Source organism: Manacus vitellinus, unplaced genomic scaffold, assembly GCF_001715985.3.
Source record: "Manacus vitellinus isolate BGI_N305 unplaced genomic scaffold, ASM171598v3 scaffold_2_pilon, whole genome shotgun sequence".
Taxonomy (NCBI): Eukaryota; Metazoa; Chordata; class Aves; order Passeriformes; family Pipridae; genus Manacus; species Manacus vitellinus.
The window spans coordinates 4,436,532-5,013,247 of record NW_021940208.1 but is presented as its reverse complement, the minus strand read 5'-3'; the positions used below and the strand labels follow the sequence as shown (position 1 = coordinate 5,013,247).

The 576,716-nt window shown below is 38.0% G+C and overlaps 5 protein-coding genes and 1 long non-coding RNA gene across 9 annotated transcripts in view; 4 read left to right on the top strand and 2 right to left on the bottom strand.

Annotated features, from left to right (window-relative positions):
* The window catches only part of NOX4 (NADPH oxidase 4), a 103,006-nt gene extending 22,034 nt beyond the window's left edge, over nt 1-80,972 (top strand). Inside the window, exons 7-17 of the mRNA XM_018071196.1 lie at nt 469-549; nt 5,226-5,454; nt 7,438-7,602; nt 7,731-7,793; nt 21,908-21,968; nt 45,224-45,305; nt 68,283-68,402; nt 71,458-71,566; nt 72,122-72,190; nt 74,248-74,348; nt 79,359-80,972. Of these exons, the coding sequence (XP_017926685.1) occupies nt 469-549; nt 5,226-5,454; nt 7,438-7,602; nt 7,731-7,793; nt 21,908-21,968; nt 45,224-45,305; nt 68,283-68,402; nt 71,458-71,566; nt 72,122-72,190; nt 74,248-74,348; nt 79,359-79,479 (1,201 nt within the window). The 3' untranslated portion in view covers nt 79,480-80,972. The remainder of the gene's footprint in view (nt 1-468; nt 550-5,225; nt 5,455-7,437; nt 7,603-7,730; nt 7,794-21,907; nt 21,969-45,223; nt 45,306-68,282; nt 68,403-71,457; nt 71,567-72,121; nt 72,191-74,247; nt 74,349-79,358) is intronic.
* Nucleotides 80,973-99,772: 18,800 nt separating this feature from the next.
* Nucleotides 99,773-151,726, bottom strand: TYR (tyrosinase). Its single transcript, XM_018071033.2, has 5 exons — nt 150,804-151,726; nt 140,963-141,179; nt 131,426-131,573; nt 112,165-112,346; nt 99,773-100,256 (listed from the first exon to the last, which is right to left on the bottom strand). Exons 1-5 carry the CDS (start codon nt 151,644-151,646, stop codon nt 100,033-100,035), a joined length of 1,614 nt encoding a protein of 537 aa, XP_017926522.1. The 5' UTR covers nt 151,647-151,726; the 3' UTR covers nt 99,773-100,032.
* Nucleotides 151,727-180,263: 28,537 nt separating this feature from the next.
* On the top strand, nt 180,264-418,558 carry GRM5 (glutamate metabotropic receptor 5). Of its 4 annotated transcripts, XM_008928326.3 has the most exons (12): nt 180,264-180,370; nt 181,884-182,046; nt 189,634-190,515; nt 284,706-284,955; nt 352,979-353,214; nt 366,572-366,818; nt 372,509-372,677; nt 375,650-375,776; nt 391,650-392,589; nt 405,920-406,018; nt 407,529-407,690; nt 415,239-418,558. In XM_008928326.3, the coding sequence occupies exons 3-12, from the start codon at nt 189,837-189,839 to the stop codon at nt 416,059-416,061; spliced, it is 3,732 nt and encodes a 1,243-aa protein (XP_008926574.1). In that variant the 5' UTR covers nt 180,264-180,370; nt 181,884-182,046; nt 189,634-189,836; the 3' UTR covers nt 416,062-418,558. The 4 variants fall into 4 exon arrangements, with proteins under 4 accessions (XP_008926574.1, XP_017926920.1, XP_017926921.1 ...); XM_018071431.2 differs by lacking the exons at nt 180,264-180,370; nt 181,884-182,046 and adding an exon at nt 180,406-180,496; XM_018071432.2 differs by lacking the exons at nt 180,264-180,370; nt 407,529-407,690 and having other exon boundaries at nt 181,725-182,046.
* Nucleotides 418,559-446,075: 27,517 nt separating this feature from the next.
* On the bottom strand, nt 446,076-454,595 carry LOC108639427. The gene is made up of 4 exons (XR_001920465.1): nt 454,498-454,595; nt 453,768-453,877; nt 447,304-447,375; nt 446,076-446,136 (listed from the first exon to the last, which is right to left on the bottom strand). It is a non-coding gene; the product is annotated as an uncharacterized LOC108639427 (long non-coding RNA).
* An 11,227-nt stretch (nt 454,596-465,822) lies between these two features.
* On the top strand, nt 465,823-483,369 carry CTSC (cathepsin C). The gene is given in 10 exon segments (XM_018071389.3): nt 465,823-465,838; nt 465,841-465,897; nt 465,900-465,949; nt 465,951-465,987; nt 466,520-466,665; nt 475,856-476,022; nt 476,436-476,591; nt 478,690-478,805; nt 481,351-481,482; nt 482,236-483,369. Coding segments are annotated over 10 exon segments (1,380 nt in total). The 3' UTR covers nt 482,739-483,369.
* A 15,686-nt stretch (nt 483,370-499,055) lies between these two features.
* On the top strand, nt 499,056-516,221 carry RAB38 (RAB38, member RAS oncogene family). Its single transcript, XM_008928327.4, has 3 exons — nt 499,056-499,275; nt 506,779-507,059; nt 516,035-516,221. Exons 1-3 carry the CDS (start codon nt 499,071-499,073, stop codon nt 516,185-516,187), a joined length of 639 nt encoding a protein of 212 aa, XP_008926575.1. The 5' UTR covers nt 499,056-499,070; the 3' UTR covers nt 516,188-516,221.
* The last annotated feature ends 60,495 nt before the right edge of the window (nt 516,222-576,716 follow it).

Here is a 576,716-nt window from a genome sequence, read left to right as displayed (position 1 = left end):
ACTAGCCCTTCTGCTGCTGTCCATGCTACCTGTTTATGTGTTGTAACCTTAGTGAAACATTAAATTGTATTGGGGCAGGCAGAATGCAAGGTGATGCTCACTGTAAAGGGGTTGAGTTTTGAAACTGCAGATGGAGGAACTATTCTAGCTATGAGAGTTTCATAGATACTAACTAGGACCTATGAAAGCAGTGAAGTCTCCTAATTTCAGAAGAGTTCTTCAGCTGTCTCTGTACTTCTACATCCCTATCTCTCTTTGTCAGCTTGTTACTTCTGTGCCAGTCACTTGTTCTTCTCAACACTTAATTGCGTGCAAGAACGGTGTGCCTGTAGGAAAACATGCTGGGCTTTGACTCTTCTACATGACTATGTAGCATATAATGATGTCCTGTGTGCACAGGTCTGTTTTTAATTTGCAGTGATTCCATCTAAGTTGAAACAGCACTGAACCGTGGTTTATTCTTTTCAGGGTTTCAAACTATGACATCTTCTGGTATACACACAACCTTTTCTTTGTCTTCTATATGCTGCTGATGCTGCACGTTTCTGGGTAAGTAAATGGAAAACACTGTCCCTTTTCCTGAAGCACAACCAGAAAGAGCAGTTTTCTTGATTGCTGCCTTTCCTGAGCTTGCTTGTGCACAGCGGGCCAACTTTGGGCCACCTTTGCTGTCCTATATGGTTTTTCAACAGATGTTTGTTTAAATAAATATCAGACTGTAGCTTGAAGTATTGTATGTACTACAGCCAACTAGAAAAAATTTCTTCACTTTCAATATTATTCCTTGTCCATTTTTCCAGTGTCTAGTGAGAAATCAAGAGAACATAGTTTCTTTCTCTACCCCCTCCTACCTGTTTAGTGAGAGAAGAATGTGAAGTAAAGTTGTTCATCTCTTGCATTTTCCTCTCTACCTTTCATTTTGACTCCTAAGGAGAGGGAAGGAATGACTTCTCCCTAATTAACTCTTTCTCACTGGTGTGATACAACATTTGCAAGTTTTTCTTCTTGTTTTCACAAACATCAGACCAGTATTAATGTGCTGAAGGTCAGGACTGTATCAGGCACAAACAAGCCCATCTCTATTGCGAGTTAAAGCAGCTTCCACGAGTTACAACCTATGTCTGCATGGGTTGGGGATTGAACTAGATGACCCTTAAAGGTCCTTTCCAACCCTAACTATTCTATGATTCTATGAAAATCTGGGCCATTAATGTCCGTGATATTTCCTCTATGGATGTAGATGCAGAGATTGGTATAAAGAAGGGAAGGTGTATTTGAATGAGGTGTATTTCTCCATGTCATCAAATATCTACTGAAACACAGAGTGCTTTACTGTGTGACACTGAGCACCGCTGCTTAAAGTAAACATGGAAAGGTAACTAGGCCTGGCAAGGTCATGGGAGGAATATGTTGTTGAACAGAAACATGCAACCTGAGATCTGGTGAATTGAAATAATGAAATAAATAATGAATGAATGAATGAATGAAATAAATAAATAATGAAATAAACAATTGAAACTCCTGGACACAATTCCTGTACTCTGTGAGTTTGGTTTTTTTTTTTTTTTTGCTTGTGGGTTGGTTTTTTTGTTTGTTTTTGGTTTTGTGTGTGTTTGTGTGTGTGTGTTTTGTTTTTTGTTTGTTTCTGTTTGTTTGGGGGCTTTTCTGTTTCTTTTTTCTGGGGCATAGCTCTTTTCATAGCTGGGAGAAGACAGATATAATGTGTTCTCCTCATCCTGGGGCAGGATGGACTTTTTCTAAATTATTCTTGACAGGTGTTTTTCTAACTTCTTTAAAACATCTGGTGACTGAGATCCTCTAATCTCCCTAGGTAATCTGTTCCAGTTATTGCCTTTGGGATATTTTTCATGTCCCATTTAATTAATCTCCTTCACTGCATTATCCTTTGCCCACTGTATTCCTAACCATGTTCCATTTACCAAGTTTGCAACCCAAGACTGTAGTAATACACCAAACATTGAACAGACATCTTCTGGTACACAGCCTCCTTAGTACTGAATTACAGAGGCATTCAGTGCAAATCTAAAAGAACTGAGTGTCAGTTAAAAATGGGAGGGGAATGAGTCATGGAGAGTGGGAGTCAGTTCAAGATGCCTAAATGTGTGTCTCCCCATATTTTCTAAGTGTCTTTCTCCCATTATGGTTTAATGAGTTCTGATAAATACAGTCAATGAAGCCCGAAGGATACTTCAACTAACTTGCTGTTACAAAGATTCAAGTGACCTGGATTGATTTATAGGCTCTATTAGTGATAACAGTAAGATCAAGAGAAAGTGGCCACAAGTTGTATGAGGGCTGATTAGGATTGGATATTAGGAAAACTTTCTTCACCAAAAGAAGATGCTTTAAAACAGGCTACTCAGGGAAGTAGTGGAGTCACCACTCCTGGAGGTATTTAAAAGACTTGTAGATGTGGTGCTTAGGGACATGGTTTAGTGGTGAACACAGCAGTGCTGGGTTAATGGTTGGACTCAATGATCTTAAAGGTCTTTTCCAACCTAAATAATTTGATCATCTCTTCTAAGAGTGAAGGAAACTTAGATATCTGCACCCAAATTACTCCTGAGTGGCATGTCTTGGAGAGCTGTGGACTCGTGGCCAGTTGCACTACAGAACAAGGCATCTTCTGTGGCTGAACTGTGCAGACAGTTTGAGTGAGGTTTTGCCTGTATTTCCACGATATTGCTGGATTCTTGTCTTGCTTAAACTGTTGTGGATACTTCTTGCAATATGACTTTGAAAGGTTTTAGTGGCTTAAGACTTGGTGCATATCTACAATCATTTATCTATATTTTAGGTCAGTAGTAGCAGCAACAAAAATTAGTTTATGTAAAACAGATGCTTGATGTTTCTAGTACCAGTGTAAGGAGCTATAAAACATACAAAATCTTTGGAGCCAGGTTCCCAGCTGATCCAAATTTGGTGTTACTGTGGTATTACTGTGGTCTATAGAGGCTGACAATAAGGCCTTTGTGCTCTCACTAGAGTTATTCAAAGATTTTTCTTCCAAAGGGTGAAAATTCTTATGAGTCCACCCACACACTGACCTTTAGCAGACCCCTCAAGCAACTTACCTTGAGCTAAGCAGCAGAAGATGGATGAGGAGATAGGAGCAGTGCAATTCCCAATAAAAACATTTGGAATCATTGATGTCTAGTTTATAAGCTTTAAAATCTTAAGAAATAGTGATATTTCTATTTTCCAGCTCCAGCCAGAAGTGAATTTTGTCTCTATTTTGGGCATGGAAAATTGGAGCAGAGCTTGAGAGTCTTGCAGATTCTCCATAGTGTGCTGGTCAGCCTGTAGCACACTTTTACATTACTTTCTCATTTTGTCTCACCCATTTTTGTTTGCTAAAGGTGTCTATCTCCTACTTCTTGACATTCATACTGAGTTTTTATATATTCAAGTGTTGCGTCTAATAAATACATGAGGATATATCTTGGATTTCTTAAGAATTGTGCAGAACTCAACCTTTCTGGGAAGTGATCTTGGGTGTGTAAGACTTGCCTTTCCTTGACAACTTCAGAAATGGGAGTAGTTGCAGCTGCTGTTAACAGACAGCTTTGTCATCACTGTTTGCCACTCAGCATGTTTGTAATAGTTTGACCAAACTAGAGATCACTGGAAGGTATTCTCATGTTTAGAGCTATTTATGTCTCAAGGAAATCCTCTTTTGGATGTTCTGAGAACAGAGAAGCTGTGGGAGCTGCTGACAGGCTTGCACACAAGGTTGACTGGAAAAATATTGCATGGGCTTTGACTTCCAGTTGAATCCATGAGGCACTATAATATTTATGAAGCAGGGAACTAACGTAATGCCAGTGGTATCTGCCACTTTGCAAATATGTGATGACCAGCAGTGATGGCAGATGCAAGCAGTAAATGCAGGCAGAAGCATGGGTGTAGGTGCAAGGACACTTCCCAAATGATTCTCCCAGGGTCAGATGTGGCATTTAGAGTGAGGAGGTTTAATGTCCAAGCTGACATTGTTCACTGGACCACGTGGGAAGCTTGTTACTGGCTGTCAGGATTGCATTTTTGTAGGGAAGATTGCCAGTAGCTTGTCAGAGCCCACTTAAGTTGGGAGTATTGCAGATGTCCTAGTTCTCTCTCTTCTTGTGAACTAAATTCTATTTCTACTGCTGCTGTGTGTTAAGGAGAGGAGGAGGGAGTCTATGTCCTTATGTTTGATTGCATACTTAAGATAAGCCTTCACAACATGGTCTAGTACTCAGCGGGCATGTCTCACCAGACGTTGCCTCAATATGCCTCATTTCCAACCCAGCACCATCCTATAGAGGTGTCATTCAGCCTTTTATTTGGTTGATGGTTGGTTTTTCTTTTATTTTTTCGCTGTTGTTGTTGTTGTTTGTTGTTTTTTGTTTTTTTTTTAAATATTCCCGCTTGTAGATTTACTGTCATCAAATACAGATTCAGAGACAAGTAGTGCTTCTGAGGAATTTTACTACTACTGTTATCTTTTCTTCCCTGTTTCCAATGATTCATTCATGTGCTGAGATATCCTAGAGTGTCTCAGGTTTCCAATTCTTTCTTCAGTTTCTAACTGCAGCTGCAAAGTTCTTACTTCATTTTACTACAAATTTAGCTTAGCTCAAAAAAAAAACCCCAAAACCATCAAAACCACAAAACAATTTGCAAGGAAGGTTCCTTGGCTATCATGCAGGACTTTCTTTTTTCCTTTTATCTGACAAGATTATATCCAAAGGAGGAAACCATAGAATTGTGTGCAAACCTGATAAACACAAAGTAGTAGGAACATTCCTGCCATTTATGATTTGGCAACTTAGGCCCCTTCTGCTACAAGACTCCCTTAGAAACAGGGCTTGCTGACTGTAGGGAGGATGAGTGAAAACAGCCTGCCAGTGTGAGATTGAATTGGAAATGTGATTACTTACTTTTTTTGCAAAGTTCCCACAATGTTTTCCCTCTTTCAAGCAGCAATAAGCTTGAGGCTGTTCAGTGTGGGAGTGCCAAGTGAGCTGGAAAAGTTAAACCTTGCCTCTAGTGACAGGAGGCTCTATTGTTGCAAATCTTCAATCTCATTGAAAGTCCTGCAAACAAATGGAATAAAAATTCTAACAGAAGATGAGGCTTATGACTACTCTCTAAAGCCCTCTCTGAATTAAGATAAGTTGTTTGTTTCTTACTTCAGTGTCTTTACTGTTCTTGCTTTCATGTAGGGGAGTGCTCAAGTACCAGACGAACTTAGAGGAACACCCTCCTGGTTGCTTTAATCCTAACAAAACGCTCCGACAGAATCTGACTGTGCCAAAGGCTTTTGAAGAGCTGTTTCCTGACTATGCTACTGAGCCTTTCCCAGAGGACTTCCCAGTACCAGAACCCTTTGTACAAAATCACTTTATGAGAATTTGTTCCGAGGAACCCAAGTTCCAGTCACACTTCCCAGAGGTCTGTATGATCCGACATTTCAGGTATTATAAGCCTTGCCAAGTCTTTCAGTCAGCCATAAGCACTAATTATTGCTTTTCCAGACCAGATGTTTTAATAATGGAAAATATTATTAAAACCTTTTGAGGCATTCAAAGATTTGGTGTGGAAAAATCAATCTGTATTAAACCCTGAGCTGCATTACAATGTGATGCATAGAATAGGGAGGGTGGAAAAATGTCAAGAGGTCAGCTGTAATATTTTTTGTACAACATGATAAGAGAAGTATTGGTCCTGCTATAAATGTGACTTTAAATTACAGCGTAGCACTTCAGAGCAAACATTTATGTAACATTTCATAAGGTCCCTTTGTAAGCTTTGTGTGACAGTAGTTAGTTGAAATAATCAAGCTCCATTTGTTCTCTTTTTTACCATGCAGATGCAAGTCCTAATACTCATTTCTGGTTTGCAATTGGTTGTGGTTTGGCTTTTATGGCCTGTTGTTTGCAGAAAGGCTTGTTTTATGTGTGGCATGGGTAAACGAGTATGATGACAGCAGGGATAGAAAAGCCTTTTCTTTTTCTGTTTTCCATTTTCCTTTTGTTTCTTTATGTTTTGTGGAAGCAGCTTTTTCTTCATCCAAATTTTCTCTTTTCTTTTGAGAAAAGATGAGTTGGGCTGTATTGGTAAGTAGCCTGAGGAAGCTTGCGAATATGGAGTTCACAAGTCCAAGGCCCACCATTCAAGATGGTCCCATAACAGACCTCACAGGAGTTTGTTATTATCCTTGTTTTCTCTTGAACACGTATGTCCCTTACGAGCTGTAGTGGGAACCCATTTTTCTATGGGGCATGAAGTCATAATAAGAAACAGTTAATTCTACATTGAATTCCTCCAACAAAGTTCTTTGGATTGGTATTTTGTTGTGGTGATACTCCTGAATTACAAGCATCAGTGTATAGCTGGCTCCATATGACCCAGAGGACAGTAAAGAGTCTTAGGGACTTAAGATACCTGCTTTAGAGCCAATTATGGGAGAAGAGTCATGGAAAGAGATGGCCACTCAGTGTTCTCCTGGCAGCTTTGTAACACTATTTAGGGCTTTTTTGGGTTTGGAAGTATTGTGATATCAAGATTAAAAAAAAAAAAAGGTTCTGTGAGCTACTGAAACTTTTAAGGCTTTTTTGTGGAAATTAATTAATCTCCACTAGTTGCAAGAGAGGCTGATATGTAACTTCAAAAATTGAGAAAGAAAGATGGGTGAGGATCAAGGGCACTTCAATGCCATAGCTTGAGTGACTGAGCAGATGTAGAATTAGTAGTTAAGTCTACCATAAGGTATTGGTAATTGACTCTTAGGATGAGATTTAGCTGAGCAGCTGCAAATGTTTCCATCTGGAGTAGTCACCCAGGGCTCCCTGGGCTCCCTGAATAATCACTGCAGAGAAATGGGCATTTCCAGGACATCTTCTGTCTAGCATACATATATTCCATGAGGGCAAATAACTTGTGATTCAGAAGTGCCCATTCCTCTCTGTTATCTATGATTTTACACTAGTTTAACATAAACATAAATTCTATGGAACAAGAATGAATCTTTCTTTGGTTTTTACTGAGATTATTGTAAGATAATAGTCAAGTAATATTACAAGACAAACAGTGTTTTTCCTTAAAGGTTAAACGATTATACAGTACTCTGATCTATTACATTTTGAAACCATTTATGTATTGTGTCTTTGGCTGCTGAAACCAGTTGCAATCTAACTACATAAAACCAGAATAATGTGGTAGCAATTGAGGTCATTAGCATTTTATTCTTGATGAGTTTTATGATTGAAATTCCTTGTGCTTGTAGATGATGCTGCTGGTTAGACTGATTAAGGCTTCAGGACATACTTGAATTTTTGCATGTAGAGAGATTTGAAGGCTAGATGTGAAATGAGGTCCTGCAAGTACTCATGTAGTTAAAACTCCTTGAGGTGACCTATTTTTTTTCTCCCATAGACCTGGTTTTGGATTTCTGGACCCCTGTGCTTGTACTGTGTGGAAAGGCTGTACCGCTACATCCGCAGCAATAAACCAGTCACAATAACTTCGGTAATAAGCCATCCCTCCAATGTCCTTGAAGTAAGGATGATGAAAGATGACTTTGAAGCAAGGCCTGGTCAGGTGAGTTAATGTGCCCCTAAAAAAGCACTGGTTTCCTGTAGCGTTGTCTATAGGGATGACTATTGATTTATAAACACTAGCCAATCACTGGATGTTCTGAAAGTATCTTTTCTGTTATTTTATTTCAGTATGTCATTCTACACTGTCCAAGAGTATCTGCCCTGGAAAGCCATCCATTTACCCTTACAATGGTAAGAAATACTGTTCTTTTCTGTACTTTCCCTTTTATTTGTATTTGGTAAGCAAATGGTCTTTATTTCTTTCAAGGTGAAAATTCTCTCTAGAAGAGCTTATGTTTCATTTATGAGGGTACTAATGAATGTGAAATGGCATGATTATTAGGTATGACAGTACTTGATACATATTTAATTTTCTCCACTGTTGAGAAAGTGATAATAGGAACTTTTTTTGAAGTCTTCTATAAGTGAAAACCAATAATAAATAAATGAATAAAATCCATGTGATGTCGATAATTGTTTCATAAAAGAAGTTTTAGATGTATTTGTAGACCTTAATGAAGAATGAACACAAATTGTAATGAACTTTGTCATCTTTCCTCTTCAATGAGAAACTCTTTCTGTGACTGCCTTTTCCAAAATTAGGTAAACATCAAGTTTAAAAAAGAAGTTTCTAAAATTATTTCCTGCTGTATTTTTGTATTGTGATACACCAATAGTCATACAACATTTAGATTATTACTTACTCTACTCAGTTGGTCTAGAATGGGAACTGAGGCCTCTGGAGATAGACAGAAATAAAATGAAATTTTATATAAATGTACCTGAAGTTCTTCAGGAGTACACAGTACAGAGACCTAGGATGTGCTACTGAACTGACTGACTGTATTGTTACAAAAGCAGAGTTTTTAGAAGAGAATATTAGTGACAGCCTTTTCCTTCCAAGGGGAATAAAGGCTTTCAGATTGCCTGAATTGGATGTTCTTCTTCAAAAAGATCATTGAGATAAACATTCATGTTTGATTCTTTTCTTTGTCCCCACTGAGTTATACCTAGTGCTGTGGAAAAACCGGGAGGTTTTACTGCTACCCAAAATTCAGAGGGCACAACCAGGTCCAACTCTTTGGGTTTGTAGGGTGTTTTATTTTGTTTTGTTAACTTATTTATCTATATGCTGAGCCAGGAATCACAGGAGAACCCCCACAAAATTTCACCCAGGGTAAATTTTGTGCTGTAAATCTGGGAATTAATCTCACTTAAGGGAAGCTGCCTCTGTATAGCTTGGTGAATCATTAATGGCACTTGCATAGCCTGAGTTTTTCAAAGGCTTTAATGCTTATAGAATGTGTAGGCAAAAGCTTAACTCAGTTGTTTTTCTACTCCCATCTGACCTACCTGTAGTTACCAATCAAGCTGGAACACTACTGCTGCTTCTTTTGTTGGATAATGATAATCCCTGGGTAATTTTTCTACCTTGGTTTAGGAGTATGGGACTTTGATCCACAGCAAGAACAGCATGAGGGGTGTGTGAGGCTTTGGGTACTGGAAGTGCAGTGCAGGAATGGCTGTAGCACAGTTGGGGGAAGACTGTGGTGTTCTTCCTGGCACTGTTGTCCTGCTTAGAATCATAGAATACTTTGGGTTGGAAAGGACCTTTAAAGGCCATCTAGTCCAATCCCCTCTGCAATAAGCAGGGACATCTTCAACTAGATCAGGTTGCTCAGAGCCCCATCCAACTCGGCCTTTGAATGTTTCCAGGGATGGGACATCTACCACTACCACTTTTCTGGGCAACATTTCTTCCTTATCTCTGGTCTAAATCTCCCCTCTTTTAGTTTAAAACCATTACCCCATGTCCTATTGCAACAGTCCATGCTAAAATGTCTGTCCCTAGGCACTATGTGATGTCCTGTTTATGCTGATGAAATATCTCACTGTGTCTGGAGCATGTGTGAAAGACAAAAAGTTCAAGCAGAAAAGACCAGTTCAGGCATATCTTTATACTTTTAAGTGGGAATGATAAGTAAAAGTGTAAATGAAGGGGTGAGTCACTGTGAAAGAGTCATGCAGATATTTTACTAGGCCCTTCCCTTTTCAAGGTTGTGTAATATTTACAATTTAGCTCAGTTTCTTACATAACACCAGGGTGGAGGAACACACAGAGAGGCTGTGTAAAGGCCCTGAACCCACTCCAGTTGCATTCTGGCAAAGCTCCCACATGTTTCACTTGTAGCCAGAGGGAGTTCTTAATTGTGACCAAGGGCACATTAGGAGACTTTATTAGCTTTGCACCCTTCCTTCAGGTATTTATATACTTTGATAAGATCCCCTTGAGCCTTCTGTTCTCCAGTCTGAACAGTCTCAGCTCTCTAAATCTATCCTCATAGGAGACATGTTCCTGTCCCTTCATCATCTTCTTGGTTGGATGCTATCCACTATGTTCATATCTCTTGTAGTGAGGAAACCAGCACCGGACATGGGTCTCAAAGCATGGTTTCACCAGTGCTGACTAAAGAAGAATAACCTCCCTCAACCCTTTGGTAGTGTCCCTTGTACATTCTGAAGTTCAGACACTTGGAGATCTCAGTTTTCTCTTACGATCAGTGTGGAAGCTGGCTTTTTTTTAACTTCAGTTTTGAAGTGTGCTTCTGCTGGTCTTTACTCACTAGTGACTTTGTACTTACTAGTATGACTGCTGGTCTTTGTCACCTGTTGGAAAGCATGAGAAAGCTAATGAAGAGATGGTCTAACATCTGAGATTCCTGTAGGTGACCTGCTGGACAGTTCTAGGTAGTGTTTAGTGGGTTACTCACTTGATAGCGTCTTCATTGCTCCACTGTCTTTGATTTCACTTTAACAAAAAGTTTTCTTTTTATCATGTTTTATGATGCTTTTTTTACTGATTTCTATACATAGCTGTACACTGTACACAGCTGTTACTGTGCTGTGTAAGACAGGGTGAGTAACATTTACAGTCCTGTATGCCCTCATGTCCAGTTTACTTGTTTTAGATAGGACACTATTGCATCTTACACTTGAATCTGAGCAGAACACAGTCAGCTTGAAAGTGTTTTCATCTATAGTTGAGAGAAATACTTTCTGTATATAAATAGTTGAGTGTTTGTAAATGGACAGATTATTTTTGTGTGTTTCCACTTGATGAACACTTTTGAGGAGATGTCTTTCAAAGTAACCAAAAGATATAGTCTGGAGATCAGACCATCCAAAGAAACATCAGAAATCTCTCTAGTGCTCTGTTTCCCGAGATTGACATTTCTTTACACTTTTCTGGAAGAAAGTGTGGAACTCATCTGCTATGGAACACAGCTTAGGTGTAATTTTTTTTAGACAATCTTTAAAGACCTTGAAAAAGAAAACAAACATTATCAATAGTAAGAATTTCCAGTAGTTAGGATGGTCCCTCTTACCAAAACTAAGAAAAAAGTTAGTTTATTCTTCCTCCCCTTTTTTTTTTTTTACATTTTATAAAGTGTTTGACTCCATTCTGGTTGCTCTTAATTTTAACCTGTACAAACAAGAAGAGACTAAGGCTTGCAGTTTACAGTAGCATTGAGTTTTTCTCCATCTTACATTTTCCCCCGGTATTGAGTTCCCTCTCTTTCTTTTTTTTTTTTTTTTTTTTTTTTGTCAATGAGTAGCTTCAGAAGTAGATTTCTATTTAGAATATATATTAGTGTCTTACAACAGGAGTCACTTTTTCTGCTGTGTTTTTGGAATTTCTTGCATTAGCATGCAGTGATTGGAAGCCTCATGGAAATAGCCTTGTGTTTTGCAGATATTAAGTGCTTCAGAGGATGTCCTGGGTTCTCTTGTGCAGCCTCTGCTGAGTCTACTACAGAGTCAGTGCACAAACTCTCACAAGTTGCAGTTTAGAGTAGACTGCTGTCTACTCCCAGCAGCTCATAAAGCTTGGTGACCTTGTTATTTCAGTAGTGTTGATTTTTTTGTGGCAAAGGAAGGTAGGAAACAATTACATCACCTCATGTAGGACTTAGACTGTAACAGACGTTGAAATGAAGACAAAACTAAGAGGTGAATTCTTCTAAATTTGGAGATGACTAAGATCTGAGGTTTGGTGAAACTTTTACTTTGCAACAGCAATCTGTAAATGCTGGATCAATAATCTGTTATTCCAAAGTTTTGATGGTTTTAGGTGTTGCTAGCTGCTGTCATGCCCTTGTTTCCCCTTGGACCTGAAATCTGAATATTCTGAAGTTTCCTTTAAAGACTTTTTTTTTTAATTGGCACATATCTCAAGTTACTCCTATTGATACTTAGACACAGGTAACTTGCATAAACACTTGTTGAGCTTTGTGTCTGTATAAGATGTACTCTGCATGCCAGCTGTCTAGTAGCTTCATGAGATAGAGTTAGAACAGGCAGATGGCTTGGAAGTTGCACATATAAAGCAAAAAATCAAAATAAAGAAGCCACAGCAAAGATCTCAGTCTTGAGACTCCAGTGACTGTGTCTTCGGATCCTCCAAAGAGTGTTGGATCTTCATTCAGTGTCTAGATCCCAGTTCTGGCAACAGGTAAGCAATGATCAACTACCTGCAACAAGAGGTTTGAAATATTTTTTGAAAGTAGAAATTTTATCCTGTGTTACAATCTACTCCGACCTCCCCTACTTCAGTGCTGCATAACAAATCTACTTTTAACTACTTTTAAATCCCACTGAAGTAGAACCTGGAAGAGTCTGGTAAAAAAAAAAAAAATCCAAGAAGTTATGTCATTTTTCTGGTTCTCCATCTTTTTGTGCAGATGGTTAATTTGAAGCAGATCACATCAGGAGGATTTGTAGTACCACATCTTTCTTCCTTTCCTTCCACATACAGTTCTGTATGAGGAAGAAAAGAAAAACTCCAGAGGATCTTGAATTCTGTTTTCATAGAAATGTATGATAAAATCCTTGCTATGTCACTTATGGCATGTACCAAGTTAGGGGGATGGTATATGTGCATTTTTTAACATGTCAAAGCTGAGTTTTTAGGAGAGGATAAGTTTGCATATGCAGATATTCAGATCCACTCAAATCCAGGTATATATTATTGAGGAAGAATACTTTACCTGATTAGTATCCAAGTTAAATTTCATAAAGTAATTATTACTGAATCTTGGGCAGAGAAACTCTTAAATCCATTAATCATCTCAGAATAGGTAGAAGAATTACCTGGAAGAGATTTCTGAATGTACATTACAAGTTTTATACTGTATGTAAGTGACTGAGAACTATTACTTATTCATAGATTTTCTACCTTTAAAGTTCTTGGTTTGGTTTGATTTTTTTTAATTATTTTTTTTTTTGGTAGATTGAGTTTTCCTTGTTATCTCTGCACCTCTGTTTAAGTCCATTTGGTATCTGGATTTGGGCACGATGGGATTACAAGGTGGTGACCCTGATCTGTACATTTATGTTTTTGGGCTTGATTCCTTGTCAGAAAAGTCTTAGCAAATAATATATGAGTATAAACAACGTTGCAAGTAATACATTTGCTTTTGTAAGAAAAAAACAGTGTTTTGTAGACCACAGTTGTCTTTATTCATGTATAATCCAGGGTTCATTTGAAATCAGTGAAGATATTAACAGTCTAGAAGTGAAGTTTTAGCTCTAAGCTTCTTTAAGTAAGAAATTTTGTATTGCACAAGGAGATGATGGAGAAACACGTGTCCTGCACTGTAAACTTAAGAAATAAACTATCCAAAACAGGAAAAGCCTAGGGGCCAAATTCTGAAATACTTCATAAAAAAATGGAAAAGTTGTTGGAAGTTTGCCTGAGTAAAAAGTATGTAAGGACATCAAGAGCTAAGTTCATACTGTCAGATAAATACAATAAAAACAAAATCTAACATGATGACATTCTAATAAGATTTGTTAAATATCTTGTGCAAATAGTTATAAAACTTGTCTTTGTGAGATGATTTGCAGAGCATTTAGGGAAATTATGAAGTATCTTGCTGGCAAACTAAAGAAATCCCTAGAGTTTGTCTGCTCTTCGTAGAAGTAGACTATCTAGCAGCTGTTTGATGAAGAATTTAAGTAAAACAAAAATAGAATAGATTAATATCACAGATGTCTTTAGTACTTCCTTAGACTTTTTTGTTTGGTTTGGGGATTAATAGTTTTGGGGTCTGTATAAAAACCCTATGTAAACCCTGACTTTTATTTAAACTTTAAAATCCTGGATGACGGGAACACAGAAATTGTTACATTCGAGTTCACTAAATCCCAAGTTCTCCTTCAGCAGACACTTTAAACAGAATGTGGCAGATTCCTCTTATAAGCAGGGGTTTTTTGTTTGTTTGTTTTATTTGTTTGTTTTGGTTTTTTGTTTGTTTTGGTTTGTTTTTTTTTTAATACTATGAAACTAAATTTACAATATATAATAAGCATCTACTGAGTTTCACAAAGAAATATGTTTTCTCCCATCGAGAGGTGGTGCTTTTAGTTTAGCTGCTAGGTCAGGTTAGAGAAAGGTCTAGGAACTGCAGGAAAATATCAAAATGAAAAAAAAAACAACCTTTAACATGAATACTATTAATATGTGAACAAAATATCAGAAGAAATGAAGTCCCTTGCCTCTTGCTGTCCTAAAATTAAGACCATCTGACAGATGGGGATGTCTGCTTAAGCCTGGTAAAATACTGTATGTGCTGGCAGGGGAGTTTGGAGGAACAGAGGATTCTTTAGGGTGTTGGTGATCTGACTGGAAAACCTATTGATCCTTTGATGGTTTTTCCATTAGTGCCTCACACCACTGGGAACCAGTTAGCATGAGTCTGGGGTTGGCCCATAGTTTTTCCCAGGGATGATAGAGAATGAATCTCTTGTGCCATTCAGTTTCCTTGTTCATCTCTCGTCAGCTCAGCACAGTGTTTCTTGGCGATATGTCCATATACCTTTGGAGGACGTGGAGAGGCAGCTTGGGCAGGAGCATTGTTCAGGGATGAAGGCTTGCATCCTGAGCACCTCGAAAGGTTTCTTTCCTGAGGTAGCAGCTTGAAATCCATAATTTATATAGGCTGAATATTGCTAGGATTGAAACATTTTACTATGTTATAGGGAGCTGGACTCAATGATCCCTATGGGTTTCTTCCAACTCATGTGTTCTGTGATTCTGTGAAGTGTAATGTGTCTGCTGGGGTGAAAGGGCAGCAGCAAGTTTTTTGCTTTGGTTGAGCTGCAGAGGCAAAGAAATACTGATTAGTCTGTCAAATTGTATTTTTGTAGTGCATCCATAACAGAAATAGAATAGCAGTTGGGCTACTACAGGTGTACTAGAAAACAAAAAAAGAAATTTCGTGTTATATGTTCAACGATTTTTGTGTTTTATGCAACATTATATGTATTTTACAAGTATTGTTCTATTTACAATTCTAAGGTATTTGTTACATTAAAGATATCTGTTTTCCTGTGGTGCAAGAGTGAAATGAAGGAACAAATGGTCATAGATTCAGACCTAAGGAAAACAAAGATCATTTTGAACACTGAGAGAAATTTAACAACTGAGACTGCAGGGACTGAAGTAGCAAATGCTGAACTACAGACTCACGGGAACTAGTGGGTGTGGGTTTGTGGTTTGTGTTACAGAGCAAGTTAGACCCCAGATGACCAGAATGATCCTTCTTGGAACTGCAGCTGCCCAGTGATGCATCCTGCAGTGTTGTGGTGTGTTTTTTCCACTAGCTAGACTGGAGGTGTTTGAGGTTGTACAACAAGGAGTATATGGAAATGGAAAGTGAAAAGGAAAAGTGTTTGGGATATGTTTCTGCAGCTGGGTTGCTTGCAAGGAGTTGGCTGTAGAGCTGGGAGGGCTCTGGCTTAAGCAATGAGTACAGAAGACATGGTGGTCTTGCCTTGATCTTCCAAACACCCTTGATACTTAAATCATGTTCCCTGGTTAGGATTTCCCCACATTCAGAGATGTTATAATGTCTGCTGATGTCTGCCAGTTAAATTAGGATAGCTTTAAGGCCAAGTCTCTAACAGGGAAAACTTTTAAGCAAAATCCAATCTGTAAAATAACATGAAACAGAAAAATAAACAGAGATGTTTTAGTAAATCTCCAAGCCTTTGAGGGGGAAATGTGTTTAAAAGAATAACTCCACATAGTAACTCATTTTCCTCTGAAATTTGCTTCTTATGGGATTAATTAGTTAAAACAGGGATAGTCCAGTGTAGCAGAGGTCACCTCCTATGAGTTAGACTGAAGCCTAGCTACTATTTTTTGGCTACCTTTATATAGCATGCCTGTGTTTGTCATCACTCCTGTTAATTTTCTGATGTCAGAGTGAATCATTTTAGGAATGTTTATATCAGTTCTGTATGAAACCAGACAAGCTACAGCTTAGTGAGCTTCTGAGGTTCACATTTTCTTGTCAGTTGATGATGTTGAAAGCCTTTTATTTCTTTTACTTATTTTTTTTTTTTCCCTTTACAGGAGGGAAAATACATTGGTTGTGTCTTGTTCCTCTTTTTTTCCCCCCTCATTTCTACCTCTTTTCCGAACATGCCAAGTCTTTAATGTGTTTTCTTGTTCTGGGTAAGAGTTCATCTGAGTCTGGAGTAAGGATGGGCCAATGAACTGGGGTTTGAAGTGCAACTGGTCCACCCTGGCAGACAGTAGCATGGAAATGGGGTCTCTGTAATGTTTCCAGTCCTGGCCAGGATATCTGCAGATCCATAATAGGATCATATCATGGCTTTTTCCTCAAAGTGAAAGCCTTCTTTGAAAGAGTTTCTTTTTATTTAAACAAACCCCACAATGAGCTTTTTAATTTCCCAAATCAGACACTTTGTTCTTCCAGCTGTGCCACAGATCTTCTTTGTAGCTTTGGGCACTATTCAGACCACCTACTACAGCACCAAATTCAGAAGATGGTGTTTACTGTGGTGCAGTAGACTTAGAGCAGTATATCCACAGGAACTTGTAAGGAGGTTTATTTGCAGAGCCACATGGGGATATGTAACTTGGGCATCTCTTTCATCTCCTTTCTTCTGATAACAGATATTCTGCAGTGCTATCTTGGTGCATGCATTAGCATTTCCATGACAGCCTGTAATCAAAACCTAATATCTCTCCAAAGAGGCTTCACAATTCTCATGGAAGAGTAGTACAGAAGAACTGGATACATTCAGGAATTAAGTTTCTATTTTCTTGCTAGTTTTCTGTTGACTCACCACACTCCATGCGCTCCAAGGCCTAAAAAGTGTTTTAAAATATTGAATATTATTTAATACCATTAAAATAATTTTAGTAAGGTTTGTCCTTTTTCTTGTTCTGGACTTGATTTTTGACTGGGAGTAGATACCAGTGATGTTAAATATTCAGGGTATTCTAAGTTGGAGGCACAGATGCTTATAACATAGTTTTCATTTGCTTTATGTTGTGCTCTCATATGCAGATTTCTCCATTGCTCATCACCTAGAGCAGATTTTTGTACCCATATAGAATCATGGAATCACTTAAGATTAAGTACAACCATTAATCCAGCACTAAGTCCACCGCTAAACCATGTCCCCATCTACATGTCTTTTGAACACTTCCAGGTATGGTGGCTCCACCACTTCCTTAGACAGCCTGTTCCACTGCTGGACCACTATTTTGGTGAAGAAATTTTTCCTAATATCCAATCTAAACCCCCACTGGTGCAATGCGAGGCCACTATAGTGGGTATAAGGTATTATCACTGTGATCTAACAGTAATTAGTTTGCTCATTTTATATTCATAAAAAAGCAAGGCAGTGGGCAACTTAGAACCATGATTACAATGTAAAACTGATTAAAAAAATACATTTCAAGTATGTATTAATCTTGTGCATTATATATTATTAAGTTTATTGAAATTATCATCTAAATTTTATCTCAGCATAGAGATAGATAGTAGAGCGGTAGTTACTGGCAAGCGTAATTAATTTGGTGGTTTATAAGCATAAAGTTCTCCAGGTATTGTTGCAAAATTCTTATGTGATAACTTGCATTTGTATTCCAAGTTAACTTGAAAAAAAAAGGAAAAAATACATGGAAAAGTGGGTGTTTTATGAATAGAATAAACTATATTCCATAGTTTTTATCTACGTGTAAGATACTCTACAAACGTGGGTAGAGCCCTTCCCAAATCTTTGTTCGTTAAGCCTAGCCATGATGATGATGAAGATACTCTAATTCTGTTGAATATGAAAATACATACAAAAATAAAATAAAATTAGGCATTTTAAACTTGCTCACATGGGATTACCAGCTCTGGGGAAATCTACCAGTTTACTGATGCTAAGAACATAGTTTAGTTTCTCTTGGGGTGTAAATCTGCACAACTCCTATTCAATTTAACAGAATTCCTTTGGCTTTCAATTGCTTTTGGAGGAGGGCCAAATTCTGACAGGTAACCTGATTAGTGTAGACATTCATGCCTGTAAAATCTTTCACTTTTAAAAGGTATATATTGCTTAAAGTTAGAATAAAATTAACATAACTTGAATAGTTACACTATCTGCAACTGTTAATTTGCAAATCATAGCATTTTAATCAAATGAATGCAGCAAACAAGGTTCATTTAACTCTTCAAAATCTGGAAAGGACTACTGAAAAGCACTTGTGACCCTTAGTTTAATGATGTCTACTGTCCCTTCTCATTACAGACTATTCAAGTTAGTGATTTACCTGTCTGGAAAACATGGTTTATTTAAGGAAAAGGAACTAAGAGAAATTATTTTTTGATTTTAAGAATGACTAATCTTTACAGTTTCCTACTGGGCAATAAAGAAAAAGTAAGGGGCTGCATGTAGCTCTCAACACAATACAGTGAATTGTTTCTTAGGGCTTCCACATTAAAAGCAGCATGAGGAAGTCCAAATGTTATTTGCCAGAAGACATTTTAAAAACAATTTTAGTTGGTTTTGTTCACAGCTGCAGAGAGGGCATGATGCATTGCTGAGGCCACTGATACACCTTTATTTGAACAAGGCAATAACTCTGACCTGCCTGGCTGGAAAGCAGATCAGCAGAGAATGACCAGGGGGTCCTGGTGGACACTAAGTTGACCATGAACCAGCAAAAAAACCCAACAGCTTCCTTGGCTGTACTAGGCTGGCTGTTGCCAGCAGGTCCAGGGAGGTGACCCTTCTCTGATCAACACTGGTGAGATATATCTGAATCTCTGTGTCCAGTTCTGGGCTCACTGGTATAAGAGAGACATGGACGTATTAGAGCACAAAGAGCCATGAAGATGACTAAGGAAATGGAGCATCTCTAAATATGAAGAGAGGCTGAGAGAGTGGGAACTAAGGGATGAGTGAAGAAAACAGAGCTAGATGCTCACCCAGTGACAGGACAACACAAAGTAATATACAGGAAGTTTCATCAAGACCTAAGAAAAACACCACTTTTTCTGTGAGAGTAGCCCAGATTGCCCAGAGAGGCTATAGAGTTGCCATCCTTGGAGACATTCAAAGCACAGTTGGACACTGTCCTGGGCCACCTGTTCTTGAAGACCCTGCTCTTGAAGGAAGATTGAAGTAGCTGGTCAATAGAGATGCTTACTAGTCTCAACTGTGATATGATTCTGTGATTTCATGAAGAAGGTTAAATATATAAGACAATATTTTCACTTCATTACACATGCCAAGTGGTCTGTTAATAACATAGGAAAGTTTACCCACTTCCATGATTAAACTTTTGAAAAACTGTCTTTGAATATTTCTTAAGCTGCTGCAATATATTCTCTAACAGTCTTGAGAAAGCCACAGTTTGGAAACTTAATTGTCTTCATGGAGATGAGAGAGGAAAGTAAGTGATCCATTCAGGAAAAAATGTAAATACAAATTTCAAAGTTATAATTACAAGTATATAGGAAAGTCTAAAGTTGGAAGAGGCTTCTGGAGATCATTTGGCTTGACCTTCTGGTGCAAGGGCTTTAGATTAGGTTATTCAGAGTCACGTGAAGCTGAATTAGCAGGAGAAATTCTACCATTTCTCTGCCTATTCCACAAGGAAGAATATTTTTCTGAAATTTCCCCTGAACAAACTTGTGTTCCTGGTCTGTTGTCCTGTTTCCATGCATGGTGCTGAAGACAGGAGAGCACTTTCATTTTCTCTATAGCTATTTTTGATTTCTTTGAAGACAGTGATCTCCTCAAGACTTCTCCTGTGTGGGTTGCACAAGCAAGTTCCCTTTTTGACCTCTCTTTGTGTGTCAGGTTGTCCAATCCTCTCATTGTTTTGGTGGCCCTTCACTGGTCCATCTATATGCTTTTTGTCTCTTGAAGTGGGAGCATTTCACTCCATGTAGCCCATATGGGCATGTTTCTTCTGGTAAGACTTAGCAGTACAACAAGATTTTTTCAGAACTCTCTGAGGAGCTCTCATATCCAGTTATAAGTATCAAAATAGATTTCCTACAGTTTAAAGAGAAATAAATCTCACTTTTATTGGATAATTTTTTAGAGTAGTGCAGAAAGGAGTTAGTCGCAAGGGTAATGTAAAGTATAAAAGGTTTGAACCTGTTCTTGCTGGAGACAAGGGGTATTCTGCTATTAACTTCATGGAAGGAGGAAATGACAGACAATTTTATAGAAGGTGTACTGAACTGGAACTGTGGATAGTTAAAAGAAGACAATCAGTCAACCTCCTGTGAAACAGAGAGCTGTGCAATAGCCCAGAGTGAAAAATAAACCCTGCTAAAGGCTCTTACAGAAACCTCCAGGAGAACAGACCTTTTTTACTGCCAGTACACAACTTTCTACCTGAGAGGCTGCTTACCTGCTTTTATATGGAGAATTGGTCTTTGATATTTTTGTAGGAAGACATTGCAACTAGGCATAGCAAATCATGGCCTCATTTTGTGAAGTTTACGAGCATCCCTCCCTTAATGTCGTTTTGCTTTTGAAGTCTGAAACTTGCTGAAATAATTGGGACTCCAGGCTTCTTTACCCCATTTTTATAGGAAAACTTGGAAGATGACAAGAAGTTAAATATAAGTATGTTTAGTAATCAGCAATCTTAACAAGAGTGCTCTTCCCCTTCAGGAAAATGGAGTGACTAGCTGGGACTTTGTATTCCCTGTTTAGGTTTGCCGAGGTGTAGATAGTACTAACCTTTTATCTGTCTGCTGTAAAATAAGGAACCAACCCTCAGTCCTGAGGCCAGTTGTTTTGCACTCCACAACAGATTATCTTGGGAACACTAATGGCAAAGCTCCATAACAGAACCAAGTGTCTTCATAAGCATAGTGCTTGATTGAGTATTTGGTGCTTGGATTTGCTACCTGGAACTCTTTTATTTATAATATAGATGTGTTTCTTGAGTTTAAACCCTTTCCTCAGAACTCATATTTGTCTTTAGCAGTAGGAAAAAAAAAAGAGAGACGGGAACATCACCTGTTAAGTACTGGTTTCATGATGGAACTCGAATCAATCATTAACAGGTTCTAAGAAAGGTATCAAAATTCAGTAGTACTATCTGTTATCAAAAAAATAAATCGAAGATGTTGGTTTATAGAAGAAAAGCACTGAATCTTTTCTTGAGCAATAGTTACTTGCCCTGTTTATGTGTGCAATTATTTAGTATACCTGCAAAAGCTGTCCAGGCAGTGCATTTGAAATGCCCCTGTAGCTAACAAGAAACAAAAACCTTTGACTTGGCTTGTCTGGAGGTTTTTAGATACCATGATGTGGATGAGACTGTAAATAATAGCATTCCTGTGTTAATAGTCGCAAACAAATAGCCCTGAGGTGAGGGTGTATGTGCAGAGTGAGAGAATGGTGGCTAGATAGTTATTTTTATGATGTGACACAATATGGTGCTTTTCCTTTGCAAACTGTAAGCTCTTGTGGAGTGCAGCAAAATCTCAGTTCCATTTAGAGGAAAGCATCAGTTGTGTGAGAATGATCAGCTTGAAAACATGGACTCTGACGTTCAAGAACCAGAAATCTCTTAAAAGCCTTGAAATAGGAGTGATGGGGTGGTTCCTGATTATGAGTGATAAGTGTTGATAGTAGAGTGAGTATTTCCATGCTTTTGTACCTACAGTTGGTATAATTTCTGAGTAACGCTTAGTGAAGGGACTGTTCCAAATCACACCCCCAAGCAAACGTCAAAACTCCTCTGTGACCAGAAGAAAGGGTTAAGTCTGATTGGAGACTAGACGTGCTTGACTTCCCTAACTGTATTGATGATAGACTTGCTTTTTAAATGGTATGGCTGCTGGTGTGGCTGCTCAGGAATGACTTATTTACACCACGTTCTGTCTTAACAACTGTACTTTCAATGCATTTTTTTTTTGTTTTTTTTATTAACCAGAAGTGGTCCTTAATATATTTAATATTTTTAGTGCCCTACAGATACCAAAGCAACGTTTGGGGTCCACGTAAAAATAGTAGGAGACTGGACAGGTATGTAGAAAAACAATTCCTTTTCAGAGAGAAATACCTTTACTTGAACTGTTCTCCCTTTCTGGCTCCAGCACAATTGCTCCTTGACTGTGGTGTATTCTCTCTAGAGATTGTTCATGCTTGTTTTTCCAAAGTTGTTTTTATTATATTCTTGATGCAACCTCTGCTTTATTCAGATGTGCCATTTCTTCAGATAACATGTTTTTCCAACTACTAACAGATCTTCTGATTGCACTGTAATAATTTTCAGTATTCCTTCATTTCTGCCTCTTTTTCTTATTTTTGGGTAGCCCACTGCCCCTGTACAGTGCAGTACCTCTATGTGTAGTAGCATCTGCAGAAATGCTGAAATGTGCAGCTTCCAGATAAGCGGATTTTGATGCCAGCAGTTTGGATGGCAGCCAGGTTAATTAATGCCTATGGTACACTGAGATTACAGGTTTGCTTTCATGTTCTTCCATGCTCTTCCACTGCTCTTTGAATGTCCTCCAGATCAGGGGTGTAAGCCAGGATTCCCCACAGAGGAGAATGGTAATTTGGTGCTCCCTGTAACAGTTGTATGCTCAAGTGATAGTTGTCATTATTCCTTGGTGGCTGACTTTCTTCCTGCTTAGCATAGCATTTCCTTGTAAGGAAGACAAATACACAGCACTGTCTGCTTCATTTCTTATGAAGAAATATTTTCCGTGTTAATTTGTATCAGCTTGTGTGTTTGTGGAATTGAGTCAAATGAGCTTGTATCCCTAAAAAGGATTAGACCAATGCAGGGATAATAAGTCCGTGAATATTTGTTGAACTTTCTGGTCTGGCTACGTACTTGCCTGTGGAAGACTTCAGTAGGCAAAAGTTGTGAGGGCAATGCCATATGTGTATATGTTTCATAATCACCCTGATTTTCTGTTCTTGCTTGAAGTATAGGATGTTGGCTAGACAGGGGCAGATTATGGGCGTAATTAGCCTCTGTTTTGCCTCAGAATGATGGCTCTTTTGTTGTTAAGCAGCATTTCTAGATGGGAGAGGGCAGTAGGCTATTTGGGAGAGCGTAATGGAAAAGTAATGGCTAAATGAGCTCTCCAAAATAAGTGGCATCTTTAAAGTTTTCTGATTACCTCTGTGGTATGAACTGCTCTCTATTAGCATTTAAATATTATTCAGCCAACTCAGTATTTATAGTCTCCACTGAGAGAAAGGTCTGCCTATGTTGGACTGTATGAGATTCAGGACACTGTCACATTACAGAGAGCATTTATTGTAGTAGTTGCTAAAGAGAGAGATCTCTCCCACAGTGAAACGTGCTGTTGAGAAGCAGATGGTTTACCCAACTCTTTATGCTGCATTGGTACCATGGAGCCGTGTTGTCACTCGATCCCTTAAGCCCTGTGACAATTAGTGATCTCTAATCTGCTGACTATTTGAGGAAGGATTATTATATTTTTACACATTCCTTATTATCCTTCTTAAGCATGCTCTAAAGGCTGCTTCTGCAGACAGGATATTAGATTGGAGGAGTTTTTTTGAGACATACTGTCATTTGAGCTCTTCTCCTGACCTATTCTCTCAGCCTTTATCCTATTTATTAAAATTCTCCTTTGTATCACATTTTCACATTCCTGACAGTTTATACCTGACACCAAAGACACTTAGCGATTTATTTCAGAGAACTCAATTACAAGCCTAAATTAAAAGGATGCAAGAGGAGCACAGACCTGTCCTGAAATGCAGAGAAGAACTGTTTAGTTTCTCCTCTGGATGGCTTTAGCTTCTGCTGTCTGCACCTGGGAGATGTGGTGAAGTAGCAATTTCCTGCCATGAGCTGTAAGGACAGGAGTGGGGATACAGATTGCTGGCAAACCAATTCTGCAAGTTGTTTCAGGTCAAGTCTCTTAACACAAAGTCTTATGTTTTGAAAATTAATTAGAATATCTTGTAGCCTTAATGACTTTGTTTTGTAGGTTGGGAAAGCAACTGTATGTCAAGAGAAAAGATAAGGGGTGTAATAGTATTTTCAGCTACTGATGAGAAGGTGCTGTTGATGGGAAGTCATTTATTGCCCAAATCCCAGTACATATCATTTTAATTTCCAATCGAATAAGCTGAAAGAAGTGACTTTTGGAAAAGTTAGTCACTCTAGAAATAACACTTTGCATAGGAGCACACAGTTAGTAGATTTTCAGGCAATAGCGTTATTTGCTTTTTAAAATAAATTATTTGAATAATGAAAAATGTAGGACAGAAAAAGTAGGGTAAAGAGGAAGAAACCTCAGAAGCAATAGTTCTGAGACCTTTGCAAACAAAGTGGTAACTCAGATCCCCTTTTTCGTTCACCACTCAAATGAAATGGTGCTATCTGAGCTTAGAAGAGCTCAGAATCTGCCCTTTTCAGAAGCAGATTTGGATAAAGGCAAAAATTTTCCTCCCATTCCTTTTTCAATACAAATCTGAGATCTTCTATTTCTCACCTGTTTTGTGGTGGTATTGGTAACTGTATAGTGCTTAACTTTCATATTCATCACAGAAAACAGACACACAAGCACTGGTATTGCTGTAATGTGCCCTCAGATGCTCGTAGCAGACAGTTTCACCTGAAATACTTCCCATAGCTCCCTTTCTAGACCTCTGACCTGTTTATGTGTTTAGTTTTGGATGAGTCAAACCAGGCCTCAAGCATGCCTTTTTCTCTTCAATCATTGTTAAGAGTCTAGATATATACATCACTGCCTCAGAGGTAGTTAGTTTAATTAACTGACAACTGATTGTGATTTTTCCCATGTAAAGGTTCCTAACTTGATTTTTCCTTCTGTCTTTTGCCATATGCCATGGGTATTGTGACTATTGGAACAACTATTATAGATCTCCCTAAAGAGAGGATCATATAATTTTTTGATCATATAATTACTGCCCTTGTACTGACGTGTGACTGCTTAAGTCAGAACCTATTGCTTTAGCAAAACATTCTGTGGCACTGTGAAACCCATGGCTGTAGAACACAGCTTAATTCCCTGTCAGTACTTAGACACCTGAGTTACAGTGTGTTTCCATCATCTGACCTGTGGTGTTTGCACACGTGCAGGTTGGGTTAGCCCCATGGCTCAGAGCTAAGTCAGCCTGTCTTCCTCTGTGACTGCTTGGCAGTTGTCCCAGCTGAGCTGGTGAATGGCAGCTTCAAATCATGCAGTAACATTGAGGGCCCTACAATGACTCATACACAGGTCAGAGCTGTGAGATCCATGGCTGAGCTAATAAGCTGATCTTGTTCCTGGCCTCCCCTCTAAATAGTTGTTTTGTTCTGCTTCTCCTGTGTCTCTGTGATCACCTATTTTTCCTTCAGCTTTGAGACAATTGTTGGTTTGGTATTTACAAAAGGGTTTTTTTTAGGTTTCTTTTGTCTCTCTGTCTAGTTTGTCCTCAGAGCTGTCATCTAATCAACCATATGCCTCCTCTGTCCTTGCTGCTGCCTCAAGTACTACTGCTTGCTTAGTTTTAAAGCTGATGTTTCATCTGGCATCTCTGGAGGGGAAAAGAGAGGCCAGGGGCCATGCCTTGCATTCAACAACTTGACAGCAGTGAAAAAAAAACACGGCAGTGTATCAAGACAATGTATCTCGTTCACTAGATAAGCTTCAGGGTGATAAGCTTCAATAAAGTGATATTGATGCAGAAGTAACAGGCTTCAAAAGCCATGCAGCATGTTTTTATGGAAAACAAATACAGAGCACTCAGAGGTGTTGAGGTGAGCTGCATGCCTCAAGGCAGTAAAACATTGCTGTTATGTTGCAGTGTGTTGCTGGTACAAACTGATGTGAGACCGTGTTTAGAGCACTGATGCTGTTCTATGCTCTACAGTAATTTTATCTTGTAGTAGTGACATCATCCTGCTGTGTAGCTGTGCATGATCCTGGAGACATTCACAAGGCCTGTCCTGAGCAGCATGATGTTTATTGTGGGAATGCCGTATGAGCACTTTAATAGCACCCATTGAATCTGATAGTTGTGTCCTATAGGTTACTAAATGTCATGGCAGCGGGAGGTGGTGATGTGTGCTGAAACTGTCCAGCTACAGGGAGAACAGATAGATTATGGGGCACCGATCTGCATCACCCTAATAAACTCCAAGTCTCATCAGAAAAGATGTATCTTTGCTTAATTCTTCGTGCTACAAATGAGGATATGCATGGTCACTAGTTCATTTAGGTACAGACCGCCTTATTTTGAATCCTGACGTGGTATGATGGAAATTTTTGTCAGATGTTGTCACAGTTCTTTTTTCTGGAAGGTCCATATTTAGAGCTGGAAGTTTCAGGGGGAAAAAACAAACAAACCATTTTTCAGTTGAAAACAACAATTTTCCAGAACATGGCAAATGTATGAAAGTATGGACCTTGTTTAACTCCCTGTGGATTAAGACCTGAGACAGCAAACAGTACACACCCCAATTTTCTTATTTTTAAACAGAAAAAAGAAAGAAGGCGGTTGTTTGCAATTTTGGAGGCTAAGGATTTTTTTTTCATGTTCACTAGAAGAAAATAAGCATACTTTTTAAGTGGCTCTGAAGGAAGAATGATTTAAACTTTCTAGTCTGGGAGGGCTTGTTGGGAGTATCTGCATGACCTTGTTAAGCCCTTGCAACTCCTGATTTGGAGGATGCCTGAATCATCCCAAGGCTTGTTGTGCATTGCTGCGCTTACCTGGAATTTATCAGCGAGTATAGGATCTAGCAAAGAGGTGATATTTCATTTCCAGTAACCCTGAGGACAGTTTGAGATGTACTGAAGTAGTGGATCACTCAGTCAGTATCTACTGTATTGTTAGTAGATCTTGATTCAGACTGGAGGAATGTGTGGAGTAGAAGATGACAAGAAGGAATGGTAAGATGACAAAGTCAGCCTGCAGGATGTGACAAGGTTGTCCCAGGTTCACTGTAACTGCTACTGAGTTTCTTTAAAAATATCTGCTCACTGGTGATGAACAGGTGGTCAACTCTTGCTATTATCTCAAGGCTCTGTTTGATTTGGGCCTTTTTCATTCCATAGTAACATGTATTTAGTTGTGTTTAGTTTTCCCATGAGGTTCCTGGCAGGGTGTAAAGGTGTTAATGATGTGATGCTGTCCAGTGGTCCAGCAAAATCAGTGTGTGGCTTTGGAAGAGGACAGAGATGAGATAGATGTTATTTTCTCCTGTTAGATTTTATGACTAACAATTCTTATATTGCCAGGGAATCCTACTTACACTTCTGAGGAAGATATCAGAATTGAGTGCTAAAAAAGTTTAATTGTGTTTCTTTTTAATATAATTTGACATTAGTAATAAAATAATAGTTACATTTCTGGGAAGTTAATATGGCTTAAAAATATGATTAGCCATAGTGTGCTGTAAAGAATACTAATTTTATTCTTCATTGCCATTAATGTTCATTAATTATTTTATGTATTCCTGAAAAAAAACTCCATAAAAGACAAGACTAAGAGACTGGAGAAAAAGAAGAACAGATTTAGTTTACTGACTCAATGTTTCCTCTTATTAAAGAACTAATGCTAAAGGTGAACACATCTGAATTTTTGGCTACAGACCTGGATTGTTTTACATTAGTTGAACTCCAGCTGACTTAGTACCAAAAACAGTGTAACTTGAGTCAAATCCAATTTGAACAGTTAATGATTTTTATCACTAGAGGGGAAAAAGATTTTTTGGTGAGAAAGTTACCTTGAAGGAAATTTTCTCCTACACGGAAGTCCTTTCTTCATGTATCCTGTTATTTGTAAACGTCCACCTTTTTGCATATCTCAGGTTCTTTTTAATCATGTAATGATTATAGAAAATGACATGGCTCAGTGATGTAAATTTATTTTTATCCTTTGATATAATATGCAAAGGATGTGTGGATGTTGCTGTAGTTAAGAACTGATACAAGAACACACAGTTGCAGGATTTCTTGTCAGGCTTCAGATGTTTTCATTACTTTCATGAACTACATGAGTGAAAGCTGTAGAGCACATTAACATGTAGCATCTGATAGGATCAGAACGAATGTAGTGAAAAAAAGCAAAAATCTGCTTTCCACTTTGATAATAGAATTACAAGATAGAAGATCTTTAGGACATGTATTTTAGTGGACTACCAGGAAGATTTCTGGTTTTGCAATCACTATTTATGTGTTTGCTTATTTAAGAAGGCAAAGTTGGTCTTCTGGAGTTGCCTGTGTTTCGCCCTTTTTCTGTTAATCTTTGCTTAGGAAAGTCCCATTCTTATATAGTTTCTGTGCAGAGGTACACAGCTGCTTCAAGCACTAAATATACAAGTCTGGCTAGATTTTCAGGTTCCTTTGTGTGAACTCCAGTGTTTACTGGTTTCTAGAGAAACAGGAGGGCTCACATGCATGAAGAGCTGGCATTTCTCAGGGGACAATAGATTCCCTTAGATGCCATCCAAATTTTGCTGAAGAATCCTTACCAAATGTCTAGTTTTGTTCCAAGTTTATTGAGATTCCTCCCTTCAGGACAGAAGAAAAATGCAAAGGCACTTCAGACTTGGAATTATCACTTATCACAGTTTAAATAAAAATTGCTGGTTAAAATATCATAAAAGTAGATTTAAAATATTTGAGATCCTTTTCTAACAGATTGTAAAACCTGATGTAGTTAATGGGGAAAAATCTATTTCAGATTTAGAACATAAAATAGGAAAACTTCTGTAGGAACTGTTGATATTTATGATCTTTATGATCAGAAGGGACAGTTATCATTATATGATCCCAACTCCTGCATGATGCTTGATAACTTCTTAGAATAATTTCTGTACTGAAGTTAACATAAATGAAACCCAGAATTTGGGGTTGAAATAGTCTACAGATTTTTCAGCTTCAACCTTGGGATGTTCATGGGCTCTTTTTGTGCTATTCGTGAAAATGAAGCTCAACTTTATGATGATCACAAAACTTACTGGTTTTCTTCTGTTGTGGTTTTTTTGTTTGTTTGTTTGTTTGTTTTTTTGTTGTTGGTTTTTGAGTTTTATTGGGTTTTGGGGGTTTTTTTGGTTGTTAAAAGTTTTTTTGGTTTGGGTTTTTTTTTCCTCTTTTTATTTTTCCTCCTTTCCTTGTTTCAGGGCAAGAACCACCTCTCAGAAATGTGTGTACATTTTAGTGGTTGCCTCTTTGTGTGCAAATGCAGAAAATGAGCATGGCACTTCTGAACTTTCCATTTGGTTATCTGTTGTACTAAATTCAGCTTTTGAAACCTTGTATTTGTTTGGCTCTGCTTTCTGCATGCTCTCCTCTTCTAACATTCCTTTGAAATGCAGAAGTGGGCTTGCCTTTCAATAGCAGTCTCACTGTTGCTTTGGGCTGTGGTTCAAATTAAAGTGTAGCTCTCTCTTGCCATGAAGACCACCAGTAATCATGGTTGTTGACTTGCCATGTTACCTTGTACTACTCCTTATTCCTTGGTCTCTCCTACCTGTCTGCTTATTTCTACAGGTTCCCTGACTAAGCTTGGATCAGAAGGGAGAGGGGCCATCACTTGCTCAGAATTTGTTCTGTGCACAGCAGTTAATTCTGTGGGAGTTAATTAAAACTCTCACAACATTGCAAATGTCATCATGATCAAATAACATGGTCAAATTACGTTTTCACCCTATTTTCACAATAAACCTTATATAGCTCCTTGTTGGCATGATATTAACATTGAAGTTCTAGTTAGGATATCCCATCTCCTTTGTTGCATTATTTTTTCTCCATCTTTCTATAAGTATATTTACTCCACTTTTTGCCAGCTGCAAGTCCTCACCCTAAGCTTCAGTCATCCTTGAAACAGCAATTATTAGTTACCAAATGGCTTTCCATTCCAAGGTGCATTAAAATCAGTGCTGGCCTTGTTCATGGGAAACAAATCCAACACCCCAAATTTTAGAATCAGTTCCCTACAGTCCCTTGCAATCCAGCTTTGCATTCATGTGCCACACATACCCCTTCCTATTGCTCCATCCTGTCCATTGACTTTTGTAAATGCATTGTTTCTCAGATGCATCAAGTACTAGCTGGAGAATTTGGGTTTCACTATGAGGAAATAGAGCCAGTCTGTGATCCAAGAATTTTTAAGGGGCAAATTGCAGCCATAGCTCTTTTCTGCCCCAGTCCTTCCCTGGTGATTGATCCAATTAAGTCATAAATATTATTAATAAAAATCTATCACCAACCACCTGTATAGTTATCAACTGCAAAAATAGGATTCCAGTGTATGTGGTAGCTTCAAAATTGTTAAACTCTTCCTTTAAAGAACAAATCAAACCAAACCTTCGAACTTGCACTGAAAGTTCCGTGTCAAGATAAAGGAGCAAGAGCAAGTTTCCACAACTTTTCCAAATAGATATCTTGATATCTGCTCAGAACAAAAGAATTTATCTTAAAGTATTTGTGGCTATGTGTTTTATACAAACTTAAACTACATACGAAACTACGCAATAATCACAGCTCTGTGCTAGACTATAACGCATTGAAATGTGGATATTCGAAGGCAGAACACAAACATGGAGGCAAGTTCCTAATGGGAATGGAGCCAGACTGCCAGTGCAATCCATGTTTTAAAATAAAGGCATCCTTTTATGAGTGTCAGTCTACTAAATTAATTTATAATTACACCCCAAATTTTTTCTTTTTATCAGGACTTGAAATTTCAAAAGGCAGCCAGGCAGAAACTCTATAAGGTTTAAGATGCTGCAAGGTAAATTAATTGCTAGTGCATCCCAATTTTGAGGGAAACTTGAAGTATGTGCTGCATGTGGCATTTCTTAGTGAGACAAAGGATTCACTTATTTCAGTATTAACTAAAGTGCTGTGAGGAGAAACTGTTAGAGGGAATTCCTAGTCTGGAAATTGCTTCTCAAAATGCAAATGTGCCTGTTGTGGTACATGGAGTAGACTGTGCTGTGACAGCAATAAATGGCCATTTGGTATGAAGTGCAGCAGCTGATGGGCAGTGTGCAGTATGTGTTTTGTTTCACTGACAGTGAAACATATCTGCAGCTCAGGCATGCTTCTGTTCTTCCTCTTTTTTTTTTTTCTTTTAAGCTCTTCTTGCTCAAAATGGGGATGAAGTGCCAGAGCTTGTTTCAAAAAGGATAACATGACACTTCTTATTTATGTAGTTTGTGACACTTGTAGCAGATTAAACCAAAGTACCTTATAATGACATAATATTCCATGAGGGGCAAGTTTTGCAGGGAAAAGTAATATCTTTTATTAGATCAGGTGAAGCAGCTGGAAAAAACAGGTTGTCTTTCAGGCATCCAATGCCTTCAGCAGGTTTGATGAAGAGGCAGTGAAGTCAAAGCAATTAGCAGGGAATGAAATAACAGTCCCAGCTACTTTTTGAAAGCAAGTTTTTCCATGACAAGTATGAGCAATAAAATTGCCTAGTAAATGAATGGAAGATACCTCCACTTTTTAAAAAAAGTTAATTTAAGTTTTTCATAGAGAAATATTACTTTTTTCTAAAAAAATTAATATAGTAAAAAATGCTGTCTGAAAGCCAAAAATATCACTTGTAAATGCTCTCCTTGCTGCCTCCTAGGATTTGTATGTCTCCAGCTTTCTTTATCTTCTCTTGGCTGGGTTCCCAGTTTAGGATATATTTACTGTAATATGCCATGGTCTCACTCCTGGAGAGAGAAACACTTGCATCTTTGGCAGACAGAATGCAGTTTCTGGCTGGGAAAAGAGATGGGCTTGTGAGAAAACTTCACTGTGACTTTCAAGAAGTGCTACATTTTATTTATATATACGTGCCCACATATATCCCTATGCTTTCAGCATTTGGATGTCTTTTTTACATTTTAATAACTTTTTTTTCTTAAAATCTCAATATCCTAGATAAACAATGGTTTGATTGAAAATGTTTGACCATCTACAGAGAGTAAAATTTGGATAATGCTTTACAGAAAGCATCACTGTGTTTTTAGTAATTTGACAGGACCCTGTTCTGCATATAGAAGCTGATAACCAGTGGATGACTGGTGATTTGTGACTTACCTGGAAGCAAAAAATTTTAAGATCACTTGAAATGTTAGTAAAACTAAAAATGCTGTAGTAAATACCCTGATCATGAATGAAAAAATGCTTTCCTGCTGGGGAAAGACCTTGGAAAATTGTGGATCCAAATAGGCACATTAGTTTTTTTAATATGTATTGAACAAAGATGGACTTAGTGGAGGTGGTATTTCCTGAGTGCTGTTGACACATTTTTCAGTGTGGAAGGGGAATTTTGGGGAGAGGAGGAGTTTCAGAGATTATTGGCTATTTTGAGTGTTGCTGAAGTGGCTGCTGTGATGATTTTACTGTACTGTCAATGGTAATTAGCACACCTACAGCCTCTGAGAAGCCTCCTCATAATATATGAAATTAAAATAAATCAGTGGGCAGTTTGTGCTCTTCACTGTGACAAGCAGTTTTAAGGACTATCTTTTGTCATAAATTTAGCATATTCCCTTATTCATTAAGCACACTGTAAGTGCCATTTCCTCAGGGAAAATGCCACAGACACCCATGCACATTTTCAAAGTCGAAGCTGTGGTGCTTTGCTGTGCTTTGCCAAGTGACTGGTGCCAGCTGATGGCACAGGGCTTTCCCTCAGGGATTTCACTTACACTGTGTTAGTTGAGTGTCTCTCAAGCTTAGCTGTGACTGGTTTGAAATTTATAATTAAAGGAAGACATTTTTATAATTTCTGTTATTTGATGTTTTCATTTTTTTAATTAGTTGAGGAGATTATGCTAATTGTGCCTGATTATTAACAAGCATGGAAAATATAATTTTTGTTGTTTCCAAATAAAGCAGCAATTCATTAATCTGAAAATTTGTTAAGAATTAATTTTTCTTTAAAAATCTCCCATGCTTCTCAACATATATGTACCAGAATGTACCATTTCTCTATGCAGACAATTTTATCATTTCTGTGCCATTATGTATTGATGAATTTGTGATGGTGCATTGATGTATTGTTATATGCCAGGTCATGACTGGTAACTAAAGAATCAAAAGATAGATATCTAATGACAGTGTATAGTTACACAGTTGGCAAAATCACTTTTTCAGAAAAGTATATGCCAAACCATTTCCTTACAGTTTGATCTAAATCATGTTAAACCACTGGTTCTTTGTTCTAGAAAATAGTTATCAATGTAGTATTGCATAGTAATATTTTTCAACTTTTCTCTCCCATTCAAGGCTGGAAATACCTTTTCTGTTGACTTGAGTAGTAAGAGACTTTCTGTCATGTAAAAATGTCTATTTAGTATTTCATTATGTTTATAGCGTTATAGAGCCCTCCCCAAATCTTTGTTCGCGAAGCCTAGCCATGATGATGAGTTGAAAGATGGAAATCTACACAAAAGCTAGTGCTAAGTGAACAAATACAGCTATTTTTAAGAAATTATTAATTAAGAATAAATGAAAACTACCCAGACTAGGTTATATGTAGCAGTTTATATTCACGAAGTTGTCTGACTTAAGTTCTCAAAAATGACTTGTCTAATTCAGATGTAAGAAGAAATAACAGAATTGCTCAATCAGGTGAAATTAAACCAAACTTTAGATACATTCCCTGATAACTCATGTGCAGTACACTTTATCGCCTACAAAGAAACCAAAAAATCCAAAAAAACCCCAAAAAATAAAAAAACAAACAACCCCCAAAAATAAAACAAAAAACCCCACAAAACCAAAAAAACCAACAACCAAGCAACCAGTATCTAATGGCTCATTTAATTTGTCAGTTATTCAAATTATTTCCTGCTAAGGTTTTGATATTGCCCTTTGAGAGATGTTATGAGAAATGGAACCTCAGATGTGATTAGATCCTTGGAAAAAATATACATTTCTTCCCGATGGATCATCCCCAGCTGACTAGCAAAATTTATATGGAAAATAGGATCCAGCTGAGCTCTGATCACATTATCCTATGTTATGCTTTAGTGTAACTAGCACTAGGAGTGCTTTTAAAGAATTTGTGTGTGTTCTCTGAAAGAGACAGGCAGCTGAAAACACAGGGGAAATTATTTTTAGATATCAGTTGAGTCCTTTAGTACCTGTTTCTTCTTTTGTTTCTTATTTGAAGCCTTACTATTATTCCTAGCATTTTATTTCAGCTAAGTCATGGGCTGGACAGGCATTTCCCTCACAGGGTGTCTATCAGCACTGTTCACTCCAAGCACAGTATTCAGCGTATTTCAGGTTTCCCTCTGGCCATTAGCACAGGCCCTGAGAACAGTTTAGCTCCTACCATGTAGGTATTCACACAACTCGGCTGTGAGCAAGTCCAAGTTATGCTTACTAACCTTGGTAAAACCTCAGTGATAAGCAGCATTGTTCATGGTTACAGTTGGACTGGTGAGGAATGGGCAATCTCTTACTATATAGTCCAAGGCTTGGGGTGAGGGTCCATTAACAAGGAAGCTCCCATCTTTTTTTGCAAATTCCTATTTCCTTAGCGTTTCCCTTTCTCTTTCCATCCTTGCCCCAACTAAGGGAAGCCAGCATCTAACTTTCCCAGCATGTCTGAAGCTTATTCTACAGCAGTGTCTTGACTGCATGCTGTGGGGACAGTTGTCTCCTGAGCCAGCTGTGCCCCTCTCCTCAAACAGACATGCGTTTTCACTTTTATCCAAAGGTGGCAATCAATGGAAACAGCACAAAATATTGCTATTTATATTTTTTTTTCATAAGCGGACTTGCTAATTATATCATAGAATTATGGAATGGCTTGGGTTGGAAGGGACCTTAAAGATCATCTAGTTCCAACCCCCCTACCACGGGCAGGTAACCTTCCACTAGACCAAGTTTCTCAAAGCCCCATCCAACCTGGCCTTGAATACTTGAATTACTGAAATTTAGGGTGATGTTTCAGAAAGTAGTTGGCACAAAAAACTGAGATGTACTTAGCAGTAATGTGTCTGTAGTGGCATCCTTTGCTAGGCCAAAATCTGCTGGTATGTCCCACCTGTTCTGTTGTAATGGAGTAGAAATGCTTTGTGGGAGACTGGTCTGTTGTGTGTTTTGGGTATGCGAAATACTTTGTGCAAACCCACCTCAGCAACAGTGGCCAAAGGCAAAATATAATCTTTTCAGCCTTAAAACACCCCTTATGTTGCACAAGAAAAGATTCATTAGGTCTTGAATTCGAGTCTCATGGCATGTAATTGTTTCCTCCAAGACCTTTTGTCCTACTTACTTTAACCTGTAAGGAAGTAAACTAGGCCCTTCTCAGTGGTGCCCAGTGACAGAACAAGAGCTAATGGCCACAAATTCAAATACAGAACATTCTTTTTAAATGCAAAAAAATATGTTTCCACTGTGAGAGTGATCAGTCATAGGAGCAGATTGCTTAGAGAGCTTGTGCAGTTTACATCCTTGGAGATACATAAAACCCAAGTGAACATGTCAATGAGCAACCTGCTCTCTCTGACCCTTTTTAGAGCAGGGGAATTGGACTAGATAATCTCCAGAGATTTCTTCTGCCCTCAACTGTTCTATGATTCTGTGAAGTTATTATACAGTAATTTATTTGCATATTTGAGGATAATAATGAATCTGTGTCTTTATTAGTAAGAGGGTGAAATGATCCCATGCTTACAGCTTAAACTGAGACTGAATATGAATAGACAAAAGCACAAGAACAAGTTCACAGTGGTTGTTGGTGGTTTTGTTATAGTGCAAAATTTTAGCCTTGAATAGGATTAATTCCATTATTTTGTGACTGCTGCATAGATATGTTCAATGAAAAATTCTTGTAGCTTGTTCAAATGTATAAAATATATTACACTTGCAAACCTATTTATAGACCTGACTAAAAATACAAGTGCATTTATACACGTGGGTATTTACTGATGTTTAACATATTTGGTGACAAGCTAATACACATGGCTGGCAATGATGAGACCATGACAGCCCAAGAATAACATTTTGGAGTCATGATAACTATTTCCATGAGGACATCAGCTTAGTGCTCAGCAGCAATAAAGAGAAAAATTATTAGGAGCAGAGCAGAGAATAAAGCCAAGGAGATGACTGCATCTGGTCCGTGTTTCTGTGGTGCTACCAGGACTTGAATCCTGTGTGCAGGTCTGATCCTCATCACTCAGACATGATACTGGACTGTAAAGGCCCAGAAACTAAAACGATCCCAGATATGGAGGTAGAAACTGGAATGGCTTATTGAACACGCAAATGCTGTTTAAGGGTCTTGGGGGCTTAACATGCTAATAAGGAGGCAAGTTTCTGCCAAGTAGGGGAATCCACAACCCATTAGCATTTCCAGTAGCAGGGATGACATGAGGGGGAAAAAGGATTTACATTTCTTTGATCCTATTTACATTTGGGGGAAAAGGATGGATATTTCCAGTAAGAAGGATTACACTGGGGGAGGATGGTCAGCTTTTCCTGAAACGAAGATTACACAGGGAGGGGAGAAAACAAAGGGATATCTGCAGGGATGGTAGCATCATGCAAAGTCTGTCCACATCCTGCTGGAGGAGACAGGACAATCCACACGAATGAATGTCAATGGATCTTGTCTGGTCTTTTAGATGGTGGGTTTTTCCCCAGCCTCAGTGGCCCAAGGCTTGCTGTTTAAACACAGCAGTTCCTTTTCTGCTGATATCCAAATTTTGGACTACAACACTGGACAGGGTTCAGGAAGGAATGACAAAGATGATCAAAAGCATGGAAAGGCTTCCAAACATGGGTTACTGACTATTCAGGGACTCTTTAGCCTTGAAAAGATATAATTTAGGGGAATATAGCCATGGTCTAAAAAATCGTGCATAACACTGGAAGACTAGTTGGGTAGGGCCTGACTACTCACAATTTCTGCTAGTATCAGAACTTTTGGCCATCAAATACAGTCAGTAAGACACTATTTCACAGCAAACATGAGGTGATGGATCATGTAGTTGATGAGAAACACATGGAACTCTTTGTCAAAGAATGTGGGATGGATTAGGATGTTTACCTGGGGATTGGACAAGTACTTTAGAGAAGTAAACTCACTTCTTAATAGACAAACTGTCTTAGATTCATGAGATCCACTGACATAGAAATGGTTGGAGGCTGTGACGTGACAGCGGGAGGGTCTTACCCTGTGATCATTTTTCCATAGGTGTGTCTGCAAGTGAAGCCAAATATTAGAGTAGGGGGGCCTTGGTGTGAACCAGTACATCCTGACAAATTGTGCCTTTGCTCAGCCTTTTAGAGGCAAACCCTCTGGAGCTGTGCAGTACTGGGTAGTATTGCAGTAATTGCACAGCTGGATAGGAGCTCCATTTCAGTGTAGCTTTTGAAAGGTTGGGCTTTCTCCAGTTTCTGTATCAGATTCCAAGTTGCAAAGAGAGAACCAGTTGAAACCTCCCCACCTTACATAGTTTGAATCTTTCTTTTTCTTTTTTTCTGTGAATACAAGGATTGTTAGATCAAATGTCACAACATTACCTTAAAGCCAAAAGGGATATACTGATCCCTCATCATTTATTCTGGCATGTTCAGAAAGAGGAAAGTACACCACTAGTGAGGGAAATGGTAGTTGAGCCTCTCTGCATTCGCTCATGGGGAATTTCAAACAGCAAAGTACAGCTCTTCTTGGCCAAAGGCAGCAGATTTGAATGTGTGCTAAAAAAAATCTGCATAAATAATGTTTATTTCACGGCATGCATTTATAAAGATATTTTTAAAGTTGAAGTCTTGTGTTATTTAGAAACATTGTTTTTCTGTTGCACTTTGTAGGGGCTGAGTTGTGGATTGAGCTTTAGTGTCATGACAGAAATAGTCTTCAAGTATGAGTACCTTTAAGGAAAAAAGTTTCCTGACTATGACACTGGTTTTGAACTCCAGCAGTCAGCTAATTCCCAGCTCCTCTAGGGAGTTGCTGTGTAACCTACAGAAGGATTTCTAACTCAGTATTGAGCATCAAGACTGCTTGACTTTGGTGTTGTGTCCGCTTCTCTTCACTGGCTGTCTGAGGAGCACAGTACTGGCAGCATAGCTAAAGGGCAGTCTGGGTCACTTGGTGGTGTTGTGTGAGGTTAGTCATACAAAATGCAGTCTAAATATGGTCCTCAGCAACTCTCCTCATGGTTTTGAAACAAAACATGTGATGCTTTTTCCTTCTTGTCATTCATCTTCCAATCTTTTAAAGTCTCCTGGGACAAGAACTGCCTTTTACTGAGTTTCTTCATTGGCTGATATATGGATATACATACTTAAATCATGCAGTGTGTGTTTATAGTGTAAATAAGGGAAGTCTAGTTAGAAATAAATCCATCCAAGCTAATTTTGACATAATAGTTTGGAGAATTTAAAGACACAAGAAGGCACCTAGAATTACAGCAGGGAAAGGATTTGCTAATGCCAGAATCAGGGAGAGGGAATGATTTCCAACTAGTAAACATACAGCTAGGGAAAGAGAAGGAGCTTCCTACTCTTTAGGAAGCAAAGAAAGGTTAAGAGGGAAAGCAAGGCTTAGAAAAGCTTTCTTCAAAGAAAGGAAGACTATAATGCAGGTCTAGAGTGACTGGAGGTTCACTGCTGACCTGTGTAATGAGAAGATGAATTCATTTTTTTTTTCCCTCTGCTTAAATAAAGTCCTGCAAAAGAAAATGTTGAACAGAAGGATGATCACTGTTTATTCACCTAGCTTAGAAAATGAAGAGTCCAGTTGCATTTCTGTAAAGGCTTCTCTAATTCCTTTAAAGAAATGGAAACAGCAAGGGGTTTTTATATAGTTTTCAACTTTCTAGGCTTTCACTAGTTTTCAGGTGTTTTAAGTAGCTCTGTAAATGATGGGCTCTAATTAGTCTTTCAGAGGACTGATCAAGAGGGAAGGAAATAGTGGTGAAAAATCAAGAAAATTAAACTCTGTAAGGCTTAATGGACTGAGAAACATGAAAATTCAAGCTGGTCAAAAAGCCTGTCTATCAGCAAAATATATATGTTTCAGGGAATTTCCAAGGCTGATGATGTAATCATTTTGAAACTTTTTGCTCATCAACATTAACTCATCATCTTTTTCTTTCCTCCCCTTTTAATTTGATGAAGAATATTTGTATCACTGATTCTTCAAGAGGAAAGAAGTGACAGTTCCTTAACTTCAAGAACTTTGGCCATTAATAAACCACAGGTCAAACTAAAATATTGGACATTTCAGTTTTATGTGATCTTGTTGCTCATCGTAGTTTTAAAGCCCTTAACTGTCAAAGACTTCTTCCTAAATGCCTTTTATTTTTAGAAGGCACTGAGGAACTACTTATGACAGCATTTCCAAATTTACAGAGCTTAAAAACAAATCAGATTAGTGGATCTCAAATCCTTTTAAATGCTGTCAGCTATTTTAAGAAATCTGACATTTTTAAATTCATCGTTTTAATTATCACAAGTTTCTGAGTAGCTATTGTGAAAGTAGCTATGTGAAAGGTATTCCAGACCACTCTATATTTTGCATAAAACTAGGCAGACTTTTTAGTTTGAAACTACAGGATTTGCAAGTGTCCATGAGTGAGAGGTGGAACTGATATTTATTTCTCAGTGAATGCAGAACAGCTGAATTCAGAAACATGACTACAAAATATCCAAATGTACATGAGTGTCACTATGGATATACCTTTTGGTAGACAGCTATGCTGGCTGCTGGATCACAATTTCTGTACTTTAAAATTGATAAGGCTATTCTGTTCTCCCATTCTCTGGTTGCTTTCTAATCACACTTCTATTTATTCTTATGAACTTTGATTTAAAAACTAATCCATAAAACTGATATTTAAAAAATCCTTATCCTGTAAAAAGAAGTTGCCATCAGTTTTACAGTGTTCTTAATTGAGTTGACTGCATGCAATTCAACCAATTTTTATTAGAGATTCAGAATGGGAGGCTGCTGGGTAAAAGGTGATTGGGATAAACAAATAAGTAATGTTGCAAACCTGAGTTATATACTGCTGTGACCTCATAGGTTCATACCCATCAAACTCTGAAACAGCAGGGATTTGATTTTTCAAGACCCTCAGAATTCAGAGGAGCAAAATCACAGCAGAGTAGAAGCAGAGGGACTTTGCTGTTATTTTCTGTAAGGTATTTTGTGATAAGAAGGGGCAAGAAAAGACAACCACAAGATTTGACTTTTAAAATCAAATCTTCTTCAACTGCAGTGTGTGACCTTTGGCATAATTTTTGAAGTGCAAAAGCAGTAAGAGGTTCAGGGATGTGACAGCTTTGAAAAACAAGGCCAGTGCTCTTTGTGCACCACAGTGTGTCTCTGTCTACAGATGTCTACAGAATGTGAATAATAATGTGTTTTAACTCAGAAGGACCTTCTATATAAGTTGATTTTCTTTGCTTTGCGAGCCTCATATATTAAAATATTGCAAAAAATCCCTTTGTCTCTCTTTCCACTTTTCTAATAGTGTATCCTGGAAGAAGGAAGCTTGCCTGTGTAACCAGTTTGAATGAGCTTCAGACTATATGCCCATTCTTACTTACATTTTTCTGGCATTAGTGTTACCATGCTGAGCACAACTGCATTCTGCTTGAGAACAAATATGAAATCCATTTAAATATTTCAAAGGGAAAATTTCTCTTGAAATGCATCCTTCTGTCCTTGTAAATTGTTAACTGCTATAACAGGTATTATAAAGATGTTAAAAGCATTTAGCATTTAAAGATGTTAAAAACTGAGATTCCAGCAGCTGACTTGTGAATATGTTATTCTTGGAGGGGTGGAGGAACAAAAGGTAGAATAGAGAGAAGAAGAATTAGATGAGAGACAGGGAAGAAACGTATATGTGTAGGACAGGTTAAATCTGTAAAGCTTGCAATGGCAAACTTTCTCTTCTTTATAGTCTACAACCTTCCTGATTTGGGAGGACAGGGAATAACACTGTGTTATTACATACAGCCTCTAGTCATCACAGGTAACTATGTTACGTGTTTAGCTAAACATATATGGTCTCAGTGAGACTGTCTAAATTTAACTGAGGACTTCTCACTGGCTCGTAATAAAGGATTTGGAAGGAACTGTACACTCAAAATGAAAGCCAGGAAGAAGTTGCAACACAGCATATCGGAAAGATAAGTTTGAGCATAAGTCATGACTGTTCTTGATGTCTGTGAGAACTATGTCCTGCAGGTAGACTCATGGGAGCATCAGTGAGACAGACTGCAGTGTCACACTCAGCAGAGCGACAAAACAATCACTGGTGTTATTGATCTCAGAACAATGGGAAAAATCATTAGGAGACTAGCTAGTACAGACTTAAACTAATGTAAATTGCATGGATAGAATGAGGAACAGAGAAGATAATTGCCAGCTTTAGTAAGAAAGCAGCCTTGGTTAAGTAAATTTATTTATTTTTTTTTTTAAACAGAGAAACACCTAGACAAAAGCATCACATTTTAGATACTAAACTATAGTAAGAACACAATTTTGGAAGATGTCTCTCTAAAATTATCCAAGCAATAAAAAGATTGTCTGTGACATTAGGTCTATTGATCAACTAGTGATTGCAAATCAAAATAATATAAAGATGCTCTAATTATTAGCTTAAGCAGTTCCCAAATCTTTCATTTGTTGTTGTAGCAAGAATTAGAAGAAAGTCTTAGGTTTTTGAAAAGATTCCCACCCTCTTTGGGAAGGTATCATTGTGATATTTTTTCTTGCAAATTGAAAGGCCTTCTCTTGTCAAGCATTAGTCTTCTCATATTTAGTTCTGTAAGAGCACCAAAATTACCTATGTTTTGTTCATAACTACCAAAACTCTCATCATCTCCCTCATCACCTTGCTGGATAGTCCTTAAAGGCAGTAGTAGAGTGATTTTTAGACTGCACAAACATAGCATAGACCTGAAGAGTAACACATTGTAGATAATGGTCCCATGGGACAAATTAGTCCTAAAGGTTTCTGTTCTGTGTGCCATTTCTCTTAAGAGGATTTACAGGACATGAAGGTTACACGTGCCAGAGGAAGTTGTAGTATGGACTTGAGATGAGGTGGAACGCTACCATACAGTGTGTTTCTCTGGTGTGCTGGATTGAGCTGGAATCGAGTCAATTTTCTTACTAATAGCTGGTACAGTGCTGTGTTTTGAATGTAGGATGAGAATAACATTGATAGCATTGATAACTTTAGCTGTTGCCAAGTAGTGTCTATACTAAGACGAGGACTTTTCAGCTTTACATGCCCTGCCAGTGAGAAGGCTGGGGAGACACAAGATGCTGGAAGGGAACACAGCCAGGACAGCTGACCCCAACTGGCCATAGGGATATTCTATACCATATGGCATCATGTTCAGTACATAAACTGTGAGGAAGGTTGGCCAGGGGCCACTGCCCAGGAACTTGCTGGGCACTAGTTGGCAAGTGTGAGCAATTGTATTGCACATCACTTGTTTTGTATCTTCTAATTATTTTACTCCTATTATTATTATTTTTATTACCACTATGATTATTATTTCTTTACTTCTCTGTCCTAATAAACAGTCTTTATCTCAACTCATGTGTTTTCTTACTTTTACTCCTCTGATTCTCTCCCTCATCCCACTGTGAGGGGAGTGAGTGAGCAGCTGTGTGGGGCTTAGTCGCTGGCTGAGCTTAAGCCACGCCACATGGAAAAATGAGTAAAGTCATATGGTGAAAAGAAAATAAATCTGCCTGGGAAATTTGCCATAACATGGGGAAAAAAATAAAAGCTGACTTTAACTAAAACAAGATCCAGTAGGAAAACTGTTTAGGCCAATTTCAGATGCCATAACTTGGCTGGTTTTGCTCCAGTACTGGCCTGCCCTGTCACATTACTATTCAAAATATTTTCAAGATCGCAGCTTGTTGAATTGAGTCCTGGAGTGCAGCCAGGTAGCCTTGATCAGTGGGAAAGGGCAGCAGTACAAGAAAAAGTCACAGGGTAGGGGATAGAGTTGGAATACGACTCTCCGCATGGGTGATATCCATCTGAGAGAGAACAATGGAGCAGGACATACCTGCGCACCCACCAAGATGTTTTGTCTCTCCCAGAGTCACAGGCCTTTTGCAAGGTCTGACAAAACAGCTTTGCTCACCTACCTGTAATGTGGTGTTGTGCAGCATTGAACTGAATAAGAGCATGTCTGTCCATGTTTTGCATTTCTGTCAAACCTCGGTACAGGCCCTCAAAAATAAATTAGTCATGCCACCACAAAGGCAGATCCTTAACCATGGTGTCTCACTGAATCACTGACCTGATTCTGGAGGTCAAAATCTTCAAGTTATGGAAAGAAGTGCTGTCATTTGGTGTTTGCCGTTATAAACTTCCTCATTCAGGCACACACATTCACTATGTGCACATATAGGCTGTTGTTCATATGAAGACTTTCCTGGATTCCTGGAAATGCACCAGTAGCTTGAATTACATTGGAAGATTCCTGAGGTAGAGGTAGAAGCTAATGTTCTAGCTCTGAAGATACACAGTGGGATATTTTGCATCAGTGAAAGCTTTCTTAAGCCTTTCAGTTCTTGTCCAGTGCCTTTCAAGATCATAGTGTATCATGTTTAGGCAGGTAGCTTTAATGGTAAGCTTTTTGTCAAGACAGTGATCAGGCTGTTCCATGACAGGCACTCATTGGCTTTCACTTTCATCTTTACAGCATTGCATTTATTTTTGTTGGCCACGTCCAGTCCCTGCTCTAGTTAGGTGCAGGAAAGCTAAGCTACATTTTGAGGATATGGTAAGATTTTTGGAGGTAGGAGTGCTTATTTTCTTCAAAATTGAATCTGAAGAGGTATAGAAATAAAGGAACAAAGATAAGCTCTTGTTTCTTCACTGGCAGATCCTGGTATCTTGTCCAAGATGTTTGCAATATGTCTTAGCCATCCGGTGAAAGACTAGAGAGATGTGAGACAATTGACCTTTAAAACTAAGCGCTTAACAAGAGAGTTTTCTTTCTGAATTTATTGTGGTTTCTTCAAGGTATTGCAACTTTATGAAGTATGGGTTTGGGGGGGGATTTTTTCCATTTTAGAGGCTACATGGCAGAATTATATCCAAATTAATGGAGTTTAGTTATGATGATGTAGCATTATATAAAACTAAATGCTTTTCTGTCCCTTGATTTCCTTATCTGTATATTCGACATTAGAGGATATTTTGAGATACATAGGGATCTAAAAGGAGGAGGACTACATTTACCCTCAGGTTCAGTTCCCAGAATGAAGAACTGCTGTGGAAGAATAGGTTAGAGAAATCCATGGTACAGCTGCTATACACAACACAGGTTGCAAACTATGGTTTAGGAAATGAAGGGTAACACCTGTTGCTGAAGACTTAAATCCACAGTTATTAGGTATTGCAGGAAGAGTAGGAGACAGAAAGGGTATCACCTATGTCCTAGGTTCTGTGCCACTGTAGGACTGATTAAAATTTGCAGGTGACAGAAGGAAAGAAGCAAACAGAGCATGTCCCATGCTATGGAGAGCTACAGGTGTGCCAGAGGGATTTGATCTGTGGGGGAAATTCTATCCCTGAATCTGGGTATCAAGTGAATGTTGAGGAGGTTTCCATCTTCAAGGAACTGAGAAATCAGTACCACTAGAAGCTCCTACAGATCCCATTTGACATATTGTGTCTAACCACCTCTAGAGAAAGAAGGGCATCAAAGGCAACTACGCAAACCACAACCACCCCTTCATTTGGTGCTCAGTGAAGATAAGTTACAAAAGCTTTACCTCCTTCAGATGATCCTATCCTGCAGTTTTTAAAATATGTAATAGTGGTGAAAAAGCAATCCAGTCTTCCAACAATCCTTGCAAATACCTGTGAATTGGTTACTGAAGGATTTGTACTGCAGTTTAATTTAGATTAATTAATTAATCTATGTTTGTTTAAACTACTGTGATCCTTCAGTGGCTGGTGAATTCTTAGTGCCTTCTCCTTTCTGTTTAGACTAAGGCAGGGACTGTTTATGGCTATCTGAGTATGATACCCCAAAGACATCTATGCAGACCTCAGAAACTTATAAGGACTAGTAAAATTCAATATTGAATGAAAAAAATTACATTTTAAAATATTAAAATGTTTTACAGGTGATCTTTAGTCCCTGTACACTTAGTCTTGTCCTCTGCTAAATATTTCTGGAGAAGAGAATTCACTGATATTACTGCTTACTTACTTATGGCCTGAACTTACAGTGCAGAGTCACAGTCTGGGTTTGTTTGTTTTTTTTTTTCTTTTCTTTTCCTTTTTTTTTTCTTTGTCCTGACAGAAAGATTTCGGGATTTACTGCTTCTACATTCAAATCAAGATACAGAGATTCTGCCCATCTTTCAGCAGAGACGCTATCCCAAGTAAGTAAGATTGTCTTCTTGGGAGAAATAAAACCTTTACCTCTTTGCTGTGAGGGAGAGTGAAACATTTATAGCATTGTACATGCTTTTGGTGGGAAGTCCTTAGACAGAACTGTCAGGAAGCCACACTTGCGCTATCTTTGCAGTCTTTTGAGTGGTGTCAGGGAGAGGCAGACGTGCTTTGTATGCATGGCCAGCTGTCAGTGGGGAGGTGGTGGTGGCGGAGGAAGACATTAAGTTACCTGGATCAGTGTCTGATGGAGCTTTGTTTCACTGTTGACATAGGCAGATGTTTTGTTAGGCTAATCCTCACTCTTGTCTTGTGGGATTCCATCACTTATAGTGACAGATTCCCTTGTATTTTATCAGGCTTTCCTCTGAAAGGCTGTAAACACTAGAAAACATTCTTTCAGCCCTTTTTTTAGGGATATATGTTTGCCTATATCCTTTTACGGATAGAGACAAATCAAAAGAGTAGTGTTGTATGTTTAGGAGGTCTTGAATGTATTGAGTATCCTGGAAAATACCTCTCCTTCTTCCAAATGACATACCTGAATGAAAAAATAAAAGCTCCTTGTTATTATGTTGGCTAGAAGAAGCAGTCACTTTCAGCTAAGCCTTGAAAAGAGGCAGTGAAGGTGAAAGAAGAAGAAATAGTCCTCACAATAACCATGACCAGAGCAAGCAATAAAAGAAGGCTAGTGCAGGATGGATAGAGGGAGGAGAAGGAAGAAAAAATGTATGATGCCAGTCCCCCGATGATGATGGAAACAAGCAAAGTTATTTATTTTAGTTATTAGTGTTTGGATGTTCCTGAAATAGATGATAAGAAGCCAGTGGAGCTAAGTGTTAATATGTCTCTCAAAATCTAATAATACAAATTTTTTTAAGAGCAGGAAACAATTAGAGGGGCTGAGCGCTGAAAGCCGGACACCTCTCCAGACACCTCTTCGCTGTGAATACTTGAAAACAAAAGTAATCAAAGATGAAATCCTGATTCTGAAAAGGGTGAAATTTTGCTTTGATTTCAATTGAGACAGGATTTTATCCCCCTAAATTTATTGTTAATGTTACCTGTTGTCACTATTTTACTGGAATACTGTGGAGGTACAATATATGAAACAGTGTGGATGGCCTGGTCTACCTGTTTCACTAGGACTTCCATGACTTATTACTTTTCTTCTCATCCTTTGGAACCCTAACAGTAGAATGCTTTGCTTGGCTTAGATGATTTCATTTTTTATATGGACACTGTCAGACTGGTCTGAGAACCCAGTTCATTGTCCTTCCTCAAAGAACAGGCTTATTTCTACATAAATAATTTCTAACATGTCTGACTTTTCATTTCATTACATTAAATTTATTGCTAGCATTCTTAGCAAGTACAGTCTACTAACAGTATTACACACTGTCAGATTCATGTGCGAATGAGTACCTGTTGTGTTTTGCTTAATGGGTGCTTCAGCTCTTTGAAGACCATACAGCAAATAGCTTGTACAGAGCTCTATGTAGCTTTGCATCACAAAAGGATATATGTTTTCATCCACGTGGCAGAATTGCCTGATTCCTCTAATGTACAAAGTCAGCCAAATTTTGGCACCTAACTGAAAGAAAAGTTTATGTTTGTTCTTAAAAGCAATAGATTTTTGTTTATAATATCATTAATTGGTGAAAATTTGCTTGCTTGTAAAAATTTATCATATATTATAGTTCATTTAGAAACAGGTTGAAGACTATTGACATGTCCAAATTTCCCCAGGGGTTGTTTTTCAAGTGAAGTGCTTGTGTTCAGCAAGGTAGAAAACCTGCTTATCTTCATAATATATTTTGTCTTATTCCCATGTCAGATTTTACCCTTCCATACGCTCATTTTCATTGAAAGGTCACTTAACAGAAATGAAGATAGGGAAGAGACAGATCTCATAAATCAGTGTCCCTTCATTGACTTCAGCTGAGCAGTGGCTGGTTGTACTGCATAAGAATCTGAGTAGTAAGGTTGTTGTAATGAGACATTGTCAAGGGGCTCAGGCTGGAGTTTGTAATGATTAGGGAAATCTTGAGAATATAGAAGGTTAAGAACAGAAGATAATTTTTAGTAATGATTTAGCTGAATGGCTTGACAAAGCAGGGCTTAGTACATAGAAAAGACAAAACTTTTTGTGTATTTAAGACGTGCTCAAAAGAAGGAGATGGGATAGGATAATGTTCAACACCACTCAGGATATTCAGAATCACCACAATAAATATTAAAGGCTAAATAAGCAAACTATAATCCATCAACTTTTGAAAGAAATAGAAACCTTGCTGTTCTTGCCTGAATTATGTTCTTGTACATTTATTATATTAAGGCCTGAACTCTTTCCCAGGGAACAGCAGGATAATTCTGAGTGCATGTTTGTTCTCAGAGAGGATGTCTGTGCATTGGAATTTCTGGAAGAAGTTTTCTAGAATATGCATGGACATTGTTCTGGATTTTCTTGGGTAAATGTGTCAAAGAAACCTGCTTTTCCCTCCTGGTTGATGGAGAAATGCAGGATCCTTTTGCAGTCCTACTGTTTGCCTGAGTTTATTCTGCTGGTCTTGGCTTAGCCAAGGAGCAAATATCTACTATGGCAAGTAGAGGAGACTATAGAGAGGCCTACACTTACAAAGAGGCTTGTGAGGCCTCATGGCACATCACCTTGACTTCCATGACCTACTACTGTGTTTCTACAAGTAACATGCCATCATGAGCACCAGTTCTCACTGTGGCCTGTGCAGTTCTATGCCAGCACAGGGGTACAGCACCCATCCTGTCAGCCCAACCTGCAGTATGCATCTCTCATTTTTCTTCTCAAGGCTGTAGAGCAGATGGAGCTTGGCTGTGTCTTATGCTTCAGTCATATGCCTACAGTAGGATTTCTTAATGAAACACACTGAGCTGCATGTAGGTACAGGTTACAACTAGCAAGACCAGTGTAATCCAGGCAAGTGACTGATGTGGTTCAGAAATCAGATGTCACTAAACCCCCCTCATCCACCCACAGAGAGAAATATCTTGAGGAGAAAACCTGTCTCCTAGCTGACATGAAGCCATTACCATGTCTGTGAGGATTCACATTCCTGAAACTAAGAATAAATCTGCAGCTGTGGGTAACTAAGTGGGTTGGGGTGCATAGCTGCTTCTAAGCATAACTGCCTGGGAGGACCCTCTGCACGGGAACCAAATTACTGACATACTTGCATCTTGTTCCTTCTCTCCCTCACTCCACAAGTGTGCTGAAGTCATTGAGGTGAGTTACACCAGCAGTCAGGCCTGTCAGCAAACTAAACTTATTGTAGTGAATCGTATCCCAACTCCTTACTTCAACAGTGAGCATTATGGCTTCTGTATCTCATAAAAAACTTTTCAGAATTTCACATTTAGCACATTTCTGCAGGAGTTTTTCTCATTATGGTATCAAGCTCATGCTTTTCTTGATTACCCACTTTACTGATGACATTCCAAAATTTTTTTTACACGGTTTTACTTGTAAAATGCGAGAACAGCTGAGATGCAGTAAAGGCTACACAGGATTCTTCTTGAAGAAGACATTATACTCATTAATTTGTCTATGGGGTTCAGCACATGAAACGGTGGTTGGTGCTAGTAGCCGGGGCTTAGGTTGCTCTATCCCATTAGGATCTTTGGTCTTTTCCTGCTGACTCCACTCTGCTCCTGACTGCCTGTGCTGTGTGCGCAAGGGAAGGATACAAAATTGCCCTGAAGCACCAGGGAGAACCTTTCTCTTGTAGCTGGGCCCGATAATGTCAAAAGAAAAAAAAAAAAAAAACAAACCCAAGAGAACAAAATGATATGGGAATTGATAAAAGAAGCGCAACAGTGAGAAATTAGGTTGGTGGATGAAAAAGGCAGGAGAGAGTCTTACACTGCACAGAAGAGCACTGGAGAGGAATGTGCCAGAAATACTACTGGCATTAGAAGTATTTAGCAGTTTTCTCTGTCTATGAGTGATTTGACAGTTCAGCAGTACTTTATATTCTCAAGTTATTGCTGAAGTCCTCACATACATATGTGGGTTTTTCTAGAAGCATTATTTGCTTCTTTTTTTCCCCTCTTCAGAAATATTTGCAGTCTTCATTCTTCTCTTCTCTTATTTGGTAGAAAAATTTTTGGATGATTCACAAATTTTAAGAAGAGAAGAAGCTGTTATGTTCCAGCTAATTTGAGTCTCTTCTTAACATAAGGCACAGAGCATTACCCAGTAATCCCTGCATTGTTTCTTGTTCAACCTTAAATTCTCAAGGAATTTAGAAAGACATCCAGACTTTAAATTGAGATGTTAAAAAATGGAAAATTCACAAGCCTTTAGATCGGCTTGTTTCAATTGTCAATTATTTCACTTATGTATAACATTAATTTCTTTAACTTCAGTTTCCAGTCCCTGCTATCTTACTGCACCATCTTGTGATGAACAAGAAAGTCCTGTACCATCTGAAATGACACCTCCAAATAAAAAGTTGGAGATCAGTAAAAAAACTTGCCCTTTTCTTGAAAAAAAATGAAAATTTCTTCCAGGGTAAGACTTACTAAAAAGGTCTCTAAAACTTCTGAAACCTTCCCAACATTTTCCCTTTTACTTAAAAAAAAATAAAAAAAATAACCAAACAAAAACCCAAAAACAAATAAAACAAATAAACAAACAACAACAACAAAACGCAAAAAACCCCACTCAAAACCAATCAAACAAACAAGCAAAAAACTGATCAGGAAAGAAGAAAGTATTTTGATATCTGTTTCCATAATTTGCACATAGAGAAATAATAGCACTTCTTTGTAGTCAAATAGGGAGACAATCTAAATTAATATATTTAACTTTATAAAAAAATAAATAGATGGCAAAGTCTTTAACTTAGGAGAAAAAAATTAACTTAGAACCTGGCAGGTATAATGAAAAGATATTCGAAATACATTTACTTTCTATTAGTCATAAAATTTCAAACCATTCTTAGGTGTATATTCATGGTAATTTAAGGTAGTCTTGTGTATGCACAAAAATGTCACAAAAAATCCCAGAAAATGGAGGATCTTGATTTTTATATGAATATATTTCTCCTCAAATACATAGTTTTGAAGGTCATCTTTAAAAAGCTGCTGAAAATTTCAGCTCAAACAAAGCCAAATGGTGTTATTCAATTCTCATCATGGAGTAGTCTAGACAAATGGGCGGCAGAAAGTTAGTGCCCAAAACCATTGTTCCTTCTGGTTCCCAATTGCTGCTCATTTTAATGATAATGGATCTGTAATGGATCTGTGCCAATTTCCTACAACTTGAAATTTGAGCCAAGAAACTGATAATATTTCATAAATAATACCCCAGGAATGAAACTTGTATCTTATTTGTAACTGTCTTGAGAACATTTTTCTTTTTTAGAGGAAAATAATTTGTATCTAACTAAAGAAAGTAGTGAGTTGTGGCTTCTAGAACTGATGATGCTCAGTCAGTGCATCCAGTGAGATTCTTTTGAATCACAGATTGAAGCATGCACGAGAGCAGCTAACAGGATCATGGCCTAGAAACCCAATTCAGTTTTTATCAGAAGCAAAGGCAACATTTTCCTTGGTGTTCAACAAGGGGGAAAATCATGACCTATGTGTTCATAGCTCAGTTTTCATTGTAAAGGCAAAGAGAGATTTTTATTTTGAAAAAGAGGTGGAAAACTTTCACAGAGTGATTTTCTATAAAAGGCTTTCTGTGAAGTACTTTACAAAAGGTGTTCTCTTCTTATGGAGGAGAAACTGAGGTATGGGACTCTGATGTGAGTTACCAGCATCACCCAGGAGCAATTCTCCTGGGGATGAGACCAGAAATAGAAATCAGATCTTCCACAGTCCTTTTGGTTGTGTGCAGTTAGGTCTCTTATATAAAATAACATTTATCCTGTTTTCCACTGCAAAAGCGCATGGCCTGACCATATTGCTGAAATCAGATGGGGAAGTTCCAAGTGAAGGAGCTTTTCAGAAATGCCCACACAAACACTTTAAATGCTTTGTGTAGCATTGTATGTTAAGTATGAAAATTAACATTTTTGAAATGCTCCAAGTTTTATTTCAAAATGCAGGTTAGAGGCAAACTATCATGAGCCTAACTCCTCAGAAAATTTTGATGACTTGATTAAAAAAGACATACCTGCTTAAGGAGTCTGTAACGACCTTTAAAAGAAACTCAAGCTGTTTAGGGAAAAGAATATTTATTAGGGGTTTTAGTGGTTTAGAATTTTGTCTCTTATTCTTTGTTCTTTTTTCTTTTTCTTTATTTTTTTTAACGTGACTTGCAGTGGTATCAGATTATCCTTTAGAATTTGCAGACCAGTGCAAAGTTGACCTCCATGACAATGAAACACTCACTCTAAGTTAAGGTCATTTTCCTGTCCCTTGGGGGTTTTACCAAATGGGAAGAACAATACTAGCAATGGGGTAAAGACTGGTAGCTGTTCATTAAAAACAGCAGTCATGTTATAGGAGTAAAAATTCAAGTATTGGATCTAAATTTTTTTGAAACCATAATGAAAATGGGAAGAAAGAGGGCAGTAATTCATACTGTGCATTATGTCTTTGAGCTCAGATCCTACAAAGAGTCATGTGGACACATCCAGATAATATCAAACAGGACCATTAAAATATTTAGGACTACACGTTAAATTAAAATGTGGGTCATAAATTCCTCAAAACAGAGGCTATATTTGCTTAGAATACCAGTACAATGCTCCAGTTACTTGTAAAATAAAGACACTTTTGTTCTGTTTCTAAAAGCCTCAAGTTCATGTAACAACAGCACAGAGTGAACCAACCACCTTAAAGTCTAGGGGAATTTCTCTGCTACCTTCAAGAGGGCTTAGACCTGAAATCCAAGGCACAAGTACAAATCTTTCTATGTAGAAAGATGTAGAAAAAAGAACCTCTAAGAGATTTGTGCAGCAACATACATGCAAAATTGAAGCTCTGTGTGCATAGATATTGTCTTTTAAGTACCAAGCATTTTAGAAAACTGCTTTAATTTATCTGTTTATCATAGCATAGTTGTGGCTCATTAGCAGTCATGAACTGTTTTCTGAAAAACATTGCAATAATCCCAGCTGAGAATGGGAAAGGGCTGAATGAGAATAAAAGATGCCTAAACCTTTCAAGATATTTTGGAGATGAAATCATTACTTTGTTCAAAGTGAATGGGATAAGACAAAACACTAGAGCTGGTTTTTGTTTGGCTGTTTGGGAGTATGTGCAGGGTTCTTGATAAAGCCTGTTGATTTAATTGATATATACCTGCCTATTACTGAGCAGCAGTGTGAGACTGTGGGGAATTATCTGCCACCAGATGTCTTGGGGATTTTTTTTTTAAATATCTCAAACTGAATTTATAGTATATTGAGGCAGAAATTATTAGTGAAGTTCTTTGATTCATTATGTAAGAGAAAGTTATAATGATCCCTTCTGCCCTTACATCTAGTTTTATCTAGTTTTAAAAATAATGGCTTATATTAGTTTAAAAAAAAATAGTTTCATGATTACCATATTACAGAAATCCAAGCACCAGGCTCTGGAAAAAAAGAAAAACAAGTGCTAAAGAGTTTTGGTTGTTAACAGGAGTGATTTCCTCCTGGGCACAATCCAGTGCAGGCTACTTTAGGTGAACCTGCTTGAGCAAGGGGGGTTGTAGTAGATGACCTCCAGAGGTCCCTTCCAGCTCCAATCATTCTGTGATTCTGTGGTTCCATATGAACTCTATGGATAAAAGGGAACAGCATCATTCATTCACTCCTATATGCCTACATGCACATTAGCAATTTTATTTTTGGCCCCATCCTTTCAGTGAGGGACTCTGGAGGCTGTTTCCTTTCATAGAAACTGTTAAAGAAGGCAGCATCTTTGATTGGTGCTTTGTTAGTAAGTCTTGATGAAAAAGGGAGAACAGAAAGATTCTGGTTATAACAAAGGGTGAAATGGACCTAAATATATGAAAGAAACTGGGAGGGAAAAAAAGCTGCCTACCATGTCATCCTTTATGTTTCATGTACGATGGTGGAAATTTGTCAACACTCATTGCTGTTCTGGCCTTTCCCCAAACAAGATTTGAAGAAGCAGGTAAACTGTTAGATAAGCATCTCATCTATGCCTCAAGTCTGTCTTCATACTGTTTAATACCACAGAGTAAAGGGGAGCACAAACCTTCAAGACAAAGGAGACTGTTAGAGTGTTCTAGTTTTACATAAAATGGGCAAGGATCATTTGTTCTCTTAAGGACATGAGCCTAGATTTCAGTTTTAGCAACCTCTTGGTGTGTGGTATTGGTGGAGTGGTTCAATTTTGAGAACCAGGCTCTTTAATATATATGTAAGGGAGACACTTCACATTTCTTTTTTATGGCCTTTAAACTCTTGGTGATAATCAGGGAAAGCAACAGGCCCATGTTGATCTAGCAGCCATTCCCTGTCTCTTCAGAGAAATGGATGGGGGATCTGGGCTGTGGGATGCCAACTGGACCACTCTGAATTGAGCATCCCCAAATAAACACTTATATCCACCCCATTTCACAGAGGAAGTTGTCCCAGCAGCTGGGCTAGAGCGTAGCTCAGAACTAGCAAGTCTTAAGAATTTGCAGTGGTAGAAAAGCCATCTCATCCTATAGTATGTTACTGTAAATCTTAATTAGCCTCAATCATGAGGATGGGAGTTGGCTGCTGGGAGATAGTGCCCAGTGAGCCAAGCCTAGCCCCAAGGAAACTTCTTCTATGACCTTGTCAAGTGGTTTGCAAGAATCACAAGTGCTTTTGAATGACTAGACAGCTAGCAGCTGGAAAACATTGTTAGCAGCTGCAGAACTGCAACAGCCCATGATATTAGCTGCCAAATCCTTTCTGAGTGTTGCCTAATTAGCTGGCTAAGGCTGCTCATGAGCAGAATTGGAGACGAAAGTAGATAAATCTGAACACAAAAGCTGTTTGAATAGAAGATATACACTGATTTGTTTGATAGTGAAGATAAATTGGATGATATTCAGAGTTCCTGGTTATTGTTTTTTAAGGGAAGAATTTTGTGAGCTACAGATTTGTCAGAAAATTACCAGTCTAGGCGTCTGCACCTAGAGTGAGGTATCACATGTTTCGAGTGAGCTGATTAGTGATGGGTTTCTTTGGAATCATGAATGTAGTGACATTTTTTCTTCCTTTAAAGCAATGAAAGAAGATGTCTTACAGGTACTAACCAGAAAGAAAAGGTATGAAAATCATTTGCTTTACAGCCTAATAACTTTCATGTAACGCTTTGCTTTATGACTTCATTATCCATTGCTATCGAGGTATCTTTATAATACAAGGTTTAAATTAAATTTGTGTATGATTGAAAGTCATTTAGAATCAAATTCTCATTTAAAACCAAACATTTAAAACTTCTGCATTCCTCAGGGAGCTTATATAAGACAAAATTGCTGCATACTCCAAAAAACCACATGGGAGCGGGATCCCAAATCCACTTGACCAGTATGGCAATTATAACCTATACTACAACCTATGCAGTTATCAGTGCAAGTATTCTGTGTATCCTCTCTGCTTTCAAAAGTACTCAAAAATGTCTAGTGAAAGCCAAATTTCCAGGGACTGAGGTCTTGTTTGCCTCTGCATGGTCCATCATGATGTTACATAAGGATATTATAGCTTTGTATTTACTTTATACTATGTCTTTAAGATTAAAGTAGAATTTTTAGGTACATTACTGTTGGTGATTTCTAATATTCTTAAGGTTTAATTACTTCTTCTTTTCTAGACAAATCACCATAACAGATTAAACATCTTTCTTATATTGAACCAATTCTGAAGGTCTTACAGTAGATTAATTTTTTTTTTTTTGCATGGATAGCTGAAGTTTCCTAAACTATATTTGAAACGTGAGCATTTATTTCCAGTCTTTTCTCTAAAATGAGAGTATTGCATCCCTTCTCAAAAGACTTTGAAAGCCATTTGTACTTTATTTTTTGTTCCATACTTCTTACCTTGCTGGGGAAAATGCAGCAGTGGAAGTAGTTGTTTACAATTTCTCCATCACCTGGTGTTATTTTACCAGACCAAGGCCAAAGAAATGGTGGTAGAACTGTGTCATGCATTTTCTTGTACTTCAACTCGGATAAGGCAAATCATGAAGATGTAATGTTGTCTTGTGAAAGGATATAAATCTGATGTTCTGGCCATTTGGGCACTGTGAAAATGAAACTTTCTGATCTTAGTAATACATCAAGAGCATCTCCTGCAGTTTTCAAGAGAAGTATCTCTAGGATTTCAGCTCATCAGTCTATCAGTGAGAATTTAAAGGTGGAGAAATACCTCTCAGTTTCCTCAAATCTAGGAAACTGGCACTTCATTCCAGCTGGTGTAAAGTAAAATCTGGAGTTGTGAACCAAACTCAAGCTTTCTGTAATTTTTTTAGTAGAAGTTGCAAGAAAAACTAAAAAGTACCAAAATCCATTTTTTAGGGTGCTGCAGTGGGCAATTTAGTGTGTGTGCCAGTTTTTCTGAGTGAGAAGGGCAGGGACTGCTGGTCTGAAGGATCATAGCTGATCTGAAGATTGTAAAAGTCATTGGTTACATATTTCAGTTATGCCCAAGTGAAATGCTGTGCCACTTTCCATCCAGAAAAAAACAGAATTTCTGTGAAGGACAGTTGTTACATGCCAGCCTCTCCGTTAGCCTTGTTTTGTTTCAAGGAAACAACATGGAATTTTGCTTCAACTCACATATGTAAAATGTGCTGCTGAACTGAAGTAAAAAGAAAAAAAATCTAAAATGTTTGTTTTCTAAATGACTTGGAAGGGAGCAGTGATGCTGAATATTATGTGGTCTGAATGGAGGGATGGAGGGAGGAAGGAAGGAAGGAAAGGAATGAAGGAAGGGAGGGAGGGCAGATGTAACTTTCTGGTTTATGCGCAGTCCACACATTACATGGAGAACGATACCTTAATTCAAAAGAACAGGTTTACTTTATGGCATCAGCAGAGCAAAATCTAATGAACTTGTTCAGTGACATAGGGCTCTGGCTGTAATGAGAGGCTCTGGGCACTGCTCTTCTGTGACATGCCAGTGATGTTAGTATTGATGGACAACCTGTGCTCCTTCTGTCTTGTGTTGGGGAGAAGAGTTTAAGGAATGTCTTGTGAATTTATTTGTGAATTGCTGTGTCCTCAGGAGAAAACAGACTGAGTTCAGTGTCTCCAAATCTTCTTTCACCCATGATTCCATTAGCACTTGAACATCTAATTCAAAGCTCTAAGTGCAGCAGAAGGGTTGTCCCCTGAAGATCAGCCCCTGCTTCCCTCTTTCCACAGTCAGCCCAAGCTGAGATGATGAACTTTTCTAGCTTTCACTGCTCCATCTGTAGCAGTTCTTTGCTGTCTGAAAGCATTTTTGGGTGTGTATCACATTGTATGCATGTATACATGTATATGTAGTGACATATATACATGTCATTACATTGTATACATGTGTATCACATGTGTATACACATTTTGCCTTCATATTGTTAGATGACAGTAACTGACTGTGTAGTGGTTGATGGTTAACTTTTTTTTCTTGGTGCATATTTGCACTACAATTAAGGAATCCACTTTAAAGAATCGGTGCAAACAGTGGTTAGCAAAATTTGACCTGTCCCTCTCAAGTCATTTGATAGCAAAATAAAACAGGTTGGCTGCAAGCAGCTCTAAAAAGTACCACTGGAGCTTAAGAAATCCATTTATCTCTGTATTGGCTATGCCAGCTGTTTGTAGTCAGATGTGCCCCCCTCACTGAATTAACTTTTTTGTTATTTATTTGGCCCTGCACTCAGATTCTGGCACCAGTGAATAGCATCTGCACCATGTAGAAATGTTTTGGCAATTATGAGCCAATGAAATTTGGCTCATTCCCTTGTTCTATTCTTCTTGTGATGTCCAAGGAGAAGACTCATGACTGAAATATTTAGCATCTATTAAAAAAACAAAAAGAGTGTCTTGATTCTGCTGAGTCTGGGGTCTGTTTATCTCTGTACTGAAGGTCCCTTGGAGGATGAAAGTTCAAGGGACATTATACCATTAAAACTTCTTCTCAGAAAAATATATATCAAAATTACTTCTTTTTACATTTATGGTTTTATTATCATTGGGTCACTGGTGTTAAAAAAAAAACCCTGTGCACTTAAGTATTTGAACATTTTCATCTAAGGTTAACAAAACTGATGAAATAAAATTAACAAGGAAATAATGAGGATGGTGGCTTTGTCCACAGTCAGCTTTACCCTTTCTTTATTTTATTTGTCTTGGCAAGGCTTCTCCAATGAGATATGAAGCTGTTGTCTACCCTTTTTTAAACTATCAGGTTTAAAACTGTCAGATAAGAGCCATCAGTTGGACAGATGGAAACCGTAAAACAACGAATCTCTAGGAATACTCCTTTGTGTAATGTTGTACTCCTTTCCTTTTACTTGCTCATTAAGGATTGTGATCCATTTATTGATGGGGTTTGTGACCACCATTACAGGAGTATTTATGTACCTCACAAACTTTTAATGGAGTCATTGTTGCAATTCTCTTCTCTGTTTGAACCTAGAGCACTGGGATTTCATCCACTGTGTACTGCCCATTTCGTGGTGTATCTGCTTGCAAATACAGGTACCACAGCAGGATAAATAGTAAAAAGCAGACTCAGTATATGTATACACTTGTATAGTGGATAATACACCTTTTAGTCCCACAGGTCTAAATACTGATATCATGTAATTCAGTGGCATTTTTGCCCCTTTTTTTGTTCTGGAATCAGATTTTTTTTTCCATAGGGAATTCAGCAAAGTATTGTCTAAATAAGAATACAGCACAGTTTTTTAAAATATAGAAAAAAAAAAAAAAAGAAAAAGCCAGTGCTGACAGGTGGCAAGCAACAAATAGTTCTTAAGCAGAGACTTTTAAAAGGAGTGAGATATCAAATAGGCAACAATTCATCTTGAGATGTGTTCTTTCAATATATCAAATAATGAATTATAAGGAGGGAGATGTAAACACCAAATTAATTAAATCATTGGATTTAATTATTAGGGAGGATAATATAGTTCAGAGCAAATGTAATGAAATTTCTGAATGATCTGGCAAATTTTAGGAGATGGATGGAAGAAAAGGACGATGAGTTTAAATAGTCAGAAATGTCAGACTGTTCACCAAAAGAGAAATTATCATCCTTGAAGAAGAAACAGTGACATGGGGTGGGGGAATTGTGGGGATCATACTTTATAACAGCCTTTTGTCTATGTGTATCAGACTATGAAACCTATTAGAATCATAGAATCATTAATGTTGGAAAAGACCTCAAAGATCATCGAGTCCAACCTTGATCCAACATCACTATGTAAACTAAACCTTAGGACTAAGTGCCACATGCAGTCACTTTTTTTACACTTCCAGGGATGGTGACTCTACTGCCTCCCTGGGTAGTCCGTTCCAATACTTAACCACCCTTTCAATGAAGAAACTCTTCTTGATGGCCAACCTGAACCTCCCCTGGCACAACTTGAAACCATGTCCTCCCATCCTGTCACCAGTTGCCTGTGAGAATAGACTGGCTACAACCTGCTTTCAGGTAGTTGTAGAGAGTGATAAGGTCCCCCCTCTGCCTCCTTTTCTCCAGGGTAAACAACCCCAGCTCCCTCAGCCAATCCTCATATGACTTACTCTCTAGACCCTTCCCCAGCTCTGTTGCCCTTTTCTGGACATGCTCCAGCACCTCAATGTCTTTTTTGAAGTGAGGGGTTCAGAACTGGGCACAGTATTTGAGGTGTGGCTTTGAGTAAACTTAAGCATTAAGCTAATTATGATTTCACCAAAACAAAGAGTATATCTGAGGATGTAAATGACATTCTGGAAATGGCAGTAGATCAGTACAAGGGAGATGGGATTAAAAGTCTGGATTTATCATCCTCTCTGACTGATCAAAACTGGCATTTTAGGTTAGACCTGAGGCACAGTCCTGTAATCTGCATTTCACAATGACAACAAACATGATGGGGATCAGCTTTACTGGTGTGGAGCTGCAGGACACTTGATTTTGTGCAAGAAATCTCATGTGTCATGACTTGTTGTGTCTTTATAGAGTGGCAAGACCAGTCATACACAGTGGAGTTTCTCTGTATATATGCAGAGCAACTTCGGGGTCCTGGTCAACAGGAACGGGTATTGAACCTACAGGAAAACTTTCTTTGGCTTAGATCCTGACTCTATGCCAGATGCTGTGATGCCCAGCATCTGCTCTCTTCAGTTCCTTACAGTCACCTTGCCCTGCAGCAGTGTTTCTCATCCAGTGGGTTGTAGCCCTCAGGATATTTATGAAAAGCAGAGATGGGAAAGGTTAGGAGAAGAATTGTGTATTTAAAGTACTTAAACACTAGTCCCCTCTCTGTCTCTCAGCAAGTCACTCATCTGTTTTGTTTGGGGTCACCTGTCCTCTCTAAGCTTCTTGTATATAAGTCATAGAAATGCTAAAAATCTGTTACTATGAATACTCTTACAGCACACAGAAAGGTAAGAGCTTGAAGAAATTTAAAAATTCAAGGGATAAAAATTTCTTTATTTTCAATAACACAAGAGAGCTCCACAGAGGCATCTTTGTATGGTAGGAACAATGACACTGCCACCTATGAATAATAATGTCATTATACAGGTCCTTGGCAGGACTGAAACTGGAACACTGCAGACAGTAACAGGCCATTCACTCTGAAAAACAGAACTTGAAATAAGAAGTTGGAGCATGTTCAGAGAAAAACAAAGAGGTCAGGATAGTCAGAACTGCATTGAGCTCATCTGTGATGTAATGCAATATATTCTCTGGTTGCTTGATAAGCTTCTGCCAGTGAATCTATATGCAGACTCATCTCTAGGGTTCTGTTGACTTCAGAAATTCCTTCTCCGAGTTGGGTGATCTCACTCTTATTCTGCCATTTTACTACAACTGTGTGTGGTCCGCTCTACTGTTCAACAGGTTTTCTTTCTTTCCATTTTGGCCTTGCCAGTTTTCTGTATCCCTTTCCAGATACGAGACTGTCTGCCTAAGGAAATGAGCTTGTTTGACCACCAGTGAACATCTGGAAGCCATCTGAAGTTGAATTATCACTATCTTGCAGATCTCTTGTCAGAGGAATATTTAGAGAATGTCTTTTCTATGCTTTCTAGCAGCTAAATTCAAGCATAGATTCTTTATAGACCCAAAGCAGTAATTACCTGCTTCGTGAAACTGCCCTGAAGGAAACTTACTCCTATAGGCACATTCACTGGCCTGTATAGGATGTGACACTTATGGAGAACATCTTTCCATAAAGAAAGTGTAGCTATGAGAGACATTTTCCTAAAAAGAGTTTTCCAGAAAAAAGATGGGCTTGTAACTGGACAAAGTCACTTTACTTACCCAATGTAAACCTTAAGACAGAAATGAGTCAGCAGTGAGACATGACAAATTCTTCTTAGGACTTTATTACATTTCAAGTAATTTTTGTGCTTCGGTTTACTATATATTAACAATCTCATTTTATTGCAGGATTAACTACTTCATTCCACCAGCAGAATTTATTGTGAGATTTGTCCTTCTTTGTTTTTTCTTCATATTCTCTTCATTTTGAATTCTTCATCTCTACTTAATCTAGTCCAAAGAGCCTGAGCAGGCTGACTTTGGAGGGAACCATGATGTGCCTGGCCTTGTCTTCAGATTGATCTGCTGCCAGCTCTATCTTCTGGCAGTCCAGTCAGCTGCTTCTCTTCTCCCCTATTTTTTCTGCAGATATCTAGCTAGGATTTTAAATCCTGCACTTGTCATCCTTCAGATTTGTCAGCAGAAGCCAACTTTTGTTTTCCCAGCTCAAAGGTGTAGTGGAGGTTGATTGTGTTGTGTGTTTCTCCGGGAGCCAGAACAAGGACGTTTGTCCCAGAAAAGTGCTGCCCTACCTGTGTCTGGTCCCTTCTCCAGCCACATTCTGTTCTTTCTCACAGTGTGTTATTATCAACAATACTTGGCTGTAGTTGCCAACAGTCCTTGTTTGGCTCCACAGCTATTTATCCAGCTAGTGGTGTTTGAAACATACACAATAGCCCCCTTGTCTTCTAGGCTTCTACAGATACTGATGCTGCAGGTACTTACACTGATGTGGAGACATGGGATATCCTGTCCCAGTCAGCATACTTTACCAAGCGAGGAAGAGGGCTAATATTGGCAATACTTCCATGCCATGTATTAGATGGCAACTCTGAGATGATCACCAAAGGGAATGGTATAGGCAACAAAAAGCTTCCTGTAACTATTGAAAGAGAACAAAAATCAAATACAGAAGTGCATTACTCCAAAGCAGAAATTCTATTTGCAGTGAGACAGACAGATAACTACTGTGTCAGTGAATGAGTTGTGGAGAAATAAAGCCAAATCATTCAACCTGATTGTGGTTGCTGGTCTACAGCATTTTATCACTTAATCATGTAACAACCTAAATTTTCAAAAGACAAGTTGAAACAGGTCACTAGTTGCAATAGTCATCACAAATACTCTTTATTTTTCTTTGTTAGCTGAAGCAGAATTGGTAGGACACAAGTTTACAGAGAGGTAAGGTACTTCACAAAATAAAAACTGTAATTGGTAAGGAAAAAAGTCTAAAATTGGATTTCTTGTTATAATAAAATTAAATTATGTGATCTTTAATCAAGTGAATACATTTTGGAAACATTTTATAAAAAATGACCATAAAAGGCTGCCATGGAGAAGAATTAATACTACATTAATTAAGAATATTGACCCCAGAATATGGAACAGAAAGTACATGTACTTTAAGAGAACAAAGTTGCCTCAATACATAATTATACTTGATTGTAGTTCTCACAGTGGTTTTATAGACCTTTTTAATGGAGTAAATGAATAGTCTAAAATGTTGCTTTTATCCTGTGATAGTCAGCAATGAGTAATCAGAAATATTGTTCTCAATAAATATTCTAGGCAATGTTTAGATAATTTTATTCAATTCTGAGGAAAATCAACTTGGTCTGAGAAGTTGCCTTCAGATTTCTCTAGGAGTCATGAGCAAGGAAGAGCCTCATTTACAAGATTGTATGTCAGCTGTGCAAGTCTGTTTTCTGTTACCATCTGTGGGAGTTCAATCTCCATGCTTTTTTGAATGTCTCATTCACAGTTAGGAGATTCTTTTCTTGTTCTCTACCATCCTCCTCACTCCTCTGTTACAAGTCCGGTTCCAAATAGGTTGTTGTACAACTTTTGCTGCTATAATGTTCTAGCCTACTCCTATGGTATCTTGTTTATGAACCTGTACTGTGTCTCACAGAAAACCATGTAGCTCAATTAGGGGTTTACAGGAGGAGCCTTATCCATAAAAATGCAGGTGCCTGCTCCACTGTTTCACTTTCTTGCCCTTGTCATCATGCCTTCAACTTTATTTCCTCCTGCTAAAGATGTTGTAAAACTGGAATTTCTTATTTGGTCATCTCTGGGCCCTCGAGAGTATAATAAGCTAAAGAACAGGTGATTTTGTTTTGTTTTGCCCAGTCAAGGAGAAATAAATAGAATTAAGAATTACTAAAACCAGTGGCTCTTACACGGTTTTAAAAATCGTAGTTTGGCATGTTTCTATGGGAAGAAAATCTGATGCTAATTGATTCTGTAGAGTTTGGAGCCATCTATGTTGTTATAATCGGATGCTTCACTAACTGATCAAGAAATCCTCTTCTGTAGAAGAGAAAAGGAAACTTTTACAATTTCTGGTACATATTGTAGGAATATGTTTAAAATTGAAGGGGAAAAGTGTGAATGATCAATCAGAAATTAAATTCGGGCACTTAATAAAATCAGAAGAAAATGCCTAATGAAACCTGAACTAGAATCACAACCCTTTTCAATCTTGCACAAAATAGTATGTAAAGTTAATTGAACCCACTGGGTTTTGCAGTCTTACTTGTCTAAGGGGCTGTGGATTTCTTTAATGGAAACATCATCCTTCACAGTTTCGAGAGAACACATGGGAATCTCTGATCTAACGTGCCAAATGTCACATTTTGTGACACTTTTAAACCTTGAAAACCATTGTAGTTTTGGAAATCCATATGAACCAAGGCTGGTGTGCTTTGTTTAGTGGTGGTTCTTCTTCTGTAAAAGGCTTTTGGTACTGAAATGCTGTCAGTAATCACAACCCCTCTGGAAAAATAGCATCAGAGTTTACACTCATATATTGAGGCTTAAATAATGACATGAAGTATTATATATTGACTTAAAAAATGAAGTAGCTGTCTTGATTTTTGCTTCAGAAAATATTTGAAAATCTCTGATGGTAATAATTGCAGCTTCTTTGAAAAATAAAATCTCGTCATTTGTTGTAACTAGGTTTTTACTGAGAACTGTGAATTGAGCCTTGGACTCCAAAATGTTCTAGGACACTGCAGTAGTCAGTTTTGCTGTCTGCAGGCCTACCATATCAAAGACTGTCTCTGCTACAAGGTTTAGATTTGGGTGGTTTCCAGTAATTCTTCACTGATGTCAATTATCTTAGTGCCCTGAAGAAACAATCACGCATCAGGAAGCCATCGTGATAGACAAAGTCACACAGCAGAGAGACAAACCAACTTAAACTGGAGAAACAGGAGACAACAGATGGATACAGTCAGACAGCAAAATTCAGGAAACAGTGAGACAGTACCGAGCCAGAATATCACTGAGCTACAGTGAGCACATCAGTAGTCTGTTTTTTCAGCTATCAGAGGAAAGAGGACTCTTAAGAAGGAATTTGAAGAGAGATAATGAAATAGCTCTTCAGATGTTTACAGAGAGTCCCTCCCAGGCATGAAGGGAAATGTGGGTGGAACATGGAGGCACTTTTTTGAATATTTGTCATGTGGGGGTGGAGACTGGTATTGTGGGTTATCAGAGAGGGGGGATTGCATCTCTCTAGTGCATCAGAGTTACAGTAGCAGAAGAACATAAGGAAACTGCTTCAGCCATTGCTCGGTTCCTTGGAGTTCTCCGGCTGTATCCATCAGTACTTAGCTGTTGTTTTAGTAGGACAAGTAAAAGAGAAGAACAAGCATGGTAGGAGGGTTGTTTAACTATTGAAGTCAATGATGTAGGAGTTTTATAAGGAATTGGGAGGGATTCAGCTCCATTACTGTATTGACTATGTCTCGTGACTCTATCAAGAACTTAGTATGCTCACACAAAGATACCTACATGTGGGTCTTAGTAAGAACTGAATACCAAGGATATAAAATCTCATGCTACTGAAATACATGAAATCCTTACTCTTTTGACAATGGTAAGAGCTTTGCCACAAGTTTCAACCAGACTAGGACTTCACTTTTTGTTCTCTATACAGTACTTTGTATCCAAGCATTTTGTTCAGCTTGCAAATGATGATACTTCTTTAATTAAAATTTCCTACAATTTCTTGAAATAACTCCCCTATCCATCTGTTATTCCACTAATATCCTAGATAATATCTTACTGTAAGTCCCAGAGAGCCTGGAAAAAATGGTGTTATCATCATTTACTGGTGGGTAGTGAAGTACAATGTAAGCATTAAACTTTTCTAAGGGCACCTACACCCTGAAGTAAAGCACAGCATGGAGATCCAAGTCCAAGAGGGGTAAGTAGGTATCTCCACACATCACTGGGCAATTCCTTATGGAAGATAATAACTTGGGTCTCAAAACCAGTACAGCTGCCTTTGTCTCTGAGACAATGTCGCCCAGTTTAGGGACAGCCCCATGTTACTGCAGTTGCATTACCCAGCACTGGAACGAGCTGGTTTAGTGCTTGCTGGGCCGTTTTGGTACCACTGTACTACAGAAATATGCTTTAAATAGAAAATATTTTGACCATCTATCTGTAAGATGCTTTTTAATAATGTGCTGTGCTATTTTTTTGTGATGTATTCTGTTTTGAAGAGCCTTTCTTTCTGTTTCTGAGCTAAGAAGTTGTGCCAGAATAAGTGAGAGCACTCCTAAGTCTGGAAATGAATACATGTGGAAAGAACAACTCATTATTTGAATAAGTTTGCCTGAAGGGTCAATTTCTTAACTTTTAGTAAAATTCCATTCCCTGCCTTCATGTTAATTAAATTAAAGTTGGGGGGATAGGAGAGCATAGCATAGTAGTGTGATATATCTGGGGCACAACTCAGGAAACAGTCATCTTACCCCCCTTGGCTTGACTTCTCTTTTTATTGAGTGCTGTGAGATTTCATTTGCAATAATGAACTACTTTTATGCAAAACTTTTCAGTCCTACCAAACGAAAAGAGGAACATATTGACAAGAAACAAAAATTGCATAATCTCTGCAGAAGTCTATGACTGAATCACTACTCTGTTCAACCCTGTGCCTTTTGATATGGTATCAGAAGGTTTCTTGCTTTCACTGACTCGAATAAAAGAAGGTTCAATTCCTAAATGACCACTGCCATTAAGGTGTCAGGGCCACATTTATCTTGGTTTTAATTATCCCCATATTAAAATGGTGCACGTTTATGACATCCAACAAAATCTTTCAGGGACATAATGTTATCCTTGGAATCAGTCTTTTCAAGCAGTCTTGTGGAGTGGGTTAACTCAGTAGCAATATTTCTCCACCTTTTTCCCCATTTCTCTTTCTCACACTTGGAAGCAGTGACTTCTGGCTGTTCTGTGCTGGACCACATGCAGACACAGTAGGAGGTTCTTGGCTTTCTGATTGCATTTGCTATCCAAGCAACTGCTCCTCACTCCCTCAGAGGAAGACACAGTGGGCAAATAGAAATATTTTGCAGGCCAGATGGGGCTAATGGACCACGAACTGGAGCAATCTGACCAAAATACATATTTAATTGCAGTTTATTTCTTAAATTTCTGGCATGCACTCTGCTTGACTAATTTCTGGTGACCGGATCTAGTTTTTGCATGTTTCAGCTCCTGATCATGTCAGTGATATTCAGTGGCACTCAGACTTCCCAGGAATTGCTTAATCCCTTCTGAGATCAGACATACATACTTCAGGTAGTCCTCAAATAGTGCAGTTATGCCAAGTGGCACCCCTACAGTATATGACTATTGTCACATCCACTGTGGTAATTTCTCGAAAAATGTGTTTTGCTAGTTCGTTTTTATATTTTTTGCTTGTGTTTTTCACTCAAAATGTTGGCTTTCTGTATCCAAAGAAAAGTTAGTGCTGCTTGTCCAAAATGCAAGGAATTTCCCTCAGGCCTGTGTTTTTGCCCTTCATACCTTTAGGAGCAATTCTCTAGATTTCACCAGCTAGGCACGGTCTGCTTAGGATAACATGTATAAGAGGTACGCCAGGAATGACTTGGGACCTCGGTTGCCTGTCTTTGGTATTCAGTTGTTTTGATTTTTTTCTTTTTGACATACTCTGATATCCCAAAATTTGATCTCGGTTAGATCTGTTACATATACATCTGAGACCCATAACATTTGTGGACTTCTTTCAGAATGTCCCGTGGACCAGATTTATTTCACTGTAATGACCTGCTTCTGAACATTTCCTCTGTTGCTTATTTAACTAATAGATGCTCCTTCACCTGCTCAGTCAAATGGCAGTGCAACATTTAGATCTCTTAAAGCAGCTGCTGCTGCACTCTGCACCAGCAGTGGTATCATTCATTAGTGGAAAATAAAGCCTTGTTAAGCAAATGTGGTATAAAGCATTATGTAACAGGAAACATTTAATGAGCAGATACTTAAAGTTCTGTTTATATTGTATACACATGGCCAATTAAGTTTGTCTTGGCCCAATTTTGCAAAAGAATTTATCTGTATTAAGTAAGGCGTGGATTTGTTTTTCCAATATTCCCATCATGCTGGAACTAACATATCTGACTGTGAAAACCTTTGAGATTCTCCAAGAGAAGGTTTGTAGAATTCTGTAGAGAATAAAGACAGAAATGAGAATAAGCATATTTATGTTGCAGATTGCCTAGTTATAAAGTTTTGTTACTTATAAAAATTTACTGTCAGCATTTCCAATGCCTTCTGATAATGTCTGTGGCTGTACCAGTGTCTTCTTCCTTTCTCTTCAGGCAGGACACTAAGAAGGGAGTTTATAAGACAGGGCATAGTTAAGGATCGCCTTCCAGATCCCTCAGAAAGTAGGTACTTATCTGTATTCAGTTAAGACATTGTTGAAGAAGGAGCCTAACATATTAGGCATCCAGATGTCAGCAATAGCAGAGATCTGGAAAAAATTTCCTAAAAAGGATCATATTGGCCAAAGACACCCAAACAAGATGTTGTTTTGACTGGTAAAATGATGCCAAGGATCAAACCACAAAATTAAAAGAAACGAGATCAGACCGAGAATTTAAAATTATGGCTAAAATCCAGCCCGCAAAAGGAAATAATCAGATGAGGGTTGGAAGACTTTGTCTGGGAAAAGAGAAGTCTCTTCTGCCTTTATTTCTCTGTCTGATGTTATAAAGGAGAAGCTTATGCCCTTTCATTATGTAGAGTATGCACAGTCTCCTAAATAATCTTTGAAAACAAGTGAACAACATGGTTATAATAATGAGAAGCATGAGTCAAAGAGGAACAATTTGGCAATTTTTCTCCCTCTTCAGAAAACCTGTATAAGATGAACCTCACAGGCAGGCCTAGCCAAATTCTTTTCAATCCTGTGTAGACCCACCAAGCTGTTGTTGTTGTTTCTAGTGCGGCACTTTCTTTGCCATCTAATGCCAGACACAAAAGGCAGCCATAACTTAATCACCTCCACTTGTTTGATTAAAAAATAGCTTGTCTAATGATGGAATGGACCAAGAGATTTTATATAGCAGTTTTTCATACCACCCGTACAGTCATTTCTGTCCACATAAAGCTTTCCAGGGTTTTAATTCCACCTCACTTTTCTTTTCCTCTCTCTGATTTTAGCAGCTTTCTCTAAAAGTGTTCTTTTTGCTCTTTATGCAGACTGTATGTGGATGGACCTTTTGGAAGTCCCTTTGAGGAAGCACTGAACTACGAGGTCAGTCTCTGCGTGGCTGGAGGTATTGGAGTTACACCATTTGCATCAGTACTCAACACACTGCTGTAAGTGAGCTGGCCTTTCAAAGCCATTTCCCCCCCAATTTACAGTAGCACTGCATGTCAGAAAAACTTTGAGAGTCTTAAAAAATTTCCACTGGCATAAGCAAATGATTCCTTGGAGAGATCTAGAGGACTGCGATATCCCTGAAGGGCATAAATTATCTCATACTGGCTGTGTAACCCAAAGAGTTGTGGCTGAGTTTTGCCAGTAATGCACCTCGACTGGGACGGTGTTACTAGCCTTTATATACTTCCACCAGCCTAGCTTGTGATTAATGTAGTCACAGTCCTTCAGCTAGGCTTGTTCCCCTAGTCCCATCTCAGATGAGGCTGCAGACTATAATTGTGAGTTTTTGAGAGTCAGGCAGTTGTGACAGTCTTTCTGCTGGAAATGCAGGGCCAGCTCTCCTGATTTGACTTTTGTCAATATGTAAGTTTAAGGTTTTAAAAGAAAGGGATCAACCTGAATTCAGATAGTATTCCGATGTTTAACTCCATTTGAAAAGTTTAAATTTTAGGTATGCCGTTTTCTTATTTTTTCTTCTTGTTTCTCTCTCTCTCCTTTTAAAATTTTTTTTTTAATTTAAAGCCTTTGACATTCTATGCAGATCAAACCTTTTACCTCTTGTTCTTCTGTTGCATTGACAACATGGTTCACACCAAATCTTATGCTGTGTGAAATAGGCTTGCTTTTGTGTTTGCTATTGATTTCTTTTTATTTGTTAGAGTACTGGCTAAGAGCTCCAGTCACAGGTTAAGCATCCCTGTTTCAAAGGCCCCGTATAAACAGCCAACCAAAGCAGCAAACCTTCCCTGAGGTGCTGAGAGCTTTACAAGGGCTTTAAAATGCACAACTAAAGCATTTGTTCCAAGATGAACATGCCAATGATCAGCTCTAACTCCAAAGTGAAGCTGAAGTAAATTTAGATGCTGTGAACCTTCTTATGTCCTTAATCTGGGCTGGACCTGACAGTGCTAAGTGCTACTGCAAGTTATTAGCCTCACCTGTCTCATAGTGCAAAAGACCTCAAAGAGCATCTTGTGCTTCCTCATTTTCTTTTCTTTAGAGTGTCTGAATCATCCTCTCAAAACTAGGGTACATTTTTGCTGAAAGCCTAGAGTTCAGGCAAATAAGATGTTATTTTAAATCTATGCTTGACTTGTTTCATGAAGTCTTACAGTCCAGCCTCTTTGTCCAGCTGCAATGTTTCATCACCATGAGTGGTGTTTTGCTACTGAACTGCAGCATCTCAATACAAAATGCCTTGCATTTTTTTCTTCTTTTGTCCTTTTTTGTGGTGAAAGGCACTTATTTTGCTTGCTATTGCTTATAGTTCTCATCACATCTGACCAGACTATGACCCTTCCTAAGGGCTTGTCTTAGTCTAGGCAGTCAGAAAGAGATGGAGGAAATCTTGTTTGACAGGTCAGCAGTTTATAAATAAAAAAGTTGAAATCAGGACTTGAAAGACACTGTACTCCCCAGTCTTTTTTTTTTTTTTACTCTCCATGGGAAGTTTACATGAAAGGTGAGTTCTCAGCCTCTCTACGCTGCTGAAGTGCCGCTGATGTCTCTATCCTTGCTCCTCAGGGCAGGGAGCAGTATGAGGAGGCAAGACAGTGATTGGAACCATCACTTAAATAGATCTATTAATACTCTTCTAATTATACATATTCCAGCTTTAGAGTTTGGAATAATGCACAATGGATATGGTGAGGTGTATCATGAAAGTTTTTTGATTGGGTTTGTCTCCTAGGATTAGCATTTGAAGTGAGCAGGCTATGGCCTTCTCTATCTGAAAATTATTTCAGAGGAAAAGGAGGAAACAATCTATTCACTGACCATTTCAGTGATTAGAACAACAGAAAACAGTGTTGGCCAACTAAGAAAATACTTCTTGAATATGACGGCTCGCAAGGGGAGAAGGGTCACCACACTTCAAGGGTCCAAGGTGAAATGACCTCTTTATTAAAATGGCACTCACCTTATATAGGGTAGGGAGAGAACATTCTAGAAAAAGGGTATAACTAGGGACGAGCAAGGGCAGAGCATGCAAATTAAGAGGAGGGCACAACCATATATGGAAAAACACTGCAATGCAGCAAAAAACAACCAGTGAGAGAACAGGATTCAGGACCACGAGGAATAAGGGAATATACCAGAAACCTGGGGTACAATATAAGGGAAATTATACAATAAAATAGGAAACATAATATAAAACCCAAAACATATTCTTCCATAGTCCACAAAAGTTCATATCTGCTTAGATGATGCTTTCTTCTGCAGGGGGACTATTGAGTTTGATGCTTTCTTTCCAGTTCTCATTTTTGTACTCCAACATGAATATTTGTGCTTTATTTGAACTCCTTAATCATCAGGTCATTTTTCATTTCTATTTTATTTACCAGCTCATTCAAATCCTTCCTTTGTGCTTATTTGTGGTTTAATTGAATTAGAAATCTGACACAAGAGTCCCGTTTTTGTAAATGCAATGCCAGAATCTGCCTGTGGCTGCACTTTACCCACCAGCATTTCCTAAGGTCTGTAATATATCACACAGTCCCCTAACACAATGAAACCCTGATTTGATTTGGTCTTTGTGATTTTACTGCTATTATTAGTTGTAATCAACCAGAATTAAGTCTTGACATTATTGCATTTGTCAACACTTTCCACTTATGGGTCGCTTTATAAACCTAGTAATGAATTGACATAATACACTTGAACTTAGAATGTCTCCTTTTCTTTAAAATAAAAGTTTGATGATGATGCATGAATCCATATATGCTGCCCAAATCATCTGTATTGCTGACAACTTCTAGTGTAGAAACAGTACCTATGATGGCTGTTAGCTCTGCATTAGAGATTTAATATTCTCAGAATCATTCGAATAGGCTGCATTGATCAATTCAGTGTCTAATGTATCATAGCTTAAAGAACAACTTAGCAGTTAGCCTTTAATGAAAATTCATGTTTCTGTTAATGAATATAAAGCATATTAATTAATGTTTCTTTTTAAATGTTAATTTTTAATTACCCACACATTTTATTTTCAAGGGACGGCTGGAAATGCTACAAGCTCAGAAGACTCTACTTCATTTGGGTGTGCAGGGACATTGAATCTTTTAGCTGGTTTGCAGATCTGCTATGTATGTTGCATAACAAGGTAATGGGTGTTTGGAGGGATACTGACAACTTAAATGCAAGGTATGTCCACATCACACAACTGGCACGCTATAGAGAATGGTAGCCTTGCTCAAAACAAATGAGCTCCAGTGGTAGTTCTGCTTGAGCTGCCTGACCCAGGCTCCATTTATTCTTGGAGCTGCATGAAACAGTTTGAGTACCTATGACCAATATTTTATTGCACGCTGTTGCACTTATCTGTGTCCATCCTACTTTGCAAGATGGAAGAAGGACATGCAGGCTGGGAAGTCTGAGTGGCCTTTAGGCATTGGACAGTAGGCAGATCGAGAAAGGAGGGGGATTTGCAATTTCAGGTGGATTGTAAGAGCCGTGTAGCTTCCAAAACCAATATTTTGTACACAGCATGATGTACAACATTCACAAAGGGGTGCTATGCAATCATATCTTCTCCATTAAAAAACTTACTTCACTGATGCTGAAACCTATATCCCTCAGCATAGAAGGCACAAGTGACTTCACACTTAGATTAAGAGAAAGAATGTTATTTCACTAGCTGTTTTTATCATCCTTCCAGCTTTGGCAGGAGAATCGGCCAGACTATATTAATATCCAGCTGTACCTCAGTCAAACAGATGGAATACAGGTATGTGGCCAAGTGTTGTTTGTAAACTGAACTAGACCTTGGAGTAATAGGCAATGCAAACTGTCAGTCGAAGGTAGAAAGGGGATTACTGCAGATGTTAAAAACAGGAGATGAGACCATAAACTCAGATGACTGATTCATTACTAGAGAAAGAGAACCAGTCCATCCCTACAGCATTAAGACAATCTAGTTTGGTACCCTTAACTTGCTTAGGTGTGGGTAGAAATCCATATCTTCCTTTTCTAGGACAGAGGTCATGCCAGGCTGCAGACCAGGCAGTTGGAAATGTTTGATGGGAATCTGCATTGTTTCTGGGCTAGGAATCAAAACAGAATAGTTCTAGGAACTTGCAAGCTCAATCTTCTCATCTATATTTTGAGAGAAACTAGCTATTTTAAAAAGCTTTTTATTTCATTGCCTCAAATATAGACAGAAGGTAGAAGTTTCTTGATGTATGAGCCTGAAAATTATACTGAACTGTCAATTGTCATGTATTACCAAACCCCAGGCTGGGCTAATTCCCCAAATCTTGGCATCTCCTGTAACCATTTACGCTAGCAATCTTCATTTTACATTATTTAGCACATAAGCCTAGATACAAGTCTTTACCCTGCTATGTCAGGAAGCTTTCAAGTGACTGCAGGGGGCCCAGAACCAAGCCTAACAATTACTTTTTAAACAAGAAATGCAGTGAGAAACCATACCCAAAGGATTTTGATCTGCTTAGTATCAGATGGAGATAGCATAACATTCACAGCCTTGGTAGGAACACTAGTCTAAATGATGTGATAGCTACAGTAGTTATGACTATGACAAATGTACTGTCTGGACAGCATATGTCAATTGAAATGGGGTACTTGAAAATACCTAATTTATGAAGCTGGTATGTAATTGTTAGCTTAAAATTAAAAGCAGAAGCAGGACTTCAATGCAATGACACAGCAAAATTGAAATAATAGTCAATTCAAAGAAAGTGTTCTGATATTATGGATCAAGCAGTTGCTGAATTTATTTAAATCAGCTTTTTGGTTGAAGTCTTTCTTTAAAGACACTTTTTTTTATGACTATTGAACAATGCTGACATAAATCATAATGCTGTTCATAATTTCTCAAGGGGGAATTAGACTCAACTCTCCATTGCCATATAGCTGATGTGTTCACTGCTGTTACTCCAAAGTGCTGACTGCTACCAAAAATAGGGCAGTTTCATTTCATGCTCCCTTTGCAGAGAAGCCCTGTGCCTGTGTGGTAAGAGGGAACCAAGGCCACCCTGCAGCAAATGCCTCCTGTCTATAAAAGCCCAACAGAGGATGACTTGGCCAAAGCTCTGCGTTTGCATTGGTATGAGCAATGTGTCAGGTTGTTCAGCAGAGGAGGGAATGTGGGAGCCTAGATAAGGTGTAACCTCTCTCTGCCTTTCTGTCGCATTAGGATAGCAAACCAAGGAAGGGTCATGCCCTGCAACGGGAGGGCATTCCACCTTATCAAAATGCTGTGAGTTAGCACTGCTGAAATGGATTTGGTTCCATCTGGGGAGTAGTTTTTAGTTGCTTTCTGCTCTCACAGCAGTTCAAAACAGCTGGCAAACTACTCTCAGGGAGGAAAGTAAGATTTCCCTTGTTACTTTTTCAGACCTAGTAATCTTAATAGTTACTTGTACAAAGTTAAAAAAAAGGCTTACTTCAGACAGAAATATGATTTTTGCATCAACAGTGTTTCTTCCAGCTTAGCATTAAAAGGCAGTGAGGGAATGAGTAATAGAAGCATGGTTATTGTTTTATGGCTTAAATAAATTGGTTTAAAAGTAATGTGGAAATTAATGAGCAGCTGCAGAGGAACAATGTATAATGAACACCGAGGAGAGCCATTGAAAAGGTACTGAGCAGAGGTATCAGAGCATAAAATAGCTGCAGTTTTAATCACAACTCTTTGGTACTTGTGCTCAGGTTTTATATCTCAGCAATGTGGCAAGTCAGCCAATGTCAGAAATGGGAGCCCTGGGTGATATGAGGCAATTTGCAAATCAGGCACAGTGGAGTTTTTTTTGTTTCTTGCAGAAAATAATTGGTGAAAAATATCAAGCTTTAAACTCCAGGCTTTTGATTGGACGACCCCAGTGGAAACTCCTGTTTGATGACATAGCAAAGTGTAACAGGCGGTAAGTAATGGTCTGCTTGAAGGATGCCACAGTTTGATGGCTGGGGATATGTGTGTCTAGCTATGTTGGTATGAAAATATTTCTGGGTTTTATCATGTAATGTAATGTTGAAATTCACTAATATTTTACTGTGAGAGGTAGCCTGTACAAACAGAAACACTTTTTTTTTTTACACACACAGAGCAGTTCAGCTTTTTACACAGCTATGTTCAGTGGCCCAGGAAACAAAAATAGCAGATTTTCATCTCACTGCACAGAGCTTCCCTATGTTCTTGTCCATGGCAATGTCTTGCTTTCAACATATGCTGGTTTTATATATGAGGTTGCACTTTTTTAAATTGTTGACTTCTCCTATAAATTTCATGATTTGTAGTGCTAGTTTACAAAAAAAATTCACAAGGAAGACCTTGACTGACTTGTATTGTTTTTATTCAGAGGATATATTGTCTTTGAAGATTTCTGGCAGTTTTTTATTCTTTGTTAAGACCTGGCAATGCCTTTTTACTGTACTAGGAAAACATATTATGGTCTGAAACAAGACGGTTGTAAACCAGAGAAGACATGCAGTTAGACTATGGAATGTCTTTGTCCAGATCCAGCTTTGTTGGTTGAGTATTTTACCCCCCACTGGTAGTTTTTTGCCTCAAAAACTAATCTGCTGGAAAGGATTGTGTGAATCTTCCCTAATCTACTTTTGGCAATGCCAGTGGTGTGGAAGCAAACCACAGTAGCTGTTGATAGTAATCTGGGTGCATCAGGTTGAGAAGTGCTTGCATGTTCATCTGCAAAATTTTCCCTCAAGAACTTCTTGTCTTCTCTTGCACTTGCAAAGTGAAATCTGCGCATGGCTTATTGACTCTTCTCTTCTCAGGCCAGATATGACTGAGGACACTGAGCACTGGTTCTTGAGAAATACTGAGTACCAAATGTATCACGTTGGCAGTGTGAGCTGCTGACAATATTTTTCTTGGATTCAGATCATAGAGGATGTTGTGGACAGGGTCCCTTGTCAGGACATTCCAAAGGCTGCTGCAGAGGGACATCCATGGTAGAATTCTCACACTTGGAGAAGGGTTTTAGAGTAAAGAAATATGGGAAAGGAAGGGAAATATGTCATGGAAGCAAGCTGACTCTCTGGGCTCAGAGACCTCTATGTAGAAGACTGTTGATCTTTTATGCTCCATGCTAATGTCTTTTTTTTGTTTGTTTAACTGTGTGAGTGCAGTTTTAAAAGATGAAAATGATGATTTCTGCCACTTCCTTGCAAGGCTGTAAGTGCACGTAATATAGATTAAACTATTAGTAGTAGTCATACTTGCTTTTTGTTTTTTACTTTCCACTGCATTACTCCTAATTAGATTTCAAGTACCATTTTCTCTACGTTTTCACATGAGACCTTTAAATTGTGCCACGATTTTCAAACAAGGTGTCTTTTAGTACCTAAATAATGTTCCGACTCCTTTGATTACCTGCAGCTTACTAAGATGTACTCTTCGTCACCCTTGGTCACCTTTTTATCAGGGTTTATACAGGTCTATATCTGTAGACATAGTTACATGAAACATGATGCACGGTACTGAAACCTGTAACAACTGCAGCTGTCCCACAGAAATTTACCTCTTGTAGGTGATTATTCTCCATATTTCCTTGGATGAGACAGGAACGTCAGTTTTTCTCTATAGTCCAATTTCTAGGTCTGCTATTAGCTTTATTTCAGTTCCTATTTCTCAGTAACTTTCCATGTAGGTGTCCCTGCTGCAATACAGACGAAAAAAACCCCAAACAAAACAAAACAGGTCAATCGAGTTGTTTCCAACATCTGGTGCCAACGTTCAGGCTTTCACATTTGCAATCATCCCCTTGGGCTTGTTTATGTGCAGCTGAGATATTTTCCAGTTTTTATTTGTGATTTTAGGAAAAGCTGCATATAAATAACAGGCAGCTGGCAAAGCTCTCACAGTGTAGCCGTTTGATTGCTGTGTGCTTTGTGCATTGTTGCTGTTGTTGCTGTTTGAGTCCCAAATAAGCAAAGTGCACTTGTAAGTGTCTGAGCTTTGCTAGACCTTCAGAGCGTGACATAGGGCAACCCAGCATCAGGTTCCTGATCCTTTTTTCTGGAAAAGAGGAGCAGACGCATGCCATCTACTGTTGATATTTCATATGACATCTGTAGTCCCAGCAATGTGCATTGGGACTGTTAATATAACAAATTACTGGTCTTTTTTTCCCTGCTTTTTTGAGGGGGATGGAGCAGCAGTCTTGTTCCTGTTCAGTTGGGTTCTGTATGAAAAGCTTACACTGTGCTCAGTTTTGCTTAGGTCAAATGGGTGTGTCCTCCAGGTGGAGACTGACCTAGAAAAAGATATGAATATCTGTAGGAGAAAAAGGCATGGAGCACCATGATACATTTTTCATGTGATGTAAAGGAGAAACATCTCTCTAGAAATGAATGTGGGATTTAAAACAGGGTCTTTTTAAGTCCTGACTGTATCTTCTCAATGTAGCAAAGCATTTCATCTCTCCCTCACCTCCAGCTGTTCATAAAACGGATGTACGAATATGTGCTGACCTACTCATCCCATAGGATCACTGAAGCTTTACTTGCTTAATGCTCTGAATGAGTAAAATCCTGTACTGGTGTTTATAATTATTGCAAAGAATGGCCTAGAACATAGATTCCTTAATTGTAAACATGTTAGTGGTATTTATAAAGATTTTCAGACATAGCACTACACAGCTACCTGTTTTCTTCTAGCAACAAAGTAAACCTTTGTCCCAGACAACTGATACACAATTAAAGCCCCTCAGCTCAGGGTAGTAAAGTGCTGCTCCATGTAGTAGCATCTCTCAACCACCTGCCTGCTTGTGTCACAGCAACCTGGCAGGAGCCAAGCTGCTGGCAGAGAGGAAGGTATCTGCAAGCAGGGAAGTCTGTGATAGAGGTGAGGGAGAAAGTGGGGCATGAACTGTGGGAGGTAAGTGGTATGTGGGGAGATGTCCAGAATAGATGCTGGTGTTGGGTATCCTGTGAAGGAAGTCTGAGAGCCTCTGGCTCACTGCACGAGCAGTGGTTCACCAGGGTTTCGGAGACGTTATTAGCCACAGGTCTCTTTTGTGACTTTAGGCAAATCATTTAACCTTTCTGTGGTTCTGATTACTAGCCAAAAATTCTGTGTACCTTGGAAGGATGTTGCTGGGATGGGAATATATTAGCATTATGTACTGCTAAGACATGTCTTTACTTTAGTGGTAATTTATATGTAATGAAAGGGAGAGGGGCAGAGAAACTCTTTGGGATTTATCAGTTGGTTGTACTAATTAGACTAATGAAAAAAAAAACCAAAAAACCAACAACAACATTAATTCTCTCAATTAAATACACAGTAGAGAACAGATTCTTGCTGGCAGCTCATGAATCCTTTTTCTCCAGTGTGCACAGATTAGAGGGACTTCAGAGTCTACAGGTGCTGAGAAATCTTATTTGAGAGCAATGAGCAATAGTACTCTCATTATTGCTGAAAATTCAGCCACCAGCACAACATCCCTTGCCATTAAAAGGAGTACTACTAGGACAGGAAAGCTTAATAGGTATATATAAGGGTGAGAAGAGAATGGGTTATAAATACTTGCCATGGATTAATATGAGAGATGATGTAATTGAAGGCAATTAAAATCAGCATTGTAAGGTGCTTGCACAAGGACACCTCTACAGTTACCTACCTAACTTTGTGATGCTTTTTAATGTTTGAGTCCGCAGTTGTACAATGCCAGTGTTGCTGTGCAGTGGTACAGTGTGCACTGCCATGCTATTCGAGCAGCTGCCTATCATCATATATACTTGACAGTATGCATCAAAGATTTCTTCTTGTATGTGTTAATTCCCTTCCCTCAGCAAACACATACACAGTGAGCTTTAAACTGTGTTTGATTATCCAGCATGTGCTAAAATATTTAATATTAAATAGTTATTGGATAAAATACTGAAGCAATCCCGGAGGCAGGGTCCAGAATTCAAGTCTCCAGCCTCTTGGTGAGTGCTGTAGATCACTATAGTTAGAACCACGTTCACTCTTGTATGCTTTTTCTTCATTTCACTAAATCTTTAAGATCTTTATCTGTAGTGGCACAATTTCAGCAGGAAGATAATGTTTTTTTTTTCATGATGTGGAAGAGGCAGCACTGCATTTTCTTTCCCTGCTCCTTCCTTTCCCTTCTCATCTTTCAAAAAAAGGGAGGTGATGAGTATTGTGAATGGCTCAGTCCTTCCGTGGTGGATGTGCCCTGTTCTGTTGCCGACTACAGTTCTGAGCCCTTAGATATTGTATGACTATCAATCTGATTTACAGACCATCTTTAAGGTGACCAGAGAGCAAAGAGCTGCTGTCAGTAGAGTGGTGTGAAAAAGTCAAGTTAACTAAAGAACCTGGACTCAGACCTATAGGTGAAGAACAAGGATCATACTCTGTGTTTGACTTTTCCTAAGATTTCCCAATATAGATGTTGAAGGAAAAACTGCATACTAATGTGAAAGTAAAGCAGTAAAATTATTCTGCTGCTGCCAGAAACAATCATGGGTTAGTAGTGCTCTGTTTTCATGAGTGCAACAAATCACTGTTAGTGACTTGATCTCCTGATGGTGTAAATCACGAGTTACACTAATGAAGTCATTACAGTGAGACACATTTTTCACAAAAAGGTGATTAATTATGAAAATAAAAATGGAGTGGAAAATAATAATTTTTCTTGAAATCAAGATGAGGCACTTCTTCCTAAGAGTTGTCATAGTCAGATAAGTAATAGATTTTATTGTGGGGATACTTGAGAGAGATATGGTGGCTTCAGTAATACTAACTGCATGACCTAATGAGCTGTTCTCACCGTAAAACCTATATGTAGTTGACTTATGTATGAGTGAGGCCAGAATCCAATTCTGTCTATCATTAGATGTTGCTGTTTATTCACAATGTCATAACTTTTTTCTTTTTCTTTTTTTTTTTTTTTTGATAACAGGAAGACCATTGGAGTTTTCTGTTGTGGACCAAACAAAATCTCTAAGATACTTCATAAACTGAGCAACAGCAGCAACTCTTATGGGACAAGGTTTGAGTACAATAAAGAATCCTTCAGCTGAAAGTCTGTTGGACTAGCAAGACTCACCAGAAGATAAAAGTGCAATTTTTTATTTTGTACAACTTAGAAGTTCATCTGTGGTTTAAACAGATAGAAATGTACCAAAGTGTAGCACAGATGTTTTTATTTATGATTATTTAAGACTGTGAATGCAGCAGTATACCAACAAATAATCAGTGCTTATACTCAAATACGCTCACACAATATTTGTGGCAGGAGTGATCTTTGGAGTTGTTTCTGTTAATTAAAAAGTACAGAAGCTGGAGAGAGACATAATTGTTTTGAAAGCTGACGGGAGGAAGAATCTGTGGAACGCTTAAACTTCTTCCACTTCAAACTTCTTCCACTTCAGTCCTCTGAAGCTGGATCAGTAAACCAAATCCCAGGTTTATCCAAATGACAAAACATAGTGTATTACAAAGACTCTTGCTTTTGTTGGTATTAAAATCTCATGGCTTTGGGGTGAAAACACTCCATATTAAAGATTTTATTATACATTGCAGAACTGGGATTCTATATTTAAAATATAGAGTGTTACTCTCACTAGTCTACTTCTATAATGAAGTTAACCTAAGGAAATGTGAGCATAACTGTGTAGCACCAGTGGGCAGCCTTTACCGTGATGTCAGTCACAGCCTTTTGGCAAGCAGCAGCTATACATGGAGAACTCTCTATCTTGCATCAATTCAGCATTCAGTGGGTTTACAGAGTAAGTATGATTTATGGAGCAAGAAAGTGATGAACACGAGCAGATAGGCACTCAAGTTTTTATTATACTACACAATATGGAAGTTGCACTCACTCTGCATTCACATGCCCTAAATGTCAAATACCTAAAGATGCTCTTACTGATTATTTTACAAGGCAGCAGGTTGAAATCCAGTTTTAAAGGTCCCAGTATGTTTGGTTGACTATGATCTTTTGATTACTTTCCCTGGAGCCACCTTTGTTTGCCCTGATGTCACTAAAAGCAGGATGAGATGAGATGAGATCTACAGCAGAGTAAGAATGAAGTCCTCAGCACTGTGGCTCCTTGAATGGTGTGTGCAGACAGAAACCTTGCAGGAGCTGCAGTATGCTTTCAGTATGCTCCAAAGGGGAAAATCTGAAACATCCAAATTTAAGCTCTCCTTCCCTTCTCCTTTCCACAGCTGTTTTCTGCTCATAATTGCCATGCAAGGGCTAAAGGTTGAAACAGGCACTTTATAGCCTTCTGGTTCTGAGGAGCATGATTTTTTTTCCTCCATCCAATAACCTATCCAGCTTTATTTCTTCTTTTCTCCCTTTTCCTTATTTTGTCAAGAAGAGGGAATTTAAGCAGGAGTTAGACACTTAGCTGGCGTAAATAGTCACTGCTCCAGTGCCTCCTAATAGAGCAGCATCACCAACATGCTGAAAACCTTCCCCTTAATCTCCAGCAGAAGTTTGGGAGCAGTAGTTTGGGAGCATGTAGTGTTTCCAGCATACACAGGTGGCAGATGGCTCAAGAAGTCTTGTGCCTGTGGTTCACCTGTATTTAGCACAGTGCATTTGATTTCATTTACGTCTTTCCATTGACAGCCTTTTTTATTTTAGTGGAAAAGACATTAAAATTTCACTCACAATGCACACACTGTTCAGGAGTTTGCAAGTATCAGTATCAATGTTCAGAGGGAAGCATTTTTCTCGTAGGTGGTGTATAGGCATGTTGTATGTGTAACTAGTGAGAATGAGTTGGGTCTTTACCTTGGCAGCTTCTGCGAAGAAGTTGCATTCAGTGAGCATCAGGGTGGAGTTTCATCAGTAAAGCCACATTGGAATGTGTTCCTCAGTGTCTGGACTTGCAACTGGAGTTTTTACCTCTGGCTCTGTCCAATTTGAAATTCACGGAGGAAGGAAAGAACAGAGATGGATGAATTCCTACTGATGAGAGTTCTCGAAGTAGCCCAGATGAGAGAAGTCAAAATAGAAATGCAGTGTGAGATGGGAGCCTACATTTCAGCTACTGATTTTAATTTTTTTCTTTTTGAGGCTGGGAGGACCATTATTTTCCTATTGGATCTCATTCACCCATTACTGTAAAACTAGAGGTATGCAGCAAAGGATTAGACACTTTTTAAACAGTAAGATTTGTTTCTAATACTACCTGCATAGAGCATGGTTGAAATCATGCCTACATCTATTAACCACAATCAGACAGTGATCTTTTCCTCTTGCTTCAGGATCTAGTATCTCATGCTTTTGAATTACAGTTTAGAGTCTTTTAATCACAAAGTTGTTTGTGGTTTCACATCTCCTCTCTGATAGATATCGGTTCCATTACCATATAATGAGCAGCTAGTTTTGCAGTTAGCTCTGTGCTAAAGCAGATTATATTTTCTGGCTCAGCTTCTTTATAGGTAACACTTTATAATTAAAATAGTAGTGCTAGTACTGTGCTCTTGTTCTGCATTGTAACAGGAGTCATGGCTGCGTGTAGGCATATTAAACACCTGTTGTTACATTAGGCTGTGCTGTCATAGCAAGATCTAAGCAGATCCAGGCTCTTCCCTTTCCGTCTTCATGCTATGTCAGCCTCAGATGTTTGTTTGATCCACTTGTAAAACAAGCTCTGGACTGTCTGCCTTTCTAGAGTGTTGTGAGGCTTAATTAATGTTTTGGGATCACTTCAGTGCACAAGCAGTAAAAAGATCTGTCTAATTGTTATGCAAATGTACTTGTGTTTATTTTGGGTAAACCTTTCTATTGATCATATGAGTAATCTCTAGACAAGATGTGGCTGACTTTGGAGAAAGTCTAAAAGCCTCAACTGCTTTTTTTTTCTTGAACTATAGCTCTGTTAGAGGGGCAAAAGGCTTCAGAGTTGTTAGTGACTGTGACTTGGCTTCAGGAGTGGCAGATATTATGATACACAATCTTTCTACAGGCTGTGTTGACATTGCTGTTTCTGAGTGTGTCTCCATCTTGCAAAACAAAGTCAGGCCCTCTTTTAAACTCTGTTACTTTTTTATCTGTAAGCCAAGTGTATGTGAAAATATAACTCAGTGCCAGATGAGTAAGTGAAGGCTGACAGCACTTAATTCCACATTTGCAGATCGACTGAATTTATGTAACTGAGCATCACTTTGCACTTTATACTGTGTTCTGTGAGTTCATCATAAGTGTCCCGCTGGCAAGGGAAGGATCCCACCATGAATTCTGCTACTTCTGACTCAGTCACAAAGCTGCAGGCCCATCAGTGTTTGCTCAGCAGGATCATTGTGTTTTATTCATCAGAAATGTTTCAGGGCTGTTTTTTTAAAGCAAGAATGTTTCCATGCCATGATGGAAACCAAGCCCTTTCCCTGCATTGGGAATCCAGCCCTCATGCAGCAGTGTGGGATTCAGGGCTTTACACAGCTAGCAGCTGGATTAATCAGATTTACCCAAGACATCCTATTCCCATAGCACTGATATTGCTTGTGTGAGTAAATGTCCACTGCCACAACAAAGGAGTGCAGAGACGAACTTTAATGTTGTGTGGGAAGGCCTGATGAAGACTGACTTTCACCTCTGAAGTCTGCAAGACAGCCTGTCCCTCCACAGTGATTATTCCAGCCCTGTATTTGAAGCAACACTTCCCTATCTCAGTATGTGGTACTACTACTAGCATGTGAGTTCTTCCAGGGTCTTTTATCTGCTCTTCTAGAAGACAGGACTGAAAGCAGTATGAGAGATCACAACAAAAAACTTTGAACCTGGGCTGGGAGAGGACACCACTGCATACCACAGACACCTAGCTGATGACTTCACTGCTTACGGTAGAAAATTTAAGCCAAATCCATTTTTCTGCAAAATGCTGATTGTTTTGCCACAACAGACTAAAGAACAGTTGCTTTAAAGGGAAAACAGATAAATCCTCTCTCTGAAGACTCCTATCTGCACAAGCTTGATGTGAAGATGTGTGTGAAAGCACTGTGCACATTGTTATTACAAGGGTATGTAATGATAGAATAAGGGGTAATGGCTTTAAACTGAAAGAGAGCAGGTTTAGATTTGATATTAAGAAGGAATTCTCTTCTGTGAGGGTGGTGAGACACTGGCATAGTTTGCCCAGAAAAGTTGTCATTGCCCCATCCCTAGAAATGTTCAAGGCCAGACTGGATGGGGCTTTGAGTAACCTGAGGGGTCAACCTGCCCATGGTAGGCAGGCTGGAACTAGATGGTCTTGAAGATCTCCTCTAACCCAGTCCATTCTATGACTCTATGATTCTTTGATTCTATGATTCTATGATTTCACTTTCCACTGCATCCTCATCATGGGCTTACACTCTCAGCTCTAAATCCCCATTGTTTTATTTGGTTGCATATATTATATATATAACCCACCTTGTTAGCAGATGTGTCTTGCAGGTAAGGGAAGTACTACGTATATTTGCATTCATGCACAGTCTGATCTAAGCATGGAGCAACCTGTGAGCACTTTTTACAACCAGTGCAAGCAAGTGCAGAAGCTGTCTATTTGCTCCTAATCCTGCTAGCACATAGCTAAGGAGATTGGAGTTGGCTGAGAAGGGGCAGATAATATGAGTAGCAGATGAGCCACATTGGAGACTAATTCAGCTGTAACAGCCTAACAGAGCAGAGAAGTAATGGTTTGGTAAGACTTGTAGAACAGCAGCCTAAGAGAAAAACTTCTGCTCAACATTAACACACCAGATTTTAGTTTCAAACTGCAAGACGTGATTTAGGAGAAGCAGGCACATGTCTAACTAGTCATTGCCTATAGCAGTTCAAGGCTCATAAGTCAGTTATTAAAATGCAATGTTTACCTTTTTTTTTAAAAAAAGGGCTTCTAGGGAGATTAATTTTCACTTCAGCCTGGCAATCATTTCATAAACTTGCCAGTGTGATATAAGACAAACTGGATCTATTCTTCTCTGGATTATACATCTGATTTGTCTGCAGATTTTCCACCTCACAGTTTAAACCAGTTTTTATTGTTTTAGCAAAGAGGATTTAACAACAAGGTTTAATATAAATGCCGCTGGTGCCTGTGCAGAACTGAGATTTTCTGCTATGAATGTACATTTTTCAGGGATATATATAATATAGCTGATGACTCAACTGTGAATGGTGATTTGGGATTTGCATCATCTCTGCTGCTGGTGTATTTCATTAAGGCCACTATGGTGATGCACTGGTGAGATGCATGGAGCTGAGATGAGACTCTTCATTCCCATAAAGAGTCTGATATTTTAGTGCCCGTACTAAGCTTAGTAAATCCTAGAAACTCTGGAATTTCCTTTGTAGGTACAATAGATTAATTAGACAGCATCTTTTAAGGTTAAATCCTGAATCCTCTGCTGGACTGACATGTATAATAAATGCTCTTACACACCGGTTTTGAGCAAAAAATGGTTCTACTTAAAGGGCTGGATGAGTATTTTTGAAGGTTTACTGTCCTGCTAGTTATATCACCCATGTTGTAAGAAGGATGGGATCCATTTTGCTGTGCACTTCCTCTGATGTATGAGTATCTCCGATCTTGCAGTAGATCTCAAGGTTTGCTGTGCCTGAAGTGTTATATTCTCTAGAAGGATCCTATTTGTAAGAAACAGATGCCGGATCTGTACTAAGGGCAGTGGATCTGTCCCATTATTTCATGGGCACAGAGAGGAAGCTGGAAAAAACCACTCATCCCAATTGCAGATTGCTTCTTGACAGAGCGCTTGGATAAGAGGGAAGCCTGATCCTGATGCTTCAGGTAAACTGCTGTCAACTAAAGAGCAAATCAAGGAGGGCAACAATGAACAAGATAAAATATGTTGAACCTGAGAGCCAAGGGGAAGGAGGAGACATTCTTCTTGGCTTCTCAATTTTAGAAATTAAAAGCAAACCCCATTTTCTAGATGTACATACAGTCTCTCCCTGGGGGTTGAGAGCTAATATATGCAAAAGCCTTGCATTTCCATGCACAACTCAGTGCTAAAGCCCAGAAGAAAACTAGTATACTTTAGCAAACAACTTGGAAATAAGCAATTTGTTTGAAACAAACACTTTACTCTTTCAAATTAACCCATTTTAAAAAAAATCTACTTCTTTTCTGCAGCTTTGGAATTGGGAATAGCTTTACACGTTAACTCCTTTTCACCAAAATACTTGAGTGTAGAGTTCTCCGTGTCAGCTGTAAATAATGTTGACAGTTCGATAAATAAATTTTGTGTTTGTTGCTGCTGACCCCAGGAAAGGGCAGCCTTGAGGATGAGAAGCAGTGTTACATAAATGTCTAGCATACATAGCAACACTAAGCAGGGAGACGCTGCTGCATTGCTTTTGGTGCACCAGTCACACATTAAAATTCTGTCACTGCAAGGTCACGTTGCTCATCTCATACTCTGCAACCCTGAGGAAGAAATTTGGATGAGAGGTGGAGGAGGAAAAGCAAAAATTTCCTCTTGGTGCTGTAACCAAGAATATATTCATTGACAGCAGGGCATATATTTTGATTGCAAAAGAACATACCATTTATTTTTTCAGGGATAACGGATTCCCTGCTGGTACTGTGTCATGGTGTTCGTATGTTAGAAGTGTAACACAGTGATAATGAGTTGCTTTTGAACTGAATAAATAACACCTCTGAGCTTTTTCTGCTCCCTTTAATAGTCTGAGAGAAATGCAAAATGCCAGAGAGCATATATAGTGGACTGTGTCCCGAGCTACACTCGGCGCAGCCTGGTTAGGGATGCTGCACAGAAGCTCTGCAAGCTGCTGGGAAGAGGTGAGGTTTAAGGCAAAGAGGTAAACAACTGTTTTAAGGAGAACATAGTAGTGATACATGATCTATAGTCAGAAGCAGGCCATGTCACATCGTCTGTCACATCTTTGAATGGTGCTGAGTCAGAGCCAGCCCTAGGTACCCTTTGATATCAGGGAAAATGAGGGGCTCTTGGACTGAGTCTGCACTGTGAGAGGAAAGGCAGTTTAAACACAGCTAAGCAAGCCTCCCGTGTGCACTTTCCAACTTGGAGCTCAGAGCTGTCATACCTGAGGGTAAATTGTGTAGACAATGAGCTGGTCTGACCTACAAGTACAGTCAGAGTTGTATGGTTAGCTGAGGGCATGGGCATACCCTCTGTATTTCTCCAGCTTTGTAGAAGAACATTTTTCAGGGACAGGGAAGCGGGGTATGTTATTGTGCCTCATTGAGTGTTAGATGCTTGAAAGCACTTACTGTCTAAAATAGATCAGGATGGTGAATGCCAGCTTCCAACAACTGCCCATGTTTGCACTAGTGTTCATGAGGAATAAATGGCAAAACCTTTGCAGGAAGACACAAGTTCTATGTTTTTCTTTTATTGTGTTAGAACAACATAATTAACTGTTAATAAATATTTGCTATCAATGTGAAGATTCACCTATGACATTATTCTTTTTTGACTGCTTAAGCTCTAGTAACTGTTTGATACACACTTTTTGACAAAAACATAATGTCCCAAAGCTTAAAAACGTGGCTGAGATGCAACTTGGCAAGAGGTCTCCCCCGATAGTGAAATATCATCTGTTGGAGCTGGATGCATCTTGGTCTACTTCTGTCTTCATAGGAGGATTAGAGGGAGCTGAGCTTTTAGATCCATCTCTTCCTCTCTGCATATAATCTCAGACTTAACCTAGAAGTGTGCTCTAACCTTTGAATCACTGGATGCATTGTCATCCACGTGTCACATAGTCCTCCTTTTGTGCTCTTCCTCCCTCCATAGTACATATTTTATCAAGAGGCCTCTTCCACTCTCTGCTTTTCCCTTAACTCAGGAAAATACCACTTTGGGAAATGCAGAGGTCCTCAATTTTAATCAAAATACACCAACCTTTATAATTTTCCTAGTGTAGAAGCATTCAAAAGTGCAATCCACAAGCCAATGGGGCTCTTGTATTCGCTTTGATGGGTGCAGCATCCCAATGATGGAGATGCATTTTAGAATGAGAAGAAAGTCAGATATGAGGGCAGCAGTGTTATGTAGAAAATGGGGAAAACTCATAACAGCAAAGGTGTTTTCATCTTCTGAATGAGAATCAGGGATTTGTTTTTTTGAAAGTCAGATAATTTGTGGCTACCACTGAAATTGAGTCATGTTTCTGCTTTCACACTTAGGCATTTCAGGACATTGGGCAGTGATAGAAAGGGTTTATTTTTTTCAATTACATTTGATATTTCCATACAGCCTTTAGTTTATCAACTGCATATAAATTCCTCCTTTCACTAATTAAATATTTCCTCACCTGGTTTCTTTGCTTCAGGGAGCTTGAGAGCTCATTGTTTATAAAGGGAAAGAAGTATTGTGCTACTAAGCAGGCAACTCTCAACACATATGTTCAGCTCTGCATCTTTGAGAAGGAGACACTGAGGCTGCTGCAAGTGCAGAAGGACAGAGTTTTCATTGAGATTCAGATGTGACTGAGACCCTCTTCCAGGATTCATACGTTGATGAAGCTCTGGGCGTATTAACTAGCTTTTTCTGAAATGAGTAGCCTTAGCCCATATGTGCCAGGTTGTGAAACCTTTAATCCCACTGAGTTTTTCTCTGCCTGTGTTCCTTCTGATCATTTGCAAGAACAAATTTGATGAAGCACAGTTGGTAAGAAATAGTTCTGTTGGTCTGTGATAGTTGAGTAGAAAAGTCATAATTGTGACATCTTCCCTCAAACCGATGTCCAAAAAAAGTATTTTGAGTAGCTCAGCTGTATTAGTTCCATGATGTGTATAAGGGTTTGTTTTTTTCATGTTCTGTGATTTTACATTGCTTATGTAAAACTAATTTCATTTCAGAACCAAACAAAACAAACCAACCAACCAACAACAACAACAACAAAAAAACCCCACAGAAAACCCCAAACAAACAAACAAAACCAAACAAACAAAAACTCCAAACAAAACATAAAAAAACCCAGAATGCTCAGTGTCCCCTGATTTACTTGGGAAATGTTAGCATGTCCAAAACATGTCTGTTTTAAAAGAATTCTTCCAAGATGCTTAGAAGAAGGGCGGAAACCATCTGGATAAAACTTTCCAACAACAAGGTATTTTTTGGGTCTGTGGTTTTTTTCTTTCCAACCTTCATAAGAGAAAAAATACAGTTCAAATTAAGCAATAGTACCACAGTCTGAGCTACAAAAATTCAATATCTTCCTTTTAAAGCAAGGCATTTCTCTAGGATCACACCTGGGTTCAGATGATGTCTACACTGTCATCTAAACCTTAAGGCAATGTCCTGGGGCAGGTCTAGCCTTGGGTTGCTGTCAGAAAGAAGACATGATCCATTTTCCTCTCACTTTCAGTAATTATTTGTCACTCAACAGCCATGTGAGAGTTTGATGTGGTAAATGACCGAGAACTGGAGCCAGTGGTATGAGCGAAAAGACCTTAGCCTGTTATCCCGCTAGTCAAAGTAATCAAAATCCAGTTTCAGGAAGGAAGATTAAACTCTTGCCATCCCTAAAATTTGAAGAAAGCAACAAACTAAGGTCAACTCTCCATTTTTTTTTTTTAAGAAATGAGCCTTGGAAGTAGTTATTTCCAGTTAACATGTATAATGTGATAGAAAAAATTAATGTCCTCTCTTTTCTGTAGATGCAGGTCTTGACTTTTTCACTTTTGACTGCATTCTTCCCTGTCCCAAAAGAAAGAGATCAGAAATTTTTTCTGAATTTCCAACTCTGTAATTATATATTTTTTTTCCACTAGACCTGAAATAAAAATAATTTATTAAAAATGAAGGTGGTATTTACTTTTTATATCTCTGTACAATATGCAAGATAACCATTTTGGAAAGTATTAGCATAAATGTCCACATTTTTGAGTACTCAATGTTCTTTTCAGAGATGCCTGTTTATATTAATGTAATTTCAATCTGTTCTTACGTTTTTATAGATCAGGATGTGGTACAATTCTTTGAAGAGAAATTTCTGCTTAGTTTCCAAGTGGAACAGAAAGCAAGATTTGGTACTGAACTTTTGCTTTTAATTTTTTCATCTAGGCTTGACTTTAAGAAAAAGAATAGTGCTTAGTGGGTTCATGTCTATAACAAGTCATACTCTTGTCTTATGAAACAGCCCATTTTGTAGCTTCAGCTTGCTGCCCTCCAGCAGAACAGAGGAACTGTGTTTCACTGACTGGAAGGACTTAAAATAGTTCACTGTTGTACCTGCATGCCTCATAAACCTTCAAAGAGTAAGCAATAAGATTTTTGACTCTGTTAGTTCCGATAAAATGAGGCAAAGATTTTTCCAGTTATGTGTATAATAAGGCAGAGCTAGAAAACTGATCATAAAAAAGATTTGAGTTTTCATTTTTCTATTTTCCTGTGTTCTTCCTCTCTTTTTCATGAGCCATGTGCAGAACTCTTTTCCCACAGTGTCCCTTCCTTAATTATATGGTATTGTGAGAGTATGTGCAATACATTGACTAAAAAAGGGCTCAGTCAGGGTAAAACTCCAAACTTTATCCCATATTCTTAGAGAGTTCCCCTACAAACCAGTGACTCAGCTTAGGATTTGCAGAGTAATATGAAGAATTCAGGTTCATTGAGGTTTTGATGCCCAACTGCATTAAGTTTCTTTCCAAAATCCAATCTTCTTTTTTCCTACTTGTAAAATGGGGACAGTCACACCTGAGAAGAGTTTTACAAATTTGCCTGGCAAATAGTCCTTCAAGTTTGCTTAGTTAAAATGCAAATCCTGGTTGTAGTGTGGAAAGTATCCTAGTTCCCAAAATACTCAACTGAATTAGCCATTTTACCTTAATGGCAATACTGATAATTAAAGTATTTGGCTGCCGAATTCTGTTGCTGTTCAGATGTGATTTTTGCATTCTGTTATATTAGCAGAACATTTTAACGTGATTTAATGTCTCGTTGTATTTGACAAAGCACCATACATTTATACATCATGTAATTATGGCACTGTACTCTCAAGGTATTTACAGGAAGCTTCATGACTTTGCAATAAACAACCATTCCAAGACTGAGCAAAACATGGTTGAGTTGCTGTTTGTGACCTGGTTTTGATTAATGACATACTACTTTAATTGTGGAAGCATTGTGTACATGTATGTATTAAGTGCTGCTAGGGGAGGCTGGGATTTCGCTCCTGAAAACAGAGGCTCTAATACTCTTTGTGATGCCCTAAACTAGCTGAAACATCCATACAGGGTTGACAGATATGCTGCAGGAGACCCAGGATCCTCTGACATGACAGCAGGAAGTTGGGTAGGATACCCAAAGTGCCAAAATTGACCCAGGTACCCTTGTTAACCACCTGGAGTTGTTTTCTGGCTTAGAACAACATTAGGGACATGTTTACTCCATAGATATCTGTGACTGAGACCATCTCAGAGGTAGAATATATTATCTCATTCTCATCATCACACCACTGGAATTTAGAAGAATATCACTCCTCTGCACTCTGAATGTCTTTGTTTAGAGCACAGTGGAAGCAGAAAGCAGCACATGCCTGACCCTAACCCATCAAAATCAGCCATGAACAAAGTTCCTTCCCATACCAGAAGTGTGTAGAAATCCTTCCCACCTATGATGAGCCTGATATTCGAGTGCCCTGTATATTCCTTCTCATACATTAAACCTTCTCATAGGTTAAAAACTCAGAGAGAAAGCTAACATCTCCACTTCAGAGAAGGTCTTGCTCTGTGTAACTGCAAAAGGTGTTTATTTATACTTAATGCAGGGTCAGTGGCAGGCTGGGCAGAGCTATCTGAGGAAAAAATTATAACTTCAAAAATTATGATGGAGTTTTTCATTGAGGAATATCCTTTCCCACTCACCTTCCCCTGGCCAAGTAATGGGGTTTGGCAAAATGTGTTTTGGCTCTTGAGCTTTGATTTTCTGTCTGATATTTTGGAGAATTTTTATGGGAAACAATGTATTTCACAAATGCATTTTAGCAAGAAGATTAGGGAAAGGAGAACATAAAAAATTGGAGGGATGTATTTTTTTACAAAACCTGGCTGAAAATGCTGAAGCAAATAAGAAACTCTCTTGAGAGTGGGCAGCAAACAAAGTATTGCAGTCTGCTGTTTCCTTAAGAGAAAAACTGCTTCTTCCTCCCCACTCCACCACTATATGGACATAATTAATCATGATAAATTCCTGATAACGAGGTGAGCAGAAGGATGGGCAATGGTAGGCAAAGGCTGCTCATGCTAATACATGAGCTTTTCTAGAGAGAAAACTAGCAGCTGTGGTCTGAGCAGCAGCTGTCTGCCTGACCTATGCACCAATCTCGCATGAATTTCAGTTATGTAATGAACCAAATCTCCTAAAGTAAATGAACACCTTTCTCACATCATCAGTGGGGCACGTGAAAACTTTTGAAGACCTCTAAGGGGATCTGATTCACCTGACCTGGATTTTTGCATTTCAGCATATAAACTGTTTTCAAAGCTCCTTTTTCACTCCATTGGTGTTACAGGGAATGTACGTATTTATTTGGAGAACACAGCATGTTATGGGCTGTAAATGCGGGTGCTAATTAGATATGACCTGGCCTCCCCTGCCTCCTACAATATCTCAGCTGAAGAACCATTCGAAAAAACAGTTACAAAATTGAGACCATCTGAGAAGCACACACAGGTTATCCTTTACCTGTTCCTGATTCTGGATACTGGAGTAAAAGGATAGGTACCACATTGCAGGTACCACATTGCTGGTCCCACTAGCCTCCTGAAAGCTGTGCAATCCAGTCAGAGCCTTGTTCACTGCAGGCAAGCTGATTCTTTGCCTTAAATATGCCTTGAAAAGTATTGCAGGCATGTGGATATTGCAGGAGGGCTGAAGAGTGGCATATTGGAATAATTTGTAATCAATGCAACTTGGATTGTTTCTCCTGAAAACCCATCATCATTTTTGTAAGCAAAATGACTTAAAATCATCTGCATTTCTCATCCATTTCCCTTATTGTAACTCCTCTCAAATTTAATACTTATGAATTTAATGGCTCCATGATTTATTATTTCTCTTTCTGGTTTCTTGTTTAGCATATGCATAAGGTTTAAATTGAGCTTCATAACTGCGCTTTCTAATCTGAAATTGCACATTGTGAACTGATGACTGATGGTCTGATAGGACAACTTGTCCTATCTTCCTCCCCAAAACCATTCTTCTGGTTTTCATGAAAATTAACTTTGTTACACCAAAGTTTCTTCTCTCTCTACAGATTAATTTTCCAAACAAGCCTTCCTGTAAACTTTTACAGTAGTGTGTCTGCTTGTAGGAGAATGTCACCTTAATTGGAATGACTGCAGAGATTTCCCAATCTGTCATCTGTACCCAGACCACTAAACACCAATTTCTAACGTGACAGCCTCCCTGCAGACATCCTTGTTTGGTGCTGTAGAGTGCTATGGCTCCTAGGATGAGACAAAAGGCTGTCATTTTTAAGACTTGGTGTCTAGACTTTTGGATTTAAGCGTATTTGTTCCACTGAAAGGGGAAAGAATTTCTGACTAAAAGTGATCCAATTTTCTGAAGTAACAAGCACCTTTTCTTGTAGCTGTGAGGAAGACAGAAAAGCCTCATTTTCATTTAGGTTCTTAAATGAGAGTTGTTAAGAGTCTGATTCTCTCTGAATATTAATAGGAGGTTGATGCTTTGAAAGTCAGCCCTCTGGATTAAATAACTGGGACCACAGACTATAGAATTAAAAGACTAAAATTTATTTAAAAGAAGCATCTGAAGTCCATTATGTTATAAAAGAGGACATGGAGTCTGGATTCTCTGGTGGTCTGTATCTTCCATGGTCACTGTGGCATTAAGTGACAGGATCAAAGTTAAAACAAATTGCTGCTGTTCTGACTTGAGAAATCTTGTGTCCACTTGTTCTTGATATAAATGACTATAATGTCATCCAGATGAAAGGGGAGCTGGGAAAAGAATCTTTATAGGGTTTGTCCAAACACATGCACATATGTTGTACAACTTTTACTACTATTGTAAATATACAGTTATTTATTTATATTTTTGCCATGAATATATGTATTTTTCTATCAGCTAATGGTTGTAGCTGTGTTACTCTGCAATGTGGTGCTTCAATTTAAAAAAAAAAAAAGTCACATTTTCTCCTAATTCCACTATTAAATATTTCTGTATCCAAATACCGTCAGCTTGATAATTTGGTATTGTTCCAGCTATGTAGCCATGTATATATTTCATTCTATACAGCCAGGCTGTCTGACAATGAAATCAGTCTGCAGTAAATTAAGCAGAGCACCATTAATGGACCATCTGCCAATCCCCCCATAAATTTATGAGAAGACAGTCCAGGCCTTCAAGTTCTTAGTAGCAGATCTTCCTGACATGCAATTGTATTCAGTGTGAGTGATTCAAAATAGAAGCATTTTAACACTGTTACGATTAAAGGAAAATGTGTGAAAATTTGTCAACAATATGTAATCCACCTGAAAATGCCTGATTTGCTTATTATTGCCTGAGAATATTTTTTTCTTTAGTAGTAAAGAATGAAGAAAAGCGGGATCGTGTTTTTATACATCCAAGTTCCTTTAAAACCTGTGTGATGCACTCAGACAGCAGTCGTGTATGTACCAAGCCTGTCATTACCACCACTATACCAGCCTCAAAACTGTGGGACAATCCCACCACTGAGCCTTGGGGATCCCTTTTCTGGGTGGATAAAACAGTGCAGTCTGGGATGATAGGAGAGGGAATCAAGTTGCATGGAGATAATCTGAAGTGCCAAGCCACGGTGAGAGTCCGGCATTTATGTTTATTGCCAAATTCTTATTTCAAAGAGGATTTCTTTTTTTGTATGTGGAGAAAATACTAGTTTTTCTACGTATTTTATTAATCAGATTTCTAGAACTTTTTTGGCATCTTATGAATTCTGCATAACTGATGCCCTGAAGAGGAGGTGAGACTCCTGGGGAAATGTCCATATGTAAAATGAGACATCAAAAAGCCTGGATATGCAGAAATAAGTTGGTTTTCTATAGTTATAATAGCTACTTCATATCTAATTCAGAGTTTATTACAAAAATTACAGTAAAAGGCTGTTTTTAGTGACAAGGTCTCATTGCTGCCAATTTTCAGCTCACTATGGAGACTGATTCAAAATGACTTGCATCCCTACACATGTGTGTGTACACAGATGGTGAATTACAGATTTAACTCAATGTAGGGGCCAGGTGCTAAAAATACACGTTTGGGTAAAATGTGGGAGGGAGAACAGAATGAAAAAGACAGACAGCTGCTCATTGTCTTGCCTTGAATAACTGTAACTCTTAACAGTCCAAGGAAGTAAAAGACCAGGCTAGAAAATTAAAAACTTGACAGAGGTAACAGCCTCTTGCAAAGGCCAAGGATATACAATGCTGAGTACTTTGTTATGAAGATGTCAGGTATTTTCTAGATTGGAGAAGTTTTTTCATTGTGTGAAACAACATGGTGCTGATACTGCAGAAACTGTCCTGCATATTTAAACTGGTGGGATCCTTGTCTAACAAGTACTTTCAGACAAGACTAATCTCAATGCCTGTGGGGTCAAGGTTTATGTGATTTAGATACACAAGATCTAGGTTTTCAACTCCCATTTTTGTCATTGATTCGTCAGAATACACTCCCCAAGGCTGAGCCAACTGCCTAATGGCAATGGGAAGTTTATTGTTTCAAGATACCTTGGCCAGACAGAGGAAAATATTAAGTCAGGGTTGTGTTTAAGCTCTGACCATTCTGATTCAATAAGATTACATGGCAAGCACAGCCTCAAGGTATTACCTTATTCCTAATGAAGAAAAAATACAGGAGCTACAGCTTCCATTTCAGGGAAACATCTATCAAGAAAAGAGGTCCTTCAACACTTACATTTGTTTGAACACAGAATAAGCACAACCTTGAACATGACACTGAGAAGAAAAACAATGTGCCATCGCATTCGTAGCCTGCAGACAGAAAGCACATCATCTCCTGGCAGTGCTGGTGGCCCAGAAAACACTCAGTGACATAGTGCTGAAAGAGTCCTTTCCCTCCTTCTGACCCATCCAGAACTTAGGTCATTAAGCTACCTGTTTTCCCCAGAAAGCCAATGGGGAGGCATCTCTGCAGGACAGTTTCTCCTGTCACAAAATAGTTGCTCTAAGATTGGTGCAGTCAGTCTACACCTGGCAGTGGTGTTTGCTTCCAGTGCTGAAGGAACCTAAACAACTTTGCTCAGAAAAAAGGAGCAGTTGGGGTTTCATGTGCTCAGTCAGATACACTTCTGAAGAGGTTTAACTCTGGCCTAAGCAGAAGCACCACAATGCTGGAGAGAACCAGCGTGTGTTGCTTGTATAAATTTTGTCCTAGTTACTAAGATTAATATACACTGTACTATCTATTCCTGGCCACAGACCATGCTGACTGTTGGAAATAGGGTTATGTTCTTTGTTCCCTCCCAAAGCAGACATGGTCACCAGGTCATATGGTAAATGGGAAAAATGCTTGGGGATGTGCCTACAAGTATGAAGGTGATAAAAATTCCCCTTCATCAGTTAGAGTTAATATGAGTTCTCTGTGATTAAGCTTTTGGGAAAAGAAAATGGGCTGTTAGATCCTCAGCTGAAGAAAAGGGAAAGGAAGAAGCCTACCTGGGAATTGGTAAATGATCTGAGTAGAGCATAAACAGATTTTCACTAATAGGTCACAAGTATGAATTATGCATTCCATGCTTCTTAGGAAGAAGAGATGATCAAGAGCTGGTAAAAAGTAGGATTTAGGAGATCTAATGAGGTCTCCACTTTCATCCTTCCACACATGCTGAGTTGCCATAGCCAGAAGAGGGAGACCCAGGGAACACTGGTATTCTGTGGAGACGACACCAACAGCTGAGGAGTTGAATCAGAAATTATTTGTTGGCCATGTCCTTTGCAAGGGGATGACATCTGGTAAAAATTACCTTGACCAGTGTGAAACTGAAATGTTGTCACCATGGAATACTGCAGAGATTGAAATAAACTTGCTTAATGCAGTTAGGATTTTTCTATCAGAACAACTTCAAAGTATGATATTGCTTTACTGACACTGAAATATTTTGCACAATGGCATTTTTTTCAACAAATGCCTAATAAAACACAGGAGTTACCTTTCTGCCAGGGCAACCACCCAACCAGGGATCACAACTCTGCTGCAGTCTGTCGCAGGCTGCCACAGCCATTCAGACTGTCTCAAAGCTGGACATTTGGGACTTTTAAGGTACACAATTCCAACATATTCCTGTCATGTTCTAACTTCAGGACTGGGGACCCCAGAAGTGTACCAACTCCCACAGGAGACTGCCTGGGAAGCCCCTGGGAGCATGTGGGATTTTCATTCTCCCTCCATAGATTGAATGGGTCTTTATATCTCAAATTTACTGCAGTTGACGCCGTTTTTATATCCAAAGATCTCCATCTGCCCAGTGCAGCTGAGTGAGAGCAGGGAGTCTGGAATTCCCAGGCAATCATGCCACTTAGGCTTCTGTGAACTGTTGTTGAATAAAAAGTACTTTTTATTTTTTTGTCTGTCCCCAAATATTTCCTTTTCAAATTTCTTCTGTTAACTTTTTTCATATTTGTGCAAAAGAATTTTTCAGAATAAGAATTACATAATAATTTTAAATATTTTAGCCAACCCATTGTTATCAAACATAACAAGCAAGGTTTTAGAAAAATCACTGAGGGCCAAAGTATACTTTTCACTGTGTACCTATCAGAGGGGTTTTTTTCCCATTTTGTTAGTTGAAGTAGTCCAGAGGAATTAAACAAATAGTTAATAGTTGTGGAATCTCAGTGAAGTCCTCAAATAGACTGAATAAAAATATTTGTGTTTATCTGACTTTGAAAACAATCAACATTTATTAAAATTTTAAATTATCAAAATTTAAATATGAGTGTTTTCCCACTCTTGCTATCATTTATTTTTACCAATAGAATATCCTGGCTTATGTAAAATACACATTAAAAGATTGAACTGACCCCTTGAGATATAATTCCTTTTCTCCTGCTTATGCCTCAGTTCCAAGAAACATTTGTTTGTGCTTGTTTTTAATATTTAACTGAGATACTGGAGAGCACTTGTCTAGTAGTAACTCAGATCAAGCATCAGAAGCCATACAAAAAGAGACAGCTCTTGGGTTTAAGACCAGAGTTTTTCAAGTAGAACAGCTTCATTTAGCAAAAGGCCTGCACTCTGCTGAGTCAGAGGAGATTTTAGCCAGTGTCTTCCTTAATCAGGGCAGTGGAGTAGATCAGCAGGTATTGGTCAGGGTGTAGACCATTCCTTCTATTGCTGCGTAATACACTGGTAGTTTTATTCCCACCTTCCATTTTTGCCTGGTTTTGTGACCATTACTGTTCAGTCAAGGGTAGTTGAGAGACTGCAAAAGTCCCTGTATGCTTCTTGAAAGCAAGATTTTCAGAGCAGGAGAGGAATACTAACACTTTGATGTGAAAAATCACGAGACACTTCCTAAAGAAGCATCCACTGTAGGTGGACCCTTCTCAACAGATATACAAGTCCATTGCTGCTGGATGTATCTTCTCCTCTGTCAAGTTTCTATAGTTCAGAGGACAATTCCAGTGCAATTGCCCTGAAAAGGAAGTGAGTCCATGTAGTTGGGCAGTTGAAAACAGTCAAGATAATAGTCCGTGTGGATGTCCACTAGAGGCATTTGTGAGAGAAAATAGCTCATTTGAGAGTTTCCATGGCATTTATTGGCTAGAGGAGAGCGTTCAGACCAGTTGTCAAAGTTCATGTTTCCCCCATTTGAAAATGATGAAGTTTTTGTCCATTCATTCCTACTTACCTTCCCTCCCTCAGCCTTCTCACGGTCCCCCTGAACGTGCTAGAGGCTCCTTGCAGTGTTCAAGCATTTGCAACTGGGAAAGAGGAGTGAGAATATCTAAGAGAAACAGCCCTGCAGACACCAAGGTCAGTGCAGAAGGAGGAGGAACAGGTGCTGGAGCAGAGATTCCTCTGCCCATGGTGCAGACCATGGTGAGTCAGGATGTGTCCCTGAAGTCCATGGAGGTCCATGGGGGAACAGAGATCTGCCTGCAGCCCTTGGAGAATCTCATGTCAGAGCAGTGGGATGCCCAAAGGAGGCTGTGACCCTGTGGGAAGCCCATTCTGGAGCAGGCTCCTGGCAGGACCTTGTGGCCGCATGGAGAGAGGAGCCCACACTGGAGCAGGTTTGCGGACAGGACTCGTGATCCCATGGGGAGGCCAATATTTAGCGATCTTCATGGAAGGGACCCACGCTGAAGCAGTTCATGGAAGAACTGCAGCCCATGGGAAGGACTCACACTGGAGAAGTTCATGGAGGATTATCTCCTGTGGAAGGAACCCCATGCTGGAGCAAGGGAAGAGTGTAAGGAGTCCTCACAGGGACAACACATGATGAGGTGACACAGCCCCCATTTTCTGTCCCCCTGTGCTGCTGGTATGGAGGATTTAGAGAAATATGGATTTGAGCCTGGGAAGAAGGGAGGGGTTGGAGAAGGTATATTTTTTTTTTAATTATTATTTACTTCTCATTATCCTATTCTGACTTTTGATTGGCAAGAAATTAAACTAATTTCCCCAAGTCAAGTCAGTTTTACCAATGACAGTATTAGGCAAGTAATCTCTCCACCTCCTTACCTCGACCCATGAGCCTTTTGTTATATTTCCTCTCCCCTTCCTGGTTGAGGAGCGAAGTGACAGAGTAACTTTGATGGGCACCTGCTGTCCAATCAGAGTCTATCCACCATACCCTTGTTTTGCCTCATGGAATATATGCATACTGAGCACCCAAAAGTCGACCGTAATATGAGCAGTCGTAAAGTCAAATGGAACAGAGGTGGGCATGGTGAGACTAGGTTTCATCTCCTAAAAATCTCCCAGCTACCCAGACAAATGCAAGATAGTATAGAGGACAGTAACTAGCTGGAGCATTTGAGGCAAGTGAGAAGTGGTTTCTGAAATCCTTCTTTCTTCTGCTGATAACATTTAATCGAGGGCAAACAGGACATGGGAACTGGATGGAAAATACTTCTATCCCAGAAGAAAAATGTGTCTATGGTACATTCACTCTACTCAGAGTCACCATATATTTTGCTCACTGAACTAAAGGGCTCTTTCTGATCTTACATTCAAACACGGAGTGAATGTAGCACAGATTGTGCAGTCAGACACCTCTTACTAGATCCATGTGCCAAACACATGGATTGGCCTGCAGTATTGGAGCCTACAATGGTGAAAGAACAAATAAAAGGGAATTATTATACATTAAAGCCACCAACACACAAGCTGGTCTGGTTTCATAGGAGCATTATTTAATCAACCATAGGAAATACATGGTGTTCTTTGGGTAGCGCGGTAGCTTATGTTGGATCTGAGAGATTTTTGTAGGAGTGGATCTGATAAGATATTACAACACTGGAGGTTACAAGAGGCTTGAGGAGCAAGTCTACCCATCCTGCTCATGCAGCACATCTCAGCAAGGTATTTGTAAACATCCATCAAACACTCCATACTTGATTAGCACCTTAGTAACACAACTGAGTTACCAGAGGCATCTAGAAATTGGACTGATAAGTTATGTTGTTGTAATCTTCACTTTCTATGAGCAAGGGTTGTATCTCTGAAGAGGTTCCTCTTTTTTTCTTTCGACAGGCCTTAAGGAGACCTGTGAGCACAGCAGTAACGATGCCTCCAACCACAGCTGCTCCAACCAACCAAGCCCAGATCTGACGGGCTTGCTGAAGGTAAGGTGTCAAAAAGTCTAGGAAAGACTGAAGGGCTAGAAAAAAAAATAGAAAAAGAAAGGCCCCTTTACATGATACCATGTACAGTCACTTTATGGAAGTCGTATAATAAATAATACTGGAAGGCTGAGTATAAAGAAGAACAGTGGTAGAAATTATTTGAGGGTAATAAATTGTTTTAAACAAATCTCTTCAGACCTTATAGTCTGTTTCTCAATCTTCATATTAAAGGCAGGAACAGAATTCACTGTCCCCAGTGCTCCTTATGATTTTATCAAAACATAAGACACAAGAAGTTTGATACTCTATGGTCACAAATCCTGCTAGCTCAGCAGGCAACAATTACTGAAGCAGAATACTAGGGAGAGTTTAAGGAAAGGTCAAGCCTATTACAATCCTTTCACAAAATACTTACCCAGCCTCAAACAATTTACAGCTCAGGGATTCCCTGAACCAAATGTGATATTGTTGTATGTAGTAGTCATTGGAGGACTTTTTTTCCTTCCATCATCTTTTAAAGATGCTCTTTGAACTTTTATCACAACTTTTTGCAGCAATAAGATCCCTGCCTTAACTATATATTGAATGGGGGAAAAAGCTTCGTTTCACTAGTTTTGAACCTGCCCCCTGCTCATTTAATTTGATAGTTCTTGTGTGGGAAGTGGTAGTAGACAATTATTCTCTGGTTACTCTCTGCACAAGAAATCCTCTTTCTCTGGTGAATCCAGGGCAGATTCTCACTGTTAGATAATCAGCTGCCATTTTGCTTTGTGGTATGAATGTGCGCATCTGTCTCTCTGTTTTTCTTGCTAAGGCTTAAGGAGTCATGAAAATCCTGCCATAGAGGGCTTTCCTTTCGCAATAGAGATTGGAAAGGGACGGGTTCAAAACACACCCAACAACCTGGCTTGAATTTGAAAACTGGGAATGCTGTCCCCTTGGACCAAGGAGGATTTTGAATCCACATCTCCCAATTAGGATCTCTAATTGCTATTATTAGCTGTAATTACTAGCTAGGAGAGAACAAAAGAAAAAAAAAAGAGCACCTCTATGGGCACCTTCTCTGGGAAACACTATGGTGGTTTATTTTTGAATGCTCTTTATGCATCTGGACTGATTTAGATGTACTTGACCATATTTAGTATGGTATACCCCCATAAAGGCTGTAAATATCTTCCTGTCATCTTGCATTTTCACTGGTGCCCAGAGAAACAATCCCATATATCCTCTTTGATCGTGGTACTTCTGAGCGTGTGCTGTTATATGCTCTGTGTTCTGAAAAGATGGTACCTCCCTGGGGCCTGGGTAAGGGATGTAACCAGGAAGCTGCCTGATTTGGCTCAGCCCTCTGACTACTACCCTCTATTAGTATTCCAGGCAGACAGGGATGAGATTGAAGAAAGAAGTCCCAGGGTTCAAAATGGGACTTCAGGACACTGGGGCATTTAGTTGAAGGAGCAGGTGAGCAGATAGTATTCTTCTCGATTCCTTCAGTACTAAGGGGAAATGCTGAAAGGAATAGGAAATTTCAACTGATCAATACATGGTGCCATAGGTGGAATTTGGGTTTTTTTGACCACAAGGTGGCTTACACGGCACCAGGCCTGCTCATGTCAGATGGGGTGCACCTAACTCAGAGGGGGTAAAGGATCATGGCCCAGGAATTAGCAGGGCTGATTGAGAGGTCTTTAGACTAGGCTCAGAGGGGGAAAGGGATAAGACCAGGATCACTAGAGATGAGCTTAGGTGAGGCAGGCCTGTGACAGGGACCAAACTACCAGCCCAGCTGAAGTGCATCTACACCAATGCATGCAGTGTGGACAGCAAGCAGGAGGAGCTGGAAGCTATTGTTCAGCAGGAAAGTCATGATGTAGTCACCAGCTTGGAAACATGGGGGGATGACTGTCGTGACTGGAGTGCTAGAGTGGATAGCTAAAAGCTCTTTAGAAGTGACAGGTGAAGCAGGAGAGCTGGTGGGGTAGCTCCATATGTTACAGAGTGTTTTGCATGTATTGAAATCGACAGTGATGAAGATGACAAGGTTGACTACCTCTGGGTGAAGATCAAGGGGAAGGTCAACAGGGCAGATATTGTGGTGGGAGTCTGTTACAGATCACCTAGCAAGGACAAATAGGCTGATGAGGCATTCTACAAGTGGCTGGCAGAAGTCCAGAAGTTTTCTCTGGAAATACACAGCATAGAGGAAGCAGTCTAGGAGGCTCCTGGAGTGTGTGGAAGACAACTTCCTAACACAACTGGTAAATAAACCTACCAGAGGAGGTGCCCTGCTAGACCTGGTATTTGTGTACAAAGAAGGACTAGTGAGTAATGTGATGGTCAGTGGCCATCTTGGGCATAGTGACCATGAAATGTTAGTGTTTTCTGTACTCTGTGAAGGAAGGAGGAGCACCATCAGAACTTCCACCTTGGACTTCTGGCGGACAGACTTTGACCTGTTTAGGAGATTGACAGAGTCCCTTTGCAGTCAGTCCTGAAGGGAAAAGGAGTCCAGGAAGGCTGGATGTGTTTTTAAAAGGAACTGTTAGATATTCAGCAGCAGGCTGTCCCAGGGTATAAGAAAACAAGTCACCGGGGAAAAAAGATCGACCTGGAAAAATGGAGAACTTAGTCTGGAACTCAGGGAAAAACAAGAGAATCTACCATCTCTGGAAGTAAAAATAGGTAATTTGTGAGGACTCCAAAGATGTTGCAACATCGTGTAGGGAGAAGATTAGAATGGCCAAAGCCCAACTTGAACTTGATTTGGCCACTATAGTTAAAAACAATCAAAAAAGTTTCTATAAATACATTGGCAGCAAGAAGAGAGTCAAGGAGTGTCTCCATAATTTTTTGAATGCAGAGGGTAGTGCAGTGATGGGATGAGGAAAAGACAGAGGTACTTAATGCCTTCTTTGCCTGAGTCTTCAATATCAAGACCAGTTGTCCTCAGCTGAGCTGGAAGCTGGTGATGGGGAGATGAGTGAAGGCCTATAATCCAAGAAGAGATGGCTAGTGACCTGCTATGCCAATTAGACACTCACAATTCCATGGGCCCTAATGGGATCCAGCCAGAGTATTGAGGGAACTACCAAAAGAACTTGCCAAACCACTCTTAATCATCTACCAGCAGTCCTGGTTAACTGAATAATTTCCAGCTGAATGGGAATTGGCAAATGTAAGGCCCATCTACAAGAAGGGTCAGAAGGATGATCCGGGGAACTACAGGCCTGTCAGCCTAACCTTGGTTCCTGGCAAGGTTATGGCACCATCCTGAGTGCCATTACATGACACATGCAGGACAACCAGGGGATCAAGCCCAGCTAACATGGATTTATGAAAGGTAAGCTTGACCAACCTGATCTCCTTCTACGACAAGATGGATGAGGGGAGGGCTGTGGATGTGGTCTATCTGCACTTCAATTAAGCATCTGACACCATCTCCCACAGCACCTCTCCAGAAAAACTGGCTGTTCATGTCTTGGATGGATAGACTCTTTGAGGGGTAAAAAACTGGCTGGATGGCCAGGCCCAAATTGTTGTAGTGAATGGAGCTAAATCCAGTTGGCCGCTAGTCACTAACAGTGTTTCTCAGTTTTGGGGCCAATCCTATTTAACATCTTTATTGATGATCTGGATGCAAGGATTGAGTGCACCCTCAGTAAATTTGCAGATGACACGAAGTTGGGTGGGAATGTTAATCTGCTCAAGGGTAGGAAGACTTTACAGAGAGACCTGGATAGACTTGAGCAATGAGCTAGGGACAACTGCATGAGGTTCAATAAGATGAAGTGCCAGGGCCTGTACTTGGGTTATACAATCCCATGCAGTGCTATAGGCTTGGGGAGGAGTGACTCAAGAACTTTTTGGCAGAAAAGGACTTGCGGCTGCTGCTTAACAGGGGCTGAACATGAGCCAACAGTGCGCCCAGGTGGCCAAGAAGGACCTGTCTACTGTGCCTGCAGAGAGAGAAAAGAAGAAATGGCCTTAAGCTGAGACAGGGGAGATTCAGATTATATATTAGAAAAAAAATTTTTCCCCATTAGGGTTGTCCAGCATGGCCCAGTGAGGTGGTGGAATCACCATCCCTGGAGGTGTTTAAGAGTTGTCTGGATCTGGTGCCGGGTGATGTGATTTAGTGATTTAGGGGTAACACTGGTAGTGCTGGGTTGACAGGTGGACTTGATGATCTTAAAAGTCTCTTCTAACCCTGATGATTCTATGATTCTATGATTTTGGTTTGTAGTACCTCTAGGGTTAAGCTGTCCTTAACAGCTGAAGTCTGAATAATTTTCTGAGATGTTTTTCAGTTTAGGTTGAGTTTAGGCTGAATATGTTTTGTCCCTACAACTCAGTTTGATGAATGTTTGGTGGGTATTTTTCTGTTCCTTGCTTTCCAGTTAGTCCAACTTTGTATTCTGAGATTACATTTTCAAGAGTCTGCATGTTCAGCCTTCTACTTGTATTCTCATTAGACATATACATGCTATACAACACTAAGAATTACACAAAAATTAGATTCTTGATGTTTCAGAGTGAACTCCACAAACCTCTGGCTATGCAGGACATTATCTCTTTAATCTTCATTTCTCATCTGTCAAATGAGGACAGTATCATTAACAGAATCCTTTTTATTGTGAATATGAATTAATATTTCTGCAGGACTCAGCTGCTGTAGTGATCATCACCAAAGAAAAGCCTTAGAGGAAATATCTTCAGGATAGAAATTCAGAAGTGTGCAATAAATCACACATTAGGCTACACGCTGCTCAACTGGGAAAACAGAAATCAGAAGTGAAAAGGATTGGATATCTGTTTCTTAATGAATGCTGTCTGTGCTGTGTAGTGAATGACTTGAGGGTCTGGGGAAAAAATAATGTGCAATTAAAGATAATGCTCACCCTGAGAGGTGGAGGGTGGGTTGTGCTTACTTAGACTTTAATGCTGGCACACCTTAACTTTGTGTGCTTGAGTTTGTAACTCCAATTTTTTTTTTAACTCCATTCATTTTGTTTATATTACATGTCCAAATTAGAAACAATACAGCTATTTAAAGTGAATTACAAATATGCTAAAAGGAAATTGATACATAACAGAAACTTGACACTGTTTTAATGTCATAGCAAAAGAGAATTATTACAAAGTTCTATTCCTTGCAGAATGTGTCTAGGATATGAAGGTTGCCACGGTTCGAAGGGGGAATGGAGCCGTGACACAGCACGGATGGGTTCGAGAGACAAGGTAGGGTGCAGATGGAATGCTTTATTGAGGTGTGCACAGGATTTTTTATCAGTTCAGGCAGGAAAAGGGCCAGAACATGGGGTGGAGCATGGGACAGACAAATGGGGGAACAAATTGGGATAGGGGCACAGGCAAAAGAGGGAGGACTGTGGGAGGAACCGGGGAAGGAAAGGGCGAATGGAGGCTGTCTCCTCTCTGCAGCTTCTCCAGCCAATCAGCAGGGAAGCAGAGAAGTGGACAAGCCTGGGCATGCCCGGGAGATACAAAGTCTGGGGAAACACAATACGTATATACATAATAACTGTAGAGTTTGTATCATAAAGTCCTTTCAATCGCTGTACATCTTTTTCCACTTCTGAAATTGTTCCCATTCTGATTCCTGGTACCTCACAGAGGGCTTTCTATGTGACATCTTAAATTTGTGCTTTGTCCTTGAACCATCTCTCTCCTCCATCAATATTACTTAGAGGTCTGACCTATCTTCTTCCCAATAAAACATAATGTCACATTTCATGTCAGGTTCTTTTCGAAGAAATTAATCTATTTTATTATATCATGATAATCAATCAGACATGTCCTTCTCTTGCTTTCAGCCTCAGTCTATACTGGTTTTGTAATTAGTTCAAAGCCAAAAGCCATCTTCTGGTATCTACTGCCTGTTTCTTTTTGCTTCACAAAAGTGTTTGGCATCACTATCATAAAGTTGCCATGGCAACTTTTGATGTTAAGGGATGGAATAACACCCTGTGATCTGTTAATCTGTGACTCTAACACAACAGTAAAACCTTTGACTGGACTGGCTGCTCAACCAAAATCTTGCAAATTGCCTTTTCAAGTATTCCATTATCATGATTCTTTATCTCTAACTGTGCAAGGCCCAAAAGTGCAACAGCTGTGTTTGCTGATGACTACTCGGGAAAAATGTCAAGGGAGTTGGGAGCAAGGGGACAACATATAACTGTTTTATTAGGAGACTGGCCAATGCCAATCCCATTCCTTTTACATCAGTGTTTAGGATAGTCCTCACTGGAAACGGCCATGAACACCATGTCAATATGTTCATGACAAAGCAAAAGGAAGCTAGGTTGAGCTGCTGCGTGATAGCTAACCTCCCATCACTGACAGAAACCAATATCTTGCCTTCTTGCTCTTTTTGATGGGAAATTAGCAGCGACTAATCTCAGCTGTGGTCTTAACATTCAGCTCTTGACATGTTCTTGTTCTCAAAGAATGTGTTAGTTCTAGGTAACAACAACAAATAACTTCCTGTTCTTAATAAATCAGATTGTTCTTTTTTAGTGTAATTTAAAAATGCCAGGCGGTCTATTTCATGTGGGTTGATGAATGTCATTGAGAGGGTAGTAAACCACAACAGTGTAATTTTAAGGTGAAGCAATGTGTGTCTCCTATATTTAGGGTAATAATGTGGATTTTGCGTGATGATTGAGGAAACATACTATGGCAAATCTATCATTGAACATCCTCAGATATGCCTTTTGTGGTAATGTCAAACCATATTATTGATATAATAGATCCCAAAGATTAAAAATATGCCCTAACATTTAAACTTTTAAAAAATATTTGTATATTTTAGATATTCCTTCTATGTAAACCACAGGATGGCAAAGTCTTTCTATGGTTAATTACACAAATTAGAAATAAAAACTCTGGCCAACCAAAAAATAAACGAAGAAAAATTCTACAATTTATCTATTGCCATAGTCCCACTGATATGTTAGCAGTCTTACTACTGCATTTGACACCCATTTCTACTCCTAACCTGGGTAATTAATGGGCATTAGGTTTTAAAGCAAACCTTGAGACAGTACAAACATTTCTATCACTTCTAGCTTGCAATTTTTTTCTTATCCTAGTGAGCAAGTTAATTTCTGCCATTTGTTGTGTCTTTGTGTTTTGCTGGTTGTGTCCCTCTGGGCATTCAAAGGGAACACCAGTGAGACTTCCACAATCAAAACTAGGAGGATGAACTGAATGAGATTCGGGTTCTGGAGTTGGTTTTAGGGCAGGATTACTTGTCTTTCTAGTGATGAAAATTTCACAGCTCTCACAGATTTCATCGGAGTGTCCTCATTATTACAGCTTGGAAAGTGCTTTTTAATGTCTTACAACAACAAGACAAAGTCTGGAGAAGACTGTCATCCATATTCCACTATTTTTGGACTGCAAGAGATGCTGTGCAATGGGTGTTAGTGGGTTGTTTATGGTCGAGCTACAGTATCTCGTGGTGTAAACTCAACCTGCTCCCTTTCAATTTTGTCTTCTGCCCCAGGTGGGATATCAGGAAACTATGACTCATCATTCATCATGTGGCTGTCTCTAGAAACAGCGAGAATCCAGTAATTTCTGACAATGACTTTATAATTAATTTTTCAGTGCTGAGGTTGATTAGAGTTTTCTCTGCCTGTTACTTCTGTGTAGTAAGGTGTTGCTGTCCTGCCCACTTGGTGGCAATGATAGCCAGACTCACAGAATGGATTCCTGAAAAAATGGATTACTTTGAAGTGTTGAGAGAAGATAAATCAAATATTCCTGGGTGTATTTATAAAACAATACTATTTATTTTTTATTTGACAACCTCAAATCACTTGCACTTTATAATAGCGTTCTTTCAAATTTACTTATACAAATTTCTTATAAGAGAGGTGAGATCTGTCTATAGGATACCTGATGTCACCACACTCTATATGCTACCAGGGTGTTAAAAACTCACCAAAAGTTTTCTACCTCTAAATGGCTCTTAGGAAAAGAAGAAAAAAATGTTTTTAAATCCACATTTCTTTTCTTCTATTAAGTGTCATTATATAACCATCAAAATATCTGTTCTTACTTTCTTTTTACTGTTTTCTTTGTTTCTCTCTGTTTTAATTAACCTGAATCTACACCTCCTTATCTATGCCTGAAGAGAACCAGAGGCCAAAATACTCTCTTGTCATCTTTTATTTAATTTAGAAATCTAAACCACTTCCCAAGCCAGCATTTTGCCACCTTTAATTGCCTTTTATTGTCCTAGCATCCACATTTTTGTGTGCATGTCACTATTTTATAATAGCCTCTGAGAACATAACATTACCCTTTCACATTGTGGCCAACACTGTGTGCTCCTGAGTTGGGAGTCTCTCCTTGAAGGTATCATATTTGCCAGTTGCCATATTTTCTACTGACCTGGGTGGGATTTTGCAGTCAAATTGCTGAAGAGCCAGACATAGAAATGAGCTGCAATATGACACTGGATCTGAGCTATGGATCCTCCTGCAACACATGCAGGAGCAACCTGGCTTTCTGCATTGTAGTCACAATTCCTTGCTTTGACCTGAGTCTCAAAGATCCTTAGTTAAGAAACACACTTACTTAGCGTCCAGAAATTGAAACTGATGGTCAGATTCTTAGGTTTATAATTGGGTAGTTGTCTGTTTTTTAAAAAAATAAAAAGTGGTTTACCCAGCTACTCATGTAGTGGTCATCAAACCACTGCTGGAGTGTGTCCTGAGAAGGGTAACAGAGTTGGTGAAGGGTTTGGAGCACAAGTCTTATAAGGAGTGACTGAGTGAGCTGGGATTGTTTAGCCTGGGGAAGAGGAGTCTCAGGGGGCCTTCTCTTTACAACAACATGAAAGGAGGTTGAAGCGAACTGGGGATCAGTCTCTTCTCCCAGGTAAATTCAGGACAAGAGGAAATGACCTGAAGTTGTGGCAGGGGAGGGTTAGATTGGATATTAGAAGAATTCCTTCATGAAAAGGGTTGTCAAGCACTGGAACAGGCTTCCCAGGAAAGTGGTGGAGTCATCATCCCTGGAAGTGTTCAAAAATCATGTAGACATGGTGCTAAGAGACATGATTTTCACTGGGCTTGTCAGTGGTCATTTTATGTTGGATTCAATGATCTTAAAGGCCTTTTCCAACCTAAGTGATTCTATGGTTCTATAATATTGTTCTCATTGGAAGAGGGAGACTTTCTGGGGAAAAGTCAAGACTGCATCTGTAAATTATCTGTTTTCATTTCTGAAAGAAGGAAAAAATATAGAAAAGACTTAGTCCAGTCCCTGAAATATAAGCTCTTGGAGTAGCTCTTGACACAGTAAATTGTTTTGACAGCTGTTGCTAGGTGGTGCCGTTAGTCTTCCAAATCTTTTTATTGATGCTAACTAGTGCTCGTTTTCAGTAAGCTGTGAGGGTTGTGGTAGTTTTACAGCTCACAGTTCTCGTGTCAGGGAAAGCTGGGTGTCTGCTCTGGCTTCTGTTCAGAGCAGCTCCCCAGTAACTCCACTCTGACATGTGCCTTTGGTTCCCGAGGGATGGATTTCCATAAACACTGTGATCACTTCTGTTTTAGCACTGTTGTACATATAGAAATAAATGAAGTTACAGTTAAAATCAAATACTGTCACACACAGATTTGCTTTGGAAAGCAGAGTTCCAGGCATCGGTTTTTCCTCAGGGACACAACAACAATATAATTTAGCATTAAAATGCCATTTTGTCATTGAATTCTTTCCAAGTTTTATTTCTTGTAACCAGCCTCATCATGCTCTGTGTAGTTGTGCTTCATATCTCCAGAGCTGCTGGTACTGTAACTCAAAATGGCTGCAGAGTCAAAGAATCATCCAGGTTGGAAGAGACCTTCAAGATCATCTAGTCCAACTGTCAGCCCAGCACCACCATAATCACCCCTAAACTTTTTTCTTTAAAGAAAACAAGCCAGGTCTTTAGACCAGCATAGAGTCAGATCTTGTGTGCTCATCCCTGACTCTATCATGTCCTCTTCCTTTACCTTTCCTCTTCTTCCTCCTTTGGAAGATCTGCAGAAATGCTGCCTGTTCTTGAACACCCAGACCTTTGCTACTGATTTTTTTTTCCTCTGTAATTTTTCCCTATTTGTCCAGTAACACCTGGTTGCCAATGACAGACTTTCTCTTCTCCCTTGAGTACACAGGAACTTTCAGGGAGAGTCAGCAGGCTTTCCTGCTTCAGGTATCAAGAAGTTTCTGTTTATGCCCACGTTCCTCTGACCAGGAACCTAGCATTGCTATCTTGTCTGTATTTAAACACTAGGGTAGCAAGAAAATGTGTATCTGCATTTTGAGAGTCCAGCCATTTTCCATTTATAACCAGTTCTTCTCTTCAGCCAAGAAATAGCTCAAGCTCTCATCTCAGTGAGATTAACAAGGAGTTGAGCGACATCTGAGGATTATCTGGGCTTTCTGAACAGCATTGAATTTTATTTTTTGTGTTGATCTTTCAAAATAATTAGGGAACTTCTTTCTTTACCTCTGTGTTAAAAACATGGGCAGAATTTATTAAGGTTTTCATTTTCTGAGGACTGTGTGCTCCCCTGGAAAAAAAGAAGAGTCCAGGAGGAAACAGAAGTGAATTGTTAAATGGTAAGTAGCTTATAATTTGCTTCATTTTGTGGTATCATTTCAGGATTTAGAATTCCTGGAAGTCATGATATTTGGAACTTTGTCTGAGTGGTACAATTCTAACAACAGTATGAGTTTAGGAAACTAATGGCTTTCATTAAAATGTATGAATGAGTATTTCTGGTCTTGATCTGAAATTAAATTATAGCATCAAGAACAAAAAGGCAAAATACTACTAAAACAACTAAAACTATAGTTTTGAAAATATATTTGAAATATTTATTAGATTTTTTTCTGTCTGTTTTTATGATATGTTAGGAGAAATAGTGACTGCTGTATCTTGGTTATAGTACTAAAATGACCTTAAACAATTATACTGGAGAGCTGCAGATTTCTTTCATTACACATAAAAGAGACAAAAAATTAGTTTTCAAGATGACTGTAAAAAACACAACCTAGATTTTTACAAAATGTGAGCAAACAAGCTAAATGCACGATTGGACAGTTTATCAAGTTTGCAGTAAACACATACTGCCATTAGTAGATGCCCTGAGACCTGATATTCTTTTGATAAAGACAAAAATCAAGCTATGACAACGCTAGAGATGCTAAAATATATCTGGTGATATTGCTATAACATTACTGGACTTTCAATTCTTAATAACCTTTTAACTGAAGGGACAAGTTTGCAGAATGTTTTCTGCCTCAAACAGGAAAAGCAAACATGCCCAGTAACCTGCCTGTTCAGTGGCCAGTACTCTGCAAGGATAACTGCATCCCACATCACAGGGAGCTTTTGGCAGTGTTGAAGATGAGAGATGTATCTGTTTTAAGTGCTGCACAGACCTTGTGTAGTCTTTGGTGCTGCAATGAATTTTACTGTGAGTATTTAAAGGATCAGATTACATTTATAATCCAGAAAGAGAGTTTTGAATCTGCATTCCTTCGAACCATGTCCAGAAAACTGAAAATCCCACTTGTTGGTGCTACACTGTAACAGCTGAGCTGGGCAAATGGCAGGATCAAAATCCAGCACTTTTGCTTTCCAGTTCTGATCACCAGCTGATCATCTGAGTCAGATTCTGCTATTAATAGGCTAGAATGGATAATATTAATATCAATGACTGATTTTTGGTTGGATCTTTTCTAATAGTAGTATGTGGATTCTGTATCAGACCAGAAATGTGAAAACAAGAAGGTACAATGTGGGACTATATTCAGGAAAAAATCTGGAACAAAGGGATTTTTTATCTTCTCATTTGACAGTCATATTCTAGGTTATAGGTAAAAAATGTTACATTTTACATTTACCAAAAATTATAATATTACCTGGTTCTTGCAGATACTCATAGTCATACCCCAGCTCTCTTGAGGACTTAAAAAATTCTCCATTTCTGTAAAGAGGGATGAAGGGGACCATGTAATTTTCTCGATTGTGCCCAATCGGTGCATTGGCTGCGGGGTAAACTTCTAGCATGGGCCTGTGTCTTCTTAACCATCGTTCAAAAATGCTGTGGGAAAAAAAAAAACATGTCAATCAGCGGTGGAGATCAGCAAAAATTTTCTTCTTGAAAACTAAAAAAAGTGTTGGCTTTCTTTTAGTTTTTTTTGAATCCTGGGGATAAAGTTGCGTGCAATGTCTTATTTTTACATGTGTGTAATGCTTTCCAAATGTGAAGTTATGCACTTCAGTGCTGAGTTCCTATGCAAACCTATTAAAAGCAAAGGCCTGCAGTGCTGCAGAGAGGCTGAATATGTTTTTAAACTCCATAAATGTAAATAATTCTCTCTCTGTGACCTGACTGCAACCTCTGCTCAGCAATTGATATGGTTGTGAGGGATAGATAGAAATTGATTAATTGATTAAAGACCTCAGTCATTCCTCCTCACTTTCAGAAACATTTGTAGCTGGTTGTGAATGGTCATGTTTTCTGCTGCTCTGTCCTGTTCCCCTTCCTTCAATTTCTTACCAAGGATTTTCACACTTGCATTAGAGTGTGGTCACACCATGGCTGGTTTAACATCAGCTAGGGAGTGGAAACACCTGAGGGAGAAGGTATAAGCTATCTGAGTCCAAAAACTTGACAGGTCTGTTGTCAGTAAAGTGTCTTCCTCCAGAATTAGCTTCTTCATTGACCTTAGTGTCTGCACTCTTGTTTAACACATTCTCACTCCTCTCTCCCAGTGCTGTTGGGCAGCTTTTTTTACCCTCTTCTTAGATATGTGATCCCAGACGTCTACTAAGGTCCCTGATGGGCTCAGCTTTGGCCAGCAGCAAGTCTATCTTGCAGCCAGTTGGAACAAGTGCTGTCCGACATGGGGACAGTTTCTGACACCTTCTGACAGAAGCCATGCCTGTAGTCCCCTAACTACCAAAATCTCATCATGTAAACCCAATGGAAGCTGTTACCCATATCTCCATCCTCAGCTGCTCCTTTCCATTTTTCTCTCGCAAAGTTTGTCCCGTTATCTGTGTGTCAGTGCAGGGCTATATGTCTGCTCTTCAACTCAGAGGCAGAAAGCTTAAAGGCTGCAGTATGGGAAGAGTTCATATTGACATTTTCAAGTCAACTACTACATGTGTTTGGAAAGCAAAATTGAGAATCTTCCAAAACACTCTCACTCAGACACTTTCCCTGTGTCCGAGCTTTTTCTGCTCAACTCTTTCTTTCAGTCCTCAAATCCTTTCCCTGATGCCTTTGTGTTTGTTCACCTGAATGTGCCAGGTTGGAATAGGGGAGGTGGAAAAATGGTACAGGGAAAGCAGATGCAGGTATCTTTTAAATGAAGAAAGAGGACCCAATACTCAACCAGAAGATACTGGTAGGAAGTGAGTATCAACATCAAGTTCAGGGAGGGGTCACTGGATTCATTTATCAGTTATGAGAGATAGAAATGCTCTAAAGAGATAAGTAAATAGCATTTTGATTGAGATCTTGGCTCAACTGTTGCTCCTCCTCAGCATAGGCCACCGACTGGAGGACAAGGACTTCCCCCCCTCCCCTTCTAATTAGTAACTGACTGTTCAGGGACTCAAGTTATCTCAGAAATGCACGTACTCAGGAGTATCAGGATCTTTATCCTGGGATCTGCTGCTAGACTTTATTCTTGTTTTGAGGCATAAAAACAAGAGTTTTTACGCATATCCCACCACATTAAAACCCTCTCACACTCATCAAAATAGAATAGGGCTAAAATCTTGGTTCTTTTTTTTAGAATCCAAAAATTTAATTTATGAAAACATCACTATGATAATACACCTTGTCAACTCTTAACAATGCAGGTATTACTTTTGGTTGAAATCTTTATTTGTGGCTCTCTTCTTCAGTTAATTTCATCGACCCTGTCTAGAAAGACTCTCATCTGAGTAATGTTTAGCTGAAGCTTTTAGATGGATAAATTTAAACAGTATCAAGGCTTCAGATGCAGTTATCACAAGGTTTGAACAGAAACTCTGTAATCATTAGAGAACATAATGAAGAAATTAATATTTAATCATTAAAAACACATAGACTATAAAGTAGTAATTTAGCTTGAGGAGGGGTGGTGTGTGGGAGAATGTACTCCAATCTTTCCCCTGCCTGGCTTTTACTCTTGCCTTGGGTATGATACTCTGCCTATTAGTGCCTTATTTTCCCAGCAGTTGCAGATGGGAGCTGAGATAACTCTTCTCTGCAGCATAGGGTTGTTAGAGGTATGTAGATACTTTAGTTGTGGGAACATGGTAATAACTTAGAAAGGTGGCAGAGACATGAGTTGGATCAGGTTTTTAAAATCTGGTGATTATCCATACCCTAACTTTGGAATGTTCAATGTGAGGTACTTCCTGGGGCCTGATTTTTAGAAAATGCTGAGCAGTCACATTCTGAAAATCCGGAGGGCTGATTAGCACAAGGTTCAGAGCTAAAAGTCGTCATTCGCCTGAAATAGCTTTGCATGACATGCCCTGAAATGCAGCATCATCTCTGGATGAGTTAAGTGTTGCTGTTGCATAAGCACTTCCAATAAAAATCCTTAGGCCAGTAATCTTTCAAGCAGAATGCAAATGTGAAGCATTTCCATGGAAATGAACATATGTACTTTTGGATTCTTTCTTTTGGATTCCTTCATTTGCAGTGTGGTTCCCACATTAGGTATCAAGCTTTTTGTAGCAGTAACAGGAGCATTGAATTGTCTGCTCTCACAGCTGATCTGTAGATTTAGATGAGATAGCACGCCACTAATTACTTACATGATGAGTTGTACTGATGCACAAGATACATTGCACAATTCATTGAGTTGTTTGGGAGCAGTTCTCTCTGTTAGCCAGCAAAAACCATATCATCTTGACTGAAATCTGTTTCATCAAACATATCTGTATACCACCATAGAAATCTCAGAAACATCCTTTAAGGCTTTAAGAGTCACATTTTCCTTACTCTGTCCTGTGCATTTATATTGTACTTGGGGTTTTTTTTGATGCTTTGAAAGATTAAGATTTTATTCTGCTTGATAATAAAGTGATTGGATGAAGTTGCATTTATTATTTCAACTTAAAAACTTGTTCCCAACTTGTTTCCAGCTTGTTAAGTAAGACGGACTCAAAACAAAATTTTTTACTTGGCAAGATAATGCATCATGCTCTGTATTTTCAGGAGGATGTTGGTGGATTTTTTTAATTTTGTTTGAGAAAACTGATAGATTTAGTATATCAGTAGTATTTTTTACATCTTCATCTGCTTTTAAGTGGGGCACTGCCATTTCCCTGCCTTACTCATATTTTATAAGAAAAGTTATGCAAGAAGAACCTTACCCTTGCTTTTCAAGAGCAGTTTCTGAGCTTAGTAGAAAAAGAAATCTCCCAATTGCATTCAGCTGGGGAGAAAAGTCCATGGAGAGGGCACAACTTAAGCTGTATTTCTGTTGGTGAAGTACAAGTAGTTCTTGTTGGACATCATAAGACATTTCATATCAGAGAGTTACATTTTATAACTCCTCAACTAAGACTGTTAAATCCTTTCATAAATTTTTAAGGAAAACTGAAATCTTGAAGTAGCCTATGGCCTTTGCTGTCAGCCAGGTAGTGATATTGGCACGATGCTCCTATCCTTGCGAACTTGTCCTAGCTGAAAAGATTTGGGCCAAAAAGAAGTATATCCAGAGAAAATAGTCACACTGCCTTTTGTTTCTGAGTGCTCTGAGGGCTGAATCATACATTGTAGGATACTTTTTTTCTTTAAATAAGATACTTTCTCCAGGCCTGTCTACATTTAAGGCAGTTAGCATCAAATATTTTCTCCTTCATGCAGTGCTATACTTTCCTATAGGCAAAGAGAACACATCTGAACAGCTATGATGGATCAATTCTTCCATGTGCCTTGGTCTATAGAGACAGTTGTTTTATCCAATAAGAGGCATGTCATTTCCATGACAGAGAGAAATCGGTTCTTCCATCCTCAGCAGTTGATCCACTTACAGTAGACAGCATTTTTTCTTTTCTTCCTTAAAAGTAGTGATGTAAGTTATTTCCTTTTAGTATTTTGAAAAATGTGTACTTGTTTCCTATTCTTTTCTTGGTAGCTACAACCTTGGAAGAGTTTAGGACTGCAGAACTAAAGCTACATGCAGAGAGACAAAATGCTGATGTAATTAGTCGGTCCTTTCATGGAGTGACAAATTCCTGGTAGAAAAGTCAGTTTTGTGGTACAGCAGGAGACCTGAACTGCCTAAAATTGTTGGTTATCTTGGCAAAACACCACTCTTATGTTCTCTTCATATGAACCTCTGCCTCCTTCCCTGGACCTGAGAGAACCGAACAAAGCAGGACCATGAATTGAAGGACATCTTAAGGGCCATTTTATTCCATGTTACCTCCCTGTCTTGATGTAATTTTGCTAGGGGTAACGAAAAGAGATGCAAAGACTCAGATCAGGGCTCTGCTATATCCATTCTCCATACTAATTTTGTACAAAAAAAAGTACTGGACGGAAGTTAAGTGAGAAAGAGAGAAGTCTGTCTGGCTCCTACAGAAGCCTGATCGGTTACTTTCTTCCTCAGCATGTAGACAAAGAGAGCAAGCAGATAAGTGTAGCTAATTTGTATAGGTGGAAGTGGTATTTTCTAGAGACTGAGACTTTTTCAGCACTGCAACTCCAGCTAGACTGGCATCATTTAGGAGATACTGGCAGCGCTAAAAAGAGCAGGTGGAACGTGAGCATGGTGGGTAAGACAAGGTTAGAAAAAGGAGAGTAGAGAAGCGCTAACCAAAAGTTGTCAGGAATTTTATTTGGACAATGGAAATGGAGAGAACCCAAACTGGGATTAGCAGAAATAAACCATATATAAACCATAAATCCTCCAGGGTAACAGTTCTAGCTAGAAGGGTCACAGGCAACCAAAGCTTAAGAAATGGAAATTAACTAAATTAAGTAGAGATTAGTCTCCTGATGTTCCTAATGCTCTTTGTATTTCTTCAGCTGCAAGCAAAAGTGACTTGGAAGAGATAGCTTTTATTTAAAGGCCTTGGGCAGATTAAAAAATAATTCTATCTTGATTAAGGCAAAGATTGTCTGCATCTGGAAGACAGTCTTGAAGAAATCTTGAAGAAATCAAAGTGCCCAAACCGAATGTCGCAAGTAAGAGGCCAAGGAACTGAAAGAGATAGGAGACTAATTTGAATATTGAAAGATGTCCTGTCTCGCATTTGGTATTCAAAGAGGCTCAATATCTCTAAATTGCACTTCCAAAATAGAAATTATTTTGTAGTGGGTGTGATGTCAAAGTAATTACTAGATTATGATAATCAATACTCTAGGCAAAGATTATTTTTGTGGTAAGAAGTAGAATTTTAATATTGTAGAATGGGTTGGATTTAGGCAAATGTAGACTAAAATAAGGCTCAAAGTTTGTATTTAAACATAGAAAAAATTGATCAAGGGACCATCTGATTCAGTCAAAAGCCACATGCTTGATGCAGAAATAACCAAGGGAGATCATCTGGTCAGAAGGACTCCTAACAAATCATAAAGGCAATATTCTTCCTGCATATTGGAGAAATTTTAGAGAGTCTTACAGGCCTTATTTTACTCTAGAGAAAATAGGCACAGAGTACAAATGACTTGCCTAAGTTCATACTATACATGCTGTAGTGGAGTGGGACCTCAGCTACAGGGCCAGTTTGTGCCTACCAAACTGTGGCACCCATTGGAGTTAGGTTATATCATTGCAAAGCATGGAGTCTCAATTTTATTTAAATTTTTTGCTATACTTCTGTATTCAGGTCATTGTAACTGTTGATGAGCTTAATACTTGTGTGAGCCAGCTCTAATTGGTCCAGAGAATTGGTATGTGGTAAAGAGTTATAAAGTCACCCACCTGGTACGTTGATGTTTTGGTAGTTTGAATTTTCATTCAGGGAAAATATACTTTGCTTTTGCAAAAAGTTTTTGTGTGGTATAGTGCTTTTACAGAGAAAATTAAAGCCATCTATAAAAGACACAGATATATCACTTCCCTTTAATTTCATATAAATAGACTCAAATATTTTCCTTGTCCTGCTCTGTACATACTAGGTTATACAAAATGAAATGAAATGAGCCTTAGCAGAAAATTAATTAAAAAAAAAACCAAACAAACAAACCCACCTGGTGGGAAAATTGGATTGATTTGAGGATGATTAAAAAATGGCCACCAATATATATTTCTGAATTCATATTATTTTATGAATAATATATGCAGTGGGATTATAGCTAATGAAAGGATGAGTCAAGAAATAAATGAGTTTATGTTGCCAGTGGGAAATATTAAACAGAGTATAAAAACATTTCTGTATATAGGTTGGATTTCTTCATACTGTTCCAGATAGTGTTGTACACTCTGAAAAAAAGATGCTGCTTGCAGGAAGGAAATCTTAAAATCTAGAAAAAGTAGGGTAAAACAGTAAGAGTAGGCATTTTCTTTATAATTTCCAAAGTGTCCCTTCTAAGGGCCTTTTCCCAACAGTGTGCTTCCACAGTTGTTACCAGAGATACACTTGACTGACTGAATGTAAGGGGGGAAAATCATAAATATCTGTTACTAAAGATTTCCTTGTATTGAGCCACCTCAGAGACACTGACTCATAGTGTAAACCTAACTGTCCCTTCACTAAGATTTAATAGGAGAAGTTTAATCCAGTGTGTTTTACCTTGCAATTAAGGACAGCTGGAGAGAGGGAAAGGGGGAAGATGAGGGTTCAGTACTTCTATATGAATTCCTCTGTCACACAATCAGGGACATGTCACACTGCAGGTGTGCCCAGTGAGAGGACTACAGTCCCCTAAAGGTGAAGGTTCATGATCACTGGGTCCGTAGCACCAGAGAGGACAAAGTACAGTTTTCCTCCTGCCTCCTACTTTCTTGTCCTCACTTTTCTTGTAAGCATTTGCACAACCATGCCATAAGCAAGATTAAGGAACTAATTTCATTTCAAACCAAACATTTCATTTGTTTTCATTTGTTCTGGGATATCTGAGGTAAGATAAAGACATAGACCTGATTCATTATGCTTTTCCATGATGGCCAGTACCCACACAAGGGAGGAACAGAGGTGAACACCTCTGAGTTGCACTAATTGCTCAGTAGGACTTTTTCTTCTTCCTAACCTATGTACCAGGTTAAACTGACTTAAAGCAACAATGAAACTGTGCCCTTTGCTTGTTAGTAACTTGATAAACTTGTGCCTCAGCTAAGCTTGCACTCAGGAGTAATCTTTCAACTGCTAGGCAGCCACTTTGTAAGCCACTAATAACTTTATCACATTCAAATCTGAAGCCCTGTCACTAGTTGTGCCAGGTTTGACACAAAAACTTTCATTCCTCATCTGGAGTTGTGAGACAGGCTAGATCAGACTGACTATGGCAGAAGAAAGACAGAACATTGTTGTTTAAAGCTCATTTATACAATTTGTTTCAGTATCATGAGATCTGACATTCTGTAGAAATCTGGCAAGCAACATGTATTTGCATTTGGAAAGAAAAGGAAAAGGAAGCAAATTGAGGAAAGCTGAAATGCCAGCCCAAGGACTGTGATTACACAGTAGTCATCACTTTAAAAGTTGGCAGTAGTCAGCTTGTATTGCAAAGTCACCTCAGGTAATTCCCATCCCAAACATTTGGGAGAAACATCAGCGCTTCAGTCCTGGAAGAGCTGCTGATGCTGAGGTTGTAAAGTCAAGACCCTGTACTGTTTGCCAATGTACGCAGTTATATTGCAGTATTCTTTTCTTTTTGTTTTAAGTTGGCTAAAAACACTGCAGGGACTCTAAGGCAGGTTGTAAACAAATTACACCATCATAATGCAAGTGTCTGATTAAAAATTAAGATGCTGCCCTCAATTACTGTGAAAACCCATCCAAGACCTCTGAGGCTGTGTCCCTTGCTGGTGAATCACTGATGAGGACTGCCCTGTGTTATGGTGCTTACTCTGTGTCTAGTCCCAGCTGCTGTGGAACACCCAGGGGCTACCCTTATCAATTCCAAGCTGCAGCATGCAGCAAGCATCCTTGGACAACATTGCCTCTTCCACAGACCCTTTCATTACCTCTGTCAAGTTTCTTCTATGCCAGTCCCTGGACCAGCTACTGGACAGACCTCTTTATGCAGACGTGTGTGTCTACCTGTGAGTGAGGCAACTGGAGATCAGGCAATCCAGTTAATGGGTCGACTGGGTACCTAAGGCCAGTTACTGGGGAATCCAGACTTTTTATGTGTATATCTCTCTACATGTATGTATATTTTCCTGTAACAGGCTTTCATTCTGGTCAGCCAAAGAGGTAAAGAGGATGAAGCTGTTGGTACCATTGGAATTTGTGTGAGAGCTGCATTTCTTGTGTTGATCTGTGTATCTGGTCAAACATGTTAGCATATGCATATATATACCTATTGTGTCCATGTGTGCCTGTTGGGAATACATGCTCAACCTCATTGCTACCTGGACCAAAGAACATGGAGCTGTGGTAACTATACCATATTTGGGCTTCTAGATTTGTCAAGCCCTAACACTTTAAACACAAGCTTGCACAAAACATAAAAAAGGATATTCAACCTGGTGGACCTGTTCCCTCATATAATGTTGTGGTTTGGATTTTTTTCTCGGGCTTCAACTCTGTTGCATATAAGTCTGGGGCACAGTTCTCATGCCACAAAGCCTAACAAGCTGGGCAATCCTGTAACCTACTTTCCCAGTAAATGAGCCTTACAGAAATATTGTTTTTGTCTTTTCATAAAACTGTGTAGGATGAAACAACAAGTGCTGAGCCCAACTTACGTTTGATCAGTTGCTGTTAGATTACAATGTAAAGAGCTTTATTTTTATTGAAGATGGAGAAAATGGATAAGCTAAGCATGACACTAAAGACAAGAGCTGAGTGTTGGAAAAGATGCAGGAATCTGTGCAGAGGGATGTCTGTATTCTCTAGCTTGGAACTAGGTAGTGCCTTAGTATAACCCAGTCATTGGCAAAGCAAGGTAATTCCTGTGGAAGCTTATTCTGCCCCTCTGCTGGGAAGAAATGAGTTTAAACGAGAATTAGCTGTGCTGTTATTCTGTCAGATACCTGCTCCAAACTCTACCACTTTCCTTAGCCAAGCCAGCCTTTGTTTAACACCAATGAAAGTTGTCATGGCTTTTCCGAGGTGCAGGAGAGAAATTCTTTATCCTTAAATAGCTGTCATCACATGTGTTGTTTCACCCCTTGCTGTCAAACCAGAGCAATGTTTGGCTAGAAATATTTGTTTCTCATTCAGATGTAGGTCTCCAATACTGCCCAACACTGAAAAAAACAAGTTATAGATGAGACATGATGGTGTGTACTGTGTGCTTTGTAAGTAAGGAAATACAAATGCAACTATATGCTGCATCAAAAACAAAAGTTAACATTTGCTGGAATGTATATCCTGTGTCAAATTTCTTAGGTTCATTTTTGCCATGGTTTGCAGCTAACAGAAAAACATCACTTGAAGCAGGAGATAGTACAAATGCCAGCTGCTCCCAAGTTTAATAACTAGTTTCCCCTGAAGAGAAAGATAATGATCAGATTAATATGGACTGCTGTGGAGGTAGCTGAACTGCCACTATGGAGCCCACTCCTGTGCTCTGTAATTCAATTCTTTTGAGAATTTAAGATTGTCATTATTGAGGTTCACAAGGGCATGTAATATACAAATCACATCTATGTTAGTGAAATGATAATTTCTTTTGATGAATAGGAGGTAGCTGCATGTGGGTGAGAAAAACACCATGTTTTCTTGTGATTTTTTAAAATTTGAACAATTATATCAGCTATTATTGCAGAAGTGTTGCAGGAAGGAAATGCTAGCTGTCTACATCAGAGCTCATCTTGGTCGCTGTGCCATGGGGAGATTTCTCCTCTTCCAGCATTAAGAGAATAGGTGAAGATTAACCATGCAGCTCTTGTGAAGTTTCAGGGCAGTGCAGCCTTTCCTTTTAAAAACCACTAATCACTCGCAAAATATGAAGTGTTCAAAGTGATCCATTCTGTAATTGTGTTGGCTGAACTAAAATCTTGCCATAAGACTGATAGGAACCCTGCATTTTAAATGGTACTATTTGAACTGAACCTCCTATATTATTGACTTTTAAGAGCAGAATGGGTCATTACAAACATTTAGCCTGAATAATGACATGGAAGGTGAGATTGCCAACTGCTGTATTTCACATCTAATACAGAAGATGTCTGTTTAACCTTTCTCTGTTCTTTCCCCTAAAGCAAGGTGGAGCAGCAGCACTATATGTATGTTTTATGCACGCTTAATCGATAAAAAGAATATTTATCTCGAGACTGATCCTTGTCCTTATTTCTCCTTCTCTCTGATTCTATATGGTCTATCTATGAATATCCAGAGGACTTATTTAAATGAATGTAGGTTACTTTAGATGCAGGTGCAGCCTCAAGTGTACTATATAGGTTCAATACCTCTCTGTCCACTGGAGGAGAGATGCTCTAAACCTATACTCCTTTGCTTTTGCTTCTGGCCACCACTCTAGCCATGGTATAGGTTATATGGTCTGTGTTGTGACCCTTTAAGACTGTTCCTGTACCCCTTTTGGTGCTTTGCAATTGCAGTAACAGGAACTGTCCAGGCTTGCTGAAATAGATGTTAGAGTCCAACTCAGTATCTTGGTGTATGATTTTCCTTTCAACCCCAGACACGGGGATATCAAAGGGGAGGGAGAGATACTGGAGAGATGTGTATCTCAGCAACACCCCAACCTTCCCACTTACACTCTGCTTTCCATGGATATATTTATGTGGTATTTTGCAGTAAATGTGAACTCACTCTGCCCACATACTGAGCCCACTTTGAGTGAGTCAGCTCCATCAAACAAGCTGAGTAGCTCTGATTAACCTGCTGCAAATCTTGAGAGGTTAGGAGGGAAAGGTTAGCAGCTCCGGTTCAGTGCCAACAGAGACCTTGGGGTGACAGAGGGAGCATGTATCCTCCTGCACATTTGCAGACATCCCCAAGGGGAAACAAAATTTAAAAAATGTAGAAACTTCTTTCATAAAAACTTACATTCTCGAGTTCCCACTCCTTCGGTACTTATCTGCTCTGTATCTCATACTCGTAGGAGTTTATGTGTGCCAATAAAGCTTGTGACCAAAGTCATTCCTGGCCCACCCTCATATGAAACACTCTGATACCTCTTCTGATAGAAGAGCTGCTTTGTGACCTAGTGGCTTCCAGCACAGCTGTTGCTGTAATGAGATGATTTTGCTAATCCTCAGGGAAGGCTACCTTGCTGCTGTGCCACAGATCCTGCTGGTGGGATGTAGATGTACATGCTGATCAGACCTCTCTTCCCAGGAGGAGCCATGTAAAATGCAAGAGGCAGGGAGAAGAGGCAACTACCACCCAGGATGCATTGCAAAAATTTCATTAATTCCCCCAAGAACTTTGGAGGTGGGGAGATAACTTTCTCAGGCTCAGTCTTATTGCATATACAAGTAATGGGTAATGCCCTCATATGCCTTAAGCATTACATGTGTTATGGGTATTTGTATTATAGCAATTTCTGAACTTGAGTTTAAACAAACCCTCTATGCTAGGTATTGTACAGAGATAGAAAGAAGTATTTCGAGTGTACCCATTCGATTAAAAGACAAAAAGGTTCCTCAGCAGAGATGTTTGTATTATCTGACCACTAGTCAGCAGTAGGAGGCATCCCTACCCATGGTAGGGAGTTGGAACAAGGTGATCTTTGAGGCCCCTTCTAACCCAAACCCTTCTATGAGTCTATGAACTACTTGACTATAGTCTTGCTGACTGTAAATGAGGCTCAATAGGAGATGTCTGCATTGTAACTCAAGAAGAGTATAGTTTAGACAATGTTTCTTTAGAGGGATAAATCACCAGCTCCACTAGCTGTGACTCTAATAGAGACCTGCATGTTAAGAAGTACTTGAGGTGTGAGCAGGTCATCAGCTCCAATGCTGCTGCCCTCATTCACCCAGGTGCCAGAGGACAAGGTTGCTCTCTGGGGCTGGGGAGCCTAGGTAAACTACACAGTGTTCCTGCCTATTCATACTCCTGCAGACAAAATTGTTTGTGGGGACTTCTTTGGGTATTGTGCAACTGCTCCACAATTATCACACTTCTGTCCTCGACCTTCTGCTGCCTTCCCTGTCCTTTTCTGAAGTGGCTTTTTTCCCCTCTTTATCCATCTTACATGCATTTGGCACATGCATAAGGTCCCACTAAAATCATACAGTACCAACTGATACCATCCTACTGCTCCCATATATGCCATGTCATACCATGAATATGGTTCTTTTTTTTTCCTATGCAGTAGCACTTTATAATCTAGATGTTTAATTCCAAAAGTCAACCTAAATTTTATGGATATATATCCTGAGTAAGAAATGACTGTATCTCCCACCAACTCCACAATATTTCACTCAGTTGAGAAATATCAAATGATATATTAGCAAAATGAAAAGCTTTTAGGAGGCACAGTAGTGTTTGGAAGCATTAGGGGCTGTCCTGCTACATACCACCATCACAGATCTGTCCTGGAAATGGTGCAAAAATATCTCTAGTTCAGGAGAAAATCCCAGGGGCTTTGCTCTTAAAAGCTCTGCTTTCTCACCCCTTAGCATAGCAGTAACTCAGTGATGCTCATGCTTTCACTGAGTGGGATGACTTTGACTGAGTTTCGCCTTCGTGCCAGGGACAATTATGAAGATGACTTCATCTCATATACTGCTTTTACACAGGCACTTGGGAGCATACAGGGCTGGGCATAGACTGTAAGATCCTGAGCTGGCATGATGGAGAAGCCCTGTGGATTTACTGTTAGTATAGGAGGAGGTATATTGGTAATAGCAACTCTTGACCTGCCTTTGTCCAACAGATTTCAAGTGGCTCCAAGCCATAATTCATTCAGCTCCAGAAAAAGGATGACTTTTAGACTGTGTCATCATTGTTTTACAAACATACCTCAAAAAGTGGTGAGCCTTGCTGTGGTGAGCCTTATCAAGGAATAAAATTAATCATACACTTAGTGTTTATGCAGTGATTTCTCTGTTTTTACACTGCTTTATTATTTGCTGATAATTCATTATATTACATTCTCCATCTCAGCACCTCAGTTACATGTTTTGGTGTCTCTCGTTTTTGTACATCAAATGAAGAAAATAATTCCTTGACCTCATGCATTATCTGTGTTGTCTCCCGCAGGAGACAGTTCAGGATAAGGAATTATTCTTATTTTATATATTAAACAAGTCTGGAAACATAGTGTTTTCTTACAAGAATTTCCGATGATTCTTTTTGAATGCCTTCTCTCCAAATGTTCCAAATTCTTGAAGCAAATAGTTTTTAACTGCTAGAATAAGTTCCTGTTTCCTGTCAACATTTCAAAACAATAGAACAACTTGGTTTTTTCTCATCTATTTTTTGGTTTAAAAACCTTGAGATGACATTTAAGAGAAAATGAAAATGAGCTGTTTCAAAAACAGAGTAAAAATAAGGAGCTTTTATTTTGACATTTCATGGGGGTGAAAAAATAAAATTTCCTCTTGTTAAAGTGATTTTTCCAACAAAATTACTACTGCCAGAATGCTTTCTTTTTCTTTTCTTTTTTTTTTTTTCCTTAGCGGAAGAAGGGACTGACCTGAATATATTGAGTGGTGGGCATATTGAGTGGTGAGTATATTGAGTCCACAGGGACTGCAAGTGTCCATGAAGTTGGCTTAGGGAATGGAGTCTGCTGATATGCAAATCAGGATGTGTAGATTTTGGGTTCTAATTTATTTTTTAACAGATTTCTCTATACATGCTTTTCAGTTTAGCACTTCACTGATAAGCAATGTGAGCATTTTATTGTCAGATTCCCAGATAATCCAGAGTCCGGCATTTCCTAAGCTCCCAGCTCCAGCCTGCCACTGAAGCAGAAGGGTTTATTTTAGCATTCTGCATATGAGTCTATTGCAGCTGATGTTAATGCATAGCACAGAGACATGTGCCTTGATTGGGCAGAATTTTTGGCTTTATCATTGGACTCTGAAGCTGATGCGTAGGAGAGTTTCTTCTGCACCTACTTGGCAGTATGCATGTATGTCAGTGGCTGTAAATGAGTGTCTCCATTCTGTGTGTGACCTTATCCTTGGCTTGGATTACTTTTAGCAGAATGCATGTAAACACACAAAAATACATATGCACACCTCCCACTTCTGAAGATTTTGTTTCTTTGATGTGAGAAATCAGTCCTATGTGATAGCAAGCAAAACTGTAACTGAAGTAACAAGATCAGAGTATGGATGTCCAGCTGTGTCCTGTCATTGACACTTCATACAATTGTAAATAAAGCAATTGTCATCTCCTGTTGCTCATGTTGCTTTGACACCTAAGAACCACAGTCAGAGGCAAAGAATATGCCATGTGCCTGTCGCAGTTTGAGACACAGACCAGCACAGTGAGACAGTCCCTTAATGACAGAGCATATGACATAAACACAGGACAAGGGACAACAGATAGATGCAAACAGATAGGAGGAGGACTAGGCACCCCTGTAGTGAGACTGCAGTAGTCCACCTACAAAGTGAATGTTTCAGCTCACTAGCATCTGAGCTTTTTTTCAAGTGTCATGTTGAAAGGAAGAACAGTGACTGAATTTGTGGATGCACAGGGTGAACAATGCCCAGCCAGGAGGAGCATGGAGTGACTTGTCTGAATACAAAACAGATTTGCAATAGAGATTGGTATAATGAACCTTTTGGAGGGGTGAGTTCCTTACAATGAAGAAGAAAGGATTTGGGGATGAGCAGTGAAAGACCTTCACAATAGAGACCAGTTGACCTGATGTAAAGAGAACAAAGAAGCAGTAGAAAGGCATGGACAGAGAAGAACAACTGGGCAGAGTATTGAGTTAAAGCAGTGATGGTTGCAGCAGTTTTCTGAGCTGCGTAGATACTCATGAAAGCTGGAGAAAACAGCTCTTGTAATGGCAGCATTGCTAGTACTGATAATCTGGGTCTAGCTGTAGTACAACATTCAAATAGTCTAACAAATACTAGACTTTAGAGATGCAAGAGAATGAAATCCTACACAGTATTGGGTTTCTCCAGAAAATTAGTGCTAAATGGTTTGTTCTAAAACCAAGGCCTTTGGAAGTCATCCACATTATTGTAATAAACCCTGCCTGATGCTGCAAAACTTAAAAATGAGATGAGAACTGAGGCCCTATTGCATTAGCTGTTGTGCAGCTATAAAGTTGTATGGCAACTTATATTCCCCATTGCTATTTAGCTTTTCTGAGGGGAATTGTTGGGATTGAGTGTGGAAATCAAGAAGAGTAGAAGTGCACAACAAATGAGAAGAAAGGTGAAAAAAACATTCAAAGGACAGAAGTGCAGGGAGAACAGATGGAGATACTATCTGGCTGTAGAGATAGAGGATCTGAAAGATTCAGCATAGAGGAAAGAGTTCCTTTTCAGAGCATGGAAAACACCCCAACGAGCTCAAGTGGGACTGTGGGCCCTTGCTTTCACTGCCTGTGCAGCTGTTCCTTCCAGCTTGAGTGGGTTGACTCCTCCCTTGTTATTCCCTTGTGCTGACTGTAAAGCATGTCTGAATAGTAAAGAGATTTGCAATTAAGAGAAATGCTTCAGAATGCTAAAAAAGCTCTTGTTTTTGCTGAATGTATATTTCATTGCATCTTTTTTTTTTTTTAGCTATTCAATCAAAAATTAATAATTTTCAGGGTGGTCAGCTGTTTTTACCAAGCACAGAGATTTGTTCCCTAGGTCTTCTAGCTATCAAATTATATGTCAAGGAGCCTGATTAATCATTGCTAAGAAAGCTGTTGCCTGGGTGCTTTCATACTTCTGCACTGCTGAGAGGGAATGACCTAAAAAAAGGGGAAGTGTTTGTAAGCTGATGCTTTTCTTTTCACCTGAACTATCTCAACTTCACCTCTGCTTTGTCCATCATTCCCTCCTTTTGTGCTCAGGCCCAGGCAGGAAAGGCTGAAGGACAGCAGATGGTAGGCTGACTGTTGCTCAGTTTGGAGAGCAGCTCCTAACATTTGGCTCACACCTGTCAGCAGACTCCGTATACACTTGTTTATCCTCCTCTGTACCATATGTTTCCATGCAAAATCAGTTCCTATGATCTATTGCCTTAGTTCTATCACTCCTATTATGGTTGTAACTGAGCATTTCACAGTCATTAATGCATTTACCCTGACAGCATCCCTTTTGCGTAGGCATCTAATATCACCCACTATACAGATGGGTTAACTGAAGCTCAGATCCATAGCTCCTCGAAAGTGTCATTCAAATCAATGGGAAGGAAACACATCTCCAGGGGATGAAAGCATGGGACAGCAAGTTCCATGCTCACTTTCACCCAAAGAATTTGCAGTGGAGCAAGGGAATTCCTCTTTTGGATCCTACACAGATGCTCAAAGTGCTGGACCATTCTTTATTTCTTGACACAGAGCTGTTCTTCCCTGCATTTGCAATCCCAGCAGAACTGTGGTTGTTGATGTCCAGTTTTTTTACACACTTTGCCAGTAAAACCCGATCTTGCAACTCTCCATGTTCTCACCAAGGAACATGGAAAAAGATGCTGTCCTTGTCAGAAGATATAATTTAAAAGTCAATTAAAAGCCCATTGGCACAATGTAGTAATAGCAATCAGCTCAAAAGTATTCTGCCCAAATGAGAAAAGCTGATAAAATGTGCTTCTGCTGCTCTGGATACTGTTTCTCCCCTTTCCACTATTCTTTGTATTCTTGTTTGACTCTCAGAAAATAACTTCTTTTCAGCCCTTCTGATTTAAAGTCTATGTAGGAGAGGAACAGCATTTTTTAAAATGTACTGTATGTACCTATCAGTCACCTACTTATTAATTATAACTAAAAGCATGATTAATCTGTCATGGATAAGGCTGCTAAGTAACCAAAGTAACTGGAATCATACTAATACTTTTCTGTCACTTATACAAAAGGTAACATTATTCTCAGTGTTTACCTCTGTGTGTACTAAAGCCCATATAGACAGCAGCTGCATAGCACTGGTAATCTTCCTTCTACCACAGATGGGATGAGGTTGCATCATGCATATCTGTATTGCCCCCACAGTGCCTTTGCAGTGATTTATTTCCTCAACACTAGTCCGACTTAATGAGGTTGTCATTTGCAAATAATTTTACCTTTTAAAATTGATAACAACTACATTTATGAGAAATATTTCTGGGGACTCATAATGACTACAACTGAAATTCCTCTGTCAAATTTCATGCTGAGAGGTCAGCATGAGGACCAAGTGGTTACTTAAGCCCTGCAAAGAGTGGGAGCTAAGGGATATGTAGGTCTTATACAAGTGTCAGTGTCTAAGGAAAACAATTCTTTTGATACGGCACATCATAATTCTTTCTATTCTGTGTACCTTTTCTATAAATATTCAATAGATTCCTTTTTTAATAGCCTAGATATTGGAAAGTTAATTTACAATCACCAGAGTGAGCTTTGTAACCACACTTGAAACCCTCATGCATCCATCCTGCTGAGCAGTCAATGCATGGATATGCTAAATCACAGCTGAGCTACGCTGTTTAACTTTTAAAATGTTAGGAGGAAAAGCTTTTCACATAAAAGAGTTTCAAAACTGACACCTCCAGAAGACTAATTTTACCCTACCATATTAGGAGCAGAGAACAGGTAGGTCACCCATTTAAGGGACCATTCCGCTGATGCCTGGGTGACTTGCTAAGACGTGATGCCCTATCTCTCAATGTTTAAAGTGTGAAGAATGCAATCATTTGGCTCACTAAATATCTAATGTATGTGTTATATTTTTATATTATTATATATATTATATTATATATTTTATTATATATAGATTTAAACTATATTATTTCCCCCCCTCCTTTTATATATTAAATATATATGAAGAGAAAAATCTGACTTGAATTTTGTCTTTTTTACACCTACTAGGTTTTTGGTTAAATAAGACAAAATTTTATATAAGAGTTTTGGTGTAAACTGCCTGAAACTAAGGAACTTCAGTGCAAGATGATGTCTGCAAGTTGTAATCTACATCCCTTCTGTGCTGCATGCCTTAGTAACCCAAATGAAGAAAGTATTTTGATTTTCATCTCAGTAAGCACCTGCATGCAGGCAGAGTCTCAGTCAGTAGGTTTCTGACCATACAGATTTGTGGAAAACTCCCAAAAGTAGTGTAATAGTTTTTATTGTCCTAAACATTGCTGTGGTCAAGTCACAGTCAGTGTAGGGGGAGAAAGTAGAAGATTGATAAGAAAATATAAACTGCTCCAGAAAGTGTTTGTGTGGCTTTTACTGTCCTTTGCTTAGCTTTTTTTTTTTAATTGCTATTTATTCATCAGAGTTTGGAGTAAATGCAGTCCCGTTTAAATTTTTTGAAGCCATTCACATGTATTATAATGGTACAGAAATTTTTAAGGTCACCATTAAATCTTGGAATGCTGCCCTTAATGTAGCAATTCCACTATTTTCTTGCAAAACTGTGCTCCTCTACTCTTTCTTATATAATAAGCATGATATCCTTCTGTTTTCTTTCTTTCATTCTGCACAGCTGTACTCTTTCATCAAGAGACAGTCACAGTTTTGATTGTCACATTGAAATATGTATTTTTTCTTCTTCGTTTATGAACGGCAGGCTTGGATTTTCCTTATGGAATAGAAATTAAAACAGCTCTGACATTTAGAATGTAAAGGAATTGATTATAGTTGTATTTCAATGAGTCACTAACTTTTGATCTAAACTTCCTGACATACACATCCATATATATTAATCATTATGACATCATTGAAGAACTATTTTTACCTTGTTAATAAAAGCTGAATGCATTTGTCAACTTGTCAAGTTATATTTAATCCAGTGAACATACAGTGAGATTAGGAATGACACGTGCTTTCAAATAATAGCAGAACTCAATACTACATGTCTGAAAATGTTGTGCATGTAAAGGCATGTAACATGTTTGCAGCATTAAAATGCCTGTGAAAAGCACACTGTAAAAAAAAACACAAAATGAATTAGGTTTACTAAGAAGAATTAAACCTACCTGTCAACAAATGCGTGGTGTAATAAAAAGATAGGATCATTTGCAGAGCCTTGTACTTGGGACATGGAGCCATTCATGTAGATATGAAGCGCATTATGCAAACCACTTTGCGATGGGTTTGATATTGCAGTCTGTGGATCAGCAAAGCCTGTAGATTCAAGAGGAAATCATATATCAGTAAAGCCTGTAGATTCAAGAGGAAATCATATGCTGATATGACAATGTGTATAATTCTTTTTCCAGTAACAGTGAAGATCAAAGTACCTACTTTCCCTTCATTTGCATTCAACTTTTTAGACAAGAGCTTAGGAAAACATGTAAAGGAGTGTTAATATATTTCAAAGGCATAGCAAAGATGAAATTAGAATAAGCTAAATTAAAACTCCTACCATGTAGCTAATGCAGCATGTCAGCAAATGTACTGCTAAATTGCTTTATATATTTAAATTTCTTTGTCCATTTTGTCTGGATGTTAAAAGGCAACATAATCCCTATAGATATTTAGGTGCGTGCATTTATTTATGTTGAGAAAATTTATTCACTTTATTTTCATTTTGGATCTCTATACTTACAGGTTGCTAAGATAAAACAGGCTATTTTATCCCACAATATACTCATTTATTTATTAGTGTTTGTCTCTATGACTATGTCCTTTTATTGATAGGACCCAACACACTACAAACTATAATCCAACATTTACAGGAGGACTTGGTAAGTAATCAATACTCTTTCACAGTCAGACTTACAGGCCAGACTTACTTACAGGATTGCTGTTATTTTGGAGGAACTTAAAAGATGGGTTTTGAGAAGACCCAAACTCTCAAAGAGGAAATACTGGAAGATGAGTCTCTCCATTAGTTTTTATCTTGGTAGCCTGTCCATTCCTCAGCTCTGATGTTGGTAGCTCCACTCAGTGTCCCAACAGCCAAGCTTCCTCCCTACTTGTAAGGACTCCTAGTAAAAGCCAACTCAACGATCTGACCTTCTTTGGAATTTTCCCAGAGAGAAAGAGCAGAAACATATCTTGTCCTCCAAATCTATTTCCAAACCTAATGTTAGTTCTGCTATTTAAGCCATGACACAAAACCTCTCTGATCTATCTCTTTTATTTGGTTCCTGAAGATGTATTCCTCTCACAATTTCCATAAGCTGTGGGATGAGGAAGCGTAGTGGAGTCACATTAAGACATCTTCACATTTAATAATCAAATAAAAAGGGCTGTGAACGATACGGTCATTGTGTTGATCTTCAGTGTTTTTCCAATATTGTTGCAGTTTATCAGGTATGCAAGGCAGGGAAAGGAAAGATCTTAACTTTTATGTTTGTGAAATTCCTCACAGACTTTGACCACTTGCTTTATTTACTTATTTGGACTAAGAATGAGAATTTATAACGTACTTTTGAAGTGAATCTCCCATCAGTTCTTCTATTTCATGCTGTGACTCACATCATAAGGCAATTTCTGACTTTGCAAAACTGGATTCCTTTTGGAGGATATCTAAAATGTGCCAACTATTGGGGGACTGAACTACAGCTACTATGAAAGAACCCCTTCCCTTTCAAAACTCTCATGTGTAATGTGGAATTCAGGTCCACAGTACCAGATGGTTTGCTCTACACTTGTTCCTCTTGGAGTCACACAAAGTATTAATTGACATGTGGCTAGAGTTGCCTTATGAGTAAGGAAACCTGAGTTTTAGACCCAGCTAGGACTCTGATCTTCTGTGTGAAATGATTGCATTTCTTTGTCACTCTAAATTCCTTCACTGAGCTTTGTCTTTTTAGTTAATTTTTTCAAACAAGGGAAGAGCATCTGACATAAATCACTGATATTTATAATAAGAATCAGATCATAACCATGGCACCAAGAAACCAGCATACCATACTAACCATCCATCTTTCTGATTCTAATAGTATGAGAAAGCTTTTGAGAAATTCACAGAATCACAGAATATGCTGAGTTGGAAGGGACCCACAAGGATCATCAAGTTCAACTCTTGGCCCTGAACAGGACCATCCCCAAGAGTCACACCATGTGCCTGAGAGTATCATCCAAACACTCTATTAGGCTTGGTTCCCTGAGGAGCCTGTTCCAGTGCCCAACCATTCTCTGGGTGAGAAACCTCTTTCTAATATCCAACCTAAACCTCCTCTGACACAACTTCAGGGCATTCCTTCGGGTCCTGTCACTGGTTACCACAGAGAAGAGACAAATGCCTGCCCCTCTGCTTCCCATAATTAGGAAGACAGGGTTGAAAACATAATTAGGACAGTTGGAGGAAGTAAAGTTGACTTATTATGAAAATTGTAGGTTTTTAAGGTGGAGTGAATCTGGATGTAGGAAACAAAGAGAAACAGATAACTGCAGATTTCGAGTACATCGGATGTGCACCAGGATTATTGAAGAGCCTACTGGCTGACATAAAGAGCAAAGGACAGAAGTTCTCAAAGAGAGAATAGGGCTCACAGAAATTTGAATCATGGTGAATGCTATGTTACCTAGCTATTAAATCAGGGGGATCAGCAGAATAAAATATTACTTATGAAGAACAATTTATATTGACAGGCTGTCCAGAACTCCTAGAAACCAATGACAACAACTTTGACTTTCTTTGCTGATGGCCACAGCACACGGTCATTGGGATCAGTCAATTTAGCAATACTAGAAAATTTCTGTGAATATTAACAAGATATGATATATCTGTATATTATTCTGAAGCAATTCTTCCACTTATATTCCAATCCATTACAAATATGTTTAAGGGAAGATAAACTTTATTCACGGTCTAGGCAGAAGGTTAGATGTTTTATATCAGATTTGGGATTCTTCTTAAATTTCTTAATTTAAGAACGATCTAATAATTCATAAAAAACCACCAAATATTCATTTTGGCTCTGGTTAGCTTTTCATGGAACATCTGCACACAAGTAATTTATTTTAATAATTAAAATCTCTATAATTGGGACAGCTTTAGCAACCCCACCCTCTGGCTCCCAGAGAGTTGGAGTGCATCCAGTCATGACAAGGGTGATGTCACATTTATCCCTGCACATGAGAAGTTCTAATATCTGATCTCTTGTTACAAAAACTCCATATAAATTGTAAAGTTAGCAGGAATAAGGCTGCAGTGTGGCGTCACTGTATTTTATTAACTTGGATCTTATTCTTCGCTCTTTTTAAAAGACTTAGGTAGAGTCAGCTATGAAGGATGCCGTACTATTGAAAAGGGATGGAGTCACCTAAAATGCATATGTGAAAACTTTACTATTTTTTCGGAATACAGAAAACTTTGATGAGGTGGCTGCAGTAAAATCACCTCTATAGCAGATGTGAGACTACAGATATACAAGCAGGTGAGCTGAAATAAGAACTCCCTGTCTCTAGATAGGGGAACTCTACTTTCTCCACCTGTTTTGCCTCATGTTGTGGTTTCCTCTTCTGTGCATAAACTGCACCTCCTCAGTCCTTCTGTGAACTGATTTCACTCACTATTCTGTCATTAAACTACCTTGGAGTGTGGGATGTCAGGGTTTTTTTCCAGGCTATTAAAGTACAGTATCTCATGTAAGGATATGATGGGAACCAGTGACAGTACCAAAAAAAAGGAGGGAGAGTGGCTGAGTAATGGATGGAGAAGACTGCAGTGAGCCACTAAATCATCTGGCCAGCATAGGAAGCTGTAACATTCAGAGATCCTTTTAAACCCTTGTTTAATTATGGTGCATTAGAAATAGCTATCAGAGCATACATCACTGAAGTTTCCCCAGTGATTTCAACAAGAGAAAAATCACAGTTTTGGGGGTTCATAAACCTGATTCTGCTCCCACTTATAACACTGTTAATCAGCAACGGTGATTCAGCAGATTTGAAGTAGCTTCACTGGGCCAGGTTGAATTAAATTAGGTGAGAATTGAGACCAAACTCTACTATAGGGGAAGCTAATGATGCCACTCAAAATTAAGGCTGCCTGACAGATTTTAGGTTGGTTTATAGGCGGTTCTCACAGAACATGCAATTAGGTCAAGTGTATGTCTTTTAATAGAGTATTTAATTATATTAACTGTAGATTTTACCATCTACTAGTAGAGACCACAGAACTCCATGCACAGTCAAGTGCAGAGCTTTATGTGTTGAAAGCAGGTAGTGTTTTCCTCAGTTGCTCCTTAACCACTGGCTGAAGCAGTGTAACTGCACTTAGCAGGTATGCAGAGCTTGGAGAGCATTGGCACCATTCAGTGCCACAGAAACAGAGGAACCATTCCAAAAATCCTATCTCCTTTGATTATCTTAGGAAACTACTTAACATCTATGGCATGCCTAACATCGGTTAGATATTCATAACAGTTTTGCAGGTGGTTTTCTTAACTGCAAAAATTTTTTCTTACAAAATAAATTTTGGTTTTTTCTGACTTTCTAGGCCAGTGGTAAGGAGAGCTGGTACTTTAAAGGTCAAATTCTGCTTTGTATGTTGCATGTTGAGGGGATTGAATGCACCCTCAGTCAGTTTGTGGACAACAACAAGTTGGACAGAAGTGTTCATCTCCTGGAGGGCAGGAATCACAGAAACACAGAATCTCAATTAGGTTGGAAAAGACCTCTGAGGTTGTCAAGTCCAACCTATGACCTAACACCACCATGTCAACTAGATCATTTCACTAAGTGCCATGTCCAGTCTTTACTCAAACACCTTCAGGGATGGTGACTCCACCATCTCCCTTGGCAGCCCATTCCAATGTTTAATCACCCCTTCTGTGAAGAAATTCCACCTAATGTCGAACCTAAACCTTCCCTGGTGCAGCTTAAGACTATGTCTTCTCATCTTCTCACTAGTTTCCTGGGAGAAGAGGCTGACTCCCACCCAATTATCACCTTCTTTCAGATGTAGAGAATGATAAGATCACCCCCGAGCCTCTAAACACTTCCAGCTCTCTCAGCTGCTCCTCATAACACTTGTCTCCAGACCTTCACCACCTTTGTTGTCCTTCTCTGGACTCAAGGAAGGCTCTGCGGAGAGATCTGGGCAGGCTGTATTGATGGGCTGAGGACAATTGTATGAGGTGCAACCAGGCGAAGTGCTGGTTCACAACATGAGCGCTACAGGTTTGGGGAAGAGTGGCTGGAAAGCCACCCAGTGAAAAAGGAACTTGAGGTGCTGGCCAACAGCAGCTGAACATGGGTGTTTGAACATGGGAGCTAGGGGTGTTTGTCTGGAAAAAAGGAGGCTCAGGGAGGAACTTCTCACTCTCTACAACTACCTGAAAGAAGGTTGAAACAAAGTGAGAATTGGTCTCTTCTTGCAGGTTACAAGCAACAGGACAAGAAGAAACAACCTCGAGTTGCCTCAGAGGACAGAGGAAATTTTTATGAGAGTTTAAGAAACATTTCTCCACAAAAGAGTGGTCTGGCATTGGAACAGGCTGTCCAGGGAAGTAGTCAAAACACCATCCCTGGAAGTCTTTAAAAAACATGTGGATATGGCACTTGGGAATACAGTTTAATAGTGAAAATGGCAGGTTAACCATTGGACTTGGTGATCTTAGAAGTCGTTTCCAGTCTTAACAATTCTATGACTTTATCGTTTAGTGGTGGACTTGGCAATGTTAGGTTTATGGTTGGACTCATTGATCTTAAAGGTCTTTTCCAACGTAAATTCTATGTTTCTCTATCCGAGTCCAACTGAATAATATACTTAGTCCCATTCTCCCTGGGTATGATTTTGTTCTTTAATAAAGTTTTCGCATTTTAGAGAAGCTCAGGTCAGGTAGATGCATCTACTTTAAAATAGGAGGGAAAATATAAGAATTTTAAGGCCGTATCCTTGCAGATCTTTATAGTTAGTAATGTTCTTCTAGCTTATGTTCATGGATTTTTTCTACCATTGGCAAATTCACAGAAAACTTTTCAGGGTTAGATCCTACATATTTTCTTAAGCAGTGTTATTACTCTAATCCCTCTAGAGTGAGGTAGCTACAAGATCCACAGAATTTGATCTAGGGGACTAGAGTAAAGGAAAGTTTGTGATTATCTAATTTAGACCATGTCACGATCTACTTTTTTTTCTTAAAATTACTCTTGTGGAGTTTCAATGTGGTCTGTGGTGAATAGTCTTTCTAGTTCTCTAGTAGTGACTCTTTGCAACTTGACAGCACTTTCTTGGTGTGCAGCATAAATTTACCTAGAGTTTGAGGTTCGAGCTGGGTGAGGAATGTTGGCTGTAGACAGAAACTTTTTCAATTAGAAGTTTTCTGTTGGCAAACTTCATTTTGAGAAAACTTTCTTCATTAGCTGTATGGATCACTGTGAAAATACTGAGGAAAGATTTCCAGATCAAAATCTCTCGTTTCAGAAAAAAAAAAAAAAGGAAAATGTCCTATTAGAATGAAATTACATTTTGAAATGTTTGATGTTTTATTCCATTATTTCATGACAGAATAGTAGTAACAATACATAATTGTGACAGACAAAGGAATGCTATGACATGGCTTGGCTTGATACCATTTGTCATGAGTTAATTCATGCATAATGAAAGTGATGTAGAGTTGAAGAATATTTTTTAATGTTCTTTTGCACTTTGTGCAAAACTTAGAAGGCACTGATTTTCATTTGAAGTTGCCATGAATAAACTAGTTTCAACTGTAGAATCTGTTCATAAAGAAAAAGAAATTCTAAGTTTTTCAGCCATCTCTTAGTCTTAGGAAGTAGCATTCAAGATGTCACGCCAAAACTGAACTGAACAAGAATCCAAACTATTTAATTTGCTGTTAGCTATTCCATTTCTGATCTTACCTGATGCTTTTAAACTAGGCTGATTTTCTGTTCTCTTGTATCCATGACGTTTCCAATGAAGCCAACACTGTTCCCCAGTTAGGGCCATGAATTAACAAATCTTATTTAAAATAATTGCTTCCAGGGGCAAAGTGCAAACTGTTTTTAATCTGTTTTTCATTCAACGCAGAATCTGACCTGCCCCAGAGTGAGAGGACAACTCATGTGTTCGACCTCATAGGGGTGTTGTTTTACTGAACAGCACTGACCTTTGCTGTTTATGACTGTTGTGACATAAATTCTTTGGTGTCATAATTTCTGTCTCTGTAGTAGCATTTTATGTTAGTCAAACAGAGATTCAGACTGTGTTGTTGTGATCTGCTCATAACGATGCCGATACTTATGACTTTGAAAGATAAAAGTTTTAGTCTTTGTTCCAGTGCACTGCAGAATGGAAGAGCATAAAGTTTTGCCGAGAAGGGGATCTCCTATGTGAACACAGGTGTTTTCCATTACAGAACTGAAACCGAGGAGTAAATCTAACATTGGTATAAATCAGGAACTGCTAAATTACAGCCTCTGGCTTGGTTCCAATCACCTTTCACATACCCAGAGTAATTTTAATAAAGTCAAAGGACTTACTTTGGATTTTCTTTGGATCTAAAAGAGATTAGAATTTGACCTTAGGTGTATCAGCACAAAATTGTGCAAGTAAGTAAAGAAGAACTGAAAAGCTTTTTGTTTAGAAAAAGAACAAAATGTTAGGAACTATAAAGTTTGTTAACAGGTTTGTAAGAATACTGTAATGCAGTGAGTGGTCAATTTAAGCTTGGCATGTGTACACAACAAAAAATTAAACGGGTCATTTGTAAGAAAGTAACTAATACAATATGAGGGGGTTTTGGCAGTAAAATTTGTTTTAAAACTTTTCACCATCTTTTTCAACATTAGCCATGAATTCTTGACTTCAAATGGCAGTTCAGTATCCTGTTAGCTAAATAAGTTAGTTGACAGAAAAGTTTGTGTTCCTGTGGTGTAAAGATGAGTGTTGAAATAATTCAGGTTAAAAAAATAAAATAAAAAACTCCCACAGACTGTGTCATTACTTTTGCTTACAATATCAGTAATATGATGGTAAATTCTCAGAATCTCATGACTTATTTACTTAAATTCCTTTTTCTCTACTCCTTCTACTCCACTCTTTTCATTTGTTCACATACTTTATGGAGTAAAATGTAGGTGGACCTCTACTTAATTATGTCAGCTTTTTCTTCCCATATTTCATGTTGTTTCCCTTTTCAAGGACAGGAAGCACAACTATGTCCAGAGATGGAGTCAAATATTGTCTAGATTCTTCCTTGGCTGAAGCAGGCAAGTTCCAAATTTCTGGCCGTTTTAGAAAGAAATTGGTTCACTTTTCCCATGAAAGCTTTATGGCGTTCCTCACAACATTATGACTGACTGGATGTATCAAAAGCTTTGCTTTCTTAGAATTACAGAATGCTTGGGTTTGGAAGGGACCTTAAAGATCATCTTGTTTCAACCCCTCTGCCATGGACAGGGATGCCACCCACTAGATCAAGTTGCTCAGGGCCCCATCCAACCTAATCTTTGACAGTTCCAGAGATGGGGTATCTACAATTTCTCTGGGCAACCTGTTCCAGTGCCTCACCATTCTCTGAGTAAAGAATTCCTTCCTAACATCCAATCTAAACCTTCACTCTTTCAGTTTAAAACCATTGCCCCTTGTCCTGTCATTATTTGCCTATATAAAAAATCCCTCTCCCTCCTTTTTATAAGCCTCCTTAAGGTACTGGAAGGCTGCAATAAGATCTCCCTGAAGCCTTCACTTCTCCAGGCTGAACAATTTCAACTCTCTCAGCCTGTCTCCATAGGAGAGTTGCTCCATCCCTCTGATCATCTTCATGGCACTTTTCTTATCCTCACTCCTACTCCCATATTGCATTGTTATGACCTTATAGAGTTCCTTGCAAGCCAAAATCTCTGGGACATCAAAAGTAGATCATATTAGATTCAGCTGATATGTGTTGCCGTAGAAATATTTATTTATAAATGTACAATATGTTATCCTTGCTTATTAGCAATTTTACCAGATTCAAAAGAGTTTAGTAGACAGATAATTGAGAATTTCTTTCAGTAAAGAACTGTTTACTAGTAAATTAGGAAAATTCAAAACAGGCTGCATAGCGATACAATTAAGATAACTAAATTATCTTGGAAATTATACTAATGGTCAGTTTTGAGGGCTAATTTATAATAATCCCTGTTCCTCAGAGTTTAGGGAGAAGTCTGCTATGGAGTTCACAGTGGAAGGATGTAAATATAACATGCCAACTGTCAGCATCCTCTTTCACCCTTGTTGTCCAACCTGGTCCCTGGAAGACTGTGAATTCCTGGGCAAACCTTTGATATGGCCATGGTTGTGCATGGTTATGCACAAGCAGATTATTAAATGACCTCCTTTTCTGCAGTGGTGCATTTTTTTGCTGTGCCTGGTGCTGACTGTAGCAGGAGACAGTATCTCCCAACAGATCGATTTAATGTCTGATCTATTCTATAGTTTATAGTTTCTTATCAAATGCCTTTAATGTGGTTCCTTCTGTTGCTATTCCAGATGAAAGCATAACTTTTTCTTTCTTTTTGAGTTATTCTTCATGGAGTCAGTTCAAACCACCCAGAGTTTAAAGACTCTAGCCCTAGAGAGAATCAATTTAGAGATGGAAATGGCATAATGGAATGAAACATGTTACCTTCCAGAGTGTTTCGGAAACTGTAATTGGCCATTTTATCCATGGATCCAGATTCATACTGAGTCAGTGACAGGCAAAATTCAACATCAGCCGAGGATGGGAGCCTTGGGGTCCTTGATTTATCGTTGTTCCCAGGATTTCGCCTTATAGGCCCCTCGCTCGTGGCATTGCATAAAGCCTGTTGGCTGTTGTAATCTTCAGACCGAGTACAAATTACCTGTATAAAACACTTTCTATTAGAAGAATTGCAATGAAAAAATATAAAAACAAAAGAGATACTTTGATTGATTTTTTTTAAGAGCAAATAAAATGTATACTATAATGTTTGTTTCAAGAATATAATTTTTTATATTTTCTCTGTATGATTTTAATATAAGCTGGTTATTTCTTAGAAAACACCCCTCTACTACAGTGCATGTTTTGAAGAAATACACTAGTCTGTATCTGAAACTACCCCTGTGGACTAAGTCATGAAACCTCATTTATGCTCTTGAAAACTCACTGAGGCTAAATTCGGTGTTACCTACCAATGCAGCAGGATGTAGAGTTGAATTTGCTGCTGCAACTGCTAAATGGAGGCTCTTTGGCTTCAACAGACTACTGAACAAAGCCATAATCACAGATTTTTCTCCCCACACAGTAAGAGGAGGAATTGTTGACTTGAAATATAAGAAAAAATCTTTTATTATGAAAATATCTGTCTGTGCTTTGTCAGTCTAATGTCAGCTTACTTTCACTATATCTCAATGATGCTACATGTACAAAATGGAAAAAGTTGCTGCCGTACTTTCTAGAAATGTTCTGGAGATGAACATATACCACCAACTGAAATATTGTAATAATGGCTATTAGGAAAGGATCTTAAACAGAGAGATGAATACAGATATAAAATACTGTCCGAATCCAGTATAATTGACATAAGTTTTCTCAGTTCACAGGTAAAGTCCAGTTACAATGGTATAACAAGTCATTATTTGTCAGATGATCTATAGAAGCTGTCAGTCCAGTTTGAGACTCCTGGTAGAGCAAGATAGTTCAACGTAACTTCAAATGGTAGTCAACTAATTTTATCTGAGTCACACTTCTTCACATTTGTCATAGGTAAAAAGTGTCCACACAGACTGTAAGTTCCACTAAGATGCTGCTCAATATCTTTTTAAGGCATAGTAATTTATTTGTAACCTAATGATGTGGGTCTTCTAATCACTACGAGGTTTTTCTTGTAGCTCTCACAGCATTCCCTGCTTGGCAGAGAAGTGATCAAAATGAGAGCAAGGATTTTTTTTTTCCATATTCTGGTACAATAAACCTACAGAGAATTATCACAAGGACTAACTCCTATTTCTACTTTATATTCAGAACTTGTCTGACATGGAGTCAGGATGGAGGATGGTGAAAAATATAATGACACAATGACAAGCAGAAGATGAGATTGAGCGTTTAGTGGGAGTGTATATTGGTAGAGTTGGTGGTTATATGTAAATGAAACAGAGCAACAGTGGCTCAAAATACAGAACAACAAGTTGTTCTGTATCCCTAGCAAGTGAAGTCAAGGCTCTGAAACAAACTCACTGTCTATTGTTTTGCTTTTCTTCTGAAAAAAAACACCAAAACAAGTCAAACTTTAAAGCACCAGAGATCCCTTCAAAACACAGGACTCTGTTGTTAGGAAGTAATTGATGTGGTTAATGAGAAGTTTGTGTTGAGAAAGAACAGGTCTCATTAGTGAGTGAGACATCATAGGGGAGAAAACACCTAAGACTGAAACCTCAACTTCTTTTATCCTGAAGGTATAGTTCTATTTCATGGACTGGAACAACGGACAAGAAGGTGGGTGAAAACAACCATCTCAGCTTTGAATGAAGTGGAAGAGTACGAGATCCTCTGTTAATGAAGGAAGTGAGTGGGAGATTCATTTCACTGGTACTAGCCATGTACAAATTGCCAGATTGAAGTAACACTTTAGGATGACCTCTGCAGTCAGGAGAGAGAGAGGCGTCTTCTGAGTGTGATTTACCCTCCCATACCAGATGTCTGGTAGGTGAGATGTACTTACCTCTAGGGGTGCCTGACTCTCTTCATTGACTTAGTCAGTGAAATAAAATGAGTAAAAAAATCGATGCAGAAACTGTCTCTGGACTGCAGTTAGCAAGGGGAGCAAAATTAAGTGTTCAACTTGATGCTCTGCTTCTATATTAGCATGGGATGAATTGCACCCTGGAGGCATGGACGTGCCTCTGAAGACAGAGACAAAGGCAAGTTGCTTGGCTGCTGAACTAACTTTTGAATAAATAGGAGATGAAATGAATCCTTTTGTAAGTGATTTGACAAAAATTTCACAGAAAATGTTTGATGAAGATGGTGATATAACATAGAGTTCTTAAGAATCTGGAGTTCTTAAATGATAAATTTTCTATGAATATGAATATAATGAAAAAATTATTCTCATCTTTTTTGCAGTAGATAAGAAAGCTTATCGGAGAAATTTGTCCCCAGAGACTGCTCTATTAGCTGAAATCTGCCCTAGTTTGTTAAAGCTACTGAGGTACCCTTGCAGGCTGTAGGTAGTTGTCCAACAGAGAGTTTCATGTGTACATGACCCCCAGAAGCTCACCAAGTGGGTCAAGATTGTACTTCTAAAAGGAATTGAAGTCAGGACTCTGCCTCTAAGGAGTATCTTCTAAGAATCCCCACCAATAAGCGAGGGGTAGTGACAGCGAGAGACCTACAGTTATAAACACAAAACAGATGCAGTGTTGTTTTTATGATTGATTTGTATTACTGAGAGAGTTTATTCCCATTAGAAGGAAAAGAGGGGGATGATTCAGAAGATCTTCTAGTAATTTTTTTGTTTATAAAAATGTACCATCCTGTGTCCCTAGAAGTGCATTAGTGAAGAAGGCAAATGTGCCTTGGCTGGTGAAGCTCAACCTGTTTCCCAGTTGTGACTTGACTCAGAAACTACATATATGTGGATTTTCTATTTAGTTTACTCTCCTATGGGCCTTATCTAGGTTTATATCTCCTGGGTTCTCTGCCCTGCCATCTCCTATCTTTCATCCTTTTCCCACAGCCCTGGGGATATATCCCCATTGTGTCTTAAAAAAGGAATCACATGCTGTCTTCAACACTGGGTTCTCAGGTATTCAGACAGGGAATCTTAAAGCATGTGCTCAAATATATCTCTAAACAAAGGAACTTTCCCCCTTTGTTCTATTTATCCATTTCAGTGGGACTTGATGTAACTGTTAATGTCATGAGGCTTATGAATTGTTAGAGTGCTGGTTTTTTTTTCATTTATGTCTCAGCGTAGCCCTCCTTAACTGTCTGACTAATCAAATTCATCCTAAACAGAAGCCAGGTGCTACAAGGCAGTTGATAAGTCGTGGTCAAGAAATGCCAACATAAGCACCAGGAATGAAAATGCTTGTCTGTAACCTTCTGCTATTTTTTTTCTGAACCAGAAATTAAGGTCTGGTCATAAAATTAACAAGGATACTTTCCCAGTAAGATTTAACTTAAGTGATATTAATTATGGGTCTATCCTGAAACTATAACTTGCTTTTTTAAGTGATAAGTGTAAGTGATAACATAACACAGATCAGTCAAATAGTTCTTTCTGAATATAATCTGCATACAGTATAGATAAAATAGGTCACACCATTGCCTTCTTTTTGTTCAGCAGGAATACTTTCTACTAGAAAGATGTTGGTTTAAAATATGATTTTCTGTTCCCTTTCAGAACAATCCTGAGCAAATTTCTCAGTTCACCTTGGACAAAGCTTAAAATTACAACTGCATCTGCCTTCACAAATTCGCCAGCTCCAGGGAAACTTAGGAAGATACTCAGAGGAAAAGCTTATGTAAGCAGTGAGCAGACCAAATGCCAGTAGATGGCAGTCCAGAATATGCAGTATTGCATCTGGACCTTGTAGCACCCAGCAAAAAACATCCTTCTGTGCATTGCAGTGAAGATCTTGAGCACAGCTCTTTGGAGTGTTTCTTAGAAAACAGACTGTAAAGGCTACTGTCTCACGCCTTTGGTAAATGGGAAATCCTTTTGCCTTTTGCTTTGCAACTGCTTGCACAGATCAGCCCTTGTGACAAAATAAAGTGAAATGCATTACAGGAGTCTTCAGTGATGTTCAGTCCTTTCTCTGCTGTTTTTAAATTCAAAACTGTGGAGTGGTTTGTGACAAGCTCCTTAGGGTTATTTTTTGCTTATTAGATCTCAGGGGCATTCAGTACTATTGAATACTGTACAATTCAATAATATGTGCCTGAACACTTGCAAAAAGGAGATTTTCTGTGTTATTGAAATTACAAAGTGATCTGAAATTCCTTAGTTTGTTGGGGCAACACAGATGCTCAAAGGGCTTGTTCCTTTATAACTGATCCCTTACTCTGCTTCTCTCCTGAGATCACTGAGCAGAGATCTGCTCCCCTCCAGAAACTGTATCAGCATATTTTCATAGTGTTGTGTTCCAGATTAAACAGCAGAAAAGAACCACTTCAGACTAAAACTAGAGCAACCACTTGACTTGCCGATGTATACCAGACACAGACATGTGATGTGGGCACTTCATGGCCTTCCTTGACACGTCTATGTCTCTGTTTGTCCTGCATGAAGTGTGGACTCCAGATAACCGGCAACAGAAGAAACCGTATTTTGGGACCTTGCTTTTATAGGTGGAGCTTTGAAAGATGCTGGATCTATAGCAGAGCAAAAAATTTTTAAGAGATTCTGCATATTTGTATCTGATTCTTCATGTAGTGCTGAATATTGGCAGGAATAGAAGGGTAAAACAGGCAGAGGACTGAACAAAAAGAAGAAAATTTGGAAAGCAAAGATTTGAAGAAATTCTAAGAAACATCTTGTGCAAGGATAAGATAATTATCTTTCTTTCCCTTACAGCACATTCATTAACTGGAGGAGCTGTGAAACTCAAGCTAAAAGGAAGTGAGACAAACATGAAGTGACAGCACTGAAACAAACTCGGGCCCTTCAAGGTATTTTCTCAGCCTTCAGTAAAAGCTGGCTGAGTTTCATCTTTTTACTTGGAGGCAGCCCAGAACTGAGGGGTAACCTATACCCCATTCAGCACCTCAAAATGGTGCTGGCCTGGAGTAGAAAACTCTGTTAACAATTACTGCTGAAGTATTCATTAACACTTATTGGTTTGACAGACCATGATTCCCTGCTCTCCAGCTGTCTCCAACTGCTGCTGTTTCAATGTCTGCCATGAAATCACTCAGGCACATCTCTCTACAGAGAGATGGTAGGCTTCTTTTTCTACTAAATTATTAACAAAACTCAATTTTTATGTAATTCATTAGTTACTAATTTATACAGCTCTGAAAGTGTATATTATTTATCTTTTATATTACCTGACTCATTACATGAGCAAGCATGGCTGTACACTAGCGAATGGCCAAGCAACCACAGACCAAACTCCACTGTCATCCACTTGTGATCCTGTGGACAGTGAATTACAGGGACATAGAGAGGCTGAGGATACCTGAGTGGCTGCTCCTGCTGTGCACAGATCCTGATAACCCCGCACTGTGGTACTGAGGTGGCATGTGAAGAGGTACCTCTTTCTAACAGGAAATGTTCCAAATTTATAATCCATGGAAGCATATCATTAGAGACTAATCTTCATAAACTCTTCCTTTATAGCTACTTGCTCCATTTGGGCTGTTGCTTTTTAATGTACCAGCCTGTAGTTGGCACCAAAACCTATTAAGTTGCAATAAAAAATAAAGTCATCGAGTTCATGTGATCCTCAGGTGTCCACAAGCAGATGGATATAAGATTTTGGTTGATTTAAGTACCAAGAAGTGCTGGCTTCTGGTGTTAGTATTTTTAAAAATTTCCTGAAGTTTTTAAAGATGGATGTAAAATAATGCTTCAAATGATGCTGTCAGACTATTCAATACAGCCGTTGTATTCAACAATATAGCTCCCTTATAAACCGTGCTTAGAATTAAAAAACTGCATCTGAATAGCTGAATTTCATATTTCTTATGAAGTCATAATTTCAGATAATGGATCTAAAGTGCTGTCACTATTAGTTCAGGAGCATTATATCAATTTTCTATTTGTGTAACTTGTTTCTCTTTTATAGTAGCTTTGTTTTAGTGTAAGTGGTTCTGCAGGGTGATATGAAATGAAGTGCTAAGGGAAATTTTCCAGTTCTTTTTTGCAACAAAGAATTGGCTGCAGGCTTACACCAACACATCCAAGAGCAGCCAGCTCTCCACATTATGCAATTGCTTCTCTCAGGTCTTAGGAGAGACAAAATACAAGGGGCTGAAGTTGGTGGTGTTGCCTCCGTATCACACTAGAAAACTAAAACAGCACTTATATTCTCCAGCTTTATTTGCTTCATCTTGTGTCTAGCACACCATGGGGATTCCCAAACCTTAATGTTAACGACCAGCAGAAAGATTCTGCTTTTATTTGCAGAGGATTTTTATACATTTGCAACTCCACTGATTTCAGTTATTTCTCAAAATTAATTCTGGTACAGAGGAGAGAAGAGTTTCACCTCCTACTATTTAGAATCATAGAACAGTTTTTGTTGGAAAGGACCTTTAAAGGTCAGCCAATCCAACCCCCTGCCATAGGCAGGGACATTTGCAACTAGATTTTTTTTTTTAATCAAATCAATTATCTTGAATAATTGTAGAAAAGGGCACTAAAACAAAACAAAACAAAAATATTGAAAATGTCATGAAAGGTCTCCAGTTCCCATATAGTTTTCTGTTAATTCAACACGGAATTGCAAAAATTGGTAAAACATTAGTATGTCTCATGCAGTCCTAATGCTGAATGCAACACTTGAATCATCACAAACAAGTACTTGAAAACATGAAAAAATCCTTCCCACATATGCTACCACATGAGGTAATCAAACAAAACCAGTAAAGGATCCTGATAGTCTTGCTGGTAAAAAAGATGCAGGAATAAGAAGTGTCACTTAAATGACAAACATGAGAAAAATGTGGATGGATAATTCACTCAGCTAAGTGATAACAGCAGCATGTTGAAGAAAAACTAAGGTGAAAGCAAGAATTTCAGCATGTATCCATGGGTATCCATGTTGCCATGGCAACTCCTCAGTGGAATAAAGTATTTTCTCCTTTCTTTGAGATTAAAAAAAAGAAAAGGGATGCTGTTCTGCAAATAGATACTTTACCTTTTTTAAAAATAAATCTATAACCATTTCCTAACATAGCAGGCATTGTTTTGTTGTGCTTTGGAAAGACACTTAAAATTCTAAAAAGGATACCATATTATTGATTTCACTTGCCCTCTTTTAATTTTGAATGCTTGTTAAAGCCTAAATTCCTTCACATTTCTGGATCCTCCTCTTTTTTTTTTTTTTTTTTCCCAATCACGCTGTTTAGCCACAGAGCTTGGATAACCAGTGTATTCTGAAGCAGATCTGTGGCTCTTTTCCGATTTAAGCTAAGGCTATTTTTGTTCCCTTTTGATTTTCTAGAGTGATATTCTGGTCTCTTACTTTGTGCTACTTGAAGGAACTGTATTGACTGCTATTCTCAACTAAGCAATTGTTTAAATTTGGATTCAAAGCTAATAAAGAAATATCAGTGTCTATTTTACCTTTACTCCAAATTCACTGACTGAAAATGTAGATCTGTTCCATCTCTTTTATTCTTTCTCTAGATAAGACGATAGAGCTATACATAGATAGAAGATGTTAAAATGGGCTAATACCCTTTGAAGGTAAAGTTATCATGGGCTTATTTTGGAAAGTTTGATAAAAGTGTAACATTTCCAAAAGTGGCTGAAAAACATAGGTGGTAAACATTTTCAGAAATTACTTGGAAAACTTCAGCAAAGGACTTAGGTGCTCTCAACTACATACACTGACACTGAACATGTTTTAAACAGAGTACATTTTTTTAATTTTGTACTCATCAAAGTTATAGAAAAATATCACTTACAGCAACTTGTTTCATAACAAATTCTTTATTTTCAGAATATATTAGTGAGAAGTTATGAAACTGACTGTTTCAAAAATTTATTAATTGCTACTCATAAATTTTCTGGGTACTTATTACTAGGATGGGAAAATCTTAAGTATCTGGATAGGATTAATAAAACCTTTGGAAAAAAAATGAGCAATCTGACACCTCCATCTGCTAGTAACTTGCTGATTCCTTTGTACTACCTGCCTCCTCCTACCTTGGTTGTCTCATCCAATATACTGTATTTATAGCTCCACTTGACACATGTAACCCATGCAATTCTGGTTTCATTTAACCCACTCTAACATTTGTACCTTTGTCACATAGCCTTTTATTCAGCTCAGTGCAGAACAGCATCAGAACTACTTCTTTCTGATAATGCAATCTAATTAAGTTAGTAGAGTTCATCCAGATTCAAGTTGTTAGAAATGAGCAGAATCTTAGAAAATGGGATGAAAATATGTGTTTGTACCTGTATCTATTTTGTGACTATGCCTACTCTGGTAAATTAAATATGCCCAGGAAATTTCCCAGGCACTGAGGACAAACGACATAAAATAATCCATGTCTATGTCAGTAAAATCATTTTAGTGTCCCAAACGTGGTATCTGTATGCAAACATTCTCCTGGGAAAGGTTCTTGAAAAGCACCTGTTTGGAGGAGAAAAAGGCATGCCAGACAATAGCCTAAAATAGTTCTGTTGAATAGTTCTACTTGAATTTAGAGGTATATACGTGGCCTGTATTATTCAGAGAGTACAAAACAAGACTAAATACAGCACAACTAGTCCAGTTAGCCCAGTTGGCTGCTGTTTTGTAATGCCAGAATATCCCAGAGCTACTTGAATTTGTGTCTCTTTCCGTTAAATCACTGAAACTGCCCAACCTTCATTTGGGCTGTTGCTACAGAAATAAATAGAACAAGGATAGATTTAGACAGCATAATCATAGACTTCAGCGCCAGAAGCAACTGTTGCTATTGTCATGATGGAGTGTGTCTATCGAAGCTAATAGACCTTTGTCACTGTATTTTAGGTGATGTAGCAGTAATAAGCAAGAGACAAAAAAATCTAGAAGCTCTCAGTGTTAGAACAGCACACTGTAGTTCAGCTATATAAGACCTTTATCACTTATGTATATAAGTAATTTCACCTTGTTTTACAGCTAATTTGTTTTACAGCTACAGTGCTTTTAAGTTGCAGGCACTATTGTATTTACCTCTTAGTTCCTTTGAGCAACAGAGATTATTTCTTGTATTTTTTTGAACTACTGATGTGAATTATACAGCTGGTTCTTCTGTCCTTTAAAGATTTTGTTTACTTGTTTGTTTGTTTGTTTAAAGTTGAAAGCAAATTAGTTTAATTTGATAGTTTTTAACTCTTGGATGGAGGAATTCACTGGGAGAGGGTTAGCGAAAACCCTGTACTTCAATTTCTATCACTCTGCCATCCATAGTTTTGCAATGGTTTTGTGCTAGAAATTTTTGTACATAAGTCCTGCTTTTTCTGACCTGACTGCTGCACCAGACTCAAACCTATTTAACCTGCTAAAGGCCATGTTTGGACACAAAGGCATAATTTTCCTCCTTCCACTTTACCTTCGGGTTCTTAATTAAGCAACCTAAATCCTACAATGAGAAAGAAATAAGACAAAGAGACAAATGAATAGTTCTAAATGAAGATTATGTCCACATAAAATTTGATTTGTTTTCTAGTATTGCTTACTTTCTCTCTAGATACATCTAAGGGAATGCAGCGTGGTTAAGCTCCCATCTTGTGCACCTCACCTAAGTGCCTAACATCGGATGGGATAATTCTCTTCCCCTTCCCTTGGCCTGTTCTTACCTGCCACGAGGAGAAAATTGATGCCAGGCTGAGTAAATTAGGGTTGGTGGGATGTCTGCCACCCATGTATTCATCAGTGCAAACCCCACAGTCCTCTGCATCTCGCCAGTCCCAGTAGGGGATGGTGAAGTTCTCATCACCCGTTATCTTCTGGATCTGACGTTCCCACATCAGCAGAAAGGCCCGATGCCAAGGCAGAAAACCAGGGGCTTCATGAGCAAAATCAATGTCCCGCCACACATTGGACCCACCTAGGAGTGTGTCTCGAGAGGCATAATAATGCATCCACACAAAGACATCGTACACATTGATGTCTCTGAACATGGGGTTGGAGCCATTGTTCATCTGAGCATACGTGCCAGTAGCAATAACGTAGTCCTGGCTAGGGATGTTCTTTGCCAAGTTAAGGTAGGCAAGAAATTTGTTCTTCTCACTGATAGTGAGCTGGAAGATGTTTCTTCTTGTTCTCAGTTGCCTTTCCGTGCAGTTGAGCCCTGAGAAACCAAACTTGCACTCTCCACAGTTGAATCCCATGAAGTTGCCTTCACATCTACATGTCCGGTTGTAAAATACAGAGGGCCAGTCCTCTCTGTCATCCACACCTGAAAAAGGGAACTGTGGTCCTAGTGGAGCCTGAGAGAGAAGGATGTTCTGGCAGGACCCTCTGCTGGAAAGCTCGCCACAAGGGGATCCATCTCCATCCCAGGGGGGACAGCACTCCTTCCTCAGCAAACTTTGGGTGTTTGCACAGACTCTGGGAAACTGTCCCGTGGACGGCTGAAGGACAACCAGCAGAAAACCCATGGCAAATAGCAGCATAGTGACAGAGCAGCAGGAGAGCATCCGTGTTATGCTTCAGTGCATGGAATGCTCTCTCTGACCCCTCCAAAATCCTGGATGTGAAAGAAATTCCTTCCCCTCTGCCAGGAATGCTTCACTGCTGACTTCTGGTACAGTCCTCCAATATCCTTCCCCATTCCTACCCAAGATGCATTTACACACAAAATACACTTCAGGGTTAATCTGATTATCACATGTTTTAAGTGAAAGCCAAGTGACTTTTTCCCCACCCCCCACAAGTTTCAAAATACAGGCATTTATTATAAACTTTCATCTTCTGCCTAGCACATGATTGCTTTCCTCAGGCAATTGGAGAGGAAGTAAAATTAAAGTTTGGACACAGATACAATTGTAAGTTCTTTGAATTCCTGCTTTGATTATATGCTTTAGAATAAATGGATGGTTAAAAAAAAAAAAACAACTAGAAGAATATGATCAGTTTTGATTAGCTATATGGGAAGAATTGTGAACCCAAAAATGAAAAACTAAGGAATTTTGGAATAAACTATTTTTTTAACACCAAGCAAACACAGAATGTGGGCAGATTAAGTGGGAACATAGAGCAGAACCAAGATATATAGTCTGGCTTGGCATTTTTATATTTCAGTGTAAGTGCCTTTCTAGGATGTGCATATTGCAAAGGGAAGTGACGGAAATCATAAACTTTTCATAAGACAATTATTTTTGTTTTAGAACTGATAGTACTTTCACAGTTAATGACACACAGAAATCTGCACAAAAGTCTTCTCTGCAGTTTTGTGGGGAATACAGACAATCTGCCAACAGATTTTTTCAGAAAGTGCTTTGAGCAGCTGTCTCTAGACCAGGAAAAAAACCCTTGACTCCTGTTTTTCTCCCATCAAGCAGTTTGTGAACACATCTGTCTTCTTTACTCAGTATGTTGCTGGGCAACCTCCAGACCACCTACCTCTTTCTTCCTGTACATTAGCCCAAGCAGTGCTAACAGAGCCACATGGGCGGATTTAGAAGTTAGACATTCTTTGAAGTTGCTCCTTGAAGCTAGGGGACAACAGTTATTTTACTGCTGGGAAAATCAGATATGAATTATCCGTTATTTTCTTCAGCTACTGCTGTTATTAGTAAGAGTGGTTTTCTTGGGTTTATTTTTTTCCTGAAAACTTTGTGAATTATTTCCTTGTGCCTAGGCAGAATCTCAGGAGGGTAGGAACAACACACAGGCAAACTAAGTGAGAACTTTGCTGAGAAACTATGCCTTTTGCTGGGATCAGCAGGTCATCACATGACCATGGTGTGGAGCACGAGGTGCTTTAATCCTGTTGGCTTCTACGCCTCAGGTATTCCAGGGGATTATCCCTGAATCCTGCTGCCAGTGAGCCTGTGATGGGGGAGCCTGGAGCAAAAGGGGCAAAGGGAAAGGATTTGCTTTTTCAACAAATATTTCTAACCACAGTGTGCTGTTTACTACTGTTTGACTGATTCCCCTGGTTTCCATATCAGGCTTGTAAAACAGATTCTATCGTAGAAATGTTACTTGTTTGATTTATTCCATTTTCTTTATGCCTATCTGTTTGGGAAACCTCACCATTTTATTTACTATTCCTTCCATGGATGCTAGTGCAAAAATACTTACGTGAAAAGAGACCCATCTCTGAGAATAAGAATATATATTTTTTAATTTTCACAAAAAAGCTACAGGGATTGGAAAGACTTGAGGGACAGCCTCAGAATGAACCAGAAAAGGCCTCAAATACATATTTAGGCAGATAGTCATACACATAAATACATTTAATACCCTGTTTTCATATTCAAATGAGATTTTATAATCAATGTTAAAGAATAAGAATCCAAGACTTGAGAGTAGTCATATGATGAATTTCTGAGGTATCTGGTTAACAGAGGAATTCCCTGTGAAATTATATGAATGAGAAGCTCTGAATGAGGAATGTGACTGAGGAGCAGCACACGCCCCTCTTGACTTACTATTGAGCTGAGTCCAGTTTTGAGTAACTGTCAGGGATTCAGATAGTAGTTGGGAAACTAAGCTTTCCATATACGAACAGCCATAAATGTTAAACAAGTAAGAAAATATGTGTTTCTATTCCCATGTGTGATTGTAGACTCACTGAAACATAAGACGATCGCAATCACATGCTGCACCTGGCCAAAATCCTCTTCATTAAAAAGGCCTCATGGGACTTTCCATCTTTCTTTTCCCAGAAGCCTTTATTTCATTGTTTATCTAACATAGCCATCATATCTGTGCAAAGTTTGTGCGTAAGTTGAATTCAGTGGTTTTGGCTGAGAAACCTTTCCCATGTGTTCTGCCATCGGGTAGACACCACCTTCTCGTATGCTCTGAGAGACCCATTTGTCACACCTGGGTCTCCTCATTTAGGGATGAGCCAAGACTAATTACTTTCAGGCATCCAAATGCTAGATAGACCATAAGATCAGCATGGCTAAGGCACATCACTTTCTGCTTTCAAGAACATAAAATACAGAGGTTTAGTGGCGATATACAACTTTACTTGATTACAAAACATAAATGATCATGAATCACTTCACAGTAGGGTTTCATAGAGGCAACTTTCAACAGCAAATTGACATGGGGTTCTGTCTCATGTCCCTAAATGTTAACTCTACCCTAAAGTTTGTGACTGGATCAGTTAAAGTATTTATTTCAGTCTAGTAGACTAGCACAGTAATGACGGTATTTAAAATCTAACTTATGTTTTCATTAAAAGGCTGATAAGTGCTTTATGGAGATGTCAATAGTTATTAGAAGGAAAATTCCCAGACAGAGTAGTGAGAATCCTTCCCAAAGCCCACTTGCTCACCTGCTTGTGGCATTAGGATAAGATCTGCAACACTACACTGCAATGCTAAATCAAACTATACATAGACACGGCCTGTAGCTTTCTGATGTGGTCATGGACAAAGAAAGGGAACATTTCTTTGGTATTGAATGGGGTTCAGATTACCTCATAAAATTAACTCTCGGTCTCTTTAGGTCTGAGTGAGCTGATCTTCAAAAAATCATGTCTTTTGTAAAATATCACAGAGAATTTCCATTTTGGGATGCTGATACTGAAGCGATCAAATTAAGTAACATCAGTGGGTTTTAAAAAATTCTGATAGCTGGATGACACCATGAAGAAAGTATCTTCTAATATTGCCTGCTGGTATGTTTTAGGAATTCTATGGGGATTTTAGGTCTAGTTGCCTATGTTGAGTGGGGGTAAAAAGAAATTTGGGATGAGTAAATGGAGAATAATTTTTTAGTATGATTATTTTAAAAGTCAAACATAAAACTCTGAAGAAACCAAGGCTGGATAGAAAAAGCTGATGCTTCTCAGTTACCAGTGGAAATAAGAACTGTCAAGAGAAAAAGTGAAAACAATGGTTATTGATATGGATAAATACAAGGACGATTTGACAATTAGAGAACACTGACAAGTGAAAGGAAAGATAGTCTATTAACCAGCCAGGAAATTCAGTCTGACAGACCAATAGACTCAGATTGTGCTCTCTGACCCTTACCTGTTGCTGTTCAGCATCAGTGTTATTATGCACTTTGTAAGACACCTGGCTTCAGATGTTTTCTGAGCTCCTGCTGAGCTCATATTTCATGTAGCAGAATGACAAAACATCATTTATTTCCTTTGCCCCATGTTCCAGATGGAGCTATCAGAATTCTCAGTGGTTTTCCAGGGGACCAAATCTTGCTTCTGTACATCAGAAGAAAGAAAACAGTAATGTATATAGGGTAAGGACACATGCCATAGATATTACCCTGTGGCCAAAACCAGAATAAAAAAATCTGTCTTCTGGTTACTGATGAATGGGGAGTATAAGATTAAGAAGAGTCCTGCTTGTCCTTAAGAGACATTTAAACATTACACAAGTAAGAGAAAAATATTAAATTTCTATTTATAATCAACTTTTATCCTTAGGTAGAAAAAAATCAAGTTTCTTATTAGAAAGTAAGAAGTTCACACCTACTAGTCATAGCTCTTTACTAAGAAGCAAACTAGAAAATCCCACAAGCTTTTCAGACCAAGGCAAAGACCTCCACATCTTTTGGGATGACATTTGAACATGAGGCTTAGGGACCCATTTGGATGTATGAAAGAAGGAAAATCTCAGGCTTAAAAAATATTCTGAATGGTGTTAGTAACCAATTTTTAACTCAGGACTAGCACACCTAATATGCAGTCCACACAGCTGGTCTGCTAGATGTAACCATAAGCATATTCAGTGATGAGTGGAATGTTGGGTTCCTATTCTAAAATTAAACAAGGTGAAATTGTGCAGCAATTCAAAGCACTCCTGTCACCTCAGTCAGCCTTAGCCCTGAACTTGTGCAGAAAAAATTCACAAATGTAGTTGTTTTCCCAAGCTAAAGTTGTGTTATCACAGTTATAAAGACCAATCTTTGCATTAGCAAATCAATCCACTTCCTGATCCTAATATAACCTGGTCCATGCTCACATTCCCAGTTTCAGCATTGTTGAACCACTCAGAGAACACAGGGACACAAGTGCTATCGCTTTATGAAGATTATAGTTTATATTTTTTGTTCTAGTGAAAACATAAAGGTGTGGACAGATTATATTTGATTACTCAGAAGTCCTGCTGGCACAAAGTTAAACTATCCATTTTAACAACATCGAATCAGTGAATTTTAGTGGATCAGTGCTTTTATTATGTGGCCACATTATTTTTGTTCTGATACTGGGAGACCAAGAGACAGACTAAGTGCACCAGAGAATAGGTATTCAAACTGTTCTAAAAACATAGGCCAAATATTACAGGAGACTTCTAGAAGCAAGAAAAAAAGTCATTGATCTGCAGTCCAAAGCAAGGAAGAAGAGGTGTTGATGCAATCATAGCAATGAAAGTATAAAAACAAGAGCAAAACACAAAAGGCAGTTTTCCCCCTGTTATGGACTGCAGATAGTATGAAAGTAGTTACCAATCTATTAATATAAAATCTGTGTGAATTGGGTTTTTGCTGCAGATTACACAGAACTCACCTGATACCTGTCAGTCTTGATGACAGGACAGCATGTAATGGGGATGGTAAAGCAGCATTTTCTACAGTTTTGTTACACTCCACTTACACTTCACCTCTGCTTTTAGCTCTTTGCTGAAAAACAGCCTGACTTCTGGCTTTTGGGAGCATGCTGGGCAGAGTGGAAATTTTGGTGAGTGGTTATGAATGCTTTCCTGTCACCTTTCAGAGGAAAAGTGTCATACAATTTCTTAGTACTGTGTGGCAGGGCCCAGGTTTCACTAGGTGGGCAATAGTGTGCTGGTTTGTGAAATCCCTGTCTCATCTAACAGCTCACTGTGGTTGAAAGCACAGAAATTTTTGCAGCAACCTACAAGAAAACTATTCATTTTTTTCTGAGTTAATGTTCTGCTTATCTTCCAAGGGGAACTTCCCTGCAGAGGGGTCAAAAAAGCACTCTAATGTGTGCAAAACTAGTGGTGGAAACAACTAGGGGAGAGGCAAGGCCAGGCTTTGCTCTGTTGGAGGTCTCTTGGACTGGCTTCCCTCTATTGCAAAGCTACATCCTTTGCCCTCATGGCAGGTACCCAACAGTTAGGTCTCAAAAAACTGCAGAGCCTTACTCTTGTAGTTAAAACCCTGTACTCTTCCTCCTCCCTTCCAGCGTTCTCTGATAAACTGAAATCTCTGTATGGTGACAGGGGGAAGCTCCTTCCTGGGCTGCCAACCCTGCTGGGCTTGTCTTCAGAACAAGCTGTGTCTAACAAGTGCCTCTAGGTCCTTCTCACAGCCTTGTCCTGCTCCACTTATTCAGCTCTGCAGAGAAACATAAAAATAATAAAGACCCTTAGTAGCTGTGTGTTGGTTTCCTGTGAGTGTACGCTTTCAAAAACAGATAATCAAACAATGTATTAAAAACCATGAGAGTGACATTTAGCACAAAGAAGGTTTGGGCAGCTCCTGGTGGTAAGGCAAACATGGCTTTGCAGTGTCAAAAAACTAAATTTGGAAAAAGAATGAGAGGATCAACTGGGACAGGTAAAAGTATATAAACCAAATGGGACCCTCGGAGGCTGAGGTCACCTCATATAACCTCCTCCGGGCCAAGAGCAGCTGGGTTTCCATGAAACCTTACCATTGCTTGTAGATACAAGAGGAACTTGTACATCAGATAAGCAGTTCAAATGAATACCTTTCCCTTAAATTTAACCACACTTTATTTTATTCTTAAATTGATCCTTTCAACATACTACCAAAAAGTCTGTTGAATACTCAAAAATGGTGAGGAGAATACTGCAGTTGTTCTAACGTGCACCTAAGAGATTTGCTGACGTAAATAAAAACTTTGTGGATGGCAAAAGATCCTGAATTTTGCATATTTATAGAATACCTTTTAAAATGAAAACAAAACCCTCACCAAAAATATGATTAAATGTGGTCAGTTCTAGTGGAAATAAAATATGTACAGAACAAATTAGTATCATATGCTGCCTTTAGATTTTCCTTTGAATACTACCCTAACCTGCAGTAAACTTTACCTCCTTTGGGTTTGAAAAGCATCTTAACTGGCTAGACTTTCAGATACCTTAGAGAAACCGTTAAACTTTGTGATTATTTTTGCTAATGGGTTCTTAAAGTCTGGAGCTTTTGCTCCACCTGAACCCCCCTTTTCTTGGTGACTCTAGTAGAAGAAGCAAACCAGATAAAATCAGGCTGACACAGATTACAATATGCAATATACAGACATTTTTCATGATACATGATAAGAGAAGGAAACCTGTGGAAAGCAAGTGTTTCCTAATTCTCAGATTGCTACCTGCATAGCTGCTTCTTATTGTAAGATTTTCAAGCAGGGACCTCTTGTGCTGGAATGGACGAGAAAGAGAGAATCTGCAAGTCCAACAGGCCCACAGGGGAACAATGTGTGTCTTCCTTCTGCTTTTCTGGCTTCACAGAGGGGAGATCATGTGGCTCTTCAGGTTGAGATCATTGCATGGAGAAAATGCAGATAATAAAGTAGGCCATTATAATAGCTCCATTCAAGTTTCTATTAATTTAAACCTCTTCACAGCATATGAAAGATAAGGGAAAAAGACATACATTGTTTAGAATTCAAAAATCTTATTTACCTTCCATAACTGTCTGATGATACTCAAAGGCCCAGATGCACAAAAGACTCAAATATTAATTGTAGTTTCCGATTTGCCACCCTTACCTTCCAAATAACAACTGTAATGAAGAATCAAATTGTTCTGAATTTTACTTTCTCTGTAGAACTTTACTAACTAATCCACAGCTAAATAAACATATAAATAAGACCTTCACATTCAATTTCATTTCAGTGCAAATGGTGGATAGGAAACTCAGTTACTCAGACTGCGAACTCTCTGAATAAAGAACAAAATGTCCTAGTAAGACATTAGGCATCTGGGAAAACAGGGGAAAAAAATCCTTGTAATGTAATGTAATGTACAATGATTCTGATAATAGCTGACAGTTTTGAGTAACAAAGAGAAGGTGAATTATGAGAGATTTTTCTCATCATTCTCCTTATTTTTTTTGCTACTAGGCTGCAGTATGTTTGAAACAAGCAAAGAGATTTTTTTTTTCTTCCTACAAGTCATAGCTAAGCTGCTAGATTCATAGTAGTTGAAAATTTTGATAAGTTCAAATACTGAGCAGACAAAATCAGGAAAACATGTCACAGAATCATGGAACATGAATGCACCATCTCTGGCTCCTGAGGTCTCTGAACCCTAAATTCCTTGAGAAAGGGAGATCACTCCACAGAATTGTCTCTACAGGCTTGTTCTGTTCCCAGATCCCTGGTGCATCTGCCATAGGCCACTGAGGGGGCAGGATAATGGACAACATGGTAATTTAGTTTGCTCATTCCTATGCCAAAAGTAGATTAAATACTGCCTAGTTGCAGCCAGTGGTATGTTTAGCACAGATGTCACCAGGCATCTGGTCTCTGCTGCACAGAAGTGCAAATAGTACATGTATCTCCTTGATACTTGACAGCAAGATTGCCAAAATAATTAGAAAGGAGAAGACACAAAGATTTGGGGTTTATTTTACAAATCTAAAAAGTGGGTCTGCTTTCAACTTTTCATGAGAAAAAGCAAAGAGCTGGAAGAAAAAACTAAGAATTTTGTGGGTAACAAAGAAGATTTCATTGAGGTTATTCACATGATACTATAAACACTCTATGTGCTCCATTGATAGGTTCTGGGAGACTTAATGTACCTAGAAAGACACTTGAAAGAAATGAATAGCCAAGTGTGTTCCTGGAAGTCCTTTCTTCTCCCCAAAACAGGGAACAAACACGTAGAATATACTAAAAATAAATAGTTTGGAAAACAAATGATACATCAGTCATGCAAGATACTAAAGTATTAAATAAGACAAACTAAAGAGGTTTGCTTAAGAAGATATATGTTTAATATTTCTGACATAAGTGTAAGAAATTCTTGTGACTAAAATGTTTAAATTATTCTTAAATTGTCCCTAGTCACATGAAATAGACTTGGCCTAAGCAATTTTATCATTACAGTCTTTATTTCCAAGTATAGTTTCAGCAAAAAAAGCCAAATCCAGCAAAAATTGAAAAGGTCTTGAGTGGTAAGGCTAATTTCAGAAGCAGTGAAGGACTGACTGGGTTCTGAGTGCAGTGATTTGACAAATCACTTGGAGAAGCAAAGACTTCTGAGTGAGTTCCCAAAGGGAACTTTATACCACTCCTTCTGTTTTTATGAGAACACATAAAAATACTCAAAGCCCTCATGCTTATGCCAGGATCTTTTGTCACCCATTTGCTCATCTTCAACTATAATAGGCACAATGTATCTATCTCCCTATATGCAGCATTTATTTATATTATAAATTCACAGATTCCACTTTGCATTTGTGTGCTGGCTTGCACTGATGCAAAGTTGAGCTTTCACACACCACAGGCTTGGAGTGAAACACAAACAATGAATTTCCACACTTTTCAAATAAATTCATTGTCAGGCACAAAAAAGGTTTTACTGGAAGCTTTGTGTATGTTAGTAAATTTAAATGTGATCTAGCATTAAGTACAACCAATTTTATTTTGAACTTGATCTTCCACTCACAAAAAACAAAGCCACATTTAACATTAGGTTAGGAAAAATGCTTTCAAATGCATGGAAACTGCAGAATATTGTGCATCCTGATAGTGTGTGCCTACCAGCATGACCAAAGATGTCTTCATCACTAAGAAATTATGAGGACAGCATGAGACAAGGACTGAAAGTGGGTCATAGTGGGAAAATTACTGACAACATGCATATGATAATCTTAATTGCCCCTTACACCAAAAATAAACGAATATCAATGAAGAGAATGGATTTCAACCCCTTTTTTATGGATTACTTCTCGAGGAATTTGGTTTTTAAGTATTTTATTATTTTGCTTAATAGTAAACACTGCCTCAATGCCATGAGCTGGTATCAGATTCTTCCATGGAAAGATGAAGAGCTTGGAAATTCCTAAAAACACTTGCCTGTAGCTATTATATATGGAGTGATGTGTCAAGTTTTCTAGGTCTGATATTTTGGGATCTCCCAGAACTAGAAGTAAGTGTCAGTTCTGCTCTACTTTTGTGAATGTCTTCATTTCATGGGGGCAAATGTCTTCTTTTCCATTTCAGTGCTTGAAATATGTTGGACTTCAGACTTACTATTTGTGTGACAGGTGTTTTATAGAGGAGTTATTTTCATGGAAGACTTTTTAATTATTTTTATTTTTTAAACCGTCCTTGCATGTGGGATCACTATGTTTCTATGTGGAACATGACCTTTGTATACTTGTTGTCATACAGAGAACTGCAAATGTTTAACATAGTGGTATGACATATGATTAGTATTTTGCCTTAATTTACAGGTAAAGAAAATGAAGTTGAGAGAGACAAAGCAGCCCGTACTGAGGCCACACAGAGCCTATTTTTAAGGTGTTTGAGAATTTGTATCAAAACTCACAACAATAACAAAATTTAATTTCCATGAACATAGTGCAGAAGAGAGATGATTGCACTGTGGTTCCAATTTCTCCATCTCCTCATTTAGTTTACCTTGAAAGTTAAATCATCTTCATGTCACATATGAACTTGCCATATTGCCAGCACGTGTTATCTCACTCTTTATTCAGTTAATAACTTATCTTTGTTCTATGTACAGGACAACCACTTGTCTTCACTGTTGGTCTAAACTATGATGAATTAAAAATCCTTCCAAGGAAAAGGATACAGATGCTGTCCTCATTTTTGTCAATGGAGAGCCCACTCTACATGTTGAATTCTTCTAATCAAATATAACTACCTGAATATGAACTACTCATCTGGACTGATTTCCTGTTATTGGAGAGAATCTTTCAGTTACTGAAGCTTAGAGTTACTGGAGTGAAACTACTGGAGGGAAATTACTGGAGGATCCTTCCCATCTACTCAGCACTGGTTGGGCCACATCTGGGCTTGTCACTACAAGAGAGACATGGACGTACTGGAGACAGTTCAGTAAAGGGTCAAGAAGATGTTGAAGGGACTGCAGCATTTCTATGAGGATAGGCTGAGAGAGCTCAGACTGTTCAGCCTGGAGGAGGCTCAGAGGGGATCTCATCAACATATATAAACACCTGCAGGGATGGTACAAAGAAAATGGAGCAGGGATCTTTTCAATGATGCCCAGTGCCAGGATCAGAGGCCGTGGGCACAAACTGAAACACTCGAGGTTCCCTCTCAGCATCAGAAAACGGTTTTTACTATGAAGGTGATTGAGCACTGGAATAGGTTGCCCAGGAAGCTTATGCAGTCTCCATCCTGGGGGAAATTCAAAAGTTGTCTGGGAATGATCCTGGCCAACTGGCTTTAGGTGACCCTGATTGAGCAGGGTGGGTTGGACCAGGTGACTCCAGAGGTCCTTTTCCACCTCAACCATTCTATGATCCTGTGAATCAGAAAATTTTAGGAAGTAAATTGCCTCATCCTAAAGCAAAGAATATACCTTAAATGATGTAAATTAAATACCTATTTCTTTTCATTTATTATTATGGAGCTTAGCTTACTTAGACATACAATATTTGCATTGTAGAAATCTAAAATTTGGTGAAATATGGTCTACACTAGATGTTTTGTCTTAATTAATCAAGTTTTTTATGTTTGACTGTTGACTTACATCTTTTTTTATCCTTTTATGTGTAATCTAAACATACTGATATTGACTCATGGCTGCAAGATTGTGGAATTCTTGCTGCTCTGTTTCCTGCCAATAGTGAAACAGTGAATAATACATGAAGAGTTTTATATAGCAGAAATGATAAATGAGTACATACAAATGAATGAAAATCCAAGTGAAATTCACCTTCCCTAAATTCAATTGCCAGGAATGAAAATCCAAGTGGAACTCATCTGCCCTAACTTTATCTGTCCAGATCTGAGCAAGTAGGAGTGGAATTCTTTCAGAGACAATGGCAGCATCTCTGGGTGCAGTCATTTCACCTTGAAACAAATGACCATGATAGTTCAGTTTAATCACTTTCAGAAGGTGTCAGATTCTGTCCATCACTAGAGGAAAAGACAAGGTAACCAGCCCAGACGTAGACATCTGAAGCAGAGCGAGATGCAAGAAAAGTGACCTTAACTTTGCATTTAACCACACATTGCCACACCAGAATTAGCCTAAGCAGGCCTTGAACCCAGCAGAGATGTCATGTGCCCAACAGTAAGGCACTGGTTTGTATTCAGCTTCACTGAAACATTTTCCTACTTCTTAAAAGCCACAGAAATAAAAACATCCCCGAATGAGTTGCTCATTGTTGCCAATGGCATCTATCACAAAAATGAACTTGCCTATGCATTTTTGAGCTGCACTGATAAGTTTATGCTAATTCTACAAAACCATCCTTGCAAAGAAATAGGCTAGATAAGTGGTCTTATTTTCAAATGTGAGCTATGTCACCTATACACTTCAAAGTACAGGTAAATCAGAGAAGACAGATTCCTGCAGTATCAGTTGTTTTGTAATCTTCATTATGTATCTAGACAACCTTCTGAAAAAGAAACAATATTAAGAGATAAGTAGCCCTTCTAACAGTGAACAGTATCTTTCCTACAAATGCAAAGAAAAGTTCACTGTTGCCAGATTTATGAGCAAATACATGACATGCAGTGTTTGCCTCTTTCTAGGAAAATAGTACTAAAGATGTAAAGCAGAATTATTTAAAATAAAATATCCAATTTTGACTAAAGGAGTCTATACATATGTTGACTTTGGAATGCAATTACTATGGAAACAACAAACAAAGAGGTTATCTCAGAGTGTGCCAAGCTGTATTCATGTCTGGGCCGATTTAAAGTCTTTTCCTTGATGAGAATTACAGCTGAAGGTTTTCATGCTGAATTCCATAGGAAAAATCTTCCAGCATGTTATTTTCTTTCCTTGATTTCTCCATGCTCCTTTTCAATAACAAGGTATGAAGAACGCTTTTTTTTTTCTTAAATGCTAGTAATTTTGAATGCCCCAAATTTTGAATGCCCCAAATTTTGGAGTATCTACTTGTTAAACATTTCTCACTTTCAAATACTATGAAGTAAAAATAACACTGCAGAACTATGCATCTGAGTATGTCATTCCAGGTTTTTATAATCAAGTTAGAGAAATGGATAATTTTAGTTGCAATCAATATGGCTTTTTCGGACATCAACCTCACAATTGCATGCTATAAGCACCTATTTCTTACTATTTACTGTAAAGGGTATCTAAAGCACATTTAAATTTTTTTATATAAATATATTGCTAAATGTAAACATGTTGTTGTGTATTACACAAATATATTGGATACATATACAGAATAATTTTTACTTCACAGATTATTTCCCTATTGACAAACAGCCCAATTTAGAAAGAATTGTGAAAGATGAAGAAAAAAACCATAGGAGACGTGGAAACTAATTAGCACTTTGATAAATCGTGAAAATCTAATATTTGTTTAAAAATGCATTTTTGCAGAAATAAAAATATATGACAGATATTTCAAATTTTAAGACAATAAAAATAAACTTATGAAAGATGATGTTGAGACAAAATGTTAAAGCTTGCAAGATATAAAATATGTCATGCTGATAGTAATAAAAAATTTTAAATGGAAATACATAATTTTCATTAAACTGTGTGAAAAAAGATTCCTAGTCATACTATTTTGACTATACTAGTAATTATATTTTTTACCCAAAAACAAAGAGTAATGAGGACTTCCAAGAAGGATTTTGTAGCTGCTACATGCTTCTTGGGAATAGAGGAGATAGAATAATAACTGTATTGCCACTCTCTAAAATTTAGAACCGTTAGATTTTCAGAGTTTGCTTAGTATTACAGCACATATTCTATAAGGGTAGAGTACAATTAAAATGTGGGAAAGAGAAAGACTCTTGTCTGAAAATATAACAATATAGAGAGCACTGAGGATCCTCATTCTTGATCTTATATTAATAGATGTTAAATTTTGAGTTTGAAAAATAATAATTATAACTTTCTTCAGTTTAGTTTTCTTCTTCCACTTTTCCTAAGATGGAGAAAAAAACACCCACTGTATTTCAAAAGAAAAAAAAATAGAATATCAGTTTCTCATAAAAAAATCCAAATACATCATTATATTTCAGGTTTATCACATGATTTATCTAAATGTTTTAATCCTTTTGTTTTATTTTAGTTTATTGAAAGTTAACCTGAAATGCCATTTTTAAGTGAAAAGTCCATGTAGTTTATTAAAATTACTCAAAGTAAATCTTCATCTGTCTTAATTTCCTCTCATGGTTTTAGACAATTTCAAGTTGAATTTGCTTCTGGTTTGGAATGATCAAACCTATATTTATTAATTAAAGTCTGTTTGTTTTGGTTTGGTTTGGTTTTTTTTAATATCTGTTCAAGCATCTAAAGACACACAATCTGGCTCCAGAAAAACCCAAGAGGAAAACTCATATGTGCAAAATATTTTATAAACTTATAAATTTCAAATGAAAACAGCTTTATTTTGGCATTTTCTTGCAAATTTTTTTTTTTAGAATATAAAGGGTTTGTGTGGCCTCATGAAAGCAAAGGATGAAACTACTTCAAAATAAAATTGTATCTGAGAGATATAGTTTCTTTTGGATGTTAAGAGGCATAACTTTAGATACTTGCCAGCAAGCATCTCCACAGAGGTGTCACAGGTGAGACAGGGACTTAGTTCAGGTCTCTGAACACAGGTATTGGAGCCATTTCAGATGGAGAGGACTAGGAGACAGACCATGCGACAGACTGGCACCTTCTGTAGAAGGAAGGTAGAAAGTTGACGAAACAGCCTCAGGCATCTCAAGTGTCTCTAGAGATCTTTTATCTGATCAACTGAATAGGGCTGTAGGAACCTACCTTAGGGGTCAACTCTCCAGGTGCCATCAGACCTCAGCTAAAAGAGGGATTTAGCTGCTGATGCATAGGCACCTAGTGACTTTTGAGTCTTGATGATAACCCAGTTGTGACCCAACTCAGAATCCAAAGAGATGAAAGTGTCCTTCACCGCCCATACTGCTTTGCTAGCCCAGTGCAGTCTCAAATGTCCCCTTGCATCTCAGATGTCAACAGGTATCTACAATTAGACAGGTACCTCCTGTCCTACATCTCCACAGCAGAAATAGAAGAAGTTCAGACACCTAGCTCCTATGTCAATCCATTGGTAGTGATACCTAAACAAGGGAGTTCTGTCCTGACCCAGAATATTAATAAATAAGGTCATGGTAATTTTTATCTAATCAGTCAGAAAACCATGTTTACAAATAGTCAAAAATAATCTCAGTATTCAAAAGGTATTTACAAGTATATTGTGATACCAACACAGATTAAATGTCATGTTTACATCTACCTTGAACTGGAGTCTAGCTGCATGAAAGAGTGGTTCACAGTAGAGCTTGTAAACCTTTAAGTAAATGATGCAGGCTGAATATATTTACCCATGTGGCTTTGAAGCACCAGTGAGCAATAAGTATCACCATTTGTGAACTCAAATTTCCCTCTGCTTGGCCATATCTTCAATACTTTTAGATTGTACCTCACAGAAGGGCTCCCTTGGGCAAGATGAATCTGCACATGGCTAGTGTTACGTGTAAAGCACGGCACATTTAGACCTGTACTATATCTTCAGAGCCCCACAAAAGAGAATTAACACACTGGGAAGCTCAGCTGTTATTCTTATTTTGACAATGGACTTATTATTTTATACTACTAATCTGATTTTTAAAGATTTATGCATTAATTTTTCATACATTAATCCCTGAAACTATGCTTGGAAAGCCCAAGCTATAAATACCACATGGCTAACACATGTGTCAGGAGTAGACAAAATTTACAAGAAACAGACAAATCTCCGAATAATAATTACATTATATAACCCTTATAAATCGTCCCAGCTGTTCTGACACTTTAATTACAAAGTGACACTTTCAGTCTTAAAGTTTTGCGGCTTGTGTAATAAATTATTTCTCTTAATACATGTTATGAGTCTGGCTACTGTAGAGGAATCATTTTACAATCTGTCTCCTTTACAAAGGCAGAGAGTAAACAAGAGATTAAATAATACAACTATAAAACTCAACAAAAACATTTGGGAAATCCTGAATTTATTTCAACACACATACATGCAAAATATGTAATGTCTTCTATGTGCTCTTCCTTCCCAGTATCCCAACATAAGCTTCTTCTGTGGAACACAGGCTGAAGAGCCTGGGAGCAGGAAGCAGATGGCCAGTTCTGAAGCTGTTGTACCTAAAAAGTAGTCATTTCTGAAAGCTGCATGTAAAGGACAGAAGCTCCACAATAATTCTACTGAACAACTTGTAGACAAGGGACTACAAAGAAAATCTGAGTGATGAATAAAGAATGTGTGTGACTTGTTTTCCATCTAACACACTTGTAACAAATATAATTAAGAAAAAGCAGAAAGGATAGCACAGTCTGCTGTAAACAGTGACTGCAGAATGTCAAAATGATAATGAACAAAACCCAGTTATGATAGGAGTACATGGAGTCCTAGCATGGGACTTCCAGGGTCTCCTCTTCCCTTAGGCATGTACAGAAATTCACAGTAGTGCTAATAAAGGCTGCAGAGACAGTTTGTGATCCATACACCTATACTACTTCAAATTTACCTACATAGTTATTCAACCTGCAGCCTTACATCATAAGGAGTTGTTGTTCAAGTGAAAATGTCACCTTTTATCTTCACTTCGTGGTGTCTTTCATCACAGACCTTGCACTGGAGCAGCAGATGTTTTGGATGTTTTCCATGGACAGAGTCTTCCAAAGCAGTGGCTTAGATGCTAGAAATGCTCTGCTTTATCACTTGATCCTTGTCTCAGCTCCATCTTGCTCCATTCCCTTTGCTGATTTCAGCTTGCTGTTGTCATCAAGCTTTAAAGGCATTTGACTAAGTCAGAAATATGAATGCTGCAATTTACATCGATTTGTGTGTACTCTCCTTTGCAAAGATGAAATCATTTCACAGATGTCTCAGGACATGTAATTTTTACGTGATCATTTTAACCAAGCAGTAGTTTTTAAACTGTGAAACATTAAAAGGCTGTAATATAGTTATCCATTATTTTTCTCAAAACTAGAAGTAGCCTCTCCACACATGATCATCTCTTTCAGCTATTAATTCTATCAACATACTTCTTGGTTACAGTGTTAACTTTGTGTGACACAAGGTGGTATCCATAATTAATGAGCAACTCAAATCTAGGTAGTCATGATTTTAATTTCTCAGTGGTTATTTTTTCTTTGATTTTTGAGGTTTGAAAGGAAAAATAATATTATCGTCTCTGGTTACCATCTTTACTTTTTTTCTTCTCTACTTATTTTCCTTATTGAAAGTTTCATCTTTTTATCTATGAACCTGTAAGCTTCTGCACATAAAGGAACCCATCCTGAAATTAGCTCCATATGGACAGACCATATGTGCACACTGAGTCCCACTGAAGTGAACTATGGTTAGCACTTCTTATTTCTGCTGTAATAACACGCATGTGTCCCTAACCATGGACCTTGCTGTGTCAGGCACTGTACAGACAAAAAGAAAAACTTCATCTTAGTGCTAGCAGATGGACCATCACAGTACAGATAGGATGAATCCTGCAAGCCTTAAGCGTGGGAAACTGGACAGTTAAATGGTATGTATTGGTATTACCCTGTCAGATTTAAGGAAACCATCATTTCTATATGATTCCTTTTCATGTGCATACATGAAATGATCTCATAGAAGAGATCATTCTCATTTCCTTTCTGGGTATAAATCACATGTGTTCTTTTCTGCTGTTTATGAGGTTGCATATATGCATGTTAAGATCAGGATGAAATATCGTTTTGTACTCTGGACATGTCTAGAGATGAAGGTAACTGTGGAATATGGGGTAAAGTGAGTTCATTCTTGAATTTGCTACTATGCAGTATGCATGCCCATGTGGAAAGGCAGTGTAAAATATCAATTTCTGTATAAATTTATGCCTATAGTGCTTTACAGGCATTTCCCTTTTAGGATACTCCTGTATAAGGACACCAGAATGAAACCAAACATTTATTTCCTAAAAGCTACATTTTCATGGGAAATATTTGCATGTAACAGATGGCAAGAATGATCCTGATCCACAAAACAAAGGTAAGGACATGTTTATCTGTCCTAGGAATATTATAAAGGTGACCCTTTGGGGAGAAGGAAAAAAAGATGGAAAGGTAATTGTACGTACATACTTTGTCATAGCCAAGGCTGCTCAAGATTTCACAATCGAACTCCTTCCAAGTAGGTCACAATTATATTGCAAGCTGCTTACTTGAAAAAGAACATTGGGTAAAAATCTGGAAACTGAAGATTAAAAATAAGATGCAAAACCTTAAAAGTTATGGCAACATCCCATTAAACAATTTATCTCGGGCTGCAATGGATTCTCTGTCATTAAAATTTTTTAAATTAAATTTGGAAGGCTTTTAGGAAGAGATGCTCTTGCTTAATCCAAAGTTATGGGCTTTACTTACAGAATTTCAGGTGAGATTCTCTGACCTGTACTATGCAAGCAGTCAGGTTAGATGATCATAATGGTCCCTTCTGGCCTTAAAATCTATCAATTTGTTAAGCATCCTGCTGTAATACTGTGATGCAGAGGCAATTTACATCAAAATCTGAGGAGCACTTAAATTAATTGTTTCATTAAAATCCATTTGAATGCTTTTACATCTTGATGCATGTTACTTCTGGGTACCTCACAGATTTTATTCAGAGATCTTCAGCTCCAAAGAGCCTGTTATGTTTGCCTGCCCTGACTTGTGCATTATGCCGGCTGGAACAGCATGTTCCTGGGGAATTCATGCGGCGAGGAGCCCTGCTACCACGTCTAGTGCCCGTGGGTGGTTCTCTGGCTACCGCTAGGAGGTGCTTCCAGCGGCTCCGCTCAGCACTCTTGTTGGCATCATGAGGAATGAGTTCAGCTCTGTGTGGGAGTGTATTTCAGATCTTTCGTACACCTACAGCCTTATGCCAAAAATAAGATGCAATCATTTGTTTCCTAGGTGATAACTGCACTGAGCATGTGCAGTCCTTGCTGCCTCCAAAGTGGTGAAGTATGTTATCAACCTTTCTTTTAGTGCTTTTGAGGCAACATATCAAGCAGCTTTTACTGCAGAACAAATGGCTTGTTGATTATATACATAAGGGGGGAAAAAACATTGAGGCTTGCAATTCAGTACTCATTCTTGGCAAAAGTAATTTTATTCTGTTTGTTTGCTTTTTCTGTGGTAAGTGAAGGGAAAATAGAGTAAGAAATGTCAGTCCCAAGGTTTCTGAATACTAGAAGGCCTTTTAGATAATCTTTCTTGATAGTCTTTCTGAATCTGTATCTGTATGAAGCTGCAGAAGTTTGAGATCCAACCTTGTTTTCTCATGCAGACATTGAAAGCTTGTCAAAGCAGAATATAATCCAAGTATGTCCTCTATCTCTAGAGCATTTGAATATCAAAAAGTCATCAAGATAGTTGCTTTACACTACTGTTCGTTGCAGGAGACAGTAAAGGGTAACATGGAAAGTATAAAAACACCTTTAGCATCCTGCTAGATTTTTTTTTAGTTCATTCTTTTATTTCCAATATTTCAGATGTCTGCAAGTTTTCAAACATGCAAAGTTTCTGAATTCTTGAAATGTTGTATATAACTTATTAACTTCAGTTTCATTTTTATCTACTACTGCTATCTATAACAGCGTTTATTTAAAAAGTAGTATTTTATGGGAAGCCTTTTTATTGTTAGAAATTCTTGACTTCTTTGACATAATGTCCACTGAAGAGCCAGTCAGTGATGACTCTTGCTATGTATTCAACTCCAATTAAGCAAATATTTAAGTAAAATTAATAATATTCTTTTTTTTTTTCTGAGTTGTCCCAACCATAGTGGACAAACTGATGGGATTTCACTGTATAGATATTTTTATAGTCTTAATTCAGGAAGATGAAGCTTGCTGATTTAATTTGCAGATGTTTTTATCATGATTACAAGCAAGAGTCTAATTCCAAAGTTTCACATTCTCTTTTCTTTTTGTTCTTTAGGCTTAGATGAAGATTGGAACAAACATTGACTGGTTAAATGAGGTGGAATACCAAGTTCCATAAAGTGAAGATGTGCTAACTGCTTCTTAACCTTTACATCCATGGGGACTGTTATCTGCACTTGCCACATCTGGGGTATGTGTGTGTATGTGGGGAGTCCATTTCAGTGTTTTACATTTCATACTTTCTCTGTAAATTGATTTTAGCACAAACTATCCCTCCTATCCAAAAAAACCCCAACAAACAAAAAAACCAAAATGAACAAAAAAACCCAAACCAAACCCAAAATAAACAAACAAACAAAACCACACACACCCCCAAAACAAAACAATTAACAAAGTGGAAGATTGACTTCTTAACTTCTCCCCTACAAAAATCAGAGCATAACGTGAAATTGATGAGAAGGCAAAGGCTAAAATATTTGTAGTAAACTTCTTCTCATTTTATTTTTCTACTTGAATAAAAATCGTGATTATTTTATCAGGTTCAGAAAAAGGTCACACAGCAAGATGATAATCTGCAGAGCTTTCAAATGGTAGCAAACCCATAAAACTTAAATTACATGAACAGTTGTGATACTAAAACCCTGGAGGACTCCAGTTTACAGAACTGCAAAAGAGCAAAGTTCTGTGTCTCAGAAGGCATGATTTTTGAAGAGAATGTGATCTGTTTAATTATATTTGGATATTGCATGTTGGTATGAGCAGAGCTGTAGAAAAAAATAATGAATCTATATCACAAAAGCCCAAAGTGAGTTGTGATGAATACTTCCTATCACATGGATTAATCTGATAGCATGCTTAGTGCTATCCTAGTTCTTCCTAATGGTATTTTAAAAATCTTTATCTGTTCCAGAAGCAATCTTTCAATAACTCACTTCTGGCTACAGGAGTAATTTGTTTTCAGTCAACACAAGCAACAAACTTGTTATATTTGGAAAACATTTCTTGAATATGACCGCAAAGAAAATATGGCAATGTACACTCCCGATATCTTCTTTAATGTAGCAAATCATTACCAAAATGACTGTACTCTGTGAGTTAGTTTACAGTCTTCCTCCACACTTAGCTCCTTTTCTTTATATTAATTTTTGAATGAAATTATTAAGATTATTTCCAGACAATACATGTGTTCTTTTGCTGCTGAAGGCATAATGTCAGTAGTGTCAGTCTCAAAGAGGCTACAAATGCTTTGTGTCCAAAACTGAAAAAAAAAAAAATCTAGGCCGATATGTCTTGTGCAACTGATTCCCTCATTGCATCAGCAAAGCTTTTTCATTCTTGATTTCAAAGATGTTAAACTCCATGTAAGCAAAATCATATTGTTTTATATCTAAAAAAAAAGAACAGTGTCAGGAAATCAGAAATAGTATCAGTATTCTAAAAACCTAACAAACAGAAGCTCTTTACTGAGAAAATATTAGCATCAACTCAGAAGAGAATTATCTATTTATTATGGTCCTAATAAACTTGACCATATTATGAGAGTTTTGTTTCTCTTCCTCCACTGAGGTTAATAGACCAGTGGACAAAGCAATGTTTTGGGGCCAGTTTAGATATGAAATTTGTCTGTGTGACTGAGAGTTGTGAAATGTTTCTTTTTTCTGTGCAGCACAACATTTTATCTCTGCTTAAAACAATACCTCTTTGCCTTCCTTGCAGTAATGTACACATAGACATCATTGCAGTTTTGGCATTACACATAACCACTAGTCTTCTTCTATGTCATGCCTACCAACCACTGGAGAGATTAAGATGTTCCTCTTTCTTAGACTGGGTCTATTATTTCACGCTGGTTTCATTTATGCAAATTATTCAGTGGGTACTGGCTTGAAACAAATCAAAAAAACATCTATACAAGAATAAGTATTTTTCTGTCTTAGTGCAGGCTTTGGCTTTAACAAGGCCCATCTTCATCTCACTCCAGCTTCATATCAAGTTAACATGGAATGGAAGATTTTTGAGAAAGTACTTTTTTTTAAATTATTTTTTGTTTTAGCAAGAAACCACCACATTTAAGAAAAGTGTGGGAAGCAGGGGAGGCAAACATTTGGTCTACTCTAGAGATCTACTAGAAAAATGGAGAAGTTATGGTAGTTTTCTAATCTAAGTGCAGTAGAGCTGCACTCGTACAAAAAATGGAAGAAAAGACACTGGGTTTTTTTCCATCAAAACACACAATTTACAAGAAGGGTTTCATTGTTCCCTCGCTCATTCTTTATGCCTTTTTACTTCTGCTGCACTTAGAGATGATCCAAGTGCTCATCCATGAGACCTTATTCAGAGACAGAATTATAACCAAATATTTTTTCATTTACTTCTTTTTTTCATCCTAAGTCAGAAATGATCTCTCAGAACTTCTTGGGGTCACAGTGAGATTTTTCACATGCCTTCTTATGGTCAGAATTTGTATTGGGAATCTCAGTGGAGCCATACTGCGATCAGCGTTTCTGTCAGCTCAATGCTGTGGGAGTAGCTGCATTAGAAATATATACAATAGGGTAGGTTTGAAAAATGAATAAGTGCAGAGTATACTTGAGTACACCATGTCTCTGAGCTGCTTTAATGCACAGCCTGATGTTTAAACACAGAAAAAGTGGAGAAGTGAACATTTAAACTTCATATTCAGCTAGTGGCCCATACTGGGGAAAAAACACACGATTGTTTCCCTCACTCCCCTAAAAGAAGCTTATACTTGAGTCTTGACAATTTCTTAACCAGACAGTTTTTTAAATGCAGTTTTACCTTTTTTATGAAAACATGTTATGTGTTCATCCTACGTAACTCCAAGAGTTCATAAGGCACCTATCTGCTCCTCAATTCTTCTTGTTTTCAAAAACTGGCCAATCTTAAGGTGAATTCACATGAAGACTTCTTTAGGATACACTAATTGCATCAGCCAAGCACCAATTCCTATCCATTGATCATGAAGGAAGTAGAGTTGACCAGAGGAAGATATCACATTACAGTAGCCTATGGAGAGTTTTGTTTTGTACCCACTCTTAATATCCAAGTCATTCATGTTCATACATTTCTGTCAGTGATTGCGATCCATTAGAAATCAGATTATTCATGTGTCATGCTACTGCAGCACAACTCTTTTGACCTTGAAAGAAGAAACCAGAAAAGATATCGGAGGACCTCTAAGTATAAATCAAATATGACTGTTCAACTTTGGTTTTGTCTTAATAAAGCAGCATTAGACATCTAGAGTCATATATCATCGAACAAAAAAGCTACTTTTCTTTCAGTTTTATTTTCTTTTAGTGGGCATTGATAGTCAAAGGAAGAAAAAATCTAGCTTTTTATATAAGGAAAAGTTGGCTATTATGAGAAACATGAAATGTGACAGAGCAAAATTTTCAGATGGTTGTGTAGATAGGTTTACCAAGAGAAAATGAGAGTAATATGTAAGAGAACTGCATTTGGAATTTAATCATAGTTTAAAGTAATTTATCTACTAATTTTCTTCATCAACCTCTTCCATTTCTAGAATCAAAAAAAAACCAACTAACCACAAAAAAACATTTCACAAACTCAAGAGTTTTCTCAGTGCTTGAAGTCATGCCAATAAAACATGGCATGACTTGCTTCTTCAATGGGCCATGCAGAAACTTAATTAGACAATAACTGTAAATACGTGAACAGAAGCCGTTCACATTGCTGGGTCTCAAAAAAGTAGTCATCTTCATAATAAAAAGACTTTTTTGTCCATTCAGTGTTCCTATGGTAACTACAGTAATTGTTTACCTAAGAAAGCAATATTGGGGATTTATAATTTAAAGATATACACCAAACATAGCACTTCTGGTTACTGTTGGCTGTAGTTCTCTTTTTCTCTCTTTTTGGTGTCCTACAGAAGGGTGAAGGACTGAAATTACTTTGTGTCTATGACCCCTACCACTGTTACAGGTTCTTCTCCCCAGCTGACATTTTGCACAGAAATAGCTACGAGCAAGGAGACAGAGCTGGCTCCAAGTCACCTTCTGTGGTAGGTGAACTGCCAAGCAGTCACGTGCGGATCCAAGTCTGTGTTACTGCAGGAGCAAGGTTGTTCTGTGCTACGTATTTCCCGGTCTTTTGCCAATCTTCTTTGTTCATGGAGGGAACGGGATTCATATCACAGCGTCAGCAGGAGGAATCAGCTGGCCAAGAATAGCTAGAAATAACAGTGTTTCAGCTGAAATAAACCAGTAAGGTGATTAGTGTGGAGCATTGCAGTGACATTTTGGCACTCTCATTTAGAGGACAGAATTTTGCTCAGGTGAAATTCATCTTTATACTCTGTTCTGTTTGTGTCCACAGAGGATAGTCCTATGGTTGGCTCTCCAACCAAAGGGCATTTCTCCCCAATGGTCAATGACCAGTTGGAGTGCACGGAGTGCATGAGGCCTTCAGTAGATGGATAGGAGCAGCTTCACATTTGTATTTGAGAACTCATGGCAGTCCAATGAAGTTCACATTGAATGGAAAAAAGAAAACTCAACTGCCATTTTTTTAAAGGGAGAAAACAAAGAGTCAGGGAAATATGAGTCAGTCTCACTTTTGTGCCTGGAAAGATCATGGAGTAGATCCTCCTGGACTCTGTGGTAAGCTACATGGAAAATAAGGACGTGATCGGTGACAGCCAACATGGCTTCACTAAGGGCAAATCATGTCTGACGAATTTGGTGGTTTCCTACAACAGGTTTATGGTATTGGTGGATGAGGGAAGAGTGACTGATGACATCTATCTGGACTTGTGCAAAATATTTGACACTGTCCTACAGGGCATCTTTGTCTCTAAATTGGATAGACATGGATTTGACAGATAGACCACTCAGTAGATAAGGATTTGGTTGGATAGTAACGCTCAAAGAGCTGCAGTCAACAGCATGAAATTAGTAAAATTCCATTTCAGAGCTAGGAATTTTCCTGACTTTTATTCGCATGAATCAATGACAGTAACATAGATCTGGTCTCCCTCTGTGTAGGTTTGGGGACTTCACAACGTTAACAACCCCATCCCCATTGCCTCCCCACTGTTCAGCTGAAGGTGCTAGTCTAGGGTAAACAAGGGTGAGCTCAAAACCCCAAAGGAACCTACTAGTTGAGTTTCACCCATTTAGTACTCTACTCTCACTGCAGAGAGAAGACAGTGTAACATAAGTGGAGGTTTTATTCTGTCAACCTTCATTAAAAGCACTGCCCCACTCAGATTGGAACTCGTGAAATAGAAATAGGAGCACTAGCATCCGATTTTGAAACATGTGAGAATGCTAAACCACTTTCCCCAGCAGAGACAAAAATATCTTTGTAAGGTGTGGAGTTTCATGAGAACTGTAGTGTTATCAAATTGTTTGTTTGTTAAGTTTTGGAGTTGTGTGTACTTCTTTGAATTTCAGTAGGGAGGCCTGTCTATACTCTAAGCTCTGCTTTTGGTGTGTGCATGCTGATTGCATTTAATTAAGATCCTCACACATCAGTTTTGAGGTTTTTGATAAATGTGTTAGAATTCTTTGGTGGAAAATAGTGATTGGAACAGCATAAGAGAAGATAGCTGGAGACAAAATGCATACATACATAAAGTGGAAATAACAAAGAAAGCAAGAAGAAATCACACAAATGTCATGCATTTTTATTAGTTTTAAAACTTTAAAAATGCTTATAATAACTGAAATAATGTGAAACTGACCTTGAATAATAGGAATAATACCTTAAGTCATAAAGGTAAATATAAACCAAATTCCCTCCGTTGAAGTAACTGACCCTGAATGCTCCTATTGATATGAAACAGAGTTTTAATACTACAGAAGTTCTACTTACCCACTTTGGCAAGTATAACTACTTCAGACATGAAATTCATTCCCTGGAAAGGGCATAGAAGGAATTACAGGGGGGATACATAGAAAAAATTTCTAGAGTATATTCAACCATTTTGTGGTGGTTTTTGGTTTGGTTTGTGGTTTTTTTTGTTTGTTTGTTTTAATTTGGTTGTTTTTTTGGTTTTTTTGTTTTTTTTTCCAGGCACCCTGCAATCTGGTTTCATTTTCCTAAAACAATTTCCTGTGGGTAAATCTGAGGACATATGTATTCTGCAATCTTTTAGCCACATCTGATGCACCCCATTACTCACATAAATCTCCATAAATAACTAAGACTTCATGTTCCCCTTTTATACTCTTCTTGCAAGCATCCTCCTCAGAGCTCTGTATTCTGCTTCCCTCTCTCACGTCCTGTTTTCCACTCATGAACATAAGGGTCAGACAAAACAAGAGCTTATAGGCACTTCCAGTTGTAGATTCTAAATCTAAATCTAAATCTAAGGTAAGAATCCTTAGTCAGGGATTGAGTATATGGAATAATGTTGAAGTTTCAGAGCTAGGTTCAGTTTGGGATTTCTGATTTTTCCCAGCTAATAAGAGCTGAGGGTTGATTCCTTGCACAGATTAGAAGAGTCTTGGAGGTGTTGGGTATTTCAGTGTCTTCTTTATACCTATGCACAATCAAGACTCAAAAATTAGTCACAGATTCCTTGAAAGCACACTGGTACAATATAGATATCCCTCTGAGGAATAAGTTCACTTGGAAATCTATGCAGAGAACTGAACTCATCCTAATGTCTCCACAACCACATAATATCCATTTTTTTTCATTTTGTTTTTGTCTTAGAGATTACTTTGCAAGAAAACAGGTGCCTGGCTTATCTTGGTCAATACAACATCACCCTCTTGTCCGTACTCTGTCTTTTATTGTGCTGCCTGTGTCCTGCATGGTTTATTCATTCTGGAGCTGAGAAGAATCCAACTTAGTATTCCTGTAGCCTCCTTATTTTCAGTCTGAAAGTGTTAGGGTGGTTAGCTCGCTCTTTAGAGACACTGATCACACCTGGAGACTCACCTTGCAATTTTCTTTATGCGTGAGCTGCTCAGAGTGCAGAGATAGAGAACATGTTCAGCCTTGCCCAGTGTGTTAGTATCTATAGGTTCTACTGCCACAGAAGTAATGAATGTTACCACTAGTGGGCTTATAAAATGTAGTCTTTATGTCTCCTTATTCAGGTACTGGTTTATTTATGTTTTGCTGGTGCTGTTGCAAACAGGTAGAGAAAACTTTGGTTTTATTAACTTTTAAAATAGTGTCAAAATAGTAGGTGAAATTTCTTGGTAGGGGAATAATAATCTACCACCAGTGGAGAAAACTGACTGTGTAAAATGATGAAACTGGAGGAGAAAAGAAAGGGGAGGAAGAGAGCAAGAGAAAAGAACCTTTTACATATCTGTGTTTATTGAGACCCTGTTTAAAGGGTCAACAAGAGGCATTAGGAATGTAAGTGCCTTGGCCACCCCCATCCATTCTGTTTGTCTCCTTTAATCTTTGATCCAGCTGCTCCAAACATCTGGCACAGTGAACTCTAACTCTGGGCTGTGATTTACAGGGAGTCCTTGGGGATGTATATTTAGGAGCTTCTTTGCATTCCCCATTGCTTCTACACAAATCTTTGTGTCCTTCTTGTGTGGGGATCATCTCTCTCATCTGTTGGAGGTCACCCATCATCCTGCCAGCCAGCTGATTGTCTCTGTTGGCAACGAGAAGTGGCTGCTTTCTGACTCCCTTATTACACATAGTCCCAGGAGAAGACAGACAACTGCTATGACAGCCCAGCAAACCAATGGCACCTCTCCCCTGATTCCTCCAACATTTCTTCCTTCGAGCCTCCTGTGCACAGTAATACCACTTTGCTTTTGGTCTCATCTTTCCCTTCTGCAGACAAATCCCTCCCCTCCTTCTGTAATCTGTGCCTTCTCTGCAAATATATGTTCCCTCTTCTTCTCTGTTTCCAGGTTCCTGACCTTCTAGTAGAATTTCAGTCCATGGTTAATGGGAAAGACAATATCTGAGAGGACCCTGGGTGTAGGGAGGAAGAGAAAAGATGGTCTTTACCTATCACTCCACCAGGTCAGTGACAAGACTAGTAACTAGTGGTATCTCTCCTATCTCTCCTATAACCTACCTTCATCCCTTCAAGCACCAGCAACCAGCTCTTGGAACTGCATAGAGGGAACAAACTGGTACAGTCACAGGCACACACACTCACATTGTCCTCTGCTTAAAAACTGGCCTCTGCCAGTGACTGAAGAAACCAGGAGGGTTGGGCAAGAATGTGAAGCAGGTGCCATCTGATGGGCTCCCAGCCAGCCCCAGGCTGGGACTAAAGGAGGATGTGAAGGAAAAAAAACAGGCTCCACACCTGGTAAGGACATGTGAGATCTCTATCCTTCACACTTGGGGATGAAAGCAGCAGTCAAGCTGGTAATGTGGTGGAAGAGAGACAGCAATAAAGGGATCACAGGGAATTAGGATCATTGATGGAGCCATAGCAAGACTGTCCCTTTTCCTCTATTCCACAACAACGTTAAGTTCTTAAGTTGTTAATTCAAGTTAACTCAGCGGGACAGGGGTGTGGAGGAGGATAGGGTGCAGGTTAGATGTGGCAGTGCAGTCACACTGGGGCAGCTACATCAAGTAGCAGGATTTGGGTCATTCAGCAGTTGCTTAAAAAAAAAGATAATATTTTAAGCAGCAACCCAGAGAGGGGGGAACCAGCAGGGAGCATCAAGCTGTGGAGCAGTGGCAGAGAAAGACTGTTAATTCTCGAAAATGGATGCACGAGCTAATCCTTCCCTGCAAATACAGGCTGGTAAATGCTCAGACCCAGCAGCCTTTTAAATGCCAGACCAGCTTTTACCTAAATGACATTTTGTTTTATTATTTATTTATTCTATTTTACTTTATTTATTTATTTGCTAAGAATAGCTTCGAATAAAAAGATGATCTCTGTCTAGCATTGTGTTGTGAGGGTTCCTTGGTGTTTGCTGTTGTTGCAATGGAGTGCAGGGAAGTGTTGAGTTTGCTGGGGCTCAGGCTACCTCGGACCCCTCCCATCCACCCATGCATACCCATACACCCCCACCCCAAGCTCAGAGCTGTCGTGTCCGGCCCTGTGCCGGGGGTCCCTGCCCACCCCGGGCAGAGGAAAGGATCAGTGCGGTGCTGCGTGGTGCAGCGGGCTGGAGAGGAGCAGGACGGCTGGGTGTGAATGGGAGCAGGAGCCGGGTGTGTGGGGCTGAGCCGTGAGACGGGGGAGCGAGGAAAGGGGGAGGATTTGGGAGAATGCAGTGATACCAGAGGAGAATGCAAAGCTTTGGTTGACTTCGGGAGGGAAGGGTTAATCGAGGCAAGGTAGACGTGCGGGCAGCAGATAGCACGGGAGAGAGTTGGTGTGGGGTTTGTGGGAGGGTGGGGAAGCAGAAGGGTCGCGGGGTACCGAGCTTTTGGGCAGAACGTAGTCAAATAAGAAGCCTGCCCGTAGGTCTGCAGATACGGTCCAGGGATGCTGGCTGTGGAGGCAGGAGGCTGGCGGGGAACTGCAGCGCCTGTGGGTCCAGGGAGCCCGGGGTGCCGGAGAGGAGGGAACCCGGTAGGAACGGGTGGCTGCAAGTGGCACCTGTCGTGGGGAGGAGCAGGGAGCAGCCCGCAGGGAACAGGAACGGGGGGGCACAACACACCAGTAGGGCTGGTAACTCCATCTGCCCTTGGCAGGGACATCAGTCCTCGTCTTGCCGTTGCTGCTGCCCTGCAGCCAGGGGAAGGGGCGAGGGCTGGAGAGGGTAATCTGTCCTTCCAGTGGCAAACGGTCCCTCCTTTCTGCTTGATGTCGCTGTCTGTGTATGTGTGTAGTGGGGTAGGCGCTAGTCTCGCATCCCCCTCTCTCCCCGTGCCAGAGAGCAGCAGGCAGAGCCCACGGCTGGCAGGCTGTTTGGTTTCCTGGAGGGATCTATGCCACTTGGTGGCACTAAAAAGTTGCGCTGAAGCCCGGTGCTCCCCCTTACGAAGAGCCTCCTAGCCTCCCAGCCCAGACCCGCAGGTGCGGCAGCAGAGTACCCGGGATCCCAGCACCGCGACCCCAGGGACAGCAAACTTCGGCGGGGGCAGTTCGCAAACGGTAGCCGGGACCGCAGGGGTAAACTCTTCTCCGCGACTCGGTTTTAACCAGGTTTTTGTTTGGTTGTTTTGTGGTTTTTTTTGTTGTTTGTTTGTTTGTTGTTTTGGTTTTTTCCCCCCCCCCATTCGGATGATGCTGCTCTGAACCGATTGCCGCTTTCTTACTTGCCAGGAAGGAGGTGTCGGTTTGTAGGGGGACTTTGCAACCTTCAAAGCAGGGAAAAACGCAGGGTTAGCCCCTTATAAATGCAGAGAGGTTGCTACCGTGCATGTGTGAGGAAGGGCGGAGGTGTTTAAGCAGGTGGGTCAAGCTGCAGCAAGTATTTAGGAAGACCAAGGCTATGGTGCCAGAGAGCATCTGTTGTTTCATCGTTTGTTTATTCCTCCTCCTCATGTCTTCCCCCTCCCTTAAATCCAGGAACCGTTCACGCCTCTTTCAAATGAGATTTGGGCGATTCTGAGAGAACAGCGTGTTGCATAGCGTCTGTGTATGTGCATGCATTCGCGGGGGTAGGATACTCGGTCCTCAGTATTTGCCTGTGATCAGAAGAAAACAGGATGTGTCTATAGCTGGAGGAGTGACAATGCTAGCCCAGTGGGGCTCACCTGCTGGTGATCTTTGCAGAGGCATTTGAGGATTATTCAGCTCCAGAAGGTCTGTGTGAGGAGTGCTATTCTCTGCCGTGGCTGAAAATAGGAGGTACCTACTCCTACCTGGCTTGATTATTGCCATCAAAAGGATCAGTTTGCCACCACTGTGGGAAGAAGCATTTGCTGCCACGGACAAGGTAATGATGTGGGGCGGGAGAGGGTATTTGTGTGCCCTGGATTATGGACAGAAACCCTGTGGATGCAGTAGAGGCTCTTCCACCCTCTCCCTCCCTTTCTCTTGTTTTTGTGCTGTGCCCTGGTTGCTGGAGGACCAGTACAACTCCTGGTGGACCAGCAAGCCAACTGGTGTGGTACCTCTCTAGGGTTTGCTGGGGCATCAGGGTGTCGGCGTGCTGGAGGGAAGCAGGCACTGATCCCTCCCCAGGAGCAGGATATGTGTGCAGCTGCAGGGGGCTGGGGTACTATAATACCTGGGCTTGATGATGTGTGTGATATAGTCCTTCCGTTCACAAGTGGGGATTTGTCTTGCTAGGAAGGTGTAATGGAAACAGGAATGTATTTGTTTTCCAGGGACAGCCAGGCTTAGCTCAGCCATAGACTTTTCTGTGTGACCTTGGGACAAATCACTCGACTCTGCTCAGTGAGCCCTGTCTGTTCCTTATTTAGTAATCGAAGGTAATGTCTCCATGTACAGAAATGATTCATTATGGATTGAGAGGGACAGTGATACCGCTATCCAAACAGGGAGATAGAGACCTAAAAACCAGTCTGCTTGCACAGATATATACGTCTGTGTGCACAGCCACTTAGTTGTGGCAGTGCAGGTAGCTATGCTGGGAGTTAACCTCATCCAATAGTTTCCTCTAAGACCCAGATCTATTTATTTAATTAATTTGTAAAAATGTGATCCTGCATGCCAAATGTGACCACTGTGGCAATTTTTACCACTGGTTGATTTTTAGGCTGATTGGTTTTTTGCCTTCCCCTTCCATAGACCTGCCCAGAGGCGAAAGCCGGCGGCGAGCGGTGCTCAGCACCAGGGACAGCGTCTGCTTCCCACTGCCCGCCTCCCGCTGCCCGTTCCCTTGCCCGCCGCTGCCCGCGGCCCGCAGGCAGCGCTGTCCCGCACCCTGGGGCTCCGCCACCCAGGTGGCCCCATTCCCATCCGAACCCTTCTCTGAGAAACAATTTCCGGTGGTGGGGAGGGGGTGACTGACTGTACTGGGAGCCAGGACGCTTCTTTCTTCTAAGTCTTGAGGACAAAGTAGGGGGTCATCTTGAAAGTGGCAGAGGCACATGTTAAAAATGCACCACTCTAAATTCTGAAAGAAAAAGATGTATAGAGGCTGTTAGGATCTTTAAATTCCCTACGACTTTTTTTTTCTTTTTTTCTTTTTATAAACTGTATTCCTAAACATTTCTATCACATGCTGATATTTTGCGAATTATCAAATACTTTGACTACATCCTTATTTTTATGTTACACGATCACAGCATTAATACTTATTTCAAATGTTCAGAGAGTACTTTTTAGGGTCTCTATATAGATTTCTTTTCATTCTATTTTCCAGCATAGCTGTGGTGATTTTGGCATAGTGACAGTGCTGGAATGCCACCATAACCACTCTTGTTGTGACTTGCTGAAAAATGTTTTTTGGATCTGCTACTACTTTTTTTCTTGATCATCTCCTCCAGACCATACAGATTTCTTAATTAATAACATTTCTAGGATTACAGATGAAAACAAACCTGAGCTACTAATTCCTGCATCATATGGTGTAACTGGTTTTTGGTAACAGCAGCAGTAAGCAGTGTATTTGGTGGAATTGCAGAGATCATTGAAAGTTTCCCTGGGAGTTTAAACACCTACATACTAAAACCAAAACTGTTTCATCAACCAGAAAGTGCATGTGTGTGGGCATAGCATGGGGAAGAACTTCCTGCTGTTGCTAAGGATCTTATTGATAATTATAACATTCTCTGTTTATTAGCTATGAAGACATAAGATCGGCATGCTAGTCTGTTATTTTCAGTGGCTGTTATGACCAAATGGTGAAAATTCTTCCTTGCTGCTTAGTTTTTTTTCCTATTTCTAAGTGGAATTATAGAAAACTGTTTCATAGTCTCTCCTGTTCTATAAGGCTGTTTTCTTTCTCAAAGAACTTTATCCAGTGCTCACTGAAATTCATAGAGCTGATAATGTAATGACAGTGGTAGAAATCTCGAAACAGAACAGGATGCTCATATTTCACGCTTTTCAAATAAAGACCATTTGAGTGCATCAGGTTTTGTTTAACTGAACTAAATTACCTCTGAGGAAGGGGTATGGGGTACCTTCTGCAAAGCGAGCCTCCCCTGAGCATTGGGAGATAGATTACCAGAACAGCTTGAACCCAATGTTTAGAGTTTGCAATGCCAATAACCAGCAGAATTCAGCATGCCTTAGCATCCTGAGTGTACACTTTTTCCTGACATTGATCCCAACTGAGATGAGCTGAGAGGTCTCTCTCCGTATGTAATTGTTTTTCTAAGACTGTTCCATGTTTTGCTACTGAAAGATCTTCGCTGCGTGATAAGTGACATGACTGACTCTGGACCAGTAATTCAGTTTCTGCTTGCTAAGGTTTTGTCTTCTCTGATGACAAAACCTCAATTAATTTCTTGTGATATACTGATTTGATCCATATCAACACATATTATCTCATATCTGATGGATTTAAATTAGTTGTGGTTTATACTGTAAATGAATACCTGGAAAGAATTTACTCAGCAGGTATATGGCTGTAAGTTATACAAATATAGCATATAAATAAATTTTGTCACTACAAATGAATGGATTTTAAGGATGCTAGTTTTTGTGATTGTTCTGATCCTGAAAATCCTTTAAGAGGGACCTTAAACTTTAGATAAGCCTTTATAGATATTTGATCAATAGTATTCTTCATCTGATAAACAGTGAACATGTTCCTGAGTGCTTTGTTGGATTGGACCATGAGTTCTCACTCTATCACAGCACTGTTCTGCGATTCAATAATCTGACATTTTATTTTTAATATTTAAATCTGCCTTAAAATTCAGAGATTATGAACAAGCAGGCTGTAAACTTACAAAATTGTAACAAAGAAGAAGTCTGAACTAAAGCATTTCTACTCCTGTCTTTTGATTATTTTTTTCATGAGGTAGAAAAGAATAAATTAAAAAAAAAATCCCTTTGCTGAATTCGTGTTTTACCTATTAGAAACTACAGAGCCAAGAGGATTCAGGTTGCAAAGCAGACAGGTGCTTCACTCTGGGGTCACTAGTGGGCGCTGCTATAATAATGTAAGTCACAGCAGGAAAGGGTGTCATCCTTTAGGTTTAAACACAGTTACACGTGCGGTAGCAGAAGCCCTTAAGAACAGTCAGATGTACTCCATGTATAAACTCTCAGCCACGTACATACTGGAAAATCAGCACTTTGTGAACTGCTGTTCATAGTGGGTTTTTGATCAAAATTTATTTAGTGCCCTTAGATATTAATGCTTTTTTTGTTTCTTTTGGTCTGTACAGACTGCAAGTACAGGTGGACATGCATTTGAGATTGAAATAATTTTGAAAGATTTATATTTTAATGATGAAAGATTTGTGTGATGTTTCATGGAATATTACAGATGCTCATTTTCTACTCAGTTAAACCTCAACATGAAGTAGCTGGAACTCTGCCCTAAGGGTACAGCTGAGAATCAGAGACTGGCATGAAGATTTTCTTGCCAGGGAGAACAGAGGTTATAGGAACATGTTGAGTGTTTCATCAGATCTGTGTCTTCAGCCATCTGGGTAGCCCAAAAATTTTTGTCTGTGGCAAGACTGAGCAAAGGACAGATAGGCAGAGTTATTTTTTTGTCTCACTACTTCTGCAATTGCTCCAAGTGTGAAGCTAATGCACCAGAAGATTGAGACCAAAGCATCTGTCATCTATTGTTAAAGCACGTGAACTCAGGATTAATTTATAGTTAGATTCATAACTGAAATAAACTAGGAACCTTGATACACCAGTAATTAGGTACCTGATTTAATTTTGCTTATGTTGCAGTAAATTTAGGGTAAGTCCATTGATGCTGAAGAAATTGACAGTGTGAAAAATAAATTTGACCATAAGTGCTGTGCATGGTGTTCATCAATGAAAGCAAGTAAAAGAAGATAAATTATTAATTGGGAAATAATTCCCATTACAGTTCACTGTCTTTGATATTGCTGATACCTCTGTTGTCAGTCTGAAGCCTATAGCATGTCAAATTCCCTTTAGGGTTATCCATAACAATTTAAAGAGGAATTATATTTAAGCTTATAAAATTTTACTTAGTTTTATTTTAGTACTCATCCTACTTGCAATAATAAGCTTCCTATAGTAAGAGAGAATGGTAATCAAAACAAGAAGTGACTTCTTGGTGATTCTCTTGGGACAGAAGCACAGTAAAATTGTATATTTGAGTAGTTCCCTTGGCCATATTCTCTTCAGGAGAATGTTCTCCAGGAAATGTAATAAGTGTGCTTAGTCTATCAGCTCTCTGCTCAGTCATTTTGGCTTAAATTGGGATTTTTTTACCTAATTACTCTCATGGTATCTTCGCATGACACGACCAGCTGTATACATCAGAAGGATGGATACAGACAAGAAGAATAAGTTGAAATACAGGAAATTCTGTTTAAATATATTAAAAAACCCAGTCCTTTTCAATTTGTGGCTAAACAGGTTGCCCAGAAAAGTTGTGGAGGCTCCATCCTCAGAGATATTGAAAAGCTGACTGGACATGAAGCTAGGAAATCTGCTCTAGTTGAACTTAAAGTGGGGTGGATGGACCAGATAACTTCCTGAAGTGCCTTTCCACCTCAACCATTCTGTGATTTTTAAGTTTATGAGCACAAGAGTATGCTCTCAGAACCAGATCTCTATTATACAAATAAAAATCCATTGAAATTTATTAGGCTCACTTAGCCATGTCAATATAAATTCCAGATTGTTTCATTACATCACAAAATCCCACAAAAAACCCACATTGACTTTGGGTACTTGGATGCAAGTCCTAAGCCTAATAATATAAAAAGTAAACAGTGTTCTCAGTGTAATTAGTAACAGTTTAAGTCCCAAGTAAATTGAATTTCACTTTAGTACAGTGAAGAAAGTTCATTAGTTTAGAGCAACTGCAGTCTGCATCTGACTCCTTCTTTTCCCTTGGATGCCATGGAGTTGAAGGATTTTATTGCTTTCAGAACCTGCTTTTGGGCCATAGGAATCCCCCAGCTATAATATAGGCTAACATTTTGGAAGCAGAAATATAAAGGAGACTTTCAGCTTTGCCTCATTCTTTACCCTGTAATTTTATACTGATAGATACAACTGCAGACAGAGAAGGGCAAACAGCTGTTCTTTGTAGTGAAGGAGATAAAAATAGCCTTACTGTCCTCTCTTCCCCATATATCCTGTATGGAATTATTTAATTCATAGACATAAGACCAAGAAATTTGGTCAATGTGTGTTGTAGAACTGAAATGGTGGATGGGCATTGGATACTTTTTTCAGTCCACAAGCTCACCCTAACTCTCTGAACTCTCTCTCTTTGTACATATGCAGATTCACAGACAACTTGGTTATAAAAGGCATCTAATTGTATATCCAGTTACAATCTGAGGCAGAGTTGGCATTTCTCTAAATATACTTGTGGTTTGAACACATAGTTTTAATTTGAGAAGCTCAGAAAAATAAGGATCCATGGCTTTAAATAACAGAGTACTATTGCTGTCCAAATGTTTGTAAGTTAATAAATAATTAAATATTTTTAAAGTTATAATACATTCAATTAATTAAAGTCATAGGAATTTAATAGTTTTGATATTGTAAAAAGATATCTCCTGTCATTCGCCCTTCAGACTGTTTTCGAATTATGCGGTACCAACTTCAGAGTCATGGAACAAACAATTACAAGACATAAGCAATAGTGATAGCCTGTAATTAGAGACTAATTAACCTGAACTGAACTGTTGTTATTCCTTAGTGGCAAAGGGTTGCAGTATTGATAAGCCAACCCTTTACAGACTAAAAAAACCACAAACCTTATTGAAGTGTTTTACAGTTGTCTGACTTTTATATTATTATTAGGACTTTATAATATTAAAAATTAGTATTACATGAACATAACAATATTGTGATTAACATTAAAAAAATTATATTCAATATTTTCTCTTTTTAAAGATTTAGATTTTATTTGGGAATACTCGCTGAAACTATGGCATGATTTCCCCTGTGTAAATACTTTATAATTTATAGAAGTCTAGGTAAAATAATAATTGAACAAACCTAACATCAAACAGAAAAGAGTTTTTAGATTACATGTCTCTTCTTCAGAATCAGGAAGAGTTTTACTTGGCGCTATACTGAATGACCTTGCTGTGAGGAGTAAATTCAAGATTAAAATACTGTGAGATTTTCAACCTGGAAGAAACAGAGGTAGATTTCCTACAGCAAGTGTTTCTTTCACTTTACAGTACCTAGATGGTATCAGAGTCATTAGTAATGGCTAGAAATGATTGGTGGTGTCTGAAATTTATGGAGATTTTTTATTTTTTTATTACATCAAAAGATTTATGCTGATAAAACTGAGGTCAGGCTCTGCCCCATAATTTTTCAGTTGTTTTGTCAATAATGAAAGTGGGCATATGGTTCACTAAATAGCTCAGCATCTTTCTGTATTTAAGAGTGTGCTTAGCTTTCTCTACTATCAATGTATTCACTGGCAGGTGTGGAGCAATAGATAGTACTTTAATGTGCTCAGGGGTCAAGACTTGGACAAACCACTGCTTAAGCACTGTATTTAAATCCAGAAGCATTCTTCTGCAAATCCACTGCTAGGTGTAGAACATTTTCAATTTCCATTAACCACAGCCCGAGATGTGAAGTATTTTCTGGTTGGCTTTTTTTTTTTTTTTAATCCTTCAGCAACACTAGAGATGGGTACAGATTGCGTTGCAGACTGTCGGTAAACGTAACAGATCAAATATTTTAGGCATCAGTGCATCTGTATAGTCTCTGTGTTGCCTTCTTTCTACCAGTGTTGTTTATAGTCTACAAGGACTTTTCAAACTGTTTTTTGGCAATTTTTGAAGTAATAATATAAAAAGATTAAAATAATTTCACTACTCTGATGTTTTCTAATTACTGTTCCTTTGCTTAAAACAAATATAAATATTAATATCAAACAGTTTTCTTAATCTTAACTTATTTTAAAAGTTATTTTGTTTCAAGTTGTGTCTTGCAATGAAAAAATAGGTTTATAGATTCTGCATTCCTTAGAGTAACAGCTTTATGTGTCAACAACCACTTCCTAATGCTGTAGCTGATAATAGAGTACATCCCCATTAGTGGGATGTATGTATTTGAGATATAGAAAGTGTCTGAAATTAAAGGCAGTTGCTTTTGAATTCTTCTGTGGAATTAAATACTTGCCTGTCTTTAGTGCTTTTGAAAACATTTCCCCAAAGAATTTTTAAACAAGAGTGTCAAAGAGAAAGATGTTGGTTTATACTAGCAGAAGTACAAGCCTAGCATTGTGAAACACTGAAGTGTGATAAAGTTTTCCAGCTTGAAAATGATGAAGGCAAGCATACATAAGGGAAAATGTATTACAGTCATTGACAGCAGTAGGAATAGGTGCAATCTTACAAGAGATTATAAAGTTGACTTTATAAATCATTTTAAAGCTCTTTCTCTTATTTATTCATTTTTGAAGGTTATGAGGATTATGACCACATGTGCAGCTCTGCATAGGTATCCACGCGGAGATGATGGTGACTCCTTAGAGAATACAAGCAAACTCCTAACTAAGCATCAGCATAGTGGGTTTTTTATCCAAAAGATTTGATAACTGCTTTTCACCAGCTCTCCAACTTTGTTCCATCATGCTGTCTCTACCAGCCTAAACCATTTCCTAAAATGGTCCTTTTGCTGTTCCTTGCAATCTTGCTGTTGAAGGAAGATGTCTGTGGGAACTTTGGGCTTTTGGTTTCAGCACAGGCAAATGAAAGAAGGGTGGTTGCACACATGCCTGGTGATATTATCATTGGAGCTCTATTCTCTGTCCATCATCAGCCAACTGTTGACAAGGTTCACGAGAGGAAATGTGGAGAGGTAAGAGAGCAGTATGGCATTCAAAGAGTGGAGGCAATGTTACATACCCTTGACAGAATTAATTTGGACCCCACACTGTTGCCAAATATAACTCTAGGATGTGAAATAAGGGACTCCTGCTGGCATTCTGCTGTGGCTCTGGAGCAGAGCATTGAGTTTATAAGAGACTCTCTTATTTCATCAGAAGAGGAGGAAGGGATGGTGCGATGTGTGGATGGAACATCATCGTCTTTCCACTCCAAGAAACCCATTGTTGGTGTCATTGGACCTGGCTCTAGCTCTGTTGCTATCCAGGTCCAGAACTTGTTGCAGCTTTTCAATATACCTCAGATTGCTTATTCTGCCACAAGTATGGACCTAAGCGATAAAACTCTGTTCAAGTATTTTATGAGAGTTGTGCCATCTGATGCACAGCAAGCAAAGGCTATGGTGGACATTGTCAAACGCTATAACTGGACCTATGTTTCTGCTGTACATACTGAAGGTAAGAGGCTGTTTTTTAACATATAAGAATGCCTTTGAACTACTCTGATGTTGTCTAATAGATGGATGATGATGTTGGGTTTTTGCCAGTCAGTTGTCAATAGTACAGACTTTACTTAATAATAACTTCACATTCTCTGTGGGTCTGAAGTAGCATCATTTTGTCAATGGCTGAAAACAAAGTTTGAAACACAGGATTGTGTGTGCTCTATGCTACTTATTAGTAAAAGTGCTTGCTCTGAAGTCTCCTAAGTGACCTTAATTTAATTTAGTAGACGTTTATTTATTTTTCTTTATCTACCAATTACTGTATTTATGTAGAATAATAATTTTGACTATATTAAGATCAATGTGTAGTGAGAAAGCATCTGGTCTTCATAGTGCAGATGACAGTTAAATCATAATTTGAAACTATAGGTGAGTCAGAATGCGTTCCTGCTTAACATCTGAGTTACAGAGGCACGGATACTAGAAAACATGCAATTCTAGATAATACCTGAATGCAAGTTGTCCTATCTCCCTGAGATCAGAACTGTTTCCGTCCTTTTTATGACACTCAGTATAGAACCGACTTCTTGCTCCATATCTACATTGGTTTTGCAAGAGAGCAAGGCAAATCTCCTTGCATCTTCTTCACAGAGATATGCTCCATGTCTGCTAAATTGCTTTTATCAGTTGTCCAGAAAATCGGAACTGTGGGCTAGATTGCTTTCCTCTTTTTATTTATTAGAGGTAGAGCTTAAGCCTTTTACCCAGTTTTCATAAAGAATATGATTAGGGGGATATGCTATGGGAAAGCTTACTTGATTTTGTTATTTCTTGTACTGGCAGAGTTGAGTGGTTTCATGTTGTTATAAGTGACTAGAATTTCATACTGCCTTAAGAGTAGGTTTCATCAGCCCCTAACATGACCATTTAATGAATTTTACAGAATTAGGTTCTGTGATGAGTTTTAGGACTTCACCATGTTGCCTCTGTTCAAACAGACAACTTCTGAATGGAAGGCTCAAAATACAATCTGGAAATGAAAAATGTTAAGAGAATGAGTAGTGGTGGCAACGTTGCTGAACAGCAGCAGATGCTGCTGGCTTTATTACAACCAATAGAGAGCAGATTGCCCTTCCCACACATTGAGTATGTTTCTCTGGCAGACTGTATAATATTCAAAGCCCTTTTTGAGGAGATACTGGTCCAATGCTAGTCTTGCATGCAGATTGACGCAATCCTGTTTCCATCATGCTAGTCAAAGCTGGTAAATAACTGCAACCTCTTTTGTATGGGGATGCATGAATATATTAGCAGTTTAATCTAAAACTTCAGTCTATAAAACAGTGTATAAATCACTCTCTACATTATATAATCTAATGAAGGTGTTCTGTACCAGCCTTTGGCGTGGCTAGGTGTGCAGCCTTGCCTTCACAAATATGTATGAATAGCATCATGGTAAAAAATAATGCCATTGACATATCACATTACCATAAGATTTTATATCCTGACTGCTTTTGATGACTCGTCTAGTTTTGTCTATGTACTACTTTTACACCTATCCTTATTGAGATGGGATGCTTTTATATTCTATGTGGGAATCCTCAAGCTTATATCAAGGCCTGATTCTTCACAGAATGAAAATCGGTACTTTTACCATTTTCTGCGGACACTCTTTGGAGCAGATAGTAACATATGGCACGTTAGTCTCACGGCAGAGGAAATTTGTACTGTGCATTGGAAAGAAGGGAATAGGGAAACAATGGTTGGAGTGGAACATAGATGCTATGGTCAATACAAGAGAAGTAAATGAGAGAAGAGCTGAATGTGAAGAAGGAGAAATGATGAATGATATATGTAGTACAACGTGTCCCTGCTTCTGCCATTATTAATGTGGACGAGATAGGTGGTATGTTGTTAATACCTGAGGCTTCATTCATGTTGTATTTACAGCAATATAATTCTGGACTTCAGTGAAAGAACATCAAACTTTGGTTCTGAGAACCCTCTGATTCTGTCATCTATTTGCATGGTCTGATCATGATGATGAATAGGTTTTCCAGGTAAATAACATCACACAAAAGTTTTATTACAATAGAAGATACAATATTTATCATGGGATAGAAAAATACAAACTGAACAAGGTGAAATGTGACAAAGTCTGATGTTCTGGGCACTTTCCAAAGATTATGGCACAGGTAACCCCTTAAAAACACTATTAAAAACCCTACACACGAGTCTTAAAGAAAAGGAATTGAGTAAATAAGCAAAAGAGAGTTTTGGGTTGCTTGCTTGTTTGGTTGGTTGGTTTGGTTTGGTTTTTGTTGTCTGTGATTTTGGTTTTTTGGGTTTTTTTTGCAATTATTTTTAATATAATATTTGTTTACTTGTAAACATTCCAGATATGCTGCTCAACTCAGTGTACTACATTCATAGTTATTATTTCAAAATAGAAAAAAAAATATTGAATCCTGTTCTTTGGAGTTTTTACTGATGTAGGATCTTGACCTCCCATTGAAAGTAGTCCTTCTTTCCATGCTTCCAATAGTTCTGGCCATCTACATTCATTAACTTTAGTTAATTTTTATTCATTAAGCATATTCTTCTGAAATATGATCTTTGATTTCTGTGAAGGATTTCCAAGGAGGGGGAGGGTCCTCTCTTCCCAAGCTGGATGTGGAGAAAAGAAGATGCATAAAAAGACTGGTTATTTAATTGCTTTCATAGTTCTATCAGCAGATAAATTTACAGATCTCTTTTTGATCCAGTGTAAGAAAAGCCTACAATACACCAGTAGTTTCACAATAAAAGGCTTCTTGTTTGAATCTTTCCATATGCATTAAATAATTATCTGTATTTTCAGTGGATTATTAAAATTCTGGGGGGTTAATCTGAAGGTGTGTTATTAAATCCTTACTTAAGACTTCCATATTTAAAACAAACAAAAAAAGTTTGAGAGATTCTTGTTAGCTTTGCTCCTTTGACATTTAGCATCACAATTTAATCTAGGTGATACCTTCCGATATACAAGTAACCACTAAAAGTCAATTGTTTTTCCTAAAAATGGGAAGGTAACAAGGACTACTGTCAGTGTAGCTCTTGTAATTTTACAGTGGAAGTTTCGGCAATCCCTTCAATGGGAAATGTAAGAAACAAATGAATGATACTTCTCATAAAACAGTGGTCATCTTCACTTACTATGTATTTTACATAGGCCTTTCAAAAATCTTTGCAAGTCTTGAGTTGTAACTCTGCCTTGCTTGACTTTTTCAGGAGTTATTATTATTGTTATTTTACCCACTCCCCAATTCTTCCTTTCATTGAATCTTTTGTGGGCCTCTACTCTGAACCAATCTGGATTTAAAACAAACCTTTTTCACACACCATGAGGGCTCTTTTTTCAAAAAACCTTATCAGTTCTGTAGTACAGGCCACACTGTGGCCCCATGAACAAATAAGTTAACACTGCAAGGCAGAGAGCTAGGACTGAGCAGGAATGACGGAACCTGTGATGTGAAACTCCTTGTACTGAGGACTTGTTGTTTAAAGCCTGAAGTGTCTTCAACTTTATGGATTGCTACAATAGGCATGAAGGGTGTACTGGAGTTACCTACTGATCTAATTCTTTCAGTTAACCTTACAGATGTTTTTTTCAAACACTGTGATGTGAGCTGTGCTTAAACAAATTTTCCTTAAAACTAAACCACCATTCACTTTTTAAACCAACTTCACAGACAGACAGCAAGTCAATAATGTAACTGAATACTCTGCCTGTGCATCTCTCTGAAGCAAGGTAACACAGAAGAGAGAAGTCCCCTAGTTTAGTCTCCCAATTTCTCAAGCATGTTAGAAATTCTTTTTAGCTCATGTTGTCCACCTCCATGGAAACTGATGCACATAGGAAGGTGTAGAGAGAAAAATTTGTACCTGTTTGGCTTTTGGGTGGTGATGGCTGGCATGCAGATGGGCCACGCAGCTCATACACCACAAGCATTTTGTCTCAACCTTTTCTTGCTTAACCACTTGACCCCACAAATAATGGGAAATGGTTGGAGAAACCAGGGAGAGGCTGGCTGGCCACTTAAAGAGACAAAGAGCTGCCTGTTTACCTCATTTCCCATAGGAAAGCCTTCCCTGGTCTTTTTGAAAGATCTGAGAAAAATATGCACAATTTTCTCTTTTCCTATCATTGCAGTTTGAAGGCTTCATTTTGAAAGCTGGTTTGAACTCGATACCCTCCTGTTGACTAGATTGACATTTGGGTCAAACCTTCCTAGTCAGAAACAAGGTCAATGCCTTAGAATCCGTGCTTAAAATTTGCCTGGAGTCAAAGTAATTAGTAGCTAGAAAGGCAATTTCTATTGCCATTGGAAACCATTTATTTTGCTACACTGAATGGGATGAAGAGGTGATGTATGCTGGAAAAATAGAACTGTACAGGGGTACAATTGAAATACCGTAAGCCAAATGTATTGGGGTTGACAAGGGATAAATCTAGTTCCATTATGTAAAAGGTGTAATTTGCTTTTGAACACAGTCTTAAGAAATAAACCATTGTTGACATTTTCTTCAGACAGCTCTTCAGATAAACATTGGATCAAACTCATCCTCAAAGTACTCTCTGTTTAATATTACTTTCCTCCATTTGAATCTGTCATAAGTGCATATAAAGAGGTGGTTCACATTAATTTTTTTGGGATGTAATCTGGCAAGCATAACAAAGGCAGAACTTTTTCCCCCTGCAGATAAGAATTATTTCACACAGTCCCTTCCATATTTGTTCAAATGTGTCTGGTTACAAGATTGTTTTTGCCCCCATCCTTTGCTACCAAATAAAAAGCAAAATTAAAATTAGTCATAGTCTGTGTGATAAAGAGGAAGAAATGAGCAAAAAAGCTGCAACAAGTTGATGTTAAACCTGCTTTTTGGAACAATCTGTGCTTACATGAGATTTTTCGTTTAGACTCAAGATTATTCTTCTTTTGATACGACAATTGTATCACGGTCAGAAATATTATTTGCTTTTCACAAAGTAATATGATTGAAAATTATGTTTTTTTTTTAAGCATAGGTTATTTTTCATGTTTTCATATTTTTTCATGCTTTATATGCAGAAAAACTCCCACATTGAAACAATATACCAAAAAGGTCTGTGCTAGTCCAAGAAAACATTTTCAGTTGAAGAGAAAATTTATTTCTAAAAATATATTTTTGAAAATTGAAGGATATCCTCTCTGAAGACTGGAGAATGTTCCATTTCAGCAATGTTGAATTTTTACCATTGAGCAAAATAACTGTGTTTTGGGGGTTTCTGAAATTACTTTTTAACTGTTTCAAGCATAAATTTTGAGATCAGGATGATCAGAATTTGATATGCTCTTAATCACATTAATCTTGTAACAAAAATGAAAAATATCTCTCATCTGAAAGAAAATACGGGAAATGAAAACCCAACCCAAGTTCTAATCCTATCCGTCTGTTTGCTCATTTTTATTGAATGTTGGCATGTGCAGCAGAGGTAGATTTTTTCTTCCTAATTTCAAATATTTATCCTAGCATCCCAGTTGTGGAAAGTGAGCAAATGCAATCTCTCAGATGGGAATACTGAGACAGAAAACTGAAGTAGTATTGAACTAATGTTTACTTTGTTCTGCAGTGAGTGACTACCCAGAAAACATTTTAACATTGCTGTTAGACTGCTCAGACCAGACATACCTACTGTGAAGGATCTTGACTGACAGGAAAATACAAAGTGAGAGGCGTGTTCTTATTTGTATACCCTTCATTTTGTGAATATAATGGGGATGAAGATTCTTTGGGGAAATACCATGAGACAGCAATGGGAAGGTGGTGTACTATTCAGCAAGGAGGTCTACTATTCTCAAGCTTTAAAAGAAAAATCACTTTTTTATGTAAGATGAACTTAGCTAAGAGCAGGTCACTTGGATCATCAAAATATGCTTTTTGCTTTTTTTGTTTAGGTGCTAAATGTTTGAATGTCACTTTTTCTGCCACTTAGACTCCATAGCAACTCAATGAAAGTTGCAGTGTCATGAAACTTGCCTTCACTGAGAAGAAACAATGGGAATGCAGCAACCTCCAGCTTCATCTTCCATTTTTCTGCTGCTTAAAACCTGGAAATGGAACAGTTATTGTCCTCATCCCCAGGGTGCACCTCTTCAGTCAGGGAAGGATCTATTAGGTTGATGAGATTTGGAAATCTTTCAGAAAACTGCACAGTTGCACTGCACAGTACTTGCTGGGTCAGAGCAGATTTACAAAAGACAGTCCTTCCTATATGTGCTATCAGATTGCTATGGGTACTGACAGTGTGATTCACTTTCCTCACTGATATTTTTTCTCTCATTGATATTTTGTCTTTGAGATTAAAAAAATACATGCTATAGAATTGGCCGGAAAACAGATATTCCATACAATTTAAAAAAAAGTTCCCAAAGTATTTTTATCCCGTCAGAATTGAAAACGTAAATAACATTTTTTGATGGTTGAAAGCTGTGATAAAACTTAAAAGTTGGTAAAAATAAACTACTTGACATGTAGTTATATTAAAAGAGACAATAAAAGATAACTTGATAAATCAAATGGGAATTTCATTCTACGAGGTGTGAACTTTTAACTGCTTTTAACTTTTAACACAAATATTAGTGTTCTTTACCAGTTTTGATAAAAAGCATTTTATTCAGGAAGGAGTTGGAAGTTTCCCTTCACATCCCATCTTATTTAACATGTGTTTCATATCACCAATCCTGTATACAAATTAAATATTTTTGGATACGTTGACATCTCATTAATCCAATAGTCAAAGAGAAGCTAATGAACCGGGTCCCATTATTTATTATTTGTAAACATTTGTGGTACTTCTGAATCTGTATTTCTTATTCTTGAAACCATAGATTTTTCTTTTGTCATGTATGCTACCTGGTGACAGGAAATTTAAATCATTAATTTGTGAAGTAATTTTTCATAGATTTCAAGGTCAAAAACACAATTGGTACACTTTAATATATGAAAAAAAAATGAACTCAAAATATTATTTAATATTCCTGGAAATATATCCTGTTATTGAGAATTCAGGGGAGATCAGGGTTCTGTTGAAGGCAGGGAATAATGGGAGAGAGATGGAAAAAAACTAACCAACATCACTGAAAAGACTAGCATGAGAACCCACTTTCCAGAGGGCTGGTTTGAGACCTCGGGTATGAAAAGGCTTTACAAGAATACAGAATTTAATTTGTTACATAAACAAGGAAAGGAAGATGTCCTGCACTTATCAGTATCTTTATGCATCAAAAACATATTGTAGGCAGCTTAGTAGTGCAAGAATTAAATCAATGAAGCTTCAAAATTGGGAACTTCACGTACAGTTAAGGAGCAGAATATATATTTATATTGGTCCATACATGAAGGATATTTCCTGGGCTTACAAGAGCTAACTTGTGATATCACTGAAAGCTAAGAAAATGCAAAGGGCCTATGCTGGATCTTTTAAATTTTTAGTCTTCCCTAAGGTAGTTTTCATTTGCTGAATCTTGAATCATGCAGGAGACAGTGATCTTGGAGGTGAGTCAAAAATTATAGACTTTACCTTAATTTAATTTGAAAGCCACTGGACAGAGAATAATATTGCATCCGTCTTACTAAAATCTGATTGCAGGCTCGTGATGTGGAGGCATACCATGCTGTAACACATAGTGTTTATATAATTATTTTGTATGTCTATAAGTTAAATAACTGATTGGGAAGGTTATTAACAGAACAGTTGCCATCTACCTTGGCAATCAAATTTTGAGACAATCCTGTTCATAAATCACTGCCTTGTTTTTAAATGAACATAATTTAACTCATCTTTCTAAATATGTTGACTGGAAAAGAGTGTATTTAAGGTTTCCTTTAACTTAGGAATTTGATTTTTCTTTCTGGAAGTGTTTGACAACATTTGTGGCTGGGCAAATACATAATCAAGGTGATGTAGTTAAAAGCCTCCATATAAAATCAATTACATTGTGAAAGAGCAGCCAAACAACGTATAGGGAATGGCTGTTTCTCAAAGTGCAATATGTACTAGATGAAGTGGAAAGACAATATCTGGAGGGGATGGTAAACCATGACACTGAATTAATCCCACAGCCAAAATGCAACTTAACTGTTGAGAACAGCGCAAGTATGAGGAAAATTTCTCAACAGACTGTCCCTCAGTCTGCTGTGATCTAGTCAAATACTTCCTATTTGTTTTGAACTAAAGTTAGATTTTTTTTTCCTTTAGTTTTCCTTCCTGAGATACATTTCTTCTAACTTCCTAGGTGATGTTATAGGCATTAGGAGGAAGAATAGAGGTACTGCAAAGTCTTATTGAGGGGACTATGATCAGAATCTAGGAAATTACCTTACTTCTGTGAAGAAGATAGTTACAGCAGGTGAATCAGTTGTCCTAGATTGCTATTCTGGAGTACATAAGGCAAATATATATAAACTATGGTTGATCATGAATTGTGGAATCACAGAACATGTTCACTTTTCCCTGATTTGAATGTACAGAAATCTATTCTCCATATCCTAATTCTGATAGGTAAGATACGTAATAAAATGCCAGCTAATTATTAGTAGTTATTACTTTGGCTAAAATATATTGCTTATGAAAATGCATACCGAGCATCTTCACTTAAGGATCTTATGTAAAGACATAAGTTGATTTCACTGTCAGGTAGTCTGTTCAGACTGTGAATTACTCACTTTTCAGATGAGATAATCAACTGTGTTGCTCCAACCTATCACCCTTTATCACGATAAGTTCTTCCTAGGGAAAATCTTCTTTTCCCAGGCACTGTTCTAATCTTTATTTTGACTAAACCAGAGAGCTATAGTTCTCCTGTCACTTCTGTGAAGTGGGTTTTCAAGATGCTAAGTTATTCTTATAGACTTTATACGAATCTTTCCAGATTTGTCAAATCCTTTTTTTTAAGAGCATGTACCCTTATTTTTTAGTGAGATTGGTACTCCATTTACTTCTTCAGCCTGAAGTGAGGCAGGAAATGGTTTTCTAGAGATCAACATACAAGGTGCTCTTTCTTATCTTATTTGCAAATCAATACCTTGGTGACCTGTAATCTTGTACTATTTATTTTTGCCTTTTACAAATCTGCTTCCATCTTATCTTGAATCTGCCCATCTGACTTTCTATTTCCTCTTCCTCAAAGTTTGGTGGTTTGTTTTTTTTTAACTTCTCCCTGTCTCTTTTCTGGTTACATTAATTCTTTACTTCTTCCCCCTAATTAGGTCTGATTTTTTTCCCCCTCTTATCTCACCCTGCTCAAAATAAGATTACCAAATAATTTCATGTAAAAAAATTTGTGAATAAGATAGGATGCACTGATTTGAAATTTTCTAAAACTTTTGGTATATGTGACCATGACTATCAACCAATGCAGGCTGAGTCCTAGTTAAAAAAAAAGGCCATCAAAATTGCACACTCTTTTTAAAGTTCTTTCACCTGGAGAAGTCTGTCTTTTAAAGTTCAGGCTTTAAAGTCCAGATTCTCCTTTTAAAAGATCTGATTCGAACTAGATATATTTTCCAACAAGTCTAAATTTATTTTATCTTAAATCCTAGAGTATAGCTATTGTTCAATATGCAGGTTTGGCATTTAGTGAAAAATGGGACATTTTTTCATATGCAAGCAGAGCCTTGAAGATGAAAGATAAGCTGAAATTATTCCTCTATTTTACCTTCAACAATCTTCATACCCAACTTCATTCTCAAATGAAGGTTCTTGGACAAAATATGTTGCACTTGAAGAACCCAACACCATCTCTCACCCACTTTCTCTCCATCAGGTTGCTTTGAAGATGGTCCTTGTAAGCAAGAGAAGTGAGCAGTCAGGGAGGATGCAGACATGGTCTTGGGGGTGTCCCCTGGCTTGCAGAAAGTATTGGCTCAGTATGACTGTGATCCAGAAGCAGTGCTGAATCCTGACAGCGAGTGGAACTGTATTTAGGCATGGAAAAGGAGCAAAAGCTAGAAGTTTGGAAAGGGATCTTACACCTTCTGTTGATGGAGGACTAGCAGTGAGGTTCATCTCCTTTCCCATTTCCATGTTGACTTTGCATCTCAGAGAAGAATTTTATAATAGGTTTCCAAAGAATTCCAGGGAGGAAAATTAATAAAAACCTTTAGGTGCTGCTTATTTGGTTTAATGAGTAGAATAGAACCTCAGACTGCATTTGATAGGTGAGTAGTTTTTCCTTTTTTTTTTCATCTTTACTACAGAAAAATGCAGGACTCAAATCCTTTTCACATAAACTGAAGCTTTCAAAAAGATTAGGATATGTGCCCAAAATTGAATTGTGAGAGAGTGCATATTATCTTTCCAATACAAGCTTCTCATATGTCTTCAGTTATGGTTATATATAAAAATGGCTTCTTTGTTTTTTTCATTCCAACAGTGCTGTGGGATGTGAAGTTACCGTCCTTGCTCCTTTTCATTCATACGTAAAAAGACAGGCAATTTGTCTGACCTATTTCTTTCTGTAAAGGGAAAGTATGAGAAGAGCTCAATTTAAGGGGTCTAAAAATGTTGAAGTTATATCAGATTCTCTCTTTCTCTGACTTACATCTCTGCTTTGGAAGCCCGCTCTACAGGGTATTTCAATGCTCAACCTTTTTTTGGCATGTCCGTTCCTATGGACATATCTCAAGAATATGTAGATAGTCTGTGTCTTACAGGATGTAGGATTGAAAGTTTTATTCAGTCAGACAGAATTTCTATGGAGGGATTCTATTTTTTTTCCCCTAAATCTAAAGACATTTATGCACAAGCTTATATGTCAGAGTGTTTCAGTAGTTTAAAATGAAGCATCTGGTACAGCATGCATTCCGAGATCTCAAACTTACGGATTTTGTACAGAAGACAGACTTATGTGGTGGCTGTGACAGGCTAGGGGTGTAGTATCTTCTGGTAAGCTATCTAAGATCCAACCAAGGAGTGTAAGCTTTATAGTTATAAAAACATCCTGCTATGGAATTTTATTGGGAAGTGAAAATTGTTTGAACTGTAGATTAACTAATTGCTCTTTTCCACCAACCTTCCCTGTTTGAATGCTTCTTCACTTGTGTGACTTTCTCTCTCTCTCTCTCTCTCTCTCTCTCTCTCTCTCTCTCTCTCTGTCTCTCTCTCCCTCTCCCTCTCCCTGTGGCCTCTCACCTGTTAACTAGAACTGTCTAAATCATCTAGGTTAACATAGTGCTCCCAAGCTGATTTTATTACAGGTCTGAGCATTATTCACATGTATTCAGCCAACAATTTATGCAGACAGATTCTATGAGAGTTGTTCACAGGCTGCTCAGGCAGGGCTAGATGGTGCCTTTGGGCACCTCCCTGTGGGAGACTTGATGTGCAAATAGGTCTGACACAGGAGGCAAAGTGCTGAGAAGTATCTCAGTCATGCATGGTCACTTATGACCATGTCAGGCTACTGGTGAAGCATCTCCATTCACATGCAATGGCGTATTCATCACATTAAACCCCATTATAAGAGGGAAGCCTTGTGTCCTCTAGTCTATGCTGTGAACCTGCCTTTGCTGTTTGGTTAGCTTGTGTCTCTGTGGGGTAGAAATATAGTACTATCTCTTTTTCTAGCCCAATTCAAGAGTGAGAGTCAAATTAAATCACCAAAAGTAGGAAATTTAGCCTGAGAATACTGGGTGTGGAGAGCAGGACATTGCAGTGGCTACGGGAGAAGGGAGTTTGCAATCGTTTATGTAGAAGTGAGAGACCCAGATGTGTGCTCTTCTGGACTGCCCATGTGGCCCTGATAAAACTGTAGAGATTGTGCCTTGTGATGGAGAGATTGGTTCAAATACACTGTCGGGCTGTACCATTACAGTATTGTCCTCAAAATGATCAGTCCATTGGGAAGTATGACATGGGACACAACCTTCTGGAACTGAGAAATTCAGCTAGTTGCTCAGCACAACAGGCTGCATCAGAAGTATGCTGGGTGTGCCTGCAGTCCCTTCTGTATCCTGATGGGAATATGCCTCCAGCCATCTGCATTAGGCCTGCTGAATGATTTTATAATGGTTTGGCATTTTGTAGTCTGGGCATTGGCACACAAGGGTGTCTTTGAAGCATTTGCTCCAAACACCCACATTTCAAAAGTGTGATGGAAATGTTGTGAGGATGAATACTTTGGAGAGTAAGGGACACTCAGACACTACTTGCAATGTGGGGCAAGCTCATGGACGTGTAGTTTGTATACAAGTTATGCTACTGAACACCCAGGGGGTTGTGCCCTTAGAGAAGGTACTCTGAAACATCGTTGAGAAAAAGTATCTTGATTGACATACTTTCCCTTGGAAGGTAGAAAGATAGAAAAGGAGAGAAACACAGGAAATGCAAAGCTGTAAGGCTGGTTTCTATTTCTCTTTTACACAGAAGTTTTTATCTGATTTAGTGTTTTTCTCCTCTTGAACAGTTGGTAGAGTGGGTGTTACATCCAACACCTCCATGTGACAAATCTCAGCCTACAAAATACTGACACGTTACATTTCATTAACCATATGGGACCTAATTATACTGCCAGCTGAAGTACAGGTGCAAGTCCTAAAGGATCTGTTTGCTGTATGAGCATGGGCCCTATAGAACCTTACAGTATCTTTACCTACACAAATCAGGGAGTTCATTTGACATTTGCAATATTCATGGCTTCACTGAGATGTATAGAGCCTGTTTTAATATCTGACTGAAATAAAAGGTGAGTTTTTACTCATAGGATTGAAGGGTTTGGAGAAGAAGGTGTGCATGTAATAAAAAATGAAAAGAATTATCAAAATCTTCCCAGAAATTAACATTTCAGCATTTTGCATTCATATCCATGAAATAAACTGGTCAAAGGTAGCCAGAGTGCTTTAATCAGCAGAGCATTGACATCCTCTGTCTGCAGACACCTGGAACAAAGCCGCCTGGATTTTCCAGTGCTCTCCCTGCCCTGTTTGTTGAACTGTGATGCCAACACAAAGACATGAGCACGACATAATGCCACTTGCATTTTCAGCCATTTCATCACAGATTATTTTATCAGGTGGGCTGTGTAAGAGGAGGAGTAAACTGTGCAGATTGGGTATGAATGCTAAGGGGACTTTTAACAAGAGGAAGCAGAATATCAAAGGTCTAGGTGAAGAAGAAACATGAGAGTACAGGATTAAGAGAAACAAATTTCAGAAATATCAAAGGTGCTTAAGAAGAACTGCTTCACTGATAGAATTACTAGATCTGCGTATTTAATACACCCTAGATCTTATTCAGAAAATGTAATCTACAAGCCCTGAAATGCTTCACAAATCTAAAATAACTTTATTACAAGGAAACCAAAGGCCTGAAAGCTGCCATTCTCTACTGGAGGTCAACCATGATGCCTATCTTGTTTCTCAGTCCTCTGTTCTCCCTTGTACTAGGCTATCTTTCACGGTTGATGGTCATGTCCTGTTACTATATGGAAAGTGCCATGCTGGGTCCTTCAATTCTTGTTTCTGTAAATTCAGTGGGGAACACAAACCTGAAGTTGTTCTTCAGATCAGAAGTGAAAATGCAGCCAGATGTTCTCAAGGGAATACATGTTTCTGAAGACCTGGTTAAATTTCAAGCAAAAGTGACCTGTGGAACACAGTAATAACTCAGAACTATGTTTGCATTTATAAGCAGTTGATTTGTCCTAAATATGTCAAGTAGAAATGACTGAATTTTGCTTTATAAAATGACTCTTCAAATCAATCATGTTAATACCTTCTCATAAACTGATGGTTTCTCTCTGGCAAGATAAAGGTGTCACTTTGATACTTTATTTTCTGCACTAGTGTGAAAAATATTTTTATAGTTTTTTCCTTTTTTTTTTTTTTGCTATAGAAAATAGATAAACATTTTAAAGATTTTAGCTGTCCTCTAAAAATAGCAATGGTGACATTTGCAGAGAAATTATTTTGTTAATCTGCATCAGTATGTGAGATGTTCTGACTTCAAAGAAAGATCAGCATTTTGCCATGCATGCAAAATTTACTGAATAAATAATTAAACTGATTGCTTTGGGTCTAAATATAATCTATAAAGTATTTGGGGCAACATACCAAGTAATTACATATCTCAGAGGCACAGGGAGTTGGTCAGATTGTGAAGATGGTCTATTTGTGGACTTTGCTTGAGATGTGTTATGCATAAAATGTATTATTCTAAGGTCCATAGTGAAGTTTTTGGCTCGGTATAATCTTTGCTACTGAAAAGTCTCCAAAAGTTACCAAGTGACACTTTCTGATGGGAAGGATTTTGTAGTAAAAAAGCATATTTACTGCCCTCTTTCTAATCACATATTTCTTAAGTTTATTTTTAAGTTTGCAAATAAACAATAAGTGTTTACCAACTACTTATGAACTACATATTGGTTAGGTATCTAAGCTTTCTTACAGAAAGTCAGTAGTACCAAAACACCCAGTCCTGCAGTCGAGCAATCTCCTGAGTTATTCAGGAATTCAGTATCAGACCTATCTGTGAATAAAACAGTTGGGAAAAAAGCACCCCTTGGGTGCTCAGGCTCATTTTTATCTGAGCTACATTGCCTTGAGTCAATGCTGTGCTTGTGTGGTGTCCTGTCATGTACTTCCTCACAGAACCATTAGTGAGCACATGTATTGCCAATTTGTTAACAGGAACACGAGGATTTCTCTCACAGGCCAAGAACTGTTTTGTGTTTTTTCTTCATACCACTCTTTCTTTACATATCACTGTGGTTCTGTTGCCTATTTATTTGCACTGAAAGCTTTTCCTCTCTCTTGTTATGCATTCGAATAGCATCTAGCATCAAGGTACCATCACCTGAGCTGGTGCTCATACATGTCATAAGTAATTTGCGGAAAGAATTACCATTCCCAAATAGTAGCACTTGCAATCATGACTTACTTTACCGTTAGAACCTGAGTCTTTTTATTTAATCAACTGCTTTATTTCTGTAGTTCAGAGAGTGCAATGGAATTGGACTAAAAGAGACGGCAGTTTCAATCCATCACATGCTCTGCAGGGTTCTGGTTCAGCAAGTACTCTGGACTCTTTTGCTATCTTTACTCTGAACAACTCAACCGGCTAAGAAGTAACGGATCAAAAAGTGTCTTTTGTTGATAGATAATGGATTTCTGAATGTATGTTTGACAAATTTTTAATATTATCTGTTAGAGTAAGAACAGTTCCCACTGATGAAGGAAATGCCTGTTTGCCTTAATTACATGTTTCGTCAAGGACTCTTACTGTGTGTGGCAATCAGTTTATTCATTTTCTGCCATGAAACACCATTCTCTGAGCAAAACCTCTTGACACTTTGGTCTTGACTGAAGAAGAAACAGCTATATTATTGTAAATTCTGTAAAACAAGTGCCTTGGAATAAACTTGTTGTTGGGAAATACTGATGGTTACCAAAATGCTGGTTCTGTATAATTTGTGTAGTTTATATGAACAATGGGGACACAACCCGACTAGGAAAGAGGGTTCGACCACGGAGTTTAAGAGATGAAAAGTGAATCTTTTATTTAAGGGCAGCACTGGTTATATAGAGAATTGAAGGAAGGTGTTAGAAAGGATAGCAGGGTAAGGGAGGAGCATGCAAATTAAGGACAAAAGGGGAAGGCCTTAACTGTAGGTGGGTGTGGCTAACCATATAACCAAATAAGGGAATACCACAGTGCAGCAACAAGGAGCCAATCAGAGACAAGGGAATGAACATGGGATGCAGAACCATGAGGATTTTTCAAAAAACTTATGAAAATGGGGTACATAAAAGGGGTAAAAATACAACTCTCTGTAAACATAAGTTTAACCATGAAGTCCAGGCAGTGGCAGTCTAGGTGTTCATTTGAAGATGGTATATGTGCGTTCCCCTGGTATGTCGGAGACCTCCTCATCAGTCTGTTGTTCTCTCTTCCACATTTCGTATGCTTTCTCCTCATGGCTCCCGACACAATGGTACTTGTAGCAAGCTGATAGCTCAAAATTGTATCTGAAAATTATAAGCACCCATGTGAACTTTGGACACTATTCCAGTTTTGGTGTCAAAACTTTATGTTTCTCATATTTCTGGGAGTAATTGTAGTCTTTTTGAAATAGATTAATCTGAAGTGTTTGGAACAGGAAATGGATTCTCCCTGAGCATGTGCACATCATAAAATAAAAAAGACTAATGGCTTAGCTTAGGCACTGCACTTTCTAACTGTTAACTTATCCCCTGCTTCAGTTATGGACTATTGCAATGACCCCTATGCAAGACAAATCTGCTGTAACAAGGACTGGAGCTAAACAGTGAATGCAGACTAATTTATATTACTTGTCCTTGTTCTCTCCCATTGTGCAGAAGCCTTTGTGTAAACATAAAGAGGTAGCATTTTTCTTATGAGTTTTACGGTAGTAAACATCATGTAATTCTGATTTTTCAGTTGCTATACCTGAAAAATCTTAATTTGCTTGTTCTTGAAAAGCTGGTACACTCTGATCATATCAGATCTGGGTATTTTGAATACTTCATGATTCATACTCTCTCCAACTGTGCCCAGGAATTATTTGGGACAGTTCAGGCAAAAATGGTTCCAGGGAGTATTATGGCAATTTAATGCCATAGAGAATCATGTTTCAGCACCAGTGAATGTCCTCTGGTGATGAATATACTAATATGAATGTTACCTTTGTTTCCTGATAAATACCTTTCTTAACCCACAGGCATATATTAAACAAAGCATTTATGAGTACAAGCACAAACACAGGTTTTTACTCCACTTGAATTTTTGCATACTCTTCTTTGTCTTTCAGTGATCCTTATTTCTTTTCAGCTCTCTACAACTTGTTGAGATATTTAATAGCTGAAAATGTATTGTTATTAATTGTGCTTTGTTTTATCAGAGTGAATAATGAGAAACTGAAAAATGCTGTGAGCTTACTCATTTTTAATTAAATGAATATATTTTGTATAAACATCATCTTTTATTGAAAGAGGGCTAATTTCAAAGGAAAAGGTGTTTGAGAAATTAAGAAAGATAATGGATTATATAAATTAAACTACTCATGATCAAACAGTTGAATACAAAGCAGAAGAGGTACTAAAGCAAAGATGGTGATCACGATTGTCTAGTTCTGTGACTTTCTTATCCAAAATTTTTATCCCTGTTAATGATATCTATTGGAATGGGATCTACTGGGAACAGATTTTCCCATGGGGAATGGAGGGAAGAGCTCTAAAATCCCTCTGAAACTTTATTTAGATAATGTATTTAGATATATGTCTATGTATAGATAGATATTTATTTAGACAATAATAAAGTAAAAATTGTAAAAGTTAAGAAGAATTAATCTCACAAAATAAAATCAGATCCAGCTAAAGTCTACCATTGCCGCCTGCAAAGTTATGAAGAAGAATAATAGCAGATTGAGTCAACATTGAAAGTAATTCAATTTTGGTCCTAAGCCAAAACAAACATTTCTTGGCATAGAAGTGGTAGAAAAGATAGTTCTATTTCATCTTTCTTCAAGCTGCTAACTAAATTGTCCCAAAGACCCTATCCACTCAATGTAGAGTCAATTCTGAGGAGTGATTCACCCCTCCATTTTATTTAACCTCTTCATTAGTGACCTTGGATTACTGCCTTCCTAACTCAGGTACTTTAGATAAGTATTTAAAATTATCTGTGCTGAATAACAGTCTTAATAAAGTTGAAGACTGTAGACTATGAAGGCAAAGGTAAGTTGATTGGCAGGAAGGAGAAAATGGAAGTGGAAATGGCCACAACTGAAGTGGAAGAAAAGCTCTTCACTTAAAGGGAGCATTGAATAATTTTGGTCCCAAAAGATCAAGACTTGCTATTTAAGAAATCATAAATTTGGCAACAAAGTCTTTACTAGAGGGACTTTTAGACCATCTTTTGGGTGTGTTTTTTAAAGAAAACATTGTTTCAGGTGTGGCAGCATAATCCTGGAGAATAACACAGACAATAGATATGTTTTAATGCATGTTTGTGTGGGCAAAATGATTTCATTATCCACAGATCGTGTCTCTGTAGTGTTTGCTTTCAAGTAAACATTGAAGAGAAGTATATGAAAGTAAATGTAAGATCCCAGATATGTGTCCCATGTTTTTCAAAGGATTATTATTTTATTTGTTTTCCCCATAAAAGAGAGAATGTGGTTTAGATGTCCTCTGTTCAGGCTCGTTAAGTGTTGATATAGTGCTACAGATGATATAGAGTTAGGATTTGGGTTTCATAGTGGCTAGAAACTACTGTGAAACTGAGGTGGCCAGGAAATTGGGTGACATGGAAAAAAAATGTATGACATTGTATGAGATTCTTCTCAGAAGTCTTCAGTGGTCAACACTGGGGCTAGTTTCATGTAATGCTTTTTTTAGTGATGTAAGTATGATTAGTTTAATTCCTGGGACTTTCTAATGATGGAAAAACCTTGACCATTAGAAACGAGAAAAACAACAACTATACAAGAAGAATTAGATGGTTTTGGAGACTAGGCTAAAATAAATTGTACTGGGCACTTAAAATCTTCCCTGTCCTTAGATATTTAACCTAAAAGTCCAATCAGGACTATAGTCATCCTCAGCTCTCTCTGTGTATCTGCAAGAAATTCTGACACCTGCCAGGGAAGTTAAAATTTTTGAGTGGCTTCCAGAGAAGTTCTGAGGTGTGTAATGGTCTCTATTGACTAAGTGTGAAGCCTAGCCTGATGAAGCTTCTGTCTTGCCTACCACAAATACTCCTTTTTCCTTACTGATTAATGTTCATTTCTGTTGTTCTCCAAGAGTCTAGTACTTAGAAAGAGAGGGAGCAGGAGAAAAGAGAAGCCACTATGATAAAAATATGAAAAAATCCAATGGAATATTGGAGTGGTATTTTCAGAAAAAATAGAAAATTGCTTGTCCTGCTGTACAGGATTCTGTAAATCATCATCTGATTGCTGCAGTCTGGTAGCCTGATATCTGGAGAAGAGAATCAAAGTGGGGATGGCTGTGGAAAAATGTTATTAGTGCAATCTAAAGAGCCTGCCATGAAACAGGAGCCCAAATTTTTTGTCTTTATTTAATGGAGCAAAATGAAGCCTTAATAATATCATTAGTGTTTTAAATATATCATATTGAATGGCAACAATGTCTGAGAGGAAAATATTTAATAAGTACAGGCTGAGTTTTAGTAGGATTTCCAGCTCTCAGGTGAACATGGTCTAGAATAGCTTTACAATCTTTTTATCTGCAACTGGTTTTGAGTTACAGTGCATACCTGATCTTCAGGTGTATGTGTATATGTATTTTGAAAGAAACAACTGTATTGGTGTGCATCTGAAAGCATACACCCAGAATATTTGAAAGAAACAACAAGGAGAAGAAAATGTATACAAAAGCGTTGGCACATTTATTCTTGGTGAAGACAGCAAAACAATGAATTTTCAGATTAGCTGATTTTTACTTCCCAAAAAAACCACTGGCATTAATGACAATCGAAATGAGCTGAGCTCATGCAAATGGGAGAGGAGAAGAAATTTATAAACTGGATAAAACCCCTGTGAAAGAAACAGAGGGTGTAGAGCCTGATGTTAAAATCTGTACCATCATTCAAATAAACCAATGGCTATGCCATCTTCACATTAGATAAAGAGGCCAGAGAAACTGCTTGCTATTCAATAAAGAAAGCATGATTACACGGAATGTAGTTTTGTACATAGGAGGAATCTAAAAATTCTAAAGGAATCGTTTAATGGATTTTGGTCTGCCTAGTGTGCTAATTACAATTTGGAGGAAAAGTCAATTGGTCAATAAAGTTTTCTCAGTATAGGAGTAGATTCAAAACTGGGGAAGGAAGGGAGGAAGGAAGGAAGGCCCAAGGTGAATGCTTTCCTCAAAGCTGTATTCTTTCTCTTCCCTGGAATCACTGAATGTTTGAATGAATTATACAAAACTAAAATCTCTGACTGGAGAGACTGAAGGAAACCCATATCATCACTGCTTACGCTGCTAGGAGAGCTTCAGTTTCTGCTCCAGCTCAAGCATAGAAAGAAGGTTACTTCTCACATGGGGATTATCAGGCCTGAATCACATACGAGAAAGGACTGACCCTGACAAAGTGAGAAACCCCAGGAGAAGGTTTTAGGTATAACTCTCAAGTGGAGTAAAAGACTTCTATCCAGCCAAATCAGGCAACCTCATCCTTATGCAGGGCAGGTCCTTTAAAAGATTTTATGCTGTCTAGTTGGAGTAAAGGTCAAAGAATAATGTTGATTTTGGAGGCTCTAGGTGGGCTCTTCCTTGTACTTCAGAAGTCTAGAGGGGTAATTCTGGGCTGAGGTAACTGTATAGCTGAATAGCTCAATCCATTTTTGTTTGTTTGTTCTCTTATTCAGGTGGGATCACAAGCGTTAAGCAAGGGAAACTACTCTTTTTGGGTATTTTAACAAGAGAATGGTAAACCTCGTAACAAGTTCCCCAGAGGGGTTGTAAAATGTTCACCTCGGAGTTATTCAAAACTTGACTAGAAAAGGCCCTTAGTAACCTGTTTTAAGTTGCCCCTCCTTGTAACAAGGAGTTGGACCAGGTGACCGCCAGACACTTCTTCCAACTTCATTCATTCTCTGGTTTAACTGTTGTGTGTAGGAAAAGGAAGGAGATGGACTGCACTGAATTTTGACTTATCTTGATCTTATTCTTCTCCTAATAATGTGTTTTAGAGATCATAATAGTCTCTCAAAAGACTTATGAGACATACTGTGATCTTCATTTTGCAGAATGGAGGGACATAGTGGTCAAAGGATATTTCTAAATTTTGCTGGTGGAGCAGGCCTTCTGAATCCTGAACTAAGTCTGAGTCAGCCTTCATTTAATGAATAGGATGTAACTACAATTAATAGAAACCGGAAACAGGTGAAGTCTTGATCTCACTCATGGCCCTGTAGGATTGGCATGGGCCAAAGAGGGTTAGGGCTGCAAGTCTTGTATCTTTCCCACTGAACTCTGTCTGAATTAATTTGGCTAAAATATGAACTTTCTGCAGCAGATCCAGAAAGCTCTACTCACAATTTACTCTGGACATCTTGAGGTAGGTAGGTGGAGGAAAATGAAGTTTATGTTCCCTATTTCTTATCAAGAAAGAGAACATGTTCCTTTAGATCTAAGCATGTGAATATAAACAGTGCTGAGATTTGTAGGCCTATGGTAATTTTCCTAGGTATCAAACAATAGTTTTAAAAAGCTAAAAAGATTTTCAAGATGAGAGATAAACATATTGGCTGTGGGTTGATATGTGATGTCAATATGTTGCTTTTAAAGTGTTATATTTAAATTAACCTTTTATTGTCTTCCATAACAATGGAGATAAAAATTGAAGTAAGAAAACTCTTTACTTTTAAATGTTAATTTTAAATAAATTTATATTATGAGGATTTAATTTATGTTGTGTCTTTACAGACACTGTGATTGAACTAGAGCAGAGTGGGATTGTTCCATCCAGATCTTCTCAGGAAAACAAACTAGAGTTTCTATGGACATTGCAGCAGCACAAAAGAATTTTCATATCAGGACTACTGCATGTCCATTTGGAAATCTGTACAGCATGAGTGTGTATGAATTCACATTTTTGTGTAATCTATCCTTCTAGCTATGTGGAATGAGTGTGTGGTCACTTGAGGTCCATCTTGTTAGATGAAAGACATTATCAGTGTACCAGGAGCTGTACTAAAGCCATGTTAATGCTGCAATGATTCAGTTCTGGTGATGTTTTTTCCCCTTGACAAATGCAGTCAGATAGCAAGCAATATTTCACTGTGTAAAAAGATCTTTAGTGGATTCTACCTTGAATAACTGGTGTTCACAGAAAAGCAAAAATGTGTTTGGATTTATCTATGATGAGTAGATTTAAATAATCCAGTAGCTGTAAACTAATTGACTTTTATGAGTAAGAAGTGGGGCACATCTTTTTCATGGGTCCCACATATTCACATTTATATTAATAAATAAATATTCACGTATCTATTATGTGAAATTATTGGGGTCTGTTCCAAACCTCAAAGAAACTGCATGGGACTATTTATTGTATCCAAATGAAAATATGTGAAAGAGGATAAATATATATAAATAAATGGAAGTGCAGAGGAAGTAATGATGTGTGTTCTATTTTTCCTGTCCCTCATCTGCACTTACTGCACAGTTTTACAAAAGCGCGGGCAGTTTCCTCTTTACTAGGCTACTTATTACCTCTCTGAAGGGAAGCATAAGGCCAAATTTCTTCCCCTCCATGAACATTTCTCTGTATTGCTGAAGTCATGTGGTTTCTTTACCTCCTCACCCTAAGACAGACTTGTGTGTTGTAAGTTTTTCACATTGCTCCATCTATTTAAATGCCAGAAGAAACCCATCTGCTCAGACTCATAGACCTTCTGTATAAAACAGGTCACGAGATTTTATCAAGTGAATTAAGCAGTAGAAGAAATTATTCTTTCCTTTAATGTGAGTGTTATCAAGCTCATGATCTTGTGACTAAACCAGTTTATATCTTACGGAAAGACATTTGGTCTAAATGTAAGGCCTCCAGGAGATGATTAATCAGTCACATCCTTTAATTATGTTGCAACGGTTAATTACTCTTGCTGTTAAAAGTTGTCTTGCTTCCAATCTGAATGTGTCTGTCTCCATGGAGACATTCTTCTATGGGAAGAATAGGGAGCTGTGACGCCTCTCTTCATTTTGTTTCTCTTCATTCTATTTGCTGCCTTTCTTTGTAGATGGTTTGTCTTAATCTCAGGGTACAATCATCCTGACTGATGGATACATCCTGATAGCTTGGTGTAAATACAGATCTCCTTTAATCAAGGCAAAAAATGTGTTTTACATTTACATGAGTATGATGGATATCAAAGTCTGGCTCTCACAGTTCACATGCTGCTCTTTATAGCTAGAAGAAATCATTATCTGTAAAATGTGCTTCAGTTTGGCTTCTCCTGAACCAACTTAGTGAAGGTTTCCAGTTTTGATTTCCATTCAACTTGGCTATCAGCCTCATGGAGGGGAGTTGTTTTTGCCAATATCATAGATTTTACCTTCATAAAGGCATATTGAAAAAGAAATTAATCTTTCTGTGGGAGGGGTTTGACTTTTACTGATACCAGCCTGATTTTATTATACTGTGATGTCAGGGAGTAATTGCTCATCAGTCAGTACTGATGGCTTGAGGTACCTGATGAAAATAGCAATTGACCCCTTTATTTTAATAATTTACTTTCTGCAGGAGATTTTTTTTATGTAACTTACCTAAGGTTTTGAAATCTAGATTTCTGAGCCAGAGACTACTCAAGGAGGTCCTTCATACATTTCTACCTCCTCTTTCATTGTCAGCAGCTCCTAAATACACACTCACAGTTTGTTCAAGCCCAAACCAGTTACTTTGTGTAATCCAGGATTTGGGAGCTTTGACCTACGTCTGTCTCTGACTAAGCTTGACTGAAACAATCATATTTAACTATGCATATTTTTCTTTTTGATAAATCTTGTTTAAAATACCAGAATAAGTCAGTAATTTAAAAGTCTTATTTTATTGACGTGGGATACACTGGATAGCAATGTATGTTCAGAGATGTTCAGAACCATTACATTTTGTATTTTACTCAAACATCATCCACTGTCCACATGATAGGTAGCCTTAAAAGCAACACCATACTGGTTATTGGGTCCTGTTCTGGAAAGGGAATGGAGTTGTTTTCATTTATGGTGTTCTTCATCCCAACTAATTCCATGCTTTCTCGCTGTGGAAATGAGGGCTTTCATACTGAGTCACATAGGCAACATCCAGGGAATTTGTGAATTGGAAGTGGGGGAGAGCCGAGGCTGATTTCCACTGACTATGCTCACATAAGATCTCAATTCAGTAAGGAGTAAGATGGAATAACCCAGTCTTCTAATTAGCCAGCTTTTGCAACAGCAGTTAAAAAGTACCAGTTCTAATGAGATGCCTAGGGAAACAGGAATAGCCTCACAGTGCATACATGAAGGTCTATTTGTCTCAGATTCTCATGTCTGACAGTGTCTCACGGTTCATGTTTCAAAGGGATCCTCTCACTGGATAATTTGTACCCTTATTGGCTGCCTTCTGTTTTCTAAGGGGTAGAAGTTACCTGATGCCAAGGTGTACCCAGTCCACAGCATGCACACAAAGATAGGGGTGGAAAGGTGCAGAATGGTGCTGAAGCATGCCATGAAAGAACTGGGGAGATCCCAAAGTCCTTTCTGCCTGTCAGTTCATCAGATAAATCTATATTTTATTTAATACATTCAGATTTCTGTGAAGTATTATCATTCTGACTGTTAGTTCTTTTACAGATATTCAGTCTTTGTCCTAAATTTGAGAAATCATAAACTTGAGAAAATTGAGGAATCATATTTATATGTCTCTTGATTTTGTTTACATTTGCCAGTGTACTTGTCCTTGCAGAAGCATAACGGATGAATTATTTGTTGCTTCTTTTCCACTTAAATACTGTAGTGACACAGATGTGAAAAGCAGATTAATATATTTGCATATTAGACATATGTATGATAATTTTCTCAGAATGTAGCAAACCACTCAATGGTGGTGTATTGTCTCATGGTCTCAACCAACCATCAATAAAGTTGGCTTGGATGTGTTTCGTGTTCATGTACATTATGTTTTGTAAACCAGCTGTGGTCCAGTGCTCTCTATTTCCTGTGCTTACTTGGTCAGTGTAGCAGGACCTTTCAGCCTTAGTTCTCTCTAGAAAGAGCTTGGACACTAAGCTCATCACAAAATGACTAGAAAGTAGAGGAGTGAAAACTCATATTCCTTTTAATGCTGTTACTGAAAATGAGCAGGAAGGTTTTAATTAAATATCTTCCGTCTTTTCTGTCTTTCTTTGCATTGCATATCCAATATGTCTGTCAGGACAATGTCCATGCAGGTGGGGTTAAGGTGGCAGATGTCACCTCCATCTAATCCCTAGTTTTCACGTTTCCAGGGTTTAAGAGCTACGACAGCACAAGAGATAAAGAGTAATGGTGTTGACATGTCACAATAGACACATCTACATATTGAAATAGATTAGATGCCCTACCCAAAGACAACTGACAAGCTCCTTTGACCTAATCAGGCTTTGGATTTGACCTCTGCCTTTGCAATACTCTCAGTGTGATGTTGTGCTGAAGTCGGTACAAACCTCATAGAACACTCCTGAAGAAATTAGAAATTTCTATTAAAACAAATCTACCTCCTCTGTTAATCAAGGGTTGATTTGGGTAGTTGTGTGATTTGGTTGCGTGCTGTGTGAAACAGTCATTTCTCTTGATGCCCTCTGGACTACACTGTTTTTGATGTGACCCACTATTTACTGAATCAGTGGAATGATATTTGATGATGTTGAGATGATGGCAAAGAAGAATCCCAAAGATTAAAGATGATTTTTAAAAGACTCTGTGAGGAAGAAGTACATCCATAGGTTAGTGATAAAAGGGGATGAGGGTTGTCAATATCCTGTGAAGGTCCTCAGAATAAAAAAAGGCAAAACTCTCTTCTTTACAGCAAGTGCTTGGCACTGGCCAAGTCTTCGCCTAAGGAAGAGTTTCCCCATCATTTCTGCACACACTTACTGGCTCCTGTTGTGTAGATAAAGCTGACATGTCCAGAAAAATGTAATGTAAAAAAGAAAAACACTTCATTTTTCTGATAATTCAGAAATTTGGGTTAGGCAGAAGTTTGAAAAAATTCAGACACACTTAAAACTACTATTCTTATTTCTAAAAATGGATTGTGTGCATCCATCCAGTTCTCAAGAGCAGGAAACATTATTTTGTTTGAAAAGACTCTGGACATTTAAACCATCATAGTGTTTTGGTTCTGACTGCACTGTGATATTTTATACCAGACTCCTGCCTCAAATAAGGTCAAAAAAAAAGAGTGCCCTCTGCCAGTACTTGACATGCAGATACAAGACTCCTGTCAGCACAGATGCCAGTCACAGCTGTATAGCTCAGCTGTTCTTGATGATAGCTGCCAAGTGGTGTAGTGGAACAACATATAAATTAAGATTCTGCATATATGAATTAAGTATCGATGAATTATCCATCCCTATGAAGCTCACACTTTCTCCTAGATGACATATTTATTTACATTTAAACAGTGCTTAGAGTTTAGCTGAGGCTTTTACGCCTTTTCAATTTAAGAAACTGTTCATGCTATCCCAAATGATGTAATGTGGACTATTTGGGGTATCCTTCCAAGTAGTTATACCAACCAGGTTTTTGCCAGTCCCACCCAGGTTTTAGCCACCACACCAGGAACTCCTCTGACTCCCAGCTAGATACTGGAGGAACTGGGACCTGATTTCCACCACACCTGGTGAAAAATTGCCTGTTTGCCTCTAGGGTAGTACTGCCAGGTATCAATTCACAGCGCTGCACGCTAAGACGAGTGAGTCAATAAGATGTTCCCACTACTTGCTACTGTGAGTAGTTGATGCCAAATATCATCAGAATGATGTTAACATAATTCTGCTCTGCTCCAGCTTGCTGGCACCAGCCTGTATAACATTAGCAGTGACTGTTTGCTGTATCAGAAAGCCCTTGTTTCTTTTATCCTTTATACTTAGTGGATAACTCTGCTTCTGCTTATGGATGCTCACACTTCGTTCACTGGAATACTGCTCTGACATTCAACAATCACTCAAATGCCTGGTGCTGAACACCAGTGCAGTACTGGGCACTGCTGAGTATTTCCACCTAGAGGAAAACAGCCTTATTTCTTTCTGGGGCTGTTAGGGAAACTGCTACTCAGTTCAGGGAGCTTTGGAGAGCCTTTAACATATCTCTTACCCTGAGGTTGCTATCCATGCATTTTACCCATTCTTTTTAATGGTTATGGTTCTGTTGCATAATTAGAATTTAAAATAGCAAAAGAGAAGCAGAAAGACTGGAGAGGAGAAAGTAAAGAGGCCTGAACAGCTTGGAAAACTTCCACTGACACAGGACTGACTGAGATGAAATCTCAAGCAGCAGGGATGAATGGTGAGAACAACACTGCCATCTCCTGAATACCCTTGGCAAGATCTGATTTTCCACTGATTTCTTTTACTTTGTAGAGCAAAGCAAGGGCTACAGCTCCATCACAGCATCCCCACATGCTGGATGCTTCAACCTCCCTCTCTAAGGGTAAGTAATCTAAGTGTAGTCCAGACATGCTGAGAGAGGAAAACAAACAGAAAAAAAGCAGCCAGGAAGCAGGAGAAAGCTAAGAGTAGTCTGGTTGTGGTATTATTTGAAACACAACATCAAACATCAATTTCTCAAATCCTTTTTCATGGGTTTGGAGTTTTAAAGTGTTTGACAAAAAGGAAATCATTAGATCATCTAGTCTGGATGGCTGTGTATTGAAATGTATTGAGGGTTTGTTTTGGGTTTTTTTTCACCTGGCCCCGGAGCTTGTTATGGACTAAAGATGAGCTTCTAGAAAGGTGTTAGAGGCTGAACTGAAAAATGAACAGATTGAGAATCTCTTGGTGGTTTGAGTTACCCTCATTCTTAGAAATGCATTTGTACACTGCAGTTGGAGTATGTCCAGCTACAGTTCACAGCCACTGCCTCTTTATGCCTTTCGTTGCTAAAGTCACAAGTACCTTATATTTTTGCCTCTGTGAGAGTATTTTACATTACAGCCATGCTCTCAGTCTACCTTTTCAAAGCAAACACCCATTTCAGACATAAAGAAAAACAAACAAAGCAAAACAAAAACCCAAATACTAACCTACTATATTATTGCAGCCACCCCACTGCATAGCTTCAGACATAATTTTCACCACCCAATTTAAGGTTGATATTCTTCAAAAGATACTTTCTGTCCTTTGTCACATACTCTGATCACAGTAAAATAATCACTAGGTTGATACTTAAAATACTGGCATATGAACTTAGAAATGTCTGGAAAGAATGTCTCTGATACAACAAAGTGATTCCTTAGGCTTTCTGCAAATTCAGAAACAGACTCTGAAAATACTCTTTGAGTCTTTAACAGCTGGAAACTATCTTTTAAAAATTAAGCAATATTTAAAAACCCAGAGACTCTGGAAAATTACTGTAAAGCTTCCTGGAATACTTGCCCTCAGATAATCCCTCACCTTCTCCACAAGGGCAGAGTTCTCACTTAGGGAAACTGTGTTAGCTAGTGCTAAACTAACACCACAGTGTTTCTTTTTACGTACAAATGAATGAACTAAATTATCTGTCAGACTCCTCTAGCCTTAATTTGTCTTCATGTAAATAGATTAAGGCTGTATGCAAAAGAGAAATAACATACAATAATTGTCAGTTTTCTTCGTGCCAGTTTATATTGTTTAGAGGCTTGGAGAATGAAAAAATCAAAATACATTTCTCGATGTATTATAGATCCATTTTTGCAATTCTCTGAATTGCTACCCTTTCATTCTCAAATTCTCATGATTTTTATCATCCTAACAATTTGGCTCATACTGGTTTAAAACTTGATCTAGTACAGCTTTTTTCCTAATATTTAATAATGAAATGACAGGTGTGTCCTCCATTCTACACATCATAAAGGTATGCTGAGTGAGGTTTCTTTAACATCATCCAGTGACAGAAACCCCAAAATTTTGCCAGTAGTTCAGATTCTTTTTGAATTGTCCCCCCAAAAAATCAAAAGCAACCCACCTGGTGATAGTAAATTTCTTAAGTCCTTATTCAAAACGTACAAAAAAAACCCCCTACAGGTAGTACAAAATGCACAGATGTCTGTTGAATCAATGTAAATCCCCACAGGGAGCTTTCCAGGGAGTAAGTATGCTAAATGACCCTGTTCCCTGTACTTTCTTTATCTGAATCCACATCTTCCATTCAAACATCTCTTTTTTGGTTAATATATGGATTTTCTGTTCTGTCACCTGACTATAAGAGCAAAGTTTCTTAAAATTCCAGCCTGCTGGTCAATTTTCTCTATGCAGTTCATCCCTCCAGTCACAGTAAGACGTCCACACTCATGCATGTAACAAAAATGGTTTCATGTAACAAACTTGTAAACACTTGAACAAATTTGTCTGAGCTGATGACAAATTTTACTTTGACTCATAAATCTTCAGTAATATTATAGTTCACCATTTGCATCCATCCATAAAAAGTGAATAGATTCAGTACCATCTACGGCACTTAATTATTTTTTAAGAGAGAGAAAACTCACTAAAACTGTAAGCTGGTTTTTGACAAGCAAAATCAAACTGTTCTTTGAGGAGTTTGTTCTTTTCTCTCCCAAAAGAAATTTGGTAAGTGAAATAAGCCAAACAAATATGATATATGGTATTGGAAAAATTAGGTCAGCAAGGGAGAATTGCTACTATCTGATGTTATGAACCAAAATTCTCTTTGTAATGTAGCTCATGAACATAAAAGTCTGATGTTTGTACAGATAACCTGTGCATTATTCAGTGATACTTTCCTACCTTCCTATAGAGCAGCTGAAAGAACGCTGTAAGCATTCTGTCAAAAGAGAAATATAGGTGCTTTCAGAATGAGATTTATTTCACCCTAAAGTAGAAGTCTCCATGACATGAATGAATCTTGTACCAGAAGCAGCTATTTTCCTCCTGCTGATCTTAAAGAAAACCTAGACTGACAATCATGACTATAGTTATACCCCAGTTATAGAATGTCAGATCACTGTTAAAGTGTATGTCAATAACACAGTTCACTTCTTAAGAGAAAAGTAGTAGAAAATTTGCCACTCTCTTACCTGTTTCTCCTCATTAAAGAGATTTGTTCAAGTCTGGCATTCATTCTGACTTTTAAGTTTAACTTTCTTTGCCTGTTAATCTTAGTTGCCTCTCTTGGCTCCACAGTGAGGCCTCACATGTGACAAACAGAAGGGAAAAATCACCTCTTTTGATGGTCATGCTTTTCTTCATGAGTCCAGAATGTGACCAGTTTCCATCACTGCATGAGCAGGCAATGCTTATATTCTTATTCACTGGACTCTCAAATCTTTTGCTGCAGAGCTGCCACCGAGCCAGTCAGTCCTCAACCTGAATTGAAACATATGTTATTTTATCATCTATCCTGTTAAACCATTAGCAAACTCCCTGACCTGGTCAAATGATCACTTTTACAGAAAGTCCAGGGCACAGCTGAGTAGTTGGGATAAACAGTCAGACTGCAGTTACCTTTTTTAAGAACATAAAAACACAGTGGTTAAGTCTGCTCTATGACAATTTGTGCAGCGAGAAAGAACCATCTAGGGCACAGCTATTTCCTGTATCAACATGAGCCCGGGTTGCCTTCCAGCCTTGGAAGTCCATGGTATTAGGCTGGCTTTCTTCACTTGACCCTTGTCATGTTCTCACCTCCTCATTGTAGTTGATCCCAGTTGACTGCTGACTTTACCTTGATTGCTTTACCTTTGAGCCCCTTTACAGAACAAGCTGAGGTTCATAACAAGTGCTGACACCACTCTCATTGGTAATAAAGATAAGAAACAACAGATCCCAATTTTAAGAGCAGTATGTTTCCGTCTCCAAGAAGGATTAGATCCAGCCACAACTCATGCTTTGAAAGTAAATAAGACAGTTAAAGTAAGAGCTGCTTGACACACTTGCAAAACAAAACTTTAATATTTTTTCTGATTTTCAAGGAAGTGTAAAGGAGTCAGGTGCTTGGTTCCCATTGACCTTCAAAGATTGAGATTTCCCGGATTCCTCACATGCTTTTATAACTCACAGCCTCTATCTGTATTTTGCAAATTTTCCTATTTCAAATATCATTCCCTTTCTGCTTTAATTCTCAATCCACAAAGGAAGGATTCCATTTAATTTCAATTCAAATGAACTCAATTTCAAGGATTTTCAAGTCTTTTGTTTTCTTTATAATTTCCTTTTTTTCAGCTAGAATAATTCAAAGAGAATGTATTGCAAAGGTACCAACATGCAACTTTGATGACACTTTGGACAACCTCAGACTCAGTGAAACTTTTCTAGATTACAGTCTGTTGTCAAAATTTGTATAAAATTATGAACATTTTATTGTTACTGAATTATAACCAAATGAGAAAATCAGTGTTATTGGCTTATTTTCTCTGTATATATTTTTCAGCTTATATTTACTCTTAATTCCATGACTTTTAAGTGCAGAATTTTCATCAAAGACTCTAAATTTATAATTTTACAACCACATTTCATGCAATTCTGCCTGCTTTTCCTGCAGCTGCATTAGCAATTTGCTCATCAATTTCTAATTTACAAGAAGTAACTTTCCCCCCCCTAATCTGGCCCATAGAAGGCATCATATTCTTCTGTTTGTAGCAGTTAAGAGTTTCAGCCTATGGAATGACTGAGAATTGAGATGTATGTGGACAGTGGAGATCACAGTAAAAGTCTGTAGGAAATGAGCTTTAAGTACTGTCTTTTCTCAGCTTTGCCACTCCCAGCCTCATCCATCAGCTTGGCTCTCTCCTACAGCAGGAATTAAGTAATAAGTTTAATTCCCCAGTTGGGCTTGGATGTCTGTCTTTGTAAGATTGCTGTGTCAATCTGATCTTTTCAAACACAGCGGAGATGTACTTTCAGAAAAGAGTATAAATGTCCATTGTCACCAGGAGGTGAACAAATTACACATCATTAACACTTTAATATTTTTCTTTGCAGTTTTGTACATTATGGAATCAATTTTAGTCCATAATTTGCACCTTGTATTTGCATTTATAGTAATATTTAATTGCAATTGCAAGACCAGGGGAAAAAATAACTACATAAAACGCAAATACTGAGTTGCACAGGAAAAAAATATGTGCAAGAAAAAAAGAGGCAATTTATTTGTAACCAGTCAGAAAATGTTTTGATGTCAAAATTTTTTATGTTCAAATGTTTAGTATAGGCAACCTATTGAAAAACAGGTTTCTGTGTGGCATAAACAAACTCAGGATCTTGCAGGTTGATGGTTGCTTTGTTTTGATGTTGAAACATTGACTCCGAACTAAAAGATCTTTCTGCTTTTTCCCTATAAAGTTGGATTTTTAGAAAGAAAAATTCATATTCTGAACAAACTGTACAGTACAGCACCTTGAGTAGCAGTAACTGGTTTTAGGAGTTACTTTCTTCCAGAATGAAACAAACTGTTATTATTCTAACTTGTGGCTAATGTGAGAAAAAACTTATTGAAAGACTTTAAGTTATAATAAATTTAATTATTCCTTTGGGTGCTTATTTAAGTTGCTAAGTGCCTTCAATATTAAGTTCATACATCTTATTTCCAATTTAAATTTTGAAAATAACACTGAGAGACATTAGAGATTGCCAAGCATATGCTAGCTAAATGGACATGACCTCTAATATCGCAGTTTCACCTTGGTACATAATTTTGAACTTCTGAAGTCACCTCTTGCTTTTAATTATTGTACCCCAGTACAACTTTTTCCCTTGTGTAAACTATAGAGCTTAGTTGTCTCAATCAGAATTCTTAAAAATGCCTATGTTTACAAACTCTTTTTGGTTTCCAGATCTTAATAGCTCTATCTTCAAATGAGATCAAGTTGGGAATTATCTTTATACACAGGGAAATTTCAATTGATAAGTTGAGGGAATAAAGACAGTGTTAATTGGTTGCATAATATTAAAATGTCTGGAATATACATGAAGACTGTTAATTAAGATAAATTGTGGAAATAGTCATACACACTATAATTTCCATATAGACTTTGAAAGAAAATTATCTTGGTGAAGGAGAAAAATATGATAACATATTCATCTGAGAATCTGACTGTACTCTGATAGTTCCAAGTCATCTGCTAGTGGCACATGCATTTTGGGTTCTCGGACTTCGTCCTATCCCCACTGTCATGTGTCTGTTTTCTATAGATAGTGATGGTCACTTCTACAGGATAATAGAGAAAACTTACCAGAAACAGTAATTATGTTAAAACTCGATAATTTGTTAAGAATCTACAATTCTCATGGCCTGTGTTTATAAACTCATATTACATGTATCTGAGCAACATTTTACTTGTGAGTAGAAAGTACTCATTCTCCTTAGGCTGATTGTTAGAAAGTATCAATTCTTATCTTTGTTATTTAATGTATTCAGTAAGGAAATGCTGGAAAAATAGGAAGTATATCACAAAACAGGATCAGAAAAATCCACGTGATTAAGTCTATTCTATTGCCTTTTTCCTAGCTCTGTTTTTGCTTTCCCACCACTGATTTTTTTCACCTGCTCTTCAGTTTCTCTAGGAATAGAGTTTCTACTACCTCCCTTGGAAATCTATTCCATTGACAAGCTGTTATCACTGGGATATGTTTCAATGCCTATACAAGTGCCAACCCTTCCCTAAGACTCACATATCACCAATATTTTGTAATGACTGCTGACAAGACAAACTTGTACAAATACCACTGGGATTAGGGATCTTCAGTACTAGTCGGTATTCGGGTAAGAAAAAAACACCCCATGCATGCCTATTTAATCCTCACAAGCTTTAGTGTAGATCTCATACTATTCTTAGCACTCTTAACAAATGGCCCCTGGCTTACACATATCTACTCTTCTAGCCAACAGGGACTTATACAGCTATTTCATCTGAGAGTCTCCTAGTGGTTCAGAAATTAAGCTTTGACTACATGCCTGTAAGACAGATAGAAATTATCCTACTTCTAATATAGAGATGAGAAACAGAAAGCAGCAGATAGAGTTTCACACTTGTAAGGGAACCAAGCTAAAGGAGATTTCAAGAGTGATTTCATTCGTCTAGTGAGGTTACAGAGCTCACTGCCTCTACCCTTGTCTCTCACCACTGGAAGAGTCTAAAGGTTTAGATGCAGTGTCCCTCATCCTTCCCTCCTAGAGGTAATGCCTCTGTGATTCAGTTTCTCACATGTGTACCTTGTCCCTCCTTGGGCTGGCTAGTGTCTCTGGGCCTGTCTCCTCCCTGCTGCTGTTCCTTGTCTGCTGAGTGAGGCCAGATCTCCCCAGTCTCCCCCCCCTACAAATTCATGTCTTTGGGGTAGTTCTAGACCTCACGTCTCTGATATCATGTAGTAATTTAATATCTCATATCTCCTCTAGCCCTTATATTCATTATTCCTTCATTTCCAACACATCCAATCTCACTCAAACACTATTCCAATAGCTCAGTTCTCTTTTAACATCTTGCCCATCCTCCATACCCTAATAGTATCACCCCAGTCATCTTACCCTCATACTCACTGTTCTCAGGTCATCCTATTCTGCCTTCCTTGTCCATTCATCACACTCCATAATCCAATTATTTTCTTACACAAAGATCCCTTCTATCTCAACATTATTCCACACAGCCATGGCTATCAGTGACTATCATGACAATTTCACAGCATCTTTAACTGCACTGTAAGCTTCATAGAGTTGTAGTAATACTCCAGCCATTCAACTCTACTGCAACAGTTATGAGACTAACTTGGTCAAACCCAAGTCATACCTTATGATTATGTCAACTTTCTCTTCATCATCTTCACTGCCAAAACCTAACTCCCGACAGCATGTCCACCATTTTCTTCAGTCTCAGGAAGCTACATTAAATGCTCTCTCAATAGTAATTTACACAGGAATCATAATTATTGTAAAACTCATTGATTATGTCTCATAGCAAATGTGTGCCACTTTAAAAATGACTGTTACAGCTCTCTGTTTTGAGAGGTCAAGAAAATTGCTGATTTTCTCAGCTACACACCATTCAAACAGAAAAGCTGAACAATTCACCAGATATTACACAGAAAAATTAGTTTCCTGGATCACAGTTTACCCCTACTGGAAAATGGATGATAGTACATTAGTGGAATCCTTTTAAAAGTAAAACAATGTTTTGCTTTCAGCTAAAAACTAAGGGAAAATCTCTTACCATCATGATATCTTTGCGACTTTTAAGTATGTTCTTTCTAAACACTATCTTTTGGATGCTGAAGGTGAAAAGCTACAGAGGATGGATGGATAGGTTATCCAGTATATCCCAATTACTATACATTTCAAAATGTTCAAAAATATTTCAGAATGGCTATTCAGTGCACAAATTTGAAGATACACTATTTAGATATTTAGATCTGTAAATATGCATAATTGAATGATAAATTAAATGGCTATTGTCTGTCCATCTACTTGAAAGAAACGCCAAAATGACTTGAGAAGCTGAATATTACCTTTATATCTGCACATTCATTTCTCCAAGTAAACTACAAGGGAGAACAGACTTTATGAACTAGATTGCTATGCACTGATTGCAAGAAGTGCTTGACTACAAAATTAACTGAATTTAGATTGAGAGGATTTTGGTCCATAATTGAGGAGCTGTACAGTGAGCTTGTCTCTTACATTGAAAGTGCTTTTTGTGACAGCTTGTGGGTGGTCCACAGCGTACTGATTAAATTCACACAGAAATCTTCATGTGGAACAGAAAGAAGAAACTGTCATTGTGTTTTTCCATAAAAGATTGTATTAGTGGAAGGATTAGCACTCTCATATGTTGGCAATATAGGAAAATTCTTCAACCAAACTCCTGGTGAACTCAGTGGCAACTTTGCTAAGTGACAACTGAGAAGTGCAGTTGCTTGCTGCCTCACTGAAAAGAGTGTTTACGAAATAAGGAAATCAATCATTAGGGCAACTTCTGTTTTATCCCCTGGGTGTTCGTCAGTGTACAAAGATAAAACCACCACCATCTCTTGATGCATTCCCATTTGCCCCATCCCTGATCATATGAGGAAAAATGAACTGCACAATTGCTGGACCAAGAATAATTTTGGGGGGCATTACAAATGAACTATTTATAGCCAATAAGTCCTGTGATATTCAACAAAGTCTATGAGTGCTTATTCCTGGTTTTGTTGAAATCAATGGGAGCCTACTTTTGATGTCAGGAATGCAATGAAAGCCCCAAGCACTGCACATGAGCCATATCATATGAAAAGTTGAAGCCCTGAGGAACAACAGGGAGCAAAAGAAGGAAGAAGATATTATGGGTTCAAAACCTAATGTCTCATTAAGCCTCCATAAAACTCCTTTATATTACAGTAATGCAACATGAGTGAAAGAAATAAATTATCTTCTTTGATACCTGCTTTTGAATCATTGACACTGCTAATCTGGATCTGCTACCATAACCATTACACTTCACTGCCTACTGCCCAGAATTTCTTTCTACGTGAGATTTTGCATACCTGGAAGTACCCATTCACTAACTTTCACTTGCCTGATTTCCTGTTGTTCTTCCTTTTCAGCCTGCTTGTCCTTTCCCTCTGGTTCCACAGTAAAACAGGAGGAGAACTAAGACACAACATTTTGCAGGATTCATACAGATAGATAGAAAGAACTTGTCAAAGTCAAACACAAATAGTAAAACAAAAGCAGGAAAATAGAGCACCCTTTTAAACAAGTGACCATGGAGGTGAAGCATGCTAACACTGCTGATGATGTCTGAGAATATAAAAGCTTAGTGGGTAGAAAATTAATAAAGCAGAAATCTCATATTTTCCTCTGAATATTGTGTTCCTTTGAGCATTATGAATCTGCTTCTGTTCAGGAGAAACCTCTTCTATTGCTTTATGTTGTCATTGTCCACGAGATTCAGAAAGGAAATCTGAATCATGCTGACTGAAAAAGTAACATTTGACTGATTGACAAATGTCTTTACTGAAGTTAGAGGCCAGTTGGAGAGACTGTCTGAACTCTGGAGCTTATGAATAAAGAGAAACAGATGTGCAGAGAGGTCCTGTATAGGCTGTGTCAGAAAAGGCAGCTCTAGTTAAAGACTGAAATAAAAATATGGTGGGACTCTCATCATCTTCTCTGACTTCCCCTCTGGAAATACTAGCAGAATCTTCACAGTGCAATTCTTTTTCCCTTTATCTCAAAGATGTATTTCTATTTAATTTAGCTTACGTTTATATTAATAAATCTTTACTTAACAAAAACCACAATCAAAAACTCTGTCGAGTATCTGTGGCCATTTTCAAACAGCCAGCATTTTTCTTCTTCAATTGAAAGTTTGTTGAAGAAAGCAGAATTGTCTTCAGTAATACTGACATCTCCATATTCAGGTTCTGGTATAATACTTCTTTAAAGGATTAAAATGAAGTGCTAAACAGTATGAAAAGTCCACTGTCTGTATTGGAAGTGAATAACATTTTATGGAGGATTTGAGACATTTAACTACTATGGCAACAGGCATTGGAACAATGCTTTGATGTAGGATGCAAAACCCTTGACAGTTGACTTGTTTAAATATTAATAGTGTTGTTCTTTGGGAAAAAAATGCATCATATCTGAAAATCTTAAAATGCTGCTATTCTGGAAGGAAAGAAGAAACAGCATTGTTCCTCAGGCATAAAACATTTTGCTGCTTCTTCAGGACAACACAACATGCAAGTAGATGTGTAAGGAGAATGGAAATGCTGAACCTCCACAGTTCCACTACTCCCCGCCCTTTTCAGAGCCAATAGGTCACAAATGGTTTGGAACTGGTAAGATAAACAAGTATGAATACCTAAAAATCTCATTGGTAATCTTCTGAAGAATTTGCATAATCACTCTAAAAGCAGAGGATAGTTTAGCCTAAAGCTTCTTTCCTTAGACTCTTCCATCATCGTGCAAATTAGGTTATTTTATCGTTAGACATCCTTCAGTCCTTGTCTGTTAAGTGTACTGCTCTATCAGTCTTCAAAAGTTCAAGTTCTGACACACAAAAAATTGTCACATCTAATTTTCTTGATCTCTGAATGACATTTTACTGCCTTCAATCAATCATGAGTAAGCATAAAGTCTCTTAGTATCCATGATAGTTAAAAGAAATGAGTGCCCTTACCAGCCCTAGGTATAACCCTACTTCAGGCCTTGGAATTGTAATAGGTTTAGGGACCTCTGCACCAAGAAGCTGTATGCTAAGAGTTTGTGTGCCCTTTTCCTCCCCCCCCCCAGACAACCCAAAACTTTCAGCCCAGCAATTCCAAACCTACCAGGTTCCTCCAAATGATACATCACTTTTTTGATTTGATCAATATTCATTTATTTGCTTGTTGGTTTATAATTCTTTCAGGTACTCTTTGACTGTGCTTTCTAATTTTCATCTACATTGACTTTTATGTTCCAAAAGATATTGTATTTCTCCCTATAAACCACGTGAATTCAGGACTTGGGACTTTAAGGAAAAAAAATTAGTTGTGGTTTGCACTAAATTGTTAGAGCGTCTAACATTGTGATCCAGGCAGATTTTTATTTCTACCGTGTTAGTTCCAGGTCTGTGACAGTGGTAAACAGGAGTACATATGCTGATGTGCTGTTGGAATTAGTTTGAAAGATACTGTTGATATTAGCCTCAAGGCAGCAGGAAGGAATAGGTTTACGCAATACATTCTGTCAAGACATAGTTTATTAGAAGTGTGATTAGTATCAGCTGGTAACAGGAGAGTGGTGGTGTGAAAAAATATTATTTATGCCACCAAATCTATTTACACCTATTTAGAAGTGTTACTTCAGTAACAGGCACAGAATTTAATACTGAGCCACCAGCTTTCCTTGGAAGTAAGTAAGAATATATTTAAAACAGAAAAACACCTTCCAAACATGAAGTGAAGAGGAAAAATTAATAAGTGGCAATCACTCTGCTTCTATTTGTAAAGAAACATTTTCTTAAAAATTAGAAAGATTCTGTTTCTTAGTATAGTAAGACAAAGACCTCTAAATAAAATTTAGCATCTAAATATTGTTCATACCTTTCTGTCTTTTTATCTTTTAACTCATTATGAAATAGTGAATACAATTCATTATTTCTGATTAGGTTAATTTTGAGATCAAAATTTGCACAATTAGTTTATTAGAAATTATTATGCTTTATTTGGGAAAGATGTACATATTAACTAGCACTCTTTCTTCTGATCTGTATGTTTGTAAAAATAAAGTTTATCAAGAAGATTCAAAACCTGAGATAAAAAAAGTCAGGTCATGCTCAAGGCATTCAAGACTTTCTAGAGATGAGAACTGATAAATTTGGTTACTGCTAACAGATCTTGCTACTATAGAAATAAGTCATCAATCAGATTTTACAAGAGCTTCTATCATCAGTTCACAGAATCACAGAATCACAGCATATGCTGAGTTGGAAGGGACCTACAAGGATCATTGAGTCCAACTCCTGGCCCTGCACAGAACCCTCTCCAGGAGTCACACCATGTACCTGAGAGTATCATGCAAATGCTTCTTGAACTCTGGCAGGATTGGTGCTACTCACTTCCATGAGAAGACTGTTCCAGTGCCCAGTCAAACTCTGGGTGAAGAATATTTTTCCAATATCCAACCTAAACATCCCCTGACACAACTTCAGGCCATTCCCTCGGGTCCTGTCACTGGTCACCACAGAGAAGAGGACAGAGCTTGCCCCTCCTCTTCCCCTTGTGAGGAAGTTGTAGACTGCAATGAGGTCTCCCCTCAGTCTCCTCTTCTCTGGGCTGAACAGACCAAGTGAGACTGACAGGCCTGTGTTGAGGTTCTCCATCTTGCCCTTCTTGAAAATTGGGACAATTTTTGCCAGTTTCTAATTGGGACCTCTCCAGATTCCCAAGTCCACTCAAAAATCATTGAGAGAGGTTTTGTGATGACATCAACCAGCTCTTTGAGGATTCTTGGATGAATCTCATTGGTCCCCATAGATTTGTAGGGATCCAGCTGGAGCAGCAGATCCCACACAATTTCAGGGTCACCAGGGAGTTGATCATTCTTGCAGTCATTGTTCTCCAGTTCAGGGCACTGAGACCCCCTTGGTGCATCATCTGTGTTGAAGACAGAGACAAAGAAAGTGTTAAACACCTCTACCTTGTCCCTGTCCTTGTTTGTGAGGTGACCATCCTCATCCTGGAACAGATGGATGATATCTCTATACTGCTTATTGCCATTAATATATTTGAAAAAACTCTTTATTGTCCCTCACATTTCTGGTCAGCTTCAACTCCAGTTCAGCTTTGATCACAAGAATTTTCTCCTTACAGTGGCAAGGAGCATCTCTGAATTCTTCCCTTGTCACTTCACCTAGATTTCACTGGGTGTATTCCTTTCTCTTTTGCCTTATTCCAAGAGAAAGTCTCTGCTCAGCCAAACTGACCTTCTGCCTCACCTTCTTGACTTCTGACATTTGTGAATTGCCTGCTCCAGTGCCCTTAGGAGGTGATATTTGAAAAGTGACCAGCACTGATGGACCCCAGCACCTGCAAAAATGTTTTCCCAGGGGACCTTATTTAGTAATTCCCTGAGCTGCCCAAAGTCTGCTCTCCTCATGTCCAGAGCTGAGATTTTGCTGGTACTTTTCCTCCTGTCAACAGAGATTTTAAATTCAATCACTTTGTGATTGCTGTGGCCAAGACGACCACCAATCTCCATTTCCTTTACAAGATCCTCTCCAGTGACAAGGAGGGTGTGTATCCAAGTTAGCTCCCTTCAGACCTGTCCCTAGGACCTTGTCATCAGGTTTTTTTCTGAATGAGTGAACACCACTCCAAGAAGTGTAACTGGAATAGTCAGATATTATAGGATTTGTTTTTGTTTGTTTTGCTTCTTTTAAACATAGATCTTAATTACCTTTTGCAGTAGAATGATAAGTTCTCAACCTGATTCCAAAAACCTATGCCCTACTTTGTGAAAGGTAGATCCAGGTGCCTTCTTAGGCTTTTAAATAACCTTTAAGATCTTTTGTCATCCCTATCTGTGTAACTCATATGTCTGCACTGTCATTCTATACATATGGAATGTGTTGCAATTTTCAGGACTTTCTTTGTGATTTTTGTTTTTGAGGAACACGAACCCTTCTGTGCCATGAACTAACTTGTCATCTATAAAAAGCATGATGCAGAATTCTTTGAATCTCAGACTATGTATATTTATAGAAGTAAATCCCATTTTGTATCTCCAATTTCTAACCAGATGGAGACTCCATCACATCAGATTTGTCATAAAACGTCCATATTCCTCTCGTAGCACCTGACTATAGGTGGGAATGTCTCCTGTCCCTTGCTGTCTTGTGAACATGCCCTCCTCAAACGTTGCTGCCTAACCTAAGCAAAACCATTGCATTACAGTTAGGTGGTTTAGTCAACACAAGGCCTATGTTTGAGTCCATGCCTCAACCCTATTTCACATGTGGGTATAGAGGAGCTCAGATGAAAGGTGCTGAGGAAGACAAAACATTGCTTAGATGCAGAAAGTTCAATTCTAGAAATGAATGTGAATGAAGAATTTGAAGAAACACAAAGCATATTTTCTACAGAGAAATTTCCAGACATGAAACCACACGCAGAACAATGAACAAAAAGCAGGAAAAAAAAATTTCTGATTTCATAACGATGATGATTAAACAATAGTTCAGCTTGCACAGAAAGATTGTGTTATTTCCATTCTTGATGGCATTTCAAGACTGACCAAACAAGACCCTGTCAATCCGAGTCTGGTAGGGGAATTCGTTCATGTGATCTACAGTCATCTCTCCCAGCCTCAATTATTCTCCAGGACTGGTATTACTGGTGGAACAAAGCTGATACTTCTCCTGCTGCTCCTTTACTTGGTTCCAAAGTCTGAAGACATGAGCTGAGATACTTGTAGATGTACTCCAGTCCCCATATCCGCAAGATCACAGGTACAGTGCAGAGACATGACCATGACAACCTTGTGGCAAATGAGGCAACCAGCTTGACCTTACCTAATAACTCATAAAACAAGGCAGTTGGTGCAGTGGCAGCTACTACTGACAGTGTAGAAATATGCATGTACAGAGTTGTTCTTTGAAAAGCTGAGTCACACCATGAAGGTGGCTTTTATGACTGTGAAGGAGCTTAATTTTTCTGCCTTAATCAAGTGCCTGTGCTCTCTGCATTCTGCTGATGTATCTGCTCTGATCTGCCCTCCAGTGTGTCTGCCTTTTGCTGTACTTACATGGTGTAAGTCCTTTGGTGACATTTCCTTCACTGAATTTATGGTGGCAGGCACTGTGGGGTGTATACAATGGTGCTTTTGAAACTGTGTTTGCCTCTTACACAAAATATTACCTCTCATTTGATATGTTAATTTCAGGATCTAATGATGTTTTAATTAAAATAATTTGAGTTCATAATCATAGTTTGCAATGCTCAAAAAGGAAGGAGAGTAATGATAGCAGCTGAAACTGAAATTCAGCTCAGTATGTATATACTAAATGCATGAACTTTTCATAATACAAATACTAGTTCTGACTAATTAAAATCAATGAATATTAAAAACTCTTGTAAAGGATTTGAAAAAAAGAACTTTTTTTTTTTTTTCTGAGATCATGAAAAGACAGGTTGTCACTCTTCTGGAGCTCTTAAAGACTAACTGAGAGTAGAGTCTGGTCTACCTCTTTACCGAATGTTTAAATAAGCTTCTGTCATGATGGCATAAAGTAGATATTGATGACCTTGATCTAGGAAAGTGAACTTCTCAGTTCCATTACAGATGAAGAGAAAGGTGAAGTAATTAAATGTTTTGATGAATTGGGATTTAATGGCATAATTGCTTTTAGATATAAAGTACCGTATCAGCTGATTCAGCTGAGTGTTTATGTACAGGCTACTTTTTTTTTTTTAAGTTAGCTTCCAGAAAAATAAAACCCTCATTATTTTATGTCTTTGCTGCTAAAAACAAAATAGATGAGAATATGATCAGAGAACACTGATTCAGCTAGAAAAGGTCTTTTTCCAAATGGAGTTACCAATATTGGATCTAAATATCTGAGATCTTGATAAATATTTTAGGATTAAAGAAGAAAATTTACCATGCAGACTCTGATCTGTATTATTAGCATCCTGTTGTCTGACCTAAATCAAGAAGTGAGGATAATGCTGATTGCTGACAGAGCTCAAAGCTTCTCAGCTTAAATGTGCTGTGAGATGTGGAAGTCATTGTGTATAACTTCTATACAAACCTGTAAGTCAAAACCCATTCAAAAAATATTTTGATAAACAGGTTTAGTGTATTTTAGGAGTAAAAACAAGAGCTAATAGGATGGACTATTTCTTTTGCTTTTTTTTCATCTTGGATTCTATGACTTTTCCTTCAAACATTCCTCAGTGTGTATAGAGCAGACAAAAAGTTATGACAAATACGTATTACATACTGAAGCTATTGATCCCACATAAAATGAATGTTAAAGTTTAATTCCCTTATGTCTTTGTCTCAATATCAATGGAAATATGGAAAATGAACAGCATTGGAATCTAAAGTAACTAGTAAAAAGATCATGTAAAGAAAAATGACATGTAAAAATAACATGTTCAGCTTTAATAAGATCCATTCAATGAACAAGAATTTCTGGACTACATTACGTAATAACAGAAACCTGATGACAACAACTTAGAAACTCAGATGTAAGAAAAAGTTGATATCACCTTTGAGTGATAAGTGAACTATTTAAACATAATTGCCTATCAGATGATTTGAAGAGTAGGTCTGATTTTTCTCCCCAAGGCTGAATATTTTAGGGCATTAATCATATCCCACTTAATATCACTTGCAGCTGACTGTAATACTCAGATATGTGGGGATTTGTGGGATTTATTGATTTGTGTCCTTTTGAACCATGCATACTCATTTCTGCTGTGATGCACATAGCATGGTATCCTTTGATAAGGATAGCAGGTAGCTATATCTGAAACCTTTAGACCCTATGTGATGTTGATTTCATGCTGTGGGAGTGTGATATCCTCATAAATTCTCTGTTCCCCAGCTTTCTAAAAACAGGCTTTGCCTCCACTGATGCCAGACTTAGAGATTTCAGCAATTCCTTTTTTTTTTTTAGTTTTTCAGATTTTATTTTTTACTCTTCCAAGATGTTAAAATATACCTTGTTGGTGGTGGTACACAAGTAGAGTCATTTAACCATTACACCTCTTTGTGTGCAGAGTAGGAGTTGTCTCCACCCATCAGTGCTACTGAACTAAGACTGCCCACATGGGGCAGGCAGACCGTCTGGGATCTGTGAAGATTATATTCAGTGGCTTATGTTGTGCTGGCAGTGATATCAGAGGACAGTTATAACTTCTGGCCTCAGAGACCTCTGAGTTCATGCTCTGTGCCTTAGAGGCTCATGCTCCTGGGTTGCTGGGGGGAGATGCTCCCTTCACCTTCCCTTTTGCACATTGTCTAGTGGAGAGGCTGCATGAGAGACTTAGATTCACCAGAATATTTCCTTCTCTGTTAATTTGGAACTAGTATAAACTAGAATTTTTATTATTCCCTGCCCAATTATTCAGCCACCAAAGTTTTCATGACCAGAGAGACTGAATAGTAGTGACAGGTTATCAGTCAGTGTGCAGTTATTCGGTTTCCGCAGCCATCCAACAGAGAGTGAAACAATTTTAGTGTGTGCACAGAAACCCCAGTGGAAATGGTATGATTTTGCTTCTCTGTTCAGTAATCCAGAACAGACCCAGAGGAAATCTTATCTGAGTGCAATTTAAATGTTACGATGTTATTGGGGCCCTGTAAAAATTCACGTAAAACTTTTTTTTTGCTTGTTATAGGATTGTTCATTTAATTAGGTTCGTGGACGTTGTTTTTAAAACAAAATATAAAAATCAGAAGAACTTATGGACCTGAAATTTTTCAGGAAAACTGCATAACTGCAGAGAATAATGGAGAATCTTTGTCACTGTAAGGTAATGAATAAAAAAATAAAACTTCACCTTGTATTTTCACTCTTTTATGATGCAGCAGATTTCACTATACTCATTCCTACAGTCTTGAGATCTATAGACTCATATGTTACTGCAAGAATCTCAATAGCATGAGACATTGAAATCTGTTCTTGGTTCTACCCATAGTGTAGAAAAAAAAAATTTAATCATCTTCATAAAATTACTGCATTGAAGGAGTTCTTTGCATGTCTGGACCACAGCAAATTTTACTTGTTAACACCTCTTACTCATGATTCACAGGTAAAAACCTGGCTGGAGTCCTCATTTACTCTCCGGGAATACTTCTTCAATAACAGATGTTTTAATTCTTGGAAGAAAAAATACAGGTTTAAAATGTGCTACTAGAAACCACATGGAAAGTGTGACAGGTATTAATTGAGAGATATTCTGGTAACTCTTTACTGTGGTTAATTATTTTGAAGGAATACCATGTTTCCTCATGACTAAAACAACAAAAAAAGCCCAGACAGTTAGAGAAGAAAACTGTAACTGAATTTGAAGAATTTGAAGAATAATTTTGTTCTCTATGAATTATAAAAATCCCCCGAAATATGCTAAGCTTTAAGCAGTTTCTACAATGATGATGATGATGATGTTAATGATAATGAGGTTGATTATGATTATAATAATAACAATAAAACCAACAACAATAATAATAATAAACCATAATTGTTATTCAATAGCACTTTTGGTAGCACTGTTAGGGAATCTAGTTGCCAGTGGAAGGGAAAGCACCCCAGCTCCATCCTGACGACAGTAATAAGCTGGACACATATATTGTCAGAGCAATGATATGTCTACTGTTATACTCTAAGCAGTGGCTATCAGGATCTGGGCTTACTGGCACCTGTGATAGGCCTTTGCCTTGTGGTTCACTGCGTCTTATATTTGCTTTTTCCCCTCCATATTTCTTTTTATTAACCACTCTCATCCCCTCTGTAACAAACAGCTCATCTCCGTTTACTCTTTCTATATTTTCTCTGATTTTGCTGACTTGATACCTTTATTTGATGGTTATATCATTGCTGTTCTGGTCATTTCTAATTTGGCCAGCAATTCTGTTAAACTAATACCTCATTTTGCAGCCATAATATTTCTCATTTCTACCATTTCCCATGTTACCATCTTATTAATGTAATCACAACTGTCAAAGTTAACCTGTATACACAATATTACCATTTTCTCATCTGTAACACCATGAAGTATCTTATAGCATAGCAACAGATCACAGTTGTTCCTCTGCACCCATTTCCTAACAAACACATTGATCAAAACTGTTAAAAAAAAAAAAAGAAAAAGAAAGGAAAATTCTGTTTCCAACTTGTGTCTAGCCAATTGATCTCTCTGCAGCTTCAAGTACATATAACGGCAGTGGTCTGTCTACCATTATACACTCCCAGTCCTTAAGAAAAGCAGGAATGCTATAATAAAATAAGGGTGTTCTAATTTCAGAAAGTTTCTTGTGGCCTATATAGTGTAAGAAACAGCTTCCATGGACACTTCAGTCTAGGCATACACAAAGGTACACTTTTGTCTCTTTTGTTTCCCCTTATTCTGCAATAAGCCTCTTTGAATGTGGTATATTGCTTATCCCAGAAGTTCTTTTCTAAGTATATTAATGTTGGGGATGGGAAAGGATATAGAGTTATTCATTAATGATATAGAGAGGTAGGCAGCAAAACGTATACAAGATTTCACAGAAGATTTCTCCTGTGTCTGGAGAATCATAAGATCAACTTTCATTTGCGTCTTTCAACAAAAGAGTAACTATCCCTTCTTGGATCTACATCAGGTTGAAAGGTCCCATACGGAAATATGGATAAGCCATGTACTGTAAAGTACAGGAAATATTCCCCCCAAATGAATCACAGTACATAGAGAAGAATTTAGGAGGATGTTGGGTCCTCTGTGGAGGACCCAATGAAGGTACTGAGCTGCTCAAAGTACTACCTCAAGCTGCTGAGACCTATTCAGCAATCTGAGTGAGGAGAAAGTCACCTTTTAGGGAGCTGTGGCAGGAATGGGGAGGTGTCATCTTATATATACTAAAGATAACTTATTTCAAAAAGATGGTCCTTTCCAGAAGAAAACTAGAAAAAATATCTAGCGTCAGGCAGAATCAGAGGGGAAAGTGGAGAAAAGAGTCCTGTTCCTTGCATACAACAAGTGGATGTAGCAATCCATCCACAAAAAGATAAATTGATTTGTAAACACCATTAGGGAAGAAAAAAGTCTGAATAACCTTACTTGGTGCATTTTTGTTTCCTAATCCACTTCAAAAGTGTGGAGTATTTGTTTGGTTTGGTTTGGTTTTATTATTTCTTTTGGGGGGAGGGGTCTTATTTTTTTTCTCATAGTGTCTTGGGGGATTTTTTTTTTTTTTCTTTTTTCTTTTAGTGTCTTGGGCTTATTTGTGCTTTTGGTGTTTGTTATTTTTTTTTTCTAATACAATCAGCAGCACCAGCTTTTTAGTCTAAGCCTCTTTTTTCTTCAGCACTCTACAATGAAATAAATACTTCAAAGAATAAGGGCAGAAAAATAAAAAGAGATACATGTTTAACCATGGAATAGAATACAATAAATTGTTCCTTAACTAATCACAATATTGATTTTTAACACTGTGCACCATCAGTAAGGGAGAGAGGATAAAAGTAAGGATATTTATGTATTCAAGAATTCTAGTTGTATTCTTTCACAAGTTATATAGAAAGTGGTATCTTGGAAAGGAGACTTGCATTTATTAAATAATAACTGATGGGAGACTGATAATTATCATTATCATTTGTGAAAAGAAGAATAACAGAAGAGAAAAATGATTAATTTTTCTGGGCTTAGAAATGAAGATTAAAAACAGAACCTATCAAAACAGGCGCAAATCAGGGATGTAGAGATTTAGGATGCTCACAAGCCAGCTATGTTTGTAAAAAATTTTGATTATTTTAGAATAGCTTGAAGCAGCTTCTCTAAATCCTAAACAGTCTGGATGTTGATAGAAAATGCTGTACTGTAGAACTTAATTGATCTGCTGCAGAATACAGCCTTAACTCAGTGGGGGTTAAAGTGCTTGACGATTTATTTTTTATTCTTAGAACAAAAGATTATCAGTCAGGTCTTTTTTTTATTCAGTGTTTTCTCTTATTGATTTCAGGAAACAACCAAAGTTCAATTTATACTCTTGTCGTATAACATTTTTTGCTGAGGAACCTAACCCAAACTCTGTCCCAAAGGAGATAACATGAATTAGTAATGATTTCCAATCACTATGCATATGGACGTTATAAATGAAACATTAGAATAAAGCCTGATCATGCTATCAACTATGATTTGCAATGTCTGCACAAGCTTTACCCTTTCTGGAAGGGTAAAAAGCTGATTAAGTAAAGTTCACTTTTGAATAGAGCTGTTTAGCCCTGTTTGGTCTTGTTCAAACTGTTATGGTATAAAAGCAGTCCACTTCAGGACAAAGGGTGAAGTTCTTCATAGTGTGTACACATACTGGTAACATTCACAACTTATTATTCTGTGAAGAATAGCAAAAAGGACTGAGAAAAAAAAGTCAGAAATTTTCTACCTTTCTGCACTAATTCAATGCAATCAATAATTGTGAGGAACTGTGGGAAATTTCATGTTGCTTATCTGCTTTTATAATTTTTTTAAAGTTTTTCATTTATCAGAAGTGTGAAATTGAATGTACAGAGACTCCATCCTTGGAGATGTTCAAAAGCCACCTGGGCATGGCCCTGGCCAACTGGTTCTTGGTGGCTCTGCTTGAACAGCGATGTAGGATCAGATAATCTGCACAGATATCTTCCAACCTCAACACATCTGTGATTGTGTGCCACTGTATCCTGGCCAGTCAGAGTGGTGTCAGTCTATTTCAACTGTAGTTTGAGTCTGGACAACAACAGACCTGTGTCCCCTACATTACCACCTGGGCTTCTTACATTGCCAGGCTGTTAACACCTACCTTGACCTCAGAGGTGTGACATGAGATGCAGAAGGAATAATACATTACTTGCTACACAAGGTGTTTATTCACATGTAACAAAAAAGAAGTGCAAGTTTATTCAGAGTTTTCAAGTAGTCCTGGAAAGACCAACAGGGATTGGCAATCACCACGACTATGGATTTTCTGATAAATTAACAACTGCTTGTACATCTCTAATGACCTTCCGGATCAAATGCAGTGAATGTAATGTAATGATCATTTTTTGGGGCTGACAACAGGGGAGAACAATTGCCCTAACTAGAAGCCTCAGCTAAAGAATTCTGTCTTGATTGATCTGAAGCATGGACAGAAAAATCCGCATTTTTCAGATTGAGCAAAGTGGAGAATGTGACGTTTTTCTAATAGTTATAGCCTTCTCTCAAACTATTTAGGTTGCTGCTTCTTAGACCTGAAGTAGGTTCACTGAAATGAAAGAGAAGAGGAAAGAGAAAGGAGGAAAAAAGGAAAAAAAATGCAAGGAGAAAAAAAAAAAAGGAAGAAAAGGGTAAGGGTAAGGGAAAAGGAAAGGGAGAAAAGGAAAAAGGGAAAAAGGGAAATACAAAGACAAGGGTGGTTTTGTAGATGTCACTACAATAATACATCTAATTCATAATACAGTATATTTCTTTCCATTCACTTACATTTTGTTTAGTTTTCTGATGATTGTTAGGGGCATGAGTGAAGAGGAAGATATTAGTTTGAACAATGGATTTTAAAACAAATGTTAAGTTGCTTAATCTTCATTGGTAGAAACTTGATATTTAAATGTAATGGAAGTAGAGAGGTAGGTGATGGAAGCCAGCAGGTATTTTCCTCATTATTACAAAAAATCTTGAAGAAACATATACACATTTTGTTACATTCCCAGTTCATATAATGCAATTTCATTCAAGAGCTGTCACAGTCACTGTTTGAAGTGTAGGTCATCCATTATTTGTTAAGACGCTTCTTTGTGACCTCGTTACAAGGAAATTTGGACAACAGGTCTTAAAGGCTACATATAAATACCAAGCCCCTGTGAAAATGAGTTGCCAAACATATCTCAGTTATTTCTTTCAAAGATAAATGTATGCAAAAATGGAATTAATTTTAAATATTTTTGAGGGAACTTTTCAGTGAGCAAATAATATGATAACTTAAAAAACTGATGCAGAACATAAAATTGCCTTGGAAGTAAAATATGTTTCTGAGGAGGTCTAGAAATGTGTGTTTCTGTGGCTGTGGTGGATATGGGCTTGCTTGCTTCTAGAATTTGCAGTTTGAGTGATGAAGTCTCCAATTCTAGCTATGTTTCTTCATACAATGTTCAGAAAAACAATAGATTTTCCAAAGAGGGTTTGCAGCTTCCAGAAGACGATGCAAATCAACAAAAGGGAAAGCATTGAAGTGTGACTTTATGTAAGTCCTGCTTTTGTTTCTAATGTTGCCATCAATCTATAGCCATGAAATAGGTGTCTCTGTGACCTGGAATTCACTGTGAAGCCACTGAAGGACTTTGGGCTGCGCTTCTTCGGGAATGTGTGTGTGGGGGGGATTTTTCCCTCTTTTTTTTTTTTCTTTTTCTTTTTTCTGCTTCCTGCAGCAGGAAGCTAAAGGCTGCAAAATGCATGGCACTCTCCTCCTGTCTCACCAAAACCAGGCTACCAAGCAACCAAGAAGGTGCAAAGTCCTAAGAACAGCAAGAGTGCCCTTGATTCTTCAAACAATCATTTCTTATAACTTCTGTTTTTCTACTAGAGCCTGTAAAATATAAGTTACCTACTTAGTCCTAGAATTAAGGATAAGATCTGTACTCCAACCAATAGCAAGCAGAAACTTATAATTTCTTGCGTTTTCTCCATCCAGTTTAAAGACTACTGTATTACTGGCAACACTGTTTTATCAGAAACAAGGTTATGCCTCATCACCTTCAACCCTAACATTTGTCACATCTAGCTTTCTTATGCTCATTATATATTGGAATTTTACAAATGAGTGAGATTCGTAAATGGTATCCAATGGTCAAACACTTCTTACATCAGCTGCAACACCACACCCCAACAATCTCAAAAAGTCTCCTCACTCAGTTAAAATGAGTCAGGATCCACCTATATTCCACATATCTTTAGCATGAAAAAACAGTCATTTGTTGTAGGGTATTCAAATGACCATAACATTGGAAAAAAAGAAGATCCCATCCACAATATTTGAGATTTCTCCACCCATTACTGAGCGTTCTGGCCTTTTCTGATTACGTGAAGGTTTGTCCTTTGAGCTTTCAAGGCTTGCATTCACCCCAGACCCTGAGAAGGGATTATGAATGGCCTCCATGAGCTTAGGAACAGGGTGTTCTCTGATGCTACCATTTATGGAACATGAAAGGGAGGAAGTATTTGTAAGAGTGCTAATTCACAACACTGCTTTGTTGATATGTAGAATATTTTTATGAGCAGTTTAACACTGATTGACATTTATTTGCAGGGAAAAAAAGCTTTCTTCAAGTTTCATAAATGAAATGTTTAAGGAACTAATATAATGAGATTCAGTCTAGGCAACTGTACACTGGGAAAAACATGTAGCTAGATGAAAGCAGAAAGCAATAATACCTACAATGTGTGGATGCATTAATGAACAATTTGCTTGTTTTTTTAAAGAATCATATAGTTTAATTACTTGTAGAATTATAACGAAATCCCTTGTGACTCAAAAAAACATTTTGAGTCATCCTAAAAAGTGCCATTGCATTTCATAATCTCACTCTAAATAGAGTTATTGACAGGAATAAAAATCTTATTAATTTTCAAATTACTATCTTCAAATGGCTATCAAAGGTCAGGGTTTTGTTGTTAATTGAGACACTGATGTGTTCTCTTATTGCCATAGCTTGCTTCTATTTCCTAAATAAATTAATCCAAACAGTTGTAATTCCTGCCCATATTTTGCTTTGTGCACAAATAAATACAGAAGTATTCACTCATCTCTGGTGCTTGCAAGTTATTTAAATGTAAATAACATTAAATCTTTAGATATGTGTTAGATGTATATAATTTTCTATTATCCTGATATCTATTTTCATCTCCGTATCTGAAGATTAATTTCTATTCCCACCTTTTGTTAGCTAGCATCTTTATGAATGTGACTATAAACATATTCTGTTTAACCTGACCATAAATAAGGAAAAAGACTGTGCAATTACAAAGAGGACACGGTAGGATCAGTTCCTGTTTACCAAGTCCTAAGCACCTTTCAGTGTTCTTTAGTTTTACAAGGGATTTGGAGACTGAAATGTTCCATTATTCCAATAGAAAGGTTGTAGGTTTTAGGTGAAGCATTCATTGGAAAGTTTTCCTCTTTTCTATAGGGCAAAATTCAGTGTTGACTTGAACCTTCAAGCTCTTGGCCTTTCTCAGTAGTTACTAGTGCATTTATAGACAGATGATTCCGGCCATGGATACTGACTACTATAAGCAGCAGTCAACTGAGTTTTTTAGCTTGGTATTTCATGTCCCATGCCACTGCACTGTAGATTTATTTCCTCAAATATTTAGACTGCAAAGGAGTTTATTTATAGTTGGGCAGTTTTGAATGGTCAGCACAGTGAACAGACATCTCTTTGAGGTGTTAGCAAATCACACAATACTCCAAATCTACTAACAACCTGTGATCCATCATGCCAGTCTTCTCTCAGTCTTCTCTCAGACTTTTGTCTCAAAACCTTCATCTCAAAACCTTCATGTCTTAGGGTAAGGCTAGAGAAAACTTTGGGCTTGAGAGGACATCCAATCAGACTCTTCTATTTTTACAGTCTGTCACTCGTTTTTGCAACTGCCCTATCTTGACAATGTTGACCCTTATGAAAGGCAGTTAAATCCCTATTCCAGTCAAAGGACAAAACAATTAGGTTTGTAGCCACTTCTTAGGAAGACTATAGAAGCTATTTAAGTCTGTTTCCTTATCCCCTTGCCTTCCAAGACAAGGACAGAGAGATGATTTCTCCACTTTAGGAAATTTGAAAATGCTTTTGCTCTTTTTGTCAATACATCACATGGGAAATTCTAATTACATTTGCTGGTTCCTTTCCCTTGAGTACTATATTATGGCATTTTTTTCTCTGAAAATATGGACATTACAGACATTAATATTTACATTTTTTTCAAATACTTAATGTCATCACCAATACACTTATATTTTCCCTTACATTGGAAAGCTCACAGATAAATGACTTTAGAATGGTGTTAAGCTGACATTTATCTGAAAGGCAGAAAAACAACAACAGAAGCATTAACTAAAAGAAAAGTTAACAAACCCAGCTTTACTTCAATGGTTTTACTCTGACATACTGTTTCATTCAAATGCCTTTTAAAGAAACAGATAAGAAAGCTGTCCTGGATTTGACATTGATGACTTATTTCATATTTCGGGTCTTCTATCTGAAAAGGTGTTCTGACCAAATTGATTCAATAGCTGTCTTTTTCTTAGCTTAAGTTCTTGGATTTGGCATTTGCTCAACTAGCTTGTAGCAATTACACTTCACTTTCAGACAAAAGTACTGATCTATTATGTAGTTTTCAACTGTATAAGTTCTCCTCTGTATTGAATCAATTACGGTAACTGCTACTGCTGGTTTGCAGGGTCTGGAACCAACCAGCGATGATGGTGCACCTGATGGATACTGTTTGTAACCTCACAGCTGACAACAACAGCTTATTGTGGGGAGATGAAGTAGGTTGTTTTACGTCAGGTTCAGAGCCCTATCCTGCTGTCAGCAGCACTGAAGTTGCAACTAAACAAACTCCGTGCTGGTAAAATAGACTGTTATGAGTTTTGTCACTGGTAGCACATCTGCCAAACATTTGATAGCATCACGCTTTTTATCCAAACATTTTAAAGAGCTTAGTTGCATATTTAACTTGCAAATAATGTTAACATTTTTTAGATTTAGCATAGTGAAGTCAGTGTCTTGGGAGCCATATTCAGTGAGAAGTGTTTTGATAAGCATAAAAACAGGGCTATTTTCCCAACATGCATGTCTCTACTGGTGTGTATCAACACTTCTCCTTGGGAAACAGGCAGCAACAAATCCTCTACTGTTGTTGGTCTGAGGGGTTTCACAGAATGTCATCAGGGTCATCTCACGCCTCATATCTCTTCAGTTCCCTTGCTGTCTCTCTCTTATCCTCCATGTCTTCCAGAATGATTGAGTTAAATTTGTTTAAATAATTTTAATTTTTAAATAATTTTAGTGTTTTGGTATTACCTTTACTATCAGAAGGGTTTTCTAGAGCAGAATCTGAGTTCATCCACTACTTCTCACCAAATGTGTGGTAAGCTTGGTGCATTTCCAAGAACCCATCTATTCAGAGATTCTCTTCTGCTTCCCCTAGCAGTATTCTGCCTTCCTCCAAGAACATAATCTCAGCAACTCTGAGTGCCCCACCAGATGTTGTGGTTTGAGGTCACACAATGCAAGTCTGTTGCACAAAACATCATTATGTTCCCAAACCCAGACCACCCATATACAGCAATCAGATCTAATTGATTATTTTAGGAGCATGTTCTGAAAGGAATAATATCTGTTTCTGATATTTTTACATCAAGCCTTTCAAAAGTCCACACATATATGAAAATGTACCTTGCTTACAGATGTTTGCAATGCTTCTGTTGATATCATACTATTGTTTAAACTAGAAAAACATGAGGTCCTCTGAACAAAGTGGAAAAAAGACCTGCCAACAGACACCATCTGTTATTGTTGTATTTGTACAGTATTTAATTATGGAAATGCTCACTTAACTGGCAACTGTAGGACAAGAAGCAATCCAAAATTTATTTGGTTTATTTAAAATCTAGTTTTTGTGCCTTGTGATGTCCTAAAACTCAGAATGGGTGACAATGTTAGTGTGTATAATACCAGTCTTTATTAACTATATTTCAATTTCCCAAATAAGAATTTTAAAATTGCTAGCTAGAATATTATTACTTGAATTAGTTAGTTTTGGAAAACAGAAAGCTAATTAGATCTAGTAATTTATCAGATGTGGAGGAAAATGAAGGCTTTAGTAAACTTCTAAATAACTTGGCTTTACCTAGTCTAGTTATTTTGTTTACACAAAAGTAGTACCTCTTTTTTTAACTGTTAATTTGATTCAAATACAACTAAGAAACAAACGATTTTTTCATTTATATTACCTGCTATATTAATTTCTATTAACTGATTGTTAGAATATTTCTGTATACATTTCTATGCAAAGTGAGAAAAAGGCATAGAACTTTAACTGACACTAAAGTATTCCATTTCAAAAGGGTAAACAGAATATTAGTATCTTTCACAGGGATTATCATGGTTAGCATATCACATTCCTCCGAGGAAGGTCTCAACAAGATCTGTAAATGTCACAGAATAGAACTATTCTTAAAACAAATGTGATTTCAAAAACTTTGATCTGCATAATCTATTCTAATTAACCAAACTATTGCTGGGACTGCCAACAATGAAGTCCTTAGAAATCAGCATTATAATCATGATTTTGTTTTACAGTATTACTGAAATGACTCACACCACCAAACAGGATTGGAGAGAACAATGTAAATAGGACACATCACCTTTCTCATTCTTATCAGGCATTCAAGTATAAATTGTGATTTCTTCAAGGATTTTTACTGTTCTATCTCACTCAATATTGTTGCCATGATTCTTCTATTTGTTTCAGTGCACAGTAATTACAAACCATTTGCTGTGAATGCTCACCACTGAAAATTGCAGAAGTATTAGTTAGTTGTGGTTTACTGGGGAGGATGGACTAAGGTACTCCTCTCCACTCTCTCATCCAGGGTTGTAGTGTCTTTTCCTAAAGCACAGGCTACCACAGATGCACTGCTTTTACTCCTTCCCTCATTCTGGCTATGTCTTTGTGTCCCACAAGAGACATTGTGAAAGGAGCTAGTATACCTTATAATCAGGGCAAGGGGACACAGAAATCATCACATTTCTTCCCAGAAGGGCAATTTGAAGAATACTGGGAGAACTCACTTTCTTAATCTTGTAGCAGAAATCATTCCTAGAAGGCGTAGTAGTAACAATAGCCTATCACTAGCTTGATCAGCATGTTTCTGTTTATTTTGCTGTAGCTAGGTAAAAACAAGTATAGTCATATGTGTGATTGGCTCAAGTTAGATGAAAAGGGTTTTTACAGGGTTAGGATGATATTTAGATTTTATAGCTTTTTCATTCAATTATTGGTTGTAACATAATTAATTTCCAGACAGAATCAGAATGGCTGTCCTTTTTTTCTCTTTTTTTTTCTTTTTTTTTTGTCTTGATTTTTTGTTTATTCTAGGCTTGATGTCACTGCATACTCTTCTTGAAAGCATAGGGGTAATTTGAAACAGTGGAGAAAAAGAGTGCTATCATACTGAGTTGACTGAAATTCAATAATTGTGAGGTTTTCTTTCTTTCCATGAAAAAACCTTTTTTTAAAAAAGGCAATAACACAAAATCTATTATACCATTTTTGTCATATAGCTTTACTTGTTTTACAGAATTTCAGTGGTATGTAAACACCAGCAGAGCAAAATGACATGCCACATCAGAATATCATGACTTGTCATATTCTTCACAACTGTTATTCTTGCAATTTTTCAACACTTTCTGGTCTTTGTGCATGATGTGAATGTCACCTCAAAATCTGATATACAATTATGCCTCATTTTGCTCTACTGCTGTTTACACATTGTGAAATATCATGAAAAAATGACAACATAAATCCATGCCAGAAACATACCTTAATCATCAACACTGAAGTATTTTTTTTTAAGTAACTAATTCTGGAAAGTTTTCAAAATTTTCATTGTATGGCACAGTCTGCAACTTACTCGTGAGGGGAAGAGGAGGGGCAGGCACGGTTCTCTTCTCTGAGGTGAACAGTGACAGAACATGAGGAAATGGCTTGAAGTTGTGTCAGGGGAGGTTTAAGTTGGATATTAGAAAAAGTTTCTTCACCCAGAAGGTGATTGGATGCTGGAACAGGCTGCCCAGGAAGTGGTCATAGCACCAAGCCTGACAGAGTTCAAGAAGTGTTTGGATTTTTGAACTTAGGCACATGGTTGGACTCGATGATCCTTGTGGGTCCCTTCCAACTCAGCATATTCTGTGTGATTCTGTAACTTGTGAACTTTCTGTTTCCATTTCTGTCTGAAAAGTGTTGAAATGTTTAATTATTGTTTTTATAATTGACTACCTAAAAGTTGGCAAACTCTTTCTGTTACAGTCTCTGAGTTTCACAGATAGTTCCTTTATTGAAGTAATATTGGTTTTCCACATTTTCAGGTGTATCTTCCCTCTATATTTTATTATATGAAATCATTAATACAATAAAGCCAATTTAGAATCTGATGATTTCCCATGGAAATTTTCCTATTAACTTTAAAAGGCTCCATATCTTTACAACATATGGTATGGACAGTTTAATAATACATAGCTTAAATTCTCACTGTCATTTCTAAGTATTTGTATATTGCTAGCAGTGTATGCAGCTGCATATTCTCCCAAGTTTTGCACAAAATTATTATGTGAACCCCACAGAAACTAGAAAGAGAGTTTCTGAAAGTAGGAGAGTTATAAGAAGCAAGGATACAAAAGGTCTATAGGAGTTCAAACTGACTTTTTCTCTGATGAGTTGGTTAGCTTCTTTGTTTTATAACTATCACAAAGGAAAAGGGTAAGAACAAAATACATTGATTTTTATATTATAACATTTCGGAAAGGATTTAGCTGAAAGCAGGACTGCAAGTTGAAGTGTGAAAGTAATAATCTCATTTTCTCTTCAATGTGAACGTTTAAGTCTGCTGTTTTACGGCCTATGTAAGGATTGTTTGAGCTGGAGAAAAGCTTAATTCATATATAAGATACATTAAAAAAATAATAATCTTAGTGTTTCCAATGTCCTGGAATTACATTCTTGAGCTTTCAACTGGACCATACTTTTATATATACATATATACACATATATATATAGTAAAAATCTCTTCATTAAGTCTTTCATCAAAGGCAATCTATATAATTACTATTTCCAAGCAGCAAATCAGTAGGGATGTGTGGTGGTCTGGATTTTTTCCAATCTTTGCCCTAAATTTTAAAAACTGTTATCTTGAAATCACTTAACCACAATCATTCCTTTTCTGATTCCTTCTTTATCACCCAGTGACTTTTTTTCCAAATACTGTTCTGCACATTTTAGGACAAAGAGTCTTCAGAATAGCTTATCTAGTTGCTTCTTTTTAACACAGCCTACAAATTTCACCGAGTTCCTTCATACATCACCTAAATTGTACCTAATTTTGTGAAGTTGAAGACATTTGTAGTTCATCGATTCAGGTGTTCTCTTGTTCTGTATGTTGAACAACCTAATCATAGAGAAACTCTTATTTCCAGTTCCAAGTTTCTAGAATAAATAGACATTTAACACCTGATGGTTTTCCTCCTACAAAGCAGTATAGCCAGCTGCCAGCATGTAGGGTAGGTCAAGACAGAAATCCACCTCCATGCAGTCTCCTTTTACACTAAGCCACCCTATAGATAAAATTTCTTACTTCTGTGGTCACCTTCCTCACATCCCAACATCATGCAAACATCAACAACTCTTACACATCATAATCAAGTCATCTTGTTTTTATTTCTCACAAACTAAAGAGATTAAGCTTCATTAGTCTGGAACACAAGGCATTTTCTCAAGCCTTTGAAAACTTTATGTGCATTTTACACACTCATTTGCCAAAAAAGAGAACACTGGGATATTTCAACACATAGAAACAAATTGTCTCTTCTAATGAAGACATTGTGACACTGTTGTGGCTATAACAAGTTTTACCCTGTTGGAAGATTTTCTTCCTAATGGTGATCACGCAGTGGATTCATTCAAGCTTCTCCAGATTTTTCTGCAGTCACTAAAGAGAGTTTCAGTTTACACTTAATCTGCAACAACCTGCATCTTATGATCTGCATCGACCCAGAAAAACATGTATTTCTTGGTGATTGTGGTAGCTGGGGATCTTCATAGCTGTGGATTTAACCTTCAGTTGCTGTAAAAATTAGGCTAAAAATTCAAGTAGCTCATTGGAACTGACTGACAACCAGCAGAATTGCACTGGTCACATCCCAAAACTTTCAAACGAACTCTGAACACAAGATGGCATTTAGCATTGCATCTCTAGCTAACTAGATTCTCTGTCAAGTCCCTTGCAACTCACCTTTAAACCTAAAACCCAAGAAATTTCCAAATTAAAACTTCAGCTCCATCCTTAAATCACCCTAATAATGCCCAGAAAATTATTTGTATGATGGTTATCCTACTAGTGGACACATTTGCAGTGTTGATGTATAATGAGATCAGGTAAGGACAGCATGTCAGCCATAATTCCTGATTTACTTGATTCTGTCAACATGAGTCAGGCCACAGTACGGACATTTATTTCAGTTTGAGTCCCTCATTATCTGCCACAGGTACATCAGTGTAGATGAGGGGGCCTCAAAAACAACTTTAAACAGAACAAGAGCATTTTGAAAAAAATGTCACTTATTTATTAGTTGTAGAGTTATTCAGCTTCTTCCTCTGAGCTTGAGAAAGTCATTTCTTTCTTGGATCAGGACACATTTGTACCACAAGTCATGCCTGGCTGAGGGCCTCTCTAATACAGTCCTAATTTGAAAACCTTGTAGCCAGTTTTCTCTGTGAACCTTCTTCCATTTTTATCACACAGGAGAAAATTGGCCCTCAACCAGAACAAATGAGGTCAAGCAAAGCCTGCTGCTGACTAGTGTAAAATAATCTACAGCAGAAGTTCATTTTTTTCTGCAAGTCAAATCTACAACATGAAGTTTGGTAGGTTTTATTGAACTAATTTTTTGCACATTCTCAACCTACGTAAGCCTGAGATTAACATTTTTTAAAAGAGAAAATATGTTCTTCTGTAATAGTGATTTATTGAAAATTCTGGAGAACAAAAAAATTATTAAATAAGAACAGGATAGATACAATAAGTGAAAGTCAGTATGATTATCTGTCTCAGAATACATCACCTTTGAGTGTGAGCAAGAAGGCGGCATTTACAAGAGAGAGAGAATAGCCATTTGATTTTTCAGTCTTTTGCCTGAAGCTGCCAAAATGTATTTATACAAGTGACAGGCCACATGTAGTGGTGACATCTCGTGCGAATGACTTATCTTCAATAAATATATCTTTTTAAAGTCATACCAACAGACTTGACAGATAATGCCTGTGAATTGTTACACCTAAAATTTATGCCTGGTTGTCTAGGAGGAATAAAAGACTTTGAATTCCCTTACCTTTCATGGGATTAGAATATAAACTCAAAACAAAGCCAAATAAACACAATACAAAGGCTGTACAACAAGTGTGAGAAGCTATAAATTCAATCTTATGCTAATTTTATTGCCTGAAATTGAGTCCTGCAACATTCTCTAGACATATCTTTTGCATCATCAATCAACAAACTAGATTTTAAGTAGGCATAATATTGTTCTAAGAACTATTGTTTAAAGGTTCCTTTAGTTTTGGGATTATTTTTTTTTTTTTAATATTTTTTCATAACAGTAACTCCAGTCAGAGTAAGGATGATAAAAACAAGAAAAAAAAAGTGTTTATCGTTTTTGTTTGACCATATTCTGGTCTTATGTGTATCAGCATAGCACTGGTATAGCACAAATAACTTTCCAGTGGAAAGGAACATGCATGTATACAAGTGTTATATATACATGTATATATGCAATGTTAAAGTTCTGATTTCTTATAAAGCTTTGTGATGTTAACATTGTAATCATTTCATTGTTGAGTTTGCTATAATTGAAAGAAATAAATTCTGTATAAGATAGGTTTGAATTCTGTGTATAAGTTCATAGTTAGGCACAGTCTGTTGCTTTGCTGAAGTGGCACTTCTGTCAAGCAGAAGAAACTGCACATGCTTACCTAGTTGGTGCTAGACAGGGACTGCTGTGAAAAATCTAGCACAGGTTTCAGATGCTCTTTTTGTTCACCTATTTTTAAGGTACAAAGATCCCTTTGTGGCAATATTAGATAAAGATATCTACTTGGTAGACATGTGAAATTAAATGACATAATCTCCCTTTGCATGTCCATTTGTATCTCTTACTCTGTGTTAAGTAATCAAACAGTGAGTGAGTCACACACGTTGCTCTTCATTTGAATGAGCTGAACAGATTGATTTCTTACACTCTTGATGGTTTTTGTTTGAATGGTCATTAATTTATCATTTTTCTTGTTATGTTATACAAAATTAACCTAAGAGTAGCAGTTATAACAAAGCCAAATACATAGATAAGGTGACTGTTTATTCTGCTTCAATTTTCCTCAGTTTATAAAGAGCCTCTTGAACATACCATTGTCCAGCAATTTATGATCAGATAATGAATTATAGTAAATCCTTTTCAGGAGTCATTGATTGTCTAGATGGAGATTTGAATTCTTCAGATACAGCCTTCCTATCCTGTTTCTAAACATACAAGTTCGCATTCGACTATATTCAAACACTTCAGTAGTTTATGTCCAACTTGCTGAATCATCGTGGATGTTCCAAAACTTTGGTCTATTTTTGTTTCTATTTTGCAGTGCTTCTGTCTTCATGCTGGTTTTGGAATTGATTAACACATCTTATGTTTTTCTCCAGGCCTCTAATAGGAACATTAAATGCCAGAAGGTCCAAGATTACTCCCTGCAGGATCTGGCTACATTACATTAATTAATTCCCCTTTTACATGAGTTCAAAACTATTGGTCAGTTCTTAATGTGATGTTTAATTTTTCTGAAATACTTGTTTTTCAGGTTTATGAATTAAAATATTGAGAATTACTAGGTTGAAATGGATCTTACTGACTATTAATTTTATTAACTTCTAATTTAATTCTTAAAACCATGTTGATTTGATAATGGCGATTTTTCGTACCATATTAATGATGCTACTCTATTTCTTTTTAGTAGGACTTGTATCATACAGATGTACCTATTCTGACATTCTAACTTTGACTCAGGCAAATGCTACTTGTTTGAAAACAGACTATATGGGAAACTGGAAACAGACAAAAGGGGAAAACCTTAAATGTTCTTCAGCTGTAATAAGCAGAGTGAACTGTCCCTTCCACTTCTTAAAAAAGCAAGTTTTGTTACTGAACAGAAAATTAATATCAATAAATGATTTTCTAGTGCTATTGTTATAAATCCCAGAAGTAGTTGTAACTTCTTCTATATAAAAAGTGGAATTTGAAAGAGGGATTTTAATGAGAACTTTTAACTGAAGTTTTCAAGGTTTTCACATTACTTGATCCATTCATTGTGTATTCATGTTTATTTTGGGACCAAGACACAATAAGTTTATTAAACTACATTTTATGTGTCATTTGGTAACTTAGTTTCAAAGCAAACTGAATCCTTTTGAAGGACATTAAAATCTTGGCTTTTTAAATTCTTTCTCGTTATTTTGGTATTAAAAAGGATTATTTCATGCTTGCTTAAATCGCCCTACTTTTTACTATTTTGCATGTCATGGATGTAATATTTATCAAAAGATGGCCTACTTTAAATATGTATCCCAATTGCTTATTTTCTGTAAGTAACTGACTCACAGAGTGAACAGAGACATCCCATCCAAACTCAGTGATTCACTGTATATTTCTTGCAGTTCTAAATTTCTACTTACATCTGGGCAGATTTCAGGTGTCCAAATAATTCTATTCTGGACTCCTGGATACCCCAGAAAAACTGATCACAATGCCCATTTTGTGACTAAGTGAGGCATGAATTCCAATGTGTCATCATGTTTCTCAGCTCAAAAGATATAAAAAACTGACATTTCAAAGACAAATATCTACAGACCAGAAACTAAAACAAATAATAGGAAAAAGATAAAACTACTGTGCATTGACAGTTGATATTATTTTGACACTTTCTAAGTTTGAAATTTTTCAAAAATTTTTAGCCTTTTTTTTTTTGTTTGTTTAACATCTCAGTGCTCAACTCCTGTTCAGGATAAGAGGAAATGATGAATCAAATAATCCTAGGTATGACAGGAATTCTTACTTTTGCTTAGCTGTTTCTTTTTGCTCCTATGGGAGCAAAAAGGCAATTCATTGCCTTTTCGAATTCATACATTATCTAAGTTTTTAATTTCCCATTTTAATGAAACTTTTAAAAAGTTTGGCCAGAGTTCAATTTGCTGATGCATATTAATTAAAAAAAACACAAAAGTCCTAGAGAGGAGTTCCATTTCAGATTAAGACGTCAAAATGTACCTACATGCATGTGTGCATGAGAAATGTTGGTCTAAACTTCCAAGATAGTCAATAGAGATCTATTCAGTGGAACCTAGAAAGTAGTTATAGTGCCAAAAAGTAGGCACCAGGTTTTATACAGTTGTCCTGACTGATCTCCAGCTGCCATTCCAAAAGGATATATATATTCTGTATGTCCTGAATCATGTGTACAGCCCTGCTTTTAAGTCTCAGCAGTACTGGTGTCTCAGACACTACCAGGCACCTACTGAGGCCCTACTTGCAGGAATACTGAAGCACACAGGGATGCAACTCAATGTAACTAAACTGGGTGCCTTGGCTGATTGTCCCTGAACTCATCCTCACTCTTGCTGTCACTAAGGTTGCAGTTCCACTGTCAACTAAGCCCGATCCAGTGCCTACCCCTGAAACTAGCCCCAGATCATGTGCAGTGTAATATGTGTCATGCCATGGTTGTCTGCTACTTTCCAAGTCAGCTGTGGTGCTGAGGACAGTTTCCTCCTGGGAACAATATACATGCAAGTTCCCTCTACCCTGCACAGTCTTCCAACAGTATCTCAATGGACCTGTGTTGCAAAGCACTGAATTGTACCCTTATGCTTCCTCATGCTATAAATAAACATCCTCAATGTCATGCTGTAATTACACCACTGTGACATGGGCATGTGAGGCTTAGGGGAGACACTGCTGTGCACTGTGGACACACAGGCTGAATTCGGTTGCCTAATTATATTCAGTGTTAATTTATGTGTTGATAGATACCTCAACTTGCCTTCAGCTGCAGCTCCAGAAGGATGTGCGTTTTTTGTAAAGTCCTTCATGGCAGCTCTGTGCAGATGGCTTGGATACACCAGGCCACATGAATGGCACTAGGAGCCAGTAATCAATCTTTGTGTGGTTGTTTTTAATATTACAGATATATATTTTTATCATGTATTTCATAACAATAATTATAAAATTGGCATGTTTTCTTTTAAATATTCCAAGTCCTTCCATTGCATAAATTGAAGAAAAATTTATATTTCATAAATAAAATGAAAATTCTGCCTTTATGTTTGTAGGAAACAAGATGAAAATGTCAGCCAAGTGCTAGATTCTAGGGATCAGGAGGTGAATAAGTAGAACCCCAAGTTCATTAGTGATACAACATATAATTTTTGATCAAGTTCATCCTTGATTTAATTTTGGCAGACACATGAGACTTGTTATTTTTGTGTCCTTATAGTTAATGTTATTACATTTATTCAAAGTAAGCTTAGGGGCAACCTCTTTCCTTAGGGAAAAGCGCCAACCACCAGTGCACTATGGGATAAATTCATTAATTAACAAGTTGTGGAAAGGCTGCAGAGAGAATGTCTTAGGACATCGAAGCTTTGGAACAGCTTTAATTGGCGAAGCACTATCTGACATCAGTGTTCCTCTGTCTGAGACTAAAAGTCATTTGTAAACAAACTTTGAGACATTAATGATGACATTTAAGATATGAAATCTGAAAACCTGTCCTGGTGAAACCAAAATAGAATAAATGATTCCCAGTGAGTCAGAAAATAGTTCAGAGCTCTAAAGAAATGAGTCAGAAACTAAATATACTGAGTAGGCTAAAGGCATGAAAAAAATAACTTTAGCAGTAGAAAGAAGCCACAGAAAACTCAACCTAATTCAGTCAGTGACTAATATGATCAAAATCCGTGAACCAATTTGTTTGTATTAAATATGGCATGAGGTATTTTGATTGCTTCGAGAAAAGTAGAATTCAACAATCTGTTTCCTAGCAATAGGAATTAAGTGTTTCATGAAAAAGGCAAAGGAAGGGAAGGGAAAGCTGGGAAAGTTTGGGAAAGGAAGGGAAGGTTAGGAAGGGAAGGAAAGGTTTGGAAAGGGAAGAGAAGGTTTAGGAAGGTTTGGGAAGGGAAAGTTTGGGAAGGGAAGGGAAGGTTTGGGAGGGGAAAGTTTGGGAAGGGAAGGTTTAGGAAGGGAAGGGTCACTAAGAAGTGACAGAAGTTGTACTGCTCCCAGGAATAGAACAGAGCTTGTCAATGCATCCTGGAGCCAATGGGCAGCCTGCAGACTGGAGGGCTCAGAGACCTATGCCATTGTTTTGTTGTAGTGAGTAATTCCAGCTGCTCTGCTTCCTGTGGTATGCATTCATATAATTACATCAGCTGTTCACGTAAATATGACAGTGGCAATAAAATGTCCTTTCCCATTACTGAATACTTGGACTGGAGTTTTGTGATACTCATAGCAATGTGAAAGCTGTGCATAAGCAGTGAAGGCATGAGTCACCACTATTTGCCCTGGTTTAGTCATTAACAGTTAATAAGTCTGCACATAAAATGTAAGCTAACTGTAGAAAGCATTTTAATCACTCTTTTCTCTGTTCTAAACCACATTATCAGTCTGGGGAGATTTACACCCTCAAAACGGAGTTGCAGATGAGATCATAGTGGACATCTTACAACAAATTTCCTGCTTGTTCCATTGCCTCTTATTCTGCCTATGGAGGGCCTATGGAGAAGTATTCTTATGAGTAATATTTCCTTATGCTAAAAGTGTGAGTGTTGAAGAGGGGGGAAATGTACTTTATTCTATTTGTTACAACTACAGTGAGATCTGCAAAGAGGGTGTGCAAAATATATACAGGTTAAAGGCAGAGAAGCAGGTGGTGGTTCCTGGGCTCACTGTGTATACTTTGATTTGTATAAGCAGTCTAAGAACAAAAGAGCAGTGTGGAAATGTACCAGGCATGAGGGAGATATGAAAGCATCAACTAAAATGAGTAATAAATAGGATAATAGAAAAGTAGCTATATTTGGGACATAGTCAAATGAAGACCTTTGCAGCTATTACCCAAGAGCAGATTCCTGTTGTGTCCAAACAAGGAGTTCTAAATAATTCAGTGTTACTGTTTCCATTCTTGCCATAGACAGTAGCAAGGGATGAAAAAGGGGAAAAAAGTTTAATTAGACTTTTCAGCAGTTTTGTGCTATGGTTAAAAATAGCAGTTGAATTTCTCAAATGTACATTCTGATTTTTTTTTCATCTGAAGATAATGTAAGCCACTTCCCTTACATTCTTCCATTGCAAAATATTAAAAAAGCTAAATCTGAACATTCTCAGTGGGAGACAATTAAAAATTGATTGATAATGGTTTTCTTCCATATGAAGTATACTGAGAAAAAACAGTCAGACACCACGATTATGCTCTTCTTTCCCATCACACTGATTACTCCTACATAGAAGCAGGGTCAGAGCTGTGTCCTGATAGAATCAAGAACACAAGCATTCATAAGACCTCTTTATTTCACAGATTAAAAGGACTACGTATATTCCTAGTTAAAAAAACAAACAACACCCCTGCCCACCCAAAAAAACCACAAAAAACCAACCAACCAACCGAAAAAAACCCCAAACAACAACAACAACAACAACAACAACAACAAAAAAAAAAAAGAGAATGTTTAAATGGTATGCTTGGAAAACTTATCAAACACTAATGGGATGATGGTGGGATGGTCAGACCATTTTTTTTGAGCAATAAATTAGGCATTATAAAGTCTAATTTTGTAGGTTTCTAGTCCTATGAAATTATTCAGAGGTCTTAGACTAAGATAAAATAGTTCTCTGCATAGATGGTGCTCCTTTTAGAGAGACAGTGGTAGCCCTTAAGGGTTTTCAGATATTCAGGGATTCTACACACTTATAAAGAAAGTCTCTGAGTCTGTCTGTATAGAATATTGAGTCCAGATGTATCTGAATATGCTACAGAGAAGGCTTTTCTGTACTCTTTAAGGTACGTAATTGGCAGATGGAAAATAAATGGGAAAAGGAAGGCCTACCAGCTATGCAACTGGTAGGTCCAGGGATAGCCACATTGCTGTTCCCTGTGTCTCCTAAAAGTGCACCTCTAGAGAAAGGAAGAGAAATTCAGAATAACTTTTGTTTATTGGGTCCTTTGTACACCCACTGACGTGTCTTACCAAGAGAGGAGGAGGATGTTTCCAACATCAATCCATAGCATATGACCTGACAAACTACTGTTATCACTCTTAAACAGCAGTAGCTCCAGGTTCAGGTCCTTCTGTTGGAGGAACAATCAAATCTCAGTCTCCCACTTCTGAGACAAGTGTTTCAGGTGAGACACAAATGCAGAAAGACTGATCACTGCTGTCATCAACACAGAATGAACTCTGTCTCACTGCCTCTGAATACTCCAGTTTGCATGATGTGTGGAGATAGAATAATGCTGAAATAAATGAATTTTCAAAATCAGTATGCATTACATATTTATTTTAATCTAGAAATCCTACTTCATCTGCAGTTACAATAATAATTATTATCTACATATCTCATATCTCTAAACTCTTTCCTATTGCAACTCTTTATTTGATATGGTCTTGAAGCACAGTATATGTGTTTGTACCGACTGCAAGATTAATTAAAAAACTGCAAAGAAATAGGCCTTTTATGCCATGTTTTCTCCAAACAGTGTTAAATATATCCTTTAAATAAGATGGATTTTACCTTAAGAGTGCCTGTACCATTCCACCATGAAGATTCCAAATGAGAGTTTGTATTTGATCAGTTGAGTTCCATCATGTGTCATATGGAATTTCCTTTCCAGCACCATATTTCTAAGTCTTAAGGTGACTGGCATGGCAAAGATTATAGCACCAAAAAGTATAGGCTCTTCAGCAAAAAGTTTTGAGGGTAATTGCAAAGTAAGTGTGTGAAGACTGATGAACATTCTGTTTAAGAATCTTCACAGCTCAAAGGTAATTATTTTTTAAGAGGTAGTTACATGTGTTAAATTATTAAGATATCTCTTGAGTTTATCATGCCTTCCATCACTGTTCCTTAGAGCTAACATTAGTGATAATAATAGATAATGGCAATAACACTTAGCAATTAAGAGTGACCTCTTTTCTGAAGATCAAATATAAATTAAGCTTCCCAGTCTTCTTGTGAAGTCATATATCCATTTACATCCATGGTCAATATATTGTAAGCTCCTATTATCATTTACCACATTCTTACTTTCCCTTCTTTTGAATTATGATCCCTTTTTACATCTTCATTTAAATTACATTGTAAGCTTTTGAGACCATAATTACCTCTTCCTTTAGATTTTCCATTGGCAAGTACTGCACTGCAGGACTGCCATGATGTTAATGATCCTAGGGCCTTAAAAAATTATCACAAGGCAGTCAACAGTAGAGTATAAATGGGGATCAATTAAGAATTCATGCAACCTACACAGATTTTAAAGGATATTCAAGGATGACCCATGCACGCTGCAGGTGGATTGTCCTGAATGCACCTCTTTCACTATTAGAAATAATTCTCTGTTGTCTTTGTGATCTTCCATCAGCATGTTGTGATGGATTAATGAAGGGATGTGGTAGATCCCAAAATACCTTATTGAAATGACACGTCACTGGAGGGACCATGATTGTTATGTAGTTTGAAACCTGGAGGGTTGCATATAACTGTGCTGAATGAAGATGAGGTAGATTTGTTTCATTAAAAACATTTATAATTTTAAATATTAATCCTACCCCAAACCATTTTCTTTCACCTAGAGAGATAATCTTCATTTTCTCCTTTCTTCCTCCTCTCAACTGACTTGAGTGTACTTCCAAGGGTCAAAACTTCTGGCAAGAGTAAGGGGGAAGGAACTTGCAGCTGATATCATAAGAACACTGAGAATCTAAATATTCTTTTTTTTGATATGAAATGGCTATAGAATATTTTTGTACTAATTGGGAAGCGTACATCCTGTTAAGACTCCCATTCCAATATCACATTTCATATACTACACGAAGATATGAATCTAAACCTTGGACTTGAAATCTTTTATCTTGAGGGATGTTTCACATGCAAGTCCAAATTTAGACCACAAAATTTGGTCTTTATTGCTGTAATAGGTCAAATAAAATTTAATTATTGGTGAGTGCTTTGTTTTGCATTTCTCCAATATGATATTTAAGTGTAGATGCTGTCTTCTGGGCTGTCACATCCACTGTGACATTGTAACACTGTACATAGTGATGAAACTGCACCTGTTAAATATGTATTGGTGACCTTTTTGTACTGTTACTCCTGAAAGCTCATCAATGAGGTTGAAAATTTAAGGCTCACAACATAAAGGTCACCCATCACTTTCTTATACTTGGAGGCACTTCGGAAGAATTAAAAATATATTCGTTAACGGGTCTATGTTTTAAGAAGCTACTTTTTCACTAAGGTAACTGTTCAGAAGTTGCACTACTTATAAAAAAAAGTGATCTGAGTAGAAGAAATGGTTTTAGCTCAAACAAATCAACAGTGAACAGTCTAATAGTAGTGTAATTTAATCAGCAGATAGTTGACACTTCCATTCCTTCAGGTTTCATTTAGCACTTACATTGCACCACTACTTTTTCAGACTTGGCACTACAGTCATTACTGTTGTTGTCATGCCAAATGGAGGACCAGCGAGGTTTAGGATCAGTGTATCTGTTCCACACTCTCATTCACCATTCTTCATATTTGTTGCAAATAATCTTTTGTGAACATTCTGTGGCAGTCTCATTTATTTTCCTGAAAAATATGCTCAAAAACAGCTTTGTTGCCTGTATTCTGATACCTCTGATATACTCTTTGCATGTAGCTATGTTACAAATAAAATCAGTTTCAATTACAAACTGAATGATAGTGTTCCCTTTACTCTTGGATATAAACTACGATCACTCCATCGGATCAATAATATGTTTGCTCAAAGTTTTTATTTGGGAAAACAAAGGTCTTTAATTATTCACAAAAATTTAGTTTCATCAAATGAATTTTACTTGTAAATTGTGTATTTTGGAACGCAGCAACTGATATTTTCATATCTTGGCAAAGACTAACTACAAATGCATTAAATGGGTAGCTGAATAATAATATGATTTAACTGATACTTTGCAGATGGATGTTTGTGACCTGGGACAACCTTGATTATTTGCTTCTTGTAATCAAGCTTTCCTGCTGATTACTATTTACTGGCTACAGCACAGTACTACCCAGCTCTGGCACAGATATCTGGGTTTGCTGTGCTATGTACCACATGAAGAAATCTACTCTGAGGTAATTCAGAACAAGTATCTAACAAACAAAAGAAGTGGACAAAGAAGATAGGAATGTGAGACTTTTACATTATGTAGCTGGAAGACTATTTCAGATCTCACACTGATATTTTTAAAAAGACGTTATTTAGGATGAGATCAATAATTGACTCATTTGCAGAAGACACTGTGGCAGAAGAGTTCCAATTGGGTAGTTCAGTGATGTCAATGAAACCAGTAATTCACATGAAGAACTAAACTTGAATTTTCATTTTAAAGGATTTTTTTTTCAATTTTGACATTTATTTTCAGTCCAAAAGAGAATGAAGTTTTGGCTTCTGCTTTGTTTTAAAAGATGTAATCTTAAAAAATATTGAATCAGCCAAGATTGTTTATACTGATGATATTCTATGTATCTTTTTACAACTTTACATTTCAAGCTGGACTTGAAATTCCACTTTAAAAATGTCAGAAATCTTTTCAAATGTAATTTAAAAAATGTTAATTTTGTAATGTGATATTTTCTGTAAAGTCTAATACGGACGACTATGGGGTCTTGTGGATTGGGAAGACTTTGGAAATTTAATTCCAGGCATGGAAATCATAGCAAATCTGTTCACTATCAGCCTCATATTTAACTTATCTAAGAATCCCTGGTGAAGCCAGCAGAACCATTCACAAAGATCTTGATTCTGTAGCTTCTCTGTGATGTGCCACAAAGAGTCATAGAGTATTCTGTGTTGGAAGGGACCTACAAGAATCATCAAGTCCAGCTCTTAAGTTAATGGCCTCTATGGGGATCAAACCCATGACTTTGGTGTTTCCAGCACTGTGCTCTAACCAAGATGGGTTTACACAGTCCTGACCATAAATAGCAGCGATACCTTAATCAGGGTATCAAAATAACTGCAGTAGATCAGAGAAATATCTGGCTTGACTGGTATTGTCACTCTGACCATGGTCAGCTATTTATAGAAAGAATGAGATGCTCTTCCATGACAATGAATACTCTTTTTTACATACTTTCTTGGCTTTTGTCAAAGTTCAGCTTAGGAACTCCTGGTCCTGCAGTTACACCTACGTCTTTGTCATGATTCAGTCCTTTCTTTCCATTAGTATATGTAATTTATTTTTCCATTATTGAATTTAATAATGTGATGGGTCAACCTTGGTTAGCCACCAGTTGCCCACTGAGGGAATACAGACTGCTCCAGCCTGGGTTCCCTGTGATGTCACAAGTCCTGCCAGCAAACCTGCTCCAGCGTGGGCTCCTGTCTCCATGGGGTCACAGGTTCTGCCAGGAACCTGCTCCGGCACAAGCTTCTTATGGGGTCATAGCCTCCTTTGGGCACTCACTTGCTCTAGCACGGGGACCTCCAGGGGCTGCAGGTGGATCTCTGCGCTTCCATGGATCATCATGGGCTGCAGGGGCACAGCTGCCTCACCATGGGCTGCAGGGGAATCCCTGATCCGATGCCTGAAACACCTTCTCACCTTCATTCTTCACTCACTGTGGGGTCTGCAGGGCTGTTTCTCTCACGTATTCTCACTCTTCTCTCTCACTACAGTTGTGTAGGTTTTCTTTTCTACTTCTTAAATATGTTATCACAGAAGCTTTACCAGCATCCCTTATGGGCTCAGCTTTGATCAGTGGAGAGTCTGTCTTGAAGGCATCTGTAATTGGCTCAATCCAAAAGGGAAAATGCTTCTTCTCACAGAAACTACTGTTGTGACTACCTGCTACCAAAACCTTGCTACATATGCCCAATACACTTTTGGGCTCTACAACGCTCTTTGTTGCAGTCTATCATACTTCTGCTCATAGTAAAAAAATCATGTCCAATAAACCTTGTCAAAACCAGAACTGAAGTTTATTGAGCCTAGAGAAGAACAGCTTTGATATTAAATTGTAGAAGTTTTATTTCCATTCAGAGAAGGATATTAAACATTTTGGGGTAAGAAGATTCTGAGATTAAATGCAGCTATGATACAAAAAGTCCATATTTATTCATTCCACTTTTCTATCATGATAAATTTGATTGACATACTTTGCATTCCTTAACAGGGGAATTTGAGTAATAACTAATGTCTTCAAAGTGTTTTTGTGTCAAAATCCTTCATTGATGTAACTGAACATGAAAGAAACAAGACAGAAAATCTCTTATAAAAGAAAAAGAATAATATAACAAATTATTTTGTACCAGAAGATGTATGAAGTCCATTTACTCAATTTCATATGTGTGACATTATGTATTACTACAATATTGCAGTTTCAATACGTCAAAACAATGATGTGTTCTCAACAGAATAGTTCATAAATATTGAAGATTATAATCTTCGTCCAAGCCTGTTGAGTCTCATTTCATGCCACAGCTTGTTGCCAAGAGAAAAGTTTGCTATAGAGGTCAATGAAAAGTACTATGCTAAGGTTGGTTGCCTAGCTAGCATTTTTAGAGTGTTTTCTGGGGTGATGTCAAGTTGCTTTTGGCAGACACTGGGAGGATCAGGTTGACACTTGGTCACAATTTTTATGGAGCAGAGACAGGGGAAGAAATACAAGGTCCCTCTATCAGCTGTGGAGATGGTGATGGATACAGTGGAGATTTCTTAATTTGCTTAACCACTCCCAGTTGAAAATGAATGAAATAAAAACCCTGAATCATGGACAATAAACTAATTTCTGTCCATCAAGTCAGGAGTCCATGTATTTCATTCCATCACACTAGAGTGAGGCATCAGCAGTATAGGAGGGATTCTCCAACATTAGAATTTAAAGGAGTTTTGGCCCTCAGAGCTCTCCATTTTGCTATACCTCTGGAGTCATGCCCGTGTCAGATAACTAAATTTTCAAATTTAACTTTTGGGCCACTTAGTGCATTTAGTGAGTAGAAAACAAACTGTCAAAGGGTTCCCGTGACATCCTTTGATCTGACTTGTTTTAAGGTTTCATCTGAATGGTATTGTATCCTCAGCACGATTAGGAATTACGTTGATTATGTCTAAACCTGCACAGTGTTATTCTAACAACAACTTTTTCCTCTGAAATGTATTTGAGAACTCAACTTGAAGTTGACAAATAGAAGGGGAAAAAAAGAGGTGAAAACAACGTAGTTCATTTTGGTAAGAAAACCAAAAACTTTTTATTTTGAAACAAGCCCAATATGAACCTTTTTGCCACTGCATCTAAATAAGTACATAGTGGTGTTACATGAATCTGTCTACTTATCTTTATGTCTATGTTTTGAGTTGTCTGTGCATCTGTATTCATTCCTTTAAGGGTATTTTTTGGCAGACAATTACAGAAGAGCTGTCTCCAATAAAGTCCTTAGAAAATTCAGGATCGAAGAAAAAGAGATAGGATACTGACTGAAATGCTTAGCCAGAATATGAGCGATTTAAGTTCCACTGACTCACTCACACACACACACACACACACACACACACACACACACACACACGTAATACCCCCTTTGTGTGATAACTGGAAAATTTCCATGTTGAGCTTACACTGCCTAAAGAATTATTCCACCCTCCTTTTTCCCCTGCTGTGTTTTCCCATTGCTGGCTTGCACTGGCTCCATAAACAGCTTGGGAAAGGAAAATAAATTAGATTTTTGCTGTTACAATGTCATGAGTGTTATAGTGCTGGGGAAAGAAGGTGAGAAGGTGTGACTAGGAGAGGTGAGAGAGCGTATGACTCATGCTATTGGGAGCAGCATTGCTGCAGATTGACATGGTAATGACTCTGCTTCTTAAACTCAGTAATTTGTATTTGTACATGAAGGAGCTACTTTAGCCACCAGAATTAACTCATGATGGATGTAAAGGAGGCTAACAATTTTTTTTTTTTTTGATACTAGTAGCTGTCACTATAGCATTCTTTGATCCCTAAATTTCACACGAAGAAAAAGATACCTAGGGAGAAAACAGGATTCTAGCTCCTGTACCTACAGAACAGACCTAAATGATATCTGAGTAAGCTGGGAAATTTTTAGAACCTACCAATTCTTGCAAATGTATGTGTTAATAAATCAGTGATATTTCCTAGGACTTGCTTTAACTTTAGGAAAGCTAAAAATTGACCATTTCAAATGTAATTAGAACAAACAACTTATTCAGCTGATTTACCTGCTTTACTTCTTGACAGATTGCCTTTTCTCAGAAGCTACTCAAGATTAGAGACTGTATTAGAGCTAAAGTTATTAAAAGATCTGAATTTCTGTTCCATGATAAAATTTGGGGTTAATAAGGAAAAATGATTAGGGAAAAAAAGGCTAGGAAAAAATAGGAAAATACCATAGGAAAATATGGTTCAAGATATGTTTTGCACAGGAAAAATTTTTTTTTAAATGAAGAACAAATGTAAATTTTGCCTTTCCAGTTACCAACACAGTAGAATCTTTTCCAACTCATTTACTTTGGTGCAGACTGCTAGAAAATTATTGGAAATATGAGAGAAAGTGAAGTTTTTATTGGTGGGACATTTCTTCCAGAAAGTATCTCTGACAGAAAATTCTACTTTGAGATCCATATTTTTTGCTTTATCAAGACTGGATCTATGTTACGGCCTGATAGATAACAAGGTCTTTTGACTTAGAGAGTTTATAGACTCCTGACAGAGAAAAGATAACGTAGATCAGAGGAAGAAAAGTCAGCTATTTTGGTTTTCTTAATTGCTTAAAAATTAAGTGATCATTTAATTGTTAGTGTATGAAATGTCACAAATTAAATCAGGTGACCTCTTATTTCATTCAAAGAACCTGTGACACAGATATAAAAGTAACTGGGGTGTGCTGAGTCCTCCTCAGTGTTTTCTTTCAGCCACTGCACATATCTTCCTATACAAATCTTCATAGTTATGATGCAAACAATACGATTTGATTCTTTACCTTCAAAATTAAGTTAATGAACTTGGAAGAGGTTTAAAATCAGGATAAACAAAAATAATGGGTTCCATTTTAAGGAAGAAAGTGATCATATTGAGGTCATCAGCTCATATCACACTCTACATTACCAGTTTTTCTTAGCAGCTACAGGGACAAGATTATAGTTTTGGGATGACAATGGAGGCTATTTCTAGCTGGAATTATTGTTCAGCTTTTTGTCAGCACACAGAGAAGAGGAGAAATGCTCCATAGTCCTCTCAGGTAGAGACAGTACCAGCCTGAATTCAAAGTCCTAAATGTGTGAACAGGAAGGAATATATAGTTCTCAGGAAAAAGGTGGTTGGTGGTCCTTAAGCTAACCTGTTACTTCAGTTTAATATGATCTTTTTGGCTTTTTGGTGTTCACATGCCTATTCATAAGCTTATCTATGCTCTCTGTTTAGGTTTTGCTTAATTCCTTCAGGTAGTAGTCTTCTGAAAATCTCTTGAGTCCTCTTAGATATCATCCACCCCATTTCACATACACTAGTTTGGCTCGGTAAATTTTATCCTGTTATAAGAGTTTACATTTCCAGTCAATCTCAGGTCCATCTGTACCTCCTTCTGACCATTACCATCTGTTTTAGTTTCTGACTAACTGCCTTTGTCAATCTGACCGGTCTATAAATCACACAGAAACTAAGCTGTGTGCCTTTATCTGTGTTTACTCATAGGAAAATACCCAAAGAAGACCTCAAAATTTCTTGTATGGCAAATACTTCTGCAAGATTTACTTCCATGATGATTTAAAGCCTAAACTTCTCAATATTTTTTTTTAATTATAGAAAATTGAAATATAAAAAGAAAATATATAAAATAAGAAAGATTTACAAAATACCTCAACCTTTTCTGTGATATTGTTTGAATATGCATCTGAGTATTTACTTTGAGAGCAGTCAGGAGATTTAGTTAGCTTGATGAAGGTTTATCATTTGAAAAATTTACTATGACTCCTAACACACTCCTATATTTAGTTGTGCTCTTTTATGAATTTCAAGAATGGTAGAAATCCAACTTAGATTCTGAACTCTGAATAACCTACTTGTATGTTTGAAAAATAGCTATCTTGATTTAGAGAATATTAAAAACTAATCATAAAGAACTTATAGAAATATACTTTTAAATTTTTTTTGTAAATACTTGATCAGTTCAGGTCAGTTATTTGTGGGATCACATCACACTTTCCTTAAAAGTATTTTGGTTTCTTTCAGTTCATTCAAATTGTCACAAAACCTGATATGTTTCACCAATTATATCCCAAATTATGTTTATTCCCCCATAAAAAATGTGTAGGAATAATAATAATTGTTTTAATTGTGTGGTTCAGAGAGAACATAAGCGGATGGGATTTGTGTTGACCTCATAAGCAGAAAAAAGTGCAAGTCAATATAACACATATTAGGTACCTTCATACATTTGTTTTGTTTGCCTAGTGGCAGCTACAGGATCTATTCAAATCTTACCAAACATGTCTTTGATACTTAGCCAGTCAACAGTTTGACAGCACTTTTACCCTATTTTTTAGTGTCAGGTAGGCAAGAGTCAAAAGATGATGAAGAGCAGACAGGACATTTTTCAAAGGTAGGGAAGTTTACGGGTGAGGGGAAGCGAGGTTTTCCTCCCTGAATAACTTATATTTATATGCAGTTGAAGTATAAAATGTTCAAATACAAGGAAAATGGAACTTGGTAACATGACAGGCAGTACTGTATGCTCAGTGCTTCAGCAATCAAATAATTATTGAGCTTTTGTGCGTCATGGTATTGAAGAGGTTTAAAGAGAGCAATAGAGTGAGCTCAAAGACTTCTATGAAGCATTTCTCCTAGGTGTCACAGAGCACACAAATGTGTCTATTTAAAAAATGTAACTAGCAGGTGAAGGAGGTTGACATCACAGACTGATCAAAAGTGAAATTGATGTTTCAGGATGTAGTGAGAGATGAGAGAATAAGGAAGGAGAAGCTGCTAACAGCCTTGGAAGGGAAAACAACTAGAAGTGAAAATAAGTATTTTGGCAGGGAGCCAGTGGAAAGATGAATTTAAGTACAGCTTTAACTATAAAAACAAATAATCCAGCTGACTTTACTGGAATTACCTTAATTAAGCATATCCATAAATACATTGTTAATTTGGAGCTACAAAGAGTAGATACCTGGAATACCCTGGGTTACTGGGGGGATAATATTACAAAAAAAACCAAAAAACCACAACAACCCAGAACACAATAGTTTATTTTAAATTTGTTAGAGGTACTTGCTGGACATCTGTTAGTGTTTGATAGTGTTTGGAACATATATTTCAAAATTCCACTACAGAATGTATTCTTTTGGACTTCTAAAAGACTAGCTGTCCTTCCAGAATCTCTCTGTGTGTGATAAGCAGGAAAGGACTCCTACTGGAAAATGTCAGCCTTTCTAAATCTCTAGGATGCCAGAGAGAGAGATACATTTAGCTACGATAGATAGATGTCTGCATTAATAACCAGCATCTTTGCTGAGGAGACTCCCTTAGGGATGCCATGTCCACATCAATGAAATACCCTCAGACTGAGATGTATTATCTTGGCAGCTGTTGTGAAGTGAAAATCACAAAATCTGAGATGGTGATGCCTGCCAATACATATTAACAAATAAAAGAATGAAAGGAGATGCAACCACAAAAGTTGAGATGAAATAACACAGAGATTTGACAGACCCAGTAATGCAAGACAGCTCATTCAATGTGAAGGCTGAAAGTCTGTCCTGAATTTACTTTTTGGTCTATTACTCTAGAGCTTTTGCTTCTAGGTTGGTCAGCCATTAGTAAAGTCTATAGAGATCAGGTAATCTAGACTTTCATTTCCAGAATTGATTGTCTCTTTCATATGACCTTGAACAAATTTATTTTTCTGGATTTATATAGGAGGTTTGTGTAACAGTTTTAAACTTTATCTAGTTTTCAGGGCTTTAAAGGCATAGCGAATAGTTAAAAGCCTTTCATAACTTTAAATGCAAGCATCACACCTGTTCTTACACACACATGCAAACATGTTGCCTGGAAAAAATCATCTATTTGTAGAACGAATCAACTTGTCACTATGACTGATGAAAAACACATTTGGGGATTCCTTAGCTCTTTTATATTTCATCTCCTCCATCCGGTTGCAGAGGGCAGTGATAAAGTGGTTTTTTTGGGTACCCAGCGTCCAGCCAGGATCAACCCACTACAGACCCCTTAATATGTTGAAAAGCCACAATATGGTCTCCCTGTCACCTTTTCTTATCCAGGCTGAACAACCTCAGCTCTCTTAGCCTTTCAGTAGTTATTGCCAAATACTACAAAATGTTTGTTAGCCAGTTAAGAAAGGTTTTACCATTTTAATCAAATTAACTATGTTTCCAGATATATTAATTTGACCTCAAAGGTAGGAATTGCTCTGAGAGGATATTATTAAAGAGCTAAGGACAGCGGCCCTATTTCCCCACCTATGACTCAGTCTCCCAAAAGTTTTAAGCAAGAGTTTTACCATTAACACAATACAACAGAAGCTCAGCTGCTCCAAAGCCACTCTTTGCTTTTTTCTTTAATTAAAGAAGGAAGGAAGGCATTTCACTAGGATTAGCTTTGTGTGTAAAGGAGGGCAAACCTCAGCGTCAAGACTTCTGCCTACAAGGCTACTTTCAAATACTTTCACTGCTCAGGCAACAGTTGTCTACTAAAGCAAGTACAGAGCTAGGAGAGTACATACTGGAGTGTGTGGTTTCAGCAATTCCTGTTAGATTAACACTTAGGTTCTTCTTCAGCTATTTCCTTTTTTCCTCTGTTTTCCTGCAAAACATTTTAGCTTCAAATGCATTATATAGTTGATCAATTGATTAATTATTTAAGGCTTGTCGTAATCAATATTTTGGAATGGCCCTTGAGGGTCAGCTATGTCTCACTTGAATGATGAGCAGAAATTAAGCAGTGATTATCTTCAGTTTTCTGAAACCCTAATGCTGCCCTTTGCTTTCCATTGTGCCATCTGGCATATCTCGTGTATCCCTCTTTTTTTGTTTAATTCCAGTTTCGCTGATGTATATTAATGAATAGACCTTCATTCCGTAGAAAGACATAGCATTAAACAGAGAGAGAAAAAATGGTTTCCTGCTCAAACTGGGACTTCATACAGAACTTCATACCAGTTAAAAATACAAAATACAAAATACCATGCTGCACTGGTCTTGATGCTACATTTATCTAGATTGTGTATATGATCATTCTCAAAGATTTCTCTAATTTTCAGTAAAACACTGACAGATAACTGATTAGTCTGGGAAACAATGGACTGTGACTTTTCTTTTTAGGATGTCAGTTCTGTAGAGAATGAGTTTGGAGCATTTACTTAATCATATTGTGTCTCGGGTGTCAAAACAGAGGGCATGAGGAAATACTAACATTCATTTTTAGCTACCACATAGAGATCCTTTGATGACTCATTCAATAAATTGAAATATATTAAACTAATTATTGTCACTTTGGAGAAATAGATTTAGTATTGCTTTCTTTGTGGTTTAATTAGTTCAGTTCCCATGTTTCTAGATGTTACTTTTTTTGGTCTGTATTAGTTCCAGTTATTCTTGTTTTATTTCAAGAGTATGCTAATTTTATTCTGTTAATTTTACTCAGCTTTGTTGCATTTCCTTTTAGAGTCCTGTTGATGCTCATAACAGCATCAGTAAGGGCCAAAGGTTCTTAAGGAACATTAAATAAATGGAGTTGGACCAAAATACCATTAGCTTTTCAACCTGAATAAAGATGCATGTCCTCATGGGATTGATGTGTTTATAGTCTATTCAAAATTAAAATTAACTTTTTTTATGACCCACAGAAGTGATAATTTGGAATGCCTCATCTCCATTCCTCTCTGTGGACTAGATTCTGGAAGTTGCATTACTTAGATGAAAAATTGCTAACCAACGCTAAGGTTAATAAAAAAAAGTGAAGAGTAAAACCTGTACTTCAAATCAAGGACAGGAGGAGAGACAGGAAGAGCAAGACATTCTGTGATGCCTTCAGAGATGGCATTCATCTAACCAAAGGTCTACAATGTTAAAGCCTAGAGATAAAGGAGATGAATCCTTGCTCAGCCAGATACAAACATATTGTTGTCTCCCGTACTGTAGAAAGCTGGTGAGCCTGGGTGTCCGAAGGCAATTCCTTCCCCCTCTCTCTAGGCACTAAATGAATTATGTCATTTGCCTTAGGACAAATATTTTGAATGTGCTCTCTTTCTTACCTATCAACACGATAGGTAGCAAGTAAAATTTCCCGTAACTACCAACTTCTTTCACTTTTACATTACCTAGTTTCCATATATTTAAACTCTTGTCAGATTCTATACATTTAGAATGCAGAAAGTTCAGTGATTCCCGAGTTCCTCAAGGTTTCCAGAGCAGTAGTGGGAACTATGCAAAAAGTAGATGCAGGCTGTACCCACAGTAAAACCACTCTTCCCCTGAACATCATAGAAGACATAGTCAGTGATACAAATTTATTTTGAATGCAGGAAACAGAAGGGCTATTGGGAGAAGGAAGTTTTTTAAGTTTAAGAATGTTATGAATTAGTCCAGCAAGTGGCTGAACACCACAAAGCCTTTCGCTCCCTGCCTCCTGTGGAACGGAGGAGAGAATTGGGATAAAAAGGTAACTCTTGTGGGTTGAGATAAAGGCAGCTTAATAGGAGAGAAAAGATGGACAAATAATACTTATGATAACAGACAATATAAAATAAGTGATGCACAATGCAATTGGTTACCACCCACTGACTGATGCCCAGTCAGTCTCTGAACAGCAGCCACCACCCTCTGGTCAACTTCCCCCAGCTTTGTATGCTTAGCATGATGCCATGTAGTTTGAAATATCCCTTGAGCCAGCTGGGGTTACCTGTCCTGGTTGTGGTCCCAACTGCTTGTGCACCCCCAGCCTCCTCACTGGTGAGGTGGGGTGAGGAGCAGAAGAGTTCCTAACTTAAAATAAGCATGCTCAGCAATAACAAAAACATCAGTGTGCTCTCAGCATTATTTTCATATTGTATCCAAGCCAGCACTGCACCAGTCAGTAGAAAGAAAATTAATTCTATCTCAGCTGAAACCAGGACAAAAAGGGTTCAGGGATAGGTAGGGATGGTTGAGGAATAAAAACTTATGGAAGGTAGATTTCTGAAGAGAAGATTGGGTGAAGAATCAGAAGAAGACACAAGAAAGTTCACCTTTCATAATGATGCCACTGACTATCCTTCAGGACTATACCTTCTATCCAGCTATAAGAAAGAAATTTGAAACAGAAGTGGAAATAAGCAGAACAGTTATTAAATAGTAGTACAATAGGTGTAATACAAATCAGTAACACACCTTCAAGGCAGCAACTACATTTATTTTGCTTTTCAATCCACCTACTGGCACACCATGGACTTATTATTCTCTGTTTTCAGGGAGGATTTCTTTAGTAGAAATTCTGACTTTTTTGCAAAACTTATTCATTTTTTTTGCTTTTATTCTTTTGTTTCTCCCATCTCCCACTCATTTTCATTTTTTCCAACCATTGCAGCTTCCTGTTCTATCACATTTTGAACATTTTGAGACTGAAAATGTCTTTCATTTGTATCTGCAGTGATTATACAATGTATCATGCTCCTTTGATCCTGGATTCTATGCGTTACAGTGAAGTAGATAATGGCAGAACAGTTGTAAATGGAAATAAAAAGGGATTAGTGTCACTGGATTCTCTGAACAGTAATCAAGTTCTAGTTGCAACAGATGATACTGACCACCCTTTCCACAGACACAAACAAAAATCTTCCTCAAGGGTTTAAAATTCTAGTTTGTCCATTTGTCCCCTGTTACTTAGTTGCTGAGTACTACATGATTATTTTCTGCTATAACTCAGAATGCTGGAGGCACTTTACCACCTCCCCTCTGTCATAAGTCCAGCTGCTGTGCCTTAGAGAGGGGACACATGATACCGTGTTCAAATCAACATAACAACATTAACTTTTATGCAGGAACTATACCCAAAAGAAAAACAATTGTCATTAATGCTACAATATATATTAATGATAAGTGGACAAACATGCACGAGTTCCCTAATGCAGGAACACACACAGGGATGAACCCTGTCACTTGGAGGCCAGCAGGCATTGTTGCAGAAGTTTTCCACCTGCCAGCCTTGTTAATGTTATTTTTACTAATTTATACAGCTTACAGAAGCCATTGGTTAAAATTACCTACATTATTCATGTACTTTGCAGAATTACAAATCATTCACATGCTATGTGGAGAGGAATCTCTGCAAAGCAGTTCTTCGTATACAGACCAACAAAGCCCAGTGCAAATCTTCCCAAACATATTTACTGGAGAATTAAAGCTGTTTGCTCATAACAAATTGGAAATCTGTGGTGCAGAAATATTATGCATAACCTTATAAATCAGATTAACTGGTGTTCCTTCTTTCATACAATAAATTCCATAAGGAGCATCTGTTCAAGCCAGTGCCTGATGCCTTGGCACCAGATCAGAGAGCTTGCTGCTTTCTGCACTAATTTTGGAATCTGGTCCAAGTGGGAACATCATTACTTAAAGTCAAATCTATTTTACACTGAGATTAACACAGTGTGATACCTGCTCATTGTGGTCTATTAGTCCTTGTACCATTTGAGCAGTCAGCTGTGGTGTGTTCAGTGGCTCATCTGCTCAGTTGTAAATGCTGCTGCATTTCATAACATTGACATTCAACACGGCTGTGGTCTGTTTTAAGCAAACACACCATTACAATTGATGAGGCAATTAGAAATGCAAAGAGGTATGAAAAATCAAAGAAGTTTGTCACAAGAACTGATCTGGTTTTTAACTAGCATTTAATTAATTTGACAAGAAAAATACTCATTTGTTACGAAGACAATGTGAAAGTTCTTTGAGAAAAATCTGTTTAAGACTGAGGATGAATAACTGGGGGGACAAACTGCAAAGGAATGTAATGGGGTCTTCATGTCCTATATAAAGTGTGGAGGTCAATAAAGCTAAGATGATCCCAGCTTGGAGGTAAGAAACTAGAATGCTTTATTGGACTTACAAGTTCATATTTAAAGGGTTTAGGGTCTACATATTCAACAAGGGGTTTTAACTATTACAATTAGAGGGTCTCAGGGAATGACGTAAGGGGAAAAACCAGGTTAACAAATTTGGGGTCTTAACACATACATCATAGGGGAAAAACCACTTTATCTTAGGGGATTTTCATGGGGGAAAGACATTCACATCTCTTGAGACAGGATTATGCAGGGAGGAACAGATACAATAGGACATGTGATAACATTATGTAAAAAGTCTCTTCACATCCTGCAGGAGAAGGCAGAAAAATTCCACAGAGATGAGGTCAATAGAAAGTGTTTTTCCCAGCTTCTGTAGCCCACGACTTTTTGCAAAGACCACTCAAATCTCTCTCTGCAATATTATATTTTGAGATCCAACAATAAAGAATAGAAGATGAGTTTTAGATCTAACTGGCTCAAGGAAAGGATCCAAGGTGAAATTCTGTTATGTAACTCAATTATGGAGATGCTGTCTTTCTTTGCCTTTATGGTAAATGTTTGTTTGAACTGTATAACAGAATCTAGAATCAGATTTGTAGTGATGGAGTCACTTGAATGGAGAAAGGTTCAACTGAGGCTTAGGATCCAGACACATAGATATGAACGCAACAGGCACCTAAATCATACTGAAATAAGAGGCTGATTTTTGCCCTAACTGCTTAAAATGAAACTTAACTAGTTTTGCAGAGTCATCAATTTACAATAATGAAGCATTAGATAATATCCCAACTCTTAAACTAGTCAACAGTCAACAGTTTTAAATGTAACTTCAATAATGAAAGGGATATCAGCCACTCCACAATAAAACTATTAAATATTCGCAACTGGTGCAGAGCCATATAAAAGAAGGTAAAGAAAGTAGTCAATCACCTACAGTTTACAAAATATTCTTAGGAAGCACATATGACATATGTATAACATCCCAAAAAAATGAAATGAGGTAACACTACCTATCTCAAAAGAGAAACTGAGGAAAGAGCTCGGCCAACAGCATTTCACTTCTTCCAAAAATAAACAATTGTTTGCAAGAAATGAGTAATTTTCTTCTAGTGTTGCAAAGAAGGGACAATGTATTCTTAAAAAATAAATCATAAGCCAACCTATCATCCAGTTCAAAGCATTTGTGAAGAATGAGTGACTGTATCTTAAAATTATTTTTTACTATCCCATATGAATGGCCTAAGCATACTTTGAAGACATGAATCTAAAAGTCCTTTGTTTTAGGTACAAAAAGGACTTTAAAACTTTATTAAAACTGTATCTCTCACTTATTAGCTTTCTAACAGGAGGCATAAGTTCAATGGTTTTTTTACAGATCTGCTTTGATTCTATTTTTAATTGATATTTCCAACACTGATTTGAATTATAATAAACAGAGTACGGTTATTAAATCTGTACACAGTACTATGTTGAATGGCACTGCTAGGACAGAATAATCTGGATGAGGAATGACTGACTGAGAAGCAGTTCTGTAGAAAACAAGACCTAGATAATTAAAATGTATAATGTTAAAACTGAGTCAACAGTGTCATTCCATTGTTAGGTATGGCAAATATCCTATTGAAAGTGTACAAAGAAGTAATAAGTTTAAGAGGCTTGAAATAGCCTTTCAATTTTACTCTACCCAGGCCAGGTACAAGATGGAAAACTACTATATCTTGAAAAAACCTGTACATCGTCCTGGTTGGACATGAACTAATTGACAATCACCCACAAGAAAACCAGAAAATGAAAAGTGTGGAAACAGGATCATCAGATTAAAACTAGACTTGTTTAGTCTTAGAAACATAAAAAAAATTAAGTGGACACATGGTGATTGTATTAAAAACTGTCAAGGACTTCTGAAAATATCATTTTGAGAAGCTATTCTCCTATTTGATAAAAAATATATAATAGGTGTAAATTAAAAGAGAATATAGAAGAACAGATTAAGAACTAGGGAAGGAAAACTTATGAATAGACTAGTTTGGCTTGGGACAGGCTGTCCAAGCTAGCAGTGAAATCTCCACCACTGTTGGGAGCTTCTAAACCAAAATTTACTCTGTAATTTTTTAATAAGTAATTATGCTTTTGATGAGGGTTGGTTCAGTCTGAAAATCAGTAGACCACAGAATCACAGAATGGGTAAGGTTGGAAGGGACCACAGTAGGGTCATCTGGTCCAACCTCCCTGCTCGAGCAGGGTCATACTAGGATATATGGCACAGAATCGCATCCAGACAAGTCTTGTTCATCTCCAGTGAGGGCGGCTCCATAAGCTCTCTGAGCAATCTCTTCCAGTATGTGGTCATCCACACAGTAAAGAAGATTACATTCAACCCTGTTGTATTACTATTTTCTTCTTCAGCTTCTGCATCCAAAAGTTGAGGATGGTAGTGTCCTAATAATACCCTCTGAAGTTACAGTTTAAAAACTATCCATATCCCTAAAATACTCAAATGCATTTTTCAAATATTCTGGTAAGATGTAATCTACAACTTAGAGGCAAAAAATATCCAACATGTTCCTAAAGTGAGAGGGGCATCTACAAGAAAGCAACTGGTCACACAGTATAGGCCTTCTCATTTTACACAATATACTCCAAGAATTATTAATATGCCCCAAGAAACTTCATGTTATCCCCTTCAAAATCTTTTGACAAGTACTCCTGGGAAATTCAGTCAATAAGCCTGTTTTTCAGTTACCAAACTAAATATTCATGGCTTCCTGACAGACCTCCCTTCTCTCAGAGTTCATATCAGAAGAGTCACGAAACTCATTCTTTTCCCAAATGAATGTTCTGAGTATGAATGTGCATAGTCATTTGAAGTGTAAGTAAGGTGCTCTCTTTAGAGTAGCCTTGCCATCATCTTCAGCTACTGTTCAGAAACTGCAGGTGCTGTTTTTTAAATGGTTGTTAGACAAACAGAGTTATTATTACTACAATAAACATGATGTGGCCATTGTTAAAATGAAGCAAATGTGAGGTTTTGTGAGGCAAAAATGTCATGTTTCATTCAGTCAGATCACCATAAATGTGACTCTCTTTACTACAGTTATGTGAGTTTCCTATAATACATTTATTCTTGCACCATCACTCTCAGGAAAACATTTTTACTTCTATTTCATGTATGAGGATAGAGGGTAGAGAGAAAGGCATTTACCAGAAAACTCAAGATTAATTGAAGGCCTTCAGAATCTATCTAATCCCTGACTTACACTTCTTTTTGCTGGATGACTTGTATTGCTCACCTACAGCCAGAGCAGAATAAGACCTCATAAAAGACCAGATACAAACCACAGCAGCGTTAAGAATTAATATTACATAAAACTATGTTCCAGGTTATGAATATATGGAAGTGTACTGTCTTTAATTTGTAGAAGGGGCCAAGTCTTTTGAGAAATACAATAATTAATATCCGAAGCCAGAACTGGGAATAGATCCAAATGCCAGTGAATAAACCCCAGGCAGCTGCACTCCTGGGAAATTCACAGTGAAGGGTACAGAATCCTAGACCAAAGAGTTCCCACTGCAAAGTCCTCTCATTTCTGACATAGTATTTTTCTCCTGAAAGAAATAGCCTCCAGTCCAGTACTGTCAGTCTCATGTGTTCTCATTTCTGTCTGAAAAATCAAACAAAAAATGGAGTGTATAACCCTAAAGGAAAATGAAAGAAAACTTAGAGCACCCCTAGAGTCCACTCGGAATTGTGCTATCATTAATGATTTCACTTTGAAATGACGTAGGAAATATATAAGGGACATATCTTAGAGTCAGGTAGATAGAAAGAGCAATTTCAGAAACAGAAGATACAGAAAGATTTTATTCTCTCCAATCTGAAAACAAGCAGAGCAATCAGAGGTGGTAGCATGTTTCTGCAAGAGCTGCTGAATTTAAAATCCTTTAGTAGACATTAGCGTGAAGTAGGACTTCAAACATTGCTCAGTGGACAAGGCCAGAAAGCCGCAGACATGCCAGTTAGCAGGAAGGATGAAAGGAAGCATACAGAAAAAACTGTTTCCACAGGGTTCCCTTTGCTCACATAACAGCAGTATTTAAATGAGTCTTTTAAAGTTATGAGGTGATAATTTAAAAATAAACAGAAGTGAAGTGCATTAAATTGTGAAACTAGGTCATCATTATCTTAAGAGAAATTAATTTCTTACTTCAAAATAGCCCAGAGAAGAGGAGAAAAAGAAGAGAAACTTTGATATTAAAATGATACTTATGAGCTCTCTTAGATTAGAAAATAATGAACAGATTCATTTAATTTAATTAAGTACAGTTATGCTTGAACTGTATTGTATGTTACTTCTCTAAAATAATTTAAAAGTTGGTTACTTTAACAAATACCTTATGAATAGAGCTAATCGAAGTGCTTTTAGATGTCAGAAAATACCTAGTAGCTGAAACTTAAAAATATCACAGAAAAGAGTTAATTAATTTCTTAATTAAACATCTTTAATTTATTTTTAAATTCTGAACAGTTTAGTTAATTATTTTTTGAATAAAAATAGTTTCTTGATTCATAATACATATTTGGTTTTATTTTACCTTGTAGAAAGTAATATGAGGCTTATATCAAATGATAAAATGATCAATATCTAAGTTAAATATTGTAAGATCTTTTCAACACATTATTTCAGTGGATTGAATTTTAAGAGGGTTAGAAGTGAGGGGTTAGCTAACACTTTTGTGACTATGAAAATGTTTCTTTTCCTCAAATGTAAAAACCTGAAAATCTCAAAATTGTTCACAGAAAAGGAAATTAAGCTCATAACTCATGCAATGTCATGATAACTAATGTTTTTTTTTATATTGACACATCTTGAGTTATCTTTGAATCTCTCAAACCATCAGGGACATAGGTAATTCTTTTGGGTCTGAGTTTTATTAGCACTTGGTAATAGGTAAATGCTGTTTGAAGAGCTTTCAGTATGAATAGGAATGATTAATACCCAAGAAAACAGATGTGTGAGTTCTCCGCTATCATAGAGAGAGCTAAGGAGACATCTAACTGCAGCCATCAGTGGTTTATGTCCCCTATGAGGCGTCAGATGTTAGGTTGTATCCTCCACACCACTTTGAGATTCTCTGTGCTTACGGAAGGCAAGTATAGCAATTTTAAGGATGGAATAGGTACATTACTTAATCACTGAGGGAATTTTTGCCTTGTGCCGCACCTTTGCTGTTTTCTAGTTCTCTGATACTTCTCCAAGCTCAACCAACATTGTCCAAGTGCTTTGCTTCAAAAGTCATTTCATTGGAGAAATGTTACCACTTGGTACTGCATGAGGAACAACAGATAAAACTTCTTGACAATTCCTGCCAAAGACCATAACCACACAGCAAAACAACTCCCGTGTGAGATCTAATTGCAGGTGTGAAATCTAATGTAACAGGCTATGTTTTCATCAAGAGGTCTTTCACCTTGGCTGCACGCTGTTCTGTGCCACAACCCTGGAGCAGCCTTATGAGGAAGCTGTTTCAAAGTGAGGCTCCAAATGAGGCACAGCACTGGAAATACAGCATGGTGTCATGCTAAAAAAAACCTGGTGGGACTTGTTCTGGGTAGGTGTCCTTTCACCAGAGCAGCATTTGGGTAGTTGTATTACAAATGTCAGAAATTAGTTTAAGTGATTGTTATGGAAGAGATCTGGTTGGAGATATTTAAGTGCAATATATTTTGAGGAACTACTGTAATTTAAGGTATTTTAATGGGTTGCTTTTTTTTTTATTCTTTATTGTTTTACACATATATGTTTAACAGAGAAACTGAATTTCCATTTAAAAATAATTTAAATAAAATATTTGGATCAAACGAAAACAAGTTGGGTTTTATTTTCTTTTTTCTTTTAACACACATAGACAACTCCAGAATTTCAGGCATATGTGTTTTGATTTCATTTGGTTTGTACCCCTTAGAATGAAATAACACTCTATTGTCCTGTTCTATTTGCAGACATATCCACCAGAAGGTTGTGATTTTGATCATATTAGATCGGTAACATGTGACTGCTTTAGCTGCTTGAAAGATTTGATATTATGTCCCTATTCTTAGTAGTGATGTACTTTAAAAGACTCATAGTCACAACAGTTAAATGTGGAAAATATCTAGTAGGTACCAGTAGTAACAGGTACTATTGGTGTTTTGCCATGATTAATTTGAATTGTAACAGTCAAAGACACTCTAAAATTTCCATTTGGGAAATTATTCTACACCCCATATCCTCAACTTTCAGAAAGATCATCCTCATAATCAACCAACATGTTACCTTTCATAAATATCTCCTATTACTCCCACATGCATTTTCAAAATTATACTTACAACTATACATTTATATTTTTTTGGTATTTCTGGCAAAGTTCATCCTTTTGATGCAAAGGAAAGCTAGTAAAAAAATGAAACTCTGTTTTCCCTATATTGCTTGCAAAACATATACTGCGAAATTTAACCTGACTTGACTTCTTGTCTGTGGCTCAGATACAGCCCAGAATATTATTCTGGTGTGCTCTTCCTTTTCTCTAGAAATAATGATAGCATGTCTGCTTAAATAAATATGCTTTGTGACAGGTAGGATTATTACCAGTCTAATGAATGACATAATGCATTTCTTCTCTTTCAGTCGAGGCTCCATTTCTTTTACTTTGTGAATTTTTACTGTGTCCTGCCAGAAGCAATTTTACATCCTAAATCTCTCCTAAAGGTTGATGCTCATCTATGCTCGCTGAAACTCTCTTTTAGACCAAACAACTATCTGATAACAATTTGCATGTACAGTTATTGATAAAAAGCTCCTGTATTCAAAAAGAAATGTGTGACACTCCAAAAATGACTAGGCAGGAGGAAATGTAGTCCATTATTCCATTTGGCTGTAGAGACTTTTTATATCATATTGATAACTTTTAATGTGATAGAGCAGATGTCCACGCATTTTGTTAATTATTTTAAGAATAAAAATGTTGTTTTCCTGTGTAATTCACATAAGATCTTAACGATTTATGGTTAGGTAGTTTAATTGGCTCAATTACTGAGCAGGAGGAGCAGCAAGAGCAGCCTGCAGTTTGCCTGACCCTTTTCTATCAGATTGAAGTATTATTATGTGCTGTACTATATTAAGCTTCATCTGGAAAAAAGCACAATCTGTTCTTTTTAAGCTTCTTAATAGTTTCTAGTACTGATTCATGGGAAGTGGAACTAACAGATTGTTATAGTTAGATTGTAGGTGGGGACACATATGCTTGAGTTTTGAACAAAATTCCAGCTCCGAAGCACAGATAAGTTTTTTGCATGATGATGTAATTGATTTTCTTTTTTTTAAAAAACATGCTGCACCATATGGGAGTATTTTTTGAACTGGGTTTAGGGCCAGACATTCAGGTAGACAACATGCAGGATTCAGGCTGATGTTTTAAAAGAACCCAGCAGCCAGTTGTCTCCGTGAGAATATTTTACAAAAGTCATCAACTGCTAACAGTTCTGATTACACCACAGACAGACAAACTTTCAAGGGGACAGGAACATCTACTAAAAAATTTTGATACCTCCACCAGCAGAACCAGTTACAGATAGAGATGTCTGTTTCCAAATGCTGAAAAGCATTTGGTGGGGGAAGAGGAGCTGAATATAAATTGGCCATACATGAGCTTCAGCCTGTATTGTTTGCCAAGTCTTCTGCTGAACTGGAACTAAACAAGAAAAAGTAAACCTTCTGTTTAATGTTTCCTTAGGATCTTTAAATTTAGAGTTGGGAACCAAATAGCTGAATGGATAAATTCCCAGTATGTAGGTAATTTTCATCACAGGGTACTTACAGAAGATGTTACTTTGTTTCCAGTTTAGGAGTTCTGAATTAATTTTCACTTGGAAGTGAAACTAAAAAACTCCTTCTCAGAGTGGGCTGCATAAGACATCACCATTGTCCATCCACGTGTGCAAATCCTGAAGTCCCTATATCCTTCTTCTAGTGTCATAGACCTGGTTGAACAATGGGAACTGCCCCATCAGCAAAAACTTACTCTTGCTGTGGCAATTTTGGTGATATTGCTATGGGTATGCCACAGTACAAGAATGAAATGTCCGTGAGGAGGACAGTTCCATACGTAAAGCACAGAGATCCTCTTCCACTGTGAACCTCACATCTCATCCTCAGGAAAATGATATAATCTAACTTACCATTTTCACACCCTCATTCCCTCAATGCTACATGTATATGTTCATGCACATACAGGTTTTATTCAGGAAGAAAGATAGCCCACAGAAAATTTATCCTAATATGTCGTGCAAAGGAGTTTAACAAAAAAATATTTTCTTTTTCTGTCAAGGAGTGTTCATTACCCCCACAGTATAGCTCAAACTAAATATATGTACCTCATCAAACCTCTTGCACAACAGGAGAATTCACTATGAATAATTAATCAAGTAGAGTTTAATCAGCAAGATAAGAGTACCACTGATACATTTGTATGAGTGTCTTGAAGCAAAACTGCTTTGTGTTTTCATCAAATCTCCCTTGAGGTCATGTTATAGAGCTGTAGTTTTCCCAGTTTGAGAGCTCAGTCACTCTTGTATTTGGACTACCAGGATGTTTCTCTTCCAAATATTGAGAACCTAACACTTTGCTAAGTACCCTTGGTAGTTTAAAGTTTCCTGTGATTTTGGATGGCACATAACATTCTATATGGTTTCACAAAATCTCCCTGTCTTCATACTTGATGAAATCATGATGTTTGTGCCAGAGTAGACTTTATTTGTTTGGAAAAGAATTGATGCACTTCACAGTCCTTGGAAGACCTACAATTTTTCGGTACTGTAATTATACCTACTCTCAGCTTTATAGCAAGTCTCAAGATAACAGTTTGTATGCTTATAACACTTTCAAACCAAGACTGCAGTATATGGAGCACTGAAGTTATACAGTTCTGTAATTCAATTAGATCTGGACAGGAATTTTCTATTGAGAATTTTTTGACAGAAGAGGAGGTCTTCAGAATTTCAATCTCTTTAAGATACTCTATGGAACAGTTTTTCCTCAAACTTTCACCTTCTATGGCAAAGATTAATAGGGTCACTTTTTCCTTTTTGTTTTATATTAGAAAAGTGAAACAGAACATTTAATGTTGATCCAGATTGACCTAAATGAGAATAATTTTAAACAAAGTAGTGCATTGCCTCTCAGCTTAATTTTATTTTAGAAGGCCTCAGAGTCTGCTGGGAATTAAATATGACTGACCCCCATTTTTCCTTCAGACTAACTTTGGAGGCTATAATACATATTTCATGAGACACTATGTTTATGACCTCTGGCTGAACTGCTTCAGCATCTCATGAGAATCACTTGATGCTCATGTATCACAGGAAACAATTTGCCCTAAGGGCATGACACATGGGGAAGCACTGTGCACCTGATATAAAACTCACAGGAAGCACTGCAACTGAGTTTAAAAATCCAATGGCATTTTGTGAAGACACAATTTACATAGTAATATGTTTTCCATTAGGCCTAATCACAGCAGGGAGGAAAATGAAAGTCCTAATAGTTAAGGAGATCTGCATTCAAGTTGCCATTCTAGTTGGATGCAATTTGGAAATTTACCAGTCTCAAAGTCTCAGTGATTCATTCCTGATGTAAAAGGAAGATAATGTTATTTCTTGTCTTCTGCTCTTTGTCTCTTTTGGCTATTCAGATGGCAAGATCCTCAAACTGAAGACTTTATTTACATTCATGTTCAGTGCTGAGCATAGCAAAGCCTCTGAGCTTTAGCACCAGTGATAGGGATGAATCCCCAGATGGGCAAGCTGAATGTCTGATGGCTCTAATGTCCAAAGTCAAAAAATCAGATGGCAGTCCAAATCCACATGCCTGACTCTCAGTGCTTCACATGCATTTTCATTGTCACTGCTTCTATGTACTTGCAACTATGCTGGTAAGAGAGAGCATTTTTCTTATAGATTTGTGAGCTAGCAAATGTGTGAAGGATCAGAAGTTCCTTTCAACAGCATGACTACACTCACAGTTTTATTAATTAATTTACTGATTATGTTTCTGTGGACTATTACTGAGGGGTTCAGACAATATTTTCGAGAAGTATTTCCTGAGTTAAAGGCCTTCTTATTTAAATGAGATATGAAACAGATTTCAACAGCCAGATGGAGAAGCACGGGGAACCAGAGATACAATCCTGGTCAGGAGGACTGTCAGTGGTATCAGTATATTCACTGTTAAAGCATTATGACTTTGTTGTAGGCCTGGCAGTAAAGAAAGTTTCTGTGATGATACAGAATAAAGAAAATAAATGTATCTGTCTGTTAATATCTGTTACCAGTTTACCCCCATAGAGGAAGAATAGATTAAAAAAAATATGAAGTGTTTCCCATTGATAGACATTTAATTCAAAATACCCCCAGAAAAACCACCAAAAGCACCTTTAGTTCATCTGTGGTCTTGTGATCCCTGTAATGCTAATCCTCAATTTTGTCACTCATTCTCCAGCAGAAGTTCTTCTTTCAACAAAATAAGTTGAAGGAATATAACTAAACTATAACTAAGAAACTATAACTAAAAAAATATTGCATTTCAGATTGCATTATGAAGAGGGTGATGTTATTATCCTTTTGGTTTTTTGCTTATATTTAAAATATTACACCTAAAAAATTATTCTCAACATATATTTTTTAATTTCCTGAAGTAAACCCCAGAGCACTTGACCAAGTTTACTCAGCTTAATCAGAAGAGATTGTAATTTATACATACATTGTTTTACATATTGTGGACCAGATCCTCACAGGTAGTGAGGCACTTAACAGCCTTTGGTTTTAGCAGAGATACAGGCTCTTAAAGACAAGTGAGTTTTCTGGGAAAATTTGTTGATCTTGTCTTGAAAAACGGAGTAATTAAAATGTTAATATGATTTTGCTAAGATTGGTACAGTGATCTCTGTGCAGATATGTAACATATTCTTTAAAATATCTGATGCTTGTGAAGGAAAAGCTACTGCAAATTTTGATATATGCATCTATGTTTCTGTTTGTATTTAGGAAACTATGGCGAAAGTGGAATGGAAGCTTTCAAAGATATGGCAGCCAAGGAAGGGATCTGCATTGCACATTCCTACAAGATCTATAGCAATGCTGGCGAACAGAGCTTTGACAAGCTGCTGCGAAAGCTTCGGAGCCACCTGCCCAAGGCAAGAGTGGTTGCTTGCTTCTGTGAAGGCATGACTGTGAGAGGTCTCTTAATGGCTATGAGACGCCTGGGACTTGCTGGAGAATTTTTGCTGCTGGGCAGGTGAGTAATACCATGCAATTATAGCCAGCCTTTTTAGTGAGTAGGGGAAAAAAAAGAAGACAGTCCAGTCAAGTATACATAAAGCATGTACTTGTGGTCTCTCCTATACCTGCGCATATCTAAAAGATAGAAAGAGTGTCAACTGGGTCATAGCAGTATGTATTCTATGTATCATTCTTATGACACACCAGGTAAACACAAGTCTGCTTGTCTAGTTTAAACATCTTTGTGTAAGGGAAGACTGACACATAAACCTTTGATTTATATCACCCATTTTGTTCACTGCAGTTTAAAATGCATCATGTGCATATACAGCCTGAAGCTATGTCTCATTCAAGTAACTCTGTGTTAAGAATTGATGATGTGGCCTCTGGCTGGACCTGAAATAGATCTTCCCAAAACAAAGAGAAACCTTTCCTTTCTGAGACAATGTGCTGACATGTGCATACTGTCCTAAAGGGAATATGTAGGTAATCCTTCCTCTTAGCTCAACATCAGTGTTTCCTTTCTGAACCACCAAAGGGAAAAAGGAAAATTCGCTCAAATGTGTTCACCAGAAGGAAAAGACCTTGGGCTAGTAATTACTAGAAAAGTAATGATACTGATGTAAACCTAATGAGATCTTTACACTTACCCTTTATTCAACAAGTGGATCCTAAATGAGACAGGAAAAATGATGTATTGAGCACAAAATGGAGTACACCAGGAGTCAACTAATGTAATGCACTGCCTTTTCAGTACATTATTAGAAGGATGATCTCATGGTGTCTCAAGCATCAATTCTACAGGAACGCTTGTAAAATGGTGTCTGTGAAACCAGAAGTTCTAGTGAGAGCTTCAGGGAAACTTTCAAGGACTGTGCTGACAGCTGTCTCACTAACTGTCAGGACACCAGCCACTGTTCCCAATCTGACCTGTTGCACACAGATGTCCTTTCCCCTTGGGAAAGCTCAGGCAACAGGCAACAATAGCAGCTTTTGTCTCTGCCCTTCCTCTTTGCGACCAGCCTACATTTTGGCATTTTCAGACGTGAATGTCTTAATTCTTTCTCTGATTTATGGCAACAGTCTCCTTTCAAATACATTTTATCTGTAGGCCCTTCCATGGACTATCTTGGTCGTTTTCTGTACTGACACCCAAAGGGACCACAGTCCTCAAGGTGAGGCTCACTTAAGCATTTTTAGATGTCTACAATTTAGACAACTCATTGTAGCCATCAGGATTGTCTCTATAGTTAACAGAGAAAAAAAAAGAGACCTTCTTTGGTCACTTTTTTGTAATGTGGACATTTTCAGTAGCATGGAGAAATCATGTTATAGAAAAGGGCTAGTACAAAGACTCTCTTTTTGACTAGCTTTAGTGGAAAAGCCTACTTGTAACCTTTTTATAGCAGGTTGGAGCAAATGTCACCTCTGTTATCTCTAGCTGAATCTGGTACCACAAGACCTTTGCTGTCTACTTTTGTCCTAAATACAAATTGCCAACTCTCTGCAACAGCATTCAAATGTAGAAGTACATAAGCATCATTTTTAAAAAATATGTTGAACCTGAACTGCTCCAGACTCCAAATCATACTTAATTTTGTATGGTATTTTTTTATGTACAGCAGTACTAAATTTAGGCCTTGAGATGCTTTTATGAATAAGGACCTCAGGAATTACAGATTGCAAATAAGAGTCTTTTTACTGTTGTTTGTTTTTTTTTCATAGCTGCAGTGGGAGTTGTCATGAGTAATTATAAGAAAGTTGTTATTCAGTATATGACTTTCATTCAGTAAACTGAAAGTGATATCCTTTCTTAGAAATCTAAACTGTAAAGTCTTTCAAGTCAAAACAAAAATCCTTAATTCTACCAGACCATTCTGGGTGTATCCATACCTGTGGCAGTGCTATACAATTTAATTGTAAAAAATGTAGTATGAACTGGAAGTGTTTACAAAGAAAGAAAAAGTGCAGGCATTTTTTTTCTATCCTTTCTATTTATTCACAGTGGTTCCAAGGTAGTGACTGAGAAGTGACTACTCAGCCATAGATTAATAAGTCCCCAGCCAGTAACTGCTGGGGACAGGTGTAAACTAATGGCACTTTCCATCATCCAACCAAAGCATTCTTGTGGCTGCATCAGACAAGGACAGCTGAAGGGGTATAGTCTCTCTACATGCGGTTCTGCACTTCAGAGATCCCAAGGATGTTGGAGCCTCCTGTATCTTTTCAATAGATTTGGTTCCAAATTGGTATTAAAAAAAAACCCCACACAACAAAAAACCAACCACCCCCACATCCCCACAAAAAACTAACTAGTTTTACCTACTGAGGACTTTTGTTTGTCTTTGACCTACCCTTAGTCAGTATAGCAGAGTGTTTTCTTTATCTGCTGTGCAGCAAGAATCATGCGTAGAGTGTGGGAAGGTGTGGAGTGGCTATGTTCCACAAATATGTTCATTCTCACAAACGTTTTCTTCCACTATGGGCTAATCTCTAGGCTTTGCAACAGAGGTAAAAGAAAAAAGCAAAAGAAAAAACAGGGAACTTGCAAGAAGGCTTCTTGTGGTAAAAGTAATGCAAGACAATAATGTCATTGTCCATTGATGGCCTAAGTTCCTGTAGGGATTTAAAGCTCCATTTTCCTGGACTTTGATGCGCTGTGTGCTCTCTTGTTTTCAGCTGTTTGGCTCTGTTGGCTGTGAATATTTAACTGTTGGTCCAGAGCTAGGGTTGTTGGTGGTTCCTTAGACAACAGTGTAAGGCACTGACATGGGATGGATGCGACACCACTACAAACCCAGATCTTATAAGCAGATTATGTTGGGGACCTTTTTGTACATCATTTCTATAGGGGGGAAAGATATTTAACAAGATTTTGAAAATGGTTCAGAGCTCTAAGGGGAAAGAACTACATCTGAAATTAAAGAAGGCTCATGAAACTAATCTCTCTTGTGAAGCTATGCAGGAAAATGAACTAGGATAAGATTTATACTTTTATTCATCATCTGATCCTGGAGTTGCTCCGGATTAACCATTCAACTGAGAAGGCTATGAAAGGACACTTCAAGAGCAGTGAAAGTACCTGTCATTGGAATGCCATGGGCTCACAAGAAAAACCTCCATCTATTAATGAATACTTTTTTTTTACACCACAAATGCATTTTGCTTACCCCTTGTTTTGTTAAGTGAAGAATTATTTTGTTTCATTTCCAAATGTGCAGAAGGAACTAAAGTCCCAAAACCACACAGTAGCTTTATAGGAATCCACAAGAAAACAACATTTCCATTTCCTCTTAGCTTTTTTTTTGTTCCATTTTGATTCCGATTCACTCCTGGTATCTCCAATTGAAGTCTTTCAAAAGTGTTGGGATTTCCGAAAGCTGTGGATTCCTCACAGCACCTGTTTTATACTGAGATAAACAGAAAATGGAGTGGCCAAGGAGAGTGCACATCAGATAAATTATGCTATACAGCCCCAAGGGGAGGAAAAAATATCCTTCAATAAACACTCCACTCATGACATACTATGCAGTGCATTGCCTGCCTGTGACAGAGATGAAAGACGGCAAGTCACTAGTGCTTGTAGCATTCTAGAGTTTTTTTATTCATGGAAAACATTTTAAATGCTCAGTAAATATTTACCTCATGCACCTTGAGGAATTGGACTTAACCTCAAATAAAAAGGTGAGTGTGTTGACTTTTAAGTGTGAAACAATGTTATTTTAACTTAACTGTTATTCAACTTAATTGAGTTCAGCTAGGCTTCACCTGTTTGTCCTTATTGCATCTGTAATCCATAGGGCATATACCAGGAGATACCCTCATAAATAAAATTCATTAGAGAATAAATAATACATTCACATACCAGAATAACTAAAGAACAGATTTCAGAAGGAAATAGGAGTTTTAATTGTGTAGATAAAACCAGTTTGGTTGTAAGTGATTTTCAGCTCTTCCTCATTTTATGTAATGTTCAGACCCAATAGCTGACATTTTCTTTCATGTTGTACACTCACCCTACTCCTCTTGACTACTAGTTTCTGATATTTGAAAAAAACCTTTGTGGTAATTCTCTACAATGATTTTTTTTCTGATACCTTTCATCTGCAAGGATTCCAAAACACCTCTCGGAATAACTAAGTATTTTAATGCTAAGTCACATGATTTTTCATAATAAAATAGAAACTATTAGCTGCAACTGAAATTATGAATATTGACTGTAACTGTCCTAAATAAAATGGGTTCAGAGAACAGTACCATAGTACTTGATAATTTTATTCTTTCTTTTTGCCTGCTGGCATTATTTTATCTTACATCAACTAATACTTTTGAGTGAGACTCAGGTATGACGTTGGTGACAGCAATTGGGGATGGTTACTAAGTGGCAGTTGGGACATACATACTCTGTTTTGGGGTAGAAGAATGTTGAGATACATGGATACAGGCATTACATACTTTTTACCTTTAGACAAGGGAATTTCCTCTTGATTTATTTATTATTATGATATAGTTATTGTACAAAACTAAAGAGCAAAAGGCAGAAGTTTTGCAGAGAATTTGTGATTCCAAGTGCAAGACAATGAGACTTTTCCTACTTAAAGGAGAGGAGAAGGGAAAGGATGAGGACATTGGAATTGTCAGGCATTGGAACAGGCTGCTCAGGGAAGTGCGCCCTGAAAGTGTTTCTGGGTTAACAGTTGGACTTAATGATCTTAGAGTTCTTTTTCAACCTCAGTGTTTCTATGATTCTAAAGGGAAAATAGAGGTATAAAGAGATAAAAATGGTTTGCTCAATGTCTCTAGCTTCCAAATGACATTCCATTGGCAGTACTGATCTTCAAGAAATTGCTGGGACATTCATCTGCTTCATACATTCATATATGCATATGGTGTATCAGATTTACTATATTATTAACTACCATGTGTGATTGAAAAAAATAAAAAAGTTAAATTCCCTTTGTATTAAATGACATAGTTATACACAACGAATATCTTCCATCAACGCTGTCTCCGTACAATCCTAAACAATCCTAAACATCCACTGGTCAGATTATGTGACCAATACATCTGTTCTAGAACAAGCACCAATCACAACCATTGAGGCCATGTTGCTGAGAACACAGCTGCGCTGGGCAGGGCACGTCTCAAGGATGAAGGACCACCGCCTCCCTAAGGTCTTGCTTTATGGTGAACTTGCCACTGGCTGCCGCATGAGAGGAGCCCTGAAGAAAAGATTCAAGGACTCCCTGAAGCAACATCTCAGCCTTGGCCATATTGATCACCATAACTGGTCTACTCTGGCCTCTAATCAGGAGGTCTGGAGACACACCATCTGTAACGCTGCTGATGCCTTTGAGAACGCACGCAGGATCACTCTCAAGGAGAAAAGACAACGCAGAAAGAATCATGTCTTGCAGAACATACCACCTAAGGAGTCTTTCTGCTGTGCCTTTTGCAATCAGACATGTCTATCTCGTACTGGCCTCATTAGCCACCAGTGTGCTTGTAACAAATGTGGATAGAGCCTTTCCCAAATCTTCATTTGCGAAGCCTAGCCATGATGATGATGATGACACAACGAATAAAAAAATCTATCAGAAGTGGAAATGTTTCCTTAGGCTCTAGTCATGATGCAGATTTTCAGCTGTCCAGCTGAAGAAACATGGCCAAAATTTATCAGTCTGATTTAATCTCCACATGGATCTTAGACACTTAGTTCAGCCAAGGATTTACAGAAATAATAGAAAATCTTCACTTTGTTACAATATCTGTAGCAAAGAGATGGGAAATCTAGAGCATGCCACAGAGTTTCCATCTTCTTTTGAGTATGATCAGGACTTGATAATTACATGCTTTAATGTCCTTGCAAAGATGAAGAACCACATCCTGCATTTTCAGAATTCACTCTGTTCTGTGACATGAAAGTCTGTGCCTCAGGATGCCTCAGGCTGTGCCCCTGAAGCATGCCACGACCACAGAGTTATGTCCAGATGAAGGTGATAAGGGGAGGACACCACTTCTAGCAGTGTGATGATCACAAGCAATTCAAGTGAGGCTCTGCAAGAGGGCAGAAGAGCCAGCGCCCATTCTTCTCAGAACAGCACAGATATTCTCTATCACCAATCACCTCTCCTAATAAGATACCTACTTAGCTCCTGAGGAGATGGATTTGAGGAAATTGTTATTGATTCAGAATCTAAGAGATGGGTCAGCAAATGAGCTAAGTAGAAGATGAGTAGTAGAAATGAGGATAAGGAGGGACAAAGAATGTGGAGGACCGTTTGTTCCAGGAAGTCCTCAAAGTAATTTGGCTGATAGGAAACTCAGCAATACATCTGAAGAAAATCTAGTTAGCAACTAAAAAGGGCAACTACTGCTGAAGGAAAATTAAAGCAAGATAGATGATCTGAGGAAAATGAGTTCTTTTCAATAATTTAAAAAGACATCGTTTGTGAGATTTGTAAAAGTGTCTGATGGGTGAAGAAAAATCTCACTGCAGAGTATGTAGTGGTTCCCCTCCTAAAAGTGTGCTGTGTGGTGTGGGTTAGTATGCCTTTTTCTCTGTTAGTAAAAGTCCAACTAGTGAAGTTCTTGTAACATAAATTAGGATATGAAATTTTGCAGACCTGAAATATGCTCTAAATTCATTTTTGCTTAATTTTGCTGCTTCAGGGAAAAATTAATCAGACAAAACTATTCTATCTAGAATAGCTCTACTTTATAACTTTTGACAAAACTGTGGAAAATAAATGTAATATAAATGTGCAAACCTCTTCTCCAGGGGAAAAATAAGCATGTGAAAAAGTACTTTCAGAGCACAATTGTGCAACCTCAGCCTGTATGAGCAGTCTGATCCTTTTTCTTCAACCACAGTAGGTAGGAGTCTGGTACACCCTCACCTGAATGCTGTTTCCTCTGAGACAAGTGTCTGCTGCCCACTCATTCATTTATCTCTTTTCTCTTGTTCAGACATCGACGTGTAGCCCAAGAAAAGCAGCTACCATATTAAACCTAGCAATTAAATGCACTGTAATTAGCAGCATTAAGCCAGAATCTTCATGACTACCCAAAAGACCAAGAACTTAACATTTAAACAAAGGTTTGCTTTCCTAGAGCTGTAAAAGAGATTAGGGAAGTGAAAAGCTGTATTTCCTCCTATAGTCAAACAGCATATTTAGAGGTAAAGTAGACTAAAGGGTAAAGAATAAGTTGGTTTTGAAGAGGAAATTCGTGGTCCCCTTCTGTGTCAGCCTCATGGCTCAGAGACCCTCAAAGTGAGCAATAGCAGCCCCCAGCCCCCATCTGTCCTGCTGCAGATGGAAGCAGTGGAGTGGTTGGTCAAGGTTCTTTGTGTAATAACTGAAAGGAGCACAATTTTCTTTCTGTGATTCAGACCTCACAAGCTACATTTCAGGATTTTAGGGAGAGACAAGCAATGCAAACATATACACTGAAAGCAAATGAATCAACCTGATTTTTTAAATCTTCTTTTCTGTCTTTAAAATCCCTTTTCTTTTTTATTTTTGTATCTATCTGACCAGTTTTTAATAAATATTTCGCCTTGCAGTCCAATTTCACAGTCACTAATATGGATGAGGTAGTCGGGGATGGAGTAAATTATAAGTCTATTTGGAAGAATGTCTCTGTTTTACCCTTTCAGGAATTCTGTCTTCCTTAGTGGTGTGTGGGAGTTACATGATATCAAGCGAACAAGTAAGAATTTCCAAGTGTGTATGCTGGCAAGTAAGCACACCTCCTATTTATGTCAATAAGAGATACAGATGTCTCTGAGAGGACATTCAGGTCCTACACATCCGAAAACATAACATTAGAGAATACTCCAAACTTCTCCTGACATGCCAAATCATTAGTGTGTCCAATTAAATGATTTCCTTCCTGAAGGATCTGCTCTTTCTCATCTATGACTGGCATTAACGGTCAAGGGGAGGTAGCTTTGTCAGTCAACACACTTGGGTCAAGTCGTGCCTCAGCACTGAAGAAAGAGGAAGTGGCTTGAAACTCAGCATGTCCTTCAAACCTTTTACTTCTGCACTGAAAGTTCACCTCTACCTAGTTCATGCTTGGTCCATCTTCAGGTGGATCTCCTTAAAAATCTTTCAAAGATAAAAATTACACAACCTCCTCAGGCAACTGCTTCTTATGCTTAACTACTCCCCATACTCTTCCTAATGTCAAACCTACAGGTTGCTTTAAGCCGATTACTTCTTGTCCTATAAATGGGAACAAAGAAACAGTTTCTAAAACTGCCTTTCTAAGACTATTATTTATATATTTGAAGGCTTGTGCTTGCACTTGTTCTACTTTGACAACTTTCAGTACGAACAGAAAACATGTCCCACTTTTTGGAATCACGTGAAATCTTTATTCTCTTGGTGGAAATAAGACACAGGAAAAAGCACAGAAGTGTTGGCAAACAATCCCAAAGCATTATATGAGGTTTATTTTCGTTGTAGAATTGAAAATCTATGAGATAACCTACACATTTGAAAAACAGACAGTGAGGCAACGTCAAAAATAACTCCATATTGCCAATAGACCTTTACTTGTAGTTCTGCTTGAAATCAAGTCAGTGGCATTGCTGGGAAGTTGTGTACATTTGTGGGTGCATCTCTGTTTTTGCACAAGAGATTAATGCTTCCGATTTTACGTTTGACTCAAAAGCTCTATCCAACAGCTTGTTAAAATTCAGAATGGGAAAAGTCTATGGGCGACTTACAATTGTTCTCTTTAAATACGTCTTCAGAGAGTGACAGGTGACAATCATAAAGAATTTTCTGATGTGAGTCTATTTTGAGGATGGAAGAGATTTTTCCAATTCTAAGAAAAGAAATTAAAAGTACTTTTGGAACAATGAAAACATGTTCTATTGGAACAATGAAAACATGTTCTATTCAAGTTAGAGAAAAGATTAGATGCTTTCTTCTTAAAAACATGAATTCAAGAGGTTAAAATAAATTAAAATTACAATTCTGTGTAGGTTACATGGTAAAATGTAACTATTTAAAACATTAAAACTAAGATTAAAAATGAGAGGCAGTATATATTGCTAGAAAAAAATCAAGGGTAGTTGGAACAGGATAAAAGCATTTCCTTGAATTTTTCTGATCTTTAGAAAAGCTACAGAATTTCAGTTAATAAAATTAAACAAGGCTAAAATGATCTTCATTAAATGCTTGGTGTATATTTGTTGAAAAATACCCAAGCCTATTTCTGCTCCTTTAAAACTAACTCTGTGACAAATAGAGGTTTGCTGGAAGGTACTGATTGACAGTTAAGATCTGTTTCCTTTCTATTATATTTCTTAATATGTGTGTATGATATCTTCCATGACTTCATTTTTCCTCTTTCTTTTTTTTTGATTTCTCTGCATCATCCCAGAGTCTACATCTAGGAATATTGACTCACTGCACACACACAAACCACAAACGCACATCTGTATATAGAGAAGATATTTATGAAAGGAGAAGACTCGGGGGTTTGTAGCTCTGTGCAACCACCTCCTGATAAAGAGCTGCTGTTCTAGATCATGTCATCCAGGAACAGTCTCTTTTCTCAGCAAACCTGTTCACATCTCAGTTTCTTAGTTGCAGAGGTCCTTTGTGTAGATAAACAATAGAAAAATGTGTGGTAGATAAAGGGAAAGTAATACTGGACCACTTGGATAGTAATTATTCAATTGTCCCAGCTTTAAAATTTTTGTCATGTGTTCCATTTTTCAATTGGAGAAGGACAGTGGGAATCGGAAAGGCAGAGAGATTCTTTCTTCTGCTTCTCATTTGAGATTATTTAGTTGTGCTTAAAACACCCCCAAGATCTGAACATAAAAATATTACCCATGCAGCAGAGATTTATACAAAGGAATCCATCTCACTAACACTCGTGAGTGATTATGGAAGAATATCACTTGGAGTAATGAAAATTTATGATTTGTAAACTTGCAGTGTAACTCATTTTTTTCTATCACTCTATTAAAATGACAATGTAACACACACAGTAGCACATTTCCCTCTCACTATGGCTGAGTTAATAGTTTCTAGTGAAGTCATTGTATCTCCAAAGGTTAAGACTGAAGGCGACTGATAACGTGAATGAAATACCAAAACTCGGTAAACCTCATTTTGGTGGAATTTAGTCCACTACTACCTTGAAAAGACATTATAAATCTTGGCAAGAATATACTGCTTTCAGGAAAAGCAGATAAAAAAGCCATGTACTGTTTCAAGGAATGAAGCCCAAGCTGAATTCTGTTGATCACTTTCATATTAGAAACATGTAATTACAGAATCGATTAAATGAACAGTATTTTGATTAGGAAGTTAAATTTAATAAAATAAAATCTATATTTACTAAGGAGTCATATCTTTCAACCTTTATTCATGTTGATTAGTAACAATGAAGGAAGTGGAGACTGGCTTAATCATAATGAGTAAGTAATTTCTATCCTGGGAAAAAGTATAGTTATAAAACATGGTGATTTAATACATCTTAGCTGGTATGATGTTAAGCATTCTGTGTCTCGAAGTGTTGATATGCACAAATCAATGTTAATCTTGGATTCCGATTCTTTTTAAATATGATTGGCTCAGATGATTTTTAGTATAGTTCTATCAATGCATACCAGAAGGAAAATTATTCCTTGTATCCTAGAAGTTAAAGCAAAGTAAGTTAATTCTGTTAAAATAATTTTCCAAACTCTTCATGTGTTCAAAGATTTCAGGCTTTGGCTAAATATACATCTACTGGAGGCTGTCTGAGTAATAAAAATGGCATATTAATCACCCAAAATCTGATTTTATCTGAGCATTTCTGACATGATGAAAATTATACTATAATGTACTGTCAACTCAGCAATATCTTGAGAAGGATGACTGTCACAAAATGCAGAGATTGATGTTAGATCTACACTTAATAGAGATTTTGGGTCACTCTAAGCAGATGTAGTATAAAACAAGTGTGTTATTTAGTTGCTTGCTCTGACCCCAAATATTTATACTAACAGATAGAAACTCCTACTTAGAAGGAAATGTCCAGAAACCAAAACTCCAAGTGCAGGTTGTTTATCTGGTTTTGTTGACAGTTGATATCTTGAAATCTCCTTCAGAGAAGGACAGTAATAAATGCATAATATTTTTGTGTCTTTAAAAACAAAAATCAAAGACAGAACTGCTTCTGAAGCTGTCATCTCTTAGTTGTAACTTTTGAGAAACTTTATGTATATTTTTTTCTTTTTACTATAAGGTATATCACTTATATTATCTATCCATAAGAAAATAGACAGCTTCATTACTTATGCAGCAATTGCTCTGTCAGAAGTCTAATTACTTCTTGCTGCTCCATAAGTCCTTGTCATGGAGAATCTCCCAGTACAAGGGTAGGGTAAACGTAATTAGTATTTTCTAATCATGTCTCCCATTATTTTACACTACGTTGAACTTAATATGCCAGTTTCACCTACTGGCAGCCAAAAGCTCGTGTGGCAGTTTGTTATCTCTTTCTAGTTGTGCTTTTGTAGCCAGAGGAGTTCTCAAGTTCATACTCAAAAAAGCATTAATGCCTGCCTCTCTCCAAATTGAAAATCATAGAGCCAAAGGAGTATCCTGGGAACAACACCAATAACAAATAGTGCAGGTGCCACAGAGCCTGCATTTCGTTCAACTACAGTAATTCAGTTGAGAGGTGCAGAAATTCCTACCCACAGGAATGCAGTCAAGGTGTTTCTAACCGACCAGTTGAAAATGCACATCTTCCTTCTGAACATTTCTCTGAAAGGGTCAGGACATAGATCCTAGGCAAGGAAACAGCTGTTTTTTCTGAGGCTTTCTTATAGCAAGTGGTGACTTACATTTCTCTAATGTAAGTGATGCCCATCTTGAGCTCAGGTTATATCTTCGATTCTCTGAGATGGGTGTTATCTGAATCTTGAGTCCTACATATCCAAGAAAAGGAGCTAATTACTCTTCAAAATAAGCAGAAACAGTTCAATATCATAATTCCAGTCTTAATTTGAATAGATTTTTATCTGAACATTTTATAGCACTGATAGAGAAGTACAAGATTCATCTTAAACTAAGACCAGTGTTAAATTGGTCTGAGCTCACTTAAATAGTCAGGGGGTGAGGTGTAGGCATTGTACACAGGGTGATTCAGACCTAGATAAGGTAAACTGTCCTCTGCTGGGGATTTGGGGTGAATATATCCAAGCATCCATTGTGTGCTGAGAATCAGGGGAGAAAAACCCTAACCAGTGTATATGTATATCTCTCTCAGATAGCATACTGGATTCTTGGGAAAACAGAGATGTCATTGTTTTTCAGGTGGATTGGGCAGATGTGAAGTGCTTCCTCAGGTACAGGCTTCAAAGGGGGGGAGATCTTCAGTGGGAATCTACTCAAGGGTGGGAACTTTTGTTCAGGAAACAGAATTCTTCACCCTGATTCCCTTTTTTTTCCAGGAATGACGTACTAAATTCACATTCCTGCATACTTCTCTACCTTGTCTGTGTGCTCAGAGGCAGGTTCTGACATCTGCTGCCTTTTACCTTAAAAAGGAGCTGTGAGTTAGATGTGCCAAGGGACAGCTGAGCCTGCTAAACATAAACTGAATGTTTCCACACTGACTCTGAAGAATTAAGTGTCTGAAAATCCATCCAGTTTTGGGAATTCCCAGCCAGGACTGTCCTGGAGGGTACAAATTTCAAAAGCTTTAAACAGTTACTTGTGAGAAATGTCAAGGAAGAAAGTTTGATTTCTGGCCTTGATTTCAGCCCCACTGATTCTTCTTGAGGATGTCACATCCTGACACTTCTAATGGTTTAGGTAGTTGGGAGCTATTAGATACAGACCAGAGTGAATCTGGATGCATAGATACACTGCAAAATAGTTTATAAGACCGCTCTCTTTCAGTTATGTAGCAGCTTTAGTGCTGACTTTTCCTCAAGTTCTTTTTCACAAAAAAAAAGTGAATATTTTAAAGAAAAATCATTTGTAATAAAGTTTCAATAAAGTGTATGCAACAATATCATTATGAATATTGACCAGTAAATTTATTTAAATAATAATTGTTTATTATGATTTATTTTGAAGAATGGCTGGAAGGATTTCTGGTGGGAAAGGATGTGGGAGTGATGATCAACAACAGCTGAATATGATCCAGCACATGCCCAGATGACCAAAAAAGCCAATGGCATCCTTGCTTGTATCAGCAATAATGTGGGCAGCAGGACCAGGGCAGTGATTGTCCCCCTGTACTTGGTATTGGGGAGGCCACACCTTGAACCTGTGTTCAGTTTTGGGCCCTTCACTCCAAGAAAGACATTGAGGCGCTGGAGCATGTCCAGAGAAGGACAAGGGAGCTGGGGAATGAGGAGTGGATGAGGGAGCTAGGGGTGTTTAGCCTATAGAAAAGGAGGCTAGAGGGGACCTTCTCACTCTCTACAACTACCTGAAAGGAGGCTGTAGCCAGATGAAGGTCAGTCTTCTCCCAGGTAACAAGCAATAGGACAAGAGGAAATGGATGACAAGATGAAATGGTCACAAGTTGCACCAGGGGAGGTTTAGATTAGATATTAAGAAAAAAATCTTTACAGAAAGGGTTGTCAAGCATTGGAAATGGCCGACCAGGGAAATGGTGGAGTGATTTAAAAGATATGTAGATGTGGTACTTAGGGACATGGTTTACTGCCTGACTTGGCAGTGCTGGGTTAACGGTTGGATTCAATATCTTAAGGGTCTTTTCCAACATTAACATTTCTATGATTCTATGATTCTGCTTGGAAAATGGGGACATTCTAAAGACAAGAAATTCCATATTTAGAAAGCATCTGGACTGTGGATGCTAAGGGACAAGTTTTATTGCAACAATCAGATATTTTGCTCTTACCATTATAAAAGTGATTTTTATTTCAGTTTTGTAATTTGGTAAGAGTGCTATTCTTGGATAGCAGAGACATATATGTGTTCTATACTTTTCCTCACTTTTGATGTTTTTGCTTTGATGTTGTGTTTATGTGCATCATCTCTCTGATGACTTCACTATCCTGTAAGAACAATAAGTAAAGTAATTGAGAATTACCATGGAAATCTGTGTCAGATGATAAATAAGCACTTTACAAATGAATATCTCATGATGACACTAATTTAAAAACAAGCTATTTAAAATTGTGCATTTTGCTATGGCAGCTGAACTGCTGGCATGCCAAGGAGCTCACAACACAGAGATACTTCAAGTAGGCTGAAAAGCCTGATGAAGGAGAGTCACTAGGTTAAAAATATCCAAGTGCTTTATGCAAGCATGATGTATCATTGTAAGGGAAATGAAGTTTGTTTGTTCTGAACCAAAACTCTTGGCTGGCTATTGGTTTTGCAGAGACATTGAGATGTTAACAGGAAGTGAAAAGTTGCTGGATTTTATGTACTCCAGATTTTTTTTCTTGCACCATTGTGTTCCAGTGATTGAATATTCAAGCATTCTTCAGATGTTCCAGATGTTACCTTTTCATGTGTGAGACCATGTCTGATATGTTGGGTCCTGGAACAGCTGAGAGACAGCAGTGCTGGGCTTCAGGTGGGGTGGTGTCATCTCATCCTTTGTGTTGGATAGATGGGTTCAATGACTCTGAAATTACTACTGTATGGGTGTGTTCTTCCCCATGATAAAGACGTAATTTCCATCCAGTCCTATTCACAAGGCTCTTTTGGGGAAAAAAAAAAAAGATTATGATCCCTAAATAGATTTTCAAGATGGGTATGAGCCAATAAGTTTCAAAGATACAGTAGGTAGCATTCATGATGTTTATTTACATTTGGATTGGAAATACATGGCTCCTGCTATAAACCCTCCTCTCTGTTCTCTATCGAGGAAAACCAGTCAATTTACTTAGTCAGCAAATGTTAGACTCTGAGACTGGATGCTTTGAAAAACCTTCAGAGTTTCCAATACCTTTAATAAGGGAAAAAGTGTATTTTAATACACCAATTCAAATGCATTGTTGGATTTTATTTTCCTTAATAGTTGAAAATTATACTATCTAGTTACCAATTGCACTGTAGTAAATGAACTCATAGGCTGTATGCACCATTTGAGTAAATTGTCCTGTTCCGATTTGCATGAAGATGTTCTCTAAGGAAGAGTGTATTCTCACGAGTCCAGTGCCCCCCTAATTATCTGAACCTGGAGTGTGTTTAAGCACCTTTAAATGTAGAAACAGGAGCCCACATCCATCTGTATAACTGTTAGCAAAGTTACTTGTTCCTGCTCATGAAGGAAGTCTGTGGTAATGCTTAAAATCAAGACTAGATTTTGTAGATCCAAAAAAGAAACCCCTCCATTTTAATTCATACTAAATGACTTTTCAGCGTCCAAATTCTCTAAGTAAAGCAGCTGGCTTTTACACCTATGGATTACCCAGAAAACATTTAGATGCTTAAAATCAATAATGAATAACACTTTAGATTGGTTATGTATGTGACATTTTCTCTAACTGCAAAAGAACCCAAAGGCATTTTCTTTTCCTTCCCCCTTGAAAATGTCCAATCAAACCAGTTTGGCCTTCTTTGATTTGAAATTAATGTCAGGTTTGGGATTTAGATATTAGAAAGTATGTGACAACTAATTTTTGCGACAGCTTATGTATATGTGTGGGCTTGGGGAACTACATGAAGTACTTTGAATGTATTCAGTTACTTATTTCTAAACATTTTCATGATTTAAAACAAAATTTTGACACTAATCTCCATTTCTAAAATTTAAACACAGACCTTGAAAAATTTTATGCATATGCCTAATTTTATTTGTAGATAGGTTCCTCAGCTGAGTTAGAGGCGTTTTATGGAATCATTGCTGAATTTTTTATTTTGCTGGTGAGGCACCTATCCAAGTGTCCATTTTCTGTCACTGACTACAGCTAAGGGAGGTGAATCTCCACATCTGATTCTGCTTACCTAACCTGTTCCTCTTCTCCTGTGACCTGATCATATTCATCACCCTCTTCTGGACTTTCTGCAACAGGTCCATGTCCCTCTTATGTTGGGGGCCCCTGAGCTGGACGCAGTACTCCAGGTGGGGTCTCTCAAGAGCAGAGGGGGAGAATCATCTCTTTTGACATCCTGGCCTCACTTCTCATGATGCAGCCCAGGATACAATTGGCCTTGTGAGCTGCAGGTGGACACTGATGGCTCACATTGATATTCTCACCAACCAACACCCCCAAATTCTTCTTCTCAGGGTTGCTCTCAATCCATTCTCCACCCAGCCCGTATTTGTGTTTGGAGTTGCCCTGACCTTGCTGTGGAGTAAAACATCTTTTGAGAGTGGTAGGGAGCCCTCATGTGTGGTTACGGTTCAGAACAGATTTCCACGTGCAGTTTCTATGGCACCAGGTACTTCTGTGATTTTCAGTTTTATCACATAAGAGGTTTCTGTTGAATGCATTTTTTTCATTTTTTTAATTTTAATATTTAAAGTTCATCGTAAGTATAAGGTGAAGATTGGGGCTTTGATGTGCTAAATAATATAAGGTGTCTTATCCTTAAATATTTATATGTGTTAAGAATAATTCTGCTAAGGACAAAAAATTTCAGGGTGTCATTTAACTCTCAGTTCATCCTTATTGTAATGGACTCTAATCAACTGAAGGTAGTGTGTAAAATTAACCTAAAGTGTTACTTCTTCTGAGACTTTTTTCTTAAGTAGAAAGTTTATTTTGTATTGGTTTCTAAGAGATTTTGATCAATAAGAGATTATTTTTAGAAAGTGACTCATCAAAAAGAATTTTCTTAAATTCTACTACTTACTTCAATACGGGCAAACAGTTTTGACTTAGCAGCATTTCCTGATAGAATAGAGCACAAAAATTATAGATTTAAGTACAAGTATAACCAAGACCTTGTTTAGCTTGCATCAGTCTCCCAATAATTTTTTATGTTTATCTATGTAAATCCTGGATATTCATCTCTAAATACAGCCTATGAAGTAAAAACACCTAGGAAAATATCAGTGAAAAAATATCACTAGCAAACAGAGAACAGGAGGTAGGGTCTCATAAATAGAGTAACAGTGTAAATACTCTGTAATTATTCAGCACTTACTGGTAGTTCTTCATTCGGATGCTCCTGCCAGAGACAGATGTCACAATGTGTGAGTGACACATGCACACAGGAAACAGGACAAAAAGTTATCAAAACTTATACATCAGGGCCCAAAATGTTAATTCTCTTCCTGCTTATACTTTCCTTCAAGATGCAATGTTCAGGTCTTGCATCTGCAGTGATAGAATTGCCTCATTCTCGCATCATTTCAGGTCTTTTGTCCTTTTTACACACTTCTGTAACACAGAGTTTGGAAATCATCTATTCAATGGGTTTGGGGTGTCTGATGCACTTTATGCATGACACAAGTACCCAGTGTCACCATTGTCATCAGCTGCAATAGAGGAGAGACAAATGATGACTCAATCTGAAATGCCGCAAACAATGAAGGGATGATATCCATCCTCAGTTTCAAACTTAGTAGGTTGGGTTCCAAGCTTCTTTAAAGACATTTACATCTACTATCTTATTTAATCAACAGTTTATCTTGTTTATTCCACCTTTCCCCAAGTTCCTAGTATTACATTACTCCAGGAATTCCTCTGGATTTCTTGGTCCATTTGTTTAAGATGACTATAGCTCTATGTATAAGCTAATTTTGACACAAATGTCATATGGATTTCCACTATTTCACATCTCCTTGTTACCTATCTATTTATTCCTCTACCTCTCTGTTTGCTTTCAAGGTTAAACGTTTCAGTCAGTCCTGTCTGAATCTCTCCCAGCCACAATTGCAGCACTGCAGGCTGCGAGGTGCAGACACATCCTGAATACAGCTGTAATGTGCTGTGACTCAGCAGTTCAAGTGGGTACCAGCCCTCTCCCAGTCACATCGGCCCCAGCAGACACAGTTTAGGGCAAACATGCCCCCAAGACAATTTGTGTACGTAATTTGCACTAGCACAGAATCTGTGTAGGTTGCAGGTGATTCTAAGTCTAATGAGATGTGTAATTTGCTCAAAAAGGCTTATGAAAATAGCTAACTACCCTAGAATATAATCATACATTTGTGTTACTAAGTAACAGAGGTTGCCCTTCTATCATTTAAGTTTAAATAATGATTAATCTCTGCCTACACCAGATGAAATACAGTAAGTAATAAATGTACCTAAAGAAATTAAATAGTAGAAGCAACAACTTAGATGTTTAAACAAATGAAGAGATATTACCTTACGCTTAGAAGGAAACATCTTTGTGTCACAGTCAAGGAGGAGTGAGTTTTCATTAGACTTCTCTGGTTTTATATACCCCCTTAGAAAGTAATAGCTGGATTTACTTAGTAGGAGTTTTCAGAAGGTCAAGATCTAGTTTTTCTAAAGGTTTAGTAAACTTCATATGTAAAATCTTTAACCTGAGTGCTGACAGTGGCAAGCCATTCTTTTATGTATATACCTGCAAAGCTATATTTAAAGCACACTTTTACATACTGTTAAAAACGGAAACAGCTGATTTTGTCACAGAGTACATTGAAAACATTGAATGTTACCCCAAACCATCTGCAACTGATCGCTGCGTGCAACATCAGTTTGGCTATGGGACTCAACTAACCATCCCTGCTTAAAAGGGATGGGGCCTAACTCAGTAGCAGCACCACACCATTTCACCTATAGTGTTTTGGGAACCAGGCTACTATTTGACCAATCTTGCATTGTGTTGCAGACATACACAAGACCTGTCAGTTCTGTCACCTTCTGCATCATACTCTGGGCTTGAGCTCCCAATACCCAAACACAATCATTCAGTGCCATCCAGTGATTGAAAGGACGATTGGATCCAAATTCTGTGGGCAACGCCAAGCCACAGAAAATATTGCTGGCTTCAACACTAACTGGAAATTTCCAAAAATTCTCCATCAAAAAAAGCAGCACTTATTAAAAAAAAGTTGAACTCTTTTTTTTGGGTAGATGGCATAGGGAAAGAAACCGAATTTTCACTACCCACCAAGGATCGTTACTGGAACTGTGATTGATGGGAATTTAAGTAGAAGTGAGGATGAATGCTTACCAAAAGAAAAACTGAAAAATACAAGATTCCTGAGCAACACAGTTGAGTACCTAGAGATGGAAGAACAGGAAGCGAAACAAAACATGATAGGAATATCACCATAGGCTTAGACAGTCACTATGGAAATGACATGGTGATATAGTTGTCATGGTACAGGGCACTGGTGTTCCTGGACATGGTGTTTAGGAAGGTGGAAATACAAATTATTATTGTGGCTTTGTATCCCAAGTTAGAGATATGATAGACTTTGTAGAGATAAAAAGGGAGATGAAGCATAAAATAAACTCCGTTTAAGTTGAAACAGCCTTGGAGTGATTGAAGAGATTCTACTAATTTAGGGCTGACTTTCAGCTGTACTTGAAAACAGAAATCAACATTATCACAATCTAGGTCTTAGTGGGAAATTTCAACTTCCCAGAAAATGAATGGGGAATAAACTTAAACATTAATAATGAAGGCCTCCTGCTCCCGAATGTGTTAGCCACAAGACTGTCTCTTGTTCAATACAAGATATATTATTTCTAGAAAAAACTGTACCTTTCTTAACATCGTCCTTGTTTACTGGCAACAGGTCTGAAATAATATATGTAAGAGCCTTAGATAAAGTGACTGAAAATTATAGAGTTATGTCTTAAGCAGTGTAGAGATATTTTCTGAGCCCAACAAGACTACCCAGCAAGTCAAAAAGCAGAGATTTAATAATAATTGAAAAAAAAGAATGAACAAGAGAAATTGGATCTTTGACATCTCTAAGTATAGGAATAAAGCAAAATTGTCTGTAAAAAATACAGCAATATAAAACAAGCAGTAAAAGGTTCTTCCATCATGTAGAGGGAAAGAAACCTAAGAAAATAAGATGTGAAGTTGCTATGCAACAGTGACTAAAGATAATCTAGCTATGGTCAAAAAGCTGAATAAATACTTTCCTCTCACTTTTCAGTAAGGATAATTTTGCCAAATATGAGAAAAAGGAGACATTCGTTGGTTTATTGGATATGGACTATTTGAGGATAGAGTAAAATCGAGGACATACCTTACTCCTTTGTTAAAAGTTGTCCTTAGGACTTTACACCACCTCTGTAAAAGCTTCTCTTTCAGGTTGATTGAGATGTAGCTAAAGCACCCAATGATGGAGAGTAGTAGTTTTTCATCCCAGAATGTTGCTGAAATTGGTAAATGAAGTTATGAGGATAGTAGGGAGCCTTCTTGATAAGGGAAATGCTATATTTAAGAATGGTGCTGTCCTGGAGATAACTGAAGACTTGCAAGTTTTCCTCCAAAGTATACAAACAAAAAAATGGAATAAAATTAAATAAAATGCAACATACTCACAAAAAGTAGATTCCACAGGAATTAGCTGCAAATTTTCTCTGTGAAGACAAATAATTTTCTGGCAAAAGTGAATGCATTCCATCTGTCACCTGAATTTCTGTAAGGCAGCTGGTATAATGCCTAGAATGCTCTAGAATTAGTGCTTTAGGATGACCCTGCTTGAGGAGGGAGGTTGGACCAGATGATGCACTCTTGTCTCTTCCAACCTTACTCATTCTGTGACTGTGTGAAATGAAATGAAGTGTAAACATTTTGAAATATCACAAAAAATGTTAAGACTTTATGATTACCAGTTTTGTTGAAAGAGAAAATATTGCAAATAGAGGAAGGGCTTTGTTTATTATTTTCACAAAAATTGCTAATGAAAGTTGATGATACATGAATATTAAGACACTTTGCCAAAACAAAGAAGAAATAGAAAATTGAATGCAAAGATAAAAATGGTTTTAGTAATTTGAATGGGAAAATGTAATACTACAATGTCCAAAAGAGTGCATAGTTCATTTTTAGGTGGTTTGGCTGAGATGAGATTTTCCACTATTTGCCACCTATGAAAAGACTTTCACTGTAAGTATGAAGTTAAATAAAAATATTACAAAACAAACACATTCACATAGTAATTCATCATCGTGTATGTTCTATGACTCTGCTCTGCTTATCTTAAAATTAGTTGATAATGTCTCCAGCAGGAGTCAAGTAGTACTGTTCCATTTATAGTACTGCTGTCTAAGATACAGATAGGATGAGATACTCAGATAGATGAATCAAAACTTTTGTTCTGATCCACTATCTTTCTTACAGTCTCATCTGGAAGACTCTACAGTGTCCTCTGTATATATAAAAAGCATGGTACCCCAAGATGATGCATGAAAAAACAATGTGGCATGGTTTTAAGAATAAAAAGTTGATTTTAGGAAACTGTAAGAGAGAAAACTTGTTCATTGTGGTACACTGAAGAAAGAAAAATGACATATTTCTTCTCAGTAAATGCAGTGTCAGAGTAGACACAGTATGCCAGTAAAAGTTGAAGAGGGACGAATATACCTCAAGAAGAACAATCCCTGACAACGTGTCCTTGGGCAAAGATGGTCAACAACCTGCTGGATGACTTTAGGAAGAGCACTGGTTGAGGGAAGAGATCATTTTCCTCCACTCAATACTGATGACAGACAATGGGTGTGCTATGTCCAGTGCAGGACTCTCCTGTCTGAACATTTTCTTACACTTCTGTTGAACAAAGTAGTGGCAGTGAAAACCAAACTTCCAAAACCCCACTAGATTTAAGAGATGCTGAGCAGTTTAAGAAAGGGTTTGCATCACGTGTACCTGTGTCATCAGGGAACTCGTTTTAATGATCCAGGAAAATTCTCCCACTCTTATGTGTCTCTCAAATTTTTGGTGAGCCTACTGAGCAATGAATGAGTCACAGACTTGCCAAGACTTGTATTTCTAAGTCTTCTAAATTGTTTTTTGCAGCTCATCAGGAGCAAGCCAGAGGCTACAATAAAAGCTTACTCAAGTACATTTCCAGCACAGTTTAAGAGTCTTTGATTTCATCAGAACTGGGGAATGGTCATGGTTTTATGTTCGTCTTAAGTATTCCATGAGAAGCAGCTACGTGAACTTGTGTCTGTCAAGCAATACAATGACAAGAGCAGCTATTTAAACTGTTCTAAAGGTCCAATAAAGATGTTAAAATATTTGAAGAGGAAAGAACCTTTTACAAGGAAAGACCTCAAGAGAAGTAAGCAGGCTTCACAGTGGATGAGAATAATCTGACTCACTAGTTAAATTGCATTGACTAGACCCATAATAGTAATGTCATCATACTTTACAGTATCATTTTGACGTTGCCAGGTTTGCATTTAGCACATGCAATCATTCATAATGAATACCACATAGCATTTAATTAACATTCGGATCTTCTGAAGTTCCTCTCCCCCTGGTACTCAGAACATGACAGTGGAGGACAACATTCCCACTGAGACACTCCTGGCATTGATACTGGATATGACTACCCCTGCCCATGAAAAGATACCTTGTCATGTATCCGGAACTACTTTGCTCAAGTTCATCTTAATATTGATAAATTATACTCAAACTCGTTTGCCCACATTGCCTAACTAGGACCGTGTGGCCAGGTTCAGCAACCTCGGATACCCTTCTAGTGTAGAATAAGACAAGATTGGGAGATCTTAGAATTTGGGATGACTAAAATCAGATAAAATGAAACAGGAGAAAAATGAATGTAGGGAATAACAAGTTATGTGTAGAGGACAAATTAGAAGACATTAACAAAAATATAAATCAATTGAACACTAGAATAAGTGGAAAAGATGATTGCAAGAATTATTTAGTGACACTTTTCACTGTAATTAAGTTTTCCAGGTGCTTAAGTGCTTTGCTGAACTGAGGTGTAATTGACTGATGTGAATGAATAAAAAAGATTTGAAAATAACTAAAAAGAAATATATTTTCCACTAGATTTTGGAATAATGTGAGGAGCTAATTCAGTCATCTAGAAACTTATCCAGATAGATATCTATGTTATTGTTCAAGAATTAATCTCTTCATTTTTTCTATAAAGATTGTCTCTAGTAGAATTTCACATCACCAAACAAACAAAAAAGAAGTCTGGTTATAATGAAAGCATGAAATAAAGTGTTATACTGAGCTCATTAAAGATAGTTATTTGACTATTTTAGGCATCAACCTATATAATATGCAAAACTGAAAATTTAAAGCATATGTATTCACCATCCAGACCAGTAACTAGAGACAGGAAAGCCAGAATATGAAATTTTGGAGAGTCTAGCATTTCTCAAATGTACTCATGGCCAAGAATTTCCCTTGCAATCATCTGGCTAAATTAAATCATCCAAATTGTTAAATTATCCATAAGGGAATTAAAAAAGAAGTCTAAATAAATTGATTTGTTTTACATTTAACAAATTATAATTAGAAAGAATCCATAATCCCTTTCACTGACAACTTTTTCAAAGTTTAAAAATTAATGAAGTTCTTGTCTTCTCTTTCACCCTGAAACTTTCTCTCATGATGTTCAAGAATCTAACTGCAAAGTTAACTGGAACTTTTTTGTACTGATTTCAACTGAAAAAACTACTTTTTTCTCATAAAGCTTGCTCTGTCTCTTGCTTTGCTACCAAATAATTAATTTCTTTATTCCATTGTCCACTCTTCTGTACTGTATTGCCTACATTGTCTATATTATTTGCTATGCTGCATTTATATATTGTCATATAGATAGATTTCATCATGAAAATTGTCAGTGTGATGATATACTAAAACAGATTAATCTAATTCCCCTAGAACAGGATCTTCCAATTATGAATGGGAGATGGATATTCCTCTTATTCAAGGAGTCTGAGTGTTAAAAAAGTCAAACTCTTAAGCACTAGTCTATTCTTATCATTCCCCTATTCTACAATCCAAGTGGCATCTGTGTATGATATCTGTAGATTAGATAAGAAACTAAGGGTAATATTTGTCCCACTTTACCTGTATATTGACTTTCTTGTATAATATGGTCATTTAGTCTCTCTCTGTGGTTGTATAGAGAGATAAATGGCACTCATGACATACAGACTTAAATGCCTCTCCATTAGCATTTCATCTGACTTTTATGTCCTTTAAATGAAGTGAGACAATCTTACTCCAAATAGTTGGAAACTTTTTGAAGGCAAGTGTTTTACTTAGAAGCACTTACCTAATGGTCCCATTTTCAAGGGATTAAAATGTCTAGAGAGGTAAGAAATTATTCAACAGTTTTCACAATCAAGGATGCCTGTTTCCTGCCAGTTTGCTAGTACAGTATCTTCACTAGATTCCTATCCACATTGTAGTCTCACTTTTCTAGTCTCAGAAGTCTTTACAATCTAATCTATTTTTTACAGAATTTTTTTCAGTTATATGTCCTAATATTTTGTATACATAGACCCTTCCTTTTCATGTTGTAACTTGTAGTCTGCTTGCAGCTTGCTAAATGAGCACAGCAGTATGCAGCAAAGACTTTGAGGTACCAAGCTGAGTCAAACAGGAAGCCAAAAAAGATATATATGTTATGATCCCTTTTAAAAAAGCATGTGGTGGTTTTTTTTCTAAATGATTTTCAAAAATAAGACAGAACTTTAAGTTTCTTCAGTATAATTAAAACTTTAGAAGAAGATAGAATGCATTCCTAAAAATGTCTCTTCTGATTTTCAGAAAATACTAACTACTCATCCTCTGAGAGAGATGTCATTATGTGGTCTCAGATGGTCATTGAGGATCAGCACAGGCATTCTATATTTTTCATCCATTCTAAGTAAAAAAATATTATTTGGGTAGATAAGTATCAACAGGTTTCATCAGAGACATAGGGTTTTGTTGCAACTTCTGTCCCACAGTAAAGATTTTATTTGCAACAAATCTGTCCATATCAGATTGTATTCTCTTGGTACCTTCTATAATGTTCATGAATCAAAAAAGTTGAGTGAATAGGAACACACAGCCAGGCTCATACACCAGAAATGAGTGTGAGCAGTCAGGATACCATTTCTGAGTATCAAACGTGGTTGCAACCACTGTAGCCAAGAACAGCCTTAGTTTCCATATGCTTCCAGAGGCTATAACAACATACGAGCCCTTGGCTGAATTGCTGGATACACCTATTAAAAACAACTGTTGTAAATAATCTATAAATAAAAGCCAAAATACTTTTGTTATTGTTGAGTGGTTCAGAAGTTATCATTTCAGACTAGGGTAATAACAACTTTACTGGTAAAGTCTGCCAGACCAATGCATTATCCCAACTCCAGTTTGATATGCATCTCATGTTTCCATGTCATATTCTCCAAGAAGTAAATACTAGGTAAATACTGAGAGTAGGATTTAATTCAGCTGACCTTAATCAATCCACTTCTCATCCTGGTGGTATTTTTCTGCTATTTTCAGACCTTGGAGGGAAATCAGTGTCCTTCCTGGCATCAGGTTACGTTTCTATAGTTTAACTTTGATTATCTACTTTTCATTCAATCTTCTGTCAGGATGAACTACAGATAAAACCTGTATGGAAATTCAGCCCTGCGATGCAGGGTCTTTGGGATCTTTTTCTCATGAAGTTTTATTAATTTGCAGTTATTTCCTTCCTTCTTCACATTCCTGACTCTTTTATAGAGCAGTATGTCCTCATAGGGTACAAGACCCTACCAAAGCATTAATTTCTCCCTTATCAGGGAGTGATAGAAAATCTCTATAAAGAAACTCTCCCTTAAGCAAAGGCGGATTCTGTATTTTATATCACTTGGATTCCGAAGTGAGGAAGAACAGGGGAAGCACACAGGGATATATTATTTATTTCACTGAAATACATAATAATATGGATTTTCTCACCCTCCTCCCCTAGCGTAATAAACCCAGAATTATCCATCTTTATAGGAAAAGGAAGCAAACTTACTGAAAAGAATGCACAGGCACTTTCATTCTTGTGTCTTAAAGTTCTGGAAGAGCTTGTGGAAGGAATTAATTTGGTTCCATCCAAAACTAATTGTATTCCCTCAGTACAGGAGAGCACACTGCAGGTCAAAAGAGTATATTAAAGGGAGGATTTTCTGTGACTTAAATTCTGATGTTTTAATAAGGAATTTCTGTGCAGTGAGCAAAAACTCACATTCTGTTGAGTCTGGAAGAAAGCATGTCTTTCCCAGAAATAAACTTAATCAGAGCTGGATTTCAGTGTATGAAATGAATGCCAGAGTTTGAGTCTGACCCAAATCCTTTTGATAACCTTTCAAGCAAAATTATATTTATTCAAAATATTAACTTTTCATGACCATTATATTTTCTTAAACCTATCATTGAGGTTTTTGATTGCCACCAATGTAAAATCTTCACATCTTTAAAACCTCTCTTCATATATAGTGATGCCATCTTGGCCTTTTTTTGTAGTACCTCATGGATTACTCATCAGTTCCTTCAGTATTGAAAAACCATGAGATAGCTGTTAACAGATACAATAATATGTCACTAAAGATCACTGAAGCAGAGTGTAACATATTTCAGATTTCTCCTGCTCAGTTTTGGCCTTCCATAGGTCTTTTATTTAGGAAAATGGAGAGGAGAGGTTCGGAGAGGTTCGGAGAGGTTCGGAGAGGTTCGGAGAGGAGAGGGAGAGGGAGAGGGAGAGGGAGAGGGAGAGGGAGAGGGAGAGGAGACCTAATCCTTTCAAACATAAGAAACTACTGTCCTATAGTGGCAACTACATTTGTTTTTGAAGAGAAGACATAGGGCCTTTTCTTCTGGTTTTGTACTTTAATTAATTGCAGGTTTTATTCCAGATCATCATATTAAAATAATCAGTATGAGAATGGGCATCAGTATGAGACTTACCCTTCTATACTTCATTAAAAAATCATGCAAAATGATAGATGTGAGAGAAATGACCATGAGCTGGAATAGAAAGATCCATATGCCACTCGAAAACAAGTTGGATACACTGTCTACTTTCCTGTTTTATCTTGTTGCCATCTAGTCCTGCCAGTGTCAATAACAATAACAACAATTTACATTTGCATAATCACTCTTATTCCAAAACACATGGCAAATCCTAGGCCAAATTATGCTTTTAGTTATATGAAGTAATCCTCAAGCCAAATGCTTTTTCTCATGAAAATCCAGAACAAAATGTTGGCTTCTTAGATGTGGGAAAATCTCCAAGCCTGGAAGATCAATGCTAATTCAGAGCACATATTTTCTACTCTAAATACTTCTGCAAGTGGAACACTCGGGTCCCCTCTGTCTTAAGAAAACATTCTAAACACCACTGTATAATCACAGAGTATATCTTAGTGCACCATACCACCATAAAGATATTGCCAAAAAAATATTATTTTTTTGCTGTATGTTTTAGACCTTTCTAAAATTAACATAAAATCCAGAGCACAAACCTTTCGACCTGTGATTCACTTGAACACATGATTCTTCATGTTATTACACCAATTTAATTCTACTTGACTTGAAATCAACAAACAGGTATGTGAAAATCATATTTCAGATAAGAAAATATAGCAGAATATTATAGCCATAATAGTAAATAGAGTAAAAATTAGGAAAAAGAGAAACCATCAGAAACCCAGTGATGAGACATAAGAAAAAGCCACAGAATTAGCAATGTCCCTTTTAAATTAGTGTTTTTTTAATAGGCCTAACGATGTTATACAGTGCTATGACCTTTCTGTGCATTTCAGTTTGCCTCTAACTGGCTTGTGAGAACATGGTTTTATCGACTTGCTTTCTGTCATTTAATAGTGGTCATGTTGTTGTTATTGATCTGCACCTGAAGCAAAGCAACATCTTCACTTTCTCTCAGAAATTAAAGGTCTGTGGCCTGGATTTTCCAAATGGAACATTAAATGATGTGCCTAAGTTGGAACTGCTGTTTTTTACATATCCTGTATAAAGAATTCTTCTTGATGACAAAAATAATAATTATATATTAGAATCTTTGTATGGAGCAAAGAGAGGACCCAGGAACAAGTGCTGTCTATCCTGATCATGAACAGCCTTCATATGTATTTGGTCGACCATTCAAAAAGATCTCAGAAAGCTTGTAAATGCAAACTGAACAATAAGATTTTCAGACTATGCCATATGGTTGATCTGAAAGTCAGGCAGTAAAGCTGAAGAAGAGTTAGAGTTCAAATAAATCATATAACAGTGAAAATTACCAATTACTCCACTTTTAAATGAAAGCTACTTCCTGAAAGCTTTTTATTTTTTTAAAGCAGAACAAAAACGAAATCTTTGATAACCTTGCTTACCAGCAGTGTTGTAAAGCTGGATTTATAAAGCATTGAAGATAAGTATATTTGGATGTACAGCAGTAATTGTTCGGTAATTAGAATGTCTCTCTAGGTTTTATATTGGTTTCACAGAAAGAGATACTACCTTCAGCTGAGTGATGAAACTGTTGAGGACTCCCAGTGCCAGCTCCAGAAAGGCCAGAAGTAGTCAGCATGGGCAGACCTATAGGATGCAGTCTGCATTAATTCTTGCAAAGGTCCGTGAAACCACAGTGCAGGAATACATTAACAGAAGACGAATGTCGTGTCCTATTTCACTTCCTACATTGGCACTTCAAGCACCAAGGAGTTACCAACTATTTTAATTATCTTCTCTCTACTAACAGTAATGCTTGACTTCTTATGTTTTTGAAGATCTTTTTCTGGAAGACAGATAAATTGTAAATGAAGATAAAAATCCAGGACAGATTCTGATCCTTTTACACTCGGCAAATAGCTAATCGCTCTGGAAGTAGTCCTATCAATTATCACAGAGGAAGGTTGTTAGCAGCAGGAGGCTTTTCAGGCCCCCTGTCTGCATTACCAAGGCAGAATGGAGAACCTCCTTGAATATAGAGAAAAGTGTACAAAAATTTAGTTGGATTATTTAAAAAATATATTTAAATTAAGGACATATTTCAAGTTCTTCAACCATTTGAAAAAGACTTTTGAGCAAGTTATTTCTGCCAGGAGCAAGAATGAAGTCTATAAGAGCTGCTCAAGTGTGAGGAAATAAAAGTAATCACTGGGCTTCAATCTTTGTTGCTGTTGACAGAGCGGTACTTAACTAGTAAATTTAGGTAAATAAGAAATCAAATACTGGATTCCTGTTTAATTCCTCTGTTTATTTGGTGAATATATGAACAAAATAAGCTTCTGGACTGCACTGCCTGATATGTAAATGTTGTGGGTCTTGGGAGGGTCTGGGTACTTTGTTCTGAGAGTTTCCTTATGGAACTTGGATGAAGCTTTTCTTCTTGTTATCACTAATAGACTCCAGGTTTTTCTATACACAGAGATGATTTGAAATAATGTCATGAATCATAAAAGTTAAATCTATAGGGTTTGGTCCCTGTAACTTGATGTAAAAAACAAAATGTCAAATTCTATGTGCAGGACAATCATCTTCAAACAGTATCAACCTTGGGGAATGACAGCAAACTTCTTCAATATTACTATGGTCAGCTGCACACTGTTAAACCAAGAATATTAGTCTAAAGTGACCATGATTATTATGTTAACTGTCATCAAAGAAATTACAAAGTCCAAGCCTGCTTCTCCTTAGGAGGAGAAGAAATGCAGAATGTTAGTAAAAGGCAAGAAGTTCAGAGGCATTAATGGAGAATGCTGGAGGCTAGAAGAAATTCAGGATGGAGAAAAGACAGGAACAGAAATCTGTTGTTTCGGTTGGTAAAGTATCCACAATAAAATACACACATCATATACACATGTGTATACAAACTGATTTTGAAGGACGTTCTTGATCAACTGCTAATCTTAAATAAAGGTTATCATTGAAAAAATATTATTACTTAGCTTGATGAGGCTTTAGATTTGGGACTTTGGTTCAGTTCCTTATATACTGGAGTCAATTAACAAATTAACGGTCTAAGTCTATGTTTTGATTAAAAATATCCCTGAAATACAAAAGGTTTCAGAACTCTTATTTTAATCATTGTTCATTGATAAGTAGGTTATTATTAAATATGTTTTTAAAATTTTTTTAATGTCCTCTGGGGAATGTTAATATCGCCAGAAGTGTTTTTGCACTGACATTGGGATAGGAATTCAATTCCATTTCTGTTCTATCCTTTTTCATAGAATGGAAATGTTTTAAAGTCACAATAATTGATAAATATTTTTAAAGAAAATCTGTTAAATTCACCCATCACCATTTATTACTTGAGTGGCTAGTAATAACCATTTTTTCTCTACCTCAAAGACAATTTATTGTCATTTTCATCTACTTTGAATAATTCTGGTTCAGGAGGATTTTTCTTTTTCAAATCTGTTTTTTTTTCACATTTTCAAAGAAAACTAGCAAACTTTCACATTTAGGTAGCTCTGCATGAGAGCTGAGGAAAGATTAGAGGTGACTACTCTGCTTTTCTGGAGGCTTTCATTTGGATGTCATTGAATAGAATTATATAAAGCAAAGTTTCCCTGGGCAACTTCATATCTCACAGAAAATTTTAATGCACAAACCCTATACTTGCAATCCAAACTTTCTGGGAACACAGTACAGAGATACAAATAAAGGAACAATTTCAAAATGTCATTTTGGGAAAGATAGAAGCAGAAATGTCTTCCTGTTCTGTAAAACTTGGTGAAAAAGATTTGCTGCTGTGGTTCAGCATTTTTCATCATGTGTCTGTTGCTGGGCATGAACCAGGAGTATCTCTTTCATCGTTGTTTCTTTGGAGGTTTTGTACACATGATGTAGTATGACTTTAGTGGATCTGATTCTGTTTCAGACACTGATAGTGTGTAAAAAGTCAAACTGGCCCTCTGCCAGCATGTCAGTCTCATACTCAGATCCCATTCATTGTGTTACTATTGGTGGTACATCTCCCTTCGCCATCATTGTAAGTATATTGTTCCTCAACCATACGCTGCTACATAATCCTTTATTTCTGTCAGTCCCATCTCTTTTTTTGACATAGTCTGTGTCTCTTTCTATACCTTTGTTCTTCCTTTCATAGTCCTCTTTTTGATTTTGTTTCCTCTTCCTCCTTTGACTTATCGTCTCTCTCTTCTCAAACAACTTTTAGAAAGGAACGTGGTTAATACATATCTGTCCCTAGATAGGGAGAAATGTAGAGGTAGCAATCTGTCCTACCGGCTCATTCTCTCAGAAGAGCAGTGCTGGACATGGGCCTGGTCAACAAAATCTCATATGAAGGCTAGCCATTACATCTTGACTTTCACACTCCCTGATGTTTTTTACTGTGGTCACTTCTTGGCAAGAATTGACGCTACAGGTTTGACAGGCTTGAGAAGTAAACCTGTGCAAAACTTATGAAGTTTAACAAAGCAAAGTACAAGGTCCTGCACCTGGGCTGGGGCAAACCCAGTTGTTGATACAGGTTGGGGGATGAAGGGATTGAGAGTAGCCCTGTCCAGAAGGACCTGGGGATACTGGTGTATCCAGTAAAGAAAGACTGGACATGACTTGTCAGTGTGCACTTCCATCCCTGAAAACCAACTGTATCCTGGTATGCATCAAAACCAATGTGGCCAGTAGGTCAAGGGAGTTGATTCTGCCCCTCTAATCTGCTCTTGAGAAGCCACCTGAAGTGCTACATCCAGCTCTGGGACCCCTAGCACAGGACAGGCATGGAACTGTTAAAGCAGATCCAGGGAGGACCACAAAAATGGACAGAGGCTGGAATACCTCTTGTATTAAAAAGGTTGATAGAGTTTGGGTCTTTCAGACTTAAGAGAAGGCTCTGGGTCATCTTACTGCAACCTTTCAGAAATTAAAGGACCCTATAAGAAAGATGAAAAGAGACTTTTTACTAAAACATGTAGTGACTGGACAAGAGATAATAATTTTAAAGTGAAAGAAGATATATTTAAATTGAACATAAGGAAGAAGTAGTGAGGTGGTGAGACACTGGAACAGGTTGCCTGGAGAAGATGTGAACACCCCATCCCTGGCAGTATTTAAGGACAGGGCCCTGAGCAACCTGGTCTACTGAAAGGTGTCCTTGCCCATGGCAGGGGATTTGGTCTAGATGATCTTTGAAGGTCTCTTCCAACCCAGGTCATTCTATTATTCTACATCTCTAGACTATCAAACCATAATCCCGTTGTTTTCCCTTTGGGCATCATCAAGTTTCTTGACCAGAAAGGAGCATGTTGCAACATGAACAACAGAAGGCAGTGATTAACATTTACTCAGAGAGTCTGTAAAATATTAATTCTTGGGCACAGCAGAAGGAATTATATATATATGGGGGGGGGGTGAGGGTGTGTGTGTGTATCCAGTGCAACTACGAAGTAGATAAACAAACCTATTAACACAGATCCCTATTCTGGCACCACATACTCCAGAGCCATGTTTAGAGAGCCTGCTGAGGCACAGTTTTCTAGATTTAGACACCAGAGTAATCTCAGGATGTCCTGTGCTGCTGTGAAACATCTGAGGCTGGGGTAAAGGTCCTTTAAGAATGAAGGCAACAGAAACAATTGAAAGGAAGACACTGATTTATCATGTAGAAAATTGAGTATTATTCAGTATATTCATTAATATAGCCTTAATAAGTAATATTTTTGTATATATAAAAACCTTTATAAATGTCTTACTTAATACATATAAACCTGTAGAAATGTTTACAGAATAAAACAGAAGCACCTTATGCATTGCTGAAACAATGCATAAAGCTTTACTTTCTCTTTGGGGGAAAAAAAAAAACCAACAAAAAACAAACAAGTCACTTTTACCATTATTCTGTCTTTATTTCTTTTACAAGAGGGTAGCCAAAGAAATGAACTCAGTTTTGGAACCCTGGAAGAATAGTATATAATTGGAGTCTATAGAAGCAATTCTCTAAATGAGCAATTTCTTAACCTTAGAACAAGAACACAATGACATGAAATCTGAACCTTCTATTTGAAAAATGAGAATTCAGTACAAGGTCCTTTGCCTTTGATTTATTTGGGACAAAAGCATCTGAAACTGAGTGATATTTTAGAAGAAAAAATTAATAAGAACCTGTTTTTGAAATCTTTTTGAGTACCACAATCTGCAGACCTTTAGAAAATACAAAAATCACCACTCTACAGCAATTCATAGCTGTTAAAATGATTTTGGATAAGTTAACGTGAATTGCTAACTCATGGGCTGGTTGGTACATCACTAAAAAAATTTACATTGTTGATTGTTTTCCACAAAAATAGGTAATAGTGGCTTCTTGCTTTTAACAGCTGTTTACTGACCAATACACAAACAGTGGTCTCAAAATGACCTTATATTTATTCTTACAAGGTTACATATTCCCTGCTACCATGCAACATCCTTTCTATCAGCAGTCTTAAATTATCAAATAGTTATTATTGATTTGGAAAGTAGTGCATAGGTACAAAAGTACATGAAGTCAGAACAGAAAAAATGTGCAAAGCTTACATCTCTGTTCCAGTTAGAAATCTCTTTTAACTGAGTACCTACAACCAATTTCCCCAAGATTATTATTTTAAAGTCATGTTTTCATATATTACATAACTGTTGTTTCCTTCCTGTTTGCTTTGGAAGCAGCATGTCAGAACAATATTGGCAAATTGACGGGAATAGTGATATCACACTTAATTACATTTGTAGATCTCAGATGTAAGACCAAAGGAAATGCACAAGGAAAATCAGTTGCTCTACAGTGGCAGCCTGATTTTATAAGAGAAATTGCACAGACTAGACACAAAGTGATGTCAAAAGCACAAGCTAATGCAGACACGCAAATTTCTGAGTAATAATGTTTTACAGTTCTGATGAACACAAGTATTTTCATAATAGCAGCCAGTAAAACAATCTGAGACAGAAATGTAATTTAAAGTTGATGATCTCCTTTGAACATTACAGCTCAAAGCATGAAAGCTGTGTATCTGTGTGCCTGCTCTGTTTTGATATGACATCCAGCTGGGCTAAGCTTTCCCTGAGTGAGTTGTCCTTATAATCCACTCAAATCAGTACAGTCATAAAACAAATGAGGATTAGCAACATCTACTGCAAAATTATGTGGTTTCTGTGGCTTCTGGATTATCTTTTTATTTGAAATACAAATTCTGTTGGTTAAGCAGTAACTGCAGGACCCCCAGCATTTAAAACTTAAGTATTTCCGATGTTGTGATGACCTAGCACTAAGCAGCTTCTATCTGGCTTCTAACATTTGTGGGGTAAAATAGGTACATTGTGTGGGGGGATGTAAAGACAAGGAGGAGGTGTTATCTAAGTGTCCATGGCATGAACAAAAATTTCACACACCCCAGTAAAAGCACAAAGGCCATTTCCAGCATCTTTTGTAATCTCCCTCATGAATGAAACCCCTGTTCAGATTGCACTAGCTGGAATTATGGAAGCACAGGAGGCAATGCCAGATGTAAGCACTTCAACTTTCTTGGCATTACAGTGGTCCCTCCCTCCAAAGTGGAAGGAAAAAGCCCCTGTACTCTGTGTTGTACCCCACAAGGAGAATGTCTTCCTTGGATCTGCAGAGGCAGTGCAGACCTCTGATCCAGGTTCTCTCTCACACCTGATGGCACTGGTAGATCAGTTCTGGTCTGATGAACTCTTCTCAGCTCACAAGGGACTAAATTGTAACCCCCAAAGTTTACTGTGATGGGGACAGAATTTGTACTTGGTTAACTAAAAAATATACTTTCTGAGACTCTGAGGCTTTAAAACAGATGTTTGATTCCAGTCATTACTGCAAAGAGGTAACTGTCCTCAGCTGCCCTGGCAACAATTTGGCAACAGCTTTGTGTACTGTAGAACAATAGGCATCTTTGTCTCCGGTGGTACTTTGCTAGGAGAGACTCCAGATAAACTGTTATCCTTGCTTATTTAATGGAACTTTGTACTACTTTAAACTCATCCTCTCTCTCTCTCTCTCTCTCTCTCTCTCTCTGTACTTTTGTACACACATTATATCCAGATATGCCAAAACACATATGGGGGAAAAAAAGAACATTGGAAGATCAAAATCAAATAGAAATTTTAAGACCTCTTCCCTGATTGGCCTCTGATTTACTTTTTTCAGGTGATGAATACATGTAACAAAGATAGTGTTAACTCATAAAACAGCTAAGTGGCATAACACTTGCTTTTACTAGAAAATTAAACTCACTGAAAAACTAAGAAAATTAACTCACTAGTTTTAAAATATAACTGTCCAAATATAAATATGCTTTTAATTTCCTTAAGCATATGTCTTTGCGTGTTGGCTTAATCTGTCAAATTAAACAGATTTGACAGACCTGTTGAATATTTGCTTTTTCTTGATTTCTCCTGATTGATAGGTCCTGTACTAAAATGAGCATGATATTCCTGGCAGCTCAATTTTAATATCGGAAGTTCAATAGGTGATGTCTGTCCAGCATCCAGCCTTTTACCTGTTTAGGTCTGTAATACATTTTCATTAAAGGAGTTAGGAATACAATTGTGCTTGGAAAGCAATACCAGAATTCTACCACTTTTCTGGTATTGTTCTTTCCCTTGTTTCCATTATAGGAGGGCAACTGAGCATACTTTTAGACATTTACATCTACATTACATTACAGGTATTACAATTCTGTTTTCCTCAGGCCATTTCTATTTTTGGAAATGCCCATTGACCAGCTACTCTCTTTAACCAATATATTCTGACTGTGATGACTGGGGATCAGTTGTTGGCAAGACTTACAGTACAACCCTAGTCTGTTTTTCTCAAAAGGAATGAGAAAGTAATGAGGTGTGTCATCATAAAAGTGAATTGTATTTCAGTGTCACACAGCTTTCTGTGTTAAGCCCTGATCTTCTCTTGCCCATTCATTTGCCAGCCTGTTCTTTGGGTTCAATTTAGCAATAATAGAACAAAGGAACAATGGCAAGCACTGGATTGCACTCACTTTTAGGAGATTTTGTGAACAGCTCTCAGTAAGAGAGGACATTAATCCAATAAAAATGAGACAGTACACTCCTGATTTCATACCATTTGACTGACAAAAAATAACCTCTGATTTCTATTGCTGTAAGAAGTTGAGAAATTAATATCTTATAAATAGGTGCCTTGTGATAAAGAGACATTTCTTTTATGCAGAATAAGCAACAGCATCAATTCTTAAATGTTTTTTATTGTCTTCTGTTTCAACTCATTAAAAATATCTCTACAGAGCTTTTGATAGCAATAACTGGATATGTCATCATGGTCCACAAGTTTCCTATTTAGGATACACGGGGCAGCCACACCTAACTCTGTATTCAACCTGGAGGCATAGTAAGCCTTCATTTATGATCTGACTTGTAAGTAAGCACATTTATTCTCCATTGTGATATGATTATGCTTTCCTCAGTTGCTACACAGAAATTCAGTCTGAGATTAAGAGTGCGATCTGGGGGAAAATCAAATTAGTAGTTCAGACAGGAAACTGGTGCCCATGTGAGGCTGCTAGCACAGTCAGCAGCTTTGGTCAGGTAGCCCACCTGTGCAAAGGTGGAAATGTCAGGTGTGCATCCATGATCACACAGACTAGGCTTTACACACCTGTGTCTGCTTCATTTTGGAGCAGCATTTAGGTCAGCATATTCTGTGACCATGTGGTGGGTGTAAAACCCAGGATGGACAGGGCTGTGCTAAAAGCATAAACTGGTCTGGCTTGGTGGGAACTACAACATCCCAAAAAAAAAGAACTCTGCAACCACACCAAGCTTAAGGTAACATGTCCACAACAGAGGGCTGGAGCTAGCACTAGTCAATGGGAAAAGTAGCTCTGAAGTTAGTTACAAGCTATGGTAGACTACAGAAAAGGAGAGCAGGGGACTGTGCTGCACAGAATAAGCATGAAGAAGAAAACATTCTTTAGAAAGAGCTTGAGGAAACATCCTTATTTGTTCTTGAATACTGTTTCTTGGTCAAAAGATTGCAGAACTCCATACAGTAAAGGGTTTCATTCCAGTCAGGGTTGTAGACACTGTAACAGATTAAATTAACAGCAGTGTAATTGAGCTAAACCTCTTCCTAAGGACTTAGATGAGCAAGGAAGATGATTTTCGGATTGCATGTGTCTCATAGATCTACACCACTGTGGTTACGAGATGAACCAGCCATTGAGGGCTATCCCAGAAACCCAATTTTTTTTGTTGTTGTTGTTAGTTTACTGCATTCTTCTCCTCATTATTTGGAAAAATTTCAGTTGCTGTTATTCCATGTAATTACAATTTAATCTTTGGAATCAGGTTTTTTTGTCTGGTCAATGAAGGAGGAACAAGAGCAGGCTCTGGATGTAAGAGAAGCTCCTGTTGAGTGCCCATTGAGTTAAATACTGTGCATAATTGTGCATAATTGTGCACTGCAAACTCTCCTTAGCCTCCACATATTCTGTGGAAAAGTTATTTTTATTCCTTCTAATTTAGCATCTGTTTCTGCAGTGCAGCAGTCCTTTCCACCCATGCAGAGTTTCATTTAAGTCTGTAGGTCTGTGTCAGTATTAAGGTCTCTGATAACAAACTGCAGCGCAAAACCGAGACATGATTATATAGCATATCATTTTATGCAATATAGAAAAATAGAGAAGATTTGAAGAATGTCTCTGTTGGAAATGAAAGATCAAAATTGCACCACTGAGTTTAATTTTTTTTTTTCCAAAATTGAATAGCAGATGTTTGGCACATGAAACAACCTTATAACAAAGATTCTATAAAATATTTTAGACCTCTGAAGTTAAAAACTATGATCTTTTTAATGCTATTAAAGAGAAACAAAATTCAAAGGCTAACAAGTTTTAATTGCATTTTGAAAAGAAGGTTGCCTAAAGTAAAGGTTATTTTGGTCCATTTACAGTGTGTACTGCATTTCCCAGCGAAATTATAGAAAATTGTATGCCATGGTTTTCTTTCTGCCCTTAGATAGCTTTATATGAATCTCACAGTTCATCTCTAATATTTTGTTGCATTGTACCAATTGTATTAAATTTACAGTAATATTCTTCTCAAACACCCCAGATTCCTGATAATTAGCTCTCTGCAGGGACTAGATGAGTGCGTTATTCTCTTTGGTGCAGAGCTTTTCAGAGGACCAACCTTCTCTATTTTCTTTGTCTCTACTACCCACAACACTGGATAAAGTTTATATTCTTTGAGGTCAATCTTGGGGGAGCACAGATGAATTTTTTACAACCAGTACCATGGAATAAAGAAGCAATGGGATGAGTGTTCTTCTGCTTTATAACAAAAGCTAAAATGGAAAGTAGGTCAAGTTCTCCTGATTTAATGCATTCAAATCATTGCTCAGTTCTTGAGCAGTGTATAACAAACAAAAGTGGAGATTGTTTCTGATTTTTTCTAATTCTTGAATAAAATCACGTAAAGCGCAGCATACTTTTAAAACATTGCAGAGTAAATATTTACTTTGATTAAACTACAGTTAGTTGTAATGTCAGTGTTTTGTAAAAGAGTAAGGTATCCTTTATATTTAGAAACAACTGCAGATAAATATGATCATTAGTAACTGTTTTCATTATGGGGAAGAACATAAAATGTCATTTGTCTTGGCCTTTTTCCTCTGAACCTGAAGTTTTAGGCTCTTATATCTGAGCCCAAAATGATGCAATGAAAAAGGATGAGACAAATTCAGGAAAGGTAAAATTCATTGGTGAATATTGAATGCCATAGGTCCAAATGGAATCTCTCATTCAGCGAGCTACCAAATCAAAGAATGAACATTAATCATCAGTGGAAAGATAACTGTGTACTAATAACTGGCAAATACTGGAGGTAGTGTACTGATCGCTGTGTCACTTTGGTCTGACCCACTATGCTAGTACTTATATTTTCAGATATTTACTCTCCTTCCTTTTTTAAACATAGCCTGAGTTTTCTTAGTCATTGAAACAGCTCTCTATCTATTGGTATGCGGACAGGCGCTCTGCAATAGGAACTTTATAGTCAAAATAAGATATTTTCTGTATTCATTGCTAGCCAAGAGCCATAATGCTTTTCCAACTCAAGTTGAGCAATTTTATTGCTGTTCCAGCATCTATGTGCCGAGAATAAACACAAAGTACACAGTGCATTTCTGTGTCCTTGGACTTGTTTGTTACTGTGTGCTAAGGCAAAATTGTAGGAGACAGCAGAGAGTGTATTGCTGTATTTGATAGACATATGTGTGTGTGGCACAGATTAGTATCCTGTACTGGGTATTAGATGAACACTCATATGCATACATACAGACACATAGAGTTGCTGAAATACTGACAGTCCCTGATGGGAATGAATAGGGCTATGCTCAGGGCTTATTTTAGTCTCACATAAAATCTTATCCAGCAATGCTGGGATATGTTTGGAGCCCCAAGGTTTCTATCATATCTCATCAAACTGATTTGTTTTGCCTATATTGCTCAGTGTTTCTAAGGCTCATAGGGAGAATGATGAAAAGAGGTTGAAGTGTCTTTAGCTGGTTCATGTCTTCCAGCTGTCTCATCTGACAGAGAGCGAGCCTTTCCCAGTATTGTGGCAAGGTTAGTATGAGGACAGAAGTCAGCCAGAGAACTCCAAAGCTGAGAAGACAGAGGCAGTTTTAGAGGCTTAAGGGGAATTGCTGAAGGACACAGCTGACTTGCCTCTCAGGCCTTCACTGAGGTTCTTTTCATCAGCATTTACAGCTTGTGTGTCAGGTTGACAACTTCCACACTAACAAATAATAAAAATTAATGTATTGGCTTTTTATACACTACTGTCTGGCCAATACTCTTGTGTCTATTTCTGCCCAACTTGACCCTAATTTTAATAAGTGTCTATTACTCTAGACTGAATTATTTTAACTCATAATACATAGCATACAGCTAAGACTCAAAAACATTCTGGTCCTGGCACTAAGCACTGCTGATAAGAGTCTGGCTCCAGTTTCTTTGCATGGGCCTTTCAAGTGTTTATATACATCAGTAAGATCCCACTGAGCCTCCTCTTCTCAAGGAAAAACAGTCCCAGCTTTCACAGCCTTTTCTCATATTAGACACGCCCCAGTGCCTTATTCACCTCTGTGGCTCCTCTTTGGATTTTCACCAGAATGTCTATGTCTCTCTTGTACTGCGTAGCCCAAAACTGGACAACAGAATGGTGAGATTTAACACATTTAACATGAGGATCAAGAATTATAACTAAATTACTATTTTTAACAAAGAAATCTAAATCCAAAAACCACTGCATAATTTTTTATCACTTTCCTATATCTTATGATACTGATGGGTAACTTTTCAAGCACTTACAGCTACAGTCATATCTGGTATAGTCAGTGACAAACAATGCAGAGGCCCAGAATTTGCCCCTTTGTCAGGAAAGTAGGTTTGAGCCTGGATAAATTCAGATATCAGGAAGGGAGAAAAATGTCGTGGTTAATCTGCTGATCAGAAGGGATTCCTAAATTCAGCTCCCACTGTGACGTACCTGAGAAAATAGAGCTTTTGCTTTGAGTTTGTATTTGGTTGAGTGCTTTCTCCAAATAAATTTAATTTGTCAAGGAATTAAGATAATAATTGAAGGTTACTAAAAAAAGGGAAAAAAAATCTAATTTTCTGGAAGAATCAATTTAAGGAATAAATAAAAACTTTTTAAGATGTGAGTTCACTGTGCAAGGAGAATTCAAGTCAAATCTTTCAGTGTATGTACTGTTTCCAATAACTGGCATAGAGCAGCAAGCATAAACTTGTTATTTTAAGGATATATATCACGTTTAATTTACAATGAACTTGCTGTTTTACTAGGGGAAGAAAGTGATATATGAAACCTGAAGGTGAGATTCAGCTGACTCTGATCTGAGGATAGCAGGAAGTCATCAGAGAGCAATTCTCACTTGGAATCCATTCAAAATGAGCTGCTGAATCCTTTCAACCAATCCAGAAGAAACTCAATTACAAGAAGTGACATTATACAACATAATAAAAGTAGTGTCAGCTCCAAATCTGTGAAGTCTTGTTGACACTGGGAATGAGTCAAACTGATGGGACCATATGGTAAGAAGGAGTGTGTGAATAAGCCTTCTTGTCTTCCCTCCAGAGAAGTTTGTGGTAGCATTCTTGACTGCAAATACATCTCATACTCTTTAAATCCATCCATGCAGTACCATGCAGACAATATGAATTGTGATGAGCATATCAAGGTGCTCTGTGAAGGGAGGTCCTCAGCTTATAACAATAAGCTTATTATAGTCCAAGCTTGCTGACCTTATCAGGATGTAGTGTTGTACTGCCACAAGAAGCCTCCACACAAATTGTCATAAACAGAATTAATCATTACACCAGAATTCATTTTCCCACAATGGAAATTTAAAGCATTTTTTTCAGTGATAAAATACGTTGTGAAATACAGAACTTTAGATTGCCACCAGTTTTAAAGCACCCATGCTGAGAAGGCTGCTTATTCACAGAAGTCTAGATAGCAGATAATTTTAAAGCCAATTTCAATCTTTCTATTGACTTAACTGGATTTAGATTAGCTTCAGAGAAGAGGCAGGTCACCCAAAACTCATTATTTCCCTCCAATTAGATAAACACTGATATAAAAAACTCTGGGTATGAATAGTTCATACTCTACTTTGCTCTTAGTTCCATAGAGTTCTGTTCAAATTGGAATGAGAGAAGCCTATTAACAAAGAGTGAAGATCCTAATAAGAAGACTAGAGGAAATCATTCTTCTGAGTCGACAGAGGGTTGAATTGTTCCCTCTGAAAGAGTGAGCCTGAGGGTTGGGTGGGAGACATAGAAAAGAAAAATAAACTAAAATCATAAGGAAGGGAAGGAGAAATTTACTAAAAATAAAATAAAATAAAATAATCATATCAAATAACTATAAGTATGATTTATTTATTTATTTATTTTGTAATGGTGAAAACACTAAGGTTCCAGTGCAGCCTTCCAGAGGAGAATAATGAGAAAAAATACATAATTTAAGGATGGTGTCTGTGTCCAGCACTACAGGAAGCTGTTGCCCATGAAAAAAAAAGATAGTTGAATTCGGTAACTTACAAGGCGCTATCTTATGTGTTTGCACTAGTTAAGAAACTGATTAAAGACACAGAGTTAACACTAATCCATTCATCGTCTGGCCTGCTACATGATTAGCACACACCCAGGCATGCTTTTATCCTGAACGCCGCAGCACTTTCATGGACTTGAGCATGGTTTGGGAAATAGCACATGCCACAAATTGTTCTCAGCAGGCAGTATGGATGAGACCATATTGTCAAAGGGAGTGAGGAAAAGAAAACATTTAGTCATGGGCAAATTTCGTAGTGCCGTTTGCTGGCCGTGCCAGGGAATGGCCCCAGAATTTTTTAGGAGTAAAGAAATATACTTTAAGTTATTTATTCTTAGTAACTTAAGTGGTCATTGTGCTTAAACCAGAGATTTTTGAGCAGGGAACTAACTAGTGGTTGGAGGTTGGACACAGCTACAATCGTGGTATTGCAAAGAGATTTCCAACCTACCAGTCGCAGTGAGCAGTTTCGTGGTGCTAAACTCATCTGCACAGTAGACACACTTGTTTTTTTCCTATTTACCTATAAAATCCATATGTCAGTCATTACATTTCTCCTGAGGATCTTGCCAGAAAGATTGGAAGTCAAGTGTTATGTTCTCAATCCTCTGCATCTGCTAGGTGCAGGTTATCTAGCATAAGGTAAAAGTATTTTGGTCCTCTTCCAGGTTGCATTTAAATAAATGGGTAAATTTTTTATCAGGAAAGCTCTTGTTAACCCCTAAATTTACACACAGACTGTCCAGGCAGCCTTTAATGCATATAATAGTAGACCAAAGAGTTTCCTGCAGTGTAATTCCAATTACCTTTTTTACAAGTATTTGTGTCTAACTCTTATGGACAGATAAATTTCTTCATGCAATTAGTTATGGGTTGTGGTTTTGTGTTTTTGTTTGTTTGTTCCTTTTTGGGTGTGGTTCTTGTTTTTGTTTTGTTGTGGTGGTGGTTGTTGTTGTTTTGTTTTGTTTTTCCTTTCCTCAGCAAATCTTTCATTTGCTGCAGTTTTATCCTAGGAGATAAAGAACAGGTTCATTGATAATGACTCTATTTGCATAGTTTGCAGTATTTTCTATTTTGCAGTTTGGGTTCAAAATATTATCTCTCATAGGTTCTAATAATTTTAAACCATGTCATCAAAGATCAGATAACTATAACAAGAATCAATTTCAATTGAACACAGGTGGAATTCAGAGCCTAAATTACTTGGTACTTAGTTAAACTGTCCTGTTAATATTTCAAATGGGAATGTCCTTTATAAGGTTATTATTTGGCAAATGGCTTATCGGGATTTTATTTTCGAATACAGTGTTTGGTTTCAAAATTTCTTGAGTGTAAGTTGATATATTGCCTCAGGATTTTGACAGGAAAACAAATTTATTCTCTTTGGTGGTCTCTTTAGTTTCTTCTTAGCTTTTTTAATGTTAAAAAATAGAATGCTAAGCTATAGGATATTTTCTAATTTATTTATTTAATTTACAGCTACCTGAAGTACTACTCACTTCCCTATCCTTCTAGGTAATTCAAAATTACCATAATGGAAGCATACCTTAAATAAATCAGTTCTGATTCCTGAATTAGAAAAAAAGGAGATAAGCTTACTGATGAGGTGAGCCTAAGTGAAACCAAAATTGCAGCTCCCAAGTAGGTGATTCTGCAAAAATAGTGGGGCCTGCTCTTTTGTCTTTTAATGATCTGCAATGCACCAGAAGGCCACTGGCCTGTAGCTGAGCTACAGAAGGAACATTTTCCAAACTCAGCTATATTCATCCATCTTCATAATTTCTACTTTGCACAGACTTATTGTTCTTGAGGCCACCTGGTAGACACTTTAAAGGTGTCACTAAGCTGGGTACCTGAAACACCCACATCTGGGAAGGAATTTCATATGCAGAAGCAATCCCGCATCACTACCCATTCTGACCCAGCATTCCAATGCAGCTCCGTAACTGTTTTTTCATCTTTCCAAAAATCTCTTCTCCTGTCATGGTTGGTTTGAGACAAGACCTTTAGTTTTATTCACCAGTTGTGTAGTACTTAGTGTATGAGACACCTGGTCCATTGCTGAGATTTTTGTGTGCTGCCACCAAGCAAGCAACAGGGATTTGGGAACTGAGCTCTGACTGCAACGTCTCTTCATACCAGTTCACAGAATTACCAGTTTAACCCAACTGCTGCTGTATGCCTCTGAAGGCGCTGCATGTTAACCTGCTGAGCAATACAATTAAATGTTATTCCATTACTTTCTTTAACCTGTGTCATTTTTCTTTGCCTTGTCCGAATTCTGAGTAAGAACCATATTTATCTCTCCTTGCATTTTGTCCAAAGCATGACTGACATGTCTCCATCCTAATGTACTCCTTGTCATGCTCACTACATGAGCAGTTTTCATTGAGAAGGATGCTTTTATTTATATCTTACAGTTTCTGCTCTCCATTTTTAGCTCTTATTCCTACATTTGTGGGAGCTTAAGTAGCCTTATTTTGGAATGGGCTTTTCTGGGAGTATATGACACTGATTGGAATCAGTGCTTTTTTCTTATTCTGATGCTCTTTTTGCAATGATCAACTTGTGACATTATTCTTACTCTAGTGCTTCCATGCTGTTATCACTCATTTTTGAGTGTCACTCCAGGCGTTGTAGTCTGTACTAAGTAAATGGGATATTCCTTAAAACCTCTGTTTACAGCCCTAACGCCTTGCTTTCAGGCTGAGACTTCAAGCCCAATAATTGAATCAGGGTGGAATCTCAAATTGCTACATCATGTCACTATACACAGAAGACTAAAAAAGTCTGAGTGCAATTCACAGATTTTATGTAAGTTATTTTGCTTGGCTTACAACAGCTGTTTACCTGCTGTTGTAAGCCAAGCAAAATAACTTACATATAACCTGTATTTTACAGGTCTGATGGATGTCCCAGGCTCATTCACATTTGCGGTGAAATCTTCAACAGTAAAATCAATAAGATATTGCACAGGGGTGTAAACCCAGGTTTCCTTTTGTTTGAGAATTATCTGAGTTAAACCCTAGTAATGAGGAATATACTTCAGCCTACTGAGATTTTCAGAAATGTCTAGTGAGGTGAGGCTCAACTCACTACCAGAACTTCCGATCAGACTAGCTGTTTGAATTCCCTGGCTGCACAAGTCCAGTCGGAGCAGTGGTTTTAGCTCTATTCTTGCTCCAAAGCATAACTGCCTACTTAATAATGTAGCAGTAGCTGATCTACTTCTTTCTCTTTTTTTGCTTACTATGTCCCTTCCTATGGCCAAAATGTAAGCCAGAACATGGTATGATGGGTTTATATTGATTACAGACAGCTTTACACAGGAGGAATCCTACCAGCTTTGATTAAATCATTTAATTAATGAAGACCCCTAAGGAAGAGCAGCATGGAGAAGCCCAGTATAAAAGTGAATAAGAGTCTTAAGTTATAATCTTAATCATCTGTATATAGAGACCAAACAATATTCTCTTCATTAGTTCTATTCTGGTCTTGTCCTATTGCATAATGGTTCCTGTGACTTCAAACTGAATAAAGTCCTTCAGGTCCCAGAGAGTGGCAAATGGAGTTAGGCACTTGCTGCCCACCATGCTGTCTCCCTATTCTACCTGACCACTGACCTGAGATATGGGAGAGGCCCATGTCCATGCCATTAGAACATCTGATTCTGCTTCTACAGATCTTAACAAAGTCATGATATTCCATCATATCGCATGTCCAAAAGGGGAATTACTAGCTAGACATTCATGTGTCTCAATCCTCTCACACATTTAGTTAGGGAATGTGCAACAGAAAACTTAACATTTACAGGATGGATTCCCCCAAGAAGAGTTACCATTACCACTTTTACTGAGTCAGGGATTTAGAGGCAATACTTACCTTACATATAATAGTTTAATATTTACAACACTTGACCAGGAGTTTGGAAGCTTGCTTTCTGAACTCTCCATGATCCAAGGGAGACTGAACTTATGTGTCCCAAGAAAATGCCCTAAGCCCAAGTTAGATTTGAAAAAAGTGGTAAGATTTCATAACTCCTCCTTCATCTAGTCTAGTGTACAGCCTAGGAATCAGGCTACATGGGGATGGTGAGAGAACATTCCACTGTCAGTGAAAAGGGTGAATGCTATACAAGGCGATGTTGACCGGATTTTTGGCTCTAAGGCAGGACTGAATTTGTAGTTTACGTGAAATAGTCGTTATGAAAAAGATGAAAGTAAGGACCAACCATCTTCTTACTTTATAGTAAGCAATTCTTCATTAAGTTCCTTTTGGATTTACTTCTAGTCTCATAAAATCTGACAAGAGAAAAACCAACTTAGACAGAAATACAGAAATAAAAGATATTTCTGAATTTGTCTCATAGAAAGTTGGAGTTCCCACTGTTCAATACTGTAGACAGCTATTAATTATTTCATGCCTTAGAGGCCACAGTCATGAACTACCACTTCACTGTACTCTACAAAAAACCAGAAACCATTAGGACTGTCTGTCTTTTAAAAGATAGGAGAGAAAATTATATTTGTCATAAAGTTCACAGAATCTCAAATCTTTTGATAAAATGAGACAGATTTACTGCCTTACATCTGTTTCAATGGAATTGAGGTCTACATACTGTAGCCTAGATACCTTTTGGCTTTTTTTAGATTAAAAAGGAAATGAATTTCTGTTAAATTTTTTTCTGTAACTTTCTCATAACACATTGTTGTATAAAGAAGATATGTTCTTCAGGTTCACCTAATAGTTTCCACTGTCCATCAGTGTATCTAGTTACAGTAAAAATTTCAAAGGATAGAATAAAATTAACATCTTATTATTTATACATTGGTAGGACAAGGAGCTTAGTTTCCATACTCTGAATTAAGTTATAATAAAGTAGGCAATTCTAACTGTCTTTCAATTTAAAACAGATGAATGGAATTACAACTGGTTTACAGAAGACATATAAATCAAATCCAAGGTACTTTTATAGCTGGTTCTAATGAATCAGCATCTTACATGGCACACCTGTACGTCAGTAGAAGTCTTTGTCTTTCAGGAATGAATCTTTGAAAAACAAAAAAACAAGAAAAACAGATGCTTACTTGTAAATTCCCAGGTCCAAGGAGTTCTCAAGTCTGATGAATGTCCATCATCAATGAGAGCTCCATTTTAATAACCTGGGCTTCTTAATGTGCTAGTGGATCAAGAAAACATCAAAGAATAGTTTAAACAAAATGCATCAGGCAAAAACCAGACATGTTCTGCTGGGAAAGGGCACCAGAACAAAGAGATGAATGCTGGCATCATGCCTTTTCATAGCAGAATACATGGCTATTGCAAAAGCAGTAACTGTTAGTTAAAGACATGTCAATGGAAGGTGAAGCAAAAGAGTCACTTGAACGCTGCTCAGTGACCATGGTTAGCTAACAAAAAACTCTATTTCTTGAACACACACCCCCATTTCACATCCCCATATTCGCTAATATAAATAACACTTCTGCAATGTTTCCTTTTAGATTTGGAGTTGGCACCACTGTTGCCTCTTTTTGGAATGTTTTATTGTTGCATTTGGCAGTTACAAGCATCCTAGAGAATATAGTAAAGGAAAATTTATCACTCTCACATAGAACTAACTGCAGTCATTTTCTTATACTTTCACTGTAAATATTTTTTTCTTCTTTTCCTCATTTTGTTTCCTTTGTGGTTGCAATCTTTGGTAATTACTTTCTTCCCTTTTTCATTTATGCTATATATTCCATTAAATTCCAGGTTCAACAGTTCTTGAGTTGTATTGTTTTCAGTTTGGCAATGTGTCTGCACTTTGCTTTATTATTGAATTCTCTTTTGCAAGTGTAATTTTACAGACTAATACTTTGAAGATCAGCAAACCCAACATAAAATGAAAACAGATTCTCTGTTGTCTTTCTACTTGAAGTGTTGTGCTTTGAGCTGAGCAGATACCTAGGAGCATAAAATGTTATTTGTTGCATTGGTTCAGTTGGATGAGTCAAAACTATATCTTACAATGTTAATTTGGTTCAGGGAATGATCCAAAGTTTTGCTGCCAAACACAGTTCCATGAAAGTCTCCCAAGATCGTTGACAGCAATCTGTTGGAAAACACCAAGAAAACCATGAACAAAAGAGAAACAAAATAAAACATCCCACATTCCCCATGTCCTCTATCTTTGCCCTACCACACCACCTGTGATCAAAGTCTTATGTTTTATTTTGTTGTCAGAAGTTTCTTGGTTAACTTAACCTTTAGTTATTTTAGCCAGAGAATATAAATGCTATAGCCAAACCAAGTACAGCTTTCTGAGTAACATGGGGATGTTGTACATGGAATGTTCTGAATCAATAATGCCCAATTTTTATAAACCAGATTTCGTCCCAGCCAGAACAGATCCTACTGAGAGAGTGTACATCAGAATTTATTTGTTTGAATTGTGTCCATGTACTGGGTTCATGCTTCATGGTTTGGGAACCATTGCTTTAGATTAGGAGAATAACATCTATTCATGTGTTTTCACGTCTTTCCCTCCATCTTCTCCTTTTTTTACTATTAAAATTCTGTTTAGTTTTATAATTTAAAAGCAATAAAACCTTTGGTACTTTTAATTGCACTGAGTATGGAAATTTGGTATTCTTTTTTTTTCTTATTAATTTCAGAGGATTAGGAAGTATATTTTTCTATGAATTATAGTTATATGTTTATTTTGAGAAACTATGTTTATTTAACTCATGAGGGTTTTTTAATTCTTATTCTCTAATTCTCACCTAGGCACCTTGATTTCAGAGTAACACCCAGCTATTTAAAAAATTCTTCTCATTCAAACTTTCTGTGACTAATATAGGCGTCTTGGATTATGTAGTGCTTTTCTTTTAGAAGTCTTTTTGAGTTGTACTCACAAAGTACTTAAATTTTCTTTACAATCCTTTTGATAAACCTTTAGAAAGGAGTCTGGGCTATAAAAGATCAAAATGAAAGAAATCTTTAGCTGTGTCAGACCCTGACTGCTGAGTCTGTTTTGAAACAAGTTCTTACAAGAAAAGTGCTTCTGATTTCTCTTTTTTTTCATGAATTTATTGGTTAAGGCAGTTTTGTCTTTTCATGTCTCCAAATCTCTTCTTCATTTCCTTCTTTATGAGCTATTCAAGTGGTTTAAACAATTATAAGAATATAGATAAATATATATAGATGTGTGACAAATACAGACAAGCATGAGTCTTAGGTTCTTAACCCACAAAGCATTCAGTATTAAGTTCCCAAATCCCAAGTGTACTCTGATCATCACTATCAATAATTGCCTTTCTAACTAAAGATATCAAGCATATTATCCCACTAAAAGTAATTCAAATCTCATTCTTCCAAATCTGTGTAAGATTGGATGGTCCACAGCATAGCAGAGAATTTAAGAACATGAGTTCAAAATAAAAACCTCAAATGTCACAAAGTACAGTGGTAAAATAATCCTGTTTTAGCATCAAGCATAGGAATATTTACAAGTTTCAAAACTTTTGAGAACTATGAAATAACCAGCACAGGTTGCTTTATTTTTGTTTCATCAGAGTAATAGTTCACATGCCTCATTACACAAATGCTGTGTGGTTAGACAATCAATTGTAAAACCCTAACCTACTACAGCCTTATGGATACTCCGACTTATTGTCAGAAAGGGGGGTGGGGGGCAGTGGGGGGGAACCACCAAATAATTGTATAACCTGTAGGAAGAGAGTGATTTCTTCTCAATGATATCACTGGCCTGAACATTAGGTGGAGCCATCTGCACAATGCCTCTTCAGACCTCTGTTGTGATGGCACTTTATTATTGATAGCATCTTGCATTTGGGTATTTCCTCCCAGATTATAGAAATTTACACACTCAATCTGTGTAAACACTGCAAAGGAAGCAAAATAAAACTGGCTTCAGAATATCACTCAGTTCTTTCCTGAAAGATTCTACATCAGCAATGACTTGCCTTCTGTTTATCGCAGTATGAATTGCACCTTTATTTTATATTTTCTCATGCCATAGTACTTATCACAATATCACTTCTTGCTCAAGGTTAAGGGAAAAAAAATTAAGAGCAATAATGCAGTATGTGACCTACTCATGTAAGGAAAATTGTGCTTTGCTAGTATGTTCCCACCCAAAGTTATTGCCGTTTTCTCACATCAACAGTCATAGAATCATGGAATCATTGAACGGTTTGGGTTGGAAGAGACCTTCAAGATCATTTAGTTCCAACCCCCTGCTGTGGGCAGAGACACATACTTTGCTTTTGCTCTCCATATTTGCCATGTAGACCTACTTTTTCCTCATGTGTCACAACTAGATTGACCAAATTGTAGTTCACTTTAGGCCATTTCTGACAGTTCTGTCTCAGAGTATGAAGTAGCTGTGTTTCCAACAGTCACCCCACATGACTGAGTACCCTGCAGTCCATATACCAGCCATCTGCAACACATGAACTGCAGTTCTGCCCCTACTATGTACTGCTATCTTTTCAAGCACAGTATATTTTCAAGCTGAGCTTTATTTATTCAAATAGTATTTGCCTCTTGCCTTTCCTGATTCTATTGCAGTCACAAGCAAACCAAAACCACTGCAACACAAAAAATACAGTAATTGTTAGATTTATGTCTCTGAGAAGATGTTTTTCCTATGAATATGTATTCTTGGCTGGGCAAGTGTAGCAGACATGGTGGTAAGCTTTGGGTAACCAGTGACCCACAAATTGCATAAGCACGTCAGCTCCAATGGTGTTTCCTTTAGAGTATATTCAGAACAAATTCCTCCTTTCCTCTCTCTGACGACTGACTTTCACAATGTTTGTTTAAAATTCATGTCCTTGAGGCCGTTATGGGTCAGCAGTATTTGATTCATGTAGGCCATTGGTAAAATTCATAAGATATTGCCAAGGGGGAAAGCATACATGGTTTAATAGCTTAATAGTGAGAGACTTATATTTCTGGAGAAATATGCTAAACAATAATTTGTTGTAGAATGTCACAGTCATTTCACCTGTAACAAACCAGCAATCATGAGACTGTGATTGCACATCCCTCCATCATGCTCACCTTCCGGGGAAGTGTGTTCAGGTTCATCTCTTTGTGCAGTCAGGATAGAAATTGAACTGAGCTGTCACTAAGTTCCTTAGAAGTTATTCCGAGCTGCTTATCTTTCCATCTCCTCAGTACTTCTGTTCTACTGTGTAGAAATCATCTAAATGTTCCTGTGACCCTTAGGGACATGATTTAGTGGTAGACTTGGCAGTGCTAGGTTAATGATTGGATTCAATGACCTTAGGGTTTTTTTCCAACCTAAATGATTCTATTTTTCAACTTAATATTCTAGCTACCAAACTGTTTAGTCATGTCCATTCACACTTTCAACTAATAAATTGATTCAGGCATGATTTTATTAAAAACCTATATCGGTATGTTCCTTACAGGAAAAGGAATGCCAAAATAGATATGATGATGGATATTTGCTTAATTTTATTAAATAGTATAAACAAATATTCATATCAGGATGATGAATAAAATAGGGACTAAGAATCATCACCCAATGAGACTTTGGCACCCTTTGTTGAGGTGCTCAGACTTCTGCCTGAGACTGACAAATAAAAATAAGTGAATAAATTCTGGTTTGTTAAAAATAGACAGGACAGTCTTTAAAACAGAATAAAAAAAGAAGTCAATATAAGTACTGTGACCTTACAGTAAAAGTTACTTTAAATAACATAGATTTAAAAATAATAAAATACTCAGCAGAAATAATCAGTTTTTACTTAATTATCACAAAGTTGCATTCAAAAGATCAATAAAAGTATTTTAAATATCTAGGTTTGGTACTGTCAGCCAGTTTTGCTGAAAGGGTTATCTGGTAAGAAGAACCGCAACAGCTTTGTTGCAAATTGATTGGGATTAAATGGACCAGAAAAATATTCCAAAACACTTTGAAATGAAAATGAATTAAAATTGGCATGAAGGTTCTTTATACTAAACTTCTAAATGTTTTTTCATATTACTTCCTTTCCTCTTCTCCTTTTGAAGTCTCTGAAACAGCTTGTATTGGACTATGATGCACTGTGGTGCATTTTTGAAAAGTTCTTGTGAGCTTTCTTTGAGAAGGTCAGGTATGTCCATTGATTTATTGTAAGGTACTTCTGCAGTCTTCGAGCAATTTAACATTAGTTCATGGTAGAAAAGGTCTTAAACAGAACGAGAAAAATAAACTCTTTTAAAAAGTTCTTTATATTTTTTTCCTTAGCACAATTCTATTTAAAACAGGGCTTCTACCAATCTATTATCACATTTTTAAAATTACATAATTCTGCTGAGAAAAGCTGCTACTGAGACTTGCTGTCATATTAAAAGCTCCCCTTGCACTTATTTGGTTTGATACTCCAAACTCACTTAGGTACTATAACCTTCCTAATATTAAACCTTCTCGTAGTCACTTCTCACTTTAACTTTACTCATGCTTCTCCTAGTTAGGAGAGTAAGTCTGTGCGTTCAGTCAATATCTCTTTTATGCAAGGGAAACAGAAGATTACCTATTGTCGTTTTTTGATTCAAGAAAGTATATTCAAATGTTCAACACGGCTTAGTGATCTCCTTTGGCATAGATCTCATTTTGAATCTAATATTTCCATTTATATTTACATTTTCTTAGTTGTAAACTGTTGCTTGTAAACATGGATATGGATTCAGCACATTATATTGTGTCTTGTTTTGAAAGATTACTTTTTTGTTGTTTGACAGTCAGATCTATTTTTTCATTATTTGTAATATTACAGAAATGTTCCCCTAAAATTTTATGAAATATCTACAATATTCTAGTCGCTGAACTAAAAGTAGGGAACAAAATTATGGCACTAAAAGTTTAACATATATAAAAAGAAGCTATGTTATTAAGGTGGTGTTGCTCTCTTTTCATGAGATCAACCAAATTTCTGAAAAATATACTCTCCATCCATAAAATGTGAAACCGATTTTCCAGTATGTGGAATATTTGTATTAGGTTTTGGCTCAAATACAGTGTTACAAGTAAATTCATTAAGCTACTCCCAGCTATAAACAATGTTTGTGTTGCCCACAAAGTTAGTGACAAACAGTTGAAATCATCAGGAGACTTGTCCTTGACTTTAGTAAAAACCCGAATGAAAGTACGTTAAATGGAAATGTGTAAATAACATTTTAAACAAGGGATCTATCCCAACAATTATTGTGCCATTTACAGAGGAATAGATAGAAAATATATTATCATATGTGAGCAATATATTTTGCCATTTTATTTGGAGACCTTTCACTTACCCAACTGTCACAAAGAAAGAAAGGTCTTGCTAGGTAGAAACTGATAAATCATGATAGGCCATCTCTATTAGCATAAGTTATCAGTGGTTTAGGACATGAAAGCCCTGGATACATCAAGGAAAGCAACAAAAAGTTCCAGATGGAATCATACTGTCTTGCCCTATGTCTCGCATATCACTTTGAAATATTAATTAGTACTTCTCAAAAGTCAGTTATCAAACAACCTCTGTGAAATATAATTGAAAGATAGATGAGCATGTACTTCACAATTTTTTTTACAGAAAGAATCAGGTACTGATTTTGCATCACTATTTCCTAAATTTATGTCATCCATGTGATCTAAGTTACTTCTGGAATGCATTTTACAATACAATTTTTGAAAGAGCTCGTTGAATGACCTATTGTGTCATTGTACTACAGAATAGATATTTAAGCTTTTTAGACAACTCCTACATGTTATTGTTTTTTCTATGGGCCATGAACAGTCATTTATTTTCAAAGCTTTTTCTGACAGATTCAAAGCCAAAACTATAAAAGAAAGATCTTAATATTTGCCAATTAATGTGTAGTTTTAGTGATAGTCTGTGTTTGCAGAGACATTATATGGAGGTGCTGAAAAATTTCACTTGCAGGATTCACTGGTGGTAACTATAGCCACAGTTCTGAAACCTAAAGCCTAATTAAGATGACTTAAGGGCTTTGTGTGAGTATAGGCATTGCTTTTAGTAATTTCACCAAAACAGGTTAAAAGTATATCCTAGTCCTTTCTTCTTTGCAGACTTACAGTTAGATACAGGTAGCATGTTAAATGACACATTTTTATTTAAAGTGTGATCATATCATCACATTTTTATGATTTTTCTCTCAAGCATATTCTGAACGGCATTTGTTTTCAACTTTACACATTGGCTACTTGAATTTTTAAGCAAATTCATAATGCAGAAGGCAATTACACACTTAGGGTACAGATTTATTCTATATTTGTTGAGACAATTCTCTGTCGGTTCAGTACAAATAAAGGAACCATAAAAGTGCTGCTCAGTGAAAATCAGGCCCACTTATGCAGAGAAACTAGGCAAAATTTAATGGTCCTGATCTAATGGTCTTCATATTTGCAAATTCTCTCACATTATTTTTAAAAGTTCCTCCTCCAAATGGGTCATCGCAGCTTGAAAAAACCTTAGCAATATTTATGCTGAGAGAAGTGACTTTTTTATGACATACCAAAACACCAGGAGATGCTAAGAAGCCACTGACTGTGAATTTTTAAGGTTTCCTATACTCCTTACAGTCTTAACTTCACCCAAATTGAAATTATCCCTTATGCCTAAAGACCACTTCAAATCAGACTTCTATTGCTTTATGTTGCTGAATAAATAAATCCTCACCCATTAACATGGTAGAACATGTGAGTTGCTAAAGTCATTCAAATTCTGCTTTGGAACTCAACTGCATACAAATTTTTTTTTACTGAACACCATTAGGGAGAGATTACTGGGTTTGATGAGCTTTGGTTTGGGCATAGTAAAGCAAGTTCTATCATGTTTGTGTGGATGCTGACAAAGAAATCAAGGTAATGTCTCACTGTAGGAGTTATGGTTACTTACTTAAAATGTCTAACTCCAAGCCCTGGGCCACTCAAGTAGATGATACAAAATGAGTTGAGTGCATAGACATGCAATCTTTTTTGAAAATTATGGTTCTGAGTCGGTGGAAATGAGGAATAGAAGCTGCATGAGCAAAAGAAATCATAGAACCATAGAATGATTGGAAAGGACCTTAAAGTCCCAACTATCCTGACATGAGAAGGGGCACCTTCCACTAGATCAAATTGTTCAGAGACCAGGTTGCTCAAAGAAATAGGGCAAAGGAAATTATTCTTTGTTTTCAGATTACTTTTTTCCACCAAGATGTGAATATATTCTTGTGTAGACCTGCTCTGATTCTTGCAAGAGATTTGTGATTTGTCATTGCAGTAAAGAATCCTTTAGTCCAGGCTTCTCAAATCTTGTGATGTACATATTGCATATTAGCTCTGTCATGTAAGCACGTTTAATGTGACACACTGTTTTCAAGAACAAGCTGTCTTTGAATGCTGTAGAGCAAGAAACAGCTAGGTTGCAAGGCCTTTGCAACAATTTCTTCCTCTCATAGCAATGATGACTTTCTAGTGATGCCCTTTCTCTGACAGTCATAAAAGTGAGTGTTGACCTCCTCAAACAGTTGACCGAAAGAACGTTATGTTTATAGCTTACGACATCCGAACTATTCTGAATTGAGCTTTAAAAGATGAAGGGCTTATAAAGCTGTTCTATAATTCAATTGTGTGTATATCCACGGATAATACCAACGTGAGTGCAAGGGATGAGCTATCCATTCCACTTTATATTGTCTGAAGGCAGGCATTGAATTAGTTGGAGGGATATATCTTGATCTGAACACAAAGCAGTCCTGACTAATGTCTATGGTAAAACTTCAGCTGATTTCAGCAGGGGGAGAATTTCAATGTATATATCCTGTTTGTATTATTATTCTAGGTCTGGTTTGGTTTCTTTTGTCATATTTGGCTCCATTTGCTGAATAAGATATTAAAAAAATTACTGAAATTACTGATTCCCTGGGGACCTTAAATATTAATTACTTTGTATTTTTGATTAATTAACCATGTGCTAATTACAGCATTTATGGGCTTGAAATGACTTATTCTTTCTCTGAAAAAAATACTACATAACATCTGTCATTTTAAAATCTTCATGCACCAGAATTTTTTATCCATTGTACAACTACAAATTTTATATTGACTAACCTATTGACTAGAGTGACTACTCTAGATTTACTACAGCAAACATTGAAGTCTGGAGATTTAAGACTTTTGAAAAAGTAATAGTCTGCTTACCTCTGTGCTATTAGACAAAGGGAACCTTTCTAGGTATGCATGGTTTTAAAATAGGTGCTAAAATACAAATAACATTGTTAACATATTATCCTTACATTTTTATTCCATGTTCAAATTCAAAGATTCATCCCAAAGTTTCTGATTAGTCATTAACAAATTCCCTCCAAATAAGGTTTAGTGTTAACATATGCATTGCTATTAAGAGTTACTACTGAAATATGACATGTACTTATGCTTCTTTAAATTTAATTTTTTGCTGTCTGACTTTTTAACTCACTTTGTTTATTGTTTATACCTAAGAATACCTAGATATGCTCATTTATAGTGATTTACTTATACTGTTTCGTGTTTATACATTAGTATATTATTTATTACTAAAGGTGTTATTCTACAGAAACAATAAGATGCAACACCTCAAATGTTATGTCACTATTTCATAGTGATATAACAAGTTTAATAACTTCACAAACATGTTACAAGCACATAATAGATGGTATACAGACATAAGAGATTCTTTACTGCGTGCTAGTTTTTTCAGACTAAAAATGCCGTAAACATATAGCCATAGGAAATAAAGATATATGCATATATACAAATATAGATACACACATATATGTGAGTACAGGTGTTTGTGTGTTACATTTTCTGTCAAATAAGTGAATGATTTTACTTAAGCCAGTTTTTTTGCCCATTTTTGAAATATTTTTAAACTAGTAAGGCTATCACAGCTATCTTTTCATTCATATAATTATGTTTGTATTTATCTTAAAGATTATTCTTGCATATCCATAAAAGTGGTGCCTAGATGTCTAATGGAGAACCATTCCATCACTGGCAGCCTCAGTAAATCATTATCCTAAGATAATGACTTAATGATTCTGATTCAGAATAAGCTATTTTTCTCCTGGTGGTCTTGATACAATGAAAAATCCTCTGAATTAATGCAAGCAATCATGAGTAGAAATACAGGATTGGTTTATATATCTGTACTGCTGTAGCACAGAGGATCTTCTTGCATTCAGGGTCATCCCAGAGAGGTTTCCATTTCAGGCACATAAGATATACATGAAATAGCTTTTTGACAGCATTTCCAGACAGTGGGTATTTGCTTATCATTTCTACTGAGACATGATTTCTGTTCATGACTTTTTTTGGTATTTGCTTGTATAGGCTTAGTTAGATTACATAAGATTACATAGCATTGGACACCACTTTTTAGTGCCTGAGAAGCTATACTGGAGTCAGGCATTTTGGGGAAGATAAAAATCACTATTTTCACAATAAAAATATAGGCAATTGAAATGTTTTGGACACGAATCATTTTTTCCTTTCCTGTTTTTCTGCTTTTGCTGACATTATGTAACTGGTGGCTTTTAGGCTGTCATTATGAGAAGTTTGCAGTTTGAGGAGCTTAGAGTGAATTATAAATATGACTCAACACCATTAATATTGTTGAAAAGAAAAGCCGCTGCCATATTTGGAATATATAGTTTGAGGATATGAAGTAATCTTTTTATCCTGTAACAAAGCAATGATGGAAGCAGTCCTCATGTCTGATGGCCAATTTCCAAATATATTTTAGGTTTTCCTATAGCACACATGCCTTCCTTTAGTTTCTGTCTCTCTTTTGGCCATCCTTACTTAATGAGAAACCTGAAGAAAAATGCTTCCTACTCCTCTTTTAGTGATATGTTGTCGTGTTTCTTTCTCCTCTCTCCTCACCCCTTATTAAAGGATTATCAGTTTCTTCTGGTAGCTGTAGGGAGGAGACTGGGGACAGTATGGGAACTGCCTGCTGACTTCAGTGTGGTAATGTGGACAATGTGTGGGAATGCGGACAAACTTGAGTCCCCAGCTCTGGACAGGCCATCCCTATGCCTATATGGATCACAACAGGACATTCCATCACTGCCCTCCCATCTTTAGCCCACAGAGCTCTCATTTTTGTGTGCACTGACAGCAGCTCCCAAGTCACATCCTTGACACTGTCAGCATTATCAGAGCATTCTGAGATAGCACTGAATCTGCAGAGACAAGGACCAGCTGGGTACTTGTGGGAAGAATTGCACCCAGAATGACTGCAAATTTAGAAAACAGCTCTTCAAAGGAAAGTTGGATAAAACTGAGTTTATTTAATCTAGACAAACCTCAAAGTCCTTACAAATAATTGATCTAGAGCAAACACAGGAAAAAAGTAAAGGACTTAAAAAAATTAAGGGACAAATTGTAGCACAAATTTACATTTTATCTTCAAAAAAACAACTCTAAGACTTTATAAAGTTGTCTAGGCATCCAAAATGCCTTTGTTCTTGGTAACATGTCAAATATTTTCTTTCTCCTCACTAAAGAATTTTTCAGGAATCAAGAGAACATACAGCACAAGCTGAATATCTTTGATGTTTTCAGGGGTAACATTCAGGCAAATTTCTCTTCAATTTAGGGCACACTATAAAATTTGTATGTATGGATATAACTTCAGTTAGGCTGATCAACTATGACAGCTTGCATGAAGAAAGAGGAATCACACATTGGAAACTGTATTTTGTTGTAGACTGGACTACAGTAGGCTGAATTACTTTTCAGCTCTGAACTACAGATGCAGACAGCTGTAAACCTCTCTCTGTTTTCATGCAAATTAGGTGTTGCTATAGACTACCGAACTCTCAAGTTGCCATCACAACCTTTCTCAGCTGGGGGAAGTTTGGATACTCTGCAAGTAATTAATACCAGTAATCCCCTGCGTAAGGTATCTGCCAAATTCACTACATAGCTACTTCTAGATATCATCTTGTAAAAAGTGTGTCATGCTGCCTAAAAATAATCAGGTCATTTCTTTCCTTTGAATTACCCTTAAATTCGTTTATCCTTATAATATGCATGAAAAGTGAAAAAAATATGAGGAATTGCAATCTAAAAAAAGGTTGGCAGCAAAATAAGAATTCATTGCATATACAGTTATCATAAAATGAACTCATCTACATGCAACAATTTACAGCTGCTCACCAAAAGCAATTCCACCCTCTTCTCAGTATTAACCAAACAAATTTACCTTTTCAAGACTAGTAGAGCCTTGAGAAGAGCATGAGGAATCTTTAATATTTTTAGAGTTTTTAAGATATAGGAAAAAGAAACCTTGAAAGAGCAGAGAAATACAATGGAATGAAAATTAAAGACTGTCACTCAGATAGCAAACTCCTGCACAGGTGGAGAAATACATTCTCAAATGCTATTGGTCATATTTTTGGCAGAAGAGTAATTAGATATGGACAGAACAGCAGTTTCCATCATCATTATGTGGCCTGCAAACACGTTTTTGCATAACAAAAAAAAAGACCATTCTACAGCCTAATGAATGCAGTCATTAACTGTAATAGCTTTAGCTGTAGCTTGAAGGGGGATGGACTTCAGAGAAAAAGAAATCTGTTCAATTGATTCCAAGACATTGACACATTTTCAATGTAGAAAATAAGTGGAACTGTTTACAAAAGGGAGTCTATTTTTGTTGTATACATGTGTCTCTTACTATTTTGTCTAATCTTAGAAACAGGGGCTTTAGAAATGTGTGTTAGATGTTCCAGGCAGTTTTCACAGGAATCCCAAAGCTACATTCCTCAGCTAACTGTAACTGACTCACAACATTTCACATTGTTTGTCCAGAGCCAATAATTGGAAAGTTTCTTTCAGTATAGTGAGTTAGTTAATGGACCAAATGAGTAGACGTCCCTCTAGCTTTCTATGCTCTATCCTATTGATGTAAAAAGACACAGCATCATGTTAGCTATAGAGAAAATATATAAAATGGGGAGGAGCTGCTGCAGGAACATCTCTTCCAGTTGATGTCTTGGATGTCCACCAGACTACAGTTGCAGTTGGTTTAGCATTAGACCTCCCTCTGCTCCCTTCTGCCACACAGGACTGGCAGTAGCCTAGAGGAGACAAATCGACCATCCTAGGCAAGGAAACTCAAACTGTATCAATGAAGTGGTTATCAAGTGATGTCAAAAGGAGTCCTAGCTCTAAAACCATAAACTGTGGCACTTTAGTGGGATTTGGGTGTGTCAGAGACAACATGTACCTTTTTACTCTAAAAAATAAATCCGACACATTTTAATGAAGTGGAGAAAAAAAGCCATTCAAATAATTTTCAGTAAATATATATTATCAGCATATATAGCATAGAAATTATTTTGGGTATGTCAGGTGGCTCTGTATGGGAAGTATTCTGTTATTTATGTCATGAAGAAATTTGTGCGCAAGACCAGTTTAAAATATATACATTCTCTCTTTTCCATTTATTGCCATTTTTTATTTAAACAATCCAAATAAATTCTTAATACTGCTGATATGGTTTGAAGCTGGCTCCCTGCCAAGTCTCCAAACCTTACCACAAGAAGTGTCCCCCTCCCCCTCAAACCTCAGGGAGAAGAGAAAAAAAATCAAGAGAACCGAAGCGAGAGAGAGACAGTTAAAGCAATATGTATAAATATATTTACACTTATATTACAGTTATATACAATTGAAATATATATACAATTTCAGAAGGAAAAGGGAAAGGGGGAGGGAAAAAAAGGAACAAAACCAAAATAAAATCAATAGCCCAAGATCTAGCAACTAAAAGAATTAGCAAAAGAATATCTTACTGCTCTCCTTGGGACAACAGAAAGTTGTGCTGGAACAACCGCCGGCAACTCCTGTCTCCCAAGGTCAGCAGGGCCTTACCAGGCCTCACTCCCCAACACGACAGACTCAACAGCAGGGAACCTGCACCTCCAAAGCCGCCAAAGGCCTCTCCTCCTTTCTTCTTATACTCCGGCTTACATAAAAACCGTAGGGAATACTGGGTAAATCTGGACACTTCCTTGGTTACAAACTGGTCACCAAGGAAGGCCTAGACTAAACTACCACAACTGCACACCTTTTAAGGAGTATGGTTTCACACTTAACGTGTGTATAGAAGGAAGAAAATGTACTCTTGGTATTTTCAAAAAAATTTGATAACTTGATAGTATATTCCTAATAATACCTGATAGATCTTGATAGTATATACCTAATACCTTGATAGTTTATCAATGCTTAACTTCTTTTGAAGTGAGCAGCTAACAAAAATATCACCAATGGCCAAGAATTCATATTCACAATTCACTGTTTCTTAATTTATTAGTTAAAATAAATTGATGGTCAAATTTTCCCATAATAGTGACTGAAAAGAGTTGCGATAACTTCAGGGACTGCCAATTTGCACAGTGTACCTGATTCTTCTGCCTCTTTTTATTATCCGACATATAGTCTTGCTAAATTTTAAAGCAGATTATACTTAACAGTCTTCAAATCACGGGTTTTGTGTCATTTTCTATACACTTGACTTTCAGAAAATAAAGTTCCAACTCTATCAGGATACTGCATGAACAACATAAACATAATAAGCAGTGGTACTGTTCAGGAATACTTAAATCTGAAGCTGTCCTTGAAGGATGTTGTGGTACTGAATGGAAAAATAATTGATTATAGTATCTATTTAACCCCTTTATCAGCATAGGATTTTCTTCTTTGAAACTTTTTAGTCCAGCTGGTCTTAAAAAATGGCAGAATTTCCCTACTTCCTTGGAAGGCTTCTCAAGAATCTGAAAATATTCACTGAAGTCAATATTATAAAAAAAATCTGAACCCCATAGTTGAGATTTAAGAAATGTCTTAAACAACATAGAAGACTTGTAACATTTAAAAGTAAAGTCCGTGTCCATTTAGTGTGTAGACATGTCAACTTGTGCAATCACTTTGCTGTCATTCAAATCTGATGTCTTATCATCAGCTAATTGGTATTAGAGTTTCAGTTCCCATGCCCAAGGTGATTTGGACTACGAAGGTAACAGGTCTTACGTATAGGGACAATAATATGGAATTAATGCTATGAATATTCAGAACTGAACAAGTGGCCTTAAACTGCCAAACTTGTGTTTACTTCAGACTGTCGACCAATATGTTTAAATTAGGGAATATAAAATCTCTTTTCTGTTTTAAAACCACAAAGTATTATCTTAATTAGACTGAGAGATAGTGTTACTTGGGGATTAGACCTAAAACCCTTCCTTTCACCCAAAAAAGAGAGATAAAAGTTTAATTTTCTTTCCTGCATACTCCAACTGCAAAACTGGAATACACACATAACTATGTGTATAGTCAAACACATGATTTATCTTAAATTAATTTCTCTTATTTGTTGCTTCACATAGCAACTGCAGAGAGAGAAAGAATACAATAACAAGAAAATAAGTAAGATAAAATAGGAGAAGCTGGGGAAGCTGTGGGGGGTATTATTTCAATTCTTAACATATTTTCTCTAATCTGATGGGTTTCATAGAATCATCATTCCAAGAAATATATCAAATCTCAACACAAGCTAATGCATATGCAGGGCAGAATGGATGTCAAGAAGTCCCTGTTCTCCCTTCACCAAAGCAGGGACATTTATATCAGATAGATGCTTTCCTATCTAATTCTCTGACACCCTTAAAAGTCTCTAAGCTATTCCTTATTGCAAGGAAACTTTCCTTGAGTCTAACATGAGTCTTTTTCTTTTCAGTTTAAGCCCGGAGTGCTTACCTTAACACCAAAAACAAATTATGAACCTTTTGCTGCCAGTTTTTAAGTACTTGAAGACAGATATCACATCTCTCCCCTGCTATTCTGTTTGGTTCTTTAGGCTATAAATCTTCAGCTAATTCAATCAAGCCTCTTTTCTAGATCATCTTCACTCTTTTTGGTTGACTGTTTGTCACTAACGAGTAGCCTTTCCTTTTGTGAAATTTGATGCTAAAAGCTCTCCTGGATTTGTCTCATCTGCCCCTATTTTTCCATTCAGATGTTTAAAAGTAATTGTATATATAGTAATTATCTAAGAGATTGAATTATTTTATTGTGTTTATACTTATTCAATAATAAATTTTGTAAATATTGGTGCCTCTGTACTATGATATACAACCATGTTGTGATTTACTGCAAGTAAACTAAACAGATCTTTAACAAGGAGCAGACCACTTCCCCTCTGTTTGCTGGAGGATATTTTTAAACTAAAATCTCCATCACCCTGGTATATCCTTAAAAAAGCGGTAGCTGGAGCAATATACATTTGCAAAGAAATCTGATAATATGTAAAAAACATCATGATAATGGCCCTGCTATTTCAGGTTCATCTCTTACTTGTATTGCAACAGTAAAAGCAACTTTTACCTTTTTCTTCCTTCTGTGATTATTTTCTTTGGTGTACAATAAGTTATTTAAATTGTATTTTTTATTTTTTTCTTTTTTCTTTTTTTTTTTTTTTAGAAACAGCATTAATCTTTATATATATTTTATTTTATACAGTATGGTTATTTTCCTGTATCACACCACCAGTCTCTAAGGAAAATGCACTAGACATTAGCCTGATGGGCAAGAATATAAACAAGGAAATATTGGATATGGGGGAAACATTTCATGATCCTGAAAACAATTCCTCATTGTGTTTAATGCTAGTGTAATACTAAGAGCAGTCAGACCTGAACATGCCATAGTCCTCTTACCTTGTTGACAACTTTCTAGCCTGGCAAGCTGATGAATGAGATCTCTGAAGTTCTGTGTATACCTGACAAATGTCTCGGCAAGGGGCCTTTACTTTTGGCGCTGCAGCTGTGCAACTGCTTCTTTCTTTCGCAGCATGGTTTCTTCATGTGCAACTCAAGTCCTTTAAGATGTCACTTTAAGGACATCTTAGGCCCTGTGCTCTTCAACATGTTCCTAAATGACCTGGATACAGGACTGGAAGGGATATTAAGCAAGTTTGTAGATGACAAAAAACTGGGAGGAGCTGTTGACTCCCTCTAAGGCAGGGAGTCCCTGCAGAGACCTCGACAAATTAGGACACTGGGCAATAACCAAACATATGAAGTTCAGTAGGGGAAAGTGCTGGATTCTACATCTGAGATGCAACCTTTGGTGTATGTACAGACTGGGAAATGAGGTGCTGGAAAGCAGTTCTGGTCGATGGCAAGTTAAATATCAGTCAGCAGTGCCCTGGCAGCCAGGAGGGCCAACCATGTCCTGGGGGCATCAGGCAAAGCATCGCCAGTCGGTCGAGGGAGGGGATTGTCCCGGTCTGCTCTGCACTGGTGCAGCCTCACCTTGAATATTGTGTGGAGTTTTGGGCACCACAGTATAGGAAAGATATTAAGCTATTAAAGAGCATCCCAAGAAGGCTAACGAAGATGATGAAGGACCTTGAGGGGAAGCCATGTGAGGAGTGGCTGAGGTCTCTTGGTCTGCTCATCCTGGAGGAGACTGAGGGGAGACCTCGTTGCAGTCTACAACATCCTTGTGAAGGAAGACGAGGGGCAGGCACTGATCTCTCCTCTGTGGTGACCAGTCACAGGACCCAAGAGAACAGCCTGAATTTGTGTCAGAGGACATTTAAGTTGGATATTAGAAAATGGTTCTTCACAGAGAAGTGGTTGGGCACTGGAACAGGCTCCCCGGGGAAGTGATCACAACACCAAGACTGACAGAGTTCAAGAAGCATTTGGATGATACTGTCAGGCACGTGTTGGGACTCTTGAGGATGGTCCTGTGCAGGGCCAGGAGCTGGACTCAATGATCTTTGTGGGTCCCTTCCAACTCAGCATATTCTCTGATTCTGTGACACCTTCCCATTGGCTAAGAAGCAACACCTTCTATTTCTAATGATCATATTTACCTAGATCAGAATAAAATTAGAAACACAATACCCATGTATGGGAGAAAACCTGAACTTGTGTAGTTATCTGTTAAGGATATTCATGCCCTGTTTAATCTGTTTGGACTCTTTCAAGATTCTGTTTGGACTCTTTCAAGATTCTTACTGGAATACTGTTCCCTTGGACTTGCTTTACTACTTGTGAGGAAGCTATTCTTAACCTCTTGCTCATCTAAAAATCCTGTACATCTCACTGCTAACATAAAGAACCATTTCTCTCACTAGCACACAGTCCTGCACTGCAGTAGTGCACATTGACACTTCAGTAGGTAAAAGTGGAGATTAAACTGTGCTTCATTCAGATTTCTTTGTCACAGCCAATTTCTGCTGCCAGAGCATCTTTCTTCAGTTGAGCAAGTAGATTTTAGTGGTAGTGAATACCATTTTGAACCTTTCATAGTGCAACAACCAGTGGAGTACAAGGTTATCACCAGCTACTACAGTAAAATTAAGCCATTAGGAGTAGAAATAAGGTCTAAGGAGTGACAGGTAGGACTATGAAAGTAAGCAGGTATTTCCCTCTCTGTCACCTTCTCCCTCCTCTTCACACCCCTCAATGACTTCAGAGAATGTCACAGGTCTACTCTTCCAAATATATTTATGTCATCCTGTCATCAACATCCTGTAAGTGCTGTTACTGTACTGTGGGTGTAGAATTTAAATATCACACACAGTATTGGTGCTTTTCTATATTCATTCTAGCCTGTGTACCTACTCCACTTTCACCAACCTTTAGGTAGTAGTTTAGCATTTGCATTTCCCCACTGTCCATCTGAGGCTTTGTTATCTCTACGTTGTTGTCTCTACAATACAGATATTGAGTACGTTTTATATAATATGCCTTTTGCCCAAGAAGCTAAGCTGAAATACTTATTTGAATGAGAAGCAGCTCTGTTGAATTAAGAAGCTCTCCAGCAATAAAGTTGAGAAGAAGGGTTATGTAAGATGAAGTTGTCATTTTCATCTTTTTTAATAATTTAAAGTTATAAAATGGTATCTTCTTAGAGAAGATAACTATTCATAAAGTAATACTATAAATTTTATAGCACCCAGCTTGATTAGATCTACAAAACTGTTCCTTTGAAAAGGATAAAGAAATTAACTACAAGAGAACAGGGTTTTTTTTCTAAGTTTCTTATGAGACAACTCCTAAATCTGGGATACTGAAATTCTACCCAGTTTAAAAAAAAAAATTAAAAATCCCACACTACAGAAAACCTATCACTTACTGCATTCAAGAACTTGTCAGGTTTTACGAGGGTGGATAAAACCGTTTAAAAACTTGATGAAGATTAAGATGAGTGTTTTAAAGAAAAGGTTAAATCACTCATAAATTTCAAACACCTTCTCTGGCTTTTATCACAAAAGAGCCCATAAGTGGGTCTGTCCAATAAATAGTCCTGGTGGAAGGTGGGGTGCATTTGCCTGACTGAGTCTCTTGAGTGTGATTGGGAACACTGACACTCGTGTTCATCTCTAAGCTTGAAGTTAAATTTTCCAAGGGCTGTATTTGAGCTGAACAGCAATGCTCATCTTTCTCCTTTTATGAATGTATATATTTTACTTTTCTGTGTGGAGTAAATCAATGCATTTGAAATCTGAAGCATGTTTGATAGTTCCTTCATTTTCAATCCAGACACTGGATATTATTTTCCCCCTTGGTGAAGCTGCTATTTACTGACATTGCAGCTGTGCTAAGAAGACAAAGTCAAGAGTCCAGGCTTCAACAAAATAGTGTCTGTGCAGGAGTCACTCTCTGAGGTCTTAATTTTTGCACTGTGTGAGGACAGCTGAGTGCAGAACACAGGGAATATGCTGGGGACCAAGTGACTGCTGCAGGATTCCTGCCTGCTCTGCAGTACAGAAGAAAATTTTAAAACAGGCAGCAAATGATCAAAATAGAACAACAGATCCACACAGATAAAGGTCACCTACATCACTTACAGTATGACTAACTTAAAATAGGACTAGCTTTAAACAAACAATGAAGTTTAAAATAAGACAAGTTAAGCTTATTTTTCAACCTTTAGTTATTCAACTTTTAGGATTTAAGAGTAGTCTCTATAGTCATTAACATCAGAGAATTTTTAGAGGCCAATCTGAGATTTTTCTACAAGTCTTTACCTGCAATACTTGGAGCTTTTGAAAAATTTAAATATCATGTTCATGATAAAACAGCAGAAATCTACAATGCTCTTTTTTTTTTATGGAGTTGAGTGAAACTTCATAAAAGTCACTACTTCCAAGAAAATCCATTATGAAACTGGAGAGAGGGGAATTACCCTGAGAATTTTGTGACATTTTTTTCAATTAGGTTTTCAGTCACTTCTGTCTTCTAGTGGTCAGAGTATTGCAAACTGAAAGGTTAACAGAAGGGGATTAAAATTCTGTGTGCAGTACAGTATCATACAACTCCATAATGCTCCAGCTCAAGCAACCAAGAAACAGGAGCAACACCTGGATCTGCATGATGCTCTGCCCAGCTTCATTACTCACGTCTACAAGGAGGATTTAGAGCTTCAGATGTAATAAATGCTGTCCCTGAGCCCTGTGCAAGTGCTTCTGCTTGAGCAGGTCAGCCTATTCAAAATTTGCTTCTGGCTCTTTGTGCCATGCTCCATCATGCAGTATGGACATGGTCTGCAACACAGTCCTGTGCTTTGCACAGTAACAGATCATCTCCTTTCAGGTTAGAGTAGTATCAACCCAGTGTCAGAGAAACACTGAATCCAAGGTTTTCTCCCCAAAGCTCAGTGAGGTTTAGCATGATCCAGAGAAGCACTTATACACATCAGATTTCAGGATCTGTGGTTTTTAATGCTTTTTCAATTACCTGAAGTGGAGGATGTGGAATACACAATTTAAGTAGAAGGTGACAATGTCAAACAAATGTAAGAAAAGCACTAAATTCTTCTACTAGAAGAATTACAAGTGCTTTACTATACTCCACTCAGAACCACAGCTGTGGGTGTGTGCTCTTAGGCTCTGAATTTCAATGTTGAGGAAGCTCTTTTATTATTCCTTTGAATAGGAATATTCCTTAATGCTATGTCTTTTTCCTTTACCCCTGCAGTGATGGCTGGGCAGACAGGTATGATGTGACAGAAGGGTACCAGAATGAAGCAGTTGGTGGGATAACGATCAAACTCCAGTCTCCAGACGTGAAATGGTTTGATGATTACTACCTACAGCTTCGGCCAGAAACCAACCATAGAAATCCATGGTTTCAGGAATTTTGGCAGCACAGGTTCCAGTGCCGGTTGGAAGGGTTTCCTCAAGAGAACCCTAAATATAACAAGACTTGCACAAGTAAGTGAATTTATTACCTCTGTTGTATAAAATAATCTGACTGAAGGTCCTCTGTAAATAGCTCATGTTGGACTGATGCAGCCTTGTTTGGTGAAATAGTGAGTGGGGTTGGAAGGAAGTAAGCTTTAATTGCAATACTTGCTCTTTTCAAATTATGAGAAGCACAAATTTAAAAGCATTCAGGTTTCTAAAGAAACAAAGGAATGGTGCCTCAGTACCTAACTGCTCTTTATATTTTAAAAACTTGATGCTACTCCATCTCCATAGGCATGTAAACACTTTCAAAAATAGCATAATACAAAATTGAATGTATCTTTTCTGAAACAGAGTTAATCATATTGCTTTGGCTCACAGGAACAATGAATGAGCTAATATACTAATATACTAATATATACTAATATATACTAATATACTATCTGAAGTCCATGTGGTATTTGTGAACTTCAGATGGAAGACTAGGCAATTTTAAAGATTTCATTAGGTTTTCTTTCAGCCATGGGTCATTTCAGGAAATGCCATTTTGAGCTGATATTTTTCATTAAATTGTACTAATTTTAGCAAAAATTGCCACAACATTTTGTCACTTCTACACTGCAGAGCAAAACTCTTTTTTTTCCCCATATAGATGTGGCACATTTTTCTGAGTTTTTCTTGTTTGGTTTTCTTTATGACTTCTGTTAATTGCTCTTTATTTTGTGAGGTGCCAAGCAATACGAAGGTTATTCCTTAAAGCGGGATTCATCAGCCAGTGTGCAATAAGCCAATCTCAAACACAGAGCCCAGATATTTATTTCATATTTGCACAAAGATGGGTGCTAGGTGGTAAATCCACAAAGCTATCATGCTCATTCTCAAAACTTTACTACATGTATGCTTTAGAAAACAAAGTACTACATTTACTTTTACTACAAGTATGCTTTAGAAAACAAAGAAATCATGATTCGTTGGTCACAATTTACCTAGTTCTCTTATCTAATTAGTATTTTACCTTGTATTGGTTGAATGATTCTCCCACTTCTCATGATAATTAGCCTGCATGCTCAGTCTTGGTGGTCAGTGGTCTCAAACTTCCCCTGCTGAAATGATCTTTTATCCAGTTGTCTTGGTGTGCAAGATGCAGACTGAGATCTGGGTGGCGGGAGACCAAGGCAAGAGGCCCTGAACTGGCACCAACCCCTTGCATTACAAAGGGCATGGGGACCTATGGCTGCCAGCCACGTAACAAGAGACACAGCAGGAACCAGGGACTCAGCAAGAAGACTCCAGACTATCTCAAAGGGGTCCTTTGTTCAGGGTCCTTTCTTTGAGCCTAGGAGGCCAGTTTCACTGATAAGGCAAGACCCTGTTTCACAAACCCCTTCTTATTCTCTGTAGCTCTCTGGGTAATTTTTAAACTATTTCTGACCCTTGAGATATCACTAAGACAATGGGTATCCTGACAGAGTTGGGGCATAAGGCGGTGCTGCGCTGGACATTAGTGCAACAACAACTCTAATCTCCAAGGGGTCCTCCCTCTTAAAAATGTCAATATCTTCCACACATCAGTGAGAGCAAAAAAATGCCTTTAAGGATCAAAGTCTTGGATTTACGCAACACAAACCCCAATGAAAGTCCCACTTAATGTTCTTAAGTCTTTCTTTTAACTTGGACAAGGTCGCAGAGGAAGTTTGAGATGTAAACCTAGTCTAGGAATCCCAAAATCTCAGTGTACACCTTCAACATTCAACTGACTTTTCTCCAATACTTTTGTTGTTCTACCCTTCCAACACAGTCTGACACAGGTTTCATTTGCATTATTGACAGGTACTGCATATCGAGCAGCAAACTTCATTGCTTTCCCCACAATAATGTAGATCTCTTTCCTGAGGTGTCAGTGCAGTGGGCATGGCTGGATGCGGGCTAATAAAGACTTGGTTTTTATCACTGTGCTGTGTAAGCAACAACATTTCAATTTGACTTTTCTGGGTTTCTTTTTTTACTTACTTTTTACCAACACTACAAGAATCTAATTTATGTTTCATATGAAAGATCAGAAACTGTGAAATGTAAGTACCTTCAGTGTCTTTTATAGTGCCTAAAATACAATTCACCACCACAAAAAAATTATTGTGGGAGTGCAGGGAGATGTTGTTAATACATTAAGTCACCCAGTTGTGGATATAAGACAACTTAATCATAAAGCTTGAATAGCTCAGCGTTAACAGCACTCATGGTTGGAAGGTTTCCCACACAGAGCCACAGTTCAAACAACTTCCTAAAGCCTGAGAATGACAAAACACAAAGAAATGTACAAGAATACAAATCTTCTGATTTGCAAATCATTAATAGAGAAAAGGACCATTTTCCCAAATAGATTGTTCTAATTACTTTTTCTTCAGTTTTATTGTAATAATCATTGCCAGACCATGATGGCTAAAATAATGAAAACCAGATAATAATACCTTCAATTCTTTCTTGTTGCTGTAGGACAAAAAATGGTAATTCAGTTATGGAGTTCCCTGTGGAGTTCCCCAGGTTAACAACATTATACTCAGCAATCAGTTAAAACTGCCCATTTACTCAAGGTTTTCACACAGGAAGTTTTTAGTCATCATGTTATTTGGTTTTATAGGTTTGATTTTTGTCTAAACCATCTGTCAAAATTCATGTGAAGGAAATTCAATGTTCGGCATGAAAGATGACATGTAGATTTACTTAATGACTTTTTTTCTGTGTCTTAAGTGCTAGGACACTTATCCTGTTTTTCTCATAATAGCTGCAAAACTAGGCAAGGATGTATGACAAAAGTGAAAAAACATTGAAGTTAGACAACTTTGCAGATTTATCATCAAGAAAGACACAAATATATTCACTGAGAATTGCAGGAGTGAAAGATTGCAATGCTGAGAGTTTAAGCTCAGAATTAACATGGATTTTTGAGACTGTTACAGTAGTTTTTGTTTCTACCTCATTTCCTATCTTCCATACGAATTTGGAAGCCATGTCTTCATATACATTCTTGTATTTATATTTGGTTTTTTTAAGCACTCAAAGTTTTGAGTCCTAAATTCTGTCACTGCAGACTTCACAGTCTGATGACACTTGCACTCAATGGCCACTACCATTCCACAGACTGTCCTGACAGTTTCTGCATGGTGATGAATATGCTGGTTCTGCTTCAGATTTCACCTGATAAGAAAACAGGACTGTATCCTTAAATTTATCTAACTGAATGCGTGTTCTTCTCCACAAACTGCATTTAAAAAAAAAAAAAAAAAGAAACAATCTACATAAAAAAATCAAGCTAAAGGTGTTTCTCAGAATTTCAGTTAAAGAGATTAATTTTTTTGATCGATGATGGAGAGAAATCAAAACCCATTTTTTGCACCAAAAGTCAAACAATTCTTTACTTCTTGGCATAATGATAAAAAGCTGATTGATGCTAATAGATCAGGTCATTCTTAAAAAAAGGTGTCTATATTAAAAGCAATAACAATTATGCTAGTGGGAAAAAAAATGAATTATTCTCTTTAATCTGGTTGTGTTATCATGAAAACATAAAGAATAGTTAACAGTAAAAACAACTCATTTAAATAGCAAGAAGATAAGCACAGGAAGATATGGCTGAAATCTGAGTAATAACTGGCTTCTCCTATGCACCAACTATGGATTTAGTTGTTTAAATCTCTTTTTTTGCTTTGATGATGCCTGCCTAGTAGAATATTAGGCTAAGTTTATCTCTTTGATAAAAAATACATGAAGTCATAAACCAATGAAACCATCTCCACTAACTTGTGAGGTTTTTTTAACTTTTTAATATAAGCTATTCATAGACAGTTCCAGGCAGGTATTATTATGAAAAGACATGATTTGGTAAGATATGTAAAATAAAATTATGAAATCAGTTAAACAAAGAGAATCCAAAAAAATCCAAAATAATTTTTATCTCCATTCATTTCTATCAAACACTAAAAAGTTTCCATCCCTTCACATACACTTATTCACATTGAGATGAAAATTTCAACTCCGAGCTCACTTTTCATTTGCAGATTTGAGCACACTTGCTTAATCCAAATGGGTGTCACTGCTGTTGTTAAGTACATTGATTTTCTTCCCAGCTGGAGCACGACAGAAAGTGAGAAGTTTACAGACTTATCTGACCTGATTTTCAGTGTGATCAGTTCCATGTCACAGGAGAGCTGCTGCAAGCCACCTCTGAACAACAAGAGTCAGAACAAAGAATGTAAAATACGTGTTTAAAAGGAAACATATAGTGGCCTCCAGAGACTAGGTATTTTACAAGACTTCAATTTGTCTTCACCTCTGGCACCAGTCAGATTTTTTTTTATTATCTAATATCCTAATTCAGTAAAGTTTGTAAATAGGGGTGCCAGCTGATCTAGATGAGTAACTCCACTCAATGACCATCTTCAAAGTGCAAAAGGTTAATCCAACCCTTTAGTATTGATTACCTTTAGAGCTTTGAAAACTAGATATTTATGTGCTTGCTTTCTTTAAGACAAGCATTCCACTGGAAATCAAATGCCTAGTACTTTTTCATCCTAGTGGAGGTGTTTTACAAATGTCTTAGAGCAGAAACAATACCCAACATAAGCAAAGTATGCGGTGAAGATCTGGCTCAATGGACATTAGTGGAAAAAGTGGAGTCTTCAAAGTCACCAGGAGAAGCAGCATATTTATTACATTTAGCAGTCTGCTAAATTGTTTATATTGCCTCCACTGCTAAGTGACATAATTTTTCCCATGCTGTGTAAAAGCCGGAGGCATGGATGGAACAGCATTTTTTATGATGATATTCAAACACAGAGCAATACCAGAACACGCATCCCAAATATCTGTGATCCAAGTGTAAGACAACAAAGAGTAAATAAGTAGAGGCTGATGCTGCTGAAGCAGTTCAGTACCTTATTTTGACTGGCAGAGGTTACAGACTTCAGAAAAAAATAGCAGTTTCATATAAAGGAAAAATAGAAACAAGAATCTGGAGGGAGGTCACTTGTGCAGGTATTTACAGCAGGTTCCTGACATTAAATACTGTGGTTTGAAACAGGGAGGCAGAAAACAAATGAATATTATGGAGGCTGGGTCATCACAAAGATAGCCACAGACAGAACACAGAGGGCACTGAAAGTCAAGAAAGCAACTTATGTCTGATATGATTGGAAGCAAGAAGCCATTGACAGGGCTTGAAAGGAATCATCATAGTGATGAACAGGGAAAAGGAGATTTGCAGCAGCATTCTGAAGGGGTCTGGCAGGATGCAGAAATCACAAATTCCATTCATGATTTAACCATGTGGTTTCTCTGAGATAAAAGTACTTTTTCTGAGAGTGCAAAAATTGACATAGAAGGAGAATGACCAATATATTCTAAGCAATTCAGATGAGGGTTAAGAATTAATTAGCTTATTTACAGAAAGGGAGATTAGAGAAATTTGGGATACATATGAGAAAAGTTTTAGAGCTTAAGGTACATAAAATAAAAATGAAAAAAAATCTACCTGTTTGCTAAACCTCATCCGGCGCCAGATACTTTTAATGAGGTCAAAAGGTCACACAGAAAGTCCCACAGTTTCAACTGAACAGAAATTTGGTTTAATAAATGACCCTTTTGGGTTTCCAGATAGAACTAAGGAATAAAACATGCTGTCTAATTTTGCACTGCAACATGCTTATAATTTATTGCTTAAATGTAAGCTCAAATGCCAAAATTGGTTTAATCAGAACTCAGCCAACAAAACATAAGTGCTGTCAGAACGGAAGGGTATTTTCTGTGTTTCGAGGAATGTGTCATATTTAAACGTCATATTCCCCAGACTTAACATTCCTACACGATTATTTATAGATTGCAAATTAAAACAAACCAAAACAAGTTAAAATTAATTTCCGTCTTTTAAACAGTGAATTAAAAAGCATTTTAATTCTCCTGAATAAATCCTGTGTGCCATTCAGTTTGATATCCATGCTTGAGAAAATGGTGTGGAGAAATAGGTGTCTATTTTTCATTCTCCTAGGATTTACTTAAGCTGTTACTCTTTTTGCTGATTTTGTCAAACTTTTCAACAGAAGCCAGACTTCCACTGTTTTATAGGCAACCAAAGGTGAAGGTCAGCCTCTAGTTAAATTTGTGGGAGCTCTGAGCATGCCTCGGTCAGGTAGGCTTAAATAGATGTAAAACACCAAAGTCAACTAAACACTCAGAAAAAAACTTTTGAAAGTCCTCCCTGCATTTTAGAACACTGAATTTGGTCTCAGTCATTCTCAACATTTTGGTGCTAATCAACATACAAAGTGTAACAGTGCTGGCATTAGCTTTCAGTTGCAAAGTGTGAAAGTCAGAACTAGTCAAAAGCATTGGGCAACTGGATTGCATTCAAAGATATTTGAAAAATGTTCCATAGCAGTATATTGATTCAATGACACACACTTTGAAATAAAAGCATTGAAATTAGTAATATTTTTTTCCTTATTTCAGTATAACTGAAGTGTTTTGCTTGAAGTTTTTAATTTACCTTCACATTGTTTCAGTGTTATGCTATGCATTTTGCCTCAGCATCAAAATGACATTTCCCAGCGTTGCCAACTATCTCTTTTTTCCCCTCAGAATTTCCTTTTCAGAAAAGATAAAATCCAATCTTGAGGTTTTGTGTTCCTTTTGAATGGAAAGGGACATTTAAACTACATGAAATTTCCCACAGAGCCAAAAATATCTCTTCAGCCCAAGAGCCTGTAATAAATTAAATTAGGAAAACAAATAAATAAATAAATAAAGCATTGCATTTGATTTTTAGCAGAAAATTGCATCTGGAACCTTACGAATAACACAGAACTGGAAGTTACTTTGTTGTTTCACATTGCTTTAATAGAAAGCTCTCATGAAAGATTTTGAAAAAGGTTCCAAAATAAGTCTTTTACTGTATCTTTAAACAGTGATAAGTAGATATGAACATTATGCTTTACCTTGGTTCATATGGGCAACCTGTCCTGTATTTTATAAGATTGCATGCATTTGTTCAGTAGAGACATACATGTTTCTGAGATGACTGACTTGGTGGCATGCCATCCAGAGCACACAGATACCAAAGAGTACCACTGGGACAGCACTGACCCACTGACAGACCTAAGATGTCATACTGTATCCTGCAGCAGACCTACACTACCATGTCTTTGTGGCAAGATTAGCCTGTTCTGATTTTTCCTAAGATAGTCACTAAGGCAAAAGAAAAAAAAAATAGGAAAACACATTGTCTGGTGGACTTGAACTTCAAATACTGTGAGCAGAATGTGAATATGGGTTATATTTGCTAGCAAAACTAGAACTCATTTCTGTCAGCCTCTTGTCTCTCAAAACAAATTAGCACAAAGAATCACTGAAGTTTTTAATTACATATATATGTGGAAACTGTATAGAAACTAAGTTGTGATATAATCATGGGGAAACATTATGAAATAGCTGGAGACTGTAGGCTATACCTATTGTTTTCATCATAGTGCCTCTTGGGATTTTGTCATAAACAACCTTTTGATCACTGAGAAATTTTAAAATAATAATAAAACCCACTACCAATGTCCCTTCATTTTGATGTAAATTCATTGTAGAGCAAACAAAGTGCTCTGCACTTCAAAAAAAAAATGTTCTCCCACATTGTGGCTCTCATTTTGTTCTGTTTCTCCTCAGAGAATGCAATAAGGGGGTAGGGGGACTGCCTGGAATGTAAAGTATTTTCACTCTTTTACCCTTTTCCCATTCTTTAAAATGCAAAGTTTTCTCATCTTTGGAAAAGTTAGAAAGCAGAAAAAGCATATGCAACCACAGTAATTTTGCAGTCTTTCACATCCTTGCTTGATGAGGCTTTGCAACATCACCAGCTGGCAAGTAGAAAAAATTTCATCTTATCTTCCTTCAGGGTAAAAATAGGGAAAAAAAAGAGGAATGACAAGTCTTGCATCAAAAAATTCGTAAAATAATGTAATTTATTGAAGAATGCTTATTTGCATGCTAAGAACTGGAAACAATAGATAAATTTCAGAATTTCCTGCAAGAGGTAATTTTTGCTTTTCCATATTCGATGAATCAGAGTCAGTCTTGGAGAGTATTTTATTAGTCCCACTGGTAGCTGGGGCCAGGAGTGCTGGAGCAGCTCTGGAGAATGGAAGCAGTCCTGAGCTGGCTCACTCTGCACAGAAGCTATCAGTATCCCTAAGTGCTTTCTTGAATCACTGCCCATAAGTACACTAATTATTTCTAGATAGATCCAAGAAATGAACTGATGTTAGTTGGAATAATTTCCTTGGTGAAAGAACATATTTCTTTTTCATCATCTGTATATTTGTGTTTTGGAGACATGACAACAGAAAAAAACAAATTTGGATGAGGAGTTTAGTGCTGGGCCATTTTCACACAGTTAATCATACAGTAGAATCACAGAATAGAATGGTTTTCATTGGAAGGAACCTTAAAGATCATGTAGTTCCTGTCCCCCTACCATGGGCAAGGACACTTTCCACTAGACCAGGCTCAAAGCCCCATCCAACCTGGCCTTGAACACTTCCAGGGATGAGGCCTCCACAACTTCTCTGGGCAACCTGTGATGACATCTCAACACCCTCACAGTAAAGAATTTTTTCCCAATATCTAATCTAAACCTGCCCTTTTTCAGTCTAAAGATGTTCTCCTTTGTTCTATCACTACATACCCTTGTGAAAAGTCCCTCACCGGCTCTCCTGTAGCCCCCTTTAGCTACTGGAAGGCTGCTCTAATCATCAAAGTTGGCTTCAGATCCATCCCTGCCCAGCTCCCCATAAGAATGCCCAGGTTCAAGCCAACAGGTTGTGTCAGCTCAGGCTCCACACAGCTGAGCTTGCCTTCACATGGCCCCAAGCCTTGTTCCATGAGATGTTGCTGAGCAGCACGGTATGTTCCCGCCTGCACAGCCCACATTTATCCACTGCTGGAATTCTACTGAAGTCTCTTAAAGTGAGTCACTCCCAGAAGAGTGGGCAGAAACTGTGTATGTTTCAATGCTCTGAGTTCATAACATTCTCAGACTGTTCTTAACCTTTGGTATAGTCACAGTCATATAATAAATTTGGGAACATACAGACAAATCCAGACATACACAATATATATTTAATCAGGAAAAAGCACAGATATTATTCATCTGCTCCAGTGGCAGCGTATTCCTAAGCTGATATTTAATACATTTAATCATATTGTAAATGCTCACCTGAATCCTGTATATATTCCTAAATGCCCTATAGAATAAATATTTACATACTTAAATTTCCCATGAAACCCATGAAAATTTTGCTTTAATTTCAGAGACAGCGTGATAGGACCTCAAACCTCCAGCCAATAACAAGCAGATTGCATTATGCAGAGGAAAAACAGGGAGGTAGTGAGAAGTAGTCATCTTCCTGAGGAATATTTGGTCTAAAGAAAGGTGGCAGATAAAAGGTAGTAAAAAGGAAGTATTGTGAGATGGGAAAATGAAGGACAGATGGGTTATCTGATTTGCCAAGAAAGGGACAGGATATGTCTGTGTAATATTTTGTAGACATAAATGGCTATATGGCTTCAAATCTGGAACTGCTTCATGGTCTCACAGCTTGAAAAATAATGGAATAAGCCCTTATTTACTTACCAAAATTTCTTGGACAAGAAAGATAAAGGAATAAACTTAACACATTCTCTAGCCACTCATTTTTCAGAGAATTCCACAATGTTTGATCATTTATATTTCCAAGTACTGTCCCACTTTCCTCATTCAGTAAGATGTGATTCACCATGCATTCTTCCATTGCCTTGTGCATCTTAATTTCAGGAGGCAGAATTTTTTATTTCTGCAGTAATTATCATGATACAGTGTTAATATTTATTGGCTCTGAGGTATTGCAGTGCATATTATTATCTATAATCATTTGGACAGAAACACCAACCTCAACACAGATTCATGAATAGGTTGATATATTCTTAGTAATGTTTGTCTGAAAATGAGCTACGTCCTGAAAAAATTGCTCATGCCTACCATAGGAAAGGTACTTGAGCCTGTCAAAATTGTAGTAAGAATCGAATGGAGACCTATGAAACGCAGGTTTGTACCTGTCCCATGGACCTTGTCACCTCTCTACCTCCAACTTTTGCTGTCTGCAGCATTCTGGGAGCAATGTTGAGTCTAGTTGCAAACTATGGGCCAAGAAAGATTCACAGCTTAGGGGAGTTTTACTCTGAACTGGTTGTAGCATGGTCCCAAGTTTTGAACACCCGCTTGCAGCTGTGGTGCATTAGGTGCTTTCCTAGGGCACTTTATCTGTGCTTTCCTGGGGCACTTCATCTATGTCTGGGGCACACACAGTTTAGTGTCTTTCAAAAGAAATCTGATATATTGCTCTGAAATGGTGACACTCAAACCAGCCCAAAGCACAGTGAGTGAGAATGAGTTGGAAATTTGTTTTTGAAAACCCATACCTGAACTGAACTAAAATAATAATGTAAACATGCCCTGCTTCTCCCTACACGCCAACATTAAATGGCATCACACTGGATTTTCCAGCTCACAGGAAAGTAAGTCTTTTTTCTGTCTTTCCTCACTGTTTTTTCTTGTATGAAAATGGAGAAAAACAGATCTTTTACAGATACATAGTTTGGTTTGTTTTTTGTTTTTTTTTACTCTAACAGAAAAGACTTCTACTATAGATATTGTAAGAACACATATAGGTTACAGTCTGTGGATATTTATTCTCTGCCCAGTCATTCTGTAGGAACTCCTCAAATTCTGTTAGATTATTTTGTTATTCTTGCTTAAGAATTTAATCTGTGAACTCAATTCCATTGAATGCTACTGAAGCCATCAACATTAAATTCATCCATCTCTCCATGTCATGAATGACTCTGTGTCAGGAAAGGTTCTTGGCTGAAGACAGAACTCATGGATGAGGTATAAGAATAAGAATTTGTGTTAGAGTTCCAGCGAGAACAATATGCACTAACTCTCAAGTAAGCAACGTGTTTAAGGCTAAGTCATACAGGTTGCAGAGATAGATTTAAAATATTTTCTTTTTTTTTTTTTTCACTGAGTGAGAGAACTACCTTTTAGTTTGTGTATTCAGTTTTCGCTTAAAACCACTTCTAGGATCACTGAAGTAAATAAGGGTTACTTAAGTGTTTCAAGTCTAACGTGTCAAAGCACTTTGTGAAATTGGTTGAAAATCACTTTCAACCTTGACTTTGGTGTTTTTTCTGGTGGTTTGTTTTGTTTTGTTTTGGGGTTTTTTTGTTTGTTTTTTGGTTTTTTTAATACTGGTATTTTTTAAGGCCATATTAAGGTATACTAAAGAGAAAAAAACTTATTTCGTCTCAGTTTTTGAGATGTTCCCTTACCTACAAAGTCTTGTGGTACCGTAAACTGACCTTGGCAGGTTGGATTTGCCCCTATATAGCCAAGTGTGACAATTAATATCTCAAGTGAATGTTTTAGCCAGCAGCAAAAGGTATATTAAAATTTTCACAAAGGCTAATTGCCTCACAACTCCATTGACAATTTCCAGCAGCTTCTAAGAAAAGCTAAGCATTACAAATCATCAGGTGAAATGAATGAGGCTCAATGTTTAAAGAAAATCAGAATAATAATTCTATAAAAATGAAGCACAAAGCCCAGAGGAGAGTGTTTCTGTAAGTATTAAGTTATTAGATTTTTAGGCAATCATATGCAATAAAGCAGCCGAAATATTGTTTTATGATAAATACTATTGCCAATGCAAATCTGATTCATTCTAATGACAACTATAATTAACTGCATGATGTGTGAGCTCTTAATTTTGAGTATGAATAATTGGTTAAACCGAGTTTTGTGTATTGCAGTGTAATACAGTTGTAAAATTTTCCACTTAATTTCAATTAATATGGGTTTTACATGTGCTCCACTGTTGCAGTTTTTATGCCTATTATTTTTAATTAGGAAACAGCAATACCTTGGTAGAACAGAATGAATGAGCAGCACTGTGTGTTTCTTCTAACCTTTTTTTCCATTGTGGATACTTCAAGCTCATATTGCTTAGCCTTCCAAAATATTAATCACTGCTCATGAGGCTGACTGGAACTGGTAGTGCCAGCTTCTGCATGAAATAGAAGGGAAAAAGGGATCTCTCAGTCCTCTCATTCACTTACTGACCTCTACACACTGTTTTTCAGTTCAGATTATGTATTTTACCACCCTTCCTGACGTGTTCCTATATATTTTAGTGTTTAAAACTGTGTGGTGATGTTCTCATTCACCACTGAAAAGGGGAGCTTGTATGTATATGCACCTATTTTATGATGGGATCAATCACCAGCTGGATATTCTAACTCTTCTCTGCAAAAGGTGTCTAGACACTCTGTGTTGTTACTAATAATACTGGATTATAAAAAATAAAGGCCTGCAAGATGCTGCTGAATAAATTTTTATTGCACTTTTCACAGCAACATAAATAGAGAATAGAAGTGCAAACAGGTTTTAAAAGCCAAACAAGGTAAGATTCACTGATTCTGGCTAAACAGACTCAATACCTAACCTCTTCGCAGACCTGTATTGTATCATCATCCTCATTTCATAAAGATAAAAGTGCAAGAGATGTAGAAGTAGGCGAATTATTAAGATAGGAACTTTTGGTACAGTAAAAGAATGGTGCCTAGCTGAGTCTGTTTGCACAGGCTTGGTTCTATGTTGCTGAAACAGAAATGTTTTCATAGAATCATGGAATGGTTTGGGTTGGAAGGGACCTTAAATGTCATCTACTTCCAACCCCCATGCCACAGGCAGGGACAGCTTCAGCTAGACCAGGTTGCACAGAGCCCCATCCAACCTGGCCTTGAACACTTCCAGGGACGGGGCAGCCAAAACTTCTCTGCTTTGGTTCACTGTTCACTACTTTTCTACCAGTTGTAGACCTTTTCTTAAGGTCCATAGACCTCATGTTAGCATTTACACCTAAACTAATATTTCTGAGGTTTTGGAGAGATTTCTGCAGGTGGGGAGAAGTTTCTGGATTCCCCAAAACACTATATCATAATGTCCATGATTCATGCTTTAAAAAGACACATGAAAGAGCAGCAGTCAAAAAACAACATAGGTGTGGTGAGGTGATGAGCTGCAGAGGAAAAGGCATTATTTGGATAATAAAATATTTAGGGAGAACCTCTTACATTTCTTTGTTTTTATTTTAACATAGTGTGTGTATCAGTAAAAGCATCTGCTACGAGCTGTTGAAGACACTTTAAAATACTTTTTCCTCTATTAATAATCAACCCATCAACAGATGTCTGAAGAGCTGACTGTATTACAGCTCTATGCACTAACCCCCTACTTGTTCCCTGGCAGGCGAGATGACTCTGAGAACACAGCACGTTCAGGACTCCAAGATGGGCTTTGTAATCAATGCAATATACTCGATGGCATATGGGCTCCACAACATGCAGTTGTCTCTGTGCCCAGGCTATGTGGGCCTCTGCGATGCCATGAAGCCCATAGATGGTCGGAAGCTCCTGGAATCCCTCATGAAGACTAACTTTACTGGGGTCTCTGGGGACATGATCTTGTTTGATGAGAATGGTGACTCTCCAGGAAGGTAATGTTGACATTTGTCAAACTGTTTAATACCAGAGATGTTAAATGTGTGTAATGAATACATGCAGGCTTGACATCAGAGCTAAGATTTCACTTCTAGTTTCACATTTCTTGACTTTCTGTGCTTATTTTTAAAAGATAGCTCTTTTTTTTTAATGTGAAATTTTATTGTGTTAAAGATATAGATTTTCAGTCTTAAAAACTTCCTGCATGAATTTGCATTTTCATCTGTAGCATTTAAAGGTTCTATTACTCAAAACAAACCATCAGATCTTTATGTTTGTAGATCATGATGGCTACCACAGCATATTTCTCTCTCTGAGTGTTTAAATGTATGTGTTTGATTGAGCAATAAACAATCATAGCAGATAGACTTCTTTTATTAAGAAAAAAAACAATATCATAAATATTGTATTGTTTTTTCCACGATTTTTTTTAAATCAGAATTATTAAAAATCTGCTTCCATATCTTTCAAATAAAGCCTTATACAGCTTCCCCTCCAGGCTCATCACCATCTTCGTTGCCCTTCTTTGGACACTCTCTAATAGCTTAATATTTTTCTTGTATTGTGGCACCCCAAACTGCACACAATATTCAGGGTGAGGCCACACCAGTACAGAGCAGAGTGGGACAATCCCCTCCCTCTACTGGCTGGTGATGTTTTGACTGATGCCCCTAGGACATGGTTGGCCCTTCTGGCTGCCAGGGCACTGCTGACTCATATTCAACTTGCAATTGATCAGGACTTTCAAGTCCCTTTCCATGGCACTGCTTTCCAGCATCTCATTTCCCAGTACACCCAGGGTTGCCACATCACAGGTGCAGAATCCAGCACTTTCCCTTTTCCGTCTACATTATTGGGAACTTTTAAAACATCTTTGTGACGGCACCATATAAACAGATGACTAGAGGGAAAATTATCTATCCTGTACACTCATTTAAATTTTGTCTTGTCTCACTAATGTGAACGGAAAGGAGAGCATTAACTTCCTAGTAGAGATGGGTAGGAAAAGGCAAATTCATTGATAAGAATATTTTGATATTTCCAAAAATTTCTACTATTTCAGAACTGAATTTTTTTTCTTATCTTATTTGAAAACCTGCAAAGTCAACATTCTCCCCAAAAGCAATCAGGATAGCCACCCAAAAAGAGTCTGTCTCTGGAGACACAAATGTTCAAACTCTTCAGACTCAGAATTTAAGGAAGTGCACTATGAGCTGGTAGGAGAACTCAGGTACAAACTGGCAGAAATCTAGGAAAATTTCAAATGGAGACTTATTTTCAGATCTGTTTTAGCATGAGCAAGGATGTCTTCTGCTAAACTTTTCTATTTTTACAAATAGCTGAATTTTGAAGAAATGTGTTAAATCTGATTTTTTCTGACCGAATTCTTTTAAAAAGACTTGTCCCAGACTTCTCTGAAAGGTTTCCTCTTTGGTTTTATCGGTGCTCAGACACAGTGAACTGCATCCTACCCTATTCCTGTCTGTTTCACTTGTTTCTTGCAGATAAACTGAAGAGTGCCATGAATAAGTGATGTGTGACCTGTCACAAATAAACAATATGTGACATGACAACATCTATGACAATATCTAAATATTGCAAAGAGGTCTTTGTTTTACCTTTTCCTCATACTGGCATTCTTAACAATAATGATTTAACACCATTTTTTTTCAAGGAATTTAATTGAATATCTAGGATATTTTTAAATTAATTTCTAAGAAAGATGATGAAGGAATTATATCATGTACAGTCATTTGCTCAGTCCCAGGACATAACTGTTTCACTGAAGAGCATGCAAACACCATGTTGATGGGGACACCATGAGCACCTCAGGATAGCCCAACTTTAAGAAAGACCAGCTTCCCTGGATTTGTGTGATATTTGTGTCTACTCAAACCAATGAACTTTGTATCTTTGGAATCATAGTTCTTTTTCCCTCCTCTCTAACAACAGCCACATTATTAAATCCAGTCTACGTGCTTAAATCAGACAACATTCAGTCAAAATTTACTCTTTCACAATTAAAAAGATTTTATAGGAAGCTCCATCTCTAACATCCAGGTTTTGAGTAGTGTATAGTCTTTTAAGCACTGTCAGACAATATTTGCAAGAGGTGAGTGATGGTGCAGTCATACTGGAACAACTCATCTGCCCTGTTCACTTGCATTGATAACTGCATCTTCAGTTCATAAAACTGGAATTTAAATCCTCACAGCTGTACTGTGGTGGTGGTGTTAAGCAGGAAATCGGAACATAAAAAGCCTTTCTGACCTAGATAGTTCAGGATTTTGATGTATAGCAAAAGGCATTTGATATTATACAACAGATGATTAATCCCACAAGTTGCTTTGAATCCTGGCCCTATTTGAAATTCCTTTATGTATATATTGAGTTTTAAGCAGAGACAGTCTAGTGTAGGGCTTGTTTTATGTGAGACAGAAGACGTAGAGAAAAACAAAATGAGTATGGAAGGAACAGCCATGATTTCTCAGGAAGATAACAACTATCTATAAATACCACAGAAACTCTGAAGAGAAACTGAGAAGGCAAGAAAAGGCAAGAAAAGCAAGTTGCTGGTGTTTTAACTATGCTACCAATAGAATATGAATTCTCAGCAACTTCATGGCACTCCTGTTTTGATACAAGTATTTTGCACTGTGATTAGAGCACTGCTGGAAATGTGCTATTGCACCATCTGGTCTCTCCTATCCTAAAGTGACAAACTGTCCCTGTGCTATCTCAAGGAAGCTCCAGGGACCCAGTGACTCATGAACCTCCACTATAGCAATGGATTTACTGAATCTGGCTATTTCTATGTGTCCGCCAATGCTGTTCTCCAAAGAGAAGAGAGACATGAGTTATGCAGACAAGAGTATATTTAATTTTTTAGGTTCCTTTCCAGTATTCTCCTTGGAATGTATGGAACTACTATAGGAGGGGTCATTGGTTTAGGTTCTGTGGCCTGTTAAGCACTGACAGTACTTTTGTTCGTCTCTCCATGAAATCTGAATTGACAGCTTTAACAAAGCTTTGCTCATAGGAGGGTTGCAATGTCCTGACAACGCTGAATAATGACTCCACAGTGACCTCTGGGCTAACTTTCTGGTTAGTCTGTTTAATCCTTGGAAAGACTGTTATTATGCCTGTGAACCTTAGAAAAAAACTCAGTTTATAACCATGCGCAAAAGCCTCTTTATTTGGATTTGTGCTTATGTTGTCTGGATTCAATTAATTTTTGTCAGTCTGGCATTCACATCTCCAACTTTGAGGAGGTCATTATCAAAGCTGTGGACATTTCCTTTTTTATATAGGACGGAAAGTAAAATATTTCAAAATCCATAAGTATCATAAATTTTTCATTCTGCCTGTGTCAGTGTTTATTTTTTCTTCTTTTGTAAAGACTCAAGAACCATATAATATGCATAATATCGCATTGTCCATTCAGTCAGGCTCCAATTTCATTTTCTTTCAGAGGTTGCTTGCAGTCCTGATCCTGACCTGTGTGTGATTTTGGCACTGAATCTCTGCCATACAATAGTTTCCCCACTGTGACAGTTAAACTGTTTCTTGATTCAAAGCGTCCTGAGATCCATCAATGGATAATATTATAGAATAGTTTTACTGTAATTTTTTTTATGTTATGTTTTTTATGTGGGAAAAATATTGACATTAGATAGAGTATGGCTACTCCTTGTCAGTGTTCAAAGGGTTTCCTCAAAGCTTAAAAGACATACTTGGGTATCTGTCATGGTTTAACCCCAGGCAGGAAGCAAGTACCATGCAGCTGCTTGCTCAGTCCTCCACCACTGGGATCGGGGACAGTATTGAAAGAGCTAAAGCTAGAAATCTTGTGGATTGACATAAAGATGGTTTAATAAGAAAAGCAAAAGCTGTGCACATAAGCAAAGCAGAACAAGAAATTCTTTCATTTCTTCCCATGGGCAGGCAGGTGTTCAGCCATCTCCAGGACTTCAGGGCTTCATCACACGTAATGGTGACTTAGGAATACAAATGTCATAACTCCAAACATCCCCTCCCTCCTCCTTCTTCCCCCTGCTTTATATACTGAGCAGGATGTCATATGGTATGGAATATTCCTTAGGTCACTTGGGGTCAGCTGTCCCAGCTGTGTCTCCTCTCAGCTTCCCATGCACTCCCACCCCCTTGCCAATGTGACAGTGTAAAAAGGCCTTGGCTTTGTGTAAGCGCTGCTCAGCAATAACAAAAACATCTTTATAGTAGCTACTGTGAAGAATGTTAACTCTACCCAACCAAAACCAGCACAGTATCTTACTTAAGAGATTGTTTGATTCAATAAGCTGGTTCTTTCACTTATCTATATAATGGACTTCAGAAATTACATGCTGACAATATCACTCGTAATCCAACCCTGCCTGTATGCTTTGCCTTTGGGACAAATTTGGTGCCTGCTGACAGGAGAAAGATGTCTCCTTGTTTATGAACCAGGTAGCTTTTCTAAATCCATGGTTGTGTTAATCTTCTTGGTCTATATCCTTTGCTTGTTTTCTGTCAGTGAATTCCATAGTACTTAGACAGCTTAATGTAAAATTCACTAAAGAAGAGCTAAAGAAAAGCATGACATCATTGCTTCATGAGTTGCTCAGTTTTCCAAGCATGCCTTACAAGAAAGTACTAAAAGAACAGGACTGTAAGGTAGAAAGGTGGGCTGGTGTTCAGTAGTAGGAGGCTAGTGAGTCCTGTGCTGCTCCACAGACTTTCTGCAAGACTCTGTGGGAGCTAAAAAGGAAGTAGGAGGAAGAGGAACATGAAACTGAAAACTCTGATCAGCTCTATCTTTGACCCAAAAGCAGCCTAGGACTGAGTCATGAATGTACTTTCTCTTCCACACTATACTGTACGAGGAATTAAATATGTTCTGATCGCTGGGGAATTATATGAAAGTGATTGTATGGATGGGAGAGACAATCATTTGCTGCTGCAACAGTGGAGAAGAAAAAAAAAAAAAGAAAGATTCCTGGACAGACTTTGTGCCTGAAGAGTGGTGCCTGATTCCTCTCTGGTTGTCTTTGGCACAGGAAGTTTCCTTTGCTCCCATAGACCTGAGTTACTTCTACCTCACTTTGGGAGTTTATCTATCTTCAGACTTCTTCTCTCAGGAGAGGAATAAGCAGCTGCAGACAGTGAGGATCACGTAGCATCAGGAATTGCTATTACTGGTTTAGATTACTCAGCATCTGTTATACGGGGAACTGGGGTTCCTTATGCAATTGGCTTCAGTGCTGAAAGTTGCACAGAATGAATTCTGTTTGACTCATTTTCATGGTTTCTCTGAAACAAATAGTCAGTCTCAGGAGCACAGCCACTTAACCCCGGACTCTTCAGGGAAATTTTTATGGTGATAGAAAAAAAAACCAAACAACCAAAACAAACAAAAAACCACCACCAGAAACAACACCCAAACAAACACAAACAAAACCCAAACAAATAAAACACTCTCAAACCCCTAAATTAAAATAGAAAGGAAAAGAAAGATTATGATATCAGAGAAATTATTGTGAGATACTCAAAAGCAAGCATAATGCTTTAAATTTTTTCTTCTTTATTTTAACAAGCTTGATTTTTGACTGTATCATGTTCCTTTAATTTGAAACATTTCATGATGTTCTCCTCACCTCAGCTATGTCTCTCCTTTGTGTTTCCAAAGATATGAAATCATGAATTTTAAACAAATGGGGAAGGATTACTTTGATTACATCAATGTTGGCAGCTGGGACAATGGTGAGCTGAAAATGGACGATGATGAAATATGGGCAGAGAAAAGTAATATCATCAGATCTGTGTGCAGTGAACCCTGTGAAAAAGGCCAGATAAAGGTAAATATTTTCTTAATTTGCTTCAGTCTTGTAGCATGAACAACCTTGAAATTTGAAAGCAAGTTTTTCTTGACTTTTGCATAGAGACAATATCCCACACCTTAATTAAAATATACAGACTTATGTATTTAGTTCTTACTCCTATCATAATAATCTCATTATTTTCATAATTTGCTATTTTCTTGTACTCCCATATCTGGGAACTGCTGAGTTTTTTGGTTTTTACTTTTATTCCAAATGGCTAGAAACAGATATTGTTTGGGTGTTTTTGCTGCATATTTTTACAGCATCTGAATCAGTGGAGTGAAAATCCCTGTCTGGGACTTGTCAGTACACTTGCAGGTAAATTATAAATAATAGTTGCTACTATTTCAGTGCTACACATAGTCACACAAACTGGAACATTATTGCTCAGACCTTAAATCTGTGGTATCATCAGAGAACAACAACATATACCACTCCTTCCAACCTCAGGAAATGTAGGTAACATTTTTTTTTAATCATAGCAATTTTACTGCTTCCTTATTTCCTGAGTTTTTGATTTTTCCTTCCTCCCTTTCCATGCTGAAGTAAGGAGGGTAGATGTATCTCTCACATATTAATTGTACACTATTATCCTTCAGCATCCCATGACACTTACTGCAGAACAGTTAAAATACTGCAAGTCCTTAGCTTACCTTGTAGTCCTTTAAATAAATGTCTGTGGAATGAGTGGATAGGCATGGATAGCCATAAAAAAAGCAGCTGTAATTTCTGACAAGTCTCATTGGAAGCCAGATCACTTTTCTCATGTGTTCGAATGGCATAACTGAAAACTGGGAAGCAGCTCCAGAGAGGTACCAGTGAGAGGCTGAATGTGCTCTTCAATGCGAAGTGAATCTCTTCAGCCTGTTTTACAAAGTTTCAGGACAAGGTCACCATGTTTTATTCACTATCTGGTCTTTGGCAGAGTCAGTAAGTGAGTTTCATCAGACCAATTGTATTTGTCTTCAGTGTATGCATTTGGAGTTAGATTTCTGAATTTCTTTTATAATCAATGGAAATAATATGTTATTTCAGGTGAGGAGTCACCTCATTCTCATGTAGGCTTTCAAAACTGTTAAGACCAAGCTTGGTGTAGAAATACTTTTCTCTTCATTGATGGTAAAAGACACCCAGAAAGGACAGTTGATCCAGATGAGAACATACCTTCTGCAGACACATAAAGGCAGGTGGGATGAATTAGTCCTACAGTAACTGAACGGGGGTCTATTGTTAGCCTGCTCCAGCCACAAAGTCCCATATGTGGAGGATAGAGATGTACAGACAGCTAATATATTCAGAACCGAGTGGCTCCAAGTTCCTTTATGATCTGTTGGCACAACACAGGTGACAGAAAGTATCTTGCGTTCTTCATTAACACAGTCTTCTTCCACCTTCTGTCCATGCTCTCAAGGATTCTCTGAAGAGGATTGTCCTCTATGAAGCCAAGTCATCACACACTGAGATACATTGAAGTTCAGTGTTAGAAATGCTCTGTTTGCTCCTCATTAGGTTATTGATTATAAATCTCAAAGTTTACCTCAGTCTTTATCTTCATGGTCTTCACAGATGATGGTGAGAGCTTGATCCTACCAAGCTCTCTGGTAGTTTTCCTGCAAACTTCTGTGTGACTGAGTTATTATGAAAGAATTTCAAGCATTCAATGTAATGATATCCAACACTCAGCAACATTTAGTACATCCATATGAAGGACTTGATAAAATCCAAATGCAACCCAACTCTAAAGATTTGAAATAATGCAGACACATGATTATTTAAATAAGTACAGGTTCAAAGGATTGATCAGATGACAAGGGGAAAGAAAAATAATTTTTGTTTTGAAGAGAATTATTTATGTTAAAAAGGACAGAAAATATTTGTTTACAGGTAAGTAATACAACAAAGAATTGTTCCAGAAGTGGGGGGAAAAAGTATGAATTAAATGTTAAGAAATTTAACATAAGAAAAAAACAAATTCTATTTGATTCTGAGTACTGGAGAACAATTATCTTTATTCCTAGAGAAGGATACATAATCCTTCACTGGTAGTGCTGTATAAGAAATTATCAGAGTACCAGTGTCCTCATAGATTTGTCAAATTTCAAGTATTCAGGTTTGAATACACTTTATAAATTCATCATTGCAAAAGATACAAAAGTCAACCTACTTCTTATGCTATAATTGGGAGTATTTGTTTATAAATTGTTCAGGAGGAGTAGAGAAACTGGAAATACTTTATTTCAAAAGAAAGACATATTGACAAGAAGCACAGAGGTTTTCAGTGCCCAGAGATGATAAATAAGGAACTTGAAAAGTCTGCGTTTCAATCATAAGCATGCAATAACATTTGACAGAAAATTATGAAATGAGAAATCAGGTCATATGTTAGAATGGATAAAAACATTCTCACTCTTAAATGGTAATTAGAAATAAGCAATTAAATAATTCTGGGAAAAGCATGTTCAGTTTGATGTCTGAAAAAAATCAGTTTTAATAAATCACTTATAATTTGATGAAAAATAAACACCCAAAATTCTTTGGGTAACGAACCCTTAGGGACATAATGCTGTTGGTATGATTCCCTGCATGGACTAGAGTGGAATGAATTATGTGCCTTGAGTATCATGTACTGGCTTCTGTAAGTACCTTGCCATCTACAAAATTTTGAGTTTTGCAAATTCTATGAGGAATAAAACCATCTTATTGTCCCTCTGTACCTCCACTTATACTTCTCTAGGTTTGGTGGTTTCTTTCTTCTGGTACTTATATGAGGGGAGAATGCATAAATTTTGTCAAATTTTACATATGAAAACATATGAAAAGGAACTCACTTTAAAATAAAATCTAAAAATCCCTTCTATCAAAAAAAAAGGTTAAAAAGTTAAATTATCAACTAGGACAGCATGAATGTGTGTTTATGCTGATAAATCAAGTGTCAATTTTTGTCTCAGGTGATCCGTAAAGGAGAAGTGAGTTGCTGTTGGACCTGCACTCCTTGTAAAGAGAACGAATATGTATCTGATGAATACACATGCAAAGCCTGCCAGCTTGGCTCCTGGCCCAATGAGGACCTCACAGGTAAATGAGTTGTGGCTGTGTTTATGTTGTCAATGAAAGTGCTCATCTGCTGAGCTGAAGAAACAAATGACAGATACAAGTGAATATGAGAACTGCTTTGGTCAGATCAAACCCAAGGATAAAGCTGAAATTTGAACTGAAGCTGATCTTTATCTCCTCTCCTCAACCTGACCCAGGATTTGTTCGCATAATTCAGCTCCTTTCTAAAGACCTGGATAACTTGATCTAGAAATAACAATAAAAAAATAGTCCTGGTTTTATATTCAGCCCTGTCCTAGCCTCTAGTTGGTAATGAAGATCTTACTTTTCACCAAACAGGTACAGAAATTAAGTCCTTGTCAGAGAAATAATTAAGGGAGATCAAATTTCAGAGTTTTATTTTCTTCCCAAGTAGGTACAGAAGACTTGTGTAATACCTTCTTTTTTAATCTGAAAAAGTTCTGAACTAGTTGCTGTAGTTACCACCACTAAAAACACGAGTGCTCCAAACAGACTTCAGTTTGCAGTAGTCCTTTGTTCATCAGAGTCTGCTGGAACACAGAGTTCATCCTTGCCATGGCTTAGACATCTATGCTCTTACAGAATACCAGTTTGGTTTCTTTAGAGATAAATTGTTCCAACAATTGTATCCCACAGCCTCTCTTCTTTATGGCTGATAAACAAAATTCAAGTATCCAAATGCTCAGAGCACAAACCTCTTCAAAATGTTGTTCAGGGATCAGGTTCTCATTGTGCCAGGCTTTGTACAGACAAGGAGAGAACAGACAGGTTTTTTTCCAGAAGAACTCACAGACTTGATTTGCATACAGTTTCTGTGGATGAAAGGAAAAATTTTGAGGTGAGAGGGAAGACAAGGGAAAACACAATTTGCTTCATGAATTTATAAAAGTGGAAGAGTGTAAGGCAAGGCTTGACCTACAGAGATATTTTTATATGAAAGGTTAATACTTTCCTGGCAAAGAATGTTGCCTTGTTTTGATAAATAAATTAGGTTACCTAATTATTTCAAAAATATCATTTAACCATGACATTGATGGGGTATGTTTCAGAAAATGTCCAATATGGCACTTTCCCTAGAAAAAAACTGACAACTGAGAAAAATGAAACAGTTAAACGGATTTGCAAGTGCTCCTCCATCTATGCTCCCTCCATCTATGCACCCCACCCTCTTTGGCCTCCATGAGCACAACTGATACAATGTGCCCTCCTAGTACCGACATCTATCACATAGCTTCACAGCCCTGCTCCCCCACTCCTGCCCCAGGCATCCAGCAATCAACCACCAAAGACTTCTCATCTCAGGGAAAGCTTTCTTGTGCCAGGAGAATGCAGAAGGAGAGAAAAAGGGAACTGGCTGCATGTGTCCCCAAAAGCAAAGTATTGAAGGTATGGCGTAATCTCAGGTTCACTCCCCAGGTAGGCCATCCAGAAGACTCCAAAGCCCACATTGCAGGGACTAGGCCATCACACCAGGTTGGTCAGGTCATGACGGTCAACTAGTGCAACTGGTCAACTCTCCCACCTCCAGGGGTCTTGTCTGAGATATTGCAGATCCCAGCTCACCCTTGTTTTGGTAAGCACCTGAAGTTTTACCCAACACAGATCAGCTAGAAAAGGGGCTGCTACAAGTCAGTTAGGAGGAAATTTGTTCCAAGTGTCAACACTTCTGAAATACCAGTGATGGGAACTGCCCATTGATCTGATGAAATTTGGGTAATTAGCCTGTAAGCACCATATGTAAGGTAATGTGGAGTAACCAGGCTACGAGGTTGGTCCTCAGGCTCTGTGCTTTGAGCTGGCTCCCAGGCACACAAATCTGATTCAAGCAAGACATCAGTCTGGTCCTGTGGGAGGATTCACCCTCTGAAAGTCTCACTTTGCACTCAGGATAGAAGAGTGGGATGGGTTGGCATCTCAAAAGTTCTTTTAGGATGAGTCAATGATTTTCCACCCATAACTGATTGTTTTTAAGGAAAGCAGTTGTATTTTTAGTCAAGCCAACTGCTTTATGTATTACATGAGCAAACATTTTGTATTTGTTTGCAAAATTACATTTTGCAAACCATTCATCTGGCTTTAGATATGGATTTTATGCCTTTACAAGGACCAAAGTCAACCCACATACAAGAGAACCCTTAACATCAGTGCCAAGCAGTGTTCCTCAGGAGATCTAATCTTTGTTCCTCAGCCAGGTACAAATTTGGCAGGCACTATTGGGAAACCGAACCCTGCCCTCTTTGGCCTCCATGAGCACAACTGATACAATGTGCCCTCCTAGTACCGAGACATCTATCACATAGCTTCACAGTTGCGTAGTCCCCACTAACTCATATTCACATGATGGCCGGATCTTGTCTTGTTTGACTTTGTATCAGAAACAGATTTTAAAAAAATCTATTCCCAGTTTATCCGTACAATATAGTGAGCTGGATTTCTAAAGTTCATATTTATAGTACCAATATTTGCAGCTTGTAAAAAACTCCCTTTCAACCTTGTTTACAACATGGGATTCAGTAATAAATGTGAATTAAAAGTAGGGAGAGTGAGATATATTTTGTATTCTGGCAGGGAAATTTCCCTTCAGTTTAATAAAGTATACACCAATCTCCTTGAACTGTCCCTGCATCTGATACTGCAGCAGACTAAGTCTCTTTGCCGCTTAAGAAAGCCATTTCTTAGGTAATGTCAGCTCCACAAGGGTACACATTTAAAAAGTAATTGAAATAAGTCTGCCTCGCATGATCACCTTCAAATGACAGTCCTGTAAATGCATCAGCCATGTGCCAGAGATGCCTTTTAATGTGGAGCTGCACCTCGCTGTTTTTTACCCAAGATCTGATCTTGGATAAAAACTTACTTGGAATCCTTTCTTGGCTCACATAACAAAGCATTGCTCCATCTTTCTTATGTTCAACGATCAGCATCAGTTTTGTGCCACAAACTTCACTATATAAAATGTCTAACGTCAGAGATGTTACTGACAGAAAGGAAGAGAGATTAATGCACTCTTTCGGTCACCCATGGAATATCAGAATTCAGATGCAGTACAGGAGAAGACAGAAGGGATGCAATATGTCTAGGAAAACAAAGTTATTCTCAGAACAGGAAAAGACATTGGAGTTCTGAAGTACAAAAAGGAACAGGGAGTCCAAAGGTAGTGGAAAAGACAAGCCAGAATGAGAGTTTCTCTTGATTAAATAGTTACTGGAAACATCTCCATCTAGAAGCGAAGCTGAGGCAAGAAAGGGAATGTTTAGCTGCCCATATTTTATTTCCTCACAAATTTCAAGTTCATTGCTTATGCATACAATATTCCCCAGGGATCACACTCATCCTTGGACAAAAACCTAGTAATTTTCTTCCTTTTCTTCAGATTTATGTTTTATCCCAACATGTACCACAACTAATTTTTCTCCTTCTCATTTAGTATCAAGACAAGCTTTCTAAACTACTGTAGCTCCCCTACTTCCCTATGCGTTGTTAGCAACATCCATACATTACAGCACCAATTCACACATTAATATGTCCAGCATGGCTGAACCACATACTCCACTACAGCAGGAGGAACTCATTGATTTAAGTCCAGAAGTATATGCCAGTCAGTCCACTATTCCTCAAAGCCCTTCTTTGCATTATATTCACAGCAGATGGAAAAGAAATAGATGTCGTGCAAGTTTAGATACAAATGAAGGCATTTTCTTAATGCTGATGACCAAACCTAAATGAAATTATTTTTCAGTAACTTGATGAGAATGGCTTTTTTATTTTCAAAAAACCCAAGCAACTTTGAGGACATGGCCTTCTGCATTCATAAATAGTGCTTTAGAAAGACCTGACAAATTTTGTTCAGCTTCTCAGAGCTTTTTCAATGTATGTAGGAGCACCTTGGTCCAGTTGCCACTAGTGTCTAAGAATGTCCTTAAGAATGTCCTTTGAGGTGGGAAAGAAGGAATGATTCTCTCTTTCTGATGTTCAGGGACAGCATACAACAATACCAGAAACAAAGTTTTATCTGGTGACCTCAAGTACTGCAAGAAACACAGATTATACTAATTCCAATGACACTTGGATAATCTTCAGGCTGTATTGGCAAGTCTCTCAGTTTCTGTGTATTCCAAAAATGTCGAGTATTTGATTTTCTTAATTGGATTCCCATGAAAGTAGGAGCTTGACTATTTTACAGCTCTTGAAATGTTTTATTATTCAAGGGTAAGGATACATATCAGAAATAAATATTTTTACTATAGTTACAAAAACGCTTTCACCAAATAAGGTACAGTAAACCCAGGATAACAATGTCATGATCATGTCTGTCCATCTCAAAGTGACAGAAAAGAGCTAGATTATCCAAAGAACAGATGGAAAAGACTGAAAAAAGGTCATCCCAGCTCTAAGTGACATAACAGCCATTTCAAAGAACTCTGACAACACTGATGCTACATCCAGTTTGGTCTGTACTGATCTGGATTCCTCACTGAGAAGCAAAAATTACTGCCTCCCTCATCCTGAGGGCATTGCTTGTACATTCAGCAAGAGCCACAAAGAACAGACAGTGCTGGGGGCCGCTGGTATCTTGGCTCTCAGCACCCTATGAGACAGCCCATATGCATGAGGCCAAAGGCAGGGGTGATGCTCGACGGTGGATTGCAGTGGATCCTGACAAGGGCTTGGTTGGCTCTTCCTGCAGCATGCTGATTCAGTCTGTGGTAGAAGCCATGGGGGTTTGAGCCTCAGTTGTCTCATCAGACTGGATTCTGCCCCTCACACAAGTAAAAAGTAATGAATCTCTTGCCCAAAATATTTTCAAACAGTAACTGCTTGTTTCTATCAAGTTGCTTTCTTCTATTCCCACTTGCGATAATGCTGCAGCCATTGGTAATTTCAGCATTTGTCTGAAATGGGACAGGAGACAATTTAGTCTGTGTTGATACTGATTTTTCTGCTGAAACATTACTAGCATCTGGCTTTCGATCATAACTGGCAAGGCTGTAATTCAGACTGACGGTAGAAGAAGGACACAATTTTTATCTGGTTGTTTTTAGTGTTAGGAATGCACATCAGCAGACATAATGTCTAGTTTTCACCCTGTTTTCTGTGACCTGCATTTCTCTTTCCTTCTTATTTTTTATTCCAAATGAAATGTAGCCATTGACATAAGTCACTCTCACACCAGCCTCTCGGGGAAAGTACATGTGGATGATTTGAGGGTTCAGGTGATGATATTATGAGCAGGATCTCTGTCTGTCATTTTCTCCCATCCCTTGTTGATGGGTTTGTGGACTTTTCTTCCCTCAATTCCTTGTTCCAGGTAACGTGTGAACTTCAGCTTCCAGTTCAATGTGAGCCATACAGCGCTTCGGGCTCAAGTGAGCCGTTCAATAACGCTGAGCTCAACAAACTGAGCTCTTGGAGGCTCCTGCACTGGATGAATGGGAACTTGCCAACAAAGCCAGAAGGACCCACTTGTAATTGTGCCTTCGATTATGGAAAGTTTGATGAACATGATGTATTCAGAACAAAACATTTACAACACATAGAGCCAGCACTTTTTAGTGTAACTTAAATCAAAACAGTAGAGCTGACATAAGGATGGACCTGATTGTTGTAATTCATCAGTTGTTCTTGTCATTCTGTACACTTGTGGAATTAAGGACTCATTCCCCATATGGTCACGGAGCATCTTTAATGTACTACTCCAAGATTCATGGCCTTGCCTTTTACTGCAATGCACTGCTAAATCTGTATATTTCAGTTAGTACAGACTTAGGCCTCTGAGATACAGATATTCCAGTTTTCATGTTTTAAGATGTGGCTGATCCCAAATCCTACCCTGCAGAGGTGACTGAATACACACATGCACAGTCATAAGCTGCATCCATGGCTTATGCAAACACACATTTGCTAACAGCTTCAGTAACTGTGCCAGCCTGTGCACTGTGGCAGCAAAGAAGATGGTCACTTCTACATGCTCTGCTATTGTAGCAGTTGCAAAAGCGCCCACCAGAAAGGGCAAAGTGACTATAGTAACTTGCCATAGCACCAGACTTGTTAAAGGTGTCCTCCCTCCTTCCAGTTGGTCCAGGTTCCATGTAGAAGTCAGGGATCTGATAAGTCTCTCAGAGTGTTTAGATACCCTCTGTTTGGATAGTGCTGGAGTTAAAAACAAACAAACAAACAAAAAAAACCCCTAAAGTATAAAAGATACTCTGTCAGCTTAATGTAAATTTTTATTCTGACTCTGACATTTTCGCATCTCAGCTTTCCATATACGTGAAAACCCAAAAAACTAATCAAGATATCCCTTCTCCCATCTTTTGGGATTATAAGGAGAGAAACATTCAGAAGTATTAATATAAAATATCTAATACACTTAGAAAAATGAGTGCCAAATCCTATGTGAAGACTCATTAATTACTAAAATATATCTAGGTTGTTGTTTGAGTTTCAGCTTTGGTGTTTGAACTTCCTTGGAAGGATGTCTGAAAAGTTACTGAGAAAACCAAGTCTTTTGTTAACAGGTCAAACTCACTGACTAGCATGGCAAGCCCCTCTGAAAAATATTTAGGACTTACTAAACCAGCAGCAATTTTTCTGCCAGTTTTAGTTTCCATGTGCAGATTCAGTAAGCTTTAGTTCATGATGTTAAGTAAATTTATTCAATTCTCTTCAGTTTCCAGAGTGAATCTTATTCACAATCCCTAGTCTGTCAAGTTTATCTTTGAAACTAGTTTAATAATGTATTTTATATTGCCTATCATGATTTTTCAGTGCTAAGCTAATACATTTTTATGAATGCTGTAGGTATGGTAAAGTCTTGTAGGTGTCAAGCTATACTAACAGAAAATGTGGTCTATAATACAGTGTTTCATACCTGTAAACTCTTCTCCCAAATGAACTAATTTTAATGCAACATGAAAGATAAAAAATAAGTAACAAATTTGCCTCTATAGGAAGAGGACAGTGTACTAATAGACCTACTAATAGACCTATGGCACTGGTCAGGCCTTCAAGAGCGTTTCCTCTCCTTGTTTATTGCACATTTTATCACACCCTTGAAATAGCTAAATGCTTTTTCAAAATATCATAAAGTATTTTTTTCTTAGAAGATCCTTACCTGTATTTTATTACTGATTTTTGATGCTTCTTCAAGAAAACCTTTTCCTAGTATGTCATAAGGGACTCTAACTTTTTCTATCTGCTCATCTTGCTATTCACATATGTATTTAGTATCTTTCTTGATACTGGTGATGTTTCTGGCGAGAAGAGCATAAAGGCAGTTTTATGTCAACTTTACTGGGGCTCCATTCCCAGAAGCCATTCACCCGTGAGCACAGAACAACTCAACACCTGCTCCAAGTTGAACCGCATCCTAACAGCCTTTCCACAAGCCAAAGATTGCCTCAGCACACTGCAGGGACCACAAAACAAGACTGCTGGCTTTGTTCCACCTCTTTCTGAGCCAACTAGGAGAGAAAACTTTCCAGGTGCTTAGAGATGTCGATAAAGTGCAAGAAACAGGCTGTGGGGCACGATCTTGTCCAAACAGCCATTGATAGGAATGCGTTCCTTTCATGGTACCAATTTTCAGCTTTTGTCTTGGTATAGCCCTGGCCATCAACATAACCTGAACACTCACAGTGCTGTTTTCCCATCTTTCTTTTACTTGGTTTAGTTGTCCTTTTCTAAATTGTCATTGTCAGAATCCATTACCTGCAAAACTATTATATGAAAACTTCACCAATCATTACTTTATGAAGATTATCCAGTCTTTAAATCTTAATTGAAGAATAAATCATTGCGAAGTTTAGCATTCTCCTTGTAAAGTATACCCAGTGACAGGAAAAATGGGACAAGTTTTCAACTTTTTTTCTCAGGTATTTTATTAAGAGAATGTAAAAAGAGTAATAAAGCAAGGAAGGCACAAAATAGTCTGAAACTAATGAGGAACATTTGGTTATGATTCACCTTTGCTGCAACATTAGAAGTGAAGCAAAATTTAGCCCCTATATCATTGTCTACTTGTAAAGGCCAGCTGCCAGATAAAGACATTTTCTCCTCATATTTCCTGTCTAAGAATATAAAGCAGTGTTAGAATCTGGTAACAAGTTGTTTCCCAAAATATTACTTACATTTTGGTAAAATCAGAAATAGATTTAAAGGTCATTTACTCATAAAACTTACTATAACTTTCTCATAAAACAGCCACATGGAGATATCTGCACACAACAGAGGATGCTTTCTGGTTTTCACCCTTCTTTCACCACGCTCACTTGCATAAAATGTTGATTTTAACAGTGTGATTCCTGTGCTACATTAATCTCAAAAAAGTCCCAATGAATAAGTGAACCCATAGAATGAGCAAGTGTTAAAAAGGTATCATCAACTACTGCTATGAGAGTGTTTCATAAAAATCTAATGTCTTTCTTCCATTAAGATGTGGTAAGAATTTTATTATTGCAACAGAAAACTTTGCACACCAAAACAGTTTAAATATGGATGGCAAATTTTTCCGTATTTAGCAATGAAGAGTACAATTCTGTTACACTAGAGTGACTTCAAATTTTATCCTTCAACTGCACTAAAGTTGTTGACCCTAATCCTTCTGATTTTTCTGTTCTCTTCAAGAATATAGAACTATCCACCTTGTACAATTGCCAATTTATTTTAGGTATTATCTCTTTGGTAATACTATTTCTGTAGAGATACAGAATGCAGAAATACTTGAAGAAGAAAGGAGCTAAGTCTAATATCTACCCATACTCTTTTGTTAAATAATTTTTACTACTAAGAATGTCAGTGGTAGATTTGGAAAAACCTTAAGCTCCACTTAAAGGAAAAGGCAAATAATAGACCTGCATGTAGAAATTCCTGAAGTGTAGCCCCGATATCTACATTTACTCCTGTTCATCAAGTCATTGAGGTCACAGGTTACCTAATTAATTGAGATTTCTTGGCAGCCACATGCCCATTAGACAGTCCTAACTACCCTCGCTCTTGAAAATACAGATGCAAGCACCTGGCACTCTATCCTCATAGGGTGAAGTGCCTTGTAATGAGCCACTCCATCAGGCCGACAGTCTTCTGCCTGACCTACCCAGAAGACAGCACATGATTAAAAAAATACAAAATTTTGAAGTAATTTAGATTTTGCAATCCCGTTTAGTCAACCCAAATACAAGTACAGGGGAAATAAAAGCTTCTAGTTACATTTTCTCTGCTTCACCATCTCCTCCCAGCTGTCCTGCCCTAGCTGGCAGTGCCAGCATGTTCACTATCATCAGGAAGATGCACTCCAGAATGTCAAGGTCTTCCCTTATATTATTATTGGGTCAGGCTGAGGTGGAGTTCATTTCCCTACAGTAGCCCTCCTAGTGCTGTGCTTTGCACTAGTAGCTAGAGAGACGTTGATAACACACCAGTGTTATCAAGGCTGTCTTTCCAGCATTCCTCCCTCACCAGTGTTTCCTAAAAAATCAGGAGAAAAAACTGTCCAGATAGATAGATAGATAGAGAGCAGTTCTTTTAATGAAGGACTTCTGGCAAGGGAGTACAAAGATGTGCACCCACATACAGAATTCTTACACTTTTATATCTTTACTAATTATCATATCCAGTGGGGACATCCAATCCTAAGACTCCTTTTGCCCTGGTACCACCCTCAGAACTGCCCTATTGGAGTCCCTCCAAGGCCTCTTGTTATTCTGGTCCAGGTACATCCCAACAAAATATTCTTGCTAAAAATCTGTTGCCTTGAAAAGAAGGTTAAGCTGAAGCATCAGGAATGTGACACACAAACTGTGAGAAAGTAATGGTTTAAAGTGAAACAAAACTCCAGCTATATTAAAATCTACAAAAAGCTAAAAATCCTAAAAGTTCTAAGGCATCACCAGTATAGTGGGTATGGGCAAGATCTTGAGAGAGGACATAGCCAGGACAGCTGACCCAAATTGACCAAAGGGATATTCAAATTCCATACCATATGATGTTTGCTTAGCAATAAAACCTAAGAGAAAGGTGTGGGTGTGGGGGCATGTGCATTTTTTTGTTATGATGTTTTTCTTCTGGAACAAATGTTACATTTACTGAAGGCTTGCTTCTCAGGAAGTGGTACCTGGACATCGTCTGCTGATGGGAAGTAGAGTATAAATCTTTTGTTTTCCTTTGATTCCGCACACGGTCATTGCTTCTGCTTTATTAAACTACCTTTATTTCGACCCATGAGTTTTTCCATTTTATTTTGTCCTCTAACCCTGTCCTGCTGAGATTGGGAGTGATAGAGCAGTTTGGTGGGCATATGGCATCCAGGTAAGGTCAAGCCACCACAGTTCTTTTGGTTCTCAGTATGAGGCTTGAGACAATGGCAGTTTTATATTAAGTGTGCTATAGTTATAGGAGTTATTAAGTGGCAGGCATCTGTGCAGGTCATAGAATCATAGAATCATGGAATGCTTTGGTTGGAAGGGACCTTAAAGATCACCTAGTTCCAACCACCCTACCATGGACAGGGGCACCTTCCAGTACACCAGGTTGCTGAAAGCCTCATCCAACGTGGCCTCAAACAATGTCAGGGAAGGGGCATTCACAGCTTCTCTAGGTAATCTGTTTCAGTCTTCACTATCCTTACAGCAAATAACTTCTTCCTGATATCTAATCTAAATATCTCCTCTTTCCATTTAATACCGTTCCCCCTTGTTCTATCACTACATGCTCTTGTAAAAAGTCCCCCTCCAGCTCACTTGTGGTCTCCCTTCAGGTACTGGAAAGCTGTTACAGAGTTTGTTGGCTACACTGCTTATCTCTTCATAGCACTGAGCTTGGGAACACGTTTATACAACAATGGCTATGTGCTTTGCCCCGACATTGATGGCCTTACTGTGCTGGGGGGCTATCTTGTGGTGGGGATAAGAAAATACATCTCCCTCTTCCTATCTGGGACTGATATGAATATTTTTATTACGCTGGTTTCTGAGGTCCTTGTTCATCCTTATGTGAGCTGATTAATACTACTAATTAGCAATGTTAGCATATTGTGGTGTTTTTGAAATCTGGTGTCTTCCTGGTGTAAGAGAAGACAAATTTTGGGTAAGGTGATAACTGAAATGTACCCTGAGACAGCCTGTCCCTGGGTGGCAGGGTGTGTGGAAGGATCAGGGTAGGTTCCTAGAGCTGTTACCTCCTGTAGCCTGGAATTTTGCACCTGAACAGTAAAGTAACCCTGGCAAACTGACACTCCATCTGATAGAAGGGTCCTTGCCTACCCCCATGAAAACTTGGAGTCTCTAGCACCGTATTGGGGCCTGGCCCATGCCTATCAAATACAGTTCAGTACTGTCAGAGGGCTGTGGTTGAGGCAGGAACCCAAACAACAGCAACTATGGTAATTGCCCCAGTAGTAAAAAAGAGAGTGGGTCCATATCATTGATTAGAAAAGGAGGAGGAAGAAGAAGAAAGGTTTAATCAACAGGCCAGTCATTTGACAAAGAATTCTCTCAAATTGAGAGAATTCACACAGGAATTGGAAGCTACCCTATCTCTGACCTCATCAGAACTTTAAGATATGTGAAATATTACAGATGCCAGCCAGGTGAGTGGACTGCTGCCTGGCTGATCCGATGCTGGGATAACGGGGCTGACAGTAGAAGGTGGAATAGCCCCACAGATGAGATACCTTGCTAGAAACCAAGGAATTGAGAGAGGAATTGGAAAAGAGGCAACAATTTGCTATCTCTGGAGATGGTATTTCTCAAGTGTCAAGTGCAAAATATCCATTCAAAGACCTCTTGAACTCCCCAGGAAAGTGGATTACCACAAATGAAGGAATCCAGCACCTAAGAGAATTAGCAGTCCTGGAAGTCATCTACAGTAATCTAGACAAAGGTGAGGTCTCCAAAGATCCAGAGAACATCCTGTGCACACGGGCCATGTCGAGGAAGGTGATTCGAAGTGCCTCAGCATCATATTCTAAAAGCTTAGCAGGATAGTGTTACCTGGATATGGATACATCAGTGGTGGAGGTAGTGTTGTTTTGGCTCCAAACCTTTGAATAAAATCTCTATACCTCTTCTACCTAACAGGTCAGCACCCTAGATGATAGGGGCACCATAAGAAATCAGTCCTTTCCTGCACTGGTCAGAGGTAAATGGAGCTCCAGGCACATGTCACATGGTGCGCTCTAGTTCCTCCTGAATGATAGGGGGAGGACATGAGGAGGTGGAATGGTGGACACACCTTTAAACTGGAAGCCTGTGTACATGAACTGACAAGAGAGACAGCTGTTAAGAAGGTGTCACCCACAAAGACTGTCAGTTTAGTTGCTGTAGAGACACAAGAAGGCAGTCAGCAATCTCGCAGATGCAGAAGGACTGAAATCACTTCCCTTGATCCTGGTGACAGGACTACTGGTCTGGCACTGCGAGGGTCAGACAGTGAATACTCTTACCAGAAACAGAAATAGAGGGCTCCTGCCTTCATCCAGGAGGAGAAAAGAGGTTACTGGGCATGCAGGACTATGTTGGATTTGATGGCCTGGCATATCAGAGGTGTAAGGCTTTAGTAGACACTGGTGTGCTTTGCTCTGGTGCCACAGGGAACAGAATCCATCTGGATCTTGCAGTGACAGGGGCATACAACAAATTGGATGTATCAGAGGCTAAGGTGGAATTAACAAAGGACAAGTGGGAAAATCACCTGTGAGACACCAGATCAATTATTATTGGGTCTGAACCAACTTGTGGGGACTCTGTGTGTGTGTGTGTGTGTGTGGAGGGGGAAGGATGGGTCGAACCTCACAGAGGTGGAGTGGCGTTGTGTCCCGCATGGCACACCCCTGGAGCCCACACAGAGAAGTCCCGGAGTAGTTGTCAGTCACAAACAGCCTGGGAAAACTATAACACCCCACAGATCCTGCAGCCCCTAACCCAGTTCAGATTGGCAGGGACAGTGAGAACTTCCTCTCACCCTGACCTGCAATCCCCAGGGTAGCTGGTGGGTCAGACACCCCACCTGGAGGGGTTGGCCACAGGGACCAGAGCAGATAAAACCAAGGGCATGTGTTTGCCTCAGGCTGTGGTCCTGCAATTGGACTTGAGAGCTGGTCTTCTACAAGGTTTCAATGGTAGGTATATAATCTGTCTCTCCCTCTCTCTCCTTCTCTCTTCTTGATCCCTCTGCTTTTCTTTCTTTGCTTCTTTCTTGATACTTAGAGTGGTTTGGAGCTGGAGGGATTGGATCTTGATTTAAGTGTTGTGGGATTGGTTGGATTTTGCCTTAAGCATTGTTGATTTACTTAATGTTGACTTAAGTGTTGTGGATTACTTATATATCTTGAATTAGTATTGTAGTGGAACATTTTTGTCTAGCTTGTGTGGTGTCCTTTTGAACTTTGACCAAGTCACCTCTTTTACTCCCCTAAATTAATAATGAAATTCCTTGAGAACAAGCCTGTGGCTTATTCTCTTGACCCTACATGTATATATTTAAGCAAAACTCATAGTCAATCCTGTGAACCAGCAGCTCCCAGGGTCAGAGTTTTACAGCATCCCATTGTGCTTACCCAGACTAGTCCAGAAGAGCGTACTTCTAGGACATAAATGGGTGCTAACAGGTTTTTGAAGTAGCCACTGTGAACACAGAGAAGATCAAGCAGCTATCCACCCCTCCTGGCCTCTCCAAAGATCACTTCATTGTTGGACCATTGTGAGTTGAAGAACAGCAGGTGCCAGTTGCTACAAGGATGGTGCACCGGAGGCAGTATCACACAAACCAGGATTCCCTGGTTCCCATCCATGAGCCGATTCAACATGTGGGGAGCCAATGAGTGATCAGCGAGATTCCCTCACCTTTTAATAGTCCCATATGGCCAGTGCAAAAGTCTGATAGAGGGTGGAGGTGAACAGTAGACTATCATGGCCTGAGCAAAGCAAGGCCACTGCTGAGTGCTTCTGTGCCAGACGTATTAGAGCTCCAGTACAAACCAAAGTTGAAGGAAGCCAAGTGGTGTGCTACAGGTGACATTGCCAGTGTGTTTTTTTCAGTTCCTTTGACAGCAGAGTACAGACCACAGTTTGCTTTCATGTGGAGAGGTGTTCAATACCTGGAATCATCTGCCCCTACAGTGGAAATACAGTCCTTCCATTCGTCATGGACTAACCTCGAGAAATCTTATGCCTCTGAGCACTTACAGTACATCAATGACATCATGGCATGGGGCAACAAGGTAGGAAAAGTGTTCAAGAAGGGAAAAAGAGTGATTCAGATTCTTCTGAAAGCTGGTTTAGTCATAAAAAGAAGCAAGATCGAAGGACCTGAACAGGAGATTCAGTTCTTGGGAATAAAATGGCAGGATGGGTGCTGTCATGTGCCCGTGGATGTAGTCAGCAAGATAGCAACTATTTCTCCACCAGCTAAGAAGAGGAAAACACAAGCTTTCCTGGGCATCGTAGGACAATGCATGTTCCAGACTAGAGTCAGCTTATAAGCACTCCCTTTTGAGTGACCCAAAAGAACTATTTTGAGTGGGGTCTTGAGCAACAACGAGCCTTTGAGCAGATCAAACTGGAGATAGCTCATGCTGTAGCTCTTGGACTGGTCTGGACAGGACCAGTTGTGCAAAATGTGCTCTAGACTGCAGTTGGGGAGCATAATCTCACCTGAAGCCTCTGACAGAAAACTTTAGGAGAAACTCAAGGTTGACTATAAGGGTTGTGGAGTTGGGGGTATCAAGGATCAGAAGCCACTACACCCTGACTGAAAAAGTGATATTACCAGCAAATGAGGGGGTTTGAGCCATTCCAAAAGTTGTTGGTACAGAAGCATGTCTCCTTTTGGCACTGTGATTGCCTGTGCTACACTGGATGTTCAAAGGGAATATCCCCTCTACATATCACACAATCAGTGCTACATGGAGTATGTGGCAGTGAACTTGACTGAGGAAACCCACCTGCTCAGGGATCCTGGAAGAGATCATGGACTGGCCAGAAAGCAGAGATACCACACCTATACAGTCTCTACAGTGCAAAAAGAAAGAAGGGATGAAGAAGGGAGGCCATCTACAGGTTTTCTGCCAGCTTTTACTTCTATGTGTTGATCTGTACCCTAGAATGAAAGGTTTTTTTGTTTCCCTGTGATGTGAATGCTTGTTAAAACCTATACAAAAACTGAAAAACAAGTGTCCTTAGATGGATTGCATTGTTAATTCATCTTTGTGACTAATTTATTAAATTCAATTTGATTTCACAAGTTGGAAGAGGTTTTAATTTCTCAGAAATTTCAAAAGGATGAATGACAGATAAAGAAGTGAGCAGAGTGTGCCATTCCTAATTACCTATTAGTTGCAACTCTGATTCTACAAAATTTTTGTTAGTAAAAAAGCTAGCATATCTGAGAAACATTCCCTTTTTTTTTTTCACAGTTAGAATATGAACAATTCCTCTCTATATTAATTAAACAAGTACCAATATCCTTCATAGTGTACAATATTATTATTAGGATTGAGATCTGGTCCCTTAAGTGCAAATAGTATGCAGACAACCCTGAGGCACTTTGTACTGAGGTAATGCAACTTGATACTGAAATTTATTCACAAATTACTATATTTCATAGAATTTAAAAGATAAATTCCACTGTGAGAGCTGACTTATGTCAATCAGCGTGGTCATCATGTTACATTCCAGATAAAGTGTATTACTGAAATAAGCTGTCACTGAAATGTATTTATTAAGCCATTATATTAACATAATCTGAACCTACACTCATTATAATGGTAGCTTCCTGAAAGACAAAAAGAAGAGAAATATCAGGGAATCCTGTAACTATCATTAAAGAATCTCACTTCTACATACTTCAGTTCACCTTCTTCTTTTTCTTTTTCTGCAGGTTGTGACCTCATCCCAGTCCAGTATCTCAGATGGGGTGATCCTGAACCAATTGCAGCAGTTGTTTTTGCATGTCTGGGTCTCCTGGCCACCTTGTTTGTTACAGTTATATTCATAATGTACCGTGATACTCCAGTGGTCAAATCATCCAGTCGAGAACTTTGCTACATCATTCTAGCCGGTATCTGCTTGGGTTACTTGTGCACTTTCTGTCTCATTGCAAAACCTCAACAGATTTACTGTTACCTTCAACGAATTGGCATCGGCCTCTCGCCAGCTATGAGTTATTCTGCTCTGGTAACTAAAACCAACCGCATTGCAAGAATCCTGGCTGGAAGCAAGAAGAAAATTTGTACAAAGAAACCTAGGTTCATGAGTGCCTGTGCCCAGCTGGTTATTGCATTTATCCTGATATGTATACAATTAGGCATCATTGTTGCTCTCTTTATAATGGAACCACCAGATATAATGCATGATTACCCAAGCATCCGAGAGGTCTACCTGATTTGTAACACCACCAACTTGGGTGTTGTAACTCCCCTTGGATATAATGGATTATTAATTTTGAGCTGCACCTTTTATGCGTTTAAGACAAGAAATGTCCCAGCTAACTTCAATGAAGCAAAATATATTGCCTTCACAATGTATACCACCTGCATCATTTGGCTGGCTTTTGTGCCAATATATTTTGGAAGCAACTACAAGATAATCACCATGTGCTTCTCAGTGAGTCTGAGTGCCACAGTGGCTCTTGGCTGTATGTTTGTGCCCAAGGTCTACATCATCCTTGCTAAGCCAGAAAGAAACGTGCGCAGTGCGTTCACCACATCGACTGTAGTCCGCATGCATGTAGGGGATGGAAAGTCATCTTCAGCTGCAAGCCGCTCAAGCAGCCTGGTGAACCTGTGGAAAAGAAGGGGATCCTCCGGTGAAACCCTTAGGTAAAGTTTTCTAATTCGGGAGTGTGGGGAAGCAATTATGATATTCTGAGAGTTACTAATAGTGGAATGACAAAAAAAATATACATTTCCTTTACCTCTGCACTGGGAGAGAAGTGAGTCCTCTCTCCCACAGTACTGTAAGTTTTGGACTTAATTTAGTCAAAGTGCTGTGCAAAAACGGGGAACAGAGCGATGGGCAAAAAATTACAAAGTTGTAAGTACCAGCTGTGACACTAATCTAGGGGAGGAACAAGATCTTAGGAGGAAAAAAAAAAGAGAACAAGAAATATAACTCATTGCCTTGTCCTGAATGCACTTTTTTACAACCTCTTTCCTTAAATGAACTTCACGGTGTCTGTGTTTTGCCTCTAGTCACAGTAGTAAGACAACAGGGTTGCTGCTAGTGCTTACATAATTGAGGTGGAGCAATAAACACAAGTGTCATCGTCAACATCCACTCTCAGGCATCTGAGGTTTTTTTTCATGTGACTCTTCTGTTATACTTTTTATCTCCTATTCCCTTGATTTTCCTTTCCCGTATTATCTCTTCCTGATTTCTTTCTTTTTGTCTTTACCTATCTTCTCTTCCTTACCTTTCTTGATACCTTTTTCTGTGCATATCCTCCTAAATCTAACAAATTCAACTGCTCACAGGCTGTCTCCCTTCCTGTCATTGAACAGATAATCCCTTGTGAAATATGTGTTTCTTCCTAAGGCGTTATTTGAATTCAGTGATCACAAAGACAAGTTGTATGTTCAGTTATGAAAATTACTGCAAGTGAACACTAAAGAGAAAGGAAAGCTCTGTAGTGGAATAACTGCTCTGCTTCACAGTCAGATTGTGTAGGCATGCACTCTGACCAGTGGTTTGTTTTAATTTTTTGATCCCTTTCACTTTTGATAAGGGTTCTATGGGGATAATTTGGGTTATTTAACTGCTGGAGTAAACGAAAAATTCTGTCTTTATGAAAATGCAAAGAAACAATTTTACCATTCCTCAGCTATCTATGTCTAGCCTGGAAGTGACAAGTAGCAAGATTTTTCCTCCTCACTTAAACACATATGGATTTTAGGATTGATAATACAAATATTTCCAGACATGTCGTTGTTCACAACTGGAGTTGTCATGCAACATGGCCAATTTGTACTTTCATTTCTGTATGAAGCACAATTTAGACTTGAGGGAGGAACTTACTAATACCTGCAGGGCATATTATGCCAAAGTGATGATTTTTTTTCTGTCAGATTAGTAATGCTTCTCTTTCAGAGACTTTCAATTGGTACAAAAATGGCCAGTCTACTACAAGATATTTTATATCTATGATCAGTTAATGATGGGTTTTTTCCAGTTCCTTTCCAGGTGCAGAGTAGGTTGATATATAAAAATGACAAATCCTTTATCAGGTTAAGAGATTGTTACCTGAAATATCCTTTTCTTCAGCCTCTGTCTGTATGCATGAATGACCTGAGGTGTTTGAATTAGAATCGTTATAACAACTTCTGGACCAGCTAAAAGAGGCAATCCTCATAATATGTCCTCAATTGAAGGCATTCTTTCTCTTTGAGATCAATATTATTTTCCCTCACTTTTGCTGCAAAGCTCATTTGCCATCTCACAACTTTTTTACCAAAAAGATGAAGATATAGATGACAGGAAGATCTTGGGCTTGGGAAGGATTTGTTTGTCATCTGTTCAGGCCCAATTTGGAAAGGTACTGTTGTAAAATCTTTGTTTTATTCTGAAAAGTAAGGATCATATTAGATCCCTCAACATGTAGATAATACCTGCAGTAGAGAGGTATTAGCAGAATGTAATAGATCATCATCAACAAAGACTTCTTTTTCAATAGCACAGTTTTGGGAATGTCTTCGATCCAAAAGAGCATTGAGAGTGCCTAGTTTGTGTGTGTAGGAATGAAAATGGCAGTAAAAAGCTGATATATTGACATATTTACCTAGATATGAAGAACTAGAACATTTCATTTGAAACTTGGAGAAAAAATGTCACCAGCACTGTTCATTAACACATAAAACTGCAACAAAGAAGATCCTTCTCATACATGTGTCTGAATCCTCAGATGATTAAACTGTGATGGTGCCAGTGAGTTTAGCAGTGTGTGCCTGAAGAGTCTAGGAACTGAAGAGAAATTGATTCCATCCATCCGGGGAAATTATCTCTAATAAATGTTAATTTGATTACATGAAAGAGAGTCCTAAAAGATACTGAGTAAATTTAAAAGGCTGCTCAGAACTTCACCTAGATCTGATACCATCTCCGAGAAAGAACAGAAAACCACTGTCAGCTTCAATTCTGTAAAGTGTAGAGAGTGATCAAACAGAGCTCCACCATCTTACTTAATATTCAAACATTTCTTTAAAAAAATCCTGTTCACTAAGTAATATGTTTCAAGGTATTATTCAGTACAATGCTCAAAATCTTGTTTTGGATAGTTACTCAAGTAAACACTGAAGTATTCAGAATCAAAGGAAATATGCACTAGAGCTACATGGCAATATTTAAATAGCTCAGAGGAGTTTTATTTAAAAGAGAGTGAGTCACTGTTGAATTTTAAAGAAACATGCTATTTAAGTCACAAGTGCATAAAGGGGCCCCTATCATTAGCATTTTGCTTCTTGACGCTAATTTATAGCACAGTGTAGTATTACATCAAATCATTGTCAAACAGATAATACCAAAGTGACATTCAGAGCTTTCACATCAGCTGCAAAATGATAGATAACAAGACTGCTTTTGCCTAAATAAAGCAATGCATCTGTTAGAGTTCTAAATGACTTTTTGCATGGGGTGTTCGTCAATTAAGAACTCTCAAGCAAGCTGCTGCTATGTGTTGGAATGAATTTTCACATACTGAAATACGTAAAAGGAGAGAGTAAAACTATTCATTACCCACTGAAATGAAAACCATTTCATGTAGGCTATTGTGATTCAGCAGTACTCACCAAAACATATTCTGCCCTCATTTAAAAGTAGGGCTAACAAACCTGACATTATCAGAAGCAACTCCACAAATAGGAGAATAATAAACACTATGCAGCTGAAATCAAAGTCATATCACCTGTGTAGAGAAGTATTTGGACATTCTGATTTCAAATACGTTACCACTTAATTTCATAGGGACTAGAAAGGCCATAAATAAATTTAGTAAATCTTACCTTGAGGTCCCAGGAGTTATTATCACATATGCTCCACAGCCCTTTTGCAAGAGTCCTAAATACAGGCCTAATTTATTCTCTCCGAATTCTCAAATAACTCTATCCCAAGTAAGATAAGGACTATATATTTCTCCTACAAGAGCTGCTGCTGTAGTATTTCTAGTCGGGACTGCACACCAGAAAGTCTCATTCATGCTACTTTGACTGGGGGAATTTCAAAAGTTTCTCTTAACTTTGCCCTGGATTTACAGTAATTTAACCACTGCAGGTGTTTATGTCTTCTGGAATGTGACTTTAAATGATCCAAACTGCATATGCTCCATTTTCCAAGCTTAGAAATACTAACCCTTTAAATACACTCAAGTCCCTAAAACTACCTGCAGAAAAGCAAGATTTCTTTCCTTTAGAGGTTCCTTTTCTGAGTGACTAGCAAAGCATTAAAAAACAGCCCTACTCTCTCACACACCTATGTGCTGTTCAAATCTTTGAAGTCCTACCAATATTTTTCTCTCTGTCCCTCAAATTTCTTTCAAATCTTCACAGTACAGACCATGCTTCTTCTCATCAATTCTCCCACTGCTGGCTATAGGTAGTCCAGTGATTCTTACCCTCAACTGCTTCTTTTGGAGATCCCCAAACCACTTTCTAGATTTCTTGGTTGCCTCAGCAGCAAATTCTGCACTGTTTCAGCCTGTAATATATTATGGGAAAATCAAGAGGAACCTGGCATCCTTCTACAGATCAAGCTGTGACACAGAGCTGTTCGGGCAGTGAGGGGGGAACCTCTGAAATAAGAGTGAGATCAGATAACACCATTGTAATCCCAATGTAAGGCTCTCTGCTTGGAGATTGGAGGCTTAGTTCATATGCATCTCCCTTTATTATATTTGCAGTGACAGTGAAAAGCAGAAGAAAGGAATTAGGTAGCTAACGTGTTTTTTCAGTTGCCAGTTGGTCATTCTCCCTGTGACAATGCAGGACACAATTAGGTTTCTTCTACCACATTCTCAAAAGACAGAAGCTTGTAGATGCCCTGTCCAAGCCAAAAGTACTGTCCTGAATCAAAATAAGACAGATTTCCATCTTCTAAATGAGTTAGAATCACTGAAAGTAACCAAGCCAAAAGCTGAGCAGCACTTTCAATCTGTAACCCAGGCAGGTAGCTACAATCATGCAAAAGGTAAGTGTTGCCAGCAAAGATAGATAATGTTAGGTATATTCAAGATACATCAAATGTTTATGGTATTGCACATAATTCCTACATACAGATGTGAACAGCACAATCCTAGACAAGAGGAAAAATATGCCCATAAATTTCTGCACCTTATCACAGACACTTCTCTGACAAATCTCATTGAGATTAAGGCTTAATAGCCCTGTGTGGCAGTGATACTTTATTTCACCTTGATTTACTATGTGATGCAGTATTTCCTAAATGATTAAACATAAACTGTGGCTGTCAGACAAAATGAATTAATTCCTTGTTTTTAATATATTATCTTTTCCTCTTAAGAAGTTTGTCTAGCACTGTGTGATTGCAGAACTGAGCATTGTTCTGTATACATCTGCAGAAGTGATAGAACTGACAGCTTTCATCCAGGGCTGGGATCCCTTGTTCTAGTAATCCAACACTCACCTTTAGGGGAAGCACAGAATTTTTATTATATAAATCACCATTATTTTGTTTTATCTTACTCAACTTAGATAAAGATGCTCACATATCCACCTAAAAATCAGGTTTCTCGCTCTCAAGCACTACACTGTTACATCAGACAAATCAGACAGATGTCCAGGGAAAACATGATAAGTAGATTTTTTTCTACTGGATTGGATTCGGTGCTTGACCACCAGTGTCTATAATTAGTGTATATTTAAACATCAGACAGTCACAAACTGGGCTATAATAAAGTATTTTGGAAACAGGTGTCTACCATCAGACTGCATCTCTGTTCCTCAAGGAACAGCTGTTTTTCTCCCTTATCTGTTCTCTCTTTTCTTCCTTCTTATGACTGACTATATCTGTTTTGTTACAATTTAAACAAGAGCTATTTTGGTCCAGAAAATAAGAAAGTATTCTTGGATCAGCCTAGAAGTTGCCATTAGTGGTTTAAAAATATTCCATTCTAAGTATTATATCATGCATCAGCATGCTGTATTTTAGCACTGAAGTCTTGAGATGAGCTTTTTCAGAAGTCTGAATTGAAATTTCTCAAAAAGTCCACTTTTTTTTCCCTCAGGAGATTTTTAAAACATTACTTCTAATGCTGAATATGATTGAAATTCATATAAAGTCCTGAAAAAAATGAGTGACTCAAAAATTTCAGGTTAAAACTTGAACAATCTTAGATACAAAAAATTCTTCAAGGTTTCACTACTGCTGTGTTGTATAATTAAGAAAATCTTGGGAAGACATTGAGTTTCCAGACATATGGGAATCCCCACCAGAATAAACTTCTGCCACTGTTACACACAATACACCAAGGTTCCCCAAGAGACAACCCATGCAATTCCCATTGCCCAGATATCAAATTTTCACTGGTTGAAAGCCATATGCATGAAAAAGTAGATAGATTTGAAGTCATGGCAATGACGCTGTGATCAAATATTTTTAGAATATGCGTGTGCATTATCAACTTGAGGATTTCAAATGTAAATGAGAGAGATTCAAATTCCCTATGCCTCATCGAGATAAGTTGCCTGAGAGATGAAACAGGGTTGTCATTTCACATGCAGCTTTTAGTCCTGTAAAGAAGATGGAGTACAAGGAAAACTGAGGGAGTTTTGTGGAAAGCTGAAGCTGGTTTGCATTCTTCGTGTGTACTCCCGTTGAGAAAGATACTAATCATGAATTTCTACCACAGCATATTCTATTGGGACACATTTCTTACAGTACAAGTGCCAATTTTGTCTTCATTTATATGCAGCTTGAACAATTTCTCTGACACATTTTGAATGATGATCAAAGAACACTTCACTTCCAAACTAATATATAAAAACTTTTTACTTACCAGACTTTTCCAGGGCATGGGTTATGGGTTCATACTCACAGTTTTCATAACCAAAGGGCTGAGATACTCTTGGTGATCTGATTGGTCATATGGTACACTAACACTCCGTCAAACTCCACCAGGTCCATTGTCTGGTAAAACAAAGGAAAACACAGCTCTCCTAAACTGTAGAATAACAGTTACAGATTTCATAAAAATCACTGATTCTGCAGTTTCTACCGGTAATTGAACTGATTTACTCACAGAAACATGAAACTGAATGCAGAAGATGTTGTAACCCCACAATACAGAGCTCAAGACCGGTGTATAACCTCCCATATGGAGTTATATCAGCAGCTTGTCAGTTGTACCAGCATGGCTTGCATTCCTGCTGGAACCTGGTGGAGCCATTATGTCTTGAATAAAATAAGCAGTGATTGGGAAAAAAAAGAAGGAAGAGTTATTTTCCAGCCTCATGAAAATAAAATTATTTTTAATATCAGTCAGTGGTGGAGGAGAGGTTCCAGCTTGCCTCTCTTATACCCCACAAGTGCCCCATCCATCAGGCTATTATAATAGCTTTACGCTAAAAGATCTTTGCAATTCCAGTTTTATCTCACTGGGGAAAAAAATAAAGGTAGAAACATTATTTGAAATACTGAAGTTTTATTATTTGTCATTTAGTGGTGATTTTTAGTGTTTTTAATCAGCTCTAGTGTGTATGGAGAACTAATTGGAAGATTATCAAAGAATATGAATTGGGAGAACTAATACTTAAGTTACATTCTAGAAATGACTGGTACCATCTTTGAATTGTAGCAGTGACCAACTTTTAGCCATTTTTCGTCTCAATACAATAAATCCCTGTGGAAGCTAAAAAGTTAAAGAGTCCTGTCCAAAACAGGACCACATATGACTACAAGGGAAAAGATGTCACTGAAAAATCATCATGTACCAAAAATTAAGTTAATTTCTACAGATGCTGTTTAATGGGACCATTGACTACAAATTACACAAAAGTGCTTAGATGGTTCTGTATTAGGAGATGATGGCAAAAAAAGTTAGGGATAAGCTTCTTACATGACAATGTCATTAGAGCAGATAACAGTTTACATGAGGTGAAAGTTTGGCTGAATGAGTATAGATGTTATTTAAAAAAAATTCTAGGCATAGGGATGCAACAAGATACTATTTGTTTGCTTTGTAGCCTTGCTAGAAAATAATTTTGATGCATGTAGGATAAAAATGATGACTCTTCAGAGAAAGTCATTGTTCTTTTGATGGATTAATCTTCATTTATCAATAAATCAGTTCCCAAAAGGATCATTTGAAGCTCATTATTTTAATCCAATAAACTACAAAAATTTAGATTGAGAGGTTACTGACTGGTTTAAGTCCTTCAATTTTCCCTAAATAATTTAGTTTTGGTATCTTTTTGGACAAACTTGATACTATGATTAATTAAACTTCAAATACTGTGAAATGATTAAATAATATCTTATGAAACTCAATGAAAGGTATTACTGAAAGATTTTGATAAATTGTTGCTAAAACATTCCATCTGTGTAATGAACTTATATTCTCTAATGCCCTGATAATAATTTGCATGCAGTACTAGTGTTGTTGGTTTGAATTTTCCCCTCAACTTGAATTTAATTAAAATATGGATTGATTGATAAACTGGTTGATATAAAATGTTTGGCTGCAGTAACTAAGTACATGTATTCAAGCCTATTAGTATGTACCATGTAGATTCTGTCTACCAGGTTTGTCTACAAAAGGAACTTCTGGTTCTTTTGAGAGACAACTCTGATATGAACTAGAATTGTAATTAGTTTGATAAACAGAAGACCAGGACATGCACCCTCCTTCCAAGGTCCACCAAGACATGAGCCAATCTGTCACTATGGAAACACCTGTATGAATTACAAGGAATGGTATTTAGACTTGTATCCTGAATGTTGATGTAGACTGGTAAAAGAGCTGGGATTTCATCTGACTGAGAGCTGCATTTACTTACAAATATTTTTTAATAACTGACTGAAATTTAAGGTAGATGTCTATTAAAAGATATAAACACAAGGCTCTTTTAACTTGCTGTAGTTTTGATTATAGCATTCTTTACTGAACTTTCGTATAGATAAATCCCTGCTGTACAAAAATCCTATACAATGGTTTGTCCAACATTTCAGAAAAATTCTCTCTGGAATAATGGAAATAAACACACTGGTGATATTTTGCTATCAGTCTAATCTTCCCTTGAGCCAGTACAACGATTTGTACATCATTCTGTCAAAAATGTCATTTTAACTCACCAGCTGCAATTACATATGATTGCTTAATTAGAATAAGCTTTTTTAAAAAAAGTAAAATATTATGTTGCACTTGAAAAACAATAAATTGTCAGTTTGGGTCTAAACCAATTTTGCTTGCTAAAATTGTGCTATTAAGCAAGCAATATGCTGATTTTTTTTTTAAAGGAAAAAAATGGCATGCTTAATAATATACAACTTATTTTAGCCATTATAAAAATGGGAAAATGTCAAACAATAAACTGGTACCCTTTTAAAAATATTCAGGGCAATGTGATGTAATGTCAAGATAGCATGACCAATCTCACAGAACTGATTTTCAAGAATACAGTATGTTTGTAGTTCAAAGTAGCCACTGCAGGAACAACACAAAATATTTTTCATATTTCATTTTTTAGCATTTATGCAGAAGTCTTTATACATATATTGTCTTACTTAATCTAAAAGCTGTTATGAAATTCAAGTTCTTCATAATTTCTTAATATCAAGACCAAGGAATCTTGCAGGTGAAAAAACACTTCTTGTATGTAAGATTTGACAATTAAAACATATATCTGAGCCTGGAAAGGTGTATGGCTCTGTAACACTCAGCAATCTGTCCAAGTTCCAGGCAAAAACACATGGAAAAGACTCTGTAAAAAATGATGGAAAGCAAAAAGACAGTATTTCATCAATACACTGTAAATATTTCTGAATCTCCTTTCTTCTCCTCCATTACTTTAACCTTTCATGGACTCAAAAAAGTCTTGCTTCAAGTTTATTCCAAAATAGCCAAAATGAGACGTCTGGGGTTGAAATTATAGATATTACCTGCTTTGATTATTGTTAACTTTAAGGTGAAAATCTTGATTCGGAAAGTTTTAGATACTTTATTCCATTTTCATTATCTCAGGCCAAAACCTGGAATCCCATTAATTAACAGGGATTATAGGAACTAGTCACTACATGATTAGTCATTGCCTATAATGACATAGGGCTGTACAACCCCTCTCAAGTATTTCTGTAGAAAGATAAATTTTTCCTTCCTTGCAAGGTACATTTTCGTCAGGACGTTACACCTGTGTTGACTAGAGCTACTCTATTTCTCTGGGGTTAACGGTGCCAAGCACACATTTCATGCTCAATAATTAATAACATTTCTGCATGGCAGCATGAGTTTACGTTTGAAATAGGGATTGTTGACAGCTCTCCAGTGCGAAGGCAACAAATTACCTTTGCTTTGCATTGCATTTAAAAAACCCAAAGATACTCTGAGATATCTTTAGTTAGTTAAACTTTTTACTGAAAAAGAGAAAAAAATCTTACGTCTAAGTGTAAAAACCAATCTCTGATTGCTGGGATTTTATTTTTTTTTTAGAGGACAGATTGTCTGAAACAACTACTTTTTGCTCTTGCAAGCTCTTGTTTTGTGAAGACTCTCAGCTTGTGTAGTATGGACATTTCAACAGAATCTGTGCATAAACACCCACATTCTAACCATAGGCTATTTCTCCAGGATTGGAGAATGTCTTTGGGCAAACTATTCACAAATGTAGGCTATGGCACACCTCCTAGGTCTGGCCTGCCAGCATCCTCCTGATAGGGGATGTGCAACAATATGGAATGCATTCCTGACGGAGGTATCCAAGACCCTCTGCATGGAAACCAGGAAAGAGCAGAGGTAGGAGAGGCCATGAGCACAGCTGGGTCTCACCCTAACATGAAGTCAGGACAACCAGGATACCAGCACCTGGGTCTAATGTGAAGGCACAGTCTAATAAACCCCATATCTAAAGACTATCATCTCTTGTGAGTACAGAGACCCAAAAAAACCCCCAAAAAAACCCAAACAAACAGATCTGTACCTACACACGTATAAAAACTGATTTCTACAGCATTTTAGCGACTCACTATTGATCTCATTCAGGATGATGATTCCCACATTCCCCTTTTATTTCCCATAGTATCCATTAATTTTGGTGTACAGGACAAATTTTGTTGGAAGGTGAAGGCAAAGAGAAGGCAAACAAAAGGTGTTCAAACATGAGCAGTCACATTCGTGTTTCCTGCCATGTATCACATGTACATTGAATTCACAAAAAGCCAAGGCAGTACAGACATGGTTTCTCAGCCCAGGAGTAAGTTTCCTTCTCTTTACTGATCCTCTCTGGAGAGTCCAGAGCGCTGCTGCGTAAGATGTGGCAAATGGACAAGATCTGCAGTATTGAATTACTGGGAATTACTTCCAAAATCTCCTGTCACTGATCAACACTTACAAAACATATTTATTAACACTTACAAAACATTTATCATTAAGCTTTTTTCTTAAGACAGCTTCCTCATGTGCAAAAAAATGACACAGCCTAAAATGTCCCACCAAAAGATCCAAAAAAATCCCAAAAATTACCCAAAATATTTTAAATCCTTCAACAGAATTTAGTAGTTGCATTTTGCACAGAATCAAAGTCTTCTTTCTCTTTTCTAACCAATATATAGTCCTGGAATTGACAATGAGAAAATAATTCTGTTCTTACACACTGTAGTGTTTTATGCCTCCTCCATACACTAGCCAAAATACCCAATTAATTTTAACACAAGTATTTTTTATGTAAATTGCAATGAAATGTCTGGGTTTTTTTCCTCTCAATAGATTGGTTCTTTTAAAATAATCCTTATTTTTAACAACCTGGAAAGGAACATTTCTCTAATGCAAGACATTCTGAGGCAAAATCATTTTCTTTGTCTGCTCTGAAAGCTCAAAATAATTTTACCCAGAACCCCTGGGATACCTTTACAGAATGATCATCTAAAGAATTTTGCAGCTTCCTTTCAACAGTTAGATGCACTTCAAACACTAGGAGGATTGATTAAAGTTTTGTGACTATTTTCATAATTATGTGGATATTTAGCACAATGAATGGCAGTGTAGCAGTTACTATGGTTCAAGACTTAGAGGCATTATGTGATGACATACTATTTCTGATGGTGTAATTTGCTCTTGAGTGGATGGAAAATCTTGAGAGATTCATAGTAATCTCTCTGCAGACTTTCAAGGCAGTGAAATTTATACTAATGTGAAATGGACAATTTGGGGAGTTTCTTTATCTGGGTCACATCCATCCTAACCAGGGGTTCTTCAGGATGGAGTTACCAAGGACACTTACCTCTTATTTCTTTTTGTTGGGTGCATGTGAGAATTCAGTTTATTGTGAGTATTTATAGTCTTCAAATTCTTTCTCCTGCTTTTGACTTTTTCTCCTTCTGCTTTGCTAGGCAAAATATTTCTTTTGGTTATTTGGTCTAAACATTACTGTGTTTCCTTCCTGCTCTTCTGAAACTCTACTTTCTTTGATGTCTAACACTTTCACATCAGTTTTCTTTCTTTTTTTTTTCCTGTGAAGTTTCTATGTATTCTTTTCTCTTTGCTCTTTCTCTCTGGCTACCCCAATTTAATTTGTATGATCCATTTTGACTTCCTTTGTATTTTTCAGTGAATTTATCTACTAAGCCCATCCACTCTTTCTTCTGCTCTAGGAATCGGCTTCCATTTAATACGTGTCCTGTGCAAGTTTCATGCCTATCTGGGAGCACTACATATACCACACTCTGGATTGCCTTAAAACCTTGGTAGCCAGTCTACAAAATTCCTGTTGTTCCTCCTCTCAGTAAGATTGTAATTAGTAAATGAAAGGACTTTGCACTGAACACATCTCATTTTACTGTCTCTGGATCACTAAGCTTCTTCATCAGTTATTTATGCAATATACACTGCATCTGAGGGTCTACTACAACTGCACCCAATATTTAGTCTCACTTTCTGTGCACTCAGGTTATTTTTCTTTTACAGGATAGTTCTCTTCAAGGTACTTTTGCTATCTAGAGCAGGTTAATGAATGAGTAACAAATAAGTAATTTATTCTGTAATTTTAGCGGTGTTAAATGCACAAGGTCCCCTACAGAATTTGGAAATGGGATATCACAAACTCTTTGAGAAGACATCTGCAGGTATTTTGCCCAAATTTTCTTAAAGCATTTAAACACCTAGCACAAGAATTTGTACTATTAGAGTGAAGTTCACTACTGGGAAGAGAGCCTGTACAAGACCACTTCAATGCTCACATCCCATTGTAACAATGACCAGGTCTTATCATGGTATCCTATCCAGAGATTAATTAGATCCTCAACTATTAAACCCTTTACCCAAGTGAATTTTTCATCCAAGTGTGAGCTATGGTATTTAAAAATGCATAGTGCTGCACTGAGCTCTTGGATTAGGATTGATTTCTCTTGATTTTATGTCTACATCTCAGCAAGGCATCTAACTTCTGTTTATTGCTAATGGAGAGAGGAAGGCCCATTCACAACATGAACTGTGAGCCCACCCAAATTTTACCTAAGCAGTGAACTACACTGGTGTTTGATTTGAAAAGCAGAACAAGTCAAGTGTTCCAAAGATGTAGGACCAGGGAAAAATATTAAGTTAGGATTGAGAATGTGGCCACGAGCTGATTTCTCACTGATCCTTTATTTAAGTGCAGTTTCCCTTAAACCACTTAGCCTATACATTTTGGTCTAACTTCAAAAAATATTAAAGATAAAATGTTAGCAGTTATTTATTCTGTAGATTTTTTCAGCTCCTCCTATACACCTATATTTAAAGAAAATGGTGAGCACCTGTCCTGCATAACCCTGTTTGCTTTAACACCGGTCTGGGGTTTTATGCAGCTATTCCACCACTCCCACAGCTGCTTTACACTATTCCCCACCACTGCCACAGTAACATTCATGTGCATGGCCCTTTGCACAGCAGCTGTCACAGAAAGCTGAGCACGCAATCACTTCTCTCTGTTTGCTCCTGTTGTTGTCGTGACTTATTAGGTACAAAGGCAGGAGACTGGCTCCCCCGCACAAGTCGGAAATAGAGTGTTTCACCCCAAAAGGGAGTATGGGGAATGGTGGGAGAGCTACAATGACCAGGTAAGCAAACAGCAAGTGGCCTTAGGGCAGTGTCATATGTCTGTGAACAGGAGGAGCAGCCCTGGACAATGCCAGGCCACATCCTCTGTCTGCAATTTCTGTGTATCCAATAAAGTATGTTTAGAAAAGAAAAGAAAAAAGAAAACGTGTTGCCACTACTGATTTCTGTGTTCCATCTGACCACCAAAAAAGCCCTGCACCATGTTCATTCAAGTGATCTCAACCACATGTCCTGTGTGATGTTGTTGTAATACGGTGCTTTGGGGAGGAGAAATCTCACAGCTGACTCATTAAGCCAGTCAGGCAGCTGAAGAGAATCAGTTTTCAAACTTGGAGTAAGGGTAGTCCTCCTACATATTTGGGATTACATTAAGTCTAATCAAAAGAACTTTTAAAAAGGGCAGAGAACAACTGATTGATGAAAACATTTTCAATATGAAAATGTTGGTTCTTCTCAATCAAAATACTGTTGGAAAGCATTTTACAGTGGTTTTAAGGAAAGGTTTCAAACTCATTTAAAATAAAGTTTAGAATATCTTTTTCATAACTTGCTCCATTTAATTTAACTTATATACTTACTTTTTTTTTTGACCATTATATATTGCATGTCGTTAAACACCAATGTTAAAATTTAACGAATATCAAATGCTACATTTTTTCAATGTTACTGGGATTATCAGTTTCAATATAGCCATTTTGATGTTTCTCTACTGAAATGTTTTTAACTATTTAATTCTGTGAAGTACCTGGAAATTTCAGCTATTCATCTCATTTTGAGTGCAGAACGATTTCCAAAAGCTGAACTCTCCCCTAGCACAGAAAATTCTTTTATCCAGACATCTCTATTCATAAATGAATAAGCTGCATATGTCACAGATGATTATAAATATTTCATTAAACAATACTCTTAATAAGCACTGTATCTGTTACATTCTGTGAGATGTTAGAACCATTTTACCATTTATCAAAAGAGCTACTCATTCCTTATTGACCCCTATAAGATATTTATAAATGTAACCTTAAAGCACAGTATGACCAAATTACACCTTCACTTTTCCCAAGTGTTAGTTACATCACAGGTGAATTTTATCACTGCAGGAGGGTGTTCTGTGAAACATTTCACAGTGTTATGTTCCCCTTGGGTGCAGCATTCACACATATACATAAGGCCAGCAACTCTAACGCCACACAGCACACACCTGGGGGCTCCTGCAGTTTAAATAACATTAGATACATTAATTGCTGAGTGTAGTACACAATGTATATTTTTTGTCAGCTGGAATTTTTTCTTGTCCATGTGTTGTCTGGGGTTTTTTTCCTTACATTGCATTGCCTTCAGTAATAGTTATTCTTCATTTAAAAGCTATCTGCAATCATTATATAATGGATTTTTGAAGAGCAGAAAAGTACATGTAAATGTCAAACAACTGTATTTTGTTGTACAGTATTCAGTTCTGCTTTGCCGGCCAAATATATACCCTTGAAAAACTTCTTTTTTATATCTTCACAGTGAAGAATCTGTTTGCATTCCAGACTGTAATCGATCTGAGTCAAGTAGAGAGGACAAAAAGGTTCCTGTCAAAGAGGATGCCCTAACAGTCAAAAAGACTGGAAACTGTGTCAGTCTAATAGTTCCACAGCAAGACTGTCAGCTGCAAGACCTACTCAAACAGTTAAGAACACCTGCTGCTTAACAGAGAGTGCAATTGCATTTGATGGCTGTGTTTTGTTGTCTCCAGCCACAGTGTCCTGGCCAGTGGTCCTTGTCAAATTTTGTGAGCTCAGTACAGTTGTCACTGTATGGCCTGGGAATCTTCCAGACATTGCAGAACAGAAAGTAGGTGCCATTCTTTTGTCTCAGTAAGTACCAGGCCAGTGCTAGAAGTCACTGAGATGAAGAGCAGATGGAAAAGGACAGATGCAGGGGTCTGACCATTTGTATATGATGAGAAAACCTCATCATCTCACAGGAAAAAGAGTTCCCATGATACTAACCAAATCTCACCTACATCATTTCAATCTAAATAACGCTGTGCAATTCATACTGGGCAGTATTGTTGACCTCATGTCCTCAAATCCCTTGGCAAAATTATATTTCTGTTCTAATCCTGGCATGCATATTTTCCACATCAGAGCCTAACTATCTCTTTATATTAGTCTTACAAGTGCCATGGAATTTCTCAAGATGAAAAGTGTCATAAAAATAGCAGTAGTGGGTACACTAAGTGATGCCTTGTAAGGCTATTTCTCATTAAGGGGCATTTGGGCATCCTGCATCACCCATGACCATCATTCACATGTATAATAAAATCTATTATGGAATGGAATGTTTATGAGTCTTTCAAAAAGCAGGCATCACAGCATCATTTATTTTGCATTTCTTGCATCATATTTGCATTTCTGATCTGATTAAATGCAAAAAATAAGAAACTAATTAATAATTTACAGGAGTAATTTTCCTGCTGATAAGTCCCATGTGCAAAAATACTTCTGTTATTATTTATCAGGCATGTCAAACATCTAAAATTCCTCTAATTGTATCTTCTTTGCAGAGGATAGAAATCAAATCAACCCTTGACTCTGGAGATACAACTGGGAGAATTAAATCTTTTTTTTTTTTTTGCGTGTGTGTGTGTGCGTGTGTGTTTGTGTTGGTGTTTTTTTTTCTTGTGCACTGCTTGTATTCCTGATTTCAGAGTCAGATAAGGTGATGGTTTCTACTTTTCCCAGTTTTCATTTCATACCTTTAGCAATAAAAACAATGAAAAATCTTTAAAGCATCAGGAAGCAGAACTCACAGTCCAAGAGGTGCTGTTGTCCCTCCATCCTGTGAATAGAATGCTCCAGTGTATGTGCTCAGAGATGTTTAAAATGGCATTTTTCAGAAAAAAAGTGAAACCCAGCACTAGCTGCCTTAATGAACAATTGCAATGAGGTCACAGTAATAGAGGAAAGATGTTACATCTGATACCAGGATAATTTTTGCATTTTGGGTGATGATAATAGGTGTACCAGAAATGTTTCATTCAGATACAAGACACTTCGTTTCCTGTTCTAATCAGGCATATTGCTGAAGCAGCTGCCAGCATTACCATTGCTGGTGGCTGTGCTGGAAAGTCATTGGCAAAGGTTCTGTCCATCAACTCTCTCTCAATTTCTAGTTTCATTTATCCTTATATATTAAAGTTATTTATATAAATGTCAGTTGAGATTTTCATGAGGAAAAGAGGTATCAACAGATTACAGTTTGTGGAGAAATATAAATAATTGCTCTTGTTGACAACAGAAAACTACTCTGAAAAATAATTGTAAAATATATTGCCCTAGAACTCGGTACAGGACAAAATTAATTTTTGCCTTGTGTCATTCCTCTTTTTTGTTTGTTATAATTTATCTCCATAGAAAAAGCAATATGAGAATAATTTAAGCTAAGTAATTTGAGTGATACAGCACTAGCAGGTTATCTGTGTGTGGCAGAATTGACTTTCACCCAGGGAAACAATTACATACACGTATAGAGGTTTCCTAAAATGAGAGAAATAGCAATGACATAAAATAGCATTACAGTGATAGAATTGACCTAATTTAGACACCTTTGGTTCTATATTCAGTTTTAGCCAGTCATCCAGGTTATCCTATAGTCCTGGGAGAAACTATGACTTACTTGTTCATACAGGTATACTGGAGTTCACCACTTCAACCACTTATTTCATTTCAGTGCTTTTAGCATGTTGCAAAGCATTTTCATTCTCCCAAGGATGAACTTGTGCCACTACAAGCAAAAGGAATAATGAACTGAGGTTGCAAGTGACAAGATGAAAAAAAATACATATGTGCCCCTGCTTGCATGCATCACAGACACACACACAGACTGTCCCTTGTGAAGAGTCAATTTTTAATTAAATCAACAGATAGCACACAAATCCTTTTCAGGCAGAGTAATTATATCACTGACTCTTTAATAAGAGGAGTCTCAATTATATCTTTGAGTCTTTCAGCAGAGGAGTCTGAAAGCAGAAGAGCTTCTTACTGTTTACTTTGAATAACAGGAGATCTCTTTTAGGAAGCTATATGGTCTGATCCAAGTACAGAAGTTTATCCTGCTTACCACTGCCAGCTGGTTCTGGGGATAACAAGGAAAGACTTCTCCCTTAAAGATAGGAGAAGTCTGCACAGTGTTGAAGCAATATCTTAACTATGTCATCTTACGAAACAAGATATTGTTTCAAGCTTGAATGTAACATTGAAACATCTAAACTTAAATTTGACACCAATTTTAGCTCCATAATATTTAGATCAGTGTTCTGAAATTCAAAATTTCATTCATGGGCTTATAAATTTAAGAATTTGAAATAATTGTTTTATTATAGTCCTGTGAGGACAGATTGCAAACAGATCCTACAGGCCTCCAACAATTTATTGTCCGGTGTCTGTTTTCAGGTGTATCATTCCAAATCTGCAGTCAGATTCTGACACTGGTATGTGAGGAAGAACAAAAATTATGTTAAATTTTTGTATTAATCTGTAATGATTACCCTTGTATTCCAGATTCCACTGATGAATAACACTATGTCACTATGCATTCTAAGCTCTCTTAAAAACTAATGAATTCCATATTTTAAACTGATTTTCCTATTTCAGTTAAAGATATTAACAAGAGAATAAGTGACTTATTTTCAATTTACATATGCTTTCAGTAACTCTCCCCAGTACAAGTCCCTAGGCTCTCATCATCAGAATTAATTTTAGCAACTCCAGGTAATTAATGAGAATGGCACCCTTGCTAAATTATTAGTGTTTTAAGCTGCTGTGTCTGTACTCCTCTTCCTGTTTTTCATTTCTTCTGTATTTTGAAGGACCTCACAAAATACATTTGCTTTACTAGCATCTGACTAAAAAAATGCTGATGGCAGAGCTATGCACCATCTCATAGGTAATCATACCAGAGAGGAAAAAATACTACTACAGTGTACTACATGTATTACATGTAGTAATACAAAATTACTACTACAGCAGCCAAAACAAAAGACAAAGCGATCTATTCTATACAGTTAAAAATCTTACATGTGTAAAGGGAGGGGAATATTTTTTTTACACTTAAGTGGATAAAAAGCAGTCAATATCTCTTATGAATACAAAACAAAGCCCTAAAGACAAGTGTATCTAAAAAGATTAAGTAAGGGAAGAAAATGAGAAACAATACTAATTGCAATTCTGTCATCAAGTGGACAACTGTAGGAGAAATATTTAAAGTATCAGATACTTCAAAAGCTCTCATTTCTTTTACATATTATATCATGGTAGGTGTAGCAGGCTGGGAAAATGCCAGGAAAAATCAAAATCAAAGCAGCTTTTAATAAAGGCACTGAAGAAACAAATAGTACAATTTTTTTTCTAAGGAAACCCCTCTTGTGCATAAGGCTGAACCTAATTAACCTTTAGTGAAAGAAATAAAAAAAAAGGTGCTGCAAAAGGCTTTGTTTTATCAAAAAATTTTTTTCTAATATTTTAGTGTCACTGATAGGAGTTTGCTGCTCTCTGCTCTGCTCTGCTCTATTCTGTGTAATGTGCCAACAGAAAAGGAGAGCAGGGAAGAAAAATGGGCGTGCAGGCAAACTTTGCACTGGAATTCCTTTGGGAGTTCAAAAGTTAATTCTTTTGTTCTGAAATGAAGGAGCCAAAACCTTTCTAAAGAAAACCGTAGAATTTCACTGACCTAAAGTTTACCATCATTGAAGAGTCAGGGCAGAGCTGGGCATAGTGAATGTAAACAACTCCATTACTAGACATCCTAGTCCTAACCATGTCTAGTCATCCTAGTCTCTGATCCATTTTTATTTCTCTATTTTTAAATTGTGTGCATCACAGTCGTTTCCAGTTAACCTGACAGAGTAGCAACATGTGGTTAGAGCAGGATCCTTAAGTATTATCACTGCAATTTATCCATAACCGTTTCATACCAACAGAAGAAAACAAGAGGTGCTCCTTTCACAGAGGTGATAAATGATTGCACACTTTAGTTCAGTGTTGACTCCATAGTAAGTAAGTGCAACATGATAAAGTGGATGATACGCTTCCGACACAACAATTCCTACTGTCGCTGGGCAGACTACTAGGATTTTATCTATAGATTCATTCCTTACTAATAAATCATAGAATCATAAGGGTTGGAAAAGACCTCTGAGATCACTGAATGCAACTGTTAATCCAGCATCACCGTGTTCACTACTAACCCATTTTCCCGAGTGCCACATCCACACATGTTTTGAACACTTTCAGGGATGTTGATTCTACTACTTCCTTGGGCAGCCTGACCACCATTTCAGTGAATGGTACTTGTTTCCTATTCAGTTTTTAATATCAAGGAATTTGCAATGAATAATGGTCAAGTCTTTCAGGTTTTTTCACAAAATTTATAACAGCCACTGTTATAATTTAAAACAGCCACTGGGTCTCCTTCAGAGCCCTAGGATCTCCATGAGAGCTTGATTATGCTTGCACATAGTGCGAAGGCTGTGAACAAATGCTTCAACCAAGACTGACCCAAAACCAAACTGAGATTCAGGGAGGTTGGTGTCTTGTTCCACTGAAGATTTAACAGTCAGCTGCCTTTGCCAAGGGCTGGACACAACCTCTGGTTTCATCCTTTTCCTTTCCCCAGGCTCTTCAGTCTCATAGCTCTCCTTAGTGATTGTCTCTTTAACTGTGACCAGGGGAGGAAGTAACATGTTACCTTCACAAGCTCTTAAAATCTCACCTTCAGTCAATGGAAATGTCTATGTGCATTTAGTGCTCATTTGCACACCTAAAGCCATAGGATTTGAAACATCTCTACTAAGCCAGTGCTTGAAGTCAGGAGGGGTGCTAAAATATACCTTTCTTTGGGCAAACATTTCTATTTGCTAGTCCTTCATGTTAATGGCATTTATTTCACCACTGTGGCAGGCATGTCTGTCACAGATCCCTCTAAGACCTCACCAAGAGGACATCTGGTACTGGAACTAGGCCCTCTTTTTCTGCCTAATTAAAGTTACAAGTGCCAGATCAGTCTGCCTCCTGGTCCAGCTCAAATTCAGCTGCAGCTGGGACAAGGTCCCCATCATACCAGACCTAGAGGCAATATCTCATCTACCAAATGATCCAAATTCTGCTCCTGCTGCTGGCATTGAGCTCCCACTGAGCTCAGGACTGAGCATGACCAAGGAGCCTCAAGACCCATCAAGTATATGTTCCTGGGAGAGAAGCATACAATTCTCAGAGGGAACAGTTTTCCTCTTCAAGACATTAGTGTCAGCTCCTGTTCAGTCCAGGACCGCATTCATAGAAATCCAAAGAACCAGAGTGAGCAGTGCTACAAATCAGATTTGCTTTTCCTTCTTGCTCTGATTTTGGTACAGCAGAAGGAAGGGATTGTCTCAGCTGCAAGTTACAAACCACTGGCTGTTTTGCTTGATATTTTGGGAATAGGGGTCTTACAGTCAATGTCCAAGATCCAGATAACATCCTGGTGGCCACTGCAGCAAAGGGATGAACCCTTATGCACTTATACGGATCATCTCCCTGTCTACCGTCTCCTAAAGTACTCATTGGTTTACATTGTGTTTGTCTACTGGATTCTGTCATGCTGCTTTTGAAGGGGAAAGCTGTTGGCATATGTTGTGTTACACGATCCATCGTAATTCCATGTAATGTAATCACAGATGTAAACCCAGAAAAAGGTTTTGTTTACACTCAGCACACAACTTTTTTTTTAGATGACTGTAAGAGCTATTAAACTGATAGTTTGAGGCAAGCCTCCACATGAAGGCTGATATAAAGTCATCTGTTTTTAGTAAACTGTGTGCTTTACAAACTGTTACGCTGCAGGCTAATGTGAGTATATCTATTGCAGACTTAAAAAGCAAACAAAACCCAAATTTGTGATAATCTGCCAGGGTTTCCAATGTTGCTGTCTTTTCAAAAATCCTCAGTGGCTATAGCAAATGCTTTGGAAACCAAAGTGAATTGTCTGAAAATCTGTTGCATTTTGTATATAAATCATGTTTATTTGTATGTGGAGACTGTTTTTCCTGTTGATGTCACTTCACAGTCATTGTCTGTTTCAGCTAAAAAATATTTCTAATGGTCTTCCTTAATTCCAAGAACTATAGGTTGATATATGTGCAAACACCAGCTTATCAGCCTGAGGAAAATGTAAACGGAAAGGACACATTTCATACTATGTGTTTATAAGTGCTACTGCTGCCTTTTTTTAAGTAGCAAGAGGAGAAAAATAAGCAACTTTGATAAAGAGTAGAGTATGATGATATCTGAAGAGAATTTACCATAAGAGGATTCATTTTTCAGAAGAGTGGAGCAAAATATTTATTGCTGTCTTGCAACTCAGGTCACCATGAGGAGCTGCTTGTATAGTTTGTCCAGTATTTTTTTCCTACTAGGAACATAGTTTCATTCTCTGAGCTGACCTGCAACTAAAAAAAAGTACATCATTTCTTTAATCTAGTGGCAGCTAATTTACCAAGTACCTCAAAGAAGAAGTCACACATCAGAAGCATCTCTCCACCTACAGCCAGTATAGCCCCTTTCTGTGTATTACTCTAGTACTTCCAAGCAGTGGGATATAAAGAGATGTTTTTTTCCCCCAGCCGTAACAGACTGGGGGAAAGACTCCATCTTTCAATCTACAATCCCTACCCCATACTAGGAATCCATGCCCCAAAATTACATCAAGCTCCTTACCACTGAATGCTCCCAGGCCAGCCTACATACTTGCCCCCAGTTAATCCAGGTCTCTCACTTACTCTTTTCAAGCACTTAATTATCTTTCACTCCTCCCTACATCCCTCGGTACCACAGCCTCTGTGATACCAATCCAACAGAAGGGAAGCCATCAAGCTGCTCCTATCCTCAGGATGGACATTGCCTATGTCTCAAGGGCCACAGCAGAGGGGTCAGCAGTGGCCATGAACTAGCACAGAACAGATCATGGCTGGACGCACAAATGGCCTGTGAAATGAGCTGGCACACTGCTTGTTGTCCTGGGACATATAAGTATAAATTATAGATATAAATATATTACAATTGATATATATAGATATAGATGAAATTGCAGTCGGCTTCATGATGAATATAAGCTCTGAGATACAATATACCCATGGTATAGGTACAGTGATTATATTTTTAACTTTGATGCAAGTTACCATCTTATTTCTGTTTACAGCTCTAATGGGAAATCAGTTTCCTGGGCCCAGAATGAGAAAAGCAGCCGAGGAGCACACCTTTGGCAGCGGTTGTCAGTCCATATCAACAAAAAAGAGAACCCCAACCAAACTGCAGTGATCAAGCCTTTTTCTAAAAGCACAGATAGTAGCCGACCCAGTAGCAGCGCTACATTTCCTGAGGCTAGTGCCAAACCACTTTACGACGTTTCAGAAGCCGAAGAGCAATACCCAGCTCAGTACCGACCACAGACTCCCTCACCTATCAGCACTTTGAGCCACAGAACTGCCTCCGTTAGCCGAACAGAAGACGATGTCCCTACCTTCCAGTCAGAACCTCCTCAGCGAAGTAGCTCCTCTCAAGGCTCCCTCATGGAGCAGATCAGTAGTGTGGTTACTCGTTTTACAGCCAATATCAGTGAGCTGAACTCTATGATGCTTTCAACAGCTACTCCAGGGACAATGGTGGCTGCTCCTCTCTGCTCTTCATACCTGATTCCACGTGAAATCCAGCTCCCTACAACAATGACCACGCTTGCAGAGATCCAACCACTTCCTGCCATTGAAGTCAATGGCGCTTCACAGTCTGGTAGGAAACCTTCAAATGACAGTGTCAAAGAAGGCACTTCAGAGACACCATCAGCCAAGCAAGACCTGGAGGAGTTGGTAGCTTTAACTCCTCCTTCTCCTTTTAGAGACTCCGTTGATTCTGGAAGTGCATCTCCCAGCTCTCCAGTTTCTGAATCAGCTCTCTGTATCCCATCCTCTCCCAAATATGACACACTCCTCATCAGAGATTATACTCAAAGTTCTTCTTCGCTGTGAATGTAGTTCAACACAACATTGAATCTCAACAGCTACAAGGAAGTAGTGAGGGAATAGCCAAGCCTTCAAGACCTCCAGTGTTTACGCAGATAGAGTGAGAGGCATTGGGTCATCTTGTGAGGAACAGAGGGGAAGAAGAAGAATTATTTGAGGAGTGGAAACACCAGATTAATTATGCTGATTTAAAGACAAAATGACTTGTGGCAGATTATCGTGGCCTTAAAAAAACATGGGCTTTTCAGAAACACTGAATCTACTTTTGAGGGCTTATAAGGAGTCTGTTAATCCAGTTACATACCAAGTGCTTTGCTTTAGTATTACAATGAACTGTGTGTACAATATATGGGGCAGGGTGGGAGGGAAACTAGATTGTAAACAACTGTACAATGGTTTGTTTGTTTACTCAGATTCCTTACCCAGAAGTCAACCTTGATCTTTTATCAAGAATAGAAGACCAAACATTGAATGTACATTTTCTAACAGACTCAAATCTGGGACCAACCTGTCAAGCTTTCTTTCTTTTTTTTTTCTATGAAGATCTCAACAAGTAGTAATGTATGTTCAATAACTATGAAACTTTTTGCTGAAGAATATTGTGTCCGTGATACCTTACACTTGGATAACACTAAGCTGAGGCTCTGCAGTGAGTGACTGCAATATGGAGGGCTTTACAAGTGACTTCTCTACCTACACATTTGTTTATAAAATTCTCTTCTATCGGTATCAAAAATTCAATTTGTCAACATTGGATTCACCTTCACAACAACAAAACCCAAGGAAGATTTCCTGACTATTTCACCATGTTGCCAACTAATAATGAAGTAGCAAAAAATATTTTCTGGAGTACTGTTTTGTAATTCCCTTATCAGGGCAAGTTGTTGAGATGAATATTCTCTTTCTAGCAGCACTACTGAGCTATATTATAGCTGCACTCCCTACTGAAACTAATACATTTTTACGGATGTTCTTATGCTAACACTACCAGTTAAAATACTTATTCGGATTCCCATAATCTTTGCTTGTAAGGAACAGTTAACACTCTAAGGATTTTCTCCATAATGACAGAATTCTAGGAGACCAATTTGGATTATGATGAATGCTTGCTGTCAGTGGAAAGGTTGTTGTAATCACAATTAACATATATAGGGAAAAAAAGACCCATGTCAAAGTCTGCTTAGAGGTGATTTAGCTACTCTTTAATAAGCAAAAATTTTGAACTTTATTTAGCTGCTGATACATTGCAGCTATGAACTGTGACAAAAAAAGTACTTTCAAAGCAATACAGAGTAAAGGTTGAAACAGAGAAGAGCTAATGAGATATGAATGAACAGTCTTTGTTTCTTAACAACTCACAGAATAAGCAAGGGGATTCCTCATATTTTTTTCCTATATCAAGGTAGTACAGTTTAGTGCACTTCATACTGTCACAGCACTTTTTTAATACAGGCAGGGAAGAGTTTTAAAAGTTTGAATAGTAGCTAAATAATTTTTGATAGGTATAGTTACATAGAACTTTTAAGTCGGACCCTAAACGCACACTGTATTGGCTCTCTTCTTCATGACATAGCTGTCCTCAGGTGCCAAACTTTTATGAGTTTGTTTTATTTTGTTTAAGGGTAGTATGAAGTGGTGTGTGATGTACTTCAATTCAAAGTTGAATTGATGTAGCCTTATACAGAAGACAGCTTCAAGGAAGGGAGCCTTGAAATAAGGCTGCTATGCTTCATTTTCAAAATCTTTTAGATCTTATTTCTTCAAAGATAATGAATATTTTGTAATCAAAATTCATACCTCCTTTTCCTCCCCCATGCCCAAAATAATAAATATTTGATCAAACAAGCAAAACATGAAAGCACATTCACATACTCTAGCAAAGATCATTTTCTATTCCTTTGGGATGCTTGTTTCACTATTATGTGCTGTACTCCAATTTACTGCCCAACAACATTTAAAATAGAAAAGTAATAGATAACTGAATCCAAACCAGCACCTCAGAGAGATACTCAGTGACGCTGTGCATCCTGAGCAAGACGGTGTTATCCAGTTTCAGTCTGGGCATGCTTATTTTGCCAGGTACAGTTGTTTACTAGCTATGCCTATAGCATGAACAGGCAGGTCATGAAACAGCTCTACTCCAGAAGGCAAATTGATACACTTAGTCATGACTGTAGGTCCTTGTTGCTTATATGTAGCTTTTGCCTCCTCACATGACAGCTTAGCACAGACTCAGTTCTGTGCTGCTGTATGGTTTCCCGACTAGAGCTCAGTTCTGCCCTCTTGGTTCACAGTACTAGAATGTCTCATCATCCCCTAGCTGCCCATGTCTTTATGAGAAAGAATCTTCTGTCACTGGTTACAACCTACACTTAAGGGAAGAGCATGTCCAATCAGTCTGTGACACAAATTCTCATTTAGGGAGACTAGACCACTTAATTGTTGTTTGTGGAAGACTTATATAATAATATATGTCTCCCATCAGTGCAATATTGTTTTGATATAAACAATTGAGATAATTTGATATAAACTACTGAGATAGTTAATGTTAATTTTAAAAGGATTCTATTCCTACCTGTTCTCTTATACTTTAAACTGTAGACCAATGTCTTTACAAGAACATTCTCCATCTTGATCTTTCCCTAGTATTTTAGGTCCCCATTTATGTAGTCTTTTTATACAGTGGTGGACAATTAATATTAATGTATTCCTGCTCAAATCAGTGGGTTTCACTGCACCATGAAATAATCAGCAGTGGAAATAAGGATTATACAGAAAAACAAAAAACCCTATTTTTAAATACAAGATTAATAAAAAGGAGTAAGAAATAGAAACTGTCAAACTCAGCATAAATATACCTCTTCTGCTTCGAAACTGCAATTCTGAACCATCCTGGCCATACTTATTGCTCAGAGCTTCCTGACAACTTTTGTATATATTGCCAAGATGATATAGGTATACAGATGCACCATGTGCCGCCAAACACACACATCCCTCAATCTAACACCTGAATGCATGTTTTAAAGGACTAAAACCCTAATGCTACACAACCCAAATTTTAAACATTTTATTCACTCTCATTTTGGGAGTAGTCATGTATCTTTTGCATATCTATCAACCACAGTAGAAATTTTAGTTGCACAAGGAACCATGGATGGACCTTGTTGAGATTGTACCCTCTTGGAGTCAGTCTATTTTTAATGAAAAATAGAACAGCCATAGTGGCATTTAAATAAGGCAGAATAAATCTAATTGTACAGCCTAGAATACACCAATGTCACCTTCTATAACGTGTTTGGATTTCAACAAAAGGAGAAAAGGGATTTTGGAAAAGAAGGTGGCAAAGGTGTAATGCCTGTAGTAATAATTCAAAGGAGCCCAGAGGGAGATTGGCAAGACTGGAAAGTTCTTTGAGAGAAGTCAGTGGGTTTGACATAAGGGAAAAGAAAATTATGAATGATAGACATGAGGATTTCATTATGCTGTTTTTATGCTGGTCTCTGTTTAGGACATCAAGATATAATGGCAGGGTCTTTCAGGCATAAATGTAAAAGTTACAATCACGAATACTTTCCATTCTAACTAAAGAATGTGCAAGTACCAACCGAATGGCTTGAATTTGCCTTCCAATTTAGTGCTGCTGCCAGAAAGGGAATTAAAGGAGTTGAAACTTTAAAGGAGTTGTCATTCTTGACCAAAGGGACCTCAAAAAATCATTTATTTCTTTTACGCTTGAGGCCAACCCTGAAGAGTGAAGGTGTAACCACCTCTGGATCTGTGCTTTTGAAATAAAGTGAATCACTCTGGCAGCCCAGTTGGGAAAAAAAATCTTTGCAATACTGAAGAAGAACGTATTTTTAAATTGGGTCTGAAGAATAATTGCATGATTTTGGAGATGTGCTTCCTTGTACTTCTATCTGAACATTTGGTGCCTAGACTCATACAGATACTTTAGACCACATATTTTTAGACCACAGTCCACAAATCACTTGCTGATGTTTCATAGGAGCCTAGCTGATCACAAGGTCCTGGTTTCTTCCATTGATTCCCAGCTACAAAAGTGAGTTAGAAGCTAAATGCTAATTAAAAAGCAACCGTTAAAAGATTTAAAAGTAAAAAAAAAAAAGTTGTGTTAGTTTGCTTGGATGTTTATTCAGTTACTGTGTTTGCAAAAGGAAAACTTTTTATCAAAACTGGAGAATAAGATCTCCAAAGAGAGCAAACGGGAAGGCCAATCCATGATTCTGGTTCTGGATAATAGCAGAGTTCCCCTGGGAATGTATTCATTAGAGTGTGTGAGACTAAAACTGAAAAACAGCATAGCTCTGGGTGTAAGCTCTGTAAAGGAAAGTGTGCAACCTTGCTATTCTGCTTAATACATCATTTACGAGGTGAGAGGAAAAAAGATGACAGAAACAGACAACATGAAAAAAGTCAGTTCCTTAGGGAAATCAGAGCACTATGCTCAGGATTAATAATGTGACCATGACTTTTTTAGTGTATTGGAGACCAGTGTCAGGGCTAACTCTAAAAAAAAGGAGTTTGGGGCCTAAAGTTAGGATTTCATTAGAACTTAATACCTACATTTAAAACTCAACTTTAAAACCACTATTCAACTGCCACCTTACTCGGGCATCAAGCACTGTATGTCTGCGTATGCTTAGAAGTACCCTCATCTTCACACATCTAAGAAACTTTGTACATAATTCATGCTAAAATCCATCAGGAATGCAGAAAACAGTGGTTCCTTGGTTAAATCCCTGTATATCCCATGAGTGAGTACACAGAATGCACAGTACTTAGACATCAGGATCATACTCCCTACAAAATGAAGTAGAAATCTTCCTTTGTTTTAAGGTTATGGGTCTGGTTATGCTGCTGTTTTTATGACACCTTTAAGGTTAGAATAGTCAGGCAGAAGGCAAGTGACCTGAATTCAGGCCCTACCATTGCCAGAGGTGATGAAACCTTCCTCCTGGCTGGAAAGTGCTCTAATGACTCAGTTTTGAGATATTCCCTGTTCGTCTCACTAAGGTCATTTTACAGAACAGAAAAAAACTCAAGAGCCTTGCATTAGAAAAGAAACAGCTACTGTGCAACCTGATAGGACATACACTTGGTATAATTAAAGATCATATATGATCATTTAATATAAAATTCTTTAAAAATTTCTGGAACAGAGACCAGGTGAGTATTTTATCTTCGAAGAAGTGGAGACAATCTTTTGTCTGTGCTATGTATTGACTAGAAAAAATGTTAAATGCTTCCCTGAACAGTGTTTTAGTGACAGGAGGGGAGGATGTGCCCTTACATAACTCTGTATCTGCAACCATCTTGTCTTCCATCTGGTGTTCTTATACCCTTTCATGGAAAGGAGAGACTGAGTCTTCTTGGATAGGTGAAGGAATTAAACTTGGGGTTCCCACTTCTCTGAGACTGCAGAAAAGGGACCCATTTCATTTTCCTCCAGCCATCTTATACAAAGGAAACTCATCTTTAAAACAAAAAGTATAGCAGTGTCCAAAAATTGGTCCCAATGGAAAATTAGCGTTTTCTGCTCATTGCATTTCCATACTGACTCAAGTAGGATAATCCTGGGCATCTCTTTCCTTGTTGTGTTGTTTTTATGGGCACCTAACTCTCCTCAAAAACTCCATAGCAAGGCTAGACATTTAACAAAGGGTTCTGACTCCCACACTAGAGCCAAAAAACTATGTATTACACTGTATAACTAAGGGTTGAAGTCCTTTGCTGGCATTGGCTCCTAATCTATTGAGGTCAATGGACTCACTTCAGATGAACATCCATGTAAAGGAAATCAAAGTTTGATAGTAGCCAGTGAAGTCTAGATTTTGGCTACTTGTTCTGCAGAGAATGATAATGACAGGATGTTCTTCCCACTTTCTTTTGAATCAAACAGCAGATGGATTTTATTAGGTTCGTTCCTGGAACTAAACTTGGCGAATAGTACCTTCCTACTATACTTCTTTATCATTGCTACTCTATCTGGTACCCCAATGGGAAAATCATACTCTAACTTAACATATGTATTAAAGGATGTGAGAGAACATGTCCAAGAACAAGAAACAGGTCACACTTTTCTGGCAGTTTCATGAATCTCATAAAAAGAAGTCAATATTCTTCATGAACAAGAAAATCATTCATCTGCTACCCATTCCATTGGGCATTTCACCTGGTAAAAACTTCAGTTGAGTCACTCAAATTCACTTTTTTTGCAGTGGTTTATTATTATATCCTCTATTCAAACCTCTGCAATTGCCACTTACAATTTTATACTGTGAAAAGGAAAAGAGATACAGACCTGTGAAGCATAAAGGTAAGTAAAAAATTCATCTGAGTGATTAATTGGTATATATGACTGGTTTTGTCTTATCTGAGTAATGACAGTACTAACAAATAACAATCATTAAGTCACTCTTATCTGCCAAATGGGAACAAATATACTATGTATATTACATGTAATAATAGGATTATATGGCAGCTGCTGGTGGTATTTGTAATTAGAAATCTATATAGAATATAGATGTTTTAGAGAGACGGTGCCAATTCCAAAAGATCTGTGTGGGCTATAAGTGCTTGTAATTATTTTTTTTTAATTTGCTAATAACTTATGAAGAACCGGTTTCAAACATTCTGTGAGCATTTGTTCTTTTTTTATGTTGTTGCTGCTTATACTATTAAAAATAGAGAATGTAAAGTTATTATTTTGATGTGAACTGAAAATGATTTTCATAAAATTTAACATTTTTATCAGCTTTGATTTTGCTTTCTACCTGTACAAATGTAATTTATTTTAGCATTTAAGAATACACTTGCTTGTTTCTCAATTGTCTACATCATGTTATAGTTGGTGTTTTTGAACAGTATTAAAAAAAAATCTGTGATATGACTGAAAACTGGACTTCTTTTTCTCTGAAATACTTACAACTATATTTTCAATGTATTTTTCTGCAAACCAGGTGTGCCTATACACAAACTCTTCAATTATAATCTTTCTCTCTCTCTGTTATTTTAAAGGATTAATGTAACACAAATGATATCATGGTTACATATCCCCCTAGTATAATTTGATCTTTCTCTTTTGAAGCAAACACAATCTCATGGATGAGGCGTATATGGATTTTCAGGTTGAGAGGAGATAGCATAATAATCTAGTCTTGAACAAGAGAAAACAAAACTGTTCAACTGAGAATTCATATGCCAAAACATTCTTTTTATAGATATTGTAGAAAAGCACTTTACTCCTATCATTATAAGTTCTCACCTGATCTTGAATTGCAAAAAAAAAAAATCTGAGAAAATTTTCTCAGATTGAATAACTGGTTTCTAGTGCTCTGCCATTGTAACCTCTAGGAATCAATGCCTTATCTCAAGTCTGGCTACATTCTGTTTCCAGCCAATAGATTTTGTTTTACTTTCCCCACTAGACGGAAAAAAACCCCTCACAAACAAACAAAATCTCCCTCACCCGAAAAAGACAACCAAAAAAACAACCAAAAAATCCCACCAAACCAAACCAAAAACAAAACCAGCAAAAAACCAAAATCAAACAAACGAGAAAACACACACACACACAGGAAAAGAACAAAACAAAACAAACCCCACTAACTTTCTTGTTTGGAAATTCTCTCCATCCCATTCCAAAATCTGGGATTTGGAATAGTCTTAATATTCTTACATAGACTGGCACGAATTTGGAATAATTGCATTGCATGCAGTGAAAAGCAGTATGTCAACTGCAGCACTCAGATAAAAGATTATCATACACATTATCTTCTAAATACATTTCTAGAGAGACTGCTGAATTGGTTTATTTGTTGTTGACAAATTAAGGGGAATAATTTATAACACAATGGTAGGTGAAGTGCTCATCTTCAGCTAAAAACAATGTGAATTCACATCATGTCTTTAAACCACCTAAAAGTCTACATCCCAAAGTAAATTCTTTCAGTGCAGAAATCCACAGCGGTTGTTTCAGTGAAATACACTGCTTTGGGTGAAGAATGTTTTAGCAAAAAAAGCATTGCAATCATATTACATATTGGAGAGAAAGATTTTGAAAACAATGTGCAACATCTTTTTCCATTGCAGGATATTTTTAAAGCAGTCTCTGAAATGCTATATCAGATTTGTTCAGTTTGCAAGAAAAATTAATTTATTCCATTCTCCATGACCACCTCTCAGTTGTGTTTCTGCTGAATTTCTGTTATCGCTACAGTATGATGACCTTCAGAAACTAATAAACTGATAAACCCCATTCCAGATTAAATCACAAATCAGCGTTTATATAAAAGGAAAGGGGTTCAGTTCCATAATACGCCTTCAGAAATATCAGGGCAGTTAGTGGTAAGAAAAGCAAAAGCTCAATTTCTGAAAAAGTTTGGAGTCTAAATTCTCTGCCTGTGTGGAGCTTGATCTTTCTTTCCTATTTGGTCCATAAATGTTATCTGACACCAGAGAAGCCTTACTGCCAGTATTGCCCTCCTTAGCTGAATTAATACATGGACTGAGTGCTCTTTTCCTTCTCTCATCCTCCTTCTGCTTTCAGCAGGGACAAACATTGGGAAAAGGGCTGGAATTTTAAGAACTGCCAATCTTCCTTTGTGTCTGTTTGGGGGCTATCTAATAAAATTGTTTTCCTATTGTATTAGTTTAAGACCTAATTGCAGTGGAGTGCATGAGACATTTATTATGACAAAAGATTTAGATGAGCTTTCTTTCACATATACAGAGACATTTGTGATTTATTTACACTTTTTCAGGAAAGTAGCTTCAAACCACCATCTCCTTTATCTGTTTGTTTGTCTTACAATTTAGTCAACTTTTTAGGTTAAAACAAAGCAATCAGCATGCTTGTTCAGTATGATTTTGTTTAATGGGGACTCAAAACGTACCTCCATGTAACTTACCCGTTTAATCACTTAGCAAAGATCAGCAAATGAAAAGCTTCACTGTTAAGTTTTACCTGGGTTTTCTCACATACGTTGTGAAGAATCGCAGAATTGTTTAAGTTGGAAAAGATCTCTAAGATCATCAAGTCCGAATGTTAACCCATCACTGCCAAGTCCACCACTAAACCTTGTCCCCTTGCACCACATCTATATGTTTTTTGAACATTTCCAGACGGTGATTCCACCACATCCAGAGAAGCCTGTTCCAATGCTTGAAATATGCTCACATGTACATACGTTCACTTCAGATTTGTGCTTGTTTCATTAAGGTGAAGAATAGGCTTAAGTGCTTGTCACAAGATTGATGCTGTGTGTTATACACTCTGTGGGCTGGCCTGTGGCCCTTGGCCCTCATGAGAGTAATTCCCAGAACGTGGCTCTCCTCCACTGATCCCCTTCTGCTCTGAGCCACTCATGAGGTATTCCAGAGCTTCAATTATGAATACTCTTAAACATGTGTGTAAGCAACAAGGATGTCAGTTGAATCTCAGCTTAAGAATCACTTTAGACTTACATTTATCTAACTGTATAGACGCATTACTGATGAACCTGGAGAGGAAGATGCCAAGAGGACCTGGAATTCTAAGAATCTCAGTCTAAGACTAGAAGGATAAGATTTGCTTCCAAGTAGAAGACAAACACTACAGGGTGCCCCAAATTTAGATGTCAATGACAAACTTATAAACAAAATGCCATTGAGGCCAAATATGAAATGCAGATGTGCTGTATCCATGTAGAAAGTACAAAAGTAGCATATAGAATATTGAGATAAATTGACTAAGACAAATAAGGAAAAGAACATCAAAACCAAAAATTCAAGACTGCATTAGAAGTGAGACATTACTAGAAGAGAAATCATGAGACTGTGAAATTAGGAAGCAACTAAAAGGCCAACACAACTCTGGAGGCCCACCTGAAAGTAAACAAGTCAAAAGGGTGAAGTATCACACTGACATAAAATAGACTGTGGATGTGAGAGCATTAAAGAGCAGGAAAGGAATACTCTAATGATGTTATCAAGGTCACTGAATTTCCATGTCAGTGTCATACTGAAATCCTGCACAATTATAAACTGTGTGAAATACCATTATTTCCTTTCATATTATTTTGTCCCATTTCCTCTTCTGAGTCTTTGTCTTTGTTATTTATGACCAGAAAGATGCTAGACAGTTAGATAATCATGATAGTAAAATCTGGCATCAAATTAGTGCAGTAAAGTTGAAAACACATAGACTTGTCACATTCTCCTTTGGTAAGGCAAGGCTGGCAAGCACTGCCCTTATGTGAATACCAAATGTCAGAGAATGGTCAGCCAAACAACAGGCTTCACCAAGCTTCATCTTAAAGCAATATAACAGAGTGTCTTGGCTTGTACCACTTACAGTTTATACCAGCTACCTTCCAAATAGTGCTGGGAGGCTTGGAATGATGACTCCATTAGGTCAAAAACTTCTTGGTTGCAGTGCTGCTCCAACAGAATACAGCATCTGTTCAGGCTAGGGAAAGGCACAACAATAGCCCAGTTATAATACAACTTGTATGTCTCCAGTGAATGAAAACCCTCAACCGCAGATGAAAATCCATAGCGGGACACAGCTACAGAGAAGTCACATCTGTTACAAATACCCACAGAAACAAAGTGCCCATTGTTCACTGGGCAATGACAGCTTGAATTCAGCCCAAAAGATGCACATTTCTTGTACCATACAACAAAACTCTGCCTGTAGCTTTGTTAAAACAGGCTGAATGCCAAAGGAAAGGAAAGAAATTATATAAGATTCCATAGAAAAGTCCAACGCTGCTGAGACGGATTACCTGAAAATATAGGAATTACCTTTTCCTCTGTTATTCCTCAGTTATCTGCTGATGACAGACCATGGGATAGTGAGTTTTTAATTTCTTCATTATCCTTTCACTACCCCAAACAGGCAACAAATACACAACATGATAACCAACAGGGGATGTTTGATCATCTCATACTGCATTGACAGCAGCTGTCTTCAAAACAGATTGCTGGATATGAGTAGTGCGTCAACACTGGCTCAGAGGGAACATACAGTCAGCTGAAGGAAGGAAAATATGTTTTACCAAACAAGGTAAAATAAAGGGACTCATAATACAGCAATAACAATCTTGAATAATGTCACTGAAAATACTGATGATGAGTGTGAATGAGACTTCTGTGTATAACAGATCAGAGTCTGAGGCTCTGTTCAGGGTGATACTTGTAATCAGTGTAATCAGTGTAATACTTGATGCACTTGTTTTTTAACATGTTTCTATAGCAGAATTTTGCCAGAGAATGAGCATCTTTTGTTAACTAGTACTTGTTTTCCCAACGTGTACATGTCATAATTTTTACTGTTTTCTTGACTTTGAATGCCCTCAAAAAGTTGTCTACCTGAATTCCATTGGAATTCAAATTAAATTTTTTACTTGCTTTATTTTAATCAATCCTTGGTAATTTTGCATTAATACTGCCAGTAATTGTTATTTTTCACTTAAACAAAAACCCAGAAAAACAATTCCCAGTTATAATTAAGCGAATGGGAATTCAGCCATAGAATTACTTAACCAGTGAGTAAACCCAAAATTTATTACTGAATCCTCTCTATGTTGAGCTGGTAAAAGCCCACATGCATCAGCAAGGGCACTGTTCCTGGTCAGTAACTGCTGAAGGGGATAATTTTCTGCAGATTGTATGTTAACAGAAATACAGCTCCTGACTAGAGTTGGACTTCCTCTTGACTAATACACTGGTTTATTCTGCACCAATTACCTTTAATACAGAGCTAGTTTTCTGGAAGAATAAGTTCCCTAGGAAAATCAAAGGCTAAATCATGTTAATCAACCTCAGTGCCAGAAAATGTTCCCATTCATCTTAAATTTACTAGAATAGACTAGGTATAGTCACGTTCTCTGTTTCAGGGCTTACTCTAACTTAAAAAAAAGAAAAAAATCAGAATGGAACAGAGTGTTCAACACAACTGGATCAAAAATGAAAGGAATGATCACTCTCTGGTCAAAATCTTTCTCAATTTAACAAATTTCAAGTCTTAACTCTTCTTCTGTCCAATGGGAAAGAGGGAAGAGCTCCAAGACAGTATTCAAACCTGCCCCCAAGAGGTTTTTGCTACAGCTGCTGGGAAATCAAACTGCAGTCATCAGTCCAACAGTTAAATTTCATTCTTCTCAATGATGATGATGTTTTCAATGGAGCTATCAGGCATTGGGAGGGTATTTAGCTGGGTTAAAAACATGTTATTAATTCCTAATAGCCACAGGCTAAATCATAAACATATACTTCTTTCTATGTGCTATATGCTTTTTGCACTAGGGTTTTTGATACGTGACTGGTCAGATGGTATTTTATGCAGGTTCCAGCAAATAACGAGGGCTGGTCTTTCTCATAGCACTTTGCGTTTTCAAAAGTTGTGATTTATGCAAACATTAGAATGGTTTTATTTTATTTATTTGGTTGATTGTTTATTTGTTTATTTTAACACAAGACAGCAGCAAAAATATTCTCTTTGTTCATTGCCCTTTGTTTTCATTTTTCTCCTTACAACTTCCTTCCAGAGCAGACAGGTACCTCTGAAGCTGTATTTCAACAGTGAGTTCGCTCCCACCTCACAGCACCCGACAGATGAAGCAGGTTACCTGCACAAGGAAACCAGACTGGGTTTTTTCCTGCACCCACACATCAAACCAAAAGTCACAGAACAGGTCAAATGTAATTACGGTTTGCGTGACATGGTTTCATTCTTCAAACATTTCAGTTTGTCAGTTGTAAATTTAGACTTGACAGATAACAATAAGGTTTCTGATATTCAAAGCCACCATGATACTACCTATAGCAACAGTTTGGCATTTTCAGTGACTAATTGTAACCATATTCTCTGAATCTCTTTTTGTAATAAATATATTTGTATGAGTAGAGAAACACAAAAAATGGATCCCTAATGACAATGTAGTAGAAGTTTTAAAAGGACAATTTACTTGTTTTAGTACAATTTTAATATTTTTGTCTTACTAAAAGTATGCCTCAGTCATAAAGACAGAAAAGATAATGGGGTTTAGCTCATTTCTTTGCAAGATCTCCTCATCATTGGAATCCATACACAGAGTTCCTGAATCAACTGTGTGGTAAAATGTACTCTTCCAAACATTATTCCCTGAACTTAAAGCTTAAAGCAGGTGCATAGTGTGTTATGCATCAGCCAAAATGTCGTAACTCAGCAAGCTGAGTGGTACATGTCAACCTCTCCAAAAAAACAGAAAACCAAATCCCTTTCTTCAACCAAATTCCTTTCTTCCTAGCATTCACTTTAACTAAAACAAAACAAAACAAAAATTAAAAACAAACAAACAAAAAAACCCTGTCTGTCTTTAAATAAGTTGACAAAGAGGAACCAAGTTCCAAATCAGTGAGTCTGCTAAAAGGAACAGATTTTTGTTCCACTGTAAAAGAGATCAAAACATGGGGAAAAACTATGACTATTATGTGGTATGTAACTTCTGCTTTTCTAATTCCATTAGCTGTGTTGCCACTTTTAAAAATGATAATAAAATTTTGCTTTGCGCTGCTATAGTTTACATTGCAAAATCCAAGTGAAGACAAGGCAGTGATAGCGCTTTATGCAGTGCAGTAAACTGAGTTCAATCCATGGTGGATAATTTAAGGTTGATCCCGAACACATGCTGTGAACCACCCCTCATAACACAGTGGCATTTAGGTAATTATTATGACTTGTGAAAAGAAAGAGTCTTGTTCAGTTATAAGGAGGATTTAATGGTCATTTTAAAAGGTCTGAAACCCTCTCGTCCACCCTACTTCCTTAGCACAACTCCATTCAGGATTCAATAATTTTATACCCTTCTATTTGTCTCATTAGCTTCAGCAACTCCTCTCTGTATTTGAATTGTTGTAACCAGGTGAGCATCAGTCTCTTCTCCCTGGCAAACAGCAGTAGGACAAGATTTATGTTGGATATTAGGAAGAAATTTTTTATGGTAAAATAGAGTAATCAGACATTGGAATGGGCTGCCCAGGGAAGTAGTGGATTCACCATCCCTGGAGGTTTTTAAGATGAAACTGAATGTGGCACTTAATGCCATGGTCTAGTAACCACTGTGGTGTTGGATCAAGGTTTGGACTTGATGATCTCGGAGGTCTTTTCCAACCTAGTTGATTCTATGATTCTATGAATCAAATCTGTAATGAAATACAATAGTGTGATTTCCTTCAAATCTTCTACAAAGTCTATGCAGAACAAAGAATTGAATTAATCCCAAACTCTAGGCAACACACTTAATTTATCTTCTTTAACCCAAATAAACCAATAACACTTCGACTCTTTATGGTTGCATGTAGTCAGCTAGAAATTATCACCGAATGCCCCACTAAAGGAGCTGGTTTTTTTCCCATTATGCATTCCTGGAGCTGGCCATTTAAACTTTGCAAAGAAATACAGCTAAAGTTCTGCCGAAAAGGCTATACCCTGATCAGCAGCTATCATGTCTCCTTTTCATCTCCTTTTACCCACTGTGGTTGTTTTTTGTACTGGAAATAATACTACAAATTCAAATAAGAAAAACTGAAATTTTAAAAACTTTGTACATTGTCCTTCATTTCTATCATGCTAAAAATTATTTATCTCAGAAGACACCGCTAGGTGTCTTTTGTCAGAATGACTTAGAAGCACTTCTGCATAACATCATGTTGTGCCATTTTTTTTTTTGCCCTGCATCTATGAAGTTATTACTGGCAGATGTAGACTGCTGTACAAACTGGTGCCCTTTTCAAATTGCGCAAGTCATGCGGAGTTAATGGACCATGTTTCAGCAGAGTGGGTGGGTGGCAAACCACACAGAGCTATTTAGCATTCAGGGAGCCTTTTCTTTCCTTGTCTAAAACTGTTACTTAAGCCTCTGCAGTGATCAAATAGCAAGTGCCACTGGAACTTGTTTAGCTTACCTCTCTGGTACATGGGAAAAAAATTCAGTTAAGGCCAGTCTAACAAAGGACATTACACCACAGTTCTTCACATACCTGCTAATACAGGCAGTTTTGTTTTGTTGATATTCTTTGTTCTCATCCATAACAGTATCTCAGGGAGATAATGGATTGAGTTTGTAACTAGAGCAACTGCCATAAAGTACCACTGAATTCACCAGAACTGTATTGATTTACACCAGCTGGGTGATAGAGGTGGAAGGGAGCTCAATTTTGTTAACAACTCTAGTGAAAGCTAGCTTGGTTTTCACTTCTTTTAAGACATCCTGGCCAAAAAGACTAAAACCTAAATAGGAAAGTCGGGAGGAGAAATAGAAAGCTCACTCTGGGGAAGTGGTACATCCACTGCTGTGAAGCAGGTCTGCATTTAGCACCAAGGCTCCACGCTGCTCATAGCATTGAGGTGTTGCTGTATCTGAGAAAGCTTTAAACCACCAGCCCAGGGACTGGTAGCAGTTCATCAGAGGTACCTGTGACCTTAGCAAACAGTTAGACATCAGCTTATGTCATGGTTTTCAGCACCACAACTCATCTGGTATTGAAAATACCCCACGTGGTCTATGTCTAGGGCAGATGTATCTGTACCTCACTGCAGGTGCAGTAGTGATGATACCAAGACCTGCAGTCCCAAATCAGGAGATAAGCTCTTTAAAATAAGGTGGGGATCTGTTTCCCATTAGCAGCAACAAACACTGATATCTTAGTAGCTTTGAAGATTGATTTGTGAACATTTTGGAAATTTGTTGCCTTTTCTGCATCCCCATGGGTTCATCTGAAGGAAATTCTCCCTCATTTAATAAAACAAGATGCCTGAACACCAATACTGAGCTTCTATCCTAATCACAGCAACAAATACTTTATCAAGAACTAGTCTGTTCTCTAATCTACTCCATTTTCAGTTTTAAAGACAATAATCCAAAATATCTGCACAAAATGAACAATCAAAAAATTTTCAGCCGAAGATTTCTCCATGTCATGTCTTTTCCCTGGAACAACAGAAATGCATAAATTCCTCCATGACAGTATGGTATCTCACATCTTATTACCTCCATCTGCTGTTTTGCATGTGTACTATCACTTTCACCTTCAAAAACAATGATGTTTTGACAAATAGCATGGGTAAGCCCCGAACTCTAATAATAATGGATATTAAAACTAACAGATATATTGAAGGAACACTATTTAACTGCCTTTGCATTTTTCAGAATTTCCAGAAGTTTGTATATGAACACCATGCAATCTATGCACCCCATCACAATTCCTGCCATGTCAGATACAGATACTGATTTTCTTAGCTTTGAAGAACACATTGTGATCCACAAAACAAGGAGAATATTCTGGATCACATACATATTTTATTTATGTCACCACATGTAGACTTGCCAGGAAATTTTCTAAAAGTTAGTGTTCAAAAATTGTATCTATTAATTATGATAAAATATTAACTTACAATATATTTTCCAGCAACAGTCACATTTGTTGTGTGAAATTCATCTGGTTTTGATAACAAAGTATGCTAGTTGAGGTTCAAGCCATCTTGAAGGCTCAATTATTCCATATTTTTTCTTTTTCATTGAAATTAATGCCTTCCATCTAAGAAGTGTTTCCTTATGTCATGAATCTAATACTTCTCTATAGCAGAGAGAGTTGATTTTGTCCATTAAACAAGAAAACATTTATAGCAGGTTTCCTGTTCTGATTGTTTTTTCCTACCATTCAACAGAATGCAATTCTTCATTTCAGCTACTAGGCAACTAACAATTTTCACAATAGTCATCAAAATTATTCAGAAGAGGAAATCTAGTGAAGAGAGATGTCAGATGGCTATTTTTTATTTAATATCTCATTTACAAATGAGGAGATGAGAAGTAATTAAAAAACCAACTGAAAATTTGTGATCATCCTGCCCAGTATATGAGGTCATAAAGTAATTCATAGGTGTTAGGAGAATCAGCAATGTAACTGTTTGATGGTTTAAATTAAAGGAATAGGGATGAGGAGCATGTTCTCCTGGGTCAAATGTGCTTCACCGAGATTGTAAATCAAAGATAATCAACAGCAAGGAACACTAGTGACATGTTCTTGGAAGCCACAGAAGACTAATGAAAGCAAAGCAGTTTGGAAAGCCCTCCAACTTGATACTTTAGAAGGCACATTTCCATGAACACAGATTTTTGGATACTTTTACTTGTTGAAAGTTATGCAAAAGCACTTGGGTTTGGCAGGACCAGGTATATAAACATCAGTCCATCATATGGATTGTCAACTTCATGAAATTAATTCTGTGACAAAAACAACAGTAAGTGATCAATCCTCTACACAAAAATAACAGCTTCAGGGAAACTTCAAAATCCTAAATCTTCTTGTCTTCATTTCCAAATATGTGATGACCATGTATTTACTGTCCTACAAGATATTAGAAAGATTTTTGGAAAACATTCTGAATGATGAAAACCCTTTTATAAGAACAAAATATGTTTGAGAATATAACTATGGCTATTGATTTACCATTCCCTGTTACAGGCAACCTGACATAGCATCCAACATTTTAAGGCCACTTAAGATTATCTGATCATGTGATCTAACTTTCTGACTGCAACAAATAACACAATTTTTCTCAGATATTCTTATATGGGGACTGGGAACTCATTTGAAGAAAAAATATTGTCACTGTTAAAACAATTCATCCGATTATCAGAACTTCAGCTCTGGTGAAGTAATCAATAGTCCTCAAAAAATGTTGCTTTCACAGAATTTGAATTACATGTTGACAAGGAAAAAAACCTTAACAATAAAAAGATCCTTTCTTATTCTTCAGTTGAGACCTATTGTGTTCTAGTCCACTACTGAGAAAGTGAAAATATCTCATAATCTTAGAATTTATCATATTCCATAGCAAGAATGGGTCTTACAATACATTAGAATTAGGTTGTAGTCTGTTTTAATTGATCTTTATTTATTTCAGATGGAAATTTAAGCAGTGTCTGTGTGATTTATATACAGTTGCTAACTCACCATGGAACTGAAAATAGCTCTGCCCAATGCTTAACTGGACCCTTCAATTAGTAGAAATGATCCATGGTTGTTGCTGGATAATTCTGAGCAAGTCTCTTCAGTCCTCTATGCCTCATTACACCACTCTGCATGGAGATGGATCACATCATGGTACTGTCAATTTGTCTACCTCAGAGAGAACCTAGACATCTTGCTTAGAGAGGATGTTTGGCTTTTGAATTGGCAAAGTTGAATGAATCCTTCAATTAAATCCCATATTTTGAGATTGACTGATGAAAGGTGAAGAAAAAAACTAGATAGCACTACCAAATATTTCAAAAAACGTCAAAGGTATGGAATAGACAATGACATTGTTCCCAAGATTGTCTTACGGGTTGCCTTGTTTAGTCCAAAATGAGATTTGTTTTCAATATGTGCTACAGAAAGTCATAGAATCATAGAATCATAAAATGATTTGGGTTGGAAGGGACCTTAACGATCGCCTAGTTTCAACATCTCTGCCATGGGCAGGGAAGTTTCCACTAGACCAGGTTGCTTAGAGCAACCTGGCCTTAAGCACGTCCAGGGATGGGGAGTCCACACGCTCTCTGGGCAACCTGTTCCAATGCCTCAGCAGCATCACAATAAAGAATTTCTTCCTAATATCTGATCTAAACTACCCTCCTTCAGCCTAAGGTCACTCTCCCTTGTCCTGTCACTCTATGCCACTGTGAAAAGTCCCTCTCAGTCTTTCTCGTACGCCCATTTTAGGTTCTGGAAGGAGCTATAAGGTCTCCCCAGAGCCTTCTGTTCTCCAGACTGAACAGCCCCCAAGTGTCTCAGCATGTCTTCACAAAAGAGGTGTTCCAGCCCCATGATCAATTTAGTGGCTCTCTTCTTCCAACAAGTCAACGCCCTTGTCTTGAAAGTCACAATTATTTTTACCGATTCCTGTTGGGAAAAAAAACCCACAAAAGAATCCCTCTTTATCAATCGCATTGATAATAACATTTACTGCTAACAATTTTCTTTGTGTTCAACCCAAGCCAGTGACCAAAAGATGGCATGATCCTTTACGTGGCAGATCCTTTTACCTTGGTAAAACAATCCCAAGCAGTTCTCTAATAATTTTTCACAAAATCCTCTTGATGGATGCCACCAGACTATATGAATCCAGAGGGTGAGAGATGGGTTTGGAACCTTAGATAACTGGGGTTTAATACTCACCTGTTTTGTGTATAAATGTGAGCAAAACTCATGAAACCTGGCTCTCCAAAAGGAAGGACTGCTTTTCTCTATGCTTTGAGTATTCTCTGGTTTCCCTTGAAGCCCTACCAAAACCTAAAGCCATGGAGCCAGGCGTCTTGTTCCTTTGAGGGTGCTGTTCACCACCTGCAATTTTAAACTACATAATTTTAAACTACAACCAACTCCTGCACTGAAATATTTCCAAAAAAGCCAAAACATCATGCTTATTGCTTGGTCTTGCATTTACCTTAAAACACTTTCAATTTTGCTTCTGTATCTGTTTGCTTATTTTTATTGCTCTGACAGAAAAAAAATATTTTCCAAACTCAAGGCCCTGCCTGTTGCAAAAATTTACACATTTGCTTGTACCTGGCATTTGCCTTCTCTGTCTAAGTAGATGTTCTGCAGAACTTGATGGAGTTATTCTAGTCTTTCTCTATCCCTCTTGAAGATCTTTTCTTCCTGTGCAAAAAGATAACAGTTTGGCTAAAATGTGTTCTGCAAACTAGCATGTTGTTCCAAGTAACCTATGCTGACATAAATCCTACAGCAATTATCATTTCTTGAACTGAGGTTCTGACTTTATCTCAGAAGACTTTGAAGTCACTGCACCATGCCAACAAATGTTTTCATTGGTAAACTGATGAAAGTGATTTTTTAGCACTGCAAGTACTTGATAAGGCCAGGGGTCACTAAGACATATCCCATCCAAGAGATGTGCCATAAGTGTGATTCCTAATCTTTGTTAAGATTCTGAGTTCTTCAACCATTCTGTTAATCTTGCTTATATGACTTTTTTTTCCAAACACCTGTTTTAGTCTTGCTGAAATCCTGGCCTTTTTTTTTACCTCTTGGTCAATATTCTGTATGTTTGAGAAAATTGAAAATCTATCTTCAGATAGAAATAACTATCTCCAGTGCTGTCTCCACTGTTGGTTGATTGTTTTTACTTCATCTGCTGTGCATCCCACAGTATTTGGATGGCTGTTTTTTCTCTGTGTTTTTATTTGATGTCATTCCCAGTGCACATCTCTCTTTGGCAGCAATAGACTGTCCATTATGTGAAGCAGACAACCACAGACCTTGTCTGTGTTTTCTGATCCAAGAGATGAGTCAACACTGTCTCTTCATTCCTATCCGTGTTGCCATTCCATCAGACACTTTACTATCAATGCCATTTTCATGTTTTTTGTCAGTACACAAATCAGGACATCTTGCACTCATGTCCCCATGTGGTGTTGAGCTGTTTGAATCTAGTGGCAAGTTCTGTGACTCACAGCTTCACAAGGATGGATGGAATATGCTGTCCTTGTGCATTCCTGATGCTAGCTACAACCCACAGCAATGTGATATTTATTTTCTCATGGTAAAAAATGCTGCTAGTAAAAATCCCAGCACTCAGGATTTTCTCTAGGTGAGAGTGTTCCACCGTTTACATAGATGACCTCTGGAATCAAGATGAGATCCAAAGACTTTCAAGAGCTGTTCCTCTTCAAAGATTTTCAGAGTAGGAAGCCTATGTCACTCAATATACCATGTGACTTTTAACCTGCGTAAACCTAGTGGAACTTCTTCAGTCACTAATGATAAGCCCTGGTTTCTTTCATACTACAAAGTAACGGCCTTTCAACCAGTGTGACACACCTGGCTAATGTTACACTGCTATCATGCTCAGAGTTATATTCAATAGGTGCATTGTGACCTCTTTGCAACCTTCAAACTTCCCTCCAACTTGAAGGAATCGTGACTAAGCTTAGGGACAGTTTGTGGAATTCCAACTTTTGTTTGATCTCCGAATGTCGTCCTTGAAACACATATTCTATTAAAATTTTGACCGAGTTCACCATGACTTTTCTCCCTTTTCTCTCACACCAGGATTTTAGTTACACTACTAAACTGGTAAGTAAGCCAAAATTTACGGAGCTTTGCTGAAGATGAGTTTTGCACTTGATGATACTCCTCCATTTCACCCCTTATGAACTCCAAGGGACAATGTTTTTTGCTTTTCCCCTTTGTTTCTTTTACTAACAACTTCAGGCTGTTTGTGTTGTATATACCCTTTACTTGGCTACATTTTCTCCTGTCTAAAAACACCTTTATCATTTTTGTGGGAAGATATTATGGCTAGCTGTACCATCTATCAGCAAACAAATTGTTCCGTGATATAAAAACAGATCATAAAATGCATCATCCTTCTTTAGTGCCAAGAGAACCTTGGGATCTGACAGGCTTGTTGGAAATGCTTTCCTCATGCTGGTTAGTGCAGAAAGTAAGATTCTTTCTTTCCTTCCTTCCTTCCTTCCTTCCTTCCTTCCTTCCTTCCTTCCTTCCTTCCTTCCTTCCTTCCTTCCTTCCTTCTGTCCTTCCTTTTCATTCTTTAGAATTAATTGATTCTTTTCAAACCCTATTTGCTTCACTGTCCGTAATTCGGGTATTTTTATTTCAGCTTTCCTTCTGACTTTTATGATGTAGAAACTGATTGTGCTTATTGTCCTATTTCTCTTCTTGATCCTCTTGTCCTGGTCCAAAATAGGTTCTTTTTCTTAGTTTCATGAAATTGTTTTAAGCTGATAACCCTTAGTGCCTTCACTCTCTCAGTAGACAAATTCTTCTGTCCTTGACAGCAGGTGAGGTCTCTCTGAATCTCTCTGATGATGCCTTTAACAAGAGTGTGCAATGTCATATTAACATAACATGCTAATACGCATGGAAGAGAAGTTCTCAGCCTTGCTCTCTGGTATGCAGAGAGATAACACGTTTGCACACATGTACAAGGCCTCCCTGGGCCAGAGAGTGTGTGGGAGGAGAAAGGGAAGATAGAAAAAGCCTTGGAGGAGGAAGGGCATTGCCTTTGCCCCTGGGGCTCAATGTGTGCAACACTGAAAAAAGTGGTCCTTGCATCCTAAATAAACTTTTTCATTAATCCTTCCACTGCCTTGGAATTCTTGGGAAGAATACCTGCATATGTTTACTCTATACCAGTGAAACAAAATAATCTAACTCATTTCTCTAATTTATTTTCTATTTTCTGTTCATGTATGACACAGGTTCAGTTCTTACCTTTTCTGTTTTGGTTTTTTTTTTCATATTTGTGCTGCAAATCCAGCATTTGCAGTAAGCTGAGTCCCTTATGTCATTTTATTAATCCATTTCCAGTTGGTCTCTTTTGCCTTGAGATCATATTTTCTCTTGGGGCTATTTTCATTATCAGGTTCCAGACATATAAACACATGCATAAATACTAACACATGGACTCCAAGCATATAAATTCAAATTGAATCTTTAGCCAGAAGCCTATTTATGTAGACAGCTTCAGAAAATGTTCCAGTCATGCCTATGCAGACTAACTGCTGATGTTTCCTCTAATGTTTTTTTCTCCACATTAAATGCTTCTTTATAATTCTGTAGAGATCACAGCACCTTGCCTCTTCTAATCTGAGGCCTTCACACAGCAACAGGTTCTGGTTTTATCAGAATTTCTGATGAACTAGTGACCAAATCTCCATCATTTGTGAACATGAAGGAGAATTAGAAGCTAACTCTTCAAAAATATTCTTGTTTAACTCGGTCAAGACCTGAATCTGAATGTGCCATAAGGTGCTGCCATCTGCCCAATTATCTAATCCCTGGAATCTACTAAAATATCAATTGCAAATAGAAATTAACAATATTTAGGAATACTTTAGAAATCTGAATACTGGTAAAAACTGTTAGCAAACCAGAAAGAACATTGTTTCATACTGAGTTGTGGTATCTTACAGTTACTAAAATAGTAATTATAAAAAAACCAAGACCAAACCAACTAAAAATTATGTTTTCATCTTTTAGTGAGTTTAACATTTAGACATCTTACTCTGTTGAAATGAATGCATCTTTAAGGCTACAACATATGTAACAATATGTATCTTTACAATTACTTAAAATTAAGACAATGCAACTAGCAATTGCAACATCAGAATCAGAAATAACTCCTGCTACAAGGCAGTGTGTGCTGTGTGTACTACCATCCATACCACACTCTTGTGGAAAGTATCTATTGCAGGACAGTAAAGTCCAATATTCAGGAAAGATGATTAATTAATTTTTATATGGAAGGTATCTTTCTGCAGCAGATAGAAATACATTAGGTATTATAGCTTCTTTCATCTTTTTGTATTATTGTGTTCCAGTCTTGGCTATTCTAGAACAATATATTCCAGATCTGGCACAGTCTTATTCCAATGGAGAAATTTTCTACAATGCTGACCCATTATAACAGACACTAAATGCAATCTGGGGCATTTATGTAACATTTAAATGGATTTATTCAATTTGATGAAAACCTTTCCTTAGTTCCCCCAAATAAAAAAACAATAACTGTTATGTTGACAAAAACTTATAGACTCTTCTGTGCTAATGTATTCTATTCTTAGTCTGCAGAGTGAGAACATTTTCATAGCATTTCTTTGTAGATTAATTGATCTAACTACTATGAGAGGTCTTATCATTCCTCTGCCAGAGATAAATTCTGCTGCTAATGATGATGCAATTGTTGCAATTGTGCTGCGCTATGAATGACACAGGACAAATCATGTTTATGATGAGGTATCCCTGAATCTAGTAAAACCACAGTAAACAGCAAAGTAAAGAAGCAACAGTAATCCACTGTCATGGTTTAACCTCAGCTGGTAACTCAGTCCGACGCAGCCTCTTGCTCGCTCTCCCACCACATCAGGATGGGGGAGAGAATTGGAAGAGTAAAACTGAGAAAGCTTGTGGATTGAGATAAAGACAGTTTAATAAGTTAAAAGCAAAAGCCATGCACACAAACAAAAAATAAAACAAGGAATCCATCACTTTCCATGGGCAGGCCATCTCCAGGAAAGCAGGGCTCCATCAGATGTAACAGGGACTTGGGAAGACAAAGGTCATCACTCTGAATGTCCTCCTCTTTCTTCTTCTTCCCCCAACTTTATCTACTAAGCATGTCGCCATATGGTCTGGAATATCCCTTGGGCCAGTTGTGGTCAGCTGTCCTGGCTGCGTTCCCTCCCAGCTCCCTGTGCACCCCCTGCCCACTTGCTGGTGGGGTGTCATGAGGAGCAGAAAAGACCTTGACTCTGAGAATTGCTCAGCAGTAATTAAAACACTCCTGCATTATCAAAAGTATTTCCAGCACAAATCCAAAACACAGCACCATATCAACTACTATGGAAAAAATTAACTCTATCCCAGGCAAAATCAGCATAGCAGTAAAATAAGCAGAGAAGTATTCAAATGAATAGAGAGCACCTCTGTTGACAAAGGCTGTCTGAAGTCTCTCTGTCAACAAAGCAGCATCACCAGGCTGCCACTTACACTTTTATTGGCAGCATCCCTGCTGAAGATGCTGTTAGTCAGCTCTGCAAGGTTGCTTTGTTCCCATACACTGAACAGTGGTGGACAGATATATGTGGAGTCCATCTCAACTGTTCTGTGATTTGAGGTTTGTAGAGTAGAAAAAACATAAAGACTTCTTTTGTCCTCACTTACACCATAGGCTTTGAGGTGAAAAAACCTTGAAAAACATAACTCCGAATTTAGGAGAAGGAAGTAGTTTGACTATTTTTGCCACACTTCCAAATGCTGTTGTAGACACTGAGCATCCAAGCGTGAATAATTTGGCTTGTGTGGTTCTTCAATGCTATTTAACTATTCACTGATGACTCCATCGTTTGTATATTCTCTATTTTCTTAGTTTACCCTAGCCTTAGATATAGTAAAATGTTCCTTATACTGAATGATTCATCCTAGATTTTGCTTTACTTTTTCCTTAAAAAGCTCTCTTAAAATCTTCTCCATATCATCTTGCTCTTAGTCATAGAAAAACAGATGAAAACAAAATTCTTCTGGGACTCTTCATTATGAACTGTTTGACTTGATAGAGAAAACAATTTTCTATGCATTTCTACTGTCTAAGCAGCTTGTTGATACTTCTCCAGAAGCCTATTTGTCTTTGTATTCATTAGATCTCAGCAGTATATCCAAATCACTCCACTTTTTGTTACCTGCAGGACCAGAAGTTTGGCTTTAGCTTTTCCAGCTGTCTTTGCTCAGACCTTGCAGTAACTTCAACCAGGTGCAGTGAAAGGGAATGGTTGTGTTGTATCATTGCCTGCTCAAGGGTCTGAGCTATAGGTGGCTCTTGGATGAAGGAAGAAGCAGTCAGTTTTATGGGGAGAGAGGGAAGTATGGGCTGAGGTAACCACAAAAAGTTTTTGGCTTCACTAAGAATTTTGTTGAATTAGGTACCACAGAATTTTGTCCCATATTGCCTAGACTGTTCGAAGTCATCTTTGAAGTCATCTCCAAACATCTGGAGCCTTTTGTTTTTATGACATTTCTCTTAGTAACAGACTTGGAAATAGCTCATCGAGCATAATGACAACAGGATGTTAAAATATGGTGTTAATGCCTCTTCTGAGATGCTTATGTCTATTTTGTAGCTGATAAATTCCCTGGGCTAAATTACACCCTTGGATAGGAAATGGCTATCACAAAAACCAATGGGAGTCTGATACAGTCATCAAGGGATGATAAGTAGCCCTCAGGGAAAACAATATAAACATATATCTTCTTCTACTACTTGATCCAACTAATTAAGAAATCAGAATGTGATAGAAAAATGTTGATGGTGAGCAGATGCATTTGTTGAGTGATTAATGCCAGTCCGGTTTCTAAAGCTAACATATACAGCAGACTACTCAATATTTTGCTATGAACTTTAGAAGTCTAATTAAGTGTTACTACCAATTCTCTGTAAATCACCAGAAATGTGGCAAGTATTTTGCTAAAGGTCACCTCTGTATTTTGCATCTGTTTAGGTGCATCGATCTCATTGGGACATTGCATTCTCCCTGTCTGTTATGTCTGCATATTTTTCACCTTATATTTTAAATTTTTCAGGAAATTATAGAAGTGGCTGTGATTCCAGCTGCCATGCACACCACAGGTGGGATTCACTGATTTTAGACATCTGTGGTATAAAACAGTCACTCCAAGGTGTCCATTTATTCAACACATCAAACAGGTTAGTCCAGTTAGACAAACTGGGTTAGTCACACGAGAAAACTGGTAACTGAGAGACATTAAAATTAAAGCTCCTAAGGAGCATGAACTTGTCAATAATATGCAGATGGTATTTTTAGTCTCATATTTAGGTTGTTGAGAACTCTAAGTAAGCATTGAGTATCAGATCTGCCATAATTCACTGAATAAAGAGATGTGCTTAAGTTAGGCTACTTAGATTAGAAAACCCTCCTCCAAAGCTGAAATTCTACCCACAATCATCAGTGTTTTATGTTTTACAGCTTCTGGTGTCTTGCTGTGTGCCATGACATTTCAAAACTGAATACATCAGCGAGCAGTTTAAGAATATTTGCAAAAGAGATTCATTTCCTTGAGCTGTCATAGACCCAATACAGTTTTCACAAATTGTCATTGTTTTTCATATTTATGCACATTTCCTGATTTCTTGACAAGATACCTACCCCTCAAGGTGACCTGAATTCACTTGATTCCAATTGTGTGTTTACCTTTCAAATTGAGGGTATATGGAAGCATGATCTGAAGAGAAAATTTAAAACTATTTGTCTGCAGCTGAGACAAGAAGCACCAGGAAAAAAGTGCCTTGTATTTTTTCCACCCACTGGAACATATCAGTATCCACATGGTCTGTGGACTCGACACATAAGAGATTATTTTGCTTTTATAAATTCAATTAAATGTAAGAGATTGCTGTTGATATTTGTTTAACTCAATGGTATATTAGTTGTAAGCTTCCACAAAAATACCTGTCAAAGACAGCTGGAGCATTTTGAACATCTATGTCCCATATTAGTGCTATAACCAATGATGTGAATTAGGAGCATCCTTACAAGGCTTTATGTCAAGTCTCTGAAACCAATTTTACAGGGAAGTAAATCTGACCTGCGTGCTGGAAACACATTGCTCTGCAATGTATTTTATATGTCAAAAGTTGGACCCAATAATGAGTCAATGCTTAGAGTTCAGTCATAGTGGGTCATCTCCTCAAGACAGAGAAATAAATTTCTCAAACCAGCAATGACCCAAAAGTCCTGCTTTTTCTCCGAAGAGTCCAAGGGCATAGGGAGCCTGTGAAAGGTATAACATCACTGCATGTAGAACTAAATCCACCTCTCATCATGAAGGTGATGCTGGAATAATCCTTAAAGTCCAAAAATAGAAGTTAGTAAGGCATCACTTTTAGATAACAGTGATGATAAACACAACCATTTCTTTATTCAATAGTCCCTTCAATTAATGCTAATTAGTTTCTTTCTGCACTTTTGAAACAGGCATATTTAAGACATTTGATGAAATAAACCTGTGGAGAATAAATAGTTGATATGTAATCATATTGATGTCATTTGCTTTAGCAATAGGCTTTCTTCTTTAAGAAACCAATGTCCTGGAAAACAACTGACTTGGGATAGAAGCACTGTGTCCTTATAAGATTTGTCTGTGGTCTTTCATGTCTTTCTCTGTGCTTTTCTTTAGCTCTCTCAAGGTCAGACTTAAAACTGAATATTCCTGAAAAAAAAGAAAAGAAAAGAAAAGAAATGAGCACTGTGTAATGAGATAGGTTGCTGAACTTATATAAAAAAGCATTTCATCTCAGACTGGGACCCTTTCATTCTTTAAAATACTTTGTTTTGCATCCAGTGTTTTTTTTATTGTCATGGGAACCCAATTACTTTGTAGAGCAGTCGATTTCCTACATCCCAGTGACTTACAGAAGTTATTTGTTGGATCAGAATTGGCCCAAGCAGGAGAAACTTCTGACCTTCCTGACAAAACAGATCTTCTTAGAAGCACAACTGGACTTTGAAGAATAGGCAGAATTAAAAATTGAATTTTTAGTTGACAGAGGTTGTAGTAAACTGTTTCTTAGGGAATCCAAAGTGGAGTCGGTGCCTACTCAATTCCAGAAAACAAGGTTTTGGAAACAAAGCTCCCTGGTCCCTCCCCAGCCCCCCCCATTGCAATATAAAGTTCATATGCACTAGAAGCTGCACTCTAATAGCAGTTTATAAGTCTTAGCTGTCTCATCTCTTCCTTTTATTTAGGTTCACATCTTCACTTCCTTTAGAATTGCACAACTCCCCTTTTCCTATTCACCAGCTAGTAAGCTGGTGAACGTCTTACATACAGAACTGCAAGTATGCTCACTCAGAAAATTGAGAGATTTTAACAAGAAGATAGGGTAGCCTGCAAGATGGGGCAGGGTTTGGCCCAAGTTGTTAACCAGCCAGTTGCTTACACATAACAAGCTTCTTTTATTCTCCCTTCTCCCCCATTTTCTCAAGCTTGTTCTTTCCCAGCCCATCTTCATCTCTCTTTTTCTAGCTCCATGTCCTCCCAAATAAACAACTCTCTATGTTACTTTTCCCTCTTGGTCTCACTTTTGCTACCTTTACACCCAAACTAGGTATCTCTGATGCTGTTACCTCAATCATTTCAGCCATACCAAGCATCTCTAAAGGGTTTCCTAGACCTTACCACCTCAGTTCCCAGAGGTCCCCAGTACCCCCTTACAGGTGTCAGTGGGTTTGGTTGTTTCTCATACAATTCCCCCTTAAATACCTGCAAAATTTGGCCATCCTTCATAGTGTTACCCATGACTATTGTCATCTTCTTCTAGTTGTCACTCTGGTAGTTTTTCATGGTCTGTTTAGCTAACTAAGCCTCAGGCCAGGACCTGGTCATCAGCTTGCCTATCTCACCAGGGACATTTTTATTGAGGAAGAGTCAGCTTTGAGGATTAATTTTCACAGTTTCTTTTTTTTTTTTTTTGACAAAGAGTATTCTGGAGACAGATTTCTGCATGCTGTACTATTGTATCTCCTTGACACTTAACAGATTGAATGACCTATAGTGCAGGTAATACTCATTTCACTTAAATTTAAATACTCATAAATAAGTCATCCAAACGGGCTAAATCAAGGTGACTCCTGTAAATTCTTCACAGGTAATAAAGAAAAATAGACAACTCTAATTTACTTTCATCCCATCCTATAACCAGTGTCTTAAGAGACATTGACTAGTCTTCTGAATGGAGCATACATTGACATATACTTTTTATATACGTGACCTCAGGTGCAATAAATTCAGTCCTAAGTGTATTCAGAACTGATTATTCATCTTCATCCTTGCACATATTAATTAGAGGTAATTTTTCGTTCACTAGTTTTTCAGGTTAAATGATTCTGTGATCTAGATTTGATTACTGTTCCAAGTTTGAAAGATCCTCCTAAAATCTTTCTCAAATTCTTTGCTTTGCAGGAATAATAGATCTGAATCTTAAGCACTTGTACTGCATCCATAGTGGAACCCTCATAATACCTGATTTAAAGAGAGGAATTGCATTTCAAGAACAAAATGACTCCACTGAAATTAATACATCAGTTACAGTAAAAATATAGTAGCCATTCTGGATAAAAAATGCCTTGTGCAGAGTTTTTCCCTCCATTGCTATGATAAACTCTATACAACTGTACTTCTGAGTGACAAAAGAAATGCATAAATGCAGGCCAGATAAAGGAATACAATATAAAGGCAAAAAGTATTTTCAATCAAGTTTCTTACACCAAAAGTCACAGCATTTTCTCTCTTTTCCAGTCCAGCATTTTGGAAGAGCCTTTAAATGAAATTCCAAGTCATCCAGTTTCCCAAGTAAAGCATTTGCAAATTCTGCCTAAAACACAATTAATCTCCCAATGATTATTATGACACAGTTTTCACATTTGAGCAAAGGGGCCTCTTTTCTTTGGCACTGCAAGATCTCTCAGACAATAAACCAACACGTTCAACCTGTAAATTGAACAAAACCAGAGGTGAGATGTATAGCTAAAAGCAAAATAAGTCCAGTTCAAACCTGTGTGAGAAAGAACCTGAAACAGGAACTCTCCTATTCTCCATGTCTTTCAGCGCAGATAAACAAAAAGGTTTTGGGACTGAAGGTGTTGGCTGGGGTTTTTCTTTATGGTAGTATCTGTGCATCTATCTTTAGGACAGTTGGGTAAATATGAACAACACTTATCTTTGGGCCACAATATATGAATGCAAAACACACAGAACTGGAAGGTAAATATGTACTTCTCCTTGTAAAACATCACATAAAAATTCCTCCTCGGGATTTGTGGATATTTTCTATAAACATATATGTGCATATACTGGTCCATTTCCAGCTCATTTTAAAGGTTTTTATTTGAAAAGAATAAAAATTTCATACTTTAAACAAAAGATTTTTGGATCCAAGCATATTACTTGTAAATTAATTAATTTCTGAGACATAGCTTCAGAGTACCACAAAAGATGATTATTCCCTTCTCTCACAGCTGTGAATCTGAAGCAATGACAGGTAAAATTTGGAGGAGAGACAGGAACAGATCCACGAGTTCCTGTGGATCACAACCATTAGTTGTTTCCTTGATCTGGCCATTCCACAATCCCAAAATGAACAGGAAGATATGGTTTGTGCAGGGTGAGGTTCTGCTAAGACCATTCTCATCTGGTACCCTCTTCTAGTCTCATCTGGTATCCTCTGCTACAAATACTAGGTGAGACTATCTCATCAATAGATAGATACTGTTCTGGTTGAATGAGATAGAAATTCAGCAAGAACTTCAAACTCTTTTCATGCTAAATTGAACTCTGAATCACCTGTACCTGAAGTGTTGAGAAAAAAACAGGTCAGTACACTTTGCAACTGTTTTTTAATGATATGTTTTACACTGTTAACACAAAAAGAATGTTTACTTTGTAAATAATTTTTTGTTGGTGCTGTCTTGAGAGTAATGGAGTTTAATTTTCAGTGACTTTTTCTTTGGTTTGGGTTGGTTGGGTTTTTTAGTTCTGAATGTGCAAGGCTTGAAATGCATCTATTAAATATTACCAACTTCAAGGCACTGGACTAAAGATAAATGAAGCAAGTGGGGAGAACTACTTTTAAAAGGCAACAACAAGAAGAGGGCTTACCGGGCCCCTGGGGAGAATCAAAGGTACGATAATCTTCAGAAACGAGACAAGGTCTGACGCAAAGTCATGAAGCTGTTTGACATCAGAAGATTAGATTTTATCTACACTTTGTCCTTTTTAGAGCAAGATTTAGAGTTAAAAAAAACACGTGATGGAAACTGGCAAAAAAAGAAACATGAGCAAACAAGAAGATCACTTAAAACCTGACCTTAAAAGCTCTGATTAGGACTTCTCTTATTCTTTCACTGTGTGTCACTTGTCTGTTCCTCTTCCTGTGAATTGCAGTCATGTGAATACAGCTCTAAGACGCCTACCATCAGATAACCAGCACAGCCTAGTTTTCAAAGTGATTAAACTGTTTTGATTTACATTTCTTCATAAAATACTGCTAGATTAATTTTGTATCAGTAGGTTACGAGTGGTTTCTTTCCACCACATGACTAAAATCATGGTGTTATTGCATGTCTTCCACAGACTGAATTATTAAAAAAAATTTTAAAAATCATGCAAACGAGCTTTCAGGTTGACTCAGCAGAAGTATGACTGTGCGAAATGTTTTCCTGACTGGTCCAGTGGTAATAGGATCAATAGCTGATCCTATTGCTGTTCAGGGGTGACCTATGCTGTTCATGGTTTGGCAACACAATTTCTGTATCACCTCTACATTGTCCATACAGGTTGTTAAAGAGCCTTTGGCCTCTTATTCCCTTGTCTTGAGTAACTAGTACTGTACTTAGGACATTAGAAAGACATACCCTGGAAATCCCCTTGCAATAAGTCTTGGAATAGCTCTGATGGATAGAAATATCTTGTATTTATTAGCACCATTTGTAGAATTCAATGATAAGCAAAAAGCTCCTTGATGGAACAATTTCAAACACTGCATCTAGATAAACGAAGACATAGCCCCAGAGGATAATGAATCCTGCATCCACCCCACTCATCTTTAAACACCTAAGAGTAGATCCATAAAGCTAAACAACGAGTGTAAAAAAGGAAGCTGAAGCACTGGACCTATGTGGTTTGTACTGCTGGTTAACTTTCTCTCCTTCTGGGTTTCCTTTGGACAATTCCAACTAGCTGCCTCTGTGAAACACCTGCTACAGAGAAAGACGAATCCAAACAATGTGAAGATGAGTTAGTAATATATAATTGATTAAGCAGTACTGACAGTTTCATTTAGTCACTCAAGTTGGTCACATGTTGAATACGTTCAGTAACAATCTCTGAATTCTAGGATCTGGGATCTGATTTCCTGTCTGATGGTTTCTTCTCCACTGACGAAGGATAGGAATGTACTTTACAAACCTGTATTCCCAAATATGGGTTCTTTCAAACACTGTGCAAGATGACAAATCACACACAGAGTTATTTGAGCTTATTTAATATCTGTGCAGAGATGGGTGCTAGGTGATCAATCCACAAAGGTAACACACCTTCAGCATCTCCTGTATATACAATAACCTAAAGCTACAGTCATTGGCTTTTTGTTCTCTTGTCTCAGTTTAAACATAAAGATATTGTAGACAATGATTTTACTATACATGGTCTAAGAGGAAGGAGCTTATGTGAGTAAGGGGCAATCAGCCTATCAGCAGGTATTTTATTGAGCTAATGAGCAAGAAGTTCAAGCAAAGTTGTTCTTTGGTTTTGTAAATTGATTTAAAATGTCCTCCTGTTCTTACTTCTTGGGTCATGGCTCTTGGTTCCTTCAGATTTGGTTATTCCCTCATTTTTCATAAGTTCTTTTACTTGTCTTGTACTACAGTGAATTTTTAACCTTCTTATGGCACTTTATTCAACAAACCTACATACCTCATTTAAGCACATAATTGGCATTTATCACATTGTTAATAACACACTGGCAAAAAAAAAAAAAGTATAAATATCATCTCTCCAGTTAGCTAATGGATGTTCATCAAAATTAAAGGCAGCAAATTCCCTAGAGCAAACACACAAACAGCTGCCAGCACTGTTACACAAGTTCTGTGTCTTGTGATAAGCATAAGAAACTCTTCAGTCTGAGTGTATGAGCAAAACCAGTGCAAGAGGCAGTAGAAAGCACTTGCAACATTTCTGTGAAATCATGTAAGAGACACTTTCTTCTCAAAGGCAGTGAACTGCACTGCACAGTGAGCAGCACTGTTTCAGAGGAAGTGGTTGCTGACTGCTGTTCCCAGAACCATGAATCAAGAGTTAATCATCCTCCTTAAGTCAGTCACAAGGCATTGTGACTGACTTAAACCACAAGCTGTGGTTTGAAGGCCTCGGCTCAGAAGCTCAGAGAACTTTTCTGAAACCTGGCTGTAAGTTAGCTTAGTGTCTTTGCCTATTTTGAAGTCATTTAACTTGAGGAGGAAGAGTTTATGTAATTAGATCTTTTAATCATAAATGAGGGGTTTGTATGAAGCGTGCATCACATTTTTTTTTTTTGACAAAATCTACAAAACTATCTGAAAAAGAAATACTAGCGTATTTATTATGTTTGCTCTCTGGTTACAGTTGTCTTTCCTCTTTTCCCGGTTCATTACTAAACCCTCATTTTGCAAAGCTACTTTCATAGAGTTCTGCTCTGTATTTACTACATAGAGCTTACCCCTTGCTCCTTTCTCTGGTTTCTATTATTATACCACAGTTATCATCAGCATACGAAGCCAGTTGTCGGGTTCCAAGAAACATTTTATTTGCAGCTAGGCTTGTATATATGCATGAAGCACCAGTGAATGAATAAATTTCATTATATTTTACGCTATCACAGTCAGAAAATAGATGGATGCTGCTTGAAAAACAATAGGCAACAGGTCAGGAAAATCTATAAACAGTATTGAACAGAGCTGGCTAGTGGAAATGCTGTGAATTCATGCAGTTTGGCCCTTTGACTCTCACAATAAATGCTGGGTATTGTCTCTGGGAGGGGAAGGTAATGGATTGGGCTGCAGCCACATCACTATGCTTTTGATAAATATATGTCTTTGAGGAAGATTTTGGCTCTCGAGTAACAGGTGGAGATCACATTCCTCTACCATTTTTCCCTGTTTGGGACCATCTACAAGAACATGTCTAGTTTTCCCCTTGATGAATCGAAATGTTAAAGCAATGCCCAGCTCCCCATATGGTGAACTTGCATGTTTATATATTAGTGGTACAAAGTCACATGTGGATTTTTTTGGCTTAGTCAGACTCCCACATGCACTTCCTCCAGCCATCCAAATTAGGTGACTTCACTACATATGAAGTTGCCATAGAAGCTGTGCTCTGCTAAACATGTACCAGGTGTGCGTAGCTCTCACTATTGTGAATGAGAATTGCATGAGCAGTTCAAAGGAAGATGAAATCCCCTGAGGTTGTTACTCCAACTTGTTTTTCAAAATATAAATTACTGTCTCTGTGCTTCATCACTGCACATTTTATCTGGAAACAAGATCATTTTGTCATTAAGGTCTTGGCTGGTAGCTCATTCTTTAGAAAAACATATGTTCATTTTAATTTTTTGAAATAAAACCAATTATGTCCCCAACACAGGATGGACATCGACCAGTTGGAACGAGTCCAGAGGAGGGCCATCAAGATCATTAGTGGGATAGAGCACCTCTTCTACAAGGAAAAGTTGACAGAATTGGGGTTGTTCAGTCTGAAAAAGAGAAAGCTCCAGGCTGACCTAGTTGCAGCTTGCCAGTACCTGAAGAGAACCCACAAGAAAGATAGAGAGGGACTTCTTACACTACAATTTTTGTGTAGTGACACAAAAAGGAGGAATGGATTCAAATTGAAAGAAAGTAGGTTTAGATTAGGCATTAGGAAGAAATTTTTCACTTTGAGGGTGCTGAGGCACTGGAACCAGTTGCCCAGAGAAGTTGTGGATGCCACACCCCTGGAAGTGTTCAAGGGTAGACTGGATAGAGCTCTGAGCAACCTGGTCCAGTGAAAGATGTCCCTGTCCACAGCAGTGGGGTTGGAACTAGATTATATTGAAGGTCTTTTCCAACCCATATTTTAACTGAAAACAATCTTTCCCAGTTGTATCCTGGGACCATGTTCTTAGTACCCTAAAAGTCAGCAAGACCCATAACTGTGATATGATTCCAGATCCATGAGACAAAGATCCAGTAGCAAACAGGACACTGAGACTTTATCAGCAAGATCCATGAACTGTACAACCACTCAGCCCTCCGACTCTTCCCAAAATGAGATGGCAGTAAGCGGGGTAGCAACAGGAAACTTCGCACCTAATTGTTTGCACCAATTCCCATGGTGTCTTTTGCTTCTGCTATTGAGCAATGGGAATGTAAAATCTCAGTGTGTTGGGGCTTCATATCCTTTCTGTACCGGTGAATGTAAAAAGCGTAGGAACATCCAGACCAAGGGAGTTTTAGTTTATAGCACTATTTTTATCTATAAAATAAATAAAAAAACACACTATCAAAACAATCATCCACTGATAACCTTCATGAAGGGGAATCTCTAGGAAGAGAAATAACAATTCAGGAAAGAGGTTAATTATGCGCTTTCATGCACTACTTGAAAGAGTTCAGCTATTCTAATATAAATAGCCCAGATTCTTCTTTATATGCTTCATGTCTAGTTTGTATTCTATCAAACATCCTGCCAAAATTCAGTTTGAGTAGAAAACCATTTTGCAAGGTTGCACAAAATCAATTCAGAAGTTCTTAAAATTAAGATTACTTCAGAATTATTTTTTTCTGCATGCAAAAAGAAAAAAGAAAAAGCTTTCAAGCTTAGTCCTTATAGTGAGATCTTTTACTCTCTGTTAATGAGTGATTCCAAGCCCCTGTGCTTCCACCCACACAGAAAGTGACTGTTAACGTCATGTTAACCTAATAGACTTTGTCCAGCCAGGCTGGTGGGTACCACAGCTGCTTCTTGCCAGCCAAGAACACAAAATAAGTGGGTGTCAATGGATTAATTGCTGCTTAGTCCCTTTCAGCAGCAGCTCTCTGCATGACCAGAGGATGGTATTTTAAACCCCATGCACTCTGCTTTGCCTGAGGTTTGGGAACAATACTTGGCACTGTGCTCTGTTTTTGTGTTTCATGTGCCAGGCTTTCCTTGCAAGGGAGGGAGCAACAGGAGTGCTCAACTCAGGTCAGGTAGGGAGAATATCTCTTCAGCTGGAGCCAGAGGGAATTCTCTGCTCTCAGAAATATCAGTGTGCTTCTCAAGGGCTGCTCAGTAATGTGCCAGGAAAACTCAGGAATTCAGATATCAAGTATAATTCAGTATCACTTTGGCATTTTAGTGCTACATAATATTTCAGGGAGAAAAATGCATAGCATAGCATAGCAATGCACCCCCTTCTTGAGAAGGAGAGTTATACTGAACATTAAATACATGGAAACATGCTTGGGTTCACATCTGTCTGGAAGCTTAAAGCTATTCCCAAAGGATGAGAAATTGCAAGTTTTAATATATAGTTGGATTATCAGAGCACTATAGTTCATGCTCATGAGCATGGACCTACATCCACTTTCCCAGATGCCTGTGGCAAACTTTATGCCATGGGTAACCACCCCTGCCCCTCCAGCCTCAGCCTGAGCTCATATGCCAGGCTGTGGTCTAGCAAGCCTGTACTGTGTGTGGGTTGGACGTGTGTATCACACATGTCTGTCCTGCCAGCCAGCTGAGATAGCAACATTAACACCGGTGAGATCTGTCAGAACCCTAAGTTATACCTTTTTCCTTTCTTTTCCCACCTGTTATTTGTCCCAAGTGTCTTTTTAGGTAACGAGGTATCCAGGCATATCAGCTTGTCTCGAGCCTCCAGATTCTGTCAAGATGTTAATAATCACTCTTCAAACTTCTTTGAGGGCTATGTCTAAAAACAAAATGCTGGTCTTACTTGTTCTCCCCTTATGGAATTTCCTGTTTTTCTTTACTTTGTGCCTCATGAAACCAGTTAGAACTTAACTTTGTGGCTCTACCCTCCCCAGATGTAGCGAGCTCTCTGCACAGGCACAACCCCAAGGCCTCAACTGTAAGCTAATAACTAGCAAAACTATAGATGACCAGTAAAGAAGAAATTGATCTAGTGTTGATAGCACATGTACATGTCTTCTGATTTTGTTTTTTCATGCTTCCTTAAAAACAAAACTCAGAACAAAACCAGCTACCGCAAAATAAGTGAAGAAGAAACACTGAAGTGAATGTCATCCTGGACAACATAAATGAAATATATTGCAAAACTAGTTATGAGAAAGCCCTTAGTCTGCAATATGCATGTTTTTCTAGACAGACTCTTGCTCAATAATATGTGTCAAACTGGCTAAAAATTGCACTATGATCTTCCTACAATGAGGGCACGTGCTGGATTTCACAGATTTTAGTTTTTAATGCCAATGATTAAAAAATACTTCCTACTAGGTAAGGGGCAGTCAGAGGATTGTAAAAGCAATCCTGACTGTTTAAATATTTTAACACATCACACACACCTCCATACTTTTGGGTACCTATTCTGACCTCCAGCTTCCAGTAGGACTTGATTTCATAGCACACTCAGCAAAGAAGGCTCTTCGCATTCTGTGTTCAGCAGTTCTTCCACAGGCAAGGAGGTGATTACCTAGAAGAGAAGAGAAGAGGATCTAAGTGAGAGGCAGAGAACTCAGGAGGTAGAGAAACAAGTATGAAAACAAGAATGGGCATGAAGAGCAATGAGCAGGCATGTCACACTGCGAAAGAGAAGCCTTGCTCCTTTTGCCTTAGTTAAGCAAAAAAAGCAATAAGATCACTTGATCTGGCATTTATTTGGACAGAAGTATCATTTATTTTTGTAAAAATGAAATAGACAGATTTACTGCCTTCTGATTCAAAAGAGCCTTTGGAGATCCCAGAGCAGGGACTGCACTTTGTCTCTCCTGTGAATGGGGGAGGACAACCTTGTAGCAGAAATATCACCCTGAGCTGACAGCGATCTGTTTGCAAAACCACTGCAGGTTCACAGTCATCAACACTGCTAATATCAGTACAAACCTCCCAGCTGAGGTTTCTTTCTTCCCTTTACAAGTGTATCAGGTGGAGGATTAACCCTTCCACTCTCAACTGCACAAAGCTGCACTCACTGTCACACAGAAAATTCTCGCAGTACGGACCTTACAATGTCCCCTCCACCCCAAGGCCTCATACCAACCAAAAAGCAAAGCATCACACACAGGATAATCCCACCAGGTTGACAGGACATACCAGAAAAACTCCAGAGAGCTGTGTTTCAGAAGTCAGCTGGATTCCTTGCTGCCCAGGAGCTTGAGAGCAGTGCCAGAAGTTCAGGTGTATGTCAGGGTGTCTGCTCTTTCCATTCCCAACACTGGAGAAAGCATTCCCCTGTCCACAGGATGAAAACAGTGAAGGAGAGCTGGCTCTTACAGTCCCTGTCTGCATTTAACCTACCCCTCTACCACAGGTAAAGAGACGACTGCATTTCTAAATCAAGAAGGAATCATAGGCTCCATGCATTTGCTGGTTTCATTGCTCCTTTCAGCATTGCAGAAAGATGTTGGGCAAGGCTTTTCCTGTGATGTCCTCATAAAAACAGAGTCAGGGGCCCCATGCGGGTGTATAGTAGGAGAATGGCAAAAAAACAGATGTTCATATTGAATATTAGGAACAGCTTTTTCACCATGAGGACAGTCAGGCAGTGGGACAGAGGCCCAGAGTTTCTGCACTCCAGGGAGTGCTTGACGGCTTTCAAGACCCAGCTGGATAAGACCCTAAGCAACCTCACATTGTTCAGAGATGATCCTGCTTTGGCCAAGTTTTTGGGAGTGAAGATGCCCAAAGTCCTTCCCAACCTGAATCATCCCACGATCCTACACACTTTGAACGTCTTCTTTTCCAGGAGAATGGAAGAGAAGTCCCTGAGTGCTGTTCATTGAAGACTGTAATCTCCCTACTGCATGCTATTGCTCAGAAAGACAAGCTTCACTGTGCATGGACTTGGTCTCCTGCTCCTGCAGAAGTGTATTGCCAGAGATTTTCCTCTCTACCTGAAGAATGTTGAGGTAATCATACTGTTGAAGGAGAAAGCAGAGGTTTATTTTGTCTGATATATCTGGGAAGGAAGGGAGAACAAGGAGAAGCCAACTTAGTCCAAGTCATTACAACCCCTAGAACCAGTGAATTCAGCAGAAGTTAGGAGAAGAAAATATAACCTCTCCTTGCTTTTTACGTTTCTGTAGAAAGAGGCTCACTGCTCCCACACATAGCAAGGACTTTGGGCTACAACTACAAAAGGTACAAATGCATCCTTACACAAATGAGAATGCAAGTATTGCTCTGAGGTGTTTAGCAAGCACTTTCTTGTATGCATATGGTTTCTGAGAAAAGCTTGACCGTTCTTTACAATTATCTTATCCATAAACTCTTGCATCAACACAGTGCAAAACCCAGTGAGGAAAAACCAAATAAAGCTTCAAAAAGCCATTTCTGAAATACACCCTATCACTCATTGCATCACTTTAAGTGAGAAATTACATTGGTTGGATGTTAACTTCTAGTCATTGCCTTGAATAGGACCATCAGGTAGCCTGTCTGTCTTCTGAGGACATTCAGCGTTTCTACCCTGTCTAGAAAAGATTGGCCCATTGCCATATTTCTGTTGCACTGAAAAATGACAGACACCTGGTTTTAAAAGAAAGATTAGATAACTGCAGTAAGATCACGAGAGCAGAGGTAAAAGGTCATTCTTCAGCTGCTGCAGAGCTGAGCAGCATGATTGCAAGCCCTGTGCCCAGGCCTGTCCGTGTTTCCTGTGTGTGTGTCCTGCGTGCATGTGCCATTCCTTGTAGTTGCTGTTGAGCAGAAGGAGTCCAAGAAGGTGACAGTTCAGGCTGCATATCCCAGAGCTCTGCCATGCTGAGTATTGTTACTATTATGTGAAGCGCTACTTTGTTGGTATGTCCTTGAATAGGCATTAATACTACTTTGAGCAGGTGCTAAGGAGTACTTAGCAGGTCAGAGGAGGTTTTCTCTCTTAATCTGAGGAGTGTTACCTTAATTCCAAATTATTCCAAATAACATCAAAATCTGAAGTGCCCTTTCAAGAGGTATTCAGCACACAAAAGAAAGTTGTTTTCATGTTCTCTGGGCAGAGTTTTTCAGCAAAATTGTGGACTACCTGGGGAGAATGTCTGATTCCTTACTAGTTTGGCAACAAGGAAAACAGAGGGGAATTTTAATGTACACAATGTAAAATCAGAAATGAGGTCCATACTGTTTAATTAAGGCTTGGTTTCATCAAAACAAAAATCCCTATGCTCCAAAAAACAGTGTCAGTGTTCAGAAAGGGACCTATTCCACCACTGTACTCATGAGCGCTAAAACTGGTCATGGCCTTGGAATTACCATAGTGAAGTCATCATCATTTTGGGTAACTATGAATCAAGTGATATTTGATGTAAGCCTGAAAGATGACCCCTCCAGTGCTTTTCACAGGTTTCTGTGATGAGAAATACTTCAGGATTGCATTAATGTACTCTGCATTTTTAACTTCTCATGCAAAGTATCTGCGTACTGTGAGGTAGAGTGAAAAGATGGATTTATACTGTCTCTTAAACAGATGGGCCAGACTCTGGTCCTGACTGCAGATTCATGAATCTCTTCATATTCATGTAAAATGGAGGTCAGATGCAAAGAAAATGTAGCAGGGTGTGGCTCAATACTTCAGGACTCATTTCTCCCATCTCAACACTGCTGTTTGAGAAAATTGGACTAGTGTAAATAAATGTAAACCCTCTACAAGATCATCACTGCACATGTCTCCAGAGGGGTTTCCACTGTGGGATGCCTTGTGAAGTCTCTCTTGAATGTGGATCAGTGCAGGAATATTATCACTATAAAAGCAACCAGATCTGTAGGTCTAAACACTGGAGGAGACATGGATTTTCACTATTACAGAAGCCTCCTTTTGCTGTTTTGGAATTTGCAAACCTACATGTTATACAATAAACCAAATACATTAAATAATGCATTGTTTATATTGCAACAGTACCTAGGAGTTGTCGGACTCTATTGGGGTAGGCATTGTGCAAAACCAAAATAAAGTGAGAAATCCTAATCTTTGTGCTCTGCTCCCCTGTGATTTTTCATGCTCTAGACAAGACAATAACTACAGACAATAGATGGGGAGTACAAAGACATAGTGAGAAATTATCCCTCAGCTTCTTACCCAAAGTGGTGTGAAGCAATCCTAAGGTTAATGCAAGCAAGGCCTGCAGCTCTGTAATAGGTCTGATATTGCTTCCAATAAAGCAAAAATTGCTTGAAAGAGGGAATAATCCAAGGAGAACCAAAGCAGAAATGAGAAGGATAAAACTAGAAGAGGAAGATGAAAAACCCAAACTCAAAACACAAACCCCAAACAAAACAGAAAACAAAATACACAAGGCAGAGGAGGCAGAAAAATAGAGATGGTAGCTTTATAATTTTTAAGGCTCAGATGATGCTGTGACGTGACTCTAACTGCTGGTAGAAAATTATACGTAAAATCCATAATTTTTGCTTTTTATCTAAAAAGGTGAATGAAAAAAAGGCAGAAGCCTATTTCAGGTGGTATGCCAGTTTTGTGGTGATTAACACGTGTCTGCTGCACTACAGATAAGTGAAGACTTGTGGCACATCCCCCTGCTTTTGACATGGTACATTTTCTACCTTATGAACTGGCTCACACTTGACATGATCTGGAAAACAGGCTCAAATTTGGAGAGCTGGAGCCTCCTCTGCTCCTTTGTTGCCTCCTTCTTCCTTGACTAATAAACATTGTTGATTTTAACAGACTGGCTTTTTGTGCTTGTGTGCTATATTTTATGTTTGTGATGACTTCATAGCAAATCACCTTTGACGTCTGTCAGTTACCTCACACCATACAATGCAGGTCTGCCCATTCAGAGTCTCACAAATCAACTCCTTCTTGTAATTTTGCATTTATAGAAGTCAAAGCACACACATTCATATGGATGATGTCCAAAACTTTGTGTATAGCAATTGTCAAAATCTTGTGGATGCTGATGTTACAAAGACTACTGTAGCACAATTTCAGAGCATTGCCATATATTAAGGCATCTCAAAATAGGTGTAAATTCTTTTATCCATCTTGAACATAACATTTTTGTTGATATTTTAGAAAATATATTTAGAAATTATGGGACCATTTCCTTTTTTGTAAGAAAAATGAATCAATATGCACTGAATGGCTTTCTGCAAGTTTCTCAATTGTTATTGTATTTGTATCACGTTTAACAATGAGATAGACTCAAGACAACTAACTCAGTGGCTTTATAGATTGAAAACAGAGGCAGCAGCTTCTTACACTCAATTCATTCTATTAAAACCTACACTAACTCGGTTGAGATTTTTCCGAAGAGAAAATTTTGTCTCTTTAAAGAAGAAAATGGTCAGCTATTGAATAAAAGAAATGAACAGCCTAGTGTTTTCTCAGCATTATTCAAAAAATAGGCAATTTTAAACCCTGTGGCATAAGTTAGTCTGATTCTTTACATTCCCAGTGTGGGAAACAGTGGGAACAGAAAGAAAGAGGCTCTTTCAAAGTGTAATTCAAAACAGGAGTCTAAATTAGGCTATTTACTCTTCATATCTTTTATATATATGCCCACTTGCAGAATTGTAGGCCTGGAGATGTGCCTCAGGGTCACTGAGCTCAGTCTGGGCTGTGGCAAACAGATCCCCTGTAATCCTCCTAAAACAGGACACTCCCAAGTTCTTACCCTTTCTTTGGGATAACCCAGCAGCTTCCAGGTTAGGAGCCACCTTCTGATTTCCAAACTGAATTTTGACCTAGCCAGTATGTGCCCATCTGCTGCTCTGCCAGCAGTCATTTGGCTTCAGGTTACACATGCCCTTGGCTCTGGTGTCACCTCCTCCAGTACAGTAACAGCCAGCAATGGTGTGTCCTGCATTTCGTAATTGCCTGGATGCAAGGAGTGAATGGCAGAGCTGATAATAAACTCTTTTATCTTCTGTAAATGGAGACAAGCAAAGGGCACTTGCAAAACCTGCAATTTGGATTGAAGTCCGATTGCATCTGTGTCTCAAAAGAGCTAAGGAACAGCCTCAGATAAAACGGTTTTTTATTTCATATGTAAAAACAAGGTGAAAGAGAAAGAGTTCAAGACAGACTCCATTTTTTTGTGGCCCTGGTATCAAAGGAGTAAAAAACAATTAGAAAATTAAGTTAGCAATAAAGAGGAAGGCAATTACAGAAAGTTTTCTGAGAGAAGACCTTATTTTTTTTTCCTGACAGCCTTCATGTTTGATCGAAAAATGGAATGTTTTGAGTCGGCAGCATTTCAGAAAAAGTGCTACAAACTGACAAGCCCTTGACACACTTTAAAATGCATTGGTTGTATAATCCTCAGGCATCTTGGAGTAACAAGGAAATAAATAAAAGAAAAAAAAAAGAAAAAAAGGAAAAAAAATCCAGTGTTTGTTTTCAAAACTCACGGTAGAAAAGTAATACTGAATATTCATCATATGCACAGAGTTCTTTGGTACACACAAAGTTTAATTGTCATTTGGCTTTGAGGTCACACCACACAGCTGCATATGTGTATTCACTTTCTACAACCCCATTTAAAAACTAGGCAGGACTTCATCTGAGTTATAAACAGCAATAATAGAAAGAAAGGCAGCTAAGCACTTCTAATTGCAAATATCTTTTTTTTCATCCTTTCTCAAATAGGACCATATCCGATACAGTCCTGGAAAGTTTCTCCTTGCAGGCAGCAATACATAGCAATAAACAGAGAACAGCCAGTATTTGAGTGGGAGCTTACCTCATTTCATCCCACTTTAGCAGTTGATAAAGAACAGGAATGACTTATGGCTGTCTTTAGTTTCCCAGCTCCTACCAAGCAGTAAGAGTCTGTGGCGCACTAGAAATACCTTTTTTCCTGCCAAGTACACATGCTCCACAGACCTTGCTGCACTGACATGTCTTAGTCATTAATTTCTGAGGGAGCTCAGCCAGGCAGGGCAAGCACCAGTAACAGCCTTCTGGTCCCTTCTGGGACCATGCACAGAGGAGCTGTGTATGCTGTGACCACACTTTGGATCACCATAATTGAGGCAGCACCCAACTGCACAGCATGAAAGTGATTCGGTTTTGCAGTGGGCAGCAGAGCACCCCTCGAGTTGTAAACCCCACCTCGAAAGAGTAGCGGATAGATAATCTTTTTGCCTAGAATAGGCAGAACCTTGTGCAAGTCAGCGTTTTTAGCAGACTTGCATCTCAGAATAAGAAAACCTGCCAGAATCCTGGGAGAAAAGGGTTAGATCATGAATGGATTAGTCCTAATATGGAGGGCAGTTCAAGTCCACTGATGTTACTGTAGTGAAAGAGATGCTGCTGTCCCCACCCTCCACTCCAGGGAGGACCCAGGGACTGTCTAGACACAGGTTCAGTGTGTGGACATGCTAGGTTTTTTTTGTCTAATCACCTTGCTCACCTGTGACAGCTTAATCTCTGGCTTTGATGCCAAAAAAGCACCTGCTGTGCCTGGTGAAAAAGGGAGAAAGGAAGAGGCAGAAGAAGTAGCCTGTAATTATACACGCTAAAGCAGAACATCAAACTACAAATAACCAGGAAAGGGAAATTAGTTATCATTTTAACTGTTTGCCCATTTGGAAGTTGATTGGGAATTTAAGTATAATGGATTTTCTTATTTTATTTCAACCTTATACAGCTGTATTACTATCAGGATTTCTATTTTTTATGGCCATCCAGTTTCTCACCTGACCTACACATTGTAACATCAATTTGCAGGACACTAGATGAACTCAACTTCTCTGCCCTTTTTTTTTTTTTTTGCCAGTTCCTAACAGTGGAAATAATAATATTTAGCTGTGTGATGTGTAGATATTGAATTATTTCAGGTTTGTAAAATCTTTTACCCTTTGAATATCAAAACGCTCACATGTACCAAGCACTCAGACAGAAAAGCTGTTGGTATACAAGATCTGATGCTTCTGAAAAATGGCATTTCTTGCAGTGAAGACAACTCTGAGAAGGTCACTTAAAATTTTTTGATCTTCTTCACCTCCTTTCAATAACTTACAGGGTTGAAGAGCTCTCCAAGATGTCACCATCCATTTAGTACCAGCTTATATCTTCCAGTACAGGTTGGATGTGCTATGGGGCAATGTTTGTGGACTCTAGCAGCTCACCCATATCTTTCTGGGAGTGGCTACTCCAGATTGGACCAAATTGTTCAACTGACACCTTCTTGATTCCTTGGTGCTGTAATGTTCTACAGATTTAAACACCCGAAAGAAAGAGATTTTAAAGTCAAGTTTCTCTATAGTAAAAATTATGGAACTATGAAGAAAATAGAATTTTCATGTTGCTTTTAATTACCTGTTTAATTTCCTGTTATTCTACTCTAATTGGAACATTATCTGGATATTTTAATAGTGTCTTAATCACCATGGAATTAGTATTGTTATTTTAATAATAATTACATTTAATAATCATTACAATAATCAAAGTAATAGTTTCCAGGAAGCTTTCACCATTTTTTAAAAAGTTTTTAAATAGGAGAACAAGTTCCACACCATTTAAACTAAAACATGTTTTTCCTGCACACACACAGGCTACGCAGACAAGTATTCTGTGTATCAGCTTTCAGAGAAAGTTGGCAGAAAAAATAAGTTGTCAGTGGACAAAAGCCAGGTAAAAAAACTGAAAGGTGATATTTATGTTTAACTTATGGAATCGCATTTCATTATGATTTCCAACCTTGCAGCATGCTGTGGGAAAAAACGGATGCCACTGATGTCCTTCTAAAATTTGGGTGTTTCCACAATTGCAGTGAACAGGGTTTCTTTTCCCCTACCTTCAAGACAACTACTGTACATCAAGCTGTACATACACATCCTTCTCACTCTGCTCACAAAATTAACTCACATAATTGCTAGAAACCGTTAGAATTGTTCCATGTATCAAGTATCTTACCTTAAAAAACCCCAAGTTTGTAGTTGCAACAAATGAATACATATTATCTATCCACCTCCTAAAAACCACCAGAAGCAGTTTCACTGTGAAGTAAACAGGATGCATTCAATCATGCATAGAGGTACACAGTGCTAAACTGGCTTAAGTACTCTGCAGTAAAAAAAAACATTATCAAATTTTATAGTGAGATAATGATCATGTATGAAATAATGCTCTGAAAAATAAGTCTTTGAGAACAGCTTTTCACTTTCTAAAAGCAAGCAATTAGGACTTTGCTCTTGCAAAGCCATCTGCAGAACAGCACCGTCTCAGTAAGGAGGTAATTTCAGAGCCTACACGGGATCATGAAAATGCTCATATTCTTGCACCTTTCCAAAACAAGCAAGGGAAAAGGCAGTCCTCAGTTATTTTTTAAAATTAATCCAATTATACTGTGCTAACAGCTTCATCAGTGGTAGGGATGATGATACACTGATGAAAGTGCAGCAGGGTTAAGGAGATATTTTTTATTAGACAGATACAGCTGAAATAAGTGTGTAGCTTTTGTGCACAAGGATTCTTTTTTTCGATTCAGTTTTCCCTAAAATTAGTTCTTTGTGAAGCACTCCAGGTATGTAATCTTTATGTTCTTGCCTGTAAAGTGGATGGTTGATTACCACTCAGGTCATGGTCAGCTCCTAAACTAGGCAACTGACTTGACTGAATAACAACCACCCCTGGGATTTTTGCTCCTAAGATTATTTTCAGCCAGTTCATTTCCTCACATCACTACACCATACAGTCACACACCACTTCTGCTTGAACAGTGACAAGTCAAAGGGACTGGGATTGGGACAGGCTAGAAATAAAGGCTTTATTTGTCACTATTTGCCAAAATTTTGTTTATAAGCATTCAACTCAGGGTGAGATTATCCTCACATCTGCTGTCACCGAAGGAAAATCTGCCTTTTCCCCCATGCAATTCTTGTTGGCTGTGCCAATCCCTGTGAGCAACGAGCCCTGAATCCTTCGCTGAACTGATTCAGCTCACCAATCCAGCAGAAAGCTATTCACCTTCTGGAGAATTTTCATGGTTTATTTTTGAGGGAGTTTCCCCCTCATGACAGTGATTTCAATTACCTTAAAAAAGAGATCAGTACACACCATAGCTATCAGGAGGTTACTACACCAACCACTTCCCTTGGGGACAATAAACCACCACACTGACTTGGTCCCTCCTTGCCTGACTCTCCTCAGTCTCAGGAACCTTGTAAAACACTGATAAACTACAATTTGGGGAGGTCTTATAAACTATTTGATAACAATTTGGCTTCAAGAGAACAGGTAACAGCTTACCTGAGCATAACAATAAAGGGCAAGTCTGTCACCAAACACAGAAGATGCCTTACAAGTCTCACAAGCAGAGCAATATTAATTTAAGGTTGTATTTCACTGACAAATCCAGGTATGTCATTGCTTGTGAGCTGGGAAGACTTTTTTTTCCATTGAAGTAGTTAGCTCAGAATTACTATTGGAGAGAAAGCACAGGGACTGCCTTTATTTTATACAGGTAAAATAAATTACAGTTAAGGACCAGAACTGGATTGAACTCAATAGGCCTGACTGAACCATCTCTGCCTGTTCTCAGTGACCATTGTACAACCCCATTATGTAAAATACACCTCTATTTTCAATTATCTATTGTGACTCCAAGGCAATTAGAGAAACACATATGTTTCTGCACAATGACAGTCTGCAGTGGCTACAAATTGAAACTGAAAATTGAGGCTCAAAGCATTGCAAAATGCAAAGAGGCAGCATCATCCAACCAGTGTCATGGGGATGAGATGGAGATACCACAGACCTTTTCTGCTATTGCAAATAAAACAGGAATAACTGTAACACAGACCTCCTTCTTCTAAGGTCATTGGAAATGTTTGGGTTGCTCTCTGAAAAGAGGGATGCTGCATAGCGGCATTTCATTAGAGAGGCTTGATCAGGAATGGCAAGGTGCATGCACTTCTATGGCATGTCCAGCAAAATGTAGCTGCCTTTGCAAAAAAAAACAACCTAGAGCTCTGGTTTTTAATACCATAACCCTATTTATTTTCTTGTCTGTGAAATGGAGGGAATTCTGCTTTCCCAACCAAGTCAGTGCTTTAGGATCCTTAAAAGACAGTCCCAAAACAAGTGCAATGTGGTTTTTATCTCTTCACTAGTCTGAATAAGAACATCTATTAGCTGGTTGCTCTAAGAGTCAGCAGCAAAGTGTCAAATTAATCCTTCCCCAAAAGGCTGAGAAGACAGAATAGAAGCAAAGTGACTGTGGTAAAATAATGTATTACTTAAACCAGTTAAAATTTACTGATATAATTCCTAATCCCCTGATTTAAATCAATTACAAAAAAATGGGCACATAGTTTAAACCCAGTTTAGCTCATAAGTGAGTTATTTAAAGCTGCACTGTTGAAATCTGTGATGAGCATCTACATGTAGATTTATACCAGTTTAACAAAATTCGTTTTAAATTTATATCCGTAGTTAAGCTAGTGCATCATTTTCATAGCGAACATTTTCATACTATATGCATGTATTGTTCCCTGGAAAGAGTTTTTTTATATATAATTCTTTTTTTTTTTAAATTAGGGTATATTTACTCATCAGCAAGTATTTTAGACTTCTTGATTGCACATATATCTTTGGGGATGTGAAAGTAGGCACATTTTGCATCTGGAGAGACAGCAGCAGAAGAACCACTTCCCTGCACACCCAGCTGTGCACTCGGAGGCTACACTCAGAGCCTCACAGTTTGGTGGAGACATCTCTGCCTTAGACAACACCTGTCCCCTGCAAACATTCTGGTTGTTGAATGTGCAGGATTTTGCAGATCACTGAAGCTTCCACCTTCAGGGGGGATTTTCCAAGCTTTTTGTTGACTGCTGCTGTGTACAAAGGGTCTCAAAGATGGTACAGGTTTTTGGGTTACATCCCGAGCAGGACTGCTGCCGCATGGCTTCCCGGCTATGACGTGAGGCTGCTTCAGAAACTCTGAGTGACTTTGTGCCGCTAAACCCATGGCGAACAAGAACCCTCATCCTCCACAGCAGCAAGACCTGCAGGACCCTGGGGACCAGCCTCGTCGGGCTGCCCCTCTGCGGGGGACCTCGCGAGTGCCCAGGCTTGAGGCTGGGTAGCGGGACAGGGGATCTGGGCAGGAGGCTGCCCTTTGAGGGAAGGATGCCTTTCAGGGAGGTGGATGGGCTTTGGGGAAGAAGATGCCCTTTGGGCAGGACTCCCGTCGGAGAGGACAACTTTTGGGGCGGAGGATGCTTTTCGGTGAGGAGGATGCACTTTGCGAGGCAGGATGCCCTTTGGAGACGTGGGCGCCCTTCGCAGCAGAGGACGCCGTTTGGAATGAACACCCTCCGGGGTGGAAGACGCCCTGCCCCTCCCGGCGGAGCGCAGCCGGCCCGGGCGGGCCCGGCCCCGGGGGGGGAGGTGGCGGGGCGGGGAGGTGGCGGCGTCCGGGCCGACTTCTGCGGAGGCGGCGCTGCGGGCGCGGTGCAATGGCGGGGTGGGCGCTGGGGGCGTGGCGCTGGTGCTGCTGGCGGCGCCGCCCGCGGCCGTGGTGGCCGACACGCCGGCAACTGCTCCTTCGCCGACCTGCTGGGCGACTGGGAGCTCCGCGTCTGGGCGGGCCGGCGGCCGCCACGGCAACTGCTCGCAGGCGGGTGAGACCGCGGCGGCCCTGGCCAGTTCCCCGCGGAGCCCCGGGTGCCCACAGCCGCTCCGGGACGGGAGAGAGGGTGTTCCGGGGAGCCCGAGGAGATGTGGGTAGGGGGGCAACGGCGGCTCCGTGCCGGTAGAGCCCAGAGCCGGCACAGGAGGCGGGTTCCTGCATGGAAGTGCGTCTGACCACTTCTGTTTGTTTCGGTTAGGGCTCGACTAGGCCTCTTGATGAGCCCCACGGCTCTTGCCTGCTCACTGCCCCTCACAGGTGCCTCCCTGCCCTGCTCAGCCTGCCCGGGCAGTGGCTGTGACCAGGAGGAGAGCGTGGCTATGCTGGGCGACACACCTGGCACCTCCTGGGAAGCCACCGGCTGCCGGAGCTGGCTGTCGGGGGAGCCTGACAGCATCCGGAGAGGTGGAAATACCGCGCCCCGTGGAAATACCCTCGAGGAGATAATAGTAGCGGGGAGTTACTATTTAGCTTTTCATCTCTTCCACACAGTAATCATGCTGTAATGACTGTATTTCTTTTAGGGCCTGTGGAGAAAAAGGTGCTTGTCAACCTTCAGAAGTTAGATGTGGCTCAAGATAGTCTGGGCAACTATGGTTTCTTCACTTTGATTTACAATCAAGGCTTTGAAATTGTGATAAATGACTACAAGTGGTTTGCATTTTTTAAGGTGAGTTAACTTGGTGTGTACTAGATCACTGGCTGTTGCTAAAATGGCTTATAGTTAGGCTTCTCTTCAGTCCCTGAGTGGCATGGTGGGTCAGTTGGGACACTTATATTTGATTCTAAGATTTGCCTAGATTACTAGACAAAGAATTTTTTTAACATAAGGAAATAGTTATCAGTGCCTGGGTAGGGAGTAATGCCCATACTGGGCATTATCTGAAAAAAAATTACAGATGCTGCTGCTTTCCTTTCTTGGCATGCCTTGTAGGCCTTCATGAAGCTAACTCTCTTAGTAGCCAGAATTTTTTTTTTTTTTTTTTTTTTTTTTTTTTACTTTTCTTGACACTGTGGACCCAAGTGAAATAGCAAACACCATTTCTTTTATCTTTCCTTAAAGATGTTCTCTAATGCATGGAAATTTTGGAGCCTTCTGTTCTCCTTGCTGAAGGATTTATAGGATTCTTTAAATTTTATTTCAGAATACTGCTTTAATTCATCTGGAGTAATACTGTTTTCTCCAGTCCCTGTTAATGACTTCATACCAAGCTGAAAACAGTGATGGCAGGCAGGGGGTAGACAGGACAAAACTCTGTTGTTAAAGGAGTGCTCTGCTGCTGTCCCAGTGAGTGGCATTGTGAGTCTGAAGGGTGGTTTGAAGTAATCTCTGCAGGATAACTTTGTCACCCGGGAGACAGATATGTCTTGCAATAGTTGGTGAATGCAGTCCTGGAGGGGAACAGTGAACATGTTTCTTGGTTTTTTCAGGTAGCATGATCTTGTGTCTGGCTTCAGATGAGTCAGCAGTAAACACCTAGGCCTTGTCCAAGCACAAAATCACTGAACCTTCACTAGTAGAAGGAGGGTGAAGAAATTACTTTTGCTTTACATCGTCTTTCTAGGCGCCATCATAGATGGTTTATTTTACAGTAGCTGTTTTAAAGTCAGTGTTTTCAGATGTTAAGAAAAGTGATAATCCGCTCTCCCAGGAGAATTGTAATCCTTACTGAACAGAAGTGATGTATAAGGCTTGAATTTAACTACAAGTTCCTTGCAGCTTTCTGTGTGTCAATTTGAGCTCATGTAAGGTAAAGGACTGTGTAGGCTGTTTAACATAACTAATGGGGGGTTATTTATGTGCTCATTGTTGTAGGTTAACCCCAGTGTGTAGATAGGGGTTACCCTGATAAGTAGCAAAGCTCCAATCAGCCACTTGCTTGTTCCCCCCCAGTGGGACAGGGGAGAGAACTGGGAGGATAGAAGTGCAAAAACTCATGGATTGAGATAAAGGTACTTTAACAGGTAAAGCAAAAGCTGTGTAGGCAAGCAAAGCACAATAAGGAATTTGTTCACTACTTGTCACCAGTAAGCAGGTCTTTAGCAATTTCCATGAAGTGGGTCTTCATCATGCGTGACTGTTACACAAGAAGGCAGATGTCATGATTCTGAATGTTCCTCTTTTTTCCTTCTTTCCTCAACTGTTATTTCTGTACATGATATTGTACGACATGGAATATCCCTTGGTCAGTTGGGGTCAGCTGTCCAGGCTGTGTCCCCTCCCAGTTTCTTGTGCACCCCCAGCCTACTTGCTGGCAGGGCTCTCTGAGGAGCAGGTGAGGCCTCGATGCTGTGTAAGTGCTGCTCAGCAATAACTAAAACACCTCTGAATTATCAACACTGTTTTCTTCACAAGTTAAAAATGTGGCACTATATCAGCTGCTATAAATCACTGTCAAGACTAGTGCACTCTTATAACTGTAAATTTTTAAAATAAGAATGCAGTTTTTAAAAATAAGACAGGGTCTTATACTTGTGTGAGAGAGAAATACCTGATTGACATTCTCATCTGTATAAGACAGTGAAACTAAATTGCTGCTATGTGCACTTCTCATAGCTTTGGCAGGTGATACATCAAAAGCTGTATGGACACCAAAAGGTAGTCTAATTGGGCAGAATTGTTCTGAAACTTCTTAGGCAGGGACACATCTATGAGCCTACCTACAGTGGGAGGGCCTCCCTCAAAAGTAGCAGGAATTGCTGCCTCTGTGAGGACACTGGAACACTATGCTATAGTATTTCCATGAACTCAGGCTTGAGGTGTCGTGTCTGGCAGGTTGAATTCAGCAGTTGTTGAACTCATTTGAGGAGAATATAGTTGAACTAGCAGACTGGGAATCCTTAGGCTGATATTTTACACTGAAATACAGAGTGGCTTTACAAGCCGGTATGCTGAGCAGTGAAACAGGTGCTGATTATCAAATTAGTTCTTGTATGTGAGCAGTGCAATCATAGAAACAGTGTGGCCTGCTCTGGAACATAAATGGATCTGTTAGGAGCCAACTTGAAGACAGTTGAGAGTCAGAGAAGGCTCTGCTTCTGCTTGTGATGTACCTTGTGAAATACATCCCAGAACATGAGCACTAAGTCAAATAATCAATAAGTGTTGATTTCTTGTATTTCATTGTTCGCAAGAGTAATCTTAAAACAATATACCAAAACTTTTATAGAATAATTTAGGTTGGAAGGAACTTTTGGTGGTCATCTGATTCACCTTGTTGCTCAAAACAAGGCCAGTCAAATAATGTATGTGTTTTAGCCGTTTGTGAGCAAATGCATTAATTGTTAGTTTTGCAGTCACCTTTGGTATTGAGAAATGGCAAGCTTGTTTGGCTCATTGTTCAGTAGTCAGGAATTCATCAGCAAGACATCTTTAATTTAAAGACTTCTTTTCTTAGACATTATAGAGAGGATTAGAGCCAAATTCGGTTACCATCTATTAGTTTTCCTCCTCTAAAGGAAACAATAGATTACCAGGATGCATCTAAAATGTCTGAGAAGGCTGAGGAAATACTACAACACTTAATAGTTGCATTTTTTTGCTGCAGATAACTACTTGATGTTATTGGGCAACAACATGCAATGCTGTCTATCTCCAAAATTCTTACTTCACAACCATCAGTGGGGACTTGGAAGGAGGAAGTGGTTCCTTACAAACTGTTTGACTTTGTGACATATTTAGCTGTGCATATCTGTTTACTTTTAATCCAGTAAATACTGCATTACATATGAAATAGAAATACAAAATGTCTAGTCCTGGTAGAATCTAGAAATGTGGTTTTATCTTTCAAATGCAACTAATTCTTTTGTAAGACGATTTTCATCATCTTCTACCCTGAAATTTCTAGGGAATAAGTAATATATTCCATTCAATGCAGGCTTCAGAGTTTTTTGAACAATGTTTGCCTATTGTTTAAAATACTCCTACCATTTGCACCTGAAAGTAACATAAACATAGCAGACTTAATTTGCTTAGTGTTGGTCATACTTGAGAAGTCTTTGGAGTAAAAAGGGTAAACTAGAATACTAACTAGCAAGGGCCTTCCTCCCTGGAAATGCAATAAGAGGAAAGTGTAAAAGCAATCTCATAGTATATTGCTTAGCCTTGATCACTGTTGAGTATTTGAAAAGTCATAAGACAAAGTCCCTTTGGAATTCATGGAAGGGAAGAATTTTCTTTGCTGGTAGTCTCTTGCTCTACATCAAGAAAGAACTAATATGTTTAATATGGAGTAATTGGCTGTTGCTTTTGCTACTTGGTAAAATTACTTAATTCACTCTGAAGTAACCTTAGAGTGTGAACATGGTTCTGGAGTTACTGCTTGATTGTGGAATAATTTCTTGGTTCGTGGAGCAGGCTGTGGTATTGGAACAGCCATAATACAGAAAGCCTTGCATATCTCTTTCCATAGTAGTGGGTTTGGGCTTGTCAAGGAAGTGTTTATTGCTCAAAGGCTGCTCATCAGTTTCAAATTCTTTTTATGTTGCACTAAAGTTATGTGGCTAAAACCTCATCATGGTGACAGGGCAGAAGAAACGTCCTTTTTATATACTGTGGTCCTGTAACTTGTATTCTGTAATGCTCCTGTTCTGACATTGAAGAGAGATGGAGTTGCTTGGCACAGTGAAGAACTATATTTAAGCCATTAGTGTAGTCTGTGTGTTTCAGGCATAGAAGTGCCGCTGGTGCTAACTGAACTTCTGGTGTATTTCTGCTTCATGTTAAAAAATTAAACTATTAATTACTGACCAGAATGCTGTGAGCTTGCCTTAAGTGGTGGCTTTATCAGAGCTACTGTACTGTGTATATATAGACACAGCCTGTTGGATGATGCATGAGTTTTTAAGCTTTTTGTTCCTGTGGCTTGCTAAACAGACATCCACTAAGACTTTCGTGGGGCCTCACTACCATTACAAGTTAGTTGTTCTTTGACTTGGGGTCTGTGGGGAAATGATTATATACACCAAAGGAGTGGATTGAGTGAGCTTATCTATGCATTTTTTCCTCAGTTTGCTTTAGTATCTTAAGTAAAGAAACTCTAACAGTGTTTTATTTCTAACTATTGTCTTATTGCTGTTCTCTTAAGTTTTCCAAGTTAAATGCAGCGTCCTACTGTATTCTTGCATTCTGCTTCTGACAAGTCATAGTTATTGTTCTTGCTGTTTGTTTGTAGCACAGAGTAACTTGTTTGTTTTGCAGGAATGCTCTTGTTTGATGTGTGCTGCTGAAACATCCCTATACTGAACTTGGATATGAATTTAGTCTACTGACTCTTGGCAGAAGCTTGAACATGTGCTTCTGCTGGATGATACAAGGATTCTTTAGGGCTATGCAATATATGAGGCTTTAAAGTTTTTATTTTTTTCCCCGAGGGTTGGCAAAAGAAATAGAAACAGCATAACATAAAAAGATAGAGTGAGGCTGAAAGGAAAGTTGAGGCTAACTAATTTCAATTATTTATAACTTTAAGGTATTTATTGCTGAGACTACCACTTTGAGGGAGACAGTGTTGTAAGGTTCTTGCTGTTTGTACCTTAAGCTAATTGGTACTAATTCTGATTTCTGAGATGTCCTTTAGCAAAACCCACAAGTCTGGCATTTTTTCATTTTGAAACAGTATAATCACTTCAGCAAAAAGAAAGAAGTAGATAATAGAATATTCCACCACTCAAGTTACTAGTCTTTTCCAGACTGACTCGGTGATATCTTTGTCACATCCTTTTCTCTCTTCCCCAATGCTCCCAAATTTGGTTAAAATCAAGGACTACCGTTCTGAAATAACCAACCTCGATATGTGACAGTAGTTTATGTTTAAATTTTGAGATATGAAAAAAATCCCTGAATTCATTTCATTTCATGTGCTAAAGTAGAGGTGCTAGAGCTGGTAATGCTATTTAATCATTCTGCATTTCACTTGAAAGTCAACTTTTAACCTGTCTTATTTGGGCTCCCTTAACTGGCATTGTGCAACTGCTGCTTCCCTAAAGTGTAAATCTGAAAGCGCAGGTCTCAGAATTTGAGAATTTTCTCTAGAGTAAAGAAAATACCCCTACAGTTGATACTTGCTTGCATTTTATATCAGGTAGCAAGATGCAGTACTTTGTTCTGCTAACATAATCTTCTGTATTTTTGTACAGTATGGCATCTGCAAGTCTGCAACTCTGTTCTAATTCAGTGTGTGCTTCCTGTCTTAAAATGCATAGCCACACTTGTAAATTTGGTAACAAATGAGTGATAAGTCTTTCCACCAGGCTTAATCACAGAATATGCCAAGTTGGAAGGGACCCACAAGGATCACTGAGTCCAAATTCTGGCCCTGCACAGGACCATCCCAAAGAGTCACACCATGTGCCTGAGAGTATTGTTCTATTGTTCAAATGATTCTTGAATTGTCAGGCTTGGTGCTGTGACCGCTTCCCTGGGGAGCCTGTTCCAGTGTCCAGTGACCCTCTGGGTGAAGAACCTTTCTCTAATATCCAACCTAAACCTCCCCTGACACAAATTCAGGCCATTCCTTTGGGTCCTGTCTCTGGTCACCAGAGAGAAGAGATCAGTGCCTGCTCCTCCTCTTCCCCTCATGAGGAAGTTGTACATGAGACCTGCAATGAGGTCTCCCCTCAGTCTCCTCTTCTCCAGGCAGAACAGACCAAGTGACCTCAACCGCTCCTCATACGGCTTCCCCTCAAGGCCCTTCACCATATTCATTGCCCTCCTTAGGATGGGATGCTCTGTAAGAGCTTAATATCTTTCCTATATTGTGGTGCCCAAAAACTGCACACAATATTCAAGGTGAGGCCACCACAATGCAGAGCAGAGCAGGACAATTCCCTCCCTCAACCAACTGGTGATGCTCTGCCTGATGCCCCTCAGGACACGTTGGCCTTCCTGGCTGCCGGGGCACTGCTGACTCATATTCAACTTGCTGTCAACCAGGACCCCCAGCTCCCTTTCTGTGGCACTGCTTTCCAGCATCTCATTGCCCAGTCTGTACGTACATCCAGGGTTGCCCCATCCCAGGTGCAGAATCTGGCACTTCCCCTTGTTGAACTTCCTATGGGTGGTGATTACCCAGTCCTCTAATTGTATAGGGTAGTCCCACCCCCTAGAACTCAAGTTGGCTTCTTGCCCAAGCACTGCTTAAGTTGAGAACATTAGATGTAAAAGGGGATGGGTGGGCAGCCTGTGTTTGTAGCACTGCTGAATCCCTGTTAAAATAACGTTTCCAATAAGGTCTCCATCCTTTTGTGCTTTCCCCTTAGTGAGATTAAAGATTTAAAGAAAGCTTTAAACAATTATGTTTTTTTACCAGGACTAGAAGTGAATATGCAGATAGATTGTCATGATGACCAACACAGGAAAGATGCTATTAAAAGTATACTGCACCAAAAACCTTACCTGGGGTTCAAATATCTGACAGCAGTCTTTGAAGTCTAGTTACATGAAGCCTTTTAAGGTTCATGTTGTTGGAGTGGCTTGGCTAAATTCTGGCATTAGGCAAAGTCATGTGAGTTGTCAGGCTTGAGAAAAATATGCATTTGAAATAGAATTAAAGTTTAAACCTCAGAATTGGAACTGTTGAGTATATTTGATGCCTTTTTACAGGAGTTGTCCTAGACTGGTCAGATCACTGGATGCAGTTTACTTAATGCTGCGGATGTGAACATTGGCTGATGAGTTACCACGTGGCATGGTTGCAGTGGTCTCTTATTAACTCAGAAATGAAAACCATCACCTTAGGTCTGCAGAGAAAATGCATGCAGCAGTTGTCCAGCAGTTGTCCTTCCTAGTTTTGCTGATATGTATGAACTGAAAGAACAGTGTAAGAAACTTGCTAAATTCACTTTCCCAAAAGATAAGTTGCACAAATGTTGTGAATGCTGTTCTGGTTTATCTACATCTTTAAAAAAGCAATGAATTTGATCTCCTGGAAAAGGACAGGGATTTTTAGGAGAGAAAAACAAAACAGGAAAAAAAAAGGCATTTTGTTGTTTTAATTTGCTAGTTATCAGATGTCTTCATGAAAAAAAAGTCAACAAGTTAAGTCCTAAATCTAATTTAATTTTAATTTAATTCAGTATAACTGTATACTAGGCAGGATCTGTGTCTGATTGTTGCAGGAAGCAGGCCTGTTCCTCTAATCTTCACATATTTAGATTGAAGGCCTGTGTTTATTGAGAATAGCTGTACTTGGTCTTGTTATAATCTGTGGCAACTTTTACATAAAAAAGACAGGTATTAATTTAATGCTGTTGTGTAGAGCCAATAAAGTGATCTCACAGTAAATTATAGATGTAAAGTCACTAACCTGTTGCTTTTGGGTGTCTGGATTTCTAGCATTCCTGTTGTGAAGAGGGTATTTCTCAAATCGTCTCTGGACCTTGCCCTTGCTATGTGGCCAAGTGTAGTTATATCCTATATTGCACAGTCTTGCACAGTAAGAGAGGATGAATAGAGCAAGGCAACAGCTCAGCTTCCAAGTGCCCCCATGCTGCTCCAGTCAGCAAACTTGCTTGCCTTGCTAGACAAGCAGGAGTGTAGATATGAAGCCTCTGCAACCTCCAGACTGGGGACAAAGCAAATTCCTGTTCTAAAACAGAGAATTAGCCTTTAATTTTATTCCTTTGATCGATAAACTTAATTATTTCACTACATGTTCTCCTTCAGATTTCCCACAAAACCTGTACGGAGTCACAATATCCCTGTCTCTTTAATTACTCATTTCCATCTTGGGGCATTTCCGTCACCAAAAACCACCACTTTCTTCAGTAAAGAAGCTGAGCAAGCATTTTGTTGAAACATAGTTCCAAAATCCCTGTACTGTTGTACATGTGCAATTCCAATGAGATTTAAGGAAGTATTTTTGGACTAGGAAACTTGGATTCTATTTTTGTGATTAGAAGAGTAAAGTTAAAGCTTTTGTTGCTTGGGATTTTCAGGCTCCTTTGTAGTTTAATACAAAACAGGCTCTAACCTTAAGAGATGAGTAATGAGTAAAGAGCCACACGCCCCCTGCCCCATCCTGAGACATTCTGCTGTCAAAGAATTGCTAATTCAGAAAACTTACGTAGCTGGGTAAAGTGTTAGTGCTAACTGTTGTATGAAGACACATTTTACTGAATACGTAACATTATTACTCTTCAGTGCTAAAATGAAGACCTGTGTGAACAGGGAAGTGTTAGGACTCAGTATTTGAGACCTTAGTAACACTCTCCTCACTGCCTACTTTAAATGAGTTGTTCTCAGCAGATCATCATTTCATACTGTTTCATTTTGATAGTTCACGTGAAGTTGTTTCTTGATGCTGTACCATCACAGCTCAAGCTTTAAGCAGTTGCAGGAAGTCTCATCTTTGGTTCTGACTTGTAAAACAAAAACAGTACATAAATTACACACAAATAAATATAGAAATAGTACATATTTCCCTGAGAGGTTACTGGATGAGAGAAACTTGCTATCCTTCCTGTGTTTGAGTCCTAGTTTCTCAAACTTTTGAAGTAGTCCAGAGTTAGCTGGACTAGTCACATATGTGGAGCAACAAACCTCAGGGCCTTGAAGAGAAGGGTAAGTACTAAGAGGTCTTTTGCATCTTGCTGAGAAAGTATCTGTTGAACCCAAACAACTAGCACCTGTTAGTTGATGCTGATATTAATGCATGCTTTGTTGCTAGTGCAAGTCACAACATGATTGTCTTCTGCAGTGATTTGATAAGTATCAGTTTCATTTATCTACTTAACCTCTGGATTATATGTTTGGTCACTTCCTCTGAAACACAGGCAAGAAGCAGCTGAGTGGGTGGGGAACTGCTGTTAGGCTAACAAATGCATCTGCTCAACACCAGCATAACTTCTTCACATTACAGTACAAAAAGGAAGGCCAGAATGTAACCAGCTACTGTAATGAGACTCTACCAGGATGGGTACATGATGTACTTGGCCACAATTGGGCTTGTTTCATTGGACAGAAGATTACTTCATCTCCTTCAGATGTTCACATAAACGAGCTGCCTCTCCAGAAGCCCAGGGGAAGGTAAGCAACAGATAAGTGAGCTTTTCCTGGAATAAAATGTTTCATAACTGTCCATCAGGTTTTAACTAAAACCATAAGGACCAATTCCATTACTGAGGGCAAAGTTAATACCAGTTATAATGTTGGAAATAAAACCTGAATGCACTAAAACAGAGGAGCGTGTGCCTGTCACGTCAGAGTTTCTCCTGTGGCGAAGCTCAGTTACAAAACTGGCATGTCTAAGCAAGATGATTATATCTAGTTAGTCTCAGGTTTAAGGAACCTTGCCTTGATCCAATATTTCCATGTTTATTTATCAGTACCTATCACAAGACACTTCCAGAGTTAGTCTTTTACATATTGAGTTTAGAGAACACCTTTATTTTCCAATCTGTCCTTTTCTTACTGTTTTGTTTGGTTGCTTTTGTTTACAGACTTTCAGGGAGGCGTTATGTGCACAACCCTGATTTCGTAAATGCTATCAATGCTCATCAGAAGTCGTGGAGAGCGGCAAGATACAAGGAGTATGAGCATTTTGCCCTGGAAGAACTAACTAGAAGAGCTGGGGGTCTCTATTCCAGAGCTTCAAGGTAGTTGAAACAAAACAAAACCTTTTGTTTTGCCATAAACCTCGCTGCTGCCAAGACTCTGCTTATATTTGTCCTGGCGCTTTCTAGCTGTGTTTTGGCTTGTAGGTCAGATGTTTAATCAAGTTTCAGGGCCTTCCAGCTCATAGTCATGGGGTCCCAATATAGTTTTCATTTGAATGATTATTCTGAGCATCTATCATCTCAAACAGTTGAGACAAATAGAGTAACCTACCCTTTAATCTTGCCCAGTAGCTCACTGCTGAACTCATATGTGCAGGGAAGAAGTGGGACAGTCTCTGTTGTCATCTCACTCTCGTGTCTGCTCATCAGCTGCTTGCCACAGTCAGGAGTTTCTGCTTGTACTTTGTCCTGGTTCTGCTAGTTCATAATTGCAATTAAAAAGCAGTGAACTGCATTCTGCCATTAAACATAAATATTAAAGATTTCTGAGGGAATTCCCTGATTACTTAGATAATTTGCCATGCCTTCAACAGGATGCTCTAACAGGAGTAGTGTCTCAAGAAGCATGAAAGCAGCCCCAAGAATGCCTTCAGGGTCTTGCAGATCACTGAGCAGAGAGCAGTAATGGGGATTTGTACATCGTCCTCTAGATTAATTTGCAAACTAGAGTTCCTTGATCTAAAGATTCTCTTCTTTACAGCTTTCTACCTTCTTGGCATTTTTGCTTTTTTCACTCTTGGTATTCCTGTGAGTAGGAATGCTACTTAGTTTTCCAAACTGTGGCAATTGTGTGTTGTAGAAGAAAGTCCTACTCTATAATAAAACTGCTGATTTGTGTGGGATAATTATGCAGATTATCATGGTTTCATCATATAGACAGAACTCACCTTGTAGATCATCTTCAAATACAGTAAACTACTTGGTAACAATAGCCTGTTGCACCCATACAGTGCCATGATGGTATTTGGTTGGCCCTCTCCTACTTTCAGAACAGATTCCAGTGTCTGGTATTTGTGAATGGCACCTAAGGACAAGCATTGGGTTGTGTGAAGGCTGAATACAGAAAGCTCTTGGCTTGCTGATGTATGAGCATCACTTGGCTGCAAGTGGTAAATGAGGAAATATTCAATACTTCTTCAATAGTCACAGTAAAAACTTGCTCCAGAGAAGTTTCTGAGACAAGTGGTACTACATCTAGTGAAGTGTTGATGTAAGCCATGTCTGTCTGCAGTTAAACAGTCTGTAGCTGCTGTCAGTGCATGCTGGCAAGACAAGGTGCCTTCTGCAGTCAGATATTCTACATACCTTGTGATAGCAGAGGTGTAAAATATCTGCTGCAGAACTGTGTTGCAGTGACCCTCAGCACTTGAGATGAGCACAAAGGTATTTGACCTCAGCAGCTTGTAGATGTTTAGGAGACGTCCCTGTTTGACCATCCAGAAGCCACTCTGGCAGTCACTCTCACAGCACCTGAGCTGGAACCGAGGCCCCTTTGCAGCTACAGACCCCACACTCACGCAGTCAGACCAGGTTTCCTTCCTGGCTTGACTCCAGGTTTCCCATAGCAGAGTCTCAGATGTCCAGATACATAAAATAATTTAATCTTGATGCAATAACTAAATAACAAAATAACAGCTTAAGCTGGTACTTCTGTGGAGGGGCCCCAAACAAAGAAACCCTGGGGCTTTTATCCACTCACAGGCTAAGCAGTGAAAATCTGGACTCCTCGACTCCTGCTGTGTCTCTGAGTGTCCGGTGTGGCTTGGCTGGAGGTCCCCAGGCCCTTGGTTATGCAAAGGGTCTTCAGTTCACAGCCTCTCATTAGGCCACTCAGAACTCAATCTGCAGCTGGCACTGCAGCTTGCAAACTGAGCTTCCTGTACTGAATGTGTATTCCTCAGCAGCGGATAGTTCATAATATAGTTCCGTCAGGGAGCATATTTGAGTAGGTCTTACATCCTGCTGAAACTAATCTCTTCAGATTGACACCCACTCAGTTTAGATGGAGACTATTTCAAATTGCATAGTGTGAAGTAAGTCCAACTAGTAAAAGCCAAAAGATGAAAACTGAGTGTTATGTAATTGTTTCCTTGTCTAGAGCGTGGTATGTTTCTCAAAATCATTTTCTCCTCTTTAGACCAAAGCCTGCACCTCTAACACCTGAATTACTAAAAAAAGTTTCAAGCTTGCCAGAATCCTGGGACTGGAGAAATGTGAATGGTGTCAATTATGTCAGCCCTATTCGGAATCAAGGTAAAAATGAATAAAAACTCTGAATGAAATGCTCTAGTGCTCTTTTGATGTACTTCATAATTTACTGTTAGCAAGAAGTGTCTTACAGTTGACAGATTGCACCTTTACTATGAATAACCTGTGGAAACTGGTTGGAGTCCTGGCTACCAACACTGCTGAAATAGGTGATGGTAGTGGCTTATCCAGACAGCAGTGTAGCTTGCTGGAGTGAAGGCCAATTACCACAGAACCCTGTATAAAGACAGCTCTCAAGTTTTGTCCAATCCATCTCAGCCACAGTTTTCTGTACACTCACTGAACTGATGTACATCAAACTCTTTCCCTAATTCTTGCTGATGGCAAATTATCATGCAGCTTTAATGAATAAACCCATGAAAATTGTTTATATTGCCTCCAAGTCTTGCCACCCTGATAAATTTAGGAGTTACTTAAATGGTTAGTTGCAAGAGGAGGCATTAGTCTCTGTGAAAATTGTGGACACTGATAAATATAGAATACTGATAAAACTATTTTTTTTTCTTTGCCCTGTGATAGGGAATTATTTAGCTTAAAGGAGAATAAAAAGTATACCATACTGCTATATGTGTATTCTGTAGGAAGTGCTTTTATAGCACTGTGGTGTGAGAGACCTGAATTAGATGGTTAGACCTGAATTAATGGAAGCCAGAAGTGGACTCAGTTAATGTGTCCTTTGCCTGAACTACCATTTCCAAATAAACTTGCGTCTTCTGGTAGTTATCTAGGTACAACTTTTTGGGGAAGGGAACATAACATTAGCATGGTGGGGAAGGAGTTACTTAAATCACTGGTCCCTCATTTATGGGTTAGTTATTCTGCCAGCTGGGCCCCTGGTAGCAGAAGAAGCATAGGAAGGCTTGTGGGAGTTCTAGCTTGCAAGCTGATACATTGCATCACTGGAAGATGGCAACAGGAAATTATATGGTCCTGGTCCTGTGTAGGTGTGAGTCCTCTACTCTCTCCTGGTGTGAACTGTGAATATACCAAAGGCTCTTTTAGCTGCCAGATAATTGAACACTTAGTTCCAAACTTACCCTTTCTCCAGTATGTTGCTTCAGAGTTTCTCTAAATGAGAGCTACTCTGTTGTTTCCAATAATAAAGCTTCCTACACTTTTCCTGTAATCTAAAAGTCCATGCTGAGTATGTTAAATGTCTGTGGAATATCCATTCTGCTCTATCAAATTAGTATTTTAGCTTTCAGGCTTTAAAAAGAGAAATAAACAAACAAAAAAAACCCACACAAACAAAACCTCCAAAAGAGGTCAGTCTGTGAGCCTCACAAATGCCACTGGGGTAGCAGGAGGGAAATTTAGCAGCCAATCCAATGGACTGAAATGGTTGTGTGAATTGCATTTTTTACATTTTTGCACACAAGATGCAACAAAGTGTTCAGTGTGGCCCATCTAAGATGCTGTGACTGTACAGTGAGTGGGTGGCATCTTTCACTGCTTCACTTTGCCCTGCTGGGCAAAGGAGTGTTCGTGTTCAGGCTGATTTTGCCCCTTCTCTTCAGAGATGCATCTGAGTGAAGGTGCAATTTCACAAAATCTTGCTTTTGTAATAGCTGTGCTTTTATACACCCACACAGTTCAAGAGAAAGTATTTTGTTTTGTTCCTCAGGCCTCCCTTGTTTTCATAGCTCTGCAATATTTGACTTTCCTGCTGTCAGGAAACAAAAGGAAATCATGGACCTTGGTGACAATCAGTAGATAAAATAGGACCCCATCCAAGTAATTGTTCTTCCCTGTGATGCTTGTCATTCCACTTCTAAAGGTTTTTATATGTGAAAGGAAGGTCCTAGGAAGTGAAGAGGCCTAAAGCTAGAAGCAATACTAAATTTTGATGCAAAAGTAAGGAAACTTAACTCTGCCGGAAAACCAAAGGGAAGTTAAGGGCCTCTGAAAAGCCAGCGTACAATTACATGCCCTTGGAAAGCAAGGGGAGCTGGGATGACTTCTCTATATCAAACTTGCTATTTATACTACTAGTCTCTAAAAGTTGGTTGTTTTAGGGGTAGCTGGAGAGGTGGAATATTTTCTCAACTGGAGATTACGGGACTAAATCCATTGGTAGGTTGAAATAAGAACAGTAATGTCAGCATTCACTTCAAATAGTTCATTGCCCCTTAGCATATGTACTCCATAAAGGGTTGTTGTCTGAGGCAGTAGACTGAGCCTTCTCTGCCCTGGGTAATGCGGTCCCTGTAGGTTCATTCTGAAGGAATAGCATAATAGGATAGCTCTTAAAAGGTACTGCTGAAAAAACACTGAAGAGCAGTATGCTGTCTCTTATTCTTGCATAAGCTCTGTGTTCCTTCAGAAGTTGTTAGAAGTGGGTTTTTTTAATTGCGTGCTTAAAAGCTAAATGTAGATATAAAGTTTCTGCTCCATTGGTTTTTAACTTCTAATCCCATCTGGTAAGTTTTGACTCAGTGGACTCTAGGAATTAGTTGTACCTGACTGTAGGTGACTAGCCTTGTTTGCGTTACTGACTGCTCTTCATGGTTCCGTTTTCTCCCCTTCTTAGGCTCATGTGGCAGCTGTTACGCGTTTTCCTCCATGGGCATGCTGGAAGCAAGAATACGTATCCTTACAAACAATACTCAGAAACCAATCTTTAGTCCACAGCAGGTTGTGTCTTGCAGCCAGTATTCTCAGGGTAAGTGTGCTGGTATTTACAATGACAGCTTTCAAGTTTTGATAATACTGTAGAAGGAGAGCATATATTAAAAACTTCTGTGCCTTCCCCATCGCACACAATTTAGTTCTTTCATAAAGTTTTTGCCAGGCTATACTTTATAGTACTTTTTTATTTTTTTAAAGATTGCAGGAAAAAATTCCGGAGTTGTCAGTCCACCTCTTTGTGGGATGAATGATTGGATTGAATCAGGAGCAGGTGGTCTCATGCTTGGGATGTTACTGGATCTGGATTTTAGGTAGATCTACCTGTGACAAGGGGAGTATCTAAAGAGTAGGGCTCAAAATGTAGCTAAATTGCAATGCATTCCTAGAAAGACTGGAACTAAATATTCTTCCAGTAGCATATTTAGAGGGAGGAGGAGCATACAAGGAGGGGGAGATGAGCAAAAGCAGTGACTCAAGCTTTCTGGAGGACTGTATGCTTATTAGTCAGGTCTTTGTACTGCATGTAACTAACTGCTCTTCCTGATGGGGATTGTCAGGAGCAATTGAATGAGAAAGGGGTCTATGTATTACGTTCCCAGTATAGTTCCCACAAATGGGAATTTTGCCTTGTGTGTTACAGAAGGTAGCTATGGCTAACTAGAATATTAGGATTGTCTGGGTCTCTGCAGTGCATGTATATCTGAAAGTATTCCAAAAGATATAAGTAGGAGAGGCTCCCACCTCAAATAACTCTCCAAGGTAATAAGCACATATTTTTTTTGTTTAGGTTGTGATGGTGGCTTCCCATATCTCATTGCTGGAAAGTATGTCCAAGACTTCGGTGTGGTGGAAGAGGACTGCTTCCCTTACACAGCCCAAGATTCTCCATGCCTTTTCAAACGCAGCTGTTACCACTACTACACTTCCGAGTACCACTACGTTGGTGGTTTCTACGGAGGCTGCAATGAAGCCCTGATGAAACTTGAGCTTGTTCAGCATGGGCCAATGGCTGTTGCCTTTGAGGTTTATAATGATTTCATGCTTTATAAAGAGGGGATCTACCACCATACTGGTCTGCAAGATGACTCAAATCCTTTTGAATTGACCAATCATGCTGTCTTGCTGGTGGGCTATGGTGCAGACCCAGAAAGTGGTGAGAAATTCTGGATTGTGAAGAACAGCTGGGGCACCTCATGGGGAGAAGATGGTTATTTCAGAATCCGCCGTGGCACTGATGAATGTGCAATTGAAAGCATTGCAGTGGCTGCAACTCCTATTGCAAAATTATAAATGTAGAGGTCTTCATCCAGTGCCTTGTCCTGAGCCATACGAACATACCAATTGTTGAAGACTATGCTTAAAATCTGTCCCCTGGCTTGAACAGGACAGCTTTAATGAATTTTTCCAAAACAGAGCAGTTTCCCTGTGTGAGAGGATGAACACTGTTAATTCTGCTCTATGCACTGAAGGCTTCCTCTCGAGTCTGATGGTAGATGACATAGAATGGCTGTTTTGGTAGCAATGCTGATTAGTTATTCATCACTAGATATACATCTTTAGTTACCAGTTGCATTTTTTTCCATGGACAATCTTGACCTTCAGAGCTCAGAGGGAAGCGTCTGCTGTGGTAATCTGTAACTGCTTTGAAAGGACACTGTAGTGCCTTACTTCTCAGAAATCAGGAAGTCACTGCAATTTAGAACAAATGTGTGGATTGGGGAGGGAATGGGCAATTACACTGATTAAAAGGAAATTTTAAAGCTTTAAGTGTCCTGTAAAAACTGCATGTCAAACCCTTATGACAATAGAAATCAAGTCTATGTTTCAGGCTGTTACTGAATGTTCCAGCTCTGGATTTTATTGCTGTGCTTTGCAATTGATCATTTCAGAGTTCAATAAAAATTACCCGACTCCTATAGGAGTTAGTTCTTGTGGAAGAAATTGCTTCTTTGGTGACCTGTCTCTGTAAGCTTCTTGTCAAGAACTTTTTGCTTCAGCAGGATATAAACTGATGGGAAAGGAAGATGAGAGAAGAGAGGAACTAATAATCTTACAGCTGAAGCTGAGATACCGCAACAGCATTGAGCAAGTTGTCCAGGCTGTGGATATGGGACAATTCATTGAGTAAATTTGCTAATTCCCCAGTAATCTTGCTTTAGACTTTTCTGTTAATCTGTTGCCCTATTTCTTTCAAATACGCAAGGTAGAAAAATAGAGTTGAGGGGGAGAATTGCAACACTTGGAATTAACCATTTCTGAGCTGCAACACAGTACTTGGTTAACACAGCACTGGCCTTTGCTGTTCTCCACCTGAGTAAACAAGAGTGGCATAAAACCCCTGTTTCATGGGTAGAAGTTGACTTCTTTAGTAACCTGTTAAAATGTGACCAAAGCATTTCTATGCAACATACAGTCTTATAAATGGGTTTTTTTAGGTGTAGGGAAGTTTATAAAACACAGAAAAATGGAAAAGTCGTCTGTAATCAAAATATCTCATTTAACTTACAGGGGAAAACTCCCTTTTACTACAGTAGCAGAATTTCACGGGAACTCCGTAACTCTAGTTTGCTCAAGTTGAGGGGCAGGGGAAGGATAGCTTCATAGGCTTGGCTTTCTTCAACCTCCTGCCAAAAAATATCAAGTCAATATTGGAAATTTAGAACTTGTGTTTTTCCAGAATTGGAACAAGGACTTCCAAAATAGCTCATATTCTGCATTGGATTGTTTTAGCTGAGGGAATTGGGAGGCAGGGGAAGACCAGGGCACTTGTTCTTTCCCACTTGGATTATTTGGTGTTACTGGAAAACAGAGGCCCGTTGAGAAGTAAATTCCTTGCAGAAGACAGTTGTCTTTGTGTGGGTGACCTGCAGGTTTGTCCTACTACCTGTGGGGTCGCTGTGGTTTCACTACACAGGTAATGCATTTTGAATATCCTGTGCATTTGGAAGTGTCAGTTCTTAATAAGTAGGTATTTTCATGAAGTTATGGCTTTGTTTGTGCTAGGTTCTTGGATTTCTTTAATAGCACGTGTGATTAGCTTGAGAATGAGGATACAAAAGCTAGATGTTTGTTTCTACTGTCTTTTAGCCATTAGGAAATCAACTCATCATAAAACTGTTGCTGACACCTATGGCACACTACGAATGTAAAAGCACTTACTATTCACCATGCATTATATCACGTTAGCTACATGATGTAGTGTTTTGAATAATACTGTATGTTATTTTCTTAGCCATTCCCACCTCTGTCTGTCACTGCATGTGTGTGGCAGTTCCACTGGTGCTATTGTGAAGATGGGAGAGTTCCTAAAGTGGTCTGTCACTATCACTGCCCCCAGCAACTGTCATCAGACATATCTGTTTGCCTCTGGCTGACTGCAGTTATGGGAACATCCTTGTTTTCTGTATTCCAGAGTTGCTCAGAGGAATGTCAGTCAGCCTGATGGAGCTGATATGTGGCCAATATGACATACTTGGATTCTTGACTTTTATTTGGGACTATGAGTCAAGTACGGAAAGTACATTTAGGGGCCACAGGCTGAAGATCAGCCAGAGCATTTCCTTCCTACAGGCCAAAAGGGATGCAATTGCAGGAACTGATAAACCTTAGGAATGAGGAGGTACCACACTCTACTTTGTGATGGTGCAGGCTGTAACACAGCTTCACCCACTGATATCCTTTCAGCTCCTCAGAAGTTGCAGAGTGGGACTAAGCTTGGCTGAGGAGTACAGAAGACTGGAAACTAACTACTACCAACAAAATGGAAATGTGGTTTTCTGCAACTTTGCTTTTTTTGTAAGAGTTATAGTTTGTTTATATGGCTTCTACCTATAAATGATGTGTTAGCCGAAGTAGCTTAAAAATGGGAAAGATGCTATTACTCAGGACAATACTTGCAGAGTTGGCAAATGTATCTTGAAGTGAAGAACTAGAGACCCAATATATTAAACTTACCATGGAAGGTTTTAAGATAATGTCATGTCTGATAAATACTTATAAAGGAAACACAGCTGGTCATCAGCCTAGCAAACAGAGATATTAAAAGTTTAATGTTTTGAAAATTAATACATACAGAGGATAAATAAGCTATATCTGTTTAAAAGGGAGTGTAATAATTCCTTAAAAACAATGAAAGGCTGTGGTGGAGTCTCTATCACTGGAGTGGGGGGATTTCCCAGTTTGAGCACTGCCCCTGACAACAGAATTGCTCAAGGAATCCTGCAGTTGGCTTATGAAGGAGACGTGGCTGGATCATCATGACTCTTTCCAGCTCTGTGAGCTGCGAACTTGAAACACAGGGTGACATTCAACATCCAAAGTCGTCACTCTAACTTTGCAGCATAAAATTCATATAAAGCAACAGCAGAGATTTTCTTTCCTAGATTTTTTCAGAATGCTGAAATTAGGACTGATTAGATTTGTATTAGTCCAGGGGTCTTGGGAAGACGGGAAAAACAGTGTGCACCAATGGAGTTTACTAAAATGGCAAACTCAGGAGAATATTATAAGTTGCCTTTTTTTTAAATTACCTACACTTTACTATTGCTTTACTGTCCATTGCTGGAGGCTTAAAACTAGTTTGTAAAATGCAGTTAAGAACATTGGGGCACTTTTAAAGGTTCTGCTGACATCAAACTTCCTATGACCTCTGAAAATATTAAGCTATATTTCTCAACTACTTTGATCGAGATGTGATTTAAACAGTGCTGTAGGTGTTGTTAATTGAACACTTGCAGCAATATCAAATGGAGAATTTTGAAAAGCATTTTTTCCTCAATTTTTGTATTTTAAAAGGGACAAGTGCTGTGGAGGTTTTTTATTTACTTTAGAAGACAAAAAGGAAAACGGAGTAAGGAAGAATTTTTTTCAGTGGTTTCAGTCTACAAAAGAGCATCTTTTATCAAGATCTTCAGTTTTTCATTCTTCCTTTTCAGGAAAAAAAAATCAGCGTGTTTTTTTCCCCCCACTGAATCATTAATTTCTTCAGAAAAGACATTTCTGGCATGTGTTAAATATCCCATTAAAACATCAAAGCCATCACTGATTTTACTTTCACCTCAGTGGATGGGACTTACTTAACTCTGCTTTAGGCAGTCTGCAGGGATGGAGCTGCCTAATGTCACTGGAACTGTCCCACTTTGGATTGCAATAATGTAGGAAATGGTGTGCTCTCCAGAATGTGGTGAAGAGCATGGTGTAATGCCAGGAGTCTCTCAGGGATGTGATGCAGCAGCAGATGAGGAGGGAGGTTTCGGGGGGAGTCTGTTCCCAGATCTGCCGGTGACTGTGGGAGCTCCAGGGCATTGCAGGAGTAGGGCAGGAATGGCTGTGGGGGATTCAGGTTGCAGGTGGACCTGCTGTGCGGAGGTGTCTGTCCTCGCTGTGTGTCTCACAGCACTGCCTTACTAATCCCCCTGTTTGCATGAGAGCAAAAGAGCACTTGGATTGTAAAATAAAGTGTATTAGTGAGGTCTGAAAGCCTGTGAGTGCAAACACTCTTGTCCCCAGAGTGATTCATGGCTAACTGTGGTTTCCCCCACTGCAGTCCATTGTACACGTAGATGTAGCTACTTTTAAAAAAAAATTGATCTCAACTGAACTTTGAATTTGAAATTTTGAAGGTGAGCCTAAGCATATTTAAAAGAAAACACAACTCCTTTCCATATCCTGAATGGTATGTGTACTGTGCTATAACCAAAGAAAAGGTGGAAACTTTGACTACAGCATGAAATAATGCAATATACTTGACTACCCCTTCTGAACAGCAAGTTTTAAGTGAATTGTCTCGCTCTCTGTTTGACACAGAGCCAGAGTTTCTTACGTGCTGAGGAGAAGGTTGTTGGGGAGTGCAGCCCAAGCAGCCTGAGATTTCTCTGGTGGTTGCTATGGCTTCTGGATGTGCTGTAGGCTGAAGCAGCATGTGAGCATGTGTATCTGTGTGTTTAGGTTTCACAGAAAATAAGAAGCATTTAATGGCAGCTAGAAAGTTATTAATAACCTGCAACTTTAAGAGTTGGTCAGGTGCTGGACATTAACAGAGCATCAGTTTTTATCAGTTCCCTCTGAATGACAGGTGGGGCAGGAGGAGGAGAGGTTGAAGCTTTGCTGTAAAGGCTAAGGAGAAACAGGCATGTGAGTATGCAGTTTTCTATATCTGTAATAGGAAAGGCTCTGACATGTACTTCTGCCAGTTATTCCTAATTGTTTCATTTGGATCCATTGGTTTGCTTCAGCAGATGCTATTTAGCATGAGATGCACAAGCTAAATTAAACTTTCTCTCTCACGGTAACATTCCCTAGGCTGATAGTTTAGTTCTCTCTCTTACAAGCACATTTTGCTATTTGCACTTTAAGATATATATATATATGCATGTTTATGTTTGAAGTGATCCTTGGGACCTCTGACTTAAACTCATTTAACAGAGAATATTTTTAAGGGCTGTGTAGAAGGGCAATAAAGAAAGACAATAAACTTTAAGTCCTGTCATAATCACCAAAGATATTAAAAAGGGATGTCTTTGCCCTAGGAGGATTTCAGAATCTTGAAAAACTTTGTGCATTCTTAAATGTCCAGCAGTTCCAACCCTGATGCCCTTCATGTAAGGTGGGAAAAATTTCCAAAAACATTAACTAACTGTACAGAGTCCTTATTATTGTATTTAACAAAGCAAACATAAAACGTACAGCATGTGGATTTTTGTAAAATTTCATTTAATTACCCTTTCTATTACTCTCTTATTTAACACTTGTAACAGTACTGTAATATAAAATGACAGCCTCTTCTATTGTTCTGTTTAGTGTTTAGCCAGAATAAATAGGATTTTTGGTTTGGACTGTACATGGGATTTCCTAAGGTTTTTCTTCCCATTAGCAGTGATGACTGAAGGAAACTGAGTGTCTCAGAAGATAAATCTTCCTGAAAGCAGACAAGCCAGGACCTCTGGGATGCCATTACTTCACCTAGAAATGGGGATACCCAAACCAACTGTCTCCTGACTTTTCACTCACTACTCTGCTCTTGGTCTGACTGTGCCACTTCTTGCTCCCAGACCTATTTCTGCATCACAGTTCATGAATATCTTCAGCCCACTTAAAATCCTGATCCTATTTCAGGACCTTCTTACTTCACCCTGTAGGTGTTTAGGCATAAACAGGAATACTCCAAAAGCTTGACATTTGGGTGACTAAGTCTGCAGTCTGTACTATACTTCACTTTGCATGAAGATTTTCTTCTAAATCTCATACATTAATAAGACTTACATTTCTTCCTCCCTTTCTGAAGCCCTCTATTAACCTTGGGATTATATGCACAAGTTTAAATTTCAGCAGGAAAATAACTACAAGAAACTGCATCCAGTTGTGGGAGGGGAAAAATCAATTACAAGAAATGAACTAAAAGGCCAAATCAAATACATAAACCTGCTGGCCACACTGGTTTTGATGTAGACCAGATTATGGTTGGCTTTCTGGGCTGTGAGCACACATTGCCAGATTATGTCTAGCTTTTCATACACAAGTCCTTCTCCACAGAGCTGCTTTCAATGAGTTATTCTCCCAGTCTGTACTCAAGTCTCTGATCGCCCTGACACAGGTGCAGCACCTTACCCCTTCATGGGGTCCTTGTGGGCCCACTACTAAAGTTTGACCAGGTCCCTCTGGATGGCATCCCTTCCTTCTATTGTGTCAACTGCACCACTCAGCTTCGTGTCATCTGCAAACTTGCTGAGGGTGCACTTGATCCCACTGTCTGTCATTGATGAAGATACTGAAGAACACTTGGGCCCAAGACAGAGCCTTGAGGGACACCACTCATCATCAGCCTCCACCTGGACATAGAGTCATTGATCAAAAAATAAATAAATAAAAAAATAAAAGGACAGATCACCTACCTATGATAATAAGAGGTGATGGTAAGAAGAAAAGGACAAATCCTTTTCAACAGCTTCCATGTAAAAAGACTAGATACTTTAATAAACAAAACCTAATGCTTCATGGAAGTGGAACAGAATGGAGAGGCAAAATCATGACTGTTTTCAGATATGAAGCAGTACAAGACTCATCCAAAACCAGCACCTGAAGGCTAACCTGGGGATGAGGAGATAATGGAGGCTCGATAGCTGGCATCCCCTTTTCTTTCCATTGCTGCAAGAAAACGTGGGTATAGGTAAGCAGGATATTTTAACATAAAGCATGGCACTTTTAAGAAGGTGGGTGTTAGTGTTATATGTTTTAAAATAGAATTACTTTCCCCTCCTAGAGGTGTTTCATTGAGTTTTGCTGTGCTGGTGCTAGAGAGAAGCAATGTTAATTACTACAAAATCTCTGGCTTAAGAGTTCAACTGCAGGTCTCCAAGTACAGTTCCCTTCCTCAGTGTTAATTTGTGTGGTGTTCTGAACCCAGGAACAATCACATATGGCAAAGCTCTTGTTTACCTTCTGATTTGTTTACACCCTTCTATGCAATTCCACTTTCACAAAGATACAAATGCTGGCTCTACTAGGACAGGTGATGGCCCTCTTGTTTGGGTTATGGATCAGGTAAAATATCATAGCTGGGGGGGCTGGTTCCCAGTTGAAAGGGCAGCTGTCTCACTGCTGAAATGTCTTCCAGAATAGGTTAGGGATTTTTTTGCTTGTTTGAAAAGGGTACTAAAACCAAGACAAAAGTGATCAAAAAATGTGAAACAAGCTAAACAGTCCTGGTATTTCTGAATACTTAAGGATTTTTTTTCTTGTTCTGTAATGTGTTTATAAAAAAGATACAAAAAGGGAAGATTTGATTGAAAAGTTTCAGCTGCTTGGTAACATGCCCTGACATTCCTTTTATATATATAGATGGAATATATTGTGTGTATGTATATATACACAAATAGAAAGGACTTTTTTCTCTCTTTTCTTACAGCTGAGAACACTGACAAACATCACAATCTGGAAACCCTTCACCTGATAGACTGAGATTCACTAGTGTTACTTATCCCTCTTATCTCTATTTTTTGTTTTTCTTGCCTGTTGAGATAAGGCTTCCAGGACCAGGCCTGGCCACCATCCAGGATCGCAGCAGCATTCAGCGTGCAGGAGCCTTTCTTGTTGAGTCCTGAAGCACTAGTCTGATAGCAGGCTGAATAACAAGCAATAAAATGTGGAAGAAACCCAAGCCCAGCACTGTCTTTATTAAGCACTTTTATTGTGTCTTACTTCCTTTTCAAAATCTTGTCTCTGGGCATCAGGAAGAAAAGGGGCCTCTTCACTGCTTTTCTGGGGACAAACGATTTCCCAAAGTACTTGTTCCTTCACTGGACTATGAGTGAGGATGGTGGGCAATGGGAGAACTCTGGAAGGAGAAGCAGCAAAAGGAGAACCTGGAAGATGAGGGGAAAGTGATCAAAAGGGCAAAACACAGCAGGTACAGCAGCCCTCAGAGGATAGCAAGAATAGGTCTTTTCTTGGTATCACAAGGAGTCTGCATGAAGGTTGCTGAGAGTGGTGAAAGCTCAGAAAGTTGCTCTAAGTAAGAGAAAAGGAATGTGAACCTGTGCTGCAAGGAGATGGTGGGCTCCTCATCCATTATGACCAAAATAACTTAGACAGACCTGTTCTTTAAACTGATTCTATTCCTGAATGTCTTTGTTTTCATTGGTATTAGAAATATTCTTACATGTTAAGAACATCCCCACACATCTGGAAGAAGCTTCAGGTCTTTGTGGGGGACTTCAGTCATCCTGTTTATCTGCTGCAGGGACAGCACATCAAGGGACAAGCAACTTGGGAGGTTTCTGGAGTGCATTGATGACAACTTCCTGGCACACATAAATCAGAAGCTGATGAGGGAAGATGCTGTGCTGGAACATATGCTTACAAACATGGGAGTACTATTCAGGCATGTGAAAACTGGGGGCAGCTTTGGCTGACAACTGTGACAGGTGGAGTTCAGAATCCTGAGAAGAGGGAAAGAGGCAAAAATCAGGGTTGCAAGCCTTGATTTCAGAAGAGCAGCTTCAGCCTGTTCAGAGATCTGCATGTAAAAATCCTCTGAGAGGCCCTAGACAGAAGAGGGGTCAAGAAGAGTTGATTGATTTTTAAGAATCACTCCCTCCAAGCTCAAGAATGGTTCATCTCAACACATAGGAAATTGAGCAAAGGCAGCAGGAGGCCTGCATGGATGAACAAGATGCTCCTGACGAAACTCAAACATAAAAAAGGAATGTAAAAGAGATGGAAGCAGGGACAGATGACTGGGGATGGATATAAACTCACTGTCTTAGCCTGCAGAGATGCTGCCATAAATGCCAAGGGAGCTGACTGATGTCATTGTGAGACCACTCTGGATTATTTGTGGGAGGTCATGGTGAGCAGGAGAGTTTCCTGAGGACTGAAGAAAGCAAATATTACTGTTATCTTCAAGAAGGAAAAGAAGGAGAGTCCAGGAACTACAGTCTGGTAACCATTACCTGGATCCCAAGATGATGTGCAAGGCTTTTGACACTTTCTCCCATAACTTAATACACAAGCTGACAAAGTATGGGCTAAATGAATCAGGAGTGAGGTGGGTTGAAAACTATCTTAACTACCAGGCTCAAAGGGTTGGGATCAGCTGTACAAAGCCTAGCTAGAGGCCAGTGACTAGAGTAGTTCCCCTGGGATCAATACTGGATCCAACACTGTACAACATCTTCATTAATAACCTAGACAAGGGGACAGGCTGCACCCTCAGCAAGTTTGCAGATGATACAAAGTGACTGCTACACCAGATGTGTGGACTGCCATTCAGAGGGACTTTGACAGGTTAGAGAACTTTGCAGAGATGACTCTCACAAAGTTCTGCAAGGGAAAGAGTCAAATCTTGTAGCTGGAGAGGAATAACCCCAAGCATCAGTGCACATTGGGGGCCAGCCAGCTGAAAAGACCTTTGCAGAAAAGGGCCTGGGGGTCATGGTGGAAGCTGAACCTGAGCTTTATAACAAAGAAGGCAAACATTCTCCTGAACTGTTAGGCAGAGTGTCCCCAAGAGGTTGAGGGAGGTGATCTTTCATCTCTGATTAGCACTGATGAGATATGGCTGAAGTGCTGTGTCCAATGCTGGGCTTCCTGGTACAAGAAATATGGAGAACTGAGTCAAGTAAAGGAATACAAAGATAATTAAGGGCTTGGAACATCAAGGAGAGGCCATGAGAGCTGGGACAGTTCAGCTGGGTGAGGAGCATGTTGGACTCAGTTATCTCCAGAAGTAGTTTCCCACCTCAGTGGTTTTGTGATATTTTAAATTACAATGAATACAACTAACAAATTATACTGCTGATGAACTTTTATCCGGTAAAGGTAGCATCTTGTGTTGTTTTGTTCCATGGTTTAAATTTGCAGTTTCAAGGGAAATGATTTAAGGCAATGCATGTTAATTTAGGATTTATTCTTACAAATGTTCCTGTACAAGAACTTGGTTGTTCTGGGTGAGCACCATTAAAGATTGATAGTCTTCAAGAATCAGGCTTAAATCTATATGAATTGGACAAAAGTTTCAGTTTTGAATCACGATGTGATTCAGCCCTGCTCTTAAAGGAAATTTTCCCTGTGGAGGAGAGGGTAGACTGTTCTCTAAGCTCCTGCTATGAGGGTTTCATATGGACCCTTATGAGAGGGGCATAATACTGATTATCAGTAACATTCTGCCTTAACCTAGACATGCCTACTGTAACTATTTGATTTTCATAATACAAATAATTTTCAGTACCTGAAGACACTTAAAACTGCTTCCCTGTCAGTATGGTCCAGGCTTTTGTTGGTAGCTCCATAGTAACATTCCTGCAATGGGTGTGTTGCTTCCATCTGCAGCCTCAGTGAGTGAATCTGAGATACAACTATGTTCCTTTGGAACCGGCACATTTCAGACTAAATCTGTGCTGTATGATGCTTTCACTGCTGCCTGGCCTCAGGGATAAGCCATTTTACTGTTTCCAGAGTATTACTGACCTGCTGTTATTAGATTTTACCCTTGGCAGACATTCTGGTCCTTCCCCTTATTGCTTTTCAAGTTGCAGTGTGTTCATGTATTCCCAGGTGACTGCTCAAATACGCTTGGTGTAAAATGCAGTGCAACCCATCTAAGATTTTTCTGCAGGCTCCAAAGGATAAACCTTAGCCTGCATTTTATAAGGCTCTGTGGATCTGTATAAAAAAAATCATCCTTGAGAGAGGGAATTACATCAAATTATTATTAATTTTTGAGTCTGATGGACTAGAATCGTGTATTTGCATCTGAGCACTGCCTGTGCTCATGCAGGGCTGATGGGTATGGAAGGTATGCTGGAATGTGCAGTAAATAGCCAAGCTGGGTCCCCTTGTCAGACTGAGAGTTTGTAATTGTGAGAGAGCCACGAACTCTTACTCTTTTAATACAGCAATTCATGCATACATGGGCTGTTAACATTTGGAATCTCTTTTCCTGTGTAATCCCTTTCTCTCTGTCCTGAGCCCTATCTTTTCCTGAGGACTGGCCTCATGAGATCTCTAGAAACAGATCCATTGCCATAAGGGCAAAATTGCACCCTCAGCCAGTAACCCATGCTTGTTTAAGACTGTTGACACATTCTTAAAGGATGAGGTGCCATCCCAAGGGACCTAGACAGGCTTGAGAAGTGGGCACATGGGAATCTCATGCAGTTTAACAAGACCAAGTGCTGCACCTGTGTTGGGGCAGCCCCCAGTATCCATACAAGCTGGGGCATGAACTGATCTGAGAACAGTCCTGCCAGGAAGGACCTGGGGGTTCTGGTATGTGAAAGGTTGGACATGAGCTTTCGATGGGGCAAGACTATTAGCAAGAGCACGTAGTTGACAGGACAAGGGGGAACAGATTCAAACTGAAAGAGAGCAGGTTTAGATTAGATATTAGGAAATATTCTTTACTGTGGGGGTGGTGAGGCACTGGAACAGGTCACCCAGGGAAGCTGTGGATGCCCCATCCCTGGAACTGTTTAAGGCTAGGTTTGATGGGGCTCTAAGCAAGCCAGTCTAGTGGAAGGTGTCCCTACCCAGGGCAGGTGGGTTGGAACTAGATGATTTTCAAGGCACCCTTCCAACCCAAACAATTCTATGATTCTATGATATGGGCTGTAAGTGTAAGGTTTTAGAGGTTTTCAAGAAGTGTAGTTCCTGAGACAAAGTGGACAGTGCCATGGGCTATTCCTGCCATCCAGACTTTGTTTTATAGGACAGTTGCAGCATAATTCCCAAGAGATAACACTTGAACATCACATTAAATCCATATTGTTATGTTATTGATAGAGTGAATTCAGCCAGGGTGTAGACTGAACTTTAAAGAGTGAGAATAATTGAGTGTAGGAGTTATAAATAATTTTAGAATAGTAATATGCCCTCTGACTATAAAAGCTGCCTGGTACTTCTACTGGTTGCATAAACATTTGTTTAGATATTCTTTGAGAGATTTTTCCTGATAAAGTGTATTTTCTGCTGAGTTAATTATAAGTTAAGAAGCTCATAATTTAATCAAAGGAGAGCTCTAGCTATGTTTGCTAAGTCAATAACCATTCCATGATGGATATGCTTGAGGAGTCAATAGTAATTTTTAACTGAATGTCTTAATCACAAAAATCACTGGAATGGAAGAAGGGAAAATCCAAATTAATTATTCTGGTCTAAAAATAAAATTGAGGAAAACATATCATTTTGTTAAAACAACCTCTTTCTCTGTGAGAGATTATTCTTGTCATGATTGACCATTCCCATAATGAAGTCATTGAATATGCTATGACTGAAATGAGGAAGAAAATATATTAATAAAAGATTAGCAGTCTTCTGTGTAGCTAACAATTTAGTATTTATTCCGTACCCCAAGATTAATGCAGAAGTCTGGCAAAAACCTCTGTGTAGAATGTCAATGTTTTGTATTTTTTTTTAAAGTAGGACATAAAATAATCTTCTAATCTATCATATTGGTTTTTATGTATATATATATATGCATACACACAGAGAGATGTGTATTAGCATGTCTCTGGATTATGGTGTCATTTATATCATATTAAGTAAGATCAATATGATGGTGTAGGCCAGTCCCTTGAAAACATGCAAAGCTACCAGGTATAACAACAATAGCTGTGATGAGAAAACCTTAGGTAATTAGATGGTAATCTTTTGAGTACATATATCTGAATGTGTTTCCTTTGACAAAAACTATTGCCTTGTAGTTTCAATATCTCAGACAACAATGTCGTTTTTTAAAGGTATGTTGATAACAACTCTGGTGTTCAGGGTTGACATTCTTTTTTGTGGTATATGCCACATAAAGAGGAGTGATAAAATCCAGGATGCAGTTATGCTGTCCTGGATTCCCGTCAATGTAATTATATCTTCAATTTTATCACTTATCTCAGAGAAAAAGATCTCTACAAATGACAGAGAAATAGTGAGGAATTCTTGACAATTATCACTGTAAAATGAGTTTCACTTTTTTACAGAGGCCAGCAAAGTCTGTAATGCCTTAATTTGATGTAATGTTTTTAATGTTATTATTTACAATTGAGATGTGTAGAGTTTGTATCAATTCCTGCCAATTAAAATAGAATGTTAATAGTGTCTATTAATATTAGTATAGGCATTAAAATGGAGATAGCAGAGCATTAGATGACACTATTGTGGCAAATAGTATAGTGGATACGCAGGAAATACAAAAATAAAACAACATAGATATACATAATGTCACGTGGAATTTCAATTATTTTTTACAATTATTTAATAAAGTTTAAAATGTATGCCTAGCAGAAAAAATATAGACAAGCGAAACATAAACATAAAAATATCAAACAAATTGGTGCCATGCTTACATGCTCTTATTACCTAGATATAGTTGAAGGACCTGAAGCAGTAGAATAAGGGGCTTGGAGACAACATCTGGTTCTCCCAGCCTAACAAGTTGCTTGGAATCAGCTGAGCCCTGCTAACTACTTACCTGTGGATGACAAGTGCAAGCTTTTATGGTTTATCTTAGCTATTCTTAAGTATGGTCTCAGCTAAGACACCTCTGCATGCAGGAGATCATTGGGTTGCAGTAACCTGGTTGTGTTCATGAAGGGATCAGCTGGCATCGCCAAACAAGTCTTGCAGTGATCACGTAAGTCGTAACCAGCCCAAATTATCTACCTTGTCCCATGATGGTGCTGCAGTAACACATCCACACCTCCCTACTCCGGTGCCTTCAGATGACAGAGAAGGCAAACCAGTACAGACACATAGCTCCAAAAAGGTGGAGCAAGGCAGGGCTGAGAGCCTCCTCCCACTTTGGGAGCATTTCAGCAGACAGTGTCTATAAAAGCCAACTTACTGTGGAGTTAGGAGATCTGGGTACAGCTTTCACTCAGTAGGATGTTTCAGTCCATACTATAGCTCAGCAAATCATCCCTCTAACTGCAATGAACTCTCCTGCTCTGAACACCTCACTGAACATCTCACTGGTAGCTCTACTGCCAACCCAGGGTGACCTTGATTAAGCCTATGAGGAGCTCATTGTACCAGGATGCTGCTGGGGCCAAGAATTTAGCCACGCTCAAAGAAGAATTGGAGACTTAAACAAGTAACACGATTATCCAGAGCTATTATAGCTAATGCTAACAAAAACTTTGGAAGAGAGGTAAAGCCTCATGCTTCTGGGTGTAGGCCAATCTCTAACTACACTTACTAATAGCCTAAGACCCCCAGTTACCTAATACCCACTTTCAGTGACCTTCCCCACACTGTTCTCTGAGCATTAGGCATCATCAAAAAAGGATAAAAGATCAGATGTAATTTAAACCTTATCCAAAACACCAATTTCATAATTTCCTAAATTGCTAAACCCTCTCAGCTTGTTCTTTGTTTAAGCACTAAAATGGAAAAACTTTAGAGGGGAATGGTGAACTCTTAGCAGTGCTTGAGTGTTGCATCCTCTCAGGAAACAGTGGTGCTGTGAAGGTAAGAATTCATGGACCACATGCTACCAGTAGTAACAATAGTAAGCTTGAATCATGCAAAGATACTAACTGATCGAACTGATTTGCTTCTCAAATTGTAGTCTTTTATGATGTCCATAAAAAAAAAAGGCTAAGCCCTTTAAAATTGTCTCTCCAAACAGGATAAAAATGACAGCTTGTTTTTGGAAAGACAATTTATCTTATTGAGAAAAAAATTATCTTATTAAAAATAAAAAGTTTCAAGAAAATAAGACATTTTTCTCCTCAAAGTACCTATTTCCATTTTGTGTGTTTGTACATATATATATATATATACATATATACAAACGTTAAAGTTTGAGTTTAAGGACTGATTATAAAAGATTGCATAATATGAGTGTTCTGAATTCTTTTTCTACTAAAATCCAGCTCTTGGATAGATGACAAAATTTTAATGCCATTTCAGTGCACATTTGGATAAGTACTCCGTCAAACAATATTTCAGTAAGTGTAAAATGTTTTTTTCATGTTATCAAGATCATCAATAAATGTAAAAATCATTCATTGATGAGTTGCACACAATATTAAAAGTCTGGGTGTTCTGCTATCAAAGTTGTTAAAAGAATCAAACATTCTAGGCAGTGGGTAGGGGTCTCCACTAGGCTGCCTAGGTAGAATTCACTGTGTTCTTCATTTAAAATACAGGGACAATCATGTCGGTGGAATGATTTACTCAAATGAGTTCGACTGTTTGCAAGTTTGAGATCACTTGTTTTGGAAAACAGAAGACTGTTGAGACTCTGGCATTCATATGCTCTAATGCTGTTACGCTTTCATAACTTCTGATTATCGGAGTCATGGGATAAACCTGGATTTTTTGCATTTTAGAGTCCAGTTGTATGAAAAAAAACCCAAAAACATAAGCTGTGTGGCTATGTGCTACATTCAGATTGGATCATGCTTATAGTTATAAACAGGCAATCACAATTATGGTAATGAAATTTAGAAATATGTATCTGCTATAATTAAATTCATACAGCCCTCCTAGTATGGAAACAAGTAAAGATGCTGTATATTGCTATAACCACCACTTCTAGTGGTGTAACTGCATTCACACAGATTTATGTGGAGTTAGAACCAAATCACATCTAAAGTTAAAGACACACTGGTTTAATTTTTGCACTTTGATGGCAAGACGAAACTTCTGAAGGGAGATTTCTGGTTTGTTTTGCAGTGACTGGCATCTTAAAGACGTCTGGAAACAAGCATAGGGTGATAAATTATCCACAAGGCAGTGACTTAAACGTGTGTAAAACTAGTGCACAAGAGAAATACTGTCCTTCCAACAAGGATCGAAACAGAGAACAGGACTGTTGCATGAATTTTCCTGCAAAGTCTTTAGCAGCCAGACTAATCCCAGACACACCTCGTGCTGACCTTTACACATATATGCACAAACTTTCTGGGAGACTTCCTTTCCCCAGTCTGTCCTTTCTTCATCTCCCAGAAGGGCTGCCTGCTGGACTTGGTGATCCTGCTTTCATAGAAAGGGAGAGAGCCTCCACCTACCTTGCTCTCCTTCCTTCCCTCCCCAGTTCCTCACTCCCTCTCTTCCCCTCAGGCTGGCAGGATTCCTCAGGCAGAGCATGCAATCAGTTTGCAGGGAGCAGCCGCAGCCACAGGAAAGATGCAGAAGCACAACCAGAAGGAGCACCTCTACAAGCTGCTGGTGATCGGGGACCTGGGAGTGGGCAAAACCAGCATCATCAAACGTTATGTCCACCAGAACTTCTCCCCCCACTACCGGGCCACCATCGGGGTGGACTTTGCTTTGAAGGTGCTGAACTGGGATGCTGAAACTGTGGTACGGCTCCAGCTCTGGGATATTGCGGGTGAGTACAGAGGAGAACCTTTTGCCCCATAGCCCATCCAAAACCAATACAAAATATAGACCCAAATTCATTTGTACTAATCTAAAAGTTGGAAACCACTAGTGGCTATGAAGTGAGGGAGAGCAGATTGAGGACAGAAAACTTTAAGGACAGATTGACATTTTGAAGTTTCTCTAAAGCCAGCAGTCTCCAAACAAGGGGTGTCAGAGTGGAATCTCTGATGTCTGATTTTTGTCCCAAGCCCTTGGACAAATGCAGGGACAAGGCACCTTTCTCCAAGTGCCTCAGTTATTTCCCTGTAGCTGCCGATGTTCAGATTTGTCTCCTTAGACTAATAGAACTCTGTGACAGGAGAGAGAGTAACAAGTGGAATAGATGAGGGATTCAGTAAAAAGATTAAAAGGATTTTTATATTTTAAAAAATAAAGAAAAGGTATCACTGAGTTACTTTATCAAAATACTTTCCTCCTTCCTGTCCTTCCTCTACCTCTTACCTTCCCTCCCTTCAGCCCAGTGAAAATAAGTCTTAATGTGCTTTGAAAAGAGAAGTGTTTCTATTTGGCAATAATCTTCGTTGTTAAAAATATAATTATCATGTTTAATTATCCTTATTCCAACATCAAGAAAAAAAACATAGTTTACCCTGTGCAAGGAGAAAAAAAGTAAAGAAGTCCAGCTATGCCTGCATGCTTACATAATTAAAACACACATAATCTGACATTGTTGCTGTCAGTGCTTCAGAGCTTTTATATTTGGCTTCAAATTAAACCCACAACTTTTTTTTCAACAACCCCTTCTTGGAAATTAACAATTTTTGTTTCAGTCCACAAAATAAGTTTATCTTAATAGTATATTTCACATGCTGTAAGTAATCATTTTTCATTCAGTGAATATAGGAATCCAAGTAGAGCTATAACACAATAGATTACAGGGTAAAGGAGGGCATTTAAAAACTCGATTAAATTAAGAAGTTACTTTCATTAAGTAGGAAATAAAGGTGAACTGCTGTTAGGCAGCTGTGCCAGCCTGTGGCCTGAGTTGTGGGTTCAGTGATCTAGTCTGGAACAGTACCGAGTAAAACTGGTGAAATGAGAAAATTCTTGACATTCTTATCAGAGGAGGGTGTGCCTTTCTTCTGCACTTAGCTGTCTCATGTCTGAGCTCTGAATTTGGCACCAAGGTACTAAAACTTATGCAACAACACTGCTTTATGCAAAACATGTATAAACTCAGCTTTTTTACACATCATTATAATCTTGGGGTTTTATGATGTTAAATACATATATGCTCAGTTTTCTTTATTAAAAGTTGGAATAATGGGGAAAACATTTTTATTACTCACTTGTGACTGATTATAACAACAAACACATACACTGCCAGTAAAACTTTTCTGCATGAGAAAAAGCATTTAACAATAAATTCTGAATGCATGAGGGACTTAAAGAATGTATTTTGCATGCCTTGTTTCAGAGATTTATTACACTACTAATCATGTGCTGGCGGATCATATGATGTAGCTTTCAGTCAGGCTGCAGAAGCAATTACACCTAGTTGTAGTACTGAATGACTAGCATGCTTTCTGAGTTATCACACATGACAGAGAGAATTACAGCATCGTACTAAATTTCATATGAATTGCCCAATTCAAAGCATCACTGTGAAGGTCAAGACAGTGATCAGTAATAAAAAGAGTTACTGTCTCAGTTTTAATGACTTTTGTGTACAGAGCTTTAGCTGCTGCTGGCTGTACATAGAAAGTAAGTTCTGTAAGCAATACACTGAATTCAGATCATTGTGGTGGAGGCATAGAAGTTATCACAAATAAGGCATCTGGCTGATGAGAAAAGAAGTGGTTTTAAAATGAAAGAGAAGTAAAACTGGTTGGAAATATGAACAGAATGGAAGTGGTTTTTTCCTGGTTGTGGCTAGTCATGTATCACCATTTGCAAAACACAAATATTCAATGACAAGAACAAGGAAAATAAAATCTGTGGCCTCAGAACATCCTCTATCTTTTGGTAGAATCTCTGTTATTAGGTCATGTTTAGCTTTGGGCATAAAGAAATAAATTTTGGGCCTCTGACCAAGCTGAAAGATGTTGGCTTAGCATTCAGGGCATCTTGGACTGAAGCAAATTCTGCCAATATATCAATAATATTTCAAATCAGTATTTTTATATAAATATGTATTTATACATGTATGTATATAGAGATATCAGGTACCATCTTAGCTCTTATATCTTCTTTCCCCCTCCATTATACAACCAGTGAACTTAGTACCAAGCCTATGTGTACTCTTCCTTGCATTTCACACTGCGGATCAGTGGGTAGTAAATTGTTTTAACAATCTAGAAATAATTTTCTCAGAAGTGTTTTGAGTAAAAACAGTGTTAAGCTTATATACATTATTAGTAGGATTTACATACATACTTACTTCATTGGAGGAATGACTTATTCCAGCCATGGTAGGACCAAGCAGTTTACCCTGGTTTACCCTTATCATGCACAAGAAGAAAAAGCAAATTTGGTTCATCCATCTGGTGCCATTTAATTTCATAATTAAATGTATTTCTTGTATCTGTAATATATTTTTTTGTATTTTTAATTTGGTAAACAAAACTATAATAAGATCTAATAGTTAAATGCTGAAACTGCATTTATTTGGATAAGAGAGAAATGCTGAACAACAAGGACAACTAAGCATTAGAAAAATTAATTCAGGGATAAGGTAGGCTTTTCATCACATATTGTTACATTAAGACATGGGTTTTAACACATAATATATTCCTTAAGCTATGGGTATTAGGCAGGAATAATTGGACTAAACTTCATGGTTTATGGTGTTATGATGCCATGATGTCTGTAACAAGACACTGTCATTAAAATCTATTAATTTATATCTGATTCAGTAAGGTGCCAAAGTTTGAAGTGACTCAATTTTTACTGTTGTGTGTGAGAGGAGACATACATGATAAAATTCTCTTTGTCTTTAATTTCCCCACAATTCCATTTTATTTCATTGAATGTCCCAAATGAACAGTTTTGGTGTTCTGTTGAAGTGTGCCATCACTCTACTGCTTTGTCATACAACTTTATATCTTGGTCCTCAGTCAATTTCTGTCTTTGTTTCCTTATCTTTTCTGCTGCCTCTGTGTGAGTATCCTCTAAGTTTGTAACAGATTGTTATAAGGAAAGCTTTAAAAGAAACTAAATAGTACTTTGCACAAGTCTGCTGTGGATACAGGTCTGCAGATCAGGCTGTCACACTGCTGAAGAAAACAGCTATTGCAGACAGCAAATCTGGATGTATCAGTAAGGCTGCTCTCCATGCTACTGTCTGTGTTTCGTGCCCACACAGCCTGGAGATTTCTCTGAGGACCAGCTTTAGGTGCAGATTAACTGCAGGGAGCAGCTCTTAGTACAGTGGGGAGAAGAGCAGCACATCAGAGCCTTCCCTGCTCCTTTTCCACAGCCATCTCCATATCCACGTTACCAGTCCTGCTGCGTATGTGTGGGCTGGATTATTCACTGCTGCCAAAAATATGTTGATTTGATTTTAGAAGGCTGGTTCTCATCTCATAAGGATTTGGACCAATGCTTTGGAGACAATACCAGTGGGGAAAGAACAGCTTTGCTTCCTTTCCTTGCCACTTTGACCTTTGGAAACAGCAGTCTTTGCACAGATATAGGCAAGTGTCTCTGCAGTTGTAAAATTGTTAAGATTGTTATGCTGCAGAAGTAGTAAGCACTGTTCACTAATGCCAGGCACAGCACATCCTCAGCATTTCAGGTTTTTAGTGGCTGCTAAGCATTGCAGTACATATGCATAAATAAGATAGTCATGGTGATTTCAAGGCTAAGTTACCTTGAAATTGCTGTTCTGCAAACATAAATAAGTCCCTTGCTGTGAGGGTTCTATTTCATTATAGATTTTTAGTGGGATCCATGGGCCAGATCCTGCCAACTGCCTGCTTTTCTGCATTCTGCATTCAGGACTTGCTTGAGTTTCAATCCATAAAGACCATGATTTGAATTCAAGTATGAATATTCTGAAAGTGCTCTGAAGTGAAAGGTAAAAAGTGTTTAAATTCTCTCCACAATTTCCAGCTTCTCAGTTTTAGCTAGAGGCTCTTGGTAAAGCATGGTGGTTCCCAAAAGTATTTGTTTCTCAGGATGAGGGACAGTGGAAAGAAGTAAAACCCATTTTAAAACTTGGCATTAGGCAGTTTTAATCAACTTTTAACTTACGCTATATTTCAGATGCTGTGGGCAAGATAGTGGAAATTATCTGAATTTTAGTACTTTAACATTAGTTTTTATAACTTTATCAGAGATGATGGTGGTTAGTGAAAACTGTAGATTTCTGTACAAATTTATGTGGGGTGCATTTTTATAAACCATGAAAATTCAGCTATTGATTTCTTTAAGCGGTCAACCTTTCCCTGCTGCAGAGATACTTCTGAGATTAGAATAAATGTGCAGACCAGCTGACCTTCAGACAGGAAGTTCTTCCCTTTAATAGAAATCTTGTTGTTTTGTCACCTTGGTCTCACTTGGTTCCCTTCAAAGTGGGGTAGGATTCATCTGTTTAAAAATTAGACATCTCATCTTCATTAGACACTTCATGACTACAAAGGGACCCTAACCTTAGATACTCCCAGCTACTTTTTTTTATTTTAAATTAGGACTGATAAATCCCAACACAGAGCACAATCTCAATGGCCAAAGGCCGTTGGACTTGTGGGGTTTGATGCCAGATGACCGTGGCCTTGCAAGGGATGCAGTAAAGTACAACGGGCCAGATCAAACAAACATTTCACAAGTTTCGGACCCTTCAAGTGAAAAGCAAAGCCCATCTCCCCCAGTCCCTCTTACAATAAAGCAGATTCTCATGTTCAAGGCTGCCTGCAAGATACCACTGAATACCTAATGGTTAATCTATTTTCTAGCCTAATTAGTGCCATTGTGTAACTGAAAACTCGAGACCAGATTCTGACATCTTTAATACATCAAATGGTGTCTATTTTTGTAAGTAATTCTGATAAATGAAAAAGTTTTAGGAACCTTATCTGTTAATATTGGATTTTGTTCACATAAGGGAGAATCTATGGAAGAAAGAGTCCTTCTGTATCCTTAGACACATTATTTAGCTCTCCAAGCACAATGCAAATACTAGAGATCATTTTTCTACAATGTTAGTTAAATAAAAGTGATTATGCAAATAGCATAAAAATGAAACTCCTTTTAATAAACCACCACTTTTCCATTCAAAGTTGCCTAATGTCTTTCTGTCTTTCTTTCCTGTATTCATTGTACCTGATCAGGAAAAAGACCACTTCAAAGAGAGTTTAGGAACTTTATTCAGCCAGCATCCTTATTCTTTCTTTGAAGTGATTGATGATGAATATTGGTGATCCCTATCCTCCTGCATAAAGCTGATTTTACAAACATGGTGGATTTTCTATGCAGCAAAAATCCTGTGTATCTGCAAAAGAAGCTGGAAGCAAGAGGAGAGATCAGTGTCTTACAATTTGTCAGAACTATTCAGGTCAATACTGGACAAAAGATCACAAGAGTCTTTTGTTCCTCTAGTAACTTTGTTCATGCTGGATGATTTTATGCTGCAAATGAATAATGTAGTTCATGTTCTATGACACCTATTCTAGAGATCTGTGTCCCAGTAAATATGTGTGAGGCCCAGGTTTAGCTGCTCTAATATTATCTATAGTGCAAGCATCTCAAGAACTTTGCATGAGAAGTACAAACTATCACTGAAATAAAATATCCCTCAAAAAATTAATTGCATATGTTGCTGCTTGCCTCACTTCTAAGTTTCTAATCAGACTTTGACTTTTGTTTGAAGGCACCTTCTTGCAGATGAGAAAAAAAAATTGCTCAACAAGGAGATTATTGAATAGCACATGACTTAGCCATTCATCTGGTTAGCCCATTGATAGGAATCATAAGACATTTTAACAAGACCTAGCCATAAGAAATTTTTAATATGACCTCTTACTTCCCAAAAATAATCTACTTCTATCTTGCTTTATCAATGGGATGCAGTGTAGGTTTAAAGTAAAAAAAATCTAACATGAATTTAGAGAAGACAGACTTCCTCTTTGGTTTCTGTATCATGTGAATTACTTTCTCCTCGCTGCCACAGTGCTTAAAACCAAAGATAAACATCACAAACTGATGGTGTTGACCCTGTAAGTGGGTTCAGTGCTACTTCCATTAAATGAAACTGCATGGACTAGAAACCCAGCAATCGGCACTTTTCCCCTTCTCAGCCCAGCCTTACATTTGACAGCATGATTTCCATCAGAAAAAATCTTCACAGGTAAGCTTCATAAGGTCAGACTTCTTGTCTTCCTATCCTACTCAAAATTACTCACATTGAGAAAATAAGGTTAGAAACAGGTTTCCATTAAATGTTTCTATTTTCATAGCACTTTTCTCCAGCAATGGAAGCATATACAAGAGTTGCCTTTCTTAAAGACTGCTATCATTGTGAAACATTTCAGGAGTTTATAATTCTTTTTTTGGATCACAGCTCAGCAGTAGACACTAGTGGAAATTCTATTTTTTATTTTCAAGAAAAAATCTGTGCAATTTTTTTTTTCAAATTTCTCATGAAAACAGCAGATATATTAACAAACCCACAGCTGATCAACATACCACATCCTGATGTCAAGTGTATTAATTTTCATACTGTTAATGATATAAAATTACAGATATTTACAAATGTCCATGTTTGTATATGATAATATATTGTTAGCTCAAAAAAACACTGTAAATAACTTCCCAGAAAACACTTTGAATTCAGCAAATAAAACCATAAAACTTCAGATTTTTTCTCCTCCCAGACCTTTTCACTGGAGCAATACAGTTCTTCATATTGCTACTGCTGTACTATTTCTTAGAACAATTTCCATGTTTATAAGGTTTTAAATTCACCTTCCTCACCTCTGTGTTTTAGTTTACTCATAACACTAAATTTGTAAGGACTCTAATGCCTGGTTACTGCTGGTTATTATAACTTGCACTAGGATCCCCTTTATGCATGATCAGTTCAGTTGCATTAGATATTTCACACAAAATACCATAGTTTCAAGGAGTTTCTGATCTGGTACCTAGATTTTTTATGACTCTTGTTTAAAGTCCTATGATGTACACCAAGACCCTTGCTACTGTCCACAGACCAAGAAATCTGGCAGCCTAATAAGACCTAACACTGGAGTTCAAGCTTGTCATAAAGTTAGTAAATTTCCTTGGATGTTTGCCTGAAAATTCCTTTTTCATGCAATACTCTCCTGCATTTTCATGCAAATTAGTCTAGCATAGTACTTGCTATTATTTAGACAAGGAGTAGTTTCCCAGAGACTTATGAAATGAAGTCCTGCCTTCACTAATGTTCTCTTCGAAAACTTGCTATGTGAAATACTGATCTAACTTGGAAGCACTAATTTTTAAAATTTTCTCCCTCCTTATTTCTTCATCACAGGACAGGAAAGATTTGGAAACATGACCAGGGTATATTACAGAGAGGCCATGGGGGCATTTATTGTCTTTGATGTTACAAGACCTGCAACGTTTGAAGCAGTGACAAAATGGAAAGAGGATTTGGACTCTAAGTTGGTTCTTCCAAATGGCAAACCTGTGCCAACAGTCCTATTAGCAAACAAATGCGACCAGGGAATAGATGTTCTTATGAACAACGGCATCAAGATGGATCAGTTCTGCAAAGAGAATGGGTTCGTGGGCTGGTTTGAAACATCGGCCAAGGTAATGTTTCCATTTCTTTTAAAATATTCCTAAGTACAGAGAAATCAGTTTCCTGAAATAGTTCATTCGATCTAAATGCACATCTTGCAAAGCTCTTCTCTTGGTGGAATTAATTAAACTTGTACTTGAACTTGTAAATTTTTACATTTCTATTTCTTTTAGGCATTTTGTTGCAAAGCAAATTATGTGCAACATTCTGAAATACAGATACTCTAATATGATATGCCACCAGTAAACTATGTAACCAGTCAACAACTTGTTGTGTAATAGCCTGGGGAGAAAGATGACCTTAGGCAAGGCATAAAAGCTACGTCCTATGAATGATATGAGGATGTTTTTTACAATTTTTAACATTGAATATTATCTCTAAGTAATTATATAATCACTTTAGTTGAGAAATGCTGATTTGAGACAATAGCTTTATTGTCTTAGATTCCAGAAATAAAGTCAGTCTATTGTAGTGCTTATACAATGTTTACTGCTATAAGCCTTCATTCTCAAAAACCTTTTTAAAAAAATCACATATCTGGAGTGGAAGGAAATACCAGTCGTTCAAGTGCTGAATGAGCTACTCCAAAGTTCAATTCTTTGCCTTGGTACAGATTTCCTGAGTGCCTGGAAAACTGAGATCAAAATCACAAAGGGCACTGGGACTTTCAGATTATAAAGACCCAAGGTACAGTGGTACTGTGTATCAGTTTGGGATTTCTCAAATAATCTCAGTGCATGGAAGATTTGGAGAGCTGGCATTTGAAATATTGATTAGAACACAACAATTCAACGGATATTATGTTGATTGTATGCTCCTATTACGAAAGCTGGAACTTTTGGATGTTTAAAATGAAAGCAGTTTGGTTCTGGTTTGACGTAGATTGTTGGTAGACTGAATGTCAAAATGCTCCATTTGATTTTTTAATTTCTTTTATGCACTTTATGTAAGTTACTTAAGGATCTTTAGAGTGTATATTTGTATTTTTGTATTTTTGTATTTTACTTTTCTAGTCTTGACATCTCCTTTAAGCATTAATATTTAAAAGATGTTTCACTTGTAATCAGCAGAAGTAACAGCAGGTGAATAACGGCTTGTCCTAGACTGCCTCAAGCATTGCATGAACTCTGGGCTAAGATTGCAAAGTCATGAAGCTTGTCGCTGTTCTTTGGCCTATAAGAAAGGAATTTGTACCATGAATTCCATACATCAGTCCCCAGTGAACATTTGTCCACGTCTTAAAAGGGACAACAGCATTTATTGTGCCAAGGGTCATTGCAGGTCATGACAGAGAATGAATGTACAAACAATTTCAAAGTTCACAGAGAGGTTTTACTATGATGATGGAGCCAGACTGGGGCAGAACTGTGGAAGTATAAAGGACATATAAAGGATATATAAATTTTAAAAAAGTCACAATAGAGGATAAGTTTTCAAAGTTTCTCTAAGCCACATAGAATTAAGATTTGGAGCGATTTTAAACATGGGAAATATCTAGATTCTTCTTACTTTATTTAACTCAGAAACCCAAGCAGTCCTCAGATTGCCAGTGCAATCACACAGGAATAGCAAGAAAGCCAGTTATGACAAGATTGGTCTTCAAAGTCCATTGTAAGGGAGCAGTGAGAGTTGAGGACACATGACTTATCAGACTCTTCTCTGCTGCTATAGACCAGAGGTTATGATCTGTTATTCTGCAATCCCCACACCTGATTTCTACTCAGAATTGGAGTCTCCTGACTTTAAAATTACGCAAAGAGTAATTCCAGTAAAGATGGTAGAATCACATCATTTAGGTTAATCTAGATCAGAATAATATCCCCACTTGGTCTAAGTTCTGAACTAAAACCTCCACTTTCTTTCCTAAACAAAACTTATTATTACTGCTATTTTAAAATACTGGATGTTATACATACCTGGTATTCCTTCAGCCTAGGGCACATTAAATAATTGAAGTTGGGTCTTGGGAAAATAAATATCTAACTATGTTTGCTAAAGAGAATAGAAACTGTTTGGAAGCAGAGTAACATGGACAGAGAAGTCATCATCCTGCAGCCAGCAGTTTTAGCAGTTCAGATAAGTAATAACTCTCTCTTTGTTGTATCCTGGAATAATTAGATCTCTGGAGATTTTCCAGAGACATACTTGGAAACGTTATAGCCTTCAGAATAAACTGAATATGATTTATGCATTTTGGAAAAACAAAGGTGATTCCTTATAAAAAATAACATCATTCTGCCTTGCAGAAAGTAACATGCTACCATATTTCAAGCTGTCAATGGTTTAAATTTTTGTCTGTAGCGTTACCATATTACACCAAAAAAAAAAAGAAAAAGAAAAAGAAATCACTCTATTATTCCCTAGTGCTATTTTTCACAAGTTAACAACTCCAATATAAAACATTTGAGCCACCTCATGCATTCTCATGTATTAGTTTTGATTCTTGCATTAATCTGAAGGAAATACTCAGCCTGTTCCAATCTTCTGCTCCCTATAAAGATAGAAGAATTTGAATAGTTTACCATGTAAGAAGGGCCTTATTGGGCAACAACACCACACAGTATAGTCACAAGTTACACTACTGCCACATATCTGATGGTGAGCCTGATCTCTTTTATGCATTCATATTTACTTCACTTATACTGATTGTGATCTGAAAGGCACATCCCCAGATAGTGACAAAATAACCTTTTATATTAAACTCTTTAATAAATTTCATGACCACAAGTATTGTGAAACATTCATACTTTTAAAGGAAGGAAATGTCTCCTTCCTGTCACACATTTAATTATCCAGCACATGACCAGAGCAGCTGAGAGCTCCACTCATGTTTCCAAACCTTTAAACTGTTTTCACCACCATTCCTAGTTCAAAGAGGTGAGCTTTGACTTGAATTAGAAAAGGAGCAATTGCAAGCTTATTATCACTTTATAATGAAAATGGAACTTGTGCAAGAGAACAGACAAGTCAGGCAAAACTAAATGTGCTTGAAAGTACCTAATTCACACATAACTTGAAATGCCTTGCAACTGGCAATGGCTGTGCTGTGATTATGCCTGACTTCCTCTTTTCCCTGCTGTAATTCTGCTGTCAGTAATACAGAATTAGACAAAAAGACACTCATGTTTTATCCAAATTGCCCAGAAAGGATGGTAGCTATGCTTTTCAGATCATTACCAAACTATATACCAAGTTCCTTGTCTGCTGAGCATTATGGCCTGGAGACTGATGAGCAGTCTGAGTCTCTGGCCTATTTGGACATGTCCTATTTGGACTAGCAAGAAGTTATAGAATCTTTCATCCTTTCAGAAATATGTCCTTTCTCCAGCTTTTGTTTGACAGACAGTCCACAATGTGTCATCATAGAATCAGAATGATTGGGGTTGGAAGGGACCTTAAAGATCATCTAGTTCCAAGCCCCCATAGGGCCCAAATGCTGGACTAGCAATCAGAAGTCCTCTTTGCCACTGATCTGCTGCATTGTCTTCAGAAAGTCACTCTCTCCTCTGATCCAACCTTTTCTTTCGCAAAGCGAGGACAATAATCCTGCTCATCTTACCAGTGAGCTCTGTGAACAAACCAAGCTCTACTAACCCTTGTTTAAATCACAAATTCTTCAGCTCTCCTGACTGGACAATTATTATGAAAGATGGAAAAAGCAAGCTATGCAGTAGACTTGCAGAGGAACAGGATAAGTAGTTTTGATTTCCATAAAGAAAAACAAGATTTGGACATGTATTTGAATTAGGCTGACACACTACAGCTACTTTGCTGATCTGGTAACTGAAAACAAAGCAACCCATTTGAGACTGCCAGATCCAGTTAGGGATGCGTGGCTCCTACATTGTTTTTTTAATTCACTCAAAATACAATCTAACCAATATCACCACACAGAGTCTTAGAAAATATTTCAGCTTCTGCCATAAAGCAAAAAATTAAGCTGACACCTAAGGCAAAAGCTTTCAGTTCAGTTGCTCTGTGCAGAATCTTCTGCAGAGTTTCTTTCCTGTAACTAAAATGAGTTGATTCAGATTATCCTATGGGTATTAGAGTTGTTCTGAAGCTCTCTGGATCACTTTCATGAAATACATTATTTAGTGCTGTCCCAAAACTGGAAATTCATAGAATCACAAAATTGTTGAGATCAGAAGATAATTTACTGAAATAATTTTGTTGCAGAATACTCAACCAGGCATAAGAATTCAATCACAGAAATGATCTTGTTCTCAGAGCGGCAGTCACAGCAGTTCATGTTCATGCATCTAAATGGCTTTTAACTTGTACGGTTGTTTTTCCCTAGAAATACAACCACGGCAACATGGCACACCACCTTAATAAGGCTCTGTTCATAGTGGTTTCCCAAGTGCTCTGCTAAGGGAGAGTGTGGAGCTGTTCCCTCAGACTGCTAGCTCCGGGGGAGTGCAGGTTAAAACATCTTGAAAGTCGACTCCCAGATTTTACTGTATTATGGAAATAAAATGTGGAAGCTATGTGCTTCTCACTAGGTTCCCATCTAATACCTGAATGTTTCACAATTTGTAAATGTTTACTTATGGGAAGTAAGTTTTTCCAACCCCACTAGTAGTCTAAGATCATGTCTCTAAGTGGTGCTGATTCAGACCTCCCCAGTGCCCTGGTTAGGTAGCTATGCCTGCGTACATGTTGTTCTTCACCCTGACTTTTAAGGTAAGACTGAAACATCAGATTCAGTCAGATGAAGAAAGTACCAATGTAAAAAGGGAGAAGCTTTATACTAGGAAACAAGCAGTCAGCCAAATCTAAGATATCTACATGGCAAAGAAAGAAAAATTTCATCTGAAAGTGAGACAAAATTAGAAAAGGCCTTGCCTTTTTTCTTCTGTAAAGAGCTAAAAGCCAGTCTAATCTGCAGGGGTTTATTTCATATATTAAAATGGAATACCCTAAATGTTGAAGTTCTTCATCTGCAGTAGAGATGGCAGATAAAGGGGAAGACAATACAGAATGCTAAGAAGTTTGCTGAGCTTGTGTACTGCTTTGAGTAACGTTTGATAATGTATTTATTTCCCCTTCAGTTGATTGTTGCTTGCAAGACTACAAAATTATTTCCCATAGAAATAGGTTTTAAATAATGCAACTCTCTTTCCCAGCTATCCTTTCCATAAACTACCCTTTGAAAAGATATATTTGCATGAGATCGATCTACAAGGCAAACTGTAATTTTTTTTGTGTCTTCCAGTGTTCCTTTCCGGCTTTCCAAGATTGGTCAGTTATTTTCTTTGCCTTTTTTTATTTGGTAATTTTACCCTTTATTTAGAATAAAGAGTAATATGTGCTGATATTCACTTTGCATTCCTTCTTGATGAGGTCAAGAGAAAGACCAGCTCAAGATTCAGACATCATCACAGGAGCTGAGTTCAGGTCTTTGCTCTGGCAGACATTGTCAGGTTGGTGCAGGGTGAGTCACTTAGGGTTGGATTCACAACTCAGCTCTTGCATCACTGACTGTGATAGTGTCTTTCAGATACTGAGGCTTGCTGAGGCACATAGAAATTGGCAAGACACCTCAGGGGACAGGGCAAGGGGAGATTGTGAATCCCTCAGAGATTATAAAATCCTTCAGGAAGGGATTTATAAAGGCTAGCATGTCAAATAGCGACGTCGATGTGAGAAGCAGACACAAAAGCGGGAAGAGAACACTGAAAGACACCCATAATATGGGCAAGATCCTTCATTTTTGGTCTTGCAATAAAACCTCTCCCATGAACCTTGGGAAAGAAAATTGTTGCATTCCTACCTTACCATATGAAGACTTCATACTATGCCATCTCCCACTTTCCAGCTAGTCTCTGTGTGCTGGTTTCATGAAGTTTCCTCTGTTCATGGCTCTGCTTTTCTCACTATTTGATAAATGGCCTTAGCAGCACTTCCCTATCACAGAAGGATGCTGGGCAGGTAAACACATCAAACATGCAGTGCTGAGTAATACCATCCTTTAAAGTAATATAGGGAGACAGAGCTTTCCCTTTGTTTGGAGAACTGTGAAGGTACAAGTGACATCAGAGGAGGCTGGATAACAAGCACTACAGGTGCATCTAGTACTATGTCAAGAGCTTGATAATTCCTGGACATCTTGCTGTTCAGAAGTAGCTCCACAGTAGCAGGCAGAGTAGGCCTCTCAGTATAACCTGGAGGGGAGGGGAGTGGAGGGGAGGCGAGGGAACGGAGGGGAGGGGAGAGGGACAGGGAGAGGGAGAAGGAGAAGGAGAGGAGAAAGAAAAAAGCCTGAACTTCGTCAATCATCACAATTCCTGTGGTGTCCTTTTGTAGAATGAAAACCACAGGGGAGATGACAGTTAAGGCATTTCAACATAGGGACCCACTGAAAGACATCATTTTACTCTGCTGTCTCACCTATATTTTCTTTCTTTTTTTAAAAAATAATTTTATCTTTTAAGCGTAATTGAGGCTTTCACTACCTTTAGTAGGTATTCCTCTCTGTCCAATCTTACTCTGATTGTTGGTTTCTTTGTATTTGTTGAATGGATTTTCACCTTCTCCTTTTTCTCTTTCCTCTCCTTGATTGCCTTTCAACACCTCATGCTCTCTAAAATCACCAGGTCTCTGGATGTTGGTGTTTGGATAGCAGATCACCTTCTACTGTTTTCAGCTGCTTCACTGCCTAGCAGAATATTGATTTTTCTTTTGCAAAACACACTATAGGAGGAGAGGTGTAGAAATCAATATTCCATTAGTCAGGCCCGAATACAGTAATGTCTGATCTGCAGACCTAGGACACCATAGGATTAGGGTTGTAACAAAAGGCAATAGTGGCATCAGAAAGGAAGCAGTCAAGTAATAAAGCAGGGACAGTAGGAGTTGCTTTGTTGGCATGAGCATAGGCTCCTTGCAGCTAGTAACTTAACATGTCACTTCTCATCTGTACCATATACCAGTTGTCATCCGAACCATAGGAAAATGCTGGAGCTAGCCATAAAATTGAGGAATGTCCATCTATACCCATTTTATGCTTTTGTGGGCTTGGTTCCTTCCCCTTTCCCAATGCCTGTAAGATGATAGTCTCTGACAAAGAAGGTTTCTTTTGATACATCTGAACATTAATCGATTTGGGCAGAATCTCACATTGTCCCTAAGACTATTGAATAAGTGTGTGCCATTCCAAGACAGAAGCAGCACATGGGTAAACGAGATGCTTATCAATCCATTAATAAAGGCAAACACAATGCAAAAGATTTTTACATTTCTCATTTTGTTCATTTAGCAATCCTGTTTTGGCTTCAGCTTTCTAAGCGGTACTGAGAGATATTTTCATTGTCTATTTTTTTCTATTAAAATTTCACAGTGATCTGAAAAAGCCTTTTGGTGCATGCTTGAGGAATTTTCTTGTCTGGTCTAAGAGAACCATGTGATACAGCAGCATTTTAACATCTCAGTACAGAGCCAGTTCCCAGCTCCATATTACTTTCTAGGGATTACTATATTCATAACTAGTCTAAAGATTTGGGGTTTTACAACCAACTGATATTCTTTACAGATAAAATATTTAAGTTCACTTATGTAGTTCAAGAAACCTGTGAAATCTTGGCACTAATCTACATTTTCAGCTAGATCCACAGATTTCATCTCCCTACTGTGGTGCAAAAGGATAGTCAATGAAGTTTGTGAAGCTTTGCCATTGATTTCAAGGGGATTAGACAAAGTCATCTTCACATAATCCACTCCTTTAGCTTTCGATCTTCACATAAATGCCCCTTCTCTAGATTATGGCCTCACTGCAACAGGCTCCAGATTGCCGTCCAGAGGAACCTTCCAACCCAAATTCTTCAATGATTCAATGATTCAGCTTGAAAACCTAGGTAATCTTAGGTTGCAAATCAAACCTTACACTTATTGAACAGGAGTTGTGTGTGCCTCTACACAGTTATATACATACGTGTTCAAATGCATTTCTATATGTATGTATGTGGATGGGGGTGTGATACAATTTTCTAGAAGACTGAAGCTACAGTGAAGTTTCCATATCCTGTCATATAAAGTAAGTAATCAATGCCAGTAGATTACTGGCAGTAGATTGCTCTTAGAGTAGAAGTGTGTTTTTTAAGCCAGAAAGCCTGACTTTTCTTTCCAAACATATTGGAGGCTATCATAAAAAAAATCCTTTCACAATATGATTGCTTATTTTCTGTGCTGTGCTGGGCTGTGTCTCACGGATCGGGCTGTTTCAGCTTTACTTATTCTACAAACAGAGTGAGGGTTGCTAGAAGTTAAATGCTGTTGATGCATATGTAGGAGAAGGTGTGCTTTAGCTTTGATTTTAAACCTTTAGAGTGAGGATTTCTTTCCCACAAATGTAACCAGTGGTGATATATTTCTTCTGAAGCAGTGCATTGGTGATAAGTCACCCTCAAAAGGAAATAAAGGAGAACTCGAAATGATAGAGAACTTGTTTTACTGTTTTGTGAGTAACTTGAGATTGTATTGTTTATTCAATGAATCTAGTTCATCACAGTTTTCATTTTGAGCACTGTATACAGAAATCTTCTTGAAAATGTGGAAAAGGCTTTAAAAAATAAGTGTTATTGATGGCTGTAATTACCGATAGGTAAATTAATCAAAAATCAGAGTAACTATTATTCAAGCAGTGAAATATACGCTCTGGAGCTTTACTTCAGGCATCTGTCTTCAACACCCCTCTGGCATTTGTTTTTTTAATTTATTGAAGCAATCCAGTCACCAAGAGATTGAGGTAATTTAAAGTCAACTCTGTGTACAATTAAAAGGAGATATGAATTATAATAGATATAAAACTTAACTAACTTCAAAACTCCAGTAAGCATTATTTAATACAGTCAATTTTTGAAAGCTGTTTATTAAGGAAAGTAAACTTTTGATGTTAGCTGCAGAAAAGTTTAATTATGCCCAGGAAATATGCAGCATGGTTTAATTAATATTGACTAATCAACCTCTCTTTCTCTTTCACTTGCAGGAAAATATAAACATCAATGAAGCTTCCAGATGCTTGGTGAAACACATAATTGCTAGTGAGAGTGATCCAGTTCAGTCTGTTGAACCAGATATTATAAAACCACACTTGAATTCCTCCAAGATTGTCAGTTGTTCAGCTTGCTTTAAATCCTAAGAGACTTCCAGACTATTACAAAAGCTGAACAACTATGATTCACAATTTATACTTTATCGAACATACCCGGCAGCCCACATTGTCCCTAAGCAGATTGCTGTTTTCTCAAAAATACATTTAAATTTTTCCTTTATTTTTTTTCAGCTAAAACTTATTATGAGCTGTTCATTGATAGCAACTACTCAAAACTCTCTTTGACTATTGGTCAAAAAAAAGACTCACGGTGATGACTGTGTTTCCCAATTTGATTAGCACCACCAGTGATATCAAAACTTATTTCTTCGCCATGTGGTTTCTGAAAGCTCTTATTTGTGATGTGACTGCAGCAATATGCTAGTTGTCCATTGGTTTTCCAGCTTGTCTTCTCAATACCTTGACCAGGTAAACATCACCATTACACTTTGTCATCCCTCAAACTTGAATGATCTTGTTTCATATAAGATGATGATTACTATGGAAATTTAGCTGTTCAGAAAGACAAAACAAGAATGCTTACAGCGAAATCTTCCCACTGCAAGTTCAGTCTCCTGGGTGGAGTGGCAGGGCTGAACGTGAAGCAACCATTTCATGTCATTTAGTTCTCCAGAAGATCTGAGCTTCTAAAATTTAACCCTGACGTATTATCAACTCTCTCTTTCTGAGGAGTTACATTCTCATGGTTGATAATATTGTTTGAGATGAAGCAAAATTGAACAAGTCAAGGGTGAGGGGTGACAAAGCAGGTAATCAGGGGTACAGTCTCATAGCTGAAGCAGCTCAGGGTTTTCAGAAAAATTACCTATTTTACAAAGCCAGCATTTCCTCTGAAAATCCCGCATTGATTTTGTCTCTACCTCTCCATTCTTCATGCCAGAGATATCCCTGTGTGTTCAAACTGTGTATATTCTGTAAGTCCTTGAATGCATTCCTCCATTATGTTGATGTTCATGGGAAAATTCACTAACCACACTGTAATATAACAGCAGAACTTTTCAAGCATCCATCTGTGTTAAATAGAAGGTTATATGCTTTCTGAAAACATTCTTCTAGAAACCCCAATTGTAGGAATTATCACAGAAAACAAAATGAAACAGTAATAAGAAATACTTCCAGAAAATGTGAAGATTTTTTGAGCTGTGCTGTGGAAATGAAATAGTTGATTTTCAGCATCTCACAAAATATGCAGATTGGTGAAGTCATTCAGACAAGTGTGTCTAGACAAGAAGACTTGACATCTGGCTGCAAGCCCCTTCAAGACAAACTTTGCTGATCTCTTGCCATAGACAAATTTCTTGCATTTTCTGTTCTTATTCAGGCTTTTCCCTTCTAAGCTCTGAACTAAGCTCAGTTGCAGGAGCTGTCTTCTGAGATGGGTGTCTTTTCTTAGAGATGTGTAACACTGTGGAGGGGAGGAGATAGAATCTCATGATGCCTTTTATTTACAGATGTCACTTCATTACTTCACTGAATATTTAGTTGAAAATGAAGAAGTGAAATTCTTGAAGTCTAGTAAATACCTGCTGTATAGGAAAAAATGTAAAAGAAAAAATTCCTCAAGCTGACCTTATCCTGTGAGACTTAGGAGGTTCATATGCCTCTAAAGTTCATCCTAATATTTGGCAGTGTTAAGTTTATATTTGGACTCAATGACCCCAAAGTTCTTTTTCAACCTAATTGATTCTCTGATTTTGTGACTCTATCACTAAATGATCTGTTACTATGTGAGCACTGCAGAGGAGCCAGGGAGAGTCATAGCTCTTTATGTGCTCTTCCTAAAGCTTTCCATTTTTGCCACAGAATTTTGGAATAAGAAAGCAAGGTCTCTAGTTTTAAAAGTAAAAATTCACATCCAGAATTAATCTGCATAGACATAGATATAAGGATACATACATATAATGAGCAGGCTTTTTCAAGAAGAGTAATTTTCAAGTTGTCTTGTTCACTGGGCTATCCTTTAATACCTGTGTAAAACATCCTTTAACTCCTGTAAGGAGTAAGCTGTAATTAACTCCTGTTGTGGTCTGGGTCAAGTACCTTAACCTTCATGCCTCAGTTTCCTCATCTGTAAAAGAGGGATCGATGTACACACCTACCTCACAGCACTCCCTGAAAGTTACTGTTGGCGCCGTGCTTTGAAGATATATGTTATACAAATGCAAAGCTTGTTACTGCTGAGAACGTAATATGAGTGCCCTCTAGCATAAATACATGGTGCTATAATGCCTAACTGTTCTAAATCTATCCAAGGCTTGCCTGTGTTACAACAATTAGCTTCAATTATTCCACCTTAGTTAACACAGTCAAGGTTATAAAGCAATGTGTGACAGCATGGGATGATCAGATTAGCTGCAGAGGGGTTACAAACAAAAACTATGGGTGCACAGATGTTACAGTGCTAGTTTAATAATCTCAGCAAAAAAGCTGTAACTCAGAACTAGTTCCACGTCATCTATTTCAAATTTAAAGTATTATTTAAGTTAGGTTGTATGGATTCCTTATTAGGACAACAATTCATATCTTGAGCCAACACTTTGGGGAACACAAGCAACTAGGTATTCAGATGGCTTCTAAGGGGCTAATTTTTCATGAGTGTGTCTCAGGTCAAACAGAGAAAGTAGCCATTTCTTCCAAAAATTGTTTTGTGCTCAACTTGTAACAAACATAGCAGTTCCTAATGTGTTTTATGTATCTTCATATCACTTCTCTTTGGTGGCTTCTAGCAATATCCACTAAGCATAATGGTAAATTCCAAGCCTTTGAGCACTATGTCTAAAGATCTGGTATAACAGCAATTAAAACAACTCCAGACAAATAAAACACTTAACATATAGAGGATCTTTTTTCCTCACTTATTGTATAAAGCTGCTTTAAAGTATGAACCCACAATCTGTTCCCCTTGTTTCTTTTGTGTCAGGTTTCACTGAAGTCACTGTTTTTGGGCAGATTTTCCACCTCTGGTAGATGGTGGACACAATTTGGCAAATTTCTAGACTAAGGACTATGCAAAATATAAGTTCTAAAGTCATACATATTTACACCATAAGAATTAGAATAGTAGCACAAAGAATCAGGCCTCCTTAGGAGGTTACATAATTCCATATGTTCATTTTTATTTGTACTAAAGTGATAAAAATCTGTCAAGTGTCTTTCTATAATACCATCAATGTGTGAATGCAACCTGAGTATCTAGCAAACAGAGCCTTTTTAGAAGAGGTTGTTGTAGGCAGGCCAGAATAAAAGCTTTAATTTAGAATTAATGAGCTCAGTTTGTGCCAATGCCCTTTCAGGAGTAAATGTAAAATTTAATTATACTGTGTCAATCCCTAACAGGTTGGATTTCCTTGGGTTTTTTTTGATACATTCTACTCTGTGTCCTCTTTGCTGGTCATTAGGGACCAGGCATCTTAATCACATGCCATTTCAAAATTAAACATTTTTCCCTTCTGTTTGCAATAAGTAATAAAAGACAAGTCTCTATTGCCTTCCAAATAGGCAATGGTACTGCAAAGTGGAGTTAAAATTTGTTTTCATTCTATTTCTCCATAAACACCCTTCTGGGTGCCCCAGCACCTCAAACTACATGCTGATGAGCCAGGAAGGTTCCAGACATGAGAGATCAGCACAAAACACTCAATAAAAATGGTGGTTGAGCATCTTCACCCTAAGACATCATTTACAATTCAGCCACAACACCACTAATAACAGGATGTCTTTCATTTTCTACCTTTGAAGGTCCATACAAACAAAATCTCATGATCCCAAATATCTTGGGAAGCATATGCATATTACTGATAGGAAAATGGATTGAATGAAAGATAATTAGTCTGTCATTCCAGAAAGATCATAATTTATTTGACCAGGTTCAGCTTTCAACAAAAAGCCTTTTGGACTCTGAAAATCAGGCTTTGTTATTCTTACACACCATTTTTTTAGATAACATATTTTCATTGAATTTTTCTGTTCAGGAATAGCTGTTCCAAAAGAACTTTATGTATGCAGCTTGAATTGTTGTACATCAATATTTTATCTTCAGGCTTTTTTTTCTTCTATTTTAACCTGCCTGACAATATAAAATGGGGAGGGAGGGAGAGAGGGAAGGAGATTGAAGGTGCATGTTTAAATAGCAGTTTTGTTTTACTTATTGAAACAGCTTGTCTAGCTGGATGAAATGAAATTGGTAAACAGATGTGGGAAATGAAATTTAATGTCAATTGCTGGGAAACAATCACTGAAAATATCTTTTACTGCACCAATATTTATGCATGTGACTGCAGGTTCTATTGTAATAAAAGATGGTATTTCTGACAAAACATGGAATATGAGTAATTTGTAAAATTAATTCATTAACCAAAGTAGGCACATATAAGCTAATTCAGCTTTCCTCATATGTAGCCAATTTCTGATATATAAGTATATTTTAATGGTTTCATTTAGGCTGCTTATTTTCTCTACAACCTCTCTTTTAAACCATCTGAGTTAGTGTTTGACATTGGTTAAAGGGTTATATATCTGCGACAGAAACTTTCCACCTTTTCTCCCTCTTTGATATGCAATTCCAGATGCAGCTTTTATGGCTCCAGCTCTTCAAAGAACCTCAGTTCAAAGACTGATTTTAAAGGCAGAATTTTTTGGCTCACAAATAGATGCATCATCAGTTTGGGGGCTCATTAGTAACCACAGGCTCAATTCTTGGAAGTCTGGCTGAGTAATAAATGGCCTAAATTTGTAAAACGGGCAGCTGCATGTCTAGGATATAGTAAGTGCATTTTTCTTCAGCTGTCAGGGCAAGCTGGTACCTGCAGCAATGTCACACACTTGACCTTTCACAATTCCCTTGTTTTAATAATTGTTTTATTAATTACATTAAAAAAAAAAAAAGAGGTGCCTGTCTGCAGTGTAAGTTTAGTGTTTATTTACAGTTTTCAGCTTTTCTGAAACAACAACAAAAAAATTAGCATTCTGGTTTCACTGACTGTTTTAATAATGCAATCTGACATTCTGACGCTCCATGGCTGAAGGTGCTGCAAGACTCACAACAAATCTGCAGTACTTGGTGGCATGCTTGCAGCTATACTGATCAAAGCTCATAACAAGGAAATATATTTGACTGAACAATTTTGGAATATTAATTTTATGAAAAGCATCTCCTTTGCAATTGCAGTGCATCAGATACCTATTTGAGATTGGAATCTGTATTCTCTGTTTCAAATACAGTAATAATAATTTACAAAGGCAAGATACTAAACTGAGAAAGGCATAGCACAGTAGTCCCAAGAGCAGAAGCTGAGATAATGAACATCTCCTGGTAGGCTTTTCTGCAGGTCAACAACAAAAAGTTGTTCTAGACTGAAAATTGCCTGGTTTCTTCCAGGAAATGAGCTTATAGTTAGGCTGTGGTAGCTCGATCCCACACCAACTAGTAATAGTTGCACCTGGCATCTGCAGAGTTTAAGTAATTTTAGAAGACAAGCTTCAATTTGTTTGAGAAATGGCATATCTGTTAAAGGATTAAAAATCAGTGATGCCTAAATATTTCCACAGGTAAATAAGAGGTAATTTTGTGTACATTAATTCCCATGCAAATCTATCCATGTATCTTCTGGTTTCATGAATTCATGCATTTCGTTTTCACAAACCATGCAAGGAAAGGGCCTTTACAAGATGTTCTTTTAACAGTGGTGCTTCAGCCACATCCAAAATCCTGCAAATAAGATAAGCATCGTGAATGGGGAAGCAAGAAATGCAACCAGGGTCAGGGTGAACAGAAACATCTTGGACTGATCCAAGACCAATTCAAGAAGCACTCAAAGGCAATAGAAGATGCTTCACAACTTCCTCAGCAAGACATTTAGCGAAAATATGACACAGCACGAAACTTTTATCGCTTAGAGGTCTATGAATTTTCTAGGGCACAAATTGGTGGGTTTTACTTTGTGTGCCTTGAAATGTGCTTTTTTACCAGCTACCTTGCCAAAGATGTCTAGTTTATTTCAGGAATTCTCTCTCTTTGGCCTTTAGTGCCATCCCATCTCCTTTACTTGACAGTTGGTGAGGAGCTCTTAGATCAGTCATTAAGACTGAGATTGTTGTGATTTTACCTCAGCCAGTAACCAAGCACCACACAGCCACTCACTCACTCCCCCACCCAGCAGGATAGTGGGGAAGAGAACTGGAAGCATAAAAATGTGAAAACTCATGGGATACCAACCTTGTTGATAACATTCAGAAAGGAGCTGATCTGAGAGGGAAGGGAGCGAATCTAGAAACTGTTACTCCAACTGGATTATAAAAACTCTTTATTTCAGGTAGTTCAGACAGTAACAAATCCAGATGGCAGAAAACCTTCAGGTAAATTGATGAGTGGATGGTTTGATATTAATGAATACTACACAAATAGAGAAAATTGGCAGAAGTAGGGGTAACAGTCTGTCCTTTCATAGGTTTCATTTTTATTAATATTAAGAATCAGACATTACAGCAGAAACCTTTGATGTCCTAAGGTTTTCAAGGCCAAGAACTATGCTTCTTCCTCCTGTCCCCATCTCTATGCAAGTACAGATATTAGACTAACAGAACAAAATGAAGTGCTCTTTCCCAAAGAGGCTCATAATCTAAACATTCAAAGAGATATAGATAATGATTGGAAATATTGCAGACTCTATGACTAGCATAATAAAACTAGATGAATATTTATCATGTTCACTAGATCTACTTCTCTACCCATTTTATATGCCTGTTCCTTCAGTGTTTATTCATTTAGCTGTGTGTATATATATATATATATAAATGGCCATAATTTTAGGGTTTCCATCTCAATAGCTTACATGCATTTTTTGTCTGAGTCATCCTCCATCTTCACACCATAAGCTGCAGTCTGGTGTGGGAATGCAGAATAGCGTACCTGGAGACACCATGTCTTGGGGTTGGGGGCTTGGGATATTTTGGCAAATCCCCTATGCTGGAGCCCATCTTCTCTCCTTTTTCAGTGGAAATACCAGTCCCAGGCAGTGCTTTGCATTCCTGGCAAGTGGAAACAAGGACTGCTGCCACACAGTCTTAGCTCAAGTATGCAGTTGAAGATGCCATTACTCCTACCTTACTCCTACCTCCTGATAAAGCCAACACAGGTAATGGGTCCAACATGTCACACAAGTCAGCAGTTTACAACTCCTCAGATGTCTCACCTTTGATAGCACAGCCCCATATGACTTTAGATGCAGTCTTACCCACTAGTGATGGAACTCTTTGAAGAAAGCCAGATCTGAAATGGGATATAAGTACTCAGTGGAAGTCACTATTCAATATCCATCATTGCAGTCCTCAAAACGCAGAGGCAGCTGCCAGTCCCAAGACATCCAGCTCTGCAGTGCCTCAGCTCCTGGCAGCAGCAGTGCTCCAGGTGCCTCAGCTCTGCCTCTTGGCATGATCACAGATGCCACTGCGCTGACAAGGCTGAGCAGCTTAGTAGTCAGTTCTCAGTATTCCTCCCCCACAGAGCTCCTCATTATGAATTTTTAAACAACAACTTCAAAGTGCTACTGCCACCCTCTTTTCCATTTAATAACCCACTGGTTTAAATATTCAACATTTTCTTTCTGGTGGGGTTTGAAGCCCGATCTCATGTTGCCTTGAGGTGGAGCAAGCAATAGAACTGTTGACTTCCTAGATTCAAACATTGTGGAACCAGGTTTAGACTGAATTACTCAAAGGATTTTCTAATCTGGAAGCAAAGGCATTCACTTGGAAAGAGGGCAAAGACTTGAATTGCTTTCCCTGCTTGAAACACTCTTTCATGTGTTTTAGTCTATTGTTCTGGTATTGGCAGGGGTAGAGTTAATTTTTTCCATGCTAGCTGTTATAGTGACATGCTTTGGATTTGTGCTGGAAACAGTGCTGATGACACAGGGATGGTTTCATTATCCCTGAGTGGTGCTTACACAGAGTCAAGGCCCTTTCTGTTCCTCATCCCACCCCACCAGGAAGGAGGCATAAAGGACTTGTGAGGAGATTTGTTCAGGACAGCTAATCTCGGCTGAGCCAAGGGATACTCCAGACTATATGGTGTCATGCCTAGCAATAAACTTGGAGAAAAGTGGATCAGGGAAGCCACTGCTTTGGGAATGATTGGACATTGGTCAGTTAATGGTGAGCAATTTTTTTCATTTGCATCACTTGTCTGTCTTGGTGTTTATGTCTCTCTGTGTTATTTTAGTTTTCGTTACAGATTATTATCATTATTATTGTTGGTATTATTATTGTTATTATTAAACTGTTCTTGTCACAACCCAGTTTTACCCTTCCAATTACCTCCCCCCCATCCTGCTGAGGGGAGAATGAGCAAGTGGCTCTGTGGTGCTTGGTTGCTGGCTGGGGTTAAACTGTGACATCCATGGGGTTTTGAAAAAAAAAAGAAAAAAAGCACAAAACTTATATGTCTTCTATTCCCAGCTTGCTGCAATAACCAACACAGTACAAAGGCACTTGGCCACAGGTTTCCTTTTCCTTAATAAATCCTGAACTGCTCGATGGAGAGTGAATGAGCTTCATCACAGCTTTTATGAACCTTATACCTCAGGTCAAGAATCCCGTGGCCTGGTGATTTGGGGATTGTTGTGAAAGCACGGTTAAAAATCAAGCTTATGATTTAGAGGTGTAAGTTCTATAAAATCTATAAAATATTATCTGTGGTTTTTATATGTTGCCTCTGTATGTTTATGTATCACAGGTAAACTTTGTGAATAGAAATGAAATAGCTTCATTTGCATTTCTGTAAAGCCAGGTTTGATTTAAGAAAAACAAAAATCATAAATACATCTGGATGCACATTGATCCTCTGCTCTAAAAACAATAAATGCATTTATGATGTAATGTACCACCTAATAAAGAAATTAAAGAGCAAAAATAAACTACAAAAAGGTAGAAATTACTTGAAAAATATCTCTTGGGTGTTAATAAAGGTATGAGAGAGAATCTGGCAGTGGACATTCATAAGAGAATACTCTTATGAAGTAAATAATTGGAAGTCAGACCAAGTACATATGTCAAACGGATGGGGCTGTCAGCAAGAACATGGTAGAGCAATGTGTTGCAATGATTAAAGAAAAAACATGGAACATAGGAAATAACAATATTTCAATTTTAACAGGAAAAAAAGACAATATTTTAAATTCACAAGGGAAACAGGAAGGTATTGTAGATCTTCTTATGACAGTTTGAGTAAAGCTGCATCAGCAATACCAAATTGCCGCAGGTGGATGATATTTATAAAAGGGGAAATCAGGATTGCAAATGTCACTGAAAATCAGAGACTTAAACTGTGTGTCAGATTTGTATATGCTCATTGTCTGCTGAACAGATACACCGAAGTATCTACATCAAAGAATTCAAGTAAAAGCAGATCGATTTCTGGAACTATGGGAGCCCCGCAGTGCTCACTGAACTATCAGTGGGTGTGTCACCATTATACAAGGGAGACACAAAAAATACAAAATCGACAGCAATGCTTATCAAGTATGCAAGGGTCACGAGGAAAAATATCCCCAAATACAAGCCTGTTGGTTTCAGAGTAATAAGATTCATTTAGAAACAAAATAAAGCTTTCTTTTCTGTTTTCTGAACACTGAGGGCTTCATATGATTTTTTTTCTCCCAGATTTTCTCATCAAACAAGATCTGGAATAACCTTTTTCTAAAAAAAGGCAACAAAAATTCCCTCAGTCCCATATGATTCCAGAAACTGGAGCTTAACAAGGCTCAGCAAAAACATTACAACTAACTTGTGCTAATTAGCAGCTTTCACTGACTGTCCAAATTCAATTGTGATTTCTGAAAACATTGGCTTTAGTACAATATACAGTCCCATATATATGCAGTATTTATAGAAAGAATACTATATATAAAGATAGTATGTATCACTTATGTGTGGTATTATACACACAGCTTTCTTAGTACAACTATAGCAGATTTGTATGCAACTGTAGTTGTAGGGCTGCTAAATCTCATAAGAGAAAGAAAGTTCCTGTCAAAAAACTCTCCTCTGTGGACTCACCTCATGGGCCAAGGCTCCTGCCAGGACCCAGCTCTAGCCCTGACTTTCCACAGGCTGTAGCTTCCTTCATGGCATATCTGGCTGTGCCAGTGTCCTCCAGGAGGTACAGGCAGATCTCTGCTCCACCGTGAACCCCCTTGAGCTGCAGGAGGACAGCCTACATCACCATGGTCTGCACGACAGGCTGCAGGGGAATCTGTGGTCTGGCACTTGGAGCACCTCTTGTCCCTCCTTCTGCACTGACCCGGTGTCTGCAGGGCTGTTCTTGTCACATATTCTCACTCCTCTCTCTCCGCTACTGTGCAGCATTTTATACCTTTCCCTAAATATTTTATCACAGAGGCATCACCAACATCACTGATGGGCTCATTTTTGGCCAATGGTGGGGTCATTCCGGAGCAGCTGGAACCGTGTCTGTGGGATGTGGGGGCAGCTTCTGATGTCTTCTCACAAAAGGCATCACTACAGTCCTCCTAGACAGACTGTAGTCAGAAAATTAGGACAGATCTAGGAAATGGAAAGCAGATATATGATGGATCAATGGAAGGTAGAGTTTTAAAGCTCACTGATTAAAATACCTTCATAAATTGTGTAGAAGGACAGTTCATTATAGTCTCTTGGGATCTATCAATCTCAGCATGCTACAGAAAGGGTGATGTAAATTTTCTTTCCTATTTCTTGGTGATTGTTATACAAAAGCAACACCCTAATAAGGTGAAGATCGACCAAAACCATCTTCTTGGATTAAGTCTCAAGTGTATCTTTCTTTTCTTGGTGGGGAAGATAGAAATACCAAGAAGTACAGTATAAATGTGAAAAAGTAATAACAAAAAAAACCCCTAATAATCCTAGGTTGACGGGAACTCCTGTAAGGGCAATTTAATTATTTTGAGAGAATATCTTGGTTTTCCCCGGGAACTATAGATTTTCTATGAGGAAGATGAGTTTAGATTTCTCTTTTCTTGTCCATATATTCCTAATTACCTTTGGTATTTGAAACTGTTTGTCTTATTAGCATCTTCTTTGATGCCCTTTTACAAGACAAAGTGAGATATCAGTTTACTGGTGGCTGGTTTTTGTTAATAGTCAATTGGGATTTTTCTTTGCTGTATCTTACCTTCCTGTATTTTATCTTTTGTCAAAGATAGTAAGAGATGAAGATGGATTTTTCCTTTCCAGCTGAGATTTTAGCCAGTTTTAGCCAATACTCATGCTGCAACAAATGGTCCCCTCCAGGTCATTTGGTAGACGGAGTCACTTCTAAATGACTATAAGCCTGTTAATCTTGTCATAACTCATTTATGAGATTTCAGCCAGTCAATCTATCATAAGAATACATTCTATCAGCCAACAAATTGATATAAGGTTTGCCTTTGTTCCATCCTATTTTTTCCCCTCTTTGTCTCAATGGTTGTCCCCTTTGTTGTCTGTACAGTTTTGACAGTTTGTGGTTGACCCCATTACACTGATCTAATTGATGACCACTGGAATTATGATGCCAAAGCAGCTGTTAATCATGTAACACGTCTCACTTCTTTTACCACATTAGCCCTCTGGGAAATCCTTTAGCAAAGTATATCCACATGTTAAGCTCCTTTGAAGAATCAGTCCAGCTAAAGCCTTAGCCACCAAAATCCATTTCTTTTCTTTAGAAATCAGTCTCCTAATTTCTAGCGACTTAGCCTTTTTTCCACCAGGTTAGAACCAAATTATATGAATATTTCATGCACAAAGAACATTCATTTTGGTACAGGTAAATGAAATTAACACAGTAGCTGTCAAATTATGTGAATCGTAATTTTTCCTATTTTGAAATATGTAACAACAGCTTGCAAGCTTGAAACACTTCACTGTTCTTCCTTTTTCCTATGTGCTGAAAATTGCCTGGAATATTTATCAAGATGAATAAAATTTGCTCAGCTTTCACCTTACCCTAGAAAATCTTTTTGCCATATCTCATTCTGTACAGTGAAACAAGAGAGAAAATTCTTCATGTGGGCATCTGAGGCAATTCAGACTTTTTTGGTTAAACTTTTTTGTTAATAGTACATTCTGTGAAGAAAATTAATATCTTTCTGTCTTAATTTTGTGACAATTTATATGCTGTTGTGGGTAGATTGCCCATCAGATGCAATATGTTAGATAAAATATTTTTTGAATCTTCTTAGTGGGAAAATTTTTTTTATAGGTATTGTGGATAGTTCTCTGAAATTATTTGATTTTATTATTTCTCCTACCAGAATCATAAGAATTGTACTAAAATGTTAGATCAGGGTATTTTGTGATAATGAAATATCATAATATATGCGTGTGTATTGTGTGCAGTGAATCAGAGGATTACAAAATGTGTTTTGAGATATACTTGTGCACTTAGGCAAGTGAACAATCTAACCTACTACTGTAAAATATAGTGGCTTTCTCAACAAGATAAAAGGCATGCTAACAGAAAAACATCTCTATACAAAGCATACAAAATAGAAATGCTGACATGGTAAGTAATCTACCAAGCTACACTAAAATTCTGATTTTAATTCCCACTGTGCTTTAGCAGCAAGAAACATTGTATGATTTTTTTAAAAGACATTCTCATAACATTCATCACACTGATTAATTCTTAAGATTTTCCTCTCTGACCTTGTTAAATTGGAAAGAGTGCTGCTGCCTCCTGATCTACCCACGGAGATCGATCCACCCACAGAGCTCACTCTGTCTGGCTCACCCTAGGTCATAGAATCGTAGAACCATAGAACAATTTGAGTTAGAAGGCACCTTAAAGATCATCCAGTTCCAAACTCCCTACCGTGAGCAGGTTCCTCAAGGCCCCATCCAACCTGGACTTGAACACCTCCAGGGATGGGGAGTCCACAACCTTTCTAGTCAACAAAGACCAGACGGATGGAGAAATCTCTTTATGTGACAGAGTAACACGCTCAAGACTGTTCAGGGTAAAATCTTATAGAGATCTTTCCAGTTTCCCTCCTGAGAGGGCATATTTTGCCATCCAAGAGACATTTCTCTAGGACACACAGCAGCATTGAGCTCAGCTACAGTCATCACAGGTTTTAACCAGTGAAACATTTTCATTTTCACAATTGTCCTGAATTACACAAAAATTTTGGTATCCACCTTTTCTTTTCTCCAAATATGCCTCTTTGGCTTTTTGGTGTTTTGCCTTCTTTAAAGAGACTGAAGTGCTGGTAATTAACAACTCAAACATTCAACCACTTGCAGTGACTCTCCAGGTGCTGTAAGAGACTGGACTATTGGTGCTCATGGCTCAATCAGCAGTGTGCTTTGCTAACAGTGTACTGAGTGGCCATCCAGGCCAGGTGCTAAAGGCATTCATATCTGACACCTCAGGGTGCAAGCTGGGTGTTAAACAAGTTAAGGAAAGAGGCAAATCCTAAGAGGTGGGGTAGTGTTTCCTTTTCCTTACACAGATGACTCAGCTGTGACTCCCTGGAACATTCACACCTAGCCTGAAGGTATTCATCTCTCCTTGATGAACCGTAATGATCCATAATGGACTCAGCTGTGCTGACATAAGAGACAAAGACTCCCAAGTATCGCATGACTCACGGTATTCCCTCTTCCAGGGTAAAACTTCCTGACTCAGGGGAGGTACTGGAGACATTCCCACCTGAACCTGAGCACATATAACTCTGAGTTTCAGGTCTTCCCTCACCACCAGGGCTTCCACCACCACATCAACAGATCTGGACTGCAACCACCACTTTGACCAATGAGCTGAAATTGAACAGCCAGGTCTCATCACTGGATCCAATGTGTCTTGTGGGTCCTTCCAGTCACCTGGGGGATCTGCAGCCCTGCTCCAACTGACTGTACCAGCACTGCAGCCTCACTCCAGCACCATGCAAGCGTCAACCGATATCAAATCCCAGCTATCCACCATTTCCTGCCAGGTTTTGCAGGTGTGGGAGAGGTGAACCACGTGAAAGGGCAGCCATCTTATGTCTGTCCTGTGGCCACATGTGTGTTTTTTCCATGTGAGGGAGGCTGGCTGCCATCTCGATTTGGTCTGGTGGGCATGGCTTGGGAAGTTTCTCCTCATCGGTTGGTTTAACACAGTTTTATCAGTATTATTATTAACATTCTTCTTAGTAAACAGTTATTTTTTCACTTACATCTGAGTGTATTTTGTGTCACCCTCTATATTGGAGGAAACAAGGGTATTGAATCCGAGGGAGGAAACTTCTATCCAAAGTTTCAACCCCCTCTAAATTGTCTCAAACCAAGTCAACAATGTAGTGAATATACTTTTCTCCTGTAGTACACAGCCTCTGAGCTGCAAGAGGAAGGGATGGAAAAAGTACAGTTGTCTTCAGATCTGTCTGGGGTCCATCACTGTCCCAGGAGCCTTTCTGCAGGCATATTACATTTGAAATAGGGGGACAATAAACCTTCAGGAAAGAAACAAAGTTTGGAGACATATTTCCTTGTCTCCTTCCAAGGAAAAGATAGTTGTCTAGATCAGCAGATGCACCTTTTGATACAGTCATTGCTCCCAGAAGAGGCAACAGAGACTTGGCAAGGGTAATGTGTTATATCCCACCTGATTTTAACCCAGAAAAACACAAATGCTTCACTGTCCCACAGGCAGATGTGTGTCTAGTCTTCTTTTACAGTGTGGCTTCATTTGGCTAATCACACATTACTTCATGGAAAAACAAATATTCAACAGTTTTGCTCTAGTAGACTTGCACCCTGTGTGCTGTCCTCCACTTGGTCATGTTTCTTTGTATATATTTATTCTTACCAGGATTATTAACACAAGATTAGATGTTTTGGCCAATGTTAATAGAAGAAGGTGTGCTGCTGCCTGTTCTATAGCTTTTTTTTTCTTCTTTTTGTTACTTTCCTTAGCTTTGGGTAGGAAAACATAGCACTCTAGAGTGCAAGAAACCATTCCAACCTACAAAGCTTTAGACCGTTAGTAATGCTGGAATTAAAAGATTAAAACACTTGTTTCAAGTGCTAAGTAGCCATGTTCTCTTATTAATGTCACACTCTACTAAGCATTATGCCATACTTTGTAATGCATGGATTCATCCTACACATCCTGTGCAGAAAAGTGCTTTGGGCTTGTGTTTAAATTTGAGTGCTCCCCTAAATCAAGATTCCAGGCTTTATACTCTCTGACATTCCTTTCCTCCTCTCATTCCCCCGAAATCCAGTTCTCAGTGCCCTTAAATGTGTTTACTTTGAAAGTCACACTTAAAACTCAGTGATTTTTATGAAGACCCAGAGCACACACTTAATCTAGAGACGTCCCCAGATATCATATATGCAAACGCTTCACTGAATCAGGCCTACCGGGCCTTAAATGGACTCTGTGCTTGCAGTTCCTCCTGATGTGTTTTTATCTGTGTTCCTTCAGAGGCATTTTTAACATCTGTCTGAGTTGCCTGTAGTGCACAGCTAGATGTGTGACAGACTCTCAGACATCTATCACTTCTCCATTGTCATACTCTGTTTTTGCTGTAATGTGGGAAAGAGTTCTACTTATCACATTAAAAATGCAAGGAACAATTAAAGAATCCCACTCTTAATGAAATAGTACTTCTCCTATCAATTTTAAGCAATGAATATTGCAAACTCCTTTTCAAGCATGTTAGATTAGTATTCACCACTCTGCTGTCAAGTGCAGAAGATCCTGCTGTAATGTGCTGAGCTCCTGACACTTGCAGGGTCTGTGCTGAACCTGAGTGTTGGGTGGCTGTCACATCTAATTAATGTCAATCCATCCAGGGATCCTACCTCTAAGTCACAGTCCTTGGCCAGACAGACTGAAGTTCTCTTCTAAATAGAATACATGGATTGTATTCAATTAATATACTAAATATAGGATGTGACAATTTACAAGGGAAGGGGTAAAAAAGTAGACAAATTTCTATTTGAAGATATCTAATTTTTAGATTGGAAATGAACGTATGCTAAGTGATTTAAGTGCTGGAGATCTTAGGAGGGGAAAAAATCAGTGTCAGTACTGTAGACCTTCATCATGAGAGAATAAGTTTACCTCTAACAAAAGATAAAACTCAAATAGGCACCAGAGAAAATACAACATTAATTGTTTCACTATGCAAGTGAGCCAGCAATGTGTAACAACTCATCATTGTTCACTCTAGAGGTAGCTATTGCAAGTGTTCAAGTGACAGAAATAAAGCAAGCTTCAACTTTTTAAACAAAAGGAGGAATGTGAAACCGTGATGTTTAGCACTGAGTTGATCTACCTGCTTAGTGTATGCTCGTGCAGAACCAAAATAATGCAGAAAAGAGGTTCAGTCATAAACCTCAGTGTTGAGGAAATGGATATCTGCAGTTGCTATCAAAGAAAATAATACTGCCTAACCCTATTCAATCCCTTTTCTAATTTGTGATTGTATATTCAAATTTGTGATTGCAACTGTATGTATAAAACCTTTTACAGTCTTTTGGTTTTGATACTATTGCAGAAAAGGAACAGAATATTATTAATAAAGTTACTTATTTTTTATGATAACTTTGAAAAATTAGTAGAACAGGGTTGTTTGCTAATAATCTGTATGGTACTTGTATAATATTGCTCAAAGTATGCACAGAGGTCTCAGACAGCATACCTATGAAGTTCTGAAGGGAACAACAAGAAGAAAATAATTGGCCCAGTGCTGACCAATGCAAATGCTTTCATTGTGTCAGGGTTTGGATTCCTACTTGGAATAATTTAGGTGTCCCATTTAGTCCATCTGCCTCCTCAAAGGAGGTCTTATTTCAGACTTAAAGGAGGGTTCTCAGGGTATTGATTAGTCAAATTTTGAAAATCTTTAAGAGTGACAATTCCTCATCTTTCATTGCTCCTTGGAGATGTGTCTGAGTCCATATTCACTACTTCCCTTAAGACCATTTAGGATACATTCAGGAATCATCTCCTGAATTATTTTGCAGATGCTGACACACCTTTGTGACCAGTCCCAGCAGCAGATTTAACTCAATTTTCCAGAATAAAATTATGAACTGAAACAGATGTCATTGCAGGGAGACAGGATTTTAAAAGCAAGTCTCTCTCATTATGCAGAAAATATATCTCATCTTGATTCAAACATTCAATGAAAACAATCAAAGATGGCTGTCACTGTTAGATGCAATGAAAAAGGCCTTAGGTTTAGGCAATATTGTGTAAGATGATAACTGTTAAAGTAATTAAATGCACTTTTATTGCCAGGATTCTCGAGCCCAAGTCGAAATACATCCAAACCAAAACTTCTTGTGGACTTCATTTCTACAGGAAAACTCCCCCAAGTGGAGGATGTATGAAACTAAGACGGTAATTTTCTTCTACAAATTTACCATAATAAAGCAGTTATTTGCCTCATATGTTAAATATCCTATAGTCTGTGGACAATCAAATCAAAGAATTTCTCAAATCCCTATTAAATATACTGGGCAGTTACAGCCAGAATAAAATAGGTAAAATATTTTAGAAATCCATAATGTATTGCCTTGGCTGTCTGGCAGCAGTGATTTTTTTGTGACACTTGTAATAAAATTCAAGGAAATACAGGGACAGATGCATGCATTACCTACCTCTCCTCCAGTCATACAGAAGTACCCAAAGAACATGAGAAATCCACTCTCAGATCCCTGCTACCATTAAGGAAACTGAACCATTGTCTCCAAGAAGACAACTCCAATGATAAATAAGAGGGCACTAGATATCTATGTTTGGGTATTTGACTTATAGAATCATAGAATGGTTTGGAGCCTTAAAGATCATCCAGATCCAACCACCCTGCCATAGGCAAGTTACCCTCCACTGGACCAGGTTACTCAAAGCCTTATCCAATCTGGCCTTGAACACCTCCACGGATGAGTCATCCACAACTTCTCTGGACAACCTGTGCCAGTACCTCACCACCCTCACAGTAAAGAATTTCTTCCTAACATCTAATTTAAATCTACCATCCTTCAATTTAAGGCCATTCTCTCTTGTCCCATCACTACATGCTCCTGTGAAAGGTTCCTCTCCAGCTCTTTTGTAATCCTTCTTTAGGTACTGGAAGGTGCTACAAGGTCTCCTTGAAACCTTCTCTTCTCTAGGCTGAACAACTCCAATTCTTTCAGCCTGTCTTCACAGAAAAGGTGCTCCAGCTTTCTAATAATCTTTCTGACCCTCCTCTGGTCTCACTCCGACAGGTCCATGTTCTTCCTGTGTCGTGGGCCTGAGAGCTGGATGCTACACTCCAGGTGGGGTCCCACAAGGGCAGAATAAAAGGACAGAATCAACACCTCAATCTCCTGATCACCCTTGTTTTGATGCAGCCCAGGACAAGGTTGGCTTTAGGGGCTGCAAGCACACATTGCTAAGTGATATTAAGCTTTTTGTCTACAAACACCCTCAAGTCTTTCTTCCCAGGGCTAGTATTGATCTATTGTCTGCCCAGCCTGTACTTGTGCTTAACTTACTATCTATTTGTGGTATTTTAGTTGTTAATGTCCCTCATGCCTTCTCTCTTGTTGGGAGGGGGGAGTGTTTGAGTTTGGGGGGTTTTTTTGCTTGTTTGTTTGTTTGTGATTTTATTTGTTTGGGTTTGGATTTTGTTGTTGTTTATTTTTCTTTTCTGGGAGAACGTATGCATACCTATTCTCCAATTCCTTTGCACCAAAGATCCTTTGGCCTGTGTTCAAACTACTGCACCTTGGGCTAGTGAGCTATCCCGAACTCTCTGTTGGTAAAGAGGTTCACTAATGATATGGCTAGCAAGGAAATGTAACACCATAGGAGAAAAAAGCATGAGGAAATAAGCCCCACAAAACCCAAAGAGTTTTACAGCTCTTCTAAGACATCCAGACAATTCCATTTGCAAATCCCCTCTGCTGATATCTCAGTCATTGTTAATCACTTCAGGTTTAGTGACTTCTATGGACTTCAAACAGGTTAAATTGGTACTACTAACAGTTCTGACCGCAATACAAGAGAAATAAAAGGATACAGTGTTGCAAAATTTACTTCATTTGATTCCAGAGCTGTTTTAAGCAGCTGTCAACCAGGGCATTGCATTTAAAAACTATTTAGAACATATTTATATTATATATGTGTACATACCTAAATATATATAGCTGTTTCATACTTTAGAATAATATTACAAATAATGTATTCTCTACCCTGTCTCTGAATTAGCTTCAATATTCCTTTTTCAACCTTGGCTGTAAATTTTTTCCTGTATGTTTTTGCCCCTGCTGATTTTCTGTAGGTCTCTGTGCCTGCAAAAGTCAAACTTGATTTTCACACTAAGCTGCACCATGACCGTGGGGTTTATTGGACCCCCACTGAGACGTATTAACGGTGGTCTATTCTTGTGCAATAATGTCACCATTATTTTTTGTCATTCTCATCTCTATAGATTTCTATAAAATATGCTCATAAAGCACAAGCAGCAATCTGAAATTTCTGTATTTCCCACTCCTTTTAAAGGTTACCTAGAAACATCTGCAGCACAATAACAGTAAACTGTCATACACCCAAGAATACTTGCCATAAACTGTTCCATTGTGCCAATTAAATGCAGCATGAACTCTACACAGGAGAGCACTTTATTGTTTCATTATTACTTTTATATCATTTTAAATCCTGTTTACTGCAGAAACAAACATCCAAACAAATATTTAAAAAGCTAAATAGGGAAATGTAGAACAAATAATCTGCTACTGGAACCTTTGATGTGTGCAACTCCACATATGGCATATCTGTGTTCAGGGTGCAATAAAATATTTTCAAAGGCACAAAGAAAATGGTATATTTGCCTTTTTAATAAATGCAATTGGGCATAATGGGAAGGGATCTAACTGGTAGACTGGACTGACTTAGTAACATGTGCTGGTGTTGCACATGTTGCAGTGATAGTTTAGGAGAAGAAAACCTAGAAATATCCAATTCAGTGTTACAAAAACCATGGTTGTGTGGAAGGATTAGAGATTACCTCTTGAACAAGGAATTTTGCCAGCAATGTAATTAATCGTCATCTCAACAGGCTGAAAATTCTGGTTAACAATTGTCTTTGGTATAACTAAGATCTTCTATTGGAGAAAAAGTAGATACGTTTTAAAGTTGTTTCCTTTACAAGTTTACAGATCTCTGAGATTAGAGCATCAGAGCCCTTGAGTTGCTATTGAAAAGCCAGTGAGGTGGCATAACTGATGTCTTTCTTGCATGATTAATGACAAAACTGGAGGGCTTAAACAGCAGGTACTTCAGAACTATAATGATGTTGACAATCTAGTTTCATTAAAATGTTGTCTGTCTGCTCTTTCTGATATTTTCTCATAGGATTTTTTGTCAAAGCCTTTCATCTTTCAGTCAGACATGGTCATAGCACCATAGAATCATAGAATGATTTGGGTTTGAGGTACCTTAAAGATTACCTTGTTCCAACTCCCTTGCCATGGGCAGAGACACTTTCCACTAGACCAGGTTGCTCGAAGCCCCATCCAGGGGGGCCTTGAACATTGCCATGGATGGAGTATCTAAAACTTCTCTGGCAACCTATTCTAGTGCCTCACCACCCTCACAGTAAAGGATTTCTTCCTTACAGCTAACATAAGTTTCCCCTCTTTCACTTTGAACCCATTACTCCTTTTCCGTATCACTATAGTTCCTGATGAAGAGTCACTCTCCAGTTTCCTTGTAGGCCCCCTAAATGTCCTGTCATGTCCTAGATAGAAACAGCAACCAAGGGAGATATAATTTAATATAAAGTAATGAACTGCCACAAACAACACTCTCTGTTTCTGGAGTCACTTATGCATAAAGAGTTCGGTACTTCTGAACTTTTTTTTTCTTTTTTGAGCATTACACTACATCTACATCAGAGGTTCCAATACAGTGTTCTCTCTGAATTATCCTGTTCTAGATAAATTTAGTCCATAGGACAAGCCACAAATTGAAGAAAAAACAAACCTGTCCTCGGCAGCAAGGCTGTGCCAACACTACCAAATTTTCCAATCTTCCCTAACAACTCTGTAAAACAGATGAAATGCAATTCAAGGGGGAAAAGTGAGTGGAAAAATGCAATGAGGATATTAACGATACATGGTGGAAAGCAACCAACTTGACTGTCACTGTGTAACCCCTGTAGACTTTCTGCTTTGAAATAAAAGTAATTAATTCAGAATTGCATAAAGCCACTTCATGAGAAGAACGTCTATTTTAGGATTATACCACTTTGATTTCAGAATGCAGTGGCCACTTGAGGGCAATTCCAAACTAGATGCGGAATAATATCTAATGAACCTAGTAAAATTCCTGGTGACGACAAGGTTATAATATCACTAGCCACCATGAAGTAGAACAAAACCTCATCAACTTACATTTCATTGCGTTTATTGTAGCATTTCTTGCTCACCTAAACTAGCAAAGCTCTATGAATCTATTCACCATTAGTTACTACAGTCACCTTTTAGAGAGTTAGTTAAGAAGACTTGTAAAAAACTTATGGTATTAAGATCCTAAAGAATTTTGAGAGAGATAGAAGATACTTTCAAAGGATACATTGAATATACTTGAGAAATCAAAAGGTCTTAGTTAAAGGTCAAAAGAGTACTTAATTTTAGCTTAATGTGGGAAGGAATCATAGAATCATAGAATCATAGAATCATAGAATCAGCCAGGTTGGAAAAGACCTCCAAGATCATCAAGTCCAACCCTTGATCCAACACTGCTGTGGTTACTAGACCATGGCACTAAGTGCCACATCCAGTCTCATCTCAAAATCCTCCAGGGACGGAGAATCCACCACTTCCCTGAGCAGCCCATTCCAATGTCTGATTACCCTCTCTGTAAAGAATTTCTTCCTAATATCTAACCTGAACCTCCCCTGGCTCAGCTTAAGACTGTGTCCTCTTGTCCTACTGCTGGTTGCCTGGGAGAAGAGACCAGAACCCCCACCTGGCTACAACCTCCTTTCAGGGAGTTGTAGAGAGTGATGAGGTCTCCCTGAGTCTTCTCTTCTCCAGGCCAGACAACCCCAGCTAGCTCAGCCTCTCTTCATAGGACCTGTGTTCAGGTCCCTTCACCAGCCTCGTTGCTCTTCTCTGGACCTGCTCCAGCACCTCAATATCCTTCCTGAACTGAGGGGCCCAGAACTGGACACAGTACTCAAGGTGTGGCCTCACTAGCACTGAGTCCAGGGGAAGAATCACTTCCCTGGTCCTGCTGGACACAGTGTTCCTGATCCAGGCCAGGATGCCATTGGCCTTCTTGGCCACCTGGGCACACTGCTGGCTCATGTTCAGCTTCCTGTCAATTGAAACTCCCAGGTCCCTTTCTGCCTGGTTGCTCTCCAGTCACTCTGTCCCCAGCCTGTTACACTTCAGCAGTTGTTGCGGCCAAAGTGCAGGACCCGGCACTTGGCCTTGTTGAACCTCATCCAGTTCTTAACTCAGCAGAGAGTGCCCCTGTCCAAGCTGTGGGCTGCCAGCTTTTCCAGGAGTATGCTATGGGAGATGGTGTCAAAGGCTTTGCTGAAGTCCAGGTAGACACTTCCACAGCCTTCCCCTCATCTACCAGGTGGGTCACCTGATCATAAAAGGAGATCAGGTTGGTCAGACAGGACCTGCCTTTCCTAAACCCGTGCTGGCTGGGTCTGATCCCTAGTCCATCCTGTAGGTGCTGTGTGATTGCACTGAGGATGATCTGCTCCATAACCTTGCCAGGCACTGAGGTCAGGCTGATAGGTCTGTAATTTCCTGGGTCCTCACTGCAGCCCTTTTTGTGGATTGGTGTGACATTTGCCAACTTCCAACAAGCTGGGACCTCCCCAGTGAGCCAGGACTGTTGGTAAATGACGGAGAGCTGCTTGGTGAGCTCTTCTGCCAGCTCCCTCATCACCCTTGGGTGGATCCCATCTGGTCCCATAGACTTGTGAGGATCCAAGTAGCTCAGCAGGTCTCTATTTCCTCCTGGATTACAGGGGGGATATTCAGCTTCCTGTCTCTGTCTACCAGTTTTGGAAGCCAGCTGTCCTGAGGGACAACCTGTCTTACTGTTGAAAACTGAGGTAAAGAAGGTGTTAAGTACCTCAGCCTTTTCCTCATCTTTGGTGACTATGTTCCCCCCCATGTTCAACAAAGAATGGAGGTTTTTCTTGCCCCTCCTTTTGCTATTGATGTATTTGTAGAAGCGTTTCTTGTCATCCCTACCAGAAGTGTCTAGATGAGTTCAGATTGTACCTTTGTCTCTCTAATTTTCTTTCTGCATGACTGTACTATATTCCTAAACACTTCATGAGTAGCCAGCCCTTTTTTTCCATAGTCAGTAAGCTCTCTTTTCCCCCTAATTTCCTTTAAAATCTCCCTGTTCAGCCAGGCTCGCCGTCTTCCCCACTGGCTCATCTTTCAGCACACTGGGACAGCCTGTTCCTGTACTTTCAAGACTTCCTTCTTGAAGAACGTCCATCCCTCCTGGACCCCTTTCAAGGGCTGTTTCCCAAGGTACCCTCTGAATGAGTCTTCTGAGTAGGCTGAAATCTGCCCTGTGGAAGTCTAGGGTAGAAGTTTTATTGATGGCCCTCTTTGCATCCCTGAGTATTGAAAACTATTATTTCATGGTCACTGTGCCCCAGATGGTCTTTGACCACCGCATCTTCCACCAGCCCCTCTCTGTGAACAGCAGGTCTAGCAGGGCCCCACACATGGTAGGCTCATTTACCAGCTGGAGCAGGAAATTATCCTCCATACACTCCAGGAATCTCCTAGACTGCCTCTTCTCTGCTGTGTGGAGTTTCCAACAGGCATCCCACAGGTTAAAGTCACCCACGATAACGAAGGCTGGCGATTTTGAGACATCTGCCAGCTGCTTGTAGAATAATTCATCACTCCCACCAGGATGTCAGCCTTGTTGGCCTTCCTCCTGATTCTGATCCACAGGCACTCAACCTTATTGTTTCTGACTTCCAGTTCCACAGAGTCAAGAGACTCTCTAACATATAGAGCCACTTCTCCACCTCTCCTACCTTGCCTATCCCTTCTGAAGAGCTTGTAGACACCCATGGCAGCACTCCAGTCATGTGAGTCATCCCACCACATTTCCATGAGGGTGACTACATCATAGCTTTCCTGCAGCACGATGGCTTCCAGCTCCTCTTGTTTGTTACCCATACTGCGTGCATTGGTGTACATGCATTTCAGCTGGGCTGCTGACATCACTTCTAACTCAGGCTTTCCACCATTAGGCTCATCTCTGGAGAGCCTGGTTTCAAGCCCTTCCCCCTTCAAACTTAGTTTAAAGCCCTCCTGATCAGCCCTGACAACTTATGGGCTAGAGTCCTTTTGCCCTTGCTAGATAGATGAAGCCCATCTAACTCTAGCAAGCTAGGTACCATAGAATTTGCCCCATGGTCGAAAAAAACAAAATTTTGCTTGTGGCACCAATCCTTTAGCCACCTATTGATGAGTTTTCCTACTCCTCATTCATCCCTGCTACTGCAGGAGCTGAGATGAACACCACTTGTTCTCCTGTCCCATTAACTAATCGACCCAGTACCTTGAAGGCCTTTTTAATTAGCCTGGTACCTCTTTCATTAATGTCACTGCTGCCAGCCTGGACCACCAGCAGTGGATAATAATCAGAGGGTTGTATTAGCTGAGGGAGTCTCCTATTAATATCCCTCATCCGGGCTCTGGGAAGGCAGCAGACTTCCCTGTGGGATGGGTCCAGTCAGCACATAGGGCCTTCAGTTCCCCTCAGAGGGGAGTCGCCTACTACAACTACCCTTCTTTTTTTCTTTGTAGCTATGGCTGTAATCCGTCTAGTAGACAGGGTGCAACCGGGAGACCCTCTAGAGAGATTCTCTTTTTAAGTGCCCTCTGCCTGAAGGAGAAAGAAGAGAGGCAGCTGCAAACTTGTTGCATACCATAGCCCAGAGCTTAGTAACACAAATGTAGCCACATATTTCTATTTATTCAGCTGGCAGAATATGGCTCAGACCACATCTTCTTTTCTAGAAGAACCACTAAAGGGTTGCAGAAGAAACATCAAGAGAGAAATACACTTTGTAACTCAGCATAGAGACAGTAGGGAATTTTTGCTCCTGATCTACTGTTTACTCATCTGAGCAGAGATTCAGTCCTCCTACTCCCATCTATAAGTTACTTTCAGATTTTCTTTTCTGGATTTACAGATATAAGGAATAAATTCTTTACTGTGAAGGTGATGAGGCACTGGAACAGGTTGTCCAGAGAAGTTGTGTACTCCCCATCCTTGGAGATGTTCAAGGTCAGGCTGAATGGTGGGTTTGAGTAACCTAGTCTAGCAGAAAATGTCCCTGCCTGTGGCAGGGATGTTGGAACCAGATGATCTTTAAGGCCCTTCCAACCCAAAGCATTCTATGATACGATTTTATGATGTTTTCAAATTGTTTAACCTGTCACACTAAATGGCACCACTACATTCCTACATTTATAAAAGACTGTTACTCTTTGTACATTTACTGCTGCCCCCGGGATCTTGGATGAAGAAAAAAAGAAAAAAGCAGTCTTGTTATCTTACTGTCAGTATCTGCCCCAGAAAAATTTATTTCACACTCTTTCTGTATGACTATGATGTGATTATAACGGAGCTGAATTAGATTCTAACCTCCAAAGAAAAGCAGAAAAATGTAATTGAAGTCGATAGTTAGTTTGCATTTTACTCTGTAATAGAGGTCAGGACCTGCCTCGGTTCCCTTCTTTAGTACTAGTTTACCAGGTATAAACTCTGCAGTAGGAACACATATTTTTTAAAAATAGTGGGTTTATCCTACTATTAGATAGCTAGTTTGTCTACAGAATATGAATGGAGGATTCAGCCCTTTCCTCTGCCAGATGAATTTCAGTTATTTGTGTACTGAAACTATCTTAATACTCTGATAGCAGTTTCACTCACACAAAACAAAGCACAGATTCAAGTAATGATTCATATATAATGTTAGGTGTCTGTCTCCATTTTACTTCATCCTGTGGCTAATTGCCTCACTGTGCACTGCCAATTAGTTTGACTCCCAGCTATATTCAGGAAGCCAAGTGGGAATGCCTGCATAAGCCTTTGAAGTCCTTTATATTATCTGCTAATCTAAAAAGCTTATCAACACAGCATTTGAGAGGAAGAAATGAATACTTGTGAAAAAGCATTAATATTCTCAAAGCCATAGAAACTTTTTCAACATGATAGGAGATGCTGAAGTGAGTCTTTTCCCCCAGTTCTCTCAATTTTGTCAGGATACTCTAATAACACTGAAACTGTAAAAAACCTGCTGTCTTAAACAATTCTCTAGATACTCATGACATTCTCTGGAAAGGAGCAACAGGATGTTTTTGTGCTGGTCATCACTACCAATAAACTCTGAACTCACCTGGCTGAAGAGTTACAATTGAACTTGACATTTTGCGCCTCAGAGACAGAGTCTGTCATCATGCCATGTTCAAGGCAGGAGAGAAAGTGCCAGGAGGCTGTGCAAAGCCTTGAGTGGTTTGACCTGAAGGTGGAACATTCATCTTCTCTCTTTCTTTTGTAGCAACAGTAAATGAGCAGAAACATAGATATACTCACTGTGAAGCCCTAAAGTCTAAACTTATTACTCCCAATTATTCCCCTACAGCCTTGTTTTCTTCCAGCAAAACAAAAGCTCTCACATCTGTTTATGTATGCTATGGGCTGTTGGTGAGAATATAATTAACTAATAATGATATTACACTTCAATAATATTAGATTTGGGTGGCTGAAGGCTATTGCAGCATCCCCAGTAAATCCAAGCAGCTGGTAGGAGTTTAGGTCCTCCTTCTAACTTTGCTGAGGTTTGCAAAATTACCTTAGGCCCAAAACCAGATATCTATGGCTCACAGGCTCGACATATTTTCTTACCACTTCTCAGGTCTCAGGACATAAGGAAGGACCTGAGCTTTTGGAGGAACTTCTCCTCTGCCATATAACAATTGAGGAAAACTGGAACAGTGGTTTGGTTAGGTTGGTAGGGACTCAAAATAGCATTTCTACTTGTCATTGCTTCTGGTCACTACTTCAGCAACATTCTCTCTGGCTGTGCTAGCTTGGTTCACTTTCAAAGGACATTCAGTTCTGTCAATGCTATATGTATCTCACTCTTTTTATTCCTTAGCTTGTCCCAAATCTATTGGATCATAAGCAACTCTTTTCATTAGCTGCTGTTAAGAACTTGGTGTTTTGGTTTTCTTTCTAGTGTTTTTTTCACATTTCTAGACACTAGTCAGTCATACGTGAAGGAGGGATCATAAAGGAGGGTTCATGAACGAGCTTACAAAGTTAAACATGTAATTGTGATCTCTTACAGATGTTTATCTTTCTTCTTTGTTGCTGTTTCCTTTGAACAAAATATCAACAGTTTTTTAAACTGAAAGTCTACAATTATGTTTTGTCAATGGAAAAACAATTGATTTTGGCCCTGGAATAAATGATTCACCTTGATAATATAGGAGTATGAATAGAAAGAAGAAATACTACAAAATTTAAAAATTTCTTCTTTCCATTCTTCATGAATTATTAATTCAAAACTCCTTTTTCCTTCTCTGCCTTCTCTTTTCTTCATTTTTCATTCTCAGGTTCACATGCTCGTATCTTAACTTTTACATTTACTCTTTTTATTTCAAATGTATTACAAAAGTTTCTCTACATAAAAATTTGTATGACTCTAATGGTATGAACATTGTATGGAAATTGCCACTCATAACCCGTTTTGTAATACAATATAAAATATTCTGAGCTGTTCTGAATTCTAGTCCGTCGGAATCATATTCAAATGCAATAATATTCTGTAAATATGGGAAAGACACAACTTTCTCTTTCCAAGTTGTGTTCTTTTGCTTCTATGAAATGTATCTACTGACAGACACACAGGCATATGTGGAAAACTGTAAAATATACATCAACATGTCACATCAAAAATCTTTTAGTTTTTCCTATTAATACGTCTCACATGAATGTTCTCTACAGACTTAAAATTAAAACTAGAAAGAAGAAAAGTAGATACAGTGATGCACAATAATGCACTGGGTTAGAAGTTAAAAAGAAAGTGAGTTTCAAGTTCCTTGAAGTATTCTCCTGCTGTAAAGAATCAACTTTTTTGCTGAGTGGTCCCTCTTGATGTGAGGGAATGGTGTGAAGCTATGCTTTCTCCAAGTGATAACCTGCAATTCCCTGAGGTCAGAAAATGAAACAGGGAGCTCTGCAAAGTCACCAGACCACAGGGCAAGACTCCTATCAATGGTTAAAAGAACAGAGGTTCTATGGTATTCAGAGCATCTGCTATTCGAAAGCTGAAGATAAACTTTTATGTGACAGTTGTGTTTCTTTCATCACAAACTAATTTTCTGCAGTGACTGGTAATTTTTATGACAAGTGATCTTACTCACAATTAAAACACCACTGTAATTTGTCTTTCCCTGGCATGTAACTTATGGTGTTCAAGCAGAAAAAGAAAGCAGAGTGGAGACTACAGAAATCATATTCCCTACACAGAGGGAAAACCAGTAGCATGAGTGCAACTGAATGCTGATGTCTCCCAGACTGGGTGAAATAAGCATATTGTCATTGGTAAGAAGCTTCATACAGAACAATACAAGATACAGAAAGTTCAAAGCCTTAAAAATATTTCCAGTATATGCTAAAATTATGTTGCTGTCTCTGCAAGTTAGAAAGTTAGTGACACTTAGAAGGTCTTATTTTGAAGATTGAAATAATGTGGATAAATTTATTCACATAACAAGCAAACTATTCACAAAAAGTGCCTACCTACCATAGTGCTTATGAAGCTCATTTTACAGACTAGCATTGGAACTCCTTCAACTAGATGGACATGACCCCTGGATTAAAAAAATGCATCAAATAAATGCAAACATTCATCAGTGACATTGGAGCACCTTTAGAATGACTCAGAGAGTGGTTATAACTCCATCTGTTTCAACAGTAGTGAATGACACAGCTGAAGATGGAGGTGAAGAAATCCTCATTATACAGCTTAGACAGTTCTTAAAACTTTCAAGATGAATGAGAATGGCAACCAGTTTCCATTCTGAAAGGATTAAAAAGAAAATAATTAACTGAAGAAGAGCCTTGGTAGGCTTTGAAAAAACAACTGCTGTCTTTCCAGGGCTACTCTTTAACACATGCTCTCTAAGGAACAGGCTTTTCAGAAAAAAAGTTTACATGCTTTGGCAGAAATAGTCAATGATCTTCCAGCCAGTTACAGCAGATGGCAATTCAAAAGACAGAGGACAACTGTTCATGATTCATCCAATTTTGCAAAAGTTTATGAGAATTTGAGACAGCACTCGCAACAGACTTTATTTCTCATAGGTGAGGATGGAGTTACCTCCGCATGGTAAAAGGTCTAACAGTGATGCAAATTTGCAAAGTAATCCTCATTACTGATCAAGATGTTACCTTAGAGGTAATATACAGGTCTTCAAGGAAAAGTTACAAGATGTGGATGTAATGCTTTCAGACAGAGTGCTCTGTTCCTATAAACAAAATTTTCTTTGAGAATATTTTTCTCTTTCATTTCATAAATGGAAAATGCAGAGTCAGGAAGACAGATAGGAACACATTCTTTCACAAATATTTCATTTTTAGTTAAAGATATTATGAAATATACTATTGCTGTTGTAAAACTACAGTGATTCAATGATAATAATTGTCTCAACTCTTTTTCTTCTCCATTTGAAGCATCATGGACAGATGAAAAATATAATTTTATGCTGTGCCAAAAAAAACGTGACTTTGTTATGAAAGATATCAAGAAATTTTCCACAATCAACAATGATTTCATCTCTTCCCAGCTGGTCTCATGTATTTCAAAAATGGTCTACTTGAACTCATTTACTAGAGTTAACTCTCTTCAGTGTACGTACACAGTGCTGTGTAAGAGAATGAAGTTAAATAACAATGACAAAAAGTTTATCCTCAACATTTCTTCACAGATATTCTGATTAACTTCAGCAGACTTAAGACATAAACTCATATAAGCAGAAGAGCTATCAGATGACCACATAATTTTTAATGTCTTGCAGACAATATCTTGTCGCGTTTCTAGTGTGGAGATGAACCAAAGACAGAGATACAGAGGATGTGACTGTTCTCTTGATATATAGAACAAAAGGGATAAAAGAGTATTTTGGTATCTCATTGCTCATGGATTTTATTGGTTTATTTACCTGTTTTCACAGATATACAGTAGTCTAATTGATATATAACCTTTTGACTGCATAAATTTAGTTTATGCAGCAAATTAATAACTTTTTTATAGATGTGACCAATCTAAAGTGGATTTATTGAATGGTCTGATATTTATGCCGTGACATGAAAGGCCGAAGAATTTGCAGGTGCTCCTCACAAACAGAATAAATAGCTTTACTTTTCTAAATATATTAATGGCATGGTATCATGAAAATTGTCATAAACCAAAGGTTTTACACCAGCAGCAAAACTCCATGACTGAAATACTCTATTCTATTCTCAGCAAGTGGAAAATACTGTAGAACTGTGGTGGCATCACCATATTATAGAACCATAAAACAGCTTAGGCTGGAAGAAACCTTGAAAGATCATCTGCTACAATCTTTCATGGGAAAGGAAACTTGTATGAGATTATCTGGACCCCTGTCCAGTGGTATCTTGAAGATTTCAGTGATGGGGACTTCACCACGTCCCTGGTGAGCTTGTACCAGAGAATGACTTTTCTTAGTTTATGTCTTATGTCTTCCCTATGTTCTAAAAATGCCTTAAGTAAAATATCTGCTAGTGCAACTTCTATCCGTTGTCCCTTGTCTTCTCTCTTCTGAAAACAGCCTCCATCCCCTTTTTAGCTCTCCTATAAGTACTGGAAACTGTGATGAGATCCCCCCAACCCTTTTACAGAGAGAAGAAATCCACCTTCTTCAGTCTTTCTTCATAGGGCAGTTCTTCAGACCTTCAATCATCTTTGTGGGCCTTCCTTAGACCTCCTCCAGTCTCTCTGTGTCTTTCTTGATTTGTGGGGACCAGAAATGGAGACAATACTCCAACCATGGCCTGACAAAGTCTCTGGTATGATTTGTACTTGGCAAATCCCTCCTGTTTTTTTCCCAATCATTTGCTTCATTTTGTTAGTAGTACTTTCTAGGATGACTCATTCCAGTACTTTCCCAGGGACTGAAGTTAGACTGATGGGTCAGTAGTTTCCTAGGTCCTTTTTTGGGCCCTTCTTGTAGATGGATATATTTTATACTGCTGATCTACTCCTGCTATGAAAAATTACTTGCTAATATTAATGTAGCCTAAGGGTAGGTGTCTTAATCTCATACTTAATCTCATGGAATTCTGCCTCTTTTAAGTACAATTTAAACCAAAACCCAATTTATATTCGAGTTTATGTCACAACAAAGCTCTTAATGGTCATCTTTTTTTAAGGAAAAAAACTAAGCAATTGTCATTCCTTACTGACTTTCCTCGACAACTTTCCTCCAAATTCTAGATGACAGAGGGAGGTCAAATTGGATGGGGCTTTGAGAAATCTGGTCTAGAAGAAGATGTCCCTGCTCATGGCAGGGGGGTTGGAAATAGATGATCTTGAAGGTCTCTTACAACCCAAAACAGTCGGTGTGTGTTGACTGTGGTTTATCAACTCCAGGAAGATGAAAGATGGTCACATCCATTAGATAGGTCTGAAATTACATCTGAAACAAGAATAATACTTTATGAAAAAAGGTTTTCTGGAAAGAGTTTTATCTGAAATTGAAATTCCACAGTATGTTCCTTTATACTGAATACATGTGGAAACAAATATATATATATACGTAATTTACAGATTACACAAATACATACAACTATGTGTGAAACTGAAGATTTATTTTCTTTTGTTTTGTTTTTCTAGCTCAATTCATGATTGTATATTGTACAGCAGCAAAAACATCCCATCACAGGAAATTTAATGAAGCACTCCTGGAGTTCATGTATCCCAAGAAAGAAGAAAATTGCAAAGGACAGATATATCTTCTGTGGATTAGCACAAACTATATAGAGCAGTATACACCTATTACAAGATTATTTTGTTCTTTGTGTATTGGCTGGATCTTTACTTTTTTAAAAAGAGAATAAATAATATTTTCTACTTGGCTTGTTTGAAGGAAGATAGAATGAATGTGCAGTTGTGAGCTTTGAATAACTTTACTGCTTCTTTTTCTCTGGCAATAAAACTATCTACTATAATAGACTATTATATAAAAACTTTCTTGACAAGTGCTTTTATGAAAATTGAGCGGTAGAAAATTGCTGTGGATTGCAGTTTCCCTTGGGAAGAAAAAATGATAGGAAATTCCTTCGAATCTTGTCAGCGCAATAAACTACAGCATTTCATATATACAAGTAATAGGGAGAAATTACTGCGAAATGCAACCCAACACTGGATGTGTGGAAAATTGAGAGAATCAATCAGAAATGCTTCTGCCCTGATGTTCCAATATAAATGCAAACAATAAACATTCTATTTTCAAATTAGTTCATGATAATAATGCATCTTTATTGAACTCACACAAGGAAATGAATGATTCAATATAAACACAGGCAGTGGCACAGAGTACATAGTGTAGCAGGATAAAATGTTCGTAGGGATTCATACTAACTGGGAGGTATTTCATAGTAAGAATTGGCACAAGAAGCAATCCACATTAAATAATGCCAAGAACTGAACTACAGACAAAATTTAGGCTGGTGGAATCTGTTATCCCATTCCTATTCAAATAACATACTTTCCTTCCATTCTAAGCCTCCTACCACATCCTTAGTTCATTGCAGAGTGGATCAGAGTCTGACTTATCATTCCAATAGATCCTTATATTTGCATGGATATATTCAAAATCTTGTTTACAGGCAAAAAGAAAACACTCTTCATATATACATAGTCACACTTTTCTCTCTTCATTGCTCTGTAACACCAGGTTGCACCCGAAGGCACTACATACGATGCCTCTTCCCTGTGGTATTTCTTTGTTCTCTTCATTACCCCTAAACCCAGTTTTGTCCAGGTCCAGATATGAATTTTTTTTAACTGATTATTACTGAGTAGTTTCTAATGTGGAGTCTACCATGTCAAGTTGTGCCCCATACCCATACCCTGCCCAACAAGAATTTCTCTGCACTGATCATGTGTTAGTCATAAATATCCCCTTCTACCTAGAGCAACTGGTTGCTACTGCTATCTGTATGAAGCTGTAGTTGTACCACACAAAGATTGTGGTGGATATTGATGAACAATGGATCAGTATCACTGCTGGATGAGTGTGAATGGGTATCTCTTCTCTCAAGGTCCTAACTAACAAGGATTTTTCTTAGTGGAACAGATTAATCGAAAACTGTGCAAAAGACAGAATACGGAAGAAACAACCAACAGATTCCAAAATTTGAATAGCAAGAATTTTCTTAAAATAACTGAATTCATATAAATTAGGAACTAGGAACTAGGAATGATCATAAGCGATGTGATAAATACTCTGGCACATATAAGCTCAGGAGATAGAGAGCCTGCTAAAATGGTAATATATAATTTAATGGGAGGGCAGTGACACCTCCTATTCTGAGGCAGATGTTATTGAGTTTGCAGACCTAATGGAGTTTGCTTCTTCCTTAATTATTCAGTGTGTATCTACATCTTGTCTTCTTTGGATTTGTTTATGTGCCTAAAAATAGGCATCTATTGCTACTGACCTATAGAGACCCTCACTGTTATGGAATGACAGTCTTAGACCATGTCTAGAATGGAACTTAATGGACCTACATTAAAACTGCAGACTTCAGGAAACAAGTTCATTTATAAAGTCTCAGTCATTATATTGAGGTTCGAAAGGAGGTAGGATAGACCTGGCCTGCAGTTCACTAATTGCAAAAAATTGCATAGTATCTCTGCTGCCACTATAGAGAAACTGAAAAGTAGATGGAAATTAGCTGTAATGAATTTGAATGTGTCAAAGCATGAGAACAGAAATCATTGTGAAGCAATAGAATCAGAGTGGAAAATTCAAAGCTTTAAGACTCGGATAAGTCTCACTATGGATTCAAGGACACAATTTAAAGGAGGACGGAAAAATCATTATGTTGTCCCTGAAGACAGAAGAAAGCTACTGTGACCACCACAGAGTTGTTGCCTTTTTCTTGCCTTCCCAAGATAGTAAAAAAATGCTTTCTCCTTTTCGGGATGTGGAACAGCGTAAAGAACAACTGGAAAGAGAACAGTATGTGCAGCAAAATATGATGGCCTACTTCCAGGGTGTGTTAGAGTGTCAAAGCCTCATCTCTGTGAGATGGAAAAGAAGCCGGAAGATCCATGAGCAAGTTCTACTGTCCTGTATTCACCACAAAGAGAGAAACAGCTGTGTGTATGAAAATTGCACAATGTGCAATGTGGTTTTTCCTCAGCACTAGTAATGGGGTAAGCTGCAGGGAAATAGTGTTTCTTATCTCCCTCCTTCCACAGAGGCAAAAAATGTAACAAACAAAATATGTCCTAAAATACACTTGTGTTTATATGGGAGATGGAAGACAGACCAAGAAAGGGTTTCCTCAAACACAGTGCCAGCTTGATGTTCTCCCATCAGTGTAAGCTTTGAGAAAGCACGAGTGGAGGAGTAAGAAAGTGAACTGAGGGCAAGATCTGCTTCTTATTTAGCATAGAAACAATGCAAAGCTTTCTTGACAGAGTTACTGTTGAAAGTGAAGGAAGTTGGTGACTAGGAAACCTGGAATGATTGTTGTATAACTTTCATTCAACAAAAAGGAAAAACATCCAATCAGACATCTGCACTTTGTGCCAACAGAGAGGGACAGAAGGAAAAAACTTCATATGAAAGAAGAACAGGACTCTTAAATAAATGAAAGAGAGTTTAAGTTTTGTGAAAAGTATTAGATGTGAATTTTCCACCAATAGCAAAAGATATAAGTTCCAGAAGTGAACTGATTCATCTAGAAATAGACCAAAATTTGGTGAAAGAGGAGATAAGACTGTACAGCTCCAATAGCTTCACGTCAGCAAAAGGTCATGGGCCAAAAGAACGAAGTCATAGAGTTCCTGCTGAACTCCAAGGAATGGTCTGATACTTTGGTATAATATATCATTGTGAAGAACAAACTCTGCAAGCAGAAAAGTATGAAAGAATGCTTTACATTAGGTACATCTTTGATTGATATCTGATGCCCCACTCACTCCCTCCTCTTCAAAACCTTACACAATTTGAAACAATTATAGAAAGTCTGAAAGTATTAGAAAGATTACAGAAAATAATTTCCTCAGAAATTTTAAAATTAGGTTGATATATTACATTCATTTAATCTAAAAGGGAAATTTCCAAGGGATGAGCATTTTGGGAAAAGGGACATTATTATACATCACTATTAAGTGTTTTGAAATTATATGCATTTCATAGCCAAAATAAAACAAAAAATTGATTTGGTCTTCAGTTGTTCAAATTTACAGATGAGAATGTGCCAACAGTAGTTGCATCTCAGATCCTTGTGTGTTACCTCAAATAGAGTAAGTTTGAGACACTTCATCAGAGTGTCTGACACTAGTAATCAATCTATGTGGAAAAAAAAAAGATTTTGAGAAATAAGAGGAAGTGCATGGAAGTCTGTGAGAGATCTAAAATACTCTGACTTCCACAGAGTCATACAGTAGCTGAGGCTGGAAGGGTTCTCTGGAGGTCATCTGCTCAAACCTCTGCTCTTGCAGGTTGCCCAGGACTATTATGATTTCCAATCACAACAGATATCAGTAGCGTCCAGGATGAAAGGGAAGTGTAGTAAGGAAAACAGAGCATATTGCATGCTTTTGCATTAAGCAGGGTACCTGATAACATTCTATAATGAGGTGACTAGCTTTGTGTGTAAGAGGGGAGGAGAGGCATTTTTTATAGAGCATCTTTTTTGATGGCTCAAATGAGAATCCCGCCATTTTTCTTAGTTAAGGTGATTTGGAAAACTTGTGTACAGTTTTTTGGTACACAGGTTCTTCTTGTTGCGGGGGTATGAAAGAGAATTAATAAGGACTGACATCTTCCCAAAACAAAATGTATTGCCACTTTTTTTAATGTGAATTAAAGACATTTCATAAGTAAAATAAAAATTTCAAGGGATGAAGCTTTTCTCCCTGTGATTAAACAGGCAATCTTAGAAAAGCAGTATGAAATGGATAATGATGCTGTCTGATTCTTATAGAAGACAAATCCAATGCCTAAAGAAAAGTTGGATGACTCATCATACAGCCTGGAGGTATTTCTAAAGTAGCTTTAAGACAAAAAGGAGAGTTTAGTCACTATAGCCTCCCAGAGAAAGCAGAGATGTGAACACAAAGGGTAAAGAAAACACACACAATACCAACTGTACACAGCATGTCAGGGAATTTATTAAAACCAATCGATTGTTTCTTTTTCCATAGAAATGCTTGGCTGAAATTTCTGACTGAAAAACAAGGTATTATCTTCAACACCCGCATTTCGCTTATAATGATAGTTTGAATTGCAGAAAGATTTTGACAACAATCATTTTCCTTTATAAATAAGAATGGAACTTTGAGAAATGAGTCCAACTGATGTTGAATCTGTGACTAAATACCTTCAAATCAACATTCAGCTATAACAGTAAATTACTACAAGCACAGACATTGTCAACCTGTGACCTCACACATCATTTAAGAAATTTTGAACACTCACACCAAAAATGTTTGATTATTTATTTCATGTTTGTTCAAAGAATACAAAACATGATATATTGTTTGTGGATTAGACAGCATCACAACCTTTCTTCATAAATAGCTATTGAAAATGAGGGACAAAAGCCAGTACACAGTTTTCTTCTAAGTGGGGCATGAAAACAAAGAAATATCATCTTAGCAGTGAGAAAACGAATGTCCAGAGCAGATGCTTTTGTTCACCAGTGAACTGGAGTTTGAAAGACTAGAATATAGAGGTCACAGGTTTTTATTAAGAGGTGAAAATTTTTCTGAACAATGGCAAAAAAAAGTTATTTCAGCCTATGCTGAGTCACCTCCATTATACTGAATACTAAGAGAAAAGCGAGACCATACCAAACCTCTGGATTCTATCAAGCCTCTTTGAATTAGCAGTATCAAGATTAACAGGCAGTCTACAAAAGGGATTCATACACCTAAAAAAACCCTTTTACAATTTCATGTAAGTTAAATATTACAACAAAACTATACCTTCCTTCTACTCAGGAGAGAAGAAATGAGGGATGAAGTACTAAAGAAATCAGGTACTTGTCATGAAATGCCCCAACAAACTGCTGAAAGCACAAGAATAACAGTCAGTTGCATTCATCTCCTGATGCGTAAGAGACATTGGAGTCCCATAGGCTTTGTAAAGAAGTTTTTATTCTACTAAAAGTTTTATTACATAGACATTGAATTCACTGTCATAATGTCACAAATATTGGTCAAAAATACCACCAGAGTGTGGCTGGATGGTCTACCCTGATAAGGTCTAGAATTCAATCAGAGAAAGCATACAATGCAAGCTATCATGCAAGTTACCTCTGGTGAGATACAGCTGGTGCCAGGGTGCTGTTTTGGGCTTGAATTGTGTTAAAACCAGCCTGGTTCACCAAACTTCAAACACACATCCTGCTGTATGAAGCAGGACTTGGCAGATAAGCTGGAAGGCCACAATGAGGTCTTCCCAGAACCTTCTTTTCTCCAGGCTGAACAACCCCCCTGTTGTCTTAGCCTCTTCATAAGAGGGGTGCACCAATCCTCTGATCTTTGTGGCCTCCTCTGGACCTGCTTCAATGGATGTCTTTCTTGAGGACCCCAGAGCTGGATGCTCTGCAGCATTCCAGGTGAGGTCTCATGAGAGCAGAGTTAGAGGGGCAGAATCACTTTCCCTGACCTGCTGTCCACACTGCTTTTGATGCACCCCAGGATGTGACTGGCTTTCTGGGCTGAGATGTCACACTGTTGCTGACAGAATTGTCTTCTGATACTTATGTTTTGTCTTCAGTGATGCCACAAGTGCCAAGAAAGATACTGACAATATTATTGCTCTTCCAGAAAGACTGTGGCTCTTGTCCCATATAATCCAATTTTAGCAGATAATTGTGGTTCAAGGGGAATGAAGATCATATAAATCTATGACTACCCAGATTTTTCAAAAGAGAAAAAAAGATAAAAAGAAATTTTTTGTTACTTTAATATCTCATGGAAAGCAATGTAGGAGACCTATTTGTACTACAACAAAAGAAACTCGTCTTTTCTGTGAAGATTAGTATTTAATTAAGGACAGGTTCTGGTACATAAGAAATGTAGCATCAGAATTCCTCATATCTGTGAGGATTTTCTGTGAGAAAAAAAAATATATCTGCCAGAGAAAAATGAGATAAGCTCTGTTCTAATTATAAGTTAGCATCTCCAAGAAATGGAAGGGGAAAAAAAGAAAATTTAATTAATTTAGTTCCCAGAATTGCCAAACAACAAAAGTATTTTGTGCAACAATAAGACTGAAGGATGAGATACACCTGAAAAAAAAGTTATAGTCTACTTTCTATAAACATGAGACCACTAAAAAAGCTAATGTCTGTACTTATTCAGAAATAAGAGGGAAAGATGTTAACGATGCTGCAAGCTCATATCTAACTGTAAAGCATGCAACCAGATCTCATCCCGCTTCAGAATGCAAATGGAAACCAATTGGTCTTCATTTTCTGGCTATTTGCAGAACAGCTGGAGGCATCATCACTTATTAAAACTAAAGAGTATATTTCAAAACATTCTCATTCTAATCTTGAGGTATGGAATTACCTTTAAAATATTAATGAAATGCTTTTAACATCTTTTTTTCCAAAGACTTTTTAGAGGTATGAGGTGGAGTTTCCTCCCTGAAAAAATGTTCCCAGTAACTGGGAGCTCTTCAAAACACATATTGACATTTCTGCTCACAGCAGGAAAGCAGCATCTGACCACTTTTTTGGAACATTTGTGGTGGAATGAATATACTTGAATTTAGAAGGCAAGTGATGCTTATAGTGTAAATATCTTCATTCAGTCTTGTCTCCTTTGAACTCCTTTTTAGGTAATAGATATGGCCACTTATGTATCTCATCTGATCAATTGTGGGATTTAATAATTCACATCCTAGGTGTATACATTGTTCTATATCATCTATAAAGGGATTTCAGGGTCCTGAGCTTGGATAAAGATATCTACATGGAAATTTCATGATGTCTTCAGATGGGACCCTTAACATCTACCTCCTTTTGAGACCTCAGTAGCCAAAAAAGATATAAGGTAGGAATGTGTAAATAATAAATTTTTTAAAAGCATCCTTTCCATGGGAATTCTCCATGCTACATAAGCACTGGGATGTGGCTGAATATGAAGTTGCTGTCTGTCAGACCACACGGGCAGGAAGAAGAATCTCTTTGTTCGTAGGTAGTGCCAGTCTTGTAAAGTGTCAGCAAAGCCAGGCATAGACTTGGCTGACTCCTTGCTGAGAAGTGGGGGGGTAGACAGTGCATGCTTTAGTTGCAAGTGAAACTAGTTTGGCTTCCTGCTCAGAGACTAGAAGGGATCTGTCCTTCTTCCCTCCTGGACTTTTATTTGGAAGGGAGAAGAGATCTGATCCATTGTAAATACTTATGTCATGGTAGAGATAGTTGTGATCGTGTGTATAATGTATTATAATATTTATACGACCAGTCATTGTAATATATTCCCTTTCCCCCATTCTGAGTCTCGTGTTTTGTCTGGAAAAAAAACGCATCTTATACTAGGTTGGGAAGGGGGAGGGGGCTTAGACTAGGGAATTAGAATTTTGGGGCTCTCAAACCATGACATATGGGCAAGTGTTTAGACAAACAAATCATTTGTATGACTGGAAAAACAGTTACAATTTCTTGGAAGTAAGGTGGTACATTTTCATTGGGACAAATAATAAAATTAAAACAAATTCCTGAGACAGTTTTGGGTGACAAAGCAAGACAACAAAGAAAACTCCACAGTCAAGCATAGCAGTGACGGCGATGGAGGTTCAAGGGAAATACTGGAAATGCTTGACACAAAGTGGCTCTTCAGTTTATGTTTTGGGGGACAGTCCTGGGTAGCAGGTATAAGAAGTACAAGATCCCAGTGCAGGACTTCCATATCTTGATATGCAGTGCTAGAACTAAAAAATTCCTGGAAAGACTGGGCATGTCTCAGTCTGTGTTGACTGCAAGCAAAGATAATCATTGGAATGAGAAATATTTAAGACCACTGTTTTCTCTTCAATTCCATTTTTATGTCAAGGAAGATTTACATAATTCTGCTTTTAAAGAAAACTATTTTGAAAAGAACATTGCAAATTTATGTCAAATCGGTGACAAGTTATAAGTCTAAATGAACTACTTTGGCAGCAGACATCTGCAAATGCAAAGAGATATCATACTAAGCTTTTCAAAAGAGACCAAAAATAAAAGAATGAACCACCTGTTGATTCAGTCCTCCACTGAAATACACACTTCAGACAAATAGCAGCTTCAGCAAATAGAATTCTGGAATAAAAGAAAATGTTACCCTTCTGTCTTAGTACTGCTGCTTTTTGAAAAATTAAGAAGGGTAAGTTAAGGGTATGTGCTCTTCTTATTGTGGCTAAAGGAAAGAATTTGGAAGTAAGAAGAAAAGATGTCAACAACACATGCTTTAGCAAATGGAAACCACTGATCGAAGAATAATTGGAAAGAAACAGTCATAAGCATGTCAAGACATTCAGCTTTATTGCTTGGATGTAAAGATATCTATCATACCAGCATAGAATCTTTGGCATTATTTTCACGGATGTTTTTGAATAAACTTCTACCTCACATAAAGTAAAAACAGATATTCCCAGTTAACATGTGCATTTGAACTGCAGCTGTGCTCTACGTGCCAAGAAATTAATAATTGCATAACTAGTCTATGTTAAAAGTCTCCTTAGAGTGCCTCAAAGGGGAATGCTAATGTATGTGTCTAGAAAGCCTGCTTTGAATATCATGGAGAAGTTCTACAATGTATACAGCAGTGGTAAAAGAAAAATCATTATTTGTGAGGACACGTGGATGAGAATCTTCCCTTTGAAGGTATTTTTTTACAACACACAAAAAGCTGAATCTACTCACTGATCTAGCCAACTTCTGTTCCTGGCTGCTTAGTGGGCCTAAAAAGGTACCTTTTAAGGTGGGACATCAGAACTATTGTTTCTTAGGCTCATTAACTCTTTATATTGTTGATGTACAAAGCTGACGGAAGAGTGCTTAAAGACAGGAGCAAATATTTTCCAGAGAGTAAAATGTACAAGTGATGAAAGTTTGCCTGAAACAATTACATCTAAGTCTTTGCAGAGTCTGAAACCTCCGAAAGATGCAGCTGCTATACCTAGCAGAATATGAGGAAACAAAGGTAAAAAGAACCCCAACTAAGCAATAAAAACACCTGAGTGGCATGGATGCAGAGTTCACTACAGAAATGTGATATGCAACAGGAGGCTTGATGAGCTTTCCTCCTGTGTCTCCAAACTTTTGCACCAGACTTTTAAAAACAAATAATAACTGTATAATATGTACAAGGAAACAGCATTGTTACTTCACGACATAGAAAATTATTCTTTTTAAAGAAAATATGTTTCTGAGACTCTAATTCCAATGCATGCTGACTTTGCTTTAATTCGATAATAAAATCATGATTATTCTAAAGACAAATGTCTGACTGTATTGATTGCATTATACACTGAAATGAGTTATACACTACGGTAAAGGTTCAAATTTTGGCAAAACAAATCAGAAAATGCTTGAAGCATTATTAGTAAACCATTGTAAACCTTGAAAAGTAGCACATAAATGAGTGTGATAGACGGAATCTTTATTACCACATAAGACATAACTAATATTTGGTTTAATGACACACTAATCAACAGAGATGAAAAATGGATTCAGACATTCCAGTCGTGGAACATATTCCATCAATATTAAGAACCTGATAGAAAAATGTAGAAAAAGAATATGCAGACAAAAATATTGTCCTGCTTCCCATAAGCTATGCAGCTGTCTTCTGTGAAATAAGTCAAACAAAACTGACAAAAATTATAAAAGTATATGGTTTTTGGTTTGTTTTGTTTTCATAAAAATACATTCATGAGGATAGCAGGATATTCAGCTTAATTATGAAGCTACAGATGATTATCAAATGACAGTAGAAAACATTTTGCTGCACTATTTTCAGATAAACTGAGATCTTAATTTTGACACCTGCTTCTTATCTGTAGAGATATCATTTATGCCAAGAAAAATGTATATAACATAATTACCATGTACAAAGAAAAGAGCTTTGAGGAAAAACTGATACCTCTTACTGAACACTGTTGCAGACTGCTCTCCAGTCTATCTTCAGTGACAGCCATTCATAAGGACAGTATAAACCCTCAATTAAACAAGTCATTCAAAAGTCAAGTAGAGCTACTTCTTGATTTCATAAACAACAGAAGCCAATGGAGAATGAAGAGGAAGGTCCATGCCTGAAGCAACAGAAGAGATGTCCATAAATGCTTCCCAAGGTGTTCCTTAAGAGCAAACCAAAGCCATGGGCTTAATATGCAGTGGCGGTGCAGGATGTCTGCAAAAACTCTTCTATATGTTCTGCCAGAAACATGGAGCTGTGGAAACCATATGCAGAGATGTGGGCATGCTGGGCACGTGACACGCATCAGCAAAGCCAGATTTGATTCTTTCTTTGATAATGTCTAGAATTTGACCTGACAAAACCAACTGAAAGGCTCAGAGGTTTAGATTTTTCCACAATTTTAAGGTTTTCCTTGTCGAATTCAGAAGTCTAAGAGAAATTAGCAACTATTGCTGGATATCAAGCTAATCTCTTGAAATTCATCAGAGAGTAAACAGCACCACCTGTTCTGAAATGACAGACACAGGATGGGCTGAAAGTGGAAGTATTTTTATCCCATTCTGCAGTAGAAACAAATCAAGGAGACAGCTTGCTAGGGTTTCTCAAGATACAGGGGAAGAGAAAGATTGTTCTGAACATATTGAAAACATAAAAAGAGCACTAACATGCATGTAAGGCATTTAACTTTATAGCACTAGTATAAAGTTCTGAAATAGTGCAGATCACCAAATAATGATTTTACTATAAAACCGTGTACACCACTTTCTTCATCCCTGTTAAAAAAATACCTTCCTTTATAGAATTGCATTTCACTGACAACAATAGAATATGTACTAGGAAAGGTAAAAACATCACAAGATGTTTTTTTTATTAATCTGGCTTTAAGAAATAAAGGGAAGTGCTTGGTGAGTATATATGCAAGATATAGTCTCAGATCCTGGTAATAACCATTCCAAAGACAGATGACATGATTTTGAGACTTTCAGAGTGTGTGTAGGAGATCAACAGCAGAAATATTTTGAAATGTTTTAACCTAGAAGAAAATGTATATATTGCAAGGTCAGCAAAATAAATGTGCAGTCAAAAATGGAAGAAGTATTTCTCTATTTGTAGGCAACTGTTACAAATATTCTGTGTCAGGTGTGAAGGGGAAAAGAATTCTAAAACAGAAAGCAGATCTATAAAATCATTTCTTTACTGATAATACATCTTAGGTTTAACCAAGAGAAAAAAAATATAAGTTCAGATATTTTGGTAATCAAATACTAAAATTTTAATATGGCTTTAAATAACACTGATGCATTGGAAAATTAATTTTTGCTTTAGTGTGAAACTGTCCAGTTAGTATTTACATCTATTCTATTGTGATGGAGATCAAAGGGTAGTACTCAGTGATGAAAAATTCATCATCTAAATTTAAGTAGAAGCCATTTTTCATCATCTGAATGCTTACAGGAAAGGAAGATTAGGGTGCATGCAATGGGTGAGAAAGCACACTTGGCCTGTCTTTGCCTTGGATACACACAGAGTCCTGTCTAGAAGAGAGGAAATACTTATTTCAACATTTTAAAATTAAAATAATTCTGGTATGGACATCCTACCATAGATGGAAAGAGTTCTTAGTAAATTAGAGTGCTGTAATATCATATGTATCCAGAAAAAAACTAGTACTAACATGATAGTGTATAAATCTTTTATTTATGCAGTCTGTCCAGAAGAAAAAGAAAGGACTAAATAAAAATTCTGTTGTGCGCAATTGCTGCATTTCACATGACACTCTGATATAAAACTGTTATGAGAACAATCATTCACAGAGCAGGAACAATGATGAAAAGTCAGAAAATTTGTCAATACCACAGCCCTTCAGCCCTGCATGAAACATCAGCATAAGTGCACTAGTGTAAATAATAGTGCAAATGGCCTCATATACCATATATTAAATCTTTAATATACAAATATTTAATAAATATGGACATTATTATATTATTATTATAAAATCTCTGATCCCCATATGTTAAATGGTCAAAAAAGTGGAAATACCTTGCTATATATGACTCAATCTTGGTTAAACTGATCAAGGATCAAGCATCTGCTCAGACCTTTGTAACCTTTTTTAATGCTTTGATCTAAAGCACATAATCATCTTTCTTCAAACCATAAGAAGTGCAATAGAACAAGAATTTTTACACAACTCATGAAAAATGCCAAAGGCACGTACACACTTTTTAAAATATATCACCTGATTTTTTTCACTGTAGTGCACAAAACTAGTCTAGCAGAACTCTTAGAGAGAAGATGACATATGCAGTTTCAAAACAAGTTCTCTTTAAGCAGGCTTTCAAACAGAAAAGTACAGAAATAAATCAATAAAGAACCATGTAAATCATGCTTCTCTACAGGAACAGATTCCTGGACCTTCAAGCAAATAGGTTTCCAGAAGTTCAGTGTTCAATGTACACTGCCTTGACTGAAAGAGACAGGATTTTTTTGTGTCAATCTAAAGCACCATATATTATATCAAATTCCAAATGATGGAAAATGAGACACTAGTAGCTATTTCCCTCTTTACTCCTTAGGTAATATAAAAATCCTTCAACCAGACTTCTGGTCCCTCTATAAATACAGTGATCCAGAAAGGAACTTTGCAAAGCCAACTCTCATGAGAGAAATTACCTACTTCTTTTATAAAACATATTTTAAAAATATTTCTCTAACTTTACTTTGTTCTTGAGAGAAAATTCTGCATTATAAAAGGTTATATTTTTAGAAAGTAAACAAATGGAAGTGAAAGAAAAGAAAAAAAAAAGAAAAGAATACTGTGAGATTTTATTCATTAAAATATCTTGACCTTGAAAATGCATGTTCTAACTCTGTGGGTCACGGGCTTTCTATGTAATGACAAAGATGGTAGTCATTATGTTTGCAAAGGATTAGTCATTACATTTGTTGGTTTTGCTTAATACATAACAATTAGAACCTCACACTCAACATTTTTTTTGCTGTTAAACTGCCTTTCACAGTAACCATTCAAAATAATATGTACTGTTGGAACTGAAATGTACCACAGAATTGTTCTGTTTCATATTATTAAGCCCTTTCAGCGAAAGTGGGAAACCAAATAAAGATCAGTATCCTTCAGATACTATTCCCTCCCCAATAGTTCCTGTTTTCTGATATTTTTGTGGATTTTTGCAGTTTCCAATATTCTTAAAATACAATCTTCTATATTCCAGTTGTGAACAATTTCAACAAACAGAAATGAAGGGAACTAAGAAGATGGTAATGATAATAGATACTAAGAGGTTGTTAAAAAAACATAGAAGTTTTCAAATGAAAAGTGAAAATCTTTTCACATATGGGTCAAATCCAGGTCCATGGAGAAGTAACTGAATTATTACTATCACTGTGTAACGAACTGACTCTTATGAACATGGATTCCATTCAAAAAAATGTCATTCTTTGGTCTAGAAATGTTCTGAAAATGTACTTAGTGTTACACAGGTCATCAAATATTACAAACAGTATCCGATACTCCTTGAAACTTCAGCAGAGGTGGAAAAGCTTGTGAAAATGCCTACAGGGTTACTGACAAGGCACGATTGTGGAAAGAAATTTGAGAGTAGCAGAGTTTGTATTCATACAACCCCAGGCAGCGCTACAGGCTGTGGACAGAGTGGCTGGAGAGCAGCCAGGTAGAAAGGGACCTGGGAGTTTGGATTGACAGGAAGCTGAACAGGAGCCAGCAGTGTGCCCAGGTGGCCAAGAAGGCCATTGGTATCCTGGCCTGGATCAGGAACAGTATGGCCAGCAGGACCAGGGAAGTGATTCTTCTCCTGGACTCAGTGCTGCTGAGACCACACCTCGAGTGCTGTGTCCAGCTCTAGGCCCCTCAGTTCAGGAAGGATATTGAGGGGCTGGAGCAGGTCCAGAGAAGAGCAACGAGGATGGTGAAGGGACCTGAACACAGGTCCTATGAAGAGAGGCTGAGCTAGCTGGGATTGTGTGACTTGGAGAAGAGGAGGCTCAGGGGAGATCTCATCACTCTCTACAACTCCCCGAAAGGAGGTCGTAGCCAGGTGGGGATTCTGGTCTCTCCTCCCAGGCAACCAGTAGTAGGACAAGAGGGCATGGCCTTAAGCTCTGCCAGGGGAGGTTTAGGTTAGATATTAGGAAGAAATTCTTTACAGAGAGGGTAATCAGACATTGGAATGGGCTGCCCAGGGAAGTGGTGGATTCTCCGTCCCTGGAGGTTTTTAAGATGAGACTGGATGTGGCACTTAGTGCCATGGTCTAGTAACTGTGATGGCAGTGATCCAGGGTTGGACTTGATGATCTTGGAGGTCTTTTCCAACCCAGTTGATTCTATGATTCTATGATTCTATGATAGCCTGTACTGTTTTCTGTACAGGAAGGCAATGTGCTCCAAACCAGTCTGCGCAAATGCAAGTACAAGCCTTTTCTCAAGTGATAGCAATGCTGAAATTTTGGCAGTGGAGGCTTGAATTTATAAGATTTGCTCTTTTATAAAATGAATGAACTTATTAAATGTTGGGTTAAAATTTTATTTCTTTCGTCCTAGATACAATTTGCAGACAGAAATTGTGCATTTTTTTCTAGGAAAACATTTAAATAAACAACTTCCTTTGCCCACAACACATATATTTAAATTACATGGGTCTGTAAACTTTGCTGTCATAGAAAGTACTGAATGGTTTTGACCAGTCAAGAGAAGTCTGAATGTGTGTTGTTCAGCTGTTCTGTGTGCTTCATCACCAAAGCAATAGCAGAAACAACCTCAGAATGTAGTGACTGATGTCCCAAGCCTCTCTCATGTGAGCAAGACCTGACTAGGCTCAGTTTTTTCCCTTTTCTGTGGTCTGTAGATAGTCCCTTGCTTGCCAGACCCAGCAATCCTGGCATTTCCTAATCATACTGTAATCAAGAGCAATATCCAGAGAGACTCTACCAAGCACCTTCTGCTTCAATTACAACTGGAAATTAGCCTCTGCTTCAGCTTGATGCTGAGATTGTAATAATCCACACACTAAGGAAAGAACGTAACCGAGCTAATTCAGCTTCATTGCACCCCTTCCAAAAGGAAACACTGAAATTTAAACTAAGAATTACTACAGGTAAAAACTATGGAAGATTTCATTCAGTGGGAAGGTTAAGGGAAATCATCCAAAGTTTTAATTTATAACCTCAAGGAATTTGAGGCTTCTACAATGAAATTTTTAATAAAATAAATTGTTTCTACTGTATTATCTGAATTTATTTGATTTAGGTTTGTTATGTGTTGCATGTGGTGGTGCATTTGTAAAAAGAAAATTTTAATTTTCAAAAGAAAGAAAAAAATTACATTCTAATATTTTTCCCTATAAAAATGCATTGCCTAAAATAACACATTTTTACCACGTATTTTCTGTTTTCATGACATTGACTTTCCCTATGAAAAAGGTTTCTCTCAATGTTTAAAATATTTTTGCATCTATTAACCAGCACTAGAAGCAGAACCAAAGATTGCTTCCTTGAATAAAAGAACAAAGTTAAAATCAGAATTGTCACATTAAAATAAACACTCCACTAGCCATTAATCAAAAAATCAACCTGTATGATACAAATTCTGAGAGTCTCTGAACATGTATGCCTGTTGTGCACATGAAGCACTTAAAAATATACAGCCTATTGAACTTTTGCATAGTAGTAGAGGAACCAAGAAACTTATAATAATACAAAGTGGATTGCTGAACCAATTCAACCAAAAGACCCAGTAAGAGAAACAGATGGAAAGGGTAAGAGGAACCCATGTCATAGCTGTCACAGCGATTTACTAGACAAGATGATAATGCTCTTGCTTATAATTGCATAATCTTCATCGATTATGACATGATTAGGATACTATTTTAGGGATATATTTGTGAATTTTTATTAATTTCTGACTCTACATAACAAAAGGAGCAGGAGTACATATTGCAGGAGTACATATGTTCACCATGCAGTCAGAAAAAGTCAGTTATCTCTACTATCACCGAGACGCTTCATTGAAGGACCAGAATAGAAAACTCAAGAAACATCAGCTGAAGAGGCCAAACCAGTGTTGATTAATTAGGGGTTTGTTTTTCTTAAGAATTTGGGAAAATTATAAATTTACAGTTTAAAACAAGGATTTTATCAACATTGAGTGTTTCACACAGCATAAATGAATTTCTTAAAAATAAAAACAACATGCTTTAGTAATTATGGTTGGCATTCCTAAACTGTGATATCTAAGTGATAAGCTGTAAACCCGTCTTTAAATGTTTACCAAACATGTTTGGTAAGTTCTACAGTTTTTTATATCAAAACCACTGCTGATCTTTGAATATATGCCAAGAGCAGTCAAAAAGACAGCAAGAGAAATGTTTCTGCTCTATCTCCTAAGAAGTAATGTATTATATTACTGCCTCTTAATAAGACATTTTTATTATATTTTTAAATGTGATTTCCTGGATGGGAGGGAATTTAAGTTAAAAACTGAAATTTTCTGCCTGAAGATTGGGCCAAAATACAAAATTATGTTTCTTGTACTTCTGGTGGGGTTTTTAAAGTAGTAAGAATAATCATAAATCACAAATTTAGAGTTAAAAAATATATGCTTTCATTTCAGTTCTGAACGTGGCATACATTGATCTAATTTTATGATGGAATGATAGTGGCTGGGTCTCTTCCAGATTAAGTGGGGTCTTTTCCAGATTAATGTGCACTAATATCATCAATAGAGTATATTTTTGCACATTTTTAAGTAAAAAAAAGCTTTCTTTTAATAAGAAAATTGCCAGAACACACAGAATACACTAAGGCTTAGAATCTTATGACATTTGCTCCACTCCCTGCCCAGTTTAATTACTGTCCACTAGATTCAAAAGACAGTTACAATGGATTTACAACCTTCTTCAGAGAAGCTACAAAGTCCCTCATTATCTGCAAACTACAAAGGTCCTAGACATCTTAGTAAGAGAGTTGCTATGGCACAGTTGCCTAAGGGTACCAACAAGACAGCAATTGTAAGAAAGTGTAGTAAGCTTTATGAGACTGCTATAGTTAGGAAAAGAAAGAACACATGTTCCGATGCTCCAACTTTTCCATAAATCTCATTCTTGGTTTTTTTGCTTATTTTTTTCCAAATACATTATCTGACTTAATGAAAAGTGCTTCATCTCCTATAGACATTGCCTTGCTAGTAGTGTACTTCTTAATTTACAAGCAAACTCCTGGTTGTTTACAATGAAACGACCCAGGTGTTGCTGAAAGTTTCTAATCCAAGTCCATACCTTTATAAATCTCATCCCTTTACACAAATCTTGTCTTTATCATTACAGTACAAGCAGGAGTTTGGTCATACAGAGCTGTGACTGTAATTGTTTCAGATCCCCTTCAAGACAGCTTATATAACTTCATATGATTTTACTGAATAATAAACAACTTTTAATTATAAAGTTGGTCCATCTGTAACAATATTGATAAAACATTTTTCTCAATTGACTTAAGTTTTTGGATAAATTTTGGTCTGTTTAACCTTCTTTGAGTTCTTACACTTTCTTGGATTCTTCAGTCAACATCACAAATATTAGCTGGTCATTAGCAAATGGTATATAAAATGTAACTGTGAAGATAAAAATACCTATGTGGAGCCTGAAAGAAAATACACATTTTCACTACAATTCTTTTATTTAGCTTTACTAAGACCTCCAGTCTCTCAACAATTTGAATTTCATATTTTAAGACCTGTAAAATCTGGCAGAAATATTTTTGACATATTGCATGCCACCCTTGAGAGCGCAATATGTGGGAGCTGGAATTTACTAGGCATGTTAAAAACCAGCATTTCCAAAAACCTCCAGTACTAAAATATTTATGGACTTCCTTCATTTAGAATATGAAAAGCATTTCAAACCAACTTCCTTAGTACTTTGCAACACTCAATGTGTTACTAAAACATAGAAGAAAAAAATATTATAAAATTAAATTTAAGGTGAAGTGCAAATTGTTATTCATTCTACAGAATGTAGGAAAAGCCTTGAGTGGGTTATTTTTAAGGAACTTTGCTAGAGATCTGAAAGCTCTCAAGTTTTTTCCAGGGGAACACTGCTCTTCAAAGGAGGATAAGTGAGTTACCTGCACAGAAGTAGCATTCTTCCCTAAGTCTCTGCTTTAGATATTGATAAGGAAACAGTTTTGGTCATAAAAGAATGATTTGTTTAACTCCGTCAAACTATCATAAACTAGTCAGTGTCTGTACATAACCACTGAAGAATTAGTTTGTTTCATGCTGTGGGAGAATGACTTGAAACATTCACTCTTTCAGCAAATACTCACATAATAATAATGAAAATATGTTGAGCGAGAAGAGATTTACCCATTCAAACAGGTGTGCAACTTTTACCTTGCCTGAGTGTCTGTTTGGATTGGCAAAATCACATGAAAATTAGATATGAAGGCAGTGTACATTTTGCTTGTATATGCAAAATCTGTGGCACTTTTAGAGGTAGATTTAATGGGTTATATACCATGAAGGAATGGAAGGCATTATAGTCAGACACATGCATATACAAATGCCTAAATAGATATGATATATACATGTAAAATCTGGTTCTATTTTTCTCATTATAATTAATAGATGATAATGTTGAAAATACTGTCTCTGTTGGTGGGATTGCTTTTAGGGAACAGTTCTTCTTGTAGCTTTGACTTGAATTTGCTTTAGTAAGTTGTATTTTTAAGAGGAAATTGTAAAGAAAATTACTGTTTCATTCTGTTGATTAAGTATCAGAGAGGGATCTTCTGCCTTCTTGTTGGAGATTGACAGTACAGAGGCATCAGCTGAACAGTCACTGAAGGCTTTTATAGACGTTGGACAGAGATAGTGTTCACAAAGTTGACTGTTTTAAACTGGCTTTAAATTTGTCTTAATACTGCATTTCTCTCTGCAAGCAAAATTTAGACAAGTAACTTTCATGTGGATGTCTAATGAAGGACTGTAGCCTTCCACATTTGCCTACTACTATCCCACAGTTTTTCTCTGGAAGAGAAATTGGTCTTTTCAAGAAATATGAATGACAAGAACTAATTGCCTGGTAAACGAAGTTTACAAAACTCCTGTAATGGGAATATTTGAAAACCTCATTATGTGTTTGGTTTTTTATAGAAACTAGAGACAAGATCATTGCGCCATCTTTAAAACCAGTTCTGCTGAGAAATGAAATACCTGTCTCATGGCAATTCTGTATTGTAGTTAATAAAACTTGAAGGTAGACTTCATTTTTTCATCACAGTCTTGGACATGGACAATTTGAGACGTCCAGAATCTTCAAAGTTGCCTTGACTCTTCACCCAAAGCAATGAAATAGATTCTACCATTTATTTCATCTGGGTTTGCAAGTGAGTTTGCTGATTATGTCCCTGTTTGGAATAACATAGAATAACCTGCAGTCGAAGTGAAAGCTCACTGTGAAGGGGCTACTCAGACATTTTCAATACTAACAAAAATATTCAAATCTTTGTGAAAGACAACAGAATATTTCTGTGCATGTTTTCATAACTAGCACAGAACGAAAGAATGTGGAGAGAGGAAATCCCACTGGTTTGTTGTGAAAAATTTTATATGTGTCAATATACTCTTAAAAATGACTATGTGAAGTTTACTTTTCTATCTGGAGGATGTTGGAATAAAATAATTTTGTGTGGTCATATTTTACCTATGTTACACTGCAATCTACTTATATAAATGGGATGTTTGATTTAAAAACAAATTTAACACAGAAATCTTGGGGAAAAAAAAATCCACAAATAAATCTTACTTATTTATCCCATAAAACTTATTTTCTTCCAGAATAAAAGAAAAATTAACAAACAAACAACAAAACAAAACAAAAATGAAAAAAAAACAAAACAAAACAAAACAAACAAAAAAATAGAAAAAGAAAAATGTCAAATTCAAAAGCCCTTTCACATTCTGGGTACATTGCTTCATTCTAGGTCTGCAAAAAGAAATAGTGCTCTTTTTTATTAGCTGTCACTGCAAGAATTTAAGTGACCCAGCAGTCAACATTTCCCACTGTGGCAAAAACAATTTTGCAATTGTCCTGTGAATTAGAGAAGTGAACTCTAGGAGGATTCTTGCATGGGGTATTTTCTTGGGCGATGATGTGGAAATAATAGATTTAATGAGAACAGTGTAACGATGTGGAATACAATTTCATTCTTGAGTAAATTTCACATCTTTTCCAACCAGAAAGTGCATTATCTCAAAACTTTAAGCGAGGAACTAACCTGGGCATCCTGCTGCTAAACACAAATAACTGAATGGCCAGATTTGCATTACAGCAGATGTAGATACAACAGAGGAAAAGCAGGAAAGTGTGAAGTGGTTAGAGACAGAAAACGACAGTATTTTTCGCATGCTGTGGGATTCATTCATGTTACTACCCCTCTACTGACAATGAAAACTTCTTGATAGGATCTGGGACCCCCACTGAAAAACCATGCCTCAACATGTGCAGTAATAAACTAGGAATTACACCTTTATAGTCTGTGCCAGGAGCAGCTGTACTCCAATTACCCAGCAGCATCCGGGTGGGTGGGGTGAAAGATGAAGAATCACTGAGTGCCCTACACTGTTGCCTCAGTCACACCAGGACAATATTCCCACTCTTGCTGTATGTGTGCATTAGTCATTGCAGCGAAGTGCCAATTATGCAGCAAAAAGTATTCAGAGTAATTCAGGAATAGAGCTATCCATAGTGAAGGCACAGCTCTGCCCCATGGTTGCTCTTCCCTGAATAGGGAGATCAAAAAGCAACAATCTTCCCTCCTTAAAAGCTGTAAAGGGTGCAGATGTCAGAACTGTGCCCCTTTTCCTCTCTACCTGCAAGTCCCTTGCCTTCCAACAACCCCTCTGGCAACATCCCACATCAGGGATTAGGAACAAAGCTGGTTTCCTAAGCAGTTTATGCAATTCATCTTAACCCTTATCAGGCCATGCAAATGAGAGAAACAGGGAAAGGCAAGACTAAGGCTTATAGGCCTGTGTTGTCCCTTGACTGCACACCCTGGACCAGGAAGGAACATTCTATAGGAGGCATTGTATACAGAAATACTGATTTCTGAAGTATAGGCTTTATCTCTGTGTAACTTTGTGCCCTTGATAACAGATGAATATCCAGGGAATTGACCAGAAGAGGGACTAGAAAAATAAGGAGGAAGCTTGTGAACTTCTCAATCCTCTGGAGTGGGCACCCATTCCATATGTGATAGCCAGCAGGATAAGAGTCCTCTAGCAAGCTTGTAGGAGCCTAGACTCTGTGATGAGGATGAAGATACATGTATATGATGTATATGCATTTCTGTTAATTAAGTTAACATTTGGGGCATGTTTATTTGAATAAGGTACAAGATCTAAACACATAGCTCAAATTTTGTCCTATGTCCATGCAAGCACAATGTGACATATTTTGTGTGTCCTACTTTTACTGAGAGGAAGGAATTGGCTTGGGAAATCCACACAATAAGCCACACTTGTTTCAAGATTTTAGCAGAAATCTTGTCTTGACCAGCTCTAGAAAATGGCATGTGTTAGCTTTTTCTTGGTTGCTGTGCTCCACAGGATAACATCCATGACGGCCTGATTATATTTTTTTGATAGAGTACTAATAAAAGAGCTCATCTCCTTTTATTCAGTGCACTTTCTTTAGATTATTAGTTTTACAGCTGACTCTCTTCTTTACAGCCACAAAATTATACTTAGGATGTAAACCTTGTCATATTGGATACAATAGAAAAGTTTCAGTAAGCAACTTCAAAAAGTCTTGCTGAGGATGCTTAAGTCTCTAAGGGCTGTAAATCTCAAAAAAATGTCAAGCAGTGACATAAAAAAACTGTCCTTTCTCTGGAAACATTAAAGTTAAATGTTCTAAAACAGATTTTCAGACTTTCTTTCCTGCATGGCAGGAACACTCTGAAGTTAGTTGGAGAAAGAATAACTATCTTTACATGCTCTGAATAAATTTATTGGCTTTTGAAATATGAAAGACTGCTTTTTACAAGGACATGTAGTGATAAGACAAGGGATAATGGCTTTAGTCTGAAAGAGGGTAGGTTTAGATTAGATATTAAGAAGAAATTCTTTATTGAGAGGGTGGTGAGGCACTGGAACCAGTTGCCCAGAGAAGTTGTGGCTGCCTCATCCCAATTTGCCACAAATCCACAAGGACATTACTCTTGACTCAAGAGAGGAGGTAATGCCTCTCTTGAATCATTGTCAGAGCAAATTCTTTGATATTCAATACTGTTTGAAAGCTTCAACTTCATCTGTAATCAAAGTCTGATAAAAGAACACCTCTTGTTTTCTCTAGCTATTTCTTTCTGGGTTTTATGGCTATCAGTCATGGTACGTACTGATGTGACTGCTTAGACAACAGATCCCACAGCCCTTGTCTTCTCTGACAAATCAGTGGTATATGTAGGAGAATCTAAGGCATTTAACTCTAATGAAACTCCTTTTGAAAACTCCTGAGATTTGCATCAGGAAACCCTTAGAACCTGAAACAGCAGCTGAAGCACTTCTAGTAAACAAGAAAACACCAAAAGGCTGTGAATAGCAGGAACATCACCATACTCTTTCTCAGCCTTCTGGCCACTGGTGGCATTACTCATCTGTCATGTCTCACTGATAATTTTCATTCAAAGGAACCAAGAAAACAGGAAACACTGATATACAAAAAACCAAGCTAATGATTGTGAAGCAGATCACAGCAGCTGGATTTGCCTTGGAAGCAAATTTCTCTTCTTATTTGGTGGAGTAAGGCCAGCACAATCCAAAATTAGAACTGGAATATCCTGAAAGGAGATAGAAATATCAAAACATCTTCTGGTAAGATATCCATCTAATGAATCCATAGGCACTAATGGCAAAGGCTTATACTTTAGGATACTTACTCTTTCCTGAAAATCTTTACAAAAACCTGAGAGAAAACAAACTGAGAGAAAATGAACCCATAAACAATGCTTTGAGGGGCACTTAACGGTTCTCATAGAATAAACTTAATGTACTAGCTGTATGGCTTTGATGAATTCTTTCCATCAAAGCTACTTCTGGTAATTAACACACATTTAACACGTGTCACACAGTCAGAGTCCTAGATCTATGCCATGCAGTCACCATTCTGCTCTATGGTTCTTGTGTATAATCAACCTCAGCTGATTCAGTTTACAGTAGTGCAAATCAAGAATTATTCCAGAGCTTTTAAACATCCTCGAGACTGTTGTATTATCCTTCTTTCAGTCTTCCTCCAAACTATCCTTGTAGTAAGAGCTTTGCAAGATGTTTGGACAGTGGCTGGACAGCCTTTGCAGTGAATTGAGAGAAAAGCATTTAAAGGGCATAATCTGCTTAAATTTTAAGTTTGCTTTTAAATACAGGTCAGGTTTTTCTGCCTGAAAAGAGATATTTCTTTCTCCTACTGATCTAAAGAGGAATCAAGAGACTAGGTCATATGCAGACTTCCACACAGCAAATCCCCAAACTCAGATGAGATGAGTCACTATTTTGATAAGCCCCACCTAGCATGTAAACCAAGGTTGCCTATGTTTCAAATTCATCTGCATCTTTCTGATGTTTCCTATTTTATGGCTCTTCAATTATTCATATATAAATTATTTGCATCACAGAATCACCTTCACCTGCAATGTCTCACACTGGGATCCTGTTACAGCATTAAGACAGAGGACTGCAAAGAGAGAAGTAGTAGTAGCAAGTTACTTAAGTTACAGTAAAGTGAAACCAGATGCATTATAGGATCATAATGGGAAACACAATAAGAGATATTTTCAATAAATCAGAATTACATATTTCCTTGACTTCTAACACTAAAACATAATCACTTTCCTCCCAGTTCATGTTTGCCCCCAAGAAAGAATTATTGATATATAATAATCCAGTTATAAAAAGCTGCTAGCACTTGCATAGCACTTTTCATCTTCAAATTATTTTTGCAGATGTTACTGAGTTAATATTCTCCTGAGAAGGAGGTACAGGAGGTAACATTGCTGGTTCTAAGGTGCTCAGGTAATGAATTCGAGGTTAGATTAAATTTTCTGCTTTCAGCTCAGTTTATAAATAAAAGCATCCTGGTTTATGTCACAGGTAGTTTGAGTAGCAAGACATTGTCAAAATTAAGACTTTTAAATCATGACATTGCTTATCATATTAAGTGTATATACTTTCTATTCCCTAGTCATCATCCTTATCCTGACACAAGTCCTACAAACCCTTTAATGACAAATATTCAAGGCAAATTCAACAGGACTTTTCCAACATGTGAAACCCAAGGAAAATCAGGACAGAATATCAAGGTTATTAAAGACTCTCTCAGCTTAGTACCTGACTTGAGAGAAAGATTTCTCTTGTAAAAATCATGGATTGGAAGCCTTGTTCTGTTTTGGGCAACATTTTGTTATCTATTGTTTGCCGATGTAAAATAATGCAGGTGAACAACTAATTCTCTGGAGTGAACTCTTTAAGGTCTGGATTTTACCCTGGCATCCTGTTCATGTCTTTCAAATAAAGAGCATTTAAGCCGAATTTTCTCTCAACGCAATGAGCTGATAAAAAGCTTATCTGGGAAGATAAGACATAGATGCTGGTACTGTCTTGTCTGTCTTGTCTATAACCAGCGTTGTACCACCTAATGAAAACCACACCATCAATGAAGTGTAGCAGATTTCTGACAACAGCAAACAGTAATCATATACGTTTCTGTGAGAATTAGAGACATATTTTCTCAAAACAAACCTTTGTCATTTTCTCTTTCACAGCTGAAAGATGCTAAAATGTCATCTCAAACTGTTCTTTATTTACCTTATGGTTTTAATAAATCCTTTTAGAGAAATTAGCCAGCCTACACACTGACTCATGACCAGCTTTTTCCATTTATTTTTTAACAGATGCCCAATGGTGCTAAATAAAGACTGTTTTTCATTCTCTCAGCATAATTTTCCATATGCAAAAGTCCGGATTTTATAGGATATGCTTCTTATTGAATAAATCCTTCCCACCATGATATAAAACAACCCCAAAGCCTAAACTCTATGCAGTAATAAGATTTCAATGGAGACTACGAAGCTTGCATGCACTTAACAGAAAAATTACTAAAGATTGATTTTAATCAATTCTGACATGGGCTTTAAAAAAAAGTTACTATTTCCTTAAGTACTTTGATAGTAACTATAGGCTTGGCCAAACAGGTTTCACGAACAGTATGACACGAATCAGAATGGGAAGTAAGAATGTGACACGACAAATGTGTTAATCACATAAAATCCTGTTGTTAGTGAGAGTTTGGTAGAAAAGCAAGAGATTAAAGAAACAGAGGGCGTATTTGTGAGGAATAATCTTTTTTCTGTTGTTACTAAGTCTGTGATGGATATCTAGAGTGATATGGAAGAGAGCAAAGACAAGGAATGTTAAACTACCTGCATGGTTGTTTTCCATATCAAGAAGCTTAAAAAAAACTGCCAAAATAAATCTGTATTTCATCTGGCCCACAGTCTGCAGAGCCAGCCAAAATATATAACATCGCCTTCATTAAGAATTCATGGACTTAAGAGACATTCTTAGCTTTCTTCTTTTTTTTTCATTTAATACGAATTTACTGTTATTGCTGAAAATGATTTGGAAATTGTGTTCAACATTTTCTTTTTACCAAATATCATTTGTGATAAATGATAGTGACACAATTATCAATATTTTTCATTTATTTCTCAGAGGCTTTAGGGAAAGTGAATATCTTAGATAATCTGGAAAACTCTTTAAAAAAAATAGTTCTTGAAAATCTTTTCTCAGAACAAATAGTGCAACTGGATAGTTTCCTGTATATAAAAGAAAGTCTTGCCAGTCACAACATTAGACTAAAAAGCATTATTAAAAATCATCTTGTCTCCTTCCACATGGTGAACCCCTACTTACAGATCATCAACCTTGTGAGAGAACTCTGGCCTATTGTTACCAAGACATTTTGTAAAAGTATTTCCTCTATTTCTTAAAACAACCTCTGTAAAAGAAAACACTCACTTGGCATTCAGACACCTAAAGTTTCTTCTGGACAGGAATTTTTCCTTTGCTTTATAGTGCTCAAGGTCTTTTCAGGAAAAACATGTATGTGTTTATGTGTCTCTTACTGGTATTGAAATGTTTTTTTGGCACATCCCTTTCCCACATCCCACTCACTTCAATGTAGTTGCTTAGCTTGTTCCAGCTCTGCGGACTATGACAGCATCTTTGGGTTATTTGTGGGGATATGTCCAGCCACACATATTTTCAACCATGTGCTGAGAAGATGGGCCAATTCAATCACGTTTATATGGCACTAAATTGAATCTACACAATGACTTTTATAATGTGAGTTACATCTCCCTTTGTCTTAGAACCCATACAGACACACATACACAACACCACGGTCTGCTTGCTCTGCTCATCAGCCAGTGCTCCTGACATCTAAATAAACAGTTGTGACATGCTCTATCGAGCCTCTGCCCCTGCCAGACAGGGACTTACATTAAGGAAGTGAAAAAGAATACATATGTGACTCGCTTGCAAACACTTCCTTGTTTAACATGCTTTGAGCACAGAGCAGAAGGAAGGAATATCAGGTGCAAACTACGAGGCATCCACCTCAGTGTGCTGCTTTGCCCTAGTGATGGGTATAAAAACATGCTAGACAGAGAGAATTTAGGACCAATCTCAGGCTCATATGGAGCACAGTTTCACTAGCCCTCAACAATGCATAATAGATATGCAACATAAAACAACTGTTTCCCAAACAGTTGCATTTTCAGATGTGGAATCAGTTTTTAGGAATCAGCTGGTGCACCACTGCAGTACTCCCATGTCTCTCTAAAGAGGAATGCATCTTGAAGTCAAAGTGGCACAAGCTATGGCATTGAAGTTATAAATGAATAATAAGTAGAAAACAAAAGTTAGCTCTTGAGTTATGATTGTGATGTCATTGGGTACTAGGGCTGTGCAGGGATGCACACCCAGGAAATGAAGTAATGAATTCCCTGAGTGGTCCAGGAGCTTGTCAACTAAAGGAATGAGCCAATGGACTGGTCTGAGACAAAGAACCCACCCAATGCTTGGTGGTTGACCGAGCCATCATAACAGCACTTGGTTGGCTTTTAAAGGTGGGAATTTTAGACACATCTGGAGATCCCCTCAGACAGCTCCTGCTGTGTCCAGCCCACACTGTATGCTTGAAGGTGTTGTTCTTGTGGGTAGAGAGCCTGTTTTTTCCCACCAACCCCACCCTGTTGTAGTCCTTGCTTCAGGAGAGATGATGTTTGGCACAGATAAGACATCTGCAAACAGCCAGTATAACTGTCCTTGTACAAATGGTGTGTTGGCTCTCTCTGAGTTGATGTTACCTTTCATGCAGGAGAGTTTTTTTATATGTCTAAGATATTAAATACACACAAAATTAAGATATTAATTACATACATCTCCAGTCCAGCTGGAAATGTCCCTGTGAGGACCCCCCATGCTACAGACTCCCTTTGCCATCCGGTCAGCTACCAACTGTCCTGAATTTTAAAGAGATTTTGTCGCCCCATATGAGTGTTACTCTGTACCAAGGTCTGAATAAATGAGGATTTTCTCTCTAACAAATGCTCTCCTAGGATTTTCTCTGAAACAAAAGGCAATTTGAATCAAAATTCCTGTCATTCCCAAAGAACTCTCCCTCTGTGTTTTATACGAGGGTTCACAGTGCTGCCCTTTAAAATTTATAATTAATTGTGTGTCTTCTTCTGGAGTGATTAAAGCCAAGCAATCCAGAATTCTCAAATAGAAAGGGATGAGAGGCTCAGAAACTGGGACTACAATAATTCACCCAATCCAGTGACAGAAGAAATTTTGCCACCTGCAAAATACCTCAAACTGACACCAACAGGGAAGACTGAACTTAAAAGTGTTCCCAGGAGAAGTGGAACAGGCTCCAGTGAGGTTCCTCACTGCTCATCAATGC

Coding starts and splice junctions, on each gene's coding strand:
- RAB38 (XM_008928327.4), top strand. CDS start 499,071: ATGCAGAAGCACAACCAGAAGGAGCACCTCTACAAGCTGCTGGTGATC. Junction 499,276..506,778: donor CCAGCTCTGGGATATTGCGG/GTGAGTACAGAG, acceptor TCTTCATCACAG/GACAGGAAAGATTTGGAAAC. Junction 507,060..516,034: donor GGTTTGAAACATCGGCCAAG/GTAATGTTTCCA, acceptor TTTCACTTGCAG/GAAAATATAAACATCAATGA.
- TYR (XM_018071033.2), bottom strand. CDS start 151,646: ATGCTCTCCTGCTGCTCTGTCACTATGCTGCTATTTGCCATGGGTTTT. Junction 131,574..140,962: donor TTTCCGAAACACTCTGGAAG/GTAACATGTTTC, acceptor TTGAATCTACAG/GCTTTGCTGATCCACAGACT. Junction 112,347..131,425: donor CACCACGCATTTGTTGACAG/GTAGGTTTAATT, acceptor TTTTTCCCACAG/CATTTTTGAACGATGGTTAA.
- GRM5 (XM_008928326.3), top strand. CDS start 189,837: ATGGTCCTTTTGCTGTTCCTTGCAATCTTGCTGTTGAAGGAAGATGTC. Junction 366,819..372,508: donor AATGGTGACTCTCCAGGAAG/GTAATGTTGACA, acceptor GTGTTTCCAAAG/ATATGAAATCATGAATTTTA. Junction 375,777..391,649: donor GCCCAATGAGGACCTCACAG/GTAAATGAGTTG, acceptor CTTTTTCTGCAG/GTTGTGACCTCATCCCAGTC.